General features: G+C 38.7%; 4 protein-coding genes, 3 long non-coding RNA genes and 8 pseudogenes across 31 annotated transcripts, besides 16 other annotated features; 8 read left to right on the top strand and 7 right to left on the bottom strand.

Annotated features, from left to right (window-relative positions):
• Window positions 36,942-36,991: an enhancer, noted in NCBI's record as "active region_2244". NCBI's record gives its function as "activates an Ori minimal core promoter by ATAC-STARR-seq in GM12878 lymphoblastoid cells {active_cell/tissue: GM12878}" and the evidence as "EXISTENCE:reporter gene assay evidence [ECO:0000049][PMID:35858748]".
• MCRIP2P2 (MAPK regulated corepressor interacting protein 2 pseudogene 2) lies at window positions 40,961-41,169 on the bottom strand (annotated as a pseudogene).
• On the bottom strand, window positions 42,703-42,764 carry RNU7-183P (RNA, U7 small nuclear 183 pseudogene; annotated as a pseudogene).
• Window positions 75,637-75,931: a silencer, noted in NCBI's record as "tiled region #834; K562 Repressive non-DNase unmatched - State 7:EnhWF". NCBI's record gives its function as "represses a minimal TATA promoter and a strong SV40 promoter by Sharpr-MPRA in K562 cells {active_cell/tissue: K562}" and the evidence as "EXISTENCE:reporter gene assay evidence [ECO:0000049][PMID:27701403]".
• CBSLR (CBS mRNA stabilizing lncRNA) lies at window positions 100,708-159,556 on the bottom strand. The gene is made up of 4 exons (XR_007066771.1): window positions 158,731-159,556; window positions 106,219-110,591; window positions 103,280-103,390; window positions 100,708-102,611 (listed from the first exon to the last, which is right to left on the bottom strand). It is a non-coding gene; the product is annotated as a CBS mRNA stabilizing lncRNA (long non-coding RNA).
• On the top strand, window positions 141,969-153,162 carry GS1-279B7.1 (microtubule associated protein 1 light chain 3 beta pseudogene; annotated as a pseudogene). Its single transcript, NR_038424.1, has 4 exons — window positions 141,969-142,047; window positions 142,621-142,742; window positions 143,706-143,988; window positions 152,980-153,162. The product of NR_038424.1 is annotated as a microtubule associated protein 1 light chain 3 beta pseudogene (transcript).
• Window positions 158,747-158,826: an enhancer, noted in NCBI's record as "active region_2243". NCBI's record gives its function as "activates an Ori minimal core promoter by ATAC-STARR-seq in GM12878 lymphoblastoid cells {active_cell/tissue: GM12878}" and the evidence as "EXISTENCE:reporter gene assay evidence [ECO:0000049][PMID:35858748]".
• Window positions 159,077-159,176: an enhancer, noted in NCBI's record as "active region_2242". NCBI's record gives its function as "activates an Ori minimal core promoter by ATAC-STARR-seq in GM12878 lymphoblastoid cells {active_cell/tissue: GM12878}" and the evidence as "EXISTENCE:reporter gene assay evidence [ECO:0000049][PMID:35858748]".
• Window positions 159,507-159,816: a silencer, noted in NCBI's record as "silent region_1647". NCBI's record gives its function as "represses an Ori minimal core promoter by ATAC-STARR-seq in GM12878 lymphoblastoid cells {active_cell/tissue: GM12878}" and the evidence as "EXISTENCE:reporter gene assay evidence [ECO:0000049][PMID:35858748]".
• On the top strand, window positions 159,765-180,620 carry IVNS1ABP (influenza virus NS1A binding protein). 4 transcript variants are annotated; one of them, NM_006469.5, is made up of 15 exons: window positions 159,765-160,055; window positions 165,686-165,913; window positions 167,497-167,625; window positions 167,836-168,005; window positions 168,133-168,208; window positions 169,346-169,519; window positions 169,869-169,994; window positions 171,365-171,472; window positions 175,445-175,574; window positions 175,812-176,036; window positions 176,450-176,571; window positions 176,665-176,791; window positions 176,878-177,009; window positions 177,125-177,298; window positions 178,720-180,620. In NM_006469.5, the coding sequence occupies exons 3-15, from the start codon at window positions 167,515-167,517 to the stop codon at window positions 178,971-178,973; spliced, it is 1,929 nt and encodes a 642-aa protein (NP_006460.2). In that variant the 5' UTR covers window positions 159,765-160,055; window positions 165,686-165,913; window positions 167,497-167,514; the 3' UTR covers window positions 178,974-180,620. The 4 variants fall into 4 exon arrangements, with proteins under 4 accessions (NP_006460.2, XP_047290026.1, XP_047290052.1 ...); XM_047434070.1 differs by having other exon boundaries at window positions 159,765-164,523; XM_047434096.1 differs by lacking the exon at window positions 167,836-168,005.
• Window positions 159,826-160,439: an enhancer, noted in NCBI's record as "NANOG-H3K27ac-H3K4me1 hESC enhancer chr1:185285701-185286314 (GRCh37/hg19 assembly coordinates)". NCBI's record gives its function as "activates a minimal SCP1, AML or CMV promoter by ChIP-STARR-seq in naive H9 embryonic stem cells {active_cell/tissue: H9 hESC(naive)}" and the evidence as "EXISTENCE:reporter gene assay evidence [ECO:0000049][PMID:30033119]".
• Window positions 160,277-160,336: a silencer, noted in NCBI's record as "silent region_1646". NCBI's record gives its function as "represses an Ori minimal core promoter by ATAC-STARR-seq in GM12878 lymphoblastoid cells {active_cell/tissue: GM12878}" and the evidence as "EXISTENCE:reporter gene assay evidence [ECO:0000049][PMID:35858748]".
• A 4,606-nt stretch (window positions 180,621-185,226) lies between the features above and the next one.
• Window positions 185,227-319,948, bottom strand: SWT1 (SWT1 RNA endoribonuclease homolog). 15 transcript variants are annotated; one of them, XM_005245271.3, is made up of 19 exons: window positions 319,844-319,948; window positions 316,083-316,175; window positions 310,356-310,436; window positions 308,610-308,668; window positions 301,895-302,636; window positions 296,558-296,617; window positions 294,930-295,062; window positions 292,664-292,765; window positions 292,077-292,265; window positions 286,366-286,459; window positions 274,209-274,354; window positions 272,145-272,308; window positions 270,245-270,383; window positions 262,353-262,501; window positions 254,972-255,159; window positions 245,300-245,431; window positions 205,619-205,685; window positions 200,340-200,404; window positions 185,227-186,334 (listed from the first exon to the last, which is right to left on the bottom strand). In XM_005245271.3, the coding sequence occupies exons 2-19, from the start codon at window positions 316,164-316,166 to the stop codon at window positions 186,205-186,207; spliced, it is 2,724 nt and encodes a 907-aa protein (XP_005245328.1). In that variant the 5' UTR covers window positions 316,167-316,175; window positions 319,844-319,948; the 3' UTR covers window positions 185,227-186,204. The 15 variants fall into 15 exon arrangements, with proteins under 15 accessions (XP_005245328.1, NP_001098988.1, XP_011507959.1 ...); NM_001105518.2 differs by having other exon boundaries at window positions 294,951-295,062; XM_011509657.2 differs by lacking the exon at window positions 319,844-319,948 and adding an exon at window positions 319,694-319,841.
• Window positions 186,334-209,329, top strand: LOC105371651 (uncharacterized). Its single transcript, XR_922360.3, has 3 exons — window positions 186,334-193,654; window positions 206,683-206,815; window positions 209,158-209,329. It is a non-coding gene; the product is annotated as an uncharacterized LOC105371651 (long non-coding RNA).
• PSMD7P4 (PSMD7 pseudogene 4) lies at window positions 194,895-195,716 on the bottom strand (annotated as a pseudogene).
• Window positions 219,504-220,114: an enhancer, noted in NCBI's record as "NANOG-H3K27ac-H3K4me1 hESC enhancer chr1:185226026-185226636 (GRCh37/hg19 assembly coordinates)". NCBI's record gives its function as "activates a minimal SCP1, AML or CMV promoter by ChIP-STARR-seq in primed H9 embryonic stem cells {active_cell/tissue: H9 hESC(primed)}" and the evidence as "EXISTENCE:reporter gene assay evidence [ECO:0000049][PMID:30033119]".
• RPL5P5 (ribosomal protein L5 pseudogene 5) lies at window positions 249,236-250,261 on the top strand (annotated as a pseudogene).
• Window positions 305,276-305,969, top strand: RPL22P24 (ribosomal protein L22 pseudogene 24; annotated as a pseudogene).
• Window positions 319,449-319,568: a silencer, noted in NCBI's record as "silent region_1645". NCBI's record gives its function as "represses an Ori minimal core promoter by ATAC-STARR-seq in GM12878 lymphoblastoid cells {active_cell/tissue: GM12878}" and the evidence as "EXISTENCE:reporter gene assay evidence [ECO:0000049][PMID:35858748]".
• Window positions 319,471-358,907, top strand: TRMT1L (tRNA methyltransferase 1L). Of its 4 annotated transcripts, none has more exons than XM_047431291.1 (15): window positions 319,471-319,577; window positions 325,073-325,183; window positions 326,516-326,629; window positions 329,762-329,826; window positions 331,440-331,569; window positions 332,979-333,102; window positions 333,572-333,651; window positions 336,786-337,035; window positions 337,429-337,641; window positions 339,212-339,402; window positions 348,261-348,339; window positions 351,898-352,064; window positions 353,089-353,151; window positions 356,499-356,625; window positions 356,737-358,907. In XM_047431291.1, exons 4-15 carry the CDS (start codon window positions 329,770-329,772, stop codon window positions 356,987-356,989), a joined length of 1,734 nt encoding a protein of 577 aa, XP_047287247.1. In that variant the 5' UTR covers window positions 319,471-319,577; window positions 325,073-325,183; window positions 326,516-326,629; window positions 329,762-329,769; the 3' UTR covers window positions 356,990-358,907. The 4 variants fall into 4 exon arrangements, with proteins under 4 accessions (XP_047287247.1, NP_001189352.1, NP_112196.3 ...); NM_001202423.2 differs by lacking the exon at window positions 319,471-319,577 and adding an exon at window positions 319,910-320,024; NM_030934.5 differs by lacking the exon at window positions 319,471-319,577 and adding an exon at window positions 320,055-320,530.
• Window positions 320,062-320,967: an enhancer, noted in NCBI's record as "H3K27ac hESC enhancer chr1:185125173-185126078 (GRCh37/hg19 assembly coordinates)". NCBI's record gives its function as "activates a minimal SCP1, AML or CMV promoter by ChIP-STARR-seq in primed H9 embryonic stem cells {active_cell/tissue: H9 hESC(primed)}" and the evidence as "EXISTENCE:reporter gene assay evidence [ECO:0000049][PMID:30033119]".
• Window positions 320,109-320,218: an enhancer, noted in NCBI's record as "active region_2241". NCBI's record gives its function as "activates an Ori minimal core promoter by ATAC-STARR-seq in GM12878 lymphoblastoid cells {active_cell/tissue: GM12878}" and the evidence as "EXISTENCE:reporter gene assay evidence [ECO:0000049][PMID:35858748]".
• Window positions 320,309-320,558: a silencer, noted in NCBI's record as "silent region_1644". NCBI's record gives its function as "represses an Ori minimal core promoter by ATAC-STARR-seq in GM12878 lymphoblastoid cells {active_cell/tissue: GM12878}" and the evidence as "EXISTENCE:reporter gene assay evidence [ECO:0000049][PMID:35858748]".
• A 15,497-nt stretch (window positions 358,908-374,404) lies between the features above and the next one.
• On the bottom strand, window positions 374,405-431,450 carry RNF2 (ring finger protein 2). Of its 4 annotated transcripts, none has more exons than NM_007212.4 (7): window positions 431,359-431,450; window positions 389,368-389,456; window positions 385,269-385,429; window positions 383,732-383,947; window positions 378,664-378,936; window positions 377,046-377,217; window positions 374,405-376,808 (listed from the first exon to the last, which is right to left on the bottom strand). In NM_007212.4, the coding sequence occupies exons 2-7, from the start codon at window positions 389,452-389,454 to the stop codon at window positions 376,707-376,709; spliced, it is 1,011 nt and encodes a 336-aa protein (NP_009143.1). In that variant the 5' UTR covers window positions 389,455-389,456; window positions 431,359-431,450; the 3' UTR covers window positions 374,405-376,706. The 4 variants fall into 4 exon arrangements, with proteins under 4 accessions (NP_009143.1, XP_011508154.1, XP_011508153.1 ...); XM_011509852.3 differs by lacking the exon at window positions 431,359-431,450 and adding an exon at window positions 430,713-431,254; XM_011509851.4 differs by lacking the exon at window positions 431,359-431,450 and adding an exon at window positions 405,312-406,340.
• Window positions 404,053-404,185: a silencer, noted in NCBI's record as "fragment chr1:185041955-185042087 (GRCh37/hg19 assembly coordinates)". NCBI's record gives its function as "represses an EF-1alpha promoter that drives an FKBP-Casp9 reporter gene in an ReSE screen in HepG2 liver carcinoma cells {active_cell/tissue: HepG2}" and the evidence as "EXISTENCE:reporter gene assay evidence [ECO:0000049][PMID:32094911]".
• Window positions 404,973-405,443, top strand: FTH1P25 (ferritin heavy chain 1 pseudogene 25; annotated as a pseudogene).
• Window positions 410,826-412,025: an enhancer, noted in NCBI's record as "BRD4-independent group 4 enhancer chr1:185034115-185035314 (GRCh37/hg19 assembly coordinates)". NCBI's record gives its function as "activates an origin of replication core promoter dependent on BRD2, P300/CBP, MED14 and CDK7 cofactors, and independent of BRD4, by STARR-seq in HCT116 cells {active_cell/tissue: HCT116}" and the evidence as "EXISTENCE:reporter gene assay evidence [ECO:0000049][PMID:35650434]".
• Window positions 431,561-431,820: a silencer, noted in NCBI's record as "silent region_1643". NCBI's record gives its function as "represses an Ori minimal core promoter by ATAC-STARR-seq in GM12878 lymphoblastoid cells {active_cell/tissue: GM12878}" and the evidence as "EXISTENCE:reporter gene assay evidence [ECO:0000049][PMID:35858748]".
• Window positions 459,019-460,218: an enhancer, noted in NCBI's record as "CDK7 strongly-dependent group 2 enhancer chr1:184985922-184987121 (GRCh37/hg19 assembly coordinates)". NCBI's record gives its function as "activates an origin of replication core promoter dependent on BRD2, BRD4, P300/CBP, MED14 and CDK7 cofactors, with strong dependence on CDK7, by STARR-seq in HCT116 cells {active_cell/tissue: HCT116}" and the evidence as "EXISTENCE:reporter gene assay evidence [ECO:0000049][PMID:35650434]".
• RNA5SP72 (RNA, 5S ribosomal pseudogene 72) lies at window positions 461,941-462,057 on the top strand (annotated as a pseudogene).
• On the bottom strand, window positions 468,330-475,481 carry LINC01633 (long intergenic non-protein coding RNA 1633). Its single transcript, NR_146489.1, has 2 exons — window positions 475,381-475,481; window positions 468,330-469,314 (listed from the first exon to the last, which is right to left on the bottom strand). It is a non-coding gene; the product is annotated as a long intergenic non-protein coding RNA 1633 (long non-coding RNA).
• Between the last annotated feature and the right edge of the window lie 14,077 nt (window positions 475,482-489,558).

Raw genomic sequence — 489,558 nt, 5'->3', positions numbered from 1 at the left:
ATGTATCCATTCTATGTCTAAAATGTCAGAGGAAAAAAATGGTCTGCTGGTTAAGAGAAGAAATTATGTTGTCTGAATAAATACCAAGACTCAGTTGCATCAAATTAGATGGAATACCAAAATGTTCATCCTCTTAAACCTCTACAGCTAAATGGTCAGCTGTGAGTATCAAGTCATGTGATACTGATTTTCCTTAAAACAGTCATATAATCTACATCTGAGAGGACAAAACAGTTCTCATGTGCAATATCTCTCATGACACTTTGATTCTGGCCTTGTGAGACCCTGAGCAGACAGCCTAGTCAAGTCAGCTCAGACTTCTGAACTCCAGGACTATGAGGGAATCAATGGGTGTGGTTTTAAGCCAATAAATTTGTAGTAATTTGTTACACAGCAGTTTGTCTCAACACTCCTTTTTTTTCCACATAGTAATCAAAATGCTTAAAGAAAGTCACCTTGAGAGCACATTAACGTAAAAGTAATGACTACAATTCATCAGCTTCTGGCAAACTCACCATTGCTAACCAGCAAGTTCTAAAAACCCAATGGGGGAGTGTACATGGCTTAAAGACAGGCAATCCAGAGTTCTCCAGTAACATCCCAACACCAATGACATTAACATGAATATAATAATTGTTGGGCAGTTAAGCTAATCAGCCTTGCAAAAACAATTCAAGCCTACAGACTGTCTTTATTGTCTGACAGAAATACTTAAAACACATTTCCAAAACAATCTGCAACAGCAAACAAAGCAGCTCAACAAGGTGGTTGCTTTGAGTTGACTTAGAAAGGGTCCTGATAGTCATGCTTCATGGAGAACTTCCTGAGAAATGGTACCACCCCCCAACACAGACACAGACACACAGACACACACACACACACACACACACACACACACACACACACTCCTCCTATCCAAGGTGACCACCTCAAGGGCAGAGACTGTGCCTTAACATCTTGTAATATTATCATACCAAGTGTTATGGATATTAATAAAGTTTAATGACACTTACTACCTTCATGTTTATGGCCCTTCGAATAATAAAGTCAAAAATTTCTATAAACATCCTTAATCTATGTAGCGACTTCCACCTAAGTTTAACATTGTAGACACTTTAATACTTGTGGATGTCAGTTAAAGTAGTTTTAAAGAAGAGATAAATCAGAGAGGTTAAAAGAGTGGGGAAAGGACTACCAAAAGAAAAAGTTACTGATTTGAACTAATTGAGGGCATGGAGTTTTCATGGAAAACAGAAAGGCTTTGGGGTTAACTTCGAGGGATACAAGATGATATGGTGAAAAGAGTATGCCCTAGAGATGCAAACTCTAGGGGTGATACTCTAGGTGCATACTCTAGGTTGTCCTCACAACTCATGAGCATCTTAACCAGAGGCAAGTCCTTACCTCCCTGAGATTCAGTTTCCTCCCCTATAAAGTAACAATAATAATAAATGAGTGTGGTTGTGAGAATTCCCTAAGAGAACATAAATGGAGGGCATCACACAATGCCAAGCACACAGTTGGCGTTCAGCATATTTAAGCCATTTCTTTCTGCTCATCATGATATACAAAGATTCCATCTCCCTCTTTCTGTGCCCCATCCTCTTCAGCATTGACAAAAAATGTGACCCACCAAGTGAGCAGAGTAATATAACGATATCACTCACCAGAAAAAAAAAATAGATACTTCTCTGTACATACAAATGCCAGGAAAACGGTAAGTAAATGATGGTTTAAAACCTGGCTTTATCTCATGTACTAGTTGGGAAACTTTTGGCAAGTTATTTAACCTCTTTGTACCTCAGTTTCTTCTTCTGTAGAATGGAGATAAGAACTATGTTTATCTCATAGAGTTTGTATGAGAACTAAATGAGCCAATAGATGTAAAATACATCCTTACGACAGTGCTTAGTACAAGGTCAACACTGGTAGTCAACATTAGCTATTATTGTTAACTATTATTGTTACTCACAATAGCCTTGTATGTGCAGTACCTAAAAGAGAATGAAGAAAGAAGGCTGGTTTCTGCCATGAGGCAAAACTGCAGAAAAGGTGTGGCAGCAACAGCAGATTATGCTGCAGGAGGGAGGAGCCAGCAAACAATGGAAAAATGAGCTATGGAAAGAATGGTAATAAACACCTGTATAATGTTCATTATGTGGCAGGCACTGCTAAGTATTTTATATATATTAACTTATTCAATTCTCCTAACAATCTCTTAAGGTTTTGACTCATTTAATCCTTGAAACAAGCCTAAGAGGCAGACACAGTAATTATTCTATTTTTCAGATGAGAAAACAGAAGAACAGAGAGGTTAAATAACCTGACTGGAGTCACACAGGAAGTGGTAGAATCAGGATTTAATCACAGACAATCTGGCTCCAGTGTCTGGGCTCTGAACCACATCATTAATGTAGACTATTGGCTGCAAGGTAGACTCACTGACACACTCACCCCCTATTCCGTCAGAGATAGAAACAGGTCTGGGTTTTTTTCAGTGTGAGAAATGAGAGTTCAAGCCATTTTTTAAAGAATGGTCAAATAAAGCCAGATGACTTGAGAGCATCCAAACTAGAGACATTGTGGGGAGAGAAAAACAGGTTGAGATGGGTAGGTTGACAAGAGGATTTCCTGGAGGAATCAAATAAGTAAAATTATTAATTGTTGCAAAAATTAGTATAAAACTTATATACTATAAAATTGTATTTAATTATTTTTTAAAGTGATGGAGTACATGTAAAACTTAGTTTTCTAGCTTTGCAGCCTATAGTAGTCCGATTTCTTACTGCTATAAAGAACTGCTGGAGTCTGGGTAGTTTATAAAGGAAAGAGGTTTAATTGACTCACTGTTCAGTATGGCGGCAGGAAGGAGAATGAACATAGGAGGAACTACCAACACTTATAAAACCGTCAGATCCTGTAAGAACTCACTCACTGTCACGAGAATAGGAAAACTGCCCCCATGATTCAATTATTTCCACCTGGTCTCTCCTGTGATACGTGGGGATTGTGGGGATTATAATTCAAGATGAGATTTGGGTGGAGACACAAAGCCTAACCATATCACAGCCTAACTTTCTTCGCGAAATTAGACTTAATCTTAAAATAGGAAGACAAATTCCCAATTTAATTTTCATCCCTAGAGAAGAGCCAGCTGACCCCAGGGAACACTCAACCCCATGGGATCAGGCCACACCCCTCGACACCCTCCCTAGGGAGCCTTACATAAAAGCACCAACAGCTATGGCAGCTGGGATGGGAGTGGGAAATATTCACTTCTACCATAGCTTCCCAACTATTCACCTGCTCCTAGATTCATGCCCATCCACAATCATCCTCCCCAAAACCTCCAGTCATATTTCTAAAAGACAATTCTGATTCTCTTCCTCTATTGCCAGAAATCTTTCAAAGATTTGCTATCAACTATGGGAAACGAGTCAAAATCTTCAGCATGGACAACAATGTCCTCCCTAAGCAAACCCCCGTGGAAAGCTCATCTTTCCCATCCCTGGTGCCGGGTGCCGTGTGGTGGTCTGGAAGATGGAAAGGCATGCTCGCTGCATCAGCAAAATTCTTTGCATATTATGATGTCTGTTAACCAGCTTCCTAGTCTTAATTTATGGAGGCTTTTGTAGAGGGGCTCAAAAGATTCCAATGGGGATTCACTGGGCAGGGAAAAAAAAAGCATAGAGTATGTATTAAATCATAAAACACACATTTGCGAAAGTTGTCCTAAAGCTTTCCCAAGTCAGAATCTATAAATTCCCTTACAGTCATTTATTATACATTAGGGAACACATCTTTTTCCAATGTAAAGATGTAAAAAGTAAACATTAACTCCCCTTTTTTTTAAGTTCAGGCCTTTTAAAATTTAATTCTAAGTATTCGCCTTTTTGAATTCTGGTGAACTCGGCAGTGGTGGGGGCTAATCTCATTTAGAACAGCTGTCTTTTCCTAGACTAAGGCAATCAAAAAGGAAAATCTCAATTGAAAATGAACCAAGAAATGTCTACATTGTTGGTGGGGCAAAAGATGACTAACCTACTAGTGGGCTTCATTATCACTGGGAACCCGGGTCCAAAAACAAAACAAAACAAAAACCAACATAGGGCTTAGTGCAAACACTGTTCTGGGAGTTAAGATTAATATTTAATATATAACAATGATTCATGGAAACTTATTTGTATTATTTGATAGATACCTTCCTGGGCAAAAAGAGTCACTCCAGGTTGTTCTAAGTTACAAACTCCCTGAAAACTCAGAAGATGCTAATTTCATTTACTGAATATTAACTAACACTAAACTTGTTTGGAACTATATTTAGTACAGTAGTGAGACCACAGGCACCAACCAGCAAAGCATATGAATTTTCCTTTCAGCTTCTCAGCCTTGGCAGCGCAGAGTGTTAGAGCAGCGAGAAAGGCCTCTTGCTTCACCTGAAGAATCTATCAAGAAATTTTATGACAAGCCTCAGAAGTGACATTTTGCACCTTCTCCCTGTGGCACTGAGCCATTTCACACTGGCTGGAGAAAACAGTGTGCCTGTTAACAACATTTTTCAAGGAAAAATTAGAAATCAACTCCAAAGCAACCGTAAATAGTACCCGTCTACCACAATTACTGTGCCTCCAACCGACACATAGTTCTCAGGCACATAAAGGTAACAAAAATAAACTTAAAAAAGGAAAGAGGGGCCAGGTGTGGTGGCTCACACCTCTAATCCCAACACTTTGGAAGGCTGAGGTGAGAGGATCACCTACGCCCAGGAGTGTGAGACCAGCCTGAGCAGCATAGCAAGACCTTGTCTGTAATAAAAAATAAAATTTTTAAATGTGTTTAGAAAAAGGAAAAAGGAAGTAAAATGAGTTATAATGAAGTGCTCTTTCTCTGTAGATGCTAATCTTATAATAAAGCCAACTGGGGAATTCCATTTTTAATTAATATTATCGAAGACTTTTTAAGACAGAGAAAATAACACTTTTACTGAATATCCAGTTTTGGGTACACTTTTCATTTATCCATTCATTTTAAGTTCCAGAAAGGTAGGAATTTTTGCTGTTTTGTTCACTGCTGCATCCCTAGCTCCTGGAACAGTACCTGGCACAAGGTAAGAACTCCATAAATATTAGTTGAATAAATTCATTCATCAAATACATATCGAGTGCCTATGCTGTATCAGGCTGGGTGATAGGCCCAGGGATATAAAGAGTTGCTCACAGTCTGTAGAGTATATCCCTCCGAGCTCCAAATTCATATATCTAAATGCTTCCTTGAAATATCTAACAGGATTCTCAAATTTGACATGGCCAAGACAGAACTTTTTCTGCAACTACTCACCTGCTTCTTGCTTCAAATCATTCCTACCCTTGATAGGTGGAAAATAATTACACCAGGACTTCTGATCACCTGATGCAAATATATACCAATTAAGCACTGGTGTAAGGTTTCCTATTAAGTAGGTATTGTGCTAGACACAATCCTAACTGATATATCATTCAAAGGGTAGACAGAAGAGAGGCAAGGAAGAAAACACATTTTAAAAGGGCTTTCAAAGGTAGTAAGAGGAACAGGGAAGCAGATTAGATAGGAAGGTCAACTTGAGACCAAGGGACCACCACCATGTGGTCAAACAAAATGAGAACATGATAAAAAGTGATTTTACTTGGCAGTTAGATGTCAGTTCCAACAGGAGTGAAAAAGAAGAAAAGGAGATTAACGTATTTCCATTATTCTATCTAGAGAGATTTATATGTTTTATTGACTATTAAATCTGTATATTCTTAAAACTTCTTTGCTTAGCTTTACTTAAATGGCAGGAGAATCATGTACTAACATATTCCAGCTATCATGGCAAAGAAGACCTGTGGAACCTGAGTTAACCTCTAGAAGGAGGAGGCAAAATCAGTTGGTATGACTGCTGTCACCAGTATCCCCCTGACTACAACCAGACTAATAGATTCTCAACGGCAATGAAAGAGTCTATAAAAGAGAAGGAGAAAAGAAGGAAGAAGAGGGGGTGAGGGGAGAGAAGGAAGGAAAGAAGAAAGTGAGGAGATCTAGAGGGAGCGACACAATGCCATTTGTGTTACAATAGACAGTGGACACGCTAGAAGACAGCAAGGGAAGACTTCTCAGCAGAAGTTGCTCATAAACTGAGATCTACAGACAGCATAATTAACCAGAAAATAATGTGAGGAAATGCTCCAGGCTGGGCCAGGAAGGACCACGGAAAGTACATGAAGCATGACTTAATCATCTTAAACATCTCTCTCAAGGTTCCTTTCCATCCTTGTGCTTGAACTTAACAGGTAACCTACTATTTTGAGTTATGCTGATTTGGTTTGTCTGGTAATTTGAAACACTGCCCATCATCCAAAGTCATTAACTGGATTTTACCAGTGGGCACTTAGGTCCCAGCTAATACCCCAGTTCCCAAAGCAAGGGTCTGGGAACTGTTATAGTAACATATGATAGTAACATGTTACTATCATAATATTTAGTATCTTTTACTGAAGAATACCAGTGAACCCCGCAAAGAGAAAACTCTGAAATCATTCTAGTCATTTATTTGGATATTGATGTGCAGCCTTTCACACATCACCAAATCAGAACACAACAGGGTTTGGTGGCAGCCCCCATATACTCACTGTATAATGCCAAGGAAAGCATCCAAAATAGCCTGGATTTAAGAATAAAAATCTTTGTCTCTAATATAGAACCAAAAAATGACAAGCATAAGAAAAAGTTTCCTTTTCCACCTTGTGTTTACTCATCCTGTTCAAAAAATTGTTAGTGATTAGCGCAATATGAAAGCTACTTTTGGTACTTTGGGTTCTCAGCCATTTACTCCCTGGTAATAGCCAAAGAGGTGGGGGAGGGGAGGAATTTGATCAAGATTTGTAAAAATCCCCCTGTAACCTAATATTGAAAACTTTAAAGAGCCTTTCTGAAATTACTATTACTAAAATATTCACAGCAGCCAAGCCTTCTGTCAAAATCCTTAGACCCTGCTAAGTCAATGTAAGGGATGAAATCAATTACACAGGCTTAATTTGCAAAGAGAGAAAATTTAAACATCTAAATTGGGATTACTTAGTTTCACAAGATATATCCAGTTACTAAAGTTTCTATGAGCCTTGCATAGAGTAAGTCCCCAAATATTTGTTTAATGAGTTAACTAGTGAATGAGAATCAATGAATAAAAGTGAAGGAGGGAAGGAAATTCAGCTACAAGAATTAGCGATGTATAAATATGCTTTGAGTATTAGACATTAAATACAGTTTACATCCCTATCAGTATCCAAGTAACTGATGAGAGATGCCTGATATAAAATGAGCTATCAACTGAATGAGACTATTAAGAAAGCAAGTGACTGGAAACCAGGTTGTAGCACACAAGTCTTCCTTCTTCCTTATCTTCATGCTCTTACCTTCTAATTGTTTTTTTCCCCTCTTCTCCAATCTCACTTCTATAATCTCTGGTCCCCAGTATTTCTTTTAAAGTATCCAAAGAGGTAAAGACTCTTTATTCCCTTTCTGCTAGCAACACTCACACCTTAAGCTGGATGAGTCTGTTCAATTGTTCATTCATTGTTTAGTTGGCTCAACAGCAAGTGATTGAGCTGGGACTCAAGTACTGTTCTTGGGCTAGGGTCAAAAACAACCAAAAAACATACTTGGTCCCTACCCTTAGGCTGCTTAGAGTCTTTGCGGGGACATAGGTGAGTAAAGGACCAATTACATTACAAATACAGGTATATTTGGAACTCTGGGAAAACACAGCCTAATGTTAGAATTTATAATCTAGTTGCGGAGGAAGGACATTTGAAATGTAAAGGAAATGAGTGTTGGTTAATGGTTCAAGAGAACCACTATATATTAGTGGTTAGAGGGATATTGGCAAAAGGAGGTAAGATCTAAGATGGAATCTGGAGATGAGAAAGCATTAGCCAGGTGGGAATATAGGGGAAAGATAAGGGAAATGTAGGAAGAGTAAATAGAGCTAAATCTGCATGTGAAGGACCGGAGCTGATGGATTAGTATTTTGAGGGAATCTGTCTGGATAAGGCCTGTGCTTTACATCAAACAAAGCAAACTCACCACTTTGTTAAGCACATTCTCACTGTGCTTGTCTGTCTCCTCACCAATGGCCACATGGGAATATCCTTCCCATCTTGCCCCCATCCCACCCTTCCTTTAAGGCATAACTTTGCAATTCATCATGTGCTGTCTTAAACCTTACATTTCTGTGGCTCTTTTTAGTGTTCACATATGTGCTTTGTCAATGCTTGTGATATCTGTACTGTTTCAAATGACCCTTCTCTTCCACTAATAGATTGTAAGTAGTTCCTTAAGAACAGGATGATCTTAAAACAACCTGATTGACATAGAATTGTCTTTGTCTTTGTTCCTGGTACAGTACTTTCCAAGAGCAAATACTTACTATTTATTAATTGTTTAGTAACACAGTTTAGGTAAGCAAAAATAACAAAATTACTACCCAAAACTACCTAGTCATCCAGGTTCTGGACTATTCTCAAGGGAGAAATGGAAAAAACTAATTTTTCTTGGTGTCACTTCCAGTGGATCTATGTAGGGATTCACTGTGATGAGAAAGTAAACAGGTGGTTCTGTTCCATAAACAATACACATTTGGACTAAGCAAAAATAACAAAATTACTACCCAAAACTACCTAGTCATCCAGGTTCTGGACTATTCTCAAGGGAGAAATGGAAAAAACTAATTTTTCTTGGTGTCACTTCCAGTGGATCTATGTAGGGATTCACTGTGATGAGAAAGTAAACAGGTGGTTCTGTTCCATAAACAATACACATTTGGACTAGGGGTCCACATTGTTAGATTAGTATGACACTAAAACCATTTTTACTTAAGAATAATTCGGGGTTGGGGTCAAGTGTTTATCCTCTTTGTTGAGATGCTGGTGACACCTAAATCTCCAGTACACCTGCAAATTCCAGAGGAAAGGAGGATTCTCTTCTATGACCAGTTGAAGAGAGAGATATACTTGGGACATGTGGCAGTAAATTTTCAAAAGATTGATGCCCAGAAATTGCAAGCAAAATTTCTAGTCATAATAAAATGATACATGTAGCCAGCTCTCTTAGATAAGTTTTTGAGTCAAAAACAAAATTAAGATGGAACTTTGAGAAAGATTATTTTTCTTGAGGCAGCATCAGAGGACTTTGTACATTTCTTCAGTTCACTGGTTTACAAAGTTGTGGATGCATGTAGTTCAAAAGAAGTTCCAGTATTCTGTAAGAAATGCTCAATGGCCAAAATACCCATTCCATGGCTCATAGGTATCCTTTTATGAAACAGAAATTTCCACTTAAAGTAAAAATTATATTATCATACTTATACGGACAGGAGACGGAAATACTGGGTAGAAGAAGGTAGTTCCCCAGCAAAGGCCCTATCCTCAAGCCTGAAGACCTGCGACCCTAAGTGAGGACAGGCATTTCTGTTTTCAGGCCCAAAAAGTTGCCTTTTGGCCCATCATGTCCCCCATCCTGCCCCTATATAAACCCGAGACACAAGCAGCTGAACGTCAGGACCAGCAGACCAGTGGCAGCGGAACAACGTGGCAGAGAAAGAGAGAAGAGGAGGGATGTCTGAATGCTGAGGGAAGTTCAGCTGGGGGCGGTCAGAGAAGAGTCTGGCCACTGGGTGGCCCAACTCCAGGGGAAGACAACCCTCCCACTCCATCCTCGCCTTCCAGTTCCCCATCTGTCTCACTGAGAGCCACCTCTATCACTCAATAAAACCTTGCACTCATCCTTTGAGCCCACGTGTGACCCAATTCTTCTGGTACACTGGGCAAGAACTTGGGATACAGAAGGCTGTCACACTGGTCCTCTGCCCTTGCTATAAGGTAGCGGATCCATTGAGCTGATGAACACACAAGCCATCTGCAGGTGGCAAATCTAAAAGAGCTTGGTAACACATGCTCACCTGGGCTTCAGGATTCGCAGACATCCACCCATAGATGCTGCTGTGGGGCTGGAGCCCAAAAGTGCTCACACCGGCCTCTGTACCTGCCTGTCTGCGTGCTCCCCCTAGGAGTTTGAGCTGTGGGGCAACCAAGCAGATGACACACCCCTGTAGCACATCCTACGAGGAGAATCAGGGAACTCTCCGTTTCAATACCAGCATACCAGTGCTGATTAAGTGATAGGCTTCAAATGCGTTTCCACATTTGGGGACTATCTAGCAGGATCAGCTCCTACAGATGATCATTGGCATTTGCCTGATAAGACAAGGTATGTATTTTGCCATTTAGGGCTTTGCAGACTGTGTTATAAAGGAAGCTTAGACTCTCTTGCAGTATTCACTATTCTTAATATATTGTCTCTGAGAGGCTTGTAATTTTTTTACTAACTCAACAAATATTTATTAAGCACCTATCATGTTCCAAGTGCTGAGCTGTGGCAAAGGTGATTCCATTCTGGCCTTGCCTTCCAGGAACTAACAATCCAGTGGTGGAGGCAAACAAGTAAAACAGATAATTTTGCTAAATAGTGGTAAGTGCCATAATAGAAGTAGGGAGAGAATACAGTGGGTTCAAGAGAAGCAAAGAAGATTATTAATCATTCTGCGAAATGTTAGACTACAAAAACGGATATCAGCAACTGATGTTATTGAAAACATTCTTCAATTGCTTTCTTGATAAACACTTAACTATCAGCAACTTTACTTAGTGATTAATCCCTTGATCAATCACAAGACCTAAAAAGATTTTTTTAATAGAGTAGGACAAACTTCACCACTCCCAGGTAACCCGTCCACCTACAATTCAAAATGTGGTTCAACCCCAGTTTGACTCAGAGGGATCAAGGTCACTCAAAATACCCCAGAGATGCCCAGGTGACCACTGGTCACCTTTAATCAGAAAAGCAAGAGAAGACCTTGTCAACTCCAAAAGCAACCTAAAACACAGCTGGAATTCTCTGCACTCCCAAGGCCACCCAAATTTACCTTCTTACCTTTCCAGGGCATAATTGCCTAAACAGTCTCCCATCCTCTCATTGATGGCCCTCTAGCCATAAAGTTAACATTCCCCAAATGTGCTCAAAACTCCTAACCATGTATCTCTTATGCACAGAATATTGCATATAATGAGAGCTCACTTACACTTGTACAATAAATGAATGAATGAGTTTTTCTACTTTTATCCACTTTATCAGGCTTTTCTCTCTATGTCAAATGGTATTTCCATGTCTCCCTCTCCTTCCTCTCCCACTACAAATCCCTGCCCCCCTCCTTTATATCATCTGTTAAGCAATATTTGAAGGGAGATGGCATAATAGGAAGAACAAGGATTCTGCAATTAGACATCTCTGATTCAAACCCTGAAAATATTACCTTATCAAGTCACTCAACATCTATGACTCCCAGTTCTCCACCTGTAAAATCAGAATAATGCCCCCTAATATATAGTATTGTTGTGAGAGAAAACAGATATGTCTAAAGTTCATGCTATGCTTTTGTGTCAAGCCCCTACTCCGTGTGCAATCAATGCTAATTTCTTTCCTTTTCTCAGGACCCAACTTAAATTCCTGCTCTTCTGAGAAGCCTGTCTGCTTACCCACTTAGAATTTATCTCTGCTGTAGCATGGGAGCACTTCCCCAGTCTCTGAATGCCTCCATGGGGAAACAAATCTACAGCTGAGAAACTTTAGACATTATAGAGAAAACAGGATAGGAAACTGAGGGCATTGTTAAGCCTGAACTGTTTTAATTTCGGTAAAATAAAACCATAACCCAACTTGCTAAATAAAAACACTATCAATGATATTTATGGATCTTAAATGAGCAATTATGCCTACTGTAGTATTATTTTTCGTTTACCACTCCCTGCTCATTAGAAGATTTCTAAAGAATTCCTTGCCTTGTAATTTATAAAGCTGCTTGTAAATTAATTTCAGTTTGAGGTAAATAATCCACATACTGCCAGAAGCTGTGTTTTATCTACAGCCAAATGTCCGATGCCTATCTGATTTTATGGCTCCCATTATCATCTCCTGCGTCTCAAGTTCCAACATGGTCTCCAAAATGAGGAAGCACATAGGGCTTAAGAGGAAAAACAGCTTTAAATAGGCTCTAATAAAGCACTGTATGTTGCTAATGAGCAGTGTACAAACCCCCACTTCTCAGTGCTCAGGATGATGCAGTTTTCTTTAGTCCACGATAACCTCAGGCTTTAAGATTTCCTGACCTCCAATGCCCAAGGCTGCAGCCTGAAAATTGAACTTTTTTCAGCCTCCTTTATCAACTTCTTCCAGCTTCATGGACAAAAACACTAGTCCTTGCGAAATCATGCTTTTTGTTTTTTCCTTCTTCTTTACACTGTCTGATGTCAAATTAATGTTTCTTGATTGAGGCCCCACAAGAGTCACCTCAATTGGGTGGAATCACTAGAGGAGAGAAGTGCTTCCAGGTACCCCAAAGTCTCCTCTCCCTTAACCGATCTTTCACTGAGAGACATGGTCCTCTTTCTGAGGACACCAATAAAAATGTGATACAAAAGAATTTAAAAAATACAATTCTGGATCGAAGCATTAACTACTCTGTGCAGTATTCTGCTTTCTGACAGAGAACAACAAAGACCATTTTGTAAAAGGCATCTACAGCTGCCCACCACAATCCTTACTGCCTTTTAGTGAACTTATATGGGACCATCGTTCACTAATGTTTCACTTGCCTGTGGACCAGTTCATGCCATCCAGGCAGAAATTTCTATAGATTTTTCTGTACTTTCTCCAATGAACACAAAAAGTAACTTTTCATGTCAAGATTTATCCTCTTCTTCTGAATCATTCAACAAACACTTATTGAGTTCTGAGATACTGCAGTGAGCAAGATAGACAATGTCTTTTTTCTCATTGTGCTTAAATGTTAGGGTAGGACATGGACAACAAACAAGTACAGTTAGCCCTCCAATTCTATGGGTTCCTTATCCTTGGATTTAACCAAGCTCAGATCAAAAATATTCAGAAAAAAAATGGATGGTTTCATCTATAACGATCATGCACAGACTGTTTTGTCATTATTTCCCAAACAATGGAGTATAACAATTATTTACACAACATTTACATCGTATTAGGTGTGATAAGTAATCTAGAGATAATTGCAAGTGTGCCAGAGGATGTGTGTAGGTTATGTGCCAGCACTCCACCGGTTTATATGAGGGACTTGAGTATCTGTGGATTTTGGTATCCTAGGGGGATCCCGGAACCAATCTCCCGCAGATACTAGGATACTGAGGGATGGCTATAAGCACTTAATTGCAGATAATGATAAGTGCTGTGAAGAAAATTAGGCAGGATGATGTGTGTGTGAGAGAGAGTGTGAAGTGGGTATACTTAGTACAGATGAGGTCATCAAGGAAGGCCTCTCTGAAGAGGTGACATTTAGCTGAGACCTGAATAGTGAGAAGCAAGCATGCACATTCCAGACAGGAAATAGTGAATGGGAAGTCTTCAGGTAGGAACAAGACCAAGAAACTCCTGCCCCTGGGAGAGCTCACTGTCATGTGTGCTTCTTCATGACTTTATAAACTTTAGACATAAATCCTGTTAACCTTAATCTTTGTGGACAAAATAATGCAAATCACATCTATGAGTTTCTAGCCCTCTTGGTTCTTTCTGGTGCACTCCTACCAGGGCGAGCTGCAGACGTCCAGGAATACTTGTTGATGATTAACACCCACAGATGATGAAAAACAGATTTTGCTGGTTGATCAGCCATAAAATTCTAAGGAAGGCTGCAGGAGATTTAGCACAATCCTTAGGTAGCTGGGCCATTCATTTCTGTATAACTATTACCTTACCCAATCCCTCACGCCATCTCACCCGTCCCCAGGAACATAATAGCTGTGCTGAGTAATAACCTTTCTTAATCTGTGGGAAGTCAATAGTTAACAACTGAGGATTGTCTTTCACATTGCTTTATGTTGAAATACACCTAAGACTCTCAGATGTCATTTAGGAAAAGCTCTAAAACTTAACCTGATAAGGAGATAATTTACAAAAAGATAAGCTTTGATATTCCTGATGAGGCTGTACTCTAGGCTTACAAAGCATTGGAAACAGTTATGAGTACAAACATACGGTTAGATAAAGAAATAAGTTCTGTTTGACAACAGATAGTGTGACTATACTTAGCCACAATGTTATGTATATTTCAAAGTAACTAGAAGAGAGGACTTGAAATGATACCAGTACATAAAAATGATACTCACTCAAGGTAATGGATACCCCAATTACCCTGATTTGATTGTTACACACTCTTTGCATGTAGAAAACACTCACAGTACCCCACAAATATGTAAATTATTGTATATCAATAAAAGGAAAAATAACCATAAAACAAAAGTACATCATATTCCATATTAGTGATATTACTTCCTCATATTAAGAATGGATATGTTTTCTTTACATTCAATTCATTCATTATTCACACAGATGAATTCATCAGGCCTGAAATACACCAGTGTCTTAGACTTTTTTCCCTAATCCAGTATAAACTGCCACATTCCCAAGGTTATGGGAGCTGCCTCAGTGGTATCACCCTTGCTAACACTAGAGTGTGATATTTTCTTCCATTCACACCTTCACTCATTGGTCCACATACCTCTGGAGAATGATAAGATCTCTTTTACTTATATGTTTACAGAAAACTATCATAGCCTCTTACTGAAGAAATCTTTTAAAATACCCTGAAAGTCTGTGCTGCCCTAAATTGATGCAATCTATCCTTTCTGTCCTGAAGCCTAAGCTAGTGTTCAGTCCTGGAGACATTTTACTTTTATGATGACATAATTAAGTGCCAAACATAGTCAAGAGACCTAATTCCAGTCCTAGATTCATTTCTTCACTCAACAAGCACTTATTATATATATATACTATGCATCAGACTTTGCACCACTGATAGGTTTTTTTCACTTTGGGTAAGTAACTAAATTGCTTTATCCCCCAGCTTTCTTACCTGTACATAGTTCTATAAAAGGTCATTTACAAGATAATCTCTAAGGTCTTTTGCAGTTTTAAATACCTTTACTTCTAAGTCCAATTCTAATCTCCATATTGTTTCTGAATCATACTTGTTTCAAAGTAAACTGAGTTTGTCTCATAGAAATTTCCCATTAAAATAAAGATCAGTACTGGTTATTTCTCCTAAAGCATTAATATAATTTCTCTGGTTGGGAGCAAAATATGTAACAATATTTCTGGAATTCAGATGAATATTTGCAAGAATGTTCAATGAAGAAATCATACTTTATATATATGTACATACATACACACACACATACACATACTCAGCAGCCATCCATATTCACGAGTTCCACATCTGTGGATCTGGAGGGCCAACTAAGAAACTTGTACATCCTGGGATTTTGATATCCTGGGATTTTGATATCCTGGCAATAGGGGGTCCTGGAACCAATTCTCTGAGGATATGGAAGGCTCCACTGTATATATATTCACAAGAGTTAGAAAACAATAATATGTTACAAATGTCTCAGAACCAGTTTCCCTAAGCAAAAAGAGAAGTATATAAAAATAGATATATTTTGCTGGTCATATTGTATATTCTTTCTCAAGACTAATTTAACAATATGTAACCAAGATCATAAGACTGGTTGTGTAGATTAATTACAATAATAATCTTAATTCTTCATTTCACCATATCTTTTTTTTTTTGGTCATGGTGTAATATATTTTCTTTTTTTTTTTTTTAATTTTAGTTTAAGTTCTGGGATACATGTGCTGAACGTGCAGGTTTGTTACATAGGTATGCATGTGCCATGGTGGTTTGCTGCACCTATCAACCCATCATCTAGGTCTTAAGCCCCACATGCATTACGTATTTGTCCTAATGCTTTCCCTCCCTTGCCCCCACCCCCTGACAGGCCCCAGTGTGTGATGTTGCCCTCCCTGTGTCCATGTGTTCTCATTGTTCAACTCCCACTTATGAGTGAGAACATGCATGTTTGGTTTTCTGTTCCTGTGTGAGTTTGCTGAGGATAATGTTTTCCAGCTTCATCCATGTCCTTCCAAAAGACATTCTTTTTTATGGCTGCATAGTATTCCATGGTGTATATGTGCCACATTTTCTTAATCCAGTCTATCATTAATGGACACTTGGGTTGGTTCCGAGTCTTTGCTATTGTGAATAGTGCTGCAATAAACATACGCGTGCATGTGTCTTTATAGTAGAATGATTTATAATCCTTTGGGTATATACCCAGTAATGGGATTGCTGGGTCAAATGGTATTTCTGGTTCTAGATCCTTGAGGAATAGCCACGCTGCCTTCCATAATGGTTGAACTAATTTACACTCCCACCAATAGTGTCAAAGTGTTCCTATTCCTCCGCATCCTCGCCAGCATCTGTTGTTTCCTGACTTTTTAATAATTGCTACTCCTACTGGCGTGAGATGATATCTCATTGTGGTTTTGATGTGCATTTCTCTAATGACCAGTGATGATGAGCTTCTTTTCATGTTTGTTGGCCACATAAATGTCTTCTTTTGAGAAGTGTCTGTTCATATCCTTTGCCCACTTTTTGATGGGGTTGTTTGTTTTTCTTATAAATTTGTTTAAGTTCCTTGTAGATTCTGAATATTAGATCTTTGTCAGATGGATAGACTGCAAAAATTTTCTCCCATTCTGAGGGTTGCCTGTTCACTCTGATGATGGTTTCTTTTGCTGTGCAGAAGCTCTTTAGTTTAATTATGTCCCATTTGTCAATTTTGGCTTTTGTTGCCATTGCTTTTGGTGTTTTAGTCATGAAGTCTTTGCCCATGCCTATGTCCTGAATGGTATTACTTAGGTTTTCTTCTAGGATTTTTATGGTTTTAGGTTTTATGTTTAAGTCTTAATCCATCTCAAGTTAATTTCTGTATAAGGTGTAAGGAAGGGGTCCAGTTTCAGCTTTCTGCATATGGCTAGCCAGTTTTCCCAGCACCATTTGTTAAATAGGGAATCCTTTCCCCATTGCTTGTTTTGGTCAGGTTTGTCGAAGATCAGATGGTTGTAGATGTGTGGCGTTATTTCTGAGGTCTCTGTTCTGTTCCATTGGTCTATATATCTGTTTTGGTAACAGTACCAGGCTGTTTTGGTTACTGTAGCCTTGTAGTATAGTTTGAAGTCAAGTAGCGTGATGCCTCCAGCTTTGTTCTTTTTGCTTAGGATTGTCTTGGCTATATGGGCTCTTTTTTGGTTCTGTATGAAATTTAAAGCAGTTTTTTTTCTAGTTCTGTGAAGAAAGTCAATGGTAGCTTGATGGGAATAGCAGTGAATCTATAAATAACTTTGAGCAGTATGGCCATTTTCACGATATTGATTCTTCCTGGTTCACCCATGTAACTTCCTTTGGCCAATGAGCTTTCTCTCTTTCCAATCAGGCTACTTTGTCATAACCATGAGGACATGCCCATCTCAACCTGAGGAGTGAATGTGAGAGACACCTGGAAGAAAACCAAGCCGTTCCAGCGGGGACCAGCAGTTTCTACGAGTTAAGAAAATGTAGCCGGGAGTCCAGGAAGGCTAAAGCAGCTAGAATTTGCAAGGCAAAATACCAAAGAGAGAACGCTGCAAATCTGCAGAGCCCCTCTCAAGTCTGTGCAGCACATGACAAGTAATGATCAGCACATGTATGTCAGGAAACTACCTAAGGTTTGGGAAACAACCATGCCCCAAAACAATTAGAAAATATAATCTCTAGAGCTCACACAGAGCCAGAAACAGTTCTTGTTCCCACTAGCTAAAGTGAAAACTTCATAATTCATGAGGCATCAGACAGCGTGATTGGAAGGGCACGGCCTGTGTAATGGGGCAAAATCAACTCTGGACAAAATACTGCTCTGCTCTCACCTAACAAAACTTAAAAGCAAAATGGAAAGAATCAACCTATTTCCAAGTAATTTAACTGTGCCCTAGAACAAATCTCAAAAATATTTATAGAAATACAAAAATATCCAGTTCCCAACAAGGTAAAACTCATCATTTCTGCATCCAACGAAAACTTACCAGGTAGATTTGTTTGCTAGGGCTCCTGTAACAATGTACCACAAACTGGGTGACATTTATTGTGTCACAACTCTGGATTCCAAAAGTTCAAGGTCTAGTTGTTGGCAATGTCGGTTTCTTCTGAGGAATGGAGGGAAGGAAGAAAGGATCTACCACAAATTTTTATCAGGCTGCTGGAACTGGGGTAGGAAGAAAGTAGAATGGGGCCAAATAAGCCATTGGGACAGAAATAAAATTCTATCTTTTTAATAATCTGTGCCTTTTACAAAAGAATGTGAAGGTGCTCAGCAAGACACACACAATAATGCAATTAAAATGTAAATGGAAAGCAAAGCCATGAATATCTGGAGGAATTAAATAAATATGTTAGCCTTAAGTGCTAACTTAGTTACTATAATCATTAATAAACATGGCTTGGAGCTTCCTGGCAGCTGTAGACAAAGGGGAAATACAGTTTGTAAGAAATTATGCTTTGTGTTAGGGAGAAAAAATTATTAGTGCACAAATACTCCCTGCCTTCCTCTACCCTTTTCCTAGATGTCTTTAAATCTTACTTCTCCCACCCAGTCTTTTGATAGACCCTGGGGGTTGTGGAGGGGGGATCAAGAATATACACAATGATGGCCGGGTGCAGGGGCTCACGCCTGTAATCCCAGCTTTTGGGAGGCTGAGGTGGGTGGATCACCTGAGGTGAGAAGTTCGAGACCAGCCTGGCCAACATGGCAAAACCCCATCTCTATTAAAAATACAAAAATTAGCCAGGCATGGTGGCGCATGCCTGTAATCCCAGCTACTAGGGGGGCTGAGGCAGGAAGATAGTTCAAACATGGGAGGCGGAGGTTGCAGTGAGCCAGGATGCCAAGATCATGCCACTGCACTCCAGCCTGGGCAATAGAGTGAGACTCCATCTCAAAAAAAAAAAAAAAAAAAAAGAATATACAAGTGAGGAAACTCAGGTGTTCTATGTCACCATCTGAAGGAGGAATCATACATTTTGGTATCCAAAAAGAGGAAGTAGGTTACCCCTCTCAGAGCATACGTAAATCCTTACTCCATCATTTTACACCAGTTAAATGCTTTATTTACCTTTGTCAATGAGCAGATAAGCAAGTGCTCTTCTGCAAAACTATAAATAATTAGAAGCCAAAATGGTGGAATGCTGAAATCATCGTCTGCAAATTAGCAATGGCTATTTTTATGTCAGATTTTGATTTTAGGAGAAAGGAAAAATAATATATTCTAATCCACTTCCTAGGAACAGCTGTAATCAGCGATGATGGAGATGACAAAACTCAAGTAATTAAACTTCTTTCTCATTTAAAAATCTATTATTCAACAGCAAAAGCAAAAAAGACATCAGTGGATTTTTACTTTCGACTCCTGGAAAGTGTTCTATCTCTAAACGGACTATCATTAATTTGTATAATATATGTGATTAGGCAAACAAACAAAAAAGGAAGGAAGGAATAAATATAATTACGTTAGAAGAGAATGTTTTGTAGCTTACTTATTTCTTTTATGGCCTCAATATATTGAAAGATATGTGACTAAGGAAATATCAGTCTATCTCTTTTTTTCTCTTACACATTACTGTCAAGTCCTGCAGAATGCAAGATGGCACTGGAATACTATGTTCCATTCTGTTTCATTAAGAGACTTAACCCATTATTAGATTTCTGAGTTATTTTGCTGGTCCTTTGGCAAATAGGTAAATAAATTGCTGGAAAAAGTCCTCATCAGTCATTTGTTTATTAAACTAATATTTATTGACCCTACTATGAGCCGACAAGATTCTATTAGGTGAACGAAACAGACTAAAATCCCTGCCTTCATGGAGCTTACATCCCAGTGGAGGAAGGACAATAAAACAAGCAAATAGAGAGTTAAGTCATACGGTAATGAGAATGGAAGAGGAATGGGGTTGGGGAGAGGGCGCTAGGGAGGTGGTAGCAATTTTAAAGGGTGTGAAAAGGTCTCCATGAGAGGATGGCTTACGACATTCGAGCAAAGATCCAAAAGGTATGAGGGAGGGAGGCATGGAAATAACTGTAGAAAGAGCCTTCCAGGCAGAGGGAGCAGGGCTGGCAGGATTGAGGAATGGCAAGGAGGTCAGTGCAGCAGAGTAGAGCAGTCTAGGGGATGAGTGCGATGAGCTGAGCCAGGGAGGTGAGGGACAGAAGGGCAGGGCAGATTGTGGAGGGCACTGTGGGCCATTGTTAAGACTTTGGCTTTCACTCTGAGGCAGATGGGAAGTCACACAGGGGTTGAACTAAGGAGAAGCATAAAATGGCACATATATTTTAAATTATTGTATAGCCATTGTGTTGAGCACAGACTATAGAGGATCAAGGGGAGAAACAGGAGGCTCTGCAGGAAGCTGTTGCAGTTATCCAAGCAAGAGAGGATGGGGGCTCAGACCAGGGGGTTGCAGCATCCATGGTGAAAAGACCCCCTGCAGATGACTTCCCACCCAGCTGTTCATGGGACTAAGAGATGTCACAGGTTAAGTCATATTTTTTTGGAAAAGTTTTTCTTAAAAAATAGTCAGCAGGGTGCAGTGGCTCACGCCTGTAATCCCAACACTTTGGGAGACCAAGGCGGGCAGATTACCTGAGGTCAGGAGTTCGAGACCAGCCTGGCCAACATGGTGAAACCCTGTATCTACTAAAAATATAAAAATTAGCCAGGTGTGGTGGCAGCCGCCTGTAATCTCAGCTCCTCGGGAGGCTGAGGCAGGAGAATTGCTTGCACCCAGGAGATGGAGGTTGCAGTGAGCCGACATGGTGCTATTGCACTCCAGCCTGGGAGACAGAGTAAGACTCCATCTCAAAAAAAAAAAAAAAAAGTCATTGTCGGACAGGCACAGTGGCTCACACCTGTAATCCCAGCACTTTAGGAGGCTGAGGTGGATGAATCACCTGAAGTTAGGAGTTCAAGACCAGCCTGGCTAAGATGGTGAAACCCTGTCTCTACTTAAAAATACAAAAATTAGCCGGGTGTGGTGGTGGGCGCCTGTAATCTCAGCTACTCAGGAGGCTGAGACAGAGAATTGCCCGAACCCGGGAGGCAGAGGTTGCAGTGAGCCAAGATTGCACCACTGTACTCCAGCCTAGGAGACAGAGGGAGGCTCCATCTGACAAAAAAAAAAAAAAATAGTCATTGTGTTTTTTTGGGTTTGTTTGTTTTTTGTTTTTTGTTTTTTTGAGATGGAGTCTCACTCTGTCGCTCAGGCTGGAGTGCAGTGGCATGATCTTGGCTCACTGCAACCTCCGCCTCCCAGGTTCAAGCAATCCTCTGCCTCGGCCTCCTGAGTAGCTGAGATTACAGGTGCCTGCCACCACACCTGGCTAATTTTTGTATTTTTAGTAGAGACGGGGTTTCACCATCTTGGCCAGCCTGGTCTTGAACTCCCGAACTCGTGATCCACCCGCCTCAGCCTCCCAAAATACTGGGATTACAGGCGTGAGCAACTGCACCCGGCCTAGTCTTTGTCTTTAATAAAAGTATAGAAATTTTTTGAAAGCCAAAAAGTCAACATTTACAAATGGGAAAATGGTATCAAAGGGTTATTGTTAATGAAATCAGAACCACAGCAATACCTCTATTTTTAAGGGCCGAGGTTTATTCATTGGAGTTTCTATTTAGGCAACAATTAAATAAGAATTTTCATTTACTTGTACCCTCACTGTGGAAACTCTTTCTTACACATAATTGGCTCACTTCCCTACCTTTGTAAATGTTATATAGTGAGCAAAATCAAATTAATTCAATCTTTGATGATAGAAGTTTTGCATTACCTCAGAATCCTACTTCTCACCAATAATTCATACTAAACAGATGTTTGGATAAAGATGTAAAAGATACATGAGATAGGCCTGAATTTATACTGAATCACAGAACGTACCTTAGATATTTGATTATTTCTTTAAAATACCTTATATGTTTGGCTTCTCGTTATTGCAAATTTTTCTTCTAAGAGTAGATTACAAATGAACTCTAGTTAATGGAATTATAGAGAATCAAAATGTGGTTTTTTCCCTTTTGATTCCCAGCATTTGAGGGCCACAGTGCACATCACTTGCCAACTCTACAGAAGATTATAGCACATATCAAATAAGTACTGAAATTTATCATCTTGTTTCTGAAATAAACATACTGTATTACGGCCGGGCGTGGTGGCTCATGCCTGTAATTCCAGCACTTTGGGAGGCTGACGTGGGTGGATCACAAGGTCAGGAGATCGAGACCATCCTGGCTAACACGGTGAAACCCCATCTCTACTAAATATACAAAAAATTAGCCGGGCATGGTGGCGGGCGCCTGTAATCCCAGCTACTCGGGAGGCTGAGGCAGGAGAATGGCGTGAACCCAGGAGGTGGAGCTTGCACAGTGAGCCAAGATTGCGCCACTGCACTCCAGCCTGGGTGACAGAGCGAGACTCCGTCTCAAAAAAAAAAAAAAAAGAAAAGAAAAGAAAAAAAAACCATACTGTATTACTAAACTCAATCATGTTATTCAAAATATGGATCAAAACACCTCCTTTCCTGATGAGCCTGTACTTCTATAGCCTCCCCTGCTGTTCTCACTCCAGCAACATTTTTCTGGACTGTCAGGACCACTAACCAGATTTTCCAACCAAGAATTATTTATATCCTCCTGTGCACTTCAGTGAAACTAATTTGAGTTGTCTTTCTTTTTCACTGGCTTCTCAATAAATCTTGCTGGTAGTTTAAATAGAAATATCATCAAGTCAGGCTGGAATGTGGCAAAAATTACCATTGTTAAGCCCAGAGATTAAGTGGTAAAAGAAAAAAGAGACTGGAAAATATGAGGCAAGAACTTTTTGATAAACATGAGACACAACAGAAAATATGCAAAGCTTCACAGTGTATACATAAGAAAAAAATTCCAAAGGAATGGTGCAAACATAGTGTATTAGTTTTCTAGGGCTACCATAACAAAATACCGCAGACTGGGTGGTTTAAACAAGCAGTCCCCAAGCTTTTTGGCACCAGGGACTGGTTTCGTGGAAGACAATTTTTCCACATCCCAGGGGTATGGGGATGGTTTGGGGATGATTCAGACACATTACATTTATTGTGCACTTTATTTGCATTATGACACTGCAATATGTAATGAAATAACTATACAACTCACCATAATGTAGAATCAGTGGGAGCCCTGAGCCTGTTTTCCTGCAACTAGATGGTTCCATATGGGGGTGATGGGAGACAGTAACAGATCATCAAGTATTAGATTCTCATAAGGAACACGCAACCTAGATCCCTCTCCTGCGCAGTTCACAATAGGGTTTGCTTTCCTTTGAGAATCTAATGCCACCGCTGATCTGACAGGAAGCGGAGCTCAGGAAATAAAGGATGCAAACAATGGGAAGTGGCTATAACTACAGTTGAAGCTCTCCCACCACTAACCTCCTGCTGTGTGGCCCAGTTCCTCGCAGGCCACGGACCACTATCAGTCCGTAACCTGGGGGCTGTAGATCCCTGGCTTAAACAATAGTAATTCATTTTCTCACAGTACTAGAGGTCAGACATCTGAGACCTAGGTGTCAACAGGATTGCTTTCTCCCAAGGCCTCGCTCCTTGACTTGTAGACAGTTGTCTTCATGTTCACACAGCATTCCCTGCAATGTGTGTCTGCGTCTACATTTCCTCCTTTCCTTGGCTTATAGTTGGCTGTCTTCTCCTTGCGTCTCTTCACATGGAGTGCTCTGTGTATGTGCATCTGTCTCTAAATTTCCCCTTTTTATAAGGACTCCAATCATACTGAATTAGCGCCCACCCTGATGACCTCATTTTAACTCTTTAAAGCCTCTATCTCTAAATATAGTCACATTCCAAGATACTGGGAGTTAGGACTTCAATGTATGAATTGAAGGGCCATAAAATTCAGCTCATAACACACACCATTTAGGAAAAGTATAGAGAATACACCCATTGTCACCTGTTAGCTGTTTAATAAACTATGGTTTTTGATTGTTTGAACACCAAAAATATGCTAATCCCAGAATATAGCATTTGACATACTTACTCTATATGTGAAGAGTGACCACCAAGTCTTTGTGTGACCCACCAAACCCATGGTAGAAACAGAAAGTGGCTGAAGGCCCTGAAATCTAGCACACTCTCTGTTCAGCTCTGCCTTCAAGGAGCAGTCACTAGTCAGCCTCAGTATGTGCCTTATGAAGAATGTTTCTTAACCAAGTGTCCCAACATTTTGCATAATTCAGGAAGCCAGGTAGAAAGAATTGCCTTGTGTTTTCTGAAAGACACTTACCACAGAAAGAGACATCCCTTTGAGCTTTATTTTTTTTCCACTAACACTGCAGCTTCCATCTTGGGCCATAGATACGGAGTCCAAATTCAAATCAGGGCTAACATCAGACAGATATTCATGGTGGCCATCACTAATTATTTATGACTCTCATGAGCCTGGACCTGACTTCAGAATCTTTCTCAACACAGCCACTACCAATCGATTGGGGTTGACGCATAACGTAAAATTTATTTAGCATCTTTGGTCCAAACAAAGTAGGCTGCCAGAAGCCTCTTTCCATAAGCAGACCCTTCAGCCGGGATTACCAAACCAATTCAGTCTTAATTCTTGACTGGCTAAGCTGGTATTGGTCTCTTTGTTTATGAGAACCATTCTAAAAATGTTGGTCCGGGCAGGGGTAGATCTGGTTTTTGTGGAGACTGAAGCATACAATTTGGAGGAAGAAAATCTCCTTTAATGAAAAAAGTGAAAAATTATAAATTAGAATTTCTAGAGCCTCTCCCAGGGCCTTGGAAGAGTTCCATGCAAGTGAGAGGCCCAAAGCTTAAGTTTCATTAGCCTCAGCCTGGTATATCTGGCCCTGCCACAAGAAAAAAGCTGCCTCAAAATCAAAACTCTTCTGTAAAGAGGGTTCATTCCCTCACCCCCATCCCCTATTCACACACACTCGCCTCCTTTAGCTCCTGTATGTCTGTATCTTGCTCTAAATGGTCTCTATTACAATTGCCTTTCTTTGTCCCCCAATCAGTTTGGATTCATAGGTAGGTACAGGATGGGCAAGTTAGGAGATTCAAGACTAGGGCTGCGCTTGAGAAACACCCAAGCCTCAGAGGGTATTGTCATCTTATTTAGAAAGGGAAATGTATTTGGTTACCTCTGCTTCTGAGGTTAAACAGAGGTCACGTTTTTAGTGAATTAGAGACAAGTCTCCAGGACTTAGCATATAAAGACAAGCCAACCCTCTCATATACAATTGAGAAGCTGAGTGTGGAGGTTTGAAATGTAGTGTACAATTTACATAAAGAATCTAAAGCCTTCTTATTCTTAGGGAAAGGAATCAATATCACTGTGCACTTCCACAGATATTCAAAGTTATGAAAGCAGATGTGATAGACCAAATAGGCTTTGTCCAAGTCTGAACGTCAGAAAAGGCAATGGGACTCTTGAGGGAAAAAGAGTCTTTAAGAGTTGAAGGAGATAAAAATAGACAGTGGGTCCTTGCTCTAAGATGGTCAGAAGGGACCTTGGTGCTGGATTCACCTAAACTTCATGGAGATCACACTGACCCTAGTACCCTTCCAAAGTAGCTACAAACAAGTGGACAGGCTGGGAGACCACTGTTACTACGGAGCTGTAACTTTGGGAACACAAACCTTCTTTAGAACAGAATGTTCATAGCTGAACATAAAACTGATGATAGAGACACATATTTTACACATTTGCCTTCCCCTTCCCCCTAGCCTCTCCCTTCACAGATATCACTCTTTTTGTGTAGCATTTCCTGGAGCATCCATGACCCCGTGAATCCAGTTCTTCCCACAAGGGGCAGTGGTAGTGGTTTTGGTGACGGCAGCATGCCTGGGATTCTGTCGCATCCCCAGCATCTGGGAGTCCTTCACAGGCCCTATCTTAGGGAAGCTTTTTGGTATAGTGGAAAAGGATGTGGAAATACGGGCAACCTAGGTTTGAACCCTGGCTCCAACATGTACCAATTGTATGGCTGTAAGTAATTTAACTTACCTCTGTGAACCTCAGTTTCTTCATCTGTAAGCTGAAGTCACCGTGGGCAACAACCAAGTAGATTTGTCTAACATGCACAGCATGATCCCCAGCACAGCGTGTGCTCAGAAAATATTGGTTCCATAACTTTGCACTCCCAAAGACTTCCCTGGTAATGTTTGACCAATAACAAGTTTTAATTTGGAATACGGTCAAATTTAGAATGTAGTCAAAACAAGTCCTCTTATTATCACCATCACCTGTACATCACTGTTGTAATCCACCGGAAGCTATGGTCACACAGTTGTAAGGAGCTGTGGAGGATAAAAAGGCCATGCCCATCACCAGTGGGGCTTAGGTTTGAACACTGAATAAACACCGGGCAATGAGATAAGAAAACTAGGCATCACTCAGCTTGGATTGGATAATAAAAAACAAACCTCCCAAAACACAGATATGAGATATCAATAAAAAACAAAATGTATATGGAATCAATGACTATAACCTGAAGTAACTTGTTTTGGAGCAGACAGGAAAGCAAACAAGCAAGCTGGCTTCAAGAAACTTTACTGGCAATCCCCACCTTAGATGGATCATTTACTTACTGTGAATTCTCTCCACCCTTAAGTACAGAGGTTGGGCTGCCTCACCCTACACTTACCTATGTTCACTTGTCATTCTGTTTCAGGTTTTAGCTCCTTAAGTTAATTGTCAATTCCAGCAGGGAAGAAATAATTATTTGTTTCTTTGGTATGCTCCCCTTGAGTAGGAACACAAGAAATAAAAAGAAAAAAAGGAGCAAGAAGGAAGAAGGAAGGGGACAGGAAAGAAGGAAGAAGTAAAAAGAGAGCAGAAAGGAAGATCTGCTTCAAAAGGAAGGCTGAACTTTGCAGCAAAGTATCCTGTAGCAAAGTACCTCCATGCTAGGAACCTGGCCAGCTGCAAACTGCTCTTCGCTATTCTACTGAACTTGATGCATCCATCTTCCTATAATAGATACTTGTTGGAGGATTCAGCATAAGGAAGCATCTGCCATGTTTGACCTGAATCATCATCAATAAAGCAATAAACTCTTTTATAGCTTTTATTGGTCATTAGTGAGTAATTAAATGTGGGAAACAAATGCAATATTTTCCAGGACAGCTGTTACACAAAGGGATAAGGCAGCAGAAATAATTGCACAACCGCTTTTATAAAGAGATTTGTCTTTGAATCTAAATCCAGGTATTTTCCTATAATGGCAATACCTAAAACAAGAAATAAGTAACACTGGCAGAAGAACTTGAGAATGAGCAGTTCTCAAGTCCCCTTAGATCCTACACCACTATGATAGAAGGGATCTTTACACCTGCCCAAACATGCTGCCTTCTAGAAGTAACGCCTCCCACTACTTAAATTCCCTCAGCACACAGCTCATGAGGCTCTTATTAAGCACTGCATTGGATTATAATCCTCTGTGTCTGTGTCTTTTTATTTCTACCATTTGTAGATTCTTCAAGGCAAGGACTTTTCCACATTTAACTCTGAAACTTACATAAGACCAAACCTAGTGCTTTTTACTGAGTCTACAATAAAGAAATATTTGTTGCATAAATTAATAAAATTTGTATTATCTTTTAGTCTGAAATTTGTTCTCTTATCCATTTTTTTCATTTGGGCTTGAGCCGCCAAATCCAATAACTCTATGTAGACTTTGTTAAACAAGCACCAGACAGCATGGCCTAATAGTGAAAACACTGGGTAGAGGAGGTCAGGAAACACAAAGTGTAATTATGGTACTTTTTCTAAATGTAAAAGTGAACTTTGGTAAGTCACATAACTTTTCTACACCTTGATTTCTTTATCTATAAAACTAGGAAAAATAATATCTGCCCTCCAAAGAAACAAGGGAGGGGAAGGGAGGAGACATTTACTGGGTGCTTATTATATGCCAGACACTGAGTTAGGTGTACACACAAGAATCATCTCATGTGACTCTCGTAATAACTTTGTGTTTGTTTTCCAGCTATACAGATGAGGAAACTGAGACTCAAGTAAAGTAACTGGCAGAAAGTTATTCAACTAATAATTGACAAAGTGAAAACACACAATTCAAACCAAGCCATTCAACATTTGGTGAGAGCCACTGAGCTGGCATTATGATTGTAGTCAAGGATACGAGATAAACTAAACAGAACTCTTACTATCAAGAAAAGGAAACATATAAACAAATAATGATATGCAAGTATGCATTTAAGATTCCTTCCAACCACATCTGCTGCTTTTAACGAGACTGTGAAAGATCAAGTATGTAAAAGTATGTCACCAAGTCAAAAGGTATATTTTAAGTACCTGTGTCTAATACTGTAGAAACTCCACTAGGAAACATACTTTAAGTAAATAACTCTTGGTCACTGTCCTCAAGACACTTACAATCTTACTGAAAATATCAGTGCTTGAAGTAGTGGATTTCATTCATCTAGAAAACTCACTCACATGAAATAATACATTCTATTAAAATAATGAGCAAAATTGATATGAATAATTTTGCTTTTGAGACTGCTTGACAACTATAACAATGAAGACAAATAGTGTCTTTGCTGTACAATGAATACAGTGTTATCACACATCAGGGGCTGAGGTTTTCTGAATATTATGTCACCTACTTACAATTAATCTCCAGGTTTCATTGGGTTTATAGTAGGAAATATTCTACCACCCACATTCTGGCTTTGGCCATATATTCCTCTACAATTCAAGGAACTTTCTGGTTAAACAATATTTTAACATTTTCATAATGGCTCGCTCACTTGAAGCAGTAATATTAACTTTTATTCATAAAATCTTCGCTTCTTCCCATGAACCCAAGAACTGAGAATAGTACACGTGAAATTAAAATAACAAAATACATAAAGGAAATTTCAAAAGAAAGTCAAGCCAAAAACTAGGACATCATTAACTAGAAATTACAAAGCAAACGAGTTGTAAAAAGATGTTTTATATTATCTTTCCTTTAGTACTTTGCTTTCGTATTGTTATGGATCTTTTACAAGCATAATTTTCTGTAATCTCTTGTGTTATTGTTGAAGTGATATTTAAAGCATCCACACATAACCCATAGGCTTAAATTCGGTGACTGATACTTACATATTTATTATGTTAAAAATATGTGCAGTTTCAGGATGCTTCTCTCTCTGGTGTATCATGAGGATTGAATTGTGTCCCTCTATACAAAATTAGAACTGATTCCTCCTTTGTTCTGTAAGCATTTGGAAGAGAAGGCCTCAAAAAGCAATATATAGGAACACATCCACCACCACCTTCTAAAAAATAGACTGAAACATGTACACCTCTCTCTTCTGAACAGACAGAATTCCACTTATTAGCACAGTGAGTTCATATTTAATCTTTCACAATTGTCCTGCAAAACAAATATGCCCTCTAGGAGTACCTTGAAGTTTCTTCAGATATTAACAAAACTTTAAGAAAAGAGGGGTTTACTGTAAGCTCAATACTCTCTACTTTGGTGATTGTTTAGGAAAGTTAATTGCTTATGAAAGGAATCATGAAAGAATGGGGTTAGAATTTTCAGGGACTAAGTTAAGAAAGGTCCCATGAGGGTCGTGAGGGTCTAAGGCTCTCCATCTCTCCCCAGGACAGCCCTTTGCATGTGGACCTCAGATGCTACCAGGTGGAGTTAGGTGTTGTCCCTCTTTGCTCTTAGCCATCTTGCTCTAAATTTTATAGGGATGAGAAATCACATGGGAGAAAAAGCCTGGGACCCAGGTTCTCTTTATTGAAATTCATAGGGATTACCCAAAGTGATGCCTGGACGGGTTATGCTAAAAGACAAATTATACAATCCAGATCTTACTTAAAAAAATCTATCACAAGGCTAAGCACAGTGGCTCACACCTGTAATCCCAGCATTTTGGGAGGCTAAGGCAGGCAGATTGCTTGACTCCAGGAGTTCCAGACCAGCCTGGCCAACATGGTGAAACCCCATCTCTACTAAAAATAAAAAATTAGCCAGGCCTGGTGGCTGGCACCTGTAATTCCAGCTCTTTGGGAGGCTGAGCCACAAGAATCACTTGAACCCATGAGGCAGAGTTTGCAGTGAGCTGCGATCACACCATTGCACTCCACCCTGGGTGACAGAGCAAGACTCCATCTCAAAAAAAAAAAAAAATCTATTGCAAGTTTCAAAAAGTAAAAAAAGTAAAATTTTAATCCATTTATATTTTAAAGATAAAATTAACCAGCTAGCTACAGTTCTGGATCACAAACCCAAGTAGTTGTGCTTTCGGGTAATATAATGAAATAATATAATGAAAGTCACACAGCATGAAGAGGTCACAGGGTGAAAGGTCTCCCTGCCCTGGCTATCCAGCCACCCTCTTCACTGACAACCTTCCCCAGAGTAATCACTTTTTCCAGTTTCTTTGTATCATTCTCAAGATATTCTATGCATATACAGGCATAAATGTGTGTATCACTTTTTAAAACACAAATGGAAACACTACAGTAATATTAATAATAGTTTCAGGCAAAAATCATCAATGGATGCTCAAATTAGTGGATAAGAAAGTACAATGAGTAACAGGATATTTGCATAGTCTCAAGTTAACTCCCCACAAGACACTTGCTATGTACAGAATTGTGTCCTTCCAAAATTCATACAGTAAAGCTCTAACCCCCAGTGTGATGATATTTGGAGGTAGGGCCTTTGGGAAGTAATTAAGTTTGGATGAGGTTATAAAGGTGAGGCCCTTATGATGGGGTGAATATCCTGATAAGAAGAGACAGCAGAGAGCTTGCTTTTCTTCTCTCTCCACCATGTGAGGACAGAGCAAGAAGGCTGCTATCTGCAAGCCAGGAAGAGAGCCCTCACCAGAAATCAAACCCTTCTGGATATCCTGTTGGACCCTGCTGGATCTTGGTATTGGACTTCCAGCCTCCAGAACTATGAGAAAACAGATTTTTGTTGTTTAAGCCACTTAATTTATGGTATTTTGATATGGCAGCCCAAGCTGGCTAATTACAAAAGAAAAATAAAATAACCTGACCGTAGAGAAAGCTGGCAGATACCACCTTAACCAAGTGATCAAGTTAACTCTCCAGCAACAAGGCACATCAACATCATGTGCCTCCTGATGTGCACTGTGAAGAGCTAACAGCACTTCTGTGGTATTCTTGCCAAAAAAAAATCAAAACCTGTATGTAATCATGAGGAAACCTTAGACAGTCCCATTTTACAAAATATCTGATGCACAGTCTTCAAACGTGTCAAGATCATGAAAGGAGAAGAAAGATGATGAACTGGAGGAGCTATCCTGATTAAAGTATACTGAAGGGCATTAGTGGCGCAATTGAAAAAAATTTTGAAAAAAAATCTAAAAAGGTCTGTGGATTAGTTCTTGTGATTTCATCAATGTTAATTTCCTAGTTATGTAACTTTTTATAAGTATAAAGTTATTTTAAAAAAAGTAAATTTTAAAAATTAAAAACACAAGTGGTTTTGTTCTGTGTATACTATTTTCCATCTTTCATTTCTCCTCTAAACTATGTCATAAGCATCATTCCATATCAGTATAGATACTTCATTTTTAATGAATATGAAATGTTCCACTGTATGGATTTATGTCTTTCATCAGTTCCCTGTTAATGAATACTTTGAGCTATTTCCTAGCTTTTGCTATTACAGTGTTGCAGTTAACATTCTTTTCAATAAGACTTTTTGTGAACATGGTAAAGCCACTCTAAATGCACAATAAACCAGTGTTTCTCTTCCTTTAGGAAAGAGGTTCCCCAACCTTTTTGGCACCAGGGACCAGTTTTGTGGAAGACAATTTTTCCACAGATGGGGGTAACCAGGGAATGGTTTTGGGATGAAACTGTTCCAACCAAGCATTAGATTTTCATAAGGAGCTCGCAACCTAGATCCCTAACATGCACCACCGAGATCCCTTACAATAGGGGTCACGCGCCTATGACAATCTAATGCCACAGCTGATATGACAGGAGGCAGAGCTCAGGCGGTAATGCCTGCTTGCCGGCTGCTCACCTCCTACTGTGCAGCCTGGTTCCTAACAGGCCACAAACCAGTATCTGTCTGCGGCCTGGGGTTTGGGGACCCCTGCTGTAAGACTTAGAATTCGTGCCAAGCAAGTGTTCAGGACAGAATAACACATGTGGCCAAGCTCTTTATCAAAGCCAGATTTGATAAAAATAATACATGATTTATTTTTTAATATTATAAATTCTTGATGTTGTGGTTAAAATGAACCAGTTTTTAAGATTGTCTTACCGACTGAACATATATTCCTTGGCTTTTTACTTCTCTTCTAAATTATTTAATTTCAGGGTAGAAAACGCGAAATTATCACAAATGTTACTAGTTAGAGCATTTTTTTAAAAAATAGATGAAATTAATCCTAAATTTAAAATTCTAATGTACCTGCCTTCTCTGGTAATTAAGACTCTAATCAAATCTTTAGTGTGCAAATCAGCTGTTTTAATGATCTGAATCCTAAGGCATGTGCAAAAGTTTAAGATAAACTTAATAGGCCAGGTTCAGTGGCTCATCCCTGTAATTCCAGCACTTTGGGAGGCCAAGGCAGGCAGATCACCTGAGGTCAGGAGTTCGAGACCACCCTGGCCAACACACCACCCTGGCCAACACAGTGAAACCCTGTCTCTACTATAAATGCAAAAAATCAGCCAGGCATGGTGGCATGCACCTATAGTCCCAGCTACTTGGGAGGCTGAGGTGGGAGAATCGCTTGAATCTGGGAGGCATTGGCTGCAGAGAGCCAAGATCGCACCACTGCACTCCAGTCTGCGAGACAGAGTGAGACTCTGTCTCAAAAAAAAAAAAAAAAGATAAACTTAATAGGTAAAAAGATATAAATAAACCCTAAATACTGCAATAAAATGCTAAAATGCACTTATCTACAAGAAATATTGTATCAATAATCAGAAAACTCTGAACACATTATCCCTCTTCTCTCTGTACTGTAAACATAACCTTGCTTACTCTCCATTTACCACCTTAACTTACTTCAGCAAGTGGTCAAACAAGGCATTCTGATCCCAAGTTCATGCTTAAGGAAAGAGGAGAGATATTTTGAACTTGTTCTTTCCCTTTTAAAGTCTTCCACATGTTTTTTTATCATTGAAACAGCATCTATCAAGCACTATGCTGGGTATTTCACAAAGCTAATGAACACTTCCCACCCACTTTTTAGCTTATAACAACAAACCAAGAGCAAATATAATATAGCAAACCAATAAACATGTGGGTTTTCTGCTGAAGGTCAAGTAAATAGAGCACTGAATGAGGTGAAGGACTGTTATTAGGGGTCCTTTACTTTTTCAGGAAGGTCTTCATGGAAATTTCAAGATATTAGGAGTCATTTGAGGAAAAAGTTAGGAAGCTGTATTAATTTCCTCTGGCTGTTGTAACAAAGTATTACAAATAATAATAATTTGGTGGCTTGAAAACAATGGCAATTTATTCTCTTGAAACCAGAAGTCCAAAATCAGTATCACTAGACCCAAATCTCCTTTATGGCATCCCAGAGGCTCTAGGGGAGAATCTGTTCCTGCCTCTTCTAGAATCTGATAGCTGCCAGCTTTCCTTGGTTTGTGGCTGCAAGCCAATATCTGCCTCCATGTTCACACTGACTTTTCTTCTGTTTGTGTCAAACCTTCTTTTGTCTCTCTCTTATAAGGACACTTGTGACTGGATTTGGGGCCCACCCACCTAATCTGGAAAAATCTCCCCACCTTAAAAATCTCTTACTAAATCACATCTGCAAAGACCTTTCTTCCATTTGTGGTAACAATGACAGGTCCCAGAGATTAGGATCTGATATCTTTGGGGACTATTATTCAACCTACTCCAGAGTTCCTTCCCTTTTGTGGGGAGCAGTGTTCTAGGAAGCTTGAAGTCAAAGTAAGGGAAGTCAGCTGGTGCAGTGGCTCACGCCTATAATCCTAACACTTTGGGAGGCAGAGGTGGGTGGATCACCTGAGGTCAGGAGTTCGAGACCAGCCTGGCCAACATGGTGAAACCCCGTCTCTACTAAAAATACAAAAATTAGCCAGGCATGATGGCAGGCACCTGTAATCCCAGCTGCTCAGGAGGCTGAGGCGGGAGGATCTCTTGAACTGGGAAGCAGAGGCTGCAGTGAGCCGAGATCACGCCACTGGATTCCAGCCTGGGCGTCAGAGCGGGGCTTCATCTCAGAAACGAACAAATGAACAAAAAACAAAGTAGGGGAAGTAGAGGTTCTCACCAACACAGGAATAAAGAGTTTGACTTTGTGTTGCTTTTGTTGTTTATCAGAGTATCTAGCTGAAGCCTTGAAGGAGAAAGTACTGATTGAGATAAAATTTAATTTTATCAGGGGTTCTGGAGAAAGGTGTGGTCACCAAAGCCCAGAGATCACAGATCCCAGACTCATCAAGACTGTGGGCTGAGAACCAACAGTACTTTCACCGACTTGTTACTTTCCTAGGGTCTACCCTGACACCAGACCATCTTAGCCTCCCACCAGCACCCCCAGGACTCACACATACTCCAGAGACAGCCACAGCAACACCCCCACCCTCGCCCAACCCCAGTGCTCCTTACTGGATGGCCGTCTCCTTTCACAACTCTGTCTGCATTCCATTTCATTCTACTCTTTCCACCAGATGGTCTGCTTATTCTTATTATAGCTGAAAAGAATTCAGCCAGATTAAAATAAATCCTCTATAGTCATCACCTAAGTGTTAATTCAAGCCCAATGCTTGTCTCAATACCAATTTTTCTATTTATGGTCTTAGTACAATGTCTTGGGGGTGACAGGAGTGAATGGGATGACAAACTGCATGTTTTCTTTATACCCTTTGAATGAAACTAAGGAGACTTAGCAATTTTTCGAGGGACTTATGATTTTAAGTTCTTTTTACTATAACTAGGATGCTAGCTAATATCCTCCACATGACAGCCTGAGAACAGCCACCAATCCTAGTTATAAGGGACTTATTGCTCTCTAGGAAATACAAAGGGCCTGTTCCAGGAGATGTTTCAGAGGAGAACTTATGTGTGGCTTTGGCTTCTTGCCCATGGTGCATTCCAGCGTCGTGCACAATCCCTGGGTTCCATATCAGATCACCTAGGTTCAAACCCCTGCTCCAACACTCATCATTCTTGTGAATTGCTTCACAGAGGTTGCTTTGAGGATTCAATGAGATAACACATGTTTTATGTGTCAATTTGGCAAGGCTACAGTCTCCAGTTATTCAACCAAACATTAATCACAGTGCTCCTGCGAGAGTATTTTGTAGATGTGCTTAAAGTACATAAACCTGACTATAAGTAAGGGAGGTTATCCTCAATAATCTGAGTGGGTCTGATTCAATCAGCGAAAGACCTTAAAAACCAAATTGCAGTTTCCCAGAGGAAGAAGACATTCTGTCTGTGGCTGGTAGCCTCAGCTCGTGCCCCAGGGTTCCAGCCTGCCCTTCCTAACAGCCTCACCTACAGAGCCCCCACAATCACATAAGCCAATTCCTCTCAATAAATGTCTTTATATATGTCCTGCTGGTCTTGTGTCTCTGGTTGAACCTTGACTAATGCAAGACATAAAATATGCAGAACAGACACTGACACAGTGCTTAGAAGGCTTTTGCTCCTATTTTTGTAGGTGATGGCAGTGGTAGTGGTAATAGTGATGGTGGTGTTATATAACATAAACTGGTGTTTTCCTATTCCTATTGGAAATTTTCCAATGTCCAGTATTCTGTCCCATTGACCCCATAAGTACATTCTTTCTTGTCAGATCATGTGACTCAATGTTTCATTCAAAAAAATGCAGCCACTAAAAATTCTTCACTTAACAGACAGAACAACTCACATTCCAACCCATGTCATATGATTTCCACAGCCCAGTAATTAAAACATGTCCCAGTAGAAATATGTGCTTTAGACAATCATTAGCTTGGAGAAATTTTTCATCCCTTGAGTATTAGAACAAATTCTACATTTACTTTTTTTTTTTTTTTTTTTTTGAGGTGGAGTCTCACTCTGCAGTCAGGCTGGAATGCAGTGGCGCCATCTCAGCTCACTGCAACCTCCATCTCCCAGGTTCAAGCGATTCTCCTGTGTCAGCCTCCTGAGTAGCTGGGACTACAGGTGCACACCACCATGACCAGCTAATTTTTGTATTTTTAGTAGAGACGGGGTTTCACCATGTTGGCCAGGATGGTCTCAGTCTCTTGACCTGGTGATCCGCCTGCCTCAGCCTCCCAAAGTGCTGGGATTACAGGTGTGAGCCACTGCGCCTGGCCTCTACATTTACGTTTATGTTTTTTTTTAAAGCCTAAGAATTATAGTATTTCCTTCCACTTGTTCTTGTATTTTCAACATTCTTTCAAATACATTAATTTTCACCTCTTCCTTTCTTCCTCTGCTATTTTCCACTTAACATGGCAGAATTATTTCAACTCCATGAAGCTATCTGCATACAGCAATTAATTCTCTGCTAATAGATTTATTCTATCTGTAACTGACACAAGTTTGTGGCAACAGCCACACAAGCAACTCTTAGACCTGATGACATCACATTTTCCACTGACCTAAATGTCTCATGCAAATTTGAAATACAAGATTGTTTTCACTTTTTTTTTCTAATAAGTCTCCATTACTTCATGACTACTTTGTCCTCCAGAAGTATGCTTTACTGGTTCATTTGACAGACACTTATCAAGCACCTGCTATGAGCAAAAAGAATGTGTCACCTCTCCTATTCTCATGGTGTTTTCAACATATATGAGAGATAAACACAAATAACTCTATTAGTTAGAAGATGTTGATAACTGTCATGAGGGTGGTTCAGACAGTGTAACAGTGATTCTGAGAAGTGAAATGTCACTTCTGGTTGATTGGGTGATTACATTGAGAATAGCCTAATGACAGCTTCTGAGATAATTCTTAGAATGTCTAGGATTTCAACAGGCTGACAAGGAAGTAAGAACCATTCCCGAGAATGAGAATAGCACATGAGCACTGAAAATGACTCATTTTATACATGAGGAAAGCAGACAAGAATTGGCCCAAGGGCATGCAGCTAGTCAGTCACAATAAGAACCTCTAGCTGGTGGACCTCTAGCTGAGGCCAGAAACCCCAAGGAAGCTCATATAACACCTTTCATCTGTAGCTTCTCCACTCCTTCTAGTTATAGTATGGGACAGAGACCTGAACTTCTGGGCCTTCCATGAAGAGGCCATCAAAATGAATTTCTCATGCTTTATTCCCTTTTAACTCAACCACTCTCAGAAGCCTAAGACCCTATCATTCATCCACCCATCTCCCTCCGGTCTGGATCCCATACTCCTCCATTCATTCCCCCCACCTTCTCTATCCTCTCCTTTACTGGGCTACTGGGGACTCCCAGTTGGTGTTCATCTTCTTTTCATAACTGAAACCTTTTCCTTCCTATAACCACAAGCAAGGGTTGCTTTTTTCTTAATAACCCATGAACCTAGAGCCTGGTTGATGTCTTCCTAGCTCCTAGTACCATTTTCAAAGCTTTCTTTTGCCTCTCCTTCTTTAAAATATCCAGCTCATATCATTAGACCACAATTCACTCACATCTCCCTCCTTGTGGATGGTATATATCAACCTCCTGACCACTCCTCCACTCACTGGTGACATTTTTTCCAGTCCATTACCTTCATGTCCTCACTGCCATCTGTGCCCAGACACCTGCTTGCATGCAAACTCCTTTAATTACTTTCTGCCCCTTCCCTCCTTCTGACTTCCCCAGAAAACCTTCAAACCTGATTAAATTTAACTCTGGCCAAATTCTTGTAACTGAATTTTGCTAAAGAAAACCACTCAATGCCACTAAATAGTTCCACCATAAATTCATGACTCAGAGTCATGAATGGATATTTGACACTTCCCCAGTGTGCTTGTTTTCCAGCTCTCATAGACAGCTATTTTATTCTTTCTCTTCCTCAGACATCTCTGTCTCATCCCAGCTGTTGAACTTACCTCCTATTTTCCTGAGAAATTAGAAGCAATTTAAATGGAGTTACCTTATCTTCTCATCACCAAATCTATATATCTCCTTTCTTCTGTGCGTCTGCTTTCTACCTTCTTTCCTGAAGTTACTAAGGTAGATGTGTCCTTTCTTCCAAAAAAGCCCACCTACTCTACTTAGATCTCTGAATCTATGTTCTCCCACTACTTTGCAATTATACCCTCTCTGTCCTATATCACTGTATTTCTCCCATGCTTCTGAATCAGTTGCATCAGATCTAGTTTCTCTATTTAGAAAAATCACCCTCCCTTGACCCAATATGCTATCTAGTTATTACCCCATTTCTTTCCTTCTCTTTATAGCAAACACCTCAAAAGAATAACTCTATCTCCTGTCTCCACTTTCATACCTCCCAGTCTCATCTCAACCACTCCAATCAAGCTTCCATGTTCTTGTTGAGTTCGCCAATGACCTCCATGCTACCAAATTCAATGGACACATCCTGTGCCTTCGTCATGCTGAACTTCTTAGCAACATTTAGTGTTACTGACCACTCCTTAACTTTCTGAAACACTTTTCTCTCCCCAGAAGAATGTCGCCCCACTGTCCTAATTTTCCTCTTACCTCACTGGTCTTTTCCTCTTCAACTCCTCCTTTACTACCTACCTCTGAACTTTGGAACAGTCTTGGATTCTCTTCTTTTTCTCTACTTACATTTGTTTCCCAGGTGACCTCATCTGAGTCTCTGGTTCCAGTCACTTCCACCATCAGAGTACAGATTCTTGGCTGGGCCTCATAGTGCTTAAAGGGACAAGCAAGGATGAGCCCAGATGGGAATTAGGCTGCACTCAACCAAGTGTACTCCCCACCAAAATTAACGGGGTTCCCAAAGTCACATCCTGAGGCTCATTCACATACTCGCTTCTCCCTATGCAGTGTTTTTTTTCCCAGGACAGGGCATCACACAGACTTATCCAGAGCCATCCTTTGTGTTGAACTTCCATGGTCCCCACTCTGAAGCTGTGAAATCCCTCCTTCTTCCTCTCCCAAGTCTGCTTCCTGTCACAGAATGAGTTAACTCCTTTCAGAGCGCAGTCCCCACAACCACCTCTTGTTTACACAGACCTCCTGATTCTGCATCCAAGATTTTTTTACACTGTCATATCCTTGCTTATACATTAAATTCCATTTTATGCTACCCTGTATATATGTTGTTTGCATGAAATTCTTATCCTCTACAACAAACCACCTTCCAAAAAATAATCGACCATTCATTCCTATGTGGCCCCATAAAATGCCAGCAGGGAATGCCATGTGGCACAGAGAAATTTATTTCTCCAAACAGGTAAAACAAAAAGCTTGGTTTAACAATAATAAGTACTTTATACTTATGCATACAAACAACACCAAAAAATCATATTTCTTTATTCTTGTTTTCCTTTGCAATAGTCCATTACTATGTCATATTTCAAAACAAAAGCTAGTTCCATAGGAAGGAAAAACAGATTAAGTAATACAATGAAGAAAGGAATAATGTGTTTAAGGTTTGAATGTGAAATCTTATGTAGCTTTTCCAAAAATACCAATTTGGCTGGCACTTTACTATCTTTAATCCTGAGCATGAAATTTAAACTTCTATGGAGATAAAACTATATTACCCATAAACGAAACAAGCAAAACAGTGATCCCTTCCTGATTGAACTCAGGATGAATTTCTCTTGCAACACTTTTCACATTTGAGTAATGTACTTTTTTCTCTAGCCATTTTAAAATAGATTAGATTTGAAGCTCTCAAGGAGTCAAGTGACAACTAAACTAAAATAGGGTAGGAAGAAAGGTCTCATTTCACGTTCCTCAAAGCATATTCCACTGACAATTAGTGCATTGGATAGTAATAATGTTTATGACAAAGCCTATACTACTTTTGTTTGGGTTATGAATTATTTATTTATTACCTTTAATGAAAACCAGACACTGCCTCATTACTGTCCCATCCAAGAATTTGTCTTGCAATGAATTCTGGCAATATCTATTTTTCCCCCATTAGAGTGGTATGCATTTTAAAAATTAGAAGTGATATGATTAGGTGATCTGTTCAGGTCAATGTTTCTAGGACTATAAATTTATGGTTAGTAGGTGCCAATTCATGTTATTAGAAATTTGGAGACTATATAAGAAAGAAGTACTGGAGCAGTCAGATTCCTGAGTCTTACTGACCATCATTAAATTAGGAACATAGGAAGGGGCCACAAAACAGCTTTGTTCCAACCTTGAGTGCCTTAAGAGCTCAGGAGAGGTAGACATGTATTATTAAATACCGTATCCATTTCATATTTAATCTTTGTGTTCAAGGAATACTCTTGAGCTAATGGTTCAATCAGATAGTGCACTATGATAAGGGCAGGAATGAGCTTGGGTGGCATACACGTTTGGAGTTAGGTAGACCTATATTTTAATCTCAACTCCACCTTAGACCTTACGTGACTTCGGACAAATGGAATAATCTCTTAGCTTCAATTTATCTTTCTGAAAATCAAAAGGCTAATACATAACCTCAGTAAGCCTGTAGTTTGGATTTCATGATGTAAATGTATGTACAGTGCCTGGTTTCTCTCTTTTTTTTCTTTTTTAGCCTGGAGCTCCTTCCTGCCAGTCCTAAGGGTGGGTCCCTGGGTACAGTAAGCAGAATTGAGGTCATACAGGTTCAGCCTTTGACCTCTGGCGATTGGGCCCAATGGAACAGCAGGTACAAAAGTCCAAATGCTCTCACTTCAGGTATGGCCAGTGCTCAGCCAGGCTGCAGCAGGTGGATGGGGCACCATGGTTCTCTTTTGGTGAAGAGTTCACCATGGTAGTGTTTCTTCTCAGGCAGCTGCTATGACCATTTGATGATTCTAGCCAGGAACTGCTGCACCCACCACTCCATCCAGGCCAATGGGCACAAATCTGTGCAGCAGGGGCTAGGGTTCTTCTCCATGCACTGCATAGGCCTTGGCTCACTCTCCTGGCTGGGCCACCATCTGGCTGCAGTTCCACCTGCTGCCAGGCTTCAGACACCCAGTGAACATTCTCCCCATGGGTATAGTGCCTGGCTTCTAACAAGAGTTAGTTCCCTTCCCTTGAACAATTTCACATCAGGAATCAGTGGTAGATACCATCATATCACAACTGCTCACTGATTCTCTTAGGTATTCAGTAGAGTATTAGCCTATTTGTTGCCTCTTTAGAGACAAAAAGATTTCTAGGGCTTTAGAACTCAATGATAAGCCAATCTCCATCTAATGATCCATTTCACAGATAGAACTCATGGCTCACAAATGGTTTTGTTAACTAAGATAATAAAAATATTAAAGCCTTTCTATAACAAAGTAATGTCTGTGGGCCCAGCTACATTTTTTAATTAGACGTAGATTTCTAACACTCATTGAGTTCACTAATGCATATGCTCCAGAACAAAGGCAGGGGATTTTTTTTATTATTATTAATGCAGAATAGACAAGACTAAGAGTACACACAACAACAATATTTCTGCGGGGGCTGAAGTTTGTCAAATTTATTAAAAGGTTAAAAGTGCTCTATGCTTTAGACTCAACAAATAATATATTCCAATGAAATAATCATGGTTGTGCACAAAATTTTACCTATAAAAGTGTTCAAAATGCTACATTTGTAATAATAATAAAAAACTGAAAACTAGTGCTCCAAAATAGAGGATTGCTAATTAAATTATGTTATATCCATACAACAGAGCTGTACACAGCCATCAAAATGATGTTGTAGAATACTGGCAGAGTGTTATAGAATATTGTTGTAGAATAGATATTGTAGAAATACATTAATAGTTAGTTAAGTGAAAACAAGCTATAAAATGCTATGAATAGCATTCTTCCATAAAGAAAGACAAGGAAGAGAAGGAAGGAAGGGAGGGAGGGAGGGAGAGGGAAGAGAGGGAAGAGGGGGAAGAAAAAAAAACAATATTAATAGTAGTTTACTCTGGACAGTAGAAATTTGGGTGTTTGTTTTTAATTTGCTTTTCTTTTTATACTTATCTGTTTATTACAATGTATTGTAATTATGTATTCAATTATGCATAAGTATGGTAATTTTGAGCTAGTTTTAAAGAAATAAATTGTCCAAATATCCCAATCAGTTAAAACATCATGGAGAAAAAGAATAACAGGCCAGGCGAGTTGTTCACACCTGTAATCCCAACACTTTGGAAAGCCGAGGTGGGAGGATCACTTGAGCTCAGGAGTTCAAGACCAGCCTAGGCAACACAGTGAGACCTCATCTCTACAAAAAAATTTTAAAATTAGCCAGGCGGGGTGGTGTGTGGCTGTAGTACCAGCTATTCCTTAGGAGGCTGAGGCAAGAGGATTGCTTGAGTCAGGGAGCTGGAGGCCACAGTGAGCCATGTTCACACCACTGCACTCCAGCCTGGGTAACAGAGTAAGACTCTGTCTCAAAAAAAAAAGAATAACAGAAGGGGAGGAAAGATGAGAACCTGTAAAATATAGACTACTCCCTGACAAATGTCTAGAGAAAATTTTTAAACATGTTTTGTGAAAATTGGACATTAGTTAATAATAATTACATAATAATATAATTTTTTGCATGTGGGGTTTTCCAGTGAAAACCAGAAAATCTAGTATATAAATTCTAAAACAGCTGTAACATTATTGTAATAATATTAATAACAAATATTTTACTGTTCATAAAGTGATTTCAAACTAACTTCACTGCCTTTATTAAGTGACTGCTATGTTGATCAAAAACTCCAGACACCATGTAAATAGATTTCTGCAAAGCATGTGGAGTTTCTCATAATATTCATTGCAGAAGATGGTGAAAGTAAACGTAAGTGGATTATAAATTTGCTGAACAATTGAAACACTCAGGAGATTCAAACACTTATATATTTAACAACTGCTCACATAGAGTTTCCTACATGCCAGACACTGCTTCAGAAATATTAGAGGCTTCAGAAATATTAAATTACTTCATTCTCACAACAGTCATAGGAGATAGGAGATGACAAAACCCTATTATAACTTCCTTTCTACAGAGGGCAGGTTAGGTAACTTGACCAAGGTCAGAGGGCTAGCAAAGGGCACAGCGAGATTAAAGCCCAGGCAGACTGTTTTCAGAGAGGGTGCCCCTAACCACCACACTATCATGAACAACATCTTCACAGTATATGGGCCATGATTATGCACTTAATAGATTTTACAAAGCAAATTTTAAATCTTAAATTTACAGAAAATATAACATGTTATATAAATATAGAATGAGAGAGACAGATTTATATAAAAAAAATTTGGATTTATTTCAGGTCCAAAATAATAATAACATAGTAGCTAAGAAAACTAATTAATAAATTTTCAGACTTCATTAATAGAGAAGTAAGAGAGAGCAATGGAAGAAAAAAGAACTAGGTTTATTGATTGCCTACTGTGTATCAGATCATTTATACATAATATTTATTTTTCGTTAAAATTCTTGGAAGTAGGTAATTGTGGTAGATTAAATGCATTATCGGCTTCAATGGCCTCCCTCTATTCACATCCATTACAACATGATTTTTTAACTACTCCACCCCCATCAAGAGATGAAATCTTCACCTTTTCAATCTAGGCTAGATTTGCTTTGGCCAAAAAAAATGCAACCAAAGTGATGTTGTGCCACTTCTGAGCATGAGTCTCACAAAGCCGCCTATGCTTCCACCCTCCCTTTCTTGGAACCCTGCTCATCTCCATAGAAACAAGCCCAGAGTAGCCTGTGAGGAGATGAGAAACCACTTAAGTCATGACAGCTGAAGTCATCCTAGACCAGACCAGCCCCCACCAACCTACTGACTTTAGATACATAAGTCCAGGTTGGGCACAGTGGCTCACACCTGTAATCCCAGCACTTTGGGAGTCTGAGGGGGACAGATCGCTTGAGCCCAGGAATTTGAGACCAGCCTGGCCAACATGGTGAAACCCTGTCTCTACCAAAATTACAAAAACTTAATTGGGTGTGGTGGTACATGCTACCTATCCCGGAGGATCTCCTGAGCCCAGGAGGTTGAGGCTGCAGTGAGCCATGATCACACCACTGTACTCCAGCCTGGGCAATAGAGTGAGATGCTGTCTCAAAAAAAAAATAAAGAAGAGTCCAGCCAAGATCAACCAACTCTCCCATAGTCTCTTGGGAAGTAATATACAGATGTCTTTTTAAATCATTACATTTTAGGGTGCTTTGTTACACAGCAATCGCCATGTGATTCAGCATAATTTTTTCTCTTATAAATGTAGAAATTGAGGCTCAGAGAAGTATTTTACCCAAAATCACCCAGTTTGTAAGTGGCAGAAGTCAGCCCCAGTCTCTTTTATTTCAAAGCACATAATATTCAGATGTTAGAATAATCATCTCACTGAGCTCTATACTAGACTGGCCATATATGAAGTGCTATATTTAATTCTATACAACCTAACATGAATCCAGAAGAAAATACAAAGAATTTTATGATGTCTATAAACTAAAACAAAAAAACAAAAAACAAGAGAAAGGTTTGCTGGCTGAGTACAGAAGCTCATGCCTGTAATCCCAGTACTTTGGGAGGCCGAGATGGGAGGACTGCTTGGGGCCAGGAGTTTGAGACACACCTAGGCAAAGTAGTGAGACTTCATCTCTACAATAAATAAAAAAATTAGCCAAGCACGGTGGTGCACACCTGTAGTCCCAGCTACTCTGGAAGCTGAGGTAGGAGGATTGCCTGAGCCCAGGAAGTGGAGGCTGCTGTGAGCTATGATTATGCCACTGTACTTCAGCCTGGGTGATACCACGAGACCCTGTCTCAAAAATAATAACAATAAAAAATTTAAAAAAAGAAATAAAAAGAAAGGTCTGCTTAGGTTGGAGAAGATAAAGTTCATGGAGGACATAAATAAAGGACATAAATAAAGGAGGACATAAATAAAGGAGCAGATTTTTTTCTGTTGCTCCTGTCTCATCTACTCCGATTCCTTCAAGCAACAGCTCCCTACCACTCATGAAAAGACACATCTAACCCCTCATGATGATTACTGGGTTTAGATGTTAACCTCAGTCTTCCTGGTATTCATCACATAAGGATCTACTCAACCCTTATAGACTCACTTTGAGCTTCTAGACAGCCTCTCTCAAGTCCATCTCTGCATCTAACCACAACTGTATTCAGTGTGACGTTTTCTCAAATTCCTTTCCAGGCAACACTGTTCCAAGCTAGACTTGGCCTCCGAAATCGGCCTCTTCCACCACAAAAAGAAGCCTCCATATCACAAACGCACTCACATTTTCTTTCCTGGTCTTGCTCCAGAGATCAGTGGCTAAAACTAACAGGACTTCATCAGATTTTAGCTTAATAAAAGGGAGATGTACCTACCAATGACATTTGTCAAGTAAAAGCACTAGCCCTTCATGACAATAAAGACCCAAACCCAGGAAGCATGGTATGTTGCATAAGGGAATCTTCCTCATGTGATAGCTTGGATAACATAAGGTACTGAAACAAACAAAACCCCCCAAATTTTAGTAGCTTAAAATAATATGATATTATGTCTCACTCCTGTATCAATCCAATGAGAGTATTTCTAGTTGCCTGACGGCTTTCCTGAATGTGGTGACCCAAGGACCCAGTTCCTTCTGTCTTGTGGCTCCACCATCCTTTGAAAACATGGAGCATTTTATTTTTTATTTAGTCCACCTAGAAGGCAAGAGAAGGCAAACTAGAAAAGGTACCCATTTTTTTAACCACCTCAGCCAGTAAGTTATGCATGTCAGATTCCATTAGTGAGACCTAGTCATACGTCCCTGTCTTGACGTAAGGTGAATTGGGAAATGCAGTCCTTGGCTGGAAAGCCACGGCCCAGTAACTATTCCTCACTGCAGAAGGGGAGTATAAATGTTTAGTGGGCAGACAACCATTTCTACTGCCATTTGTAATAAAATAAATGGGTTCTAAGTTCTGTTTTAACTCCAATGTTCACGTTTCAACTTTCGCCAAGGTTCAGTAAAAAACAAAAACAAAAACAAAACAAAACAAACAAACAAACAAAAACAATCCACTTAAAAGTATCAATTTAACTGCAAACTCTTCACATTTCTAGTTGGAGATATTAATCAGAAGCTCTTATACTAGACCCTAAGGACTTTGAGGGCAAGAATTGACTCCTTCAAGCTTTGTATGCCCAGAGCTTCCCACATACAGTAGCTGCCCACGGAACATTTGCTGAGTAAATAAACTGGGCGTTAGGTTATCCTATCCCAGATTCCTTTTTTTTTTTTAAGTTAGTCTGCTTTTTATTTTTATATTTATTTACTTATTTTTTAACTTTTTTTAAAAGGCAAGATCACTGAGACTTTAAAAAATTTTTTTTATTATTATTATTGAGATGGAGTCTTGCTCTGAGGCCCAGGCTGGAGTGCAGTAGGGTGATCTCAGCTCACTGCAACCTCTGCCTCCCAGGTTCAACCAATTCTCCTGCCTCAGCCTCCCGAGTAGCTGGGATTACAGGCGCATGCCACCATGCCCAGTTAATTTTTATATTTTTAGTAGAGATGTGGTTTCACCATGTTGGCCAGGCTGGTCTCAAACTCCTGGTCTCAACTGATCCACCTGCCTCAGCCTCCCAAAGTGCTGGGATTACAAGCGTGAGCCCCCGTGCCCTATTTGTTAACTTCTAAGTTCAGGGGTACATGTGCAAGTTTGCTATACAGGTACATGTGCAGGTTTGTTATACAGGTAACCTTGTATCATTAGAGTTTGTTGTACACATCATTTCATCACTCCAGGTATCAAGCCTAGTGCCCATTAGTTATTTTTCCTTATCGTCTCCCTCCTCTCACCCTCCACCCTTCGATAGGCCCCAGTGTGTTTTGTTCCCCTTTATGTGTCATGTGTTGTCACCATTTAGCTCCCACTTATAAATGAGAATATGCAGTATTTGGTTTCCTGTTCCTGCATTAGTTTGCTGAGGATAATGGCCTCCAGCTCCATCCCTGTTCCTGCAAAAGATATGATCTCATTCCTTTTTATGGCTGCATAGTATGCCATGGTGTATATGTAGCACATTTTCTTTATCCTGTCCCTACCATTGATGGGCATTTAGGTTGATTCCATGTCTTTTCCATTGTGAATAGTGTTGCAATGAACATACATGTGCATGTGTGTTCATAATAGAACAATTTATATTCCACTGGATATATACCCAGTAATGGAATTGCTGGGGTGAATGGTATTTCTGTTTTTAGCTCTTTCAGGAATCGCCACACTGTCTTCCACAATAGTTGAATTGATTTATACTCCCAACAACAGTGTATAAGTGTTCCTTTTTTTCCACAACCTCACCAGCATCTGTTATGTTTTGACTTTTTAATAATAGCCATTCTGACTAGTGTGAGATGGTATCTCATTGTGGTTTTGATTTGCATTTCTCTAATGATCAGTGATGTTGAACTTTTTCCCATATGAGTGTTGGCCAAATGTATGTCTTCTTTTGTAAAACGTCTGTTCATGCCCCTTGCAAACTTTTTAGTGGTTTGTTTTTCTCTTGTAAATTTGTTTAAGTTCCTTATAGATGCTGGATATTAGACCTTTGTTAGATGCATAGTTGGCAAAACTTTTCTCCCATTCTGTAGGATGTTTGTTCACTCTATCCAGGGTTCTTTATATGAAATGAACTTGAACCCATACTTGAATTCAATGCTGGGGATGTTGTTTCTCAAGATAAATTTCTTCTATGCCTGTCTGCTCCTGCAATGCTAAGCTACTCAAGGTTCTGTGAGAATGCAATATTTTGGTACTTCATTCATTTCCAGGTACAGTCTCCTTTGCCTGGGTTGCCCTACCCCACATTCACCTGGAAAAGGCTTTCTCCTTCCTGAAGAGTTGGCTCAAGAACCACCACTTCCCTTCCACACCATTTACCCAATTCTCCCAGCAGACTTAAGCACCCCTTCCCTTGTGCTTCCACCAAGACCGTTACTATTCTTATCTTAATTTATAGTAATTACACATTTATTTTCTGCCTGTCCATTAGATAAGGGTAGGAACCATGGCTTTTCATATTTATATTGGCAAAATCTTGGCCACTGTATGACATATCAAAAAGGCTCAATTAATATTTGTTAAAAAAATTATCATTGTTTTAATCTATTCTATACCTACCTAAAAACCATACAAATGTCTTAAAGAATGATATGCCCCCCTCTTTCATACTCTTTGCCCCACACATATAGTGGTCTGATGTATTTTAACAAATCAGAGATGTTGAAAGCAGAAAATCTTCAGTACCTTATTTAAGGTGATAAGCTTCTAATAACATTCATACTATAATACCCATGACTTTAAGCACAATGATACATTATCTGTTGCATTATGTTATAGTTTCATACTTCATTGGAAACTTAACTGGATATTAACCAGCATTTTGTCTATGTGATAATCATTTTGGACATATTTTTAGTATTTTGTATTTGTGCTACACCATTTATAAAGTTCAAAGACCCACCGCCTTCGAACTAAAATATTTAATTTTTCAGATATTATCAAAGGAGATGAGCAAAAAGGAAATTAAAGTTAACAGAACATCTATGGGGGTACTTGGTTGGTGGTAGCACTTAACATACTTAACTCATCAAAATCTTACATCAACCTAATGAGAGATAAACATTATTAACACCATTTAGATAAACCTAAGGCTTAGAAAGAATAAAACATTGTTAGAGCCAGGATTCAAATTCAGATGCATCAAGCTATGTACTAGGCTGAAGAGTGGTCCCACAAGATGTCCACATCCCAATCCCTGAAGCTTGTAAATGTTACCTTATATGGCAAAAGTGATTTTGCAGATATGATTAACGATCCTGAGATGGAAAGATTATACTGGATTGCCTCGGAGGACCCTAAGTATAATCACAGGGACCTAAGAGAGAGGCAGAGGGAATTTGATTACAGCAGAGGAGAAAGCAGTGTGAGCATGAAAGCAGAGATTGGAGTCATGCAGCGAGCAGCCAAGGACTGCTGGTGGCCTCCAGAAGTGGCCAAGGTAAGGAATAGATTCTGCCAGGTAGCTTCCAGAAAGATCCAGCCTTGCTGACACCTTCCTTGATTTTAGCCTTTTATGATTCATTTGGCGTTCTGAACAGTAAGAAAATAAATTTGTGTTGTTTTAATTGTGGGATTTGTTGCACCAGCAACAGGAAACTAACATACAGTCTCCAAACTTAGGGAGATCTTTGATTAAATCAGTTTAGTGCAACAAACAAGGCAGAGTAATTAAACACCTCCGCTAACAGGAAAAGAAAACAGCTGGAGCCACGTCAGACCACATAAGGAAGTTCCAAATGTGAACATCCTCCAAGAACACTTGAGCCATCATCATGACTATTCCAAAGTAATATCTGGAAAGTTTTAGCCAAGTGCTCTAGCAGATCTTCCCAGCTGGGAGGAAGGAACAGCATGAGGGCCAGTCCCTCAGGTAGCCAAGTCATAAACCTTGCAGAACTAAACTAAAACTTTGAACTGAGCCCACAAGCCTGAGGTGGCCAACACAAACCTCAGTGGAACTAGTTGTACTTCCAGTAGCAAAACACTTTTAAACAAGGGCCATATTCCATTTGCAACTTTTGGGATAAAGCTTTGTCTATGTCCTACAGCAGCCCAAGACTGGAATTTACCAGGGAATGAATAACTCAGAAAAAAAGTTTGCAAACTCTGTGCCTAGCCCAGATGGAAAAACAAGCTACTGGCTTTAATGCAGTACAAACTCCAGACTTTGTGCCAGCAATAGCCTCCTCCAGGATTGCATTTGGCATAAGAATGGGAATTATAGTGGTGTGAATTACACATATTTTCCAATGCAAAATAAGGACTACCACAAATTGAAAGAAAGTTTGTGTATGTCTTCTGTTGTTCATTAAGACAATTCTCACGGGCTCTCGTGTCTGCTGTCCAGGGTTACCCTCTCGGGGGAAGTGACTCAAGCGGGAAACAAGCGCCAAGGCCAAGAGAAAACAGAATCTTCTGAATGAAATTAGCTTTTGTTTGCCTGCCACCTTTTGACCTGGATGGATATTTCTACATAAAAAAATGTTAAGTCTTAGCCTTCTGAAATATTTGGAAAGGTAAAGCTCAGAGGTATAAGCAATAAGGTTGTCTCCGTAGTTACTAAGTTTCCCTGGTAGAGGTGGACTGTGATCTGATTAAAGGAAAAACGAAAACATAACAAGGAAGTTGATGGATATCTACGGGGATTTTTAACAGTAAAGCGCTAAAGTAATGAAATATCTCACTGAAATCCTTAATGATATAGCTAATCTCAAAATTTAAAAATCCGTTTATTTCTTCACCAATCTCTCTGAATTACTAACACTGTGGGTGTAACAATTGTCAGAAGTCCCATGAAAAGTATCTTAAATACCTCAAAACAATCTTGACTATGACTTTTATATCAGATCAACTATAGCTTAGAAACGATCTCCTTCACACTAATTAAAATCAAATCAATAGGTAGTAATCGAGCATCAGTTATTCACAAAATGGTGTGGGAACTACAACAATCAAAGTCAGTGCCCTCATGGGGCTTATCATCCACTAAAGAGAAAAGCAATACACATGCAAAACATTAAAAAACAAAGTTTCAAATATGGGTTAAAAAATAGAAACCCATCACAAAGCAGTATGTGTTCAGTCAACATATGATTCCATAGGAAAGGGCCAGTGTGGGAGTTTAAGAGAGAAGGAGGTTAGAGCAGCAAGGCTAGATGGAACCTAGGGAATTTCAGTTGCTTCTATTTTATCTCAGTGTGGCTAAAGGCAGTAGGTATCTGGTGTGATGGGAAGTGTCAGACATCAGTTCCACAACTCGCCAGGCTTCAGACCTTGATAGTTACTTAAATACTCTGAGCCTGATTATTTTACTCTACAAAATATAGATCAAGCCTACCTCCAAGGTTGTACTGAGGTTAAAGTGAGAAATGTATATAAAGGTCTCAGCAGATTGTAGATGCTCAATAATACTAGTTGTTTTTCTTTCTGTAGTTATTAAGTCTTCAATACAATTTTTTTTCTGAGAGTGTTGTGATATTTTGTTATTTTCCATAAATCCAAACATGTATTTTATCTCACAGGTCTCTTGAAGCATTATTTGTCTGTAAATGCTAATTACTTCCTGGTGAATTTTAGGTTCCAGGAAACATGGAGAGTCCTGTTTAAATTTGTCTATGCACCTTAAGCTGAGAGTAAAGTCACCAAGGTGCTATCTAGTTTAAGAGACTAAAGTTTTTCCTGACTTCTAGACACTTAAAAAATCTCTTTCATACTTCAGGCTTTTAAAAATGCAATGCTTCTCTCATAGGTACTGGTCTTGCCACATGTTTGCTCTGACACATTAAATTACCTTTGCAGCATCAACCCAATCAGATAGAACTGAGTGCTAATGAGACAATAGCCCCCTCTCAGGCCTCCTGTCAGTTCATGAGCTTTGCTCATTTCCATGGTCACACAGCACATGGAGAAAGCTAACCATCTGTCTTAGAATTTCTTGCCCATAATTACAAGAAAGACTGGGTAGGACAGTATGGATACAATTAACACAGATCTATCACCAATACCAGGCATTTGTGCGGGGACTCCCTCCTGCTGATAGCTGGGTAGAGGCTCAGGGCTGGAAACCAGTGAGGAAGAAAAAGGAAATCGCTTCTATAAGCCAAAGTTTAAATAAAAATGAAAAATCCGTCATTGATTATGTGTTCTGCCAAATGCAGTCTTTTCCACCATAACCAAGCCAGGCGACAGAGCTGGCCCTCCGCTCTTCACTCTTCCCCTACCCTACTCTCAAGCTGACTTCTCCCTTTTAGTTCCAAGCTTGCCTGTGCTCTTCTCTTTAATGTGGATTTCTCCTAATAGGAAGAACCCATCTTTCTCGTTTCAAAATATCAACATTCATTTCATGCAGCCTCACACCTATGCTACCCTTTGTCTACACATTCTGCAGTTTCTGTCAACACCATATGGAAAGGGAATAAGGCATGTGAAGCCACCAAGGCAATGAAGATTAGACGGTAGAGTATTTGACTCCCCTCAGCCGGAAGATGGCTAATGGGGTTGCCTGGATAGTATCGTGGTGCTCCTATGACTGCCCAGCCAAGTGTAGGATTCCAGCTTGATCATCATGTACACCATGCAGAAAGTGACTCTCCCCTCAGAAACAGTTTTTGAAACTCCTGCCATTGCCATGGAACAGAAAGAAGCCACATATTTCCTCCATTCTATGATGCATAATTTTCACTTCTGAAATAGGAGTGTGGCTTATAACTGACATCCAAAGAAACTTGCCAAGAATGTCTTCTTTAATAAAATATTGCTATGAATGTGCTTTGTTATACAATTAATGGCATCTTCGCATGGAGGAAATATGATCCTTCCACTGAAGAGATTGGAGTTTCAGTAGAGAAGAGGCATGGACTTAAGTTTAGAGGCAAGAAGCCCACAGTTTCATGCCACAGAGCTCTACGCTTAAAAATCGCTAAAATAATAAATTTTATGTTATATATATATTTACCAAAATTTAAAAAAAAATTAAGCCACAGAATCTGTACCTACTCCCTGGATGAACAGTTCAATATTGTGCAAGTGAGCCAGCATCATGCAGGGCTTATTGGAAAAAAAAGCAAAGCCTTCCATAGGAACCAACTTGTTCTCAGCCTTCAAGCTCATTCTTTGAGGAAGAGCATAGGCATAGGCTGAGGCATCTCTACAATTAGTTACCCAGGGTCTAAAGCAAGACATGGTTTTCCTACTCAGGTGGACAGACTGGAGAGTCACAGGAGATGATGGTGAACACTCTTCCCTTAGTCCTACCAGTCAAGAGTTTTCACCAGTTCACTTAGTGCAAAAGACCTAGAAACAATATTGGAACCCACCATGGATTCTTCACAGTGCTCTAGTGCTTTGTGAATGGCTCTCTGGAGTAACAGATAAGTCCCTCTAGAGAGCCAGACCCCCTCATTCACTGAGTCCTACTGTTGTTTCCAACAGGTGGTATGGATCCTAGCAGTTCAGCATTCCACTGTTGGTGCTGCTTGGTCAGAAGGGGTCCAAAAAGGTGGCTAATCCATCTGCCCCTCATTTGGCATGTGGTACCATGTGAAATGTTCGAGACTGGACATTGCTCAGCAAATTTGGCGTTCAGTGGGGCCAATGACCAGGTCAGCCATTGTAAGGGGGAATTTTGTTGTTGAAGACATGCACAGCCTCTAGCCCTGACTCCTACCTTGTTCACAGAACACTGAGCAAGCACTGGGGTGGCCACAGAGGAGGCTGAGTGACATCCACAGGACAGCTCAGCCTGTCTACCTTTCCCCTGAGTCTCCTCTGCAGCAGAAGCTCTTTGGTCTTCACTCATGAGGAACATGCCCTGGGGCCCACTCAAAGAGCATCACCCACTTGACTTCCGAAACCTCCTTGTCATCAACCTTCAAGTCTTCCCTCCTTTCAGGCAAAATGGACCCCAAGGTGTACTTCTCAAAGTGCTGGAGGGATTTTCCTTCTCATCTAAACTCCAGGGTACCTCAGCAGCCCAAGTCCAACTGCTATCAGCAGAGCCATCTGTAACCCTGTACCTAAATGAAGCAAACTCCCCATGAAGCCACAGGTGTGGGTGCTACAGGCATAATGGCAAAAACAATAGAAGCAACTGAAATGTCCAGAAACAGAGGTTGGTTAAATAAAGTATGCTATATAGAAATAATAGTCATCCATTTTAAATGATGCTACAAATACTCGATGAGATAAACTACTTGTTGCTACATGGTTAAATGGAAACATACATGTTAAAAACCAGTAATTATCTCTGAAGATGTAAAATTATGAAATATTACCTTTCTTCCTTCTGTTTATTTGCACATTTTGCGTACTATGAACATTTACTCATCTTGTAACATGTCATTAAAATAAACCCTTTTGGTAGACAAAACACTGCTACCAATCCTCCTAACAACAAGCATGTTCTGAGTATCACACTGTAGGGTAGTGCTGAGGTCAGTGAAATGATTTAAATGCTTTTGCTTGCTACAGGGAGTATATTAAACAGGGGGAAAAGTCATTTTCTGCAGAAAATTGCTTGGAGTTATTTTTTAAGAGATCCAAGACATCCAACGGGACTTTCTACATTTCTGGACAACAAATTCAGTTCTTAATAAAATGCTTAATTCTAGTTAACAAATACATTTTTGGTAAGATACAGCTGATATGTATCTTTAGATCTATATCCTTTCCACAGTCCACATATGGTATATTTATATATCTATATATATGTAATTTATTAAGATTTAGAAAATACATTTACTTATTTGGATGCTACTTGTTTGCTTTTATAACATACTATTGGCCATAACAATGACTTAATTGTTTCAAAGTTCCATTCTAACATTGTTTCTCTAGAGAAAATACAATCTACTCTGTACTGATTTATTTGATGATGGTGTCCAAGACGAGCTACCTAGGAAATTATCTAAATAAAAATATGGAATGGACTCTACTTAGCTAGAATCCCCCTAAAGATAGACTTGGCTTTGCACTCCTATGTAAAGAGTGCAAATTCTCTTATTTATGCAATTCTCTTATTATTTATGTCCAAGTCAGGCAGCCTCTCCAACAAGTTGACTGCCAATAGATAGACCCACATAATGTATTAACAGAGTTCATCTTTGTCATTTGGGCCAGAGACTAAAAGAAGTATGGTACAGATTCCAAAAAGATTTTCTTCAAAATTGTCATTTTTGTGTTTATTCACATTCTTAATTAGCCTTCACAGATATACATTCAGTTTCTTTTAGGAAAGTTTTGAGGTTATTTTAAAAGAACTGCAACATCATAAAGAATGCCATATGATTTAGTCAAGGTATTTCTTTTCCCCCACGTTGTCAGTGGCTATTTCTCTCTCATCCATGAGCCCACACACTGAGAAAAATATGCATTTCTCACACCCTGGTGTGTGACCACTCCCTACACATTGGGGCCATACGTTGGCAGATGGTTATTCCATCACCCCACCTAGAAAGAAAACAAATGACTACCATTCAAAGAAAATGAAGGGTTTTAAGTGAAATGGTATAAAAATAATTACCTAGATCATTTCTTTCCTATAATTTGTAACATTCTATTTGACCCAGAACAGAGTGTGATGCATATTTCTTCCTTTTGAGGAAGCTATCTCTGTTGCCACTCATTCGTATACAATCATGCTGATTCTTCTCCATCTCAGCATCCTCTGTTTCATTCCTGTGCAGAACTCTTGTTGATTATAGACTGACCTATTGGAAACATTGGGAGGGTTCCCTTCCTCACCATATGTGTCCCAGTGGTCTGAAATTATATCCTTAGTTATAATTTGTTTTAGGATCTTAAAGGCTTTTTTTGTTTTCAGTCTCCAACAATCTCATGAAAAGTCAAGAGTAAATCCAAGAAGCTGCTAGCACCCTGAGAGTGTGGAGATAGCCTGCCATGCTAGGGGAAGGAATCCAGCGGAAGGAAGGCAGAGGAGAGAGGGCAGTGACAGAAATCTTACTGGAGGACAAATTTAATCTGACTTCAATACAAAAGCATTTCTACAGGCTACTCAGCACTTTATTTACTGCTGTTGAACTCTCCTTTACATTCACATTTAAGCCAAAACAATGACAAACAAAAATACCAAAGTTATAAACACACTGGAGTCAGTAGTAAGAAAAAAAGACGGATATTTTCCTTCTAGAGGCCCAAAAAAGAGATAAGGTAAAAGAAAAAAGGTTGGGGAGCTTAAGAACTTTAGTAGCGGCAGGGACAGAAGTGTGTTGTTTTACTGAACTATGTATGGCTGGCCAGTGTGCTTTCCTTTGTTTGTTCTCCACACTTCCCTCCCCAATTGCACCACATCCCTTACACTAAAAACCCCAATAGCACCTTCCCCAATTGCACCACATCCCTTATACTAAAAACCCCAATAGCACCTTCCCCAATTGCACCACATCCCTTACACTAAAAACCCCAATAGCACCTTCCCCAATTGCACCACATCCCTTACACAAAAAGCAAAAACTTCTGATCAAAATGTTGTAGAGCCTGAAAGGTCAAAAGAAGGATCTCAAAGACTCCACCACCAAACAATGAAGCAATCACTGTAGCCTTGTGCCCCCAGCCCAGAGCCTCACATTCAGAGAAGTAAGTATTAATACCTTCAAGGAAGAACCAAAACACCCTTCTTTCTGTAAGCCCCATGAGAAGCTCATCCAGGCTGGTCCTGGGCAAAGCTGGAAGGGAGAGAACCTAAAGATCTGGCCCATCTGTCCTTCACTGCCGGCTTCCCTGCAGTCCTTTTCCAGAAACCACACCCCACATTCTCAGCCTATCAACAGCGTCCTGGTGACCAGGTACATTCTCATTCTATCATGAGATTGCTGAAAACTAAAGAAGGCATCAAGACCCCCACATGAATTTCTACTGATACAATTTCAGACCTGTGCAGGAAAATATTTAAGACAGAAAACGCTTTCTCGAGAGGGTGCCTTCAAAGTTCCCGGAGCTCTTGTCCCTCAGCTGACTCTCACAAACCTGAAACCAAGTGACCCGGCAGCTGCGGGCTCCTCCATTGACTCAGGCTTCATCAGAGAGCACCATAAGTGCCGTATCTCCTGCTTCAGACCACCTGAGGACCATTCTACCTGTATTATTCATCTGCTAGGGCTGCCATAACAGAATATCACAATCCTAGCACATAAAATATGGAAGAGGTCCTCCACAATGGAGAAAACTATTGGGGATATGCCTTCTGGAGTTTGATCAAGGAAGATGGACACAAACAGAAAAGAAAAACAGTCCAGAGGAAGCTGAAGGGTCTCCTACATTGCACCAGATGCTGCAGATGGGGAGGACCATTCCACTGGATGCATTCGGGACTGTAAACAGCAGACTGTGAGTGCGGCAGGCAGGGATCACCCAGGCTTGACAACTCAACAGAGTGAGTAATCTGCTGTTCTCCCAGACCCAGCAAGAGCATCCGGCATTACTTTAGGGCTGTTTCTCATTTAAAGCAGCCAAGCCACTCTTTTTTATTTTTGTTTACTTTCAGTAGTAATAACAATAATAGTAGTAACAAAAATTGTACCACCTATTGAACACTTGCTGTATAGCAAGCATTGGTTTAATTGCTGTGTATACTTTGTCCCATTTAATTCTCACATTATCTCTATTTTATATAGGAAGAAATTGAAGCAGAGAGAAGTTAGATTAGTTATCCAAGGTCACACAGCTAGTAAGAATAAGAGCCAGTATTTAAACCAGCAACTTTGACTACAGAGTGCTTAGCTACTTCTCTTCATCATTCTACCCTCAGGAGGCAATATGGTTTGACTAGAGCAATGTAGTGAGAAAAACATAAGCTTTAGCCTCACAGACTATTGTTCAAATCCTAGCCCTATGACCAAGGGCAAGTTCACCTGTCTACACTTGGTTGCCTCCTATTTGAAGTGAGGATAATTTATGAAAAGTGCAATCAAAGTAACTCATAAATAGTATCTATCATTATTTTTCTCTCCTAGCTCTGTTTTATGATTAAATTTGTGACAATATAGACGAATAACATTTCAGTGAAATATAAAATAAAGTAGGCTGGGCATGGTAGCTTATCCCTGTAATCCCAACAGTTTGAAAGCCTGAGGCATGATGATCAAAACTTCAAGACCAGCCTGGTCAATGTAGATGGACCTGATCTCTACCAAAAATAAAAAAATTAGCTGGGCATGGTGGTGCGTGCTTGTGGTCCCAGCTATCTGGGAGGCTGAGGCAGGAGAACTCCTTGAGCCCAGGAGGTTGAGGTTGCAGTGAGCCATGATCACACCAGTGCACTCCAGCCTGGGCAACAGAGCGAGACTCTGTCTCAAAAAATAAAAAATAAAAATCATAAAATAAAATAAAGTAATAGCTTTCGTTGCAAGTTTACATTAATTAGTGCTAATTTAAAGCTGTCCTTTTAACTCATTCTTCAGCAAAAGTGAAATGTAGATGGACCCTTCTTTTTCACCTCCTTTTTAAAATTACAACTGATTGCTTATTAACATTGCATTTTCATTATCCCTACAGCATCACAATCCCTCAGGAAGGTAATGAATAATTTAAAATTCATGTTTAATTTATTATACATGCTTATGGCAACTATTTTCATGGGCTGATCCTTGTTAAAGTTCTCAGGGGCCTTGAGGCACAGGTGGCTCCATTAAAAATGTATTTCTGTTTTCTGGAGGGATTCTGTTTTAAAGTGCTGGAATGAGCATGTTTATAGTTAATTGACAGTAGATTAGATGCTACCCTGTTCACTATACCCGGAAAAAAAGAAAACAACATTGCTTTTTTTCTGCCCCAAAATGAGTTATGTGTCAATACTTTTTGTTTCCTTCTTTAGGGATTGTAATTAACACATATAACATAAGACAACATGACTGCTTCATTGATTTTTTTGGGAAATGGTTAAAGGGAGAGTTACAGAGGAAAATTGAGAGCAGGGGAGAGGAGGAGAAAATGTATGCTTCTGAGTAGAACCTTAGGAAGTTAGCATAGCTGGAGACAGCAAAGAGGCCAGGAGCTTTCTTGGCATTGTCCAGATGCTCTGAATGGAATAATGAAGATGGAGAGCACTTTGGTCTGGTCGTGACCTCCACTCTGGGGCCAAGATGCATCCTCAGTCAGGTATCAGCCACTTGCCTGCAACAGAACTGAAGCCGGAACACAGCATGTGTTTCTCCTGAACCTAGTTCCATAGTCTACCAAATGGTTTATGTTTCATTATCACTTAGCTTAAGTTTGCGGTCTCCTCATACCTAAACTGGGCCCCCTTATAAGCTTTCTATTTATTGAGTAAATAGTTATTTATTTTGTAGAGATGTGAAAACCCTGACTACAAAAAAGGATGTCAGTTCCAATTAACATGGTGTGTGAGGCATTGGTTGTATGTGGATTATTGTATATTAATTTTTTTAAAGAATGTACCTATGGTTAAAAGTCTTCCTTACTTGATGTTTTTGTGCCATCAAAACTATGAGAGGTGTAAACAGCCTTGGAAAAGGCTTTTTCCCCAGGTGAGGGACTTAGGGAAGCTCTACACTACTACAATAGAGTTTTCACTTTACTTGCCAGACAGGTGGACCAGACTTAGGATTGGCTCTAGAATTGTCTATAAAATAATTGTGATTATTCCCCAAAACATATCAAATTACTTCCATTAAGTTAATATGAACAATGGCCCAGGATTGAGAACAAAAACTTAAGTGATCTATTCATGAATATTCCCTGGGGTGAAAAATCATGTATATTTTTACTGAGACCTTATTTAATGCAGAGTATTAAAAGCAGCTCTTGAGAGCAACAATGTTGATTTCATTTATCGTTATATCTCTAATACCTGGCATAGGGCATATAACACAGTGGGAGATTTCAAAATATTTGTTAAATAGGGAAAAGGTGCATGCTTAAAACTAAGCACATTCCAACATCCTAATTCATCTTATATAATATATTCAATTAGATAATAAATGTATTTTTTTCTTTAACACATCAACACTGCAACTTGCTGTGAGGTTGGTCTTCTCTCAGTAGAGAGTAGCAATTAGCTTTGGAACAGACTTTTTTGTATACAGATCATAAGAACACTAAGGGAACAATAAGAACAAAAGGGGACATAGTCCTTAATCTTTTCAAATTCCTTGATGTAGAATTTCATTAGCCATTTTAAGAATAAGACCCAGGAATTCCAGCAGCAGTAACCCATTTTACAGATGAAAAAGGAAAATCCAAAGGTAATAATCACAGGTGACACTAACTGAGCACTTATATGTTCAATGCTTACAAATCCCTAAGTGTACTATCTATCCTCACAACCATTCCTGTGAAGTAGGTATAATTTTAGTCCCATGTTACATTGGAGAAAACCAAAGCTTAAAGAGGTTATGTGACTTGCCAAATGTTATGTGGCTTCATAGTGGTGAAGACAGGATTTGAACCAAGGTCTGTCTGGCTCCAGAGTTCAGGCACGTAACCACTGTCCTTTCCTGCCTCTGTGCTCTTCTGTCTTCTGAAAGTCCACAAAGGCATTGATAAAATCCATTCCTGGATATGGTATACTTTACTGAAACAGAGTCTTCCAAGATGTCAAAGCAAAAATTGTTTAAAAAATAAAAACAGGCGGGGTGCAGTGGCTCACACCTGTAATCCCAGCACTTTGGGAAGCCGAGGCAGGCAGATCACCTGAGATCAGGAGTTTGAGACCAGGCTGGCAACATGGTGAGACCCCGTCTCTACTAAAACTACAAAAAATTATCTAGGCATGGTGGTGCATGCCTGTAATCTCAGCTACATGAGAGGCTGAGGCAGGAGAATCACTTGAACCCAGGAGGCAAAAGTTGCAGTTAGCCGAGATCGCACCACTGCACTCCAGCCTGGGCAACAGAGTGAGACTCCGTCTCAATAAATAATACAATACAATTACAATACAATACAATACAATACAATACAATACAATACAATACAATACAATACAATACAATACAATACAGTACAATACAGAAGATGAATTAAAAGGAACTCTGAGGCTGTGATCTGGGATCCACAATGAGCTTTGCTAACCCTTACTTCAAAGTCCTGGTCCCAAGTTTACAGTGTTTGGGCCTCTTAGGCTGCATACCCAGTTTCATTTCAAGCTGCTCATCAACAAGCCTCCTCTATTTAAATCAGGCTAGACTCTAAAATTCCTACTACAACTTTCATGTATTCCTACCTCTATTCCCTTCCAGAAGCTGTTCTCCCCATTGGAAATGCCCTATGTTGAGATAAATCTGGCCACGAATTCTTTAAAGCTCTTCCCATCAAAAGGCAGAATCTATTTCCCCACTCCCTGGGATCTGGGCTGATTTTGTGACTTGTTTTGAGCAATAGGATATGGCAGAAGCAATATCATATGACTACCAAGGTTTGGCTTCCAGAGGCCCTGTAGCTTCCACTTTCGCCTTCTTTGAATAATGCTGTCTGTGAACAAGTCCTTTGTTAAGGATGAGAGGTACCACATGGAGAAAGAGACCCAGCCATCCAGCCATTACAGGACTCTCTCCCCAGGTCCCAGGCGGACAGAGAGGCCATCTATGATGGACCAACCCATCAACAACTGCAAACAGATACAGAGTAGAAATGAGCCATCCTAGCTGTGCTCTGCCCAAATTGCCAAGCCAAAGAATGGTAACGAATAAATGACTGTGGTTTTAAGCCTTTAAGCTTTGGGGTGGTTTGTAAAGCAGCAGTAGGTCACTCACATGTCTTTTTATTCCTTCTTTTCTAATATGTCCACTTCCTACTTGCAAATTGAGCTCCAAAGTCACTTCTCCAAGAAATGTTCCTGGATGGAATCTTCCCCGACAAAGCCAGCCTCACTCAGGGCTAAGCAAATGGCCTTGTCTAAGTTAGTGATTCTAAGGGCACGGAGACCAGACTGTCTCCCTAAATACCTTCCCCATCCACTAGCTGATGCCTGGGATTTCATCATTACAGTTTAATGGCTTACATAAAAGCATAATTCCTATTAAATTTTAAGATTCCCTGGAAGGCATAGCAAGTTTGTGCTTTTGATTTTGCTCTTGTTATAAAAGCATACAGGAATAAAAAGTAACACTAACATAAGGTTACTTTCCCAAAGAGAAAAAAAATTTTTTAATAATGTGGACCAACTCAAATATAAGCCTTTAGGAAGATAGATGAAATAGTTATGTACCTAATTTCAATGTTTAATTTATTAATTTAATTAAGTATACATATTTAAAGTCACATTGTATAAAATAATTCAATTTAGAAATATTCTTCCACTTTTCCATCCCATGAAGGTGTCTGATTTAAAGTTGCCATCTGTGTGTCTAGTGACAAGTGTCTTCCATTTCATGAGACATGTTTTTAGGCATCTGATAGTTTTCCAGACATAATCTTCTCTTCCATCTAATTTGTTTTATTTTAAACCATGATGCTGCCATTGCAATTTTCATCCCAAGCCACAAGTACTATTTACAAAACACTAAAATAATTTTTTGTTCTATTCATCCTACAAATGTATATTTATGGTTGTCACAATGTAATCACTTATAGCATTGCTTGGTAAAGGGACCTTCAGAAAGCCGGTTTACAATGACATCTAGAACTTGCAAATTAATTTGGAGGCCTGTTCCCAAATAAGGGATTCGTTAAACTTATGTTAATGCTTTCTGGTCCTTTATTTTTATTTTTAATTTTTTTCCTTTTCTTCCTCCTCCCTCCATGGTCCTTTTTTTTTAAGCAAACAACCATAATTATCTAAAAGTTTATGATTTGTTAGGGTCAATTCAAGCTAATGTGTCCTCCCCACCCACCTAGCACTTTGTGTTTCAAAAAAAGTCGGCGACCGCACCATAGTGCAAAGGACTTTGGAAGAGCTCAAATGCAACTCCTTTTCTGAGAGATACTGTTTGAGGGGGAAACCAAATTTTCTTATGTGTTATATATGAATACATGTTCATTCTAGAAACTTTGAACAATACAGAAAATTAAGGAGGTGAAAATAAAAATCATTCATAACGCTCACAATTAGAAATCATGATTTCAACAGTTTGGTTCATTTCCTTCTAGACCTTCTTTCTATGCATTATTACATATTATGTTAAACTCAATCAGCTGTTTCTACTTATTACTATAACATATGCATTTCCCTTATTAGAAATTCTTTGTATAAAGATATGCCATTATTCACTCAAACTCCCTCCTATTGTGGTAGATTTAGGTTATCTGGGGAAACTGCAATATCTCAAGGCACGCACCACCACACCTGTCTAAGTTTTTATATTTTTAGTAGAGAGGGGGTTTCACCTTGTTGGCCAGGCTTGCACCTTAGCATTAATGGTTTTAGATTCTTTTCTCCCTTTTTTAGTTTATTGAGCATCTACCCAAGTAAAAATATACCAAACATGAATAAAGGGAAGTCCCTGTCTCAAAACAGACAGAGCTATCAATAATTAATTGCGCCGGGCATGGTGGCTCACGCCTGTAATCCCAGCAAGTTGGGAGGCTGAAGCAGGTGGATTACCTGAGGTCAGGAGTTTAGGACCAGCCTGTCCAACATGGTAAAACCCCATCTCTACTAAAAAAAATACAAAAATTAGCTGGGCATGGTGGTGGGCGCCTGTAATCCCAGCTACTTGGGAGACTGAGTCAGGAAAATTGCTTGAACCCAGGAGGCGGAGGTTGCAGTGAGCCAAGATTGTGCCATTGCACTCCAGCCTGGGCAACAAGAGTGAAACTCATCTCAAATAAATAAATAAATGAATAAATGCATGAAATATGATGAGAACTTGAAAAAAGGTATGGTCACATGCCACACAACGTTTTGGTCAACAATGGACTGCATATACATCAGTGGTCCCATAAGACTGTAATCTTTTCTATGCTTAGACACACAAATTCCACCAGAGAGTGTCCTTACCATAGAGTGTAAGGACACTCTATGTTGTTCTCACAACAACAAAATTGCCTAATAATGCATGTCCCGAACATATCCCTGTCATTACATGATAATGTATATCAAAAGCTGTATACACAAAAAGCTCTGGCAACAAAAAGAGAGAAGGTTGACAGCTCAGGGGAGTGGTCCGAGGAAATTTCATGGAGTAAACATTTGAGGATTTGGGGACTTCTTGTTTGCTTGTTAATTGCTTCTTTTTAAAATATTAAGACTTAATTTTGAAAATATTTGCAAGAAGAAACTTTTAAGAATCTTTCCCCATCTAAATTCCCAGAACAGAGTACCTCTGCTGTGTGGAAACCAGCCAGGCCACACCTTGGTTGTGCAACAACTGAAGGCTTCCTGACTTTTCTCTGAGAGCAGGTTTGGATGGGAGGGAAAGAGTATAGGGACACCTGGGGCCTGAAGGGTGGATCAAGAAAGACACCAGGACAAGTGCCAGCATGACAGGCCAGAACAATCCTGACTTCTTCCTTGTCTGGCTGGGATGAGCCCTGCCACTCCCATGCTCTTCAATGCCTTGTTTTGCATTTCCGTGTCCCACATGCAGCACAGTGACACCCACTGACTGTGCTTTCTGGTTCTTAACGTATGCATGTCTTGTGTTCTTCTAGTAAGTTCCTGGAGTTTAGTGGAGACAGAAATAACATAACCGTGTTAAGCCCGTGGGGCTGGGTTCCACGCCAACTCCACTACTGACCGTGGGCTCTCTGTGAACCTGGGTTAACCCCAGCTCCCTCAGTGCTCTCATTTCTGCCCAAGCAACCTTGCTATTCTCCTCTCTTTGTCTGTAGACATAGCCACAGGCAGGTGATGAATGTGTCCCTCTGACCACACTAACCCTACAGATTCTTCACCTCAGATCTGCTTCTTGCTTTTATACGGCACTTTGAACTTGACATTTGCTCATGCTCCCTTAAAAAAACTTTAAGATGGTCAATTTAATTGAGAACAAATATCTAAAGGATTGATCATGAAATAATTCAACCTGCCAATTAGCCTCAAGGACCCCGTGGCATTTTATCAAACGCAAATATCCCTATAGCAACTATTTTTAGACATCAGACTGGCAGAACTGATAGACTTAGTGTGTGGGAAGGTAAAAGTAAAAGAAGATTGAAAACAATTGGTGCAATTTAGAAGAAAGATTTCCTTTCTCTGCTTAGGGCACAGCCTTCTGCGAGGCATCCAAGACTTTTGTTTTAAGTTCCTCCTGCAGCATCAAGAAAGCTTCGTGTCTATCTCCACATGCCTCTCAGAAATAACCCGAACTTAGCTGTTCATCAAAAATTCCACTGGTTCCTGTTTTGAAAGTGGCCTGGGAGGTGATATACACAAGGTATCAAGACAACACATACATGGCTGGTTCTAAAACAAAGAAACACCTCTGGGAAGAATCTCCCCTCCCCCCGGCCCGCCCCTCAAAAAATATTTAGAATAGAGGATAAAATTTCTCATAAAATTTCTCTCCCACAACTTCTGGGGGAAACAGCAGTGGTTGGCCAGATTTTAAATTTTGGTTTGAAGCCCTCTTATATCCACATGAAAATGCTTGCCCCAACCCTACCCCCCTCACAAAAAAGAATTGAATCTACTTGAACATCATTTGCTGACATTTCCAATCTCCTAATTCAGAGAGACCTGTTCAGAATAGATACTACCTACTACATTAGAGGATTTATAGAACATAATGTTACCTCTGCAGGAAAAAAAAACTAAATATCACACAATTCAGATAATTCATTCAGCCATTTCTCAACTTCTCTCATCATATAATAAAGAAAAGCATGAAATTAGCATTTTATTCTTACCAGTAATCACTAACATTTATTGAGCACTTACTATATTATGGATTATACTTAGTCCTTTTCAGTTTTAGCTCATTTAATCACAGTAACCCTACTGAGTACTATTATTACCCCCACTTTATAGATGGGGAAGCTAAAACTTAGATATATAGCCAGTAAGTCATAGAGCCAAGTTTTGTCACATAGTCAAGGTCAGAGAACTAGAAAGTGGCAGAGAGGGAATGCAAACAACCCATAAGAGAAATTCCAAAGCTCAGCCTCTGAGCCACTGCACTAGAAGAATCTGGTAGCATGAAAAACCTTGAATATATTTGGATTTAGGATGATATTTATTTACAGTTTGACCTTGAAAAGAATGAACTGGGAACTCCCTGGTAATACCCAAGACCTCCTAAATGTAGAGTGCTTTTAACCCTGTTACCACGTGCGTCTTGTATGGGAGACAAGAAATGACCTTCTGGGCAGCAGGGGAAAGTGTTCACTCAAAAGTGGCAAGAAATACTTGAAAACTAGATTCTTATTTTTGTTTTAAGAAGTACTAAGCAAAACAACCAATAAAAAGGGAAATGAGACATGTTAGCATTTGAATCTGCTCTCTTAACTGCTCTAATTCTGTGCCTCTGTGCATTATTAATATTTGGATGCATGCAATGCCGGCATGGAAATTGGTCTTCACACACCGTGGTTTTCCAGAAACACTCACAAACCAATACATGTAACAGACATTCCATTTGTTAATGGGCACATATGTGAAAAGCAGTATAGAAAAGAGGCTAATGTTAGAAAATTGTTAAGTCCTTAACTTCAAGTGTGTTTATATAATGGACACTGTTAATGTTCACAACTTAAATTTGGGTATGTGGTCAAAATAATGCTTGGGAAACATTTTATTAAAATTGAGTTAAATTGTTAAAAAAATGGAAGAAAGGAATATTTGAAAACTAACAAAATGAGGAAACAGTCACACATTGGTTTAACTGCAGAAGGCTGATATTAATTAGAGTCATTTGTGTGTTGTGTTTACATTTATTGTGCAACATGACATCAGACTGCACAGATTTTAGGCATTTGTTGTACATGGTTTTGTTTTACAGCACCAAGGTCTTCACACTGAACCTCTCAGACCACATGTGAGATGGCTAAAGAGAAAGCCTTGTCCAGTCCTTAGGCAACACCCCTGTCTTGTCACACAGAATTACCCAGTGTCCAGATATAACCAAACTGATTACACCAGGAGACAGACAAGGCATCTGACTAGGACACACATTAACTGAAAGGCATAGTTTGTGGGATTTTGAAAGCTTAAACAGGGAGAACAAAGAGATATTGTTCCAGGGCTTGATACTGGCCCCAGGCACTTGATATTAAACATGTGGAAGTTAGAGGTAATAAGAGAGACCTTCAAAAAGTGTACAGGAACACATTAAGTGCTTAGTAATCTTTAGGAAACTCTGATGCCCAAGACTTGCTTTATTACCAGGGAAGAGAAAGAAAGTCATAGGGTCTTGGCTTAGAAGGGAGTTTGGACTGAAGAGCAGTTGGGCTGAACATCTGAGCCTATTGAGAAAGAGTATGCTTCAGGGGGCAAGAGGGAAGAGAAAGGGAACACTCCCAAGAGTCCGTGTTAGAATCATCACAAGGTTGTCATTTGTGCTTAGAAGAGTGTTTGTTATGTTTATCTGAGATTTATTATAGAAGAAGAATATTGCCAATGCACCAACATCTAAGTTATTTATGGATAGCTAAGAAGCCAAGCATTCTGCCTTTGGTTCTTACATTTATCACTGACTCATTGTTTTATTCCTGGGAAAGCTATTTAATCTCTATCACTCAAATGCATCCATCAGTAAACTGTGGGGAAGATAATAGCCTCAGCCTACATCCTAAGAATATAAGAACCACACAAGATGGCTGCTGCCCATCAGGAGAGCCACCACTCAAGCTCCACTGAATTCCACCGAGCCTGTCATGAAAAATTCTGCTCTGCTACCACACCTGCCGGTGGAGGAGGGAAAATGAGTAGGTTGTGAAATCTCACGCAGTAATTCAAAAAGTAACCGAAGTGAGAAGAGTGGATGAGAATATGAATGGCCTGAAACATCAAAGGAATTTGAGATAAATGATAAAAAATAAAAGACAAAGCAAATATAAGACACAGATGAAAGCACAGTACAATATCCAAATAATAATAAATAATATCCAAAATAAAAATAAAGAAACTGCCCCACTTTCTAGTATATGATAAGGATATAATAATAACAGTCATCAAGCAGCACAACGTTTAGCACTGATTGTTACAGAGTTTTGCAAGCCAAAGGCATAAATAAAAATAACAGCCAATTAAAAATTGGAAGTTAAAACGGAGGTGGGGGGAGGATTACAGTAAAAGACAATGTAAAGGAAATCTTAGACGCTTATTTCAAGAATAAAAAAGATGCAGAATTAAATGAGGAACAGAAAGTAAAACAGTCATGAATATGGAGTATGTCTCTTTGGCATCTTTCTCTTTCACTAACTTTTCACTCCTTTTCCTTAAATAAACGATTTCAGGTATTGCCCATTTCTTCTGACTTTTAAAAATTGCCTTACAGAACCACAGACACAGTGACTCAGACTGACCAAATATTTTTAATGGTAAATGTAAAACGGCTAACTGAAGGGTGGTGGTTCTTGAGGAGCCAAAGAAACTGATAGCTCACAAATAAGAATGTGTCAGGGTTTACTCAGTGCTGTGCAGGGAGAGAGACTCTGGGACACATTTTTATTTGGACTTTATGTTGTTGCCTTAGGGGTTCACCTCAAGGTGAATCAATGGGTTGGATTTTTTTAAATGGGTAAAATTGAGTACCAGATCATGGACCCACTATGAGGGAACAAATTGAAGTAACATTTGGATCTCTCTATGCCATGTTGTAACCAGCCCTGTGCAGTTCTATCACCGTGCCTTCCAGGTGTCATTGTGCAGTGATTTCTAGCCGGGCCTTATTACAGACCCCAAATGGGTCAATAATTTCTTCCATTCCTGAGCAGTGTTCTTCGATTGTGACGTTAAGAGAAACAAATAAATTCCGAGGTTTTTTATTGTTACACCCTAGGCAGACTACTAGACCAATTCTATTCTACAATTAGCTGCAAATATCTCAACTAATTAAGGATATGCCATATACATATAAGTGTTATTTTAGTTCTGACCACCAATCTCTCTGGCCCCAGGTGGCTAAGTGGGCATTTCATCTCTATGTCTGTCTTCAGAGTCTTTATCTGTTGTCTGATTCTGAGCATTTTTCACAGGTATATTCACATACAACACAGACATATGTCCTTCCAGATAACCTCTGAATTTACTTAATGGCCAGGCATTAAATAAGGCTTTACCATGCTAACTGAAAAAGTTTTTAAGCTGTCCTTACTATCTTCTATTTCCCAATGCCAGTCTGTAGAATATACAGAAAAAAACTACTGGAGATCAGGTTCAAAACACAGATTTCTGGGGCCCATCTCCAAAGATGCAGATTCAGAAGTAAGACCCAGAAACCTGTATGTTTAACATATTACCTACAAGGAGTACAAAAATGGACAAGGGGATTGGCAACATGGTGTAATTGTTACAAATACAAAGTGCCTGAACTTAAATATCAACTCCCACTTTTACTTTCTGTGTGCACTTGGGCAAGTGACTTTATCCCTCTCTGCTTTGTATGCCCATTTAGAGATGGGACGGTAGTTGTATTGATATGGTTTGGATGTTTTTGTCCCCTCCAAATGTTGAAATGTGACCTCCAATGTTGGAGGTGGGTCTTGTGTGAAGTGTTTGGGTTATGGGGGTGGATCTCTCATGAATGGCTTGGTGCTGTCCTCATTGTAATGAGTGCTCAATCTATGAGTTCCCACGAGATCTGGTTGCTTAAAAGAGCCTGGTGCCTCCTCCCTCTCTCTTATTTCTGCTCTCAACGTTTGATAGGTTGGCTCCACATTTGCCTTCCACTGTGATTGTAAGCTTCCTGAGGACTCACTAGAGGCTGAGCAGATGCTGGCACCAAACTTCCTGTACAGCCTGCAGAACTGTGAGCCAATTAAACTTCTTTACTTCTTTAAAAACTGGCCGGGCGCGGTGGCTCACGCCTGTAATCCCAGCACTTTGGGAGGCCGAGGCGGGTGGATCACGAGGTCAGGAGATCAAGACCATCCTGGCTAACACGGTGAAACCCCGTCTCTACTAAAAATACAAAAAATTAGCCGGGCATGGTGGCGGGCGCCTGTAGTTCCAGCTACTCGGGAGGCTGAGGCAGGAGAATGGTGTGAACCCGGGAGGCGGAGCTTGCAGTGAGGCGAGATAGCGCCACTGCACTCCAGCCTGGGTGACAGAGCGAGACTCCGTCTCAAAAAAAAAAAAAAAAAAAACTGCCCAGTCTCAGTTATTCCTTTACAGCAATGCAAAATGGATGAATACAAATATATATGGCATTTTGTAAGTATCAAATGGGTTAAGACTTGTTGATCCTTGAAATGGTATTAATATCTTGAAACAATATTAATGAGTATTCAAAAAAACCCATTCCTTGCTTCATACACTTCTATGTATTGTTTAAAGGGTTTTTTTTCAAATATACATGTAATAACATTTGTAATGTTTAAAAAAAAAATCTTGCCCTTCCCAGGGGATTTTGACACTAGGGGAAATTTGTACAAATCCCCCTTTGCCACTAGGGGATTTGTAAGCTAGGTTGCATGGATGATGGCACTCCCTTCTCCCCTGTCCATTTATGCATTTAGCTGTGTTGTATGGACCTTGGTTTTCTTGTGCCCCATGCTCCTTTTGCGCTGCCCTGGGTGAGTGTCCACTCTCAAAGGTGATCTTTCTTCTTGTACTCTTTCTCCTTCAGGACTGGCCTCATGTGTCCTGGAAAATTAAGCAAGGCCAACCCAACTGCTGGGCCACAGGCCACTTCTCTGCTCTGTCTCTTCCCCCTTATGTCACTGGCCAGCCTATTCCACAGGCTCATGCCCTACTCTACCCCACCCCATTTTGCTCTAACACAGAATCTTATAGCTTTCTAGTCCTTAGCACAAGTCCTAATTTTACATGAGTTTACTAATAGGGACAGGATCCTCATCTAGTTTTTTCCTCATTGTATTTTAGTTCTTAGGACTGTTCTTGGCACATAGATGGCAATCATTAAAACATTTTAAATAGATGGATGAATAAATCCATCCACCAGGCCACTCCATGCAGCTTGACCCTATTGACTATCTCAGACAACCCACTTGTGGTCAGATGCAGCCTGCACAAGAGGAGGATTTGACCTTTAGGTTTGCCACGAGGAGAAATTCACTTACGGAGACAAAGGAGCCCTATCTCTGGGCTAGTTCCCATGCTGCCACTCTGCAATTATCCCTCCCACAGCTACAGGAAGAGGAATGGAATCGCCATGTTTCAAAAGGAACCCACTCTATTCAACTACCATCATTTTAACAGAAACATCTTGGAACATTTTAAACCCCTGTAGTCCTTCCAACCAATCCCCAGCTCAGACAGACCCATGCCTGAGGGGCTGGGAGACCAGCTCTCAGACTCCTCGCTGATGACCGGTCCTCTTTAAAGCCGTAAAGTAACTTGTGACACTCGATCACTGGATAAAATCAAATTGCTTTTAAAACATTCCTGTGATTTGTGAATTAGCCAATAAATGCTTTTTCTAACCAAATAATCCAGATGTATTAGATAGTTTTGAGCTTCTTGGATGAGATATACTAAAACAAACATTACCTTTCATGCTACTGTAGCAGTGAAAGTGAATTATGCTCTGAATTCCAATCTGTCAAAAGGTAGGTATTTTACCCAGTTCCTGGTCTAGATCTTTAATCCATTGATTTTCATCCTCAAGAAACACCAATTCACATTGTCTTGTCAAAGATGTAGAAGACTGGAAGGAATTTGTTCTAACTTTGCCACCTAGGATATGTTGCTTCCTCGCCTATTAAATTTTATGTTTCAGTATTGTGAGATCATTTTCAAATTTCCTTATTTGAATCTCAAAGTTTTACATAATTTCTCAGCATGAAGAGAAAAAGGACAATTAAAATACATGCTTGCTGGCAAGTTACTCTTCTGATCCTGAGAACTGCATTTGCGTCACTTTCATCCTCCCTTATTAAGTATACCTCTAAGTAGTGACTTCATGCATTTTGCAACACACCACACCCTTTAAAGTGAAGGCTTCCATGGGGCAGGGACTAAACCTCTGTGTTGTTTTGCATAACGCTACCAGAGCCCTTATATTAAAAGATAGGCATCTTCCAGGGACTTGTACTCTGCCCATTCCTAAAGTCACAAAGCACGACCTCCATGTCTCAGGCTTCATATAAGCAGGAAAATCCATTGCCACAGGATTTGCTGCACTTGCTGAATGTCATTGTAAACTATTGCAATATTTTGCTTCTCTGCTTACAAGGGCACACATCACGACTGGGTGTGTAGGAGAGCGAAGAGATGCACAATGACTCCATCCTCTATTGTTTCTGTACCTGCAGAGCTCATCTTAGCAAAGATTCTTCATTCAAAGTCACCTTTTCCCCTTCTCATTACTCCTTCTTTTCTCCAATACTAACCAGTTTTGTTTAGACTGAGATAATCCTGTCTCATAAAACTTCAAAGTTATTTGCTCGCTAAATAAAGAGAGAAAAGAAAAGCAGTCTGAACAAGGATGTTAACCAGGATTAAGAACATATTCAAGAAAATGAAAGTAACACACTTTTTAATTTCTTCAATCCAACTTCTAGCTGGGAAAAATATAGTAGAGAAATAATACAATGAAGGACAAACAAAAAATGAGAATTATACTGAGTTGTTTGCCAGGACCCCACAATTTCCTGTTTTATTCCTTTTACTCTGGCCACTCCTTCTCACAGATCCTTCACTAGTTACTCCCCATCTCTTTGCCTCCTTTTTCCGTCGTGTGTGTGTGTGTGTGTGTGTGTGTGTGTGGTTTTTTTGTAAACGGCCGAGGCTGTTAACTCGAGGGATAATTTATATACCACAAACTTCACTTGTTTTATAACATTTCCAGAAAGCCCTGGGTCTGCTTAGCAGCCCAGGCTCTCCTCCGACTGCCCTGCCAAACTCCACATCATTCTGCTGGTCGATAGCCTGCTGGCGTGCCAGTGCCTGCGGTGTGCTCCCGGCATCCTCTCGACTTCCAGCCGCTTGTGTGTTTGCCTGCTAGAATCTTGGGTTTTTTTTTGTTTTGTTTTTTTTTTTTTTTTTTTTTTTTTGAGACGGAGTCTCGCTCTGTCGCCCAGGCCGGACTGCGGACTGCAGTGGCGCAATCTCGGCTCACTGCAAGCTCCGCTTCCCGGGTTCACGCCATTCTCCTGCCTCAGCCTCCCGAGTAGCTGGGACTACAGGCGCCTGCCACCGCGCCCAGCTAATTTTTTGTATTTTTAGTAGAGACGGGGTTTCACCTTGTTAGCCAGGATGGTCTCGATCTCCTGACCTCATGATCCACCCGCCTCGGCCTCCCAAAGTGCTGGGATTACAGGCGTGAGCCACCGCGCCCGGCCGAATCTTGGGGTTTTTATAGGCACAGAATGGGGGCCTGGCAGGCCAGGGTGGTCTTGGGAAATGCAACATTTGGGCAGGAAAACAAAAATGCCTGTCCTCGCCGAGGTCCGCAGGCACAGGCCAGGGGATAGAGCCCTAGCCAGGGACCACGCCCTTCCCCCATTCCATATCATTTAAAGGGACGATGCCCTTCCCTTGCCAGCACTTCCCTTCCCCGCTTCTGTGTCATTACGAAGGAGCTTAGTCTTTGGACCACTTTTCTTTATACTCACTCCCTAGATTATCTCATCTGGTCTCCACATTTTAAATACCAGGTATATAAGCTAATGACTCCCAAATCTATAGCCCCACCCTGCCCCTCTCCCCTAAACTCCAGATTCATCTCTTAGATGTCTGATAGGTATTGCAAACTTAGCATGCTCAGAACCAAGTTTTGATCTTTACCTAAAACTGTTCCTCCCACAGTCTTCCCTAAACCAGCTAATAGCAACACTATATTCCAGTTGCTCATAAAACCCTTGGAGTAATCCTTGACTCCGCTCTCCTCCCCACTCCTACAACAATCCATCAGAAATCCTATTGACTCGACTTGTGAAATATATCCAGAATCCAGCCACTTTTCACATCTACACTGCTGCCACCCAGGTCAAGCCACCACTTCCCTCCCCTGGTTTATCGCAATAGCCACATTACTGGTCCTCTTCTTACTCCCTACACTCAATTCTTAACATGGGAGCCAGAGTGATTCTTTTAAAACTTGAGTCAGACCACAGCACAACTTTATTCAAAACCCTGCAATGACTTCCCATCTCACACAGAACAAAAGCCGACATCCCTACCATGGCTTACTGGACTCTGACCACAGGCACTCTGACCTCAGCTCCTTGGCCTCTCCCCTTGTTCATGCTGCTTCAGTCTCTCTGGCCTACTTGCTCTTCCTCAATCCCATCTGCCTCAGAATCTTGATACTGATTGTTCCCTCTGCCTGTAAGACGTGTCACCAGAAAACTGGCTGATTTCTTTATCTCCTACAAGTCTTTGCTCAGATCTTAACTTTTCAATGAAACCTATCCACACTACCCTATTTAATACCATAACCTGACGCCCTTCCCTCTCAATCCCCTTTACCTTGTTCTATTTTTTAATTTTTGCATGGAATTTTTCACGCTTTAACTTGACAAACTACTTCTAAATTTAATGTGAAAGAGCAAAGGGCCAGAAAAAGCCGATAAAATTTTGAAGGAGAATAAAGAAGAATATTATCCCTACCAGATAGAAAACCTATTATAAAGCCACAGCCATTAAATGGGTAGAGCAATGGTGCAGAGATGGAAAAATAGACCAATGGAACAAAGAGCCCAGAAACAAACTCATGTCTACACAGAAACTTGGGATATGGCATGTTGGCATCACAAATCATTGAGAAAGGAAAACTATTTGAAAACTTGTGCCAGGACAACTGGCTTTCTATTTGAAAAAAGATAAAAAGATAAAATTAGATCCCTATTTTACTTCATATACAAGATAAATTCTAGAGAGATTGAAGAACTAAACATAAAAAGAGAAACTTTCAACCTTTAGCAGAAAATATAGGAATATATTTATGACATCCAGCTATGAATGTTTTCAAAAACAAGACAAAAATGCACAAACTATAAAGAAAAATACTGACATATTTTGCTATATTAATATTTTAAAGTATGTGTATAACAGAAAGTACAATAAACCAAATTAAAAGATATACCACAATCTAAAAGATGGTACACAATAATGTCTCATTTCTAGTATTTATGTATTTTTAAACCACTAGCAATTTATAAAGATAAATAATTCAGTGAAAATATTTTTAATATTCAAGATAAAATTTAAATGTTGAAATATATGAACAAGCAATTAATTCACAGTAGAGGAAATTTATCAGGCCAGTATACAAATGAAAATACGTTCAATCTCATTCAATTAACATGAAATTAAAATGATGATACTCTCCAACTGGCTCTACAAAATAAAAATAAGACTGATAATGTGAAGCATACTTCATAAAGATATAGAGGAAATTAAGCTGTTATACACCCTGGAGGGGTGTGTGAACTCATCTAAACTACTTTGGAGAATAATTTGGCAATTAATATCCAATAAAGTTGAAAACGTATGTATCCTAGAACAATAGGTCCATTTTAAGTAGTGTATCTAGAGAAACTGTCATATATGCATATGAAATAGTGTACAAGCATACTCATTGCAAACTTGCTGGTGATTGCAAAAAATAATGGGAAATAATTTAAATGTTCATCAACAACAGAATGTATAGATATTACATGAGATGAATTTCATCAAAACAGTACATTTCAAAAACGTAATTGTGAATTTTAAAACAATGTGCAAAAGCATATATTGAATAGGGTATTAAATTATGCTAATTTTATAATAATACAAAATATTATTTATAAACATAAACACATCTACTAAAAATGTAAAACACATACATGGAAAAAATATATATGCTTTGCAGCAGATCACAAAATGGTCACAATTTTCCACCCCTCCTGGAAACCTACTCCCACTTACAATATGACTTTACTACTCCTTACATCAAAAAGCAAAGTGTATTTTCCCGTTCCTTGAATCTGGTGTCTTTGTGATTTGCTTTCACCAACAGAACACAGGAGATGGAATGTTTTGCCAGAGGCCTTGCATTCCTCCATGCTACTTTCCCTCCAAGGAACCCTGCTGCTACCTTGTAAATAAGCCTGGGCTAGCCTGCTGAATGATGAGCAATGCATGGCCCAGACAACCCCATTGCCCAGTCTGCAATCAGCTAACCGCCAGACATATGATTAAGGCCATACCAAGACAAGCCAGCACCCAGTTGATCTGCCAATTGACCACAGACAAAGGGGCAAGCACAGCTCAGATCAGCCTAGGCTAGCTCATGTCGATAGAACCACCCAGCTGACCTATGGACTATAAGCAATAATAAGCGGTTGTTGTTTTAAGTCACTGAGTTTTAGGGGCCATACTTTTTGACACAACAATGGACACATGATACATGTGCTATCTTCGGAACAATGATCTCTAAGGAAAGAAAGAAGGGAAGAATAACATGGGGAGTGAGCACCTTCACCTTTCACCTTTTATATTTATTTATTATTTTTTTTAAGACAGTCTCACTCTGTCACCCAGGCTGGAGTGCAGTGGCTCCATCTCGACTCACTGCAACTCTGCCTCCCAGGCTCAAGTAATCCTCCCACCTCAGCCTCCAGAGTAGCTGGGACTACAGGCACACACCACCACACCCAGCTAATTTTTGTATTTTTTTATAGAGATGGGGTTTTGTAGGTTGCCCAGGCTGGTCTCAAACCTGTGAGCTCAAGTGATCCTCCCACTTTGGCCTCCCAAAGTGCTGGGATTACAGGTGTAAGCTGCCACTCCCGGCCTACACTTAATTTTTTAAGAATTTAAAAGTCCTCAAATCCTGTGTTACATCTGGGTAGTAGCAACCGGGGAGTCTGTTCTATTATTTTTGGGATTATTTCTGAACACTTGAAATGCTGCCTAATTGTTTAAAGAAGCATGTCGCCATTCTTTATATTTTTGTCATGTTCATATAAATATGGTAGAAGTAGAAAGGGCTGAGAGGTCTGGTTCATCATTTGATTCTCATGTAGACTGGCTACACAGAAACTTGGAAATATTAGACCTTGCCTTATGTAACTGACCTCATGAGCCACAGTGACTCAGACTGACCAAATATTTTGGTCACAGCCCATTTTGTGGTAGAATATAAACATGAGCTAAGAGAAAAATATCAAACTCTCAATTAATTACATTCAAGAAACAAATATTCTTTGATGGAAAAAAAGATATTTTTAGGGCAAAACAAACTGGTATCAAAGGTATTCTTTAGTTTTCAGATTAAGTCCTGGCGTCAATGTTGATTCAAGGCAATTTTCTCATGTTCAATATTAAGGTAGGAGTGTGGTATGCTGCCGAAAAAATATTTTCATCAAAGACTGAAATAAAATGAGTTTTCTATTTGATCTTCACTTTACCAAAAAATTAATTGTGTATCACATACAACAATGCTGATTTTCTTGAAATAGAATTATTTCCATTTTATTTCAATGTAATTCCACGATTAAAAAAAAAAAACACTCACCCTGTGAGAGATGTAGGTGTAGGAACTGCAAATAATTTATGCAAAATGAGGCCTGTCCATAAATTTCAAGTCCCCAGTGAAACCTATTGAAAAAGTTCCATTAATCTTTACAAGGCAAGATATTTCTAAGGGGTCAATGTCCCTGATTTTGATAGGATCTTTTTACCCTAAACCCCACAAACAAATTAAATGAAGGACCAAATTTTTACCTAAAACTTTGAGTGAAAACATAGACAGGCAGTAATCAATCTCTCTGCCGTCTAGAGCCAGTACTACAAACACTTCTTTTACATGGAAAGGAATGGAAAGTTCTAAAGCCAACATCATTCCAGGTGGTAAGAGATAAGAAAAGGCATTTGTGGCTAAAAGACAAGGTCTTCTGGGACTTGGGAGATGTTGATGTGAGACAAACAGGGACTTGGAAGAGGCTGGTGTGAGACAAACAGACAAAACGAAGTAGAAAGTACATGTTCTGAAGCAAGTCACATCACATACAAGGCTAGGCAGCAGAATAAGTCAAGGCTACACATAACTGAAAATAAATTAATTTGATTTACAAACAGAGGTGCAAGGCTAACTCTCTCCAATTTACTTATTAATTGTATATATATATATATATTTATGGCCTTTTTTCCTTTCTGCTGCTTCTACCATTCATAAGTGATTACAATACAGTCTGTTAATCAGCTTTTTAGGTTTAATTTCTAACAAAGAATATCTGTAAAGTTTTAAAAATTAGTATAGCAGAAGGTCAGGATAGCAGGATGAACCAAATTGCAAAATCACTTATCCCAATATTTGAGAAGACAAATCAAAAATCTATAACAAAAACAGTAAAATATAAATAGTACTTAGTATGTGCCAGGCATTATTCTAGGGACTTTGTACATTTTAACTCATTTAATAATAGCATATCTTTATGAAAAACAGTATTATATCCTCATTTTACAGATGTGGAAACTGAAACACAAAGTATAGCTAGTAAGTGGCAGGCCTGAAATTTGATTCCCAGCAGTCTCAATTCAGAGCTTGTGTTTTTAACCACCACACTATACTGCTCTCAGATAGACAAAATAGGCAAATAAGTGAAAAGCAAGAAAAAAAACCCACCATTACCAAACAAGGAAAGGACCAAAACTTATGCCTAAACAAACAAACAAACAAAAGAAATAAAAGGGATTGAGAAGGTATACTAATCCTGTTCCCAGTTACCAGAAGCAATATTGTATTAATATTTTGAATGAAACAAATCCAAAAAATTCTCACTAATATACCTCCCGTCGCCCAAAATAAGTAATTTGGGGAGAGGTAAAACAGTGGAGTGAATAGGCAACATCAGGAGTTAAATACTCCAGGCCTTATCATTTTCCAGAGCTCCATGAAGAATTAGAAAAATGATCTAAGGCCTGGGAGAATCAGTCCAAGAATAAAATACACCCCAAACTAGTTTGATGGATCTTTGGTATAGAATATTTAGCAGTATCTCAGATAAAAAACAAGCCTTCCAACAAAGACTGCATGTAGTTCCAATCTCAATATGCAGCCTACAAACCATGCCCCAAATGAAAGAGAAACAAATCTCATATAAGTTGGAAAGCATCCAAAAGAATGCACCTACATCAGAGAAAATTTAAATAAGCACATTCAAAATGAGCATGAGGTGGGCGCGGCTGCTCACACCTGTTTTCTCAGTACTTTCAGAGGCTGAGGCAGGTGGATTGCTTGGACTCAGGAGTTCAAGACCAGCCTGGGTGACAAATGGAGACCCCATCTCTACAAAAAATACAAAAATTATTCAGGCATGGTGGCACACACCTGTAGTCCCAGCTACTCAAGAGGCTGAGCTGAGCGGATTGCTTGAACCCAGGAGGTGGAGGCTGCAGTGAGTGTTAATGGCACCACTGCACTCCAGCCTAGGCGATAGACTGAGACCCTGTCTCAAGAAGAAAAAAAAATGACCATGATGTACTCGGGAGGCTAAGGTGGGGGGATTGCTTAAGCCCAAGAGTTCGAGGCTGCAGTGAGCTATGATCATGCCACTGCACTCCAGCCTTGAGACTTTGTTTCTAAAAAAAAGACCAAAAAAAATGAGCATGACAAAAATTAATGATACAACAGTGGCAAACACTACACACACAAGCACATAAGAAAGGAATATGACATACAAAAAAGCAAATTAAAAACCCAATCTGGAAGAAATCACAACCTGAGGAAAATTCCCTGTGTGTGTGTTTTATCATAAAACATTAAAAGAACATAAATTCAATGAAACACCATCTCAATCAATCAATAAAACTGGAGAATAAAACAATAAAATAAGACGAAAAGACTGTCTGTAGAGTTACGAAAACTAATTGAGCACCAAAACTACACCACTGGAGTCGGGATCTGAAAACTATGGCCCCTGAGACAAATCCAGGCTACTGCTTATTTTTATAAATAAAGTTTTATTGGAACACAGCCACATCCATTTATTTATGTATTGTCTATGGCTGCTTTTGCACTACAACAGCAGAGCTGAGTAGTTGCAATGGAAACTTGATAGTCCACAAAACCCAAAATATTTACCAAGTAATCTTTTACAGAAAAAATTTGCCTGGCTGGGCGCTGTGGCTCATGACTAAATCCCAGCACTTTGGGAAGCTAAGGTGGGAGGATCACTTGAGGACAGGTTCAAGACCAGCCTGGGAAACATAGCTAGACCCCATTTCTACCAAAAAAAAAAAGTTTGCCTAAAGTATTAATACATTATAAATGACCTGGGCCTTCCTGTCCTTGGCTCTTCTACCCCATTTCTGTGCTGCTATTAATACTTTCTTGTTACACTCTGGAATTGAATGCTCACTAGTTTTAAATGCAGTATGAGTTGGTTGGTCACACTTTGGACCTCTGGAACTTCAAACCAGGCCCTTGGGAACTACCACATTATTAGATGCCTTGAAATACATAGACTTCTCACCCTCAGCTTAAGCCAAGTATCTTTGATAACATATAATTATCATAGGTAGCATTTATTTTATTATTTTGGGGGGAAATAAGAGCCAACAAACATTTATTTGGTGCTATATGCTGGGTAATATTGTGCATTTTTAAGAATATAGGAAAAAATGGTAAAGGTGCTATATAAATAAAGTTTAGGCAATATTACCAAAGTGGAAAATACTTTCCTATTGCATAATAACCTAAAAAATGAGACAATAAAGGATAAAAACCAGGCTCAAATTTTGTAACACTTTATTCTATGTATATAAACATGTTTTACTGGAAGTATCATTGTAGTAAACATTTTAGAGACTTATTTACTTTATTAATTTTCAGAGAAAAGTAATAGGCTGTAACTTCAATTATGAAAGATTTATAATTCTTTCAAAAGTTTACAAAGTACAGTGCAAATTATATGTTACTACTTTAACCTTGGCTAGGAATAAACAGCACATTTTATTTTCACTGGTCATTGGATTGGAATTTACTACTTTGAGGCAAAATAACCCATTGGACTAGTCTGATACCAAGTCCTCAAATCCCTAATCCAAGCTCCACAGCTCCCTTGGATGTTTCTTATTATTGAACAGAACATAAGTTTATTTATTCGACAATAATTTTGAAGTATTGTCAAGAAAGCAATTTTTGTTCAGAAACAACATTTTTCAAAATGTACATAACTGATCGTAACATCACTGTTTTCTATATTCTCTGTGAACATTATGTTACAATTTTTATTGCACTCAGTTTTTAAGGTATGACAAAATATACTTAGATATTGTTAGCTAATCTAACATTTTAGCTTTCATTCTGCAAATATTTATCCAATGCAAACCATGTTCTCTAGGCCCTATGAGAGGAGTTGGATACACTAATAAATAAGCCGTAGGCTTTTTGGAATTTAAAGTCAAGAGTACAGATGAGATCTTCCAAGATAGTTATGTAAAACAGGAGTAGAGAAAATGTTTCTTTTGATGTGCAAACTCTGATCATTTGATGGCTGCCTGAAGCATGTTTTAGAATTCTAGGATAGAATCAGGATTGAGAGAAAATTGTCAAAATCAATTAACAACGTCTGCTGTGGGCATGTGTGATTTGATGCATATTGTATGTTCATAACTTCTGGTAGCATTAATAGAAAAAAGGACCAAGTATGGAATATTGGATATCAATAATTAATTATGGTATGGGTGAAGGAAGAATAAGAATAGCAGAAAACTATTCAGTGGCAACACCATGGACGCTAGAGATTATAAAGTACAGTACAAATTATATGAATTTATAAGAAGTGAATTTTCAGGAGGAAGTACTCAATGTCAAATTTTTTCCTTGCAGAAGAAAGTTTGGCAAATTGTAATTCATTGGTGACCTCTCTGAAAGCAGTTTCAGTTGATTGGTAGTTGAAACAAGTATAGTGACTAAGGAAGTAAGAAAGTAGGTACAAACTACATAGTTCTAGAAATCAAAGATTCTTCACACTTCCTACTGCTTAATAATATATAATAATGCACTGGGTCTGGACTTATTTCTGTGTTTTTTGTTTTTGTTTTTGTTTTTTTGAGACAGAGTCTCGCTTTGTTGCCCAGTTTGGAGTGCAATGGCATGATCTCGGCTCACTGCAACCTCCGCCTCCCGGGTTCAAGCGATTCTCCTGCCTCAGCCTCCCAAGTAGCTGGGATTACAGGCGCCCACCACTACACACGGCTAATTGTTTTTTTGTTTTTTTTGTTTTTTTTGCATTTTTAGTGGAGACGGGGTTCCGCCATACTAATCAGGCTGGTCTCAAACTCCTGAACTCAGGTGATCCGCCCGCCTCGACCTCCCAAAGTGCTGGGATTACAGGCGTGAGCCCCCGCACCCAGCCTGGGCTTATTTCTTTGTTCACAATTATGTACCCTGAAATTGGAACATCTAGGCTGCATTCTTCTGGTACATCCATATCCCCATTATACAATTTTTCTCTGTAAACACAGATAGTTCTGGGAATCCATTTTACATTATTCTGATGCTACACTCATACATCTACTTTGCCTTTTATTTGCTAAATTATTGACTTTTATTTTTGCTAAATAGTGTCGTCTGTTTAATAATATGAAATATGCTATTACTATACAATATTTACAACTCCCAGGATATCAGATTAGCATTTCTAAAGGCCTTCCTCAATTAAAGTTCAATAATGAGTTCTGAGTCTCAGAATCTAATTTATTAATCAAGATCTTAGACTTTCAAAAATCCTTTTACAATATAAAAAAATCCTCAATTTGGTTAGGGTTCTCTAGTGTAATTAATTCAGTAAGAAACATTTAATCTAAATCATACTGTGGAAAAAAGGAGAAATAGTATGTGCCTTAAATATGATTTCTAGGCCAGGTGTGGTGGCTCACGCCTGTAATCCCAGCACTTTGGGAGGCCGAGGCAGGTGGATCATGAGGTCAAGAGATCAAGACCATCCTGGCCAACATGATGAAACCCTGTCTCTACTAAAAATAAAAAATTAGCCATGTGTGGTGGCACGCCCCTGTAGTCCCAGCTACTCGGAAGGCTGAGGCAGAAGAATCATTTGAACCCGGGAGGCGGAGGTTGCAGTGAGCCGAGATCGTGCCACTGCACTCCAGCCTGGGCAACAAGAGCTAAACTCCATCTAAATACAAAAAAAAAGATTTCTGAATGTGAATATTCACTAAAATTGTAGACAATTTTATACTCAATTTTGAAGAGTCATAATACTAAAAATATACAACCATGGGATGAATATAACCAGTTCCAATAGCAGATCATGGCACAATTTGCCACACCTCATTGATGAGAACTGGAAATACCAGTTTCCACTCACGTATCAAGTCTTGTTCTAGGGAAAGAACTGCACACAGTGTTTCAGGTTAATCTGATTTTACCACACTTTTATACATCTGAACAAAAAAAATTAAATCGGGAGTCAGAGAAATTGAACAAATACTATTTGCTGGGAGAAATAAACCATAAGCAGAGCTGCAAATCATGACCTTGAGTGTATTCTCCCCTCCGAGGTTGATGAAAATGATCAACTAACATGCCTGGGTCATAGAGGTGAATTAGATCTCTAAGTTTCTTTCCCGTTCTAATGCTGTATGCCACTATGAGTCTACAATGCTAGGAAAGCACAACAAGATACAAAGAGAAATTAGAACAAAGATTAGCTTCAAACTCAGGCAACAGAAGAGAGCCCTTGTTTTAAAGATTAGGTTTGTACTTAGGATATTTAAGGAAAATGGCATGCAAATTCACTCCGAAACAAATACTGGTCAGCCTTTTGGTCTTTTTTTTTTTTTTTTTTTTTTTTAGCTGTGGACCTATTATGAAGGTAAGTTATGATCAGCTAAAATGTGCCTATATAATCAAATCCTCCTTGTAAAATTCAGGATGAAGGAAATGCCAGTTTATTACATCACGCATCACTAAGTGAGTAATTTAAGCTACGTCAATAGCTTGTGTAACAAGAATAAATCCATTGTTATTAAATATTAGGGTAAGATTCGTGTTATATAATTTAAAAGTCAGGATCAAAGCTTTGTTGTGGCACATATAAACTACCAACTCATGGCTTCATTATCACATTTTATTACATTAGCAAGATCTTTTCCATTTATTCTTATGTCTAGTAAATATTTAGTCTTAATTTGGGGGGCAGTTCTTAAATATAGACCAATCTCAAACACAGCCAAAAACTTCATTCTGCCAAGCAAGTCATTATTAATTCCCTAACTAAATTTTTTTAAGAAAATCTATCTTTGAACTTTATTCTTAATGACCAATATAAGAAAGTTAGTCAGATAAAAGATAAAAGGTCTCACGCCTGTATTCTCATTACTTTGGAAGGCCAAGGTGGGTGGATTGCTTGAGCCTAGGAGTTCGAGACCAGCCTGGGTAACATGGCAAAACCCTGTCTCTACAAAAAATACAAAAAAGTAGCCAGGTGTGGTGGCACGCCCCTGTAATCCCAGGGACTCAGGAGGCTGAGGCAGGAGAATCACCTGAGCCTGGGAGATCAATGCTGCAGTGAGGCACGTTCACACCACTGTACTCCAGCCTGGGCAACAGAGCAAGACCCTGTCTCAAAAAAATTTAAAAAAGAATAGATATAAGGTCAAATCACTTGGTTCTTTAGAATCCCCAAGTGAAATCTAGGTCTAAACAGATGTATCAGGTTTCAGTTCGCATTTGCCAAAATGTTGAAAAAGAACCTCACCATATTTTCCATTTAAGTAATAATATATTCAATTTTTACTATGTTTCAATTGTACCAAGCATTTTACATGATTTATCTCATTTAATTCTCACTAATTTCAGGGGTAAATATCATTATCCTCTTTTTACAGATAAGGTAACAAAGGCTTAAGGAAATTAAATGACAAAATGGCAAAGCCAGGCTTTGAAGTCACATCCCTTAACCTTTGTGGCAGTGGAGAGGTGACAGATGGAAGGTGAGCAGTTGATTTCAGGATAATAAGAACTTGATTTCTAGCAAAATCAGGAAAAGTGGAATTGTACTTACCTGATGATGCTTTGGAACATCCATCAGGCGTTCAATAAATCCATAGTGATTGACAGCTGATTGATTAAACCTGGAATTCAATGCTATCATTATCAAAGATGAGGAGAGTTTGACTATGATAGCAAAAAGATGTTTGCTATTATAATCAAACTCATTGATTGATTAAACCTGGAATTCAATGTGATTATCAAAGATGAGGAGAGTTTGATTATGATAGCAAAAAGATGTTATCATTCTTGTTCTACAAAACAGCAAACAGACACTCAATGAGGGTAAGCAATTTACAGAAGTTCACAGAGTAAGAAATGAAGCCAGACCCACATGCAGATCCTCCAAGACCAAGTCCAGCATTCTTTCCACAGGGCCACATAACCTTCCCAAAGATGGTGCTCTGGGCTGTTCAGTGAGGGCCACTTATCTATTGTAACCTCATTGTGTAGGTCCTTAGTGACATACCAAGACTGTCTTGGACTTTCCCCCCAACCCAAATATTCTGTTAAGTTATAGTTTGACCTTGAATATAGCCTTGAACTAGATGCAGCACTGCTCCTACTGCCTGGAGGAGGCAACCTGAACCTTCCTACCAACAGAACTTAGCAAGAACAAAGGGTTTACACCTGATGATGTGATGATGCTATCAGCACTTCAGCATGATGGAAGGAGATGATCACCACAGTGAGGCCTTGGAGCCTAGGACAAGCCCAGCATTTGGAAGGAATTCTATAATGTTTGCTTAATAAGTGATTGAATGAACACAACCATAGTGCCCACTTCTGATTAAGACCAGTGGTCTCTGGTGTAGGGAGTACAAATTCCAAGGGATATATCATACGATCCACTGGAACGTGGAAAGAAAATATTAAAATTTCTACATTGAATTTTTATCTCATCTTTTTAAAATTTCTATTTTGTTTTATAATGTATATATTAGCATAGTGGTACTTGTATGTAATTTTAAAATAAATGTATAAGGAAATATATAAACATTAGGATTACATTACACAAAATATTTTATTGATGGGGATGCATAAGTTTTTAAAATATAGAAACTTCTGGTTAAGATCAATTTATCTAGCTTGTCCTCTGTGAGCCTCATAAGGGCTCCAAAACACCTTATGTAGAGGTTTTCAAACTTTAGTGGGCATAAGAATCATTTGGATAGTTTGTTAAAAATATAGATTCAGACTTCGATTTTTTATACACTCAGTTGATCTGTGGCAGGATCTAAGACTTTGCATTTTTAACCAATAACTAGGTAATTCTGCTCCAGGTGGTCTCAGGAGAAACACTACCTCACAAGGCTACAGTGACCTGGAGAATCTCCTACTCCTGCTACCAACACAGATCAGATACCCCAATGTAATTTTGAGAACTAAAGGGATAAATGTTCTCTTAGGTAGGAATAACCACATATTGCTTATGAGCCTAAAGCCTTGAATAAAAAATATAATTGTAATAGTAATAATAAAATCAGCCACCATTTATTGGACACCTACATAGGATAGCTTATTTCTGATTATCAGAATTCAATAAGGTTTCCATCATCAGCCTGATTTTACAGAAAAAGAAATGGGTCTTAGCAAGGTTAAGCAAGTTACCCAATATTTTCAATTACAGGTTGAGCATCCTAAATCTGAAAATCCAAAATCTGAAATGCTCCAAAATCCAAAACTTATTGAGTGCCAACATAATGCTCAAAGGAAATGCTCCTTGGAGCCTTGGAGCATTTCAGATTCCAGATTTTCAGATTTTGGATGTTCAATTGGTATAATGCAAATATCCTAAAATCTGAAAAAAATCAGGAATTCAAAACACTTCTGGTCTCAAGCATTTAGAATAAGGAGTACTCAACCTGCATTGTTTCTAAAAGCTTTGAGGCCTAGAAGAAGAAACTTTCTTTACAACTTTCCAACTACTTATTATCCCAGTAATGTGTGGGAGACTTAGTGTTATGATCTTGATTCTTTTTCTGCATTCAGATTCACATGACTCAAAGGTGGCTGAGAATCAGATATACAGTTTCTTCATGGCCAGCCACTATCTTGTCTTTGTTCATAATGACCTTGGAAAGTCCAGAGATTGCTTATCTATACTGTGCTATAACAACCTACCTACAAAGAGACGTTAATTAAAGAGGATGACTCTTTTAAATACAAATACTCCAAGGTATTTATGTAGAATTTCATCTCTCATGTCTTCAACTGGTATCTGTAAAATGGGAGGTTTGGACTAAATATTTGGTCAAATCCTTCTCTTCCAGAAGTTAGACAATTATAACTTTATTAGGCAATGAATGACGGTCATTTATTTAGGAGGCTTCTCCTAGTTGCGGTGCCCACATCATCACCCACCTCTCACATCTTCCAATGCAGACTCATTTGCTTCCTTTGAAAGCAAGTGAGTAACCCTTGGAAAGTCCATATCACCCCCAATACTATATTGGCTGCCAGGGGCATGAAGCCATGAAGCAACTTAGTGATACCAAGATGCTGTAAATCTCAAAAATGCAATTTAAAAAGCCATGTTAATTGCAGTCCTCCCTTCTCTCTTAGGTTGTTCACTTTGAGGGAAGCTAGTTGCCTTGCCATGAAGACACTCAAGCAACCACACAGATAGGTTGATGGCAAGATGGAAGAAGCTGAGGCCTCCAGCCAATAGCCATATGAATGAGCCAGCTTGAGCCAAAGATGCACTGTCTTAGAGCGGACCCTAGAGCCCCTGTCAAGCTTTCAGACAATGAAGCACCGACTGACACTTTGACTGCAACCTCATGAAAGACCCTGGGCCAAAACCACCCAGCTAAGCTGCCCCCAGATTCCTGACCCTCAGAACTTATGAGATCATAAATGTTTGGAGCTTTAACTTTAAACACACATATTCACATACACAATAACAAAATTCCTAAGACTAATTTCTGAGATAAAGGGCCCAAAACAGCCCCTCAGAGATTTGTCCTAGCAGGGAGTCTAGTCTGAACACCAAAACAATGTTTTATAATCATGTTTTGTTGGCTCATTTTCCAGTGTCAGCAACCCCCAAAATGGGTTCAAGAATTAACACACCCTTAGAGCTAGGTTCACTGGTATGCACCCTGCAGTCCCAGCTACTCAGGAGGCTGAGGCAGAAGGACTGCTTGAGCCTAAGAGTTCTGGGCTGTAGTGTGCAATGATCATGCCTGTGAATAGCCACTGCACTCCAGCCTGGGCAACATAGTGAGATCATGTCTCAAAAAAAGAATTAACACATCCCTCCCTTCCTGCAGCCTTCCTGGATCTAATCAGAAGGGGAATGGCAAGTGCTGGGGCAGTGTGGGTGTGCTTTTTTAACCATAAACTCATTGTTAGGTGCTGGCACCTCATATCAGATCATTCTGATCCTGAGCTATTCACCAAGCTTGTATTTAAGTGCCTTACACCTACATGCTTTCTACCCATAATAAAGACAGCTTCCATTGATCTCCAGTCTCTAGGAGCCTCTCAGAGTTTGCAAGGAACCTGGGTTGGCCTCTGTGGTTTGTGAGTATGACATTCATGCTATTTACACTATTGGGCCATTGCCTCTATCCTACTCTGTTGAGATTCCTAGGAATTTACACAAACAGGTGTCAAAGATGAACCATGTTTGGCCCCAAAGAAAGCAAGGTAAATGAAAGAAGATTCTCATTATTCAGACAAGAAACTGGTGAGTCTTTGGACCTTAATAATACCTCTTTGTGACTGTTAATATGACCAGTAAGTTCTCTGGCTGGTGCAGCATGCTGGTGTAATAAGATAAGAGTCAGCCTTGCATTTACTTGCTCCTTATGTGCCTGGAGCATAGCCTCACTACAGAGTTTATTCTCTAACTTCAAGGAGAATTCTGTTATGAAAAAGAGATGCTGTTGAAAATGAAGAATAAAGCCAAGTATGTGTCAATGGATAACTATGGTTGGAAAGGTTGTTTTTAACATTTTGGCTATGTTTTGCAAGTAATAGGTATTTTTTAAATGTGCATCGACCAAATGAAATGGCTCAGATACTATCTAGTAGCCTTTTTGATAATGAATTTTCCTTTTTCAATTCCACTGTCCTTCAGTGAAAGGACATAATTTGCATCGAGTTTCAGCAATGTGAGCATTCAGTAGTTTATTATCATTTGATTTCATAAACAAAAAGCAGAGTATGAAATAACTTCTGTTGGATTTAGATTTTAGTGATCATTTTTCTTTGTCCCATGAAACATTTTTTTGCTGGAAATGCATCTTAAAGATGCTGTCACCTTCCCTTATCACTCTATTGGTGCCCTCCTACACAATTCTGAACAGGCCAGTTTGAACTCTTCTGCCACAGTGATTAAGGTCCCTTCTCATAGTAATATTCTATGGACACAAAATCTGGGTTTTGTTTTTTGTGTTTTTAAAGCAAAGCTGGTGAAAAATTAACCCTTAACCTCAGCTACAAAACTTAAGTACATTAAAAAATTCTGGTTCAAGACAATTCCATATAACTTTCCAACATTTCCTTAGATTGTGTGCAACCTTTAAGAGCACTCGGCCTGTTCTTTTTAGCCTCTGCTTCTGTTTACCTCCCACTCTTCAAAGAAAGGCTCTCTCCCCTGTGTGTTCCTTGGTCGAAGTTCAGCTGAAAAAAAAAAAAAAAGCCAACCTTATAGCATTGTTACCAGTTCATTCCAATTGTTTGTAATCTAGCTGTGGCTATCAGATATGGACTATGGGGACAGTGGAAGTGAGTACATTGGTAGTGCTTTTGTCCATGTATATGTAGTCTCTCATAATCAAATATTTTTCCATTCCTTTGAAAATATGTCTATGTGGGAGCAAGACTCCATCTCAAAAAAAAAAAAAAAAAAGAAAGAAAGTATGTCGGTGTGGCCAGGCACGGTGGCTCACACCTGTAATCCCAACACTTTGGGAGGCCGAGGCAGATGGATCACCTGAGGTCAGGAGTTCGAGACCAGCCTGGCCAACATGGTGAAACCCTATCTCTACTAAAAATACAAAAATTAGCCAGGTGTGGTGGCACACCCTTGTAATCCCAGCTACTTGGGAGGCTGAGACAGGAGAATCACTTGAACCCGGGAGGAGGAGGTTACAGTGAGCCGAGATTGCACCATTGCACTCCAGCCTGAGCGACAAGAGTGAAACTCCAACTGAAAAAAAATAAAATGAAATAAAGAAAAGAAAATATGTCTATGTCAATCCTATTCTGGTTTGCTGTCCTATTCCTCAGAGGTCACAGGCTGACCACCTGCAGACTTTATTTGGCCCATATAGATGTTTTGTTTGTCCTCCACATTCTAGGAGGACCAACCATTCCAGTTTGGCCTGGACTCTCCTTGTTTTAGCACTGAAAGACCCATGTCCCAGGTAACCCCTCAGTCCCAGGAAAACCTGAATGGTTGGTCACCTATTTAAAAGGTTGGCCCAAGACTTTTGTTGTTGTTTTAATTTTAAATTGGTTGCCAATATGTAAATATCTGAGGATTTTACAGAAACATCCAGATTTCTGGCTTCTCTTTAAAAATAGAAATATCTGACACAACTGGACCCTCTTGCATGGCAACTATAAGCGGGAACTGAGTCGCAGCTGCCCCATTAGGTAAGTCATGTTATTTCCAGGGTCCCACAGGCCCTGCCACTTTATACTGCCCCCCTAGACTGAGGTGGAACATCGGCCATTCATTATTGCTCTCTGGCTATTGTTTTTCTTATGGTAAAGGTGAAAGTGAAGTTCCCTATATCTACGTTTCTATTGCAAGGGGGAAAATGAAAGATCTAACAATAGGAGAAAATACACTGTGTGTATGTAGCAATGAAGACTATTCTTACCTGTTAATAGTCCTGGCCCTCTGTAACTGGGTATGCAGCCTACTGGTCCCTCTGGGCACTGAAGTCCTGACATACATCATGGGTTCTGTCATTTGTAGTTGATAGCTTGTGAGGTTGGTACCTTTACTCAGGAATCTGGCAGTGTTGCCCAGAGCGTACAGGCTGCTAGCACTCCAGAAATATCATTAAGCAAGGTCTTAAATGCTTGGTCCTTCCTAACAGGAACTCAATTTCTATCATTTGCTTCAACTCCATGTAAAAATCCGATCAGCTATATCTTCCCCACCAGGGATTTCATGAGTTTCAGCCACTAATTAATTTCTGTGCTTCATTCATCTTGAAGTCATTAAGGAATCTAGTCAAACACATAACCTATGCCTAGTAATCAATTTTAATGTTCTTTCACATGGAAATATTCATAAAATGTTCATCTCCTATATTAAAAACATTTTTTTCCCTCACTCTACATTCTTATCTGTGTTTGCAGGGAGCTAATCCTCATCTGTAAATACTGAAAAAGCAACTAACCTGGAGGGAACAAGGTTCTCAACTTTGTGGAAGCTGAGATGATGCCCTTTTCATGGCTCATCATTTTAATATTGGCACATGCCTGGCCCATAATAAGCATTCAAGTAGCACTGACTGACTAACTGAATGAATGAATAAATGAATTAATGCTCAAATGAATAAATAAATGGTGCAAAAGGTGGTGGCCTTTTTTTTTTCATTAGGGCTATGATGGCTGCTGAAGAAGGTGTAGGCTTTGAGGTTGGGAAGATATGAGTTCAAACCCTAGTTTTTAATCCCAGCTCTGCCTTCCCTTGCCAGATGTCTTTGAACAAGCAGTTCCTCTGAGCTTTGGTATCCATGTTGGCCTAACAGAAATAATACTATCTATGCCTCATAGGGAAGCTGTGAAGATTATATGAGAAAATGTTCAAGGCCTCATACAAAGGAGGTACCCAATAAAGAGTAGCTAATTAAAAAGTCGTTCACAAGGGAAGTCGGACACAGTGGTCATGCCTGTAATCTCAGCACTCTGTGAGACCAAGGTGAGCAGATTGCTTCAGCTCAGGAGTTCGAGACCAAGCTGGGCAACATGGCAAAACCCCGTCTCTACTAAAAACACACGAAAAAATAGCCGGGTGTGTTGGCATGCACCTGTTTCTCCCAGCTACTGGGGAGGCTGAGGTTGGAGGATCACTTGAGCACAGGGGACAGAGGTTGCAGTGAGCTGAGACTGTACAGTGCAGTGAGAGCCACTGCACTCCAGCCTGAGTGACAGAGTGAGACCCTGTAACAAAAAAAAAAAAAAAAAATGAAAGAAAGAAGTCCTTAAGCTACCTCTAAGTGTGAACTGCTTAAAATGGAGAATGCAAAAGTTTTAGAGTTTTAAGTTTCCTAACTTTGATAAAATCACATTCTTAAAAAGCACATTCCAAAATTTTGTTTAGGTTCTTCTATATTGCTATACTTTTTGATAAGCTGGAGCTCCCCAATTATTATTTCATATTGATTCTATTTAAAGTTAGGTTTTAAATATGTAAAACAGATAAACCAACAATATCTATAATTGCAATGGGCTTTTTAAATAAAAAGCCCACAGATGCAAGGTTAAGAATAAAACGAATTTTACTTGGGAGGCTGAGGAGCAGGGATTGTTTGAGCTCAGGAGGTCAAGACCAGCCTGGGCAAAAACAAGACCCCATCTCTTAAAAAATGAAAAAGAATGGGAGGTGGAGCCAAGATGGCTGAATAGGAACAGCTCCGGTCTACAGCTCCCAGTGTGAGCGACGCAGAAGATGGGTGATTTCTGCATTTCCATCTGAGGTACCAGGTTCATCTCACTAGGGAGTGCCAGAAAGTGGGTGCAGGACAGTGGGTGCAGCACACCGTGCGCGAGCTGAAGCACGGCGAGGCATTGCCTCACTCGGGAAGTGCAAGGGGTCAGGGAGTTCCCTTTCCTAGTCAAAGAAAGGGGTGACAGACGGCACCTGGAAAATCGGGTCACTCCCACCCTAATACTGTGCTTTTCCAAAGGGCTTAAAAAAACGGCACAGCAGGAGATTATATCCCGCACCTGGCTCAGAGGGTCCTACGCCCACAGAGTCTCACTGATTGCTAGCACAGCAGTCTGAGATCAAACTGCAAGGCAGCAGCAAGGCTGGGGGAGGGGCACCTGCCATTGCCCAGGCTTGATTAGGTAAACAAAGCAGCCAGGAAGCTCGAACTGGGTGGAGCCCACCACAGCTCAAGGAGGCCTGCCTGCCTCTGTAGGCTCCACCTCTGGGGGCAGGGCACAGACAAACAAAAAGACAGCAGTAACCTCTGCAGACTTAAATGTCCCTGTCTGACAGCTTTGAAGAGAGCAGTGGTTCTCCCAGCACACAGCTGGAGATCTGAGAACAGGCAGACTGCCTCCTCAACAGGCAGTCTGCACCCCCAGTAGGGGCAGACTGACACCTCACACGGCCGGGTACTCCTCTGAGACAAAACCTCCAGAGGAATGATCAGGCGGCAGCATTTGCGGTTCACCAAGATCCGCTGTCCTACAGCCACCACTGTTCTGCAGCCACCGCTGTTGATACCCAGGCAAACAGGGTCTGGAGTGGACCTCTAGCAAACTCCAACAGACCTGCAGCTGAGGGTCCTGTCTGTTAGAAGGAAAACTAACAAACAGAAAGGACATCCACACCAAAAACCCTTCTGTACATCACCATCATCAAAGACCAAAAGTAGATAAAACCACAAAGATGGGGAAAAAACAGAGCAGAAAAACTGGAAACTCTAAAAAGCAGAGCGCCTCTCCTCCTCTAAAGGAATGCAGCTCCTCACCAGCAACGGAACAAAGCTGGACGGAGAATGACTTTGATGAGCTGAGAGAAGAGGGCTTCAGACGATCAAACGACTCCGAGCTACAGGAGGAAATTCAAACCAATGGCAAAGAAGTTAAAAACTTTGAAAAAAAATTAGACGAATGGATAACTAGAATAACGAATACAGAGAAGTCCTTAAAGGAGCTGACGGAGCTGAAAGCCAAGGCTCGAGAACTATGTGAAGAATGCAGAAGCCTCAGGAGCCGATGCAATCAACTGGAAGAAAGGGTATCAGCGATGGAAGATGAAATGAGTGAAATGAATCGAGAAGGGAAGTTTAGAGAAAAAAGAATTAAAAGAAATGAACAAAGCCTCCAAGAAATATGGGATTATGTGAAAAGACCAAATCTACATCTGATTGGTGTACCTGAAAGTGACGGGGAGAATGGAACCAAGTTGAAAAACACTCTGCATGATATTATCCAGGAGAACTTCCCCAATCTAGCAAGGCAGGCCAACATTCAGATTCAGGAAATACAGAGAATGCCACAAAGATACTCCTCAAGAAGAGCAACTCCAAGACACATAATTGTCAGATTCACCAAAGTTGAAATGAAGGAAAAAATGTTAAGGGCAGCCAGAGAGAAAGGTCGGGTTACCCACAAAGGGAAGCCCATCAGACTAACAGCAGATCTCTCGGCAGAAACTCTACAAGCCAGAAGAGAGTGGGGGCCAATATTCAACATTCTTAAAGAAAAGAATTTTCAACCCAGAATTTCATATCCAGCCAAACTAAGCTTCATAAGTGAAGGAGAAATAAAATACTTTACAGCCAAGCAAATGCTGAGAGATTTTGTCACCACCAGGCTTGCCCTAAAAGAGCTCCTGAAGGAAGCACCAAACATGGAAAGGAACAACTGGTACCAGCCACTACAAAAACATGCCAAAGTGTAAAGACCATCAAGGCTAGGAAGAAACTGCATCAACTAACGAGCAAAATAACCAGCTAACATCATAATGACAGGACCAAATACACACATAACAATATTAACTTTAAATGTAAATGGGCTAAATGCTCCAATTAAAAGACACAGACTGGCAAATTGGATAAAGAGTCAAGACCCATCAGTGTGCTGTATCCAGGAAACCCATCTCATGTGCAGAGACACACATAGGCTCAAAATAAAGGGGTGGGGGAAGATCTACCAAGCAAATGGAAAACAAAAAAAGGCAGGGGTTGCAATCCTAGTCTCTGATAAAACAGACTTTAAACCAACAAAGATCAAAAGAGACAAAGAAGGCCATTACATAATGGTAAAAGGATCAATTCAACAAGAAGAGCTAACTATCCTAAATATATATGCACCCAACACAGGAGCACCCAGATTCATAAAGCAAGTCCTGAGTGACCTACAAAGAGACTTAGACTCCCACACAATAATAATGGGAGACTTTAACACCCCACTGTCAACATTAGACAGATCAATGAGACACAAAGTTAACAAGGATACCCAGGAATTGAACTCACCTCTGCACCAAGTGGACCTAATAGACATCTACAGAACTCTCCACCCCAAATCAACAGAATATACATTTTTTTCAGCACCACACTACACCTATTCCAAAATTGACCACATAGTTGGAAGTAAAGCACCCCTCAGCAAATGTAAAAGAACAGAAATTATAACAAACTCTCAGACCACGGTGCAATCAAACTAGAACTCAGCATTAAGAAACTCACTCAAAACCCCTCAACTACATGGAAACTGAACAACCTGCTCCTGAATGACTACTGGGTACATAACGAAATGAAGGCAGAAATAAAGATGTTCTTTGAAACCAACGAGAACAGGCACAACATACCAGAATCTCTGGGACACATTCAAAGCAGTGTGTAGAGGGAAATTTATAGCACTAAATGCCCACAAGAGAAAGCAGGAAAGATCCAAAATTGACACCCTAACGTCGCAATTAAAAGAACTAGAAAAGCAAGAGCAAACACATTCAAAAGCTAGCCAAAGGAAAGAAATAACTAAAATCAGAGCAGAACTGAAGGAAATAGAGACACAAAAAACCCTTCAAAAAATTAATGAATCCAGGAGCTGGTTTTTCGAAAAGATCAACAAAATCGATAGACTGACAGCAAGAATAATAAAGAAGAAAAGAGAGAAGAATCAAATAGATGCAATAAAAAATGAAAAAGGGGATATCACCACCGATCCCACAGAAATACAAACTACCATCAGAGAATACTACAAACAACTCTACTCAAATAAACTAGAAAATCTAGAAGAAATGGATAAATTCCTCGACACACACACTCTCCCAAGACTAAACCAGGAAGAAGTTGAATCTCTGAATAGACCAATAACAGGATCTGAAATTGTGGCAATAATCAATAGCTTACCAACTGAAAAAAGTCCAGGACCAGATGGATTCACAGCCAAATTCTACCAGAGGTACAAGGAGGAGCTGGTACCATTCCTTCTGAAACTATTCCAATCAATAGAAAAAGAGGGAATCCTCCCTAACTCATTTTATGAGACCAGCATCATCCTGATACCAAAGCCTGGCAGAGACACAACCAAAAAAGAGAATTTTAGACCAATATCCTTGATGAACATTGATGCAAAAATCCTCAATAAAATACTGGCAAACCAAATCCAGCAGCACATCAAAAAGCTTATCCACCATGATCAAGTGGGCTTCATCCCTGGGATGCAAGGCTGGTTCAATATACGCAAATCAATAAATGTAATCCAGCATATAAACAGAGCCAAAGACAAAAACCACATGATTATCTCAATAGATGCAGAAAAGCCTTTGACAAAATTCAACAACCTTTCATGCTAAAAACTCTCAATAAATTAGGTATTGATGGGACGTATTTCAAAATGATAAGAGCTATCTATGACAAACCCACAGCCAATATCATACTGAATGGGCAAAAACTGGAAGCATTCCCCTTGAAAACTGGCACAAGACAGGGATGCCCTCTCTCACCACTCCTATTCAACATAGTGTTGGAAGTTCTGGCCAGGGCAATTAGGCAGGAGAAGGAAATAAAAGGTATTCAATTAGGAAAAGAGGAAGTCAAATTGTCCCTGTTTGCAGACGACATGATTGTATATCTAGAAAACCCCATCGTCTCAGCCCAAAATCTCCTTAAGCTGATAAGCAACTTCAGCAAAGTCTCAGGATACAAAATCAATGTACAAAAATCACAAGCATTCTTATACACCAATAACAGACAAACAGAGAGCCAAATCATGAGTGAACTCCCATTCACAATTGCTTCAAAGAGAATAAAATACCTAGGAATCCAACTTACAAGGGATGTGAAGGACCTCTTCAAGGAGAACTACAAACCACTGCTCAAGGAAATAAAAGAGGATACAAACAAATGGAAGAACATTCCATGCTCATGGGTAGGAAGAATCAATATCGTGAAAATGGCCATACTGCCCAAGGTAATTTACAGATTCAATGCCATCCCCATCAAGCTACCAATGACTTTCTTCCCAGAATTGGAAAAAACTACTTTAAAGTTCATATGGAACCAAAAAAGAGCCCTCATCGCCAAGTCAATCCTGAGCCAAAAGAACAAAGCCAGAAGCATCACGCTACCTGACTTCGAACTATACTACAAGGCTACAGTAACCAAAACAGCCTGGTACTGGTACCAAAACAGAGATATAGACCAATGGAACAGAACAGAGCCCTCAGAAATAATGCCGCATATCTACAACTATCTGATCTTTGACAAACCTCACAAAAACAAGCAATGGGGAAAGGATTCCCTATTTAATAAATGGTGCTGGGAAAAATGGCTAACCATATGTAGAAAGCTGAAACTGGATCCCTTCCTTACACCTTATACAAAAATTAATTCAAGATGGATTAAAGACTTACATGTTAGAGCTAAAACCATAAAAACCCTAGAAGAAAAACTAGGCAATACCATTCAGGACATAGGCATGGGCAAGGACTTCATGTCTAAACCACCAAAAGCAACGGCAGCAAAAGCCAAAATTGACAAATGGGATCTAATTAAACTAAAGAACTTCTGCACAGCAAAAGAAACTACCATCAGAGTGAACAGGCAACCTACAAAATGGGAGAAAATTTTCACAACCTACTCATCTGACAAAGGGCTAATATCCAGAATCTACAATGAACTCCAGCAAATTTACAAGAAAAAAACAAACAACCCCATCAAAAAGTGGGCGAAGGACATGAACAGACACTTCTCAAAAGAAGACATTTATGCAGCCAAAAAACACATGAAAAAATGCTCACCATCACTGGCCATCAGAGAAATGCAAATCAAAACCACAATGAGATACCATCTCACACCAGTTAGAATGGCAATCATTAAAAAGTCAGGAAACAACAGGTGCTGGAGAGGATGTGGAGAAATAGGAACACTTTCACACTGTTGGTGGGACTGTAAACTAGTTCAACCATTGTGGAAGTCAGTGTGGTGATTCCTCAGGGATCTAGAACTAGAAATACCATTTGACCCAGCCATCCCATTACTGGGTATATACCCAAAGGATTATAAATCATGCTGCTATAAAGACACATGCACACTTATGTTTACTGCAGCACTATTCACAATAGCAAAGACTTGGAACCAACCCAAATGTCCAACAATGATAGACTGGATTAAGAAAATGTGGCACATATACACCATGGAATACTATGCAGCCATAAAAAATGAAGAGTTCATGTCCTTTGCAGGGACATGGATGAAACTGGAAACCATCATTCTCAGCAAACTAACGCAAGGACAAAAAACCAAACACCGCATGTTCTCACTCATAGGTGGGAACTGAACAATGAGAACACATGGACACAGGAAGGGGAACATCACACTCCGGGGACGGTTGTGGGGTGGGGGGAGGGGGGAGAGATAGCATTAGGAGATATACCTAATGCTAAATGACGAGTTAATGGGTGCAGCACACCAACATGGCACATGTATACATATGTAACAAACCTGCACATTGTGCACATGTACCCTAAAACTTAAAGTATAATAATAATAAAATAAAATAAAATAAAATAAAATAAAATAAAATAAAATAAAAAAATAAAAAAGAATGAAAAAAACTTGTGGATTTTCATCCCTCTAATATATGTATACACACTCTATATTATGTGATCCAGTAAAAATGAAAATAAATAATAAATAGATTCATACAAGTAAACATTTAGGAATATCAAATAATAAAAACAAAATCAAGTAATGGATTTCTTTTTTGCCAATACAAAAATTCCCAATCTCAGCTTCTGTGCAATTAAAGCCCTCCTTAAGACTTAAATTTAACCACTGCCTTATGTTGGAAAAAAATGTACATGACCAGCTATGAAAAACAGTGCCCAGGCTGATTGATTTCGTACTTTTCTGGGAGAGATAGAAGATGTAAACAGTTTCACTCTCCAGGAGATCTCAGATCATGGCTTTATTGAGTTTAGTTTGTCAGACTGATACTTTAGAAATGGTGATGCCATTCATGGTCACAAACTTATGCTATTGCATCTTAGGGGAAAAGTAATCATTCCTGAAATTGTATGTACACTGTCCATCAGTATCAAGTGAAGAATCTCTTGACTATTTGTTTTTTGTTTTTTTAATTTTTTTTAAGACTGAATCTCGCTCTGTCATCCAGGCTGGAATGCAGTGGCACAATCTCGGCTCACTGCAACCTCCTGCTCCCTGATTCAAGCAATTCGCCTGCCTCAGCCTCCTGAGTAGCTGGGATTACAGGCACCCACCACTATGCCTGGCTTTTTTTTTTTTTTTTTTTTTTTTTTTGTATTTTTAGTAGATACAGGGTTTTGCCATGTTGGCCAGGCTGGTCTTGAACTCCTGACCTCAGGTGATCTGCCCACCTCGGCCTCCCAAAGTGCTGGGATTACAGGCATGAGCCTCGTAATAGTGCCTGGCCCTTTTTGGTTTGGTTTTACTGAGACCTTCTTGCCTGGCAAATATAAACTTGAAGATTCATTAACTTTTTAATAATCAATCATCTGTCCATCCTATGTATAGTGGATTAGCAGCCCTCACAGCCATTCTAACCTGTTCCCAATGTGCCCTCCATGCTACAGAGACTGGAAAGCTAAAAGCCACATCTCCCAGACTTCCTAGTAGCCGAGGTTTTGTTCCACCAATCATGCGTACTGGCATGAGAGCTAGAAGACAAGACAAATAAGCTTCCGCTGCTTTGTCGCTTCCTGTTAGCCAACACTAGAGTGGAAGTGTCTGGTTTTTCTGACGCAGTTTTTTGAGAGTATTCATTTATTTCTTCTGAGTCAACTTGCTAGGGAATTTTTTTTTAATTGGAGAAAAGGGATATACATTTTATTAACATGTACACGGGGAGAACCACACAGAGTCATTACCCCAGTCTCTTGATCTTGTCAGTTCCCAGTAGTGCTGACCTCCTTTTCATGCAGGTGTGATCTTCCCAGAAGTGGTCATTTGGTCCCAGACCCAGCAGCTGACCCCTCAGTGTCCCAGCTTGGCTGTAGTTCTCCCAATCAAAGAAGAGCAGTCTCTACCTTGGTGGCCCAGTCAGTGTGTGGTTTCCAAGGTGGTTCCTGAAAGCTCACTGTGGAGGATGTTGCTGCAGCCTTCTCGATGGTGAACCACATTCTCTAATTAATCCCTTTCTGTTCAAATTAGCTAGAGCAGACTCTTTTTTTTTCTTTTTTCTTTTTTTTTGCTACTGGACCTTGACAGACACAGCCCTTAAACCCTTTCTATAGAGACTCTCTTCCACCCTGAATTGATTAAAAGACAGGCATACTTATTTAATCAGCCCATCAACGATGGGCCTTGCACTGTTTTAGACTACTGTTTTAGATTACTGCCGTTAATAAACAAAGCAGATAATGTGGAGTGGTCAAGGAGCATTCATTTAAGGGAGCAAGATGTACACCTGCCACGTAAACAAGATAATTTCCAAGACAAATGTAATGCAGAAACTAAAACACAGTAACAATATAGACAGTGACTCTGGCTGGCAGGGAGGGTCATGTAGGATACGGTGATCAGGGAAGCCTCTCTAAGCAGGTGTTATTGGACCTGAGTAACAAGTAAACAGAGACCTGCGAATAGAGCTTTCCAGGAGTGAGATCTGAAAGAAAAAGACTGAAAGGTGAGAAGGAGCTTCAGATGTCTGAGAGGTGGAAGAAAGGTCAGTGTGGCTAGAGCTTAATGAGCACAGAGGAACAAGGTCAGAGCACATTTCATTTATTCACCAGTGAAATATCTGTTTGAGCACCTACTATGCATCATACCCTATTCAGAGTGCCTGCATTACATCAGTGGAAAATAGACACAAAAATTCCTGTTCTCATGGAGATTATATTTTATTGGTGGGGAAGGGAGGAACAATAAACAAATACATAGGTAAAATGCATATTTACATTATATCAAAGATTCTCAACCAGGGGTGGTTTTGTCCCCCAGGAGACATTTGGCAGTGTCTGGAGACATTTCTGGCTGTCACAACCTAGGGAGGAAAGTTGCAGGTATTGAGTGGGTCGAGGGTGGTGATGCTGCTAAACATCCTGCAAGGCACAGGATAATAGCCCGCAACAAAGAACTGTCCCAAAATGCCAATCATGCCAAGCTTGAGAAGCCCTGTATGAGGTGGTGGCAAGAGTTACAGGGAAAACAATCCGAGAAAGGTCAAAGGGAGTCCCAGGGGCAAGGTGGAGGGGGTGAGGAGTTGTTCAGGGAAGAGCTCACCAGGAAGATGACATCTGAACAAAAACCTGCAAAAGGAGCAGCGGGGAGCTGCTGTAGATATCTGCAGGAAGAGCATCATAGGACAGGAAATGACAAATGTGAAGGCCCTGAGGGAGGAACATGTTGGGCAAGTTCCGGGAAAGCAGGAGACCAATGTGGCAGGGGCAGAGTGAGCAAAAGGAGGAGGAGCAGAAATGAAAATCTTACGGGGCCCAGATGTGTCGAGCGTCAGCTTGTGCTCTGAGTGACTGGGAAGTCATTTGGGAACTTTGGGCAGAGCAGTGACATGATTTCTGAATCCATTTTTGAAAGGATCACTCTGGCTGCTGTTTGGAAAATGATTCGTTAAGAGAACAAGGGCAGAAGCCAGGGATACCAATTAGGTGGCATCAAGTAGACTGCACGAGAAGGAGGTGGTACAGATAACAACAAAATGTCTGGTGTAAGCAAGGCAAAGGTCTGAGATGCTGGGCCCCGAGATGGGAGAGCCGTGAGAGAAGCCGGTTTAGGAGGCAATGGAGATCAGGCATTCCAGGTTAGACATATGGAGTCTGAGATGCCAATAAGAAATCCAAATGGAGATGTCACAGACTGTAGAATGAGTCTAGGGTTTACCAAAATCTGGGTTGGACATACTAATCTACTGGAAACGAAAAAACAAATGGCATCTAAATTGGCAAAGAGTATAAAATCGCCAAAGATGTGAGCATAGAGAGTAGTAGTCTGAAGACTGGGGAGTTATACAGGGCCCAGATTGTAGAGAATGTTATCAAAATGCTAGAGACATATGGTCTGGCCGGGTACAGTGGCTCACACCTGTCATCCCAGCACTTTAGGAGGCCAAGGTGGGCAGATCACTTGAGCCCAAGAGTTTGAGACCAGCCTGGGCAACATGGCAAAACCCCACCTCTATTTTTATTTAAGAAAAAAAAAGTAGATAATTGTCACTATAAATTCCTTAGAGGAAAGCTAAAACCAAGATTTTTAAAGCAACAGTATCATGGATTAGTGGAGTTGTTTAAAGAATTCCATTGCGGGACCATAAAAATCAACTAACTTAAATCCAAAATATTAGAGATGAGGAGGCTGATGCCCCACATAGCAAGGTCACAGAACAGTGGGATTTTGGAGTGCATTAGCCCGGGGTCCCACAGCTGATTATGGGCATAATCAAAACAAGAAGCTTAATCTTCTTTCTTATTCTAATGCTCTTTCTTCTTTATCATGCTGAGAAGTCCAACTCAGAAGTCCAATTCAAAACAAAGAAGAAATTCTTCTGAAATAATCATTTCAACTGGGGGAGAAATTTGATTTGCTTACAAATATTTGATACTCACAAAACTTGTCTTATAGACAACTTGCAGCATAAAGCAGTGCACCTCTCTATCTGCAGAAGAATAAGAACAATCCTGTGTACTAAACTCAAGGATGAAACACCAATCTTGTTTTGGGGAGGTAAAATAAGCTCTCTGGCAACTGGTCCTGTTGCTTTAGCACCTAGGAGGAAAGTAAGGAAGTGAGTCAACATGGGGACATAACTTGGTTAGCCCAGGATTTCATCTGTACTCTGCAATAAACAAGCCAACATTAATTCAGAAGGCTGCTGTGTGTCCCTGATAGAATTACCCGTGAATGTTGCTGGTGCTAACAGTAATAGGAGGCACAGTGATTCTGTGCTTTCCCTGAAGAGGACAAAAACTAATCTCCTTTTCATCCTTGTCTCAAAGCACACTCACAAATATACACATTTATTTCCATGGAATGAAGAAAGACGGTGAGGACTGCTATGGTCCCACCGTACACTAAGGAACAAAAACATCAGAAGGGGAAGTGAGCTGGCCCTGCCATCCTGTGAGTCAGTGGTGAAGAGACAGTATTCTATCCACAGCTTAGCCACTGACCGTGCCCAGCAAGCAAACCCAGAGAGGCAGAGCAGACCTAGGTCTGGACTAGCTCAGCATAGGGGGAGATGAACAAGAGTGTGCATTCACACAGTGAGTAGCCCATATGGTACAACATGAACCAAAACATCTCAGACCTCAAACCTCTGCTTTCAAGGATGCCAAGGTTCTCACTCTTAGATGCCATTTGTATACTACAGGACGAATTGTGGGTTGTTCACCTTTTTCCTTATTTCTTTTTTAAAAATTTCTGAATAAAAATACCTTTTAAAATGTCTCCCTTGTTTTTGTTTTGTTTTCTTTTTCAAAATGAGTATTTGCAGTTGCTTTCTGGAACTCTGTTTACTTCTTTTCTTCAATCAGCATAAAATTACTCTGGGAACAGGAAATATGGTTTAGTAAGAAAACAGCATTTGTTGAAAAAGAGAAATACTAACTGCATCTTCTGAAAATCAAAGGGTACAGTAATCTACATCTCCAAAGCAGGTCTTCGAATGGTAAACTCCCCACTGTTGTCTTCTGGGAAATGGTGTTCTTAAGCAAGTGACCTGAATCTTATTGAAATATTTTCCCAGGTAATACAACTTTGCTTATTTTCTAGGCCACTCTTGGAAAAGTCTTTCCAAATTCTACCCACACTTCAAGGCTAAGTCCGCATACTATCTCTTTCCTGAAACTTCCCTGATTATTCCTCTCAGCCAACGTGTATGTGTGTCTAAATTTCTCTACTAGGCTGAAATGTCCTTCAAGTCAAAAGTCTAGTATATATTATTGAATCCTATTCTCTCCTTATAGTATCTAACATGGTGCTTTTGTATAAAAACAGAGGAATCCCATATATTAATAGCTAGAAAGAGAAGGTTACTTGGTTACCAGACTGAAGGGTACATTCTTAGAAGATTATAGATATCTTTGGGGCATAAGTAAATATATCTAGAAAGGCTACTACCAAAATGGGGCATTTAAATGCACTACGTATCATGGAAGGTGTTCAAATAGAAAGTGGATAATCACTTATGAGATGTTAGACAGCAGCTGGGAAGGTAGAGCAGATGACCTCTTGGCCCTTTCCAACTCTAAGTTTCAAAATGATTTTTAGAAAGATTGGTTAGCTGGATAACCCTGTTTTGCTATTGTCTCTGTGGACACTGCCACTCTAGCAGGAAACTCTAAGAGCTTTTCCAAACAGTCTGATCGAAACACCCCAGCTTACAGCTTCTAAGGAATGCATCCTAGAACCTTCTCACTTTGACATTATTCTACCTTCACTTTACTTGGTCATCACAAAAGGTCATGATTCAGAAAGACCACAAAGTAGTTGGCATCTGAACTCTTCAACTCTCAATCCCAGATAGAGAAATTTAAGTTCTGGGTCAATTTTGCGCTCACTTGCTCTGTGCTCTTGGTCTCTCCTAGAATAAGCCAGATACAATAGAGGGTCTGAGAATCATTTTCCTAATATTTGCCATTGTTGCTTTTTTCTATATCTCATCAGTGGGAAATACTGCAGGGACTTTGACTAGCTTCATCCTTTCTCAATAATTGTATGCGTCAGATTAGTGGCACAAAGGAAAAAGTAGCAGAAGAGTTGAAAACATGCTCATTGAGTATGCCATACTTCTTGATTGTTGGTGTTCCTTAAGGTAACATCCTCACTCTCTGAAGGACATGCCCAAAACACTACTGAGGAGGACTACGCCTAACACTATGGAGGCATGCATTAACAGTGGGATTTCAGGCATCAGTGGGATTTGGGAACTAAGTTAAGAGTGTTTCATTGTTGTCTGTCTATCTATTTCTGTTCTAATCACAACCCAGACCATAGTAATGCTAGTCCCTAAGTGCTGTGTATGCAGATTTGTATAGAACAAACAGTTGAAGGTGTCAAAATTAATCAGGACTCAAATAGCAATATGTTATAATATGATAATCTGTTTCATTATTCTAATTGTTTTTACTATTTTGAAAGACTGATAAAGCTAAAAACAGAAATGACAGACCTGTCACATGTTTCTTTCCATGAATCTACTTCACAATATAAGTGTTTTTGTGAGATTAATGCAGATTTCTCCAGCTAGAGATTGTTTTTATTACCATAAAGCTAAACACCCTATATATTAAATTCTAAAGTATAGTGATCACAAATTACTTAAATCACAAATTACTTAAAGTAATTCCAGCTAATTGAAAAACATGCTCTCCATTTAAAAATTATTTATTATATTTTCAAGAGCCTCTTAATTATCCTTGGGAAAATATGATCAGTGTGGACATCTGTGGAAGTAGTTACAGTGCAAAATAATCAAGCTACCTCTTACGTTAAACAATCCAACAAATGAGAGCAAAATCAATTATTGCTTCAACTTTTTTTTCTTTCTTTTTTTTTTTTTTTGAGATGGAGTCTCGCTCCATCACCCAGGCTGGAGTGCAGTGGTGCCATCTCAGCTCACTACAAGCTCCGCCTCCTGGGTTCACGCCATTCTCCTGCCTCAGCCTCCCAAGTAGCTGGGACTACAGGTGCCCACCACCACGCCCGGCTAATTTTTGTTGTATTTTTTAGTAGAGACAGGGTTTCACCATGTTAGCCATGCTTCAACTTTTAAAAAGTCTTCTCCCATGATATTAGACCAGGCTCAAGAAGACATTGTGTTGATTCATTGCTCATGTATGAATACACTGAAAAGACATATCCTAATAGGATTATCATGAATCTAGCAAAAAGACAGGCTCAAGCCCCTTTTATAAGAATGAAAGATATGCCTAGGCATGGTGGCTCATGTCTGTAATCCCAGCGCTTTGGGAGGCCAAGACAGACATATCCCTTGGGCCTAGGAGTTTGAGACCAGCCTGGGCAACATAGTGAAACCCCATCTCTACAAAGAATACAAAAATTGCACTCTGGAAGGCCAAGGCAGGTGGATCATGAGGTCAAGAAACTGAGACCATCCTGGCCAACATGGTGAAACCCCATCTCTACTAAAAATACAAAAATTAGCTGGGCGTGGTGGTGCACGCCTATAGTCCCAGCTACTTGGGAGGCTGAGGCAGGAGAATCACTTGAGCCCAGGAGGCAGAGGTTGCAGTGAGCCGAGATAGTGCCACTGCACTCCACCCTGGCAACAGAGCAAGACTCCATGTCAAAAAAAAAGAAAGAAAGAAAGAAAGAAAGAAAAGAAAAATTAGCCAGGCATGGTGGCACTCACCTGTGGTCCCAGTTGCTTCAGGGGACTGGAGTGGGAGGATCACTTGAGGCTGGGAGCCAGGGAGGCAGAAGTTGCAGTGAGCCATGATCATGCCACTCCAGCCTAGGTGACAGAACAAGACCCTGTCTCGAAAAAAGAAAAAGTAAAGAAAGATATGTTCACAGTATCTCCAAACCCTGACTGACTTCCCTAGATGCTAAATCAAACATGGGATTCTGTAGCCTAGCACATGTTGGTTATTTATTAAACAATTATTAAATTAATTCAAATAGCCACCAAATTGTGTTACTCAAACCAGCAGTTGGGGGGAAGGAGGACAATGTACTTGGATTTATCTTTTTCACCAAAGGCTTTAATTTCATCTGGGCTGTGGATCATCTTTCCATTGCATAAGTGCTACTATTGCTGTTGCCCATGCTGGACATGGCCCTGAGTTCTTCACATCCACACCTCACTTTATGCTGACAAAAAAAAGAAAAAGAATTGACACATCTCACTTCAGATGCTAAAGAAGTGAGGCATCTCACCTCAGTTGCTATAAACCTGGTGCGTTTATGCTGACACAAGTGACCAGAATCAGATAAGTTATGGGACTTTCAATAATTTTTCGGGCAGCTATAAAGGAGGAAGCACATCCCTTCATTTTCCTGCTGAAAATCACCAACCAGGGCATGGAAAAATCCCAAACCCGGCACCTCTGCTTTAACCAGCCTTGCTGGTGTCCTGGCAGACCAATTTGGAAACCATGATTAATTCCTTAGTAAACAGAAAATAGACTCTGGAGCCAAGAGAAGCCAAATTTGAGTCACTCTCTGGAGACTACATTTGGCCGATCTAGCTCTACCTCCTCCTCCAGGAGCTGGCTCACTTGCCTGGTGACTTTCAGCAAACAGAAAGGCCTTTCCATGGTGGCAGACTAGCACAGTGAAGCAGAGACCAAAGCATGGTTGCCAGTGATGACCATGAGCTGCGGTAGCCCAGATCTATGCAGGGATCACCATGGCCTATATGGATCAAATGAAATTGGTTGAAACCCTAACCTATATGAAATGGAAAACTCAACAAGCTTCCCATTTTCTCCAGCAACTCTGGGGAAAGAAGACAATGTGCCTGGGTTTCTCTTTGTCATCAAGGGAGAACTTCATCTGGTCTGTGGGTCATGTTGCCTTTGCATAAATATTGCTACTCTGTTGTCCATGCTGGACATGGCCCTGAGTCCTACACATCTGCACCTCACTTTAGGTACTTCCCCAAAATACCACCCATTCCAGGTTCTGGGTGTAACTAACTTTTATGGAAGATTCAGAGCAATGGAGAAGTTTTACATGGAAACACCAAAAATAATTTAAAATATCATTGTTCTGTAAAGCCTTTCTACCACTCTGGCCCCAGAAGTTTCTGACCAGTTGTCCTTTCTCCTCAGGCTCTGGCCTCCTGCTCTGCCCACTTCTTCACTTCCTGCTTCCTCCCCTTCCCTCTATCTCCAGTTAAGCCTCTCTCCCTAATTCATGTCACTTTATGTAAACGTAATTTTGATTTCCCATCTCCTTGCAGACTGTGTCCTCACCTTGAACTCTTAAAACATTTTCATAAAGAAAGACACCTCTTTTGCAAACAGGAAATGTATGGCTCATGGTTCAAATACATTTACAAACACATACACCTGTACCTGTTTATTACCATCAGAAAACACAGGAGCAGAGGTACAAGCTTCCAGAGGGTGGACCCATAGGACAAGAATGGTAGGGCTGGGCAAAAGGTGAGGTTTTTAAAATGCATTTTAATTTTTACATGTGAGTACTACTTTTCCCTTACTTTCCTAGGGTGTGTATTCACTGGAAATACTAAAGATTCTTGGTTGCTGTGAGACTGTCTGAGGCCAGGTGGGCCCTGAGAAGCCAGCTCCCCCTACTCACCAACATATACATGGTGCTCCTGGCACCTCAGGCTGTCACTTCACTTTCTCTGGGTGCCACCTGTTATTTCAATCTCTACGCTTTTGTTCATGCTGTTTCACTCCCGCCACTCCCCAACACACTCTTTTGCCTCCTGCAATGCTTTTCTAACTTTCACCTCCTGAATCACATCCATTCTTCAAGGTTTTTCTGCATGAAATCTCCCAGATTGAGGCATTTGGTTTTATTCTTTCTCCTTCTTATTTGTTTCATTTACATAGGCATTTCCTCCCTACCAGTAATATGTCTGGCACTTTCTCTGTGTTCCCCTAGATGAACTAGCACAGTTTCAGACACACAATAGATGCTCAGCAATGCCTATTGAATTGGTTGAAACAGATCACAGTGTCTCTAAACCAGAGTGTAATTAACCACAAATATTAATTTGCCCAGTTGAGGTCAGCTGAAGAAACCTGAAACCCTGGAAATAGCATTGTCAGGAGATTTAGGTAGTTTCTAATACAAAATCTAGTATCTACATTTTTTTGTGAATTTGGGCCGGTTATTTAACTTCTTTGAGCATCACTTTTTAATCTGTAATATAAGAAAAATAAAAATACTTGACCTGCTCATCTCATATAGTATGCAGTTGTAAGAATTAAATGGGTACATATTTATATACATATTCTTTTATATATTCATATATAGAGCTATCTATATATATATAACAATGATCTGAGAAGCATTGTGCAGAAGACAAATTATTACAAGTTCCAGGTGTTCCAGATCTCTTTTTAAAAGCTCGACTATTTTATCAAGTAGCATAGATTATACATAGACTATCTTCTAATATTTATTGTGAAACATTTTCCTATAAATAAATGCCAATATTATTTCCCACAAAACATTTCCTTAACCATAAAAAAGCTTTATGACAGCTTTCTAACCTATGCAAATCTCACCTATAAGCAAAATATGTCCTGTTTTTTTTTCCCTCCTGTCAAGAGAATTTATTTTCTTTCCTGTGGGATGTGCTATCATATGAAAATTAAGATATATAAAGGCCATGTTTGATGCCAATATTATGAAAATTATTACACTTTAACATTTGATGGCAAGCTGTGTTGGGAAAAATGTTTAAGAAGTGGCAAATTTTACAAAAGGATCACTAATTTTAGATATTTAGAAAATAATAACAAGTATATTTTCTTATAAGACTCTAACAAATTTTTAAGTAGTTTAGCATATATCTCCTCATTCTTTATGAGGAGTGTATTCCTTTCCTGTGGCTTCTGTAACAAATTGCCACAAACTTGATAGCTTAAAACAACGGAAATTCACTTTCTCACAGTTCTAATTCAGAACTATGATTCGGAAATTTGAAGTCAGTTTCACTGGGCTGAAATCAAGAGGTCAGCAAAGCCGCCTGTGTTCCTTCCACATGCTGTAGGGGAGAATCCATTCATTTCCTTTTCCAGTTTCCGGTGGCTGCCCTCATCCCTTGGTTGTTACTGCGTCACTCCAGGCTCTGCCTCTGTGATCACAGTGCCTCCTCCTCTTCCATGTGTGTAATCTCCCTCTGTCTCTCTCTTAAAAGGGTCCTTGTGCCGGTATTTAGGATTCATCCAGGTAATCTAGGATAATTTCTTGTCTTAAGATCTTTAATCAGATCTGCAAAGACCCTATTGCCAAATAAGATAATATTTTATAAGTTCCAGGGATTCAGATGCACTGTCTTTTGAGGTGCCATTTTCAGCCTATCAAACGGTGGTTCGCAAACTTTAGCATTCATTAACCTTCTCTGGGCCTGGCGCGGTGGCTCACGCCTGTAATCCCAGCACTTTGGGAGGCCGAGGTGGGCGGATCACGAGGGGAGACCATCCTGGCTAACACAGTGAAACCCCGTCTCTATTAAAAATAAAAAAAATTAGCCGGCCATGGTGGCGGGCGCCTGTAGTCCCAGCTACTCGGGAGGCTGAGGCAGGAGAATGGCGTGAACTCGGGAGGCGGAACTTGCAGTGAGCCGAGATTGTGCCACTGCGCTCCAGCCTGGGCGACAGAGCAAGACTTCGTCTCAAAAAAAAAAAAAAAACATTGTCTGAAGGGCTTGTTAAAACACTGGTTGCTGGGCTCCACTCCCAGAGCCTCTGACTCAGTAAGTCTGGGGTGGGGCTCAAGATTTTGAATTATTAACAAACTTCCAGGTGACAAATGCTGCTGGTCATGAGGCCACACTTGGCGAACCTGTAAGAATTATCTTCTTGCTTATTTTTCCCACTTTAAGCTATATGTAGCCAACTTTTTGTGCCCATTTTTTGTACATATTCTAACATCAGAGGTTTTGACAGAAACAAAGCAGCAAGCACCTATTTTCTCCTTTCAGATACTGCCACACGTTCCTCCAATTAGAGCTCTGCAATTAGACATGTCCAGAGATGAAAAATCTTCTATAGACTCATTTAATGCAGCCATTGGTTTCTGTGAGAGAAACCACAGGATAATTAGTACACATTCCTTAGCCTGACATTCAAGATCCTCCATAATATAACTTTAATCCCCACCTTCGGTTTGCAGCTAGATTCTTTGCAGCTCCCCAAATGCCCTCTGCACACCTCTCCCAAGTAGAAGACTTCCTCATGTAGTTTCAGCTAGATAGAGTATCCTTTCATCACTGTTCAAAGTGCCAGCTCTGCCCATCAAAATCCCAGTGTCCCAAAGCCCAAATCATCTGCCTAGCCTTTTCCATTCAAATTAATAAGGTCTCTCCCTTGGCACTGAACTCCCTAGAGCCCTTTGTAAGCTTTTTGTGATAATTAGTATAGTCTCTCTTGAATCATAATTGCCTGTGCACTTTCTAATCCCTCCATGGATTATAAAATTCTTTAGGATAAAGATTATTCCTTGTTTATGTTCGTTTCTTGCGTGGCAGTGATAAATGTTTGTAAAATTGGCAAAAGAATTTTGTCTGTTGTTTAGCACTTCATATCTTCTCCAACTTCCTTGCAGTTAAAAGGCACAGAGATGTCATGGTTGTCTTTTTGGTGACCCTGTAGCACACGACTTTGGGGGAACTCCTCCCACCTCATTCCAGCAATGTGGTTTTGATGATGGCTGTTAATCACAATAACCCACATATAACCCATATTCCTCCCTCTCTCTCCTACAGAGGTGAGCCCCTTTCCTAGATTTTTTACCTTGGCTTCTAGAGAAAATGAGCCCTTTCCTCTCATGGAAGCAGCTGGGAATAAGTTGGCCTTTTGGGGAAAACAGTCTTCAGATAATGAGATTAACATATAAAGAGAAGAATGAGAAGAAGGGAGATGTGAGTCCTTACACCATCACATCTCCAGCAGTTTCATTTTATGGGCTAATATGTTTGCCATTTTGCATACTCTAGTTCAAGTTAGATTCTGCCACTTTCAGTCAAAAGTTCTATCTAATAATCGATGTGAAGCGTAGAGGAACTCATTATCCTTGTTATCCTTTTAGATTGTCTGGATTAGCGTGAGGCTAAACACCACAATAGAGAGCTTCTAACCCTCTGTGTATATAGATAATGCACTGTTTGTGATTATATTAGGTATAATGGAAACTTACACATAATTAATTGTTACAAAGCTATGACAACAGAAAAATAAAAACAGAAGAATCCAACACTTTTTTTTTTTTTCAGGGGAAATATCCCCAGGAATCTTGGTAAGGAAGGCAAATATTATTACTTTTGATAGCTTAAACAGGTAAAGCCCAGATAAGTCAATCGGTTTTAATTATGCAATGTAAAGATAACAAAAGAAATGATTCCTCTTAAAAGAGTGGTAATAAAGAACCAAGAATGGTAGGTAGATAAATACATTTAGAAGATCAGAAAGGCACATACCAAAGAAGTTTGACCAGAAAAATCGCAATTTTCCCAAAGTATTTTTTCAATTGCTAGATGTTTTTGTTTGTTTGTTTGTTTGTTTTTGTTTTTTGGTAGAACAATGTGTTTTCTTTTGGATATATACCCAGTAATGGAATTGCTGGGTCAAATGGTAGTTCTGTTTTAAGTTCTTTGAGAAATCTCCAAACTGCTTTCCGCAGTGGCTAAACTAATTTACATTCCTGCAACCTCATCAACATGCTTTTTGTTTTTTTACTTTTTAATAATAGCCATTCTGGTTTAATAATAGCTTTCACCGGTATGAGATGGTATTTCATTGTGGTTTTGATTTGCATTTTCTCCAATGATTAGTGATGTTGAGCATTTTTTCATGTTCGTTGGCTGCATGTGTGTCTTCTTTTGAGAAGTGTCTGTTTATGTCCTTTTCCTATTTTTGAAATGGGATTGTTTGTTTTTTTACCTGCTGATTTGCTTAAGTTCCTTACAAATTCTGGATATTTGACCTTTGTTACATGTAAAGTTTGAGAATATTTTCTCCCATGCTGTAGGTTGTCTGTTTACTGTATTGATAGTTTCTTTTGCTGTGCAAAAGGTCATTAATTAGGTCCTACTTGTCAATTTTTATTTTTGTTGCAATTGCTTTTAGAGTCTTTATCATGAAATCTTTGCCAAGGTCTAGGTCCAGAATGATATTTCCTAGGTTTTCTTCTAGCGTTTTTAGTTTTAGGTCTTATATTTAAGTCTTTAATCCATTTGGAGTTGATTTTTGCATATAGTGAAAGGAATAGGTCCAGATTCAATCTTCTGCATATGACCAGCCAGTTATCCCAACACGATTTATTGAATAGGGAGTCCTTTCCCTGTTGCTTGTTATTGTCAGCTTGTTGAAGATCAGATGGTCGTAGCTGTGCAGCTTGGTTTCTGGGTTCTCTAACCTGTTCTATAGGTTTATGTGTCTGTTTTTGTACAACTACCATGCTGTTTTGGTTTTGTTCTCTGGCTTTGTTCTTTTTGCTTAGGATTGCTTTGGCTATTTGGGCTCATTTTTTGTTCCATGTGAATTTCTGAAGTTTTTTCTAATTCTATGAAAAATGATGTTGGTAGTTTGAAAGGAATAGTATTGAGTCTGTACATTGCTTCTGGCACTGTGGCCTTTTTAACAATATTGATTCTTCCTGTCCATGAGCATGCAATGTTTTTCCATTTGTGTTATCTCTTATTTCTTTCAGGAGTGTTTTGTGATTCTAATTGTAGAGATATTTCATCTGCCTGGTTAGCTGCATTCCTAGGTATTTTCTTTTTTCTGTGGCTATTGTGAATGGGACTGCATTCTTGATTTGGCTCTTAGCTTGACATTATTGGCATAAAGAAATGCTACTGATTTCTGTACATTAATTTTCTATCCTGAAATGTTACTGAAGTTGTTTATTAGTTCTAGGAGCCTTTGGGCAGAAACTATGGGGGTTTTCTAGGTATAGAATCATATCATCTGTGGAAGGAGATAGTTTGGCTTCCTCTCTTCCTATTTGGGTGCTGTTTATTTTTTTCTCTTGCCTGACTGCTTTGGCTAGGACTTCCAGTACTATGTTGAATAGGAGTGGTGAGAGTCAGCATTCTTTGTCTTGTTTCAGTTCTCAAAGGAAATACTTCTAGCTTTTGCCTGTTCAGCATGATGTTGGTTGTGGGTTTGTCATAGATGGCTCTTATTATTTTGAGGATTGTTCCTTCAATATCTAGTTTGTTGAGGGTTTTTAACATGAATGTATGTTGAATTTTATTTTTAAAAAAAGTGTTTTCTGTATCTATTGAGATTATCATGTGGTTCTTGTTTTTAGTTTTGTTTATGAGATGAATTACTTTTATTACATAAAAGTGATTTGCATATGTTGAACCAACCTTGCATCCCAGGGATAAAGCCTACATGATCATAGTGGATTAGCTTTTTGATGTGCTGCTAGATTTGGTTTGCTAGTATTTTGTTGAAGATTTTTGCATCTATATTTATAAGGTATTTTGGCCTGAAGTTTCCTTTTTTCATTGTGTCTCTGCCAGGCTTCAGTGCCAGAATGATGTTGGCCTCATAGAATAAGTTACGGAGGAATCCTTCCTCCTCAATTTTTTGGAGTAGTTTCAGTAGGATTGGTACTAGCTCTTCTTTGTACATCTGGTAGAATTTGGCTGTAAATCCTTCTGGTCCAGAGCTTGTTCTGGTTGGTTAAGTTTTTAATTACTGACTCAGTTTCAGAACTCATTATTTGTCTGTTCGGGATTTCAATTTCTTCCCGGTTCAATCTTGGGAGGTTTTATGTTCCAGGAATTTATCCATTTCTTGTAGGTTTCCTAGTTTGTGTGCACAGAGGTGTTCATAATAGACTCTGAGAGTTTTTTGTATTTCTGTGGGGTCAGTGGTAATGTCACCTTTATTATTTCTGATTGTGTTTATTTGGATCTTCTCTCTTTTTTCTTTATTAATCTAGCTAGTATTCTATCAATCTTGTTTATTGTTTCAAAAAACCAAGTTCATGTCTCAATTTCAATCAGTTCAGCTCTGATTTTGGTTATTCCTTTTCTTCTACTAGTTTTGGGACTGGTTTGCTCTTGCTCTTCTAGTCTCTCTAAGTGTGATGTTAGTTTGTTAATTTGAGGATCTTTTTAACATCTTGATATAGGAATTTAGCACTATAAACTTTCCTCTTAACATTACATTAGAATCTCTGAGTAAATGAAGATTCTAGTAATGCTGTATCTTTGTTTTCATTAGTTTCAAAGAATTTTTTGATATCTGTCTTAATTTCATTCTTTATTCAAAATCATTCAGGACCACGTTGTTTAATTTCCATGTAATTTATGGTTTTTGAGAGATCTTTGTATTGATTTCTATTTTTATTGCTCTGTAGCCCAAGAGTGTGGTTGATATGATTTTGGTTTTTTAAAATTTGTTTGGAATTGCTTTATGGCCGAGCATATTGTCCATCTTAAAGTATGTGCTGATGAGAAGAATGTATATTCTTATTGTTGGGTGGAGTGTTCTGTAGATGTCTGTTAGGTCTGTTGGTCAAGTGTCAAGTTTTGCTCCTGAATATCTTTGTTAGTTTTCTACCTCAATGATCTAACACTGTCAGTGGGGTGTTGAAGTCTCCCACTGTTATTGTGTGGCTATCTAAGTTTCTTCAGAGGTCTCTAAGAACTTGTTTTTATGAATCTGGGTGCTCCAATGTTGAGTGCATATATATTTAGGATAGTTAAGTCTTCTTGTTGAATTAAACCCTTTATCAGTATGTAATGCCCTTCTTTGTCCTTTTTAATCATTGTTGGTTAAGTCTGCTTGTCTGAAATAAGAACAGCAACCCTGCTCTTTTTTGTTTTTCATTTACTTGATAGATCTTTCTCCATCCTTTTATTTTGAGCCTATAGGAGTCATCAGATATGAGATGGGTCTCTTGAAGACAGCATACGGTCAGATCTTCCTTCTTTATCCAAGTTGCCACTCTGTGCCTTTTAAGTTGGGTGTTTAGTCCATTTACAATCAAGGTCAATATTGATATGTAAGAATTTGATCCTATCATCTTGTTGTTAGCTGGTTGTTATGTAGACTTGATTGCATAGCTGTTTTATAGTGTCAGTGGGCTGTGTACCTAAGTGTGTTTATGTGTGGTAGGTATCAGTCTTTCCTTTCCATGTTTAGCACTCCCTTAACAAACTCTTGTAAGGCAGGTCTCATGGTAATGAATTCCCTTAGCATTTGTTTGTCTAAAAAGGATTTCATTTCTCCTTTGCTTATTAAGCTTAGTTTGGCTGGCTATGAAATTCTTGGTTGGAATTTCTGTGCTTTAGTGATGCTCTATGTAGGCCCCTAATCTCTTCTGGCTTGTAAGGTTTCTGCTGAAAGATCCACTGTTAATCTGATGGGGTTCTCTTTGTATATGACCTGCCCCTTCTCTCTGGCTGCCTTTAAGATTTTTTTATTTCATACTGAACTTGCAGTATGTGATGACTATGTATCTCGGAGATGGTCATCTTGTATAGTATCTTACAGGGGTTCTCTGAACTTCCTGAATTTGCAAGTCAACCTCTGTAGCAAGATTGGGGAAATTTTCATGGACAATATCCTCAAATATGTTTTCCAAGTTGCTTACTTGCTCTCCATCCCTTTCAGGAATGCCAATGAGTCATAGGTTTGGCCTCTTTACATAATCCCATATTTCTCAGAGGTTTTGTTCATTTTTTTAAATTATTTTTTCTTTATTTTTGTCTGTCTGCACTGATTTGAGAGAGTGGTCTTTAAACTCTGAGATTCTTTCCTCAGCTTGGTCTAGTCTGTTATTAATGCTTCCAATTGCATTATGAAACTCCTGTAGTAAATTTTTCATTTCCAGAACTTCAGTTTGGTTCTTTCTTTTTTTTTAGACGGAGTTTTGCTCTTGTTGCCCAGGCTGGAGTGAAATGGCATGATCTCAGCTCACTGCAACCTCTGACTCCCAGGCTCAAGCAATTCTCCTGCCTCAGCCTCCCAAGCAGCTGGGATTATAGGCACCGGCCACCATGTCTGGCTAATTTTTTGTATTTTTAACAGAGGTGAGATTTTACCATGTTGGCCAGGCTGGTCTCAAACTCCTGACCTCAGGTGCTCCACCCACCTCAGCCTCCCAAATTGCTGGGATTACAGGCGTGAGCCACCATGCCCAGCCCAGTTTGGTTCTTTCTTAAAGTGGCTAGATTTGGAAGCAGCCTAGGTGTTCATCAACAGATGAATGGATAAAGAAAATGTGGTACTTATACACAATGGAGTACTATTCAGTCATAAAAAGAATGAGATTCTGTCATTTGCAACAACATGGTTGGAACTGGAGATCATTATGCTAATGAAATAAGTCAGGCACAGAAAGAAAAACATCACACATTCTCATTTATAGGATCTAAAAATCAAAATGATTGAACTTCTGAAGAGAGAAGATACAAGGATGGTTACCAGAGGCTGGGAGAGGTAGTGCGGGGCTGGGAGGAGGTAGGGATGGTTAATGGGTACAAAAAAATACACAGTATGAATAAGACCTAGTATTTGATAGCACAACAGGGGGACTATAGTCAATAATAATTTAATTGTACATTTTAAAAATAACTAAGAGTATAACTGGATTGTTTGTAACAGAAAGGATAAATGCTTGAGCGGATAGATACCCAATTTTCCATGATGTGGTTATTATGCATTGCATGCCTGTATCAAAATATCTCATGTACTCCAGAATTATATATAGCTACTATGTACCCACAAAAAGTCAAAAGTTAAAAAAAATTTTTTAGTTTTTAAATGGTTTCATCTTTCAACTGTTGGATCATTTTACTGGTTTCCTTGGATTGGGTTTCAACTTTCTCCTGTATCTTGTTGAGCTTCCTTGCCATGCAGATTCTGAATTCTATGTCTGTCATTTCAGCCATTTCAATCTTGTTAAGAACCATATCTGGGTAGTTAGTGTGGTCATTTGGAGGTAAGAAGACACTCTGACTGTTACAGTTGCCAGAACTCTTGTGCTGGTTCTTTCTCATCTGTGTGGGCTGATGTTCTTTTAATCTTTGAAGTTGCTGTCCTTGAATGTGGCTTTTTGCTTTTATATTTTTTGATGCCCTTGAGGGTTTGACTTTGGTATAAGTTGGGTTTACTCAATTGGCTTCCTTTCTGGATACTTTTAGGGGCCCAGGGGTCAGCTCAACACTCCTGGGCTGCATGTTCTAACCCTGTGGGGCTGAGACTCGGCCCGTGGCTTTGTTCTCTGGCTTCTTGAGATTAAGCACTGCTGTGCTGGAAGGGCCAAAGTGTTCCAGTCCACTGGCAACAATAGGCCCACAAGGACTGCCAGCAAAAGCCTCTGATGGGGCAGCAGGGGGTGGGGGAGTCCAGAAGAGTGTGCTGCAGTGCAGAGGCCATGGGGGAGTAAGCAGCAGCAGGATGGTATGACAGAGGGAGGGTATGGGCATGGGCACAGTGGTGAGGTGGCAGCAGTCCACACACATGCACACTGCCAGGATGGTGGTGGTCTCAATGGGACTGCGCACTGGTAGGGCAGCTGGGGGAGGCTGCAGGCAGGTGTCTGCCAGCTAGGGTGTGTCTGCAAAAGTGCTCCAATGGGAACATGGCTGCTGCCAAGCATTCCAGCAGGGCAGCTGAGGCCTGCTGCAAGTGGATGTGTCCAGGCCTGGACCCTAGGAGAGGCCAGCAGACAGGAAGGTGTTCAGATCATACTGACCCTATCCCACAGGCATGACTGCCCTGCTCTCTCCAAATCTGGCAGCTAACAAAGTTTATAGACACCTAGAGGAGTATGGCAAGCCTTGGGGGATGAGTACTCCAAGGCTATGTTCCAGAGCAGACGTTCTCACACCAAACCCTCTGGGCTTTGTGCAAGCTAGAGCTCTGTCTCTGCCAATTCTCTGGGCAGTTCTCCCTGACAACTCAAATATCCATCCATCGGGGTCGTGGGGTCTCCCACAGCTAGGATCCTGGAGGTCCATGGTGAGAGTGGGCTGCTCCATGCCTATTCAACTTACTGCTTCCCTAAGAGCCACTTGTGGTCAGGATTGAGTTCCAGTGCTTGGCAACCCTGTGCAGGATTTCCAACTTTCTCTCCTTTCAGCCCCAGGGTCTGCATCCTCCCTCTGTCCACTCTCAATGCCTTCTTTCCAAAGATCTGTTTGGAGTGTGCTGGTCTACTTGATGGTCTTGTCTCTCTTGGTGGGAGAAGGACGGGGAAGATCAGGAGGGGTCATCCAAGGGGTACAAAGTTAGAGTTAGGCAGAATAAGTTCTATCTTCTATTACATAGTAGAGTGGCCATAGCTAATAACAGTGTATTGTACGGCTGGGCACAGTAGCTCACGCCTGTAATCCCAGCACTTTGAGAGGCTGAGGCGGGTGGATCACCAGGTCAGGAGATCAAGACCATCCTGGCTAACACGGTGAAACCCCGTCTCTACTAAAAATACAAAAAAAAAAAAAAAATTAGCCGGGCGTGGTGGCGGGCGCCTGTAGTCCCAGCTACTCGGGAGGCTGAGGCAGGAGAATGGCGTGAACCCGGGAGGCAGAGCTTGCAGTGAGCCAAGATCAGGCCACTGCACTCCAGCCTGAGCAACTGAGCAAGACTCCGTCTCAAAAAAAAAAAACAAAACCAAAAACAAAAAAAAAAAACAGTGTATTGTACATTTCAAGATAGCTGGAAAAGAAGATCTTGAAAGTTTTCACCACAAAGAAATGATAAAGGTTTGAGGTGATGGACATGCTACATGCTAACTAATACTGATTTAATCATTATACAATATATACATGTATTGAAACATCACATTGTACCCCATAAACATGTACAATTATTATGCGTCAATTATAAACAAAATAAAAGAATATTCACAGCGTTAATTTATAAACTTTGAATCATACTATCATATGATTTTCAAATATATATATTTCACTTAATGATGTATTTTGAGCATCTTTCCATGTCAATAGCGAATATTTCTGTACCTGTTTTTGTTTTTTGTTTTTTGTTTTTGAGACAGGGTCTCACTTTGTCACCCAGGCTGGAGTGCAGTGGTGCGATCATGGCTCACTGCAGCCTCAATCTCCTAGGCTCAAGCAATCCTCCTGCCTCTGCCCCACAAGTAGCTGCAACTACAGGTGCACACCACCATGCCAGGCTAATTTTTGTATCTTTCTGTAGAGATGGGGTTTTGCCATATTGCCCAGGCTTGTCTCGAACTCCTAATCACAAGTGATCCACTCACCTCAGCCTCCCAAAGTGGTGGGATTACAGGCGTGAACCACCACATCTGGCCTACCTATCATTTTTAATGGCAGTGAGACATTCTATTGTGTTGATATAACTTATGTACAGTTTCCTTTTACAGGATATATAGATTATTTTTAATCTTTCATTGCAACAAACTACTTTGCAATAAATATCTTTATGAATCATTTCCTTCATCCCCAATGTTTTCCTTAGGACAAACTCCTAAAAGTAGTGTTTTTATAGTATTTTGGGGTCAAAGGGAGTGTACATTTGTAAAGCTTTTGATAAAAGACCCTATGTTTTTCTGAGGACCCTTTGAAACACTTGTCTAGAATTTCAGCAACATGACAGTGAAACATAGAGTCTGAAAATGGCAGAACTACACCTAAAGATGCCCTTAATCATCCACTTTCAGAGGATAACTCTGAGGTGCCAGCAGGTCAATTAATTTTTTCTTTTTTTTTGACGGGGCCTTGTTCTGTCACCAAGGCTGGAGTGCAGTGGTGCAATCACGGCTCATTGCAACCTTGACCTCTTGGGCTCAAGTGACCCTTTTATCTCAGCCTCCTGAGTAGCTGGGACTACAGGCACATGCCACCATGCCTGGCTAATTGTCTTATTTTCTTGTAGAGACAGGGTCTCCCTATGCTGCCCAGGCTGGTCTTGAACTCCTGGGCTCAAGTAATCCTCCCACCTCAGCCTCCCAGAGTGCTGGGATTATAGATGTGAGCCACTGCGCCTGGCCCTGATTACTTCCTTAGTATATTATGTATTACCTTGATAGTCTGAAAGACAACAGTTTAGTTTATATGTACAGAATACACAATACAAGAATTTTCTCACTATTTTCTAATGTTAGTTAATTTGATTTAGGGTTTGTTTCTTTGGATTGACATTTGGGTTGCTATTGCTGTGTTTTAATAAGTAGACATTTTCTGGTTTAGCACGATAAGATAGTAGTAAGTTTGTAATGGAATGGTATGCCAGAAAACTTCCACTCTACCAGTCTACAACAGCTAAGAGCTATACTTTCCATTTTGGTTACAACTAGGGGTGGCCATGTGACTTGGCACATGTTATGCAAGCTGCAAGGATATGAGCCCTCCCCTTGGCCCTTCTCCTCTTCCCGCTGGTTGGAATGCAGATGGTGGCAGTTGCAGGAGCAGCTACATTAGACCACAAGATGGAAACTTCATGTTGAGAATGGCAGAGCACCCAGATGGAAAGAGCCTGATCCCTTGCACTATGAAATGGCCATATCAGCTCTAGTCTATTTAAGCTTGACTATTTTGTGAGAAAGAAAGAAATTTCCATCTTGTCTGACACTGTTATGTTGGCCTTTGTTTCAGGAGCTGACCTGGTATCCTAACACAGAAGATTTGGGGTGTTTGGTCATTTATTTTCACCGGCCACTACCAGAATATTCCATGTGGCAGATTCAAATTGCAACAAAGATTTTTTTAGGTTAAATGACAAGGACTATCGTTGACAGCCAAGTAAGTGAAAGCCAAAATATTTTAATAAGAAATAGGTACAAATTCTTTCACTATTTAATGAGTTTTTTCCTTTGAAACTAAAATCCACTTACAGTATATAAAAGGAATGATTTGGTTCACTGACTTTTTGGCTTGCTCTGTGGTGAGTGAAAAGTTAGACTCCATGGCTTTGGTCTCTTTTTGATATAATTCTTGGTGATTCTATAGATTTCCCCAATGTCTTTGATATTCAGGGATCTTATAAAGATAAAGCTTCAAATCATAAAAATCAACTCAAATTGCATATGAAAACATGCAAACATCACTGCTTTATAAATTCTAACCATACTTACATATTACCTCATAGGCTAAAAAGATCTAGATACCACTGACTAAATGATAATTTTTATAGTATTTAGTAAATACATGAAGTTGATGATTTTTATATACATGTTAGAGGTGAGGAACATGAGAAGAAAAAAAGCAATTAGGCCACAAATGAGTTGATTTGTAGGCACTACAGATTTACCAAAATGGAGATTTTTATATACAGTTGGCCACTGAACAATACAGGTTTGAACAGCATGGGTCCACTTATACACAGATTTTTTTTTTTTTTTTTGAGACAGGGTCTCACCCTGTCGCCCAGGCTGGAAAGCAGTGGCATGATCACAGCTCACTGCAGCCTCAGCCTCCCAGGCTGAAGTGATCCTCCCACCTCAGCCTCCTGAATAACTGGGACTACAGGTATGTGCCACCATAGCTGGCTAATTCGTGTTTTGTTTTATTTTTGTAGAGACAGGGTTTCACTATGTTGCCCAGGCTGGTTTCAAACTCCTGGACTCAAGTGTCTGCTCACCTCGGCCTCCCAAAGTGCTGTGATTATAGGCGTGAGCCACTGTGCCCAGCCAACAGATATTTTTCAATAAATATATTGGAACATTTTTTGGAGATTTGCGACAATTTGAAAAAACTTGCAGACAAAATGTGCAGCCTAGAAATATCAAAAAATTAAGAAAAAAATTAGATAGGTCATACATGCATAAAATGTACGTAGATACTAGTCTATTTGATTATCTACCATCACAAAATATATACAAATCTATTATAAAAAGTTAAAATTTATCAAAACTTATGCACACAGACCATTCATGGTCTCATTTGCAGTTGAGAGAAATGTAAACAAACATAGAAATGCAGTATTCAATTATAACTACACAAAATTAACTGCAGCAAATACTATACTGCTGTAATAATTTTGTGGCCACCTCCTGTTGCTGTTGCGATGAGTTCAAGTGTTGTGAGTATCTGCTTAAAACACTGTGTGATGCTAATTATCTCCACGTGAGCCATTTTTCTTTCCAGTAGAACTGAAGTAAAAAGTATCTCTCACAGTTCTTGCCTATTTTTCACCATGCTTAGGGAAATACCTCAAACTTGAATAACACCAAGGGACCCATACAAATGCCACCAATGATGCTGGAAGTGCTCCCAAGAATCAGAGAAAGTCATGACATGGCCGGGCGCGGAGGCTCACGCCTGTAATCCCAGCACTTTGGGAGGCCGAGGCGGGCAGATCATGAGGTCAGGAGATCAAGACCATCCTGGCTAACACGGTGAAACCCCGTCTCTACTGAAGATTCAAAAAAAATTAGCCGGGTGTGGTGGCAGGCACCTGTAGTCCCAGCTACTCAGGAGGCTGAGGCAGGAGAACGCCATGAAGCCGGGAAGTGCAGCTTGCCATGAGCCAAGATCACATGACTGCACTCCAGCATGGGCGACAGAGCAAGACTCCGTCTCAAAAAAAAAAAAAAAAACAGAAAGTCGTGACATGACAAGAAGTTGAATTGCTTGATGTGTACCGTAACTTGAGATCTGCAGCTGCAGTGTCTGCCATTTCAGACAGAGGATTCATCTTGGAAACTGATGACATAAACTTAATAAACACAGAATGGTACCATAAACATATTTATCTTCCTTATGATTTTCTTAATAACCTTTTCTCTAGCTTACTTTATTGTAAGATGACAGCATATAATATAACATACAAAATGTGTTAAGCAACTGTTTTTGTTATTGGTAAGGCCCACGGTAGGCTAGCAGTAGTCAAGTTTTTGGGGAGTCAAAACTTATAGGAGAATTTTTGACTGCAGGGGCATCGGCATCCCTAACCCTTACAATGCTCAAGGGTCAACTGTACATAATATCTCCATACTGTATATCTATCTCTCCAGCTATACATCTCTAGCATCCATTTCTTTCTTTCTAATAGCACCCGGAATTCCTTTTGGAGAAAGGAAACCCCCTATGCAGTGTTCTGTCCTGTAAATACAGATGCATGTCTCCGTGGAAATGGAAGGGACCATATCCTCCCTGGCCCCTGACTCACCTCGGCCAAGGAGCAGGCAGTGAGGAATCAGCCAGGCAATGCTCTCCCCTGGCCTTTTGAAACTTGAGAGAGACACAAGGAAACAGCTGTGGCTCTGGCCTCAAGCAGTATTTTTGAGTGCCCAAGGTTCTAGCCTGTTTCCAAACCTGGCTCTGCAATATCCCATCAATTCCAAGCACACCACCACCGGCACCAAATCTTTCATGCCTATAAATATTCTTTAGCTTCAGTTAGTCAGTTTTTGTTAGCAACAGCCAAGAGACTCTCATCATTATACAACTTCTCATTCTCTAGCAAGTTCTCTTTGTTAAAAACCTAAATAAATGAATATATATAAAATTATGTTAAAAAGTTTTATAGGGTGTATGTCTATGTTTTGTTGGATACAATTCAAGAATTTGTTATGTGTATTTTAGTTTTTTCCCCTTTAAGATAAAAATATTTTCTGCCTGAAACTTTTTTTTTTTTTGGAGACAAAGTCTTGCTCTGTGGCCCAGACTGGAGTGTAGTGGCGTGATCTTGGCTCACTGCAACCTCCACCTTGTGGGTTCAAGCAATTCTCCTGCCTCACCCTCCCAAGTAGCCAGGACTACAGGCATGTGCCACCATGCCCAGTTAATTTTATATTTTTAGTAGAGATAGGGCTTCACCATGTTGGCCAGGCTGGTCTTGAACTCCTGACCCCAGGTGATCCACCTGCCTTGGCCTCCCAAAGTGCTGGGATTACAGGCATTAGCTACCATGTCTGGCCTGTCTGAAACTTTTAACTTGTACTTTAACACTTAAGTAACTTTTTTAAGTCCCTGAATTATTCTTTTTTTATATACTAATTTACATATTCTTAATTAATCTGTATTCTTTAAAATAATTAGTAAATATCATGATACAGCTTCGGATTTTATCTTTTCCACACTAGGAACCCTAAACCAAATTGGGAAACAATTTAATAGTTAAAACAAGTAACTTAGCACTCCTAATGCACAAAATTATTTGCCTCTGATTTGCACAGTTTTCCATTTTACACATCAGCCAAGCGGAAACAACTGGTTGCTAAGCAACAGCTTTTCCCTCAACAACCAGAAATAGAATACATAGAAGGTCAATTTAAAAATATATAATATACACATATATGAAGTTAAAGAGGGCACATGCCTCATAGTTTGGCTATTTGCCCAGAATTCTTGTCATGAATATTGAATTCTTGATGATAGTTTGTGAATTCTGGATACATTTGATGTATGAATCCTTGGGTAACTATATCATTTTGTATTTTCTTCCAGTATGTTCCTCACTACTGAAAAACTATGAAGTAACACGGAAATCAGGATTTTAAAGCAAATCTCTTTTGAAAAACTGTTTGTAAATTGTACAGTTAGGTTTGGTTGAACCAAGTCATTCTTAAAGTAGCATTAACATTCCTGTTGCACTGCTGCTCACTCTGTTAAAACTACATACATATTTAATGCTCTGGAAAGATATAGTCTGGGTGGTTAATAGTGACTACCACAGGCAAATGACCATTCACTTTCATATCTATGTATTCTTTACAAAGAAAATAATAATTGCTAGTAATGATTGGGTGTTTACAAAGTACTAGGCACTGTTCTAAGCTCAATATACATATTAACTTGCATTAATATTCCCCATTTGGCAGATGAGGACAAAGGCTCAGAGAGATTATATAACTTGCTCACAGTCATGAATCTAAGAAGCAGCAGAGCCAGTATCTGAAGTCAAGCAGTGAGCCTCCAGGTCTTCACCACTTCACTGTTCTGCCTTTTACAAGGTGGTTCCCATATTGCCTAAATACTTTCTTAAAAAATTATACTGCCCCAGGACATACAGAATTGTAGTTATCTCTGGGTGCTCAATTCATTAGCAGCTTTTCACCACTGGCTTTAATCAGTTTTACACCAGCAGGAATTAAGAGCATAACGGAAATGGGAGTGATGAAGATCAACATGTGGATTGATTCAGTCAACAGAGAACTAAAATTGTGCCAAATCAATGGAACCTGTGGCCACATGCTATGCTTACTCAAAATAGATCATGCAGCTACAGAAGTTTCTAAGGAATCTCTTTGAATAAATACCATTTCTGGGAATTGATTTCCTTCTTAAAGGTATATTTAGTGATTTCTTTTCAAAATGTACTTAATATACAAAAAAGAATAAAAGACAAACATTATTATTCTTAGCAGCTAGAGTGAGATACCATCTTAATGAGAGCCAATCATTTGTTCAGAAAGTGTTTTACTTTGCTTACAGTCTAGGCTGACAAGGATTTGCACACCTGTGGTCTAGCTACACACACGAGAATGTTGGATAAAATGTAGATATTTTTTAAGTTTGGAAGAAGATTGAAAGAAAAGGAGACAGGGTAACTGACAGGAGAGAAGAGATGTCCAGTGGGTATTTGGAGGTGAAATGTTTTGAGTGACATAGATTCCTGTATAAATTCATAAAAAATTTCCATATTTCTAAATAAACATTGTTTTCATTTAGAGTACTTGATAACAAATATCCTTTAAAGGAACTTTACCCTCCCTTTATATTGTTATTTAAATTTCTGAAGTGATACAAATTAATAAAAAGCCATGTCCTGGTATATAAGTTTCTCTTCTTCTTTCTCACTTTTGGGATCAATGTAGAAAAGATGAGTGTTTAACAGCAATACAGGCAGAAATTATTTTCTCCTTAAATTATTCCCCCACGGAGGTAGATAAGGTATTCAAGTAAAGAAAAATATAAACCAGACTGGAAAAAGACCACTGAAAATTTTGCTGATTAAAATCAATTTAGGAAAGATGTAAAACGCCAAATACGCTGGTTAATCTCTTTGTTAGAATATTTTTGTGTTCATTCAGTCATTCATTCTGTGTGAGGACACTTCCTTGGACACTGGAGACACAGAAATGAAATGCACACTCCTATACTCACACTGGAGAAGCAGCAGCAGATATATAAACATGAAATTGCAGCTTAATGTAAAGCCTCCTAATGGAGGTAGAAAGAGGGTAGTGGGAACATGTGGGGATGGATTGACCACATAGGAAAATGAGATCTAGGCCTTGAAGCATGAAAACAAATTTGCTAGAGAGTTAAAAACATGTGCAAAGTCCCAGGAAGACATATATATGATGTCAGCGAGAACTCTTTGTACTGCATATTAGGCCGGGGAGACAGGATGGGGCTGGGTAGCTGGGATTTTATTTACTATGTAGAAAATGTGGACTTTATCCTGAGGGCAAGTAGTAACTGACAGAGATGCCAAAAGACAATGAAGCATGTTATAAATGTGAATGTTATAAGTCATGGCAACATACAAATAAAAACATAACTTAAAAAAAATTAGAAGAGAGTGAAACAATGGATACGTGTGCTAATGTACTCAGTTTTCATAGCAAGGAGTCAATAGCTATATCTAAAAATCAGTTAGAAAATAGAGGCCATCTGTATTATGCAAAGTCATAAGAGACAACCAGTAGACAAAGTGAATAAGCTAGACCTGACAAATATGAGAAGGTAAAAGACAGTAATTTAGGTACAGGGTTCTATGAGAATGCTTCCCATTCTTTACAGCAAGGAGTCAGGAGATATTGCCCCGAGGTGATAAATCATGAATGAGAAATTGGCAGAACTTAAAATCGCTGCCTCTGCAAAAGAACACTTGGTTAGAAGGAGTGCCTGGGGAATGAGATGTTTATTTTCATTGGCTATGCTTTTACATAGTTTGAATGATGATTTTTTCTTCTATGCTTGTAGCTCCCACCTGTAATCCTAGCACTTTGAGAGGCTGAGATGGGCAGATCACTTGACTAGGCAGACACACCAGCCTGGTCAACATGGCAAAACCCCATCTCTACTAAAGATACAAAAATTAGCTGGGCATGGTGGTATGCACCTGTAATCCCAGCTACTTGGGAGGCTGAGGCAGGATAATAGCTTGAACCTGGGCAGTGAGCCAATATCACGCCACTGCACTCCAACCTGGGCGACAGAGTGACACCTTGTCTCAAAAAAAAAAAAAATTTATGCTTGAAGGAGAGAAATGGGGAGGGAAAAGGGAAGAGGAGAGAGAGGAAACAAAAGAGTGAGGAGAGAGAAAGAGAGAAATTGGAAAAAGGCTACCACTAGGTAGAAATCTGCCTGGCATTGGTCAGACAAGGTAGATATACAGCTCCTACCCATCCCCCTTCCTAGAGCAGTCTCATCAAACATTTACCCAGGCCTTTTATCTTGAGTTATTATTCACAGTTTAACTAGGTCTTTGATTAAAAACAAATAGGAAATAGTCTAAAAGGAAATATATGTAGAATGTGCTCTACAAATTAAGATGACACCAAATATAAAACATTAAGTAGCTCTGACTTTTTTGAAACAGAAGTAATAAAGTTACCAAAGTTACATTTTAGCTCCCAGCTTCACAAGTAAAATTGCTTAACATATCACATAAAATATATAAGTACCATATTTTTACAACCATAAACTGAGATGTGAAATCGGACAATGAGTTTTTTCGGAGCTGTGAATGTATTATAGAAAATATGTGTTAGAAGTATAATGTTAAAAAAAGTTAACTTGAATAAATCACCTTTATTGAAAAGAATATTATTCTAAAAAAGATCATCCCCAATATCCTATAACAAAGTGCTTTCTGCTGGACACAGCGGCTCACTCACACCAGTAAACCCAACTCTTTGGGAGGCCAAGGTTGGAGAATGGTTTCAGCCCAGGAATTCAAGACCAGCCTCAGCAACACAGTGAGGCCCCCATCTCTAAAATAAATCTTTTTTAATTAGCTGGGCATGGTGGCACATGCCTGTACTCCCAGCTACTCAGGAGGCTGAGGTGGAAGAATTGTTTGAAACTAGGAGGTCAAGGCTGCAGTGAGCGGTGATTGTGTCACTGTACTCCAGCCTGGGTGACAGAGAGCAAGATACTATCTAAAAAAAAAACAACAACAACAAAAATTGAAAGTACTTTCTGTTGGTTTTGATACCTGGAATTCTTTCCCTATATCTGGTGCAAAAGGCAAAAGGGGCACAGATGTCTTTTCTTTTTCTTTCATCACTTTCTCCAACAGCATTATTTATCACTGTACAATCTTTAAAATTCAATCTCTCACCTCCTCTCTTAGGAGTAGGTCTCCAAAGAGATGTTTATTACTCTTCCAGTAATAAACAGCCTTCACTGATATAATGAGAAAGATTGTCTTTAACCCATGCACTCATGGTAAAATATAGACTCCTGAAGACTTCAATGAACTTAAATAATTAGTACTGGTGTCATTTCTCTACTTTAGATATAGAAAACCTAAGGAACAAGAAATGCAAAGCCTTTAATCATAAATTATAATGTAGATGCTAACTTTATTGTTTTTTATTTCTTCATAATTTTGTATGTATATTAGGGATGATTCAAATCTTATTTAAAACAGTCTTAATGAGTTAGAATGAAAAAATGTCATGGGAGTTTTAACTTTCCCTTGGAAATAATATCTTTCTCTAGTGACAAAATTCAAGCTAACTTTTTTAAAATACAGTTTAAAGAAATCAACAACAATCTGTTGGAAGATTTTGCTAAAAAGCAAAGAGCCAACATCCCCAAAAAGAAAAGATTCATGCCATCATTCTGAGACAAAAAATGACATCGATTACACTCAAGGCAAAACAATTTTTTAATGCTTCTCATGGTAGGATCATCTACATAAAACCTGACATGACCAATAAGCCCTTCCTCTTCGCATGTAAAAACATATATATATATATATAATATATATATTTATGAGGCTATATTCTATAATATTCAAGAGTCTGAGGGCTGACTCTGCAAGACCTGAGTTGAAAGCTCAGCTTTGACACCAGCTAGGTGACCTCAGACCAGTTATTCAATCTAAGTCTTGGTTTCCTAAAAGCACCTGTTTCACAGAGTTGTGGTGGGGGGTAAATAGAAAAATGGATATAAAGTGCTTAGCATAGTGAATGGCACAATGTTAGCTTTTGCTCTAAGTAAACTTTATTTAGTTGTTTTAACAGAAATATTTTCTATTTTAAAAAGTACCTTTTAATGCAAATATCCTAGGCTGGCAGTTAACTTTTAATAAGTGGAAAAAAAACACAGAATTGTGCTTAGTTACCTACTATGGATCTAACAAAGGAAATCTAAATGGTAACAATCTAGAAGCCACAGAGGAAGTTATAACATCACCCAGCCCCTCACTGGCCATCTTCATCAGGAACCATCTCCTTTTCATTGAGAAACTATTTTCTCACTAGCAAGAAATGATTGTTATTGTCTGTTGGGATGAGAAGAGTGCTTAGTGATCAAGGGTAACTCCTACAAAACACTTTATAAATGCAAATGTCAACATGATTTTCCTTTGACGTTTCTATCTGAGCATGTTGACAATTCCACCATCAGACAATCTCCTCTGGGCAGGGAGGGGAGGTGGTCCAGTGGAAGAGGTATTGAGAAGACACATATATACCAATAATATGTAGCCCACAAAGCCTAAAACATTTTCTTTCTGGCCCTTGACAGAAAAAGTTTGTCAACCCATGCTTTAGAGCCTAAACACTAAACTTTGAGAGCCCCTGCTTTAAGAATTTCAAGCTCTGTAAGCAAATCAAATAGAATCATTGGTTCCTGCATAATGAATGATGTGAACAAATTCTAGTTATAGGTCTGAGATATTGACTAGAAAAGGACATTTTTTCTTCTTGCATCTATTTGTTTGAATTATTATAGATGAAATAATTGGTTTTGTGGCACAGAGTTGTCATTCAATCAGAATCATGTGTCATCTGTCCTATCACTGGGACTGGAACTGAGAACTGGAACAGGAACTTTCCTAAAGCCAGCAGTCCTCTGGGTCATGCAGCCCTAAGAACTGCCACTCAGCAGTAACACTCCCAGCCAGAAAAACAACTCAGAAGTTCTGAAAACTGAGAGTTTTCCATGCTTTTGTCTCTAAAACTCACTGTTGTGGAAAAACCTGAATGCAACTGATGTGGGCAATTTGTTGCCTTTACCCACCTAGGGTAGCTGTTCACACTTTCGCTGCAGAAGTGTTGGCATGTTTGAGTACAGGGCCCTACCCTAAAGTCTGCTGAGTGTGTAACAAATTGGAGTTCATGCACTGCCTTCTAAAACCTGAAGAAAAGAAATCTGAATTCTGAACACAGCTGGTCCCAAAGGTTTTCAATAAGGAACTATAAACCTATGTTCCATTTGATTATGGTTACAGCAAAACAGGAACTATGCAGGCGCCACCACTTTGAAACGGGTGAATTATTTTTTCCATGACACTCCCACGTGATAACCCCCCACCTTCAGTTTTTTAGTGTTTGCAAACACTAAAAGCCTAACATTAATTCCAGTAAACAAGTGAATGCATCATACTAATAGGTTTCTCTTTTAAGAAGGATTGTGTACACAGTGGTAACATCAGGGTTACAAACACTAGGAATATAAACAGAAGTATTTTTAAGGTTATACACACTCTTCCCTCTCCATTGTTACCACTTGCAATTTAAATGAATTTAAATCAAAAAATTATTTTTTGAGACCTTCTTATGTGCCAGGCACTAAGGTAGATACATTGTAAACAGAACAGGCATTTTCTCTCATAAGAAAACTAACAAGATTCATGTAGTTACTCATTCATTTACACAACAAATACATTTATTGAATGCCTTCTACAAACCAAGCACTATTCTAGGTGCTAGGGATTTGGCTATTGATAAGGTAGAGAAAAATCACAAATTCTACATCCTAATAGAGAGAGATAGATAATAAGCAAAATAAAAAAATAAGTAAAATAAATAAATACAAAGCAGAGCAGAAAATGGGGAGTGCCAGACTGGGGGATGCTATTTTAAATAGGGGGATCAGAGAAGGCCTCATTGACAAGAAGACATTTTAGGAAAGTGACATAAATGAGAGACTGCCATGGATATTGGGGGGGCGGGGGCTCCAGTCAGAGAATTAACAGGTGCCAAGGTCCTGAGGTAGGGGAGAGTGCTGCCACCTTTGAGGAATAACAAGGAGGACAGGGTGGCTGCAGAAGAGTAAATAAAGAGAAAAATTAGTAGAAGACAAGGTCAAAGAAATGGGAGTAGCTCATGTAGGACCATGTAGGCCACCGTCAAGACTGGATTTTAGTCTGAATGAAATGGAGAGCCTTGGGAGGATTTTGAGCAGTTGAGCAGTTCACTAATACTTTAGAACTTTCTTTTTGCCATGAAAGCACTGTGGAAGAACATCCAGTAAAGCGATTTCCCTCCACTAAGAGGTCTGTGAAGGCCTCCCTGAAGAAATGCCATTGAGACCTGAAGAACTTGTTCTCTGTGGGAGATCAATTCTAAGGTAAAGGGAGAAGCACCCTCTGGCTAAGAGGACTACCTAATGGAAGGGAGAACAGAGCAAGTGGGAGGCTTTTAAAGTCATGATAAGCATCTCATACTTCATCTGCTAAGAGTAATGAGTATGAAATTATTGAAGGTTTTAAGCAAGAGAGCGACATGGTCTGCCCAGGGTTTATAGACACTATCCTGGTTGTTTTTTATAAAATGGAATAGGCAGTGTTTTTAAATTGCAGGCCATCCCTCATCAATGCAAGAGGTTACCAACTAGCTTTTTTTTTTTTTAAAAGAAACATTAGACAACATCAGAATATCCTGCAAGTTGTGAGGGTAAGTATAGTTTGCAGGGAACTTGATTCTGTATATGCACATATGTCTGAAGTTTGAAGTCACTTCGGTTAGAAGGAAGGACCTACAGAAGAGGAAAGCAGTAGAGACTGTGCTGTAACTTTAGTAAAGGTATTGCTGGCTGCTGAGACTAACTAGGGAGAGAAGCAAAAGGGCCCACCTAATGGATGTGGGGCAAAGGGAATGGTCAAGGGCAGTTTCAAGAACTGGATGGATGGAGGCAACATCACTGAAAGTGAGAAGACAGGCGGGGCAAATTATGAGTTAAATTTTCAACATGTTGCCTGCAAGACTTCACAATGGAGATTTTCAGTTTAAAACACATGATGAGGCTGGATACTGAGATTTGGAAGTGGTCAGCATTAATTGTGAAACAAATTTTTTAAGGATTTCGTGACAATTTATTTCATATAATGTTGTAGCCATCCCATGTAATACTTTGGGAGAAATTTATACTTAAAAAAATTGGTGGTATATCCGAATTCATATTTAATAGAGCATCCTGTATTTTATCTGGCAATCTTAGAGTTCAAGTCCCCTGAGAACAGAGGCAGACACACCAGTTAAGACAGAATGACCACAATCCAGGCAAGAGGGAAGAAAACACTAAAACTAGTGTTTCATAGGAATTCTTTGCTTGACATTTTTTAAGAGACTGGGTCTTGCTCTGTCACCAAGGCTGGAGTGCAGTAGGGGATCACAGCTCACTGCATCCGTGAGCTCCTGGGCTCAAGTCATTCTCCTGCCTCAGCTTTCTGATTTACTAGCACTATAGGCACATGCCACCACACCTGGCCTTTTTTTTTTTTTTGGTAGTGACACGGCCTTACTATACTACCTGGGCTGATCACAAACTCATGGCCTCAAGCGATTCTCCCGCCTCAGCCTCTCAAATTTCCTAGATTACAGGTGTAAGCCTCTGTGCCTGGCCTGCTTGCTTAGTATAAATGCAGATTCTCAAATGTAAATTTAAATGATTAACTTTTAAATTAATTATAAGCACAATGCCATCCTACTGACTACTTCTCTGTCAGGGTCGGGATGTATACCTGGTGTCTTGGAGTGTGTGGCTGGCTCCAGCTACGGGGCTCAGATGCATGATGGGCACTGCCGTCTGCTATTGCAGATTCTCACAGAACACGTCACCCTAGAGAGGGAATTGAGAGCTGGTTGGGCTGTCCTAAAGGGACTTAACTGTGGGAAGAAAGATCCGTTTGTGTTTTTCACTTCAATAGAACTTGTTTACAGTGTTGAACTTGACATAAAAACAAAAACTGAATGGTCCTATTGTAGATATAACTTTCCTTCAGGAAAATGTTTAAACCACACACATTCTCAATATGTAAACCCATGATTTTAGTTATTTGGTTAAAAAAAAAAGCCATGGAAAAACAAAATAAAAATAAATGCTACATATCAAAACTATTTCAAAATACATAATATTTTCTTCTTTCAGGGCAGCTGTGCTCCTACTGCCCTGAAGTTTCTTATAATACACACTATAAATGGAATTCCATGGCCTTGATCTATCAGCAAACACTAAAGACCTCACTGTCCCTGGGCTCCGTCTCCAGAGGGCTCCTGGGAAAAAAAAAAAAAAAAGAGCAAACAATTGCATACACATGTACACATTCTCAAAGTGGATTGGCACGTCCCACAATGACAGTATCTTGGTTTTTGCAGGCCTAAGTTCCATGAACAGAAATGTCTACAATGGCAAAAGAATTTTTAAAAACTTGTAAATAGATGTGGAATAGAAACATGACTAAAAAAACATGAGTGACATCTGTCATTTAATCACATGACATCTTCAACACTCACATTCAAATGCAATTTCAGTAAGGGCAGTAATGCTAATCTGGGCTCTGTTTTCTCTTCACAAAGGAGGCGAGGTGAAGAGTCCAAGGTAGCCAGTCAGCATGTTCAAGGGGATGCTGAAAGTATTCAAGCTTTTCATCTTTAAGCTGTCAAGAGCAACTCAGTAACCAAAAGTGGCCATTTCAATTCTTTCATTCATTCAGTAAATACCTACCGAGAGCCAAGTTTTGATATGTGGCATTTATTTTTATTTTGCTTTTCCATGGCTTTTTTTTTTTAAAAAAACCAAATAACTAAAATCATGGGTCTACGTATTGAGAATGTGTGTGGTTTAAACATTTTCCTGAAGGAAAGTAATACCTACGATAGGACCGTAGGCACTGTGATGGGACCTGTGCTTCAAGAATAGAAAAGGCCATTCTGTTGGGGCACAGAAAATGATTCCCCAAAACATAGTGCTTGGACATGCTGAGTGCTTTGAAAATGGAAAGGCCTCAGAAATAAGCCTCAGAAGTAGCCTCAGAACCGAGGTCTCTGTCAGACATTCCCACCTCTGAATCTTTCTGATCTTCCCGCCCAAAGCACCAGGAGGTACTCCCAGAGGAATTTTCTTATCTAAGAAAGCTTCTTTCCAACAGCTTTCCAAAAATTGTCTTAAGACCTCCTCCCTAGGAATCTCATTAAATAACCAGGAAAAATCAACCTCAACCACCAAAGAGAAAAGAAAACAGTGGGAGTTGTCACCATGCCCAGACAGACTTTTAATCTATTCTTCTGAGGCAGTTCCTAGCAATTACCTGGGGGACTTTACCTGCATAAGACAAACTTTGTTCCTGTGCAGTTCTTCCCTCACTTTCCCATAACTTGTCCCATCTAGCTTCCAGAGAGAATCATTTACAAAATAATGTCTGCCTCCTGGGTTCATACATCACTCCCCTATGAAGAGAGTATTTAAGCCTCAACCATCTGGCCCCTCTTTGAGTCTCATACTGTGTGTTTGGCTTCCATGTCTATGCACGTCAAATGAATTTTGTATGCCTTTTTCTCCTATTCTGACTTTTGTCAGTTCATTTTCAGCAAACTTTCAGTGGGTGAAGAGGAAGCTTTCTTTCTGCCCCTACAATATGTAAAGAACTTTACTGCAGAAATCCATACTTTTAAACACTAGTCCTAGGTGCTGTTAAACAAAATTCATGGAAGACCATTGTTTTGAGCTAAGTTCCTGCACTAGGCCCCAACAGACCAAACCAAAATGGAGTCACTCATGCTAAAGTTCCATGCCACCAAATCAAAACTAAGTTGCTTATCTGACCTTCAGAGAAATCAGGAGAGAGAGAGAGAGAATAGCCAAATTCCCAAACAGGCCAGTTTTAGCCAGCATAAGGAAATTCCCTGTTTTTAACTCTTACAAAGAAAGTAACCTGAAGTAATCTGGTGTTAACCTATGAGTCTGAGTTTTATTATGCTGTTTCCTTGTTCCTGATCAAACTACCTTTATAAAAACAGATTTTTCTGCCTTGCCCAGCTTAGCATCTATTTTTAGATTAGATAACACCTGATTCAAGAATTGCAATAAAAGCCAGTTCAATCATTTAAATTTGTTGAAATTTTGTCTTTGACAATGCTATCTTAAAAGAAAGTCAGTATACTAAAACCACCAAATTGTACATTTTAAAAGGTTTAATCCTATGTGAGTTATATTTCAATTTTTAAAAAGTGGTTAAAAAATAAATATAGGCATGGCAGTATGTGTCTGTAGTCCCACCTTCTCAGGAGGCTGAGGCAGGAGGATCAATTGAGCCTAGGAATTTGAACCTATAGAGCACTATGATCACACCGTGAATAGCCACTGCACTTTAGCCCGCACAACACAGACTCTACCTTTAAAAGTAAAATAAAATAACAGTTAAAAGTTTTAAAAAGTGGGAAGCTAAAATGTAATTAGATACTATCCTTTTTTATGCAAGTGGATAGAGGCAGTAAAATTAATACTTTTTAATTAACAAAAAAACCTAGAAATTTTCAAGTTAACCTAAGATACTACCCAAAACCAAACAATATAATTAACGTTTTTTTAAAGACAAAAGAATGAATGTCTTAATTTCAAAGTAAAAACTGATTTCTGACTGCCCAGGAAAAACAAATAAAATGACTGACATCAAGTAAGAGAACAGAAAAGCAAGACGGGGGGAGAGTCTCTAAAATGAAAAGTTTTTCTGGATTCTTGGCCAGCTATTTTTAAAGGGAAATGATTTTCAAAATCCTTAGGAGTAATTTTAAGACAATTTTTAAAATAAAGGCTATGAAAGAACTGCTGGCTCTTTTGTTCCATTACTTAGTAAATTTAAAAAACTAGAAAATTGTTTTATGAATTACCAAGTGCTATCGTTTGAATGTTTGACCCTCGAAACCTCATACTGAAATTGATCCCCCCCGTCAGAGTGGGGCCTAATGGGAGGTATTTGGATCATGGAGATGTATCCCTCACAAATGGCTTGGTGTCATCCTCACAGTAGTGAGTTATTCTATCAGTTACTACAAGAATTCCAGCAAGAGTTCCCCTGAGAGCTAATTGTTAGAAAAGGACCCGACACCTTCTCCCTCTTTCTTGCTTCCTCCTCACCATGTTATCTCTACATGGTGGCTCCCCTTCACCTTGCACCATGAGTGGAAGTTTCTTGAGGCCCTAATCAGAAGCAAATGTTGCCGCCATGCTTCTTGTATTGTCTGCAGCACCGTGAGCCACATAAACCTCTTTATACGTTACCCTGCCTTAGGTATTGCTTTACAGCAACACAAAGATACCAAGTCTGTGTTTTATAAATTACCACATCAAAATAATATGCAGATCTAAGTAAATGAAATTGCCTCCAAGGTTATCTAAAGCCCTACAAGAGTGTTAAAGAAAAAAAAATTCATGACACTTATTAAAGATGGTAAGGAAGACTATTCAAGCGGGGCAGGATGGCGGGCGCTATTACAATGAGGTTTTTGTTATCAGGGGAACGAGATCAGGTTCAACTCCAAGTACAACAAGAAAAAGGGGGAATTTATAGACAGGGAGCACAGTGCAGGAGTAGGTGGATGGAAAATTGCCAAGAGAAAGCATCAAGGGTAAGGGGATTCTCTAGTTAAACAAACATAATGGGATTCTTGCTGAAGGCAGGTCAGGGTGATCTGATGTTACGTAGTGGATGGTGGAGGATGAGAATGTTGATCAGATTTTGAGGATGATCAGATATTAAGGTGGGAGATTCTGGCTAAACTGATTCAGCAGGATTCTTGCTAAAATTGGACACTTGGGGGACTTGCCCAAGGTCACAGAAGCCTGACTAAGTTTTCGTCAAGGGGAGACTCAGTAGCACAGATACAGCCCTAAAAAGGCACTATTACAGATATGGCTGTAAAAAGGCACTGTTTCTCTCATTAAGTTGGAAACCACAAGCAGGAAATGGTCTACAAACGCTGAGGTTTCCTTTCAGATCCTCCTTTCAATCCACGAGCTCAGCTGACCATGTCTTATGCAACTAAGAAAGTTTTTGTGGCAGGAACAAAAGTTAATTTAGGGATTAGGAGTATCCCAGTCTGGCTCCTGAGTCTTCTGCTACCTGAGTTATCTGTAACAAGGTCTTCAGGAAGACAAACTTATAAAGGTAAGCCACTTGGTACATTGTAAATATTCAACAAACATGAAGGCCTAATCTAAGAGCTGCAATCAGATCTGCGTGGGCACATCCCAGACTCAACTGGAGTAAGTGGAGGGGTCTAAAGAAGTGGTCTTCAAACTGGGGTACTCATAACTCTGGGGATATAAAGACCTTCCAAGGGTTCACAGGCATGGATAGCTTAAACAGAAGCAATGTTCAAATCCCCAGCTCCCACGTGTCCTCTCATAACACTGCTCTACAGAAGAGAAGTCTGCAGCGGCCTGTGGTTCCCTTTCCCACATCCTCTCTCGCAACCAAAGGCCCTGCAACCATTTTGTAAAAGAAAGGGAAGGCAAAGCCCCACTGGGACCTAAGCTTCCTGTGTGCTTGCTCCAGGGGTAAACACCTCTGGGCCACCAAGCAGAGGGACCAGGGAATGGAGATTTCGGGAGAGGTAGGGCAAGGTGAAGAAAGCCAAAGCAAGGCTCCATGCCTTTACCCTGATTTTCTCTCCCACCCTCCCCAACATTGTGTCTCTTACATTCAGAAGTGAGGTTGCACAGACATGCATGTAATCACATTTATTTTCAGTAAAAATAAATAAATAAAGTCAACTTTTTCCTGACAGAAACAGCCAGTGTAATTTGATGCAGATAATTTGCTCTATGAACAATTTCTGACCTGAGACAAATCTGAAACTCTGTGATTTTAAGGAAAAGGTATTTAAAGCACGAAGATAATACTGTTAAATAAAAATCACAAGAGGCCATTGTTTTGGACTAAGTTTCTGCACCAGGCCTCAACAGACCAGATAAAAAATCAGAATGGGATCACTCATACTAAAGTTCACTTCTACCAAACTCAAACTAAGTATTTATTTGACCTTCTGAGAAATCAGGAGAAAGAGGTAACAGCTGATTTTCCAAACAAGCCAGTTTAAATCTTCAATCAGTACGAAAAACTTCTACTTAAATCCTTACACATATAAACAGTTAAAAGTTTTAAAAAGTGGTAAGTTAAAATATAATTAGATACTATCCTTTTTTACGCAAGTAGATACAGAGGTAGTAAAACTAAAAATTTTTAATTAACAAAAAACCTAGAAATTGTCAACTTACCCAAAGATAGTACCCAAAACCGAACAATATAATTAACAATTTTTAAAGCCAAAAATGAGTGTCTTAGTTCCAAAGTAAAAACTGATTTCTGACTGCCCAGGAAAAACAAAATGACTGACATCAGGTAAGAGAACAGAAAAGCAAGAGAGAGGAAGATTCTCTAAAATGAAAAGGTTTTCTGGATTCTTGGCCAGCTACTTTTAAAAGGAAATGTTTTTCAAAATACTTAGGAGTAGTTTCAAGACAATTTATCTTTTTTTCTTTTTTTAAATAAAGGCTATGTAAGAACTGTTGGATCTTTTGTTTCATTACTTAGTAAATTTGAAAAAACACACACACACACAAAAGAAGTAGCCTGATGTTAACTAATCAGTTCTCTGTCTCTTTTTTTCTTTTTTCTTTTTTCTTTTTTTTTTAACAGGGGTTCTTGCTCTGTCACGCAGGCTGGAGTGCAGTGGCATGATCGTAGCTTGCTGTAGCCTAGAACTCTTGGCTTCAAGTGATCCTCCCACCTCAACCTCCTGGGTAGCTGGGATTATAGATGGGAGCCACATTTTTTTCTATTATTCTGCTTCCCTGTCCTGCCTTACAGAAAAGTAGCTGTGGAATGACTAATATCCTCTTTGCTCTCTTCGTTTCTGCTTTCTTCAGCCGTCCTCTGCCTACAAAGCTAACTCCTTCTGCTCAGCTCATCAGAACACTTATTATATTTTATGGAATGAAGTGTTGCCCAATTCTAGAACTACAATACAGCCAACTGAGCTATTTAAACTGTTTGTTGTAATTTTGTCTGTTGACAACATAAAATAGATCCTTTACACAATATGTTCATGTTGACTTGAAAATCTGCAAAGAGATACTAAGTTTTACAAGTCTTTTAAAGCTTTTGAGAGCAAAAACTTTGAAGACTATTGGTCTAAGGAACTTAACTGAAAGGTCTACACCAGCTTATACACACGATTTAATGACAAGCACAGGTCTTCTTAAGGAAAAGGTGATTTTGAATGGAGTTAGATTGTTCCCAGCCCAATCTTCAGGAAGCTGTGTCCCTGTCAGGGGAAAAATGGCTTACAAATAGTGCTGGTAAAAAACATGGAGCCACATCACCCAGATATCTGTGGGAAACATCTCAAACCAGCACAGTTTTCAGACAGACAAATGAGGGGTGAAGGACTAGCATCATTATAGTGCCTATGCCAAGAGCCACAGGGCACCAGAAATACCACAAGGTAGCCAGAGAGACCACAGAAATTCAAATCGCTGTCTGACAAACCTTGGGAACCTTCTGCATTAGTTGGGAGAAGTTGTGGGGAGCAGGATGCATGTGGTTCTAGCTCCCTCTATTTCATCCAATCTGTAGGATTAGCATCTCATTGCTGTTCTTGATAGCTCATTGGGCATGGCCTGGGGAAATGCAGGTAACACTTTAGATAAAATGTCTAGAAGTCATTGAATAGTCAATCCCTTTCTTCATTGTCTCCACCTCCAGCCTCCCTCTCTTCCCAATCAAATATGAGGAAACTGAGGCCCAACAAAGTTGAACTGTCAAAAGTTCTGAGGCAGTGCCTGGTCAAAATGAGAAAGGAACACAGACATTTCCATTTCTGTTTCTACTCAGCTCTCCTAATTTCAAGTCCAGAATTTTAGCCACAAACCAGACACTACTGCAAATAAACTCCCAGAAGGACATTACTTTGTATTTTTCTCAAGTTGATTTTTATGTCATTTGGCTAAGACACAGAATTGGATGTGGACAACAAGCTGCGTGTGAAGTTGTAACTCTTCCTGAATCACCAGGTGCACCACTCCACTTGGGCAGCAGCTCACCCATCAATAGGACAAGCCCTACTAGGAGATGGTGGCAGGGATTTGTCTGGATGCTGTGTGATCAACAACGACACAACAAGTACTGGTTTTCTTCCTTCATTCCCAGTCTAGTATACCTCCTCTTGATAGTGTCACCTGTTGTAGGGACTCTGGGAGATCCCTATGGGTAACAGAGGCCCCATTTGTAAAAGGAAAGAAAATTATTTATATTGAGAACTTCATCAAGAATTTTCAGTACTGCTTGGCAAAGTACAGATTAATTAACATGAATTTGTTAATTCATGTTATTAACATGAATAAGAAAGACCAACTATACAATCTCCAGCAGAAATTCTCATACAGACACTATACAAAATTTGAAGACGTACACTTCATGTGCTAAAAGATATTTGTAGACTTCTTTGTCAAGGACTCCTTTCTATGGGGTCCCGGGTTGTACCACATTTCTGCAAAGTTCACACTTCTAATCTAAATCAACGTTACTTGGCTCCCTTGTACACCAGTTTCTTCTAGACCTATAGGGTTACATACATTCTGCACAATTTGACAAAATCTTGTGAATCATTCTATTTCTCAAATTTTTGTTTCTGATCCAATCCAGCTCACAGCACCCTTTACAACTTAACATACTTCCAAGTATAACTTAGAAAGGGGATGGAAACTACAAGGATGGGGAGCTTCACACATTTCCCCCAGATAAGGCAGATATTGCTCATCAATTGCCACATTTGTTTCATGGATTCAGTTGAGGTTCAGTCTCAACTCTTCTCGTCCTAATACTCCAGGCAACACTGACAACTAATTAGAATTGACATCTAAATATCTCAATTAAAATCTATTTGCTTGGGTAAGCATATGCACAGAAGAAAAGAAAGAAAAAATCTATTTTCAACCCCAGGATTAGATTTAATCACTAAAAAATCTAGTTCTTGAGAGTTTTTTGTATTTGGGGTTTTTTTTTTTTTTTTTTTTTTGAAGATGAGGGCTCACTATTTTACCTTGAACTCCTGGGCTCAAGCAATCCTCCTGCCTCAGCATCCCAAATAATTGGGATTACAGGCATGTGCCACTGCACTGGCCTTAGAGTTTGTTGAGGATCCCAAATCTTATTCCTGGCACTTAAATGTTACATTCCCAATGGCAACATTCTTTAGATGACTCCAAAGTTCCACCTCTCTTTGAATACACGTTAGAATTCTAACCTCCTGAGTTTTGACATGTACCAAGAAATATCTTCAGGTGTGGAGATAAGGGACGGTTTATCTATTCCCTCTTTTCCTTTCATTCTTTGGAGTGAGTAGACCTGCTATTTCCCAAAATTTCTACTAAGTTGGCCCTTAGGATTTTAGTTTGATTTGAGTTTAAGGTGGACATCATATCTGTTCATATTTTATCTGACTTATCCACCCTTCAGAACTCTGAGAAATAGTCACTGCATAGTTATTATTAAATATCAACAGACTTGAGAGCTTATCTATGCCCCAGATAGGCAGATATTGAATGAATGAGCATAATTCCATGATGAATAAGCATTATGGAAAAATAAGTCCAAATCTTATTTTTTTTAGGATTTCAGAACCTAAGGAAGATTCTTAGAGTTTGTAACAGAATCAAATGTATCTGGTTCAGTATTTTACCAAGAGTGCTCCTTAGAACAGAAGACCACAAGTTCCCTATATAAAAGGGATCCTGTAATCAAGTTTGGGGACCCTGAATCCAATGTTTCACTGAAATATTCATAGTTTGCATTATCATATTAAATGTTGTTTTAAAAAATACTGCAGTAAATAGATAGGCCTATTCAGTTGTGCCTAAGCCAAACTTCTGGGGAGCACTGAAACTTTGTTTTCTGTTATCTGTTAACAGATGGAATGACTCTTCTAAAGAACACGCTGTAGGAAGTCTGAATATATCCAACCTCTTGCCTCAACCAGAAACGAAACTTACAATGTGAAAGACGATGACCACCCTTTATAAAACATCCTCAGGTCTGAAAAGGCTACCAATTCCCTTCATGACCTCTGTCTAATCCCCACAGGGTCAAGTTCTTACTTTGTCTAATCGAACTCTCTCTTGCAACAATTCATTCCCTGCATGTTATCTTTTCCCTCTTACTCTCTCCCTTGTGGATATGGAGAAGTCAACAGCCTTCTCTTTAAGAAAACCATCCACAAAGGCTTAAAAAAAAAAAAAGAAGCAAATATGAGAATATTCCTCCCTAGATTAATGAGTTTCTCATTGCCTTTAAGACAATCCAAATGCTGGGACTGCCCTTTCTATTTCATAGAATGGGTTGTTGCCTGATTCTAAAAAATAAAACTAATAATAATAAAAAGACAATCCAAATTCTAAGGAATAACAGTTGCAAGCAAGGCACCCTTTTCCTTCCCTGTTCATCTTCTTCTTTCTTTCTTTTTTTTTTTTTTTTTTTTTTTTTAAGAGACAGGGTCTTGCTATGTCTCCCAGGCTGATCTGGAACTCCTGGGCTCAAGCAATTTTCCTGTCTCAGCCTCCTGAGTAGCTGGGATTACAGGCATGCACTACTGTGCCAGCTTCACCTCTCTTTCTTTGGCATCCAACCTGCTTTCTTCTTACCCCCTGTCCATCATACTCTATTTAGGAGTCCTCAAATATACTGTTTCTATTTTGCACATGCTTTCTAAAATGCCTTCCCCTATCCACCAGGTAAACTCATACCCATCTTTCAGTCTCAGGTCAAATCCCACCTTCTCTGGAATCTTCCCTGATCACTGGCTCACCTGCCCTTCTTCCAGGCTCCAATAGCATTTGGAATCTTTCTTCCCTCAGCATATCACAGTGATTATAGACATATATTTCAATATCTAACTTCGACCCCATAGGACAAAACCTTACCACAGTACCTGGTGTATGATAAGCATGTAATCAATATTTGCTTAAGGAATTAAACAGGACCCTCTGCTTGGCCATAGCCCTTGTCCAGCCTTGCGTGGCATGAGATTGGAGAAGACCTTCAAGCAGTGTCACTCCTTCGAACAAAGAGTGGGGGTCCCACTTATCTGACAGCAGCATCCTACCAAAATCCCAGTGACAAAAGAATGACACAGGCGTGAAAAGCAGCTTCCTGTCCTGGAAAAACCAAGTAATTTTGTACCTGATCAGGTCAACATGAGTAAACTCGTCAAGATAATTAGAAGGCCCTTAAAGCTCGATAGTAATCAAGCCCTCTTCCTAGTGGTGAGCAGAGACAGCTTGGTGAGTATTTCCATGCTGATTTATGAAGTGTATGAAAGTGAGAAGGATGAAGACGAATTCCTGTATGTGATAGTATATACCTCTAGGGAGACATTTGGAGTGAAGCTGTCATTATAAGACTAGAAACACACACACACAAAATGCATCTATTCCAGAATGTTTAAATCATTCCCAGAGTCGGGGGGAGGGGGGGAAGGATAACAAGGGGATGTTACCAATTGAGATTGATCAGTTCATCTAATCACAGATCATCAAAACAGCAGTGTTCCCACCTAGGAGTTTAGAAAGTTGCATTTGCATTTAAAGCAGAAAAACTGAGCTCTGAATGAGCAAATTCAATTTTAGAAAACTATATTATTTATCCTAGGCTATCTTGTTTTCAAATTTTAGAAGTTCAAAAATAAAATACTTTGCATTTGATGTTGCCAGTGAAATAATTCTTCAAGTTCTTTTAATGCTCCTTTCCCCAGCCCCCTGCCCCCCAAATAGGCACTTGCAATTGGAGCAGTAACTTAAAGGCATTCAGAGAGACAATGAGTCTTCTCTTTAGGTTCATAGAACCTGCCACGTTTTATCAGAAGGATTCTTACCTAACTAGAGAAATCTGCTTAAGAAGATCTCTAAGCATAAATAGTCCAGCAACCCCCTCCAAAATACATTTGCCATAAGACTTGGCACAAAGCAGGGAAAATGGGGGCATATAAGAAAATGAGACTGACTGTGAACTGCTGTTAAAGATTCCTAATTCCTAATAGAAATATACCAAAAGGCAATGCTCTTGCAGTGTTAGAAAGTTCTTATTTGGTTTGTTCTTTAGACAATTAGTTACACAGAAAAACACCACTACTGTATAGGAACTTTGAATAATTTATAAATTTGGTCTAGTTTCTTTAAAGGCCCTACAGAAAAAGAGGGGAATTTCTTGTTTTGTATTTTCTCTAATCTAAGAGCTCAAACTACTGCCTGCTTTGGTAAATGAAGAAGCAGTTGTATCTCTTTCATTCTTTAGGATAATATTAGAAACTATAGAAAATGAAAACTAAAATCATTAAAATTTAGATGCATTCCTTTCTACCTCTTAGCACAGTTATAGATGACCCACATTTTGTGTTAAGTATGTGACTAAAATGTATTAGTAAAAAGTAGTTCAGTCATGACTGTTAGGTCAAACAACTATCAAAATTATCCCACTCTGATAAAAGACTACAAATTGGGTTCGATGTATACTGCTCGGGTGATGGGTGCACTAGAATCTCACAAATCACCACTGAAAACTTACTCATGTAACCAAATATCATCTGTTTCCCCAAAAAACTATGGAAATAAAAATTTTTTTTTAAATCCCCCACTCTAAGTGCAGGTCAGTTGTGAGGAAAACATAGCAAAAGGAAACATGCTCTTTACAAATATTAATGTCAAGAGTTAAACATCTTCCAGGCTCAAACTAGAATAAGCTACCAGTGCTTCCCACTGCCTACATGGGGTTCGCTATTTACTATTTTCATGGGAGTATCACAGAAAGATCGCAGTTATACCACTTTAGGTTATACATGTAGCAGGTCATAATTTACTCTGTCTACTGAATATGTATGGAATACCTGTATCTGTTAGTGAAAGTTATTTTCTTTAATGGAACAGGGAAAAGCAACATAACTGTACATGAACCCTCAACTGATCATTAAAGGGATTCCCATCACCTACTCTCCTCGCTGCAGGTGTCTGTCCACATGTCTCACTTTTGAAATGGACTATACTTTTACATTATGTAAGTTTTTTGTTGTTGTTTTTGTTATTGTTGTTTTGAGATGGCGTTTCGCTCTTGTTGCCCAGGCTGGAGTGCAATGGCGCAATCTCGGCTCACCGCAACCTCTGCCTCCGGGTTCAAGCAATTCTCCTGCCTCAGCCACCCGAGTAGCTGGGATTACAGGCATGCACCACCACACCCGGCTAATTTTGTATTTTCAGTAGAGACAAGGTTTCTCTGTGTTAGTCAGGCGGGTCTCAAACTCCCTACCTTAGGTGATCTGCCCACGTCGGCCTCCCAAAGTGCTGGGATTACAGGTATGAGCCACTGCGCCCAGCCGACATTATGTAAATTCTTAATCAGCCTGTCTGGTTTGGATTGTATATGTCATCACATCTGACATTCTTGTAACTACTAGTGATCAATAAGACTCCTATAAGAAATACTGCTTGAAAAAAAAATACTACGTTGAGAGGTGACCTATATCCCACATAAGCAGATAGTCATTTATAGGATCTTTAAAACAAGTATATTTTTAATGAAATAGAGTGACTAAAGGCACAACTGTCAAAAAAAAAATGTCAGAACTTTGGTGGATGTATAAAGTCACAGTATTAGTGATAATTTCAGACTTCTCCCAGAAAATTCTCCCAATAGTAGCATTGCTAAGAATTCTCAAAGACGTAAACCACTTTTGACTGGACTATTACTTTAGAACTCTTTTTATTAGAGAACTATGTTTCAGGCACTAGGAGGAACACATTCTTTTTAATGTTGAAGGACTTTGGGTTCTGTAGAAGAAAACATTTTTATTACCTTTATAGTTAGGTATATAACATATATCAGAACATAAAACATTAATAAAGATAGTCACATACTTTATAAAGACTAGTGAAAATGATTACTAAAAATAATGTAGGCTGGGCACAGTGGCTTAGGCACGTAATCCCAGCAGTTTGGGAGGCCAAGGCAGGTGGATCACTTGAGTTCATGAGTTGGAAACCAGCCTGGGCAACATGCTGAAACCCCATCTCTAAAAAAAATACAAAAATTAGCTGGGCATGGTGGTGTGCACCTGTGATCCCAGCTACTCAGGAGGCTGAGGTGGAAGATGGTTTGAGCCCGGGTGGTAGAGGATGCAGTGAGCCAAGATTCTGCCACTGCACCCCAGCCTGGGTAACAGAGCCAGGCCCTGTCTCTAAATAAATAAATAAATAAATAATGCAAACCTGCTTTTTTTTTGAGACAGAGTCTCGTTCTGTTGCCCGGGCTGAAGTGCAGTTGCGTGATCTTGGCTCACTCCAACCTCCATCTCCCGGGTTCAAGTGATTCTTCTGCCTCTGCCTCCCGAGTAGCTGGGACTACAGGCATGTGTCACCATGCCCAGCTAATTTTTTTTATATTTTTAGTGGAGACGGGGTTTCACTATGTTGGTCAGGCTGGTCTCAAACTCCTGACCTCAAATGATCCACCAACCTCAGCCTCCCAAAGTGCTAGTATTACAGGTGTGAGCCACTGTGCCTAGCCAAACCTGCTATTTTGGATTGCTATGTAAAAGGAATAAGAAGATTTCTTTAGCCACATCTATAGAACAGTAAAATTCAGAATCACAAACATAACTATGCATCCAAACATAACATTGGTGAATTTGTCAAAACAATTAACTATATTTTTTATTGTTCTCAGTAGCCAGGAGGATCCCAGAATGGGACATTAATAAATTCTTTCAGTTATCAGCACTCACTGGAATAAATCCATCTTGAGAAAATATGCCAAGAACATAGCAGTTCTGACGACAATGCACCACAGGCAACGGTTTAAGTTGAGAAGTGGGATGCATTACAAAAGCCAGGACTATTGGGTTACAAGTGATGAAAAGCCAAGTCACCTGGCTTAAAAAAAAAAAAAAAAGGAAGTTAATTGACGTATGTAAGTATAAGTCTAAGCATTGACTTCATGACTGGATCCAGGCCCAATGTCACCGTACCTTGGCCTTGGCCTCTCTTCATCTTACAACCCCTTTCCTCTTTACTCAAAGGCAGCTTCTCTCCAAGTGACGGCCCCAGCAACACCAGGCATATATCTCCCAGATTCCTGTCCAGTCAATATGCAAGGATTCATTCTACTTGGATCAATTTTGGTCACATATCCATTAATGAACATTCACTGTGGCTAAAGGGTTGTAGTCCCAGAAGGAGGAGTGAATGCTAGACAGCCAGAAAAAATAAATTTCCACCATGGTAACTGCATAACAAATTTTATATTGCTTTTCAGATGTGTAAATACCTCAGATCCTAGTTCTTAAAAATTAGACATCCTGAATTCATGGAGCCATCTGTCACATCATCATGGTTATCTCAAATTCAAGTGTTCTCTTTGTGACAATTAAAGCATGCTAGCTTTATTTGTGAGAAGGTTCTTATTTAACAGCATGCTGTATGAAGTTTTGTTTTGTTTATATTTTAGCCTAAGTCTCAAAGCTGAAAATAAGAGACAACTATCCCCATATTTTAAAGAGAAGTGTCTGACACATCCATGCCACTTAGTATAAAAAGCCAGATCAGTCTAGTATTTATAAAACTCTTACCTCCAGATTCTATATGCCAAAGTCAATGAGAACAGGAATTCAAAAGAGTAAAGAATGTGTTGGCCTTTTTTCACCCCTTCTCATAGAGGGGAGAAGGGAGATATGGTTAGGCTTTTTGTCCCCACCCAAATCTCATCTTGACTTGTAATTCCCATAATCCCCACATGTCAAGGGAGAGACTAGGTTGGGGCAACAGAATCATGGGGGCGGATTCCCCCATGCTGTTCTTGTGATAGTGAGTTCTCACAAGATCTGATGGTTTCGTAAGGGGCTCTTCCTGATTCACTCGACACTTCTCCTTCCTGCCACCTTGTGAAGAAAGTGCCTTGCTTCTTCTTCACCTTCTCCCATGATTGAAAGCTTCCTGAGGCCTCCCGAGCCATGCTGAACCATGAGTCAATGAAACCTCTTTCCTTTATAAATTACCCAGACTTGGGCAGTTCTTTATGGCTATATGAAAACAGACTAATACAGTGTATTATCTCCCAACCTCCCTCATAAAGACGGAAGGCACCTGCAGAAGGTGAAACAGACACCTAGCTTCCCAACAGAAGTATAATGTATCAGATGGTGAGATGAGAAAAATAAAGCAGAATAAGGAAATGATGGTTGTGGGCATGTACCACCTGAGACGGGGTAGTTAGGGAAGGGCTTGCTGATAAAGTGACATTTGAGCAGAGGCTTAAAAGTGAGGGAGCAAGCCACGCTAGCTGGAGGGAAAAGCTTTAAGCAGAAAGAAGAGTAAATCCAAAGGTTCTTGGAAAATGGTTAATATATTCTGGGATGGAAAGAAAGACACTGGAACTGGAAAGAAATGAGCAGCAAAGAAAGTGGCAGGAATTAAGAAGACAGATTAAAATGGAGTTGCCATTTACTACCATGTGGTAAAGAGTAAAGTAAAAGTCAGAAAAAGATCACACTCCCCATGCCCACTGTGGGTTCCTGAGCCTTGGGAAGTAAGGGAAGCCAGGGAAAACTTTGAATTAGATGTGAGATTAAAGTCTTGATTTAGACCTAACTGTATTTGTTTTACTTTTACTATCTGAAAATAAACCTTAAATATCCAAAAGGACTAAAAGTTTTTGGGATCTTAAGGTTTATCTAAAAGGCAAGAATGAAAGAGTTATCAGCGAATGTTTGAAGATCAGAAAAAAATAAACCCACTCCCCATTTGTACCCCACAGATTCTACCCTATTCAATAAACTGGTTACTTTCTAAAAAATCCAAAACTTCACAACACATCTGTAAACTTCACGGTATTCAGCACAATGCTTTACACAAAACAGACACTCAGTAAATATTTGCTATAGCCCATCAAGTAGGCCAATATGCCATTTGGGAGAGTAAAAATGATGTGGCACTAGATTAACGGTCAGATAAGAGAGAGGTGGGGTAGGGCTTAACCTTCTAAATTGCAAAGTTCAAAATTTGAGATTGTAGACTTTGCATGTGGTCTTGACTTTTAATCAGAGTCACCTACAAACAACTTACTGCAAACTTGATAGAATGAGTAACCAGTCTTTAGCACTGAACCTATGTTTGCAATTTGCTAGTTTCAAATGCACGGTGTGGACTCAAGGAAATACAAACAGCTACTGTATTATAAAATGAAATAAATTGAACAGAAAGAATAGGATACAAAAAGGATACTTTTAAAAAGTGACAGAGATCACTAAATTGGCTATTTCCATTTCCATTTTTGACTTAAACAAATCAAAGTTTGTTTCCTTTTCACATAGAGGAAGTCTAGAGTTTGGGAGTCCAGAGCATGTATGGCAGCTTAAAGGTCACTGGGAGCTAGATTTGTTCTATGGCACTTCTCGGATCATCCTTGGTGTGTCACCTCATGGTCTAAAATGGTAACTTGAATTCAAGACACTTTTTCTAAGCCTATCAGCTCATTTGGAAGTAACATAGGAAGCACTATACCCTTTTGTTTGTAAAACAAATATTCTAAAAAGCTTTCAATTCATTCTGACTTGCCTAACCTTTCAATAACTTGAATTTCATTCTTTATACCACTTTAAGTATAAAGTGGTATAGTATGGCAAAGAAATGACCATGGTTCTTTGATATCTTTGAAGATTTTCTTAACCTATATGTAACTGGCTTTTCTGATATAGACCCTAAGGCATGTCTACATTACTATTCCATTGGGTGAGGGGGCATCATGCTTTAAACTTGGTGAGACCAATAAGAGATTATCTAGAAATTTCTATATACAGTAGTGACAATGTGGTCAATTAATGAAGCCAATTTCCCAGTAGACAATCTGGTACCTTTAAAAAATGTATATAAACTAAAAGATATTTCTCTTTCATTTATATTTAACATGCAAATTGGACATCCATAAATTCATTCCAGATAGAGTAAAACTAATAAAAGTTGTATGATTCAGTAGATCTTAAATCATTTAAGACACTATAAGTTCTTGAAGAAAGCATTTTAAAATTTACAGGATCCTCTTAAAAGCAAAGAAAATATTAGTTCTTTGCAGAAAAGGAAATTTCCTATTCAATTGACATAAAGAAAATCACTTCTAGGCTGGGCACGGTGGTGGACGCCTATAATCCCAGCACTTTGGGAGGCCAAAGCGGGTGGATCACGAGGTCAGGGGATCGAGACCATCCTGGCCAACATGGGGAAACCCTGTCTCTACTAAAAATACAAAAATTAGCTGGGCGTGGTGGCAGGTGCCTGTAGTCCCAGCTACTCGGGAGGTTGAGGCAGGAGAATAGCTTGAACCTGGGAGGCAGAGGTTGCAGTGAGCCGAGATCACGCCACTGCACTCCAGCATGGTGAAAGAGCGAGACTCTGTCTCAAAAAAAAAAAAAAATTAAAAAGAAAATCACTTCTAAAAGTTCAATTCATCTATTTTTTTAGAAGACAAAAATTATGTGCAAAAACACTGGGATAGAAATTACAGCTAGATGCAAAATGAACCATGGTCTTTATCCCCACAGACCACAAAGCAAAATACGTTTCCCTTTCCATTCCCACAGTAGTTTCCTATTAACAGAGAGAGCTACAAGAGGCACAGATGATTAGGACATGAATTCATTCAACACTTCTGAGGTCAGAGGCACAGCCCACTTAGGAGTCTGGACTGCTTCCATGTACTCAAAGATCGTAATCACTTAATTCTTTTTTTTTTTTTTCCCCTCTGTAGCCCAGGCTGGAGTGCAGTGGCATGATCTCGGCTCACTGCAACCTCTGCTTCCCGGGTTCAAATGATTCTCCTGCCTCAGCCTCCCAAGTAGCTGGGGCTATAAGAATGTGCCACCATGCCCAGCTAATTTTTGTATTTTTGGTAGAGACGGGGTTTCACCGTGTTAGCCAGGATGGTCTCGATCTCCTGACCTCATGATCCTCCCATCTTGGCCTCCCAAAATGCTGGGATTACAGGCGTGTACCACTGCACCCAGCCTCACTTAATTCTTAAATTTGTAAGTATAAAAGTACCCTGCGTTGGATTAAGTATCAAATAAATGTTACTAATGATATGTCAGGGTTCGTAGATTTGGAAGAAAAGCTATATATGCTGGAGTAATTGGAGGAAGCCTTAAAATAAATAAGTAAACAAATACTCATAACACTATATGTCAAGTACATATATAGGTTGGTGCAAAAGTAATTGCAGTTTTGGCCATTAGAAGTAAACATTTGCACCAACTTTATTTCTGTGAGATAAGTTTTATTGCTCCCATTTTAAATATTAGAAAACAATCACCAAGAAGACAAGAGATCTGACTTAGGTAGTTGAGTAACAGAGCCAAGATTTGAGACTAGGCCTCAAGTCTAGCATTCTTTCAATTATACCAGCCCACTTCTTGGAAATGAAAAGGTACTAACTGGGTCTAAAAGGACAGGAGCAAGGTATTGAGAACAGAGAAGTGCTATTGTGGGACAAGGGTGACTCAGGCATAGTGACCCAATAAGGCCTGTTGGTAGAATATCTTGCCACAATAGTTTTCCTTTCACATTTTTCTTTTTAGTAAGATATTGGAGATGGTTGAGAAAGAAAACATTTCATTCAATAATTCGTTCCCCAATGGCACCGATTTTGGAGTAGTACAGCAGGGAGGAATTATTTTCAAGGGGCAGGAACCTCTAGCTAACAGCTTTGTGACTTTCTTTCATAGTTAGAAAGTCTAATTCAGGCCGGGTGCCCTGGCTCACGCCTATAATCCAGGCACTTTGACAGGCCAAGGTGTGTAGATTGCTTGAGCTCAGGAGTTCAAGGGCAACATGGCAGAACCCTGTCTCTAGAAAAAATACAAAACTTAGCAGGGGATGGTGGCACGCGCCTGTAGTCCCAGCTACAGGGAAGTCAAGGCTGCAGTGAACTGTGATTGTGCCACTGCACTCTAGCCTAGGTGACTGGAATGAGACCCTGTCTCAAAAAAAAAAAAAAAGAAAGTCCAGTTCACTCAACTCTTGCAAAACATCATTTTCTCCTTGTACTTTACTCTGCTCATCTTTAGACAATAAGAATACAAGAAAGGAGAACTCATGTTTACAACCCAACAGCTCTGTTCTTTCTGGTTTTTTTCATTGAAGTAGTCTCTTGACTTCATGTTGAGTGATCAGTTTACACAGGCAACAGTTGGCTAGCTAGTCCAATTGAATTATTATTCTTTTTGTTTTTATTTCCTGCAGCACTACTTCCTGAAGAGTCCAACTGAATTATATTGGGTAACTTTCATTCACCAGGTATCCAGTTTTGAATGCGATCACAACAAAAGATCTCTTTCTGAATTGTATAGATTGTGCTATATGTTACCACACTTTTGTTTATACATTTAATTTAGTGATTACATTAAAAACTCAGCTTAGTATAAAGGCTGCTTATTCCATGCCTTGCTCATTCTCAGCAATCAAGTTGATTAAAAAATAAGGTTTTTTGATTGAAGCCTAGGCTATACATCAGAGTTCACAGCTGAATATGACATTTCCAAAGATGGAGCAGGCTTGAAGGTTATACAGTGTTACAGGATACATGCTTGAATGACATAAGAAGTTTTAATTCCTAAGAAACTGTTGAAAGAAAGAGCAACTATTAGGGAATCCTGGTTGTTGGATGAGGAGGCTAGAATTGTTCTCAAAAACTTTAACAGTAATTACTTTAGAAAACTAGCAAAAAGTTATTAGTAAAAGTTTGCTTGGATAATGTAATAGCCGACAGGAATAATTCAAGACCGAAGTATTCTGAGGCATGTATTTGGAGAATTATAACCCTTGGATTTTTTATTTTTTAGAAAGGGGGTCTCACTCACTATGTTGCCCAGGCTGGTCTTGAATTCCTGGGCTCAAGAGATCCTCCTGCCTCAGCATCCCTAGTAGCTGGGGTTACACAGGCAGGCACCACCTTGCCCAAATCCTTGAATTTTATTTTTTTTTGTAATAATCACAGTTTGCCTTATTCTGATGAGGTATTTATGGAAGCCTTATCTGGAAAATGGAAGATTTTCTCTGAAAGGGAATACTAATTTTAAAAGCCTTTTTTTTTTTTTTTTTACAGAGGCATCAAGTTCTCAATTTATTATACATTGTAACACAATTTCCAATGACCTACTTTAGTGGAAGTAAGTATGGGCGTTTCAAGATTTTTCCCTAGGCTTCTTGTGACTTTTATGACACTACCATTTTCTTGTTTTGGCTCTTAAGACACCATTAATATACCCGAACAATATTTTCAAGTGCCAAAAGGAAAGAAGAGAAAGAAATTGAGAACAGTAGCACTGACTGCAAGGGATGAAAGAAATATACGACAGAAGAGTCAGTCACTTAGAGTACAGGAGAAGCTAGCAGACTGGAGGAGGCAGGCAAAGCATTGCTTTTTTGCCAAGTCACAAATTGGCAACAGCTTTTCATTAGGCAAATGACACCCAGAAAATGCAGACAGTTGATCAAAAATAATGTAATGTGGCACAGAAGTTTTAAAATGTAAATAAGATTCCAACTTAAATTAAGACTATGACTGGTAAACTGAATTGCTAAGTAGCAGTATTGAATAAAATCAGCTTATCATAATTAGCATGGTTAATAAATAAGAGAGATAACTAATATCCGAGGAGAAATGGAGCATGTTCATACGCCTAGAAAATGCTTTTGCGTTTGCAGTGGTTTTCAGGCTTTAGTAGAGGTACAAGATGCTATGGTGTTTGTCAGAATGTAGGTTTCCAGGCCACTTTCCTAGAGACTAGACTTACCAATTTTAGGACAGGGTTTCTCAATCTTGGCACGACTGACATTTCAGGTGGAATCATTTTTTGCTGTGGGACAGTGTCCTGTGCTTTGTAGGATGTTCAACAGCATTCCAGGTCCACTAGATACCTGTAGTACGTCTCCCCCAGTCATGTTTCCAGGGATTGCCAAATATTCCCCAGGGGAAAACCACTCTCTTCCTTTGAAAATCATTAGTCTAGGGTAAAGCCTAAGTGAGAGGTGACAGCATGCTGGCAGTCCTCACAGCCCTCGCTCGCTCTCAGTGCCTCCTCTGCCTGGGCTCCCACTTTGGCGGCACTTGAGGAGCCCTTCAGCCCGCGGTTGCACTGTGGGAGCCTCTTTCTGGGCTGGCCAAGGCCAGAGCCAGCTCCCTCAGCTTGCGGGGAGGTGTGGAGGGAGAGACGCGGGTGGGAACCAGGGCTGCCCATGGCGCTTGAGGGCCAGCGCGAGTTCCGGGTGGGCATGGGTTCGGCGTGTCCCGCACTCAGAGCAGCCAGCCGCCCCGCCATCCCTGCCGGCCCTGGGCAGTGAGGGGCTTAGCACCTGGGCCAGCAGCTGCTGTGCTCGACTTCTCGCTGGGCCTTAGCTGCATCCCCGCGGGGCAGGGCTCGGGAACTGCAGCCCGCCATGCCTGAGCCTCCGCCGCCCAACCGTGGGCTCCTGAGCAGCCCGAGCCTCCCCCACGAGCGCCGCCCCCTGCTCCACGGCGCCCAGTCCCATCGACCACCCAAGGGCTGAGGAGTGCGGGTGAACGGGGTGGGACTGACAAGCAGCTCCACCTGTGCCCCTGTGCAGGATCCACTGGGTGAAGCCAGCTGGGCTCCTGAGTCTGGTGGGGACTTAGAGAACCTTTATGTCTAGCCAAGGGATTGTAAATACACCAATGGGCACTCTGTATCTAGCTCAAGGTTTGTAAATACACCAATCAGTACCCTGTGTCTAGCTCAGGGTTTGTGAATGCACCAATGGACACTCTGTATCTGGCTACTCTGGTGGGGACTTGGAGAACCTTTGTGTGGACACTCTGTATCTAGCTAATCTAGTGGTGACGTGGAGAACTTTTGTGTCTAGATCAGGGATTGTAAACGCACCAATCAGCATCCTGTCAAAACGGACCAATCAGCTCTTTGTAAAATGGACCAATCGGCTCTCTGTAAAATGGACCAATCAGCAGGATGTGGGTGGGGCCAGACAAGAGAATAAAAGCAGGCTGCCCAGCCAGCAGTGGCAACCCGCTGGGGTCCCCTTTGATCCTGTGGAGGTTTTGTTCTTTCACTCATTGTAATAAATCTTGCTGCTGCTCACTCTTTGGGTCCACACTGCCTTTAAGAGCTGTAACACTCACCGCGAAGGTCTGCAGCTTCACTCCTGAAGCCAATGAGACCATGAATGCACCAGAAGGAAGAAACTCCGAACAAGTCTGAACGTCAGAAGGAACAAACTCCGGACACGCTGCCTTTAAGAACTGTAACACTCACCGCTAGGGTCCATGGCTTCATTCTTGAAGTCAGTGAGACCAAGAACCCCCCAATTGTGGACACATAAGGACCTGCATTTCTAGGAAGAATACACAGGTGATTCCAAAGAATGTGTTCAGTGGACCACACTTAAAAAATGAACTAAGGTTTTATGAGTTGAGCTGTGTTCCCTCAACATTTGTATGTTAAAGTCCTAACCCCCAGTATCTCAAAATATGACCTTATTTGGAAACACAGTAGTTGCAGGTTTAGTTAAAATGATGTCATACTGGAGTAGGGTGGGCCCCTAATTCAATTAACCCTGGTGTCCACAGAAAAAGGGGAAATCTGAACAACAGATACCCAGACAGGGAGAACATGTGAAAACTGGAGTTATGTTGACAAGCCAAGGAACTACCAGAAGTTAGGAGAGTGGCCTAGAGCCTTCAGAGGGAATAGGGCCCTGACAATACCTTGATCTCAGACTTCTAGCCTTCCGAACTGTAAGACAAATTTCTGGAGGGTTTTTGTTTTTGTTTTTTTAGAAACAAGGTCTTACTCTGTTGTCTGAATGCAGTGGCACGATCATAGCTCACTGCAGTCTTGAACTCCTGGGCTCAAGTGATCCTCTCCCCACCACCAGTAGCTGGGCTTATAGGTGCAAGCCATCATGCTTGACAACTTTCTGTTGTTTAAGCCATTCAGTCTGTTATGGCAGCCCTAGCAAACTAATACATCAAGAATAAACAAAACACAAGTCAGTTAAGGATGGAGACAACATCTGAAGCAGGATCAGGGTGAATAAAGAAAAGATGGCAGATTGACACCAATTCCTGATTATCTTTCTCAGGACCTGACACAAAATAGGTATGCAAGAAATTCATAATTTTTATTAAGCACTCTCCAAATAAATCTTACCTAAGTATAGTAGTCACCCCCACCCCCTTATGCCTGGTGGATGTGTTCCAAGACACTCAGTGGATGCCTGAAACCTTAGTATTGAACTCTAAATGCACTATGTTTTTTCCTATACATACATACCTATGATAAAGTTTCACTTATAAATTAGGCACAGTAAGATATTAACAACAATAATAATAAAATAGAACAGGCTGGGCGCCATGGCTCATGCCTGTAATCCCAGCACTTTGGGAGGCCGAGGTGGGCAGATCACCTGGGGTCAGGAGTTCGAGACCAGCCTGGCCAACACAGCAAAACCCTACCTCTACTAAAAATACAAAAATTAGCCAGGCGTGGTGGCGGGCACCTGTAATCCCAGCTACTCGGGAGGCTGAGGCAGAAGAATCACTTGAAACCTGGAGGCGGAGGTTGCAGTGAACTGAGATTGTGCCATTATAGTCCTGGTTGGGAGACAAGAAGCTCTGTCTCAAAAAATAATAATAATAAAATAAAACAATTTTAAGAGTGTACTGTAATAAAAGTTATGTATGGTCTCCCTCTCAAAGCATCTTAGTGTACTGAACTCACCCTTCTCCTTCTTGTGATGTGAGATGATAAAATACCTACATGATGAGATGAAGTGAGGTGAATGACATAAGTATTGTGACATAAATAGCAAATTCCAGAAATAAACGATTCATAAGTTTTAAATTGTGCACCATTCTGAGGAGCACAGTCTGCTCTGTCCCTGCCCAGATTGCCATTAGCCAGTTGCTGTCTGGGTTGTCAGACTGTTGCAGTGTGACAGTGCTTGTGTTCATATAACTATCATTTTATGTAATAATACCCCCCAAATGCAAGAGTAGTGATGTAACATTTTTGGGCCATGGTTGACAAAATCTTGGAAAGTGAAACCAAGGATAAGGGGGACTGCTATATTAAGAGCAAAATCTTACAACATAATGTGTTACTTTAAGAGGTAGAAATTAACCATCAGGTTCCCTGAAAGGCATAAATGGAATGCATAAGTTATGCTATTATTCATAGAGAAGGTAATAAGTAAATTTGAAATTCCATACAAAGCAAAAATACAATGAGTGTGGGCACACTGTAGCTTTAAGAAAAGTGTTGACTGTTTCAGGTCACAAAGACACTATTTAGAGTATAGCAAGTGTGACCATGTGTCCAACAGGCCAGCAGTCATGTGTCTACGCAGAGTGGGCAATTCATACTCTCCCACTGGAAGGATGAAACCCATTGTATTAAAGAGCTTAAAAGTACGTACCCTGATAGTTTCATTTGTAAGAAAAGTAAACATTGCTGTCAGTTATTATCAGCAAGACAAAACAAGAGCACAGTGTCAAATGTCAGTCTTTTTCTCCTTAAGAAAGATATAAAAAATCACTCGAATAGACATCTTAGTTCTTGTTTCCTCCTACAATTAATTGTCCGGGGGCGGGGGGACGGGGTGCGGGCGGGGCGAGGGAGACATACAAGAAATCTGTGAGAAAAAAAGGGGCGGGGGAATAAGTCTCCTTGCCTCAAGATTTTAGAAAAAAAGTTGTAAACCTATTGCAGATGAAGGCTCCCACAATTTATTTTTCCTGCTTCTATAAGCATAAATAGTTAATGATAAAAATGGTAAGAGGCATTGACAAAGAGCTCCTAGAATGTCTACAAATTAAGGTGAGTGATCAAACACAAGGTTAGGCCTAGACAGCTTAAGTGTCCTCCACAAATCAGGATAAGCGTTAACAGGACATTAACCTGGAAGCCTTTACCAAACTCTAATTTGGATATAATTTTACCTCACTAAATCCCTCACCTTCAATCAAAACTCCTTTCCCACGTGCCCTTCAGAGTCCACGAAGTTGCTGCCAGATCCCAGCTTAAATCACGTTTCGCTTTCACAGATCTCCCTCCCGGGCAAGGTGGTGGGGTGGATAATGAAGTTTGGCACCTGGTATAAAGGGCCCCAGTAGGTTAGGATAGGAACTACCACTTCTCAGGTGTGTTTTCTTTTTCCGGAAGAGGGCAAGACCAGTAGAGAACTGACTCAGCGTCTCCGACACGAGGAGAGCTGCACGCAGACAAAACAGACCCGGGGGGTGAAAAGTGGAAGTAAACTGGTGTTTGTGGCACCACTGATTTACACCTTCTCTGACTTCTCCAATATTTTTTTCCCCAAGTGACTCAATCTTCTCACCCAAACCAGGCCAAATGAGGGGTTAGTTGTTCGACTTCTTCTCAGAGTGCCTCTCTTCTTCCTCACACTCTCCACGCCTCCTCTCCGCACCCGCCACTTCCCCCCCGACCCTTAAGTTAAGGGCTCATGCCCAACTAGATCCTAATGTCCACGACGAGCAGCTCCAGTCTAGGGGGGGTTGCCTAGAAGTAGGTCTGACGCCGAGCAATCTAATCTCCCACGTCTGATCTCTCAGGCTATTGTGCCTCGAGGGGAAGTCAGAACAGGTGAGGGCGGCTTGAGGGAACCAGTTCCGGGACAGGCAACGCACAGGGCGGCGAAAGTGAGGGTGCGGGGCAAGGAACGGAGGGAGGGACAAAGGCGCGATAAGAGGAACGAGGGCGCCCCCCGAGCGCCGCCTATCTCCTCAGGATCACCTTGCGCTGACCTAGTTACACCGAGAAGGAAGGAACCCCAGTAGACCAGGGAGGAAGGCGGGGCGGGATGTGGGCGGGGCCGCGGGTGGGGCGGGGCTTAGAGTGGGATCTTTATGGAGCTCGCCTGTGATTTGCAGATGGATTCGAGACGGAAGCGGGCTGGGAGGCGTCGGCGGCGGCAGCGCACGTGGTGACGTGCGAGGGGGTGCGGCGCGAGCGGTCGGCGGCGGCGGAGGCAGTGTCTCCCGGTCGCGCGTGGAGGTCGGTCGCTCAGAGCTGCTGGGCGCAGTTTCTCCGCCTGCTGCTTCGGCGCGGCTGTATCGGCGAGCGAGCGAGTTCCCGCGAGTTCTCGGTGGCGCTCCCCCTTCCTTTCAGTCTCCACGGACTGGCCCCTCGTCCTTCTACTTGACCGCTCCCGTCTTCCGCCGCCTTCTGGCGCTTTCCGTTGGGCCGATTCCCGCCCGCTTCCTCCTGCTTCCCATCGAAGCTCTAGAAATGAATGTTTCCATCTCTTCAGAGATGAACCAGGTAATACGCGCTGGTTCTACGAACGACAGATGAGGGAGACGGCGCGGCTAGAATCCGAGAAGAAGGGATGGCGCCGGCGGATGGGAAGAGGGTGGGAGGCGCGGAAGCGGTGTCCTCATCAGGGGAGGCAGCCCCAAGCGGCCGCCGCCGCCCTCTGGGACGTGAAGCCCGCGCCGCGCTGGGCCCGCGCTCCAGCGCTGCCATGGTTGCCAAGTTGCGTTGGCGGCCGAGAGCGGGCGCCGGTCGCCTCGGAGAGCGCGGAGGCTGGAGCCCCTTTGCTACACTGGCGCGGGTGAGGCAGGCTGGGAGGAACAAGAGTTTTTTGTTCGAAGGGTTTTGGGGGGCCTGGGTTAGGGCGCCGCGGGCGGGGATGACCCGCCGGAAGGAGGGCGCGGGACTCCCCGTTCTTGCTGTCAGGAACGGACGCCTCGCCTCGGGTTTGCCTGGGGTTTGGGATTCTCTTCTGGAAGAGCTCTCGAGACTCGGCTCGTGTGGGCGGGCAGCCAGCCCCGGGCCTGGAGTAGGGTGGCACGGAGTCCCCGATCGCCGTGGGCCGCGGGGTCCTTTGTTCCCGCTCCACGTTGCCCGCTTTTCTTGCCAAGCGCGGGGAGAAGGGGGCGGGAGGAGGGAGGGAGCGGCTGCCCTGACGTGTCGGTACTGAGTGACTGCGGGGCTGGCCAATCCGGGGCGGGGGTGTGCGGGTGCTGGGGGCCTCGCCTCGCAGCCTGCGGAGTGGGCGCCGGCCTGGCTGCGCGAGGAGGAAGGCCTGGGACGCTCTTTCTTTTTTATGAAAGAAATCAGTGGCAAGATTTGCTCTTTTTCCGTCCCTCCACGCTTTTGGTTAAGTGTCTCTGATTATAAGCTCTTGATGATAGGAAGGTATCAGGCTGAGGGTTGAACCTAGGGTAACTTGAACCACTACTTGAGAACTACATTTACTTTTTCCCCCAATAGGTAGTGGACATATCTATTGGTTTGAGACAGCTGACATTTCAAGGAGAAATCAGATGTCCAAAAGGGCGCATTTTTGTGATGGAGCGTGCAGTGATGGAGCGTTAGAACACCTTGGCATCAAGCTGTTCGTTGAGTGTGTCGTGGTCTTCTGTCTACTAATAGATGACAACTCTGGAAGCCTAGTACCACTCTTAACAGATGAATAAGTACAGCATGGACTAGACTGCCACAGGCCATGCTTTCTTTTAATAATTCTAGCACCAGTGATTGATTTAGGAAAAACAAAATACTGATGATTACTTTTAGGCTAAAGCCTGCTGACACTTCTGTCTTAAAGATACTGAAAGAGTAGTTGTATTTGTTAAGTCTGGACGTGAGGTAAACATGGACTTTAGAATTGAATTGAGACTAGTATCATTTAACGCCAGCTGGCAGGCTGCTTATCAAGCTTATAATTTGGTAGCCAGAGGTAAACGGAACTTGAGCCACTGACCAAAGAGAGCCCTGGAATGGTTTTCCTCTGTGTTTTCCTAATAGATGATATCTCTGGTTAACTAATAGATACTAATTTCTATAGCCATTGTCTTAATTTGTAGTTGATTTTCTAACTTTCCCCCCAAGACAAAACATTTCAGGTTTTAGTCTTAGTTTTAAATTAGTGTCTTTTTGGCTACTTGCTTTTGGAAGGTGGGATTTTTTCTTGCTTGAAGGATTTGTTAGATGGTAATTAAATGTAGTTTTGCAAATACGTTTTTAAATATAAATGTTTTCCTGTTAAGGAAGTATCTTAATTGATATTAAGATGAAGTAACACTAAGTAAGTCATTTCATCCACTTTTTAGCAGTGCGATTGTATAGTCAAATCCTGCAAGTAGGAATTATTAAAGGTTGGGGGTCTTCCCACCATGTCATGTGCATGTGCTAGTGTGTGTGTAGATTGAAGTATTGTGAGTAAGAGATTGATTTCTGGGTTTTTGTTAAAACAACAGAAAATACATACTTGTAAACTACAAGTTGTATATCTTGTAAATGTTTCTGAACCTATACTTAACATCATACTATTATATTTTTGTTATTAACATGCAGATACCTCAGCATTAGAACGTCTCAAACCAAATTCTTCCTTTCCTTCCTTCCCTTCTCCATGTAGCAAACTATAAACGACTTTGTGTTATGCTTTTTGGTAATTGATTTTAATAAGGATGCCACATATCTTAATTTTGATAATTGATGTTAATAAGGATGCCACATATCTAAGATAAAATATCTTAAGTCCTCACTGCCTTAAAGGAGCATGGGTGTACAGAATCTTAACTGCCCTGTTTCCATGCTTTACTCATTCCTCTAGACCATCCCCCACACTTCTGCTAGGATGCCCTATGCTTCCTTGTTTAAATCCTTCACCTACTTTCCATGCTTAGCATTGTTTAAACCTTGGAATTAGGCTCTCTTACTTCCTCGCCCACTATTACCATATGCATCCTGCAAATCTACAATCTATTGAAACTGAAATAGCTGCAGTTTCTGGAATATATTTGCTATCATACCTTTTTTCCTTTCTGCTTAAGCTATTTCACAGCTTGTTTTATCTTTCTGACTGGCCTGTGAAGTGTTCCAGGCTAGAGAACTGAGTTAACTTCTATTGTGTTATGATATGAGCATTCCATTTCAGTTTGTGCCTTCCATATGTTTGGTGCTACATATGTTTGTGTTGTAGTGAAAGAATTACAAAACTATGAGCATGGATAGAATGAATGAGTTCAGCGAGTTTTCATATACATGGATGGTGATGGTGGTTTTAGAGGTTACTTTGGAAAGCTGTAACTTCTGGTTTTAAAAAGATGTGTTGATTTACTTTGTATTATAAAGTCTTTCCTTTAAAAATGCAGCTGATGGCTACTTGGTGGGAGCTGACTGCCCTCAAACGATTGTCTTTTGTTTTATCTTGGTCTTACTGAAGGCCAGAGAAAAATTTTAGCAGAGGCCATATTGTGCCTACCTTTTTAACAACTCTTTGATAAGACCTGTTGAATTGTATTTCACTTAAGCTAATCTTTCCGGGCTGTGAACTTCTGGGTGTTATTAAAGCAGTTTAATTACTCATTTATGAGTCTTCGGTATCCCTTGCAGTGGCCATAGAAGTATGCTGAATTTATCTGAATATATTGTATTTGATCCTAGTTTTAATTTTAAATGTGTAAGAAAAGTGACCTAGGTGTAGATTTAGTTGAAAGTGTATTTTAAACACCAAACAATTCTACGTTTCATACTCTTATATGACTCTGGGATGTCTGGACTTTTGGTTTGGATTTTCAAAGAAAACAATTTTCCCCATTTTTTAATTCCACTAGTTATCGTGCTTGAGTTTTATAGACCAAATAAGATCTCCCGTCAATTTGGGGAGTAGTTTAAAACTCTTGATTTGCCCTAGCTCACTTTAATGAAAGTAAATAGGAACTTTCAAAAACATGGTTTTACAGACAGGAATTGATCTGATCCCCTCCAAACTTGAGGTGGGCGGGAAGTAGGTATATAGTGTATGAGGACAATAATTGAATAAAGTAAGTTTGCATTAACTTAAATGTCATCTAGATTTGGGCTGGCTTTTAAAATCAAGTAGCTTTGTACTCTGATCAGTAGATATTAAAGAGATGAGGTTCATATTATGACCTTGATGTACTAAAAATCAGGTACTGTCATGGAATTAGAGTAAAAACTAAATAAAAATCAAGCACTAAATACAGGATTCATTTTACTGCAAAACTCATAATAATATTGTACAAATTTGTCTGATGCAAATTGCCCCAAAAATTCTCCAGTGTTTTCTCCAAGGGCTGCAGTAATTTTAACCATTTTTTTCCAAAATAAATTTTAGGTAGATCATTCAATTTGTCAAATATAGTAAGTGGATACCATTTTTATTTTTTGTTAGATCAAGTTTACAAGTAAAAAGTGAGTAAAACTGGTCAAAGTTTAAAATAGTACCTTCATATTATAATGTTTTTGGCTTTTCAGAGGATGCATTTTAATATAACAATTTGCATGGGGACTCCTTCCTCTTATTTTAAGAGCAGCTTATGAAACTGAAGTTAGGAGTTGCCAACTATGCCTGTGAATTGACCATGCCAGTATAAATCATATATATATGAAAATTTTCTTAGTTTGAGCCAGGTCTTGGCTGAAAATGTTTGAAGGTTTCTTTAGGATAGTGTGTTCTCTCTGTGTAGAAAGAATTATGTATATTTGGAAAACATTTGTTAGAACTAGTTTCTTAGAGAAAAGCCAAATTAACTAACCTAGATAAAAGGTAGAGCAGAGGAAATCAATATTACCTAATGCTGTGATATAGTTTTGATGCAAGGGTAAGCATTCACAACAATCCCAACCCGAATTGGCATTATTGGGTTTCCTTGAAATGAAACCTGTTACAGAGAGACCTGTTAGGACACATGTTGAACTAAACATAGTAGGTTTGTTGAATTCGAACTGGACCAGCCTGCAGTGGAGTCCTGTGGTAAGTGATTATTCACTTTGACGTAATTGTTAGATTTAGAATTGTTGTATTGATGTATAAGGCAAATAATCTTAAGATATCCATAAAAATGAATATATTTGCACGTATTTCAGGTAAGTTATTCCTTAGTTCTGGTTTCCAGAGTTAATAGTGGTGTAATAGCAGTTCAGGTGATTACAAAATAAGTACCATCAGAATTTGACACTAGTAATTGATGATGTGAAAATGAGGGAGGGAGAATAGGTAGGAGGACTGATTACCTTGAAGATTAGGTTTGAACCAGAATGATTCCATTGGTAGTTTATTACTGTGTATGAGAAAAATGATTATACAAAGCACAGGCATCAGTATTTTCCCTTCTGTTTAGTTTATTCCAACAAATTACTCATCTTTATGTTCAAGTTTTTAGGCTAGTCCTGGTAGAGAGGAGATGGGATGGATACAAAAGATGAACAAGACAGAAGGTTTGCCCATGAGTCAAGGAAGATAAACAAGTATATATAAATACAGCATGAATATAAATACAGCATGAAACAGACCAGCTGGAAGATCATAAATACCCCTCAGATAGGGTTCTAAATGTGGAGGATGAGGAGAAACTGCTTCCCAACTGGGAGCATTTGGCAGAGGCTCTATGGCTGTAAGATTTCCTCTGGCAGAGGTTGGGTTAAGGGCCTTCCAGGTAGAGAGAAGAACTTGAACAAAGTTAACAGAGCCTGGGAAGTGCAGAGTTCATTTTGAGGAACAGTAACATAGTATATATGCTTGGGAATAATGCCTAAGGTTGCTTGCTGGCTCAAAACAGATCTCATGTTTGCATATTAGTTGGAAATTAATAATAAAGAATATTAGAATTAAACAGTATTGACATTTGTTTTGTAGTCTTGTGCTTTTATACCTCTCATAAACATAGGTCATTAGCCCCTGCCCTTTGGGAAAGGACTTTTTTTTTTTTTTTTAATCACTTGGGTTGTTGCAAGTTAAATGAAAAATGTTTATGTGGAATTGCATTTGTGTTCTTTTTTTATGTAATGGGAATATTTTTGCCATTTATGTCAAATCTCTTGAAGATCAGGACTTGTTTTACATGATCTGCTCTACCTAGATCAATGACAGTCTTTGATTATTCTGAATATCTAACTTAAATTTATCATTGTTATAGATTATGATGCATCATTATCACAGAAGAAATTCGTGTCTATAGCTTTTAAGGACTTGATTACATCATTTTCAAGCCTGATAGTTTTGGAATCACCATTAGAGCTTAAGACACACCTGCCTTCATTTCAACCACCTGTCTTCATACCCTGACGAAGTGCACCTTTTAACACTCCTTTGTCCTTGGATTACTTAAGAGTTCCCAGAAATACATTTGCCACCAACAGAGTAGGTAAGTGAATGTTCTCTGCCTAGTCCAGTATTAAGACACATTGTTTTTCTGAAGACGGATGTCGAGTACAGTAAACCTTTCATACTCTTTTTTTAAAGGCAGAGAAGTCAGTAATCATTTGAGTATAAAAAACATCATATTTTTCTTTTCTATATTTTGACTTTAAATAAATCAGTAACTTCAAATTAAAATTTCTTACTGCCTTTTTTTTTTTCCTTAAAGAGATAAGATCTCTGTTGTCCAGGCTGGAGTGCAGTGGTGGGATCATAGCTCACTGCAGCCTGGAACTCCTGGGCTCAAGTGCTTCTCCTGCCTCAGCCTTCCTAGTAACTGGGACTACAGGTGTGCGCCACCACCATGACTGCCTAATTTTTACATTTTTTGTAGAGACAGGATTTCACTATGTTTCCCAGACTGGTCTCAAACTCCTGGGCTCAAGCAATCTTCTTGCCTTGGCCTCCCTATTACTGTTCTTTATTTTATTTTATTTTTTTAAGATGGAGTCTCTCTGTTGCCCAGGCTGGAGTACAGTGGCACAATCTCAGCTGACTGCAACCTTTGCCTCCCAAGCAATTCTCCTGCCTCAGCCCCCACAAGTAGCTGGGATTACAGGCGCCCGCCACCATGCCTGGCTAAATTTTGTATTTTTAGTAGAGATAGGGTTTCACCATGTTGGCCAGGCTGGTCTTGAACTCCTGACCTCAAATGATCCACCTGTCTCGGCCTCCCAAAGTGCTGGGATTACAGGTGTGAGCCATAGCGCCCAGCCTATCACTGTTTTTTAATTATGCATTTTGTGTAGTCATTAGTCAGTTGTTTATAAGTAATGGTAAAATGCAAAAAAGTTGTAAGTTCCCATTTATATTTATATAATCTGATGAGATAAGTGATTTAGAATATATGAAAGAAAGGAACAGAATATAAGTTCATCTTTTTAAATCACTGTATATGTTTCAAAACATTTATAAAAATAATTTCGTAGATACAGTGACAAGACTAATCAGACTTTTTAAGTTTGTGTACTAGGCAAGGGAGGAAGACATTAGGCAATTTTCTGCATATAAATCTTGATTATATATAATTTTGAAGACTAGAAGCAAATTGGGGGCCCTTTAAGACAACTGAAAAAGGCTAGGATTAGGATAAGTAACAGTTTTTCTCATTTGTGGGTAAAGGAATGACAGGAGCCCAAATCCAAGGAAACCTATATGTACTGGCTATTTCACCCTTTCAGGCTTTTAGATTACTTATTATATGGGTTTGGGCAGGATGGAGTTTCGTTTCCTTCCCTTCCCTTCCCTTCAGAATGAATTTGCTTAATGGGCATGGGAACCTGGCCAAAATTGTCGAGATAGCTGCTACTGTTTGAATCCTTTAAAAGTCTTATGACCAAAGTATTAGGGAACAAAGACTTGGACATTCAACACAGGTGTTGTTTCAGCTAAGTTTTTGTGTGATGAAATTTTTATGTGTTGTTTATAGGATGGAATTTGAGAATAAAGAGACTGTATTACTCTTTAGCATTATATTTTTAAAACCATCAGTTGCAAGTAAAATAACTCAGCTTTCTTTTCATCATCTAGCCAAATTTATAAGGAAAAATGATTCCCAATGGATATTTGATGTTTGAGGATGAAAATTTTATTGAGTCTTCTGTTGCCAAATTAAATGCCCTGAGGAAAAGTGGCCAGTTCTGTGATGTTCGACTTCAGGTATTTAAAACTTAATTCAAAATTTATAGAATTTTTTATTACTAAAAGCCATAAGTTCTTAGATTTGCTTATTTCTTTTTCATAGGCATTTAATGAAATGATTTTTTAAAAGAATACTGAGAAATGTAAGATAAAGGAATCTGATATAGTAATTAGCTAGAGAAGCACATAATCCACAATACTTATAATTATAATTCTTCATAATTTCAGGTCTGTGGCCATGAAATGTTAGCACACAGAGCAGTGCTAGCTTGCTGCAGTCCCTATTTATTTGAAATCTTTAATAGTGATAGTGATCCTCATGGAATTTCTCACGTTAAATTTGATGATCTCAATCCAGAAGCTGTTGAAGTCTTGTTGAATTATGCCTACACTGCTCAGTAAGTACATTTGAAGTAAACCATATAATTAGGGAATATCTTCAGAAAATTCCAAGTCTTGCTACATATATTTAAATTAAGTGTGTTTTAAGGCTTTGGTATCATAAGTAACTTTTTTTTTAAATAGGTTGAAAGCAGATAAGGAATTGGTAAAAGATGTTTATTCTGCAGCAAAAAAGCTGAAGATGGATCGAGTAAAGCAGGTAGAGTATCAGAAGTAAATAAAATCATTTATGGAGTCTTATTTTGTGTGATTGCAATGCTGAATTTGTCATAAAACATCTTGTTAGTTTCAAGGACTTGAACATGTCCCTTTTTTCCCTCAGAGTAGTCAATATGTTATTTTAACTGTTTGGCTATAATAATGTAGCAAGATCACACTTCTTCTCAGATAATTTGGGCTGAAGTCTGACCCTTTCAGCAATCTTCTCTGGTAGGGTGGCTATGTCAGCCTTTGATAGCATGAATTAAAATTAATATTTTTCTTAAGAGTTAATCACATAACTTATATCCTCAATTCTGTGTTCTCCTAAACTTCCTGTGCTCTCTAAAAGTATTCCTTCTAGAATTTAATGCCAGTAAAAAGTACTTTTGGAAAACAGGCATTTAATCCCCTAATGCATGGGGGTCAGTAAACTTAAGGCCTACTGGCCAGCTGCCTATTTTTATAAAGTTTTATTCAAACACAGCCATGTGTGTTCATTTACATATGGTCTACACTGCTTTCCAGCTACAGTGACGGAATTGAGCAGTTGTGACAAACAGAATGGCCTACAAGCCTAAAATGCTTTTACTATCTGGCCCTTTAAGAAAAAGTTTGATTTGCTAGCCCTTCTTCTAATACCACTCCTTTGTTCAAAAATCCTTCCTTAATTTACAGTACATATCCCTGCATTTAGTTTCTAGATTTTCCCTTATATAGTTGCTGTCTTTCCAAAACTATTTCCTAGTTATCTTTTCTCCAACCAAATTAAATTGTTTGCAGCATCTTCTCTACTTCTGTCTGCATTCAACATCAACATCATCTCTCCTGTAGAGCCCAGTTCAGATACTGCGTTTCATGAAGCCTTACCAAATTATTCTACTTGAAAATACTTATGTGAACTTACATAGCATTTCAATTTGTTGTACCTCTCCTTAAACTAAAACTTACATATCTGTATGGCATAATTAGATGTTTATCATTTGTATACGTGTTATTACCACTATTAACATTTGTTGTATTAAGACAGTGATTTTTGATTCTTTGTATCTTCACATAGTCTTTACCACACTGAACATTAAATATTTGTTGAATAAAAGATATGTAAGTGTTGGCACTCATATATTTCTTTTCCAAGGTTTGTGGTGATTATTTACTGTCTAGAATGGATGTTACCAGCTGCATCTCTTACCGAAATTTTGCAAGTTGTATGGGAGACTCCCGTTTGTTGAATAAGGTTGATGCTTATATTCAGGAGCATTTGTTACAAATTTCTGAAGAGGAGGAGTTTCTTAAGCTTCCAAGGCTAAAGGTAAGGAGTAAAGTCTATAAACAGATATATACTATCTAGTTCCAGGCGTGGAATCTTGGTCTGTGTTTCAAGCAAGTGAGTAATGATTATGAAATAATACATTGAAATTATATTGTTATTCTTAGCAGCGTAATGGGTTTCTCCCTACCAGTTTGTTTACTTTGTTTTTGATTCAGTAATCAAATTCCTTACAAATTCCTGGTTCCTTACAAATTCCTGGTTCCTTACAAATTAGAGTAAATGTATGGAATGAATTGTGCATCTGTGACAACTTTATTATGAAATTGGGAATTAAGCTGAGAACTAGGAGCCCAACACTGATCCATGTCATTGTTTTTCCCAATTCTAGTTGGAGGTAATGCTTGAAGATAATGTTTGCTTGCCCAGCAATGGCAAATTATATACAAAGGTAATCAACTGGGTGCAGCGTAGCATCTGGGAGAATGGAGACAGTCTGGAAGAGCTGATGGAAGAGGTTAGTTTTAAAGTAAATGGGATTCAACCATTTTTAAAAATTATTTTGCTATAACATGAAGGATTCCCTTTCACTTTTATTTTATAACCATGACCCTAAAGAATTTAAATTTTGCTATAGGTACCCCTAAGCTGAGAAACAGGGGGGGTGTCCAGGTGAGCTGAATGAACTGTTCAGTTTGGTCTTCTGCTTTTCTTTTTTTATTTCTTTGCTTATTATGTGCTGTTAACTTTCTTTAAAGTAGCATGTAATTTGCTTTAGAAATGGGAAGTGGTACTGAAATTTTCTGTAGATTCTTAATTTTTCTTCACAGGTTTTTGCTTTAAATTTGACAAGTAGGTAAAAGCTTCTAATGGTTGTTCCTCCCCATTGATTTATCTCCCCATAGGTTTATTAACAAAACTAGGATACCCAAGACTGAAGAAACAAGAAGAAACCTCAAGTGTATTGACACGTAAAGAAGCAGCAGTCCTGCCCCAGTTCTCCTAAGAAAAATCCGCTGTGGGCAGAGAACGATGATGATTTAATGGTGTTTACTCCTTTACAGGATTCTTGTCTTTAAAGCTGTGTGTTTTTCAATGGTGTTGTTCATACATATAGTCACTCACTTAACTTGGGCTACTTTTAAAAAAAATACACAAGATAAAATTGATGGAGAAATGGTGGGAATTGAAAACACGCAGGTGGAGCAGTGGAGTAACCTTGAGTTTCTCTCTCCACTTAAACCTTTCGGAGTTCCTTTATGAGGGCTTACCAAATCTGTTAGGCCTGCAGAAACACTGTCATCATTATGGTCTAAAAGGGCTAACAGATTATCTTTAAATTCTATGATTCCCACTTGAAAGTCAGATGCATTTGCCATGTATTTGCATCTGTCTCAATGGAGATGACTCTACAGCTTGCTTGAATTTTTGCATTTGTTTTTTCTTTGTTTTTCTTGACATTGCTTACAGGAAGGAAATATGTTTATGCAAACCAGACCACTTATCTGCAAAGGTGTAAACTATATTCAGTATTTTATTGTAAATATGTATATTCTTTAAGAGTATATATTGTACTAGTGCTTTTTTTCTTACTGTTATATGATAGAAGCTATGAAAAAAATGAAGATTTCTTTCAAGCCAATCAAGCCAACGACTCTTCAGCCAGTATTGGAAGATTTTGTATTTGATTTTGGTTTTTTGTTTTTGTTTTTTAATTTTTACCACCATGACATGTATTTTTCTTTACCTCCGGATCCTGCCAGAGTAATATGTCAAGAAGCTCAAGAAGCACACTGGAGGTTACCTTGAGGCGTTTGTGTAATCTGCATACTAGTGGAGTAGCCATGGTGACCGTAGCCACATGGGTGTTCTGTTGCTGTTTTGCAGGTTCAAACCTTGTACTACTCAGCTGATCACAAGCTGCTTGATGGGAACCTACTAGATGGACAGGCTGAGGTGTTTGGCAGTGATGATGACCACATTCAGTTTGTGCAGGTACACATTGCACAGTCTGAGGTAACCTCAGGTTAAAATTTGACTAGAGAATTTGATAGCATACTTAAATTTTCCTTTAATAAAGGAAAGTGGACCAATTTCATTGGTATAACTGGACAGAAACATTTTTGGGAGAAAACAAGCATATCTTAGAGTTAGTATTTTTGCCACATGAAAAGATATTAACAAATTAGGAAACCCTATTGAAATTTTTTTCTCATAAAGCAGGAATTACAAACAGTAAAGGCCAATAAGATGGAACAATATAGAAATTATTTGGGAAGATTATGAAAAGCAGTTGTTTGTGTCAGGCATGACTGATAGTTTTTTTTAAAAAGGGGCAGGGGGACTTAAATTGTTGATGGCTATGAAAGAAATTTTTGGATGTTACCTTAACTACTGAGCTGTCTTACTGGAAATTAGAAATGGTATAGTTAAGATGGACTATACAATGTAATAAGTCTAAAAGTGGTGGATCATATGTTAAAACCTGATCTAGATGTTTCTTTAACCAAGATGAATTAAAATATAGTAGAGTTCCACTGTGCTGATTGAGTTACTTTGCCTTTTATAAAATCCAATTTCATTTTTCCCCTATGAGTAAACACATAATTATTCAGACACATTATCAACAATTACTAGAGAACAAACTTCTCAAGTATAAATTTTTTAAGTTTATGGACAAATACAGAAAAGTACACAAGTCATAATTACCACATAGTGAACCTACCAGTGTAAACACTACCCAAGTCAAGAAGAGGTTTCTAGCATCCCGGCAGCCTTTCTCTTGCCTCTTCCCAACCGTTTCCGTATAGTGCTCCCAAAGGAAACCATTATCCTACCTTCTGACACATTAAATTAGTTTGGCTATGCTTGAAAAAATTTATATAAATGGTCATATAGTATATATTTTTATTTGGCCTTTAGCTCAAATTATGTTTTTGAGGGACAAGCTATAAAGCAGTCGACTCAGCCCAGACTAAGGAATGCTTTTCTTTAAAAATCAGAGGGTAAGTGGTAGACTTAGTAGTAGCCTATATGGTTACAAATTATCAGGTGTTAGCTCTCTCAGGTGTCCTGTGGCAACAGTGAGTGAATATTTCTAAAAGTTTTGGAATTTGAATTAGTTGAGAACCTATGTTTGTGCATTTTGAATATATTGAGGATATTTTCCCCCTTAACTCTAAACATTTTGAGTTAACATTTTAAAAGTACATTTTCAACATGCAGAGGTTGAGTGCCCAATAAGTGGCAGGCCATAATGTTCGGTATGGCAACACAAAAATGTGTAAGAGACAGTTTCTGCTTGTAGGACCTTCTAAGAGTGGGCAAAACAATACAGGCTTATAAGAGGTAGCTACGAAAGGCCTAAAGGAGAGGACACAGTGAGACAGGAGAGAAGCCAGGGATATTTCACACAAGAGGTAACTTTTGAGCAGTGTTAGGATTTAGAGGAGTCTGCATAGCAGATAAAGGGAGAGGTGTTAGCAAAGAGTATCTGTGAGGATGATACTCTTGGAATTGCAGGTCATAAGACTGGGAAAGTAGGTAAATGCTCCCTGAATGGGGCTTATACTTTATCCTATAGGCAGTGGGAAGCCTTAGGTAAGAATACAGTGATACGAAAGTTTTGCATTCACTTTAGTAATGGTGAAAAACTGGGGAACAGTCTATTAGGTGGCAGTCTTTGGGCTGGAATATCCCAACTGATTTCTGGTTTTATTTTCTAAAATTGTTGCCTTGGACCCTTCCTATTTTTATAACCAGACACAGAAAATCAATAAAAGTTTGAGCCCAGTTTATAGACTATTGCCAGCAGTAGTTCAGGTTTTAAAAAAATGATGAGGGATTAATCTAGGGGCATGAAGGAGAAAGGATAGATTTTTTATTTATGTCTATATATAAATAGACATTTATATTTACAAAGGTTGACTTAGCAGGCCTTAGTGATTGCTTAGCAAGATTAGGGAAAAGAAAGAATTTGAGAATAAGTGGGATTCTGACATGTGTGACTCATTAGAATGTGATGCCATGAATAGAGATCATGAAGAGGATGCGAGGGACACATGTTAGACTTCAGGAATAGAAAAAGGAGGTTGAGAAGAAGCCATTAGAAAAGTCAGAGGACAATAAGAATCTAATCATGTTGTAAAAGCTACCTAAGGTAGGAGAAGAAAGTTTGAAGGAGGACTAAACACTGTCAAGTTCTCTGGGAGGTCATGTAAAATAAGGTTTAGGGATATATTCTTTACATATAAAGGATTTAATCAGCATTTCTATATTAGGCTTGTTATTAGGCATTGCTTTTGGGCCTTTCTCTTTCACAGTCATTTTCTCTTAATTATAGTTTGTACATTAGAACAGTTTTTTTACTTCAGTACAGCCTCAATGTAAGCATCATCCATTTGTGATATTTGGATCCCTTCTTCCCATAGGTTGGGATGAGGTTTTATGTACCTTGTAATTCATAATAATAGATAAGGTTAGATAAGTCTAACCTTATTTTTTATTCTTAATATTCATAGTATAAAAGTGATATGAAAGATGCATTCACAACTTTAGTAACAGTGGAAAACAGCCTGTCATAGTGTAAATCTGTTTTATAGTATGACATAACTTGTCATAGTATAAAAAGGATGGGGTTTATCTTCATAATTCCTAATCTTTATTTTAGTTGTATTGCCTTGGGCAATGCATATCTTCTTGAGTTTCAATATTTTTATCTATAAAATGGGTAGATAATATCACCCTCACTGGACTAAAAGAGATGATGTAAATAAAGTACCTAGTAATACCTAGGTACATAGTAAACATCTAAGTGGAATTTAATCATAACCATTGATAATGATACATTCCCTGCCTTTTCTCAAAATAGCCTACGTATGTTGTAACCACACTCAGGCCTAACTTTTGATATAGCTTTTTCTTAATAGCTTCAAGTAGCTAGCAAAATCTTTTTCTCAATTACTTGTTATATGGCTTTTTGCTTCCACTAGCAACAGAAATTTCCATTAGAAATTTTACCTATCCATGTGTTCTGGCCATCTGGACCAGCACAAGTGGGATGAGCAAACTAGGCCAGGTGCTGAAGTTGCTACCTGTTCATTTGGCAGTTCCTCTCAGAGTAGTCTTTACTCTTCCAATTCCATATGATCATATCCTTTGGAAGTGGCAAAGGCTAAAGTAATTGGAAGGAAGCCATCAAGGAAAACTCATACATGAGAACACATGTGTAAAGTAGTTCTCTTACAATCATTTGGAAATTGGCAGCTTTGTTCATTTCTCCCTCTTTAGTATTCCTGTATATTCTACTTTTGTGAATATTTGGTTGTTTTTAGTAATGTTTCATTTCTGATTACTATTTTCTTGTGTTTTGATGTAATTTTGTCTAGAAAACCACTCTATAATACCTATAAGGTAATCCTAAAGAAATATTCTTTAAGTGTTTCTTGTAATTGCCACTTTTTTCCTGTCAAGTACTTTCAGAGAAACTGGATGAATCTATATCTGCTTACGTTTTGCTGGCATTGTATGAAGGATACCTGTACATATGATTTAGTTAGGTTTGACAATTTCATGAAAATAGTGGGTTAAATGTATTCTCTGTTAATTCACACTATTTTAAATTTATAGCATTCTTTTAAAAGATTCTATACTTAATATAAAAATAATTATAGATTGGTTTTTTCTTCTGCTGAGGTCTTGATTTGCAACATGTTTTTCAAATTGTTAAAACTGAGCTTTTTCTTACCTAGGCTAATTGTGTAGGCGTAGTTGTCTCATCATTGAGTGGAGATGGAAGTATGCCAGTAATTTGTGTCATTTGGAAAGTGTTGGCTTGAGTTAAAGTTAGTGTCCTATAAATGTCATATATAGGTGAAGGATACTCAGTGTTGTGGAATAGCTCAGGAACAAAGGTACATCAGATGTGGTCTTTGGCTAGGTTTCTGTAGCTACCTTTTGATTTTGCAGAAAAAGCCACCACGTGAGAATGGCCATAAGCAGATAAGTAGCAGTTCAACTGGATGTCTCTCTTCTCCAAATGCTACAGTACAAAGCCCTAAGCATGAGTGGAAAATCGTTGCTTCAGAAAAGACTTCAAGTAAGTATATGACACTTGCCAGATTGTTTTCAGCTTACCTATTTTTAAGAAGGAGTGTTGCCAATTTAATACCTCTTAAATTGACTACTCGAGGAAAAAACTCAGAAGCAATTAAATTTGGAAAACGAGAGCAGATTGTTCCAGTCTGGGATGTGGAGACTGGAGTCCAATTCAGGATCATATACACAAACCAAAAGTAATAATTACATCTTAAACATGGAACTCTTGTGCTTACAGATAACACTTACTTGTGCCTGGCTGTGCTGGATGGTATATTCTGTGTCATTTTTCTTCATGGGAGAAACAGCCCACAGAGCTCACCAACAAGTACTCCAAAACTAAGTAAGAGTTTAAGCTTTGAGATGCAACAAGATGAGCTAATCGAAAAGCCCATGTCTCCTATGCAGTACGCACGATCTGGTCTGGGAACAGCAGAGATGAATGGCAAACTCATAGCTGCAGGTAAGAACAGAAGCATTCAACTGGCTAAGCATGTAGATGGGCATTTTTGTGACATGCAAACTTTCAAAGAGAGGGTTTAATATGCCATCTTTCACGGCAATCCAATAAGATAGGGAAATAACAATACTATTGAATATGGCTAACCTTCAGTTCAATGTCTGTATCTAATTTTTAAAAAAATTATGTCATGGCTAAATTTTTCTAATATTCAAGCCAAGACTAAGCAGTTTATTTGTACTGATAATGCGATTTTTCAGCTATTACAAGCACTTAGTTAAAAGATCAACTAAGGCATCCTTAAAAAGTTTTAATACTTTTTCTCATTGTGCAGATTTCTTAAACTTACAGGACTGGAAACCGTGGTCCAGTTTAATATTTTAAACATAAATCTTTATGGTTTTATTTTTTACCAGGTGGCTATAACAGAGAGGAATGTCTTCGAACAGTCGAATGCTATAATCCACATACAGATCACTGGTCCTTTCTTGCTCCCATGAGAACACCAAGAGCCCGATTTCAAATGGCTGTACTCATGGTAAGCGCATTATGTTGCAGGAGCAACCCCTATTTAGCTTTTTCCTCGTAACTTCAGGATGTTAGAAATTCTCATCTCTCACTTTTGGCATAGGGCCAGCTCTATGTGGTAGGTGGATCAAATGGCCACTCAGATGACCTGAGTTGTGGAGAGATGTATGATTCAAACATAGATGACTGGATTCCTGTTCCAGAATTGAGAACTAACCGTTGTAATGCAGGTAATAATAGTTTTCTCCTGAGATATCCAGTATTTAAATATGATAATTAAATTATCAATATGTAACTTTATTTTATACTTACATAGGAGTGTGTGCTCTGAATGGAAAGTTATACATCGTTGGTGGCTCTGATCCATATGGTCAAAAAGGACTGAAAAATTGTGATGTATTTGATCCTGTAACAAAGTTGTGGACAAGCTGTGCCCCTCTTAACATTCGTAAGTTGATTTTTTTTCCTTTTTTTTTTTAAAGACCTTCAAATCAACAGTATGTGTAGTATACACTTAGAGTCTGGGAGATGTAGCAATAATCTTGACTTGACTTTTCTTGTAGGGAGACACCAGTCTGCAGTCTGTGAGCTTGGTGGTTATTTGTACATAATCGGAGGTGCAGAATCTTGGAATTGTCTGAACACAGTAGAACGATACAATCCTGAAAATAATACCTGGACTTTAATTGCACCCATGAATGTGGCTAGGCGAGGAGCTGGAGTGGCTGTTCTTAATGGTGAGTGTTGGGATTTGGAGAGGTGAAGAGTAGATAGTGGCAAGACTTTGTTCTAAAACTCTGAGAGAAAAGGCCAATGACTATAGTTGTACAGTTAAGAATTCAGAAGCAGTCATCTCTTTTGATGCAATGGAGATTAGGGTGATTTGTCCTTTAGAAATATATTTTCTAATCAAAGACTTATAATACTTGATATATAACTTAATTCACCAGTCTTTTGATGGGTGCACTGAGTGAATTTCCAAGTCATTTTCTTCTATAAAACATATCCTTAATGCATCATCTTGAATTTTGAGTTTCCCCTTCTTTACAGCCAGAATTTAAAGAATCTGATCTGCAAAACAAAGGCAAATCCCTAGTCTTTTCCAACTGTCTACTCCATACCTAATTGGAAATACAACCTTTAGACTATTTTAACAAGTTTCCAAAGTATTAAACTTTTTAAATGTAGACATAGCTTTCTTTCCACCTCCATTTTATTGACTTTTAATGTCTAATTATATAATCATAATTTAAAAGTTAGCATTGTTTTTGGTACCAGGCTGAACCTTAGCAGGCTTATGGCTCAACTGGTGAAGGCTTAAGTGTAGACACAGCCTGTTGGCCTAGAGCATTGTCAGCGTGCTTTACAGATACATAGAATGCAAGCTGGTTAAGTGATGGTCAAATGAAAAAATAATGAATTTGAGAATCAGTAATAAAATTTTTTCTAAGCTACGGAGTATTTATTGCTAACATTTTATCTATTTGAAAATAATCATAACTCTGTTTCCAGAAGAAATTTCTGTACCACAATCATTTTATTTTTTTAATTGAGACATGGTCTCACTGTGTTGCCCAGGCTGGTCTCGAACCCCTGGGCTCATGCAGTCCTCCCACCTCAGGCTCCCATAGTATTGGGATTATAGGCATGAGCCACCGCATCTGGCCCCAAAATCATTTTATACAGTTGGAAAGCCCTAAGATATTTTTCTGCTTTCCTATAATCTCTTCTGAGTCTTAATTCTGTACATTGGGCTGATATAAAGTCCAGTGCACAGAACTATTCTGGTTTGCTACTTAGTAGCTGCATCTGTAGGATAATTGTCCAGCTTCTTCCTGCTTTTCTTCTTCTCTGAAATAATAATAGTAACTACCACAGAGTTGGTGAAAATTGTACTTATTTAGATGCTGCTACTGCTTCCTCTCCCTCCCCCTTTTAAGTTGCCTAAGTTCCACGTGGGAATGGTTTTTTTATTGATTTGATTCCCAGCTCTTAGAGAGTATTTGTCATATTAGGCATTTAATAAATTCTTTTTGACAAAATGAACAGGCATTTCTATTTTTAAAACCACTGATTTTTAAGCAAAAGACAGATTTAGGGGAGTTTTACCTTATTACACTTTAATCTCTGGATTTACCCCATCTCATTTCTCTTTTAGGAAAACTGTTTGTATGTGGTGGCTTTGATGGTTCTCATGCCATCAGTTGTGTGGAAATGTATGATCCAACTAGAAATGAATGGAAGATGATGGGAAATATGACTTCACCAAGGAGCAATGCTGGGATTGCAACTGTAGGGAACACCATTTATGCAGTGGGAGGATTCGATGGCAATGAATTTCTGAATACGGTGGAAGTCTATAACCTTGAGTCAAATGAATGGAGCCCCTATACAAAGATTTTCCAGTTTTAACAAATTTAAGACCCTCTCAAACTAACAGGCTTAGTGATGTAATTATGGTTAGTAGAGGTACACTTGTGAATAAAGAGGGTGGGTGGGTATAGATGTTGCTAACAGCAACACAAAGCTTTTGCATATTGCATACTATTAAACATGCTGTACATACTTTTTGGGTTTATTTGGAAAGGAATGCAAAGATGAAGGTCTGTTTTGTGTACTTTTAAGACTTTGGTTATTTTACTTTTTGGAAAAGAATAAACCAAGAATTGATTGGGCACATCATTTCAAGAAGTCCCCTCTCCTCCACATTTGTTTTGCCAATTTGCACATTAAATGACTCTTCCCTCAAATGTGTACTATGGGGTAAAAGGGGTAGGGTTTAAAGATGTAGACAGTTGGGTTTTTTAAGGGCCCTTTTTCAATAACTGGAACACTCTATAACAAAGGATACTTATTTAAATAGATGACATTGACTATTTTTGTTTTTATTAAAAGGAAGCTTACATGCCTACCAATATTTAATCTTTTATGATTGCCTTTTTATAACTTTTTATATTCTCAGCAGAGTGCTTTACCAATTGAAGTAAAATGTGGCAGGCTGGAGTTATTGAAGCAGAGTGGCAGTCTTCAGTTTGCAGAGTAGGGGTCTGTCTTTTAAACTCTGAGTGCAAACTTCAGAGTTCTTGCCTTGGCTGCAGTTTTTTTCCTTCAAGAATGCAGTACTAACATTTATTTGAGTGGAGTTACTGAACAGTAACATAGCTGTGATTTTTGGTATTTGAAACACTGGTTTTAAATATTTTGACTTGTTGAGGGTATGTTTTATATAGCAAGACATTATATAGCAGTAAAAAATGGTGTTTTATCTTCTATATAATTCCTGTTTTTATTATTAACAAAACAGTCCTAAATAGCAGCCCTCAATTGTGAAAAAATTTACTTTAAACTACATTAGGTTGTGAATGCAGGTTTTATCAGAACTATGTTTTTGTTCAGTTTATCTGTTCATATGGATAAATATTGGTTGGGATGACTTGGTGTCTAATGTGTAGTGCTACACACCTAACTTATGGGGCCAAAATAGCATGTCCTAATGCTTGCTGCTGATTTAAACACATTAAAGGTACTTTGCAGGAAATCCTTGCACCATGGGATTAATATCCAATTGCTGCTTGTACACTCATTCATTACTAAAAGTTTTGAGAAATTTTTTTTTCCAGTAATGAGCTTAAGAAATTTGTGGAAAATAACTCACCTGGCATCTTACATCTGAAATAAGGAATGATATAAGGTTTTTTTTTCTCACAGAAGATGAAGCACACAGGAACCTAATGGGCCAACTGGGATGAGGTGACTATTCTGAGATGACTATTCAGTGGCTAACTTGGGTTAGGAAGAAAATAATTAGGTATTTTCTCCAAATGTTCACTGGTACTCTGCCACTTTATTTCTCTCATCTGTTACACAAAGAACCACCAGGAAAGCAAATCAGTTTGGTTGGTAACTCTGTAATTCCTAACTATCACTGGTTTGGTTCTGGACTAAAACTACATTGACAGATTGAATTTGCCTAATATGATGACTGTTTTTAATATGGATCTGTATGTGTTCTATTCAGCACAAGGAAATAAAATTTTAGTTGAGGATTCAGCACTAAAATCCTTGAGATCACTTCTCATTTCATAAGTGACATGCTTAATGCAAATAATATATGGGAATACTTTGGGTCAAAGTTTTCCTGCATTACCTTGGATGCCAAAGAGGTAGTTTGGTGGCCAAAAAGTATCTTTTTTTAAGAAGCTGTTGTAGCTAGTCTGCATGAACATGAGAAGTTTCCATAAAGGAAAAAAAGCAGTGCTCAGTGGCCATTTGTTACTGTTAATCTGTATCTAAAAGGTACATACTTTCTTCAGAGAGGGAGAAAATGGCATAGCCTCAGCACAATTTAAAAAAAAAAAAAAGCTTTTTAACCAGTAGGAATTTTTGAATAGTTTCAAAATAATATTGATAATACCACACTTCTGGTCAACTTAATAAAACACTCTAAATTTCCTAAAAAGGTAGAAAAGCTATAAAATATCTAAACCAAATATTATTGGTTATACTCGGGTGGATCTTTTATTATGAACTTTAAATGTAGGGTTCTGATTTTTGGCTTCTAGTGTGTCATGTACTTTACCACTGCTCAACATGTTTTCAAATTCCCAATATAATAATCATATTTTAGGGAAAATCCAGGATTTGAGTATGTGATATATCATTAGAATCCTTGCTTAATTAACAAATTAGGTGTGTGCCCTATTACCTCTCCTGACCTCAGAATTCTTAAAATTGAAGTAGGCAAAGGAGGAGCCCCAGTAGGACATTTCTGTAACTGCATGCAGAGTTGCCTTCAGAAAAGTGAATATGATTCATGGAAAATTCAGTTGCTGTCGTAATTTACACGCAGCTGCTTTTTGTTCCAAAAAAAAAAGGTCTGAAGAGTCAGCAAGTGAGACATAAGATACAAGGTTAATTAACTAGGTGTAAAGGAGAAAGAAAAACACTCATATATGAATCCTTAAATCCTTGGTAAGACTGAGCTACAAGTTTCATCCTATAAACAGGTTTTATTAAGTTAAATCAGTGTCTCTAGGTTAAAAAGGAGTAATTGCTATGAATTGCAGATATCCTTCATAATAAAACTGCCAGTTTCTCAAGAATATTAATGACACTTTGAACAAGTAGAGTTTATAAACAGGAACATACAAACTCATGTGAATGTCATGGGTTCTTCAACCTATGAGCATCAATAATCTTGGCCAATAAAATAATGAACTTTATTAACAGCTCCACACCTTACTGGGTGGAGAGAACAAAGGTGAGAAGCAAAACTCAATCATTATGCTGGATCTGTGTGGAATGCCTTTAACAGAGGCATATATCTGAATAGAGGCCACACACTTGCTCAGGATGACCAAAGGAAGTAACATAATTTTAGCCAGAAAAAAAAGGCACACAGAAAGACCTAACTTGGAGTAATGAAACTACTGAGATGAAATGTCCAGCAAGGTAATAAGATGAGATCTGTTAAAACGATTTTTAAATGGGTAAAATATTTGAAGACACTTTGCAAAAGAAGTTGATGCCATAAGAACACAGGAAAATACTATCATAAATCATTAAGAAAATGTAAATTAAAACCAAAATGGCATACACCTATTGAAACTGAATATACCAAATTCTGCTTACGATGCAGAGCAACTTGAACTCTCATACATTGCTGGAGGAACTGCAAAGGTGCACAGGCAGTTTAAAAAACAATCCATCCATTTTCTAATAATCTGTGACAAAGCAATCCCATTCGTAGGTATTTACCCAAGTGAAGGAACATATTCACACAAACCTGTATGTGAATATAGCAACTTTATTCATAATCACCAAAAACTGAATTCAGTGAAGTAGCCTTCCACCTGGTGAATGAATAAATTTGTACATCCATGGCAATGCAATACTTCTTGGGAATAAAATAATGAACTACTGATAATATGGATAAGTCTCAAGCATCATGCTAAATAAAAAGCCAGACTCAAAAGCCTCCATTAGCTGGGCATAGTGGCATGCACTTGTAGTCCCAGCTACTCAGGAGGCTGAGGTGAGAGGATTGCCTGAGCCCAGGAGTTCAAGGCTGTAGTATGCTATAATGTCTGAACAGCCACTGCACTTGGGCAACATAGCAAGACCCTGTCTCTTAAAAAAACAGTCTCCATTTATATAGCATTCAGGAATAGGAAAAACTACAGGGAAGGCAAACACATCAATGGCCTCCTGAGCTGGGAATGGGAGTTAATTACAAAGGGACATGAGGGAATTTTTAGGGGTGGTGTGACTTCAATATCTTGACTGCTGATGATTGATTGATTACATGTTTGACAGAACTCACAGAACTCTACACTTACGAAGGAAAAAAAGTTTTGTTTTTCTAGCTTAACCAAAGTGGTACCAAACCTTTAAAATATCAAGCTTAGAAGAAGGGCTAGAACATGTCCATATTTTACCTCATTAGAAATAAAGAATAGGATGTTGAAAATGGTTTGTGCTTTAAGAAGACTGAACCAAGCTAGTAGCTCGGATTTGGGTGTCCACCACCTCACCTTCCAGGCTTATAACTGGTAATTCTGCTCAAGAATCTGTCCTCAGTGTTTTCAACATCGAGAATTAATTTGAGACAAACTACATCTAGTTCATAAACAAAGCTAGAATTAAAAAGGATTCCTGTCACAGGCCAAAACTAGTCTACAAACCCTCAGGGTGGCCAATTCTTGCTTTTAACAACAGCCAAAGATATTAAAGAATTCCATGAATACAGAGATGGATTTTTAAAAATACAAGTATATATAATACTAAAACCCTCAGGAAAGCCAACATCTTGAGGTACTCTGGCTCCAGAAGAATCCATTTCTGTGGGCCATATTCCAAGATCTAAGAGGTGTATCTGTTTGACTTTACTGAGTGGCTTTTCACCTGACAGACCAGACAAACTTAAAAGCTTTCAAGTCAAACTTTGGTAGGCAAAGGTAAAGTATGTCTTTTGTTTTAGAGTAGGTGAGCCTGCAGGTCAATTTGTCAAAAATATTAACTAACCACAACTATGAGACACTACACACAGTGTAGTTCCTGCCTTCATGGGGCTCAGTTCTGTTCACTGGAGTGGGTTTTATATATACCCAATAAATAGAAGTGTGACTGGCCTGTCCAATCTCGAAGTCAGAAAAGGGCCATGGGTAGCATCACATCCTTAGAGACTGGATGCAGTCACCAGACTTTGAGGAAAGAGGGAAATTCATCCCAACCTGTCATGCTAGCTAAGAGAGCAAAAAGTCAAGAATATGAACAATGTGACCTAGGCTCTGAAAGCTGACCAAGACACCATCTAAATAAACCTGGACTGACAATGAAAGGACTTTCGTTCTCCCTTAAAATAATGTTCAAAATAGCAAGGAAATAGAGCTTCAGATGTGTCTTGTGTCACCTGGTCTTTCATGTGACAGTCAAAGATCCACAATGTGAAAGTGGGATTAACCCATCTGTGAAGTTCTAGTCTGTGCAGTCACAATTGACCACTGCAGGTTTTAACAAGAGGACCCTGTGGGGACACAACAGACTTCAATTCTTTAGCCAGCTTTTCCTTGGCTCAGAATATGGAGAGAGCTGGAGGCCCTCCAAACCAGAGGATGTTCGCTGGTCTTCCCAGGAGAGAAATGAACTATCTTTTGTAAAAGTAAGTTTCAAAGGCCAAGTGTAGTGGCTCATGCCTGTAATCCCAGCACTTTGGGAGGCCAAGGCAGGTGGATAACTTGAGGTCAGGAGTTCAAAACCAGCTTGGCAAACATGGTGAGATCCTGTGTCTACTAAAAATACAAAAAAAAAATTAGCCAGGCATACTGGTACATGCCTGTAATCCCAGCTACTTGGGAAGCTGAGGTATGAGAACTGCTTGAATCCAAGAGGCGGAGGTTGCAGTGAGCCGAGATCGAGCCACTACGCTCCAGCCTGGGTGACAGAGTGAGACTCTGCCTCAAAAAAAAAAAAAAAAAAAGGAAGTTGCAAAACAGTAAAGGAACTCTCAACCCCTGCATTACATGATTAGGACAACAAATAGAAAAGTAATAAAGTTTACGATCATAAAAAAAAAAAAAAAGCAACAAAGAAGGGAGAGGGAAAAACAAACAAAAAAAAGCAAGACCTGACATTTCAAATGATTTCAAATGGAAGAAATAAAAGCTAAAACAAAAATTTTAAAACAATGTTTTTGAATAAAAAAGACTAGAAAGTTAAAAAAGGACATCTTCACATCTCAATAATATTGAAAAAGTTTTTTATATAAGACTGAAGTAGGCATAAGGGTAAATATGTGATAAGACTGAAAAGAAATTTTAAGGAAAGGATTAACCTATATTAAAGCGATAAAAAAAAAAAAAAGAGGAGTTACCAGAACAAGGAAAAACAAAAACCCAACAATAACAACTAGAAGTTGAAGGATAAGGGTCTGAAAAAACTTCTTTTCATGGGGGTCAGCAGGCAACAGATGAATGTATATTTATTTGGCTTCTCAGGAAAGAAAAGGAAAGAGGCAGAGAGCAGAGATGCCCTCTTAAAGCTTCCCCATTTGCCCAGAAGCTCATAATCTCTGACAGCACTTTGAGCCCCATCTGTGCGGCTGGTGGTGTGGTTCCCTAATCTGGCAAACCCAAAGCTTAACAGGTTCTACACCAACTAGTGAATATCCTGAACAAGTTCTCTTTTATTGCAGACAGTCACTTTTATAATCATACCTTATGTACATATCAGAAACAATTTGGAAGTAAAAAGCCAAATCTTACCAAAAATAAGTTATTTATTGCTTTAAAAAATAAACATTTATAATAGAATACCAAATTCTATTTAATCTAATGTGTTAACAAAAGCATAATATATTCCAGTAAACAAGGACTTCCAACTTATCCTATAACTAAAAAGTCAACTAAACAGTTGGTTTTAGCTAGAGACAAACATCAGTCACTGCCACCAAATTCCATTATATAAATTTATTTTGCTTCACATTTAAGGAGAAACCCAGCAGAGGGGTCGCCCTGCTCTTCCCCACTAGAAATGTACTGAAAAGTGACAAGCCCACAGAAGGAAAGGCTGTATAAGGAAGTAGGAGCTTCAGTCAAATTTCTACTTTCATTACCCTGAGGGAGGTGAAGGAGGGTGTTATTTTCATCAGGTCAACATGGATGACAGTTTGATCATAAAAAACAGCCCACATTAAGATTTCATTTGTGAAATATGGTGAGCATGATCATGCCCTAATGATTTCTTAGGGTTTGGCAGTGTCTCTGGTCACATGCCCATACTTAGGGTTGAAAGAAATGCTAATACTGTACCCTGGGTCTTCCTCAGATGCCACAGTGGCTCCTGCCCTAGGATGACTAAAAATACGGCTCTCCTTTCCTTAGAGATACTGGCTCACTATCAAGAATAGAGGTAGGGAGGCATTGTGAACTCCAGAAGAGTTGAGTCTATGGAGTTTATTCCACAGTGGATACATTAGGCTTTTTAGAGCTACAATGAGACTGTCAGTAATAGGCGATCACCTTTTTATACCTATGAAACATTTCTTAAAATTCTCTTGGGTTTGGCCCAAAAGAGTGACCAGATTGAAAACTACTCTGTTATTCTTAAGGACAAATGCAATTCCTTTAAAGTTACAAATCAGTACTTATATCCTATAGTTGAGCATGTCTTCACACCATCCCCTGTTTTTGGCCTCCATATAAACAGATGCATTGCACTGCTGCATGGTATATTCCATCTCAACCAGCTGGCGGCATCCAATGGTTAACTTTTCCCTAGGAGAAAAAGAAATATTAAATCATTGCAAGACAGCTAGTCAGAGAAATAAAAATTCTTTTTCATTTTATTTTACATTTTAATTGACAAATAAAAAATATATATATATTATGTATAACATGATATTCTGAACTAGGTATATATTGTAGAATGGCTCAATCAAGCTAAATAACATATGCATTATTCCACACACTTATTTTTGTGGCGAGGACATGTAAAATCTACATTTTTAAAATTACTATTTAAAAAAAAACTTTTTTTAGAGATAGAGTCTCAGCATCTTGCCCAGGCTGGCCTCGAACTCTTGGGCTCAAGTGATCCTCCTACCATGGCCTCCCAAAGTGCTAGGATTACATGCATGAGCCACCACGCCCAGCCTTAGTTATTATTTTTAAAAGACAGGGTCTCACTCCTGTTGTCCAGGCTGGAGTACAGTGGTGCAATCACAGCTCACCATAGCCTCAACCTCCTGGGCTCAAGTGATCCTCTAACCTTAGCCTCCCAAGTAGCTGGGATCACTGGTACACACCACCACATCTAATTTTGTTTTGTTTTGTTTTGCTTTTTTTTTTGGTAGAGACAGGGTCTCACTATGTTGCCCTGTCTGGTCTCATTCCTGGGCTCAAGCAATTCTCCCATGTTAGCCTCCAAAAGTGTTGGGATTGCAGGCATGAGCCAGTGCATCTAGCCAAACTCTACTTTCTTAGTGATTTTCAAAATACAATACATTGTCATTAACTAAAGTCACCATGTTGTACAATAGATCTCTGAACTTATTTCTCCTATCTGAAATTTTGTGTCCTTTCACCACCATCTCCTCAAAGCCCCCCATCCTCCTAGCCCCTGGTAACCACCATTTTATTTTCTACTCATACTTTTTTAGATTCCACATATCAGTGAGAACATGTGGGTATCTGTCTTTCTGTGCCTGGTTTATTAATGTCTTTTAGGTTCATCCATGTTGTTCCAGATGACAGGATTTTCTTCTTTTTTTAAGAGTGAATAGTATTCCACTGTGTATATATCCCACATTCTCTTTATCCATTCGTTCACTGATAGACATTTAGGTTGATTCTGTATCTTGGCTATTGTAAATGGTGCTGCAATGAACATTGGAGTGCAGATATCTTTTTGACATACTGATTTCATTTCCTTTGGATATATTAAAAATTCTATTCCAACTGTGTGGCTTACCCCTTGGATTAAAACATCTTAACATAAGCCCATTTCCTACTAAGAGAGGTCCTTCAGAGAGTAAGGTAGAACTAGATTGTTCAACCAAGCCCATTATATAAAAGGCTATGTTAGGCATCCAGCTTTGCCTGTTGGTGGCAGGTCCACCACGGAAGAAGCCCTAATTCCAGAATTCTAGGAATCACACCAAGGTTGTCTTCATGTTGGCTATGTAAGAATTTGTGCAACTAAGTGCTTTTATCTTCCTATGTTATTTGTTTGTGCTAATCATAATTGATGGTATTTTACCTCAAATATCAAAGAATGTATTTCAAATCCCAGTATTAGTCCATTATATTTTTATTTTTCTCTTATTTGGCTTGAGAGTAAAGAAGAGGCAGACTGGAGGATATTAAGAGGATGTACCTCCTGAAAGGAACAGATACTTGAGAGGGGTAAGGAAGTTGACAGAGTTTCAATTCTTAGAAATATTGCTGAGACAAGTTACCTAGCAGTTACCAAAGGAATGTTAGTAACCTTAAACCAAGGGTGGGGAAGCAGGGAGTGCTTAATATGTGCCATATCTACTTCACAATTTTACTTCAGGCAAAGCCAGCCAGGCTCTCAAAAGCTAACATGAGACTACAAATTGTGGAATCCCAAATTGTAGGACACCAATCCATTATATCTAGCATCTAGAATTCAAAGTGTCAAAGAATTCAATCCCGTAAATAACTCTTTTAATCTACTGGGAGATGGTCTATGTAAGTTCACAAAGAGCACCCAACATCTAGTATAGCATCTGGCATGTTAAGTATTCAAAACTGGCAGTCATTTTTATTTTAACAGTTACACTGTCATTACTTCCTTGGCTTCTGAGATAGCTCTGCCATATTCATGGTGTTGGAGAGAACCACTAGCTACCTCTCCCACTGCCCCTCCCACATGACAGATCTCTTGATGGAGAGTACAAAGGAAGAAGAACTGAGGGGACAATCAGAACTCGGGACAGGACAAGGAGTAGTGACAACACCGAAGTAAATAATAATAAAGTAAATGTACCATATTTGGAATAATGTCACTTCTTGACAATGTGTGGTTTCTCTGAGACTGATTAAAGCCTGACTTTTGGGTGGCTCACATCTGTAATCCTAGCAACTCAGAAGGCTGAGGCAGCAGGATCATGAAGGCCAGGAGTTTGAGAGCAGCCTAAGCAATACAGTGTGACCTGCTCCCTAAAAATAATAATAAAAAAAATTTAAATCTGACTTTTGGCTTTGTGTAACCCTAATCTCATTTTCTACATTTAAAGTTTAAAAATAGGGCTATGGTGCTGCCAATTCTTCACAACTACTCAAAAAAATGATTTTGAAACACTCTTAAGGGATTCAAAATAGCAGAGATATAAATGTTTTCTTACAAACTTAAAAACGAAACAAACTAAAAGGGTAGGCCCCTATTCCTGTCCTTATTTATTCCACATGTGAAAAAAATATCCTTCAGTAACTAGACTTTTGAATCTATTTCTGTGTCTTATGTTTTTCTTCCTCTCACCCCTTGTAATTAAGAAATGAGCTCTATCTTCTCTTTTCCTCCTAGTGGCATTTGTTTCTTAATTCACGTGAGTTAGTATTCTGGACAATGGATTATCACCTACAGATTTTGCTTCCTGTAGCAAGTTCCGTCATCACTGGCTGAGAAAAGTATTGGCTGTTTTTCATAGTGTCTGCTTGGCCTATACTTTTTATTAGATCATGGTGATAGGCATTCTTAAGTTCCTTTACCTGGTGGTTAATCTGTAGAATGACAGAATATTGGCTGCAGGGGCACCTTAACACCTCTGCTTGTCTTCTGCAGCATCTCCAGTGAGTCATCTGACCTCAGCTTTTCCCTCCTGGTGATGGGACACTCACTATTGTAAGACGCAGTTCACTGCTAGATAGTTCTTCCTTTATATTGGGCCTATAAAAACCATCTATCTGACCTGAGTCTGCCTAAAATAAAACAAAAACTCTCTTTCCCTTCTTCCTCTGATAGTACAAATATTTTATGTCCCTATTTCTTTTTTTCCAAGAGGAATTATTCCAATTCCTGATCCTTTCGAGAACAGAGCTCAAAACTGGAGGTTGCTTCTGGTTCTGCGATTCATGAGATTCTGCAAAATAACAGCCACTATTTCTCTAGATTTTCCTATTAATGGTATCAAATTTGCTTTGACCAAATCTCGGGTCAAAATAACTAGAAATTTTATCATACAATTTAAAAATAATTCCACACAGTTTTGTGATTCCTTTCGCATAACCAATTTGGTCAAAGTGGCATGGTACTAGTGAATTTACATGATCTAATTCCAGTGCTGGATGCAATTTTTCCAAAATCCAAGAATGAGGTCTATAATGGATATGTGTTTTACAACCCTCTGAATTTTTCTATTTTTCTGAATTTTCTATTGCAAATTTCTACATTTGCAATGTGTACGTCAAATAAAAGAAAAATGAAATACAATGTAATATATAAAATACAAATATAAAAGCAGTATATAATAGCTAACATCAACGGTAAAAGAATGAATGCTTTCCTCCTCAGATCAAGAACACGATAAGGAAGGCTTCTTTCACTATTCAACTTTGTACCATTTTGTACAACTTTGTACAACTTTGTACTATTCAACATTGTACTAGAAGTTCTAGCCAGAGCAATTAGGCATGAATAAGAAATAAAAGAGATCCAAACTGGAAACAAAGAAACAGAATAATTTCTATTTGTAGATCCTAAAGAAGTCACAAAATAACTGCTAGATCTAATAAACTAATTCAGCAAAGTTGCAATGTAAAAGATCAACACACAAAATCAATTGTATTTCTATACATTAGCAATGAACAAGCAGAAAAGGAAATAATTCCACTTATGATAGCATCAAAAATAATAAAATACTCGGGAATCAATTTAATCAAAGAGGTATAAGACCTGTACACTGCCCATATGCGGTGGCTCATGCCTGTAATCCCAGCACTTTGGGAGGCTGAGGCGGGCAGATCACAAGGTCAGGAGTTCGAGACCAGCCTGGCCAACATGGTGAAACCCCGTCTCTACTAAAAACATACAAAAATTAGCCGGGCCTGGTGGCGTGCACCTGTAATCCCAGCTACTCAGGAGGCTAAGGCAGGAAAATTGCTTGAACCCAAGAGGCAGAGGTTGCAGTGAGCCGAGATCGCGCCACTGCAATCCAGTCTGGGCGACAGAGTGAGACTCTGTCTCAAAAACAAAAACAAAAACCACTGCTGAAGGAAATTAAAGAATATCTAAATAAGAGAAAAAGCATCCTATGTTAATGGACTGTAATATTTAGTAAGATGGTAATACTCCCCAAACTGATCTACATTGTCAATGCAATTTCTATCAAAATCCCAACAACCTTTTTTGTAGAAACAGAAAAGCTGATCCTAAAATTCAGATAGAATTGCAAGGCATCCCAAATAACAAAACCTTGAAAAAGGAAAATGTTAGAGGACTTACACTTGTCAATTTCAAAACTCACTACAAAGCAACTATTACCAAAATAGTTTGGTATGAGCAGACAGACAGACATCCAATGAATCAGAACTAAAAGTTCTGAAGTAAACCCTCACATATATGGTCAACTGATTTTCATCAAGGATGCTAAGACCATTCAATGGAGAAAGAATGGTCTCTTCAACAATAATACTATTAGGAAAACCTGATATCCACATACATGTATATGGATGGATGAATGCATGAATGAAGCTGGACCCCTTACCTTACATCATATACAAAAATTAACTCAAAATGGATCAATGGCCTAACTGTAAGAGCTAAAACTATAAAAATGTTAGAAGAAAACACTGGGATAAATCTTCATAACCTTAGGTTTGGCAATGGATTCTTAGGTAGTCTTAAAAGCATGGGCAATGCAAGAAAAAAATACATAAATAATCAAAATTAAAAACTTTTGTGCACCAAAGGATACTACCAAAAAGTGAAGACAACTTACAGAGTGGGAGAAAATATGTGCAAATTATGTATCTGATAAGGGTCTAATATCCAGAATATATAACATGTTGAACCGCCAGGTGTTGATGTGGTTAATAAGGACAAGGCAAATTAAAAGTAACCATCAAGTTTTTATTCACTTCTTGCCACAGTATAAGCAAGGGGCAAAATGAGAGGTGCTAGTTCTCCAGTGTTTCATTACTTCCCTAGGAAAGGGTGAGATAAATATGCACTGCTGGGTTGTCGGGGTGGGGCACACTGTCTCACTGCTGAGAAGCCCTGAAGAAGGCTGCTGCCTCTCTGCATCTTCATGAACCCAGGGGCCCACGGGGAGGAAGAGGAGGAAGGGCTAGAAGCAGAAAAGTACTGAGTCAGATAAGACAGAAATACCTTAGTCAAAGCCTCCAAAAGGAAGCCTCAGTGGAGGTACCTGGGAAGTGCCTCAGCCAACTCCCCCATCTCCTCATAAGAAGGCCTCCAAACAGAGTCACCTGAGCTAGGAATACAGCTGTGTGTGAGTGTGGCTGCAGGGAGTCTCAGTCACTGCCAGTAAGTACCTCCAGAAAACAGCATACACTGGCATGGAAAAAAAAAAAAAAGACACTTATCTGAGGAATGCAAGCCTGTTTAAATTATCAGGTCCAGAGAGGCACTGGAATGAAACAGCAGTCACATCACTCCCCCTTGAGCTAAATAATTATCTCTTGAAGACACTTGCTATGTGGGCTCTAGGCTAACTGACAAGAAGAAGCCACAACTGCCATATGCTGGACACCCTAACTCATACCCTCTAATTCAAAAATGTATAGCCAATCACTGAACAATGATATATCTGTCAACTATTGAGAATTCCTGTCAAATAACTTTGTATTAGCCCACTCCTTGTTCTCTCTCCCTTTAAAAATTTGCTTGTAACAAGGGCTGAGGGTACACTCCCCAAGGCAACTTTAACACACACCAGGGGCAGCTGTCTTCACTCTGGCTCAAGTAAACTCTTTAAATTATATTTTGTGCCTCAACTCTTCCTTTTAGGTCAACATTTCCTTAGGTATGGGGAAAGCAGCTTCCGCCATTGAGTTTGTCAGATAAAGCCTTGTAATTGTCTATAGTGGGCTCAAACATCACGTAAGATTTTGGCCTGAGGCCAAATTCCTCATAAAGAATTCTAATAACAGAAAGAAAGCCAACCCACTAAAAATGAGCAAAGGGCTTGAATAGACATTTCTCCAGAAGATATACAAATGGCCAAATAGCACATGAAAAGAAGTTCAACCTCTTCCCTAATTAATATTAGAGAAATACAAATTGAAATCACAATGAGATACAATTTCATACTCATCAGGATGGCAATAACTAACCAAAACCAAAAAAGGGAAAATAACAAGTGTTGTCCAAGATGAAGAGAAGTTGGAACTGTTGTATATTGTTAGTGGAAATGTAAAATAGTGTAGCTTCTGAGAATTAGAATCTCACCCAGGAATTCTACTCCTAGGTATATGACCCCCAAAATGGAAAATAATTATAAGAATTCAAATATTTATACACAAAGAGCAATACTACTTATAACAGTCAAAAAGTGGAAAGAACCCAAATGTCCATCAAGAGATGAATGAATAAACAAAATGTGGTGTGTATATATGTGTGTGTGTGATGGAATCTTATTCAGCCACGAAAAGGAATGAAGTATTGATATATGCTAAAATGTGGATAAACCTCAAAAACATTATGCTAAGTGAAAAAAGAGAGATACAAAGGTCACATGTATACATCGGAGATGGGGTGCATCTGATTGCCTGGTGTCAGAAGTGTGTTGTGATGAGTTTCAGAGCAAGAAAAACAGTTTGGTTTGGTATCCGTCTCATACAGTCAGGTACTTTGAGGCTGATGTCACAAACTAGTTTATTATCTCATAAAGGAACAAACAAACAAACAAACAAAAACCTTACATACTTGCCTAACAAACATGTCAAAACACTTTATCAAGAACTTACAAGACAGAAAAAAAAGTGAATTAAATGCTGTACCTAATTTCTCATAAAGATAGAAGATACTGCACAAGATATTTGTTTGGTAATGTTTGATAATCTCCTTAATTTACCATCCTGGATTTGGAGCAAACTCCTCATCTGCTCAGGGTAAGCAGTGCTCAGACACTCTACTGGCAAGAGCAAAAGCTACTTCAAAGAGTCTAAAAACTGGAGAAGAGAAAACACCAGCTGAATTGCAGATATAAGCACCAAGGTTCTTCTGTGTCTTATGGAATTCACTTTTCATCAAAGCTACTTTAATCTAAAATCTTAATTCCTTGCTTTATTAGAACCCATCAGTTTTATGTTCTTGAGCTACTTAATTGTATCCATATGCCAGGAGGGTGGCATACCCAACTCCATGGGGACAGAGGCTCCTGTTTGGGACTTTCCTGAACCTCACTCTATGTATCTCCTCTTCATCTACCTGTTCATTTGTATCCTTTAATTTATCCTTCATAATAAATGGGTAAATATAAGTAAAATGTTTCCCTGAGTACTATGAGCCACTCTAGCAAATTAATTGAACCTGAAGAGGGAGTCATGGGAACCCCCAATTTATAGGTAGTTGGTCGACCTGGAGGTTGTGGGGTTTCCTACTATACTCTCATATACTCCACTCAACAATTCTGACCCCAGATGTGTGTGGGGTTTTCTCCACACAGCACGCAATTCTCCAGTGAACACCGACTCGGTGTACTATAATTCAATTCAATTCTGACACTATCTGGAGTCAGAGTCAACTCCCACAGGTTGCGGGCTCATCAAACAAGACTGCCCCCCACTTCAGACAACAACTACAAGTAACAGTTTGTCACCTCTACTTCTGACCAACTGGCTTATAAATCAGGAGGGTTCCCACAACAACTCCCTCCTCAGGTGTAGTCTGCTAGGACAGCTCACAGAACTCAGGGAAATATTTATGTTTTACTCATTTTTTATAAAATACTTGATATTACCAAGCATATGTTGGAAGGGGCTGGAGCTTCCATGCCTTCTCTGTGTGTGCCGCCCCCCAAGAAGCTACATGGGTCCAGCAACCTGGAAGCTCTCTGAACCTGGTAGTTCAGGGATTTTTTTTTTTTAACCAAACCATTTAATTGTGTCTTCGAAGGTAAACAAAATATAAAGCTGGATCCCAAGCCCTAAGAATGCCAGAACTACACGTAGATCCAAAATGTGGTGTGGTTTTTCTCAACAGAGTTCAAAAGGGTCAGAACTCAAAAGTGTTAAAAGGCAGAGAATGGGTGGAATTCATGCACTCTGTTCAGCAATTTTGTAAATTACCAGAAATAGACCCCAAGAGTCTTTTACGGTGGGGAAAAACTCAACTCCTGGTTTTACAGGTAAAGAATGAGTACCAAAAATGTTATGTTGACTTCTCTTAATTTTTCTCACACAATCTGAAGCCAGAGCTGACTATTACATCCTCAACTCACAGCAATTGAAACTGCAGTATTAGGTACAAGATCAGTCCCTCTATCCATTTGCTTCCATGTAATGCCACAGCAAGGGTGGCCAGAAGCAGAGGGTTGTCAATAGAACAGCTTTTCAAAAAGCACTAAAAGCAAGCAAGAACCTTCTAGCAGCACACTGATTTAGTTTATTAGGTTAATTTACAAATTTTAAAAGCTACATGTTTTACTTTTTCTCCTTTTTCTCTTCTTTCATCACTGTTTATGTTTTCTTTGTCTTTCTCTCTGTCTCCTTTTCTATCCTTTTTGTTCTCTTCTTTTCCTGTCCGTCTTTCTTCTCTGCACCCTGGTTAGCAATCTTGTTGTTGATGAGGCTGTGCAGGGCAACCAAAAACAGATCAGCAAGGCCAAGTATATCACCTCCATTTGGTGGTCGGTCTTCAGGTGAAAGGCCTTGACAAACTCATCAGGGCTGACATCTGGCAGCAGGTTGAAGACATCCTACAGCAGGCAGATGATCTGATGGTTTATGGGTAGCTTGCCTGTCGCTACTTTTACCCTTCAAGCCATGCATAGACCTGGTTAATAATCTGCTAGGAAAGAGTACCCACGGTAGTGTCTTTGATGTCTCATAACAAGTGTTTGACTCTGACTTCCTCAGCTTCCTCTGCTCCAGTTTCACAGTCACATGCTCAAATGTTTTTGTGGTTGTAGTTCTATCAACATGAACTTCTTCCACTGTATATGTTTCTGTAACTTCTTCCACAATATATGCTTCTGTGGGCAGGCTCAGGTCCTTGGGTTTCACATCAATAATGACCAAAACAAGAGTTAGGGCAGCATCATTTCATTACTTCATTGATGGCAATGGCATTCTTGTAAAGTTTATGGCCTGTGTGGTGCCACCCAAATATTCTTTCTCTGGCATTTATTTACCTTCTTAAACAATCCATAAATGTTTTCCAAATAATCTTGGTCTAAAAATCAGATCATCTTTGTCATCTTCATAAAAAAGGACTTAGTCATCATCATAAAAAGGGACTGAAAACTCTTGGACATATCAAGTATTTTCTTTTGCCATGACCCCAATAGCACACCAACATGCTTCTGGTTTCCAACCTCACCAAATTAGCTGAAGTGATCCACCACACTGAGAAGCAACAGGGGGTAGACCACCACCTTCTGCACCGCCAGCTCTGGCATCACAACACACCCCAACCCTCAAGTCCTGGCTCCCTGCCACTCGCCAACACCAACAGTGGCAAGAACTCTCTCAGCTCCTCCAGGCCCAGCTTCTCCTATTCCAGTTTGGCAGCTACTGCCAGTTCAGGGATTTTTATGGAGGAGGCTTCATCCTGTAGGCATGATGGATTATTAACTCAACCTGGAGCCCCTCTCCCCTTCTGAGAGGATAGGGGGTAGAGCTGAATGTGTTAAGCTTCTAATCATGGCTGGGTCCTTCTGGTGACCAGCCCCCATCCAGGAGCCCACCAAGAGTTGCCTCATTAGAGCAAACGATGCTCCTATCACCTAGGAAATTCCAAGAGATTTAGGAGCTCTGTGTCAGGAAACCAGGTTAAAGACCAAAGATTAGAACAAAAGATTATCCCAGAAGTCCTATCTAGGGTTTTAGGAGCTCTGTCTCAGGAACCAGAGTCAGCGACTGTCATTAGTCCGTTTTCATACTGCTATAAAGAACTGCCCAAAACTGGGTAATTTATAAAGGAAAGAGGTTTAGCTGACTCACAGTTAAGCATGGCTGGGGAGGCCTCAGGAAACTTACAATCATGGAGGAAGGGGAAGCAAGGCACCTTCTTTGCAAGGCAGCAGGAATGAGAAGTGCTGAGTGAAGTGGGAAGAGCATCTTATAAAACCATCAGATTTCAATGAGAACTCTCTACCATGAGAACAGCATGGGGGAAACTGCTCTCATGATTCAATTACCTTCACCTGGTCTCTCCCTCCAAACGTAGGGATTATAGGGATTACAATTCAAGATGAGATTTGGGTGGGGACACAAAACCTAACCATATCAGGGCACAGATACACTTCTCATTATTTCACATCTCCTTATTGCAATAAATATGGTGTGGCACATCAACAGTTTCCTTGTTTACAACTAATGCTTTAAAAAAAACAAAAACAAAGATTATCAAATTCAGACAATTTAAATAATTGTCTTAAACATTAACTGTCCTTCATATTCCCAAAGGGAGTCATCTATATGCAAGTTAAATCATTCTTCTGTTTTCACCTCTGAGTCACAGGGAAATGGTGTCACCTTTCATCTTCCACAATTGGCCCCATATCTAGTATGAACCAGTGAAACCAAAAAACCCTCTCTCTTTTGGCAGCTTATTTGAAAATTTTAAGTTGTGGAGCACACCAGAGACAAATATGGAAGATACTGTGTACTCTAAATATTGGCAAATAATTTCACAAAAAACCCAAAAGATCTAAATAGTATTAACTGAAAGCTTGCTGAGCAGCAATTACCATTTTTCAATGCCTGCAACATATTAAATATATTTGATTTCTCTTTAAAATCATCCTTCTGGGTATAAAAGAGGGTTTACTCATTAACTTCATAGTTTAAATCCCTGACATAATAAATGGAAAGAAAACAAAGAAAAAAAATAGTACAACTACTTTAACTATGAACATTTGACCTGACTCCTGAACTTCCCCCAATAAAAACTCTGCCAACTAATCTAAAAGTAAGCTAAAATCAAAACAATTCTAGACGTCTACTAGGATCATGCTTCAAGAAATTGTGGCCTCCATGTATCTACAATAAGCTTTTTACACTAAAAAATACGGCTAAGGTTGGAAGATGTTATATTTTTGACACATCTCACACAATATTTTAAATGTGGATTATCTGTAAAAATCTATATGAGTAAAACCGATTCATTGATAATCTGAAGATTAGGGCAAGAAAACATTTTCTCCCCCAACTGTAACAGATTTGTGTATGCCAACTGGCTTCAGATTTTCTTGAAAAACTTATTTTAATCTAATGAGTTGGTGAACTTTCATAGTTGTGTTGAAACATTTGTGTATGACTATCAATCCTACATCTGATATCCTCAAACAAATTTATCAGTCTGGAGCTTTAACAGTAGAAGCATTTTGCTAGTTAACTTTGTTGCTAGGCCTGTTCATAATATTTTGTAGCCACACAGGTACACAGGTAAGTTATATATAGCAAATGAACTGTGGTTTAGTGATACTTTTATTAAGTTCCTACCTTTTTAAAAATGTGTCCCAAATGAGGTTAAGTGTTATGCTCCTAATCCCATTTTTCCCATAAACCTTGTGGTTTTTATTGCATGACTATACAATGCAGTGGCGACATTTACGAATGCACATGTCGTGTTACAACAGAACTCACTGAAAACCAATTACTGCCCCATGTGTCAACATGGATCAATCCTGATGTTAAGCTAAAATGGAATATGTAGTGGTGGAGGGTATTGGAAGGCAACAGTGAAGGAATTAAACAGTTTTAGCTCCTCATGAATTTGCCTGGGCCTAGAATTAGAGGGACATCTTAGACTGTCCAGGCTGCCATAATTAAATATCTTAGATTGGGGAGCTTACAAACAAGATAAATTTCTCACAGTTCTGGAGGCTGGGAAGTTCAAGATCAAAGCACCAGCAGATTTGGTGTCTGGTGAGGGTCCTCTTCCTCACAGATGGTGCCTTCTCTGTGTTCTCACATGGCAGAAGGGAAGGAATTAGCCAATGCTCTGCAGTCTCTTTTATAAAGGTACTAATCCAATTCCCAAAGGCCCCATCTTCTGATACTATCATATTGGGGATTAGATTTCAATGTATAAGTTTGGAGGGTACACAAGCATTAGCCCACAGCAAAGGCTTCACAACTATACCCTGTGTATGTAAGAATTGGATTTGCGGCTGGGCATGGTGGCTCATGCCTGTAATCAATCCCTGTACTTTGGGAAGCCAAGGCAGGAGGACTGCTTGAGTCCAGGAGTTCGAGACCACCCTGGGCAACATAGTGAGACCCTGCCTCAAAAAAAGACAAAAAGAAGATTAAAAAAAAAGAATTGGATTTATAATACTTGCCCTTTTTGTTATGTATGAATGCTATAAAACAAATCATTTTGGAAAAAAAAGTATATAGTGTGATACATTTAAGTTCAAAAATCAGCAAAATAAATCAACTTATTTTTGTTATAAATAACAGTAAAACCACAAAAAAAAAAGATGAGAACTATAAAGATACAATCCCTTGAGAGAGAATAAAAGGTAGGTTACAGCTAGAAATGGGTAAAATTCAAGTTTGTTAGTTGAATGGTAGGCAGATGGGTATTTTTTATATCAGTTGTTCTTGAAAACATGGTCTGGGGACCACAGGGAATCTAAGACTCTCTCAGAGGGTATGCGAGGTCAAAGAAGTCAAAGCTATTTCCATAATAAGACTAAGATGTGGCCAGGTGCGGTGGCTCAAGCCTGTAATCCCAGCATGTTGGGAGGCTGAGGCAGGTGAATCACCTGAGGTCAGGAGTTCAAGACCAGCCTGGCCAACATGGTGAAACTCCGTCTCTACTAAAAATACAAAAAATTAGCCGGGCATGGTGGTGGGTGCCTATAATCCCAGCTACTTGGGAGGGTGAGGCAGGAGAATCGCTTGAACCTGGGAGGCAGAGGTTGCAATGAGCCAAGATCGCTCCACTGCACATTGTCGCACCATTTGCGACAAGAGCAAAACTCTGTGTCAAAGAAAAAATAAAAAAAAACAAATAAATAAACAAATAAATAAATAAATAAAGACTAAGATGTGATTTGTCGTTTGTACTCTTGCTCTCACAAAAGTGAACAGTACTTTTCCCGCAATCCGGCCATGCTTATCAAAACAGATTGAATGCAAAAGCAGTTGTAAGAATCCCACTGCCTTCTATTAAGCCAGTCATTAAAAGATTTGCAAAAATGTACAATGTCACTTTTAACATTTTCATAATATTTTATTTATCTTAACATGTAGTTGTTATTTTTAAATGAATTAATAAATAAACATTTTAAAATTCTCAGTTCTAAGTTTTAATACAGCAAATATAGCTAGATAATGACCCATACAAAAAAAAGCTCTTTGGGATCTTCGATAATTTTAAAAAATGTAACAAAGTCTTGAGGCCAAAAAATTGGAGAACCACTTTAAACCTAATAGCTGATAAACACACAACACATGACCTTTTTGTATATAGGAAATATTTAATATTAGTAAGGTAAAAAAAAACAGTGTAGTGAAAAGACAATGAAAAAACACATCACCACCACCACCACCACCAAGTGCTGCTGTATATGGAAAAGCTTGTTACAATGGTTTATATCTATATATAGATATGACTTACCTATACTCAGTCTGAGAAACACAATCATAAATTTCCTGGGCAGTAAATTTGACATTTTTATTTACCTGAAAGGAACCAAGATATAGTTATTAAAAATATATATTAAAGTGAGTGATGACAGCAAAATTAGAGTAGCCCATATTCTGAGAGGAAAGTTCAAATTTCTAGTTATTGCATAAAAAGGATTAAACAGCAACAATAAGAAGTGCAACGACTATAATGCTAACATGGAACTGTATGCAAAAATATGAATCCCACTATTATATCTTAATCTGTTAGTAGAACCAGCAGAGGTGAGATGGGCCTAGACACAGTAGAGATCAAATGGACAGAAAAACACAAATAAGATTATAAACTGCAGACAGTTCTATCTGGTTTAGGAAAAAGTTTGATTTACAGACATTTTCTGAAGAAATATATTTTTCAGATTATTGAGGTCTACATGTTTAAACTAATAGGTTTAAGTTAATAAATATCTATATCAGAGATATAATTTATAATACCATAAATATAAAAATCTTTCATCATATAAAAACTAGCTATGGCACACATATGGAAGACACAGTGAAGGAATCTTGAAACTTACTATTCATTTAGACAATATTCCTATTTATATGCAGGGAAGAATCTGAAAACTTGCAGAGAAAAATTATTTTGATCAGATAACAAATAATATATTGACTAAATTTTCAGAAAATTAGAATTAGTAAAAGGAAACAGTAAGGCTAATTTCTATTCAATTTACTTAAAAAACATTTCTAAGTGTTGCTAGCTGGCATGCATTTTTTGGTGGGGAAGAATGATACCCCCTAATTTAATTACTACTAATTTAAAGATTCTTATCATAAAAGTCTTCTATATGATTCAATGTATTGCTTATTGGCAAAAATTCCATGACTTTCTTCAATGTTTTCATAGAAAGTTTACCATATTTGTGTAGAAAATGTTTCATTCACTGTAAGTTTAAAAATATACAGTTTTTTTGGCCAGGTGCAACAGCTCATGCCTGTAATCCCAGCACTTTGGAAGGTCAAGGTGGGAGGATTATTTGAACCCAGGAGTTTGAGACTAGCCTGAGCAACATAGTGAGACCCGTCTCTATTTAAAAAAAGAAAAATTATATATATATGTACACACATATATATAGTTTTCAAATATTTAAATGAACATGGATATATTGCTTAAAATTAGTATATATTTATATATTTAGTATTATTTAATTATATAATATTTGATATTATATTTAATGATTATATGAAATTGGTATATAATTTACCATAATTTTTAAGAGAATCTTCTAAAAATGTTATAAAAAATTCATTTAAACTATCAACCAGTCCACTTCTTTCTTCTTTACATGTTCTGCCTTCTCCTAAGGGCTGTTGATATTGTTACTATAGCCACACATTCTGGGACCATCAATGTATCAGAACACGGGCCACCAAATGTCAACACACTGCAGACATTTGGTCAGAGGATGAAGCGAATGATCCATTTTCTACAACTATTGAGAAAAATCAGCTGAAAAACTGAATTTGAACCTGTTAAATATGAATATAAAATAATTTATATTAAGCTTTTAATAGATCTTTTTTTAAGTATCTACATTTATCTCTAGTTGTAAAAGCAACCATCCACATACATTTAGACATTTATCCAAGAACACAGCTGGAAGTATAAAGGTGACATAATTCCAGGTTATAGTAGATAATTTACAAAGTAGGAGTTACTTTACTAATAAAGAAAAACTGAAGCACAGTCTCATGATGGTCTGGCCTGATCTTGTTTCACCATATTAATTAATTTTGACTATGAAGACATTTTCACTTACCCATATTGAGACATTTTAAATTACACTGCTAAATATCATCTCCATGCTTAAATGAACAATTTTAATTTCCAGGGGAAAAAAATAGCTAAAACATGCCACTGTCAGCAAACATTAGAGTTGTGACTATAAAACGAATTGTGAAATGGGTATCATTACCTTTTAGCTGTACTACTTACAGTAAAAGCCAGATATTAGAAATGGCTTCTTTTTAATTAAAAAATTCAAGAAAAGGCAAAGGAGAAGTATAAAAATAGTCAAACTCCTTAAAAGATTTAGACAGTCCTACCACCATTTTTAATATTAGACAAATATCTCCAATGTAGTAACTGATGTAGGAAAAGCAATTCTTTTAAGAGAAATGATTTTAAAAATCTGTGAATCAGCCAGGCACGATGATGCATGCCTGTAGTCCCAGCTACCTGGGAGGATGAGGTAGGAAGATTGCTTGACCTAGGAGTTCAAGGATCTAGTGGGTCATGACTGTGACAAATATATATATATCTGACATCTATATATAATATATATATAAAATATATATATCTGACATCTATATATAATATATATTACATATATCTGACATCTATATATAATATATACAACATATGATTCTTAGATCTACATATTCTTATTTTTTAATTTTTAAATTTTTTTCTTGTTTCTTTATATCACAAGATATCATGAAGCAACAGATCCACATATTCTTATAATTAATAAGTTAGGTACTTTCTTCTAATACTCTTGGCAATAGAAAGTACTAAATTAAAAAGAACTATGCCCCAGAATTTTCCAGGGTATGTGATTTTAAAACTGTCCTATTGTTCATATATATTTTAGAGCTGGAGTCATGCTCTGTCACCCAGTCTGGAGTGCAGTGCTATGATCATGGCTCACTGCAGCCTTGAACACCTGGCCTCAAGCGATCCTCCCACCTCCAGCCTCCTGAGTCACTGGGATCACAGCCACCATGCCCAGTTCTACAAATACATTTTTGTTAGACTTGATGTTTTGATTTGAAATTCAGAAAGTAAGATGAAATAATTATATGAATCATTTCAAAAGAGGAAGTTCTCTTAATAATCATATAATGTGGTGATAAAGAATTAAGGCTCTTTTATTTTTATTTATCTATTTATTTGAGACAGAGTCTCACACTGTCGCCTGGGCTGGAGTGCAGTGGTGTGATCTTGGCTCACTGCAACCTCCGCCTCCTGGGTTCAAGCAATTCTCCTGCCTCAGCCTCCTGAGTAGCTGGGATTACAGACATCCGCCACCATACCCGGCTAATTTTTTTGTATTTTTAGTAGAGACGGGGTTTCACTATGTTGGCCAGGCTGGTCTGGAACTCCTGACCTCATGATCCGCCTGCCTCAGCCTCCCAAAGTGCTGGGATTACAGGCATGAGCCACCGCGCCCAGCCTATTTTTACTGTTTTTGAGACAGAGTCTCACTCTGTCACCCAGGCTGTAGTGCAGTGGTGCAATCTCGGCTCACTGCAACCTCCACCTCCCAGGTCCAAGCAATTCTCCTGCCTCAGCCTTACGAGTAGCTGGGATTGCAGGCCCATGCCACCACTCCTAGCTAATTTTTGTACTTTTAGTAGAGATGGGGTTTCATCATGTTGGCCAGCCTGTTCTCAAACTCCTGACCTCAAGTGATCCACCTGCCTTGGCCTTCCAAAGTGCTGAGATTATAGCTGTGAGCCACGGCGCTCAGCCAAATTAAGGCTGACTCTTAAAAAGCCCATATAAACACCATTCATTGCTTAAATAAAACTAGTTAACCATCCCCTCCCCCTTTTTTTTTTTGAGACAGGGTCTTGCTCTGTCAACCAGGCTGGAGTGCAGTGGTATGAACATGGCTCACTGCAGCCTTGACCTCCCGGACTCAAATAATCTCTCCTCAGCCTCCCAAGGAGATGGGACCACAGGTGCATGCCACCATGCCGGCTAATTTTGTTTGTTTTTTAGAGAGATGGGGTCTCACTGTGTTGCCCAGACTGGTCTTGAACTCCTGGGTTCAAGCGATCCACTGACCTCAGCCTCCCGAAGTGCTAGGATTACAGGCGTGAACCACCAAGCCTGGCCAAGACTAGTTCTCTGTGCCTGGTACTGTTTGGAGCACTTTGCATATTTTACATTATTTAATCTTTGCAGAATACAAATAATTTACCTACTATTGTTACTCTCATTTCACAGATGAAGAAATTGAGATAAGGAGAATTAAATAACTCTTCCTAGATCACACAGTTAATAAGTAGAAGAACCAACATTTAAGCACGGGTAGTTTGACTTCAGAGTCTGTGTTCTTAATCACTGGGTTCTTAATGGAAGATGTGGCATACAGAAAGTTAAACAAAGAGCTAACCAGGAATAAAAGTGAAGAAATATATTTAAAGGAGTTTGACTTCATAAGAAATTTGAGACCTGAATATATGCCACATTCCTTCATTTAGAATGTTTTAAAAATTAAACACATATACACACAAAATTGAAAGTAATACTATTACAGGAAACATAAACAAAGAGCATTAAGCACACAGAAATTGACAACAGAATACCCGCTTCGGTTCAGTAATGATGAGGAGAGCATGCAGGTTAATTTACAAAATACACTGAAGCCTCATTATAGTTCTACCTCCAGGGTTTATGCTGCCACTATAGAGGAAACTAAATTATAGCTCTCCTTTCCAGTAATAACTATTTCTCAACCAGGAGTTCTTCCTTTGTGAGGTATTCTGGGTATGTAAGTTGGATGGGGAGATGGAATACTTTTGGTTGTCACAACAACTGGTATCGCTACAGGCATTTAGTACCTGATGTATAGGGATGTTAAACATCCTGCAGTGTTCCACACAATGAAGAAATGACCTGTCCAATATGCCAACAGCACCCCTGATGAGAAACAATTTCGCACTGAGGAAAGCGTGTTATTTTAGGACTCTCATATTTTTACTTAGGGAATCAAAGAAAAAATTGAATATGTCACTGGCAGGGAGGAGGGGATGAAATGGACAGTTGTAGATCACAGGATAGGAAGCTGCAGATACATAGGATGAACAAGCCTAGAGATCATACAATATGAAGTCTATAGTTAATAAGACTGTATTATATTCAAAATTTTTGCTAAAAGAGTACATTTTAGTTGCTCTTGTCACATACACAAAAAGGGTTAACTGTGAGATAGCTGATATGTTAATTTACTTACCTACAGAAACCATTTCACTATGTATAACATATCAAAACACCATGCTATATACCTTAAATATACCATTTTTTAAAAGTGAGAAAAAAAGAATATGTCACTGACAAACTTTTATGGCATTCAATAATTTAAAGCAAATATCAATTAAATAGCATTCCACTATGTTTGAGAACTCCTACTCTGTTTATTTACATTAAAATTTGTTTAAAGTAGAAATGTGATAAATATTTTAAAATATTTCCCATACCTCATACTTGATTAGGAAGTTATAGAGGGTCTCAACATCTTGATAATTACTGTTTGGGGCCAAAATCCTAAAAAATAAAATAAAAACAAAGGGGGGGAATAAATGATTTCAGAAAAAACCAATACCTTGAACTTTCTCCCAAAACATACCCATACCACAAGAGGTAACTTATTGTTTAATAAGCTTACAGGTTTATAATATTTTTAAAAATCAATTAAAAATTATAAAACCAGAAACTTAATTCAACGGAGGTCAACTTATTAAAATGTTTTTGCTTATTTAAATTCATGCTTATAACATCAATTAATCAACAACTATAAGCATTCTTACACGTGAAGTTATAGTTCACATTTTAAGATACAATAATACAGATTTCTCAAAAAGTAGACAGAAATGTGAAGTGCATTTATACTTCATATCTTTTAAGCTCCAGACAAAGCTTGAGTATTTCCCACAGAAATGTTCAACCAGTCCAAACAGACAACTGATGAAACTATTAGCCACTTAAAAGATATCCTAATAAAAGATTTTGACTAAATTCAAATAACATTGCTTGAACTATCAGCCTACAGCTCTATGAAAAATCAATAGATTACATAAATTGTGAAAATAACACTGATTGACAAAAAAATAACAAATGACAAACACAGAAATAAAACAACTTTTTAAATTTATTTTTTTGAGACCAGGTCTCACTCTGTCGCCCAGGCTGTAGTGCAGTGGTGTGATCATGGCTCAATGCAGCTTCAACCTCCTGGGCTCAAGCAATCCTTCCACCTCAGACTCCCAAGTAGCTGGGTCTACAAGGCAAGCGCCACCAAGTCGGGCTAATATTTTAAAAAATTATTTTGGTAGAGAAGAGGTCTCCCCATGTTGCCCAGGCCCGTCTCAAACGTCTGGACTCAAGGGATCCTCCCACTTCAGGCTCCCAAAGTTCTGGGATTATGGGTGTGAGCCACAGCACCCGGCCATAAAAATAATGAAGGGAAGAACATATTTTTACTTCTAGTAGTAAAGTATTAATTCTCATTTTCTTATACTAAATATTTTTTCCATACTTTCAGCATGAATACTGTTTTTCTTTTGGAAAAAAAAAAAAAAAAGGAAAGTAAACCAGCCTGTCATTTTGGTACAGTGTAGTGCCTCTGAGTACTGTCTGCCTCAACTGTGTGAGTTTTGTCTAGCTGTGTGACCTTGGTGAGTTACTTAACTTTTATGTGATTTATCTTCTTATCTGTTAAGTTAGGATAACTGTCCCTACTTCGTAGGGCTACTGCAAGAATTAAATTAATTACTATAAGAAAAGTCATTACAACAGCATATGAAATACAGCAAGTACTATACAGTATATGTCAATTATAACAGTGACAGTAACAACTATCATCATCATCATCATCTAATAAAGATGCTCTTTGACTTATAATGGGGATACACCCCGATAAACCCATCGTAAATTGAAAACATCCTAAGTAGATGTGCATTTTGACTTGTAATATTTTTAATTTATGATGAGTTTATCAGAAGATAACCCTAACCCCATGGTAAGTCAAGGATTGTGCTAAATGCTTTGCACCATCATAGAATTGAAAAATCCTAAAACAAACCATTATAAGTTGGAAATCATCTGTAGTTTCAAGCTATAAAATAAGTAAATATTGATATTAACTAATGAGAAATCAAGCCACTTCGGTTAACTTTTAGATTCCTAATGGCTTTTAATTACAACACTGTCTCTGGGTCTTCACATCCTTGCCACTACTTGATTCTGTCAGACTTGATAATTAACTGTTCTCAATAATCTTAATTACATCCTTAGACTATTTGGCCTTTATTACACTTGCGGGAGAGCTTTCATAAATAGTTTTTCGGGACATAGTCAAATTTTTAAAGGTCCCTTGGAGGGGGCACACATACAGAACATCTTTAAGAATATATAACAACCTCCATAAGAATACTATTTCATAGAAAAAGTTTTTCTCCCAACAAGTAATTTTAAAATACAAAAAAAAAAAAAAACAAAAACCTCTTAACCCTCCAAAAAAGCCCTGAGGAATACTACATATGGAGAAGGACCCATACATAATTTGCTTGGATAATACATATGGAGAAGGATCCATACATAATTTGCTTAAAACATGAAGACAAAGCTATCTAGATAAGTTAAACCAATCCTTTAGAAAGGCAAGGGAAACAAACTAGTGTGTTCTAACTTGGTAACCAAGTGAAAACAAACTATCAGGCCAGGCGCGGTGGCTCACGCCTGTTATCCCAGCACTTTGGGAGGCTGAGGCGGGCAAATCACGAGGTCAGGAGATCGAGACCATCCTGGCTAACACGGTGAAACCCCGTCTCTACTAAAAATACAAAAAATTAGCCGGGCGTAGTGGCGGGCGCCTGTAGTCCCAGCTACTCGGGAGGCTGAGGCAGGAGAATGGCGTGAACCCGGGAGGCGGAGCTTGCAGTGAGGCGAGATCGCGCCACTGCACTCAAGCCTGGGCAAAAGAGCGACACTCCGTCTCAAAAAAAAAAAAAAAAAGAGAAAAAGAAAGAAAACAAACTATCAGCCATGTGGAATATTTTATACCTATTCTTTTTTACGGCTTTAGAAATAATCTGAACTGTCCATAAAAGAGGGCGAGAAAATCAGATAAAACAAGATGTTCTATATTATGAGGCTAGTAAGTTTAACATACTATATTAGACTCCAGAGGATGAGACAAACTCTAGTGAATGTCCAACCCTCACAGTGTATTTGATGAGTAAATAAAAATGTAAAATATGTACTAAAGATGCCCAGATCAGAGCAAGTGACCCTTTATTCTCTCATTCAACAACTATTTGAGACCTGGGCCCCTGGATACAATGGTGAACGATCCAGAGTAGCTCAAAGCCTCACAGTTCTAAAGAGGGCATGAAAGAAACAAATCCTGACCAGGCACAGGGAGATAATAAAGGAAGAAAAATATATCATTCTTGTCCGTCTGGCCATCTCTTCCAACTTTTCAATGGCTACTTGTAAACAAATTAAGAAACACAGGAATTTTAAGTTTCTAAGAAAGAAGTAATTTGTTCTAAATGTAAATATTTAGTTATTTCACAAAATATCACAGAATTGTATTCTAATGAAGAAAGGTTTATTGGGATCTCATCTTCATTCACAGCTATATTACTTTTATAATCAGATAAAAACTATATATGTTACTTTTTAAAACAACAATATATGTTATAGGATATATGATAAAATTTGTTATTTTGAAAGATGGTTGGAGGTAAACTGAGCCCAGAATGGACTGGACAACTTTATTAAAATGCAGTCAACTTGGGGTTGAATTTAGACTTCATTACATCCTATGAACTCTGAATATGAGAATGGAATGTGGCCTGGCACAAAAAAATTGCAAACTTTTACTCACTAGAAATACAGCTTGTTGAAAATATACAGAAAATAAAATAGAGAAAATGCCTTAGTAATTCCCCACACAAAATTCTTGAGAGGTCAGCCTTCTCTAAAGTTTTCTCATTCTTTTTTTCTTGTACAGTATGAAGACAAAAGGCTTTTTGAATGAAAGTCCTAAAATCACCCTTCAATGGCAACTCTTTAAAAGAATGATGGAATCAAGAAATTAGCCCTTGGGAAAAATATCTTTTAGACAATGGCCATTTTTAAAATTTATAAATATATTCATATTTGTCCTTTAAAAAGAAATTCATAACAATTACAGTAAGTATATATTAAATGCATATTTGTTCAAATGCATATGAAGCTATGAAATATTTAAAAAAATAAGACATGGTCCATTATCCTCAAGTGGTTTATAATCTTAAAATTTCACTCTTAAATTCTGGAATGAGTTTTGGGGAACAGATGTTGAAGCAGGATGTAATCTGCAGCTCACAGCTGGATGTGCTCTGGTTTCCTTTATGACAGCATCAATAACAACACATAATGACTTACTGAACACTTAAGTCTGACCCTGCTTTACATACACTATCTCCCTGAATTTAATTACGTAGCCCAGCTTTAACACCCTAAATTCGGTTTTGCGACCTTGATCAAGTTGCCTACTTCTCTGTATCTCAGCTCCTTACCTGTGAAATGGGGATAAAGCAGCGTTAACCTCATAAAGTTACCGTTCGAATTAAGTAATGCATCTACAGTGTTTAGCACAACATAGGGCACACGGTACATGCTCAATAAATATTAGCTGTTATATAATAACCACTTTTCAGATGTAGAAACCAAAGTCCAATGTTTTAAGATACTTGCCTAAGATTACACAGTGAGTGGTGGTAGGTATCCAAATCTCTTTGGGTTTGATTCTGGAACTCATATTTTTCCCACCAATAAAAGGACAACCACTACCATCTTCTTGCCTTTAAATTATTTTACAAAATCAAATGAAATAGTCCATTTAAAACAGTTAAACTATTGCTTTTATATGTAAGCAAAAAAAAAGCTGTCTTTTATCAAATGCTTCTGGCAAATTATTTCATGTACGTTCAAACACTAATGTAGTTGTTTTATCTTTATCAGAGCCACAAAGCAAGTTGGTTAACAGAACTGACACTCACTAGCGGCCCTGACTCAGTCACATAGGCACTCTCAGTATTCTATTTATCCATGAACAATTAGCATTAATATTAATCTGAATTAAACAAATTTCATTTCTATATAGCTCAATAGTAAATACAAATCAATATATCTCTTTAAGAAAAAAAAAAAAAGACCATGCCACTCAAGGTTTAAAAAAAAATTTTCCCCCAAATGCCAGTCAAAGGAAGCAGTGGGAGTGGAGAAGGAACAAAGAAATCTGTAACTGGTTGTGATAAACCGCCACTCAAGTTTTTAGAGACAAAACAGAATAATCTGATGAAATTTTTAAATGATGAATTAAAATGGACTAAATTTTCAATTTGAATTTTAAAAATTCAAATAAAACTTATCTCCTATTTAGGAAAAATAAAGTTGCAGATTCAGGAACAAGGAAAGAAATCTAAAATATTCCAGTTTAATATTTAATTCTAAGGCTGGGCACGGTGGCTCACGCCTGTAATCCCAGCACTTTGGGAGGCCAAGGCGGGCAGATCACGAGGTCAGGAGATCGAGACCATCCTGGCTAACACGGTGAAACCCCGTGTCTACTAAAAATACAAAAAAATTAGCTGGGCGTGGTGGCGGGCGCCTGTAGTCCCAGCTATTCAGGAGGCTGAGGCAGGAGAATGGCGTGAACCCGGCAGGCGGAGCTTGCAGTGAGCCAAGATGGCGCCACTGCACTCCAGCCTGGGCAACTGAGCGAGACTCCATCTCAGAAAAAAAAAATAAAATTTAAATTCTAGAAATTCAAAACACTTAAATATGTTCTTGGATATTTATAAATAATGACTTACAACCCACAGAACTGAATAAATTGTGGTCCCTTCTGGCAAGACAATGTTTTATATTAATATAATATTTAAAACAGTTGTAGAGAGTGTGAAAAAAAGTTTTAAAAGGAATTGCAAGAAGTGGAAATGTTTATAATATTATATTAAAAATTCACTTTTATATTCTCTATAGCTAATAAATGAGTCAAGGTTTAAATATTATGAACCACTTACATTGTTATTGAGGATAACAAAATCATTTATCGAGCATCCACTAAATACAAGGGACTGAATAAATGCTATCTCCTTTGATCTCTATAGCTTAATAAAGCAACTGTTTTAACTCCATATTAGGAAACAAACACAAAAAAGGCTAATTAACCTATCTAGGTAACAAAGCTGGTGAATGGATGGAAGCAGAATTCAACTTCAGACCACTCTGGAGGCTCAAAGCTCTGTGCTTCTCATTTTAATACAGTGACATGTCTGAACGATATTATCAAATTGGATTTTGCTGATGATGAATTTAAGTTATGTTATTGATAAACTCGGTGAAAATGTATCAAATCCACAATGAGGAAACACTAAGGAAAAAAAGTCTTGGATCTTAGAGCACGTTTGGGGGGGATTATTTATTACAAGTAAAACTAAAATTATACGTTTTCTATAGTTAATTTGGAAAATCAGCTATGCAAATGAGAGCTAGCCATCAGTCCTAGATTTTGAAAAAAATGCCATATATAGTTAAAATGGTGAAAGAACAATTAAACAATTTAAGCAAAATTAATTGCTAAAATTTTATGTTCCTATTTTCCCTTCAGAGATAAAAATTTGCAAGCTCACTATAATAAATACATATAGGTTAACTATACTAATTACATATAACTATTAAACATAAAAACTTTTGATAAAAGTTTGGACAAAGTTCAGAATTAAAATTTGATCTATTCAGAATACTAGAAATCTTTTATTTTTTAAGTTGGTGGTGGGAATAGGAAGAGTTTATAGGTAATTTTAATGACTATGTTTCAGATTTAACTTAAAGCAATTCTAGAGTAGGAAAATATCATTTTGATTGTTAAAAGAATAGATTATATGTCTTACATGTTTGTTAGACATAAACATACATACAATTAGAATATACTAATAAATACTACAGCTTTCTGTTAATTTTGCAGAAGGATTAAAACACAATCTACACCATAAAATTTTCAACTAATCCTGTCTTTTATCTTGGGTCACCAGCCTACTCCTCTCCTGTATTTTCTTCATTAGCATTGAAACATAATAATATAATGGTTGTGATCACAGTCTCTCTGGAGTCAGCCAGCCAGAGTTCAAATAAGAGGTTTACCGCTTTCCAGCTAAGTGATATCAGATAACTTATTTTACCTCTCTATGTTTAGTTTCTCATTTGTAAAACAGGGACAACAATAGTACTTATGTCACAGGCATATTAAGATGATTAAATGAGTTAACATAGGTAACATACTTGGAAAAATTCTTGGCCCAATAAAATATTAGCTACTACTATTATTATTCTATTTCTTATCTTTGAAAACACCACAAATTATCACATAGCTTGTCAACTAGGAACCAAATGAACATTCAATTCAAGCTGTTTGGGGACTTGTTCTCTTCTCATAAGGCATCTCCAGCAGTGAACTTTTATGTCATCCATATGAACGGTAATGGTCTTCTCTCCTTAGTCCTGATATTGACAATAAACATCAATAGGAGAAATCAAGAAAAATGAAAAGCAAAAGATGTCTACTATATACTTAACTACACTTTTCATCCCTATTGATTATTGTAAATAAGGTTAAAAAAAAAAAGAGGCGCCAAATGTGAACAAAACCATGATTGTTATTAGTAGAGAACCCAGTCTGTAAAATATTTTCTGGACAGGAGGGAACACAGGGACTATGCCCTACCCACTGGCTACCAACTAAATGAGGAGAGACCGTTTCACATTACCAGAATCCAGGAGCACACTCAGAAGTAAAAGGTGATATTCTGATAATCAGCTGCAGCCATATTACTGAAATTTGCTTAGTTGTGATAGTGGCTGTTGTTATGGACTGAAGTGTGTTCCTCCAATATCAATATGTTGAAGCCCTTATCTCCAGTACCCCAGGATATGGATATATTTGGAGATAAGGGCTTTACAGAGGTAATTTAGAGTAAATGAAGCCATTGGCATGGGCCCTAATACAATCTTCTGCCAGGGTAAAAGATGTAAAATTCTAGTCCCAGTTTCATCTTTATGTGACTTTGGGTCAATCTATGGGAGCTGAAATCAATGCCACAATTTATTGTTAGAAAAGTCATGAGAAGTGGACTGGAAATATCTGAAAATCTCTGACTGATGAAAAGACAGCTTGTGTTATCAAAAATCCATCTCGTTAATTAGGTTTAGTGTTCAGTTGAAACCACCTTCAAAAAATTTTAAAACTCTGTCTACAAAACAGCATATTCTTATCTTAGCTAGTGAGTCCGTGTAGATAAGGTGTTTTCAAGCCTCTTCTGTGATATACTAGCCAAGCAATGGATGGATCCTCATTCATGACTAAAGAGACATTTTTGGCAAAGTGATCTGAGATGAGCTGGTAAAGTTAGGCCGGGGGACCATGGGATCCTAACTTCATTATTCAGGAAATTCTGAAAAACACCAACCACAGTGCACCCCAAGAGTTCATCACAACACTCTGAGTTTCCTCAAATCCAGCACTTTTTTTTTTGTTACTGGGTATTGGCTGTTGTTATGGGGTGAATTGTGTTCTCCAAAAATGTGTATGTTGAAGCCCTAACCTCCAGTACTGCAGAATGTGGATATATTAGGAGATAAGGGCTTTAAAGAGGTAATTTAGAGTAAATGAAGCCATTGGCATGAGCCCTAATACAATCTGAATAGTGTCCTAATAAGAAGAGAAAATTTGGGGCTGGCACCATGGCTCATGCCTGTAATGCCAGCACTTCAGAAGGCTGAGGCGGGTGAATCACTTGAGCCCAGGAGTTCCAGACCAGCCTGGGCAACATGGTGAAACCCCGTCTCTACAAAAAATACAAAAATCACCCAGGATGACGGCACACGCCTGTATTCCCAGCTACTCAGGAGGCTGAGGTAGGAGAATCACCTGAGCTTGGGGAGGTTGAGGCTGCAGTGAGCCAAGATCATGCCACTGCACTCCAGCCTGGGCACAGGGAGTGAGACCCTCTCTCAAAAAAAAAAAAAAAAAGAAAGAAGAAATTTGGACAAAGTGACACCAAGGATACATGTGCACAGAACAATCACATGAAGAGTCAGCCAAGCACACAAGCACAAGCTAAGGAGGGAGGCCTCAGAGGAAACCAACCCTGCCAGCACCTTGATCCTGGACTTCAGTTTCTAGAACTATAAGAAAATAAAACATCTGTTGTTTAAGCCACTCAGTCTGTGGTATTTTGTTATGGTGGCTCTAGCTAACTAACATTCAGCTGCCATCCACAGATACTGGTGGCCCAGCTTTGGGGAGCCATGTACCTCATGATTAGAAGCAAGATGGAACATTCCCCAGAATATGGGAATGATGTGGAATTCACTGAGTAGTTAGTTGTTAAATACTTTCTTTGCTTTGCTTTCTAGCATTATGCTTCCTTGGATGATAATCTTAGTACTTGGGATGCTGGTACTGCTGGAGGCCAGTTCTATGATCAGGGTTAACAATGTACTAAAGGGAGCCAGAAACAAGTATGACAAACGGGTTCATTTTTCTACTTAGTGAGGCTCCTGTGAGGTTCAAACAGGTCCTCAATGAATCCTGTGCCCTCTATGAAACCAGATACTGCCAGCTAAATCTACACAATACCTAATGATTCTCCAAATACTTTATGAATGTTCTTCTCCAACTGATTAATCTTACCTCACTATCAGGTATCTACTATTTTTCCACTGTAATATGACAAATAGGATCACTCTCGTTAACAAGGAAGGAGCAACTGAAGAGCTGAGAGTAAAAGAAACAAAAGATCGTATCCTCCCACCATTTACTCATACTGCCATTAAGATCTCAATATACCCAATCAAGGCTGAGACACAAGCCTATTACTGCCTCATTACAAGCATACCTCACTAGATGCAGAGACTTTTGACAATAGATCAACAACATTAAAGAAATGCTCTATTTATAAGAACCTTGAGGAAAAAAACTTTGAAGCATAAGAAAAATCCTTTTATTATACACATTTAATTGATCAACTTTGAAAGTGCACAGTTTTGTATATTAGACTTTTAATAAAAACAGGACAAACCAAATCACAACATACTACCCCAAAATCCATTAGGATGACTACTATTTAAAAAAAAAAAAAAAGCAGAAAATCACAGGCATTGGTGAGGATGTGGAGAAATTGGAACCCTTGTGCACTCTTGTTGGGAATTAAAATGTACAGCCAGCTGTGATGAAAAACAGTATGGTAGTTCCTGACAATATTAAAAATAGGATTACCATACGGTCCAGTGTACTTCTGGCTATACACCTAAAAAATTAAAAGCAAAGACTCAAATAGGTATTTGTTCATCCATGTTCATAGCAGCATTATTCACAATAGCCAAGGGGTGGAAGCAAACTAAGGGTCCACTGATGCATGAATGGGGAAAAATGTGGTATACACATATAATGGAATATATTATGCTTTAAAAAGGAAGGAAATTCTGACACATGCCACAACATAGATGAATATTTAAAACATTACACTAAGTGTAATAAGCCAGTCACAAAAGGACAAATAGTGTATGATTTTACTCATATTAGGTACCTAAAGTAGTCAAATTCAGGTGGTTGTCAAGGGCTGAAGGGGATGGAAAACTGGGGAGTTAATATAATGGGTACAGAGTTTCAGTTTTACGAGATGAAAAGAATTCTGTGGATAGATAGTGGTGACAGCAGCACAAGAGCAGGAATGTTCTCAATGCCACTAAACCGTATACTTAAAAATGGTTAAGAAGATAAACTGTAAGTTATATGCATTTTCCCACAATTAAAAATTTTAAATATTAACATTATTTTAAGGAAGGAAAACCGTGATCAAAAAAATAAGGAGGTTTTTGAGGAACCAAAGACTTTGTAGAATTACTGTGGGGAAAGAGTCAAGAAAAATTTCATGTGTCATTATTTGTCATGTGTCATGTGATTATTACAGAATCACTTTTGCTCTGGTATTTATATTATTATGAATGGTTTTATCTTTTCATGTATAATCTAAGAAACATTTATACTACTGACTTGACTCTTTGTTTTTCCAAGGAAGTCTAATACACATATTCATAAACACAACCCTTTCACTTGACCTTGTGATCTCCTCTAGCTACAATTACATTCTTTTACTATTTTTACTTCCTTACCTCCAAGTCACTCCTTAGCCTACTATCTAACATTTGCCCCAACATTCTCATGAAACTGCCACCGCCAAATTCACCAATGACTTCTGTGCTTTTCAATCTAATGGACACTTTTAAACCATATCTTATTTGGCCTCTCAGTAGTAGCATGATGATGTTAAAGATTCATTTTCTTTTGGAACTTATTCCTTCCTTGACATTTGTGATGCTAGTCTTATGAACATTTCCTTCTGCTCCTCCTCTTCAATCCTCATTTACAGTTCTGTAGTATTAAACTGGACTAATTTATCTACACTGCACAGCCATTGACCAGTAAAAGAAAAGCATGAGTACTCTAGCACCATTTAAAGATAAATGTCTTGGGTTCTCTCATCCTGTACCTACCCTTATCCTTTGTTCTCCAATCCTTTCCAGTGTTTTCTAGACTCCTTCCTGGTTTTTACCTCAAATTTCTGGCATCACAGTTGCCCCTTGGGCTTAAGGATGATTTCCCTTATCTATTTGGTACCACCTAAGCCATCATGTGCACTCATCCTCTAAAATAAATAACCATTGTTTTCCTTTCCCATCCTAAGCTTAAAAATAACAAGTATGCTTTGTGAGTTCCAAGGCATTTCTAAAGTACTCACCCATGACTCTTGCTATATAACAGATTAGATTAATACCCACCCTAAGAGATGGTTTGCAAACGTACTGCTGATAGAACCTTAGTGACCATCCAGTTCTAATCAAGGTCATCAGGGTATCTCTCTTTAGGGAAATATGAATGTAATGTAAGTACTATAAATAATCTTGAAATCTGTCCAATTGTGTTTCAGTATTTTTAGATAACTTTATTATGCTGACATAATTGACAAGAAGTAAGTGGTCTAAACAGATAAAGGGATTCAAGAACAAGAATTTCCCTATAGAGGGAAAAGTCTGCCCTATTTGGCAAATAAAGCTTTAGAGTAGAAAAGAGAGTACTTTAGCTTAAGGTCAATGTCCCCAGGAGTCAGCAAGAAAACTTTGATAGTAATCTAGTTTGCAGTGTAAATTTCCCTCTAGGAGTCACTCAATTTATAAATATTTTGATTCAGTTGACAGTTACTGATCTCAACATAAAAGTAAGTGGGCATTCTGATGTATCAGCCTCATTTTGTTCAAATCTGATTATTGTGAATCTAAGTTCTCAGTAAACTGGTAAAATAAAATTCCTAAACTTGCAAATCTGGGGACTAAACTCTGTACCTATGACTATGCAATTATGGTATGAAGATTCAAATGACCACGTAGTTTCTTCCTCTCTATTTATTCCTGCACCTATTGATTGCTGATTGTATGTTAACTCCTATGAGAGATGGCAATATATCAAAAAGCAAAATAGTTCTTTCCATTAAAGAGCTTCCAGGCCAGTCTGTCTTTAAAACAGTTAACATAAACAAGAGAAAGGCAGCACACGAAATTGATTAATATTGGCTGACTTTGAGGAGGAGAACAGGGAGTTGAGGTAAAAAGGGTGAAAAGAAAAACTTTCACCTTTTATTTTAAAGTAACATAAAGGTATTATGTACATTTTAAGTGATCAAAAAATTTTAATTGGGAAGAGATTTAGTGAATCAGAAAATAAGTCTGAGGAAATTATTCAGAAGGCAACATCAAAGAATAAAAGAGATGGAAAAAATAAAATAACAGTCAAGAGATATGGCTGATAGAATGACGAGAGCCAGGAATAGGAATTCCATATAAGAGAACTAAGGAGAATGGTAGAGAGGCACTATTTGGAGAGGTGAGGAGTGAGAATTTCCAGAACTGAAGATATGTCTTCAGACTGAAAAAAGCATACCACATCTCAAGAGAGATAAGCAAAACAAAATCCATACCCAGATATATTATGATAGAATTGTAAACACAAAACATACAGAGAAAAATCTTGAAAGCATTCAGGAGAAAAAAAAGGCATTAGCTAGCAAAAAAAGCAACATGTTGACAGCAGACTTCCCATTTCCAAGAGGACAGAAGATAATAAAATTATATTTTCAAACTACTTAGGGAAAATAATAGTCAATCTAGAATCCATAGCCAGCAAAATTATCAATCAAGAATGAAAGCAAAATAAAAACACGTCAGTATATTTACCATTAAAAGATCTTCACTGAAAGAACTACTAAAATTTTGCTTCATTAAATAGAAAGCTGAATCCCAGAAAATGAGTAAAATGAAGGAAGCAATGGAAATTTTTAAAAAACTAATAAAGCATGATAAATAAGCATGATAAAGCTAAACACAACAAAAACTGTGTTATATAGTAACAAATAATTTGGAGTGGTGATTTAAAACAACATGGAACATTATATAATGTTAGAAAATAAGGAGAGGAAAGATGAGAGGATGGAGATCAGAACTCAAAGTGTTCTAAGATCCTTGCTATATTCAGGATCTGAATAATACTGACACTTCAGACTTTATAAATCAAGTACACATTTATTACGTTAAGAATAACAATAATAATGAAATAGAAATAAAAGGTACAACCTCCGAACTAGTAGAGAGATAAAAAGGAGAATTAGAAAAACTAACAACAGTATGTCTTGCCCAATCCAATAAAAGGCAAAAAGAACAAAGAAAAAGTATGATAAAGAGGAAAGACAGGCTGATCCAAGTGTAGTGGCATTTACAACTAATTGACCACAACCAGTTACAACAGATTTCTTTGTTCTTTCTCCACTCCCACTGCTTCACTTGACTGGACTTAAAAAAAAATAAAATAATAAAACAAAAACAAGAGGAAAGATTTTTTAAATGATAGAAATTAGTCCAAATACAATATACCAATAATCACAATAAAAAATATATAAATTGGACAGGAGCCAAGATGGCCGAATAGGAACAGCTCTGGTCTACAGCTACCAGCGTGAGCGACGCAGAAGGCGGTGATTTCTGCATTTCCATCTGAGATACCAGGTTCATCTCACTAGGGAGTGCCAGACAGTGGGCACAGGTCAGTGGGTGCGCGCACCATGTGCGAGCCGAAGCAGGGCGAGGCATTGCCTCACTTGGGAAGCGCAAGGGGTCAGGGAGTTCCCTTTCCGAGTCAAAGAAAGGGGTGACAGACGCGCCTGGAAAATCGGGTCACTCCCACCCGAATACTGCGCTTTTCCGACCGGCTTAAAAAACGGCGCACCACGAGATTATATCCCGCACCTGGCTCGGAGGGTCCTACGCCCACGGAGTCTCGCTGATTGCTAGCACAGCAGTCTGAGATCAAACTGCAAGGCGGCAGCGAGGCTGGGGGAGGGGCGCCCTCCATTGCCCAGGCTTGCTTAGGTAAACAAAGCAGCCAGGAAGCTCGAACTGGGTGGAGCCCACCACAGCTCAAGGAGGCCTGCCTGCCTCTGTAGGCTCCACCTCTGGGGGCAGGGCACAGACAAACAAAAAGACAGCAGTAACCTCTGCAGACTTAAATGTCCCTGTCTGACAGCTTTGAAGAGAGCAGTGGTTCTCCCAGCACACAGCTGGAGATATGAGAACGGGCAGACTGCCTCCTCAAGTGGGTCCCTGACACCTGACCCCCGAGCAGCCTAACTGGGAGGCACCCCCCAGCAGGGGCACACTGACACCTCACACGGCAGGGTATTCCAACACACCTGAAGCTGAGGGTCCTGTCTGTTAGAAGGAAAACTAACAAGCAGAAAGGACAGCCACATCAAAAACCCATCTGTACATCACCATCATCAAAGACCAAAAGTAAATAAAACCACAAAGATGGGGAAAAAACAGAACAGAAAAACTGGAAACTCTAAAAAGCAGAGCACCTCTCCTCTTCCAAAGGAACGCAGTTCCTCACCAGCAATGGAACAAAGCTGGATGGAGAATGACTTTGACGAGCTGAGAAAAGAACGCTTCAGACGATCAAATTACTCTGAGCTACGGGAGGACATTCAAACCAAAGGCAAAGAAGTTGAAAACTTTGAAAAAAATTTAAAAGAATGTATAACTAGAATAACCAATACAGAGAAGTGCTTAAAGGAGCTGATGGAGCTGAAAACCAAGGCTCGAGAACTACGTGAAGAATGCAGAAGCCTCAGGAGCCAATGCGATCAACTGGAAGAAAGGGTATCAGCAATGGAAGATGAAATGAATGAAATGAAGCGAGAAGGCAAGTTTAGAGAAAAAAGAATAAAAAGAAATGAGCAAAGCCTCCAGGAAATATGGGACTATGTGAAAAGACCAAATCTACGTCTGATTGGTGTACCTGAAAGTGATGGGGAGAATGGAACCAAGTTGGAAAACACTCTGCAGGATATTATCCAGGAGAACTTCCCCAATCTAGCAAGGCAGGCCAACATTCAGATTCAGGAAATACAGAGAATGCCACAAAGATACTCCTCGAGAAGAGCAACTCCAAGACACATAATTGTCAGATTCACCAAACTTGAAATGAAGGAAAAAATGTTAAGGGCAGCCAGAGAGAAAGGTCGGGTTACCCACAAAGGGAAGCCCATCAGACTAACAGCGGATCTCTCGGCAGAAACCCTACAAGCCAGAAGAGAGTGGGGGCCAATATTCAACATTCTTAAAGAAAAGAATTTTCAACCCAGAATTTCATATCCAGCCAAACTAAGCTTCATAAGCGAAGGAGAAATAAAATACTTTACAGACAAGCAAATGCTGAGAGATTTTGTCATCACCAGGCCTGCCCTAAAAGAGCTCCTGAAGGAAGCGCTAAACATGGAAACGAACAACCGGTACCAGCCGCTGCAAAATCATGCCAAAATGTAAAGACCATCAAGACTAGGAAGAAACTGCATCAACTAATGAGCAAAATCACCAGCTAACATCATAATGACAGGGTCAAATTCACACATAACAATATTAACTTTAAACGTAAATGGACTAAATGCTCCAATTAAAAGACACAGACTGGCAAATTGGATAAAGAGTCAAGACCCATCAGTGTGCTGTATTCAGGAAACCCATCTCACGTGCAGAGACACACATAGGCTCAAAATAAAAGGATGGAGGAAGATCTACCAAGCAAATGGAAAACAAAAAAAGGCAGGGGTTGCAATCCTAGTCTCTGATAAAACAGACTTTAAACCAACAAAGATCAAAAGAGACAAAGAAGGCCATTACATAATGGTAAAGGGATCAATTCAACAAGAAGAGCTAACTATCCTAAATATATATGCACCCAATACAGGAGCACCAAGATTCATAAAGCAAGTCCTGAGTGACCTACAAAGAGACTTAGACTCCCACACATTAATAATGGGAGATTTTAACACCCCACTGTCAACATTAGACAGATCAACGTGACAGAAAGTCAACAAGGATACCCAGGAATTGAACTCAGCTCTGCACCAAGTGGACCTAATAGACATCTACAGAACTCTCCACCCCAAATCAACAGAATATACATTTTTTTCAGCACCACACCACACCTATTCCAAAACTGACCACATACTTGGAAGTAAAGCTCTCCTCAACAGATGTAAAAGAACAGAAATTATAACAAACTGTCTCTCAGACCACAGTGCAATCAAACTAGAACTCAGGATTAAGAAACTCACTCAAAACCCCTCAACTACATGGAAACTGAACAACCTGCTCCTGAATGACTACTGGGTACATAACGAAATGAAGGCAGAAATAAAGATGTTCTTTGAAACCAACGAGAACAAAGACACAACATACCAGAATCTCTGGGACGCATTCAACGCAGTGTGTAGAGGGAATTTTATAGCATTAAATGCCCACAAGAGAAAGCAGGAAAGATCCAAAACTGACACCCTAACATCACAATTAAAAGAACTAGAAAAGCAAGAGCAAACACATTCAAAAGCTAGCAGAAGGCAAGAAATAACTAAAATCAGAGCAGAACTGAAGGAAATAGAGACACAAAAAACCCTTCAAAAAATTAATGAATCCAGGAGCTGGTTTTTTGAAAGGATCAACAAAATTGATAGACTGCTAGCAAGACTAATAAAGAAAAAAAGAAAGAAGAATCAAATAGACACAATAAAAAATGATAAAGGGGATATCACCACCAATCCCACAGAAATACAAACTACCATCAGAGAATACTACAAACACCTCTACGCAAATAAACTAGAAAATCTAGAAGAAATGGATAAATTCCTCGACACATACACTCTCCCAAGACTAAACCAGGAAGAAGTTGAATCTCTGAATAGACCAATAACAGGATCTGAAATTGTGGCAATAATCAGTAGCTTACCAACCAAAAGGAGTCCAGGACCAGATGGATTCACAGCCGAATTCTACCAGAGGTACAAGGAGGAACTGGTACCATTCCTTCTGAAACTATTCCAATCAATAGAAAAAGAGGGAATCCTCCCTAACTCTTTTTATGAGGCCAGCATCATTCTGATACCAAAGCCAGGCAGAGACACAACAAAAAAAGAGAATTTTAGACCAATATCCTTGATGAACATTGATGCAAAAATCCTCAATAAAATACTGGCAAAACGAATCCAGCAGCACATCAAAAAGCTTATCCACCATGATCAAGTGGGCTTCATCCCTGGGATGCAAGGCTGGTTCAATATACGCAAATCAATAAATGTAATCCAGCATATAAACAGAGCCAAAGACAAAAACCACATGATTATCTCAATAGATGCAGAAAAAGCCTTTGACAAAATTCAACAACCCTTCATGCTAAAAACTCTCAATAAATTAGGTATTGATGGGACATATTTCAAAATAATAAGAGCTATCTATGACAAACCCACAGCCAATATCATACTGAATGGACAAAAACTGGAAGCATTCCCTTTGAAAATTGGCACAAGACAGGGATGCCCTCTCTCACCACTCCTATTCAACATGGTGTTGGAAGTTCTGGCCAGGGCAATTAGGCAGGAGAAGGAAATAAAAGGTATTCAATTAGGAAAAGAGAAGTCAAATTGTCCCTGTTTGCAGATGACATGATTGTATATCTAGAAAACCCCATCGTCTCAGCCGAAAATCTCCTTAAGCGGATAAGCAACTTCAGCAAAGTCTCAGGATACAAAATCAATGTACAAAAATCACAAGCATTCTTATACACCAACAACAAACAGAGAGCCAAATCATGAGTGAACTCCCATTCACAATTGCTTCAAAGAGAATAAAATACCTAGGAATCCAACTTACAAGGGATGTGAAGGACCTCTTCAAGGAGAACTACAAACCACTGCTCAAGGAAATAAAAGAGGATACAAACAAATGGAAGAACATTCCATGCTCATGGATAGGAAGAATCAATATTGTGAAAATGGCCATACTGCCCAAGGTAATTTACAGATTCAATGCCATCCCCATCAAGCTACCAATGCCTTTCTTCACAGAATTGGAAAAAACTACTTTAAAGTTCATATGGAACCAAAAAAGAGCCTGCATTGCCAAGTCAATCCTAAGCCAAAAGAACAAAGCTGGAGGTATCACGCTACCTGACTTCAAACTATACTACAAGGCTACAGTAACCAAAACAGCATGGTACTGGTACCAAAACAGAGATATAGATCAATGGAACAGAACAGAGCCCTCAGAAATAACGCCGCATATCTACAACTATCTGATCTTTGACAAACCTGAGAAAAACAAGCAATGGGGAAAGGATTCCCTATTTAATAAATGGTGCTGGGAAAACTGGCTAGCCATATGTAGAAAGCTGAAACTGGATCCCTTCCTTACACCTTATACAAAAATCAATTCAAGATGGATTAAAGACTTAAACGTTAGACCTAAAACCATAAAAACCCTAGAAGAAAACCTAGGCATTACCATTCAGGACATAGGCATGGGCAAGGACTTCATGTCTAAAACACCAAAAGCAATGGCAACAAAAGCCAAAATTGACAAATGGGATCTAATTAAACTCAAGAGCTTCTGTACAGCAAAAGAAACTACCAACAGAGTGAACAGGCAACCTACAAAATGGGAGAAAATTTTCATAACCTACTCATCTGACAAAGGGCTAATATCCAGAATCTACAATGAACTCAAGCAAATTTACAAGAAAAAAACAAACAACCCCATCAAAAAGTGGGCGAAGGACATGAACAGACACTTCTCAAAAGAAGACATTTATGCAGCCAAAAAACACATGAAAAAATGCTCATTATCACTGGCCATCAGAGAAATGCAAATCAAAACCACAATGGGATACCATCTCACACCAGTTAGAATGGCAATCATTAAAAGGTCAGGAAACAACAGGTGCTGGAGAGGATGTGGAGAAATAGGAACACTTTTACACTGTTGGTGGGACTATAAACTAGTTCAACCATTGTGGAAGTCAGTGTGGCAATTCCTCAGGGATCTAGAACTGGAAATACCATTTGACCCAGCCATCCCATTACTGGGTATATACCCAAAGGACTATAAATCATGCTGCTATAAAGACACATGCACACGTATGTTTATTGCAGCATTATTCACAATAGCAAAGACTTGGAACCAACCCAAATGTCCACCAATGATAGACTGGATTAAGAAAATGTGGCACATATACACCATGGAATACTATGCAGCCATAAAAAATGATGAGTTCATGTCCGGATGAAATTGGAAATCATCATTCTCAGTAAACTATCGCAAGAACAAAAAACCAAACACCGCATATTCTCACTCATAGGTGGGAATTGAACAATGAGATCACATGGACACAGGAAGGGGAATATCACACTCTGGGGACTGTTGTGGGGTGGGTGGAGGGGGGAGGGATAGCATTGGGAGATATACCTAATGCTAGATGACGAGTTAGTGGGTGCAGCGCACCAGCATGGCACATGTATACATATGTAACTAACCTGCACAATGTGCACATGTACCCTAAAATTTAAAGTATAATAAAAAAAATATATATATATATAAATTGTTTTACTTATCAAGCAAAAAACAAATTGTCTGATTGGATAGATAAAATCTAGCTAAAGAAAATAATGACTCCAAATGGTTGATGAAAAAGCAAAGAAAAAATACTAATAACAACAAAAAGCTGGTCTAGCAGTATTAATATATGACAAAACAAACTTTTAGGCAGAAAGTCTCACTAGCAGTAAAGAGGATCAATTCATCAGAAAGAGATAACCTCAAAATATGCAAAGAAAAATTGGCAGCATTACAATAAGAAATTGAAAATCCCACAATTACAGTAGGAAATTTTTAACATAAATCATAAAACTGATCAAAGACAAAACTCAGCAAGTATATAATAATATGGACAACATAAAATCAATTTTTTTCTTTAGGCTAAAGTGAAGCAGTGGGAGTGGAGAAGGAACAAAAGAATCTGTAACTGTCTGTGATCAGTTAGTTGTAAACACCACTGCACTCAGACCAGCCTGAACAAATTTGATCTAATGGACACATTTAGAATTGATGTAGCTTTATAAAAAGTAAAAGGAAAAAACAGAAAGAAGTTAGGTGGCACCAGTTCAGGATGTTGTGGGTTTATTAATTTATTTATTTTTTTAGGTTTTCTTGGAGTCTGTGATATTTGCATCTTGCAAATTCAAACCACATATGCTCTTTAATAAAAACTTTTCCATGCACACCACCATTAGGAAGAGCATCATTAAATCACTGACTTCTAAAGCCATAAAAGAATGGTTTTTCAGTTTCAAGAATTTAGATTTACTAGAGATAGCCTATATAAGTGTATCAACCATGTCAAACAAAGAAAAATATTTCCAGGCCGGGTGCAGTGGCTCATACCTGTAATCCCAGCACTTTGGGAGGCCGAGGAGGCCAGATAACCTGAGGTCAGGAGTTTGAGACCTGCCTGGCCAACATGGCGAAACCCTGTTTCTACTAAAAATACAAAAGTTAGCTGGGCATGGTGGTGCATGCCTGTAGTCCCAGCTACTTGGGAGGCTGAGAAAGAACAATCACTTGAACCCGGGAGGTGGAGGTTGCAGTGAGCCAAGATTGCACCACTGCACTCCAGCATGGGCGACACAGCAAGACTCCATCTCAAAAAATAAAATTAAATTAAATTAAAATTAAATTAAATAAATTATGAGTTTAGTTTTAGACATTTGGAGTCTAAGCTGAAAATTCACAACTGAACCAAGTAATGGGCACAAAGGAGTTGGGATGAGCTCACAGAGGGAAAGTGGAGTATAGAGAGAGGAAGAGGAGTGGTAGGCTGCATCTGGAGATACATGTAAGAAATGTTCCAAAATTTTCTTCACTTAGCAGTGTAAGAACTATTCAATATTTACCATTAACAGGAATGGCAGGAAAACATGGTCTAAAGATGAAGACAATAGCATTACTGTAAAACCTTTTGTTGAGACTCAGAAAGAGCTAAAGTGCCTCTTAGAATCATTCAGATACACAAAAGGCCCTTTAAGGGTCTTAAGAATGGTTGCCTCTCACATTCTTATGGTGACAGCTACGAGGGAGGCTGAGGCGAGAAGATCACTTCAGCCTAAGAGTTCGAGGCTGCAGTGAGCTATGATCACATCACCGCAACCCAGCCTGGATGACAGAGTGAGACACCAGTCTTTAAAAATAAATAAAATAAAATCATAAGAGCATTGTCCATACAGGTTCAAAGGGAGCCCAAGGTGAGAGGGTGGTTTATCTCAAAGAGATCTGTGGTTGTGACTTTTGTCTAACACAGTGAATCCCAATAAAGATTCATAGAAAACAAACAGCTTTACAGGATTGTTCTGGTAAAAGTACTACCACTTGGAATAAAAGAGAGAAGTAATACAAAAAGAAAAAGGTCTTTAGAATCCCTACCTTTTACAGGAAGGACACAGCTTGAGGAGGCTCCTCAATTGCAGCTTCCTTTTCTTATGGAAAAGTAAATCAGAAGCCAAAACCAAGAGCCCAGAGAGCAGAGTCAACAACAGTGGTGAATAATTCCCAGGCAGTCAGGCTGAGCCCTTATCAAGTACTAGCAACATGTGCATGGCTGGATTTTAGAACTGCTAGTGACTTCCTGTGTTCCCCTTTTGGAACACGAATGTTGAGAGTATTTACAAAGTATGGGGTGGGTGGTGGGGGATCAGTTTGTCTCTTTAGTTCACAGCACTTCCCATCTAGAGGAACGGTAGGTACTCAAGGAGCTCTGCTGAAGGAGCCATACCCAGGGAGCCTTGCCTCAATCACACCTGGACCTGATTCAAATAATGAGATTCTGGACTTTAACCTAATCCTATAAAGGGATAAGACTTGGGGATGTACAGGTCTTGTCAGTTGGAGGGATGTAAACTGCTGTGACCAGAAGGCAGACTGTATTTTCCAAGATGGCCACACGAGATCTCTCATCCCACATGTTCTTCTTACAGGGTAACACTGGCATTCCTATCAACAGGCAGGCCCCTCAACCTAGGCAGGTCTGTGACTGTAGGGGAAATGACACTATATGATTTCTGAGGCAATGCCATAACAGGCAACATAGCTTCCACCTCATATGGTGGGACACTCTTGGAAACCAGCCTGCAGCCTGCGACAAAGCTCAGGCTACATGAAGATGCCACATATTGGCGTTTCACTTGAGAGGCAGCATCAGCCAGCCTTAGAGGCTGGAGATCCAGCCTCTAAGTGTCTGGAGATAGTGTCTGGAGATCCAGACACTATCTGAATGCAGCTACACAAGAAATCTCAAGTGAGAATTTCCAAGATGAGTCTAGTCAACTCCCAAAACATTACAAAAAACAAATAATTGGTTGTTACTGTTTTAAGCCAATAAGTTTTGGGGTGATTTGTTATACAGCAATAGATACCAGAACATGAGAGTAAAGGTAAGGGAAATCAACCATCAGCTAGATAAACCATATGGTATGGAATTTATTTTCAGCTAATCTTTTGATTGGTTTAGCATAAAAAACTGCTGAACTGCTTTTGTCTTTTTTTTTTTTTTTTTTGGCTTAGTCGTATCTTCATTAGCTTTTTAGTGAAGGTTCCTTTTAGTGAAAGTTCTACTGCATGTAGTTAAATGAAGGATATTTTCCATATCTCAGCATGAAGAGAGGAGAGAGATTAGTATCTCCATTGATGGTAGACAGATATGACAGTGACAGCAGGAACCATCACCCCAGAACCAATGAAAGACACAGACCAGAGGGGGAGTGTAGAAATTCATAAGGAATAAATAGGGTGTGTAAACAATCATTCCTCACCAGGTGAATCATTCCAGCACAGAAGTTTCTAAGTTGAATAATTAACATACTAAATTTCTGAACATGGACTTCTATTCAGAATGACTTTCAATATAAAGTTGAAAATGCATGATACGAAAAATATGTTGGCCTGGATCATAAAATCGTATCCTGCAACTTCTCTGAAAATCCATGTATTTATGAAAAAAAATTGTTATTGGTTAATTGTATTGAAAGTAAGTTGAGTTTAATTTGTTTTGTGTGAGAACATTGTTGTTTGCATATTAGTCCCTAAGATTAAACATGTAAGGAAAGAGTACAATTACAGTTTAATTGGTGGAAACACACTGAACTACAGATACCCTCTGCTTCTTTCTATACGGGAAATACATTACAGGGTCATATCCACTTCTCTTAATTGTTCACAACTGCTTCCAAGCAATCTGAAGGAACTGTTGACTTTTTGAAAATAACCATAGTAATCATGTACTGTGATCCTATATTGCAGAGGGAATCCTAACAAAGCACCATGAATGCAGAGTTTCAAAATGCAAAAAAGCCTGAAATAACTATTAATTTAGGAAAAGGAAGAAGAGGCCCAAAAGAAAGCACTGTCACCAACTCATACTGTAATAGCAAATAAACAAATAGTCTGCTTTTTAGGAAGGAAAAAAAAACACTTCTAGAAGCAAATTACATAAAATTTAGTTCCATGACTGAAATATTCTATTTTTATTTTGTAGCAGAGCTTGTTGAAACCTAAATGAAAGCTTACCCAGAAATCTCATATATTTCTAAAACAGACAAAGGAGAGCCATACATACTGAAGCAAAGTGCAGGTCTGGAGAACAATGCACTCAGCCTTCTTTATGCTTTCCCCTACATCACCCTGAGAATCCAGACAGACCTCTACAGAGCCAAACTGAAAATTTCCATGTATCAAGTTTCAGTACAACAAAATTTCCCTTATAATTGAGGTAGCTTCATCTTTATGATACATAAATATGAATCTCACTGAGAAATTAAATAGCTAAACAACTTTTTTTCTAAACAACTTTCAATGCAAAAAATGAAAGAGCAGATATAAGTCTAGAGAAAGCCTAAAGCATCAACAGTCCATTTGTCCAGTTACACATCCCACTATTTAACCTCCAGTATTTCCAACTGCTGACTCCACTTTCCTAACATTGTATCTTCCCCTTTCTTTTATCCCTTCTGAAATTGTGCCTTTACTTTAGTCCGTATGTCAGAGAGCCCCAGGTCACACATGTTGAAGTATCCAGGGGATAAGGTGGGAGTTCCACATTAGGGAGGAAAGGAGAGGTGTGTACCTTATTTATTGGCTTTCAATGTTCTTCAAGGCACTGCATTTTACATATGTCTGGTTAGATGATTTACAGATTATATTACTTATTGAATTAACCTTCATCAAATGGGTAACAGTTTAAGGGATTCCAACAAGAAACCTAAGGACTGAAGGTAATAATAATAAGGCAATCACACGCAATCAACAAGAAAAGAGCTGATGCCACTATTTCTAGTTTGAGTTTTTACCAGTCACAATAGAATGTAAAGAAAAATGATCTTAGAAGATCTTTAAAAAATTAGCCCCTGGTCAGGCATGGTGGCTCACACCTGTAATGCTAACACTTGAAGAAGCTGAGGTGGGAAGATCACTTGAGCCCAGGAGTTCAAGACCAGCCTGGAGGACATAGTGAGATCTTATCTACCAAAAATTTAAAATATTAGCCATGCATGGTGGAGTGCGCCTGTAGTCCTTCCTACTCAGGAGGCCGAGGCAGGAGAATCACCTGAAACCATGAGTTCCAGGCTGCAGTGAGCTATGATCATACAACTGCACCGTAGCCTGGATGACAAAGTGAGACCCCCCTCTATTAAAAAAAAAAAAAAAAAAAAAGCTCTCCAAAATATGAACATAATTAAGATATACAAATTAAAGGATATGGCCAGGTGCTGTGGCTCATGCCTCTAATCCTAACACTTTGAAAGACTGAGGAGGGTGGATAGCTTGAGCCCAGGAGTTCGAGACCAGCCTGATCAACATGGCAAGACCTGGTCTCTACAAAAAACACAAAAGTTAGCTGGGCGTGGTAGGGTATGCCTGTAGTCCCAGCTACTCGGGAGGCTGAGGTGGGAGAATCACCTGAGCCAGGAAGTGGAGGTCGCAGTGAGCCATGATGATGCCACTGCACTGCAGACTGAGCAACAGAGTGAGACTCCAAGAAAAGAAAAAATAAAAATTTAAAGGATGTGATACTAATCAGGATAGATCTGTCCCTCTGGCCATTTCTCCAACTATACTGGCATTTTAGGCCTGTAGAGATTAGCATTAACTCAGAGCCAGTATGTAGTAATTCCCTAAAAGGTCTAAGTACAGTTATGCACTGCACAATGACATTTTGGTCAACAATGGACCACATATATGATGGTGGTCCCATAAGATTATAATGTAAGACTGGGTGCGGTGGCTCACACCTGTAATCTCAGCACTTTGGGAGGCCGAGGTGGGCAGATCACCTGAGGTCAGGAATTCAAGACCAGCCTGGCTAACATGGTAAAACCCCCTCTATACAAAAATACAAAAATTAGCCAGGCATGATGGTGGGTGCCTGTAATCCCAGCTACTTGGGAGGCTGAGGTGGGAGAATCACTTCAACCTGGGAGGCAGAGGTTGCAGTGAGCCGAGATCACACCACTGTGCTCCAGCCTGGGCAACAGAGTGAGACTCTGTCTCAAAAAAAAAAAGATTATAATGTAAGATTATCAGCAAGAGTGGAAAAAAATTATACTAGAGCCGAAAAATTCCTATCACTTAGTAACTTCCTACTAGCACAACTCATTACTCATGTGGTTGTGGTGATGCTGGCATAAATAAACCTACTGCAGTGCCAGTCCTCTAAAAGTATAGCACATACAATTAAGTACAGCACATTATACTTAACAATGATAATAAACAACTATGTTACTGGTTCTTTTCTGTATTTACTATATTTACTCTACTATACTTTTTATTATTATTTTAGGGTATATTCCTTCTACTTATTAAAAAAGTTAACTAAAAAGAGCCTCAGGTAGGTTCTTTGAGAGGTATTTCAGAAGAAGGCACTGTTATCATAGGAGACAGCTCCATGTGTGTTACTATCTCTGAGGACCTTCCAGTGGGACAAGACATGGCGGTGGAAGACAGTGACACTGATGATCCTGACCCTGTGTAGGCCTAGGGTAATGTGTATGTTTCGTGTATTAGTTTTTAACAAAAAAGCTTAAAAAGTAAAAAATAAATAAAAATTGTTATAAAAAGAAAAAAGCTACAGAGTAAGGATATCAAGAAAGAAAATATTTTTATACAGTTGTACAATGTGTGTGTTTTCTAGAAAGCATAGATCTGAAAGGGGTGGTCCTTTTTTATTTTATTTTTAAATATAAAAAATCGTTCTTAGAGATGGGGTCTCACTCTGTTGCCCAAGCTGGAATGCAGTTATGCAATCATAGCTCACTTTAACCTTGAACTCGTGGGGGGCTCAAGCAATCCTCCTGCCTCAGCCTCCCAAGTAGCTGAGACTACAGACACACAACACCATGCCCAGCTAATTTTATTTTTTTGCAGAGACGGTGTCTCACTATGTTGCCTAGACTACTCTCGAACTCCGGGCTTCAAGCAAACCCCCTGCCTTGGCCTCCCAAAGTGCCGGGATTACAGGTGTCGGCCACCATGCCTGGCCATTGTTTGTGTTCTAAGCTAAGTGTTACTGGAAAAGAGTCAAAAAGTATTAAAAAATCAAAAGTTCATAAAATTAAAAAGTTATAACAACCTAAGGTTAATTTGTTATTGAAGAAAGAAAACATTTTTTAATTGAGTGGAGCCTAAGTGTACAGTGCTTATAGTCTATAGTAGTGTCATATCCAGGGCCTTCACATTCACTCACCACTCACCCACTGACTCACCACCCACCCACTGACTCACCCAGAGCACTTCCACTCCTGCAAGCTACATTGTGGTAAGTGTTCTATACAAGTATACCTTTTTTTTATCTTTTATACCGTATTTTTAAGCATGCCTTTTCTATGTTTACGTATGTTTAGGTACACAAATAATTACCATTGTGTTACAACTCCCTGTAGTATGTACAGTAGCATGCCATACAGGTTTGTAATCCAGCAGCAACAGGCCATTTACCATACAGCCTAGGTGTGTAGTGGGCTATTCCATCTAGATTTGTGTAAATACACTCTATAATGCTCACACAAGAACATGTATCCCCATCATTAAGATATGTATGACTAGCTGGGTGTGGTAGCTCACATCTGTAATCCCAGCACTTTAGGAGGCTGAGGCGAGAGGACAGCTTGAGAATAGGGGTTCAAGACCAGCCTGGCCAACACAGTGAGACCCTATCCCTATTTTTTTTTTAAGAAAAAGAATTATATATATTAAAAAAGAGAGAGAGATGTATGAGTGTATTTCCCTTTCTCTAGAATATAGGCAGCATGGGTAAATGGATGAAAGTCCATGAAAGAAGGCTGATCGATACATTCTATACTATTTTACACTCCAATAGCATACAAAACTGCTGACATTTTTATCAATAAGGTTTAAATAAAATCTGCGTAAAGTCACTATCTTTAATAATAAACATAATTTTGATTATTTTACTTATTTGTCTTATTTCAACAATTTGGCTGGAGAAAATATATAGCTACATGCTGTCAAAAATAATACATTAACTACATATATTTAAATAGTAATAAAGTAGCTTAATATTAGCAAAAAAATCAGACAATTTAAACTTAATAGTTCCAGTTACCTTATTGTTAAGAGAAAGTGTATATGTTGATTCTAAAAAGGTTTAACATGCCTTGTTAACAGGGATTGGCGCATCAAAATGTTTAATAATTCCAGAGGTTTCTGATATACGGTTAAGTATTTACTGAGTACCATCTATGTGGAAAACACTGTCCTGAGTTAAAATCAAACTTTTCTTACTATTGGAAAACACCCTTGAGGACATTGTATCACTTCTCACTACTGGCAGCTGGTTGGCCTACTGAGGTGCTAAAAGTTATTTAGAGGCACAAGAATATATTTCTCAAAATAGATAAAATTAATCCTAGGCCAGATGTGGTGGCTCACACCTGTAATCCCAGCAATTTGGGAAGCTGAAGAAGATGCATTGCTTGAGTCCAGGAGATCAAGACCAGCCTGGGCAACATGAAGAAACCCTGTCCCTACAAAAAGTACAAAAAATAGGCTGTGTGTGGTGGCACATGCCTGTAGTCCCAAGTACTCCAGAGGCTGAGGTGAGAGGATCACCTGAGCCCAGGAGGTGGAAGTTGCAGTGAGCTGAGATCACAGCACTGCACTCCAGCCTGGGCATCCGAGTGAAACCCTGTTTCAAAACAAACAAAAACCCAACTAGTTAGAATGTATCCTAGAGTATAGGGTATACTCTACCTTTACGCCTTTTATATAACTGCTTTGTAAGAATGAATTAGAACTGATCATCTGGCTTTATCCCATATACTTACTATACATACTTGTTATTTAAGTTAAAATTATTATGATAGCCCTTATTCAGACCCTTCTATTGATTTCTCCCTAATTTCATTTCTTTTACTGGTGTTTAACATCACTGACTTATTAGGTCATTTATTCCATCTGGTGGTTTTAGCATTTCTTAAAACGAGACTTAATAGCAAGGAATTTTAATTAAATATCAGAACAATAAATCATTAGGTAGAATTAGTCAGGTATAAAACAAGAAGTAAATTTTAAATAAAAGAACAGATTATAAATAAAAACTCCATAAACAAGTTAAAATATTTGTTGTCTTCAAGAAGTAATCTTCATATTATATTTAATTGCTTAATTTGGATGTGATTTGATAATTTATGATGGGATACATTTAACTCTGTCATCCAAAACTGAATTATACTGGCCAAGGGAACACTAACACCTAAGTCCACTCTAGGGGCGATGGGAATAACTGCGGCATTTCTCCGCTGATATAAGTATCAGCGGAGGTTACCTTAAAAGGTAAATATAAGGTCTTTATTTCCAATTCTTGAATGACAAATGCTGGGAAACACAGATAAGAGTTTTAGATATGTAAAATGAAATCCAGTTATTCTAAAAATTAAGTCATAGTGATGTATTATCTTCAGTAACATACAGACCCAGGTTTAAAAAAATCAGCTGGTTACTGAAAAATTCAGTCCGACTGATACGTGAATGCCACGTATTTTATCAGCTACTTTAATAAAAATTTTATTACATATTACATTTAAAATTTGATATACACATTAACTGTGCTTGTCAAACTGCAATATAGATACCATAAAAGCTCTTAATAACTGTCTATATTTTACACATATGACCTTATATGTGTCTATAATATAACAAGAACTGCCTGCTTATATTCCCTGAGTCTAACTCTTCCATTAGATCCTATCTTTCCTTCTACTAGCCCTATTTTACATAGTTGATCTAGAGAGTAATCCATAAGTAATAATCTATAGTTGATAAAGTAATCAAGGATAACAATGTAACCCGAAGAGACATTTGGGTGAATTACTGGAGGCTCCATCATCTGCTCCAGACATAAATGCCTTTTTAATCTCCTTAATCTCTCTCTCTTCCAGTCTTTCTCCTTCCTCCTGATTTTCTTATTCTTTAACCTTTCATAGCTTGCTCATCTCTCTTCTATACCTCTTTTAAAACCTCTACATTAACTATTCATCTAATGTCATAATGTAGTATAATTAGCATTCAGCCTTAAAAAAAGTTGCCTTCTATCACAAAGACTATAAAACACTCATTAAATAATCACTTACTGACCATCTACTATGTGTCATTACCTGTGCAAGGCTCCAGATACAGAAAAGTAAGACAGTTTCTGCCCTGGAGGCATTCAAAGTATTAAGGAACTGATTATAAAATAAATTATAAAAAATAAAATTATTTTTTACAAAATGGTGGCATGAAGGATGAAGCAACTAAGTCTTTTCATTTTTAAACAATAAATTGTATTATTTTTTCTTACTCAACAAAGCAACTGATATACTTGGTGATGAAAGGACAAGGTGTTGAAAGTCTGAGAAGGTAACTAAGTGATATCTGAGGAGCTGTGAAACCCTAACTGAAGAGTGGGAGGTGAAGCCTAATTATCTAAGGGTGAAAAGGCCAAGCCTCAAAGAAAGTAGGTCAGACACAAACATGAATAAACCCCTCCACTCTAGATAACAATGGCTGAATATTTTGCACACTGCAATGAGTTCAGAGTCTAAAAAGTCACTTCTAAACTTCAAAGGATGAAGTTTTTAAGGTCTTTATTTTCTACACATTAGCATGCCTGTGACAGAATCTTTAGTTTCAACAACTAGTTTAAAGAAGTAGCCTAAAGTGTGTTATCTTTGTGTAAAGTAAAGGATGACCTATTCTAAATAACCTTTTCCAAAATCTTAAGAGGTCAACTATCAATATATACAGTAAGTCAAAGAGGCGAAGTTAATAAAATTTTATCTCAAAAGCAAAAATCAGTATCTTTGAAGCATATTAGTGGATCTGAAAAGCTACTGTGATTTTAAGGTTTCTTTTCCCAGAAATAATGCATAAATATACCATATATGGTCTGTTCTTACGTTAAAATGGGGTAGGAGATTAAAAGGAAAATTAATTTTTAGAGGTTTAATAAGAAAACAAAATATATGCAAATCACACCCAAAAAACCCCAAACTTCATGACTGCAATTATTTTAGAAAAATAGCTGTCTAAAGTATTCCAAACTAAAGCCACAAGAATGTGACAGAGGTTATTAAAACTTAGAAGATTAAACAACTCAATAAAAATTAATCATCTTCCTTTCCTAAATTGAAACTGAGGTTTTATTTTCCAAAATCCTGTTCTATGATCAAGTACAAATGCCCATGCAGCATATGATTATGTCCAAACACAACGGTTAGCAGTCATTTATTGCTAAATTTAAATATGACCAAACAAAATGACAGCTAGAAAAAAAACTAAGCTATATACACTTGAGATATCTTTTAATATAAAAGCATGTCCTCAAAATGCACCTATTTATAAGGAATAGAAATTCCCTCTGCCTCTTTCCCACCCCAAATATGAGTCAAAATAATAAACCAAGAAAACACTCATTATCTCAAACATTTCAAATAAAGCTACTTCAGTTCATGAAACTCACATATGCAAAGTTTTACATGTTAAACCAAACATATTTGGGCATGAGCTAGTATATTTTTGGATTTAAAATATTACCTTTTTTTGTTTTTTAAAACATAATTTCTACCTTATTTTATAAAGGTGAAATACAAACATAAAACCTAAGCAAGTTAAAGTTTCTCACCTTCACCCTCCTTCTTAGCTTCTAAATCAGGCAGCTAGCTCATCATCTATTTCACAGAAACAGAAACATATCTACAACACTTGTATTGTTGCTTTGAATATTAGCTTTCAAGTTGAAGCTGCACGCATTTACAGTGTGCCTCAGAGTTGGATTACATGACCTGTTTAGTTAACTCTGCAAAGATGACAGTTTAAGCAAAAATACATGTAGACAATGTTTTTGATCAATATAGAAAGTAGAACTTTCCCTATTTTTAGAAATTTGCAATTCAACTCTCCAATTAATTTTGTTCCAAATGAAACTTTATCATCTTTATATACTAAGCAAAAGGTTTCTGTGGTCTTAAGAGTTACTTGATCAATCTAGACATAAGTTTACAAAAGTATAAATTAAGACTATGTAGTACTGACCAAAAACAAATCTTAAAACACTTTTGTCTATCTGAAAAAAAAATTATCAACATTGTCCTTGGCTATCTAGTGGTTAGATGAGAAAACTATTAACAAAAGTGCTCAAATTAATCCTGTATACATATAAAAGAAAAGATGAGGAGAGAAGCAATTTCTAAATGAATAGCAAATAAGCTAATTGAAGTTCTTCTCCTACCTAAAAAGAAAGTGTTCAGAAAATATAGGAATTTGCAAGATCCTCATCCCTTTTCTAACTTTGCAAAATTAGGTATTTTGCTGCCAAATATATAACCATACCGACAACTGCTCCACTAATTTTTCAATCTTAACCACAATCATGTTTAGAGTTTTCTTAAAACTGAAATACACATTTTAAACATTTCAAACTTCACATATCAACTTTAAGGAAAAAGCAAGATTAGCGCATGTAAACATAGTTAGAAAGTATTTTCACATACATCATTTCATACACTCTTCTAAAGAAGGTACCAGGATTCTCATTTAACAAGGAAAGAAACTGTGACTTAGAGGGTAAATGACATGCCCAAAGTCAGCTACAAGGGGATAAATCTAGAACTAGAACCCAAAGCTGTTAGTCTATCAAATATGTTTTCATTCACTTCTTTAACTGAAAGGCCAAGCTAAAGATCACCTGATTATCGAGCCCCAATATAACACTATATATGATCTACTATTTTTAAGATAAAAGGGAATAGAGCTAACATATAATCACTGAGCATGCATCTCAAAACCAAATGAAACTAGGTCATTTTAGCAAGCATCAAAAATGCTAATTTGCAGTCACTACAAATTGCATGCAATTTCAATATTTAATTTTAAATTTAAATTAAATTGTAAAATTTTAAAACAATATTTAGCAAAAAAATTTTTAAACTGAGCTTCTTTTGATTTAACATGATTTTGTTTCTTGAAAGATTTTAAGCACTACATGTACACTTGAAAAAATAATTATTAACTTTTATTAAATTTTAATTTAAATGCCTATTATCTGCCCGGTTTAAAAAAAAAAATTCACAATTTTGTAGTTTCCTGTTGATAAGTGAATGGTGAGTTAAGCAAACCAGTTTATTCACAATGCTCCCTACTGGTAGCTCAAGAGAAAAGCATTCTCTAATGTAACATTACAAAAAATTGCATTAGTTTTATTAAATGTGATCTCTCACCACCTGCATACAAATCCCCTGGAAAGCTTAAAAATACAACTTCCTTGCTCTACACAAATACCTACAGATATTTTTATTTAAGTTAGTCTGGGATAAAACCTTAAACTTTACATTTGTAACAAATTCCCCAACAAACAAGTTAAGAATTGCTGATGGTTAGTAATACCAACACCTTGCTCTCAAAGCACAATAGTAACCCCATGAAATGCTCTGGGAAGGTATTATTATGGCTGTTTTATGAACACTGAGGCTCAAGATAGCTTTAAAAATTTTCCCCAAGCCAGGCAAGGTGGCTCATGCCTGTAATCCCAGAATTTTGGGAGGCCAAGAAAGGAGGATCACTTGAGCCCAGGAGTTCAAGACCAGCCTGAGCAATATGGCAAACCCCATCTCTACAAAAAATACAAAAATTAGCTGACTGTGGTGGCATGTACCTGTAGTCCCAGCTACTCAGGAGACTGAGGTGGGAAGACTGCCTGAGTTCAGGAATTCGATGCTACAGTGAGCCGTGATTGCTCCACTGTACTCCAGCCTGGGAAACACAGTAATACTCTGTTTAAAAAAAAAAAAAATCACCCCAGGTCACATGCTAAAAGGTAGCAGAGCTACCAATCTTTTCTTATCCCTAGTGCTAGGTGTCCTTAAGATGAAAGAGTAACAAATTGTATTAGCCTTAAAATTCAAGTAATTATTTCTTTTAGATACTGCTTATGTAAGCAATACATGCTAAATCTTCTTAACCCTGGTTCCACCCACATCAGTTGGGGAGTCTGTAGAAATGTCTGACCAGGTCCCATTCTCAGATTCAGATTTAATAGGATTAAGGTAGGGCCCAACCACTGTTACTTTAGTATTATTATTATTTTATTATACTTTAAGTTCTGGGGTACATGTGCAGAATGGGCAGGTTTGTTACATAGGTATACACGTTCCATTGTGGTTTCCTGCACCCATTAACCCATCATCTACATTAGGTATTTCTCCTAATGCTATCCCTCCCCTAGACCCCACCCTGACAGGCCCCAGTGTGTGATGTTCCCCTCCCTGTGTCCATGTATTCTCACTGTTAAATTCCCACTTATGAGTGAGAACATGCAGTGTTTGGTTTTCTGTTCTTGTGTTAGTTTGCTGAGAATGATGGTTTCCAGAGTCATCCATCTCCCTGCAAAGGACATGAACTCATCCTTTTTTATGGCTGTATAGTATTCCATGGTGTATATGTGCCACACTTTCTTTATCCAGTCTATCATTGATAGGCATTTGGGTTGGTTTCAAGTCTTTGCTATTGTGAACACCGCTGCAATAAACATATGTGTGCATGTGTTTTTATAGTGGAATGACATATAGTCCTTTGGATATATACCCAGGAACGGGATTGCTGGGTCAAATGGTATTTCTAGATCTAGATCCTTGAGGAATCATCACACTGTCTTCCATGATGGTGGAAATAATTGCCACCAACAGTGAAAAAGCATTCCTATTTCTCCACATCCTCTCCAGCATCTGTTGTTTCTTCACTTTTTATGATCGCCATTCTAACAGGTGTGAGATAGTATCTCATTGTGCTTTTGATTTGCATTTCTCTAATGACTAGTGATGATGAGCTTTTTTCATGTTTGTTGGCTGCATAAATGTCTTCTTTTGAGAAGTGTCTGTTCATATCATTTGCCCACTTTTTGATGGGGTTGTTTTTTTCTTGTAAATCTATTTAAGTTCTTTGTATATTCTGGATATTAGCCCTTTGTCAGATGGATAGATTGCAAAAATTTTCTCCCATTCTGTAGGTTGCCTGTTCACTCTGATGATAGTTTCTTTTGCTGTGCAGAAGCTCTTTAATCAGAACCCATTGGTCTATTTTGGCTTTTGTTGCCATTGCTTTGGGTGTTTTAATCATGAAGTCTTTGCCCATGCCTATGTCCTGAATGGTATTGCCTAGGTTTTCTTCTAAAGTTTTTATGGTTTTAGGTCTTATGTTTAAGTCTTTAATCCCTCTTGAGTTAATTTTTGTGTAAGGTGTAAGGAAGGAATCCAGTTTCAGCTTTCTGCATATGGCTAGCCAGTTTTCCCAACACCATTTATTAAATAGGGAATCCTTTCCCCATTGCTTGTTTTTGTCAGGTTTGTCAAAGATCAAATGGTTGTAGATGTGTGGCATTACTTCTGAGGCCTCTGTTCTGTTCCATTGGTCTATGTCTCTGTTTTGGTACCAGTACCATGCTGTTTTTGTTACTGTAGCCTTCTAGTATGGTTTGAAGTCAGGTAGCGTGATGCCTCCAGTTTTGTTAGGATTGCTTAGGATTTTTTATTTTTTGCTTAGGATTGTCTTGGCTATGTGGGCTCTTTTTTGGTTCCATATGAAATTTAAAGTAGTTTTTTCCAATTCTGTGAAGAAAGTCAATGGTAGCTTGATCGGAATAGCAGTGAATCTATAAATTACTTTGGGCAGTATAGCCATTTTGATGATATTGATTCTTCCTACTCATGAGCATGAAATGTTTTTCTATTTGTTTGTGTCTTCTCTTATTTCTTTGAGCAGTGGTTTGTAGTTCTCATTGAAGAGGTCGTTCAAATCCCTTGTAAAAGTTGTATTCCTAGGTATTTTATTGTCTTTGTAGCAATTGTGAATGGGAGTTCACTCTTGATTTGGCTGTTTGTTATTATTGTAAAGGAATGCTTGTGATTTTTGCACATTGATTTTGTATCCTGAGACTTTGCTGAAGTTGCTTATCAGCTTAAGGAGATTTTGGGCTGAGACGATGGGGTTTTCTAAATATACAATCATGTCATCTGCAAACGGAGACAATTTGACCTCTTCTCTTCCTATTTGAATACCCTTTATTTCTTTCTCTTGCCTGATTGCCCTGGCCAGAACTTCCAATACTATGCTGAATTGGAGTGGTGAGAGAGGGCATCCTTGTCTTCTGCCAGGAATGCTTTCAGTTTTTGCCCATTCAGTATGATACTGGCTATGGGTTTGTCGTAAATAGCTCTTATTATTTTGAGATACATTGTATCAATACCGAGTTTACTGAGAGTTTTTAGCATGAAGGGCTGCTGAATTTTGTCAAAGGCCTTTTCTGCATCTATTGAGATAATCATGTGGTTTTTGTCTTTGGCTCTGTTTATATGCTGGATTACATTTATTGAATTGCGTATGTTGAACCAGCCTTGCATCTCAGGGATGAAGCTGACTTGATCATGGTGGATAAGCTTTTTGATGTGCTGCTGGATTTGGTGTGCCATAATTTTATTAGGATTTTCGCATTGATGTTCATCAGGGATATTTGCCTGAAATTTTCTTTTTTGTTGTGTCTCTGCCAGGTTTTGGTATCAGGATGATGCTGGCCTCATAAAATGCATTAGGGAGGATTCCCTCTTTTTCTATTGTTTGGAATAGTTTCAGAAGAAATGATACCAGCTCCTCTTTGTACCTCTGGTAGAATTCAGCTGTGAATCTGTCTAGTCCTGGACTTTTCTTTTGGTTGGTAGGCTATTAATTGCTGCCTCAATTTCAGAACTTGTTACTGGTCTATTCAGGGATTCGACTTCTTCCTGGTTTGGTCTTGGGAGGGTGTATGTGTCCAGAAATTTATCCAATTCTTCTAGATTTTCTAATTTATTTGCATAGAGGTGTTTATAAGTAGTCTCTGATGGTAGTTTGTATTTCTGTGGGATTGGTGGTGATATCCCCTTTATCATTTTTTATTGCATCTATTTGATTCTTCTCTCTTTTCTTCTTTATTAGTCTAGCTAGTGGCCTGCCATACAAGAGCTCCTGAAGGAAGCACTAAACATGGAAAGGAACAACCGGTACCAGCCACTGCAAAAACATACCAAATTGTACGTAAAGACCATCGACACTATGAAGAAACTGCACCAACTAACGGGCAAAGAAAACCAGCTAACATCATAATGGCAGGATTAAATTCACACATAACAATATTAACCTTAAATGTAAATGGGCTAAATGACCCAATTAAAAGGCACAGACTGGCTAATTGGATAAAGAATCAAGATCCATTGGTGTGCAGTATTCAGGAGACCCATCTCATGTGCAAAGACACACACAGGCTCAAAATAAAGGGATGGAGGAATATTTACGAAGCAAATAGAAAGAAAAAAAAGCAGGGGTTGCAATCCTAGTCTCTGATAAAACACACTTTAAACAAACAAAGATCAAAAGAGACAAAGGCATTACATAATGCTAAAGGAATTAATGCAACAAGAAGAGCTAACTATCCTAAATACATCTGTACCCAATACAGGAGTACCCAGATTCATAAAGCAAGTTCTTAGAGACCTACAAAGAGACTTAGACTCCTGCACAATAATAGTGGTAGACTTTAACACCCCACTGTCAATATTAGACAGATCAATGAGACAGAAAATTAACAAAGATATCCAGGACTTGAACTCAGCTCTGGACCAGGCAGACCTAACAGACATCTACAGAACTCTCCGCCCCAAATCAACAGAATATACATTCTTCTCAGCACCACACTGCCCTTATTTTAAAATTAGGCCGGGCGCAGAGGCTCACGCCTGTAATCCCAGCACTTTGGGAGGCTGAGGGGGGTGGATCATGAGGTCAGGAGATCGAGACCATCCTTGCTAACATGGTGAAACCCGGTCTCTACTAAAAATACAAAAAAATTAGCTGGGCATGGTGGCGGGTGCCTGTAGTCCCAGCTACTTGGGAGGCTGAGGCAGGAGAATGGCATGAACCCAGGAGGCGGAGCTTGCAGTGAGCTGAGATTGCGCTACTGCACTCCAGCCTGGGCGACAGAGCAAGACTCCGTCTCAAAAAATAAATAAATAAATAAATAAAATTGACCACATAATTCGAAGTAAAACACTCTTCAGCAAATGCAAAAGAATGTAAATCATAACAAACAGTCTCTCAGACCACAGTGCAATCAAATTAGAACTCAGGATTAAGAAACTCACTCAAAACCGCTCAACTACATGGAAAGTGAACAACCTGCTCCTGAATGACTACTGGGTACATAATGAAATGAAGGCAGAAATAAAGATATTCTTTTTGAAACCAATGAGAACAAAGACACAACATACCAGAATCTCTGGGACACATTTAAAGCAGTGTGTAGAGGGAAATTTATAGCACTAAATGCCCACAAGAGAAAGCAGGAAAGATCTAAAATTGACACTCTAACATCACAATTAAAAGAAGTAGAGAAGCAAGAGCAAACAAATTCAAAAGCTAGCAGAAGAAAAGAAATAAGTAAGATCAGAGCAGAAATGAAGGAGACAGAGACACGAAAAGCCCTTCAAAAACTCAATGAATCCAGGAGCTGGTTTTTTGAAAAGATCATTCCTATTTTTTTAAACTCCCAGGTGATTATAGTCTGCCACTAGGGCTGAGAATCACTTGGGCCAGTGATGCTCAGCCTTCAGCATGAACAGAATCACCTAGAGGACACAGACCTATAGGCCTCATACCCACAGTTTCTGATTGAATAAATCTGAGAGGGCCTGAAAATCTGCACTTTTAACAAGTTAGATGTGGTGATGATGCTGGTCTTGTGATTACACTTTGAGAACCACTAGATAAGCATATTGGCTAGAGGTTCTCAACCTTGCTGACACATATGAATTACCTGGGGAAATTTTTTAAATCTTCATTGCCAGGCACACCCCAGACTAATTACATATGAATCTCTAGGGTGGAGGATCCAGGCATCAATATGTTTTAAAGTTCCTAAAATTAAAAAAATTTCCTTACAGCAGAGGTTTATAAAGCCATTAATATGCTAATAATACAAGTGATTTCCCCAGAAGGTGGTATAGTATGCAATATTTCCAGTTTTTTGAACCAGAAACACTTCTGGCACATAATTAACAGCTCTGAATATCTGAAATACTGGCCTATCAGATAAAATGGAAACTGCTTTGCATGGCCTGAGACACACTCCTCCAACCTCGATCCAGCCTCATCTTTTGCCAACCCTTCCTCCCGCCACTGCATATATATATCTCTATTAAAATACTAATACCTTTTGATTGCAAGATCTGTTTTAATATGATTGAATTATTTCCACAGCTGTTTGGATTCAGAGGTCATATCTTATTTCTCTTTGGTCCCCAGTGCCTAGTACGATACCAAGTATAGCAGGTGTTCAATGAACATCTGCTGAGTTATTACTTTCTGTAGAAAATATACTGTCAAGTATGGCTTTTATGCAATCTAGAGTGAACAGAAGTTTTTACACAGCTAAAATCAGAACTCAATAGTTCACCCTTATGGAGCCACACTTATTTTAATAAGGCTTTAAATTATAAAGGGACTATTTGCATTTAGAGGTAACATTTAACTTGTGTTAGGATCTGCCATACTTTAAATTCATTAATAACTTAAGGGTGGCAGAAGTTTAGATAACTTTTTATTATAAGAATTATTTAGGCCAACTGCGATTCAAAAAGAGGCAAAAATGCCTTCTAGATTAACAAGGCAAAAATGCCTTGTATATTAACAATAGTTTGCAAAAACCATTCAAGAGAAATGAAAAAAAAATTTTTTGAAAATTCAAGTTTTTCAAACTTGAACATAGCAAAATCAACTCAGTTTTGTTTCTGTTTTAATTTACAAAGAACAGTATTTTTGTGTTATCAACCTATATATCTAATTCAGGTCAAACAATCTTGGTACATAACGATAAAACTGCAAAGGTTAGAAGTATCCTCCTTTAGTGCCACAAAAGAAAGCACTTGATTTCATGCTATAAAGTGCCACGGTCTATTCTATGTGACTCCTAGCAACTCTGAAAAAGTTGGTAAGCCTAGGAGAAAGAGAAAAGTAATAAGTAAATAACACTTTAAAATTAATATAGTGTTTACCTTTGAATTCCTTCAAGAATATCCCTCACAGCTGCCATTAACTTTTGAAGACATATAAATGCTTCTTCAAATGATGCTATATTTGAAGTAGTCAGAGCTGAATTTGAGCCCAATCTTTGAAATACATCCGTGCTAAAATAGAGAAAAAAAAGATACTCATAGGTATACATACATATTTAATGTAATTCAAGTATTTCAGCTGCAAATGTATAAAGTAAAGTAGTATTTATTATCACTAATCTCTCAGAATGCTGATCTATTTAAATTAGAAATAAAAGATAGTAAAATACGAAAGTCTGGGATAAGATTCATGTAAAGGATCTAGTTCAGACACTATACAGGTCTAATCTAAAGTAATACTATGAAAGTTGTGTGAATATTGTTTCATTCTAAGAGACAACAAGAGATAGAGGAGAAGTAATGCTATCCATCTGCATTCAAGTCAGTACTCAGGATGAGAACGATGAAGAAAAAAATTAGAGATCAGATTATTCCTGTTGAAACTAGAAGTTAATCCTAGTAATTTCACTTGTAGAAATTTATCGTAAATTAATAATAGTTATTCACAATTAGGCAACAATTAGTAACACCTTAAATGTATAACAATATAAGCAGTGTTAAGTCATCAGTAAGTTGGCCACTTGATAAAATACCAAACTAGGCTGGGCGAGACGGCTCACCCATGTCATCTCAACACTTTGAAAGGCCGAGGAGGGAGGATCACTTGAGGCCAGAAGTTTGAGACCTGCCTAGGCAACATCGTTCAACCTTGTCTCTAGAAAAAAAATTTAAAAATTAGAGAGGCGTGGTGGCACTGCCTGTAGTCCCAGCTACTTGGGAGGCTAAGGTGGGAGGATCGCTTGAACCCAGGAGGCCGAGGCTTCAGTGAGCTGTCATCGTGCCACTGCATTCCAGCCTGGGCAACAAAATGAGACCCTGTCTCAAAACAAAACAAACACACACACACACACACACACAAAACACCAAACTATTAAAATGATGCTTATGCCACCTATGAAATAGAAAAATAAAAGTAGAGAAAATTTACTTTATAACATAAGAACAACCATATAAAAATCCAAAACATGTTGTGCTTGGTTTGACTAGTGTCCCCCCATAATTCATATATTCACCCAGAACCTCAGAATGTTACCTTATTTGAAACAGGGTCTTTGAGATGTAATTAGTTAAGTTAAAATGAGGTCATGCTGGATTAGAATGGGCCCTACTCCATGTGAAGAAAAAGGCAGAGATGGGAGTGATACATCTACAAGGCAGGGACTGCTGGCAACTACCAGAAGAAAAGAGAAAGACATGAAACAGATCCTCCCTCAGAAACTCCAGAAGAACCAAGCCTGCAGACACTTGGATTTCAAATGTTTGGCCTCCAGGTCTGTGAGCAAATACATTTCTGTTGTTTTGGGCCAGCCAGTTTGTGATACTTTGCTACAGCAGCTGTAGGAAACTAATTACATTCCTAAAAAACAAGAATGAGTATGCTTAATAAATTCACAATGTTGACTACGGTAGACTTTAGGCAGCAGCACTCAAAGGAATTTCCTCCCCTACTTTATACTTTCCAAAGTATTCCTTTTATAACTGTCGTAAAACTCACTTAACATAAAATTCACCACTTTGAACATTCTGAAGCATATAATTCAGTGGCATTTAGTACATTCACAATGCTGTGTAACCATCACCACTATCTAGTTAAAGAACATTTCATTACCCAAAAAGGAAACTGAATCCATTGAGCGGTTACTCCCCAGGATTCTCCTCTTGCCCCGCCAAACCCCTGCAACCACCACTCTGCTTTCTGTCTCTATGGATTTGCCTATTCAGGGTATTTGTGTGTGTGCATTTGCTATTTTTTAGATAAAACCAAATTTATTTTATTTCAAAATATTTACATTTAAAAAAAATTTTCTTAATTTAAAGCCTAAAAAGAGAATGTAAAAAGAGAATATGTAATACCCACAGTCTACCAACCAGAGATAAGCATTACTAACATACCTGGTTCTTTCTTCATCTTTTTCTGGATATACAAGCAAATTGTGTGTGTGGAGGTGTGGTTGTGAGAGAGTGGCTAGGGAGGCAGGAGGAGACCGAGAGAGAAAACAGGAAACAACATCTTCCAGGAAAGCCATCAGTAAATCAAAGTACTATATACTAGATACCATCATTCCAAAAACTTCCATTATAATTTTTATATAGATTTATACAATTCAGGTAAAAGGATGAGGACACTAAAAGTTCTTCCTCCAGGGTTTATTCTAAATGACAAAATGTGGGAGAAATGAGCGTGAGATGAGGATGAAAATAACCATACCAGTCATAGGATTGCCAGGTACAATCATCTTTTGCTGTGGGTACTACTATTTTTGCTCCTGTCTCTTGAGCTGTATCGGCAAATCTTGTTGTTTTTAACCTTTAAAATATATCCAGCATTTGACCAATTCTTATCATCTCTCCCACAACTGCCCTGACCCAAATCATCATCATTTTCCACCTGGATTATCACAGTACACACCTAAACCGGTATCTCGCCCTCTTCCTGCCTCACCCTCATCACTTCACAGCCTGCTCTCAACAAGGCAAAGCAATCTTTTTTAAAACGCAGGCCTGATCTTGTCATTTCTTTGCTTAAAATTGTGCTGTAGCTTTTGCTAAGAGTAAAAGCCCTAAATTCTTACAATGGCTTATAGGCCCTACACAATTAGCACACTGTACCTCCCTACTTCATCTCCTCCTACTCTGCCCCCTTGCTCCAGCCACACTGGCCTTCTTTCAGTTCACCCAATGTATATAGACATGTTCTTTCAAGCTCTTTGTAATTTCTATTCTTCTATCTGAAACGCTTTTCCTGTAAATAACTATATGCTCCCATCCTCACCTCCTTCAAGACAGTACAAATGCCATTTTTTAACTGAAGGTTTTCTTGAACACTCTCTAACACTGTAATTACCACTCCTCCCTAAAACCGTGTTACTATTCCTCCATTTCTTCTTTCCTCTTAAGGCGTCATGATCAAATGACATACTACCAAGTGCCTGAAAGTATGAAAAAAATACAATAAATACAACATTTTCCCTTGATTCTAGACTTTTACAGACACTGTGCAATGTATTAACTATTGGATCCATGGCTAAAATTTAGAGGTCCTTCACTTGAAAATGTATCTTTTTTTGAGACAGTGTCTTGCTCAGTTGCCCAGGCTGGAGTACGGTGGTACAATCACAGCTCACTGCAGCCTTGATCTCCTGATCTCAAGCAATTCTCTCACCTCAGCCTCCCGAGTAGCTGGCACTACAGGTGAGGGCTACCACACAAGGCTAACTTTTTTGATTTCTAGTAAAGATGAGGTCTCACTATATTGCCCAGGCTGGTCTCAAACTCCTGAGTTCAAACAATCCTCTTGCCTCAGCCTCCCAAAGTGCTCGGATTATGGGCATGAACCACTGCATCTAGCAGAAAATGTATCTTAAGGCTGAAGAAAAACATACTGAGTATATATATATGTATATATATATATATATATACACATTTTTTTTTAATGTGACATACTGTTTAAAGATGTTTACCACAGGTTCCCAGACTTTTTTGATACCCTTTCTTTTTGAGATAGGGTCTCACTCTGTCACCCAGGCTGGAGTGCAATGGCATAATTACAGCTCACTGCAGCTTCTACCTCCCGGGCTCAAGTGATTGTCCCACTTCAGCCTCCTGAGTAGCTGGGACCACAGGTGCATGCCACTATGACCAGCTAATTTTTAATTTTTTTTGTAGAGACAAAGTCTCACCATGTTGCCCAGGCTGGTCTCAAACTCTTCGACTGAAGCAATCCTCCTACCTCTCTCTGCCTCCCAAAGTGCTGGGATTACAGACATGAGCCATCATGCCTGGCCTCAGGATACACATTTTTAAAAATGTCTCGCCTTTCTCCCCCGCTAGAGCTGCTGGGCCTGCAGGTCTCTGTCAAGCTGCAGACGCAGGTCTCTGTTCTGCAGGATGGGGTTTGTTAAAGTTGTTAAGAATAAGGCCTACTTTAAGAGATACCAAGTGAAATGTAGAAGACGACGAGAAGGTAAAAATGATTACTATACTTGGAAACGCTTGGTGATAATAGGATAAAAATAAATACAACACACTCAAATACAGGATGACAGTTCATGTAACAAACAGAGATATCATTTGTCAGACTGCTTCTGCTCGTATAGAGAGGGATATGATAGTCTGCACAGCATATGTACACAAACTGCCAAAATAATGGTATGAAGGCTGGCCTGAAAAATTATGCTGCGGCATATTGTACTGGCCTGCTGCTGGCCCGCAGGCTTCTCAATAGGTTTGGCATGGACAAGATCTATGAAAGCCAAGTGGAAGAGACTGGCAATGAATACAATGTGGAGAGCACCGATGGTCAGCCAGGTGCCTTTACCTGCTATTTGGATGCAGGTCTTGCCAGAATTACCACTGGCAATAAAGTTTTTAGCACCCTGAAGGGAGCTGTGGATGGATGCTTGTCTATCCCTCATAGTACCAAACAATTCTCTGGTTATGATTCTGAAAGCAAGGAATTTAATGCAGAAGTACACTGGAAGCACATCATGGGCCAGAATGTTGCAGATTACATGTGCTATTTAATGGAAGAAGATAAAGATGCTTACAAGAAACAGTTCTCTCAATACATAAAGAACAGCATAACTCCAGACATGATGGAGGAGATGTGTAAGAAAGCTCATGCTGCTATACAAAAGAATCCAGTCTATGAAAAGACGCCGCAGAAAGAAGTTAAAAAGAAGAGGTGGAACTGTCCCAAAATGTCCATTGCTCAGAAGAAAGATCGGGTAGCTCAAAAGAAGGCAAGCTTCCTCAGAGCTCAGGAGCGGGCTGCTGAGAGCTAAACCAAACAATTTTCTATAAGGATTTTTCAGATAAAGACAATAAACTTATGGACAGCAAAAAAAAAAAAAAAAGTCTCAGAAGCTTAAATGAGAAATAGCAGGGAAGCTTTTGTTTGTTTGTTTTTGTTTGTTTTAATTTGAATCAGTAGTATCTAACACTTAACTAAATTCCTTGTAAGTAGAAAAGATACCAAAAACCTGACCTGATGAGCTACAAACCTGCAACTGATTTTTAAAGAGAGGGTCTTGTTGTGTTGCCCAGGCTAGTCTCAAACATTTGGCCTCAAGTGATCCTCCCACTTCAGTCTCCCAAAGTGCTGGGATTACAGGCATGACCCACCATGCCCAGCCTCGCTCTGGTATAGTTTTATATAACTATTTGTGCATAGGTCCTACCAGACTTCCAAATAAGCATCTTTACATGAAAGGCCCATGAGCGATTATGTCGAAAAACTTCTATAATGTGTCTGGTACATAACCAGGCTTGAGAAACAGTAAAGTAGGCCTAAATAAATATGTATTAATAAGGCAATATAAGCATTTTTGTCTTGCTGAAATGCTATTACATAGAGTATATTATCCAGAAACTACGCAAAACTCCCTAGCATCCAACACAAATGCATGTACATTATAGGTGAACTCTAAGAAAGGACAGCTAAAATATCTTAGATATAGTTTTAATCTATTTTATTTTGAAAGTGGTTATCCCTGTCAGGGATATATGGTAACTTTCTGCTAACCAGAATGTCTGATTAGCCAAAACCTTAAAACTATGTTAAGACTGAAACAAAAAAAAACCTTTGCTTTATATGAAAATATAAATTTGTAAATATTATTGTTAGTCCTCATGCCATTTATTGTTATTTCTTTAGCATGACAGGTTATAAAGCCAGTAGATAGTTTATGTTTATGCACACTAAATAGAAGTATTTCTTCCTTTTAAACAAAAGTATTTATCTTCTTTTAACAAAATCTTACAATGAATAACAGTAATACAGTCGTGTCACTTAAGACAATAAGAATACATTCTAAGAAATGCACTGCTGGGCAATTGCATTGTTATGCAAACATCTTAGAGTGTATTTACATAAACCTAGATGGTATGACTTACTAGACATCTAGGCTGTATGGTATAGCCTATTGCTCCTTAGTTACAAATCTGTACAGGATATTACTGTACTGAATACTGCAGGCAGTTGTAACACAATGTTAAATATTTGGGTATCTAAATATTTAAATAAAATTTTCCATCAGTGAAAATTCTGGAACCTGATGGCTTCATTGCTGAATTCTAACAAATATTTAAAGAAAAATTAATACCAATTTTCCTCAAACTATTCTAGAAAATTGAAGAAGCAGGAATACTTGCAAACTCATTATACAAGGCCAACATTACCAATTTCAAAACTAGACAAGGACACGGCAAGAAAATGAAACTACAGACCAATATCCTCGATAAACAGGTACGAAAATTCTCAACAAGATACTAGCAAACTGAATCCAACCACACATTTAAAAGTTCACTATGATCAAGTGGGATCCATCTCAGGGATGCAAGAATGGTTGAAAATACACAAATCAATAAATGTGATAAACCACATTAACAGAATCAAAGACAAAAATGATAGGATCATTTCAATAGATGCAGAAAAACCATTTGACAAAATTCAACATCCCTTCATGATTAAAAACTCCCAAAAAATTAGATACAGAAGGAGCATACCTCAATGCAATAAAGGCCATATATGACAAACCCATAGTTAACATCATACTGAAGGAACAAGAACACCTACTTTTACCACTTGTATTCAATATTGTACTGGAAGTCTTATAGCAATTAGGCAAGAAAAGGAAAGGAAGGGCATCCAAATTGGAAAGAAGGAAGTCAAATTATCCCTGTTCACAGACAACATGATCGTATATATGGAAAACTCTTAAGACTCCACCGAAAATGTCTTAGAGATAATAAATGAATTCAATAAAGTTGCAGGATACTAATCAACATACAAAAGTCAATAGCATTTCTATATGCTAATAGTGAACTATCTGAAAAAGAAAACAAGAAAACAATTCAATTTATAATAGCTACCAAAAAAGTAAACCTAATCAAGGAGGTGAAAGATCTTACGCTGAAAACTCTAAAACATGGATAAAAGAAATAGAAGGGGATACAATAAATGGAAAGATATCTCATGTTCATGTATTGGAAGAATTAATATCATCAAAATGGTCATACTTTCCAAAGTGATCTACAGATTTAATGCAATCTCTACCAAAATTCCAGTGTCATTCTTCATAGAAACAAAAAAAAATCATAAATTTCACATGCCAAATTTGAATAGCCAAAGCAATCCCTGAGCAAAAAGAACAAAGCTGGAGGCATCACACTACCTGATTTCAAAATATACCACAAACAACCAAAAATTAACCAAGAAAAAAACAAACAACAAAATATACCACAAAGCTATAGTAACCAAAACAGCATGGTACTGGCTGGCATAAGACAGACACATAAACCAACGGAACAGAATAGAGAGCCCAGAAGTAAATTAACATACCCAAAGCCATCTGATTTTGGACATGGGTACCAAGAACACACATTGGGAAAAAGCTTTTACACAGTGAAGGAAACAACAGAGTGAAAAGACAACCAAGAAAATGGGAGAAAATATATGCAAACTATACATCTCACAAGGTATTAATATCCAGAATATGTAAGAAACTTAATTCAACAGCAAGAAAACAAGATAACCCAATTAAAAATGTGCAAAAGGATAAATGGCCTCCAGCTCCATCCATGTCCCTGCAAAGGACATGATCTCATTCTTTCTTATGGCTGCTTAATACTTCATGGTGTATACAGGGCATTATCCTTAGCAAACTAATGCAGGAACAAAAAACCAAATACCGCTTGTGCTCACTTATAAGTGGGAGCTAAATGATGAGAACACATGGACACATGGAGGGGAGCAATGAACACTGGGGCCTATTGGAGGGTGGAAGGTGAGAGGAGGGAGAGGATCAGGAAAAACAATTAATGGGTACTAGGCCTAATGCCTGGGTGAAGAAATAATCTGTACAACAAACTCCCATGATACAAGTTTACAAATAAAATAAACTTGCACATGTACCCCTGAACTTAAAGTTTAAAAAATGGGCAAAAGACCTTAATATAAATTTTTCAAAGGAAGACATTTGAATGGCCACCAGGTATATAAAAAATGCTTGACATCACTAATCATCAGGGAAATGCAAATCAAAATCACACTGAGACACCACCTCACTCCAGTTAGAGTGGCTATTATCAGAAAGAAGAAAAGTGTTGGCCAGGTGCGGTGGCTCACACCTGTAATCCTTTGGGAAACCAAGGCAAGAGGACTGCTTAAGCCCAGGAGTTTGCAGGAGTTTGAGACCAACCTGGGCAACATAGTGAGATATCATCTCTATAAGAAATTAAAAAATCAAAAAAATGAGGTGAGAGGATCGTTTGAGCCCAGTAGGTCACTGCAGTGAGCCATGATTATACCACTGCACTACCACCTGGGTGACAGAGCGAGACCCTGCCTCAAAAAAACCAACAAACAAAAAAACAAGTGTTGGCAATGATGTGCAGAAAAGGGAACACTTTATACACTGTTAGTGAGATTTGTAAATTAGTGGTGCCATTATGTAAAATAGTACAGAGGTTCCTCAAAAAATTAAAAACCGAACTACCGTATGATCCAGCAATCCCATTACTGGGTATACATCCAAAGGACATGAAATGAGTATGTCAAAGAGATGCCTGCACTCCTGTGTCTGCTGTAGCACTATATACAATAGTTTATCTCACAGAGGCAGAGTAGAACAGTGGTCACTAGAGAACGGAGATGGGAGAATGAGGAGAGGTTGGTCAACATGTACAAAGTTACAATTAGATAGGTGGAATAAGTTCTGGTGTTCTATTGCATAGTAGGGTGACTATGGCTCAAAGTAAAGTATTGCACATTACAAAATAGCTAGAAGAGAGGCTTTTGATTTTTTTTTTTTTTTTTTTTTTTTTGAGATGGCGTCTTGCTTTGTCACCCAGGCTGGAGTGCAGTGGCACAGTCAGTTCACCGCAACCTCCACCTTCCAGATTCAAGCAATTCTCCTGCCTCAGCCTCCTGAGCAGCTGGGATGACAGGTACACGCCATCACGCCCGGCTTATTTTTGTACTTTTCTTTTTTCAGTAGAGATGGGGTTTCACCATGTTGGCCAGGCTGGTTTCAAACTACTGACCTCAAGTGATCCACTCACCTCTGCCTCCCGAAGTGCTGGGACTATGGGTGTAAGCCACCACGCCCGGCCTAAATGTTCTTATCACAAAGAAGATCATGATAAATGCATGAGCTGATGAATACCTCATGAAAAAATACATGATAAATGCATTACAATAGCCAAGATATGAAATCAACCTAAGTGTCCAATAATGGATGAATGCATAAAGGAAATGTGGTACATATACACAATGGAATACTTTTCATCCATAAAAAAGAACGTTATTCTGTCACTTGTGACAACGTGGATAAACCTGGAGAATATCATGTTAAGTGAAAAAAGCTTTTTTTTTTCACTTAACACTTAAAATGCATGAGGTATTCATCAGGCTCACTAGCCTGATTTGATTATATATCACATATATCTATTGAAACGTCAAATTGCACATCAAATTGTACCCTGTAAATATGTACAATTATAATGTCAATTTAAAAAATAACTAAAAAAAAATTCCCCCAAATTTAGTACCTGTTCTGATATATTGTAATCCAAACACTCTCTAGGATAGACCAGATTTCTTGATGCCTGCTGGGTTGGGGAAGATGAGAACTCGAGAAAACAGTGATTTCTTGATTATGAGAATTCTTCAATGAAGTACCTTCCTGCTTTTTAGTCACTGTGTTTTCTGAAGAATTTGGCTTAAGTTTTGTCTTGACCTGGGGAAATAAGAATTACATAAAATGCAGCTAGTTCTTCATTTGCAGAGGAGAAAAAGAGAGTGGCAACTGTGCTTACAAATGTTCTAGCTTTCTGAGAAGTGGTGGCAATTCTTTTTCTTTTATTATGTACATAATATTCCCAGAAAAGCATCAGAGCTAGAAAAGATATTTTCCTTTTCCATTTAAATCAAACAATATTTCCAATCTACTTATAATGATTTGTTTCGCTAACATGCTAATGTCAATTTAAGAATACTGCTTGAATACTTCTACATATGCAGTACTGAAAGAGATAGAGGACCCCTAGAATACAAAGTATAGAGGTACAATCAAGCCTTGAAGCACCTTACAATCCAGTTTTAAGAAAATGTAAAGGGCTGCAAAGTGTTGTTTAAAAAAAAAATCAAGATATAATTTAAACCTCAGGTTATGGGTAATGGTGAACCACTGAAGGTTTCTAACTTAGGCAGTGATATACTCAGAAGTGCACTCTAAGATAAACTAAAACAGAAGAAAGCGGAGGCAAGAAAACTGGTTAGAAAGTTACTGAAATAATCCAAGAGGAGAGTCCTGAGAACATGGATTAGCTATAAAAAGGCAGCAGAATGAAAAGAAAAATAAAATGCATGCAAGAAATATAAAGACTTGGCCAAAGACTAGATCCAGGGAGTGAGGGAGACCCCAAGACATTCTTTAACCTAGATGTGTTAGAAGAATGATACAAATAAATAGGAACTTAGGGTGGTCATAAATCTAGAAGAGTGTGTGTGTGTGTGTGTGTGTGTGTGTGTGTGTCTGTGTGCACGCACACATGCACACTAAGTAGACTGAACCTTCTTGATTACTTCCCCAGAGGAATGTATACAGTTTTACTCAGTAAAAGTCAAACAAATACTCGGAAGCAATACGTCTCACATACATATACAGGAATTGATGGAAATACTATTTGATGTTCCACAATCACTGCAATTTTAAAGATCACATTAACTTATGCGTTGCTAATGAGGGACAATTCACTGAACATATCACATATTATAGTGTAGTAGCAATAAACTGTAGTGTGTATTTGTCTATGTTTCCAAATTTTATGGCCTCTTGTTGTAAAGCTAAGAAGAGAGGCTGCTTGCAAATAAGAATCCTCTTTGGATGAACAGAATATGTTTGTTTTTTAGGTATATGTTGAGTTTGAGGTATAAAAAGTTATCCAGGTAAAGATAGTTAGCAAGTAATTGGATATGTAGATCTGCAGCTTAAATATACAGTTAAGAATCATTCTCATGGAGACAAGTCTTAGGAGATGAAATAGACAAACTGAAGGGGGAAAAGTAGGAACTAGCAAAAATAAGAGGGGAAGAATCAGTATGCAATAACAATAGAAGCCAAGGGAGTCAGGTTTCAGGAAAGAAAGGATAGACACCACCAAGTGCTGAAGAAGGACTGAGAAGAAGAATAAGAAAGAGAAAAGGGTAATTTTGATAATCAGAAAGCAAATGACAACCTACAGTTTCTTTCAGTGGAGTGTGGAGATAAAATTCTACTTGTAAAGGATTAACAGGTAAGTGAGTGCTCTAGCCTTGTGCAGTTGGCAAAAAAAAAAAGAAAGAAAGAAAAGAAAAAGAGACAAGAAAATAAAACAAAAAAAAAAGAGTGCAAAAATGAAAACAATGGTTAGAAATTGCTCTTTTTTTTTTTTTTTTTTTTTTTTTTGAGACAGGGTCTCATTCTGCCACCCAGGCTGGAGTGCAGTGGTGTGATCTCGGCTCACTGCAACCTCTGCCTCTAGGACTCAGGTGATCCTCAACCCTCCCCAGTAGCTGGGACCAGCGGTGCAAGCCATCAGGCCCAGCTAATTTTTTTTATTTGTTGTAGAGACAGAGTTTCGCCATGTTGCCCAGGCTGGTTGGTTGCCCAGACTGGTTGTGGCACAACCAATCTGCCCACCTTGGCCTTCCAAAGTGCTGGGATTACAGGCATAAGCCACCATGCCTGGCCATAAATTGCTCTTTTAAGAAGTTTGGTAGTTGATGGAAGGCCAGTGCAGTAAACAGAATGGCCAGTGAAAAGTACGGTATTTAAGAATGGAAAAGATCTAAGCATAGTTTAAAGCACAGTAAAAGAGATAAACTACTGATTCCAGTTTTTAAAAATATATATATCATGCAGAGGAAAAAAGGAAAAGTACCTAACAGAATGTACAAAATTTTAACTATAAGTTTAAAAACTTAGTTTTTTGGTCTTGGCTCTACTATAAATATGCTTTGTAAACTTAAATAAAATCACTCCATTTCTCTAGGCTTAAGTTCCCTGTGATAAAATGATTATTTCAAAGGATTAGCTTCATGGATTGCTAATTTCATACATATTAAAATTTTTTTAAATAAAATTTCCAATACTATCAGTAGTAACAGTTAATATTTATTGAGCATTTGTTATGTACTTTCTCAGAATTTTCTATTTATTAGCTCATTTAATCCTAACAACTACCCTATGAAACAGATACTATGATGGTCCATATCTTATAATCAACAAAACTGAGGCATAGAAAGGTTAATTAACTCATCCAAGGTCACACAGATGATAAAAGGCATGAACAGGATTTGACCTTCAGCAATCTGACTAGAATGAAGTTATGAGCTCTCTCCATCTGTAAAAGTAAATGTTACCCTTCTTTATCTTCTGGGGCAAGAAGAAAAGTTAAAAAGATGATTCTTCCCATTTTTGTCTGTTTACCTTAAATTCTGAATTTAATGAATAGACATAAATGAAAAGACATTTTATCCTGAGATAATTTTTTATCACCAAATATATTTAAAATACAGCCCAGCATTTACCTAATGCCTCTTTTCTTTAGCTCTTAAATAGTAGTGTATATACTACGCAAGTGGATTTCTTTATCAAATACTACATAGCACTTACTACATGCTAGACATTAAGGTCTCCACAAATATTAACTTGTTAATTCACGTGACAATTCTAAGGCCAGCATTATTATTACACTCATTTTACAAAAGAGAGAATTAAGGTCCAGAGAGTTTAATTAACTAGAGGTTAAAAATACCACAACTCAGGATCCTGAGGCATGTAAGTCTGAAGCTTATTAACAAGATTGATTTTAATTACTCTATCATCTTAGCAAAAAGCAAGTCCTATTTTTTTTAGTGGTTAGAAGGCCCATAAAACGAAAGTGTACGTATCCTTTTCCTATTTCTCCCCTCTTACATGAAAATCTGGAAAAGGCAGGGCATGACGGTTCATGCGTGTAATCCTAGCACTTTAGGAGGCTGTGGCGGGAGGATTGCTTGAGGCCAGGAGTTCAAGACCAACCTGGGCAACAAAGTGAGACCTAGTCTGTACAAAAAAATTTAAAAATTAGCTCAGCATTGTGGCACATGCCTGTGGTTCCAGCTATTCAGGAGGCTGAGGCTGGAGGATCATTTGACACGAGGTCAAGGTCACAGAGAGCTATGAGCTATGATCACAACTCTGCACTCAGGTCTGGGCTACAAAGCGAGACCCTGTCTCCCAAAAAAAAATCTGGAAAATGATAAAGTTAGTTTATCTCCATTTTAGTTTCTCAAAGCAATCAAATAATGAATATTCCTCTCTTCCTGATTTTCTACACTTAATAAATTAAGATTAGGTAGTTTTTACAGTTACTAGGAGATACCATATCTTTGGAGGTAATCTATTTGTTGCTCAAGTTACTGAGACATGACCAAATATATAAGACATATATCAAATCTAATACATTCTATAAAACAACTCCTGTTAAAAGTATATTTTAAAGCATCAGTCCCCAACCTTTTTGGCAACTGGGACTAGTTTTGTGGAAGATAATTTTTCCATGGACGGGTAAGCGGGAGGATGGTTTCAGGATGATTCAAACACAGTCCATTTATTGTGCACTTTATTTCTATTATAATTACATTGTAATATATAATGAAATAATTGGCTGGGTGCAGTGGCTCATGTCTGTAATCCCAGAACTTTGGGAGGCCAAGGTGGGTGGATCACCTGAGGGCAGGAGTTCCAGACCAGCCTGGCCAACATGGTGAAACCCTGTCTCTACTAAAAATACAAAAATTAGCCAGGTGTGGTAGGACGTGCCTGTAATCCCAGCTACTTGGGAGGCTGAGGCAGGAGAATCACTTGAACCTGGGAGGTGGAGGTTGCAATAAGCTGGGATCGTGCCATTGTACTCCAGCCTGGGCAACAACAGAGAACTCTAGAGAGGAAGGGAGGAAGGGAGGGAGGGAAAGAGGGAGGGAGGGAAGGAATATACAACTCACCATAATGTAGAATCAGTGGGAGCCCTGACCTTACAGTCCCATCTGGGATGATGGGAGACAGTGACAGATCATCAGGCATTAGATTCTCATAAGGAACATGCAACCCAGATCCCTTGTATGCACAGTTCACAATAGGGTTCATGCTCCTATAAGAATCTAATCCCACTGCTGATCTGACAAAAGGTGGGGCTCAGACAGTAATGTGAGTGATGGGGAGCAACTGTAAATACAGATTAAGTTTTGCTTGCTTGCTCGCTGCTCACCTCCTGCTATGCCAATACCAGTCATGGCCCAGGGGTTGTGGACCCCTGTTTTAAAGGACTATACTAAATCATAAAGTTCTTCGTTTACTCAATGAATTGTTTCTAACACAAAAATAAAGGTGCAACACTTCAGAGTTCTAATCCTGGAAACAGCGTGGATGGTTTCAAGTAATCACACTAAAGCCAAGTGTTGAGGGGAAAGCACTATTAGGATGCTAGATTCTTTGCTACTCGCCTTCATGAATCTCTTGCTAACGTAGCAAATGAAACTTAAGAACCAGAAATAAATAATTTATTAACAAGTCACTGGTTTTTTTCTTTTCTTTTCTTTTTTTTTTTTTTGAAATGGAGTCTTGCTCTGTCTCCCAGGCTGGAGTGCAGTGGCACGATCTCAGCTCACTGCAACCTCTGCCTCCTGGGTTCAGGTAATTCTCCTGCCTCATCCTCCCAAGTAGCTGGGACTACAGGTGTGTGCCACCATGCCTGGCTAATTTTTGTATTTTTAGTAGAGACAGGGTTTTGCCATGTTGGCCAGGCTGGTCCTGAACTGCTGCCCTTAGGTGATCCACCCAACTCAGCCTCCCAAAGTGCTGGGATTACAGGCATGAACCACCATGCCCAGTCAAGTCAATACTTTTAAGTATGCAATGGGCAACATATACGTAGTAGGCATATCATTATCTGACAAACAATACAAAATTTTAACATCATATTTTCATGGTACCTCCCATCTGTAGGTTTTTATCGATGAAGAGGATTAAAAACTACACATTATTGTTTTTATTTCAATGAATCCTAAATTTTGTTTTATTCTCAATAATCTTAATTAAAAGACTGTTAAGACTTTAAGTATCTTGCACTTTCCATCTGTTCACCACATTTTATTCACTAAGGATATGATTTAGGACTCAATTTTGTGACGGGAAAGGAGAACACATCTTTTCCAACACAATCAAGGTACAATACTCATGCTATAACCCTCTAAATCCCTAGGCCCATTTTTTCCTACTAATAGTTCTAAAAATCACGCTTGCCATTAAAAAAATAAAACTACCAATGTTTTGGTCATCTCAAACCAAAAGATCATATCACCCCTTAAATAAATTCTTTCCTCAAGAATGATCACATATTTCCACTCAGTTTATTTAAAAAGCTGCTTCCTTTACTCCATGAAGTAAGTATTCTCTTAGCAAGGAAGTGCTTTCCTCATCAACTATGATTAATGTTAGTATCATCTAATCCTTTGATTACTTCATAGGCAGGGGACCTATCTGACTATGAAAAATCAATGAGAAAAACCTGGACAATTCAGTTCCTCAGAGAAAAAAGAGAACATAATATCTATACTGGATAAAAGTTCCATTAATATCTCTTTTAGTAATAGTGATAACTGAGGTTTTTTGAGCTGTTTATGCTACATAAAACTCTCAGATTTTTCTAGACTTGAAATTAGAGGCCAGGCACAGTACCTCACACCTGTATTCCCAACACTTTGGGAGGCTGAGGCAGGAGGATTGCTTGAGTCCAGGAGTCAAGACTAGCCTAGGTATTAGGGCATAACTCTGCCTCTACTAAAAATATGAACAATTAGCCAGGTGTGGTGGTGCCATGCCTGTAGACCCAGCTATTCGGGGGGCTGACGTGGAAGAATCACTTAAGCCCAGTAGGTGGAGGTTGCAGTGAGCCCTGATCGTGCCAGGGTGACAGAGTAAAACCCTGTGTCAAAAAAATAAGTCTGTATTACTGGGTACAAAAATTAGAGAGTTAAGTTTAAAAGAGATAAAAAGGCATCAGCTAAGATGGCTGCATAAGAATCACATGAAACTTGTTAAAAACTTCACAAATTGGCAAAGTTTGGATAAGGTTCACAGATAACTATTGTATCAATGTTAATTTCATGATTAATTATATTGTAGTTACATAGGATATCCCTATTTTTAGAAAATACATATGGAAATATCTTGGGGAAAAAGAGCACCTGGGGGAAAAAGGGCATCCTATCTGCAACATACTATCAAATAGCTCAGAAAAAAATATAGATAGGTAGATAGATGGACAGACAGACAGGTGGGTAGGTAGAGAAAGAAAACAATAAAGCAAATGTGACAAAATATTAACATTTGGAGAATCAGGGTAAATAATATATATGGGAATTCTTTGTACTGCTCTTGTAACCATTTTATAAGTTTGAAATTATTTCAAAATAAAAAGTAAAACAAGGACAACAACATTACCAAGTAACACTGTCAAAAAATAGATTCAATAGGGTTTCAGACAGTGTTGACATCTGTATGTTTAAAACAATTTCCTAGGTATTTTTGATGTATGTGAGATCCACTGGCCTAGGGCACTGTAAATGAACAGTCAAATAGCATGCATAGCTTTCTTCCATCCATAAGTGAAAATAATATAAAATAAGAACAACTGCTGTGACACTGCTTCCATAAAAGGAGGTATGGGTTTTATAACTTGTTAGAGTTGCTTACTCTGTATTCAATTCACTTAACATTTACTTAACGCCTTTAGTATGTTAGAATAAGTTAGAATTAAATTATCCTTTACCTACTGTTGTCTGCTAAACACATTTTCAGAACATGTATAATTAGCTACTCTAACTGGCATTCCAAAGGCATCTTACCTCTGCAAATGTCTGAAGGAGGTTGTTTACTTGAGCAAAGGTCTGTGGAAGAATACCATCATAATTTGACCTTGTACTGAAAGCATGTAACAAACTTCTAGAATCCTGAAGCAAGAATTTGACTGTTGTAAAATCCACTGCCTTATTAGCTGGTAACAGAAAATTAAGACAGAAAAATATGGAAGAATGAGTATACATCATAAAAATGTCTTTGGAACACTAATATTAATTTTGAAATTTAAAAAGAGTATACATTTATACCTATATGCCACTCCTAAGTTATCCCTCTGGTACAAAAAGCAATAATTAAATAGATTTAGTTATAGATAAAGTCCTTTGAGTTGATTCTGGTATTCTGAATTCAGATTTCAGGAGTTCTGTCAGCACGGTCAACTTCAAAGTAAAAGTAAAGTTAAAGAATATTACACTCCCCAGAAAAAAGAGAAAATCACCAAAGAAACAAGTCAAACCACAGATTTCAATGCTGAGGTGATTTCACATAAGAGTACTGTGGAGAGATCAGAAGAGTGAGACTACACTGGTAAGCATGTCAGTTATATATGGTACCTCTCGTCATCACCTCAGCTATCTACATAGTGATTTATCTTCAACTCCATTGCATGAAACTCAATACTATGTTTATTGAAAACTATGAGTTATCTCTATATGTACAACACAACTTCAGGAGAGAAAAAAAGTTTGGGCAACAGTGAGAAGCAAAAGAAGCCTGCAGAATTTTTTTCCTGTAAATTAAAAGTGAGAAAATCTACAAACAATAATTTAAAGGTATAACAATTTTATCTCAAGGAACTAAAACTAATTACATTAACTTCTCAAACTAGTTGGGAAAGCTGGTGACAATAATTTCAAAAATTTCAAAAGTTATAAACAATAAAATTAAGTAATATCATAAAACTCAGAACAGAAAAAATTATTTCCATTATTAAAGCAGAATGCTACCTAACAGTTTTCAAAATAACCATGCTATACTGTTGTTTACTTTTTGTTTTAATGTTCACAGTTTCAGAGACTCTATTGTATTCTGAAATATCAGCATGGCTGTTCAATGGCACTATGAGTTTAAAAAACAATAAGGAGTTTCTCTGTATCACTTACACAAGAACTTGCTTGTGAAATCCTGAAGGGTCAAGTGAAATAAAAACTATATCTTAATAATTAATTCCACAATATTCAGAAACTCTAATCTAATGTAATGGTTGTAGCCAAGCCTCTGGCTTCTCCTTTATCCAAAAATATAAAAAATAATAATAAAGCAAGCCAATGTATTTCCTTACAGGAAAACTTTCATTTCTTTTTAAAGCCAATGACTAGTTTAAATTCCTGTGGGTAATGAGAGATGCTACACACAGGACAGACTGTAGATGTGATGAACTACGTAAATCCCCTGAGGAAGATATAATTGGACACAACTTCTTTTAAGGGTGCTTTTCCAATGTAACATATGTTTAATGAGGCTTACATATATGAATTAATCATTTTATTTCTGTCTTACAAAAGTTCCTAAGATTATGAGGAAAAGGGTAATAACAATAATAAATCCAGTATACAGACACAACAAAAAAAGAAATCTACATGAATGAAATAGTCTAATGCTTATATAAGGCCAATAATTATTTAAAGCTAATATGGGTAACAAAGTCATAAAAGTTACTAGTCATTTTCCACACAATTTTCTATGAACTAATCTAAGGATACATGCGTGGTATTCTCAAGTTAAACAAATATATAATTCAACAGCTGAAGGTATTATTAAAAGATAGTACACAAGAACATAAACTGTGATTTTTCTCATTCAAAATTATCTTACAGCAAGAAGTTTTTTTTTTTTTTTGAGACAGAGTTTCACTCTTGTTGCCCAGGCTGGAGTGCAATGGCGCAATCTCGGCTCACTGCAACCTCCACCTCCCGGGTTCAAGTGATTCTCCTCCCTCAGCCTCCCGAGTAGCTGGGATTATAGGCACCCACCACCACGCCCAGCTATTTTTTTTGGATTTTTAGTAAAGACAGGGTTTCACCATGTTGGCCACGCTGGCAATGAACTCCTGGCAAGAGGTACTTTTATAATCCCATGACATATTCTTCATAACTCATTAAACGTTAGGCATCAGATTCTTCGAGATCAAAGACCAATAAACTATAATGATCACAAAACTGATTTTTCAGCAGAAGATACAGTCATCACATCTTCACTTCTCTCCTTAATGGCAGTTAGAGCTGCCACCTACCACCTCTCAGCTGCGTCTAAGAGCAGACCCCCCTGCCAGGAAAAACAGATGGAAGATGGCAACTAGACACCTCATTTTTTACACTAACTTTGAGATCACACATAGTTTACGGACTTTCTCTTTTAAAAGATCAACTAAATTATGACCCAGGTAAAAGATATGAAAAGAGATTCTACATGCTTTATTTTTTTTATTTTATTATTATTACACTTTCAGTTTTAGGGTACATGTGCACAATGTGCAGGTTTGTTACATATGTATATATGTGCCATGTTGGTGTGCTGCACCCACTAACTCATCATTTAACATTAGGTATATCTCCTAATGCTGTCCCTCCCCACTCCCCCCACCCCACAACAGTCCCTGGAGTGTGATGTTCCCCTTCCTGTGTCCACGTGTTCTCATTGTTCAATTCCCACCTATGAGTGAGAACATGTAGTGTTTGGTTTTTTGTCCTTGCGATAGTTTGCTGAGAATGATGGTTTCCAGTTTCATCCATGTCCCTACAAAGGACATGAACTCATCATTTTTTATGGCTGCATAGTATTCCATGGTGTATATGTGCCACATTTTCTTAATCCAGTCTATCATTGTTGGACATTTGGGTTGGTTCCAAGTCTTTGCTATTGTGAATAGTGCCACAATAAACATATGTGTGCATGTGTCTTTATAGCAGCATGATTTATAGTCCTTTGGTTATATACCCAGTAATGGGATGGCTGAGTCAAATGGTATTTCTAGTTCTAGAACCCTGAGGAATCGTCACACTGACTTCCACAATGGTTGAACTAGTTTACAGTCCCACCAACAGTGTAAAAGTGTTCCTATTTCTCCACATCCTCTCCAGCACCTGTTGTTTATAAAACCGCTTTGGAGAGATGTCCAATATGTTGCTCCATGTCCTTCATATAATCATATCCCTAATAAACAACTTCTACAACTGAAGGCAATGACAGGAAAGTGCCGTTCCTTAAAAAATTGGTAACTTATAAAAATAGATATTTGGATGGTTGTAGATGTGTGGTGTTATTTCTGAGGCCTCTGTTCAGTTCCACTGGTCTATATATCTGTTTTAGTATCAGTACCATGCTGTTTTTGTTACTGTAGCCTTGTAGTATAGTTTGAAGTCAGGCAGTGTGATGCTTCCAGTTTTGTTCATTTTGCTTAGGATTGTCTTGGCTATGTGGGCTCTTTTTTGGTTCCATACGAAATTTAAAGTATTTTTTTCCAATTCTGTGAAGAAAGTCAATGGTAGCTTGATGAGGATAGCACTGAATCTATAAATTACTTTGGGCAGTATGGCCATTTTCACTATATTGATTCTTCCTATCCATGAGCATGGAATGTTTTTCCATTTGTTTGTGTCCTCTCTTACTTCCTTGAGCAGCGGTTTGTAGTTCTTGACGAGGACCTTCACATCCCTTTTAAGTTGTATTCCTAGGTATTTTATTGTCTTTGTAGCAATTGTGAATGGCAGTTCACGCATGATTTGGCTCTCTGTTTGTCTGTTCTTGGTTTATTGGAATGCTTGTGATTTTTGCACATTGATTTTGTATCCTGAGACTTTGCTGAAGTTGCTTATCAGCTTAAGGAGATTTTGGGATGAGATGATGGGGTTTTCCAAATATCGATCACGTCATCTGCAACAGAGACAATTTGACTTCCCCTTTTCCTAACTGAATACACTGTATTTATTTCTCTTGTCTGAGTGCCCGGGCCAGAACTTCCAATACTATGTTCAATAGGAGTGGTGAGAGAGGGCATCCTTGTCCTGTGCTGGTTTTCAAAGGGAATGCTTCCATCTTTTGCCCATTCAGTATGATATTGGCTGTGGGTTTGTCATACACAGCTTAAGAGCTATTTATTTATTTTGAGATACGTTCCATCAATACCTAGTTTCTTGAGAGTTTTTAGCTTGAAGGGCTGTTGAATTTTGTCCAAGTAAATGGTGTTAGGAAAACTGGATAGCCATATGCAGAAAGCTGAAACCGGATCCCTTCCTTACACCTTATACAAAAATTAACTCAAGATGAATTAAAGATGTAAACATAACACCTAAAACCATAAAAACCCTAGAAGAAAACCTAGGCAATACCATTCAGGGCATAGGCATGAGCAAAGACTTCATGACTAAAACACCAAAAGTAATGGCAGCAAAAGCCAAAATTGACAAATGGGATCTAATTAAACTAAAGTGCTTCTGCACAACAAAAGAAACTATCATCAGAGTGAACAGGCAACCTACAGAATGGGAGAAAATTTTTGCAATCTATCGATCTGACAAACAGCTAATATACAGAATCAACAAAGAACTTAAATAGATTTACAAGAAAAAAACAACCCCATCAAAAAGTGGGCGAGGGATATGAACAGACACTTCTCAAAAGAAGACATTTATGCAGCCAACAAACATATGAAAGAAAGCTCATCATCAATGGTCATTAGAGAAATGCAAATCAAAAGCACAATGAGATACCATCTCATACCAGTTAGAATGGCGATCATTAAAAAGTCAAGAAACAACAGATGCTGGAGAGGATGTGGAGAAATAGGAATGCTTTTACACTGTTGGTGGGAGTGTTAATTAGTTCAACCATTGTGGAAGACAGTGTGGTGATTCCTCAAGGATCTAGAACTAGAAATATCATTTGACCCAGCAATCCCATTACTGGGTATATACCCAAAGGATTATAAATCATTCTACCATAAAGACATATGCACATGTATGTTTACTGCGGCACTGTTCACAATAGCAAAGACTTGGAACCAACCCAAATGCCCTTCAATGATAGAGTGGATAAAGAAAATGTGGCACATATACACCATGGAATACTATGCAGCCATAAAAAAGGATGAATTCATCTCCTTTGCAGGGACATGGATGAAAGTGGAAACCATCATTCTCAGCAAACTAACACAAGAACAGAAAACCAAACACCACATGTTCTCACTCATATGTGGGAGCTGAACAATGAGAACACATGGACACAGGGAGGGGAACATCACACACTGGGGCCTGTCAGGGGGTGGGGGACTACAGAATAGCATTAGGAGAAATACCTAATGTAGATGATGGGTTGATGGGTGCAGCAAACCCCCATGGAACGTGTATACCTATGTAACAGACCTGGACGTTCTGCACCATGTACCCAAGAGCTTAACGTATAATAATAAATAAATAAATAAATAAGAAACTGGAGCCAGGATAGCACGAAGGAGGGGAGCTCATGCTTGCATTTCTGAGATAACAACAGTCTCAAGGATTTTCTTAAAAAAATCCCACAAGAAATTCCTCCATGTCCTTCATGCATCTCATGCTTTTCATGATCCACGTCTTGCATGTATGCACATATTTCTAAACCGGGTTTATCACTAGACATTCTTTAGGACCACAGCAGTTCAGATAAGACGTTCTTGAAAAAACTTTTGCCCAGTAACAGTGTCTCCACCAATGAACTAATGCCAACTCTGACTTTGAGCCTCAGGCACCAATAAACTCTGTTTTTAAGCAGCTTGTATGAACTTCTTTTTGCCAATAAAAGCTTTCCCTTACTCTCTCCTCTTCAGGTGCACTTGTGGCTTGCCACAGCTATGCATCCTAGATTAGAATCCTTTTTCCTTACTCCTGAGTAAATGCATCATGTTAGGAGATCAAAAAAAAAAAAAAGATATTCATCGAACATCTAACATGGATGAGACATAAGGAAATGACTAGGTGCTTTAAATCCCCTAGGGGAAATATTTATTTATCGACTTACTTTATTTATGGTTGACACATAATAATTGTACATATTTATGGAGTACAATGTGATGTTTTGACATATGTATAAATTGTGTAACAATTAAATCAGGGTAATTAGCATATCTATGACCTTAAGCATTTATCATTTCTTTGTGATAGGAATATTCTCTTACAGCTATTTTGAAATACACAATACGTAACTGTTAATTCTAGTCATCCTACAATGCAGCAGAACACCAGAACTTATTCCTCCTATCTAACTGTAGCTTTTTATATTGCTCAATCTCTTATCATCCCCTACCACTGCACCTTCCCCATCCTCTGGTAATCACTATTCTACCCTTTACTCCTCTGAGAACAACTCATTTTCAAAGAGTTTACACTTCAAGGAAAAGACAGAGAATAAGGTACACCTATCATAGAATATGCAATTTTTTTCCTTTTTTTCCTAGCTTCTATGAAGATTTTAAGGTTAGAATCTGGGCTCAAGTGCTGCAATAATGATTTGCATATGATTCATGATTAATCATCTCCTATTCTTCATTATCTGGCCTTGGTGCCTTTAATAATTTAATTATTTAACGGCCCTCTTGTACTCAGGTTGTTAGAAGCCATCAGAGTTATGCTTCAGAAGTACGCTGGATATAATTAATATATGAAATAATAAACACATCACTTCATGTGAGGAGTTTGAAAAAAGCAAAGTACCAACTGAACCTTTAATAATAATCACACTTTGCTTATTTATATTATATATATGTTTTTTTGAGACAGGGTCTCATTCTGTTGCCCAGGCCGGAGTGCAGTGGCACCATCTTGGCTCACTGCAACCTCTACCTCTCAGGCTCAGATGATCCTCCCACCTCAGCCTCCCAAGTAGCTGGGTCTACAGGCATGCACCACACACCTGACTAACTTTTGTATTTTTTTTAGAAAGGGAGTTTTACCATGTTGCCCAGGCTGGCCTTGAACTCCTGGGGTCAAGCAATTCACCCACCTTGGCCTCCCAAAGTGCTGAGATTACAGGCATGAGCCACCATGCCCAGTCTTTGCCTTTTAAAGGCATAACAAGACAAATCTAGTTATTTGAACAAGTCACTTACTGTTTCAAGACTAGTTTACTTGATCATAAAATATAGGCTTTAATAACATTAGATCAGTTTTTCTCACATTTTTTTCCTCACAGCAGATAAACTTTTTTCCAAGTCCTATATAGAATCTCCATAAAGAAATTTTTAAAAGCTGCTCTGGCTAAAGTTGGGGTTGAGGGCCAAAGGCACCACCTACTGGGCTCCCCCTTCAATCTTTCCATCATCCATCTGTGGCAGCAGAGGCACTTCAAGAAGCCAAAAGTTCTGTTCAATATAGTTTAAAAAACAACTAAGTTGTTCACTGTGGTCTCTTCCAGTTCTAAAATTCACTATACACCAAAGCCAAAGGTTTCCTGTTCCTTATCTATATAGTTTAAATAGAAACCTTGACACACTATTCTGAAAATTAGTACATGAAATGTGCTCAAAGTTTGTGTTAAACACTGTAAGAAACGAAAAAAGTCTAATTAATTCTATTGGTGTATCTGAACAGAATGTAAAACATGGTTTTAAAAGTTTTCAAAGTAGACATCATCAAAAATTATATATTCACAATATTTTGAAATATCAACAATACCATTTACAGTCACAAGCTCTATGAGCTGCATCTATTCATCCAGTTTCCACAAATACATAGCTCTATGAGCTGCATCTGTTCATCCAGTTTCCACAAATACCTTTATAAATTAGAAGTATAAATGATTAAGAACTAATTAACAAATTCTTCATTAATTTATCTTCACATCCCAGGAAATATATCTGCTAGTCTGACTTAATACAACACTGCTAAAGAGAAAAATAAAAGATTCATACCTTTACGGAGATTTTTGTATAGGCTCTCAATAGTTAAAAGCAAGTTCTTTTCCATAACTAATCCAAATACAGCCAACCAATGTTTTTTAAAGCACTGTAGTAAATGTAGTAGAGTCCATGGTGGTTTCAGGTACAGGATCTAAAGAGTATGTAGAAAAAAATTAACATCTCTAGATTTATTATTCCAATTATTAAAAAGTACCTATTTAGGAATTCCTACATATATTTTGAGCAAAATATAATTAGTTGGATTCTTTTTAAATTAAAAGATGTAAAGTCAATCATAACATTAAAATGCTAATTCCATTGCAAATTGCTTTTGTAAAACTCATGTTAGTATTAATCTTAATAGTTTCAGAAACTGTGCAAAAAAGAAAAACATACATCTAATCAGAGGAAACATAGTTTTATCAGCTAAGGTCCTTCAATCTACTTGTCAACGCAGTCATCGCTATAAGAAAATTAATCTAATTATTTCATGTAACTGGGTGAAAATCAGTATAGAAAAAAGATGTTCGGTGGCTCATGCCTGTAATCCTATCTCTTTGGGAGGCCGACGTGGGCGTATCACAAGGTCAGGAGTTCGAGACCAGCCTGGCCAACATGGTGAAACCCCATAGCTACTAAAAATGCAAAAATTAGCTGGGCCTGGTGGCAGACACCTGTATTCCCAGCTACTTGGGAGGTTGAGACAGGAGAATAGCTTGAAACCGGAAGGAGGAGGTTGCAGTGAGCCGAGATCACGCGACTGCACTCCAGCCAAACTCCATCTCAAAAAAAAAGAGAAGAAAAAAGATGTCAGTGACAACTGTCACTTGTTACACTCTTGCAAAGACATGCCTATTAAAAACATTGATCATTTAATTCTATAAGATGTCAGCACTTCCTTTTCTGAATCACTCACATATATACAATTACTTTCCTTATCTCTACTATGAGATATCAACACTCCTAGTATCTTCTGATGATTCGTCATCATTTTGGTTCAACTTTGTCAATATAATCAAGTAGCAAATGCACCGTTCTGGCAAATATTAGAATCTCACAGAACAGCTGGAATAGATACAAGCTATGATTGATGCAAAATCATGTTTCTCCTAGCTATAAATGCTCACGCCTGTAATCCCAGCACTATGGGAGGCTGAGACAGAAGGATCACTTGAGGTCAGGAGTTCAAGACCATCCTGACCAACATGGTGAAACCTCGTCTCTAATAAAAATACAAAAATTAGCTGGGCGTGATGTCACATGCCTGTAATCCCAGCTGCTTGGGGGGCTGAGGCAGGAGAATCACTTGAATCTGGGAGGCGGAGGTTGCAGTGAGCCAAGATCATGCCATTGCACTCAAGCCTGGACAACAAGAGCGAGACACCGTCTCAAAACAAAACAAAACAAAAAACACTGAACTTTTGAAACCATTATTATTAGAGTTTTACTGATTGTCAAAAAGGTGTGAATCCAAAGAAATTTCAAAATATCTTACTAATACAATCAACTTATACTCTGATTCTTACATTTACATGGCACAAGCAAAAATACATACTTCTTTTTCTGAATACATATTGCTAGAGAGATTCCTTATATTAGACATTTTGACTCAAATTAAATAGACAAGTTTTTTTTCATTCAATTTAAGCACCATGGGACAGTGCATCTGACACACAGCAGATGCAAAATAAATATCTGTTTGCTCAAAAAAAAGAATAACATATATTCCTAACCATTAAGAAATGTCCATCATTTAACTGTCAAAAAACTATTTCAAAAACTTGAAGAAAAATGTAACATGATACAGATTATTCAATGAAGCGTATGCATTTTATACAAGTAATATTTCTTAAGATAACAAATCTTCAGCAATAAAAAAGAAATTTTCAACTAATAGAGTTCAACTAATCACCTCCATCCAAAGGTTTCCAAAAGCAATTTTCATTTCTGTTTCTAATATTGAAGATAAACCTGTTCCAAGAGATTTTTCAAGATCAGATACAATGCTCTCAAGCAGAATGGACAGTCCAGAATTTGTAGATTCCTCCTTATAGCTCTCTTTCAAGGGTGTTGTTTCTTTAAAACAAATAGTTACAGACTTTATTTAGAATGCTAACAGTAATTATTATACATATAATTAGTATATTGCCATAAACAGTAAACATTTTATGTATATATTTTAATTATATATAAAACAAACAAATATTTTATTTTCAAAACAATTTAGAAACATGTATCTCTATTATAGTTGCTTTAGATGCAACATAAATATATTACTTTAACAAATGTTTTATCTTTTTAACAGGCAATTAAATAATATTTTTACTCAAATAAAAATGTAAGAAATGTATGCGATATTTCAACTACAATTTAATTTTATTATTTTCCAAAGAGAGTTACAAGAATGCCTTGGATTTATTCACAACAAAAAACCAAGAACTATGGATCAAAATGGGTTTTTTTCCAAAAATGGAATATTTTTCTTTTTTTTTTTCTTTTGAGACGGAGTCTCGCTCTGTTGCCCAGGCTGGATGCAGTGGCGCGATCTTGGCTCACTGAAACCTCTGCCTCCTGAGTTCAAGAGATTCTCCTGCCTCAGCACCCCGAGTAGCTGGCAAAAACGGAATATTTTTCTAAACTCAGCCCACATCAATAAATTTCCAGCTTAACTATCTTCATGCCCTCCTCCTTTAAAAGGAGCTTTTATTATTTTAAGTGATATCACTTCATTAACATTACTTTTTAGATACTTGAAAACAACTGTAATTTTCTTATGGCAAAATTAAAAATATTAAGTGGCTTATCTCTACAAAGTGGACAAGCTAAAGGCACACTACCCTTGAAAAACTGTAAACTAGAATATCCTGTTATTCCTTCAAAGGCCATTTTGAATATTATGACAAAAACGTTATTTCCAAAAAGGGTAAATAAGTAGTATATATGTATATATGACTATTTTCACAATTATATATAAAATGCACATATATTAGAGACTTCAATAATCATTTTCCCCAAAGAGGGGAAAGGTGGGATGTACTTATAAATAATGTCAGGTTTAATAAAATATTTCTTCAAATATCAAGCTACAGAACAGATTATTCTGGTGAAAAAAAATGAAATAATAGTATTGTCCTTACTTTTTTTTTTTTTTTCTGAGACGGAGTTTTGCTCTTGTTGCCCAGGCTGGAGTACGATGGCACAATCTCGGCTCACTGCAACCTCCACCTCTTGGGTTCAAGCAATTCTCCTGCCTCAGCCTCCCGAGTAGCTGGGATTACAGGCGCCCGCCACCACGCCCGGCGAATTTTTTCGTATTTTTAGTACAGACAGGGGTTCCCCATGTTGGCCAGGCTGGTCTCGAACTCCTCAGGTGATCCACCCGCCTCGGCCTCCCAAAGTGCTGGGATTACAGGCGTAAGCCAGTGCACCCGGCCTGTTACTTCTTGATTATTAGTTTAAAATTTTTAAAAAGAAAACTATTACTAGATTCCAACAAGTTTCTCTATTGCTAGCTGAGTTTTTATCATATTAATAGGTTATAAATAGAAAGCCAACTTAAAAAAGAAACTAAAAAATTATCTCTATGTCAACTAAATATCTCCTATAACTGCTATTAATTTAAAAGGAATACTCTGTTTCACTTGAAGAAAATGAAGGTGAAAAATACAGGTACACTCTGCAAGGTACAAATTAGCATGTACACAGTGATTATAATGTAAAAATGTATGTAAGCGTGCAGACAAAAACATCAAATTAATTTGTAAAAGTACATATAGAAGGTAATAATGTTAATTATGTTTTCTTTTGGATTACCATCATAACTTCCATTTATTCAATGACTTACATGCCAGCAAGTATTCCAAACGATGTTATTTTAAATGTACAAAATAAAAATTTACTATCGATTCTAATGTTATAAATAATCTTAGTGTATAAAATAAGATATATCTCTAATTATTTATAGTAAAAATACTACCTGCTTTCAACTGTTGCTTAGGAATACAAGGCTGATGACACACATCTGTGTTCAGAGATAAGTGTAATAACTCTGCACTCAATTCTTCTTTACTGAGTGACTTCACACCACTTATTAGGCCTTTGTTTCTTAAGTTTCTATCATCCCTAAGGTTGGGAGGTTGGGATTAGGAGGAAAAAATATTTTTTATAAGGTAAACCACATGGCAAATCAAAACACATGAGATCTAGTCAGAGGCAGGTGATTCTCAGCCTATACCTTAAGAAAGAATAACAACTTTTTTAAAAAAATATGAGCTTTGGGTACTAGGCACCATTCTAAAGTGCTTTATATATATATATATAAATCTATTTAATCCTCACAACAAACTTCTGAGGTAGGAGTAGTATTAACTTTACCCCCATTTCACAGATGGGGAATTGAGGTGTAAAGTTAAGTAACTTGTCCAAAGTTACACCCAGTAAGTGGGAGCTGGATTTGAATACAGGAATGTGATTATCCAAAGAGAAATAAACAGAGAGCTATGTATGAGAAATAATTCACAGTAGGCAGACAAGTACAAATTTACTCAGATTAAGCATAAGACAAATAGCACAAACTTGCTGTTTGCTGAAAGAAGCCAATATGATTAGAACATAGTGCATGAGACCAGTTTATGAGGTTATAGAGAACGACAAGGGCATTAAAAAACAGGAAACTTAAGGGCTTCAGTGGGAAAATGACATGATCGTATCTGTGTTTATTAAATTGTTCTGGAGGCCAGTAGGCTTCCAGCTTCTGTTAATGGCATAGTAGTTTGGTCACACTAACCCTACTACGAATGAGAATTATAAAATCTAAACCAAAAAAAAAATATATTAACTATTTGAAGGCACTAGAAAGCAACAGAATGTAGGCAGAAGCTGGAGTGGGAGTCTACCCTGAAGACACAGAAAATGCATAGCGAGAACTACAAGTCTCTTTTTACCTGAGGGCATTTCCCAATTCATCAAGTGTGACAAGTATTAGTGGCTTGAAATGTCAAAGAACCATGTTCAAGGTTGACCAGGGCAGCTGGAAAGTTAAGGGAGAGAGTGCTCTAGGTTGGCAGCTGGCAAGATGGCAGAATAGGAACAGCTCCAGTCTGCAGCTCCCAGCTAGATCAATGCAGAAAGCAGGTGATTTCTGCATTTCCAACTGAGGTACCCGACTCATCTCATTGGGACTGGTTAGACAAAGGGTGCAGCCCTCAGAGGGCAAGCTGAAGCAGAGTGGGGCATCCACCCACCCAGGAAGTGCAAGAGGTCAGGGAACTCCCTCCCCTAGCCAAGGGAAGCTGTGAGGGACTGTGCCCTGAGGAACGGTGCACTCCGGCCCAGACACTATACTTTTCCCATGGTCTTCACAACCCGCAGACCAGGAGATTCCCTCGGGTGCCTACATCACTAGGGCCCTGGGTTTCAAGCACAAAACTGGGCGGCCATTTAGGCAGACACTGAGCTAGCTGCAGGAGGTTTTTTTCATATCCCAGTGGCGCCTGAACACCAGCGAGACAGAACCATTCACTCCCCTGGAAGTGGGCACTGAAGCCACAGAGCCAAGTGGTCTAGCTCCGTGGATCTCAGCCTCACGAAGCCTAGCAAGCTAAGATCCACTGGCTTGAAATTCTTGCTGCCAGCACAGCAGTCTGAAGTCAACCTAGGATGCTGGAATTTGGTGGGGGGAGGGGCATCCGCCATTACTGAAGCTTGAGTAGGCAGTTTTACCCTCACAGTGTAAACAAAGCCCCCAGGAAGTTTAGACTCGGCAAAGCCCACCGCAGCGCCCCAAAGCCACTGTAGCCAAATTACCTCTCTAGATTCCTCCTCTCTGGGCAGGGCACCTCTGAAAGAAAGGTAGCAGCCCCACTCAGGAGCTTGTAGATAAAACTCCTATCTCCCTGGGACAGAGCACCTGGGGGAAGCTGCGGCTGTGGGCACAGTTTCAGCAGACTTAAACGTTCCTGCCTGCCGGCTCTGAAGAGAGCAGTGGATCTCCCAGCACAGCGCTCGAGCTCTGCTAAGAGACAGACTGCCTCCTCAAGTGGGTCCTTGAACCTCGTGCCCCCTAACTAAGAGACACCTCCCAACAGGGGTTGACAGACACCTCATACAGAAGAGCTCCGGCTGGCATCTGGCGGGTGCCCCTCTGGGACAAAGCTTCCAGAGGAAGGAACAGGCAGCAATCTTTGCTGTTCTGCAGCCTCTGCTGGTGATACCCAGGCAAACAAGGTCTGGAGTGGAACTCCAGCAAACTCCAGCAGACCTGCAGCAGAGGGGTCTGACTGTTAGAAGGAAAACCAACAAACAGAAAGGAGTAGCATCAACATCAACAAAAATGGCGTCCACACAGAAACCCTATCTGAAGGTCACCAACATCAAAGAACAAAGGTAGATAAATCCATGAAGATGAGGAAAAACCAGCTCAAAAAGGCTGAAAATTCCAAAACCACAATGCCTTTTCTCCTCCAAAGGATCACAACTCCTCACCAACAAGAGAAAAAAACTAGACACAGAATGAGTTGATGAACTGACAGAAGTAGGCTTCAGAAGGTGAGTAATAGCAAACTCCTCTGAGCTAAAGGAGCATGTTCTAACTCAATGCACGGAAGCTAAGAACCTTGAAAAAACAGGTTAGAGGAATTGCTAACTATAATAACCAATTCGGAGAAAAAGATAAATGACCTAATGGAGCTGAAAAAAACAGCACGAGAACTTCGTAAAGCATACACAAGTATTAACAGCCAAACCGATCAAGCGGAAGAAAGGATATCACAAACTGAAGATCAACTTAATGAAATGAAGCCTTAAGACAAGATTAGAGAAAAAAGAATAAAAAGGAACAAACAAAGCCTCCAGGAAATATGGAACTATGTGAAAAGACCAAACCTACATTTGATTGGTGTACTTGAAAATGACAGGGAGAATGGAACCAAGTTGGAAAACACTCTTCAGGATATTATCCAGGAGAACTTCCCCAACCTAGCAGGACAGGCCAACATTCAAATTCAGAAAATACAGAGAACACCACAAAGATACTCCTCAAGAAGAGCAACCCCAAGACACATAATTGTCACATTCACCAAGGTTGAAATGGAGGAAAAAATGTTAAGGGCAGTCGGAGAGAAAAGTCGGGTTACCCACAAAGGGAAGCCCAGCAGACTAACAGCAGATCTCTCAGCAGAAACCCTACAAGCCAGAAGAGAGTGGGGGCCAATATTCAACAATCTTAAAGAATTTTCAAACCAGACTTTCATATACAGCCAAACTAAGCTTCATAAGGGAAGGAGAAATAAAATCCTTTACAGACAAGCAAATGCTGTGAGATTCTGTCACCACCAGGCCTCCCTTACAAGGGGTCCTGAAGGAAGCACTAAATATGGAAAGGAACAACCAGTACCAGCCACTGCAAAAACATACCAAATTGTAAAGACCATCGACACTATGAAGAAACTGCATCAACTAATGGGCAAAATAACCAGCTAGCATCATAATGACAGAATCAAATTCACACATAACAATATTAACCTTAAATGTAAATGGGCTAGGCCAGGCGTGGTGGCTCATGCCTGTAATCCCAGCACTTTGGGAGGCCAAGGTGGGTGGATCACGAGGCCAGGAGTTCCAGACCAGCCTGACCAAGATGGTGAAATACCGTCTCTACTAAAAATACAAAAATTAGCCAGGCATGGTGGTGTGTGCCTGTAATCCCAGCTACTCAGGAGGCTGAGGCAGGAGAATCGCATGAACCCAGGATGTGGAGGCTGCAGTGAGCTGAGATCTCACCACTGTACTCCAGGCTGGATGACAGAGCGAGACTCGTCTCAAAAAAAAAAAAAAAAAATGTAAACGAGCTAAATGCCCCAATTAAAAGACACAGACTAGCAAATTGGATAAAGAGTTAAGACCCATCAGTGTGCTGTATTCAGGAGCCCCATCTCATGTGAAAAGACACACATAGGCTCAAAATAAAGGGATGGAGGAATATTTACAAAGCAAATGGAAAGCAAAAAAAAAAAACAAAAAAAAACAGGGGTTGCAATCCTAGTCTCTGATAAAACAGACTTTAAACAGAGATCAAAAGAGACAAAGAAAGGCACTACTTAACGGTAAAGAATCAATGCAACAAGAAGAGCTAAATTTCCTAAATATATATGCACCCAATACAGGAGCAGCAGATTCATAAAGCAAGTTCTTAGAGACCTACAAAGAGACTTAGACTCCCAACACAATAATAGTGGGAGACTTTAACACCCCACTGTCAATATTAGACAGATCAACAAGACAGAAAAGTAACAAGGATATCCAGGACTTGAACTCAGCTCTGGACCAGGTGGACCTAAGAGACAGAACTCTCCACCCCAAATCAACAGAATATACATTCTTCTCAGCACATTGCACTTATTCTAAAACTGACCACATAATTTGAAGTAAAACACTCCTCAGCAAATGCAAAAGAATGTAAATCATAATAAACAAGTCTCTCAGACCACAGTGTAATCAAATTAGAACTCAGGATTAAGAAACTCACTCAAAACCACACAACGTCATGGAAACTGAACAACCTGCTCCTGAATGACTACCGAGTAAATAACGAAATGAAGGCAGAAATAAATAAGCTCTTTGAAACCAGTCAGAACAAAGACACAATGTTACAGAATCTCTGGGACACAGCTAAAGCAGTGTTTAGAGGGAAATTTATAGCACTAAAAGCACACAAGAGAAAGCAGGAAAGATCTAAAATTGACACCCTAACATCACAATTAAAAGACGTAGAGAAACAAGAGCAAACAAATTCAAAAGCTAGCAGAAGAAAAGAAATAACTAAGATCACAGCAGAACTGAAGGAGATAGAGACACAAAAAACCCTTCAAAAACTCAATGAATCCAGGAGCTGGTTTTTTGAAAGATCAACAAAACAGACTGCTAGCCAGACTAATAAAGAAGAAAAGAGAGACAATAAAAAAATGATAAAGGGGATATCACCACCCATCCCACAGAAATACAAACTACCATCAGAGAATACTATAAACACCTTTATGCAAATAAACTAGAAAATCTAGAAAAAATGGAGAAATTCCTGGACACATACACCCTACCAAGTCTAAATCAGGAAGAAGCTGAATCCCTGAATAGACCAACAACAAGTTCTGAAATTGAGGCAGCAATTAATAGCCTACCAACCAAAAAAGTCCAGGACCAGACGGATTCACAGCCAAATTCTACTAGAGGAACAAAGAGAAGCTGGCACCATTCCTTCTGAAACTATTACAAACAATAGAAAAAGAGGGACTCCTCCCTAACGCATGAGGCCAGCATCATCCTGATACCAAAACCTGGCAGAGATGCAACAAAAAAGAAAATTTCAGACAAATATCCCTGATGAATATCAATGCAAAAATCCTCAATAAAATACTAACAAACCGAATCCAGCAGCACATCAAAAAGCTTATCCACCATGATCAAGTCAGCTTCATCCCTGGGATGCAAGGCTGCTTCAACATATGCAAATCAATCAATGTAATCCATCACATAAACAGAACCAATGACAAAAACCACATGATTATCTCAATAGATGGAGAAAAGGCCTTCAGTAAAATTCAACACCCCTTCATGCTAAAAACTCTCAATAAACTCGGTGGAACGAGTTTGAGATGGAATGTATCTCAAAATATTAAGAGCTATTTATGACAAACCCACAGCCAATACCACACTGAATGGGCAAAAGCTGGAAGCTTTGCCTTTGAAAACCGGCACAAAACAAGGATGCCCTCTCTCTCCACTCCTATTCAACATAGTACGGGAAGTTCTGGCCAGGGCAATCAGAAAACAGAAAGAAATAAAGGGTACTCAAATACGAAGAGAAGAAGTCAAATTGTCTCTATTTGCAGATGACATGATTGCATATTTTCTAAATATATAAATATTTTCTAAAGTCTCAGGATACAAAATCAATGTGCAAAAATCACAAGCATTCCTATACACCAATAAATGACAAACAGCAAACCAAATCATGAGTGAACTCCCATTCACAATTGCTACAAAGACAATAAAATATCTAGGAATACAACTTACAAGGGATGCGAAGGACCTCTTTAAGAAGAACTACAAACCACTGCTCAAGGAAATAAGAGAGGACACAAACAAATGGAAAAACATTCCATGCCCATGGATAGGAAGAATCAGTATTGTGAAAATGGCCACAATGCCCAAAGTAATTTATTGATTCAATGCTATCCTGATCAAGCTACCATTGGCTTTCTTCACAGAATTAGAAAAACTACTTTAAATTTCATATGGAAAGAAGAAAGAGCCCGTATAGCCAAGACAATCCTAAGCAAAGAGAACAAAGCTGGAGGCATCACATTACCTGACTTCAAACTCTACTACAAGGCCACAGTAACAAAAACAGTATGGTACTGGTACCAAAACAGAGATATAGACCAATGGAACAGAACAGAGGCCTCAGAAATAACATCTACAACCATGTGATCTTTGACAAACCTGACAAAAACAAGCAATGGGGAAAGGATTCCCTATATAATAAATGGTGTTGGGAAAACTGGCTAGCCATATGCAGAAGACTGAAACTGGAACCCTTCCTTACACCTTACACAAAAATTAACTCAAGATGGATTAAAAACTTAAACGTAAGACCTAAAACCATAAAAACCCTAGAAGAAAACCTAGGCAATACCATTCAGGACATAGGCATGGGCAAAGACTTCATGACTAAAACACCAAAAGCAATGGCAACAAAAGCCAAAACTGACAAATGGGATCTAATTAAACTAAAGAGCTTCTGCACAGCAAAAGAAACTATCATCAGGGTTAACAAGCAACCTACAGAATGTGAGAAATTTTTTGCAACCTATCATTTGACAAAGGGCTAATATCCAGAATCGACAAAGACCTTAAACAAATTTACAAGAAAAAAACAACTCCATCAAAAAGTGGGCAAATGATATGAACAGACACTTCTTAAAAGAAGACATTTATGTGTCAACAAACATATGGAAAAAGGCTCATCATTACTGGTCATTAGAGAAATGCAAATCAAAACCACAATGAGATACCATCTCATGCCAGTTAGAATGGCAATCATTAAAAAGTCAAGAAACAACAGATGCTGGAGAGAATGTGGAGAAATAGGAACACTTTCACACTGTTGGTGGGAGTGTAAATTAGTTCACCACTGTGGAAGACAGTGTGGCGATTCCTCATGCATCTAGAACCAGAAATACCATTTGACCCAGCAATCCCATTACTGGGTACATACCCAAAGGATTATAAGTCATGCTACTATAAAGACACATGCACACATATGTTTATTGCGGCACTATTCACAATAGCAAAGACTTGGAACCAACCCAAATGTCCATCAGTGATAGACTGGATTAAGAAAATGTGGCACATATACACCATGGAATACTATGCAGCCATAAAAAAAGATGAGTTCATGTCCTTTGCAGGGACATGGATGACACTGGAAGCCATCATCCCCAGCAAACTAACACAGGAACAGAAAACCACACACTGCATGTCCTCACTCTTAAGTGGGAGTTGAACAATGAGAACACATGGACACAGGGAGGGGAACACCACATACCGGGGCCTGTCGGGTGGTTGAGGGATAGGGGAAGGATAGCATTAGGAGAAATACTTAATGCAGATGACAGGTTGATGGGTGCAGCAAATCACCATGGCACGTGTATACCTATGTAACAAACCTGCACGTTCTGCATATGTATCCCAGAACTGAAAGTATAATAATAATAATAAAAAGAAAGTTAAAGGAGAAACTGAAGAAAAGAAACCACAGAGCAAGTGAGCCCCAAAATCTGCATATAAAGTATGCCCAGAGAAAAACAACATACTGCCAAGAGTCAAAGTAATCAACAGAAGTAGACTTGAATACAACACAGATACTGAAGCTATCTGACAGCAAATTTAAAGTAATTTTTATTAATATGTTAAAGGTTCTAATGGAAAAGGTGAAAGGAAAATCAAGCAGTTTCACAGAGATGAAAACCATAAGAATAAAATGGAAATGCTAGCAATAAAAAACACAGTAACAAAAATGCAGAATGCCTTGAACAGGCTTGTCAATAGATTTGATAAAGGCAAGGAAAGAATCAACAAACTTGAAGGGAAGTCAAAAGAAAGTACCCAAACTGAAACAAAAAGATAATAAAAGACTTTTTTTTTTTTAAAGTATCCAAGAGCTATGGGACAATATATACAACAGCAATATCCTTATGGTACCTGTGAAGCAGTATAATATTTGAAGGTAGACTTTAATAAGTAAAGATGTATATTGTAAACACTAAAACAACCATAAGAAGTTTTTTTCAAAAAAGTATAAATAAGTAAATAATGGGGACAAAATGGTATCATTAAAAATGCACAATTAATCCAAAAGAGAAAAAGGAAGAAAAGCACAGATGGAACAAAACAAATAGAAAATTATTTGCAAAATGGTAGATTTTAATCCAACAAATTAAATGTGTATGGTCTAAACTTAACAGTTAAAAGACAGAAATTGTCAGATTGGTCAAAAAAGAACCAACTATATGATGTCTACAAGAAACTTACTTTAAATATACAGGCGTAGAGGGGCTAAAAGTAAAAGGATACAAAAAGATACACCACATAAATACCAAGCAAAAGAAAGCTGAAATAGTTGCATTCATACTAGACAAAGAAGACTTTAGAACCAGGAATGATGTCAGAACTAAAAAGGACATTATATAATTATAAAAGAAGCAATTCTCCAAGAAGACAAGCATAAACAATCTTAGATGTATATGCATCTCACTACAAGTTTCTATCTTTTTGCCTGAGGGAATTCTCCAATTCATCAATGCCTTTACCACAACAGAAAGCCATAGCTTTAGTGGCTTTCACAATACACGAAGCAAAACAAATAGAACTGAAAGGAGAAATAGACAAATCCACAATTACAGTTGGAGACTTCAATACTCCTTTCACAGTGATCACAGAAAAAGTAGGCAACCAGCCTTGGCAAGGTGGCTCATGCCTGTAATCCCAGCACTTTGGGAGGCCAAGGCGGGAGGATCACGAGGTCAGGAGATCAAGATCATCCTGGCCAACATGGTGAAACCCTGTCTCTACTAAAAATACAAAAATTATCCAGGCATGGCAGCCTGCAACTGTAGTCCCAGCTACTCGGGAGGCTAAGGCAGGAGAATTGCTTGAATCCGGGAGGCAGAGGCTGCAGTGAGCCAAGATTGCACCACTTCACTCCAGCCTGGGCGACCAAGTGAGACTCCATCTCAGGAAAAAAAAAAAAAAGAAAAGAAAAAGTAGGCCAGTAAGGTTATAGAAGACCTGAAGAATACTATCAACCAACCTGACCTAACTGAAATTTATAGAATACTCCACCCATAAGGGCAGAATACACATTCTGTTCAAATACACAGAAAACATTCACTAAAACAGACCATATTCTTAGCCACAAAACAAACTTTAACAAATTTAAAAGAACAGAAATCATGTAAATTATGTTCTCAATTCACAAAGAAATTAAACTACAATTCAGTAAAAAAAACAAAACAAGTATCTGAAAATTTTACAAATACTTAGAATTAGGCAACAAACATCTAAATAACCTATGGGTCAGAGAAAGAGTCACAAGGGAAATTATAAAGTATATTGAATAGAACGAAAATGAAAACACAACATATTAAAATTTGTGGGATACAACTGCAGAAGTGCTTAGAGGACAGTTATAGCGGTACCAAATAAGTGATCTAAGTTTCCACCTTAAGAAACAAGAAAGAAAGAGCACAAAAAGGCAAGAGAGTACTTTCTGGGCCAGGCGCGGTGGCTCATACTTGTAATTCCAGCACTTTGGGAGACCGAGGTGGCCGGATCATCTGAGGTCAGGAGTTTGAGACCAGCCTGACCGATATGGCGAAACCCCATCTCTACTAAAAATACAAAAATTAGTCAGGCGTGGTGGCACTCACCTGTAATCTCAGCTTCTTGGGAGGCTGAGACAGGAGAATCGCTTGAACCCAAGAGGCAGAGACTGCAGTTAGCCGAGATGGCGCCACTGCACTCCAGCCTGGGTGACAGAGTGAGACTCTGTCTCAAAAAAAAAAAAAAAAGAGAGGCGTTACAGACGTGTTCTCTATATTAACAGGATGTGAGCTACACCAGTGCACCCATTTGTCAACATTGTATAGTTTAGATTTGTGCATTTCCTCAGCTACTCAGGGGCTGAGGAAGGAGGATCACTTGAGCCCAGGAGTTTGAGACCAGCCTGGGCAACATAGCCAGACCCTGTTTCTAAAAAATAAAATTAAAGAAGACCACACAGGACTGGCTAATTCACTGTATATAGATCATGAAGAAAAGGCAGGTATCAAAATTTACTCCCTGGTTTCTGGCTTTAGCAAATGGGTAGGAGGTGACCCTTTTTATTCAGGTGTAGAAGAGTTGAGAAGAAAAACTCAAGAGTTCATTTATGGAGATGATAGGTTTCAGATGTCTATGAAACATCCAAGAGATATCAAATAAATAGTTGAATATATTAGCCTGGAGTTTAGAAAAGCAATATGGATTGGAGATATTAATTGTATTGCTGGTGCAGACATATGATTGTAAATGTAAGCACTTAGAATGATGCATAGTATATAAGTGTTATAAAAGTTTTTCTGATTACTATCACTATCAATTGACATTATCATCATCCATTTTAAGTAATATAAATATGTCCTCACAATAGTAGGTATGACTTATACAATACACAGGATTATCACTATTTAAAGAAAATGCATACAAACCAACCAAAAAAAGAGAGAGAGAAAAACAGGCTCACCACTTGGAACACGACTATGTCAGAATTAAAAGTAAGGTTTGGCTATAAATTTTCAGTCGCTAAAAAATAGTATATCTGTTAATCCCAAAAAAAGCAGTGAATGTACAAATAATGGAGAATTGATAAAGTTTTGTCAATTTAATTTTCATTCTAAGCTGAACTAAAAAAATAATTACATAACAAAGAATTACTTCTCGAATTTATCTCAAATTCAAAATGATTTATATATTATTAATTCTATTTCAGCCTTCAACAAACTCCAAAGTAATATGTCCTAGATCAAAATATAATTTAAAACTCATAGATAGAAAGCTCCAATATTTCCTTTAATAGCAAAAGGAATCACATTATCTTTGAAGATAGCTAAAATAATAACACTGACTAGAATGTTTCCAAGAAACATGTTAGGGCTAACGATTTCTATAGTAGCTCCATTTCACAGAAAGAATTTGAGCATGATCATGAAACTATAAAAACTCCATTTTGCAGTGAATAAAATACAGATTAAAACTGCAAGTTTCAAAGCATGATGTAGACTGATTAAAAAAAAACTGCAAATTAAAATTGCTCTTCTGTCCCTTCAGAACCTTTTCTCATACATGATGAATAAAATTTTGTTTAGCATTATCTTAGTTTTATCTTTGAACTAAGTTATGGAAATATTAGTAGGGAGGGAAGAAGCAGGGGGAAGGGAGAAGGAGGGAGAAAACTTACTGAGATCTTACTATATATTAGGCACTATTCTAAGTCATTTACATATATTAACAGATTAAATACAATAATCTCATGAGGCAGGTGATATTATTATTCCTGTTTATTTGACATGAGGAAACTAAGTTAAGCAACTTGTCCAGGGTCACAATGCTGATAAATGATAGATCAGGACTCCAAGCCAGGCAGTCTAACTCTGTAATAGGCACCCAGCACACAACTCCAACATAAACTACCTTATCTCCACCTCACCAATATGTAAGTAAATAAATTTCTTGTCTCATCCTGTCAGATTCTGATTTTTAAACAATTTTGGAGGGATATTAAGTTGCCTTTTCCCCTGCTTTTTCAAGTTTTCTGAATCGTATAAAAATTAAACTGAAATGAAACTTCATCTAGTTGAGATCTCATTCCTCTAGTGCTCACACATTATAAGACTGTCAGATACAAGTGGGTATGCTTACTGGCAGATTTGGAAAATTATGTATGTTTTTGATCCTTGGTATGCTGGATACCATATGATTTTTTTAAATTATTTGGTTTATTTTTTAAAAATAAAAAGTCAAATGACTATGAAACTCACGTGCACAGAATAACAAAAGAACAAGGGAATAATTCCTGGTGCTGGAGACAGCATTTTAGTACTCGATCATCATTGTTCTCATCACTCAATCCATCTGCAAATTTAGTAAAGGCAACAGTCAGTAAGTACACTAGAAATGTGGGTGACACAGAAATAATCTAGGCTGTATTTACAAAACAAAAATATCTAAGAGATTTAAGGTAGTTAAGGTATGATACTATGATGGTGGACACACGTCATTATACATTTGTCCAAATCCACAGAGTGTACAACACCAAGAGTGAACCTAATGTAAACTATGTACTCAGAGTGATAATGATGTCAAATGGAGGTTCATCAACTATAACAAAGGTACCACTCCAGTGAAGGATACTGATAATGGGGAAGCTATGCTTGTGTGGGGGCAGGAAGTATGTGGGAAATCTTGATGTCTTTTGTGCAATTTTCCCGTGAAACTAAAACTACTCTCAAAAACTCTATTAAAAAATATATCTCAGCTGGGCACAGTGGCTCACGCCTGTAATCCCAGCACTTTGGGAGGCCGAGGTGTGCAGATCACTTGAGGTCAGGAGTTCGAGACCGGCCTGGCTAACATGGTAAAACCCCATCTCTACTAAAAATACAAAAATTAGCCAGGCATTGTGACAGGTGCCTGTAATCCCAGCTACTGGGAATCTGAGGCAGGAGAATCAGTTGAACCTGGGAGGCAGAGGTTGCAGTGAGCTGAGATCCCGCCACTGCACTCCAGGCTGGGCAACAGAGTGAGACTCCATCTCAAAAAAAAAAAAGTATATATGTATTTATATATACATATATAAGAAATATATGTATTTCATATATATTTATGTACATATAAAAGAAAGAAAACTTTTTACATAAAAAGACAAGAAAATAATTTTTTTAAAACTCTGAATCTAGAATTTACATAGCATACAGTTGTGGATTTAATGTGGTTAGTTCGCTATTAAAATGGTCTAGGATATGGCTATTAGTAAACTCAAAGGAAAGAAATGTGATCAGAAGGCTAAAATGTCAGACTAGAAACCAAAAACCACGAATCCTAATATCAATTCAGTCACTTACAGATTATAAGTAACTTAACATTTTCTCAGCTTAAGAAGTCTGTGAACTAATAAGCAACTGTTCTACCGCAGCTAAACTAGTTTCCTGTGTGTGCTCTTCCTTAATCTCTAAAGCAATGCAATTAGAGGTATACAGGAGAAAGAAATATGGGCCCTAGGAAGGTAACACAAGAAGTAATTCCTAACAAATGTTAATCAGCTGCTGACAGGGTACCCTCTGGCATTCTCTACGCCTCAAAACATGTAGCAAAAATTCAGTTTTTATAAAATTAATGCAGGCCAGGTGGGTGGTGCCTGTGATCCCAACATTTTGAGAGGCTGAGGCAGCGGGATTGCTTAAAGTCAGGATTCCAAGATCAGCCTGGGCAACATGGCGAGACTCTGCCTCTACAAAAAAAACAAGAAAATTATCCAGGCTCGGTGGCACACTCCTGTAGTCATATAGTCCCAGCTACTCAGGAGGCCGAGGAGGGAGGACCACTTGAGCTCAGGAGTTCAAGCCTACAGTGAGCTATGATCGTGCCACTGCACTCCAGCCTGGGTGACAGGGTGAGACCTTGTCTCTAAAAAAATTAAGAATAAAATAATAATAATAATGCAATGTGTAGAAATTGGACCAAAGATAATGTTTCCCACAAGTCCATAAACTACCTACCTGAGAACTCCCTAGACTTATTAATAACACAGAATGCAGGACCATACCCCAAATATATTTCTGGGTAAGAATCTTTGAAGCCTGGACCCAGATCATAATTTAAGGTCTTGGCCTGTCTCTTATACATTAAAATTTAAGACATACCAGCCAATTCATCTCAACCTTATTCCCAGTTTATAATCATTTTTCTCTCAACTTCTGGCCTATATTACTTAGTCCTCTAATCCTTCAAATTAGAAAACTCATTCGTTCATGCAATAAATACTTATATACGGTTTAATTTGTGCCATGCTAAGCAGATGGATATGCAAAGACAAACTCTTTAGGAGTTCATATTAGTGAAATCTAGACAGAGCTCAACTATGTCAGGACATGAGTGTGAGGAAGATGTGATTAAATTTCTTGATCAGATGACCAGTGAGCCAGACAGACATATATCACAGTAGTCAATTTCCCTTAAATTCAGAGGGTAAATGCCATGAATAATGCAAAATGTGTAACTCAAAATCATTAGTTAACTTTAAACAATTCAATTCAGCAGATAAAAGGAGGCTTAAAAGTAACAGTGCACTGCTGTAACAGTATCAAACTCAAGATTATCAGTAATACCACTTTTTCTAAGATATATGGAGCAGAAAAATCAACTGTAAGACTATTCATGAAATCTTTAGTTATTCAATAAATACTTTTGAGCACCTGTACATGTGAACAAAATAAAGTGAACAAAATAAAGACTCCGGAAACAGACCAGTCTGGTTATGTATCCTTGTTTTCCCACTTACTAGGTATGTATCCTTGGGTGAAGTTTTTAATCATGAGGAGTAAATGAAAATGTATATAAAGTATTTAGCCCAGTGTATGGCAATAGTGAATGCTTAAAAGTACCATGTATTTATTACTTAAGATGCAGCTTGGCAAGGCGCGGTGGCTCACACCTGTAATCCCAGCACTCTGGGAAGCCGAGGCAGGCAGATCACCTGAGGTCAGGAGATCGAGACCAGCCTGACCAACATGGTGAAACCCCATCTCTACTAAAAATATCTTAAAAAATTAGCCGGGCATGGTGGCACATGCCTGTAATCCCAGCTACTCAGGAGGCTGAGGCAGGAGAATCGCACACTTGAGGCCGGGAGGCGGAGATTGCAGTGAGCTGAGATCACGCCATTGCACTCCAGCCTGGGCAACAAGAGCAAAACTCCATCTCAAAAAAATAAAAAAAAATTTAAAAAGATTCAGCTTAAATGGCACCTCAACATCAATGACCTCACTCACATACAGAATAAATAAATTCTATATAAATCATAGTTATTAAGATGTTTAATATCTAATAGAATTTAACCTCCTCAACAGTAGGGTTTATCTTTCTTATTCACTGTTACAGGGCCAACACTTGGAACAGTGTCTGGTACAAATACTTGGCAAACAAATGAATCAATAAAAATACAATGAAAAATATAAAAATACAGAACAAATGTCTGATTGGGGGAGTGGCAGATAACTATTTATTGCCTTTAATTATTTTTACCTTATTATAAAAAATATATAACTTTATTAGCCAGGCACCGTGGCTCACACCTGTAAGCCGAGGGAGGCTGAGGCAGGTGGATCACCTGAGGTCAGGAGTTCGAGACCAGCCTGGCCAACATGACAAAACCCCATCTCTACTAAAAATACAAAAATCAGCTGGGTATGGTGGCTCACACCTGTAATCCCAGCTACTCTAGGAGGCTGAGGCACGAGAAGCTCTTGAAGGTGGAGCTAGGAGGTGGAGGTTGCAGTGAGCTAAGATTACACCATTGCACTCCAGCCTGGGTGACAAACGAAGACTCTTTTAAAAAAAAAAAAAAAAAAAGCTGGGCGCGGTGGCTCACGCCTGTAATCTTAGCACTTTGGGAGGCCAAGGCGGGTGGATCACCTAAGGTCAGGAGTGAGAGACCAGCCTGGCCAACATGGTGAAACCCTATCTCTACTAAAAATACAAAAATTAGCCAGGCATGGTGGGGCACACCTGTAATCCCAGCTACTTGGGAGGCTGAGGAAGGAGAATCACTTGAACCCGGGAGGTGGAGGTTGCAGTGAGCTGAGATCATGCCACTGCACTCCAGCCTGCGTGACGGGAGCGAGACTCCATCTTAAAAAAAAAAAAGGTAATTAAAAATCTGGAAAATACAGAAAATATAAAGAAAATTAAAATAACTGATAAACCCATCAGGTAAATATCACCTCTATTCATCATTAATCAGTATATAATTAAATAAATTTAGAATTATACTTCACATATTTTTTTAATCTTATGTTTGTTTTTATTTAACGTTATATGTCATTAATGTTTTTCCAAATATAGTGTCCCCTCCTGTGGCTATAGCAATGTATGTAACTTCTCCAAATGTTATACAGGTTGATTCTAATTTTTTTGTTACATAAATAATGCTATAATGAACACTATTTATATAAATCACTGCCTGCATCTCTCACTTTTTTTGGATACATTTCTAGAAAGACAATTATTATCCTTAGGCTTATTCAAGCACATTGCTAAATACTGCTCTTCTACAAAGTTACCAATTCATAGTCTTAAAGCCATGCAGTGCTGTGAATCTTCCTAGTGGGTTGGGAGAGAGTAACTTTCTAAACTTAGAAGTGATAAAAATAAATCAGATATTTAAAAAAAAGATAGATGAGTCTTATCAATCTGCATAAGCTTTTCATATAATGAGGACACAAGAGAATTACTGCCTATTCTGAACCATAAGCTATTAGTTTAATATATTAACTCAACCAATCTTCACAACCATTTTATGACGTGGAATTTATTTCCTCTCATTTCATTTATTCAGTTTCTTCACCTTTAACTTCCCCCGGGTTATGCTATAAACCCAGGTTGATCATATTTCAAATCCTATGTTCCTCTCACTATAATAGATCAATACTATATCAAATAAATATAATTTTGCAAATAGTTAAGGACAAGGCTAAAATTATAGTCAACTAAAGCTACTTGACATGGACCATCTTCACTCAAAATTCATAAGCATTATATCTGGAATATACTAAGAACTAATAAATATTTGTTTAGACAATGAATGAATGGTAGAGACCCTTTTTCTTCAAAATTTTAAGACTAAACAAAAATTTTAGACTAAAGTAATTCATCTTAAGATGAATCTAATCATGGCTTTTAAAGCCTTCTCATAGTTAATACCATAATTGGATTCCTCTTAAGATGAATTCTTTCAAATCTTACGGTGAATATGGGTGCAGTGGACAGTACAAATCCGTGGTATTTAAAATAATGTAAGCTTACATATATAAATAATTCTGAGCTGGGAAGAAACAAATTCTGAAAGAATGAAATAAATCTTCTAAATATATATGTATAAACTCCACAGAAATAAGTGTTCCTTTATATATAGATATTTTTCCAGCAAATTATATAAAACATAAAGAACATCCTTAGCTTCTAAGACTAAAGCAATTTTTTAAATGCCTTAATAGAAACTAATATTGAAAAAAATTAAATGAGGGGAAAATCTATACACTACTTTATTGTAAAAACACCTCATTCATTATTACCGATTCTGACAAACCACAGGAAAGCAACATCGTCTCCACAGTACATTAACTGCATATGGTGATATTAACAGACTAGAAACCTAGATCACTTACAGACTTCATCACTCAGCAATGGTATTTTTAAAAAAGGAGTCCAAGGTTCTGGGATATAGATAATTATGCATACACAACTATACAGTCACTATCTGTGAAATATAGACATAATGTAAAAACGTCTAGGAGAAGCAGAAAAATAAAAGTCAAAGACTCCTAAACTAAGCCACAAACCATCACAATGCCCCTTCCATTTCACATTCCAATGGGTTTAAATGTTTTAAAAGTTTTGCACCATTTCCCTCCAATAATGAGTCTGCACCCAAACAAGTATTAATCAGGAGGCACTCTGAGAGAACAATACTTACAATGTTTTTGGGATGCAAGTTGTATTGACTGACCCCATAGCTTTCTATCTTGATTTTTGAGACTGTCGTTGATGAAATGAACTGCAGGTATAGCTTTGTGCTGGGCACGTTTTAGTAGTTTTCCTTCCTTCATACGATCTAGCTCTTGCATAACGACCCAGGGAATTATTAACACAAGTTTGTCAAAACCTAAAAAATAAAAAGATTTCTTAGAATTTAACAAACATTTATTGAGCTACTAAATGGAATTGCTGTCCAAGAGGTAAAAGTTTTAAAGCACACAGTCCCTACCTTTAGGAAATTCACAATAAATTGAGAGACAATATATTATAAAATGGAAATTAAAAAGAAAATAACGTGTCAAAAGAATGTTAAAAAAATAATTACTCTTGGAGATCAAAAAAAGAGTGAGTTCAGATTGCTAGTTTAACCTGTAAAGGCTTTTATAAACTTATAACACTGAATATGCTTAATATATAGCATATCTAAATGGAGACATGTTCATGGCAAAAAAAGCCCATCATTGTTAATATAAAATATCAACTCAAGGAAGAAAATCAGAATCTTTAAATATGTTCTGTAAATACCTGGTACTTCTGTTGTCTTCAAAATTCTAACAAATTTGAGATGATTCATCAGAATATTTGTGTCAATAACAATTAGAAGCTTTCTGTCTGAAGTATTATTTGCTAAAGAAAAAGAGCAAATATTTCATGACACTTGATAACAGACTTATATAATGACTAAAATTTTGATATTACAGAAGCATTGAAAATTCAATTAAATTTAAAACGCCTCTTTGTCTTGTTAACTGTATCAGAGATTTACACAGTTGGCTAGACTCTCAAGCTGATATCTATCCGGCCCGTATCCTTGTTGCCAAGTAAATTTCTCCCCAATCAATTAAGGTCCTCTGGATAGGAATTGCAACCCCTGTTTGGAGTGGGAGTGGGGTGGAGAATCGTCTAAGTCAAAGTGGGCAGAGAAGGTAAGGGTTGGCAAAGCAGAAATACACGGGAAACCTGGGGCCAAGACTGTGAAAAACCAGCCATGGAGAATGTTTTTGAGAGCATTCTTAAGAGAAGTCCTTTAGACAATAAAAACAAAATTGCTTTTACTTCGATTCTTAAGAGAAAGAATAGTAATCAATGTTTAATCACCCACCAGTAGAATACTATAAATTGCTTGTAGGTGGATTTTAAATTATGAACTGACTTGCCTGGGGAGTAATTATGTTTCTAACTTCTGTCATGGATCACCGGTAGTTGTGCACTTAGTAATTATAAGCTAATTTTAACATATCCTGAGTGAATATAATTGAAAGATGAATATGTGTAAAAGAAAATACATGCTGGGCTTGGTGGCTCACGCCTGTAATCCCAGCACTTTGAGAGGCCGAGGCGGGCCAATCACCTGAGGTCAGGAGTTCGAGATCAGCCTGGCCAACACAGTGGAACTCCAGCTCTACTAAAAATTAGCCAGGCATGGTGGCACACGCCTGTAGTCCCAGCTACTCAGGAGGCTGAGGCAGGAGAATTGCTTGAACCTGGGAGGCACAGGTTGCAGTGAGTGGAGATAGCTCCAATTCCAGCCTGGATGACAGAAGGACACTCCGTCTCAAAAAAACAAAAACAAAAGAAAAACCCACAAACAAACAAAAAAAGAAAAAACATAATAATTCTAGCATTGTTATTGCATAGGACCATTTTGAGGATCAGATAATACATAGGAAAACACTTGAAAGATGAAAACTGCAATGTGAATGTAAGGTAGCATTACTTTTTTTTTTTTTTTGAGATGGATTTTTGCTCTTGTTGCCCAGACTGGAATGCAGTGGCTCAATCTTGGCTCACTGCAACCTCTGCTTCCCAGGTTCAAGCCATTCTCCTGCCTCAGCCTCCTGAGTAGCTGGGAATACAGGCATGGGCCACCATGCCCAGCTAATTTTTCGTATTTTTAGTAGAGATGGGGTTTCACTATGTTGGCCAGACTGGTCTCGAACTCCTGACCCCAGGTGATCCACCCTCCTTGGCCTCCCAAAGTGCTGGGATTACAGGCGTGAGCCACCGTGCCCGGTCAGCATTGCCATTTTTAAAAATGGAATTTGAAACAGTACACTGATAGATTTTGGATAATCTCTATCATTATCTTCTCCCAGTAGCAAAAAAAATGATCAAAATTTCACAACATGAATAAGAAATCAATAAATATAATACCTTCAAGCAATCTGCATTCTTTCTTTTTTTTTTTTTTTTTTTTTTTTGAGAGAGAGAGGGTCTTGTTCTGTCACCAAGGCTGGAATGCAGTGGCACAATCTTGGCACACTGCAGCCTCAACCTCCCAGGCTCAAGCAATCCTCCCACCTCAGCCTCCTGAGTAGCTGCGACTACAGGCGCATCCCATCACACCTAGCTAACTTTATTTTCTGTAGACAGGAGGTCTCACTATGCTGCCCAGGCTGGTCTTGAACTCCTGGGTTCAGGCAATCCTCCCATCTCAGCCTTCCAAAATGCTGGAATTACAGGCATGAGCCACTGCACCAGCTATTCTGCATTATTTCTGATCAGTGCTTTACATCATTGAAATTGTTAAAGTTATAACAGCAAGAATAAAAGACAACTCATAATTCTAATTACTACCTCTTGACAGAAAAAGAGAAAAATATCTAACTATCCAATAATATGAAATATGTAAAACCAATAAGACAAATATTGGATCTAATTCCTGTACCTAAAAAATAAACTATTACTTTATCATTCATTTCAAGTGAGCACATTTTAACATTTTTCATCTAAATATTATAAAAATTGAATATTGGCACATTAATTTTTAGGAAAGCATAGGGGAGCATACACATCAACATATAGGGTATACCAGAGGAGGAATGTACATCATCTTCTAAGTCAATTTCCATACTCATTAACTCTCCAGGTAAATCCACACTTTTTCCCACACGTGCAGCATGAAGCTCTTCTACTATCTGCATCTAAAGTGTAAAAGACCCCAGTGAAATATTTTGAGTTACTTTGCAGACTGACAAGAGAGGAAAGCAATTAATTCTTAATTAATTCACTTGAGATGGTTTATGGAAAGAAAAAATTTTATAAAACTCTGAAGGAGCATAGTAAAAGAACAAAGATTTATAAACACACACGTGGTTTTCAAAATAGTTTTCTTCTTACCTCCATAACCTATGCAAGCAAATTATTTAACAACTTTGGGTCTCAGTTTGTTAATTCACAAAATAGGAATCTTTAATATCTATTTCCTTTAGGATTTTTGTGAGGAATAAATGAAATAAGCTAGGTGAAGCTCCTTGCACAGAGCCAAATACCTAGACATTAAAGTAAGTTCATTCTCATTCCAATCCTCACTTCATTTTAGGAGTCAAATTTTTTTTATCTTGACAGTAAGCATTCTTCTTGAGATTTCTAAGATTGTTATGAACCATCATAAACTGAAATCTAGATCTTAAAACCATTCTCACTTCACAGAAATACTTCTCTGATGTATTGTGACACAAAGAAATGAAAATACAGTCTAGCTTTAGATCAGAGGTGAGACATCTTTCTTCTATCAAGGAGCACCTCAAAACAGAAAAATACAATTGACTGTCACAAATAAAAATCAATTAATATAGTCTGAAAGTTTTTTGTTTTGTTTTGAGACACAGTCTTGCTCTGTCAGCCAGGCTGAAGTGCAGTGGCATGATCTTGGCTCACTGCAACCTCCATCTCCCGGGCTCCAGTAAGTCTCCTGCCTCAGCCTCCTGAGTAGCTGGGATTACATGCATGTACCACCATGCCCAGCTAATTTCTGTATTTTTAGTAGAGAAAGGGTTTCACCATGTTGGCCAGGCTGGTCTCGAACTCCTGACCTCGGGTACTCCACCCGCCTTGGCCTCCCAAAGTGCTGGGATTACAGGCTTGAGCCACGGTGCTTTGCCTGAAAGTCTTTAAAAAGACAATTACAAAGTGTTCCACGAATCTCATCTTAACTTAGGACAAGTCAACATAAAATTCTATGAAGATCAGTCAGGGGACTCTGGTTGGGAAATGAAGCAACAGGTAAAAAGATAAACACTCATGTACTCTCATTTTCATTGAATAATGTTTTCATCTTATTGATGATTTTTAAAATGAAGTAAAAACATGTTAATGTCCTACTGCATTTTGGCAACCCTAGGCATAAACAGGGAAAGTGTCATAATATTAAATCAAAATTCAGATTACTTGTGGGCCACTGGTTTCATGCTCTTTGTTCACAATAGATAACCTTACTAGAAACAAAAGTAAAAAGTACTAAAGTATACTTTTCTGAATAGTTTTGGATGACTTCATAAAACCTTACATATTGATTTAAATAGAGACATCATTGTTATTTTCATATTATCAGGGTTTCTACAGTCATTATTTTTTATTAAAAGTAGGAACTGACTTAATTTCATTAAAAATATCAAAGTAAACAAGAATATCAATAACCTCTTGATCTGCATCCTGGATACTTTCAGATGACACGGAACAACATGGTGCTTCAAAACTCTGAAATGAAAGTAATTTCATTAGCTAAGAATAAAGCATAACCTAAATAGGGTTTTTCAACCTTGTCACTATTAACCTTCAGGGTCAGATAATTCACTTTAGGGGTTGCCCTGTATATTGCAGGATGGTTAGCAGCATCACTGACCTCTATCCTCCAGAATGTCAGTAGTACTACCCACCTACCCCTACTCCCAAACTTTTTTTTTAAAGACAGGGTCTCACTCTGTCACCCAAACTGGAGTGCAATGGCACAACTGTGATTCACCACAGCCTCAACCTCCTGGACTCAAGCGATCCTCCCGCCTCAGCCACCTGAGTAGCTGGGACCACAGGCACACCAACACACCCGGCTAATTTTTGTATATTTTGTAAAGATGGGGTTTTGTCATGTTGCCCAGGCTGGTCTCGAAATCCTGAGTTCAAGTGATCCACCTGCCTCAGCTTCCCGAAGTACTGGGATTACAGGCGTGAGCCGTAGTGCCAGCCCCAACCTCAATCTTGACAATCGAAAATGTTTCCTGGCATTGCCAAATGTCCCCTGAGGGGCAAAATTGCCTCCAGATGAGAAACTGTCCCTAGAATAGAGAAGCTCCATTTTATCAAGTCATGAAACATGGTAGAATTCTTCATATACAGATGCATAAAAATACTATATTCTAAGAATAAAATTACATGCCACCCCAAAAAAAGAGAAATAATGAATGCAAAGGTAAACAAGTTGGCCTTCAGTGGTGAAAAATTTTCATCCAGGAGCAACTAAGTCATTTCTACAAGTGACATGATAAAACAACAGAAGGAACTTGAGGATTACAATAAGGCTAAAAAAGAAAAGCTGAACAATGCACGGTTATATTATATGTAGTTAGAGCACCAGGGGTTTCTGTTTTATATTTTGTCTTCAAACAAAGTCTGAAAATCTCCCTCCAAATTCCAATTTTCCACTGGCATTTCTGCTGAGTGGATGAGACCTACCTGACCCTACATACAGGTGACAGGAAGCTCAGCAAAAGAACGAATGAATTATAACCTTCTAAGAATTCTCCAAAGTAACTCTAAACTAACATGTACTTTACGGAAATCTATTTCTGGTATGAACTACAAACACTCTTCTTTTCTTTTTTTGAGACAGAGTCTCGCTCTGTTGCCCAGGGTGGAGTGTAGTGGCATGATCTCAGGTCACTACAACCTCCACCTCCCGGGTTCAAGCGATTCTTCTGCCTCAGCCTCCCAAGTAGCTGGGACTACAGGCCCGCCACCATACCCAGCTAATTTTTGTATTTTTAGTAGAGACAGGGCTTCACCATGTTGGCCAAGCTGGTCTCAAACTCCTGACCCCAAGTGATCTGCCCACCTCAGCCTCCCAAAGTGCTGGGATTATAGGCACGAGCCACTGCGCCCACACAAACACTCTTTAAACAAGTACATCATACGTAGAAATGCTTTACTGAGAATTCAGCTTCCGCCTGAACTTTCAGGCTAAATGCTTTACTGGGAAATCAGCTTCCACCCAACATCAAACCTCACATGATATAACAACACACTTCACACACATAGGCTCATTATAGTTTTACTATTCCATGACCCTGAGAGTCATAATCCCTTCTCCATATAACTTTAAATCTCACTGATCTTTAAAGTTCTCTTTAAGAAGTGCCAAACAAGCCAGAGATTATTAACAGAACTTGTGGCTTTTGACATTCTACATCTCTTTATTCTCTTCCTTTGGTTACTATTACCCTTTGCTCTCTCTATTCATGGGCCACCTACAGTGACTACAATGAATTTTCCACCACCGAACAATCCAGAAAAGTTAATGCATTTAACTGTTTGCCTCCCCCACCATGCCTTATCAAATACATAGGTTGGGATAAAGCCTTTCATGAGAATGACAAAAGGGAATATCGTAACAAAGATAATAATGGTTCTATCTACCAAAGTGATTCCAAATGGAAAACACAATTATATTATTTCCCTGACTGTGGTTCAGTGGCTCTCTTCCATCTACGAGATAAAAACCAGTCTTTCCCATGATACGAAATCATCCATTGTCTAGAGACCCTGGCTTTCTCTCCAACTTCCTTTCCTATAGATTCTCTACCCATCTTGACTCTAGTCATACTGACAACCTATGTGCTCATGTACCTTCCTTCCATGCAATTTTACAACTCTGTGCCATTACATACACTGGCCCTCTACCCTAGCTGGACAGCATATCTAGTCCTCACCCCACATGTCCTTCGAGATGAGGTTTTAGAACCACCACTTTAGTGAGCCCTTCTTTAACTCACCCGGAGATTTATACTAACATCACACCCAATTTGTAGGACTGTGGTATTTACTTCACTATAGTACAATCATATTTTTTTTACTTACTAGTCTGCCTCCCTGGGAACTTCTTGAGGCTAATAATCATCTTACTCATTTCTAAATACCTAGTACCTAGAAAAATGCCTGATACATACTAGGTACCTTTAATAGATGTTTGATAAATGAACGAATTCCTACTTTAGTCTTGTAAGAATTAAATGTGATGCTGTTTTTAAAAGTAGCCGATAAACTATAAATCTCTAGGACATTAATTTTCAATGAGGGGGAGGTTTGCAATTTGAGAGGGGTCTATATCAAAGAACTATAAAACCTAAGAAACAAAAGAGTTATTTTTCCTTTAGAAAGCATAACTAAATCCAGAAAAAGAAAATACAATTATTTTCCTTGTAAAGTATACTCATTATTTTAGGAAAATAATTATCTACTGAGGAATTAGTGGGTAAAACATAAAAACAAACAGGGTATTAAGATGATTATCTGCTGTCAATAATATGCTGAAGATAATATACACAAGATAAGGACAATATTTACTTGCTGTTTCTGTGTCTAAATGACTTTAAGCCTGATAATGCTGCTATCTGAGAACAGTTTATAAAGAGTCTAAATTCCAATAACTGGAAAGTGGTCATGGAAAAACTGCTTCTTCTGCAACTTAATATTCTTGCTATGTACCTCTTTTGGTTTGTGTAGTAATTCTACATAGAGACCAAAAGAAACCATACGACGCCCTGCAGAGATTTCTCATGCTATTCCTTAGATGTATAGCACAATGGGAAAACCAGGCAATGACACAATGATGATCACTGAACATACTGGCAACTTCAAGTTCCTTTCTTTCATTCTACTCTAGAGAAATGGTTATAACACAAGAAGAAAAACTGGAGGTTCTTTCCTTTAAGAAAGCAGTGAAAACAAACTCAATTCAAACTCAATTCTTGCCCTCTTTGGGCCCCTTCCAGTTCACTTAAACTAAAAATACTAATTCCCAAGCTCTTCTGGCCTCCTTAGTTATAATTCCTCCATTTTTCGTAAGAAATATCTTACCATTGCAATCCATAGTCTTTTTTTTTTTTTTTTTTAAGACGGAGTCTTGCTCTGTCGCCCAGGCTGGAGTGCAGTGGCGCGATCTTGGCTCACTGCAAGGGCCGCCTCCCAGGTTCACGCCATTCTCCTGCCTCAATCTCCCAAGTAGCTGGGACTACAGGTGCCTGCCACCATGCCCAGCTAATTTTTTGTATTTTTAGTAGAGATGATGTTTCACTGTGTTAGCCAGGATGGTCTCGATCTCCTGACCTCGTGATCCGCCCACCTCGGCCTCCCAAAGTGCTGGGATTACAGGTGTGAGGCACCAGGCCTGGCCACAGTCCACAGTCTTAATACCTAAAAGCAGGTAGGCTTAACCATCCCTGTTTATCAGTGGTCTCTACATTTCAGAATTTCTGAAGTTCTAAAATTCCAAGGTTCCACAGTTCTGAAAGTTCTCTTGAAGATAAGTAACTTTATTTGACATAGAAACAAAATTATAGAGATTAGGTTCTCAAAGTAGTCCATAAATGGCAATTACATTACATAATTTTAAAGCAAAATAGATGTGCCAAGCTTTCTAGCCTAGATCCCTGCTCATGTAGCTCCCTCTGCCTAAAATATCCCGGCTTCTCCCATTCTACCTCACTTCACCTCCACTTAAGTAACTTCGACTCATTCTTTAGGTCTGTTTAAATGTTACTCCCTCCAGCCTCCAGTAAATCTTTTTTTTTTTTTTTTTTTTTTTTTTTTGGAGACAAGGTCTCTTTCTGTCACCTAGGTTGGAGTGCAGTTACATGATCAGCTCACCATAACCTTGAGCTCCTGGGCTCAAGTGATCCTCCCACCTCAGTCACCTGAATAGCTGGGACCACAGACTCACGCCACCACACCCAGCTAATTTTTATGTTTTTGTTGAGACCCGTCTCGGTATGTTGCCCAGGCTGGTCTTGAATTCCTGGCCTCAGACAATCTGCCTGCCTGGGCCTCCCAAAACACTGGGATTACAGGCGTGAGCCATTGTATCCAGTCCCCTCCAGTATACCTTTCTAAACTAATTCTTTCATGATGTACCAAAGCTATATTAATCCCCTGCTGTGTATTCTCTTATTAAGTGATAGGTATTATACTTTTCCTATTTAAGGAAATTGCTTGTGTCTCTCTTCACTTGAATAAGTCCCTGAAAACAAACTGTGTTATCTCTTACAAGCTATTTTATTGTGGTGCCTGGTACACGGTGACACTGAAAAAAATAAACTGTTTAAAGACTATTCAGAATATTGTCCCGAGTGTTCTCCAGCATACAATGCTTTTTTCAAAGGACTATCTATAACTGCTTCTCACCACATTTTTACACATTCCTTTCTATTATGAATCCTTGATACCTGCCAAAATATCTTCCTAAAAAAGTTGGAATTAAAGAGAGTAAAATAAAGAAACCAACACATATCTTCATGAATAAATTTGAATCAGCCATCTATGATTATCATCAGTAATAGAAACAACTAAAAAGGCCATGTGCAGTGGCTCACGTCTGTAATCCCTGCACTTTGGGAGGCTGAGCAGGGGCGAACTGCTTCAGCCCAGGAGTTCAAGACCAGCCTAAGCAACATGGTGAAACCTCATCTCTGCAAAAAACACCAAAGTTAGCCCAGTGCGGTGATGTGTGCCTATAGTCCCAGCTACTAGGGAGGCTGAGGCAGGAGGATTGCTTGAACCCAGGAGGTCAAGGCTGCAGTGAGCCAGGATCGTGCCACTGCATGCACTCCAGCTTGGGCAACGGAGTGAGACCCTGTCTCAAAAACAAAAAACAAACAACAACAAAAAAAAAAAAAAACAGAAAAAAATATAGAAATACAGAAAAAACTTAACTATATTAATAAACTCTCAGTTAAAACCTATATTCTTCATTTTTTACTACCTTACCTGGGTTAGGTTTTCCCTAGAATGTGAATCATTACTTTCTTGATGGTCATAATGATGTTTTCGTTTCCACTCATGAACAGTCCGCTTATATGTAAAATCTGAAAGTAAATGTTCAGTTTTCTGCCTAGTCACATTTAATGAAACCTGGGAGCTTTCCAGGTATTCTCTTTCTTCCTGCTTAGTCTTCGAATTATTAGAATCTATGTTGAAGACATTTTCTTCTACAAGTTTCTGGAGGGTGTCACGGGATTTTATAGGGATTTTGAAACTGATCTTCTGTCTTCTAGATCCCAAGGGTTCCTTAATTATCTTGTTGGAGTTATAATCCTGAGAAAATTGATTTCTCTTCCATTTCTCTAAGACACATTTTTCAGAATTGTCTCTAAATTTACTGTTTCTTCCTTTCTTGAGTTCTTTCATCTTCTCTCTCTGAACAAGTAAATGAGACCATTTATTTTCACTTGCCTGGCCTTCGGCTTTAGGTTTCACATCACTGGCAATCTTAGGACTACTAAGGCTTTTAATTCCATGGTCAAGCTTGCTCCCAGCATTTGTCAATTTGATATCTTTAGGTTTAAAGTCTACACATTTATGTATGTCTTTTTTAGTTCCATTTGAAGAAGGACTCTGCAAAATAATTTGATTATCATTTGAATATGATGCTTCTTTGAGTTTAATAGGTCTTTGGGATGAAGAACCGATTTTTGGTCTCCTTCTGAGAGTGTCAATTTCTACACTCAATCTGTAAAACAGCACAGAAACCTAGGTTACATTATAATTATACATAATGTTGCACTCTATCATTTTAGTTAGAATAACAGAATTGGGCTGACATTAAGCTTCATAAAAAGTAGAAATAGCTACATTAAGAATGAAGTGGAAAGGATTACTCACTTAATGGTGTTAGAATAATTAGTTTGCTATTTGGAAAAAAAAATTACAACTTTAAATAGTAACAAACAACATAAATTCCAAATGGACTAAATGCTTAAGTGTAAAATAATTATTATTATCATAATAATTTTGTGCTTCATATTAAACCCTTAAAAACCAGTGAGGAAAAACAGAACGTATGTGTGATTTCATTTTTTTTGAGACGGGTTCTCACTCTGTTGCCTAGGCTAGAGTGCAGTGATGCAAACATGGCTCACTGCAGCTTCAACCTCCCAGGCTCAGGAAATCCTTCTACCTCCCAGACTACCACGTAACTGGGACTACAGGAGCATGCCACAATGCCTAGCTAATTTTTGTAATTTTTTTGTAGTGACAAGGTTTTGCTATGTTGCCCAGGCTGGTCTCAAACTCCTGGGCTCAAGCAATCCACTTGCCTCGGCCTCCCAAGGTGCTGGGATTACAGGTGTGAGCCACTGTACCCCGGCCTATCCGATTTCTCTTTTTCTTTTTTTGAGACAGCGCCTCACTTTGTCACCAGGCTGGAGTGCAGTGGCGCGATCTTGGCTCACTCCAAACTCAACATATCAGGCTCAAGAGATCCTCCTGCCTCAGCCTCCTGAGTAGCTGGCACTACAGATGCACACTACCACATCTGGCTAATTTTTGTATTTTTTTTTTTTTTTTTTTTTGGTAGAGACAGGGTTTCACCATGTTGCCCAGGCTGGTCGAACTCCTGGGCTCAAGCAATCTGCCCACCTTAGCCTCCCCAGTGTGCTGAGGCTACAGGCATGAGCCACTACGCCCAACCTGATTTCTTAATAGAGAACTTCCCAAACTTAAAAACAGTGGGAGAAATAACAAAGGATAACACTGATAATATGTGACTATTTACTTTAAAACTTTAGCGTATTAAAAATTAATAAAAATTTAAAGAACTAGGAAATGGTATTTGTTAGATGTACTAACTTCTAGCAAAATAATGTTAATAAGCTTACTAGCCTTAGTAGATAAAAAGCTCACCAAAAACTACTAAGATTCTAGAATAGGGCATAAACAGAAAATTAATAAAAGAAAACAGCTAATAAACATTTTTAAAAAGTTTGACTTCTCTAGCAATCACAGACATGCTAATAATAACAATAACATACCATTTTCTTCTTTTTTTTTTTTTTTTTTTGAGACGGAGTCTCGCTTTGTCGCCAGGCTGGACTGCAGTGGTGCAATCTTGGCTCACCACAACCTCCGCCTCCCAGGTTCAAGCGATTCCCCTGCCTCAGCCTCCCAAGTAGCTGGGACTACAGGCACACACCACCACGCCCGGCTAGTTTTTTGTATTTTAGTAGAGACGGGGTTTCATCATGTTGGCCAGGATGGTCTCGATTTGACCTCGTGATCTGCCCACCTCGGCCTCCCAAAGTGCTGGGATTACAGGTGTGAGCCACCGCAGCTGGCCCATACCATTTTCTTCTATCAAATTAGCAAAGATTTTACAATAACATCAAATACTCGCAAGGGGTTGTAAAATGGACACTCTCACATGTTGCTGGTAGAAATGTAAAACAACATAACAGTCCCACAAAGAAATGTGAATATAAATTAAAAACTCTAAAAATGGTCATTTTTTTACATCTGAAATTCTCATTTTAGAAACCATACCAAGGTGAAGAAAATCACACATGAAAAAAATATTAAAAGATATTTAATTCAGGATTACTTATAATAGCAAAACAATCAGGTACAAAGTAACTGCTAAAATTTTGGAAATGACTTTAAAAAGTGACATATTCATATGACGGAATATCACAGTTTTTTAAAAGGATGTTTATGAAAAGTCTTCAGTGACATAAAACATATTGAAAATCAAAAACAAGCAGGATACAAATCTGTACATATAATATGGTCTCAACATCTTAAACAAGCATAGTAAAAAGGCCAGAAAGGTGCTAAAATGTTAGAAACAGCAATAGCTAGAGGTGATAATTATATTTTCCTGCTTAATAAAAGTAGATATTACTTTGTAGTGAGAAAAAAAGGGGAAAAATGTCAAACACAATCTATTAATTTATATCAGTAAATGTGTGCCTTTTCAGTGCCATCACTCTGGTAGGCACCCAAGAGGCAGTAGAGGACACAGCAGATAGAGTCTTTACCCTTAATTAGGTTACAGCCCAGCAAGAGAGACACATTTAACAAGTGACTTCTCAAATAATTAATTATGTAAGAGCAAACCATAAACAGAGTTTTTATAGGAGTTTCACCTGAGTTTTCATCATATATGCATGCATGAATGTAGGTATGTCTTTGTTGGTTTGACAGAGTCTCAATCTATCACCCAGGCTGAAGTGCAGTGGTGGCATGCGCCTGTAGTCCCAGCTACTTACTTGGGAGGCTGAAGTGGGAGGATCACTTGAGCCCAAGAGTTGGAGGCTGCAGTGAGCCGAGACTGTGCCACTGCACTCCAGCCTAGGCAACAGAAAAAAAAAATGCCCTTTCTGCCTTCACTGCCACCATGGCATCCATGAAAAACCTTGTGGTAAAGGGGGGCAAAAAAAAAAGAAGCAGGTTCTGAAGTTCACTCTTGATTGCACCCACCCCATAGAAGACGGATCATGGATGCTGCCAATTTTGAGCAGTTTTTGCAAGAGAGGATCAAAGTGAGCAGAAAAGCTAGGAATGTCATTGGAGGGGTTGTGATCAAAAGGAGCAAGGGCAAGATCACCATGACTTCCGAGATGCCTCTTCCCAAAAGGTATTTGAAATAAGAAATATTTGAAGAAGAACAATCTACGTGATTGGACGTGCGTAACTGCTAACAGCAAAAGGGGTTATGAATTACGTTACTTCCAAATTAACCAGAACAAACAAGAGGAGGAAGACGAGGATTAAAATTCACTTATGTGGAATATTTTATACGAATTCTTGAATAAAACTTGGGAACCAAAATGGTGGTTCATCCTTGTATCTGTGCAGTATGGATTGAACAGAAAATTAGAAATCACAGTCAAAGGGCTTCATTCGGGATGCCATGCACTCATTTGTAACTAGACTTTTTTTTTTTTCCTGTTTGAAAATTTCAATTCTAATGGTAATACCAGAATAGAAGGAGACGGTGACTTTAGGGGAACTGACAACCATTGGGCAGGTAGATGAGGGTGGGGAGATGTAGGCTAGAGGTAGTCACTGTTTTATTTTAAAAAGTGTGACTGTCAATCGTCTCTGGTGCTTTTCTCAAAAAATGATTCAGGAATACAAGTGGGCTTCTCTCATTACTTAAAAGAAAACAGGTGACGTCTGCCTAAGATTCCCTGTGGAAAATGACAGTGTCAATAAAATGCAGGTTTCTGGGCCCTTCATCTTTCTTTTTTTATTATAAATTTGTCTTGATGTACACAATTATGTATACTAATCCTTTTCTTCCTATAGTCCTATAGAAAGAAACAGTGCTCCTTCAGCACTGCTGCATAGTCCATCACCCACCATAAAAGGTCTGGACAACGACTGTTAAAAAGTCCCAGGTTCTAAATTAAGTAAATGCGTACAAGAATGAGTTTATACATAATCTGTTTCTACAGGTCTTTGCAACAAACTGTCACTTTGGTTTCCAGCAGAGGGAGCTAGAGGAATAGAGCTTCCAGATGTGGCCTCCTGTGTGGGACCCAGAGTTAGGGGCCCTTTGTGCCGAGAGCTCTGGAGGCTCTCCTGAATGGGGGCACGAAGAAGTCACTGGGAAACCTCCCATGCCAAGGAGACATGAGGTACCCAGGGAACAGCTGCTTCATGCTACTTAGGCCATGACAGGATTTAATGTCAGAAGTCATTGTACAAACAGTGGTGTGCCTCAGTGCGTACAAAGGCTAGAGAACCACCAGAGGGGGCTACCAAAGTTAGGAAGACAGAATTGTTGCAGCCAGTGACTTTGAAAGAGACCCTGATGCCTTGTGGTGCCCTTCAGAAACTGGAACAATAACGCAGAAGTGTCTGCTCTGTTTTAGAATTTACGGTGTATAAAATTCAGGTTTTTAAAAGAGCTTGCCTACAGTTGGTTTCCACACCTGAAACTGTTGTGCTCTGAGAGTTGCAAAGCTGAAAATTGAATGTTCAAATTCTACCTTGGCTCCAATTTAACATTTGGTGCTTTGTGGATTGAGTTGAACATGCTGAGGCTTTGCAATTTCACTTATGGTAACGGCTCTAGCATTTTCTCTTTCTGTGCAAATTTCTTTGAAGCAGAATTGCTTGCATATTTCTTCTCTGCCTTCAGAGAAGGCAGTTTCTTTCAGACTTCACTGAGGCATCAATAGCTCTTTGGCAATGTCCCTTACCATGATCATTAACTCATTAACTATAAGTTTGTGCCTTGAGTTTACAAATTTTACTTGTGTGTTGCATTGATGTTCCCATGTAGTAATTTTTAGTTTAGCTGTAAAAAAAAAAAAAAATTAATCCTGGGCTGAAGTTAGCATTTAAGTTCTGAAAAAAAAATTGTGTGTGTAGAGATGGGGTCTCACTACATCGCCCAGGCTGGTCTCAAACTCCTGGCCTCAAGCCTTCCTCCCACCTCGGCCTCCCAAAGTGCTGGGAATACAGGTATGACCCATTGTGCCCAGCTTCTTGCTTATATTTTTACTGCTAATACATTTCTATGTATTCAAATCATGGAACAGGAATTACAGTAATGGTGCACTGTAACCGCCTTTCCAAATGATAAAATTATCTCTAATTTTTCATCTGTATTATGGCTTTCACTGTTTGCACACCAATTTCAGAAACTTCTCTAGAGCTGAATTAATACGGAGATTTTTATAAAACATTTTATATTTTACCCTCTTGTATATATTGATATAATATCAAGGGCCAAAAAATGTGTCCTTAAACAAAAGGTAACTAGTTTAAAGTCAAATAGTGTTTTAGAACTTAAAATTTAAAAAAAAAAAAAAAAAGGATATCAGTGTAAAAGGCATTAAAATGGTTCAAAAAATGTAGCAAGGGATAGTCAACATAATATGAAATTAGTGCAAGAATATACTTCAACAGAGAATAACACAGAAGCAAAGTATCAGGAGATGATTCAGAAGAAAAAGTGAACAAAAGACAGAGGCGAGTTGAATTTTTTTGTTTTTAGCAAACACTAACTGAGATTGTTTGGGAAGCAGAGCTTTTATTTGTAATATTTAATGCCATCTTACTTGTTTTCCCTTAACTTCTTATTTTTGGAGAAACCTTGATCTTACCAAGTTTTATCACACGTTATAACTTTGTATACTTATTTATCCCCATTAGCAGCAAGTACTTTCTGCACCAAAATTTCACTGAAATTTTTATCCAAAAAGTGCAGAAATTAAAGAATAATAATTTCCATTATTCCAACCATCATTCCCCAAGTTCTCTAGCTATAATCACATACTGGTTAATCAACACGGTTTTAAAGCCATATCAATTCTATAAGATACATACTCTCTTCACGGGTAATATATGAAAATGATTTATCCAAAATCTCTAAATTAGCCTCATAACTTACTTCACTAGTGTATGTAATGAAGTTACGCATGTTACAATCATGTGCCAAAATCAAATCACTTGAGATTAAAATGCACATTTGAGTGTCATTTACACAATAGTTTTCATAGATTTTTATTTCACTCAACTTTTTCTTAAATATAGTTAATATTAAGACAATTCTATAATCATAATCAGTTATATAGCTAGAGATATTTGCATGCAAAGCAGTCCTCTTCAAAGTAAATAAAAAAAATTTTTAAATCCAAATATTTAGTCTCATAATTCTAAACCAAAACAGTAAAAAGAAAAAGGAGAAATTTACCTTTTCAGTCCTTGTCTTCTTTTTATATTATAGTACAGAACATCTGTATGATCTGATTTCTGAAATAAATAAAAAAAGGACACATAAATTGTGCACTGGTACATATTTTTTTCCACAGTTTATGATAGTGAATAGGCTGACACAATACTTTTACTTAATCTTTCCAGTAATCCGGTGAGATGGATATTATCATCATCCCCGTTTCACAAAACTCAAACAGAGGTAGGCATCTTCCTTAAAGTCACAGAGCAAGTCCACAGCAGAGCAGTCATCTGTCATCTGTAAATAGATCTGTCTGACTCTCTCTACGCTACCATCCTATCTCTCTACGTACTCTGAGGAAACTGGGCCAAGCACAAGAAAGGTAAGAGAGACATAAAATATAATCCATGTCCTAAAGAGCTTAGAGCTTATAGTTTTACATAAAATAATAAAGACGAGAAGTAGAACATGTACAAATAACCTACTATAATGATGTAAGTAAGTGTCAAAGCAGAAGAGTCAAAAAGTGCTAAAACAGTTCAAAATACCAACCACCTAAAGAGGAAAAGTACCTAGGAAAACAGGTGGACAAAATAACAATAAATAATAAAGCTTGAAAGACGAGTAAAAGAAGGCATTCTGAGAAACTGAGGATAACTGGTATAAATTCAGCAGAAAGAAAATAAACCAGCCTAGCGAAAGGCAAGAGGGCCTCTTTCAAGGAAGAAGGGAAAACAACAAAAAAAAGAAAACTGGATAGTTAAGGTATGAACAAATTTGAGAGAGCCCTGAATGGCAAATAGTGAGTAAAGATTTTCAGCAGAGGAGAAATGGGATGAAATCGGTGTTTCAAGAAGGTTAATATTGCAAAAATAAATAGAAACCGCAGCTTAATTATATGAAAACAAGTAAATTCTTAAAACATAATTCTGCATCCCTGGAACTTCCACTACCTTATCTTATACCCACCACAACTATGTAGCTATCCTGGATATGTACATAACTTCAACCTGAATGTTCTAAGTACATTACCACTAACCTATGGATTAGCGTATTGTGTTTAATCTGCTGTCACTGTTTCTAACTATTTGTATGACAGTGGAAAGAACTCTGGACTTGGCTCTGTTGCTGTACACAGTTTTGTGGCCTTGGAAAAGTCACTTAACCTTCTAGACTTCGATTTCTGAATCTGAAAATGCAAACAATGTATCTGCCTTGGCTACCTCAAAAGGAGACAAATATAACCTCTGGGAGGCTGAGGCGGGCAGATCACTTGAGGTCAGGAGTTTGAGACCATCCTGGTCAACAAGGTAAAACCCTTTCTCTACTAAAAATACAAAAATTAGCTGAGCCTGGTGGTGCACGCCTGTAATCCCAGCTACTAAGGAGCCTGAGGCAGGAGAATCGCTTGAACACAGGAGGTAGAGGTTGCAGTGAGCCAAGGTGGCACCACTGCACTCCAGCCTGGGGCAACAGAGTAAGACTCTGTCTCAAAAAAAATATATATATATAAAACCATATATATGTGAGAGGACTTAAGAACTGTCTAAATTTATAGCCATGACAGTTGTCTAATCCCACATGGTAGGGCCTAACAGTACAAGAAATAATAAAACTTGATAAATGGTTTGGTGAGTAGAAGAAAGAAAACAACACTGACTTTCTATTGGCTATCAAAAAGTATAGGAGGAATTTATATCACAAACACTGTCGATTAAAACTTTAGCATAAATAACTTTTAGTTAGTTATATCTAGACACTCACCAGTTTTCTCTTTTCTGATGAAACTGATCTTATAGAAGATGAACTAGTAGAACTTGCTGGGGTTTTTCTCTCTTTCTTGTCCTAAGAATGCAATAAAGAAAATGAATTTTAAAAAGCACAAAATAAAGCATAGTATAAACAGAACTATTTCATCACTAGTATTACAAATCAACATTTACATTCAATAATGAACTTCGGTGGGGAACAATGTTTACAGATACACAAACTTTGGTAAAAGGAAGGGAGATTCAACTAGAAGCCAGAACCCCTAAATGCTCACAAAATAGAGATGAGGTGGGATATAGGTATCAGAGCAGGAAGCCAGCTGACAGCTCAGATAAGGTTGTTGTGAGGTGGCACTGCCATGGTGAGAGTCAGTCTTCTACAATGCAAAACCACACATCCACTTATTTTTCACTGGATTCTGAATTCAACAGACCTAGGACAAACTTGTTTGAAGTACCTACCATGTACCAAAGACATTCTAGACAGTGGAGAGAGAGGAATGAAAAAATAATAACAGTTCTTCATGAAGGTCAAAATCTAGTACAGGAATTTACAAATAAACAAGTAATATATTTAGTGTGTCAGACGATGCTGTGGAAAAAAATAAAGCAGAGAAAGGAAACAGGAAGGGCTGGGAGTCAGTAAAGCAGAGAAAGGAAACAGAAAAGGCTGGGAGTCAGAGGGGAAGACTCGCCATTTTAAACAGAGTAGTCAGACCCCAGGTACGAGCTGACATCTGAATGGAGACCTAAATAAAGTGAAGAAACAAACCATTAGAATACTGAGGGAAAGAGTTTTTTCAGCTCAAAGGGGATGCCAGCAAGGGCAAAGCCCCAGAGGCAGAAACATGCCTGGCTTGTTGGGACAGCAGCAAGGAGGCCATGGAGTAGAAAAGCAAATTATGTCAGGAGAGTGTCAGGGGGATGGGATGGGGAGAGGAGGTGGCTTTGTCAACCCTGGTAAGGATTTTGGCTTTTATTCTGGATGAAGTGGAAAAACACTGGAAAGTATTTAGCAGAGGAGTAACATGATTGTACTTATATTTTAATAGGACCACATTAGCTAGTGTGTTGAGAACAGACTATAAGGAAGCAAATGCAGAAGTAGGGAGGTTATTTTGGAAACTATTACAATAATTTAGGAAAACAAGGTGCTTGGATCATGGACATAGCAGTAAAGGAGATAGTCAGACTCTGAACACCAGTATACATCATTTTATTGTGGCTTGCTTTATTGTACTTCATAGATAATTGCATTATTTACAAATTGAAGGTTTATGGCAAGTCTATTAGCACCATTTTTCCAACAGTATGTGCTCACTTCATGTCTCTGTGTCACACTTTGGTAATTCTCACAGTATTTCAAATGTTTTCATTGTTGTTATACTGCTATGGGACCTGTGATCAATGATCTTTAATGTTATTATTATAGTTGCTTTGGGGCGCCACAGACTGCCCATATGAGACAGCAAACTTCACTGATAAATGTTGCATGTGTTCTGTTTCACCAATCACCCATTCGCCAGTCTCTCTCCCTCTCCTCAGGCCTCTCTATTCCCTGAGACAAAAGAATACTGAAATTAAGCCTACTAATGACCCAACAATGACCTCTAAGTGTTCAAGTGAAAGGAAGAATTATAAGTCTCTCACTTTAAATCAAAGCTAGAAAGGATTACACTTACTGAGGAAGGTATGTCAAAAGCCAACACAGGCTGAAAGCTAGTCTTGTGCCAAACAATTAAGACAAGTTATGAATGCAAAGGAAAAGTTATTGAAGGAAATTAAAAGCACTACTCCAGCGAACACATAAATAATAAGAAAGCAAAACAGCCCTATTACTGATATTGGGCAAGTTTTGAGTGGTTTGGATAGAAAATCAAACCAGCCACAACATTCCCTTTAGCCAAAGCCAAATCCAGAGCTAGGCCCTAACTCTCTTCAATTCTATGAAGGCTCACAGATGTGAGGAAGCTTCAGAAGAAAACTTGGAAGCTAGCAGAGAGGTTGGTTCATGAGGTTTAAGGAATGAAGCCATCTCTGTAACATAAAAGTACAAGGTGAAACAGCAAATGCTAACATAGAAGCTACAGCAAGTTATACAAAAAACCTAGTTGAGATCATTGATGAAGGTGGTTGCTACACTAAACAACGGATTTTCAACATAGACAAACAGTCTTATATTGAAAGATGATGCCATCTGGGACTTTCATAGCTAGAGAGATGTCAATGCCTGGCTTCAAAGGAAAGGCTGACTCTGGTTAGGGGCTAATGCAGTTGGTGACTTTCAGTTGAAGCCAATACTTACTTATCATTCAGAAAATCCTAGGTACCTTAAGAATGATGTTAAATCTACTCTGCCTGTGCTCTAGAAATGAAACAACAAAGCCTGGATGACAGCACATGTGTTTACAGCATGATTTACTGAATATCTTAAGCTCACTGTTGAGACCTACTGTTCAGAAAAAAAAAAAAAAGATTCCTTTCAAAATATTACTGCTCACTGGTAATGCACCTGGTCACCCAAGAGCTCTGATGGAGATGTACAAAGAGATGAATGTTGTTTTCACGCTTGCTAATGCAACATCCATTCTGCAGTCCATAGATCAAGGAGTCTAACTTTAACTTTCACACCTGATTATTTAAAAAATACATATTGTAAGGCTATATAGCTGCCATAGACAGTGATTCCTCTGATGGATCCAGGCAAAGTAAATTGAAAACCTTCTAGAAAGGATTCCCCATTCTAGATGCCATTTAGAACACTCATGATTTGTGGGAGTAGGTCAAAATACCAACATTAACAGGAGTTTGGAAAAGTTGATTCCAAACCTCATGAATGACTTTGAGCAGTTCAAGACTTCAGTGGAGAAAATAACTGCAAGAGAACTAGAATTTGAAGTAGAGGTTGAAAATGTGTCTGAATTTCTATCATCTCATAATAAAACTTTAATGGGGGCTGGGTGCGGTGGCTCACGCCTGTAATCCCAGCACTTTGGGAGGCCGACGTAGGCAGATCACAAGGTCAGGAATTCAAGACCAGCCTGGCCAACACAGTGAAACCCCATCTCTACTAAAAATATTAAAAAATTAGCTGGGCATGGTGGCGGGTGCCTGTAGTCCCATCTACTTGGGAGGCTGAGGCAAGAAAATCGCCTGAACCCAGGAGGCAGAGGTTGCAGTGGGCCAAGATCGCACCACTGTACTCCAGCCTGGGAGACACAGTGAGACTCTGTTTCAAAAAAAAAAAAAAAAAAGCTTTCATGGATTAGGAGTTGCTTCTTATAAATGAGCAATGAAACTGGTTTCTTGAGATTGATTTCTACTCCTGGTGAAGATGCCATGCACACTGTTGAAATGAGAACAAATGATTTAGAATAATATTACATAGGGTTTGAGAGACTAACTCCAATTTTGAAAGTTCTGCTGTAAAATGTTATCAAACTGAATTGCATGCTACAGAGATCAATCTTTTGTGAAAGGAGAGTCAATGTGGCAAACTTCATTGCTGTCTTAAGACGCTGCCACAGCACCCCATCCTTCCGTAATTACCACTCTGATCAGTTAGCAAGCCATCAACATCACGGCAAGTCCCTCCAGCAGCAAAGATTATGACTCTCTGAAGACTCAAATGATCTTTAGCATTTTTTTAGCAATGAAGTATTTTTTAAATTTATTATTACTACTTTTAGAGATGGGGTCTTGCTCTGCTGCTCAGGCTGATGTGCAGTGGCACGATTCTCAGGCAGGAGGATCCCTTGAGCCTCAAACTCCTGGGCTCAAGGGATCCTCCCGCCTGAGCCTATTTTTAAATTAACATATGCACATTTTTTTAGACATAATGCCATTGTACACTTAATAGACTACCGTATAGTATAAACATAATTTTTATATGTACTGGATAAACAAAAAATTCATGTGACTCACTTTACTGCACTATTTGCTTTACTACACTGGTCTGGAACTGAACCCAAAATATCTCCAAGGTATGCCTATACATTATAAAAAGAAAGCTGATAGAATTTGCTGATAGGTGCAGGTAGAGCACGATCACAAGGATTTCAGCCTAAGCAACTCAAAGAATGGAATCACAATTTATTAAATTGGGAAAACGAAGCCTGGGTACCTGAAAGATTACAGTTTTATAAGATGAGGAGGAACTAGCAAAGGACACTGAGAAGCAGTCACCAATAAGGAGGAAAATCAGGAGAATATGGTATCTCTAAAGCTAGGTGAATTCCCTAGCAAGCAGACTCAGAGAAAAACAAAAAGCTTTGTGAAAGTGTTTCGAGGAGAAGGTGTAATTAGCTATGTCAAATACTGCTGATATGCCATGTCAGATGAGGTCTTAGAAATGACCAATGGATTTAGCAACACAGAAACCACTGCTATAGGAGTTACGGAAAGAAAAAGTCTGACTAAACCTTTTTAGTTTAGTAGTTTTAAGTAGGTTTAAGGAATGAGGGGTTAATTGCAAACAGCATGCCAGTTAATAATGACAAATGGAGATGCTGAGTATATAAATTACACAGAGTACTGTATGGCCATGCTTCAGTGTTGCCTTTCCACATATTGCTATACCTGCGAGACCAAATTTGTAATCAGAAAGTTAGTAAGTAAGCAAGGAACAAACACCAAAAAGCACACTATCTGGAACTTCATCCAGGTCATGAAAAAGTCTTATGAACTAACCTGCCACCACAGAAATCACTTTTTTTGTGAATATTCACCTTTGCCAGATTAGTCTCTCATCTTGCACAGTAACACAGCATAAACACTCTCTAATACTGATGATCAACTACCCATACTATTCAGAGAGTATATAATGAAACTGATTACATGGTTTTTTTGTTTGTTTTGCAGTTTTGCTTCCTGGAGACAATACCCAGCTCAATTAATGAGATACCCTAAATTTCATCTACCAAAACACTACTTCTTTTTTTCTTTTTTGAGACAGGATCTCACTCTGTCAGCCAGACTGGAGTGCAGTGGTATGAACATAGCTCACTTCAGCCTTGGTCTCCGTGGCTCAAGTGATTCTCCTCCCACCTCAGCTTCCTGAGTAGCTGAGAACACAGGTGCACACCATCACGTCTGGCTTTTTTTTTTTGTAGAGACAGGGTCTCACCATGTTGCCTAGGCTGGTCTTAGACTCCTGGGTCAAGTGATCCTCCTGCCTCGGCCTCCCAAAGTGCCAAGATTATAGGTATGATTCACCACACTCAGCCCCAAAACACTTCTTAAGGTAGTGTCTGAGAGAACAGAGAAAGACATGGTAAGTATGTCTTCCCCAATATTAGCCTCAGCCACATAGCGCTGGCCATTCTGACTGATAAGAATGCAATCCTAGCCAACGTTGAGGAAATTGAAAAAGGAGAAAACATGGAAAATGGTTCAATGTTGAGTTATCGCTAAGAATGAGGGGATTTAAGGGGCTTAGAATTGAAGTCAGGAATACCTAAGCAAATTACTTACCTCTATAAAACTACTCTCTAAGCCTCAGTTTCTTCATCTGTGTAATTGGAATAATAGTACCCACCTCATACAGTTGTGAGGAATAAATAAAACAATGCAAGTAAAAAACCGGAAAAGCAAATGACTTTTCCTGGATCGGCTGAGCAGAACAAAATATTTACATAAATCATTATAATAGTAAGGTGTATTTTTTTCATTAAGCAAAAATAAATTGAAATGTATCTCTAGGTCAGTAAATCAAAATTCTTACTTTTTCACCAAAATTGGGTGATGAGGTGGTGGTGTCTTTCCTCTGAGATGTCTCTTTTTTCCCACAGGATTCTTTGCTGGACATCCTGAAAAGCTAACATAAACATTAAAAATATAGGATTTGTTTTTGCACTCAAAAAGAAAATAGAAATTTGTCTTCTTTCAGTTATATAAAGATTGGAGTTTTACAATATGATCACTTTTTATTTTATTTTATTTTTTTTTGAGATGGAGTCTCGCTCCATCGCTCAGGCTGGAGTGCAGTGGGATGATCTCAGCTCACTGCAACCTCTGCCTACCGGGTTCAAGCAATTCTCCTGCCTCAGCCTCCTGAGCAGCTGAGATTACAGGCATGTGCCACCATGCCCGGCTAATTTTTTGTATTTTTAGTAGAGACAGGGTTTCACCATGTTGGTCAGGCTGGTCTCGACCTCCTGACCTTGTTATCCACCCGCCTCCCAAAGTGCTGGGATTACAGGTGTGAGTGACCACTCCCAGCACTATGATTACTACTTTTTAACCATTCCCAATATGACAAGATTCTCTCATTATTCCACTTTTCTTCACTTTCATTCTCCTTCAAAATTACCCACTCCTCTCCTTCAGCTTCATCTATCACCTTTCCAGGAATGAGTCTCAAACCATGCCTTGATCCCTGACTTCTCACTTAAGCATCAGATCACCATTTTCAACTGCCTCCAGGACTGCTATATTCTTCACCACCCACACTTCAAAGCCAATTAGTCATAAGTTTCATTTTCCCAAAATACCTTCAGTCATTCATTGAACAAGACTTTGGCAAATCACATGCTTTTTTTAAGTCTTTGTGTCATTACTTGTAAAATAGATAACCCATCCCACAGGGTTTTTGAGGTACTGAAACAATGGATGTAAAATATATCTTGTGGCTGGGCACCACGGCTCACTGTAATCCCAATACTTTGGGAGGCCGAGACAGGCGGATCACCTGAGGTCAGGAGTTCAAGACCAGCATGGCCAACATCATGAAACCTCATCTCTACTAAAAATACAAAATTAACCAGGTGTGGTGGTGCATGCCTGTAATCCCAGCTACTCAGGAGGCTGAGGGAGGTGAATCGCTTGAACCTGGGAGGCAGAGGTTGTAGTGAGTAAGATTGTGCCACTGCACTCCAGCCTGGGTGACAAGTGCGAAACTCCATCTCAAAAATTTAAAAAAATATAAAAAAATATTAAAATACATATATATATGTACATATACATCTTGCATAGGTTGGTACACAGTAATGTCTACATACATACTTGCTTGTATGGTTGTCTTTCTACTAGACACTGAGCTCCTTGAGTGTGCCGTATTAAAAACTTAGGTGCTCATAAATGCCTACTGAGTGAATAAATGAGTGAATTCTTCTTCCTTGGAATATTAACTCTTTCATTCTGAACCACTTCCAATTCACTCACTGTAGTTCCTCTGTCCACCTCCCATCCCCGTCTCACTTTTCCAGCCCTGCTGTGGACCAAGTCAATACTGTTAGTGGATGACAGTATTGTGGACTATCCCAGAAAAACACTTATGTTTATGTTTATTCGGACAAATGTTGTATATTCATACTAGTGTGAAATTCCTATTGATTTTATGCAAATCAAAACATAAATGAGGGGAGACTTCATGTGCTGGCCAGTCTTCAAGATGGCTCCTGATGATTCCTGATGCTTGGTAATCATGCACTTAATGTAATCTGCTACCACAATGAATAAGGCTGACCTGTGTAATCAATAAGATATTACTGCTACATAGTGGTATGTGGCTAAATCATATAAGATATCATGACGTCTGCCTTGTTCTGTCTTGGACTGCTCACTCTAGGGAAAGTCAGAGTGTCATGAGGACACTCAAACAGCCCATGGAAAGGCTCGCAAGGGAAGAACTACTGGCATCTTGCCAACAACCAGAACCAACTAACAGCCAGGCATGTGAGTGTGTTACCTTTGAAGCTGATGATCCTGCACCCCTAATCAAGTGACATGACAGCAGCCCTGGCACATATCTTCACTGCAACCTCAGGAGACCCAAAGCCAGATCAACCCAGAAAGTCATTTCTGAGTTCCTGACCCACAGAAACTGTGGAGTAATAAATGTTTACTGTTGTTTTAAGCTACTATGTTTTGGTATAACTTATGCAGTAGCAATAGATGAATAACATTATTTAATTCTTCAAACATTGACGATTCCTTCTTCAGGATGTCTTACAAGCACAGACCATGCTTAGAAATTCTTACAAAAATTCCCACAGAATCCAGACACTAAAATCTGACCCTTTTAATCTGGTTTCCAGCTGGTGTTAAATGACATTAACATACTGAATCTAGCTTTCAGTTAACCATCTAGTCATTTAGAAATAAAAAATCATCATGAACGACAGTAAAAAAAAAAAAAAGAAATGAGAACAAGAATTATTGGATGATGCACAGATATAGTTAGCATTTCTGTAAGTTATAGTCAGTGTTATCCCATTTTTAATTGACTGTTGAGCCATGAGTCAACTACACATTCAGGAATACTAGATAAAAGCTGTACGGGACGATCAGTAAAAGGGATTTAGGACTATAACTCACAGAAGCTCCACAGGGATAATCTGTTCCCATTAAACTGGGGAGAGGTTAAACACACACACACACCCCTCCAGATATATACTTCTTAACTATAGGGGGAGGAGTTAATTTCCAGTTAGTGCTTCAAAGTGCCAAATAATCATGCTATCTCTTCCCCGGGGTTCTGAAACAAGTAGGAAACAAATAGACCAAGAAGATTGGCGTTTATCAACTTAATTAACTAAGAAAAGCTAACTGGAAGCGCGCGTCTTGTTCTTGAGACTAAATTGGGCTTCCCTCTCCTGCCCTGATGCCTAGAAGGTTCGGACCAAGCCCAAGCAGGGCAGCCAGAAAGTTCACGTTTTTCTCCTTTCTGTCCCAGTGGATTTATCGCGGGGGGACAGAAGAAAGAAACAAGAAAGGCTCGAATGTCAAGTAGGCACTAAGAGTGAAGGGGAGAGAAGTACGGGGGACAGGGGACTCGCTAGCATATGTTTTGGGGATCTGAAACGCATCAAAATTAAATGCCCCGAAGCTCTACCCACTCAGAGCTCTGGTTATTAAAAGCCTGAAAACAAAGCAAAATAGAGCAAAACAACTAATTTCTATCCACTGGCCACACCGCAGAACTGCTGATACTGGCAACATGAAGACTAAAGCAAAAATAAAAACAAAGGAAAAGAGTGTTCGGGTCACGGTGTAGGTGAGGGTGCGAAATGAAGAACAGACCCTAATTCCAAGTCAGCTGGATGGACAGGCAAGCTCGTCAGCTGCTAGTAAACCGCCGCGGGCCCGCGGGCTCCGCACGAACCGACCAGACCCCAACACCGGGCAAGGGGCAGCCCCGGAGGCAAGCCGGGCCAGAACCACACCCTCCACGGAGCTGGCTCGTCCCCGGACCCGCCCACAGAGTCGCCCCGCCCAGGTCCGTGTGACTCCTGAGTCCCCAGTCCGGCCGGCCGCCCGCCCGCCAGTATACTTGGGGCGGGGGACGAGGGGGAACCTGCCCAGCAAAACGTCAACGCACCCCGCAGTTCCTACCTTACCAGCGCCGGCGGCAGTGGCAACTCCGGAGCCCCAAGCCAAAGGAGAGGGACCCCCGCCTCCCAACACACACACACACCCCGCCCCACCAACTGTATGCCTGCTGGGAAACGTAGTTCTGCGCCCGCATCCGCACTACCTACTCACCGCCCCACAGCGCTCGCTTAGATTTGCATTTACTTCCTCCGAGGCTTGAACTCCGGCCCCGCCCCCAGACTGCGCAGTGTATCCTGGGTGCTGTAGTCTTTGTTCGGTTTGGTGGTTGGCCGGTGGGCCGGAGACGCACCGTAGAAACCGAACCCTCTTACCCAATTGGACGCCGTCCCCAGTACGCTTCTGCGCAGTTTGTGGTGGCGTCGTAACGCCTCGGGGAAAGGGAAGCGGACGGGCATCTGGAATCGCTGCCTCTGGCTTTCTGTTTTCTACTAACAGGATTTGGTCACTGGTTCTTCATCTTTTGTCTGTTGCACGCATCCCGCCCTCCCCACTTGCTTCCCCACTCCTTGGATCCAGCCCTGTGGGCATTCACGTCAGTTCTCTGACCCCGCCGTGAGCCCCGCTCCGGGTCCCCGGGCGGGCTTGGCACGGAGGCGGTAACTATGGAGAATATGGCGGAGGAGGAGCTGCTGCCCCTGGAGAAGGAGGAGGTGGAGGTGGCCCAGGTCCAGGTCCCGACCCCGGCCCGGGACTCGGCTGGGGTCCCAGCTCCGGCCCCGGATTCGGCTCTGGACTCGGCTCCGACTCCGGCCTCGGCTCCAGCCCCAGCCCCTGCCCTGGCCCAGGCTCCGGCCCTGTCCCCGTCCCTAGCCTCTGCCCCTGAGGAGGCTAAAAGCAGTAAGTGCAGAAGGCCCAGATCTTTCTGCTGCAGAAGAGAGAAAGTGCGCCTTGCTGGGAAGTAGGGGAGGCCCTTCACCGGGATGGTTTTTATGGGGCAAGGCAGGTTTAGGAAAATGGTGGGGAGGAAAGAGGGGCCCGTGTAGCGGCTAAAGCAGGGTTACAGAATGGGAGACGGCATCTTCATAAGCCTCGAGGATGTCACGGTGAGGGATATGCGGAGAGCAGGAATGCTGCAGATAGAAGGAAATAATGAGGTTAAGGGCTTTTTCTTAAAAGGGAGTCTTTTTAAGGTACAAAAATAGGAAGTTACACATAATTTGGTAGTTTCCCGCAGTCCAGTCTGCCATGGTTAACTAAGTTCTTTCAAATGTGACATAGTAACCGAGGCAACCTGTTTACGGTAGTAGATCCTAGCTGCCAACATTTCTAAACCATTACTGTCAACTAGCTTTTCTGCTTCGACAGCCACAAGGAGATGAGTTTTTCTCATTTCAGTTTTCTTTTCCCCCGCTAGCAGCTTGCCTCCGAAAAGATTTTGAGGCTGAGTAGTAGTTTAGGAAAGAGTCGACTAAATTTACGGATGTTTTCCCCCATACATAAATACCAATTGAGTTTTGTACTCCATTCCATCAGAAATAGACTGTTGAGAATTAATGGCCCATATTATTGTGCTTCTGAATGTGCCTGCATGTTTTCTAAGTGGTGGTTTATTGGACCATATAGGAATTTAAAAGACTGATGAGTAACACTTTCTTAAGGATCTTCTAACATTTTAAAATGTAAGGTCTAAGAAAGACATAATTTAAGTTCTTTTAACATTTAGTTTGTGGTCATAAGTTGACCTTTATGTGCTTTCTGAATTGGAACTTAAAATAATCTTTAATTCATTATTTTTTCTACTTCTAGGCCAGTTTTGAGTTTAATATTTATAAAAGGTTAGATAGTTATAGATAGGATTATTTTGCAGTTTTGAAACAACATACAAATTGTTATAGATTTCAGAGTAGGGCTAATCACAGGAAAGACAAAAGTCAGAATGCTTCAGGTAAGCCCCTTCTCATTATATAAGATCAGAGCTTGTAGGTACAAAATAAGGCCAGTTGTTTCTTCAACTACAGTGGGTAGGGATCGGGGAGGCATGGGGAGCTGAGAGGGTTCCACCCTCCTAAGTAGCCTCCTACCTCACTTCGAAGTTGTATTTGTTTATATTAGTCAGAAGTGGTTCAGCAGCTTTGGGAAATGCATGCATTCTCTACCTCCTCACCATCAAAAATATGTTAAACATAGAAAAGACTTATCTATATATTCCAAAATTTACAAATATGTAATTTGAAGAAGGTATACTATATGGGAAACTGAAAATGCATTAGTAGGACAAATATGTAATGATTGAGAAGTCTGAAATGCATTAGAACTAATACATATATTAATCACATTTTAAACATTATTTTTAGTTGATCTAGTTAGTCCTTTGAAATCAGTCATAACTAGGTAAGATGAAGATAGCCTATCTGAAATAGAATTGAAAATTGAGGAAAAAGTAATAGAATAAGTTGTAAAAGACCCTCCTAGCATCTTGGAGACATCTAATTTAACAAGAAGTTTGCCTGTTGACTTCTGGATTAATAGTGTGTTACAAAAAGCAGATTGAGTATTTTGCATACAGATTGTCTGATACGCACTATCTTAAACCAGAAGGTGATTTCAGAGATGTTTATAGGCATATCATGCATTTTTAAACAGATCTTCAAGAGTTTCTTCAGTAGTAGACCACAGGATTTTTAGTTTTCTAACTTAACCAAGCTCCTTTCTCTTATTTTGTGCTATTTAATAGAATAATTTCAATAGGCACGTCTTTATTGATTGCTGTTTATCTTGTTTTACATACACAGATCTTTGAACTCTGGAACCAAAAGCCTTTATGGTTACAAATTAGATAGGTTAGTTTGTACACATGGATTCATTTCTGGAATATTGCTGTCTGACCTAGCAAAAGATTTTTATGAAACATGAAGAAGTTTTACCTGTTTATAGAAATTATATCTCATTATAACTCATTTGACCAGTATCTGATATAGGAAATTAACCAATATTGTTTGTTGCTTCTTTAAAAATGAGGTGAATAACCAGGCACCAGCCTATACTCCCAGCTACTCAGGAGGCTGAGGCAGGAGGATTGCTTGAGCCCAGGAGTTTGAGGCTGCAGTGAGCTATGATTGAGCCACTACATTCCATGGAGGCTGGGTGACAGAGCAAGACCCATCTTTAAATAATAATAATATGAAAAATTACCTTTTAATAAATTTGAGCAGGAGTGTCTGATAGTGCTGAATTGGATTCCAAAATTATTGACACAGTGTGCTACTGCATCCAAAAAGTCTAACAATTTTTTTAACTTCTTGTTTAACAAACTTTAGTGCCTCCTATCTGCAAGCTACTGCATTAGGCACTTAGCCATCAGAAAGATGAACAAGAAATAGGCCTTGTCTTCTGTTGATTATTTGTGGGGAAAGCGAACAAGGACACAAATTATACAAATGGGTAAACGAACTGATAGTGAAGCTCGGAGAGGAGTAGTCAAGAAGGTGCTAATATCAAGAATTGAATTTTAAAGTCTCAAGGTTTTAAATTGTATAACCTAATAACATAATATTAGAGAGCCCTGTGGTTTATCCCACCATCTCCTGTCTCCTTGGGCTCTTTACATATCAGTTTCTCCTAATCTTAATATATATTCAGTCCCCACTTTGTAATTGTTCCTTTCTCTTGGAATGCACATATATTCAGGTTCCCCATACTTAAAAAAAAGCAAGTTACAGTCTGATTCATTTCCTTTTTTATACCGTCAAACTTCTCAAAAAAAGAAAAACCTAATTTTCTGTATTTCCTTTCCCCTTCCAATTCTGTTTCTACTCTGAAACACCTCCCTGAACCTGTTTTCTTAAAGGTCACCAGATGTGCTTTCTTGATCTCTACAACTGTTTGTGATATTCAGTGTTGAACGTTTTGCGTTTATAGACTCTTCTCCCTTGGCTTCTGCATTACCTTGATTCCCCTTACCATTTATTCTTTCTGAATCTACATTCCTGATTCCTTCTACTTAATTTTTCTTATAAATATCTACATCTCTCATACCTCACTACCAGATTATATCTATCTATAATAATCAGTAGCGGGTTCAGCAACAGGTAGGGAATGTATCCCCTACCCACCCCAGTCAGAACATGTTAAACTTATTTTAGACTTATTCATGTATTTCCAAATTTAATTTAATTTGAAGAGTGTGTAATGCTTGAGAAACCTGAAAATGCATTAGTGGGACAAATATGTAATGATTGAGAAATTTGAAATGCATTAGAATTAAAATATAAATCACATTTTAAAATTAATTTTACATAGCCTAGTTGGTTGTTTGAAATCAGTCATAACTAGGTAAGACTGGGTCTTGGCTTTTTCTCTTATTTTTCACACTTTTTTTCTTAGGCTTTCTTATTTATTCTCATAGTTTCACCTAATGTGTTACTTACGATTTGTATCTCTAGAATCCCTCCTGAGCTCCAAAAACAAATTGCCAGCTGCCTATTATACATTATTGCTGGAATACTGTACCAGTAGTACATCAAACACACCATGTCAAAAACTAAATTTTCCTTTCTCTTTTCCCCTTCCTTTCTGCCATAAGAGTTTCTTCTGTCTTGTTTGCTTAATATACCATTATTCTCAACCACATAAACTCAAAATCTTGGAATCATCTTTGATTTTATCCTTCACCTTTACTTCTCATATCCCAAGTTCTGTTGCTTATTTTTTTAACCTTCTATTCTGTCCCTTCCCATTGCTAATTTTCTCTGTTACTGATCTTTGGTATTACTGGCAGAGATAGCCTCCTGAAACTCATTCAGATCGTATAATTCACTTCCTCAAAAACCTGCAGAGACTTACCATTATTTGAAGAATAAAGTTCAAACTAACTTGCGTAGAATTTATGTTTTCCTTGGTCTGTACTGCATCTTCAGCTGCACATACTTCTACTGACTCCATCCCCCCAAACATACCACATTCCAGCCAAGGGTGGGGTGGCATGGTTGTATGTTTTCTACACATGGATTTGTTCATGAGGTTACTTCAGTTCATGAGGCCAGTTAGCAAATCTCTACTTAATAGTGTTCATTTCATCCTATCTCATATGATAGTTAGAAGTTGACATATTGCCTTCTCCCACCTGATTGAAAGTTCTTTGAAGATAGAAAACATGACTTAACGTTTCCTTCAGTATTTTGTATAGGACAGAAACATTTTTCATAGAATTATTTTGACTAATTAGATAAAATTTTAAAACTAAGTTTATACAGTGGGGTCTCCCCCCAACTTTTCATTCTAAAGCACACTTGTTATTTTATAAACCGAGTTGTGGCAGTATTCCCCATCTAGGTCCATAACACTGTGTTATAGGAAATAAACTTCTATACGATGTGATCAATAAAAATGGAACTAGAATACAAACTGTTAAAGCATAATCTTCTCAATTTTTTTTTTCAGAGAGACACATCTCAATTCAAAGGCAGCTTGCTGATCTAGAGAATTTAGCTTTTGTAACTGATGGAAATTTTGACTCTGCCAGCTCATTGAACTCAGATAATCTTGATGCAGGTATTTCCATGTTTGGGTTTTTTTTTTTTCTTAGTTTCTAATAATTTATCATCTTTCAATTCACAAAAATAAGTTTGGTAAGAGTAGACTTGTTTATTCTTACTGAACTAGAACAGTGGTAAAATACAGTTTTTTATTCAGGAAATTGGCAACCGCTTATGTGCAAAGTTGCTATGGAAATAAGTTATTTTACAACTCCTCAAGAAAATTATAATTTCACGGATGTCTAGGGGCTGTCTATTCGGCAAGTTAGGAATGGCATTTGGCTACAAGTAACAGAGGTCCCAAAAAACAGTGTCTTAAGAGGTTAATATTCTGTCAGGTAAATGAAGTCCCAAGATAGGCAATTTAGGGCTGGTATGAGAGTTCCACGTTATCAGTGCCCCACACTGCTCTCTTTCTGCTCTACTCTCCTTAGTGTTTGGTTTGTATCCTCAAGATCGCTGACTGCGTGGTTTTTTTGAAGTAGACAGTGTAAAAATAAAAATTGTACCTATACTCTATTGTACTGTATGTGAAAGATATTTGTTGGGTTAAAAATTATTAATATGAGCTGACAGGTATGTAGGTATAAGAGAAAAAAGAAAAAAATTACTAAATGAGTTATTAATGATTCTTGCTGTATATTTTATTGCTTTAAACCTGAATTTGAAATTTAATTCTTTCATCTATACTATCAAAGTTTTTATTTGAGATACATTATATTTCTAATTAAATAAGACATTTTTATGATACATAATCTTTTTGAGAATATGTTAATAAAGAAGGCAGAACTTGTAAATTCAGTAATGGATACGGTGGCTGTAACTATGCGCCCCGTCTCAGAACAGCGGTTATATCAAATCCCATCTATTCCTTCCACTTCCTTCTTCCATTTTTCTAACTCCACATGTTAACTGTTTTTGTTGTTGCCAGTTTAGTAGAGGAATACCACAGCACATACTTTTGCTCTTTGTCCAATCCCTGTCCTTTTGGGAGTGTAACTGCTGTCCTTTCAGCTGTCCAAAATACAGAGTGATGCTCTCAGTGGCAGAAAATTTGGCCGGAAGGATGTCATACAGTTTATCACTTCTTCAACCTTTGTTCCCAGTAACGACAAATGCATCCACTAGCTACAGAGAGGGAAATTTTAGGGTGAAAAAACAATCACTGATCATGTGCTGCAACAATTACTGTTAACTGTCTCCTGGGTCAAGAATAATGACTTCTCCCTAAAGTTAAGAAAGACTTTAAGAAGTAGGAGGGGGAGCCCCCATTAACCTCTTTGTAGTTGAATCCAGGCATTAATAACTAGAATATTCTGTTGTTTATTGATTCTTTTTTCTTTTTAAGGCAACAGACAGGCTTGTCCATTGTGCCCTAAGGAAAAATTCAGAGCTTGTAATAGCCATAAGCTTCGTCGTCACCTCCAGAATTTACACTGGAAAGTCTCAGTTGAATTTGAAGGTTAGTATTTTTGTGCTTGCAAAGAAGTAATATATATGAAATTCAACATTTATTACCAGTTTTGGCATTTTTATCATGAGTATAATCAAATATTTTCAGTTTAAAATGTGAGGGGTTTAATGCCCTCATTTCTAATGTATTTAATAAAACACCATATAGCTTTATAGGCAGTAGAGATCTATATGACACAGTTTAGTTGAGCAAACATTTATTATGCATCTGTTGTATACTGAGTACTCTGACCCTGGGAGTCCATTTTGCTTCTTGAACAATGTTTTAATAAGTTTTCCTTTTATTTTACACATATTTTGGAAGGTATAGTACATGTAGTAAAATAAGAAAATAAAATAATTTGTATGAATATTGGAAAATACAAGATAATATCTCTTTCTGCTGATGGCTTAAAAAAACTACTGGAGTTAAGAGAATTCAGAATGGTGGGATACAAGATAATTCAGAAATCATAGCCATTTTCTACTTCAGATAAATGGAAACAAACAAATATTTCAATTATAATCATGATAAAAATGACACAATTTGAGGGAATAAGTTCAACAAGAGGACTCATCATGAAAAGAATAAAATCGAAGGACAGAAAACAAGAACTTTTCAAGTTAAAGGGCTTCCTAAGTGAATTATATGAATTATTATAGCATTTTTGGGAAAATGCTATAATTTTCCCAACATCTGACAACATCTTTTAAAATTAAAAATACGCATATCCATCCACCATGCAGTTCCTCTCCTAGGAGTGCCTTAGAAGTAAAAGAATTGAGGTTGGACACAGTGGCTCATACCTGTAATCTCAGCACTTTGGGAAGCTGAGGCAGGAAGATCACTTGAGGCCATGAGTTCAAGACCAGCCTGAGCAACATAGTAAGACCCTGTCTCTATAAAAAAGTGAAAAAATTAGCCAGGCGAGGTGGCCTGTGCCTGTAGTTGCAACTGCTAGAGAGGCTCAGGTGGTAGGACTGCTTGAGTCCAGAAGCTTGAGGCTGCAGTGCCATAATTGTGCCACTGTATTCCAGCCTGGGCAACAGAGTGAGACTCTGTTTCTTAAAAAAAAAAAAAAAAGAGGAAGTAAAAGAATCAACAGGCACGGATAAATGTACAAGGATATTCATTGCAATATTTACTTAGTAACAAAAACTTGGAATTAAAAGAGATGATTGAATAAATTATGGTATATACATACCATGAAATATTATTATGTAGCCATTGAAATGAGTATATTAGATATATACCAGCTAACTTAGAAGTATTTCCATGGTCAACTACTAATGAAAACAGCAATTTATAGGGAAGATTTTATAATATTCCATTTGGATAAAACAAAAAGTCCCACCCTCAAAAGAAACCTAAGTATCAATCTTAAACATATATACATTTATATTTGTATATGATTATGTGAGCACAGAAATTGTAAAATATGGTTGGAGTGTCAACCAGCCTTGATAAAGCAGCTAGTAAGAGACATCCAGAAAAGAAGTCGGAACTATGCTGGAACTATTTTCTTAGTAGTACTACTAAAAAGATTATCATTAGTTATTTAGGGAAAGGGGAATTAGATGCTAATTTAAGGACCATCTTGTCTTTTAAGTTTAGTTCTATATAAGAATGTATGATAAACCATACTGACTTCTTAGGAAAATAAAGGTCTCATTTCAATTAAAAGGATCTCTCATATTCTTTACTTAGGTCATTGTTTAGCCTTTAGGTTTGGTCTCCCTCCAAGTTATTCTCTTTTCTTAAATATTTTCTTGTGATATTTCTTTACTTACTCATGGATGTGGTTCTCTCATGTACATTAGGCTATTGGGTTCTTTCACATGGTATTGCTCTGGTAGATGGTGAAGATATGATAGTTTTTGTCTCAGTGAGCAGGTTTCAAAGTAGTTGACGTAAAATTGAAGGTAGAAGCAACCAAATCTGCCGAAGGAATGGATGTGAGGTGTGAGAGAAAGAGCCAAGAATGCTTGGGTTTGGGACTTGAGCAAGTAGAGAAATGGAGTTGGCCTTTACTGAGCTGGAGAACAGTGCATTAGGACCAAGTGTGGGAAAGAAGGCCGGAACCAGAAATTTGGGCATTTAAAGGGTGAGATGCATCTAAGTGGAGATGTCAAGTAGCCCATAGGTTATATGAATCTGGAGTTCAGGAAGAATGTGGGGCTAAAGATATGCATTTGGGAGTTGTCAGAAGACACATGGTATTTAAAGCCATAAGATCAGATAAGTAACTAAAAGAATACATATTGATGGAAAAAAGAAGTCATCCAGGACTAAATCTTGGAGCACTTCAGCATATACAAGTAAGAAATGATCGAATCTAAGGTATAAGAAAAATGCATTAGAGATGACTTAACAGGCTTTGAGTTAAGAGCAACTGTAAGGCATTATCATTCAAAAAAAGTAAAGAGACCTAATGTAAGATAAATTACCAGTTTAGTCTTGACAAGTAGGTTTTGAGATGCTGACTAGATAATCAGTTACATATCCTTAATAGGCAATTAGAAATAGGAATCTGGCTCTTAGGAATGAATTAGTACCTAGAGCTTTAATTTGGGATTCCTTTAATTGGAATTGTGAAAGGAGCTAAGTTGCCAAGGAAATGAGAAAAAAAATCACTTAGCCACCCAAGCCTATGGAATTTCTACATTTTAGGGCATGAGAGAAGGAAGAGGATCTGTAAAGAAGATGAAGAAAGGTGGGAAGAAAACCAAGATAGTACCATGTCATAGATGAAGAAGGGTCTGTATAATGGCAAATATATCAATAGCATGAGGTAAAGGTGAAGCCTAAGAAAAAGTCAAGGTGGCAGAGAATAGGATAAAGCTGAATCCCAAAGATGCTAAATGACTAATCCAAGATAAAACAGATAGTCATGGCGGAACTAGAATTCAAACCTGGATCCCTCTGTATTTGTGTATATAGATAACATATACATATGTATATATGCATACACATATATCTCATGTATAATAATTGTATAAACTAAAGCAATCTCATTTGAGTAATTATGACATTACAAATGTAAGGGTAATACCAATTCTTATAAAATAAAACTTGCTTATAATTTTTGATAACTGAATATTTAATGAACAATGTATGATAACCAGCCATTCTTTATTTTAGGTTACAGGATGTGCATCTGTCACTTACCTTGTCGACCAGTGAAACCAAACATTATTGGAGAACAGGTGATCAGATATTAGATTTTTTTATTTTTAAATTTAGTCCTTTTTAAAGAAAGCATAATTTTTACTTACTGTGAAACTAAAATGTGTATGTTCAGCAGTGTGGTTTACTTTAAAATTCTCTGAGTCCTTTCAGATTATCATAATGGGAAAACTATGAAATGTATGAAAAAAAATAATTGTTATATTGAAGTTCTCATTTTACAGTTTTTAGTTTAAGTCAGATAAATTGCTCCTTTGTGTTCAAAATGAAAATTAACTCATTTACTAATTTTGAAATGGAAAATTTAGAGAGTAGTTTTTTCTCTTAAAATTTCGGTCATGGAATAGGAGCTTCAATTTCTGTGATTTAGTAAATATCTTAGTATGTTTTGATTTAATTCATCTTCCCCATGTCCTTCCTTTTGAGTTCAATCTTAGAGAATCAAGAAACTTTCAGAAATCTTAGTAACTTTTTAAAAAATACATGTGTTTTATTTTTAGGGTAGATTTGACCTAAGGGGAATACAAACTATAAAATTTTTTAGTGACACTATCCTGAATGCATATTGGCGTAATGAGTTCCCATTATTACATTTTCTTTTGAGCCACTAAAAGCAGTATAGTGTTGACAAAAAAGAAAATATTCTGTAAGTAGTAGTCAAAACAGTACCTGGTCCATCAGCCTAGTCTAAGATATTTTGAATATGATAATCACAGTACCACAAGGAACCTTGGGTAATGTGCTTCACTATTTTCTATTTGCTGTAAGGGTCCAAGTAAAAAGGAGGTAGCAGCACTAAGAGTAAAAGGCATCAAAACTAGGAAAGAGCCATTGGAGCAGTCTTTTGTTCTCAGCTAAATGAGAAATTATGAAGTGAAAATTTTTTTACTCGGATAAGTACGCTTCTAATTATGTCTCTAACATTCAGTGGGGTACTGGAGCTGGCTCAAATTTCCAGAAATCTTTCAAGCTGGTTGTTTAGTATGGCCTCCATTAAAAATTAAGTTATATAAACCTAAAAATGAATGAGTTATATTAAAAAACAAAGGTAATGAATGTTCACTTCATATCATTGTTCTCCTGTATTTTAATATTATCTGTGCACTTACAGTTATTTACATCTGTTATGTCTGCTGGGTGGCAGTGCTCTGTAATGGTGTAATAATGCACATCTTTTCCTAAATTCACATTCAGTGATGTTACATTGATAGCTTAAAATCTATGACAGTTGTAGCTTGAAATTGGCTATAGCAGAGTATTTATGCCACAGAAATCTGCAAATACTACAAATCAGGGCTTTATTTTCCTGGAGAGCCAGTTAATAAGCATTTACCAGCACACCACTCCTAACATTACACCATTTTTAAATGCAACCTATAGAAAATACAATTATTTTCTGATTGGAATGAATGAGAAAAGCTAGGAAATTAACCTTCTGGCCTATTGTAAAGTAAGTTTTAAAAGTATATGTAAATGCAGGTAAGGAAGTTAAGATACTTCAAAGTCACATGGCAAAATTAAAATTATCTTCTATACCATTAAATCCAAGACACTAATGTACTTAAATTTGCAAACATATACTTCTGTTTCATTGTCTTAGCAACTTATTTAAATTAAATACTCTGTTTGATAGATAACCAGTAAAATGGGAGCCCATTATCATTGTATCATTTGTTCAGCAACAATCACCAGAAGAACTGATATGCTAGGACATGTTAGGCGCCACATGAATAAAGGAGAGACTAAATCTAGTTATATTGCAGGTAAGTTGAGCAATCTCATTAACATATTAATATGTAAATCCTTAAATAATGGTCCAGTTATTATTTTCAGACATCAGGAATATAAAATAATGCTGATTTAACCAAATGATTTAGTTCACTAGTCCATTACTTCAGCTTTTGGTTTCTTTCTGTAAGGTCTCCAAAAACATTTTAACATTCTCAATGTATATATTTAATAAATGGTGTAGAAAAAAGTAAGTGACACTCAAGTGACTACAGGTATTTTAATGAAAGATTATAGAATTGTTTTCCCAGTGACAGCTTTTACACCCTTAACTGTCATGTATGTATTGTTGGAAAACACTAGAAAAAAAGATACAGTGAAATAAAGACTTATTATTCATAGTGATATGAAATTATTAATAGCTTGTTACTACTTAGAGATCCCTTCTCAAGAATTAAATCAAGCACTAATGGCCTAAAGCATGTATTATATGTAATGAATAACTTCTCTCCTCTGTGTCCAGAATGGCACTACGTACCATTCCTTTAAGAATTGAAAAAAAAAACAGTCACTGAACTATTTTTCTATGAAGCATAATTTTCTCACAGAGCCTAAGTTGAGAAAGTCTGACCTTGTGAGATATGCAACATGCCTCCTCACGGGTAGAAAAGGGTATGTAACACAGTGCTAGGGAAAGTTACTATTATTTTGCATTTTAGAAAGAAAGATACAGTTGCCATTTAGTTAACATTCCGACTGTAATGTTATCAAGAAATCCAAACATAAAGGATCTCATTTCTTAAATATTTAAAACATATGCACATATATACACATCAATATTTTATTAGTTTATAGCTAAATGATTCTAACATACTAAATGTAAAATCATTTTTTCATTACTTTGTAGCCATTTCAATGTAATTTGTGACTTGAAATCATTATGAGAAAATATTCTGAAGTCTCCCATGTTCAGGAAATAGAGTGATTCTTAGTAAGCCATGCTAGCTAATGGAATGCAGCCATATGGAGTTACTCATTTTCTAACAATTATACCATAGTGAAATATATTTAGCAAACAATGTAGTGTTTGATGAACCACAAAGGTATTTTAGGATTTTGTGCTTTCCTAGGGTGATTGTTCTTAGGTATCATAATACAGATGTATTGATGTGCTGGACAGTCAAGATAGTAAATTAACTTTCATTAATCAGATGTTTAACTGAGTGTTACTCTTTTGTAGAGAGTGCTGAATAAATCAGTTCTTTGGTTTTGGTTTGTTTACATCTGCCAAACCGTTTGCATTAACACAAAATAATATAAAGTTATTTTTCAAAATGTATATTTATTGTTTTAGATGTTTACAATTATTTTGTGTTTTCTTGGAAATCTTTTGTTTAGAATTATTTTGTGTTTCCCTGGAAATCTTTTCTTTTTTCCATCTTAGCTTCCACTGCTAAACCACCTAAGGAAATTTTGAAAGAGGCAGACACGGATGTACAAGTTTGTCCCAACTATTCTATACCTCAGAAAACAGATTCCTATTTTAACCCCAAAATGAAACTAAATCGGTAAGATAAATTGAAAATAGGGTTATGGGATGTTTCAAATTATTATAAGTGTACCTTCTCTTAACCTTTATGTTCTAATATATTAAAATTTAGAACTAGGTGCAGAATAAAAATCATCTGTTTTAACATTTTTCTCAGAAGAATTGTTTCTTTTTTTCTAACAAGCCGATGTCTTTATCAGAGAATAAGATAGGCGTAACTTTATATAATTACTGAACAAGCTGGTACTTCTGTGAGCAAGTTTTCTTTATAAATAAATAAATACTTGTTAATAGAACCCAACTGGATTCATAGTTTAATTTCACATATTTTTAGTTCTTATAGTATTAAATTCAGAATATGTTTTCAGGTCTCCTTTTGAAATAGTTTGTACAGTAACTAGGAACTTCAGTTCACTATTCTTAAATGAAATAAAATCTATGATGGTGAAGCCATGGTAAAGTTATTTCAGATTATGATTTCCTTCTAGGCAGCTAATATTCTGTACATTGGCTGCTTTGGCTGAGGAACGAAAACCTTTGGAATGTCTAGATGCTTTTGGAGCCACTGGTAAGTGAGGACACTTTTTTGGAACCCCATTTTATTTATTCAATTTTACAGTATTTTTTCTTAGAAAATATATATGGGCAGTGATGTAAAAAAATTAAAGATCCAAGGCAAAATTTTTAATTTTTTATTGTGAAAAATTTTAAATGTATATTAGAGTATAATAAGTGAGTCTCTGTGTATCCATCGCTTACTTCAAAAATGAGTGGTTCATGCTCAGTCGTTTTCTCATTGTCCTCATACCTCATATCCTAATCTTTTGATATCCATTAATTTGAAACAAATAACAGATACATCATTTCATCTGTAAGTATTTCAGTTGGATCTCTAAAAGGTAAAGATTTTTAAAAAATAAAACCACTATACTGTCATCATACTTTAAAAATAAAGAATAATTCTTTAATATCAATTGTTTGCCCAATTATCTCATAATATGTTTTAAAAATCAAATCAGAATGCAGACAAAAACTGTATTTCAGGTGTCTGGTATGTCTAAGTCTCTTTTAAATCTATGGGTCCTTCTATCATTTTCTGTGTGTGTGATAATTATTTGTTGACTTAACATGTCTTTTGACCCATAGAGTTTCCCGCAGTCTAGATTTTTGCTGATTGTATTGTTATGGCTCATAAAACATGTTCTTCTATCTCCTGTATTTTTGTAAATTGGTCATTTAATTAGATTCAGATACAATTTTTTTTTTTTTTTTTGCAATAATACTTGTTTGCTGCAATCAGGCAGCACCTGATGTCTGGTTGTGTCTCTTTTTTTGTGTTGTGATGATCATTGCCTAGCCTTTAGACAGTGGAATAAAGTGAAATTTTAAACATTGAGAATATTCTTCTCAAAAGACTTAATAGTAGAGAAAAGATAATAGAAACAGTAGAAAATTTCTAAAAAGCCTCCGTACCCAATCCAGGTCCTTCTTTATAAAGATTATAAGAGTACACTTTTGGGGAGTTTGTGCCAAAGGAGTGAAAGCATGAGTTAGCTCTCCTTCCTAAACTCCTCTCCTCAGGGAAAAGTAGTGGTTAAAAGCATGGACTGTGGAACCAGACTGCCTGAGTTCAAATCCCAGCTTTATCGCTTTGATAGTTGTATGACCACAGGAAATTGTGCCTCAATTTGCTCATCTATTAAAAGAGGAGACTACTGCTACTACCATGATGATCAGCATTAGTACCATCTCAGTATAAATATGGTAAAAGTGATGAGGTGATGCTTCTGATTATTTCCCAAGTCGCTTGGATTTGAAATTTGAATCATGTTATTACTCCTTCTTTTCCTGTTACTCTTCCCATATCTACTCAGCCACCAGGTCTGTTCTAATTTTTCTTTTCTAATATAACTCACATTTTCCATTCCATATCCACCAATTTAATGATTTCATAGCAAGCCTATTGCAGTAGCTTCTAAATAGTACCCTTGCTTCCAGTCATTTCTCTCCTCCAGTTTGTCTTGCCTGTTACTGCTAAACAGCTATTCCTCTGAAGCACCACATTAATGTTATTTATCAATCAAAAAAGTCATTCATCTTTATTGCCGGGAGTCCAGACTTCTCAGACTACATTTAATATCTTCCATATCTGATCCTAACCTGCTTGTCCAAATTTATTTCTCAGTATTCTTCACCATACACCGTTTTTCTTTACTCTTTTGAGACAGAGTTTCGCTCTGTCACCCAGGCTGGAGTACAGTGGTACCATCTCAGCTTGCTGCAACCTCCGCCTCCTGGGTTCAAGCAATTCTCTTGCCTCAACTTCCCAAGTAGCTGGGATGACAGGCGCCTACCACCACGCCTGGCTGATTTTTGTATTTTTAGTAGAGACAGGGCTTCGCCATGTTGGCCAAGCTGGTCTCGAACTCCTGACCTCAGGTGATCCACCCGCCCCAGCCTCCCAAAGTGCTGGGATTACATGTGTGAGCCACCGCGCCCAGCCTCTTAACTCTTTTTTAAATCTGAAGTCATTAAAGCTAATATCTAAGGAATATATTTCCAGCCTCTTCTTTTAATGTGCCTTTGTAAACTTAGATCAGGTCTGGAGCAGTCATTTTGCACATTTTGCCATTCCTAAAATGAGGATGTCAGAACTTACCTCACAAGCTTGTGAAAATATGAAAAATGCGTATATGTGAAGTCCATAACACATGGTATTTTTCCATTCATGAGACACGTGTATGGAGAAGATGGTCAGTATTTCCAGTACATAAGGGGTTTACTAATCTATGTTGGCTGGGCTTGTGTTGCCATCTCCCATTTTGTAATGAATGTCCCTTATGACTTTAAGCTAGTAGATATGGAAAAACTGTGAAAAGGGGCCCTTTTGGTCTGAATTCTTCCTCTAATCATTCGCTTTTTTGTTTTTGTTTTTGTTGTTTTTTTTTTTTTTTTGAGATAGGGTCTCGGCTTTGAGATGGGGTCTTGGCACCATCTCGACTCACTTCAGTCTGGACCTCTAGGAGGTGATCCTCCCACCTCAGCCTCCCAAAAGTAGCTGGGACCACAAGCATGCGCCACCATGCCCAGCTAATTTTTGTATTTTTCTGTAGAGATAGGGATTTGCTATGTTGCCCAAGCTGGTCTCAAACTCCTGGGCTCAAGTGATCCACCTGCCTCAGCCTCCCAAAGTGCAGAGATTACAGGTGTGAGCCATCTCACCTGGCCACAATTTTTTTTTTTTTAATTCACAACAATGCTATTGTGCAGTGTTTGAAAAGTGTTGGTCCAGAAAAGTTTTTCATATTTTGGTCCATGATGGTAAACTTCAGCAGGAGGTATTCCAACTTCCCATCCTCCCTTCAAGCAGAGTAATCCCATTTGTATAAAGTATTCCATGGTCAGAAAAAAAGCAAAAAAGAAAACATTTTCCACTATTCAACAAAATAAAAAGCATACATAGAGATTTTATTTGAACAAGGATCATAAAATAGGTTTAGAAGAAGTATTAGTTAAAATCTGTTAGACAGATTTTTAGTTATAACCTTTCTTGAGAAGCTTTGTAGTAAGAAGGAATAAGATTCATGAAAACATTAAATTTTGAAATAATTTGTTATTTATAAAACTGAATGTTGTTATACCATTTTTATTCTTTAAAATTATTACAATTATAAAACTCATTTTCTTCCCATTTTTCCTAAGGGATAATGGGATTACAGTGGGCAAAACATCTTGGAAATGCAGTCAAAGTTACAATCAATGACTTGAATGAAAATTCTGTGACACTGATTCAGGAAAACTGCCATTTAAACAAATTGAAAGTGGTGGTGGACAGTAAGGAAAAGGAAAAGAGTGATGATATTCTTGAAGAAGGAGAGAAAAATCTTGGTAATATTAAGGTGACCAAAATGGATGCCAATGTACTGATGCATTTGAGATCTTTTGATTTCATGTAAGTAGAAAAGACTTGCCGTGTCACTTTCTAAACTTATCTGAAATTTTGGGGACGAGGAGTAGTTAAAAATTAAGACAGTTTTTTGTTGTTTATTTATTTAAATTAATGCCATTTTTTGACATTGGCCTAAGGTATGCAGTATGAAAATTTTCTAGTATTTGAAATAAAATGCCTGGGCATGTGACTTTTCCTCTAACCCGAATTTATTTTTACATGTCTGATACATCATACTATCATTTTATTACTTAATTTCAAAACAGAATTATGTACTTAAAATATATTTGCAATGTATTTTTAAATCCATGGAATTTTATAATTAGAAATAATTACAGTGGTATAATTTTTGTTACTAATATGACTTTAAAATGTCTATATTCTTTCTGATTTTAGACATCTAGACCCTTTTGGAACATCAGTGAATTATCTAGATTCTGCATTCAGAAATATAAGAAACCTTGGCATAGTGTCAGTGACTTCTACAGATATCAGTTCTTTATATGCCAAGGCACAGCATGTTGCCCGGCGTCACTACGGATGTAACATTGTCCGAACTGAATATTACAAGGAACTAGCAGCCAGAATTGTTGTAGCTGCAGTGGCAAGGTACCAAATTGCCAACAGTGTACTTAGTGTGTTTCAGTATTTGATAAAAAGAGATAATATTACAAGAAGTACTTACCTTATTCAAAATATGCACAAAATATAAATTCTGTATTCCTTATCTGTAATACTGGTTTTTAATCTTACGTGGTATCTGTTGTAATTTTATTTAAAAGTTTATACCTGAAATATTCAGTTTACTCTCCAATTAAAATGTTACTGAAATAAAGTATAAGAAAGAAAAGGTAAAAGTGAAAGTTAATTTCCAGTTTATTTCAACAATGTAGGATAAAGGATAGCTATATGAAAGGAAAAGCAAAAACTGTTTTGTTTTGTTTTTTCACCATGTTGCCCAGGATGAAACAAGACTCCTGGCCAACATGGTGAAACCCCGTCTCTACTAAAAATACAAAAATTAGCTGGGCATGTTGGTACACACCTGTAATCACAGCTACGATTATAGGTTGAGGCACTAGAATCACTTGAACCCAGGAGCCACATGCTGCAGTGAGCCAAGGTTGCTCCACTGCACTCCAGCCTGGGCAACATAGTGAGACTCTGCCTCAGAAAGAAACAGTCATTTCTTTTATATCCATTCTGTTTTATCTTCTTTATTTATATAGTTTGAATAAAATGATGGCTTACAAACTTGATTCTGCAAAATGGTCTTACAAAATGGGAAGTTCTCTCCATTTCTCACCAGGATTTCCAAACAGAATTTGAAAACAGTTATTTTTTAAAAGGATGACTTTTTTTGAGCACTTACTATATGCAGATTATGCTAGAATAATATAATATAAACGGATATTGTGAATATAGATAATGGATAATCAGCCAGCTCACTTGCCAGCCCCAATACTAGTTTCAGAGCATTTAAGTAGAAATTTCTACCTCAGGATAAATACAGATTATTAGACTTCATAGACCTTCAGGGTTGTTTCTAATTACCTGAAAACTGATGTTTACTGTATGCATGCTAAGGACTTAACTGCACATACTTAAAAATGTCTATAATGTAATATCAGCAAATTCAGAGTAATATATATAAATTAAATGTAGTATATGACTGCAGAGTACATAAATGGTATATAGTAGAGCTTAATCCAAAAAGTCTGTGAAATTAATGGTGGAAAGGACTTTGACTGTTCTTTTTTCACTCAATTTTCAGTAGCTAGCATACTATCCTGCATATAGTCATTACTCAATAAATAGATACTGTTTGAAAGAAGCTTTTATAGGAAATAAAATAGATAAAAAGGAAGCAATGTGGTGGTGATGATAAGAAACAAAGTGAAAATGACTGAAAACCAGAAAATATTGCCCTATTGAGAGGATATCGCAAGGGAAAATGTCTAGAAACTGAAGACCCTCCCAAGCATCTTTTATTTCCTGTGTTTCAATTTCTGTAAAAGTTACAGTAATGATCTTTTAAAAGCACTGCTACTGAGAATTGAATTTTTCTTGATGTCCCATAACTTATCCATAGTATACTGTCCAGGTTAATATTGTCAGTATAATGCCAAACAAGGGAAAATGATAAGCCCACAAAATAACTTGAAAAAATTTATTGTAGAGCTGCAGCCCGATGCAACAAAGGCATAGAAGTACTGTTTGCAGTGGCTCTGGAACATTTTGTGTTGGTAGTTGTGAGAGTTTTGAGGGGACCTACTTCAGCAGATGAAACAGCCAAGAAGATTCAATACCTGATCCATTGTCAGTGGTGTGAAGAGAGAATTTTTCAGAAGGATGGTAATATGGTAGAAGGTAAATTCAAGTTATATATTATGTTTATCTATAATCCTCCACTGAATAAGCCTTTATCACATACCTAATTATACATATTGTTGTCCTTTGATTTTAAAGATTACAGTGCTAACTTTGTTATTTCCTATACTGGATTTCCTTTCGTCAACAGACAAGACATTCGTGTGAGTTTATTAAAGTTATTTACTCATGCTGTACAATATATGCTTTCTAGCTCTGCCTTCTATCGAAACATCTAGAAATAACTTAGTTTCCACTCTCAACTAATTTTAGGAACATAAGTCAGATTACGTTTTTTCCAGGCTGTTACAAATCATTAATTTTATAAAAATAATTTTCATGTTTCTGGCTGTGTATAAAAGCCATCAGTTATAAAATGCATTCAATAAACATTTATTGAGCCTCTACTATATGCCAGGCCTGGGGATGGGAAACAAGGAAAAAGCTGTAGTTTATGCCTTCATAAAGCTCTTTCTGTTTGTTTCAGTTCTGGGACATGGAAACAGTTGCTTATTGTTTTCTGTTAGGTTCTTGGTATTTTATGAATTTTTGAGTTTAGCACTTACTATGTTAAGTTGCAGATTTTTTTCTCATTTTGTCACTTTTTTTTTAATCTGTGTTGCAGAAGTTTTTTGTTGCTAATTGAATGTTTATGTAGTCTGGATTTTGCCTGTAGTTAGAAAGAGCTTTCCTATTCCTGGATTATTCAAAGTAGATTAGGTTGTATTGAATAGTACACCTTTCCTCCACTGATTTGAGAATACCTTCTTTATCTTATACTAAATTTCCACATGTATTTGAGTTTGCTTCTAGATTTTCTGTTCTGTTCCAGTGGTTGGATATTTCTTCATACACGTCTATCATACTGTTTTGACTATAGAGGCTTTTCAGTGTCATTTAATATCTGTGATGGCAATCCCTACTCAAAGCTCTTTGTTTTCAGTGTTCCTGTATTGCTCTTTTGTTAATCCCTTAATATAAAAGTAAATAATAACCCAGTTGGCATATTATTTTGATGACATTAAATTGGGGAGAATAGATACTGTGATTTTTGAAGCTTCCTACAAATATGATATGCTTTTCATTTGTGCAAGTACTTTAGTATAATGTTAACTGGTGGTGGTAATGGAGGAAATTCTGTCATGTTCCTTACTTTTAGTTTCCTCTAGCGCTTTCTATTTTTTTATTTTTTTTCAGATGGAGTCTTGCTCTGTCTTCTATCCAGGCTGGAGTTCAGTGGCACAATCTTGGCCCACTCAACCTCTGCTTCCTGGGCTCAAGCAATTCTCCTGCCTCAGCCTCCCAAGTACCTGGGACTATAGGCACACACCACCATGCCCGGCTACTTTTTGTATTTTTAGTAGAGACGGGGTTTCACCATGTTTGCTGGCTAGTCTGAAACTCCTGACCTGTAGTAATCTGCCCGCCGCATCCTCCCAAAGTGCTGGGATTACAGGCATGAGCCTCTGCACCCAGCCTCTAGTGCTTTCTGATTCAAGCATAATACTGGCTTTTCATCTACAATACATATCATTTATCACATTAAGGAAGAATACTTCATTTTTATTGTATTTTATCAAGATGTTGAATTTTGTCATAATGCATTTTCAGCATCTGTGGAGATGATTATATGGTTTTTCTCTTTAGGCTTACTAATTTGATTAATTGTAATAAAAGTTTCCAATATAGAACCAAACTGGATTTTGTAGAATAAACTATTGTCAGGTTTTTTTTTAATATGTTGTTGTATTTTATTTGCTAATTTTTAAAGGATTTTCTTGTTTCATGAGATGGTATATAGTTTTCCTTTGTAGCATAATTTTAGTTGGGCTTTGATCTATCAGTTTACTCCCTTCAAAAATAATTTGGAATGGTTCCCTTTTTTCAATTCTTAGGAATTGAAAAACTGATTTTTTTTTAAACTAGTTCTTAAGAACTAGTTTAACTAGTATTGGAATTATGTGTTCCTTAAAGGTTTAGTAATATTCACCTAGCATTTCTGTTTTATTTACATAGGGTTGAGCTAAGTGTTGTCTAATAATTCCTTTTAATCTCCTTGGTTCCTATGGTCATATTCCCCTTATATACTTTCATTTATTTATCCTTTCTTCCATTTTTCTTGACTAGATAAGAGGCTGCTTTAAATATTTTATTGTAATTGTTTGTTTTTCTTTCTTTTTTTTTTTTTTTGAGACGGAGTCTCATTCTGTCACCCAGGCTGGAGTGCACTGGCACAGTATCGGCTCACTGCAGCTTCCATCTCCCAGGTTCAAGCAATTCTCCTGCCTCAGCCTCCCAAGTAGCTGTGACTACAGGCACACGCCATCATGCCCGGCTAACTTTTTGTATTTTAGTAGAGACGGGGTTTCACCATGTTGCCCAGGCTGGTCACGAACTCCTGAGCTCAGGCAATCCGCCCGCCTTGGCCTCCCAAAGCACTAGGATTACAAGCGTGAGCCACCACACCCGGCCTGTTTGTTTTTCTTAATGTCTATTTTTAGTAGTAAATATGTATATACTTCTGTAATTTGGATTTATCAGTTTTAAGTAATATACTTTGGCTCCTTGATACCACAACTGAGATAATTAGCTCCCTGTTTTCCATTTTTCCCTTCCTAATTTTTGTTTGTTATACCATCTCTATGTTATTAGAATATGTAACACTTAACATTCTGTTTTGCCAGATTAATCTCTACATATAATAATATTCTGTATATGTCATCAGTCTTTTTGCCATAATTTCTCTAGTCATCTCTTACTTGGTTAAATTTAACTCTCAGTTTACTCAATAGAGCTCATAAGAAAAATACTACTTTGTTTCCTTCATGTTCAAAGCTTTTCTTTGCCCAAAGCATGTCCAATAGCCTGTATACTTAAAGAGGTTAAAGAATTTGAGTGCCTTATAGAAGTTCTTATAATTTTTCTTTCTTATGTATGTGACATTAATCAAACATTTTAAAGACTTTTTGACTTGATAAGTGATAACTATAAAGCAATGATTTATTTTTGCATTTTATTTGGAATCATACAGAACTTAGAATAAACAAGTATGTCCTACAAAGAAGTCATCTCATTCAGAATTTTTATCAATTTGTAATACATAGTTTAAAAAGTCAAATAGCTGGGCACGGTGGCTCACGCCTGTAATCCCAACAGTTTGGGAGGCTGAGGCGGACGGACCACCTGAGGTCAGGAGTTCGAAACTGGCCAACATGGTGAAACCCCATCTCTACTAAAAGTACAAAAATTAGCTGGGCGTGATGGCGGGCACCTGTAATCCCAGCTACTCAGGAGGCTGAGGCTGAGACAGGAGAATCACCACTTGAACCCAGGAGGCAGAGGTTGCAGTGAGCTGAGATCATGCCACTGCACTCCAGCCTCGGTGACAGAGCAAGACTCCCTCTCAAAAAAAGAAAGAAAAAAAAGTCAAATAGTTCCGTAAGTCTTATTAATAAAATAATAACCTCTGCCTGACTCCCTAAACAGTTAAAATGTCACAGCTGTTTCTTATAATGCTTACATTCATATTTCTAAATAACATGTTTATAATGCATCTAACTTCCTTCCATGGAAAAAGAGTATTTGGCTTTTTAAACCAATCGAGTCACATGCATGCTTTCCCCCTTCCACGTTGGACTACATCAATATTTAGTGTTAGTATTTTTATAAATAGATAAATATTGTTCGCAAATTTTATTTGCTGTCTATTGCTGTGTAACAAATTCCTCCAAAATTATTGGCTTTAAACAACATTTATTATCCCATAGTTTCTATGAGTTGAGAATCTAAGCATGGCTTAGCTGGGTCCACTAGCTCGGGGTCTCTCACAAGGCCACAGATCAAGGTGTTGGTCAGTGGTTTGTGCCCTTAGTCCCAGCTACTTGGGAGGCTGAGGCAGGAGGATCACTTGAACCCAGTAGTTCAAGGCTGCAGTGAGCTATGGTTACACCACTGCACTCCAGCCTGGGTGACAGAGCAAGATGCCATCTCTTAAAAAAAAAAAAAAAAAGCAAGTCAGAAGAACCAGAGAGTGAGTGAGTGCCAGCAAGATAGAAGAGGTCTTTTGTAACCTAATCTCAAAGTAATACTCCATTACTTTTGCCATATTTTAGTTGTTAGAAATTTGTCTCTAGAACCAGTGCCTACTCAGGGGGAGGGTATTACACAAGGGTATGAATACCAAGAGGCAGGGATTATTGCTGATCATTTTGGAAGGCTGCTACAGTACAGATAAACCATATGAATCCGGGCATGGTGGCTCATACCAGTAATCCCAGCACTTTAGGAGACTGAGGTAGGATTGCCTGAGGTCAGGAGTTCAAGACCAGCCTGAGCAACATAGCAAGACCCTGTCTCTACAAAAATAAAAATAAAAGCTGATTCATATATGTTATAATAATGTTTCCTTTCTTATGCAACTCTTCGGTAACTCTGGAATTAATACTTACTGTGCTTGTTACCTTTTTAAAAAAATACTTTTTATAATCCATCCCTAAACTCTTTGCTACATTTTCAATGCTTCCTTCACCATAGTTAAGCACATTAGGTAATCTTTGGCTATAAATTTCACTCCCCTGGAGACAGCCCTCCTGTTGTAGTTTGGATTGTTTGTTTTCTGTATCTGCTGAAATCTGTTGTGCAAGGGCTTCTGTTTAACCATCATCCTGGAAATTTTCTTTAACTTTCTTTTTGTGATAAATCTCCTATCGCAGATCCTGTGTATTTTCCCACTTTCCTTGTTTACTTCTTCATTTTGAGTGGACACTTTTTCCTATAGATTGCAGAGAAGTATTGCATGGCTAAGTACCAAATTCTAGGATGGAAATCATTTTTTCCTCAAAATGTTCAAGGTATTATTCCATTGTCTTCTAGCTTCCAGTGAGAAGTCTGCTGCTTTTCTTGTGTAGTGTTATATTATTTTCTCTCTGAATGCTCTTAAAATATCTCTTCTAAACCCAGTATTCTAAAATAATTTTGAGATAATATGTGTATGAGTTCATCTTTTTAAATTCAGTTTACTGGATAATCTCTGAGTTCTATTTATTTATTTATTTATTTTTATTTTTATTTTTATTTATTTTTTTTTTGAGGTGGAGTATCGCTATGTCACCCAGGCTGGAGTGCAGTGGCATGATATCAGCTCACTGCAACCTTCACCTGCTAGATTCAAGCAGTTCTCGTGACTCAGCCTCCTGAGTAGCTGTGATTACAGGCACATGCCACCATGCTCAGCTAACTTTTGTATTTTTTAGTAGAGACAGGGTCTCACCATGTTGGCCAGGCTGGTCTGGAACTCCTGACCTCAAGTGATCCGCCCTCCTTGGCCTCCCAAAGTGCTGGGATTACAGGCATGAGCCACTGCGCCCAGCCTCTGAGTTCTTTTAAGTCAGAAACTTGAGCTCTTCAGCTCTGATAAATTTGGGGGGCAAGGGGACTAATTTTTTCTTTTTCTTTTTCTTTTTTTTAAGATGGAGTCTTGCTGTGTTGCCCAGGGTGGAGTGCAGTGGTGTGATCTTGGCTCACTGCAACCTCTGCCTCCCAGGTTCAAGCAATTCTCCTGCCTCAGCTTACTGAGTAGCTGGGACTGCAGGCCTGTGCCACCACTCTCAGCTAATTTTTGTATTTTTAGTAGAGACAGGGTTTCAGCACATTGGCCAGGCTGGTCTCGATCTCCTGACCTCAAGTGATCTGCCTACCTCGTCTCCCCAAAGTGCTGGGATTACAGGCAAGAGCCACCACACCTGGCCCTTGGGGGATGTTATTTCTTTGACAAGTTTTGCCTTTCAAATTATATCTGTTGTCTCTTTCAGGAACTCTGTTTAGTTATATTTTGGGTCTTCTAGATTAATCCTTTAATTTTTTAAAATATCTATACGGTTCATCTCTTTGGCAATTAGTTCTACTTTATACTTTTTCCTTAATTTTTATTTTCCAACTCTTATTTAAATTTCTGTCATATTTTGTTCATTTCTAAGAGTTATTTCATATTTTTTCACTGTTCCTTTTTTTTTCTTTAGGCTAGTCAAGTGATTATTGTTCCTTTTTTAATAGTGTCATATTGTTTCAGGGATACAAAATCTCTTACCTTTCTAAGAATTGATTATACTTGGGTATATTTTATATTTAGGGGAGAATAGGGGTTTTTTGTTTGTTTTGTATTGTTGCTGTTGTTTTGTTGTTCAGTTCTCCTGTTTTTTAACTTTTTCTGTTTTGTAATTTTGTTCTCTGTCTGTCATGGTAGTTCTCAAATGTTTTGTGGTCTTCGGTTGTCCACAGTGAAAAATTGTTTTAAAGCACTTGGGGCAGAGCTTATAAACCAACGGATTTGGCTGTAATCCCAGCACTTTGGGAGGCTGAGGCGGGCAGATCATGAGGTCAGGAGATCGAGACCATCCTGGCTAACACAGTGAAACCCTGTCTCTACTAAAAATACAAAAAATTAGCCGGGCGTGGTGGCGGGCACCAATAGTCCCAGCTACTCGGGAGGCTGAGGCAGGAGAATGGCGTGAACCTGGGAGGCGGAGCTTGCAGTGAGCCAAGATCGCACCACTGCACTTGAGCCTAGGCAACAAAGCGAGACTGTCTCAAAAAAAAAATAAAAATAAAAATAAACCAATGGATTTTACTGTGATAAGAAGATACCAGTCTGCTTTTTTTAGTAAGACACCCCCAAATGTCAACAAGTATACATAGATCTTTTGTCTTGGATTGGTAAATTTTTCCAGAGAGGAATCAACCAATCTTTTAGCAGCTCTGGGAGAGCCACACTGGGGACAGAGACTGGAAAGCAGATTTTTACTTAATCCCTCTGTTTTCAGACATCTCACTCTCAACTGTAACTAAAACTGCTGGTTTCATATCCTCAATAGTTTAGCCTCACCAAAGATTAACTTCATCTTTTGGAATGGGGAGGACACAGACGCTTGATTGTATTAGAGAAGATCTGGAGTTTTAATTGAACCCTTTAAAAAATTGTAACCAGACCTCTTATTTGCAATACCTCTCTATAGTCATCTTCAGAGACAATCATTGCCTTCAATTTTCAGGCCGTCGCAGGGTCCCAAAACACTAATGAACTTTCTGTTTTGTTGGTTGCCCATCTATCCATTTCAGGCTTATGCTTTAGATTTTTCTGGTCTGATAATCAGTTCTCCCATTGTGTATGTGACTCCTGCTTCTGAAATTTTATTGGCATCTCTCATCTTTTGTTACCTCCTCTCCCATTTTATTTATTCTTGTAGTTTAATTTTTGTTCCTGTCATTTAAGCGTTAAGAGACAGCAGAGAGAGAGTGCATGTTTAATCTGTTGCATTTAAATAGAAGTCTCAGAATATTTTTTAACTCCTCATCTGGTATTGCCTTCCTCGCTTATGTACCAGTAACACGGAAATACTAGTTTTCTTTCTACTTTACCGCTTCATTATTTGCTGCTAGTAACTTGAATTGATAGCCTTGGCCCTCAGAGAGGAAATTTGCTGATGCTAATTTAGACCTGAGAAATCCTAGCAAAGAGGCTTGGGAAAAGGCACGTTTGTATGGTAAGATTATTTTGCACAGTGCATCAAGATACAAACTGATTAATAATTCATTTGTGCTCTCTGCCTGTGGTAAGTGGGTGTAGCTGACAGAACTATACTATAAATTGCCATCCTGAATTGGATGATGACTGCTTATAAGTATTTGTAGTTTAGTGATGTAATGGTTTAAGAGAAGACTTCTTAAGTATACTCATATTTGAGGAACATAGTTCTCAACAAAACTTTACGTCAGTGCTAACCACACCCTTTCATCAAAGCTTAGAATTAAATAATACTGAAAAGTAGACCTAGGAGCAGTGAAGGACACTTTTAAGTAAATGTAAAATAAGATCTCATAACTATGCATTATACCAATAATTGTATTGAATAGCAGAGTGATAGTATCAGCTAGCAAGAGGCTATCGACCTGTGTTCCTGCCACCATTCTTTGGTTCTGAATGTATCTGGGACTGATTGATTAGGTCAGGCCATTTCAAGAAAGTGAATGATAACCCAGGAATGGCCTGGAGTGGAGGGAATTAGTTGGAGAATATCTGATATAAAATGACTATTTGGGCCTTGAATGGATTTAAAAGTTCCATAGTCAAATATTAGCCCATTTTGAAAACTAAGAATAGTGCTAGTATCTCCCCAGTTTCCTTGTGATTATATCAGGACTCTCATTCATTGCTTTTTAAACCAAATTAGATTCTTCTAGCCTACATTTTGAAGGCTGAATATGAATCAAGCATAAGGAATTTTCTTTCCAACTGCGGAAGAGTTAACTTATGAGAAATATCTACATTTTGATTGGGATGTTGGTTACATGGGTGTATACATTTGTTAAAATTCATCAACTTTTTAATATAAAGTATATATGTTTTATTGCACATAAATTATACCTTAATCAGTTAATTTTGAAATATGGATCTCTTGTAAACTTTATAAGACTTTCTCCTTCCTTATATTATTTCATGTGGTATAGTAAGTAAATATCAGTTACACCTCTAATAAGCCATTTGACATGAATTTCCACCTCTCTCAAGCTTTAATCCTCTGATCTGTATAATTGAGATTTTAACAGTACCTACTTCAGAGAGTTGTAAGGACTTAAATTAAAAAAATATATATATGTGTGTGTGTGCACATATATGTGTGTATACATATATACGTATACATATGCACACACACATATATACATACATAAAATACTTAGCATAATACCTGGCACATAGTAGATCCTCAGTATATAGTAGCTGCACATTATTATTAATATAACAATTACTACTATTTGTATTAGTCATTTCTCCTTTGATTTCTCCTTTTATTATCTTTTTACAGAAAACCCATATAGACAGCTGCCTTGTAACTGTCATGGAAGCATGCCTGGAAAGACAGCAATAGAACTTGGACCTCTGTGGTATGTGACCAGCCATAAGAACATATTAAAATTTGATGTATTGATTGATTTATTAATTGCTGATTTTTATTATGTGTGGTAAAAGACAAATTTAAATTCAATTGTTAAGTCTAGGCAAATAATTATGACTCTTCTCCTCCTATGAACCTGAGGTGTTTAATATTTTGAGATTTTTCTCTACCATTATTCTCTCTAGTTTGTGACAGAACTAAGAGGCAATGGAGGTAAAAGAGAAGCCTGGATGATCTGGAAACTAGATAATTCATTTCTGAATAGTAAGAAAGAAGCTTTTTAAAATTGATCATTGTAGATCTAGCATGTGATTTTTAAATGATCACAATAACTTTTTATAGAAGAGCCAACTCATGTAAAAGGTCCTAGAAGAATTAGTTTTAAGAGAGAAAGGCATGTGAAAGTGTCTGCCTTTGTTTTAGATAAAGTTATTTAGATGATACACAATTGGAAATATTTAATGTGTATATGCTTTTGCATCATTGGTAACAGCTGATTGTACCTTAAAGTTGAATTGGTTTTTTTTGTTTGTTTGTTTTTTTGAGACAGAGTCCCGCTCTTGTCACCCAGGCTGGAGTGCAGTGGCGCAATATCGGCTCACTGCAACCTCCACCTCCTAGGTTCAAGCGATTCTCCTGCCTCAGCCTCCTGAGTAGCTGGGATTACAGGCACCCGCCACAACACCTGGCTGATTTTTGTACTTTCATTAGAGACTGGGTTTCACCATGTTTGCCAGGCTGGTCTCGAACTCCTGATCTCAGGTGATCTGCCTGGCTCAGCCTCCCAAAGTACTAGGATTACAGGTGTGAGCCACTGCGCCTGGCCAAATTATTTTAATCAGAATCCTTACCTTAAGTTTGTTACTAGAGATTCTTTTTTTTTTTTTTTTTTTTTTTTGAGACAGAGTTTCACTCTTGTTGCCCAACCTGGAGTGCAATGGCACTATCTCGGCTCACCACAACCTCTGCCTCCCAGGTTCAAGCAATTTTCCTACCTCAGCCTCCTGAGTAGCCAGGATTACAGGCATGTGCCACCATGCCCAGCTAATTTTGTATTTTTTTAGTAGAGACCGGGTTTCTCCATGTTGGTCAGGCTGATATCAAACTCCCGACCTCAAGTGATCCACCCGCCTCGGCCTCCCAAAGTGCTGGGGATTACAGGTGTGAGCTACCGCACCCGGCCGAGATTCTTACAGAAATTCAAGATTCCTAAGAACATTGTGACAAGAATTGCAAATTTCTTCTCATTACTTTATAAGGTCAAGGCTTAAGCACCTACTAAACCTAGAAATTGACCTACATGGTAAATGTCTTTGTGCTGATGCTCATGATTTTATCTTCATCTTATTAAATACTCTTAGATTAAGAAAGATCTAGCCAGCCCTACCTTCTAGTTCTTCTAAAACTAGTTCTCACCTATAGCATCTGCTACACATTGATCCTACTCACTGATTCAGAACTGAGGAAATTAAAAATAGCAGGTTACTGGATCCAGAAGGAAGATTTCTAGCCTAACTGCCTTATTTTACACATGAGGAAACTATGGCACAGTGTTTTTAAGTGCTTGCTAAAACTGACCAAAAAAATTCATACCACAGCCAAGGCTAGAACTTAGGTTTTCTGACTCCCAGGACTGAATTCTTTTTTTATTTTTTATTTTTGAGGCAGAATCCCACTTTGTTGCCCAGGCTGAAGTGCAGTGGCACAATCTTGGCTTACTGCAACCTCCACCTTTTGGGTTCAAGCGAATCTCCTGACTCAGCCTCCCGAGTAGCTGGGACTACAGGCATGTGCCACTGCACCCAGCTAATTTTTGTATTTTTAATAGAGAGGGGGTTTCATCATGTTGGCCAGGCTGGTCTTGAACTCCTGACTCCACCCACCTCGGCCTCCCGAAGTGCTGGGATTATGAATTCTTAATAAAACCTTATGATTTCCACATGAAAGCTATTGTGTTCATGGCTTTACACTCATCCAGAATACCTTCCCCTCTCTACCACCTCCAATTCAAATTGTACTTTCTTTTTGAAGTCTCTTCTTAGTGCCTCAACCCAATATAATCTCTAAATTCCCTTTAGTATATCTTATATTGATCACATATTTGATAATTTAAAATCATATATTCTTTCATATATATTTGCTAACCCTAACAATAGTAGCTACCATACATTGAGGATATATAGAGAAGTTTTATTTTTGGCCAGGCGTGGTGGTTCATGCCTGTAATCCCAGCACTTTGGGAGGCTGAGACAGGAGAATGTCGTGAACCCGGGAGGCAGAGCATGCAGTGGGCTGAGATTGCGCCAGTGCACTCTAGCCTGGGCGACAGAGCAAGACTCCATCTCCAAAAAGAAAAAAGTTTTATTTTACATTTCATGATGAGGAATATAAGACTGAAAAGTAGTAATTACTCAGGATTATATAGCTAGCCCAGCACAGTTGCAGACATCTATAGTCCCACCTACTCAGGAGGCTGAGGCAGGAGGATCCCTTGAGCCCAGGAATTCAAGTTCAGCCTGGGCAGCATAGTGAGACCCTGTCTCTTAATAAAAAGATTACATAACTAGTAAGTGGTGGAGCCAGGATTGGAATCCAGTTTATCATACTCAGAATTTCATATTTTGTCCATTATACCTGTGATTCTTAAATTAAATGGGAAGCATATCAGATTCACCCCAGACTATTTCTGAACCATACCATCACCACATATAATTCTCATATATGTGCTCCCCTGCCCTGTCCTGCCCCACCCTACCACCATAAACTCATCAGAATTAAGATTTTCTATTAGTGACTAGAATGTGCATTGTGAAAACCTCTTCATTGCTTTATTTTCCTGTCTAGATTTATAGGCTTTTATAAGGTCAACATTGTATATTATATTTTGGTATATCCTCCACACACCCTCTGTGTACCACAGTACTGTATACCTTATGAGAGTTCAATAAATTATTTTTTTATTAAGGTAACATACACATATAACATTTTCCTTCTTTACCATTTTTAAGTATACACTTCAGTGGTAATAAATACATTTATATTCTTTTACCCCTCTTCATCACCCTCTCCCTTCTCCCCTTCCCAGCCTCAATAGATTCTTGTTGACTTAATTAAGTTTCCTTGACTAATGCTACTAGTTTAGAGAACTGATATGATAAAAATGAGTGGCAAATAGAAAATAAAGTTTTAGGCCAGAAGTGTGGTGTCTCACACCTGTAATTCCAGCACTTTGGGAAGCCAAGGTAGGAGGATCCCTTGAGCCCAGTAGTTTGAGATCAGCCTGGGCAACATGATGACACCCTATCTCTATTAAAAAATAATAAAATACTATAGCCTAGGCAACAGGACGGGACTCTATCTCAAAAAAGAATAATAATAATAAAGAAAATAAACAGTTTTAAATTAAATCATAAATTCTTTTTGAATTTAAGTATTACTCTGTCATATAATTAATTATATATCTTACTTATAGTTAAATTGTGAAGACTTTCTTTTTAAAGAGAAACATTTTTCAAACCCAGTTCTCTGTATATTCTTTTCTTTTCAGGTCAAGTTCCCTTTTCAATACTGGATTCCTCAAAAGAATGCTATTTGAATCTCTTCACCATGGTTTGGATGACATTCAGACCCTAATAAAGACATTAATCTTTGAATCAGAGTGTACGCCTCAAAGTCAGTTTTCAATTCATGCATCTTCAAATGTCAACAAGCAAGGTGACTAACTGAACGCTAGCTTACTAGCTTTAAACTGCTTACCAAAAATACTGTATCTTTTTCAATTGTATTTGATGTTATAATAAAACCAATATAATTATAAATAGTGTGTTTTTAGTAAATCTTCTCTAATGAGTCTGATCCTCTGGTTTTTTTTTAATTACATAGTTTTATTCAGGCTTGTAATCAGGCCTGAGATGAATAGGTGAATGATGAATAGTGTTGTTGGTTTTGTTGTTTTTTTTTTGGATACTGGGTCTCACTTTTTCACCCAAGCTGGAATACAAGTGGCACAAACATGGCTCACTGCAGTCTCAACCTCCTAGACTCAGGCAGTCCTCTTGCCTCAGCCTCAACCTCCTGTGTAGCTGGGACCACAAGCATGCACACCACACCTGGCTAATATTTTTTAGAGATGGGGTCTCACCATATTGTCCAGGCGGATTTCAAACTCCTGGGCTCAAGCAGTCCTCCCACCTTGACCTCCCAAAGTGGCTGGGATTACAGGCATGAACCACCATGCCCTGATAATTTTTTTTTAAAGATAACCTCCTTTTTTGTGTGTTTTTAATTTTACTAGATTTAAAAAAAGAAAAAAAAAACACTAAAGGTCCTTTGTGATTTTTATTACCCTAGATGTGCTTTCTAGAAAAAGAAACTTTTGGTAATTCAAGGAGTGTTGTGGCCAAAAATTGTAATATCTATGAAGACACAGAAACTACATTTATACTTCTCATTCAGTAAAGCTATGTGTTTTTTCTGTTTAGTACAAACAGCCAATTTTGTAGTTGTATCTGACTATTGATATGAGCCTATTGAATATCCTAGTGTTCTCATAAATAATTAGAAACTGCTATTATAGAGGGTTAAAAATGTAATTTTTGCAGTTCAGTTTGGCCACAGAATCTCTTGCATATTCGTGAAAATAGTGTGGATGGAATTTCATAAACTTTTATTTAAACTGAGTTGTTGCTTTATGTCATTCTGTAAAATATTTTCTTTTCCCATTTGCTTTATTTTTTAGAAGAAAATGGTGTATTTATTAAAACTACAGATGACACCACAACAGATAATTACATTGCACAAGGTATGTATGCATATATGTGTGTACATATGTACATATCAGGTCAAAAAGGCATATAGCAAAAGGGTAGGAAGAGAAGAGATTGCCATGGTAGCCTACTTAAAAATACATTTCATATTATATGACAACAAAACTGTAGTAAAACTTGTTTATCAGCATTCACACATAGGAAATTTCTGTTAACATATGCTTTGTTCACATCTGTAATATATGGTTATCCCTTTGAACGAACTGTATGATCTTGAACCATGTGAATAAAATAAGATCAAATTATATATGATAAAGTTATATATAATTTTATAGTTAAGATAAAATTTTATTCTAATTCTTTTAAAAATTGCTCATTAATATATGATTTATAGCAATTCCATTTAAGTAACCAGAAGACCTCATTCTTCAGCCAAAAGAATTTATTATATGGCCTTTCATATAATTTAGGATATGTGCATACTTTAAATCTAGCTGTGGTAGACACTAAATTCATATTAAAGGATGTTAAGATTTAAAATATCAGTGCCCTAATGTCTAAGGTTTTGTTTTGCTTTTTAAAAAACTTTAGATTCTAGATGTGTTTTTTGAGTACAGATGAAAAGAAGACTGTAGAGTGTTAAGTTTGAAAGAGCAGTGGCCTTTAGTTATCAGCTGTAATTTTTTATTAGTTGCTCAGCAGTTTAATGTTGACCTTCAAAGACAAGGAAACTTAAATTTCTTTTAATAGTATATAGTTTAAATAACTACTGCATACTCTTTGCAACAGCCATGTTCATTTGGCATCTTCAACTAATTTGATAACTTAAATTGATACATTCTACCTAATTTCTCTGTTGGAGGGAAGACAAAGAAGCATTATGATACACTATAAAGAATATTAGATTTGCTGGGCATAGTGGCTCATGCCTATAATCCCAGCATTTTGGGAGGCCAAGTTGGGTAGATCACTTGAGGTCAGGAGTTCAAGACCAGCCTGGCCAACATGGTGAAACCCCGTCTCTACGAAAAACACAAAAATTAGCCAGGTGTGTCAGTGCAAGCCTGTAATACCAGCTACTTGAGAGGCTGAGGTGGGAGAATTGCCTGAACCCAGGAGGCAGAGGCTGCAGTTAGCCAAGATTGCACCACTGCACTCCAGCCTGGGTGACAGATCGAGACTGTCTCAAAAAAAAAAAAAAAAAAAAAATTAGATTTAAGAGTATTATCCTATGCAGGCGTTGTTATATAAACTCAGCCAGGTCCCTCCCATTCAGCAAAATTATCTTAAATCCTTTTTAGAATAAAGTAAAACATAAATAAGCTTTAAAAATATTTTCAAAAGCCAAGAGCACAGTAGCACACACCTGTAATCTCAGCTACTCAGGAGGCTGAAGTGGGAGGATAGTGTAAGGATTGTGTGAGCCTGGGCAACACAGCCAAACTCCATCTCAAAAAAAAAATTTGTTTTTAATCTGTGAGCCTTTCTCATAAGTAAATTAAGGAAATTAGACTAATTTTTGTGGGCTCTTCTATAACTTTTAAATTATATGGTTATTCTAAGACCATTGGTCAACACATAAAATCTTAAAATGATAGTACTATGCAAACCCAAAGGAAAATAATTCATTCTGTCAAAGATACGTTATATGTTCATTGCAGTGCTATTCACAGTAGCAAAGACAGAATCAACCTAGGTGCCCATCATCAATGGACTGGATAAAGAAAATGAACATATGTACTAAGGAATACTATGCAGCCATAAGAAAGAACAAAATCATGCTCTTTGCAGCAACATGGATGGCACTCTAGGCCGTTATCCTAATAAAACTAATGCAAGAACAGAAAACCAAAGCCCCATGTTCTAACTTACAAGTGGGAGCTAAACTTTGGGTACTCACAGACATCAGATGGGAATAATAGACACTGGGGACTACTAGATGGGGGAGGGATGGGATGTGGCCTGGGCTGAAGAACCACCTGTTGGGTACTATGCCCACTGCATGGGTGCTGGGGTTGTTAGGACCCCAAACCCCAGCATTACACAATATACCCACGTAACAAACCTACACATATACCCTTTAATCGATAAAGAAAGTTGAAATTATTTTTTAAAAAAGAAGAAATTACCAGGCCAAAAAAAAAAATCTATATACTGCTGATGATACTCACTATTAACGTATTACATCAGATTTTTTGCCTCAGATGCTCCTAGAACTTGTACTAAATCTGGATATCTATCCTTTGACTAGGTGCCTCATTAGATTTCATGCAGTTTCAAATTTTAGATTTCAAATTATAATTCTGATTTGATGGATGGATCCCAGGTTGTCCTTTTTGCTTTATGTTTTTATGTAAAGAGGCAACAGTTCAGCAATAATTTATATTTATTTTGAATGTAATTTATTTTTATGTATCAACTTTGCCTTTTCAATACTTTTTTTTTTTTAAGAGACAGGGTCTCACTGTGTTGCTCAGGCTAGACTCAAACTCCTAGGCTCAAGCCATCCTGCCACCTCAGCCTCCCAAGTAGCTGGGACTTGGGTCCCAGTTACACAGGTGTACGCTACTGCTCCTGGCAGCTTCTGAATATTTTGCTTAAGCAGATGTTAATTACTTTCCCTGAAGAGATAAGATTTGACCATAACGTTCATATATAAATAATCAAGGGTTGAACACCAGGCAAAATCTCATTATAGTATTGGATATCTCAGTTGTTTTCATGTTGTGATTTTTGGAAGGATACAGTTCTAGAATCTTAGCTGGCCTCCTTTCACTCAAAATGAAAAAACTAAGTGCTGTGATGAGAAATAGGCAATGAGATCATAACATTGACCTTATGTCAGTTTCTGTGTCCAAACTCTCAAGACTTTGTGTTGTTTTTCTTTGTTTTGTGATTACTAAAGACCCACTGTGTATCCAATACTGATCACTCAGTAGAAATACAGGTATAAAAATGAAAGACATTGTCCTTAGGAACTTAGAATATAACTTGGGGAGAAAGGACTTACACACATTAAGGAACTATAAGAAAAGAAAAAAAAATGACAACTTAATCAAACTCTGAGTAGTGTAGTGTAGTATTAACAACAATGAAATGTATGAAGTGACTAGCCCCAGATTGACAGATGGCTTCCTACAGGAGACGAAATAGAGTGTGGCTTGAAGTTGAAGAAGGTAGAAAGGAAGTTCTGATTCAGCAGTTTAATATGAAAATTACATAAGTGAAGGACCGTGAAAATAGAATAAATTATAAGAATTAAGATTGGATAGTCAGGTTGAAATAATGTGTCAGGATTTATACTTGAGATAAATATATAGTTATAAAAGTATTTGGCTTGTAATTTTTAAGAGCATGCTAACTTTGTATGTGTATGTTGCAGGAAAGAGAAAAAGTAATGAAATGATCACAAATTTAGGCAAGAAGCAAAAGACTGATGTCAGTACTGAACATCCTCCCTTTTATTACAACATTCACAGACACAGCATTAAAGGAATGAATATGCCAAAGTAAGACACCCAGTGAATGACAAAGTATATATATTTTATATTTTAATAATATTGTGATTTAAATAAAAATACAAGAACCTGATTATTTTTTCTTTCCTTTCCTTTTTGCAGGTTAAAAAAGTTTTTGTGCTATTTATCTCAAGCAGGCTTTCGAGTAAGCCGAACTCATTTTGACCCAATGGGTGTACGCACAGATGCACCTCTGATGCAGTTTAAATCTATCCTTTTAAAGTACAGCACCCCCACCTACACTGGAGGACAGTCAGAAAGCCATGTCCAGTCAGCATCTGAAGATACAGTAACTGAAAGAGTTGAAATGTCAGTGAATGACAAAGCAGAAGCAAGTGGCTGCAGAAGATGGTAAACGTAGAGAAGAATTGGTTCTCAGGTGTCTGTATAGATGGCCTAATAGTTCTCTATACCAACTGTAGTTCTTTTTCTGTTCTTTCAATTCAGTAGAGTAAAAATAAAAAACAGTGTCATTTTCATTCAGAAACTGAGCAGTTTCTAACTTAGCTGGTTTGGGAGCTTTGCTTTCCAAGTTTTTTTTTGTTTTAAGGCAAACTTAAAATTTTAATGGAAACATTTCATATGAAGCCAAGTCTCACTGAGATCACCCTACTGCTTAATAATTCAGAAAATTTTCACATGCAAAGTGTTTGGAATTTTATGTATGTTATGAAAGCCATCTTTTACAATTCTTAATCACATCTCTGCCTAAACTGATTCATGATGTTTATGTTTTCCTGTTTGTAGTGTACAAAATGAAGCTGAAGGCTCACATGTTAAAATGACCCTGAATAGAATAGGAAGAACAATGTTCTTACAGGTCATAATGTATTTCACAATTAAAAAACTAAAATATGTACCCATTTTTAAGAAATCATACTTCTCTCCACATTGATCTTTTCATTTCTTACTAGCTTTTAAGAAATTAAATACTTGCCTGAGATAGAAATACTTTATTTTTGTAACTTTAAGGTCTAAATGACTAAACTTCAAAGTAAGATTTTGTCAGAATAAATTGAGACCATTAATCTAATATAATACTTGTTCATGAGCACTGAAATCCTGAAGAGGAGAGATTTGGTTATAAATTAAAAAGGTTGGGTGATCTTAAGTGCCTCAGTTAATGCACGTACAGTATTCATTTGGTTGGTTGTACTACCTCTCAGAAGTAAAATTTGTCACCTTATGGAATGAGAGTTTTTGGGTTTGGGGGTTGTTTTTTTGTTGTTGCTTGGTTTGGTATTTTTGGTTTTGTGTGTATTTGTATAAATTTTCTGTATAATTAGCCCAGGCTGATGTAACTATAAAAATTAGTTGAAAAAAAAAATATTGTTTCCTTAATGGAATTCTCACTTCATTTGAATATAAGATTTTGGATGAAAGGATTTGGTATAAAGTTTGGGTTTTTGTCTCAAGGATTTGATCCATATTTATCCCTAAATATTTCTTAAGGGATGTAACTTTTTATAACCATTAAGTGGGGGGAAGGGGGTGGAGGGGGTGGTAATAATTATAACTGAAAGGTTTAAATATACTACCTAAGAAAAAAGTACTTCTGTGACATATACAAAAAAATCTAGTGGATAGGCATTAGATGAATAGAGAATATTAATTTTGCAGAAATGAAGGAAAATCTCTTCGTGCTAGTACAGCGTATTCCCAAGAGAGTTTATTTTCCTTTCTCCAATTAATGTGGTCATAAATTTCGGTAAAATCAAGAAATAGGTGAAGTGCAAGCTAGTTTCTATAATGACCATTAAAAAAATTCTGCTGTGTAATTCTTGCCAGTTAAAATTATAACTTGCAAATGAGCAGAATAAATGAGGTTTTTTTCAATTAAAAATTACTATAAATCCAGGAGGCAAACTATTTTAGCACTCAGATTATCTGATTTAATACATATTATTGAATATCAGTCTCAAATTTTGCTAAATGCTTATCAGCATGAAATATGTTGATCAGTGATGAGTTGGGCTTAATGCAAAGATCCTAATTTAATAAAGAAACCTGTAAATTACTGTTACCTAAAATATATGTGTATATTAATTTCACATATAAAGGTAGATTTTTCAAAGAAAAATTTGGTAGGCGGTAGTTTAGAACTCTGATCAGGTACTACATCAACCAAAAGAGGAAATACTTTAAAAATTCCTTTTAGCAACCTGAGCAATCTTATTCTCGTAACAATAGTAGTAATTTGGGACATTGCAAATGTTTATCATGTTGTAAAGTAGCATCAGTTGTATCCTTTCATTAAAACTTGATAAACAAAAGAACGAGTTAAGGAAACCAGTGTGTTGACTCTGCTAGTTGCTAATGTTAATACTCTAGCCATACACTCAGGAAATGGGAGAAGTAACCAAGGGATGGGTTTAGGGGTCACTGTGGTGGACTTGGGTCAAAACTCCACTTATACTGACTTCCACAAGACTCCACTCTGAATAAGTGTTTGATGTTCTGGTTGCCCAAAATTAGGACTAATTCAGCATGTTTGGTGAGCCCGAAAGGTCTAGGAATTTCTTTCTGCACTGTGTAACTGCTCTGGTAAATGGCCACAGATTACTTTGGAGAATGCTAAGAGATACATAATACATACTCATGATATTATGTCAAAGTCCTTTCTCCAAGGCCTCCAGAAATTGAATTAAATCAGACCTGAGAATCAGTTAAGGGCTCATGATTACTACAGTGGCTCAAGTCAGACTAACAGTTTTTAGTAACATAGACCAAATAGGACTATCCATTTTCCTTCTTTAGATCACATGATCCTTCAGCCAAAGCCAGACCTCATGTTGAGAGTATACTGATTATCCTGTGGTTCCTGCTGTCTATTACAGTAACCATGCCCACCTTTCTAGTCTAGCAATTAAATGCACTACTTTGTCTCTGACACAAAACAGTCTTGAAAATGCCTATCGAATCAAGGGGTCCATTTCAACTGAAGCATCTCCCACTGGCATCTCTGGCCTACAGACAGACTATATGGCTTTTCAAGAGTGCTGGTGCTCTGCTCACCAGTGTTTTTCTCAATGCCTTGGTAAAGAGAGTTGACTAGACTCTTACGAGGGATACAGTTAGAGGATCACTCATATTAAATCCTCCCCAACATGGCCCCTCTTCTTTGATTTCTTTTCTCTACATCATACCAAGGAGTTTCTGGCATATCATCTCTAATTTAGATGAGCCACTGCTGAGTCAAAATGTGTTTCCACCAAGTAAAAAGGACTACTTCAAGCTGTTCAGTCTCATAGACTGAGCCAAAATCTCTACTATAGGTTTACCCATAGTGATCATTTGACCCAATTTATGTCCTTTCTTCCAAGGTCCTACATATTCAGAATCTATTTCCACAGATATTCTCCACCTATCAATATTAAGATCCAAAAAAAGACTCTTTCAGATCACACTTTGTATTTGTCTCCCTGGGACATGCTGGGATCTGACTCAAACTGTGTCCTGGAAACAATGAGGGATTGTAGGGATAGGGCATATGGGCTTCTTTGTGCAAGGTAACTAACTCCTTTAAGTGAGGTTATTAAGGTACTGGTCAGCCAAGGTAACAAGCATATCTAAGGGGTTCCTTCACCTTCAAGTGAGGAGTTTGGGATTTAGGATACTCAACTCATCGTAGTCTTCCCAAAACTCTTACTCTCAGAATACCACTCTTTCCTGACCAGCTTCTCTACTCTTGTTAAGACCCAACAAGATAGGGATTCCACCAGCTCACAGAATCCTAGGAAAAACATTCCCTAGGAAGTGGAATATTAATTGTAATAGCTTATATTTATATGAGACTTAGTACTACACAGTGCTATCTTTACATAGATTATATAATCCATAGCAGTTGTTACGATCATCCCCACTTCATAGAAAAAGAAACTCAAGCTAAACAAGATTAACTTACTCATCCAGTGCCACTCTAAAACTGGCTAGTAAAAGAGCCAGGATCCAATCCCAAGCCAACTTCAGAGGTCATACTTTAGCCACTTGGTAATCTTCCTTTATTGAAGAACATAAAGATGTATGTAAAATAGAAGATTACTTTAAAGTAATACTTATTTGGCCAAAGGCAATCCGGTAGAAACTTGTAGAACAGAATTAATTACAAAAGAATAGTTAACCGCTGCCCTATTATACATTTTCCATTTCTAAAACCTTTTAACCACTATACTTTATAATCTATCCCTATGTAGAAAACACTGTCTTTTAGCTTCATTCTCATTTTCTATGGCCAATATTGTCCCAGAGCTTAGTTTTAGATTAATAGAAAAATCACTGCAAACTCAACCTTTTGAAGATAAAAGGTAAAAACCCATTGAACTCCAGATCTCTCTCAATAATCAGTTACAACTTGAAAATCTCAATACATTTGGTGAGAATCTACTATCTGAAGTTAGTCCAAATCCGTAAAGATTTTGTTAAATACAGTAAGTCTTCACTTACCGTTGCTGATAGGCTCTTGGAGACCGTGACTTTAAACAAAATGACTTATAATGAAACCAACTTAACCATAGGATAATTGATATAAACAAGAGTTAAGTTCCTACACCATATTTCTGGTCACAAAAACATCACCAAACTTCTAAGTAGAGACCCCAAACACTTCTAATATTAAACATTGAAATACATGTGAGCCATGCATACATCTAAGAAAGATCAATAAAAACAATATAATTATTTACCCAAGTTTTGGTAAACCTGAGTGATAGCGATTGTAATGGTGGGGGGTTTAAATTGAGGAATAAATGTTTGCAAAGCAAAAATTTTAAGGAGCACCTCCTACCACTGCACAGTTCAAACACAATAACAAATATGGTGGGCTTGCTGAGCACTGTTGTACTGCATCTTTTTTTTTTTTTTTTTTTTTGTCAATACAGACACCTTTATGATTATCATTTACTTTACAAATTTTTATTTTACAAGAATTTGTGTTCATTTACTCATTTTCCAACCTGCTTATTCCAGTTCAGGGTAGCAGATGGCCAGAGCCTGTCCCAGCAGCTCAGGGCACAAGGCAGGAACCAGCCCTAGACAGGATGCCCATCCCTTGGCAGGGTGCACTCACACTTATTCACACTGGCACCATGTAGACACATCAGTGAACCCAATATGGGCATCTTTGGGATGTGGGAGGAAGTTGGAGCACCAGGAGAAAACCAATGTAGATGTGGGGAGAACAGGCAGACTCCACACAGACAGCGGCGCCACCAGGGACGTGATTATTTTTTGGTCATCAACATTATAACAAAACATTTTTTCAAGGACCTGCTGTACTTTCAAAGATAAAGCATTCATGTTTTACAGATAGAAAGAACCATAGACAACATCAACCCCTCCATCGGAGAAAACACTGCTAATGGGGTTAAGGAACTAAGATATTTGGCCAAGGTTACACCATATTTAGGTACAAAAATGAGACGAGTGCAAGTGTTTTATTTTCATCTAGTTTTGGTTTGGTTTTGCCAAAGCAATACATATACATTATTTAGCAAGTCAAATGAATTCTTAGGAGTGAAAGAGGTAAGCTAAGAATCTACTTATTATTTTAAAATAATATACCAAGCTGGGTGCGATGGCTCACGCCTATAATCCTAACACTTTGGGAGGCTGAGGCGGGTGGATTGCCTGACCTCAGGAGTTCGAGACCAGCCTGGGCAACACGGTGAAACCCCATCTCTACTAAAATACAAAAAATTAGCTGGACATGGCAGCATGCACCTGAAATCCCAGCTACATGGGAGGCTAAGGCAGGAGAATTGCTAGAACCTGGGAGACAGAGGTTTCAGTGAGCCAGGATCGGGCCACTGCACTCCAGCCTGGGCGACAGAACGAGACTCTGTATCTAAAAAAAAAATAATAATAATAATATACCAATAGTACCAATAGTATTCCTGTATTCCATTTTAGGCATTATCTATTAAATTCTAACTACAGAAGGCTGGGCACCGTGGCTCATGCCTGTAATCCCAGCACTTTGGGAGGCCAAGGCAGGTGGATTACCTGAGGTCAGGAGTTCGAGACCAGCCTGACCAACATGGTGAAACCCCGTCTCTACTAAAAATAGAAAAATTAGCCGGGCGTGATGGCACATGCCTGTAATCCCAGCTACTCAGGAGGCTGAGGCAGGAGAATCTCTTGAACCTGGGAGGCAGAGGTTGCAGTGAGCCGAGATTGTGCAATTGCACTCCAGCCTGGGTAATGAGCGAAACTCTGTCTCCAAAAATAAAAATAAAAAAATCCAACTACAGAAGATACAGATGATTTAATTTTCTTAAACAATTTTTGAGATATCTATTCTATGATTTCTGATCTTTTTGACAGAAAAGAGAGAGGGAATATGTGTGTGTGTGTGTGCTTTCTGGAGATTTTAGCATCTTTTTATCCTATATTATGCTTGATGTGCATCTTTAAAAAAAAATTATTTGTGCTAGGCATTCTCTGGGTTCTTTAGAAGTTCAAGTCCTGGCGGGGTGTGGTGCGTCACACCTGTAATCCCAGCACTTTGGGAGGCCGAGGCAGGCGGATCACGAGGTCAGGAGATCGAGACCATCCTGGCTAACACAGTGAAACCCTGTCTGTACTAAAAATAGAAAAAATTAGCCAGGTGTGGTGGCACGTGCCTGTAGTCCCAGCTACTTGGGATGCTGAGGCAGGAGAATCGCTTGAACCCAGGAGGCGGAGGTTGCAGTGAGCCAAGATTGTGCCACTGCACTCCAGCCTGGGTGACAGAGCAAGACTCCCTCTCAAAAAAAAAAAAAAAAGAAAAAGAAAAATTCAAGTCCTTCACTTCGGAGTCATTTTCTTACATTGTTTAATAATTTTCTTTCCTTCATTCCATCTTTCTCTTCCTGAAACTTTCAGATTTCAGACCTTCTGGGTAGATTAATTGTTTTTTTTTTTTACTCTATTTCCATCTTTTTATTACTTTTTTTTTTTTCATACAAAGTCTTGCTCTGTCTCCCAGGCTGGAGTGCAGTGGTGCAATCACGGCTCACCGCAGCCTTGATTTTCCGGGCTCAGGTGATCCTCCCACCTCAGCCTCCTGAGTAGCTGGGACCACAGGCATGAGTCACCACACTTGGCTAATTTTTAAATTTTTTGTAGAGATGAGGTCTCCCTATGTTGCCTAGGCTGGTCTTGAACTCCTGGGCTCAAGCAATCTTCCTGACTCTACGGCCTCCCAAAATGCTAGGATTATAGGGGTGAGCCACCACACCTGGCCTTTATTACTTAAGAGATACATTTCACATTACATTCTAGTACTTCTGTTAGGGTTATTTTGTATTTTTAAATTGATATAATTGTACATATTTTGGGGGTACATGGGATATTTTGATACATGTATATACAATGTGTAATCACCTCCCAGAGGCCCCTAACTCCAAATATTGTCACATTGGAGCTTAGATTTTTAACATACAAATTTGTGGGAACACAAACATTTAGTCCATGGCATTGCATTATCTCTTCTTTCATCTTTTCATCTTTCATTGTTTTTTTAAAAGTTTTTTTAATTAAACCCTTAGACAACATCTCCCAATCCCACTCTATGCCCAAACCCCTAGCCCCAGGCAACCACTATTCTTCTGATTCTATGAGTTTAACTGTTTTATATTTCACATGTAAGTGAGAACATGCAGTATTTGTTTATGTCTGGCCTATTTCACTTAGCATAATATTCTTCAGTTTCATCCATGTTGTCACAAATGACAGAATTCCCCTTTCAAAAGGCTGAATAGTGGTCTGTTGTATATATACACCACATTTTCTTAATCCAGTCATCCATCAGGGGACACTTATGTTGATTCCATATCTTGGTTATTGTGAATAATGCTGCAACAAACATGGGAGTGGCTGCAATAAACATGGGAGTGCGGATATCTCTTTGACAGAATGATTTCATTTCCTTTGGATAAATACCAAGAGTGAGGTTGCTGGATCATATAGTTTTGTTAGAGATAGGGTCTCGCTCTGTCATTCAGGCTGGGATGAAGGGGCACAATCATGATTCACTGTTACCTCGAACTTCTGGCCTCAAGCACCCCTCCTGCCTCCCAAAGTTCCGAGGTTACAGGCATGAGCCACCAAACTCAGCTTTATTGTTATTTTGTAGGGAACCTCCATATTGTTTTCCATAAGGGTTATACTAATTTACATTCCCACCAACAGTGTACAAGGGTTCCCTCTTCTCCATACCCTTGCCAATATGTATCTCCTGTCTTTTTGCACAATAGCCATTCTAACTAATGTGAGGTGATAATATCTCATTGTAATTTGCATTTCCCTGATGATTAGTAATACTCAGCATTTTTTCATATACCTATTGTCCACTTGTATGTATTCTTTTGAGAAATGTCTATCCAAGTCCTTTGCCCATTTTTTAATCAGATTGTTTTCTTGCTGTTGAGTTTTTTGAATTCCTTATATGTTTTGGATATTAACTCCTTATTAGATGTGTGGTTTGCAGATATTTTCTCCCATTCTTTAGGTTGTCTTTTCACTCTGTGGATTGTTTCCTTTGCTGTATCAGAAGCATTTTAGTTTGATGCAATCCCATTTGTCTATTTTCACTTTTGTTGCCTGTGCTTTTGAGGTCATATAAAAAAAAATCATTGCCCAGAGCAATGTCAAGAAACTTTTCCCTGTTTTATTTTTACTAGTTTTACAGTTTCAGGTAGTTCAGTTCAGTTTTATAGTTTCAGGTCTTAAGTCTTGAATCCACTTTGAGTTTTGTTTTTGTTCTTTAAGAGACAGGGGCTCACTTTGTCACCCAGCCTGTGTAGTGGTGCAATCATAATTCGCTGCAGCACGGAACTCCTGGCCTCAAGGGATCCTCCCAGCTCAGCCCCCTGAGTAGCTAAAACTATAGGTGTGCACCACCAAATATGGCTAAATTTTTTATTTTTTGTAGAGACAGGGTCTCACTATGTTGCCCAGGCTGGTCTTGAATTCCTACCTAGATTGCCTTGAAGACAGAAAAAATTGGAAGAAATATGGATGTTAAATGTGACTCTTGAGAGGGCTAAAAAGGAAGTGAGGTACATGTCATAGAAAGCTTTTTATCTTGGAGAATAAATATATTCTCATGAACAGAATGTTGGTAGAAATATGAACATTAATAAGTGCTTCTGGTGAGGTCTTTGATGAAGAACATAATAGTGGAAACTGGAGAAAAGGCAATCCTTGATATAAAGTGGCATAAAACTTGGCTAAATTAGTGGGGCATGATGGTGTGCACCTGTAGTCCCAGCTACTCAGAAGACTAAGGCAGGAGGATCACTTGAGCCCAGGAGTTTGAGGCTCTAACATGCCATGATCATGCCTGTGAATAGCTACTGCACAATAGTTATAGTTAAGAGGGACCATAGTGAGACCCTCTTAAAAAAACAAAACAACAACAACAAAAAAAAAACAAGGTGGGGTGCGGTGGCTTACGTCTGTAATCCCAGCACTTTGGGAGGCCAAGGCGGGCAGATTGCCTGAGCTCAGGAGTTCAAGACCAGCCTGGGCAACACGGTGAAACCCCGTCTCTACTAAAATACAAAAAATTAGCCAGGCGTGGCGATGTGCACCTGTAGTCCCAGCTACTTGGGAGGCAGAGGCAGGAGAATTGCTTGAACCCAGGAGGCGGAGGTTGCAGTGAGCTGAGATCACACCACTGCACTCTAGCCTGGGTGACAGAGCGAGACTCCGTCTCAAAACAAAACAAAACCAGAAAAACCCACTAAGTTATGTTTTACTGTTGGGTAAAAACGAACTTATAAGCTATGAACTTGGATATTTAACTGAGATTTTCAAGTAACAAGTGTTGAAGGCGCAGCCTGATTTCTCCTTGCTGCTTAGAGTAAAATGTGAGAGGAAAGAGATAAATTGAAGAGGTTATTAAGCAAAAAGCAACCAGCACTTGATGATTTTCAAGAGTCTCATCCTATCCTGATTGCAGAGGATGCTAAGTAACAAATCTACTGTTGGAAAGGCATGCTGTGGAAAGAGGGCCAAGGGACTGACTGGACAACCTGTTGCTGAAGAGATTAGGTGTGTGACTCATGGATGTAATCAACTGTCTTAGCAAAAGCCAGGAATAGAGATGGGGTTATCCAGGAAGGATCTGTCAAGAGATAGATAGGTCTATCTATCAAGACAAGATCTCTCTTGTCTAATGGCATGGACCTCCATGGGATGAGACATGGGAGATAGACAAGGATTTTGAGAATGTTATAGCAGCAGAAACATTGCTGGCTTAGAATAAAAAGAGACTGAGACTATACAAAATGAAAAAAGGTTGTTAGATTCTCAAAATTCTACAGGCAGGAACAGGCTGATAGGGCTACTCAATTGCAAACATGTGCTACCTTTTGAGAGAAAAAAAGAATGACTCCAAAACCAGAGGCACAGATGCAGAAGCAGAGGGCAGAGAGGTGACCCCTCTGGACAGCCAAAGGAGCCTCCATGGACCCAGAGTGTGGAACACTGATTCTGGAGAGCAGAGGATTAAGCTGCAGAGGGTAATTCTCAAGCTTTCAAACCTAATGGGATTTTCTCTGCTGGGTTTTGAACTTGTTTAGGATCTGTGATACCTTTATTCATTCCTCCTTCTCCCTTTTGGAATGGGATTGGCTATCCAGTGCTTGTCCCACCATTGTATTTAGGGAGCAGATAGTTGGTTTTCTAGTCCACAGGTCTACAGCTAGAAAGGAATTATGCCCTAGGATGGATCATACCCAGAGTATCACCCATACCTGATTTAGATAAGATTTGGGACTTTTTGAGTTAAAAATATTTACAAGAGGTATTAGATGTACAGGTTGATGCTGGAATAGGTTGATTCAGGGGGATGTTGGATTGAAGTAAGGTATTTTGCATGTGGGACAGACCTGAATTTTGAGGGATCTGAGAGTGTACTATAATGAATTGAATAGTGGCCCTCAAAAGACATGTCTACCCAGACTTCAGAATGTGACCTTATTTGGAATAAGGGTCTTTGCAAATGTAATTAAGGATCTTGAGATGAAATCATCCTGGATTAAGGTGGGTCTTAAATCCTAAATGACAGGTGTCCTTAGACAGAAAAGAAGACATAGACACAGAGGGGAAGGCCATGTGAAGATGGAGGCAAAGTCTGGGCATGGTGGCTCATGCCTGTAATCCCAGCACTTTGGGAGGCTGAGGCTGGTGGATCGCCTGAGGTCAGGAGTTTGAGACCAGCCTGGCCAACATGGTGAAACCCCATCTCTACTAAAAGTACAAAAAATTAGTTGGGCATGGTGGTACATGCCTGTAGTCTCAACTACTCAGGAGGCCGAGGCAGGAGAATCGCTTGAACCTGGGAGGCAGAGGCCGCAGTGAGCTGAGATTATGCCACTGCACTCCAGCCTGAGTGATAGAACAACACTCCACCTAAAAAAAAAAAAAAAAACAAAAAAGATGGAGGCAAAGACTGGAGTGATGCATCCAAAAGTTAAGGAATGCCAAAAATTGCCAGCAGCCACAAGAAGCTAGGACACTATAATGGAATGGATTCTCTCTCACAGCTTCCAGAAGAAATCAACCCTACTGACACCTCGATTTCAGATTTCTGGCCTTCAGAACTGTGAGAATAACTTTAAGCCACCAAGTTTGGAATAATTTATGAAAACCTTAGAAAATTAAGATAGGATGTAAACATTCATCCATTAAGTATGAAATTAGCTGGTTTTTTCTTAAATGTCCCTTTTTAAATATGTTTCCTTTTATTCCTATACTGTTGAGTTTTTTTTTAATCATAAAAGGCTGAAGTTTTTTTTCAAATGCTTTTTCTGGATCTGTAATGGATGATTATGTCAGTTTTGTACTTTATTGGTAGATTACATCAGTTGACTTGTTTGTTGAACCAACCTTGCATTCCTGGGCTAAAAGCTACTTTCTTTTTTTTACTTGTATATTTACAAAGAAGTCTTTTTTTTAAAAAAAATTTATAAGTGATATTTTAAAATTTCAGTGTCCATGTGTTAATCACTAATATATAGAAATATTATTTTTTCCTATGTTTATCTAGTATCTTTCAACCTTGCTGAATTTACTTATTAGTTCTAAAAGTGTTTCTACAAATTTCTGAAGATTTTATATGTAGACAATCATGCCATCTGCAAATAGGGATAGTTTCAGCTTTTCCTTTTTGATCTGTATGCATTTTTTTTCTTTCTTCTCTTGTTTAGAATTTCCATGTTGAATAAGTAATGAGAGCATACTTGTTCACAATCACAGGGAGAACTGAAGTGTTTCACAATTAAATGTTAGCTATAGAATTTTTTTTGTAGATGCTGCTTGTCAAGTTGAAGTTGCCCTCTATTCCTAATGTTCTGAAAGTTGTTTTTTTGTTTGTTTTTATTGAGACAGGGTCTCACTATGTCACCCAGGCTGAAGTGCAGTGGTGCAATCAGGGTTCACTGCAGCCTCAACCTCCTAGTCTTGGGTGATCCTCCCACCTCAGCCTCTCAAGCAGCTGAGACTGACTAGAGGTGCGTGCCACCACACCCAGCTGGTTTTTGTAGAGACAGGGTTTCCCCATGTTGCCCAGGCTGGTCAAACTCCTGGGCTTGAGCAATCCACCCGCCTGGGCCTCCCAAAGTGCTGGGATTACAGGCATGAGCCACCATGCCAGGCCTCTGAGAGTTTTATAAACCGTGACTGGGTGTTGAATTTCATCAGCTGCTTTTTCTGCATCAATTGATTTGTGATTTTGTTTTTTAGCCTCTTAATATGGTAGATTAATTGAATTTTGAATACTGAAACTGCCTTGCATCTGGAATAAACTCCAAGTCATAATATATAATTCTTTGTATATATTATTGAATTCTACTCACCAATTTTTTTTGGATTTTTAGTCTATATTCATCAAAAATGCAGATCTGTGATTTTCTTAACTGTCTGGTTTTGGTTTAGGGCAATAATAACTTCATGAAATAAATTGGTTAGTGTTCCCTCCTCCCCTATATTTTGAAAGAGATTGTGTAGAATTGGCATTAATTCCTCTTTAAACGTTTGGCAGAATTCTCCAGTGAAATCATTGGAGCTTGAAGGTTTCTTTGAGGAGTTACTAATTTGTGAATTCAATTTCCTTAATACTAGAGGGCTATGTAAATTACCTTTTTAATATCAGGTGTGTTGTGTTAGCTTATGTTTTTGCTTTTTTTTTGAGACGGAGTCTCGCTCTGTCACGCAGGCTGGAGTGCAGTGGCGAGATCTCAGCTTACTGCAAGCTCCACCTCCCGGGTTCATGCCATTCTCCTGCCTCAGCCTCCCGAGTAGCTGGGACTACAGGCACCCGCCAACACGCCCGGCTAATGTTTTTGTATTTTTATTGGAGACAGAGTTTCACCATGTTAGCCAGGATGGTCTCAATCTCCTGACCTCGTGATCCACCTGCCTCAGCCTCCCAAAGTGCTGGGATTACAGGAGTGAGCCACCGTGCCCAGCCTCAGCTGGGTCATGTTTTTGAACTAAACTCCCAATCTTTTAATTGGTATATTTAGACTATTTACATTTCATGTAATTATTGATATATTAGGGCTTAAGTGGGCTTTTATTGGTTTTGTACTTGCATTTTTTTTCATTTTCTGCCTGTGTTACTTGAACATTTTTCAGAATTATACTTTTAGAGTGTATCTCTCTGTAAACACTATAAAACCACTTTTAGTGGTTGCTCTATTATATAAAAATAACTTTTCAGTCTACTGATTTTACCAATTCAAGTGAAGTATAGAAAACCTACCTCCCTTTAACTATTCCTGTTTATAATCATTAAATATTAACTCTACATACCTTTTGAGCCACATCAATGGCATAACTTTTACTTCAGCCATCAAGCAACATTTAGATAACTTAGGAGGAGGGTGTATTCAACTTAGTCATTTTTTTTTTCTCATTGCGTCCTTTCTCCCTATATCATGTTCCAGAGTTCCTTCTATTATCATGTCCTTCCTGTTTATAGAATTTCCTTTAGCCATTCTTTTTTGGGCAGGTCTGCCGGCAGCAAATTCTTCCCCCTTCATTACTGAAGGATACTTTTGCTAAGGTACCTGGATTAGCAGTTATCTTTCAGCACCTGGAAAATATTCTGCAACTTCTTTCTAGCCTCCATGCTTTCAGAATGAGAAGAAAGTATCTGTTGTTTAAGCTGTCTGGTCTATACCTTGTTATAGCAGCCTGAGCTAACACATTTATACTGTCTTTTATATTTTAACTATTCAGTTACCTTTTCCAGTGCTATTGCTTTGTGTGGATTCATGTTACTATCTAATCTTTCATTTCAGCCTAAAGAACTCCCGTTAGTATTTCTTGTGGTTAAGGTTTGCTAGTGATAGTCTTTGTTTTTGTTTATATGGGCATGTCTTACTAATTTCTCCGTTTTTGTGGAATAATTTTACTGATACAGATTTCTTGGCTATTTTTTTCTTTCAGTACTTGGGAATGTCATTCACTGCATCCTGGCCTCTGTGATAGCTTATTGTGAGAAGTGAGCTGTTAATCTTATTTAGGACCCCTTGTTTATGAATTGATTTTCTCATACTGTTCATAGTACTCTTAGTTTTGTGGATCTCTTTGAATTTATATGGTAGTTCGTTGAGCTTTTTAAATGTGCAGGTAATGTTTTTCATCAAATTTTTAAAGCTTTTGGCAATTATTTCTTCAAATATACACTTTCTGCCCCTTTCCCTCCTCTCCTTCTGGAACTCCAATTCTGGGTGCTAGTACAATTGATGGTGTCCTACATGTCTCTGAGGTTCCACTCTTTTTCACTCGTTTTTTAGACAGGATATTCTCAATTGGCCTGTCTTCGAGTTGATTATTTCTTCTACCAGTTCAAATCCACTGTTGAGACTCTAGTGAATTTTAAATTATGATTCTTTTATCTTTCAATCCACATTTCCATTTGGTTTGTTCGTAATTTATTGATATTTATTTGGTGAGACATTCCTCTCATATTTAGTTCAGACATGGTTTTTAGTTCTCTGAACATGTTTTTAAAAGCTGACAAAGTATTTGTCTAATTAGTCCAACATCTGGACTTCCTCACAGACACTTCTGTTTCTTTATAGGTCTTGTAATTTTCTGTTGAAAACTAGGCTTTTAAAATAGTCCCCCCTTTATCCTTGAGGGTATGTTCTAAGATCCCCCCACCCCGCCGTGGATCCTTGAATCCACAGGCTGTACCAAACCCTGTACTTCTTTTTTTCTACACCTACATATATGGTAAAGTTTATAAATTAGGCATGGTAAGAGATCAACAACTAATAATATACAATCATAATATACTGTTCACAATTTCATGAGATCTGTCTCAACTTTGACATAGAAAAAAGCTTTGTTCTTGTCATAGATCTTAGCAAATTCAGCATAATTTATGTTTTCTTTCCTTATTAAGTCAAGAACTCTTACCTTTTCACTTAAAGGAAGCAGTTTATGGCTTCTCTTTGGTATATCCAAATTGCCAACATCACTACCCTTGCAATGTGGGGCCATTAAGTAAAATGAACACAAACACTGCAATACCATGACAATCAATCTGGGAACCGTTAACAGGTACTAAGTGACTAATGAACGAGTAGCATATACAGCAAAGATATGCTGGACACGGGGATAATTCATGTCCCAAGTGGAACGGCACAAGATTTCCTCAGGCTACTCAGAACGGTGTACAGTTTAAAACTTATGAGTTATTTCCGGGATTTTCCATTTAGTATTTTCAGAGTGCAGTTGACCATGGGTAACAAACCACGAAGGCAAAACTGGATAATGGGGGAAGACTATAATACAATGTGGCAACTCTGGAAATGAGAATCCCTTTAGGTCCCCAGGGTTTGTTGTGTTTGCTGTTTAGTGGCCTTCTTTTGACTAACTCTGTAATGTTTGCATTCTCTGCTGTGACCACTGAAGTCTGCTTCATTAGCTTAGTGGTCAGCTAATAACTAGACAGATTTCCTTAAATGCTTTGAACCAGTAAGTCTCTGTCTTGCTAAAGTGCTCTGTCTGGGATATGCCTTCAAAACTCCAGCATGTAGTTTACAACTGTGGCTTACCTTTCACTTCCTGCTGGCACAGAGCCTCAGGGTCTGCTACAGGTGAGGTTAGTGCCTTATATTTTTTTCTTGGGCATGCCAACAGTCTTGCACAAATGTGTGGCCTTCGAGATTCCCAGGAACATAATGGAACTTTTCAAAGCCCTCTACATTTCCTACTTTTTAGTCAGCTGCTTTTTAGGCCCACATGCCTCAGGCAACTGCTGTGTTAAACAACGGCAGGAACGATTTTTTACAAACACCATGAAGATAGAGCTTTTTAAGCAAAGTGAGCTGAGTCCAGTCAAAGACACGCTCAGAGAAAAAGAGCTTTTCAGTGAGGTTCCAGAAAGGCCAAGAGTGATAATTCACTGGAGTGTGATTTTTGGGGAGTTTTGAGGCTATTTTGGGGGAAACTTAAACTTTTCTGAATAGAAATGGGAATTTAAGAGATGCCTTTTCTCACTTGGCATTTCAGTTACTTCACATTTAGTTATCCAAATCAGAATCCTGAGCCTTTGTCTTCTCAAATGTACACAAAGGAAATACTGTCTTCCTAAGGTTCAAAGGGTTAGAAATGATATAATGCAAAATTTATTACAAAGCTAAAGTAATCAAAATAGTGTAGTACTGGCATAAGGACAAACATATAGACCAATGGAATACAACATCCAGAAATAAACCCTCACATATGATTTAGAACAAGAGCACCAAGATCATTCAGTGGAGAAAAGGCTAAGAAAACTGGATATCCAAATACAAATGAACAAAGCTGGACACTGACCTTTCACCATATACAAAACTCACAATGGATCAAAGACTAAGAGCTAAAACTATAAAACTCTTAAAAGAGGAAAATCTTCATGACATTGGGTTTGGCAATCTTCTTGAATATGACACCAATAGCATAGCCAAAAGAAAAAAGACAGATACACTAGACTTCACCAAAATAAAAAAAATTCTGTACATCAAAGGACACTATCAAGGGAATCAAAAGAAAACCCAAAGAATGGGAGAAAATATTTGCAAATCATGTATCTGATAATGGATTACTAACTAGAATAAAGAATGCCCACAACTCAACAATAACAGAACCCAGTCAAAAATGGGTGAAGGACTTGAATACACATACACATTTCTCCACAGAAAATACACAAATGGCCAGCAAGTACAGAAAAAGATGCTCAGCATCACAAGCTGTTAGGGAAATGCAAATTAAAACCACAATGAAAGGAGACATCCAGTAAGACAGCTATCATAAGGATACCCATTAATATAGTTATTTTAAAAAGAAGAAAAGAAAATAACAAGTGTTACAGAGGATACGGAAAAGCCAGAACGCTTGTTCATTGGTGGCAGGAATGTAAAATAATGAAGCTGCTATGGAAAACAGTTTGGAGTCCCTCAAAAAATTAAACATAGAATTATCATATGATGCAGTAATTCTATTCCTTCATATATACCCAAAATAACAGAAGGCAGAACTCAATTATATACTTCTATAATAATGTTCACTGCAGTATTATTCACAATACCAAAAGTCTCCATCAACAGATGAATGGATAAACAAAATGTGGCACATACATACAATATTATTCAGCCATAAATAGGAATGAAATTCTGATATATGCTATCACATGAACCTTGAAAATAATGTGTGATTCCACAGGTGCCATGAGGCACCTAAAATAGACAAATTCAAAAAGAGAAAGTAGAATAGAGGTTGCTAGGGGTTAAGAAGAAGAGAAATGCATTACTTTAATTGCACACAGAGTTTCTGTTTGGGGTGATGAAAAAGTTTTACAAGTAGACAGCGGTGATCATTACACAACATTGTGAATGTACCTAACCCCACTGAATTACATGCCTTAAAATGGTTAAAACTGTAAATGTGGCTATGTATATGTTACCATAAAAAAATTTAGAACTAAGTACCCAAAGCCTTCACACCACTTGTGGTGAGCCTTTTCTTCCTCAGTTGAGATAGTGATAAAAGAAATTACTTAGGTAATACTTTTTGAAACCCTGGTTGGTAGTGATGGCCAATAGCATCGCCTCTCCCCGTACCCCAAAACACACATCCACACACACACAAAATACACTCAATACCCTATCAAATACCTAGAATTATATTTCACAAAGGATTACACAACCAATAATTTCACTAATGATGCAGTTTATATCCTCCCATACTGACAGATAAAAACACATACATTCTCTAAGCACAAAGCTTATAGTCACAAATAACTCTCTGCTTAAAGACAAAATTTCAATTAATCACAATGGGAATTTAGTTATTTAATGCAACTACTAATCTAATGTCATCAACAAAATCTAAGCAGTTTTATCACAAAACCAGGGTTATATTCAGTGGGCATGCATTAATAATCTATACAACTTTAACATTACACCAGAAAAGGAATTGAATATATAAAAGTTCCCTTGATTTTTGGTGGTTTTCAAATTTCATGGCACAGATTACAAAAAAAAAAAAAAAAAAAAAACCCTGTAAAAACAGATTTTAAATATTTTCCATAAAATGGTAAAAAATTGAATATATACCTTTAAGTTTTCATACCGGGCTGAAGATTTAAAACATCAAGCTGGCCCCAATCTGTCAAAACTGACAGATAAATATTTACAATGACTAGACAGACTTTAGTTACAAAGGTACTGGAGGTCTACACCCTATTGAAAACCCTTTAGGGTTAATTTCTCAATGCAAACATGTCTTTTTAAATACTGTGATATATAAAGTTGGAAATATACCTAGAGTCTGGAGAGAGATGAAATATAACACCCAAGTCAATCTTATTTCTGATCTGTCAACAAAGCTTTCTGGCTCCCAAACACCCAATATTGTTCCTCAATATAAAAATTAAGAACAGTAGAATGACTTTACCCTACTGGCTGACGTTTTTCTACAGAATTATCTTTCACTACATATTAAAGCAGGGCTCAAGCTCTATTAACCTTCTACAGAGTGTAATTAAAAGAGCGCCAAATTTATAAACTGATGTGGCAACCCAAAATGATATAATTTTCCAATGGAAACAAACTTTTTTCCATTGTTCTGTGTGCCATGTTATTCTTGAAACTTATGTGGCTACAAATAAGAAAAAAATTAGGGAAGCTTTGAACATATCTTGTACTTTTCATCAAGGCTAAAGTGCAAAATATCTCCATTATCTCTGGTATTTTAATGGGGAAAAACATCACATATAATACAGGAAATGAAGTGACAGCAGAACTAATACAAAAAAAAGCACTCTCAAACGTATACTTGAAGACTATATTTTACTACCAATTTAATTTTTCTTTCTTCAGCAGAATATGTCAATGAACCAAGTTCTCATAGAACTTAAGATTTTGTTTGATTCTTCCCAGGACCAGAAATTCCAAAATTACAGGGAAAAAGAATGGAAAAAAAAAAACATTGCATGACAATGGACACTAAGTTCATAAAGAACTTCTTTTTAAAATGAGATATTATGGAAGAAAATACCATGAAAAGAATAATCCTATGAGAATTGTTTTTAAGGACAGTAAATTTGAGCCTTGGGTCTTCATGAAGATACTACAGTTTATATAGAAAACTATAAATATACAAGACTCCGGGGGAAAAAAAAAGTCAGAATACATAATATTTAACATTCTGTATGACTAAAAATCTTTTGAGGGGAGCAGGAAAAGGACAGCCAACTGAATCTTATAAGAATACAGAAACTATGAAAAATTCCTGGGTCAAAATGGTGCTCCAAGTGGAAACACACTTTGTGGGGAAAAAAAAAAACACAAGAAACTTCAGATATATTTTTTTAAAGGAAAGAAAAAAATACTGAATAATTGCAGTCCCTTCCAAAAAGGAAATCTTAAATAAAGGGGAAAAGATTTGAATAGCGTAAACTAGTCTGGCTCAGAAAGAAAATTGAACAACATATCCAAGATCTGTCCATAAAAGTAATGCCAGTACATCTTTAATATTAAAGAAATAGGCTATAAAAAAGTTCAGTCTCAGAATTGGTTTTTAAAGGCTCATTTGTGCTCCTTTGTAGGTGCGTAATAAAGTTCCATGGGTTTGTTCACTTTCCAGTATTTCTCACTGACCAATTCCAAAGAAAAAGAGCCATTTAATACCTAAAACAAAAAAGAAAGAAAAAATTATGAAAACTGCACAAACCACAATAATAATGAAATGAAACTAAAATGGAAGTCCACAGAATCTTTTTTTTTCAAATCTTAGGAATAACTACTTGTCACTTAACACTGTTACGGTTTTTTACATTATTTATTAGATTCTACCCCACCACTTGCCACTCAGTTAGTTGGTCAGTGTGCTCCCAGTTTCAACAGTCTATTATTTTAAATACTCACAGTGAACTGGCCACTGGCTGTTGCTATATAAATGGTATACTGCTTCTCACTGGCTGTATCAAGGTTCATCTGGTTTGATTCACCTTTGCTTCGAAGTTCTTCTAAAGCTAACCTCACAGCCAGATACTTGGATAAGTGATCAACAGTGGCGTTACCAGAAGTCTTTATGTATCTAGAAGAATAAATCATTAAAAATTTCATTTCTAGAATATGCCAATGAGAAAAATGTACTTAAATTATGGAACTAATACATTTCTTAAAAACTAAGTAAAATGGCAATGTCTCAATTATTGACAAAATAATATCAGAAATTTACTGCTCTACAATCTAAATTTCTTATTGATAGGTACAGAAGAGGGGAAAGTAAATACTCAATATCTTACTGTCAGGTCACAAAAGCTTTACCTACCTTACCTTCTATAAAATGAGATACACAGTGACAAAAATCAAACAGAAATACACAAAGTACTAAGGGGAAAAAAAGGAACATACCCCCCAAACCCTAATGACCAGAATCTGCTGGCTATAGCAGCAACAGAAACAGAATAGAAGCAAATTTCTTATTGTCTAAGAATTAAAATGTCTTTTAAGACTAACCATAGAAATGTTCATTTGGGCCGGGTGTGGTGGCTCACGCCTGTAATCCCAACATTTTGGGAGGCTGAGGCAGGTGGATCACTTGAGGTCAGGAGTTCGAGACCAGCCTGGCCAACATGGTGAAACCCCATTTCTACTAAAAATACAAAAATTAGCCAGGTGTTGTGGTGAGTGTAATCCCAGCTACTTGGGAGGCTGAGGCAGGAGAATCGCTTGAACTCGGGAGGCAAAGGTTGCAGTCAGCCAAGATTGTGCCACTGTACTCCAGCCTGGGAGACAGAGCAAGACTCCCATCTCAAAAAAAAAAAAAAAAAGAGGCCGGGCACAGTGGCTTGGGCCTATAATCCCAGCACTTTGGGAGGCCAAGGCAGGCGGATCACGAGGTCAAGAGATCGAGACCATCCTGGCCAACATGGTGAAACCCTGTCCCTACTAAAAATACAAAAATTAGCTGGGCTTGGTGGCATGAGCCTGTAGTCCCAGCTACTCGGGAGGCTGAGGCAGGAGAATCGCTTGAACCCAGGAGGCGGAGGCTGCAGTGAGCCGAGATCGCGCCACTGCACTCCAGCCTGGCGACAGAGCAAGGCTCCATCTCAAAAAAAAAAAAAGTTAATTTGAGGATTTTTAAAACATAATATATCATTAAATCCCTCATTCAATAAATATTTGATGCTTATCTGTACTCAACAGCAAGCAGTGTGCTGGAGATACAGTGGTAACGTAGCCATTCTTGCCAGCATGAGTTTTAGAGCCTATTGGTACTCTAGTATCATTGCTGAGAAATTTGAATAGGCCCCTTTACCTTCTCTACCAAGGAGAGTCATTCCTTTCAGATGTGCAATTTTGGGTGGAAAGCACATGAGGGAGGAAGGAAGAAAACAACAATCTAGGCAGCTAGTAACTGAACCCCTGCAATCAATGGGATGACAAATATTGCTCCTACTTCTTATACAAGACTGCCTTTTACCTCCAAATTAAACATTCTGAATTTAGATAATCTGAAACTAATCCACACACTTACCTCGTCTGTGCACTGTCATCTTTTTCCATAAGTGTGGGATGAGGCCTGAATACTAATTCAATTTCACTAGCACCATCCATTACTGGATCAATTGCCATTGCTGCATTGTTATTATCAAGCTCTAGCCCAGAATCATCAGATGTTTTGGTCCGTTTGTTACTAGGGCCTGCTTCCTGATTGCTATGTGTGGATGCATTACTGCAGTGTGAACTGTCACCATTATCTTCTGCTCCACTACCATTTTCAATCTGTTGTTTCTTGCCTCGCTGCAGTCTAGTCAAGGGGGAAAAAAGGATGCATAAAATTTACTTTTAGGCCTTTAAAGCAACAAATCTGAAGCATGTTTGCTACTGAACTTTAGAATTCCAAAAAATACTGGTAACTGAATTTACTCTGAGTTGGATGATATTGTTTCCCACATGTTCCTGAAAGGTCTAAAAAATCTCTCTTGCTCACAGGCAAACATTTAAATAATTTAACGAATGTTTCTATTCACTTAATAATTTTACTGGCCAGGCACGGTGGTTCACACCTGTAAACCCAACACATTGAGAGGCCAAGATGGGAGGAGCTTGAGGCCAGGAATTTGAGACCAGCTTGGGCAACAAAGTGAGACCCTGTCTCTACCAACAACAAAAAATTTTAATTAGCTGGGCGTGGTGGTGCACCTATCATCTCAGCTACTCAGGAGGCTGAGACAGGAGGATGGCTTGAGCCCAGGAGTTGAAGGGCGCAGTAAACTAGGATGGCTCCACTGTACTCTGGCCTGGGCCAGAGTAAGACGCTATCTCTTAAAAATAATTTTCTTTATTAAACAAAAGACTATAAGAATTAATTGACAAATCTTTATATTCTGATCATTTTCTCTCATGGGGTTACAGGTCTGAAGAAAGGCATGATTCAAATATGAAAATGTAAAAGTTCTTAGGGAAGATATTTATGCCTCTTTAAAGAAATTCTTAAGGAAACAAAAGTTAAGAAGAATAGTAAGTACTTCCTCCCTGCTGACCTTCCGCCAAGTCAGCTAAGGCGATACAAAATGACTGAGGAAAATGCGATGGTATCTAAATAACCAACGTGGACACAGAAGCTGCTCTCTAACAAGCTCAGATACTAAAGCTAATTACCGGGCAAGGCACTTTATACATACAATCTTGTTTACTCTTCAAAATAACCTGTCAAGGCAGTTACCATTAATGTCATTTTCTAGTTGAGAAAAGCAAAGAAAACTCAGGTACAAGATTAAATAATTTGCCTCCAGTTATACAGCTAATAAGTGCCAGAACTAGAGCTAGGATGTGAACCAGACCACATTCTTCCTACCACACTGCCTGTCTCCCTACCTGTATAGATAAGAAAAAAGGAATATATAATGAAAAAGAAATATGAAAGAATGCCTTGCACTTGTAAGAATATTGTCATTATGTTTACTGCCAGAACAAAGAAATAACAGTCCAATGGTTAGGAAAGATGCTCAAGAACTCATGCTTTAAAAAAAAAAAAAAAAAAATCCTGCTTATAAAATTCATAGATCATTGCAAAACCAAGAGAGTATGACTAGTATGTTAAATAACAAACTATGATTCAAAAATACATAAGCACACACAATGGATTATTCAGTCCTAAAAAGGAAGGAAATCCTGCCACATACAACATGAATAGACATGCTGAGGTCATTTAAGTAATATAAACCAGGCACAAAAGTACAAATACGTAACTTGGTGGCCTACAGTCAAGTAAAAAGAGAAATAAATAACAGTAAATAACAACAACAAAAAAAAAACCCCAAAAGTACAAATACAGCACGATTTCACTTATGTGAGGTATCTAAAGAAGTCAAATTCATAAAACAAAGTAGAATGACAGTTACCGGGAACTGGGGGGAGGGAGAAATGAGGAGTTAGTGCTTAATGGATACAGGGTTTCAATTTTATAAGATGAAAAGAGTTCTGTAGATTGGCTGCACAACATTGTGAGTGTTCAGCTTTGAGGAGCCAATCGTTTAAAAGAAAAAAAAGAATGTACTTAACACTACTGAACTCTACACTTACAAATGGTTAAGATGGAAAATTCTGTTATATGTCTTTTACCACAATTTTTGAAAAAAAGGTATGAACGGGCTAAAATAATGGGACAAAAAATTGATAGCACAACATAAAGACTAAAATATATTCTAAAATCCACAACTAAAGCAAATGAAAAGTTATTTGACCATAAATTACAGTGACCTAACAGGTTTATTAAGACTCAATATATTTATTTTTATCCCACACCTTTCCAAAAAAGGATTGATGTGACAGAGCTATATTAATGTAACTGCAGGCAGCGTTTAAAGAATATGTTCATATAAAGAACATTAAGTCTATTATATCCTACATTTATCAAATCACGTCTATAATACTACATACTGTCCTGATGGTAGCATTTTAAGAATGACACCAATCTTGAGTGTCATATGAGGAACAAAAAAGAAATGAGGAATGTGAATATTAAGCCTTTAGAGGGACATATACGAACATATACCTACATAAAAATATTTGTAAACACAGAAGTAGAATCTGAAATGTATGTAGAAGTCAACATAAGTATTTCAACATAAGACAAACCCAGACTGCTGCACACAAGAGACTAATTTTAATTCAATATAAAGGAAGAACTTAAAAATTCACACATAGATAAATATTTACTGAGCAGCTACTACTTTAAGCCAAGCATGGTTCTAAATAATGGTGTTAATAAGAATCAATGATACTGACATAGTCTCTTCCCTCTTAGGGGTCATAATTCTAGTGTAGCAGGTAACACATGAGAGAGTGATACGTGCTATGGGAAAAAAATGAGGCAGGGAGGGTAAGGAATTACAGAGTCCTAGAATGGAAGATGAGAACTTAAGCAGATACCTGCTAAGAAAGTGAGGTAGTGTGCCATGTGGATTATTTGGAAGAAGGTTCCTGAAATAGAGTAGTGTAAGTACAAAGGCTCTGAGGCAGAAGCATGCTTGGTGAGTCTGAAGAACAGTAAGGAAGCTGTAATAAAGTTGCCAACAAAAGAAAGGAGTGCCTATCATACAGCCCCACCACTAGAAATGTACAAGCAAAACCAAAAGAATATTTACAAGGAGAGTCTTGCTTTTAGTAAAAGGCTAAACTGAACAACCATTAAAGTCCTTCCAACGCTTAGGAATGTAAAATTCTTCTAAAAATAAATACATTTAACATTTAGTACATTATACTTTGGTAAACAGAGTGGTAGGTCAGTTTAATACTGTTAGAATGGAGCACATCTTTTAACCTTTAAGCCAGTGGTTTTTGATCTTGACTACACTCCAGAATTATCTATGGAAACTTAAAAGCAGAAATGCCTGGATGCTGATTACTGGGACCGGGATGATGCCTAAAGCCATGAGATTTGAAAGTTTTCTGAGTGAGTCTGATGTTCAGCCAAGGTGAAAACCACTAGACTGAGATGGACTTTACTATTATCTCCTTCTATGGAAAATAATGATTCTCCTTGAGGCCTGAATAAATCAGACGATAATGTCAGAGAGGAAAAGAAGATGAGGGTAAGGAAAATGCCCACCTTATATAGGGTCTTAAAAACCATCATTAAAGTCTTTTAGTTTTTAGCCTGAATGTGAATAGAAGCTATTAGAGGGCTCTGAGCAAAGGAAAACCATGATCTTCCTTTCAATTTAACAGTATCTCTGGCTGCTGTGCTGAGAATAGACTATGTGGGAGTAAGCATGGGAAGTAGAAAAACCAGTTGGGAACTTACTTCAATACATCAAATGAAAGATTGTTGTGGCCTGAATGAATCTGGATATACTATGGAGAAAGCAAAAAATATTTGTTTATTTACGGACTGGAATACAGGATGTGTAAAAGAGATTTAAAAGCGACTCCAAGGCCAGGTGTGGTGGATCACACCTGTAATCTCAGCACTTTGGGAGGCCGAGGCAGGCAGATCACAAGGTCAGGAGTTGAGACCAGCCTCGCCAATATGGTGAAACCCCATCTCTACTAAAAAATACAAAAATTAGCTGGGCATGGTGGCGTGCACCTGTACTCCCAGCTACTCAAGACGCTAAAGCAGGAGAATCGCTGGAAACCCAGGAGGCAGAGGTTGCAGTGAGCCAAGATGGTGCCACTGCACTCTGGCCTGGGTGACACAGCAAGACTCCATCTCAAAAAATAAAAAAAATAAAAAAAAAAAACTGACTCCAAAGTTTTTGGCTTAAGCAAGTAGAATGATGGAATTGCCATCAACCAAAATGAGTAAGAATGAAGAGAAGTAGGGAGTAAGTTCAGTATTCATCATGTTAAGTTTGAGATGAGTATTAGATACCCATATGGAGAAATGTCTAAAATTCAGGTAAGTCCGGGCTGGATATATAAATTTGGGAGTCATCAGCATACAGATGGTAAATAAAACTATGAAACTGAGTAAGATAATTTGGAGACAGATTTTGTATTGAAAAGAGAAACAAACACTGGTCTCTGGGACACGCCATATTTCACAGTTGGGGAAATTGAAATAAAAAGTACAAAAGAAACAAGTAAAGGAACAGTTAATGACATACAAAGGGAACCAAGAGACTATGGCCTCCTGAAAGCCAGGTGAAGAAAATTATTCAAAGAGAAGGGAGAAATTAATTGTGTCAAATGCTGCTAAGTAACGCGAGGTCTGAGAATCAGCCATTAGATGGCACAATGAAGAGATCACTAATAACATTGATAAGAGCAATATGATGGGGTGGTGAGGATGAATGTCTGATTGGAGGGGGTTCATAAAAGAATAGGAAAAGAATTGGAGTTACAACTCTTTCAAGGAATTTTGCTATAAAGAGAAGAAATAGAATAAGTTGAGAAAAAAGTAAGTAAAACAGAGATTCTAGTATTTTAAATGAAATACCCTATTATGCCTGGAGGCATGTATTATACCTGCACGAAAGGTAATCATGCAGTACTACTATTTGTTACTGTATTTTACCTTTTTCAAAAAGTAAATTTAATTGTTAATAAAGTATTCAGAAAAACAGCTACCCTCTCTGACCCTCTTTCCCATATACCTGTTCATGGCCTGTATCTTCAGTCCTTCCTCAATGCTGTGACTGAGTGCTTGCTGATTATTGTGCTTGTTGATCCTGGCTAATACTCTCTCTTGATGAGCTTCATACTCATCACGACTTGGATAAATTTTGCTGATGAGTGCATCAAAGTTTGGGTCTGGCCTTAGTGATCTTTTGGAAACTAGTTTTTTCCGACAGGTAGGACATTCTTTGTTGCTAAATAAAAGGAGGGGAAAGCAAATGTAAACAATGCTAGTATCTTTGGGCTAAAGACAAAAATACCCAGCTTCTGGATAGTTATTCACCTTTATTCCAATACCTTTAATAAGTCACAGAAATGTAAACCAATTATCCTGAATTTCCTTGAAAATCTGACTAGTGGGTAAGCAAGATTTTGGAAACCTCAAACCCTCTATACCACTCGTCGAAAGAAAAAATTTGAGTATTTCCCAAGATAATTTATATATAACCATCTTAGAAATAAAAATCTATTTTTTCTAATTTAAATTTCCCCTTTCCGATATCCATGCTTTGCAAGGAAAAAATACCCACTAATATATATATGTTAATTTATATGTAATAAATTATTTTACTGAAATAATACTTTCATATGGATATTATTTTATATACTTAAGTGGAAAAATCGTGGTTTTATGCGTTGTAATTTCCTCAAAACAAATACTCATCTTATGAAGTGTCTAAAAATCAGCGATTTCAATACAAAGATTTTCCTACAATTAAAACTTAGGCTTTAGAAAGATTTCTAGTTTTCAATCAAACACTTACAGAAAATGTATTTCTCGGCTAGGCACGGTGGCTCACGCCTGTAATCTCAGTACTTTGGGAGGCCGAGGCGGGTGGATCACGAGGTCAGGAGTTCAAGACCAGCCTGACCAACACAGTGAAAGCCCCCCTCTACTAAAAATACAAACATTAGCCAGGCGTGGTGATACACGCCTGTAATCCCAGCTACTCAGGAGGCTGAGGCAGGAGAATCACTTGAACCCGGGAGGTGGAGGTTGCAGTGAGCCGAGATTGTGCCACTGCACTCCAGCCTGGGTGACAGAGTAAGATTCCATCTCAGGAAAGGAAAGGAAAGGGGAAAGGGGAAAGAAGAAAAAGGAGAAAGGAAAGGAAATGTATTTCTCGGCCAGGTGCAGTGACTCATGTCTGTAATTCCAGCACTTTGGGAGACTGAGGCGGGTGGATTACCTGAGGTCAGGAGTTCAATATGCTGAAACCTGGCCAACAAGTTGAAACCCCGTCTCTACTAAAAATACAAAAAAAAAAAAAAACTAGCCGGCCACGGTGGCAATGCCTGTAATCCCAGCTACTCTGGAGGCTGAGGCAGGAGAATCGCTTGAACCCAGGAGGCAGAGGTTGCAGTGAGCCAAGATCGTGCCATTGCACTCCAGCCTGGGCAAGAAAAGCGAAACTCTGTCTCAAAAAAAAAAAAAAGAAAATGTATTTCTCAAACCCTGGAAAGCACTTTCGTGGTACAATTAAGTACCTAGTATAACAACTCTTTTCAACATACCCACTTCTAAGGGCTGTGATGATGCAGTCTGCACAAAAACGATGTAAACACTCCTTTGTAGTCATGGTGTTCTTCAACATATCCAAACAAATTGGGCACATTAATTCACTGTGTAGACTTCGAGGTGAAACCACAATTTCTAAGCCATCTGTTATTGCCTCCTGTAAAAGAGTCACTTTAAAATTAAAAGCTACTTAATTTTTTATTATGGACAAGCTCAAACATATAAAAGTACTGGAAATGGTAAAAACAAACATATATGTACCCATCACCCAGCCACTGCCATTGTCAACTCACAGCTAATTTTGTTTCAACTATAATCGCCTACAGCTCCCCTCAGCCTCACCACCACTGTTATAAAAATGCTCTTGCTTTAATGCTAAAGATAACATATTAATGTATTTAAAAGCTTACTAGTGGGAAATTAGTCTGGTATAATACAAAAAATTGAATTTGGAATCATATACCTTAGGTTAGATCTAGTTCTAGTCAAATTAACTAGCTGAGTCTAAATAATTATTTAACATTGTCTTCTTACCTGCAAAATGAGAAAGTTAGGGCTAAATTAACCCTCAGAAAACGTCCACCTTCAAAAGTTACACCATTTTCACAATAAATTATGTTTCATGCTGCCCATTAAAACAAGATTCCAATAAAAGTTTCTCTAGTTTATAAACAGCTTAATAGAATTTCATTTTAAAATACTTTTGAACCCCGAAAATTCTTTTCCACAGAGCAATTTTATACAAAGTAGTCAGCTTCTCACGCTAACCCAGGAGCTGATTTAAACCAGAATATATCCAAAGTATAAAATGTATTGCTATATCTAACTGTCATGCCTAAAGATGTTTCTCTCCAAAATGCATCTGGAGTTCCAATGTAAAATTTCAGGACATATCTCCCCTGCTGCAGAATGATTAGTGAATCCTACTTGGTTCACTACCCTCTCCACAAGCTGGCAGTGAGAACACAGATTACTCAGCTCTAATGCCACCAGTATCAACTCCTATGGATTGAGGAGAGTTCTAGTATGGCGAGAATTGTAAAGGAAGATGCAGGTATAAATAAGTGGCTTTCAATACGCTCCCGTGCTTCCTGTTTCCACTGGCAGTCCATCATACTTGTGCTTTCTTTATATGGTCAAAGATGGATTACTCCACAAAGAAAAATATAGAAACTATAGCTATTGTTCATAAAGGGCTCAAGCATTAATAAAATGTTTGTTAGATTTCAGCCTCTCTATATAAATATGAAATAAAAAATTTTCATTTTTCCCTTAGTTTAACACTTAGACAAACTTGATTTAGGAAACTATCACTCAAGAGTATATTGATGACCCAGAGAGTAATCAAGTCTGTTCTCCTCTGCCTCTTTAGAACATGCCTAACAAAATCCCAACCCTGGATAAATTCAACCATCTATGTTCTCCTCCAGGGCTGTACCTGTGCAGATGTGTAGCACTGTAGGGGAAAAGAAAAAGGGAAAACCACCTTGGTGTAACTAAAAATTTCACCAGCCTCGGCCAGGCACGATGGCTCACACCTGTAATTCCAGCACTTCGGGAGGCCGAGGCGGGTGGATCACAAGGTCAGAAGTTCGAGACCAGCCTGACCAACATGGTGAAACCCTGTCTCTACTAAAAATACAAAAATTAGCCGGGCATGGTGGCACACGCCTGTAATCCCAGCTACTTGGGAGGCTGAAGCAGGAGAATCATTTGAATCTGGGAGGTAGAGGTTGCAGTGAGCCGCGATCACGCCACTGCATGCCAGCCTAGGTGACAGAGCGATACTCTGTCTCAAAAAAAAAGCCTCCCGAGTAGCTGGGATTACAGGTGTGCACCACCAGGCCTGGCTAATTTTTTGTACTTTTAGTAGAGACAGGGTTTCACCATGTTGGCCAGGCTGGCCGCAAACTCCTGACCTCAGGTGATCCACCGGCCTCGGCCTTCCAAAGTGCTGGGATTACATGTCTGAGCCACCACGCCCGGCCTCTATCTCCATCTTATAAACACAATTGAAAACTCAATTTCACATTGGTCTCCAGTTTTTGCTCCATTTCTCTGCTCCCCTGCATAGCTGAATTTCTCTGAAGAACTGCCTATTCATCTTTTGTCACTTCTACCCTCCCCTTACTGGGCCATATATATATAATTATCATATCCTTGATTCATCACATGAACCAATGATGAGAATGCACCATGATTCCAATCAACCCTCAAACTTGTACAATCTACTCAGGTGAACGTGCTCTTGTCAAGGTCACCAAGTATATACGGTCGACCCTTGGTATCCATGGGGGATTGGCTCCAGGAACTTCCACAGATATCAAAATCCTTGGATGCTCAAGTCCCTTATAAAAAAATGGCATGATGTTTGCATATAACTTAGGCATATTCTCCCACATACTTTAAATCAGGGGTCCCGAACCTCAGGCCATGGACAGGTATTGGCTTGTTAGGAACCAGACCACACAGCAGGAGGTGAGCAGCAGGCAAGTAAGCATTACTGCCTAAGCTCTGCCTCCTGTCAGATCAGTGGTGGCATTAGACTCTCGTAAGAGTCCGAACCCTATTGAGAACTGCACATGCAACGGATCTAGACTGCATGCTCCTTATTATAATCTAATGCCTGATGATCTGAGGTGGTGCAGTTTCATCCTGAAACCATCCCCCACCCACCCACCCACCTCCAATCCATGGAAACACTATCATCCATGAAACTGGTCCCTGGGGACTGCTGCTTTAAATCATCTCTAAATTACTTTAATACTTAATACAATGCCCATTCAGCACCTCATTTGCATGGATTCAACATAGTACTTATTAGCACATGGATGAAACTGGTCCCTGGGCATGCTGCTTTAAATCATCTCTAAATTACTTTAACACTTAATACAATGCCCATACAGCACCTCACTTGCATGGATTCAACATAGTACTTATTAGCACATGGAAAATTCAAATTTTGGTTTTTGGAACTTTGTGAAAATTTTTCTTCCTGGATTTTTTCAGTTGTGGTTGCTTGAATCCACAGATGCAGAACCCCATGTATGTGGAGGGCCAACTGTATTGTTAAGTCTAATTTACACTTGTCTAACCTTCATCTTATTAAGCCTGTCACTAGTGTTAAACACTTTAACTACATCCTCCTTGAAATACTTCCTTTAGCTTTTTTTTTTTTTGAGACGGAGTTTCGTTCTTGTCGCCCAGGCTGGAGTGCAATGGCGCAATCTCGGCTCACTGCAACCACCGCCTCCCAGGTTCAAGTGATTCTCCTGCCTCAGCCTCCCAAGTAGCTGCAACTACAGGCACGTGCCACCATGCCTGGCTAATTTTGTATTTTCAGTAGAGACGGGGTTTCTCCATGTTGGTAAGGCTTCCTTTAGCTTTTAAATCCCCCCTCTCTCTCAATCTCCTGTTTTTCCTTCCTTTTCTCTGGATGTTCTTCTCAGTCTCCTTCACTGGCTCCTTGTCCATTACCTAATTTCTAAATGTTGAAACAGCTCTGGATGAAGTTATAGGTCCTCTGCTCATCTCTCTGGATGAGTTTAACCATTCTTATTGCTTAAAATGTGCTGTCAATCCCTAAAATTTTGTATTTAGTTCAGACTAATATAAAAATCATCTATAGTTGGCATCTCTGCCTGCCTGTTGTATAGGAATCTCAAAATTAATCCAGTGTTAAGCATGTTTGTTGCCTTCAAACCTGCTCCTCCCCTAGTCTGCCATCATCTCAAAACAGTCTTCCTTGGTGCCTTATCAGTACTTATTACAGCAAGGAGGACTTGCCCAACTTTCTACAACTTCTCACATGTGAATTTTATAGATATGTACTTTTTCAATGTCTGTAAAGTCCATGGTTGGTGCTACATCTGTTTTATTCACCACTGTTCACCCAGTACCTACCACAAAAGCTTGTATAGAGTATTCAGATTATTTGTTCAATCAATGAATAAAGTGTTAGCCAACATACAGAAGTCAGGAATGCTTGAATATAAATTTATTATTACTCTATGTTCTATTTAAGTTTTCATGTTCTAAAAATGTATCCCAGTTTACACGTCTCATATGCCCCTTGGCAGTCATCTTAGTCATTACCTGAGGTGTTCGTTGTAACTCATATAAACTGAGTTCCCATGTTTTGCTTAATGGTTGAGTTCCGTTTGTCTGCACAGCCTGAGACATTGCTGGAAATAAAGAAGAGAGAAAAACAATTTTAGTATTTGGAAGGGAAGTGCTATGGTCTGAATGTATGTGTCCCACCAAAATTCCTACGTTGAAATCTAATCTCAATGAAGTAATATTAAGAGGTGGGGACTTTGGGAGGTGATCAGGTTATGAGGGCTCCACCCTCATGAATGAAATTAGTGCCTTTATAAAAGAGGCTTGATGGAAACTTTTGGCCCTTCCAGCATGTTCTGACACAGAGAAGCAGCTATAAGGAATAGGCCCTCACCAGACACTGCATCTGCTGGTGCCATGATCTTGGAATTCCCAGTCTCCAGAACTGTAATACATTTCTATTGCTTATAAATTACCCAGCCTAAAGTATTTTTTATAGCAGGCTAAATGGATTAAGATAGGAAGTAAATCTCAAAACTGATTTTTAGGAATTGTTAATCTTGAGAATAAAAAAAACAAATTATTCACTGGTTCTCAAAAATTAAAAAGAAGAAAAACTCAAAATCTTTACACTTATAAATATGAACTACTTGACAGTAAAAGCCTACTACTGACTTCCAAATGCCCAAGAGCTGGCATACAGGAAGTACTTAGCATATCAAAAGTGCTTAATTACTGCTGAATGTATACAAGATTGTCTTAACCCAAAACAATAAATATTTTTATGAAATTCATGGTCATGGAACTTAGAACTAAATCAGGAAAACTTCAGATTCTTCAGCATAGCTATCTAGTCCAATGCTGTCCAAGTTAAAAAATCTACTTTAGAGCACTTTAAACCACTAGTCATTCTGCCTCTTTTCACAGCTTCACTCATGAAAAATTCCCGACCTCATGTTCAGAAAGCTCTTCCTAATGTTGAGACCCAAACTGCTACCTATTCATCCTATAGCTGCCCTCTGAAGACAAACTAATAATAACAATTAGTCTATAATTTTTCTACATGACAGCCTTTCAAATATTTGGAAAGTGGTATCATATCCCACCTGATTTTCCTTTACTTTTGGCTAAATATCCTAGTTCCTCCTATTGTTCCCCATTTGACATCATTTCAAAGTCTCCTCACCACGCTGATTAATTCTGCCTCCTTTCCCGATATAAATGAACTGAAGAGCATAAGACCAACTTCTCTGCTTGTCTTTGAGTAGGGGGACATCTAGTATAAATATGGGAAAGAGGGTTGTAGATAAAAAAAACTCACTCTTGTGGGACACAGAAAAATGAAGTGACCCCAGTCATCCTAATATTTAGTAAATATTTCTCACTAGTCAAGCAGAACTGCCCCAGGGTCCTTGTCTAGAAGGAAATGCATGCAAATAGATAAACAACAATCGATAAGACAAAGTCTAAGCAGGAGTACAGACAAAAATATATGGAATTATAGAGGTGGATTGGGGAATTTGAGGAGTTAAGGAGGCTTTGGTAGAGATGAAATAAACCTTAAAAAGAAAGAGATTATCAATCCAACAGAGCTTAAAGGAAAAAAATATATTAATACAGATTACTACAGTGGAATGGAAGTATAAAAGAAAGCAGGTTCTAAGCAAATTACAGCACCATGTATGGGTATGCTTGTGATTGGAAGATACTAAAAGTTTTAAACAGGGCCAGGTGCGGTGGCTCATCCCTATAATCCCAGCACTTTGGAAGGCCAAGGCAGGCAGATCACCTGAGGTGAGGAGTTCGAGACCAGCCTGGCCAACATGGTGAAACCGTCTCTACTAAAAATACAAAAATTAGCCGGGTGTGGTGGTGCGCGTCTGTAATCCCAGCTATGCGGGAGGATGAGGTAGGAGAATCGCTTGAACCCGGGAGGCAGAGGTTGCAGTGAGCTGAGATCGCGCCATTGCACTCCAGCCTGGGCGACAGAGCGACACTTAGTCTCAAAAAAAAAAAAGTTTTAAACAGGAGAGTGACATGATCAAATCGTTCACAAAAACTCAAGTAGTATAGAAGGTAGAAGACTAGAAAGCAACTAACAATAAAATCAGTGAGAGAAAGTTGTTAAAAACCTGTATGATATTAACTATGTGAACTAAAGCAATTAAACATGGACACAGAGACGGAATTAGAGAGAGCACTAAATGATATACAAAACACTGGTATAAGAAAGAAGGGTCAGGCCGGGCGCGGTGGCTCACGCTTGTAATCTCAGCACTTTGGGAGGCCGAGGCAGGCGGATCATGAAGTCAGGAGATCGAGACCACGGTGAAACCCCGTCTCTACTAAAAATACAAAAAATTAGCTGGGCACGGTGGCGGGCGCCTGTAGTCCCAGTTATTGGGGAGGCTGAGGCAGGAGAATAGCATGAACCCGGGAGGCGGAGCTTGCAGTGAGCTAAGATCACGCCACTGCACTCCAGCCTGGGTGACAGAGTGAGACTTTGTCTCAAAAAAAAAAAAAAAAAAAAAGAAAAAGAAAGAAGGGTCAAATATGGCTCTGAGAAAGCAACCATTTTTTATTGAGAGAGAACACAGAAAGAAAAGTATGCGTTGGAAGAGCAGTACAGTTGCTACACACACTGAGTTCCAGCTACTCAGGGACCACTAAGGTAGAGTGGTCCAGCAGACGATGTGGGCAAAAAAAATTCCCACACCTCCCTGAAGACACAACATGTCCCTCATTCCTGTACTCTGGAGCTAACGGTTAACAGACTGGTAATCACAGAGTTTGATTATTCAGTCATAGGCCCCAGCCACCATTTTATAAGCATTATTAGACACCTGCTATGGCAACTCTCTCTTGTGAATCAAAGTGAAAGCTGCAAGCTTCTCCTGGTAGAATTCCTGCTATATGCATTCTTATAATCCTAAATTATTGCGCTTAGTAGGCTAGATGGCACAATTTCTCCAAGGATGATTTCTAGTTACCTCAGCTATTATGAAGAATGTGGGGCACATCAAAGATAATACAGCTAAGAGAAGCTCTAGAAAGGAAAGGAAAAAAAGTACCAAATATGCAATGGCCTTTTGTGACCAGCATGCCAAGGTCTCAAAATAAAACTGACTTGAAAACAGCATCCCTAGAAGATTCTCTTGCAAAAGTAAGAAGGGGGAAACAAAACCCCTCAAACTATCTGAAACGTGTCCTCCTTATGCATCTAACATTATCATGCTTTAGCATCACCATCAGCACATATTCCTTTTGTTCTTCTCTATTCCCTCCCCAAAAATCCTAAATGAACTATCCTTTCCTAAGGTCTTCTCCCCCAAACAACCAATGACCTAATACTCATTTAAAATTGCTACAATGCTGATTCGAGTGGTAAGCCAACATAAACTGAATTAAGGCATGGTTTAAGGCTGAGCTAACAATTAAAGCCAACAGATAGCTAGAAGACTTAAAGACTGGGTGGCTATGGTGGCTCACAGGACTGCCTGAGGCCAGGAGTTCAAGACCATTCTGGGCAACATAGCAAGAAGCCATCTCCTCAAAAAAAAATTAAAAATTAGGTGGGTGTGATGGTGTGTGCCTGTAGTTTTAGGTACTTGGGAGGCTAAGGCTGGAAGATTGCTTGAGCCCAGGAGTTTAAAGTTTCAGTGAGGTACGACTGTGCCACTGCACTCCAGCCTGGGCAACAGAGTGAGATCCCACCCCTAATTTTTTTTTTTTTTTTTAAGGAAAAGACTTAAAAAAAAAAAAAAAAGGTAGGCCAGGCACAGTGGCTCACACCTGTAATCCCAGCCCTTTGGGAGGCCGAGACAGGTAGATCACTTGAGTCCCAGAGTTTGAGACCAGCCTGGGCAACACAGCAAAATCCCCTCTCTACAAAAAATACAAAATGTTAGCCAGGAGTGGTGGCACACACCTGGAGTCCCAGCTACTCAGGAGGCTGAGGTTGTAGTGAGCTGAGATCACACCACTGCACTCCAGCCTGGGCAACAGACTGAGCTCGAGTCTCCAAAAAACAAAAATACACCTAATAATAGTGACTAGAGTAAGAAAAATAGGGTTGGCCTGTAGTCCCAGCTACTCAAAAGTCTGAGGCAGGAGGACTGCTTGAGCCCAGGAGTTCAAGGCTGCAGGAGAGACCCTGAGTGGGAAGGAGAGAGAAAGCGAAGAGTGGAGGGGAGAGACATGAGAAATTGCCGTCAAGACTTTATACTGTGGAACAGACCCAAAGTTAGTATAATAAAAACCCAGCCTGTCTTCTTGTTCATAGGCTAAAACAAAATACGGGACTTATAAAATAAAATTAAAATGGAAAATTGCAAATTTGGACAATCTCCAACATGTAGCTAAAAGCATTCAAAGAACCTGAGAAAACTGACAAAATACGAACTAAAACAAACATACAATCCTTCGAATAAATCTAGCTATCAAAATAATTTTTAAAAAATCAAAAGATATTTTATCCTCTAAGAATTAAAGACCTACTCGTAAGATATTAGTAGATAAAGCAAGCAGAAAAATAAGAGGCTTTGTTCCGTATTAGCAAACAAAGAAGCAGGGGAAAAAAACAATGGCCAGAGCCTATCCAAATGATGCTGCTTTGAAGATGACTCTAGTTGTTGAATTTGAGGTGAACCATGTATAAATATAGATGGCCAGCTTCTTTGTAGATATTAGGTTAGTGCAAATTAATTGTGGTTTTTGCACTGTTGGAATTCACCATTTGATACTGGAATACATTCTTCAATGTGGTTATGTTATACATCATTTTAATGGGCATTTCTCACTTTATGTTTTTTTGCTAACGACTTGTTACTTGCTGTTCATTTTATGTTTATTTTAGACTATGGAAATGTTATTAGACAAAAAACAAATTTGAGTGATTTTCTTATTCGAGTTCAAAATGGTTCGTAAAGCAGTGGAGACTACTCGCAACATCGACACTGCATTCCACCCAGGAACTGCTAACGAACGTACAGGGCAGTGGTGGTCCAAGAAAGAAGTTCTGCAGGCTGGGTGCGGTGGCTCACGCCTGTAACCCCAGCACTTTGGGAGGCCAAGGAGGGTAGATTACCTGAGGTCAGGAGTTCAAGACCAACCTGGCCAACATGGCAAAACCCTGTCTCTACTAAAAAAAAAATAAAAAAATTAGCCAGGTATGGTGGCATGTGCCTGTAATCCCAGCTACTGGGGGGCTGAGGCAGGAGGATCGCTTGAACCTGGGAGGCAGAGGTTGCAGTGAGCCAAGATCGTGCCACTGCACTCCAGCCTGGGTAACAGAGCAAGACTCTGTCTTCAAAAAAAAAAAAAAAAAAAAAAGTTCTGCAGAGGAGACAAGAACCTTGAAGACGCGGAGCATAGTGACCAGCCAGCGGAAGTTGACAACGACCAACTGAGGACAATCATAGAAGCTGATCCTCTTATAACTACACTAGAAGTTACCAAATAACTCAATGTCTACCATTCTATGGTTGTAGCATTTTAAGCAAACTGGAAAGGTGAAAAAGCTCGATAAGTGGGTGTCTCATGAGCTGAGTGAAAATCAAAAATATCGCCATTTTTAAGTGTTGTCTTCTCTTATTCTATGCAACAACAATGAACCATTGGATTGCAACTTGCCACGAAAGTGGATTTTATTTGGTAACTAGTGACGACCCGCTCAGTGGTTGGACTGAAGCACTTCCAAAGCTCCAAAGCACTTCCCAACGGCAAACATGCACCAAAAAAAAGTCATGGTCACTGTTTGGTGGTCTGCTGCCGCTACAGCTTTCTGATCCACTACAGTTTTCTGAATCCCAGCAAAACCATTACATCTGAGAAATATGCTCAGCAAATCGAGATGCACCGAAAACTGCAATGCCCACGGCTGGCACTGATCAACAAAAAGGGCCCAATTCTTATCCACAACAATGCTCAAATGCACGTCACACAACCAACGCTTCAAAAGTTGACAGAGGCCAGGCACGGTGGCTCACACCTGTAATCCCAGCACTTCGGGAGGTTGGGGCAGGTGATCACCTGAGGTCAGGAGTTCAAGACCATCCTGGCCAACATGGTGAAACCGCCCCCCCCCACCCCACCCGTCTCTACTAAAAATACAAAAATTAGTCAGGCATGGTGGCACACACCTGTAATCCCAGCTACTCAGGAGGCTGAGGCAGGATAATCACTTGAACCCAGGAGGCAGACGTTGCAGTGAGCCAAGATTGCACCACTGTACTCCAGCCTGGGCAACAAGAGCGAAACTCCACCTCAAAAAAAAAAAAAAATTGATGGAATTAGGCTACAGTTTTGCCTCACCCACCATAGTCATCGGACCTCTCGCCAACCAACTACCACTTCTTCAAGCATCTTGACAACTTTTTGCAGGGAAGACACTTCCACAACTAGCAGGATGCAGAAAATACTTTCCAAGAGTTCATCGAATCCCAAAGCATGGATTTTTACACTACAGGAATAAACAAACTTATTTCTCATTGGCAAAAATGTGTTGACTGTAATGGTTCCTATTTTGATTAATAAAGATGTGTTTGAGCCTAGTTTTGATTATTTAAAATTCACAGTCCAAAACCGCAATTACTTTTGTACCAAACTAACACATGTGCCATTATTTCTAACATATATCCTAGATAGATCTTTCAGAGAACCAAAACTACTCAGGAGGAATTTCTAAAAATCCATTGGAGGGATTTCTAAGAATTCCAAATGCTAACCCATGTCCCAACCTGTAACTGTGACCCTAGGACTAATTATAAGCAGAACACTCCTTCTGCCTACTGAACGCTACCCTGGAAAATTAATAGGAACTATCAAATAAAACATTCTGCTGAAGTATTATATTTCTAGAGATATTAGTTATCTTGCACATAACCAAATTATATCTGATTTGGATATCTGTATTCCTGTGGCAAATAAGACTTAGGAGTGATTGACAAGTTAGTTGCATTTCCAGAATTTCCTGGTACCATTTGGAAAAACTACAATCTTCATGACTTTGCAGAATTTTCTAGTCTTCCTTATCTTTCTGTTAAGTCTGCATTACAATAATATGTTCTCTGGTATCTACAGTCTTAAATACTACCACATGGATGCTACCTTACCAGATAGTACAGCAGTTGATCCTGAGACCAAAAATAGGGGCAAAGTCTTGCAGACTGCCAAAATCATTATCTCAATTCTTATGAACATGTCACTGAACAGATATACTCTTGAGAATTAGTGTCTCTTTGCTTTAGATCAATATACATCTTCATTTAAATTTAATCTAAATTCACCCTGCCCCAAAATCGATTTAATCTTTTCTCTTCTGTTTAGTGAGAAGCTACATTTCTGCCTGTGGTTCCCCCTTGCCCAAGCCAAGAATGTGAAATACATTTAGCTTCTGTTTTTCAGATCTCAATGAAAAGTGATTTCAATGAACAATATCTGAGAGTCACCTATGTATAGATACTAACATATACACAGAGTAGACAAAGAGGAAAAGAACAAGAATGGATGGCCAAGATACAGTCTGAAAAGCTGAAGAGTAGAGTGGAAGCCAGCAAAGAAGATACGAAGTGAGGTGCCACACAAAATGATCTTAAGGATTTTTTCCAGTGACAAGAATGTGCTCCCTAGATCCCAACAGCCTAAAGATCCTTGTCAACACAACTGAACAAGATCTAGGTCTACTGGGGGCCTATCAAAAGACAAAATTATAACAAGTTTAAAGACACAATTGGCTTTTTTTTTTTTCTGAGACAGTCTCGCTCTTGTTGCCCAGGCTAGAGTGCAGTGGCGCGATCTCAGCTCACTGCAACCTCCACCTCCCGGGTTCAAGCAATTCTCCTGCCTCAGCCTCCTGAGTAGCTGGGACTACAAGGCGCCCAGCACCACACCTGGCTAATTTTTGTACTTTTAGTAGAGACGGGGTTTGCCATGTTGGCCAGGCTGGTCTCAAACTCCTGACCTCAGATGATCCGCCCACCTCAGCCTCCCAAAGTGCTGGGATTACAGGCGTGAGCCACCACAAGCAGCCCACAATTGGCTTTTATTTGGGCTCCTGGAATTGGACAACATCTCATTTTATAAAATAAAATGACTGTTCCAATGAGAGGAGAGGAGGTTGGCTTTAAAAGCAGAAAAAGGCTGAAGAAAGCAGAAACAGAACAAAAAGCAGACTGGTTGTTTCAAAGATGCTTTCCTTTAAAAGGTTAAAACAGGGAGGACTTCCTTATTACGAAGACTCAGGCTGACTATAATCTCCTATTTTCTAGAAAACTGACCTATTTCCAAGTTTGATTATGTGGCACTTAGGATAAGTGACTCCATTCTGGTTTGTTCTGGTCTGGTGGGGTCCAGTGCAAGAGGCTAGTCTAGAACAACAGCCTCCCAAAAATGTTGTTTCACAGGCCCAATTTCCAGTTACAGCTCATTAATTATACTTCTGAAAAAAAGATATATCCGAAACACCAGAAATGCTTCTATACAAAGTAGGTGCTCAAATTTGTGGAGAGAATGTATAAATGAAAAGTAAGCATTAGTCTGAATGAGATAACTTTAGCTGCATAGGCAGAAACAAAATAAATCCGAAAAAAAAAAAAAAAGAAAAGATCTAGTCATAGTAGACCGTGAAAGCTGGCAGCTCCAATAATCAAAGGGAAAATATCAATAAGATATTCAGAATGATCTTTTAGGGACTGCAACCTCTGCCTCCCGGGTTCAAGCGATTCTCCTGCCTCAGCCTCCCAAGTAGCTGGGATTACAGGTGCACACCACCATGCCTGGCAAATTTTTGTATTTTAGTAGAGACGAGGTTTCACCATGTTGGCTAGGCTGGTCTCGAACTCCTGACCTCAGGTGATCCGCCTGCCTTGGCCTCCCAAAGTGCTGGGATTACAGGCGTGAGCCACTACGCCTGGCGAATTTTTCTATTTTTAGTAGAGATGGGGTTTCACCATGTTGGCCAGGCTGGTCTCGAACTCCCAACCTCAGGTGATCCGCCCACCTCGGCCTCCCAAAGTGCTGGGATTTGTAAAATCCCAGCTGGAATGAGTGGAGGAGTGAGCCACTGCGCCAGGCCACCTTCATATTCATATGAAAGATCACTAAGTACATCACTCAGAAAGAATTACTGCTTACTAATGCTGATACTTTATGAGTTAAACTAGGGACCTTCAATCAAGGGGGAGAAGAGGAGCCATGTAAGATAGGGAAACCAAGGAATAACTTTCAAAATAGACATATTAGAGAAGGAAAGAAAGCAGGTCAGTGTGGCTAGTAAATAAAGGGGAACATTCACAAGAAGAGGTTACAGAGCTAAAGAGAAGCCAAGATGGTAATCTTCATAAGAATCAAGTAAGACTAATTTGGGGGCAAAAGACATGTTAGAATGGGTTGAAGAGGAAATCAAACTTGAAACTACATGATTGACTGATTTATGATGGAGTCTCACTTTGTCACCCAGGCTGGAATGCAGTGACAAGATTTCGGCTCACTGCAACCTCTGCCTCCCAGGTTCAAGCGATTCTCCAGCCTCAGTCTCCCAAGCAGCTGGGACTACAGGCACACACCACTACACCTGGCTAATTTCTGTATTTTTAGTAGAAACAGGGTTTCACCCATGTTGGCCGGGCTAGTCTCGAACCTCAAACCTCAGGTGATCCGCTGGCCTTGGCCTCCCAAAGTGCTGGGATTACAGGCGTGAGCCACCACGCCCGGCCCCTTACTTGTCCTTTATAAATGAATAAAACGAAAATACTACCTTATCACAATGTATGGTATATGTAGTGAGAGAAATGTCCCTTAGAAATATTTATAACCTGCAATTTTAAAATAATAAAACAATAATGACTGAAAAAAAACAATGAATCAGGCATTAGAAATTAGAAAATGAACCTAAACAAAGTAAAAGGGGAAAATAATCACTATAAAAGCTGAAATCAAACAACAACAGCCCAAAAAAAAAAAACAAAACAAAACAGATTTGCTCATGAAAGTACAATTTAGTTGTCAGGTACAGCCAATAATATAGCTAAATTTCTAGCCAAAAAAAAAAAAACAAAGTTAATTCCTAACAATTAAAAAACCACACATATGTACGGATATGAGATTTAAAAAATTAAGTCAGAGAACGTTATCTTCAACTCTGTACCAATAAATAAACTATTTCTAATAAAAGTCGTAATAAGTTAGAAATAAATAGAAACATTCTTAACCTCATGAAAAATCTACCGGAAGTCCCAAAACAATCAATGTTAAAACTTTTGACACATTCCTGTTAAAAAAGTCAGGAGCAAAATGAGACCACCCAACACTCTGCTGAAAGTCCTACGTCATGTTATGGTAGGAAAAAAAATAGAGAGGGAGGGAGAGAAGTAGGAGGGAGGGGGGAGGAGGATGGGGAGAGGAACATGGGAAAAGGAAGTGATCAAAGTATCAGTGCAAATAATGATAGCTAACTATAAAATCCAACAAAATCAAAAGCAAAACTATTAGAACTAATAAAAAGCAGTAACATGGTGGAATGAAGATAAAAAAAATGCCAAAAAGGCTACAGTTTTCCTATAAACTAGGAATTACCATTCAGAAATAAATTTTTTAAAAGATCCCATTCACGATAGCAACAAAATTTATAAAATCCTTAAAATAATTTCACAAAATATTGAAAAGACAAAACTCTACAACTTAACTGAAGTATATTAAAGAGGATCTGAACTGAATTAATGTACACATATGTATATAAATTCAATGCAATGCAATCCCAATCAAAATACCAGCAGACAAAATGATTCTAAGGTTTACCTGGAGGATGCAAAAAAAAATGCCCAGAGTATTTTTAAAGAAAAACAGGAGAGAGTTTACCTTAAAACAAACATTAAAGCTTAATAGAAAGCAACACTATGATCTCAAGAAAAAGAAAAACAGATCAATATAACAAAACAAAGGGCTCAAAAACAGATATGTGAATTTAGGGTATTTTAAAATCAGGGATGACAAAAAAAAAATTTAAACCCTTTTCAAATAAATCAGATACCTAAACAAATAAGTGAATTTTAAAATTCTGGAAGGATTAACATAAAAAAAAAAACCATAAAATAAGGCCGGGCGCAGTGGCTCACCCCTGTAATCCCAGCACTTTGGGAGGCCAAGGCAGGTGGATCACAAGGTCAGGAGATCGAGTCCTGGCTAACACGGTAAAATCCCGTCTCTACTAAAAATACAAAAAATTAGCCAGGCATGGAGGCACGCGCCTGTAGTCCCAGCTACTTGGGAGTCTGAGGCAGGAGAATCACTTAAAGCCAGGAGACGGAGGTTGCAGTGAGCCAAGATCGCGCCACTGCACTCCAGCCTGGGCGACAGAATGAGACTCTGTCTCAAAAAAAAAAAAAAAAAAAAAAAAAAAAAAAAAAAAAAAACAACCCATAAAAGATCTAGAAGAAAAGAAGGGCAGCCTAAAAGCAAGATACAATACCCAGAAGACTGAAAGGTTCATATTTCGCCTCACAAAATTTTAAATCCTGCATACAAAATCAACTAGAGACACCATGAGCAAATTTAAAAGATAAACAATAGCTAGGAAAAAAATATGTGCAACATATGTAAATTAACAAAGGCCAATAACGATAATATATACTGAGTACTACATCAAATCAATTTAAAAGACAATATAAGCAAAATGATGAGTAATTAACACAATACATAACCAATAAAATTAAACTGTGCTAAACTTCACTAATAATCAGTAAATTGCAAATCAAAACAATGCGTTCTATATAGGCTCTATTTTTTGTCTGTGATATTGACAAAGATTAAGATGACTAATATTTAGTTGATATGGTTTAAGATTTGTGGCTTCGCCCAAATCTCATGTGGAATTATAATCCCCAGTGTTGGAGGAGGGGCCTGGTGGGAGGTGACTGGATCATGGGAGTGGATTTCCCCCTTGCTGTTCTCGTGTTAATGAGTTCTCACAAGAGCTGATTGTTTAGAAGTGTCTAGTATCTCCCACTGCTCTCTCTTCCTCCTGCTCCAGACATGTAGGACCTGCCTGCTCACCCTTCACCTTCCACCATGAATGTAAGTTTCCTGAGGCCTCCCCCAGCCATGCTTCCTGTACAGCCTTGCAGAACCTTGAGCCAACTAAACCTCTTTTCTCTATAAATTATCCGGTCTCAGGGAGTTACACAGCAATGCAAGAACACTAGTGTTTAAAAGTGTGTGCAGAAACAGGAATTGTCGAACCATTGGCAAAGTTCTGGGGAACAGAACAATTTGGCAGTTAAGGCATAATTACAGTATTTCGCATAAGGAATGTATTTCTTGAAATGGAAAATGGTTGAATCAAGCTATATGGGGCCATTACAGAATCTCTATGGACATGCTGTAAGAAATACACAATACAGTAGCTCATGTCTGTAATCCCAGCACTTTGGGAGGCCGAGGCGGGGGGATCACCTGAGGTCAGAAGTTCGAAACCAGCCTGGCCAACACGGCGAAAACCCGTCTCTACTAAAAATAAAAAAATTAGCCAGGTGTGGTGATGGGTGCCTGTAATCCAGCTACTAGGGAGGCTAAGGCAGGAGAATGGCTTGAACCCGGAAGGTGTAGGTTGCAGTGAGCTGAGATCACGCCACTCACTCCAGCCTGGGCGACAGAGCAAGGCTCCATCTCAAAAATAAATAAATAACACACACACACACACGGAACTATATATAGTCGTCCCTCAGTATCCAAGGGGGATTGGTTCCAGGACACCCTCTGAGCTCCCCCTCCCCGATACCAAAATCCATGGATACTCAAGTCCCTTATATAAAAAGACACAGCATTTGCATATAACTTACACATACCCTCCTCCTGTGTACTTTAAATCATCTCTAGATTACTTACAATACTCAATACAATGTAAACGCTATGTAAATAATTGTTATATGGTATTGTTTAGAGAATAATGACACGAGAAAAAAAATCTGTACACGTTCAGATGCAACCATACCATTTTTTTTCCCTAATATTTTCAATCTGTAGTTGGTTGAAACCACTGATACAGGAAGGCAGACTGTATCTGGTCTTTTTTTTTCTTTGTATTTGGTCTTAGTCCTTGGTTCCTGGCACAGATCATCTAAAACCTTTGGAATCCCTGAGTCATAAGGGTGAGAGGAGCCACTTTTCTTATTCATAGTAAGCCCCTTTCAACCATACCTAAGTTTATGCTAATATGGTTACTCTAGGTGGGCCCCTAGATAGATTCAGGACAGGGACTGGTTTTCAGGAGAACCAACCACAAGATTAGAGGGTCAGAACATTCAGTCCCATCCTACCCCTACAGTCCCATCCTACCCCTACCACTAAAGAGGGAAAAGAGTTTGGAGATCCAGCTAATTCCCAATGGCCAATGATTTAACCAGTCATGTCCATGTAATGGAATCTCCATTAAATTTTTAAATGATGGAACTCGTGGAAGGTCAGGGTGCCAGAAGGGTGATACACTCTAACTCCACAGGACAGGAGCTCCTATGGTTGGAACCCCAATGGACCTCACTCTCTCTACCTCTTAATATGCTGTATCTTTTATAATGTCCTTTATAACAAACTGATAAATGTAAGTAAAATGCTTTTCTGAGTTCTGTGAGCCATTCTAGCAAATTATCAAACCTGACAAGGGGATTGCGGAAATCCCCAACTTATAGCCAATTGGTCAGAAGTACATGAGGCATGGGCTTAATGGCATCTGAAGTGGAGGCAGTCTCTTGTGGGACTGATCCCTTAATGTGTGGGGTCTGGCACTCACTCTGAGTAGCGTAACCACTGAACTGAATCAACTGTTGGACACCCAGTTGGTGACTAAAGAGTTGGAGAATTGTTAGTGTAGCAAAAAACCACATATTTAGTGTCAGAAATGTTGTGAGAAGAAACAGATTACAGAAGTAGATGCATTTCCCTTTTATTATCTTTGATTGACATACAATAAAAATGTACTGGCTGATGTAATTGTCTTACCTGCATTCCTTGTAAGTAACAGTAGACACATCAGCCCTTAGAACCACAGTATAATATGCATTTTAACATACACAGGTACCTTAAACTATAAAACAATCACATTTATGTGTCCTTTTAAAAAACTCAAAAAATTAACTGCTGTAGATCAAAAGACAGTATCTGAAAAATAGATGCCAATGAAAGAGAATACACTAAAAGAACAGACTGGAATACTCTCTAAAAATTGCTAAGTATCTCTGCTCTTTGGCTGAATAAAAGAATAACAGTCACTCTACTGTCTTAGCTGAATCCTCACCTCTCAAAGCAGCCTGTGTCTGTCAAATGGCTCCTAAGTTTTGATATTGTAATAACTCTCTTAATAAATTTACCCAGCAAAAAAATTTTAAAAAATTAAAAATAAAAAGAAATTTACCCAGCACAAATTCTCACACAGGGATAGAATAAGCATATGCATAAGAATGGTCATCACAGCATTATTTGTAGTAGCAAAAAACCCATAAAAATCTATGTCAATAAAAAAATGGCTAATTAGGAAATGTCCATAGTATAGAATACTACGTAGCTATAAACACTGACACAGAACTCAATATATGTATACAACACACATTAAGTAAAAAAAAAAAAAAAAGCAAGTCGTAGAGCAAAATGTGTAATTTCATCCTATTTAAGCAATTAAAAAAGAAATCTAAACAACCTAAACACATGTCATTCTGAGTTCTGTTCACTATGTTTTTTTGTTTGTTTTTTTGAGACAGAGTCTCATTCTGTTGCCCAGACTGGAGTGCAGTGGCACAATCTCGGCTCACTGCAACTTCCATCTCGTGGGTTCAAGCGATTCTCCTGCCTCAGACTCCCAAGTAGCTGGGACTACAGGCGCGTGCCACTATGCCCGCCTGATTTTTTGTATTTTTATTAGAGATGGGGTTTCACTGTGTTAGCCAGGATGGTCTCGATCTCCTGACCTCATGATCCGCCCGCCTCAGCCTCCCAAAGTGCTGGGATTACAGGCATGAGCTGTTCAGTATGTTTTAGCCACATCTGCCATCTTTCTCTTCATCAGTCTTGCAAAGATCATTCTCATTTTAGAGTCCTTCCACTAGCTAGTCCTTCTGCTTGGAAAGGAATGATTTCTTCCCCCCAAGATTTTCCCATAGCTAGCTCCCTCATGCATTCTAAAGAAATTCTAACCTTGTAATTCTTTATCTCACGTTCTCTCTTTTCTTAACCATAGCACTTTTATAGCCTCTAAGATTTTTAAGAGTAGTTATCTCTTATTTACCACAATATCCCCAATACCTTGCACTGTACCTGGCATATAGTAGTCATTCAATAAATATTTGCTTAAGAACTCATCAATGGTGATGAATAAATAAAAAGAGGAGTTCAAATTAGGCAACCTCAACATTTCACATTTTCATGCCTAAAAAAATAACCAAAAACCCCTCAACATGAGAGTCCAGATATTCTTCACAGTCACCTTGGTTTATTGCTTCAACTGTGCTTGGAACCCCCACCCTAGCCAGCACCTCAGAGTCAGCCCCCTGCTACCTCCTCACAGCACCCTCTAGCAGCCCCAAGGCTCCTGCCACCATTTCAGTGCTACCTCTTCTTAGCCACCTCCCATGATGACAGCAACCCCTACCACCATGACCATCAACTGCCAGATTAATCTCTAGCTTTGTCTCCACATCTACCTATTCATGTCTTACTACTTTGTCCACAATGATATGGCTTTGCCATGACATTTCTTCACCAATGTCATGAGGAGAGAAAATATAATGAGAAAGTGACAGAGCTGCACAACCAACAAAGAGGCCTAATATTCCTTCGGCATATCAAGAAACCAGACCATAATGAATGGGAGGGCAGGTTGAAGACAATGGAGCACGTATTATACTTGGAAAAAAGCATGAATCAGTCACTACTGAAAATGCATGAACTGGCCATTGACAAAACCACACACACTGTGTGACTTCATTGAGATGCATTACCTGAATGAGCAGGTGAAATCTATCAAAGAACTGGGTGACCATGTTCAACTTGTCCAAGATTGGCGGGGAGGTGGGTCTGAATCTAGCATGGCAGAGTAACTCTTTAACAAGTACATCCTGGAAGACAGTAATGATGTGAAAAGAAAATAGAATCTCGGGACTCTAAACGCACGATGCCAAAGGGGAAGTTAAGCTTAGGAACTAAGTAAGGCAATACTACTTTCCTTTTGTTCCCAAACAGATAGCTGTAATTTCACAACCAAGACATATGTAGCCTCATCCATAAGCCACATTCCCACAACAATAGAGGGTCACGTATCTCCCAAGATGGCTTCCCTCGTCTTAATCTTTCAGGATACATATCTTCCCTATAAACTAGCCCGGAAACTGAGTTCTGTTGAAGCTCACCTTAACAATGTCAATTACCAGCTTATCTTCACAGGTAGAAGACAAGGATAAAAACCAGAAATCATCCCTTGGCCTACCCTGAGATGAATGCGTAACTGACTTTTTCCTCTACTCCCTCTTTTCATATGTAAAGTATAGATTTACTGAGGCTAACCAGAGCCTTATAAGAATGTAACCATTTGCCTCACTGCCTACCCTCCCTCCTTTATTCCATCATTTCCACACAAATACTCACTTTGTATTACTTGGCAAACAAAGTATACTTATGCAGAGGTTCCCTAAAACACCATTTCTATCCCACTCTTAAGATACAATCCTTAAGTTAGTTGAGGGAATAAAAATACTGCAGTCTGGCCGGGTGCAGTGGCTCACGCCTGTAATCCCAAGCACTTTGGGAGGCCGAGGCGGGCGGATCACGAGGTCAGGAAATCGAGACCATCCCGGCTAATACGGTGAAACCCAGTCTCTACTAAAAATAAAAAAATGAGCCGGCGAGGTGGCGGGCACCTGCAGTCCCAGCTACTCGGGAGGCTGAAGCAGGAGAATGGTGTGAACCCGGGAGGCGGAACTTGCAGTGAGCTGAGATCGCGCCACTGCACTCCAGCCTGGGTGACACAGCAAGACTCGGTCTCAAAAAAAAAAAAAAAAAAGAAAAGAAAATACTGCAGTCTACAGAAGTTAGATGTAGCAAAGAATAAGGTTCATGTGAAAAAAACTGAGGATAATACTAATTGAGGTTCCCATTCAACTCTTTGAGATCCCAAGGCTCTCAAATAATCCTCTGACTGGGCCATACATTTGTTCCCAAGACCATTCAAGGAAAAACGGATCCATTAAACCATAAATTCCCCAAAGTAAAGGCAGAGAACTATTTTAGGGATCCCTTTATGTTATAAAACAACAAATGAGACAGTCAGAAAGCACAGTAAATGATCTTTGGAACTGGATCAGCTTGGATTTGCATCCTTGCTCTAGCAGTCACTAGCTGTGGATTCATAGGCAAATTTCTCAACCTCTTAAGGCTTTTTTTTAATCTGCAAAGTGATAAAAATTTTCAGGTTCACTAGCAAAACTGAATGAGATATTCATATGAAGTACCTGGCACATTCCATACATGACAATCATAAACTAGGTGATATCATCTTCTCTATTATTTCAATTTGAAGAAGCATTTCTATTTCCTAGTCCCCTAACATGTAAAAGACCAGGGAGAAAATTATTTAGCTACCCCCAACTTACTGAGAATTTTACATTAATACTCTGTCAAAAGAATAAGTTATTTTAGAGAAGAAAATACTGAAAGTACTAAAATCTTTGGTTAATGTGCCTCATAAGCAGAAAATCAATGGCTGATTCAAGACTACTCATTTAAGACTTATTCTATAACGAACAAAATTTGCCAGAAAGGGCAGATTTCTTTATTAGTTGTCAACTGTTAGTAATCTGTATGTGGCTAAATATTTGGTTCCTGGAAGCTTAAGGGAAAAAGAAGCATACTGAACAGAGATATTTCGGGCTTAAATTTCATTAGAAATTAGCAAATTATTTATAAAATGTCTCTTGGATTACCCTCCTCCCTAGCTCCAAACACATACCCAATCTTTGAGAGGATTAAGATATTATAGGCTAGGCACACTGCTGTCTGATGATTAAGAGTATAGGGCTAAAGTATACAGAATCTACATGGCCTTTACTCTTTGGTCAGACTCTCAATAAACCAGTCTCAAGTGAGACCCTAGCATGTGCTGGATCACTGTGAACTCATAGCTCAGCCCTTAGATAAATAGCCTCAAATGTGTATGTTCTGCATTTCTTTTTTTTTTTTTTTTTTTAGACAGGGTCTCACTCTTATCACCCTGGCTGAAGTGCAGTGATGCAATCATGGCTCACCACAGCCTTGACCTCCTGGGCTCAGGCAATCCTCCCGTCTTAGCCTCCCAAGTAGCTGAGACTACAGGCATGAACCACCATGCCAAGTTGGTTTTTGTGTGTATTTTTTGTAGAGACGGGGTTTCACCATGTTCCCCAGACTGGTTTCGAACTCCTGGGCTTAAGCAATCCGCCAACCTTGGCCTTGCAAAGTGCTGGGATTACAGGCATGAGCCACTCACCCAGCCAAATGTATATTTTCAATAGTATAGGTGAAAGAGGAATTCATAATAAATAGCACATTAACAGGCAAAAGAGCTTACACTATGTTGTAAAATTTTAGGAGCCTAAATTGTACTCTTACCAGAGTAGTTATGAGGGAGAAGGCAGCAATAAGGGAGCTTCCAAATTGGATGAAACATTTTACTCAAAAAAGGAACTTTAAATGTAACATTTTGAGCAAAACTGTCAAGAGTTCTGCACCTAAAAATGTTTAACAGCTGCTTTAATCGTAAAAATTTTCTGGTCTATACAGAGTATCTGAAATAAAGCTATAGTTTAATATGAGTGAGCTATAAATTATACTCCCCAAAAGGAGAAAGAGTTTAGGTAAACTGAGTTACTTAGAAATGTCCATTTACATTCTGAACAATGATTGCTATATTAGTTTTCTATGGCTACTGTAACATTATCACAAATTTGAAGGCTTATAACAACAGTAAGTTATTCTCTCACAGTTCTGAAGGCCAGAAGTCCTAATTCAATATCACTGGGCCAAAATAAAAGTACTGGCAGGATTGCACTTGGCTTCCAGAGGCCCTAGGGGAGAATCTGTTCCTTACCTCTTTCAGGTTGGGGCAAATGCCAGTATGCCTTGGCTTGTGACCATATCACTCCAATCTGCCTCTGTGGTCACACTGCTTCATGCTCTTCTGTGGCTGTAATCTCTCTCTGCCCCTTCTCTTATAAAGTTACATGTGGTAACATTTAAGGCCTACCTGGATAATCCAGGACAATCTCATCTCAATACCATTAACTTAATTACACATGCAAAGAACCTTTTTCAAAGTAAATTAACATTTACAGGTTCCAGAGACCAGAATGTAGATATCTTTTGGGGGACATTTTTCAGCCTACCACACTGACCAAAGTAAGAGTGACTATAACCCACCAATGAATATAACCAACTACCCACAGACAACACTTAAGTCTTTATCCTGCATACATGCTGTTTCCTTAATTTGTTTTTAAACAAATGTGAAATACATTTCAGAAAATGTAACCACTTTACAGGAGGCTGAGGCAGGAGAATCGCTTGAACCTGGGAGGCAGAGGTTGCAGCGAGCCGAGATCGTACCATTGCACTCCAGCGTGGGCAACAGTGCAAGACTCTGTCTCTAAAAAAAAAAAAGGCCGGGCGCTGTGGCTCATGCCTGTAATCCCAGCACTTTGGAAGGCCAAGGCGGGTGAATCATGAGGTCAAGAGCTCAAGACCATCCTGGCCAACACGGTGAAACCCCATCTGTATTAAAAATACAAAAATTAGCTGGGCGTGGTGGCAGGCGCCTGTAGTCCCAGCTACTCGAGAGGCTGAGGTAGGAGAATCGTTTGAACCCGGGAGGCAGAGGTTGCCGAGAGCCGAGATTGCATCACTGCACTCCAGCCTGGGCAACAGAGCAAGACTCCGTCTCAAAAAAAAAAAAAAAAAAAAGGATACTTTTAAATTACTTAATTATCCCATTTCCCTACAAAGCATTTTTTTCATTTGTTTGATATACACTTCCCTAAGCACTATGAAACAAAGAAAAACTAAGATGCCTTCTCTCTCTTTTAATGAGATATGTTTTTCTCTCATAGTTACTGTCCCTTCTGAACACAGTAAAATAAAGGTCACATCAAATTAACTCTCTCAATCTTTAGCATTTTTCTTTTCCTTTTATGTTATATTACACAAATGTAAATGAGCAAATAATTTCTTCCTTAATTAAAGCAATGCTTGCTTACAGGATACAGGTGTTATATTTTAGAAATTTACTCAAGACTAGGCAAATAATAAATTGTGAGTAAGCAATCCAACTGCCATCATAACACTGCCTGCGGTAACACCTCATAAAAACCACTTTCCGCAGTTCAATCTAAAACTACAGCTGTAAGACAGACGCTAATTTCTGTAAGCTTCTAAAGACACAAAGTGTTCTTTACTGAAAAGCTTGTCACTGTACTGAACATCTGGAATACTCATCTAAATTACTCTTGGTAGCCTAATAGCTTCTTTATTTAAAGAAGCAATATCAATTCCTAATTTGATTGTATCTTTTCCACAATATGGAACATACAACAGAAAGCACTTAAAGGTAATTTGCCAAATCTCCATTATCCGGTCTTAAGTTTTTGAATACTAGTAATAAACTTAACATTTCTAGACTCTCTATAACTAAGTTGTCTTACAAGGAAATGTTTTTAAGATTTTTAAAGCTTCCTTTAAAATGCAGATCTAGATAATTTAGTGTGATCTGTGCTTCCTACCACATTTCTCCCATCAGCCATCAATCACTATCTCATCTCCTCTAACACTACTACTACCCCTGCCCCCACCACAGACATAGATACTTTAATAGCCCAATTTAATCTGTTTTTAAGGTTTTAAGATACACCTATCAAGGTCTAATATGAGTCAACACTAATTATAACAGCAGCAGCCTTATTTTCTTTCTGTCCCTTTGCCTACCCATATTAGAAGCTAACAGATCCATAATGAAAACCAGTTGAGTTCAACCATTTAGGAAACATTTATTGAGCTATCATGTGATAGAAAATGAGAACCTCTAACAATGTATTGGCTACTGAGGCAGACAATCCTTGAACATGTTTTCAATATGATTTGATAAATGCTAAGAAGGCATAAATAAGCAGTCAAATGGGAGAGCAGAAATCAGAAAATGTTTCCTGGAGAAAGAGACTCATTCTTGGAGGAAGAGTTTAAGGTGAAGTGAAAGTTAACCAAGCGAGGAAAGAAAGCAGTCCTGAAGGACCAACATAATAAGGAAAGGTACACTCAGCATGGCATGTCTGGGAAACTCCAAGTAGTTCACTATTAAATGAGTGGAAAAGAAGGTGGGGAGTACAGCCTCAGCACAGGGTGAGGCTGAAAAATTTAAATGTGAACTAGATCAGTGAGGCCTAGTATGCAATACAAAGGTATCAAGAAAGATCCACAGTGCAATGACGAAGAGATCACCTTTGGCCAACAGTAAAGGATGGATCTGAGAAAATCAAGAATCCTAATCTGTGCAATAATCTGAAGAGATGAGAAAGGCCTACAGTAGAGCTGTTAATAAGAATAAATTAGAAAAGGCAGAGCTCAAAAATAACAATACATGGGATATAGGAAATGACAAAGGAAGGAAAGAAAAGGACTCCTAAGCTTGTGGCTGTGTAGATGCTGATACTAAAAAAAAAAAAATGAGACAGTATAGCAGAAAGTAGTATTTTTATCACTTCTATTCAACATACTAGTGGAAGTTCTAGCTAGAGCAAGTAGGGGGGAAAAAAAGGAAACAGAAATAAAAAGCATCCAAATTGTAAAGGAAGTAAAACAGTATCTTTGTAGATGACATTGTGTCCAGAGTTTATGCCTTCCAGTGGTTTCTTGCTCTCGCTGACTTCAAGAACGAAGCCGCAGAACTTCACAGTGAGTGTTACAGCTCTTAAAGATGGTGTGTCCGGAATTTGTTCCTTCAGAGGTGTCTAGGAGTTTCTTCCTTCCGGTGAGTTAGTGGTCTCGCTGACTTCAGGAGTGAAGCTGTGGACCTTCGCAGTGAGTGTTACAGCTCTTAAAGGTGGCGCGTCTGGAGTTGTTTGGCCCTCCTGGTGGGTTCATGGTCTGGCTGACTTCAGGAATGAAGCTGCAGACCCTGATGGTGAGTGTTACAGCTCATAAAGGTAGTAGTGCCGACCCAAAGAGTGAGCAGCAGCAAGATTTATTGTGAGGAGCAAAACAACAAAGCTTCCACAGCATAGAAGTGGACCAGAGAAGGCTGCCACTGGGGCCTTCGGTGGCCAGCTTTTATTCCCTTATTTGGCCCTGCCCACATCCTACTGATTGGTCCATTTTACAGAGTGCTGATTGGTCCATTTTTTCACAGTGCTGACTGGTGCATTTACAATCCTTTAGCTAGACACAGAGCACTGATTGGTGCATTTTTAGAGTGCTGACTGGTGCATTTACAATCCTTTAGCTAGACACAGAGGGCTGATTGGTAAATTTACAATCCTTTAGCTAGACAAAGAGGGCTGATTGGTGCGTTTTTACAGAGTGCTGACTGGTGCATCTTACAATCCTTTAGCTAGACAGAAAAGTTCTCCAAGTCCCCACCCGACCCAGAAGTCCAGCTGGCTTCATCTCTCAACATGATCTTATATGCAGAAAGCCCTGAAGACTCCACACATACACACAAAACTGTAAAAAGCTGAATAAATGAATTCAGCAACGTTGCAAGAAAAAAACAAAACAATCAGTTTCATTCATATACACTAACAATGAACAACCTGAAAAGGAAATTAAAAAAAAATTCCATATACAACAACATAAAATAATAATGCTTAGGAATAAACTTAAGCCAAGGAGGCACAAGACTTGCATAATGAAAATTACAAAACATTCTGAAAGGTATTACAGACATAAATAAATGGAAAGACATCCCATGTTCATGGATTTGAAGACAAAATATTATTAAGATAACAATAAAGATGCTCGTTGACCTACATGGGGTTACATCCCAATAAACCTATCAAAAATTGAAAATATCTTAAGTCTAAAGTGAAACCACAGTAAGTTGAAAATATAAGCTTAAAGTGTTTTCAACTTTCAATGTTTTCAATTTAAGATGGGTTATCCAGATGCAGCCCCATCACAAGTCAAGGAGCATGCTGAATGCATATTGCTTTTGTACCACTGTAAAGTTGAAAAATCGTAAGTCGAACCACTGTAAATTGGAGACCATCTAGACTATCCAAAGCATTACCAAAAAAATCAGAGTATGAAATCCTGCCAGTGTTGAAATAAAGTACCTATTCTGTAGGATTCTATGAAGAATAAACAATAGCTATTATTATTGGTGCAATAAGACTAGCTATCCTATCCTATCCAACCTACATTCCTAAGAATAAAGTAGAAATTGAAGATTGTTCCTGAGGTAATAAACATTAATCATAACTTACTATATAGAAGCTAATTTATTTAGGGCTAGAATATGATATAAATTTAAGACAGATTGAAATATTCCATTTGTTAATTTTAAATGCCCTTCTGAATTAAGTCTCTAACTATGGCAGTGTGAATAATAGGTCCCCAAAGGTGTCCACGTCCTAATCCCCAGAATTTGTGCATGTTAACCTTACATGGCAAAATGGACTTTGCCAATACAATTAAATTACAGCTCTTAAGATGGGGAGATTATCCTGGATTATCCAGGTTTGGCACAATGTAACTGCAAAGGTCCTTAAGAGGCAGACAAAGCGATGTGATGTGAGAAGCAGAGTCAAAGAAGCTGTGATGAAGTAGGCCAGGGTAGTAGTCCAAGAGAGCAATCTAAGACACTGGGAAGCTGGCCTGAAGATGGAAGAAGGGGCTGCAAATTAGAATGCAGGTAACCTCCAGAAGTTAGAAAATGAAAGAAAATGAATTCTCCCCTAGAGACTCCAGAAACGTCACAGACCTTCCAACACCTTAATTTCAATCCCGTAAGACTCATTTTGGACTTCTTACTGCCAGAACTGTAAAATAGTAAGTTTGTGTTGTTTCAAATTACTACATTTTGGTAATTTGTTACAGCAACTATATGAAACTTATACACCAGTTGAACCCTAATTACCAGAAGATGGTAAGAGTGGGAGAAGGTGACAAAAAATGCGAACTTCGGTTTATTTGCTCAATAGTCTTATCTTCTGCCAAAAGAAAACTAAATGCACTCACAGGAAAAGAGTCTTCCTCTAGAGAAGTAGTTCTCAAATCTGGCTATATATAAGGAATCATCTTTCATCTGGATGAAATTTTAAACAATTCTGATACCAAGGTTGCATTTCAGACTCACTGAATCAGTATCTTTACCCCTCATCCACCCCCAGTTTAAAAGCCAGCCAAATGGTTTTTATGTGCAGCCAGTTTTGAGAACCACTATTCTACGTATTCTGTGTAAAAATTACTGTTTCAGTGACCTAAGAAACATCTGGCATTTCCAAATGGTACTTCCCCAAATAAAGACATTGCTCAGAATTCACTCATTTACAGTTACAGGTTTAGTGTATATTTTGCTAACTTTAACAGTAAGAAGTTACCCTTGGCAAAAAGTTGTCCAGGACAAATTCCTAGAAGTGGAATTACTGGATCAAAGGGCAAGTACATTTTTTTATTCTGACAAATACTGCTAAATTATTATACCAACTTACATTTCTACCAATTAGGGAAGAGCAACATTTTTTTAAAAAACCCTGCCCAATCTGATAAGTGGGAGGGAAATGATACTTCTTTGTTGTTTTAATTGGCAAGCCTCAATCATGAGTGAAACAGTATCTTTTCACAGCTTTATTGGCCTTTTTTTGGGGGGGGGGAGGTCTACCAATTATTTATATCCATTTCTGTCAGGTTTTTTTTTTAAGTTAACTTGTAAGAACTCCTTCTTTTAAGGAAATTGACCTTTTGTCTGTCATGAGTGTTAATTTTCCCCAGTTTGCTGCTTTGTCTTTTGTCTTTGACTTCTTCAGTACATAACTTTTATCTTTTATATATTTTTAATGTACTTTTCTTCTATGGCATCTTTGGAAGCCATACTCTAAAATTATAAAAAACAACCACCTATACTTTCTTGCAATTTTTTTTTACATGTAAAGAGGATAGGTTCTAGCTACTCCATTCCATGTAATGGGCAAGTTTCCCAACATCATTGTTTAGTTCTCTCTTCTCCACTGATAAGTTAGCATGCTATCTTCTAATTCATGACAAAGATGGGAAAAGAGAGAGAAATATGTGTATATGTGAATATATACACATATATTTTATGTGTATATAATATGCATGTGTGTCTATCTGAAAACTGTAAAACATGAGCTTAATACACTATAACTTCCTACACTGTCAACAATAAATGATTGCCTGATTCAGGTATACACAGTGTATAAATTCCTTAATAAGGTTACAAAATATGAACATGGCAATGAGAACACTATCCCCACAGCTGCCTTTGAAAAAGCAACACAACTGTCACAAAGCTACCTGCCTCTTTCTTCCTCAAAAGCAGTTAAAAGTTCTCCCTAGCAGTTTTCTTCCATGTTTGTACTCAGCCTTGTAAAATATTTGCTGCTACAAGGTGGAGATAACTTGATTACAGGAATACTGGTTACTGAAACAGGAGTAAGCACAAATTTTCTATTATACAAATACACGTGAATGGTAAAGAAGCACTGCTTCTAGATTCTTGGGTGAACCACAGGGCTGGTCACTTATAGCTGAGGGTCCAGTTTCCTCATTTGTAAATTTAAACCTTTATGTTAAGTAGCATCAAGAGCTCTCTAAACTGTAATATTCTGTGGATCAAAGCATGCTAAATGTTTCTGACAGTACATTGCCTAAAAACAGTCTTGTTCTCCTGAGCTAAGAAAATACTCTACCTTTAGCAATGTCTTTCAACTTGAATACTTCAGCCAGCAACCAGTTGTTTCCTCTAATCTTTTATCTTCTAAGTCAAAAAGAGGTATACTGCATATTAAAATTCACACATCTAGCTTCCCCCAAGTCATAGCTAATGATTCCTGCCGTTTTTTTCCCACTCTGTCTTAAAGAGAATAGCTAGTTCCATACTTCTCCACATCCACCTGCCATAATTGCATATGTATTTGAAACAATGAGCTAGCTATCGTTTTCCTCTATACTGTTGGCCTTGGTGCTAAAGGCTGCACATTCGGGGTTTTGTGATCTTGTGTGTTTTTTTTTGTTTGGTGGGTTGGTTTCTGCCTGAGATCAGAAGCTTTCATTTCTGTTTCCCTTTTTTTTTCCCCTTTTAAGAGATAGGGTCTTGAGACCATCCTGGCTAACATGGTGAAACCCCGTCTCTACTAAAAATACAAAAAATTAGCCGGGCATGGTGGCGGGCGCCTGTAGTCCCAGCTACTCGGGAGGCTGAGGCAGGAGAATGGCGTGAACCCGGGAGGCAGAGCTTGCAGTGAGCCGAGATCCCGCCACTGCACTCCAGCCTGGGCGTCAGAGCGAGATTCCGTCTCAAAAAAAAAAAAAAAAAGAGAGAGAGAAATAGGGTCTCACTCCAGCACCCAGAGTGGAGTGCAGTGGCTCAGTGACTCATGGCTCACTGTAACCTCAAACTCCTAGGCTCAAGCGATCCTCCCATGTCAGCCTCCCAAGCAGCTAGGACTACAGACTCATGACCACGCTCAGCTACTTTTTTAACTTTTCATAAAGATGGGATCTCGCTATGTTGCCCAGGCTGGTATTGAACTCCTGGCCTCAAGTGATCTTCCTACCTCAGCCTCCCAAAACACTGGGATTACAGGTGTGGGCCACCTTGCCCAGCCTGTTTCCTCAATTCTTAACTGTCTGTCCCTCTGACAAGACATATTCCTTACACTGGTACTCATTCCTCCTGGTTCTCATCTGCCAGGCTAGATTTTTTCATCTTCTCCAAGGATGTTTCAACCTCTGCTTGCCAAAGGGTTTCCAGTCTACTGATTCATCCAATTTATTTAAATCTAGTGACCCATTAGTCAACTAAACCTCAGACTTTGGCATAACCCAGGCTCTCAGTCCTGAACACATATCAACTCTACACTAAATTCATCACATTCTTATAAAGGACTACCTTTAATTCTCCGAGTGCCCTCAGACCAAGAGAAACAAAGAATGTCAATAATTTCCTAAGCAGAACAGAAAAATTTTGAGTCCTTAAGTGAGCAAGGGAAACTACCAACTTCAGTTCATATCCCTACTCAGATAATAGGAACCTCTAAACAAGGGAGTATACTTATGTGGTGGCAGTATCCAGGTTACTACTGACTGTTGACTGCCACTCTATGCTGACACCACACATGACTGGCCCCAATAAATAAACCTGTAGACTTAATGATACAGATCAGTTATCTGTATCTTTGTGAGGGATATGTGAAACACAACTAAGGCATAAAGCAAAGCTAAAAGATTTACACAGATCTGAATTAAAGACAAACCAAAAAGAGAAGTCTAACTACTGACTCTTAGTCCAGGGCCTCATATGCCACAGCATAAGTCAGCAGCTTCTGCAAAGTGGTATATTCCAAGATTGTTATCCTTTCCTGGGTAGAGAAATGTTCATCAAGTTCCAATGTTAGCTTTAGCAAGTGGCAACGCAAGAAGTCACAGTAACATTCCCTTGTGTCAATGGAAATATACTAACAAGTTCTACTTTTCTGGGAAGGCCACAGTCTGTTGGCAAATTAAATCTGTGGTCAGGTAGAGACCTAAGAAAATAATCAGATTCAGAAAGATGAGAGAGAAAAGTTGAAGGCTAATACCTCTACACTCTTCTAACAGGAACTGGAATAACCCATTCAAAAACCAGCTAAGGAATTCATTTCTAGAGATAAAAATATAATTTTCATATTCTTTGTCCAAGTAATCCCAGTTGTGGAAAATAATGCTATTAACGTGCTTAATGGTCTCATAGTAAATGTCAGAGGCAAGACTCAAACCCAGGTCTGAGTGAGAAGGCCATGCTCTTAGCCCCCAACCAAACATATGATTATTACTACTGCTACTACAACAATAATGCCATTAACATGAAGATGTCTGCTGCAACCAGGACACTTTTCCAGTCGTTAAATATAACAATTAATACCATATGTAATGACTGGAAGTACTTGTAATGTGATTAGAGATAACACTAATTTGCATCTGCGCTACAAGGACAGCTACGTAAAAGTTATGTTCTAGAAGGTGATATGGACTCGGTACTTTTTTCCCTCAGTATTTCAACTCCCACTATTACTGTTACCATATTACAATAAGGCACAGATTTTTAGCAGTTTTAAGGCAAAAATAGCCAAGAACAGATAAGCAAAGAATGTGTTTCCTGTGTCCCCCGTCACATAGGTAGATTTTCTTTTGCAGAAAAAGAAAAAGAAAAACTATTACGGAGGTTTTTTTTTTTTAATCCAGACTGGGATTCAGGAGACTTCTATTCTCATTTTTCATTCTTGAAACAATTCCAAAAGGTAGACTAACTTAATCTCTCTCTTCTCTTCTGGCCTTGTCGCCAGATTTCTGCAACTTGCAACAAAAAAGCTTAATCCTGGCAGAAGTAGCTCCAGAGGTTTCAAAGGCTGAAAGAAAGCCAGGGACCAGGAAGAGGAAGCTAGAACAAGAAACCAGAAACTAGTAGAAGTTTTATAGCTCTGATAAATCTAAAATTAGCACAATATTTAGGTTCACAAAAGCAGCAAAAGTATGGCACACTTCATATATACTGGAAATCAACATGACTTTAACCAAGTCAATATACAGACCTAAACCTCTTTATCTATAAAATGAGCACGTTTTAAGTGATATCTAAAAAAATCTATTGCTCTGGAAATATTGCAAAGAGCTCCAAACAATAAAAATACATATACCGAAATGCCCATTAGGGCAAAGCTACTTATAAGCAACTAGACTTTGATAATCTTAATGTGAGTTCTTCAAATAATCAATATTAAAAAGAGAAAACCATAACACAATAAAGAAAAACTTAAGTAGTTAAAGTAGCAAAATCCATTCTCTCAAAAGCAAAACTCATTCCACATTACCGAACAATAAAGAGGAAGGAAAACCAACATTAATTCAAGACAACAGATACTGTTTCAAATACTTTTTACAGTTTTCCCTCTACTTCCACTTTTAACAAAATTCCTGTTAGGTCCATGGTTTTTAACTTTTCTGGGTCTACATTCCTCTTAAGAATCTGATGAAAGTAAGGAACTCTCACCTCTGGGAGAAAAAAAGACATACAAAAGCACATGCACACAAAATTACAGAGTACAGTCCTCCCTGAGTATCCATGGGGTTCTGAAGATACCCCGCACACCACAGACACCAAAAGCCACAGATATTCAAATCCCTTACATAAATAAAATGGGGTAATATTTGCATAACCTACACACATCCTCTGATATTCTTTAAATCATCTCTAGATTACCTATACTACCTAATACAATATAAATGCTATGTAACTAGTTGCTAGACTGCATCTTTAAAATTTGTATTACTATTATTATCTGAGATGGGGTATCGCTCTGTCAGCAATGCTGGAATGCAAAGGCGCAATCAAGGCTCACTGCAGCCTCAACCCTCCCAGGCTCCGGTGATGTTCCCACCTCAACCTCCTGAGTAACTGAGACTATAGGTGTGCACCACCAAGCCCGGCTAATTTTTGTATTTTTTGTAGAGACAGGGTCTCACCATGTTGCCAAGCCTGGTCTCAAACATCTGGGCTCAAGTGACCCATCCATCTAAGTGCTGGGATTATAGGCATGAGCTACCTTGCCTGGCCAAAAATTTGTATTATTTTTGAACTGTTTTACTGTTTTTTTTTTTTTTCCCCTTTAGAGTAATTTTCCACCTGCAGTCTGTTGAATCCAAGGATACGAAACCATGGATACAGACGGATGACTGTATTTGTGGATCCTTAGACACTCCTGGACTGAAGGTCAAGAACATATGCTCTGCACTACCTAAAAAAGAATTCTCAAGCCTAAATGGGGAAACAGGCTATCTTCTTTCATTCCTTGTTTTCTTCAGCTCTACTGCACAACAAGCTACTGCCATCAAAGACAGCTACAGATTCATTCTTGGAAAGGTAAACTTACGGGGACAACAGGTACTGCTTTACTTCCATCCCACCGCCACATGAATAATGGACGTGCTTATCATGAACATAAATACAAATCTTAAAAAAAACTTATAAACGAACCACAATGAAATGATTAAATATACTATGGTTCATACACCTAAAATATTAATCATTAAAAATGTTAACAAACTAGCTATGGCACAGAAAATGTTAATTATATTTAGATTTTATTTATTTATTTATTTATTTTTTGAAACAGGGTTGCCCAGGCTAGAGTGAAACAGTGTGATCATGGCTGATTGCAGCCTCCAACTCCTGGGTTCAAGCAATCCTCCCACATCAGCCTGCCTAGTAACTGGGACTACAGGTGTGCACCACCACACCCAGCTAATTTTATTTTTCTTTTTTATAGAGACAGGGTTTCATTATGTTGCCCAGGCTGGTCTTGAACTCCTAGTCTCAAGTGATCCTCCTGCTTCTGCCTCCCAAAGTACTGGATTACAGGCATGAGCCACCGCACCCAGCCCAGGTTTTAAAACACACATAAATTTAGATCTACATATAAAATACAGTTAAAACTATGTTTTAAACAAAATCAAACCAAAATCTAAAATTTATTTCCAAAGGAAAATAGAGCAAAATATAAGACTGATTAAGTACCAAAAGCATTTTTTCCTACTTCTTCAATTTCCTAAATTTAAAAAATAAATTTTAAAAATGAATAAAGCAACAACTGAATACTATTTTATTCAAAGACATTTTAAGTAATAATTTATGAATTTACCCCCATTCTTAGCTCTTAAACTACCTCCAAAAGGACTAAGCAACATATTGAACACAGGGATTAAAAATAAAAACAATCCATTTAAGAAATGAATGATAGGCCAGGTGCAGTGGCTCACACCTGTAATCCCAGCACTTTGGGAGGCCAAGGAGGGAGGATCACTTGAGGCCAGGAGTTTGAGACCAGCCTGGGCAACATAGCTAAACCCCGTCTCTACAAAAATAAAAAATAAAAAAAAATAAATGAGCCAGGTGTGATGGTAGACACCTATAGTTCCACCTACTCAGGAAGCTAAATTGGGAGGATCCCCTGAGCCCAGGAGTTCAAGGCTGCAGTAAGCTATGATCACGCCACTGCACTCCAGTCTGCACAGCAGAGGGAGGCCCTGTCTCTAAAAAAAATGAGAAAAAAAAAAAAAAGAATGATGGATAATTTATCTTGTAAAATTTTTTTTCACTGGCAAACCAATATTGTCTTAATTTTCCTAAATCAATTATTCCAAAGATTACCCAAAAGCTTTCAGAACAAATTAAACTGACATTAATAATGTTATCTACACTATACACAACTGTAATATTATCTTTCCAAGTAATGGAGAACTCTTCAAGTAATGGAGAACTCCTGAAAAAAATATTTCAGAAGACTAACAAATCATCACAGAGCAATCCAAACTGATAAATGGGACCTACATTTCAATGCAACTGTAACAATTCTAACATTAAGAATAAAGAAATTTAGATTTACTATTCTAGATAGTACTTTAATATTTGAGAGCCTTTAAAAACATACATTACTTTACAATTATTTGAGGAAATGTTACTAGAGGATAGCACCCCACAGCTATCTACATTAAAAAAAAGCACTTTTGCACTAATTCAAAGAGCCCTGTTTTCTTCACAAATATGCTAACTAAAAATTTTAAGATCAAGGACAAAAGGATAGGTTCATAAAACTAAACAACAGATATAACTTCCAATCTTACCAAGTATATTTTTAAAAGCAGAGATTTTCTGAATCTGATATAACTCTCATATAAAACGAAACTACAGGCCAGGCACGGCGGCTCACACCTCGTAATCCCAGACTTCGGAAGGCCAAGGCAGATGGATCACTTGAAATCAGGAGTTCGAGTTCGAGACCAGCCTTGCCAACATGGTGAAACCTCAACTCTACTCAAAATACAAAAATTAGCTGGGCGTGGTGGCGCTCGCCTGTAATCCCAGCTACTCAGGAGGCAGGAGAATAGCTTGAACCTGGGAGGCGGAGGCTGCAGTGAGCTGAGATAGCACCACTGCACTCCAGCCTGAGGAGCAAAGTGAGAACCCATTTAAATTTAAAAACAACAACAACAAACAAACAAAAACCTACAACAGTAATTTCTAGCCAAAATAAACGATACAGGTTTATCACCCCAATAAGAAAATCTAAAACTTTTTGGACATGGACATGATGCTCAAAAAATCATGCTAAAAAGAAATGCTCATTGGAACATTTCTGATTTCAGATTTTTGAATTAGGAATGCTCAACTGGTAAGTATAATGCAGATATTAGAAAATCCGGAAAAATAAATCTGAAATCCAAAATACTTCTGGTCCTAAGGATTTTGGTTAAGGGATACTCGATCTGCAGAGCATACTTTCCCTATTCCCTAAAGCCCTAGTCATTTAAACAATCTGCAAAGTGATAGTTTTGTTCCTACATGTGTAATGAAACTTTTGGGGTGTTCTCTCAAGATACAATCAACACATGCAACCTTGGTGAAAAGAAACAGCAGGTGCATTGGCTCATGCCTGTAATCCTAGCACTCTGGAAGGCCGAGGCAGGCGGACTGCTTGTGCTCAGGAGTTCCAGACCAGCCTGGGCAACATGGAGAAACCTTGTCTCCACCAAAAATAGAAAAAAAATAGCCGGGCGTGGCGGCGCCCGCCTGTGGTCCCAGCTACTCAGGAAACTGAGGTGGCAAGATCGCTTGACCCCGGCAGGCGGAGGATGCAGTGAGCTGAGATCGCGCCACTGCACTCCAACCCCGGCGAAAGAGACCCTGTCTTAAAACTGAAAAAAATAATAAAAAATTTTAAAAAACCCACAAAGAAAGATTAAAAAGAAACTGAGGCGACATGTCAATCTTGAAAGACAATTATTTAGGAATTCAGGCCCCGCCTCTAGAGGCGTGGCCTCGGGGTCCTGGCGGCCGCCATTTCAGAGCTGAGGAACCCGCTCTCAGGAAGAGCGCTCGTAATGGAGAAGAGCCGGCGTCTGGCCGGCCCGGAGGGGCCAGAGACCCAGATGGGAGAAGAAGGCCTGCTTGCCAGTATTGCAAGGCCCAGCTATCACCAGACGTGCCCCAGGACACAGAGCACAGTGTCCAGCCTTGACACGTCCTCTCCGGAGTCGCTTCTGATGCCAAAACACGGCTCTGCCACTTGCCGGTTATGTATGTGAACAGTTCTGAACTTAAGCCGCCATTTCCTTACCTGTAAACTGGGGGTTCGTTTTCCGCCATCAGATTAGCAAAAAGAATGAATGATAATGTCCAGTTTAGTCCAAGGCATATTGAAACCCGTTGCGTGCCCTAGCAGCTCTACCAGGAGTGGATAATTAGAGTAAAACTTGGCATTACCTACAGACGTTTTTAAAGTATATATCCTTTTTCCCGGCAGTTTCACTTCTAGACACTAGTTATAAAGAATAAGTACACATATACAAAAGTCATTTGTGAAGATGTTTAATGCCATATTGTTTGCGTGCTAGAGAAACACTGGGTGGGGGGGGAATGTAGATTAACAGGAAACTGGTTAAGTGAACGCTGCTACATTCAATCCGGGTTACTAACATCCATCCAAGAATGAGCTACATCTAGGTAGTGACTTTTTTTTTTAATACAAGACATTAAGTTTAAAAAGCAGAACACTGCACATTATATAATCTTATTTATTAAAACACAGGCACACAAGACCTAATACTACTTAATGTCACGTGCACTACTCCTTTTAGATATTTATTGAGAGCCTATTACGTACCACACATTGTTTTGGATATTGGGAAATCAACAGTAATTAAAATCCCTGCCTTCTAGTAATGGGAGAGCAAAAGAAAATGCAAATAATAAAATTCAGGCTGGATGTGGTGGCCAAAGCCTGTAATCCCAGCACTTTGAGAGGCCAAGGAGGGAGGACTGCTTGAGACCAGGAGTCCAAGACCAGCCTGGGCAATATGAGACCCCGATCTCTACAAAAATAAAGAAAAAAGAAAGAAAGAAAATAAGAATATTAGTGCATGGTGGCACACTCCTATAATCTCAGCTACAAAGGCGGCTGAGGCGGGAGGATCACTTGAGCCCAAAGTTGGAGACTGCAGTGAGCTATGATTGCCTCACTGCACTCCAGCCTGGGCAACATAGCAAGATCCTGTCTCTTAAAAAAAAAAAGAAAAAGAAAAAAAGGAAAATGAAGCAAAGTGAGAAAATAATGACAGGAGTATGTGGATCAACATAAAAATAAATGTAGGGGGAAAACTAGAAGGCATGGAATGTGGGGAGACTATGAAGGGGATTTTTTTATGGGAATAATAACAATAATACCTTCCTTAATAAAGGATTAAATGAGATAAAACCTGGAGAGTTCCTAGAGCAGAGCCTGGTGGTTGAGACTTCAATGTCTAGAGCCTGACTTGCCTAGGTTCAAATGTGGACTATGTCATTTCCTGTGTCTTGGAGACCTCATTTAAACTTCTTAATTCCTCAGTTTCCTTGTCTATAATGGAAATGTGATGTCATACCACCTCTTAGAGTTCTTAAGGATTTAGTAAGTTTTAGATGTAAAGTACCTATAACAGTGCCTGGCTCATATTAAGCACTGTAGCTGTAGTACAGCCATCTCTTATTATCACCGTCATTACTTGAGGCAGAGCTTTGAAGCCACACTTGCTGACCCTCTGGTTGTTCCTTCCTTCAGCATCCCCAGCTGATATTTGCCCAGCACTTCACAGCTTAAAAATTCAAGGAGCCTATGCCTCATTCAAACTTTTCAGCTCACCTAAAACGATGGTCACCTCATTTTTTAAAAAAACTTACTGGGGTGAAATGAACCATTTTAAATTGAACATTTAGTGGCATTTAGCGCATTCACAGTCTTGTGCAGCCACTAACCCTAGTTCCAAAACATTTCCATTACTCCAAAGTAAAACTCTTTACCCATTAAGCAGTTTCATCCCCATCTCCCAAACCTCTGGCAACCACCAATCTATGGATTTTTCTATTCTGGATATTTCACAGAAATGGACTCATGTAATATGTGGCCTTTTGTGGCTGGTTTCATTCACTTGGCATATTTTCAAGGTTCATCCACATTGTAACATGTGTCAGTACTTTATTCCTTTTTATGGCTGAATAATATTCCACTGTAAGTTTATACCACATTGTGTTTATCCATTCATCTGTTGACAGACATTTGGGCTGTTTCCATTTTTTGGGTATCATGAATAGCGGTGCCAGGAACCTGTGTGTTACATGCTAGATTGCCTGGCCCTACTTTGGATACCTCCGGTTTAGTGGTAGGAGAGGTCAAGAGTGCTGCAGTTATTAGGAAAGGTCTCCGAAGAGGAATGGGAGGAAGGAATGAGTCTGAAATGGTCTGAAGGAAGAACAGATATTCCATGATGTCAGATCAAACGAGGAGGAAAATAATGGGGGGTGTCACAGGTGAGGGAAGAGGATTGGCAGGGAAGGCTAACACTGAAACTTTCCTGGGTAATAGAATGTTCCACTTCTTAATTTGAGAAGTGTTACATGGGTGCATGCATATATATATATATATGTAAAAATGTATATATAATATGTATATTATAAATATATGTATAAATACAAATACGACTTTTTACATACACACATTTTTACATATATATATGCATGTATATATAATATGTATATACATATATACATAAAATGTGTGTATATATATGTAAAAATTGGTGTGTATTTTTGTATACAGTTGTTATACCTCAATAAAAAATTCTGAAAGATGAAAAAAAAAAAAGAATTAGTTAAGGAGGGGGAATGCTGCACTACCAACCAGATTTGTGACAAGTAGGGTTATAGGACATCCACAACTCCTCCCACACCCCATTACCACCCTAAACACTTTTTTAAATATAGAAACTCAACAACTTGAAAATAGACACAAAACAATCCCCAGGATCCAAGCCAGGGACCAATGGATCTCACTCTCACTTTTTTCTTCACATACACCCCTTAAACTTACCATGTGCTTTACTCTTTACAAAGACCGCTTTACGTACATTACTTCTTATATCTTTTCAAATAATCTGTAAAGTCAGTGAGGCTGGCATTTTTTATTTTTTTTAACAAAAGAAAAGAGACTCAGAAAGGCCAAGAATCTTGCTAGTAGTGGAACCAGACCTAGAAACCAAGTCTCCTGCATTCAATTCTGCAACTCCTACTATACACAATACTACCCCTTCTGTAATACAGTAAAGCCTTCTAGAAAACATTTGGCTGGGTTCCAAGACAGCCGTCCCAGACTGAATAAGACTCTATATAGCAAACAGTGTAAATAGTGAGGGTTTAATGCAATTACTGGCATGGAGGCATACATCTTTTTTTTTAAGTGAAGAATTAGTTGGTTTTAAAGTAAATCAACATAGTGTGTGAATGGTGTGGGAAACAAGCAGAACACTTCTAAAAAGTCAAAATGAAGTACTGTCGATTTGCACATTTCGCAATAGCGAATAGAGGTAGTGGTCATCAATACAGGAAGGAGAAAAAAAGACAACAAAGAGTGGACAATTAAGAAACTACATAATGTTTTATTTTTGGGAACTGAAATGAGGAATTTCTCCCCATCCCACACCGAAATACCTTGAGATTGAGAACATCAGTTTATAAAATACTAAGAAGTAGGAGAGAATTTTATTTAGCCATCAAAAGGAATGCCTGTCAAAATTGCTGGCTCTGAAAGATAGCTGATCAGAAATCCAAAGCCCCATTTTTAGATCACCTATTGGTACTATGCAGTTTAAATTTACTATTTTACCCTTTCAATTTTTCTATCTGTAAAATCAAGTAACACTTTACCCAAACTATTTTCTAATGACCTTGGAAGGAAGAAATGATGTCTAAAAAGGTAATGATCAATATTTTATTTCCATCAGCCACTGAAAAAAGTATTTCTCAAGTATCTATGTGCACAGTACTAAGCTAAAAGTGCAAAGAAAGCAATGGTCTTTATAATCTAGATGAATAAAGCACAGAGAAATACAAAATAATAATTATGTGACGAAATTGAGACATCTCAGAAAAAGCTTTCACAGGAGTTGGGTTGAACATAGCAGTCAGAAAGAATGAAATTGGATTTAATCAGGATAGAAGATAAAAAGAGTAGTTATAAAGTTAGGTAGGCAGAGAAGAGGCAAGTTGGTTGCTGTCTTTTGGGCTCCCAAAACATAGCACTCATTTGCTATTGCACTGAAAACACTGTACAGTAGTTTGTCATTGCCACTTACACTATAAATTCCTCAAGGACAAAGACCTTTTTCGATTCATTTTTCTATTCCTAATCCCTTGCACAGGGTCTGGCATACAGAAGATAAATACTTTTTGAAAGGCAACGTTAACACAGAATTCCCTATTTAAATTACTACATCTTAACCTACACTATTCGTCCAGATCATTTACTTATTGTCTCTCAACTCCAAAACTACCCTCCCAGACTCTATGTTGTTATGGCTGAGACTGCAACTATATTTCATCAACTCCTTTGCCAGCTGGGATCTCCTTAGGCTTTGCCAATAGCAGCAGTAAGTGAAGACTGGAAAACAGGAAGATGGGAGACGGGACATCTTTCCAGTTCCTGTCAGTAGCAAATGCAGCCCCTGACCCTGGCAGTTAGCAAATGGTTCCAGTCTCCAGGTTTTTGTGGTTCTCCCAGAACCAGCAATAACACATGCCTTTATAAGTACTAGCAGCAAGCACACAATGCTGACCTACTCAAAAGTCCAGCACCGGGTCCATAGAACCTCTTCTCTGAGCTCTTAGGTTCTGATTACTGTAATGTTCCCCCCTCCCCCGCTTTTTTTTTTTTACACTCATCTAACCAACTCCCTATATTAAATCCTTTCTGTTGAAATTCTTACTAAAGTCTCCGTTTTCTCTACTGTACCCTAGCACATTGTAAAACAATAATTCTAACTGCTCTCAGATATCTTGTTGCTTCACTGAAGGGGAAAGTAAACAAAATTTGGGTTATTTCATAAAAACTATTTCATAAAGGATAACGTGAAACCCTCTAAATTTGCTTCTGTTAAGCTGCAGCATAAAAATAATTTTTGTGATTTAAACTACTACACTGTTTAAATGAGAGAAAATGAGAAATAATTTTAAAAGTGCAAGTTATTCCAAACACACACACTCACCTCCTTTAATGTAGCACATATCCTAGAAATAATGTGAAATGATAAAGTAAATGTTCTGCTATTCCCCAGTGGTCCCAGTTCTCACATCCTCTGATAGTGTGGCATGAGATCCTGATTTTTTTTGAGGCAGAGTCTCGCTCCGTCACCCAGGATGCAGTGCAGTGGCATGCACTGCAACCTCCACCTCCTGGGTTCAAGCAATTCTCCTGCTTCAGCCTCCTGAGTAGCTGGGATTACAGGCGCGCGCCACTATGCCTGGCTAATTTTTGTATTTTTAGTAGAGACGGAGTTTCACCAAGTTGGTCAGACTGGTCTCGAACACTTGACCTCGTGATCCACCTACTTCGGCCTCCCAATGGATCCAGATTCTTAAATTTAAAGGCACTCCCCTCCCAAGGCACCTCCCCCATCCCCGCCCCAAATGCAAGGTCCCTAAATGCAAGCTAACTACTTCACGCAGTGCTCAAAGAAACACCAAGAAACTGCAATGTGTTCCAACACCAAAGCTTAGCTGAACTTATTGGTATGTTGTTCTGCCTTCCTGAGGGATTTTCAAGCATGATTTTTTTTTTTACTACATGTGATTTTCATTCTATGCATCGACTTTAGAATCTAACCTCTTCATACAACTCCACTCTATAGCATAGAAACAAAAAGAAATCCCCCTTGCAGAAGAGCCCGTAAGTAACATATCTTTTGAAAACAAATGACCAAAATGCTTACATGTTTTTCATTTGGCTGGTTACTTCACTTAATAGTATGCTCTCATTAGAAAATTTAACCCAAGGTTAATTTCAAAAATAACTTTTCACCATTGTACTTAATACAGATAAACTGATTTTTAAAAATTATGATAAATGGCAAACATGTTAATTCTCAAAATGAAATGGGAGAAGTAAATTTAAGCAATAGAAATCTTAGAATTTTTAGTAATGTATATAGCTCCTTGAGCATCCAACAAGATACATAACTAAGCCTAATCATACCACTCTGCCTCAGCTGTCTAAAAACCGTAAAGCAAAGGAGAATTAAGAACATGGCCAATTCTACCGGAGTTGCTCCACACAACATAAAACTGGATAATGGGTCACACCTACGCTCTTAGCACCTATAGTCAGGGACTCATCACCTAGCTCCTGCCTGGCAACACACTAACACTAGCTTCTACTTAAATGCCAAGAGTCCCATGACCACAGTCAAAATATTTATGTAAGACCAATCAAACTGCGCTTCCCCCAAGAAATACCAGAAGACCCAGTAGACACATTAGGTAGAAAGGGTAGAAGACCAGTAGGCAAACAGTCAGGATATCTGGACCCTTAAGGAATGGACTGTGTAAATGCTATTATACCTTTGTACCCCAAATTATATGGGCACCTACTCAGTATTAAATGCAAATAAACACTAAGTTACTATGACAGCTTAGATGTCAAATAAATGAATCAATCGAGAAATTAACCATTGTCTGATGACAATGTCTTCTACAGTGTGTGCAATAACACGAATTAAAAACCAATTGTAGATGTGTACGTGCGCAGAGTACATAATCTCTTATTTTTCTTTTAAAAGCTGCAAACTGTGATGGATTTTTAGTTTATCCAGAATTTAATGAGTCATTTCAAAATTATGAAGCGCTTTAAGTCATACTAGAAACACTGCCATAATTTTAATAAAGTGCGTTTTAATATTAACTCATTTCTCTTGCTGGAAGAAATTATGCTTCTTTGCTAATGTATAGAAATGAAACTGTCACTGAAACATCTGGTTATATATTATTCATTAGGCATATATATCACCTTTACTCCAAAGTCTGCATAATATAAACACAAATCATGAATAAATCAGATTAGAGACACAGACGTGACACCACAAACTGTAGGTCACTAATAAAATTCCAAACATGTTTGCTGACCTGGTCTATATTTCTATCCATTCAAACCTGGGAGCTTCACACAGGCAGAGAAAAACTCCAAATTCCCAGTATTTTGAAAGTCTGCATGGTCTACATTATGTTAGTGATTGTAACTGGAAATTTTTCTATGCAACACACTTTAGGACAACTAGCTTATTTTTCAAATACTCAAACGGATTGGCCTGACTCGGGCAATTTTTCTTCGTAAATCTGCCTCTACTATAATTAACCTCAAATGTGGATGCCACAAGGATACCTGAGGAAAATAACTACAATCCTTACAAAAAGTGAGGGACCATATTTGCTGTGCTACCCCTAGAAAAAGGAGTCACCTATAACTACCTATTATTTTGCTAAAAAGTAGTTTAAGAGTACAATCAAGATTTTTAAAGATACTTGTTGATTGTGAAAAGTAGAAATTTCAGGGGAAAAAGGGAATAACCAAGAGTCATATTGCTGCTATTTAAATACTTTATAAATCCAAGGATCAAATTTCACTATAAGAAGCAAACTCTCACACCCACCTCAGTTATTAGAATATTCAACAACTGCACTTAATACAAAACAGATAGATTAGCTACCAATTAGACTAAGTATTCCAGCTGATCATCTTGGAATTACCAAAAGTAGATTATGTAATGCAAATCGCTCGTACATTCGTTTTAAACATATCCTCGGTTTAGAACACTGAAACCATGCCTTAATTTTTTTAATTGAAAAACAGCGTATTACTAAAATACTGAGTGCATATGTATATCCTTTTCACGGCACTTCAAAGAAACCTGACATCTTCAAATCATTTTACAATGTAAAGTTACATTCTCTAAAACTTCCGACAGCCTCGAAAAAGATACCCAAAGGGGCTTCAAATAGATGAGTCTATAATTGATCTTAGCGGGCAAATAACTGGAATGAACCTCAAAGTTTGAGATCAATTTTTACTAACACCATCTCTGAAAGCAAGAAGGAGACTTCTGTAGAAGGTAAACGATTCTGACCAGCAGGACGTGGGCTCCCGGCAAAAGTGGGTACTAGCATCTCAGCGTAAACGACACGGTTCAAAACGCGAATCTTCCCGCAGAAACTAACCAAGACACCCCCTCCCCCCACGACTCCTCCTGGGTAAGCTCACGGTTTTAGAAAGCAGCAACAGATACTCCAGAGCAGGAGGCGGCACTCCAGGAATGTGTGAAGCTGAAGGGGTCTCCCCGAGGAACCCCGAGGTCGAGGAGCTCCTCTACACTGGAACCCCGACTCCGACCCCCCAGAAGGAAGGAGCGATATCTGCACAAAGTGCCCCCTACCCCACCCCCACGATGCAGACACACATCCCTAGCTGCGAGGCGAAAGCCCAGAGAAAAAACTCGCATTCCACTCCGTCCGCCTCCGGAGTAGGGCTGCAGAGAGGCTGGGGCCCCCGCCCCCGGAGGCGAGGGGACCGCGCCGCAGCGCCGGCCTCCGCGCAGAGGAAAGGGCAGCGAAAGGCTCGCGGCGAAGGAAGGAATCCCGGCGCTTCGCTGACTGGGTCCTCCGCAAACCAGCTCCCTTCCCTCCCACGACCCTCGAAGACACGGGAACAATGAGAACCCGCTTCACCCGCCGTCTCCGCCGCGAGAGCGGCCGGGGGCGGCGGCGGCGCCATGTCCCTTCACACCCCCGCGGACACACACCCCCCCCACACTCCGGGGCCCCCGTCAGTCGCCTGCAACGCTGCCGAGTAGACGCGTGTCCCGGCCCGCTGCTTCCGCGTCCTTCGCCTCCCCGCCCGCCCCACTCACCGGCTCCTGCCCCAGCCCAGGGCTCCGCTGGCCGCGGCCGGAGCAAGACTCTGGTATCAGCTGCCGCGGACGCCGGCGCCGCCGCACAATATGGCGAGCCTCAGCTTCCGCAATGGAGCTCGGGAAATACAACAGGGGCCGCTCAATATTCATGAGAGACTGAGGGGAAGCCGGCTCGGCCGGCGCTGCGGGGAGGGCGGGAAGGAGCGAGCGAGCGAGGGGCGGAGGCGCGGGACGAGGACGTGCACGGCGCGGGGAGGCCCGCGGCGCGAGGGAGGGTGCGCCGCCGCGTGTTGGCCTGGAGAACCCGCGCCACCGCCCCGCCCTGGGCTGGCCGGCCACGCCCCCCCGGCGCCCACCGCGGTCCGACGTAGCCCCCGGGCAACGCCCGGATGACGGCGCAGCCACCTCGTGCTCAACCTTCTGCTTGGGTTCTTCTGCCCTGGCTTCGGCCCACCCTTTACACCTTCCTGGCCGGCTTCTGGGGTTTGGGCTCAGACTTCTTTCTCATGAGTTCGTCCTCTTAAACCTGTCCCACCCGGCGGAAATCCTCATCAGGCTTTGGTTTGCAGAACTTCACATGAACTTCGGCACCCTTCCGCTCTCGTACAACAAACATACACTTTTCATCCTTGCAGGATAAAACTGCAAGTGTAATTGCTCCTGGGAAAATGACCTTCCACTCTAAACTTAGCTTAACATTCTGATTGTGGTCATCAGCTCTTACTATTTACCTTGCTGCTGCTTTATTCCTACCTCCTTGGCCCCTTCCAGTGTTACCTTCTGAACTTGAGGATTTACGAAGTAATAGATTAATAGATGTAATCATTACCTAAAACACAGCCAGTTAGTCTCCAGTAAATTATCCGACATTTAATGCATATAAATTATGAGCTGAAGAAGTAACGAAGAATTGAAAGTTCCCTGATCTCTATATGTACTATTGTTGAGATGTCATGTTCTCTTGAGAAGATAACCAGCAATACCAGACCGTAAATCTGAAGGCATAGAGGCATAAACCAATGGACTGCAGTGGGAATTGGGCAAACTAGGTTCATAGCCTCCAATGTGTGTCTATGTGACTTACGTAGATTGCGTAGCTCCTCTGCACTTCATTTTCTTCGTCTGCGAGATGAGAGAATTGTATTGAATCCTAGGTCCTTTCCAGTTCTTTAACGCTCTGAAACTCTCTATAAGCAATTCCAAATAAATGACATGAATTTACATAGGAATTTGGAAAAGAAAAATATCAATTCCAGCTGGTGTGTTTGGGGATGATTTCCTGAGGAGCCGGGATTTAAGATGGCCTTTGACGCCTTGGATGGGTGGAAAGAAAAAGGACAGGTGTTAAATACAGCACATTATATATGCTACCTAACAATCCATCAAAGAAAACAAGCATTATTCTTTTTCAGTGGCTTGAAAGCTTTTGCCTACTATCTATAACTTTAAATAACAAGTGACAGTTATCTGACTCTACAAGCCCTTCAAGGTTAAACTCTTCCTCCAATGTGGGGGGAGAAAAAAAGGCTGGGTGTGGTAGCTCACGCCTGTAATCTCAGCACTTTGGGAGCCCAAGGCCACCGGATCACTTGAGATCAGGAGTTCGAGATCAGCCTGGCCAATATGGTGAAACTGTCTTTACTAAAAATACAAAAAAAAGTTAGCCAGGTGTCGTGGCACGCGCCTGCAGTCCCAGCTACTCGGGAGGCTGAGGCAGGAGAATCGCTTGAACCTGGGAAGCAGAGGTTGCAGTGAGCCGAGATCGCGCCATGACACTCCAGCCTGGGTGTCTCGGCGAGACTGCGTCTCAAAACAAAACAAAACAACAACAACAACAAAATCAAAATAATCAGGGAAGCTCTGCTTCTCCCTTCTTGTGAAAGTCCACTTTCTAGAAACAGTGCAGTTGCAGAAGCATCTCCCTTCTTCCTTCATGACGAGTGCATGTGTAGTTCAATTAAAGGAAGACAGGTGTTCATAATTTAGAACTTTTGCTCTAATTAAAATGCCTTTGAAAATCATGATGTGTGGTTAGATTAAGCAATTCAATTGATGTTGAGAAAAGTGATGATTTGTAGAAAGCGCAGGAACTTTATGGATGAAAGTTAAATATAGTGCTTAAAAAAGACTCACAGGAGAATTAGTGGAAAAACGGAAAACTTATGGGATATCTGGATTAAATGTGATTAAAAAGCTAGACCTCAGGCTAACATCCTTAATATGAAAAACACTACTGACAAATTAATGGAACTCATTTTATCTATTTTATCTCTTACTCAGAAACTTGGCACTGGATCTTCTCTGACTATATTAATCAGGAAAGGTTATGTTATGGTATAGTAACAAACATCTCCAAAATCTACATGCCTTAACACAACAAAAGTTATTGTTTGGTTATGCTTCATGCTTCATGTGGATCCAACTCACTCTGTTCTGGTCACTCCAGGAACCAGATTGATAGAGACACCACCATCTTGTAGCTGTACCACCCTGGAACACAGAAACTTATTCTCTGCAGCAGAGGAAGAAAATGGCTAAAGAATCCCCGTGAATTTTTCGTAGCCTTAGCTTGGAAAAGAGAGCACTGATCACATTTCATTGCCCAGAACTGGTTGTACAGCCCCACACATCTGCAAAGGGACTGAGTCCTTGAACTGAGTTCAGAAAGAGAAGTGGGGACATTGGTGAACAATGCTAACGTCAGCCACCCTGACCTCACCACTAGGTTCCTAGATGCCATGGGAAAATTCTAAGAGGTTTTATTCTGTAACACTGGTTCTCTTGAGTGACCCCAAGAAAGTTATGCGTTCAAAAGTAAACTCTCTTACTTATTAAGAGTTGACTGCCATGTAAATAGAGTGGACTTTCCATTTTCTTCCCTGTTGTTTTAATCGTATATTATATCGATGTAAACTCCATAGTAAATATATCAGTAGTGATTCACATATCCAGACCACATTATTTTTGCTAATGTTTTGACCTGACATAACAGATATCGTTCTAAAAAACATTTTCTAGTAACACTCTATCTGCATGTTAAATGTGCTAATTGGAAGTGATATTTGTATTTTAAGTAGAGGAACATTAAATTAACACTACATAATAGAAGTATATTATGGGTGATGACTAGATGAATTCTAGTTAAAAAAAAATTGTCTTCCTTTAACACTTCAGAAGTAGTATCAGGTTAACTACATGATGAATTGGGTAGGTATCTCTAAGTGATCATAAAAATCACCTCTTGGCTGGGCATGGCGGCCCAGGCCTGTTATCCCAGCACTTTGGGAGGCCGAGGCCGGTGGATCACCTGAGGTCAGGAGTTTGAGACCAGCCTGGCTAACATGGCAAAACTCCGTCTCTACTAAAAATACAAAAATTAGCCGGGTGTAGTGGCAGGCGCCTGTAATCCCAGCTACTCGGAAGGCTGAGGCAGGAAAATTGCTTGAACCTGGGAGGCTGAGGTTGCAGTGAGCTGAGATCATGCCACTGCACTCCAGCCTGGGTGACAGAGCCAGACTCCATATCCAAAAAAAAAAAAAATGAAAGAAAAAATCACCTCTTAACTGGTATTCTGCTATAGTCAGGCTACAAAATTAAAACTAGTTTAGTTCAACCAGCTTTTATTGAGCATCTAGTATGTGCCAAGCACTTTGTTAAGTACTTGGAATAAAAACATTAATATAACTAGGATATGAGTTCCTTGAAAGCAAAAATCTTGTTCACCAGCAGATACCTAGAGACTAGCACAGTGCTGGCACTTAGTAGATGCTCAATAAATAGGTGTTAAGAGAATGAAAGAATGGGATTCTTTGACTCCAGTGTGTATATGAAATAGAATAGCACATATGAGCTTGGTTTGCTTCACTTTCATTACTTAACAGAGGACGTTTCTGTCAAGAGTTTGTTTAGTCTCTCCAGAGGCTTTCTCTGCTTAGGCAGTGTGTCTTAAATGGAAATTCACACTTGCCTATTCTATCTCTACCATATACATTTATTTTCAGTCATGCTTGAAGTATTTAATGGTTATCAGCTCATCTGAGATGAAGACTGCAGGCCACCAATCACCTGTTAATGCTAAGCTATGTATGCATCACAGTTTATAAAGAAACTTTAGATCTGTTATTTCATGAATTTTCAGAACAGTTTTCCAAGGTATTATTCCTACTTTATGGAGGACAGGAATGTGACTTCTGCAGCTCAATAACTCTCCCAAACATTGAGTTAGTAAGTGGCAGAGCTGAGGCTCAGACCTTGGTCATTTGACTCCAAGTGCCAGATATATTCCATTCTGCCACATCTGCCTTGCCACTCTGTGCTGCATACACAACTGCAGTATCTTTCTTCTTTCTAGTAAGTGGTATATGAGTCAAACATCTCTGGAGTTTCCTCTCAACATTATCATTTATCCCAATCCTCAGTGTAGTATTTTTTCAAGAAGCTAGAGATGATTTTCTTTTTTTTTTTTTCTTTTTTTTTTTTTTTTGTGACAGACTTTCACTCTTGACGCCCAGGCTGGAGTGCAATGGCGCAATCTCAGCTCACTGCAACTTCTGCCTCCCCGGTTCAAGCGATTCTGCTTTCTCAGCCTCCCGAATAGCTGAGATTACAGGCATGTGCCACCACACCTGGGTAATTTTTATATTTTCAGTAGAAGCGGGGTTTCACCATGTTGGCCAGGTTGGTCTTGAATTCCTGACCTCAAGTGATCTGCCCGCCTCAGCCTCCCAAAGTGCTGGGATTACAGGCGTGAGCCACCATGCCCAGCCAAGATGATTTTCAAGAAGCTGATACATTAATAGGAAACTAGCAGGTGATGGTTTTATCTTCTTAGAAAACTTACTTTTAGAGAAAAAGCAAAAATAAAAGTAAAAGGTAAGCTAGAAGACTGGAGGAGCTTGGGATTTAACCACTATGTATAGATACTATTGTTGAAATATATCCTCTACCAAAATCTTTATTTGCCATCTTTTAGATGTGTTGTGCTTTCTTTGAAAGAGCCAAGTTAAGTGGGGACATTGTAGAAAGGCCTAGAGAGACCTATAATTCAGGGTGGCTCCAGGAAGCAGGCAACTTGAGATTTACGACCTTTTCAGCTGAAAAAATATAGCTCTAGCCACAAGCTCTAGTGAAGTTTTATTTGTATTTCAGCACAGTGCATTTCTATTTGTGATACTTCCCTTGGCACTTTAATTCCTTTTTCTATTCCCCAAACAACCAAAATAATAGGTGATATTTTATTTGCTAACTGTCCAACTTAAAGGAGTTAAACAGGTTAAATGAGATGGGCTAGTTAGAAAGACTTTTGAGGAAAACTAAACAATATTGCTATTTCCCTCCCATGGAGATTTGGAATGGTATTTTATATGTCCCAGATGTGGCCACATTCTGCCTAACATCTGTTAGTGCATTTTATTAAAATAATGAACTAACGTGTTTGAAAAGCCAAAAGGGTGAATTAAAGTTTTCATTCTGATGCAGCATGGATAGCTGTTTCTTTATAGTTCATAATGGAAGTGTATACTATTGTGATATCCATTTTCAAATATAAAATAAAGTATGATTTAATTACTGGCTTTCAGTAATTACTGGCTTCTAGTACGAAGAAAGTTCATTCCATTCACATAAACCTTTGCAGATTTTTTTTTCTTTCAAAATGGTTACTGTGAGAGATGAGGTTTGTGCTTTGGCATTGATCTAGGAACATCAACAATCATTCTGGAAGTTAATAAGGAATAGATGATTCAGATTGAAACTCAGCACTGAAGTGGAAATTCCTCCAGTAAAGAAGGATAGAAGATCCCAATGGGAAAGTACAGATGAAGAGTGCAAAATATTTAAATCAAGTTACGATTCGCTCAGACTGCCTTTGTGGACATCTTAGTTTTTCCCTTCTTAAGAGAAGCATAGTGCCAGAATGATTTTTTGTGAGGTGAGGGAATGGAGGGTAAAGACATCTCCTATCTAATACAGTTCGTAGAAATATTTTTTAGTAAATAATTTAAAAGAACTGCCAAATCCCACCCATATAAGATAATTTAATTTTATTTTAGACTATATCAAGATTTGGAAACTCTTGCAGTATCCATCTGCTGAGACATTAGCATTTCATAACCCACAAAAGCAAACCACTTAAATATATATTAAAAAACATGCTAAAGTAGGTTATAATCTAGGTGAATTTGAAAAACCATTGTGGTCAACCTATAATATTAAGGTTTTGTGTGCTATACTTCTAGTCTTTCCATGGAAAATTTTTGTTTTATCATTTTTTAAAAAATAAACACATTTCATAGGTCATGCTTATAAGATCAGAACTGACTGTCGTTCTGTATGTATTATGAAGACTAACACATAAGGAGTAAGATGGCGTAAAGCTAGCTGTAAATGTCTCCTCTTGTCATAGTGTCCTGTTAGGGGTATATGGGGGCCTAATGCACCACCTTGTGTCCCTCTCTAACACTTCTCCGCTGATGTAACTATAACTAATCCTTGTTCTGTAACAGTGTTATATTCAGTTAGCGGATTTCCAATTCCATAACTTCTTGGCATGTACACATCCTTAGCTATCATTCTTCGTTCTTGGACGTTATCACATTAGCTGCCCTAGTTGGACCCTTTCCTAAAATTTTAAAGACTGCTGTGGGCCTGTTCTTAGTGCAGCTGTCTCTTCTTCCACATGATCAGTTCTTAGCTAGTTGCCAACCTATTCACTTTCTGACTTGGCCCTTTAATTTGATTTGGCCATATCTTCAACCCAGCCTTTAGCTTGGGGTTTGACACATAGTATATGTAAACTGCATTACAAGCGTGTGTCACAAACATAATTCATGGTACTCCCATTCATGGCACAGAAAAAAACCCTTCTTCTCTATGCCATTCATGGCACAGAAAAAAGTACCTTCTTCTCTATCAACAAATGCAGAAAGAAGTGGGAAAAAACTGAGAAGCAATGAGGTTGACATCATTGGTATTGAATACTAGAGGAATGATTTTAGGTCAGGATTTTGGGTCACCATGTTATGTTACGTGATAATGTTGCAACTACCTAAAGGAAAATAATGCCCAACAGGAAAGTTTTTTCTTGGTGAACTATCAACATGTAGAACTGTATTTAGATGTTGATTTTAAAGAATCCTATCAAAATACACTATCATTTAAAAGTAAAAGTTTAAAATGCTATACATTAATCCTTATATTCCAATTGGAACTTGAAATTTGACTAGTTCTATACTTAGACCACATTTAGCATTTGTCTTTTTCCCCTGTTCACTCACTTGGATTAGTAGTATGCAAATACATCCCTGCCCTGCCACAAACTACTAGTCCAAGCAAACATACATTAGTAGTATATCACTAATCCTAGCATGAGGATACCATGTCGTTATTCATCTTTCAACACCGGTCATTATTCATCTTTATGTGGGTCCAAGCAGTTGACACAATGCAATATACATTTACATAATATATGTATATATGTGCCTTTCTGTGTGTGTGCATATATGTGTGTACACACACACACACACACACACACACACACAAATATCTTATCCCCAAGATACTTTTGGTATGGTTTTGAGTAATAATAATAACTCCAATTTGTAAAAAGCAGTCACTAAAAATATCTGCTTTAAACATTACAATAACATTTAGAAAATGTACATTTAAATAGGAACAATTTTCTACTTAACCTTTTTTTTTTTTTTGGGTGACTCCACTCTGTCACCCAAGCTGGAGTGCAGTGGTGCGATCTCGGCTCACTGCAACCTCTGCCTCCCGGGTTCAAGTGATTCTCCTGCCTCAGCTTCCCTAGTAGCTGGGATGACAGGCACCTGCCACCATGCCCAGCTAATTTTTGTATTTTTAGTAGAGACAAGGTTTCACCATGTTGGTCAAGCTGGTCTTGAACTCCTGACCTCAGGTGATCTGCCTGCCTCGGCCTCCCAAAGTGCTGGGATTACAGGTGTGAGCCACCATGCCCGGCCTCTACTTAACCATATTAAAGGAATCATAATACTCAATGTTTATAAACACAGATATTGCATACATTACTGATGTTCATAAAAATGATACAACCTTTTAAGAGGGCAATTTTGTGGTTATCTCTCAAAATTTTTAAAAAGTTTTAAATTCGTCTTTTAAACATATTTTTTAAAAGAAATTTTTGTAGAGACAGGGTCTCACTATGTTGTCCAGCCTGGTCTTGAAATCCTGGGCTCAAGCAATCCTCCCACTTCAGCCTCTGAAGTGCTGGGATTACAGACATAAGCCACCATGCCTGTCCTCTCAAAATTTTAAATATGTATATCTTCTAGCCTAAGAAATGTCCAATTCTAGAACTCTCTCCCACAGAAGTACCCACACAAGTGTGCAAAGAAATGTGTACATGGGTGTTAATTTTTGTGTTACTTGTATTTGTAAAATATTGAAAATAACCCACTTTTTTGGCTAAGTAAATTTTGGTTCCATAAAGAATACATCATATAGCTGTCAAAAAGAACAAGATAGAGCCACAAGCACTAACATAGAAAAATATTAAAGATATATTAATAAGTAAAAAATCAAGTTAGCAGTATGTTCCATATAATCTTATTTTTATAGTACAAAAAAACTCAAAAGAATGTGCATGAAACTATTAAAAGGGATTGCATTTGAGGAGAATTTCTGAACACTTTCAATTTCTAAAGTATTTCTTCATTTCTGTACTGATTTGAATGCTTCCCAATGAAATAAAAAATTGTGTTTTATTACAAAATTGGTAAAGACACAATTACATATAAAAAGCAAACTGATCTAATAAAAATGAGTGAAAATTTTAACATATATCTACCTATTATTAACTGCGAGACGGTGGTAAAGAAAACAGCTGTTCTAGATCAGGCATCATCAGCCAAAACAAACAGAAAAGCTATAACTTCAAAATTCCTTGTTTCTGCAGGTCTAGTTGTGTAGCGTCCCTGAAAATCAGGCATTCAAATGGCTTATTATTAGACCTTAATCTCTACTCCCTTAAACATTCCTTACCCTATTTAGTAAGAATTTAGGCTAAACAGAGACCAACCAATGACTATAGATCCCTCAAATAGCAGCAAAGAGTTCTAGGACCTATATAATTATCTTGGGACTCAATTCTCCTCCTACTAATTTATATCCCACAATCTCTAGGGAAAATATCAGGTGTTTTTTGCTAATTAGTCTCCTTAGCACTCGCTCAAGAAATTCCTACTGATTTAACACGTGATTGCTGGAAGCAACTACACATGGTAGGTTGAGAATTTACTATTTGAATTTCCCATCTTATACACCTCTATTCAAGGGGGTTTTAATTTTTCAGATGTTTTGATATCACCATATGGTGAAAAGTTTCAACGATGCATTAGGCTTGTTTCAGAAGACTTGACCTCCCTCCAAATCTGGTGCAAATGGCTCGAGAGGTCACAGCAAGAACACTGGCCATTGCAGTTAGGGTAGAGTGGGGTGAGGGTCATGCAGACATAGAGGGACCCCAGGACTGGCTGAAAAGGGCAGGAGATTTGTCCAAAGTGGCCAAATGCCCAGAGCTGGAGCAAGAACCGAATACACAGGCAAGCAGGAAGTTGGGAAAGTAGGGCTCAGTATAAGTTTAATGGGGTACAAGAGACTCACTTGAAAATTGAATTGGGGGTCTGAAGCCAAGAACATAAAGAACAGCTATACCTCCTCCTCCAGTGGAGAGGATGGCAAGTGTAGTGGGGAATAAGGGATAGGTGCAGTATGGGTGATGTGAGCTGAGGCTGGCAAAGGGATACCCCTGACCTAGACTCTAGGTTCTAAAGTTATAAGTGGGCCAATTCTAAAGACACATGCAAAACCCAAAGTTATTGGTGAGGGTCATGAAAAACAGAGGGTCAGTTAAGAGATGCAGATGCAAACAGCTCATGAAAATTGGAAACAAAAGCTTTGAGATAGATGTGAGGAATCAATGAGTGAGATGAAAAGAGCCAGGGACAGTGAGATCTGGACATATAATGACTGGACTTTATCTGGGTTCTCCTAATTTCTCTGACCCACTCCAGCTCAGTCTCTTTTCTGGCTTCTCATCATTCACCCCAAACCCTAAAGTTTTGGAATGTCCCAGGATTTAGTCTTAGGACCTTTTTCCCCTCTTACTTTATATTCTCTTTCTGGGTAATCCTATTCAGTCACATGGCTCTAAGTACCATCCATGTGTTGACAACTTTCAATTTTCTCCAAACTTAAAGACCCCAGAAGTTTCTCCAGACTTACAGTCCTCTCCTCTACTTATTCACCCCTCCTTTAGATGTCTGATAGGTATCTCAAATATCAAATGCCCAAACCAGACTTCCTTTTCGAAATGTAAACAAAGAGTAATATATGATGTTAACTGTCTTTTTATTTGTAGCTGTAATATCAATGTTGCTTTACTAGTCCCAGGGGAATTAAAGGAACATATTCTTTATAATTACTTAAAACCACAAAATAATTCAAATGTAAAATTAATGTTTTAAGTGTATTTGCATACATTTCATTTATACATTATTCCCTTATTAAGAGTCAACAAATCACCAGACTAATTTAGAGAGATGTAAGATATAAACCTTATCCTTGAAGAACCCAGCATCTAATGGGGGGAAGAGGCACATAACAAATGTTATGAGGCCAATACGAGTAAAGGCAATAGGAATAACTGCCCCTTACAGCTCATTATTAATTACACACTATGGAATAGCATCTCTCATAGGGCTCTAGTCACAGCAACATTAGTTTTAATCCTGGAAATTAGAAGAGTTATAGGCAAATTCACAACTGTGCTAATAGCAAACAACCTCATAAACTCTGTGTCAGGTACAGTGCTAAGTATTTTGTAAGTGTCATTTCCCTGAATCTTCACAATCCTATGAGGAAATTACCTTCAGTATTACCACTTTATGCATTAGAAAATAAAGGTTTAAAGCATCTTAATACTTAACCTGAGTCACCTCAAAATAACAGTGTGGGCAAATCCATTCTCTTAAGCACTATTCTTTTTTTTTTTTTTTTTTTGAGACGGAGTCTCGCTGTATCCCCCAAGCCAAAGTGCAATGGTGTGATCTTGGCTCACTGCAACCTCTGCTTCCTGGGTTCAAGCGATTCTCCTGCCTCAGTTTCCCAAGTAGCTAGGACTACAGGCACCTGCCACCACACCTGGCTAATTTTTGTAGTTTCAGTAGAGACAGGGTTTCACCATGTTGGCCAGGCTGGTCTCGAATGTCTGGCCTCAGGTGATCCACCAGCTTCAGCCTCCCAAAGTGCTGGGATTACAGGTGTGAGCCACCACGCCTGACCCCACCCTTAACCACTATTCTAAACTGCCTTTTCGTAACTGATGGCTCTGCTTTAACTAATAAAATACTGCTCAGGTTTTTTGGGGTTTTTTTTTGGAATATTTGTACTAAAATAAAAGAATAAATTTCTGAATAAACCACATAGTGAATATTCCTATTATACTCCAATAAAAAACCTCTATTACTAAACATATTTGGGTAAAAAGGACTATAGGGCAAGGAGCCTAGCTCCATGAAATGGTGGGGTCAGTTTCCCAGAGCTCATAAAGACACGGTAGCAGAGATTGGTCTTTTCAAGTTTCCTGCTGATTGATTGCCTTTGGAGATAAGCTCTTCATTCCAAAGGACAATCTGTGTTTGGGGCCCTCTCTTGGTAGTTATCCACAGATAAACTAAGATGGAGAAATCATCAAATTTGCAGAGGCTAAGTGAATAGAAGCCAAAGCCTATAGGAATACAACCTTCCAAATTTATTATCTGTTATGCATTGATTTATCGCATATGGCAAGAACTTAAACCAGATGTTTAAGACGAGAGCACAGGAATGTGGCCTCAACTTGAAAGTAGAGAATCAAGACTTCTAGGTAGTTCAGAAGTTTCCTTTTATGCTAGTTGTACACTAGAATAAAACTTTTCCAATCATCTTTTCAAATTAAGTGGGATTCCACTTCTTAATCTGGAAGTTGTTGAAACTTCTGGCTTTTGAAACTCAATTATTTTCATTTTCCAAAAGATCCATGATTTTCTGGTAGTTTTTACTTAATCTAAAGCAAAACATTCTTGGAAAATATAGCTTCAACATGTAAATATTCACATCTACACATCCCCTTTTGCTCCATTCTCGTCTGGAGTTTAGACATCACATTTTCATAGCTAGAATTCAATAACACATCTTTGTCTGTCATCTGCTTTATTTTAATTAAACCAGTGTCTTAAAAACTCTATTATTTGAAGTCACATTTAAGTATTGAAAAAAATTTCATTTTAATGATGTATGTATGCTTAAGGAAAAAAAATTTTCCACATTAGCCCAAAATGAATTTTGGATGCACAGTTATAAAACCTTTTTATTTTTCAAAAATTTTAAAAGCATTAGTGGAGAAAAAAATATTATAAATGCTTTAGTTTAGGAATAATCTTGGAAATTAAAAGTATACAATATGGGCCAGGCCAGTGGCCTCTAATCCTAGAACTTTGGTAGGCTAAGGCAGGAGGACTGCTTGAACCCAGGAGTTAGAGTTAGCAAGACATCGTCACTACAATAATAATATGCAACAGAGAATAAATATGCAGTCCTTTCTCTCTGAGAGAAAATGATATTGAAAATCATCAACTGAGCAATGATACTACAAGTACTTGTGATTTAGTTTTCAGTATGGTTTCACAATACATTTACGTGGTAAGATACATTTTTAAAAATTATTAGGCAGAGCACAGGTGGCTCACGCCTTTAGTCCTTGTGCTTTGGGAGGCCGACGCTGGCAGATCCCTTGAGTCCAGGAGTTCGAGACCAGCCTAGGCAAGATGGCGAAACCCTGTCTTTACAAAAATTGCAAAATAGCCAGATGTGGTTGCATGTGCCTGGAGTCCCAGCTACTCAGGAGGCTGAGGCGGAAGGATGGCTTAAGCACAGTATGCAGAGGTCGCAGTGAGCTGAGATCATGCCACTGCACTCCAGCCTGGGTTAGGGAGGCCAGACCCTGTCTAGAAAAAAAAAAAAGAGAGAGAAGAAGTCAATTTAGACAGTTTCTGCTGCAGGTGAACAATCAAAGACCTTCAGTCGTACTGCAGATATGTACACATGTCCACACATACATGTGATTGAGTGCCAAAGAAAGTTACTTTACTCAAAACCAGAAGAAAAATCCCTCACTCTATAAGGAGTTATCTGTAGGAAACTAAACACACACCTAATAGAAGCTATCTGAATACCTCATTGCATTGTCTATAAACAGCCAAAGCAATTGGTTCCTTTTTTAGAACTTTCCTTGATTGTGTGTTGAGCATTCGTTTTATCCTGAACTCCCTTCTAGGCATGGGGGTGGGGGTGGGGGGTAGGGGCACCAAAAAAGATGCATAAGTGATATATCTTGTTTGGCCAGTTTAGAGTAACCATAAGGTCATATTTCTTTCTTATGAAGGTAATATTTACATATAGTAAAATGTACATCTATTAAGTATACAAATGAATGAATTTTAACAAATACATGTATCCATGTAATCAATACCCCAACCAAGACATAGCACATTTCCGTCACCCCTAGAAAGTTCTTTCATGCCCTCCTTCAATCAGTCTCCCTTTCCCCATATACAGTCTTGTTCTGAATTCTTTTTTGTCACCATGGGTTAGTTTATCTGCTCTTGAAAGTCACATAAACGGAATTATACAATATGTATTGTTTTTAATCTGTTTTTAACTCCATTTAATGTTTTAGGGATTCATGGTGTTGTATTCGTAATTCATTCCATTTTATCACTGTATAATATTCCATTGTACAAGTGTACCACAATTATTTTTCATTCATAATCCTTTTGAGAGATATTTGAGTTTGTTTCCAGTTTTTGACTATTAGGAATAAAGCTGCTATTAACACCATTGGTCAAGTCTTTTTGTGTGTGTGTGTCAGGGTCTTGTTCTGCTGCCCAGGCTGAAGTGGTGCAGTGGTGTGATCACCACTCAACACAGCTTCAACCTCCTGGGCTCGATCCACCCCTCAATCCTCCCACCTTATCCTCCTGGGTAGCTGGGACTACAGGCATACATCATCATGCCCAGCTAATTTTTTTTTTCTTTTTTTTTAGAGATGAGTGGTCTCACCATGTTGCTCGGGCTGGTCTCAAACTCCTGGACTCAAGCAATCCTCCTGTCTCAGCCTTCCAGAGCGCTGGGATTACAAAAATGAGCCACTGTGCCTGGCAAGTCTATTTGTGAACACGTATTTTCACTATTTGGGTAAATACCTAGGAGTTGAACTGCTGGGTCATTAGGTAGGTGTACAATTTTATAAGAAGCTCTCAGTTTTCCAAAGTGGCTGTATTATGTCATACTCTCACCAGCAGTGTATGAGAGTTTCATTTGTATCACACCCTTGTCAACATTTGATAATTGTCAATTTGTTTAGTTTTCACCATTTCTGTAGGTGTAAGGTGGAAGTTTAGTGGGGTTTTAATTAACATTTCCTTGATGACTCATGATATTGAACACCTTTTCATGTGTGTATTGACCATTTTTATGTCTTCTTTTGTGAAATGTCTTTTTGTCTTTTGACTATTTTTTAATTGGATTGTCTATTTTTGATTTGTAGAAGTCTTTTATATGATACAAGTTCCTTATCAGATACATGTATTAAGAATATTTTCTCACAGTTTCTGGCTTGTGTTTTTTAAGACTTTATTTTTTAGAGCAGTTTTAGGTTCGCAGTAAAAAATACAAAGATTTTCCATATACTCTCTGCCTCACAAATGCACATCTCCCACTTTCAACATCCTGCATGAGAGTTTTACATTTGTCCAACTGAATGCTTCTGCATTGACACATTACCAAAGCCCATACTTCACATTAGGCTTCACTCTTGGTGTTGTACCTTCTATGGGTTTTGACAAATATATAATGGCTTATAAATATACCACTATAGTATCATACAAAATAGTTTCCCTGCCCTAAAAATCCTCAGTGCTCTGACTATTCATCCCTCCCACTCCATAAACCCTATAAACCACTGATCCTTTTCCTGTCTCCATAGTTTTACCCTTTCCAGAATGCCATATAGTTGTCATCATACAATATGTGGCCATTTCAGATAATTTTTTTCTGACTATGTACCACCCATTTAAGGTTCATCCATACCATGTCTTTTCATAGCTTGATAGCTCACTTCTTTTTAGTGCTGAATAATATTTCATTGTCTGGGTGTACCACAGTTTATTTATACATTTACCTACTGAAGGACATCTTGGTTGCTTCCAAGTTTTGGTTATTTTTAATAACTCTGCCATAAACATTTGTGTGCAGGTGTTTGTGTGGACGTCAATTTTTAACTCATTTGTGTAAATACCCAAGGAGAGCAATTGCTGGATCATATGGTAAGAATATGTTTAGTTTTGTAAGAAATTGCCAAACTGTCTTCCAAAGTAGCTACACCATTTTACATGAATGAGAGTTTCTTTTGCTCCATATGCTCACCACAGCATTTTATGGTGTTAGTGTTTGGATTTTGGCTATTCTTTTTCTTTTTATTTTTTGAGATGGAGTCTCGCCCTGTCGCCTAGGCTGGAGTGCAGTGGTGTGAACTCGGCTCACTGCAACCTCCACCTCCCAGGTTCAAGCAATTCTCCTGGCTGAGCCTCCTGATTAGCTAAAATTACAGGCTCACGCCACCATGTCCAGCTAATTTTTGTATTTTTAATAGAGATGGGGTTTCACCACGTTGGCCAGACTGGTTTCCAACTCCTGACCTCAAGTGATGTGCCCACCTAAGCCTCCCAAAGTGTTGGGATTACAGGCATGAGCCACCCAGCCTGGCCCGAATTTTAGCTACTCTAATGGGTGTGCAAAGGTATTTCATTGTTGTTTTAATTTGCAATGCCCTAATGACATACAATATTAAGCATCTTTTCATATGCTTATTTGCCATCTACATATCTTCTTTTGTGAGGTTTCTGTTCAGGTCATTTGCCTATTTTTAATTGGGTTGTTTATTTTCTTATTATTGAGTTTCAATAGTTCTTTATATATTTTAGATAATAGTCCTTTATCAGATATGTCTTTTGCAAAGATAACTCAGTCTCTGGCTTATCTTCTCATTCTCCTGATAATGTCTTTCACAGAACATGAGTTTTTAATTTTAATAAAGTTTAGCTTATCAATTCATGGATCATGCCCTTGGTGTTGTATCATCACCATACCAAGGTCATTTAGGATTTCTCTTGTTATCTTCTAAGAGTTCTATAGTTTTGTGTTTTAAAAGTAGGTTTGTGATCCATTTGGAGTTATTTGTTGTGAAGGGTGTAAGATCTGTGTTTAGATTTCTTTTCTTTACGTGGATGTCCAGTGTTCCAGCACCATTTGTTAAAAAGATTGTCTTTGCTCTGTTGTATTGCCTTTGCTCCTTTCTCAAAGATCAGTTGAATCTGCTTATGTGGGTGAATTTCTGGGATCTCTATTCTGTTCCATTGATTGTCCATGAGATCTGTAGTGATGTCCTCTCTTTCATTTCTGATATTATTAATTTGTGTCCTCTCTTTTTTTTCTTAGTTACCCCAGCTAGAGGATTATTAATTTTATTGATATTTTCAAAGAACCAGCTTTTAGTTTTGTTAATTTTCTGTATTGATTTCCTGTTTACAAGTTTATTGATTTCTGTTTTAATTTTTATGATTTCTTTTCTTCTTCTTACTTTAGATTTAATTTGCTCTTCTTTCTCTAGTTTCCTAAGGTGAAAGCTTAGATTATTGACTTTGGATCTTTCTTCTTTTCTCTTTCTTTTTTAAAACATATTTTCTTTTTTTATTTTTATTTTTAGTAGAGATTGAATTTCATTAATAATATGGTTTGGCTCTGTGTATCCACCCAAATCTCATGTTGAATTGTAATCCCCAGTGTTGGAGGTGGGATCTAGTGAGAGGTGATTGGATCATGGGGGCAGATTTCCCCCTTGCCGTTCTCATGATAATGAGTAGTTCTCATGAGATCTGGTTGTTTAAAAGTGCCTAGCACCCTCCCCCCTGCTCTCTCTTCCTCCTGTTCTAGACATGTAGGACATGCCTGCTTCCTCTTCACCTTCTGCCATGATTGTAAGTTTCCAAGGCCTCCCCAGCCATGCTTCCTGTGTAGCCTGTGGAATTGTGAGCCAATTAAACCTCTTTTCTTTATAAATTACCCAGTCTCATGTAGTTCTTTATAGCAGTGTGAGAACAGACTAATACAGAAAATTGGTACCAGGAGTGGAGCATTGCATGAAAATGAAGAAGTAGCTTTGAAACTGGGTAACAGGCGCAGGCTGGAACAGTTGGGAGGGATCAAAATAAGCCAAGAAGATGCAGGAAAATTTGGAGCTTCCTGGAGACTTGTTAAATTGTTGTGACCAAAATGCTGATAGTGATATGGACAATGAAATCCAGGCTGAGGTGGTCTCAGATGGAGATAAGGAGCTTGTTAAAAACTGGAGTAAAAGTCATTCTTGCTATGCTTGAGAAAAGAGACTGGCAGCATTGTGCCCCTGCCCTAGAGATCTGTGGAACTTTGAACTTGAGAGAGATGATTTGGGGTATCTGGCAGAAGAAATTTCTAAGAAGCAAAGCATTCAAGATGTGGCCTGGCTGCTTCTAACAGCATATGCTTATATTCATGGGCAAAGAGATGATCTGAAACTGGAACTTATGTTTAAAAGAGAAGCAGAGCATAAAAGTTTGGAAAATTTGTCCTGGCCATGTGGTAGGAAGGAAAAAACAATTTTTAGGGGAGGAATTCCAGCTGCCTGCAGACATTTACAAGAGTAAAGAGGAGCCAAATGTTAATAGTCAAGACAATGGGGAAAAGTGCCTGGAAGGCATTTCAGAGATCTTCACGGCGGACCCTCCCATCACAGGCCCAGTGGCCTAGGAGGGAAGAATGGTTTTGTGAGCTTGGCCCAAGGTCCCACTACCCTGCACAACCTTGGAACACTGCTCCCTTTATCCCAGCCACTCCAGCTCCAGCTGTGGCTAAAAGAGCCCCAGATACATCTCAGGCCACTGCTCCAGAGGGTGTAAGCCCCAAGCCTTGGTGGCTTCCATGTGGCATTTGGTCTGCAGGTGGGCAGAAGGCAAGAGTTGAGGTTTGGGAGCCTCCACTTAGATTTCAGAGGATGTATGAAAATGCCTGAATGTCCAGGCATAAGTCTACTGCAGGGGTGGAGCCCTCATGGAGAACTTCTACTAGGGAAGTGCAAAGGGGTAATGTGGAGTTGGAGCTTCCACACAGAGTCCCCACTGGGGCACTGCCTATTGAAGCTGTGAGAGGAAGGCCACTGTCCTACAGCACCCAGAATGGTAGATCCACTGACAGCTTGCACCGTGCACCTCGAAAAGCCACAGGCACTCAATGTCAGCCCATAAAAGCAGTCAAGGGGGTTGTACCCTGTAAAGCCACAGTGGCAGAGATGTCCAAGGCCTTGGGAGCCCATTCCTTGCATCAGTGTAGTCTGAATGTGAGACATGGAGTCAAAGGAGATTATTTTAGAACTTCAAAATTTGGTTGGGCGTGGTGGTTCATGCCTGTAATCTTGGCATTTTGGGAGGCTGAGGTGGGGGGATCACCTGAGGTCAGGAGTTTGAGACCTGCCTGGCCAACATGGCAGAACCCTGTCTCTAATAAAAAATACAAAAATTAACCAGGTGTGGTGGCACATGCCTGTAATTCCAGCTGCTTGGGAGGCTGAAGCAGCAGAACCACTTGAACCCAGGAGGCAGAGGTTGCAGTGAGCCAAGATCGTGCCATTACACTCCAGCTTGGGTGACAGAGTGAGACTCTCTCTCAAAAAAAAAAAAAAAAAATTCATGACTGCCCTGCTGGGATTTGGACTTGCATGGGGCCTGTAGCCCCTTTGCTTTAGCCAGTTTTTCCCTTTTGGAGCAGGAGCATTTTCCCAATTCCTGTACCTCCATTCTGTCTCTGAAGTGACTTTTTAATTTTGCAGGCTCATAGGCAGAAGGGACTTGCCTTGTCTAATATGGGACTTTGAACTTGGACTTTTGAGTTAATTCTGAAATGAGTTAAGAATTTAGGGGACTGTTGGGAAGGCATGATTGTGTTTTGAAATGTGAGAAACTTGAGATTTGGGAGTGGTTGGGGCAGAATGATATGCTGCGGCTCTGTGTCCCCACCCAAATCTCATGTTGAATTGTAATCCCCAGTGTTGGAGGTGGGACCTGGTGGGAGGTGATTAGATCATGGGGGCAGTTTCTAATGGTTTAGCACCATCCTCCAAGTGCTGTCTTGTGACAGAGTTCTCACAAGATCTGGTTGTTTAAAAGTGTGTGGCACCTCCCCCTGCTCTCTGTCTCTCCTGCTTGGCCATGTGAAGATGTGCCTGCTTCTTCTTTGCCTTCTGCCATGATCATAAGTTTCCTGAGGCCTCCTCAGAAGTAGAAGCCTGTAGAACCCACAGAACCACGAGCCAACTAAACCTCTTTCTTTATAAATTACCCAGTCTTGTTGGGCGTGGTGGCTCATGCCTGTAATCCCAACACTTTGGGAGGCCGAGGCAGGTGGATCAACTGAAGTCAGGAGTTCGAGACCAGCCTGGCCAACATGGTGAAACCCCATAAAAATAAATAAATTACCCAGTCTTGGGTACGTCTTTATGGCAGTGTGGGAACAGATTAATACAGCTGTGTTGCCCAGGCTGGTCTCAAACTCCTGGCCTCAAGTAATCCTTCCACCTCAGCCTCCTAAAGTACTGGGATTAAAGCATGAGCCACCATGGCCAGACAGATATTTCTTCTTTTCTACCACATGCTATAAATTTCCCTCTAAGTACTGCTTTCTTTTCACTTTTCCCCCAAATTTTGATAAGTTGTATTTTCATTTTCACTTAGTTCAAAATATTTTAAAATTTCTGTTGAGATTTCTTCTTTGACCCATGTGTTGCTTAAAAGGTTGTTGTTTAATCTCCAAGTATTTTTAAATTTTCCATATATTTTTTCTGTTTTCAATTTCTAGTTTAATTCCATTGTGGCCTAAAAGTGGACACTGAGGCCGGGCGCAGTGGCTCATGTCTGTAATCCCAGCACTTTGGGAGGCTGAGGTGGGCAGATCACAAGGTCAGCAGATCGAGACCATCCTGGCTAACACGGTGAAACCCCGTCTCTACTAAAAATACAAAAAAAAAAAAAAAAAAAACCAAATTAGCCAGGCATGGTGGCAGGTACCTGTAGTCCCAGCTACTTGGGAGGCTGAGGCAGGAGAATGGCGTGAACCTGGGAGGCGGAGCTTGCAGTGAGCTGAGATCATGCCACTGCAATCCAGCCTGGGTGACAGAGCGAGACTCCGTCTCAAAAAAAAAAAAAAAAAAGCAGACATTGTATGTTTTCTATTCTTTTAAATTTGTTTCCATGTGTTTTATAGCCTGGAATATGGCCTATCTTGGTAAATGTTTCATGTGAGCTTGAGAAGAACGTGTATTCTGCTGCTATTGGATAAGCTATAGATGTCAATCATGTCCAGTTGATTGATGGTGTTGAGTTCAACTGTGTCCTTACTAATTTTCTGCCTGCTGCCATTATAAAGTACTTGCACTACACATGAAGTGATATAGTGTTATTTGGAAGTGGACTTGGATTACTTGTAAATGTATTTGCAAACTCTAGGACAACCACTAAAAAAGGTGATAAAAGGCCGGGTGCGATAGCTCACACCTGTAATCCCAGCACTTTGGGAGACCAAGTCAGGAAGATCACGAGGTCAGGAGATCAAGACCATCCTGGCCAACATGGTGAAACCCCATCTCTATTAAAAATACAAAAATTAGCTGGGCGTGGTGGTGCATGCTTGTAGTCCCAGCTACTCAGGAGGCTGAGGCAGGAGAATGGCTTGAACCAGGGAGTTGGAGGTTGCAGTGAGCTGAGATGGCACCACTGCACTCCAGCCTGGACTCCATCTTAAAAAAAAAAAAAAAAAGTGATGAAAGAGGCCAGGCCTGGTGGCTCATGCCTGTAATCCCAGCACTTTGGGTGACCAAGGCAAGTGAATCACTTGAGGTCAGGAGTTCAAGACCAGCCTGGCCAACAAGGCGAAACCCTGTCTCTACTAAAAATGCAAAAAAAGTAGCTGGGAGTGGTGGCGGGCGCCTGTAGTCCCAGCTACTCAGGAAGCTGAGGCAGGAGAATGGCATGGACCCAAGAGGCGGAGCTTGCAGTGAGCCAAGATCGCGCCACTGCACTCCAGCCTGGGCGACAGACCAAGACTCCGCCTCAAAAAAAAAAAAAAAAAAATTAGCCAGGCATGGTGGCACATGCCCGTAATCCCAGCTACTCCGGAGGCTGAGGCGTGAGAATTGCTTGAACCTGGGAGGCAGAGGTTGCAGTGAGCCAAGATTGCACCACTGCACTCCAGCCTGGGTGACACAGTGAGACTCTGTCTCAAAAAAAAAAAAGTAATAAAATATAACTAATATGCTAATAGAGTAGAGAAAGTGGCATATAAGCTGCTCAATTAAAATCACAATAGGCAGAAAAAGGGTGGAAGACAAAAAAATAGGAAGAAAACAAGCAAAACAAATAGAAACCAGTAACAAATATGAAGATAGTAATCCGACTGTATAAAAAATCACTTTGAACATCAATGGTCCGAATAAACCAATTAAAAGACAGAAATTATCTGAGTGGATCAAAAAACAAGAGCCAGGTTACAGAGCAAGACTCCGTCTCAAAAAAAAAATAAAAAAAAATAAAAAAAAGAGCCAACTATATGCTCTGTACAAGAAACCCACTTTAAATATAAAGAAGAATATTGAATAAAAGAAAATGTGTGGAGAAAGATATACTATATTTTCTCCATTCCTGTATCATGCTAGTCACTCATTTCACTTACACATAAGCATATGTGTATGTGTGTGTGTATATATATATATATATTCAAATAGATGATTGCTATTATTATTTTGAAAAAGCTATTGTCTGTTAGATCAATTGAGAGTAAAAAAATAAGTTCTTATTTCCCCTTCATTTAGTCTTCTATGCGCTCTCTTTCTTGATTGATCTATATCATTTTCTTCTCTCTGGAGAACTTTTGTAAAAAAAAAATTTCTTGCAAGGAAGGTCTACTGGTAACAAATTCCCTCAATTTTTCTTTGACAGAGTTTTTATTTCTCCTTCATTTTGAAATATAATTTTACAGGGTACAGAATTCCAGGTGAAGGTTTTTTGTTTTTGTTTTGTTTTTTTCTCAATATTTCAAATACTTCACTCCTTCTGTTCTTGCTTGCTTGATTTCTGAAGAGAAGTCAGAGTAATTCTTATTTTTACTCCTTTATAAGTAAGATGTTTTATTTCTCTGACTTCCTTCAAGATTTTTTCTGTACCTTTGATTTTCTGCAGTGGAATATGATATGCCTAGGTATAGCTTTTTTAGTATTTATGCTTTTTGGTGTTCTCTGAGCTTCCCAAATCTGTGGTTTGGTGCCTGACATTAATTTTGAAAAGCTGTCAGTCATTCGTTCAAATATTGCTTCTGTTCCTTTCTCTCTTTCTTTTCTTCTGGTATTCCCATTACACATATGTTATACCTTTTACAGTTGTCCCACAGTTCTTGGATATTCTGGAGTTTTTTCAGACTTTTTCTCGTTTTCAGTTTTGGAAGTTTCTATTGCGATATCCCAAAGCTCAAAGATTCTTTCCTTAGTCATGTCCAGTGTGCTAATGAGCCCATCAAAGGCATTCTTCATCTCTGGTAGTGTTTTTGATCTCTAACATTTCTTTTTGATTCTCTCTGAGAATTTCCATCTCTCTGCTCACATTACCTACCTGTTCTTGCATGCTATCAACTTTATTCATTAGAGCCCTGAGCACATTAATCATAGTTGTTTTAAATTCCTGGTCTGATAATTCCAACATCCTTCCATATATGAGTTCTGTTCTGATGCTTGTTCTGTTTCTTCAAACTGTGTTTCTTGACTTTTAGAATGTGCTATGGTTTGAATATGTTCCTGAAAAAGCATGTGTTGGAAACTTGATCCCTGATGCAACAGTATTGGGAAGTGGGGCCTAATGAGATGTGATTATGCCATGAGTCTCTGCCATCATGAATCGATTAACGCTGTTATCACAGGAGTGGGTTCCTTATAAAGGGAGTTCAGTCCCCCTTTTCATTCTGTCTCTCTTGCCCTCTTGCCTTCTGCCAGGGAGTGATGCAGCAAGTAGGCCCTAACTAGATGCTAGCCCCTCAATTTTGGACCTCCTAGCCTCCAGAACCATAAACCAGTACATTTTTGTATACTATAAATTATCACTTTCAGGTATTCTATTGTAGCAGCACAAAACAGACCAAGATGGTGTGTCTTGTAATTTTTTACTTTCTTTGTTTCTTTTTAGAGATGGGGTGTTGTTATGTTGCCTAGGCTGGACTCAAACTCCTGGGCTCAAATGATTCTCCCACCTCAGCCTCCCAAGTAGCTGGGACTGTAGGCATGCACCACTGGGCCCAGCTATTACCTTTTTCTTGGCAGATGGACTGGATGTATTGGGTAAAAGGAACTGAGGTAAATAGGCCTTTAGGAATGTAGTGGTAAGTTGTGGGGGAAGGGGAAGCATCCAATAGTCCTGTGATTAGGTCTCTCAATCTTTTAATGAGTCTGTGCTTTGGACTGTGAATTCCACAATAATAATTTTTTCTCTCCCTTTAGTGGGACAGAATTGTTAGAGTGGCTGGAGTTGAGTATTTTCCTTTCCCAGGTTGGCTAGCCTCTGAAAAAAGCCCTAATTGTTTAGGCTCTTTAAAATAGTTTCTCTTGAGGTCAGGACTTGTTAAAACAGAATGCTCTGGTATATTTCAAATTATACTTTCCTCATTCCCCTTCTAGAAGCAGGTGGGGATTTTTCTCCAATATGCATTGTGAAGATCTGGTCGAGCTCTTGGAGGTAAAACTCACAAAAGTGTGGGGATTCCTCCATGACTGGGTCCTCCTTGAATTTTTAACTCTCAGGATTGTCTACACTGGGCCTCCATTGATTTGTCAATTACAGTTCAGGTCTTCCTATCTCAGACTGGTTTCTGTGGCAATTTCTGCTTCTAGGTTTCTGTCCCAGGAACTTGTAATTCCCTGTATTCATCTGTCCGTTTCTCCAAGCTTGGGCGAGCAGTTTGCCATGTGACCTCACTTCTCTGATGGGTTTAAGAAGAGTTATTAATTTTTCAATTTGTTCATCTTTTTACTTTTTGGAATGGAGCAATGACTTCAAAGGTGCTTATCTACAGGACTGAAAACCCAATTTGCCTTTTTAATTATCTTAATGGTGTCTTTTGATGATCAGAAGTTTTAAATTTTGATAAAGCCCAATTTATCCTTTTTTTTCTTTTATGGTTAGTTCTTTTGGTGTTCTGAGAAGTCTTTGCCTATCGCAAGGTTGCAGAGATATTCTCCTATGTTTTCTTCTAGGATCTTTGTAGTTTTATGTTTTATATTTCATCTGTGATTCATGTCAAACCAATGTTTGTCTATGCTGTGAGGTAGGGTCAAGCTTTATTTTTTTCCATACATTTTTATAGCTGTTTCAACCTCAACTGTTTAGAAGAGTTCCCTTTCCCATTGAATTGACTTGGTGCCTTTGTAAATATTCAATTGACTGTATATTTTTGGGTCTATTTTTGGACTTACTATTCTGTTCCATTAATCTATTTGCCTATTCTTATGCCATAATCATGTTTCTCTTTAATATACAAATTAAATCATTATGATTTCAGTTTCACCTTTTTAAAGATTACCCTTTGGAGTTTACCCTACCCTACCCTCTGCCTTAAAACTCAGGATACACACTCATTATTGAGGTCAGTCTTGTTTTCATGTAACTAGTTCAGAGAGAAGCAGAGACTGTAATCAGCCCACCAACTAGTGTCTTTTGTTGCTGCCCTGGCTGTAGTCTGTTGTTCCTGGAAACACAGAGTCTCACACCGCCAGAGATCATCACTGTCCACTGCTGGAATGACCACGGTCCTTAACCACTGCTTGTTGGAGCTGCAGTTTTTTAGAGCATAAGGAGGAAAAAGGAGATATCGCCTTTACTATTATGATCATCATGCCACTGATGAGTCCTCTTCTTTAATATACACTCTTCTCCACAGCTATTTTGACCAAGCATGCCCCCAGTGCTATGGTGATTGAATCAAGAGAGTCTCTGGCCTCATGTTACTCCTCTGGAGCCTTATAATATGCCCAGGTGCTCCAGCTTCTTGGGGTGCTGGGTCTCCTTTCCTTCCAGGTGAATTCAAGTGAGACTATATATCTATATCTCTCTAAGATGTTGTAATAACCTGGAGTCTCAAAAGAGAAGAGGTTGATATCTGTATCCATTTTTCTCCCAGGAGATTTCTTCTAAGGTCTATATTGGAAAAAATTTCCTCTCCTTCCCAGAACACAAAATAAGCTCCCCAAAGTATCATTATACTACAGGTAGTGAACTGATGGTCACAGGCCACATCTAGCCTGCAGCTGTGATTTGTTTTCCTGTCAGTGTTTTCTGGATTCGAGCCAATATTCTAAAATGGAGAGATTTTTAGTTAACAATATAGATAACCTAGCTTCCACACGACCCGGGAAAACTGGATCTGCATGCTGCATGGCCTCTGTTAATTGGAACTGAGTTGGGTTTACTCACTTTAGATCTCGCTTAGAGCCCTAGTCACTTATATCTAGCTTTCTTCAGTATCAGCCTGGCTCCTAAAGCATTGCATTTGTGAATTCTCTATCGAACCTGAGAATAAGTGTTCACTCCTTGTCACACATCCACATAACTAAAAGGAACAGGTCACATCATTGATCTCTGAACAAAGCTCACCACCACAGTAGCTTCTAAATAGCTACCACTAGACTTAGAAGTAGCTGACAGCTTTAATAATATCTGTTTTTGTTAACAACAAAAAGTTTAGATTTCCACTTCACCCTGCTACATTTATTCATCCAACAAATACTTATTTAGCACCTACTTTGTGACAGGCACTTTTTTCTAGGCGCTTGACATACGTCAGAGCACAAAGTAACAAAAGTGCCTGCCTTTGTGACACTTGTAGTGCTTTTGGAAAGATAAACAATAAACAACTGTCATAGTAAATGTATTAGCTATATAAAATATTACAAAGTGTGGCAGAGTATACAGTGAATGCTTGCCAAATGACCCATGTACTTTCTTATATTTCTTAGCCAGAAAAAACTGAGCCCTGGAGTATTCCAACATTAGGAGGCTGGGAAAGAGATCAGCAAGGGAGCCTGTGAAGGCACAGGGAGTAAGGAAAGTGAAAAAGAGGAGAGTGGGGCATCCTGGAAATCAAGTGAAGAAAGGCTGTTAGAAAGACAGAATGATCTATTGTCAGATGTTGCTGACAGGCCAGGTAGAAGATGATTAGACCATGAGATTTAACCACGTGGAGGTCATTGGTGACCTTGACAAAAGCAGTTTTGATTGGGACAAAAGCCTGATTAGAATGGGTTTAAGAGAGAATGGGTGAACAGAAATAGGAGCGAACCACAATCTAGACTAGCAAAAGGAAGCAGGTAAATCCTACCAGGGAAGGAGTCGTGAGATGGAAACATTGTTTTTTCATTTCATTGGTGTTGGTGGGTGTTTAGGTTTTTTTTCTTTTTTTTCTTCTTTTAAGATGGAGTCTCGCTCAGTCACACAGGCTGGAGTGCAATGGCACAATCTCGGCTCACTGCAACCTCTGCCTCCTAGGTTCAAGCAATTCTCCTGCCTCAGCCTCCCGAGTAGCTGGGATTAAAGGTGGGTGCCACCATGCCTAGCTAATTTTTGTATTTTTAGTGGAGATGGGGTTTCACCATGTTGGCCAGGCTGGTCTCGAACTCCTGACCTCAAGTGATCTGCCCATCTTGGCCTCCCAAAGTGCTGGGATTATAGGCATGAGCCACTGCACCTGGCCTGTTTTTTTTTTTTTTTTTTTCCTTGACATGGTGCCTTGCTCTGTTGCCCAGGCGTGGTGATCATAATAGCAAAGGTGATACATCCTTTTTCCTTCCTTTTTTTTTTTTTTTTTTTTTTTGAGACAGAGCCTTGCTCTGTCACGCAGGCTGGAGTGCAGTGGCGCGATCTTGGCTCACTGCAACGTCCACCTCCTGGTTTCAAGCAATTCTTGTGCCTCAGCCTCCTGAATAGCTGGGATTACAGGCATGCACCACCACGCCTGGCTAATTTTTGTATTTGAAGTAGAGATGGGGATTTACCATGTTGGCCAGGCTGGTCTTGAACTCCTGACCTCAAGTGATCTACCTGCCTTGGCCTCTCAAAGTGTTGGGGTTACAGGCGTGAGCCACCATGCCTGGCCGGTGTTGGTGTTTTTTAAGAAGGCAGACCCATGAGCAAATTTGTATGCTGCTGGGAACAAGTCTAATAGAGGAAAAACCTGAGAGTGTTGAAAGAGAGAAGAGAGAATTACTGGAATGATACCCTTGAGTAGGTGACAAGGGTTGAGCTCCAGTGTACAGATGAAAGAACAGCTTTAGATAAGGGTATGGGTAATTCTGCTACAGAAACAGGAAGGCAGAGTGTGAGGACAGATGCTGGCAGGTGGCTAATGATGGCAGCAACTGTCTCTGTGTGTTTCTCATTTCCACAACTCGACACTAAGACTCTGACATCTTAATGGAGATCTTGAGGAACTGTGGACCACAAAAGTAACAATATTCTATAAATTTAAAATAGAGAGCTTTATTCCTAAAGGTACCAAAACCCGTAGGAGGAAGCGGAGCTTCCAGTGGACATGAAGACACAGTGCTTCAAGGGAGGGGTAAAAGGAACAGGAATTTATGCTGGATGGGGTACCCAAATAGATATATTTAATAAGCTATATGAGGCATCATGAATGTTTATGAAAGGAGAAACATGCATATGCACAATTGAGCTTTAGGCCTCTTCATGGATCGCAGGTTCAAAAAATAGCAGTGTCACCATGACCTAAGGGTGGAGTTTTTAGCTCTCTGATGTCAACATGTGAAGCAGAGGACAGGAAAACCCTCACTGTGCATCTTCCATAGATCAACCAGTACCCCCCCCATGGTTGAAGGTCTCTTGTTAAGAAGAAATGCTGGTCAGTTGTGGTACAGAAATTGCAAAACATCCAGTCATGGCCTGCGATGACTGGCTAACAGCAATAAAGGAATGAGTCATTCATTTCTTGTTTTCCAGAGCTGGTTTCTGCTTACTCCTTAGGAAAGAATTCTGGTTAAAGGTTAATAAGGAAGGGGTATACTGAGGCATAACCATCTTCCATTCTGCATGGCCAGTATCTCAGTGAACTTTTTCTTAGCTTTTAGGGTCTCCGAGGACAAGGGGAACTGGTTTAATCCAGTGAGGGGGTGTCAGGATTATTTCTCAGAATCGTGGCTCTAAAGGCTAATGTATTCTGTGCAGGAATAAAAAACTGATGCAGGTAGAGCTGCATTTCTGTAGACTGTGTTTCCTTTGGAAGAATGATCCTTGAGTAGTAATGGCTTCAAACTATGCCCTGCCAACCATCAGCTGCTTGTCCTTGTGGAGGTGTGCATATTCTGTCCAAGTAGTTACATCAGGAAGCAGACCTTGAAACAGGAGGAATGCTGGTGACATGATTTGGCTGTGTCTCCACCCAGATCTCATCTTGAATTGTAACTCCCACAGTTCCCACTTGTCATGGGAGGAGCCCAGTGGGAGATGATTGAATCACGGGGGGTGGGTCTTTCCTGCACTGTTCTCATGATAGTGAATGAGTCTTAGGAGATTCGATGCTTTTAAAAATGGCAGTTTCCCTGTGCAAGTTTTTTTTTGACTGCCACCATCCACGTAAGATGTGACTTGCCCCTCCTTGCCTTCCACCATGATTTCTTCAGACTCATATCTCACCACAGAAAGGAACACAGGCATATGAGAGACATAGAAAGAAAAATCTGGGTTGGGATCAGACTGAATATGAGAAGTAAGAGTAAGAGAGGACTCAGATCACCAAGGTTTTGTTTGAGTGTACCAGAACCCCTACTCTGGGTAGCTATGGTCTCTCTGATGTTAGTGTTTCTGATAGGAAAAGCACTTCAGATTTGTTTTGTTAAAATAGCTTTTTTCTTCTTTAGAGACAAGGTCTTGCTCCGTCACCCAGGCTGGAGTGCAGTGGTGTGATCTCAGCTCACTGCAACCTCTGCCTCCTGGGTTCAAGTGATTCTCCTGCCTCAGCCTCCCGAGTAGCTGGGATTACAGGCACACACCACCATGCCCGGCAAATTTTTGTATTTTATTAGAGACTGGGTTTCACCATGTTGGCCAGGCTGGTCTCGAACTCCTGACCTCAGGTGATCCACCCACCTCAGCCTCCCAAAGTGCTGGGATTACAGGCGTGAGCCACCAAGCCTGGCCTAAAATGTATGTACATATTTTTAACTATTGGGAAAATCTTCAGACACCAGGAAGCTGGTTGCTCCCTGACAGATAAAGTTACAGAGCTTTAATTTGGTCTGGGAAAACTTTGTTCCTTAGAGATTAAGCCACACATTGGGAATGTGTTGGGAGGAAAACCTTTTCTCCACCAACTTTACTGAGGGACTGTGGATTAAAAGTTAACTGACAATAGACTAACAGGAGAAAAGACAAAATTTATTCGCATGCTTGCAGCAACACACAAGCAAGTGGCTATCTGAATAGCGGGGGTAATGGTTTATATGGCTGAATAATGGTAATGGCTGAATAAAGAAAAGAGGGATTGGGCAGAAGATAGATTTTCTAGGGAAACAAATGAGACAGTTGGTAATAAAGTTTGTTCATACAATTTTCATCCCTGGAGGTAAAGGTCAGTGTCCTAGCTGGCTGAAAGGTCTCTGAGAGAGGAGATTTATGACAACTTCATTCTAAAAGCTCTGCCTTTATCAGATAAGGGAAGCTCAGAAAAGGCTTCTTTCTGCATCGCATCAGCTGTATTCCAAATGACTTCAAGTAGTCTTTATGCCATTTTGGTGGAACATTAGCCCTGTCAAATGCAACCCGTAAACTCTAGTGTTTTGGAGCTTCTGTCCCGATGCGTTAATTTCGTTCCATCATTCCTGCTACTCCTTTGACCTTAAAATCCCTCTTATCTCTTTTTATAAGGCCAATGCTTTTCAAGTGTTGGGCCTCACAAAATGCTAGTACTAATAAGGGAAATTATGAGGGGTTGCTAGTTTGTGGAAAAAATAAAGAATTTTATTTTAGATGAATTGAGTTTCAATTAAAGGTAAGAAATCTAAGTGCAAATGTCCACTTTTGTAAATAGAAAACAAAGACCTGAGCTTAGGAAAGAAACTGGAAATACAGATGCAGATTGGAAGGTCGTGGTCATAAGCTGAAAGGTGAAGGAGGTGACGATCCCAAGAGAGGAGATGGAACTAGAAGGCTCTGAACTGAGCCTTAGAGGAAGTTTACTTTTATACTGTGTGGGAAGGAAGAATCAGTGAGAGGATCGGAGAATGAAAGATGCAGTGTAGTCACATAAGAGGAAGCCTATGAGACTGTAGCCTCAAGAAAGCAGGGGAAATAGTTTCTAAATAGGAGAAGCCATGTTTGCAGTCATACCAACCTGAATGTGCCCATCTCATCTGATCTCAGAAGCTAACCAGGGTCAGGCCTGGTTAGTACTGGATGGGAGACCACCTAGGATTACCTGGTGCTATAGGCTTTTTTTTTTTAATTAATTTTTTTTTAGTTTAAAAAGGAGAGGACAGTCAATAATAGTCTAAGCTGTCTTAAATTGAAGGGGTCTGTCAATAAAAAGAAGTCCAAACGGCCGGGTGTGCTCGCTCACACCTGTAATCTTAGCACTTTGGGAGGCCAAGGCAGGCAGATCACCTGAGGTCAGGAGTTTGAGACTAGCCTGGTCAACATGGCAAACCCCTTCTCTACTAAAAATATGAAAAATTAGCCAGGTGTGGTGGCAGGCGCCTGTAATCCCAGCTACTTGGGAGGCTGAGGCAGGAGACTCGCTTGAACCGGGAGGCAGAGTTTGCAGTGAGCCGAGATTGAACCATTGCACTCCAGCCTGGGTGACAGAGAGAGAAAAAAAAAGGCGAAAGAAAGACACAGAAAGTGATACAGAACCCAGTCAGTTGAGCAGAAAGGAGCCAGAGTTACAATACGCAATTAATGTTGTAAAACAGGTTGCCTTTTTTTTTTTAAATGGGTAAGAGGGCATTTGATACACTAGGTTGCAAGAAAATGGGCAAACAACAGGAGGCCCATTACTGTAAGAAGGGGCTCAGGAACTGGCCCCAGGTTCAGAATCCCTGACAGAACCCAAATCTGTGGCACTCCTGCAGCTCCAAATTTTAGGCTGAATAAGATGGAAAGTCTGCTACTCTTGTTGAATAAGTGATTGTGAAACCGTGGAAATGTATATAAGGTAATAGTGTGGCTCAAATTTATAGAATGCTTATTTTTCATCAGTTTAGAGATATGTTTTGTAATTATTGTGAAAATCTATGTGTTTGTTGGTTATTTAAATGTTTAGGTAGATTGTGTTTTTTAGGTTTGAAAGTTTATTCTGTCAGATATTTGAAATATTTGAATAAAATGTGTAAAATACAAAAACATAGTTTAAAATATTTTAGGGGAATTTAGTCTTTTATTACTAATAACAAATTGCATATTAACCTAAGAACAAATCAAATTGTTCTTTATTTTTAAAATAATTGGATTTATAAATAGAAGAAGTTGAACTTAATAATAAAGTTTTATTTTAGAAGGGGCCAGGTGCAGTGGCTCATGCCTGTAATCCCAGCACTTTGGGAGGCCAAGATGGGCAGATCACTTGAGGTCATGAGTTGAAGACCAGCCTGGCCAACATGGCGAAGCCCCATCTCTACAGCAAGACTCTGTCTCAAAAAAAAGAAGAAAACATATGGAAAAAGTTTTATGACATTGGATTTAGCAAAGATTTCTTAAATATGACAGCCAAAACAGAAACAACAAAAGAAAATAAATAGAACTTCATCAAAATTAAGAACTTTTGTGCATCAAAGAACATCGTCAAGAGAATGAAAAGACAACCGATAGAACGGGAGAAAATATTTGCAAATCATATATCTGGTAAGGGATTAATATCTAGAATATATAAAGGACTCCTACAACTCAACAACCAAAAAGCAAACAACCCAATTAAAACATGGAAAAGTGTTCAGAAACGAAACAGACTTGAAAAGAGTTTTCTACAAACAACTATACAATGGCCAACAAGCACATGAAAAGATGCTCAACATTACTAGTCATTAGGGAAATGCAAACCCAAACTACAGTGAGATACCACTTCACACCCATTAGGATGGCTATTACGAAGAAAGAAAAATAAGAAGTGCTCATGAGGATGTGGAGAAATTAGAACCTTTGTGCATTGCTGGTGAGAATTTAACATGGTACAGCTGCTTCGGGAAACAGTTTGGCTGCTCCTCCCAATCTCAAGCAATCCTCCCGCCTCAGCCTCCCAAAGTGCTGGGATTACAGGCATGAGACACTGTGTCTGGTCTTATTCTGCTTTTTTTTTTTTTTTTTAGATGCCGTGTCGCTCTGTCACCAGGCTGGAGTACAATGGCACGATCTCGGCTCACTGCAATCTCAGCCTCCTGGGTTCAAATGACTCCCCTGCCTCAGCCTCCAGAGTAGTTGGGACTACAGGCGAGCACCACCTCACCTGGCTATTTTTTTGTATTTTAGTAGAGACGGGGTTTCACCATGTTGGCCAGGCTGGTCTCGATCTCCTGACCTAATGATCCGCCTCGGCCTCCCAAAGTGCTGGGATTATAGGCATAAGCCACCATGCCAGGCCCTTATTCTGCTTTTATGAGGTACCTAGAATAGTTGAGTTCATAAAGACAGACAGTAGAATAGTGATTACCAGGGGCGAGGGGGAAGGGTGGAATAGAGAGTTATTCTTTAATGAACACACAGATTCTGTTTGGAATTATAAAAAAGTTCGGGAGATGGATAATGGTGGTGGTTGTACAGCATTGTCAGTGTACTGAATATTACTGAATTGTACACTCAAAAATGGTTAAAATGGTAAATATTATGCTATGTGCATTTTACTACAACAGCAAAAAAATGAATTTTAAAGCTTTGTTTTAAAACGTACAATTTTAACAAACTGGATATTTATTTTAATACAAGTAATTGTAGGTAGGTATTTCCTTCCAAACTCAAGTCTTCCCTGGATGGTGACAATTGTCAGTTGACAGAACTGTAAACAGGTGCAGTTTGAAGTTGGGGTCTTTGCTGATTTTCCAGAGATCAGTTTAAGTTGTTTGAAGAGGGTAGAAGGTAGAAGTGACAGGCTAAGGAGAACGTGTGTGATGAGGAAGTTGAAGGCTTTGATTTTGATTGGCAGAAGTAGGCTGTAATTGGAAAAAATATTTAGGGTGAGTGGCAGTGTTTTAAATGTAACTTAATATCAAGGCTGGGCATGGTGGCTCACGCCTGTAATCCCAGCCCTTTGGGAGGCTGAGGCAGGAGGATCACTTAAGGTCAGTAGTTCAAGACTAGCCTGGCCAACATGGTGAGACCCCCATCTCCACTAAAAATACAAAAATTAGCCAGGTGTGGTGGCACATGCCTGTAGTCCCACCTACTTGGGAGGCTGAGGCCGGAGAATCGCTTGAATCTGGGAGGCAGAGGTTGTAGTGAACCGAGATCGCACCACTGCACTCCAATCTGGGTGATGGGAGTGAAACTCTGTCTCAAAAACAAAAACAAAAACGTAATATCTAAAGAGACAGAATTGGAAGAGATTGTAGATGGTGGAAAGGGGAGTAAGTGAGAGGAAGAAGTCCTGGGAGAAAGTAAGGGAAAACAGACGTTGGAATGAGGGATGCCTATTTCTCTAAGATGCCAAGGAGAAGAGAAAAAATATAAAGATATTTTAGAAGTAGAAAGGAGGAAAAACTGAAGAGATTACTTACAAATAACTTTGATCTCTATAAAGAAGGAGGTTGGAGGTTAATCGTCTTTGGATGAGGATGAGTCCCTAGAACATAAGCGTGTGCATGGCCTGTTTCCTCTGTCTCAAATGCTTTGCCCCCAGTCACCCATGCAGTTCATCTCCCATTTCCTTCAAGTCCTCTTCTCAGTGAGGCCAACTCTAGCACCATATCTTAACCTGCTCTCTGCAATCTGGAACCCCTTTAGTTTCTTCTTTTTCTCTTTTTCCATAGCTCTTATTACTGTCAAATATACGATATAATTTACCTACTGTATTTGTTTTCTGTCACCCCTCGCTAGAATGTAAGACCATAAGAACGGGGCGTTTTTGTCTTTTTTGTTTACTTAGAACGGTGCCTGCTGTTCAACAAATGTTTGTTAACAGATAAAAAGGAAAGTAGATGTTGAATGGAGGCAAGAAAAAAAGGAAAGATCATTTTTGGAAAACTTGTAGTAGAGCTGATATTTACTTGCTTCAAATCATACAGCTGTACTGGTTGTTAAAATATTGACACACTTCCCTATCAGTTGGCAAGTATCTGCTGCTCAGGTAACCTCAGCTTCTCCCCCAGGCCCTCAATCAGCAATGAAAGGGTAAATGCAAAACGTACCCGGGTCCTCTCTCAGACCCTGCTCTACAGCCATATCAATTTAAGGTTGATGCCTCTGTCATACTAGTTGTTAAAAATTTTGAATATTATCCCTGACATAGATGATTTTAAGGAATCAGTAAAAAATAACTAAATTACTGGGCATTACTGGGCAGATTATTGGGCAGCAGTATGGGCCCCATTGAAGTGAAAAGTGTGAATTTATAGAAAGCCATGTCAACCAAGTTTGCTGACTTCCTCCATCAAGTCATCAGCACAAAGAAAGTGACAATAAAGATGATTAAGAGAGAAGAGATGGGCATGAAAGTGGGGGTGGGAGGTGGGCTAGAGATTTTAGGTGATAAGAAGAAGCTTCTTTGAGATGGCTGATAATGGGATCTGGCTGAGGGTTCAATGTCATTCTCCTGATGACATTTAACTGGATGAATGGGTTAGATGACTTGGGAGGGCTCCAGTGATGACAGAATCCAGAGTGGTGGTCCCCTTACAACTGCCAGGGAGAACACATTTTCCTTTACCCTCTTAGATTCAATTTTTGGAGGCTTTCAAGTGAAACTGACAAAGAACAGATTAGCAAGAAAATAGATTGAATCATTTATGTACAGGACTACACATAAATTGGGACCTATATGCCATTTCAACAGGGAAGGGGAGGAGAAGAGTATTTATGGGAAAACAAATGACTTTCTGGAAAGACTTATGGACTTTTAGGAGAATAGATGGGACATATAATAGTTTTGTGACAATGCCTATTTAAGAGTGGTGTGGAGACTTGTGGCTCATACCTGTAATCCTAGCACTTTGGGAGGCTGAGGTGAGTAGATTGCTTGAGCTCAGGAGTTCGAGACCAGCCTGGGCAACATGGTGAAACCCCATCTCTACAAAAAATACAAAAATTAGCCAGGCATGGTAGCACATGGCTGTAGTCCTATCCTAGCTACCGGGGAGGCTGAGGTGGGAGGATCACTTGAACCTGGAGAGGTCAGGCTGCAGTGAGCCATGATCATGCCACTACACTCCAGCCCAGGTGACAGAGTGAGACCCTGTCTCACACACACATACACACACAAATAGAGTAGTGAATTTTGGAGCCCTTCACTACACAACTCATTTGAGCTTTGGGACAAAAAAAAAAAAAGACTCAACTTCAATTATTTTTGTTCCTGTTGTCATATGTCTGAGGACCTTGTCATTTCAATATTAAATTGAGACAATAGCTCTTTATCATAGATTGCCCTTAGTGTTATAGAAAATAGCATAATGATACAAGGCATACTGCCTGCCCTCAAGATGCTTATCATCTAGTGGGAGAGGCAACATTGATATTCTTCAAGCATGTCACTTGTAAGATCCTGTATTATAGATTATAAATATGATTCAATTTTAAATTCTATGAAACCAGTGTAAAATAGTGGGTCATAGGCAGAATCTGATAGACATCCACTGTTCTCTTGGATTTGATCACCAGTGTAATACTGCAGTTTCAGCTCTCCTAGAGAATTCTGCTTGCCAGTAAAAGTGCTACTTTGAGATTGTGTTGTAAAATGTTCAAGCCCACTTCAAATTTAAAGTATCTTACAATTATTATGATTAGTCAAATTATGCCAGCTCTTGACCACACCATTTTAAGTATCCTCTTTGGAAAGAGAAGCTCTGGTAATATATATCTTTTGGCCAAGTGGCAATTTTTATACCTTCCCTTTTACTTTTAAAGAGGTTTTTGTTTATTGTTTTTTTTTTTTTGGATGTTATTAGCTGTCTACACAGGATCTGTGTAACACACAGATCCTGCTTTGACTTCTACTCTAAATCGTGGAGTAAGTCTGTGTGATTTTAATTCAACCAGTGCCTGCTTTTCAGTCTAGACACACATTTGCCTGACAGTAACAGGTGATATCATCTCTATATGGGAATATGCTCTTGTTAAACACATTTGTGGTTGAAAGCACCATTTTTTAATGAGAGAAACCATGTAGAGAGAGCTCTGCTTGTATTATGGGGGGGAGTTGGGGAGGGAATGATATATTTCTTCCTTAGCTTATTATAATTAGAGATATTTGTGTGCAAATAGAATCTCTGTTGCTTAAGTGTTGCTCAGCTCCTGCTGATCTGTTCTCACTCACAGGCATAGTCCTTTGTGATATAATAGTTAGTTGCTGTGGAGATGATTATCCTGTCATGGAGAAAAGAGACTTATGAATTTAAATGAAGAATGAGCAGCAGGAGCAAAAGAACTATGCCAAAAGCCAAGCACTTCATCCAATTTAATTTTCTCTTGCATTTTTAATATATGTTATGTCATAAAGTTGGATGTATCCCCTTAAATAATACAGTTTCAGGGTTAATGATTAATAATGACAAAAGGCAAATTTGAAAGGAAAAGCAAAATATAATACTGACATCCTATACAGAGGCAAGAATGAGTTCAAGTTACAGAAAATTCAACAAGAATAAACATATACGATTGGACCATGCCCTATGGTTTAAATAAACAATGAAGTATTCGGACACTTCTACTGCAGTCATGATGAATTAATTGTTCGGGTAATTTAGGCATCATTCAACAAGTAGGAAGCAGAATGTTGAGATAGAAAGAGAATGGTCTATGTATCAAACAGCTGATTTGAATTCCTACTCTGCCATTTACAAGTCATTGTCTTAGGCAAGCTCTCAATGCTTCTGTTTCATCAATTATAAAACTGGGATAAATTTGTAGAGTTGTTTTCATCGCTATTTAACTGGTATGGACTCATATGGCCATGTCAGTCATGTACAGCCGATGACGTTCATTCATTGGTCATTGCATTCATTCTAATATGTTAGTGCCTGTTCTGTACTAGTTATTACATATTCCAAATATTATCTATGTTTGTCAGGACAGGATAGGCTATGCTGTTATAACAGACAAATTCTGAAATCTTAGTGGTTTAACACAATGAAATTATATTTTTCACTCTTGTAGATTCCAGTGTGGATCTGTCAGCTCATCTTCTCTTGTGGCTTCCAAGCCAAGATAATTATTGCAGGAGAAAAGAGGGATGGAGGAGGCATGTCAGCTTTTAACTTCTTTGGCTCCAGACACATGCTATTTCTACTCATAGTTCTTTGGTGGGAACTAGTTCCATGGTCCCCATCTATCTGCAAGTGAGGCTGGGAGATGCGGACATTTTGCAGTCATTGGTGAGCACTGTAACTGTCTCTGCCATATCACCCTTTGTTTTTGTGAGTATTAGATAAGATAAGGTAGATGAAGGATTTACAATTGTCTTTGATGAGTGACATTAGATAGAAAAGCTTGATCCAGGTTTAAGGCTTGGCATGAATAATGACACGGTTGAGATTTTCATTTTTACTTGAAACTAGCAAATAAGCAGAAGAAAGAATATTAATGAATTGATTAAAAATACAGGGTAATACATGTTGAATGTAGTGCTCCAGTGCCTCTACCTGCCTTGTTCCTTTTTTTCCCATTTACTAAGCATTTCTTTCTTTCTTTATTTTTTAATTAGTATTATACTTTAAGATTTAGGGTACATGTGTACAATGTGCAGGTTAGTTACATATGTATACATGTGCCATGCTGGTGCGCTGCACCCACTAACTCGTCATCTAGCATTAGGTATATCTCCCAGTGCTATCCCTCCCCTCTCCCCCCACCCCACAACAGTCCCCAGAGTGTGATGTTCCCCTTCCTGTGTCCATGTGTTCTCATTGTTCAATTCCCACCTATGAGTGAGAATATGCGGTGTTTGGTTTTTTGTTCTTGCGATAGTTTACTGAGAATGATGATTTCCAATTTCATCCATGTCCCTACAAAGGACATGAACTCATCATTTTTTATGGCTGCATAGTATTCCATGGTGTATATGTGCCACATTTTCTTAATCCAGTCTATCATTGTTGGACATTTGGGTTGGTTCCAAGTCTTTGCTATTGTGAATAATGCTGCAATAAACATACGTGTGCATGTGTCTTTATAGCAGCATGATTTTGTAGTCCTTTGGGTATATACCCAGTAATGGGATGGCTGGGTCAAATGGTATTTCTAGTTCTAGATCCCTGAGGAATCGCCACACTGACTTCCACAATGGTTGAACTAGTTTACAGTCCCACCAACAGTGTAAAAGTGTTCCTATTTCTCCATATCCTCTCTAGCACCTGTTGTTTCCTGACATTTTAATGATTGCCATTCTAACTGGTATGAGATGGTATCTCATTGTGGTTTTGATTTTCATTTCTCTGATGGCCAGTGATGGTGAGCATTTTTTCATGTGTTTTTTGGCTGCATAAATGTCTTCTTTTGAGAAGTGTCTGTTCATGTCCTTCACCCACTTTTTGATGGGGTTGTTTGATTTTTTCTTGTAAATTTGTTTGATTTCATTGTAGATTCTGGATATTAGCCCTTTGTCAGATGAGTAGGTTGTGAAAATTTTCTCCCATTTTGTAGGTTGCCTGTTCACTCTGATGGTAGTTTCTTTTGCTGTGCAGAAGCTCTTTAGTTTAATTAGATCCCATTTGTCAATTTTGGCTTTCGTTGCCATTGCTTTTGGTGTTTTAGACATGAAGTCCTTGCCCATGCCTATGTCCTGAATGGTAATGCCTAGGTTTTCTTCTAGGGTTTTTATGGTTTTAGGTCTAACGTTTAAGTCTTTAATCCATCTTGAATTGATTTTTGTATAAGGTATAAGGAAGGGATCCAGTTTCAGCTTTCTACATATGGCTAGCCAGTTTTCCCAGCACCATTTATTAAATAGGGAATCCTTTCCCCATTGCTTGTTTTTCTCAGGTTTGTCAAAGATCAGATAGTTGTAGATATGAGGCGTTATTTCTGAGGGCTCTGTTCTGTTCCATTGATCTATATCTCTGTTTTGGTACCAGTACCATGCTGTTTTGGTTACTGTAGCCTTGTAGTATAGTTTGAAGTCAGGTAGTGTGATGCCTCCAGCTTTGTTCTTTTGGCTTAGGATTGACTTGGCAATGCGGGCTCTTTTTTTGTTCCATATGAACTTTAAAGTAGTTTTTTCCAATTCTGTGAAGAAAGTCATTGGTAGCTTGATGGGGATGGCATTGAATCTGTAAATTACCTTGGGCAGTATGGCCATTTTCATGATATTGATTCTTCCTACCCATGAGCATGGAATGTTCTTCCATTTGTTTGTATCCTCTTTTATTTCCTTGAGCAGCGGTTTGTAGTTCTCCTTGAAGAGGTCCTTCACATCCCTTGTAAGTTGGATTCCTAGGTATTTTATTCTCTTTGAAGCAATTGTGAATGGGAGTTCACTCATGATTTGGCTCTCTGTTTGTCCGTTGTTATAAGAATGCTTGTGATTTTTGTACATTGATTTTGTATCCTGAGACTTTGCTGAAGTTGCTTATCAGCTTAAGGAGATTTTGGGCTGAGACAATGGGGTTTTCTAGATATACAATCATGTCATCTGCAAACAGGGACAATTTGACTTCCTCTTTTCCTAATCGAATACCCTTTATTTCCTTCTCCTGCCTAATTGCCCTGGCCAGAACTTCCAACACTATGTTGAATAGGAGTGGTGAGAGAAGGCATCCCTGTCTTGTGCCAGTTTTCAAAGGGAATGCTTCCAGTTTTTGCCCATTCAGTATGATATTGGCTGTGGGTTTGTCATAGATAGCTCTTATTATTTTGAAATACGTCCCATTAATACCTAATTTATTGAGAGTTTTTAGCATGAAGGGTTGTTGAATTTTGTCAAAGGCCTTTTCTGCATCTATTGAGATAATCATGTGGTTTTTGTCTTTGGTTCTGTTTATATGCTGGATTACATTTATTGATTTGCGTATATTGAACCAGCCTTGCATCCCAGGGATGAAGCCCACTTGATCATGGTGGATAAGCTTTTTGATGTGCTGCTGGGTTCGGTTTGCCAGTATTTTATTGAGGATTTTTGAATCAATGTTCATCAAGGATATTGGTCTAAAATTCTCTTTTTTGGTTGTGTCTCTTCCAGGCTTTGGTATCAGGATGATGATGGCCTCATAAAAAGAGTTAGAGAGGATTCCCTCTTTTTCTATTGATTGGAATAGTTTCAGAAGGAATGGTACCAGTTCCTCCTTGTACCTCTGGTAGAATTTGGCTGTGAATCCATCTGGTCCTGGACTCTTTTTGGTTGGTAAGCTATTGATTATTGCCACAATTTCAGATCCTGTTATTGGTCTATTCAGAGATTCAACTTCTTCCTGGTTTAGTCTTGGGAGAGTGTATGTGTCGAGGAATTTATCCATTTCCTCTAGATTTTCTAGTTTATTTGCATAGAGGTGTTTGTAGTATTCTCTGATGGTAGTTTGTATTTCTGTGGGATCGGTGGTGATATCCCCTTTATCATTTTTTATTGTGTCTATTTGATTCTTCTCTCTTTTTTTCTTTATTAGTCTTGCTAGCAGTCTATCAATTTTGTTGATCCTTTCAAAAAACCAGCTCCTGGATTCATTAATTTTTTGAAGGGTTTTTTGTGTCTCTATTTCCTTCAGTTCTGCTCTGATTTTAGTTATTTCTTGCCTTCTGCTAGCTTTTGAATGTGTTTGCTCTTGCTTTTCTAGTTCTTTTAATTGTGATATTAGGGTGTCAATTTTGGATCTTTCCTGCTTTCTCTTGTGGGCATTTAGTGCTATAAATTTCCCTCTACACACTGCTTTGAATGTGTCCCAGAGATTCTGGTATGTTGTGTCTTTGTTCTCGTTGGTTTCAAAGAACATCTTTATTTCTGCCTTCATTTCGTTATGTACCCAGTAGTCATTCAGGAGCAGGTTGTTCAGTTTCCATGTAGTTGAGCGGCTTTGAGTGAGATTCTTAATCCTGAGTTCTAGTTTGATTGCACTGTGGTCTGAGAGATAGTTGGTTATAATTTGTGTTCTTTTACATTTGCTGAGGAGTGCTTTACTTCCAACTATGTGGTCAATTTTGGAATAAGTGTGGTGTGGTGCTGAAAAAAATGTATATTCTGTTGATTTGGGGTAGAGAGTTCTGTAGATGTCTATTAGGTCTGCTTGGTGCAGAGCTGAGTTCAATTCCTGGGTATCCTTGTTGACTTTCTGTCTCATTGATCTGTCTAATGTTGACAGTGTGGTGTTAAAGTCTCCCATTATTAATGTGTGGGAGTCTAAGTCTCTTTGTAGGTCACTGAGGACTTGCTTTATGAATCTGGGTGCTCCTGTATTGGGTGCATATATATTTAGGATAGTTAGCTCTTCTTGTTGAATTGATCCCTTTACCATTATGTAATGGCCTTCTTTGTCTCTTTTGATCTTTGTTGGTTTAAAGTCTGTTTTATCAGAGACTAGGATTGCAACCCCTGCCTTTTTTTGTTTTCCATTTGCTTGGTAGATCTTCCTCCATCCTTTTATTTTGAGCCTATGTGTGTCTCTGCATGTGAGATGGGTTTCCTGAATACAGCACACTGATGGGTCTTGACTCTTTATCCAATTTGCCGGTCTGTGTCTTTTAATTGGAGCATTTAGTCCATTTACGTTTAAAGTTAATATTGTTATGTGTGAATTTGACCCTGTCATTATGATGTTAGCTGGTTATTTTGCTCGTTAGTTGATGCAGTTTCTTCCTAGTCTCGATGGTCTTTACATTTTGGCATGATTTTGCAGCGGCTGGTACCAGTTGTTCCTTTCCATGTTTAGTGCTTCCTTCAGGAGCTCTTTTAGGGCAGGCCTGGTGGTGACAAAATCTCTCAGCATTTGCTTGTCTGTAAAGTATTTTATTTCTCCTTCACTTATGAAGCTTAGTTTGGCTGGATATGAAATTCTGGGTTGAAAATTCTTTTCTTTAAGAATGTTGAATATTGGCCCCCACTCTCTTCTGGCTTGTAGAGTTTCTGCCGAGAGATCCGCTGTTAGTCTGATGGGCTTCCCTTTGAGGGTAACCCGAACTTTCTCTCTGGCTGCCCTTAACATTTTTTCCTTCATTTCAACTTTGGTGAATCTGACAATTATGTGTTTTGGAGTTGCTCTTCTCGAGGAGTATCTTTGTGGCATTCTCTGTATTTCCTGAATCTGAATGTTGGCCTGCCTTGCTAGATTGGGGAAGTTCTCCTGGATAATATCCTGCAGAGTGTTTTCCAACTTGGTTCCATTCTCCCCATCACTTTCAGGTACACCAATCAGACGTAGATTTGGTCTTTTCACATAGTCCCATATTTCTTGGAGGCTTTGCTCATTTCTTTTTATTCTTTTTTCTCTAAACTTCCCTTCTAGCTTCACTTCATTCATTTCATCTTCCATCGCTGATACCCTTTCTTCCAGTTGATCGCATCAGCTCCTGAGGCTTCTGCATTCTTCATGTAGTTCTTGAGCCTTGGTTTTCAGCTCCATCAGCTCCTTTAAGCACTTCTCTGTATTGGTTATTCTAGTTATACATTCTTTTAAATTTTTTTCAAAGTTTTCAACTTCTTTGCCTTTGGTTTGAATGTCCTCCTGTAGCTCGGAGTAATTTGATCGTCTGAAGACTTCTCTCAGCTCATCAAAGTCATTCTCCGTCCAGCTTTGTTCTGTTGCTGGTGAGGAACTGCGTTCCTTTGGAGGAGGAGAGGTGCTCTGCTTTTTAGAGTTTCCAGTTTTTCTGCTCTGTTTTTTCCCCATCTTTGTGGTTTCATCTACTTTTGGTCTTTGATGATGGTGATGTACAGATGGGTTTTTGGTGTGGATGTCCTTTCTGCTTGTTAGTTTTCCTTCTAACAGACAGGACCCTCAGCTGCAGGTCTGTTGGAGTACCCGGCTGTGTGAGGTGTCAGTGTGCCCCTGCTAGGGGGTGCCTCCCAGTTAGGCTGCTCGGGGGTCAGGGGTCAGGGACCCACTTGAGGAGGCAGTCTGCCCATTCTCAGATCTCCAGCTGCATGCTGGGAGAACCACTGCTCTCTTCAAAGCTGTCAGACAGGGACATTTAAGTCTGCAGAGGTTACTGCTGTCTTTTTGTTTGTCTGTGCCCTGCCCCCAGAGGTGGAGCCTACAGAGGCAGGCAGGCCTCCTTGAGCTGTGGTGGGCTCCACCCAGTTGGAGCTTCCCGGCTGCTTTGTTTACCTAAGCAAGCCTGGGCAATGGCGGGCGCCCCTCCCCTAGCCTCGCTGCCACCTTGCAGTTTGATCTCAGACTGCTGTGCTAGCAATCAGCGAGACTCCGTGGGCGTAGGACCCTCCCAGCCGGGTGCGGGATATAATCTCGTGGTGCGCCATTTTTTAAGCCCGTCGGAAAAGCGCAGTATTCGGGTGGGAGTGACCCGATTTTCCAGGTGCCATCTGTCACCCCTTTCTTTGACTAGGAAAGGGAACTCCCTGACCCCTTGCGCTTCCCGAGTGAGGCAATGCCTCGCCCTGCTTCGGCTCGCGCACGGTGCGCACACCCACTGACCCACGCCCACTGTCTGGCACTCCCTAGTGAGATGAACCCGGTACCTCTGATGGAAATGCAGAAATCACCCGTCTTTTGCATCTCTCACGCTGGGAGCCGTAGACCGGAGCTGTTCCTATTTGGCCATCTTGGCTCCTCCTCTACTGCCTTGTTCCTTATGGAAGCACATCTCAGATCAGCGCCTCAGCAGCCTATGGAGGAGAGGAATATACCAGGTCTGAGGAGCCCAGATCAGAGGCTTGCTGCCTTTCAACTATTTTAGGGCTGGATGGTGGTAGTACCGTGAGTGAAAGGGATATGTCGACATGCAAGAGTGTGCCCTATTACCATATAGAAATTTCTTTGCCTTGATATCTCAGTTAGGAAAAAAGAAAGAAAGAAAGAAATTTCTTGCTGAGTTATAGTTACCTATTACACAATTTATTCCTCAGTGCATCTTTGAGCCTGTGTGAAAAAGAATGTCCTCAGTTTATACTTTGTGTCTATGGTAGAATTATGCTGCATATTGTAGGGTATGCTATAGAAAAATAACACCTAATCTCTTCTCCTAAAGTGTTTATCATCTAAGGAGATGGAAGTCTCTATCAATAAACACATCGAAAAATAAATGGCAAAACTGTATGTATGAAACAAAGACAATTTTAAAACAGGGTAGAATAAAATAAGGTGTTGATTCTGAGGTACAAATGACCAAAACAAAAGAAATGAAAGAAGAGGAGGAGTACTAGGAAAGTTAGTAGAAGTCAGGCAGCATTAATTTCCCATGTACGGTTAAAGAATATTGTAGTTTAGGTTCAGGTACCACAGCCAAGAAGTGCAGAGATCACATTTAAAAACAGGACTAGTCTTGGAGGCTGAGAAAACTCCAGCTCAGTTGCTGTGGACAAGGTAACACCAGCAGTAGCCTGGGTGCTGTGGGAATGAAATGTGGATGAGATATGCCCTGGGGCATCTCAGCAATGTCAGAGGAAAACTGGGAAGGCACATTAAAAAGTGGGCAAAGGACATGAACAGACACTTTTTTAAAGAAGACATAAATGAGGCCAACAATCATATTAAAAAAAAAACCTCAGCATCACTGATCATTAGAGAAATTCTAATCAAAACCACAGTGAGATTTCATCTCACACCAGTCAGAATGACTATTATTAAAAAGTCAAAACATAACAGATGCTAGCGAGGTTGCGGGAAAAAAAGGAATGTTTATACACTGTTGGTGGGAGTATAAATTAGTTCAACCATTGTAGAAGACAGTGTGGCAATTCCTCAAAGACCTAAAAACAGAAATACCATTCGACCTAGCAATCCCATTACTGGGTATATACCCAAAGGAATATACATTGTTCTGTCATAAAGGCACACGCATGCATATGTTCATTGCAGCACCGTTCACAATAGCAAAGACATGGAAATCAACCTAAATGCCCATCAGTGGTAGACTGGATAAAGAAAATGTGGTACGTATACACCATGGACTACTATGCAGCCATAAAAAAGAACAAGATCATGTCCTTTGCAGGAACGTGAATGGAGCTGGAGGCCGTTACCCTAAATGAATTAACACAGGAACAGAAAACCAAATACCACATGTTCTCACTTATAAGTGGGAGCTAAATGATGAGAACACATGGACACGTACAGGGGAACAACACACAATGAGGTCTATTGGAGGGTGGAGTCTGGGAGGAGGGAGAGGATCGGGAAAAATAACTAATGAGTACTATGCTTATTACCCGGGTGATGAAGTAATCTGCCCAACAATCCCCCAAGGCGCACATTTACCTATTTAACAAACCTGCACATGTCTCCCTGAACTTAAAATAAAAGTTAAATTAAAAAAAAAGAGAAACTGGGAAGACAGAGCTAAGGGCTTGCCATTAACCAGCAAGGGGAAAATGAGAAAGAAAAATTGTGCAGTGTTGTATTCATATCAACAGGTTACAGAAATATTTAAATTAACTCTATAATTGTAATTGCTATCTGTATATAGCTTAAATCTTAATATTGTATATTATGAGCATTTTCCCATATTATGAAGTCATATTTAAAACATAATTCGTAATATACAGAAAATAATATCCCTCAAGTATTAGATTATATGCTAAATGTTTAGAAACTTACATTTTTCATTTAATTTTTGTAGTATTTATATAAAGTAGGTAAATTATCACTACCTTACAGATAAAAGCATATGAGGCTAGGAGATGTTAAAGTCATGCAGCGAGTATTTGACTGAGTCAGGTGAAACCTTAGACTGTCTGTTTGGAAAGCCTGTCCTCTGGCCATATTGCCTTTCATATTGTATATCATCATGTCAAGGTGCCACCAACTAATCAACGGATTCCCCTACTGTTGAATATTTAAGTTGTCTTAAAGTTTAAAAAAAAATTATCAATAGTCTGTGAACACTTAAGTAGATCACTTAACATTTAAATAGATCTTAAGTGTTTTCACCTTTTACATACACGAAAATGGTAACTGTGTGAGATGACGAATGCTTTCATTAACTTGTGTGATAACCATTTCACAATGTATATAAATATCTTTATCAAATCATAATGTATACATCAAATATGTACAATTTTGATGTGTCAGTTATATCTCAATAAAGCTGGAGGGAAATAAGCTAAGGTGAACATCCTTGCACATACATTTTGCATATATAAGATTTACATATATACTTACACATGAATTTCTTTAACATTGATGCTTTATTTAAAAAAACTTTTAGGTTGAGGGGCACATGTACAGGTTTGTTATACAGGTAACTTGTGGTCATGGGGGTCTGGTGTACTCATTATGTTGTTACCCAGGTAATAAACATAGTACCTGATAAGTAGTGTTTCTTTCGTTTCCTTCCTTCCTTCCTTCCTTCCTTCCTTCCTTCCTTCCTTCCCTACTTCCCTCCTTCCTTCCTTCCTTCCTTCTTCCTTCTTTCTTCCTTCCTTTCTCTTTCTTTCTTTCTTCTTTCCTTTCTTTCTTTTTTTTGAGACAGGGTCTTGCTCTGTTGCTCAGGCTGGGGTGTGGTGGCACAATCTCAGCTCACTGCAACCTTTGCCTCCTGGGCTCAAGTAATCCTCCCATCTCAGTTCCCCAAGTAGCTGGGACTACAGGTGCTCACCACCACACCCAGCTAATTTTTTGTAGATATGGGGTTTCACCATGTTGCCCAGGCTGATCTTGAACTCCTGGACACAAGAGATCCACCTGCGTTGGCCTCCCAAAGTGTTGGGATTACAAGCATCAGCCACTGCACCTGGCCCGATAGGTAGTTTTTCCATCCTCTCCCTCCTCACAACCTCCACCCTCCAGAAGGCCCCAGTGTCTGTTGTTCCCCTCCATGTGTCCATGTGCTCTCAGTGTTTAGCTTCCACTTATAAGTGAGAACATGTGGATTTTGGTTTCCTGTTCCTGTGTTAGTTCGCTAAGGGTGATAGCCTCCAGCTCCATCCATGTTGCTGCAAAGCGTGTAATCTCGTTCTTTTTATGGCTGCATAGTACTTCGTCGTATATATGTACCACATTTTCTTTATGCAGTCCACTGTTGATGGACATTTAGGTTGATTTCATGTCTTTGCTAGTGTAAATAGTGCTGCAATGAACATACATATGCATATGTCTTTATGGTAGAATAATTCCTGGGAGTGAAAATACTGGTCATCAAACAGTTTAAACGTTTTAAAGTTTTTGATAACATTAAACTTGCCAAATGAAAAGTTGTATCAACTACACTACAACCAATAGTGTATAAAAATGACTATTTCCCTGAAACCTCCTGCACAGTGGGTACGGTAACTTTAAAGTCTTTTTGGTCAGTCTAATGGCAAAACATCCAAAGCACAGAACACTAACAATTGCCTAGATTTGTGGTATTCTAGCAGCCCTTGGTGATCCTCGCTTAGCATTAGTCTTTAATACAGTAACAAATGTTATATTAATTAACTGTAATTCATTTGCATACTTAACATTAGCCCTTCTTGAACCATGAATGCAAACCTATATTATAAAAATTAAGTCCCTGAAATTTATTTAATTCAGGTCAGCAACATTGCTCAGCCAAAGATGATTACTCTGTCTATTGGGAGACTTTTGACTAAACTGTATTGGAAATTCCTTCTATAGAAGACGGAAAAAAAATCACTATCTTTTAACATCTTTGTAGACAGGAAGTCATCAGGTATCCTTGTGTTTTTGATCCTGGGTATGGGTTTATGTGTGGAAGGACAGAGTAGAAGACTGGAGTGCTATTGTATAGTATAAATGAAATTTCAGGAAATGAAGGAATGTGATGAAAAGTGAAATTTTTCTTAACAATAATAATTGCTAAGAAATGAATTTTTAAAATATTTTGTATACTGTTTTATGTTTTAGGAGAAATAAAAACCTTCCAGGACTCAGTAAATAATGTCTAGAAAATATGTATAGCTCACCATCTAACACATAAATAAGATTATTATCTGAAAAATAAGTATTTTCATGGAAGTATTAAAATTACTAATGACATGTTCTTTATAAGAAGCCTAAAATGCTACCTAATTTGTATCTGTTCAGCTGACTAAACTACAGAGTCAACAAGGAGGCTGCCTTAATTTCCAATTTCGGATAAAAATACCTGGGGTGTAAACATGTATAGTAAAATGAAAAGCAGTAGTGCTAAAAAAATCTCAGTATTAAGAGGATAGGCTTTTGAGTCAGAAAAAAATTGAGTTTATATCAAGTTCTGTCACTTCCTAGCTGTTTAAATTTGGGGGCAAGGGACAGTTGTTTAACCGTTTCTGCATCATTTCCCAAACTATAAAATAGGGATGCTTACATTCACCTTGTGCCCAAGTTGGAAGGGTTAAAGGAGAATATGTATTTGAAATGACTAGACATGTAGTTGGCTATTAAGTGTTACCTATTTCATTATTCAGCATGTTCTTGTTAGATAGACTAGTGACCCAGATCTGTAATTATTTAGCTACTATGGACTCATACTAATTTGACCTTATAGTAATTTAATTTGCTTAGTTATAATAAGCTGTCATTCTCACTGTGGGTACCATTAGGTGTGAAGTAAACAATCTGTAGCTCATTATTTTCAGCTAACAGTAATGCAAGCCAGACTCCAGGAGATGAATAAAAAAGATGAAGAGCAAAATGTCCAAGGGCACTAGAATATAAAATAACTCTTGAAGAATCTTGAGAAAATAAATTGTTTCAAGGTCGACATTTATTTGAAAATGAGATATAACATTAAACATGTGAAGGAAATTTTATGCTTTGAGTGGACATGGTTTAGTGCTAAAGTCTTTAATATAATTCATTTAACAGCCCTGTAATCTGTTAAATAGCCAAGTGATTTTATTTTTATGTATTTTAGGCAGCAAAATGAATAGCTCTTTAAGTGCTTTTTGATGCGTGAAGTAATACACTTTTTAATTGACACTAGTTAAGTATCCTTAATTTAGTAAAGTCTCTTCCCCATCTGTTGATGTTTTTTTCTCTGACAAAGCAGAATATGTTTGTGCATTGGTATCCATAGATATTATAATGACCTTTTATAAGTATCATGACAAAGGATTTGATAATAATATGTGAATAGGTAAATATGAAGATTTACATGAAATGTAGCAAGGTAAAAAGTTATCTTTATAAGTGGCACCAGAATTTATCTTAGAGAGGGAATTGTGTTACTTCAGAAAGGCATAGCATACTTTAATAGACTGCTTGGAGTGGAAGATGAGACTCTCGGGCCAGCAGGAGACACGGGCAAAAAAGGTAGCACAGTTGAGAGGATTCTGAAAAGATGGTAGAGTAGGGAGCACTAGAAATCTGTCTCTCCATGTAGAGAATAATTGCATTGGCAGTCTGTCTGATGTAACTATTTTGGAAATCTGGAGCTTATTAAAGAATTGCAACATCTAGGGGAAGGCTTGATGGTATATTGTGGTTAATTTGATTGGGTTTTTTCGTTTGTTGGTTTCTGAGACGGAGTTTCGCTCTTTTGCCCAGGCTGAAGTGAAGTGGCGCTATCTCAGCTCAGTGCAACCTCTGCCCCGCCGGGTTCAAGCAACTCTCCTGCCTCAGCCTCCCGAGTAGCTGGGATTACAGGCGTCTGCCACAACGCCCGGCTAATTTTTGTATTTTTAGTAGAGACGGGATTTTGCCATGTTGGCCAGGTTCGTCTCAAACTCCTCACCTCGGGTGATCCACCCGCCTTGGCCTCCAGAAGTGTTGGGTTTACAGGCGTGAGACACCGCGCTCGGCCAGTTAGGGTTAACATTAGCTCTTAGCATAGTAGCAGCTACCCATTCCCCACCGTTCAGCCCTGTGGCAGGCAACTGTGCCTGTGTATACAACTTATAGGAGCCACGGTGAGCAAAACAGAACCTGACCTCCAAATATTAGTAATCTGTGCTCTGATCACTGATTGCTGCTTCTCAACACAGGGATGCAGACAAAGAAGGCGGGGGCATTGTTTTGCACTTCTCCCTGTTATTGCAAGCCCCTCCTGCTGTGACTGAAGTGACTTCCAGGGAATTTAAAGAGATGATACGTTTTTATCCTCTTTCTTTCTTTTCTTTTCTTTTTTTTTTTTGTCCCTTTTAGGAGCCAGACATTGAAGAGTAGGACACTCGAAAGCAACTGCATATAAAAGGAGAAATTAGAAAGTCACCACAGATACCCAGGGTAAGGTGCAGGCTCAGAAAAGACCTGAGAAGACCTTAAGTTTACACCTTAGGCTGATTCTTGGCAAAGAAACATCCTACAGTAATAAATACAAAAACAAAACCCAGCAGACTCTGGGAAGAAGAATCTGATTTCCAGAGTTACCACATTAATAGATTCAAGCCTTCAGTTTCCAACAAATCGATACAAAGAAACAGGAAAGTATGGCACATAAAAGGAAAAAATAAGCAAATTAATAGAAACTATCCCTGGAAAAGACCTGATAATGGATCTACTAGACAAAGACTTTAAAAACAACTGTCTTAAAGGTGCTGAAAGAACTAAAGGAAGATGTGGAGAAGGTGATGAAAATGATGTATGAACATAGTAGAAATATCAGTACATTGATAGAAAACCTAAAAAGAAACCAAAAAGAAATTCTGGAGCTAAAAAGTACAGTGACTAAAATGAGAAATTTACTAGAGAGATTCAAAGGCAGATCTGAGGAGGCAGAAGGAAGAATGAGTGACTTCGAAGATAGGATAGTGGAAATTATCAACTATGAGAAACAGAAAAAAGATTGAAGAAAAGTAGAACAGAGCCTAAGGAACATGTGGGACACCATTAGGCAGACCAACATATGCCTTGTAGAAAGAGTGAAGGGCAGAGAGGATATTAATAATGGCTGAAACAGTCCCAAATTTGATGAAAGACATGAATATAAACATGTAGCAAACTCAACAAACTTCAAGTAGGATGAACTCAGAGATTCACATTGAAACACAGTATGATCAAACTGTTGAAAGTCAAAGAAAAACAGAGAATTTTGAAAGCAACAAGAGAGAAGTGACTCATTACAAATGAGTGATCCTCAAAAAAGATTATCAGCGGATTTCTCTTCAGAAACTTTGGAGGCTAGAAGGCCGTGGGCTGACATATTCAAAATGCTGAACAAAAAAAATAAAAATAAAAAACCAAAACTGTTAATCAAGAATCCTATATTTCTGAGTCAAGCAGATGGCTTGAGCCCAGGAGTCTGAGACCAGCCTGGCAACGTGGCAAAACCCTGTCTCTACAAAAAATACAAAAAACTAGCTGGGAATGGTGGCACATGCCTATAGTCTCAGCTACTTGGGAAGCTGAGGCAGGAGGATCTCTTGAGCCTAGGAGGTTAAGGGTGCAGTGAGCTGTGAGCATGCCACTGCACATTAGCCTGGACAACAGAGCGAGACCCTGTCTCAAAAAAAAAAAAAAAAGACAATACTAGTTGGAGACTTCAGTACCCGACTCACAATAATGGATAGGAAAATCTGACAGAAGATTACATTAGGAATTAGAGGACTTAAAAAAAACAATAAAGCAACTAGAACTCATAGTCATGTATAGAACACACTACCCAATAATAACAGAATACACATTCTTCTCAAGCCCATATGGGACATTTTCCAGGATAGACCATTTGTTAGGCCACAAATTAAGTCTCAATAGAATTTTAAAAGATAGATATCATACAAAATATCTTCTGTAGCCTTCTATATTTTCTTTGGCTTTTATTCAGCAAAATTGGTAAATTTATATTAAATTCAGAAGCTTACTGAACACATTTACTATAAGGCAAAATTACATTATTTAAGATAGATGCTGTATAATGAGACGCTTAACTTCTCAATCAATAATTTAATCATTTGGGTGAAGGGATATGCATACTGCTCATCCATAAGAATTGAAAGCATTTGGAATACTTTTTTCCTTTAGAAGTTACACTAATATCTTTTAAGCTTTTGGACCAAAAATATTAACATAGGAGCAATCAGAAATAATAGGCAGGTGCCCTATCTGGCATAAATATTTGGGGACTTGGGTCCTGTACATCCTGGCTCCTTTTGCTCCAATTGCTTATTTCTCTTGGAGTCACTTCTGTCGTCTCTCTGGTCCCAGTACCTCTAAATGGAGCTGTCTTACTCTCACAAAGCTTGCATTAATAGAATCTAGCTTTTGACGTAGGTTTCTGAGTATTTCACTCATTGCCTCTGGATGTTCCTCTCCCTGTCATCTGAGTTGAGCTGCCTTTCAGCTCCTCTGTCCTCCTTAGCTTGATAATCTATTTTTGATGTGCTTCTCTGGCTCATGCTCTTTATTCTCCTTCAGGTAGTAACTGTGTGTACAGGTGCACCTGCATCTGGATGCCAGAACCAAGGAACTGTTCATTCAGACCTGTTTCCCACCAGACCTTCCCACCAGAAGAGGAGAATCTTGTATTAAGTTCATTCATCAGTCTGAATTCAGTTTTCTATCTGGTTTTCAGAGGAAGATTTGTACAGTGACCTCCAACTTCCACATGCCTTTCTTCTCTAGACAGAGTTCTTGGCTAACTGATTATGGCTTCTGCACTCAGCTTTTAGTTCTGGCCTTCCAGTTGACTGTTCTCCTCCCCTCCTTACCCTCGGAACCTAATTAACTAGTCCTGATATACCCATAATTGCTATTCTCCCTGCTTCTGTTTCCTAACTGCAAAAGGCACAATACATAAAAAGGAATGAAGTTCTGACACATGCCCCAACATGTATGAACATTGAAGACATTATACTAAGTGAAATAAGTCAGACACAGAAGGACAAATATATGATTCTGCTTGTATGAGATACCTAGAATAGGCAAATTCATAAAGACAGAAAGTAGATTAGAAGTTAGTAGGTGCAGCCAGGCGCGATGGCTCATGCCTGTAATCTCAGCACTTTGGGAGGCTGAGGTGGGCAGATCACCTGAGGTCAGGAGTTCCACACTAGCCTGGCCAGCATGGTGAAACCCTGTCTCTATCTCTACTAGACCAAAACCAAAAACAAAACAAAACAAAACAAAAAAACAAAAATTAGCTGGGCATGGTGGCATATACCTGTAATCCCAGCTACACGGGAGGCTGAGGCATGAGAATCACTTCAACCCAGGAGGGGAGATTGCTGTGAGCTGATATTGCACTACTGGGCTCCAGCCCAGGTAACATAGCAAGACTGTCTCAGAAAAAGTTACCAGGGGCCCGGCAGGGCCCGGTGGCTCACGCCTGTAATCCTAGCACTTTGGAAGGCTGAGGAGGGCAGATCACTTGAGCTCAGGAGTTCGAGACCAGCCTGGGCAACGTAGTGACAGCCCTGTGTCTACAAAAAAAAAAAAAAAAAAAAAAAAAAAGCCAGGCATGACGGCCCATGCCTGTAGTCCCAGCTACTCAGGAGGCTGAGGTGGGAGGATTGCTGTAACCTGGGAAGTTGAGGTTGCAGTGAGCTGAGATTGCACCTCTGCACTCCAGACTGGGTGACAGAGTGAGACTCTGTCTCAATAAAAAAAGTTTACCAGGGGCTGCAGGGACAGAGGAATGAGGAGCTAGTGCTTAATGGTTGCAGAATTTCTGTTTGGGATAATGAAATAGTTTTGGAAATAGTGGTAATGGTTGCACAACATGGTGAATGTAATTAATGCCACTAAATTGTACACTTAAAAATGATTGAAATGGTAAGTTTTGTGTCATGTATATAATTAGCATAATAAAACAACGCAAAAATATACAATAATAATTCCTTTACCTTTTTTAGTTTTTTGTGGGGCTTTTCTCTTTTCTCCTGCCTCTTAAACATTAGGGTCAAGCAATGTTTGCTCCTTGGTTATCTTCTTTCCTTGTCCTGCTTCTTGCTCTGGGGATTCTCATCCAGTTTGCTAATGATGACGAAACCTGTATTTTTGGCCTAAACTTTCTCCTGAGGGGCAGATCCAGGTTATTAAGTGGTTACTTGACATCTCTACCTGGATGCTCCACTGGCTTTTCAGTCTCAACATCCCCCAACAGAACACATCCTCTTTCTCCCAAAGCAGTCTTTTCTTCTGTAAATCTTTAGCTTTCTGTTCTCTGCCAGTCATAGTTTCTCAGATCAAGCGCTCAGGTGTGTTTCTCCCTCCTTTTCCCACATCCAGTCTCTCACTAAGTCCTACCTTTCCCACTGCATGTTGGCAAGCCCCCTTTGTATACCCAACAGCAATGCCAAGTGGCTGGCCTGGTCCTAAATTTGCGTCTGTGCCTCTGAAAGTCTCCCCTGTCTGCCTGGACTGTTGGAGAATAACTCCTTGCTCTTGGCCTCTTTTCTCTTTACCTTCAAAGTCTTTGCTCCCTTGACTTCAAGATCTGGCTGGAAGGTCACCTTCTCTGTAAGGGTGTTTGTTACCTTCCTTCTGCAATTCTCTTCTCTCTAGCAGAGGAATCTTTCTGTCTTTCTTGCCTAAGCTGTCTTAATCCATTCAGGCTGCTATAACAAAGTACCACAGACTGGATGGCTTATAAACAACAGGTATTTCTTTCTCACAGTTTCTGGAGGCTGAGAGTCTGTGATCAGGGTGCCAGCATGGTCACGTTCTGGTGAGGGACTTCTTTTGGGTTGCAGACTGCTAACTTCTCATGATATTCTCACATGGTGGAAAGAGGGAAAAAGGACTCTCTGAGGCCTCTTTAATAAGGACACTAATCCTATTCATGAGGGCTCCACCTTCATGACCTAATCACCTCCCCAAATTCCCACCTCCTAATATCATCACCTTGGGAGTTAGATTTCAACATACGAATTTTAGGCTGATGCAAACCTTCAGTTCATTGCATGAGGTGTTCCTGTAAATCATTGTAAATGGAATAGTTGTATGAATCAGTTTAGTATGGCACTGAACATGTTACAAATTATTCTTACTGCTTGTTATCTTATTTGTTGGTCTTCATCACCAGACCCTCATCTTCTCAGGAGGGGAAAGCTATGTCCAGCTCCTGAAAAACACCCTGGTCCATGGTAGGGGCTCCTTAAAGAACTGAAATGTTTACCTATATAATCTTTCAGAGAAATAGACATGTTTTCAACACTTGAGGTTCGTATACTTTTCAGACACTTCAATTTATCTTATGTTTCGTTCCCCTTTGCTGCCAGATATTGCTAAATGGCTGTCACCTAACTACGCAGTGAACTGTAGTTGTACTTCCCTCAAGTTTTTTTGTGGTGGATACGCATGCTTTTCTGATAGTTCCAATGTCATATTTTAGTGGTTGTAAACTTATTGTGGCACATCTAAAGATGGATATTGCAACACAATCTGGATATAAGCTAAGGACTGAAAGAAAATCCTAGGGGGATCTCTGAAATTAGTGCTTCAGAGTGTTTAAAGCTGCAGCACTTTCTCATCATCTGGCTTAATGATGACCTTAGCACTTTCTCAAAGTTAAAAATCACATGTATTTTTAAAATAAAAATGACCCACAATTTTATTTTTTGAAGTATTCTATCTGTAGTATAATTAGAGATGACAGGATTCCAAAGCCTTTGGAATTTATGTTTCTGAATAGATGCTATCAAAGAGAGAAAGACTCCTAATTGCTTTCATCTTTTATTTTTTATTTTTTGAGACTTAATCTCACTCTGTCGCCCAGGCTGGAGTGCAGTGGTGTGATCTCAGCTCACTGCAACGTCCACCTCCTAGGTTCTAGTGATTCTCTTGCCTCAGCCTCCTGAGTAGCTGGGATTACAGGCACACACCACCACACCTGGCCAATTTTTGTATTTTTAGTGTGTTTAGTGTATTTAGAGATGGGGGGTTTCACCATGTTGGCCAGGTTGGTCTTGAACTCCTGACCTCAGGTGATCTACCTGCCTTGGCCTCCCAAAGTGCTGGGATTACAGGCGTGAGCCACCGCGCCCGGGCTGCTTTTAGCTTCTTAATACTAGTTTATTTTTATCTGTTGCAAATAGCATAGCTGTTGTATCAGCAAATGTTCTCTAGAGAAACAGAACTAATAGTATATAATATTAGTATTATAGTATTATAGTATTAGTATTATAGTATTATAGTATACTATACTATAATATATATTATATAATTATATATATAATATAATATAATTATATATAATATATTATAGTATTGTATAGTATTAGTAATCTAGTATTAGTATTACAGTATTATAGTATTATATATAATAAAATATATATATATATAGTATTATGTTTATACTAAAACACACACACACACGTTTTGTGTGAGCAGGGCAAATTTATTTAGAAGTTCTGAGACTGGAGAGTCAACAGGAGTGAATCCATAGAGATTAGTAATAAGAGCAAAAGGAATCAGGTTATATAGGATCAAGGTTCCCAAATATTTATGCCAGAAAGGGCATCTGCCTATTATTCCTGATTGCCCTTATGTTAATATCTTTTTAAGGAACTGGCTCATGCAATTGTGGGGCTGGCAAGTCTGAAATATGTAGGGCAAGCCTGCAGCCTGGGAAATCTGGCAGGATTTCTGTGTTACAGTCTTGAGGCAGAATTCCTTCCTTTCCAGGAGTCCTCAGTTCTGCAATTATGTCTTTCAGCTGACTGAACAAGGAAAACCCACATTATTGAGTTTTACTTAAACTCAACTGATTGTAGATGTTAATCACATCTACAAAATATCTTCACAGCAATATCTGGGCTAGTGTTTCACCAGACAGCTGGGCATCATAGCCTAGCCAAATTAGTACATAAAATTTAGCCATCACAGACACCCTAGCAGATATATTCATTAGCATAGGATAACAAAAAGCAATAGAATAATTCATCCATTTTATCTATAAATTTCCCCACAAAAGATTTGGATGGTAAACCAGAAAGAAGTCTAACAAGGTAAATCTTAGTGGAATTCCTGACTATGTTGTTGCAAGTACATTTTGAGTAGCTACAATGGGAGTTTTTAAATGTTTTTACTTAGGAAGAGATCAGAAATATGTATAAAACTGCTGCTGTTATTTTTGCCTTACTCTGCAACTTGCCTTTCAAGTTAGAGCACTTGATTGAGGAAGATAATTAATTTTGAACTTAGATAGGCAGAGTTCAGGCTATTGAGCTATAGACTGAGTGTTCTAGGATTTGCTAATTCCCACAGTTGAATAGATTGTGTACCTCCATTAGAAGACAACCCCTACCTTATTTGTAAAATAGAAATAGAGGATAAAATAATGTATTAAAGTGTCTAGTATGCAGTAGACAGTAAATGTTTTCTTCACTCCTCCTACAATAGTTCTCAGAACTGCAACCAGGAAGAACCCTTGAGCAATAGCTCCTTAGGGCTCATGAACCGGATAAGAAGATGAACCTTCTTTCTTTGTGGGCTTTCCATGAACCTTCAGCAACTTGTTCTCTTTCTTCTGACTGTGCAAGTCAGCAGAAACAGAAAAAGTATCACCTTCCCTCCATTTTCTCACACACATGTGTGCATGCATTCATTCACCTATCCATTCAACAAAACTTCACTGAATGCCTTCATGTTCCAGGCATGGTGGCAGTTACTGGGGATACAACACGACTGTCACTGTCATCTTTGTTCTCATGGGCTCACTGAAGACGATAGAAGTGACTAGGATGCTCACACATAAAACCAGATAGGATGAAAAGAAGTAGATTTAGGGTTCTCCTGACAGTTTCATATTTAATTGTGGAAATAATATAATGTTATCTGCAAGCATCCAGTAAATAATATTTTATAGTTCAAGAAAAATACAAGATATTAAAATGGGA

The sequence above is a fragment of the Homo sapiens genome, chromosome 1 (assembly GCF_000001405.40).
Source record: "Homo sapiens chromosome 1, GRCh38.p14 Primary Assembly".
NCBI lineage: Eukaryota > Metazoa > Chordata > Mammalia > Primates > Hominidae > Homo > Homo sapiens.
This window is presented reverse-complemented; position numbering and strand designations above follow the sequence as displayed.

What these genes read in the sequence shown, in the direction of transcription:
- IVNS1ABP (NM_006469.5), top strand. Translation starts at nt 167,515, where the DNA reads ATGATTCCCAATGGATATTTGATGTTTGAGGATGAAAATTTTATTGAG. An exon ending in CTGTGCCCCTCTTAACATTC is followed by an intron (nt 177,010 to 177,124) that starts GTAAGTTGATTT and finishes CTTTTCTTGTAG; the next exon opens with GGAGACACCAGTCTGCAGTC. An exon ending in TGGAGTGGCTGTTCTTAATG is followed by an intron (nt 177,299 to 178,719) that starts GTGAGTGTTGGG and finishes TTTCTCTTTTAG; the next exon opens with GAAAACTGTTTGTATGTGGT.
- SWT1 (XM_005245271.3), bottom strand. Translation starts at nt 316,166, where the DNA reads ATGTCCAGCAAAGAATCCTGTGGGAAAAAAGAGACATCTCAGAGGAAA. An exon ending in TATACCCTATATGTTGATGT is followed by an intron (nt 292,766 to 294,929) that starts GTATGCTCCCCT and finishes CTTTTTCTTTAG; the next exon opens with CAAATAATACTTCAGACAGA. An exon ending in GAAGACAACAGAAGTACCAG is followed by an intron (nt 292,266 to 292,663) that starts GTATTTACAGAA and finishes TTTATTTTTTAG; the next exon opens with GTTTTGACAAACTTGTGTTA.
- TRMT1L (NM_030934.5), top strand. Translation starts at nt 320,296, where the DNA reads ATGGAGAATATGGCGGAGGAGGAGCTGCTGCCCCTGGAGAAGGAGGAG. An exon ending in GTTGTAGCTGCAGTGGCAAG is followed by an intron (nt 337,642 to 339,211) that starts GTACCAAATTGC and finishes AATTTATTGTAG; the next exon opens with AGCTGCAGCCCGATGCAACA. An exon ending in ATAGAACTTGGACCTCTGTG is followed by an intron (nt 348,340 to 351,897) that starts GTATGTGACCAG and finishes TTTTCTTTTCAG; the next exon opens with GTCAAGTTCCCTTTTCAATA.
- RNF2 (NM_007212.4), bottom strand. Translation starts at nt 389,454, where the DNA reads ATGTCTCAGGCTGTGCAGACAAACGGAACTCAACCATTAAGCAAAACA. An exon ending in AGTTACAACGAACACCTCAG is followed by an intron (nt 385,430 to 389,367) that starts GTAATGACTAAG and finishes ACTCTTTTACAG; the next exon opens with GAGGCAATAACAGATGGCTT. An exon ending in GATGACAGTGCACAGACGAG is followed by an intron (nt 377,218 to 378,663) that starts GTAAGTGTGTGG and finishes TTATTCTTCTAG; the next exon opens with ATACATAAAGACTTCTGGTA.